Source organism: Lepidochelys kempii, chromosome 2 (assembly GCF_965140265.1).
Source record: "Lepidochelys kempii isolate rLepKem1 chromosome 2, rLepKem1.hap2, whole genome shotgun sequence".
NCBI lineage: Eukaryota > Metazoa > Chordata > Testudines > Cheloniidae > Lepidochelys > Lepidochelys kempii.
Window position 1 is genome coordinate 199,593,383 of NC_133257.1, and position 538,623 is coordinate 200,132,005.

General features: G+C 43.2%; 6 protein-coding genes across 24 annotated transcripts; 3 read left to right on the forward strand and 3 right to left on the reverse strand.

The window, feature by feature from the left end:
- Positions 1-334: 334 nt before the first annotated feature.
- Positions 335-296,346, forward strand: THRB (thyroid hormone receptor beta). Of its 13 annotated transcripts, none has more exons than XM_073333470.1 (13): positions 335-682; positions 79,112-79,179; positions 107,135-107,371; positions 117,404-117,489; positions 118,403-118,493; positions 131,629-131,897; positions 215,452-215,515; positions 258,875-258,975; positions 262,929-263,076; positions 266,500-266,705; positions 282,467-282,613; positions 287,811-288,069; positions 290,757-296,346. In XM_073333470.1, exons 6-13 carry the CDS (start codon positions 131,859-131,861, stop codon positions 290,996-290,998), a joined length of 1,206 nt encoding a protein of 401 aa, XP_073189571.1. In that variant the 5' UTR covers positions 335-682; positions 79,112-79,179; positions 107,135-107,371; positions 117,404-117,489; positions 118,403-118,493; positions 131,629-131,858; the 3' UTR covers positions 290,999-296,346. The 13 variants fall into 13 exon arrangements, with proteins under 13 accessions (XP_073189571.1, XP_073189570.1, XP_073189579.1 ...); XM_073333469.1 differs by having other exon boundaries at positions 131,804-131,897; XM_073333478.1 differs by lacking the exon at positions 131,629-131,897.
- Positions 296,347-339,716: 43,370 nt separating this feature from the next.
- NR1D2 (nuclear receptor subfamily 1 group D member 2) lies at positions 339,717-372,065 on the reverse strand. The gene is made up of 8 exons (XM_073333494.1): positions 371,660-372,065; positions 366,219-366,479; positions 356,141-356,229; positions 355,158-355,302; positions 352,986-353,614; positions 350,968-351,153; positions 345,834-346,044; positions 339,717-343,749 (listed from the first exon to the last, which is right to left on the reverse strand). The coding sequence occupies exons 1-8, from the start codon at positions 372,042-372,044 to the stop codon at positions 343,553-343,555; spliced, it is 2,103 nt and encodes a 700-aa protein (XP_073189595.1). The 5' UTR covers positions 372,045-372,065; the 3' UTR covers positions 339,717-343,552.
- Positions 372,066-404,887: 32,822 nt separating this feature from the next.
- Positions 404,888-411,997, reverse strand: RPL15 (ribosomal protein L15). The gene is made up of 4 exons (XM_073333482.1): positions 411,937-411,997; positions 410,411-410,592; positions 409,200-409,336; positions 404,888-405,239 (listed from the first exon to the last, which is right to left on the reverse strand). The coding sequence occupies exons 2-4, from the start codon at positions 410,580-410,582 to the stop codon at positions 404,934-404,936; spliced, it is 615 nt and encodes a 204-aa protein (XP_073189583.1). The 5' UTR covers positions 410,583-410,592; positions 411,937-411,997; the 3' UTR covers positions 404,888-404,933.
- A 1,218-nt stretch (positions 411,998-413,215) lies between these two features.
- Positions 413,216-419,465, forward strand: NKIRAS1 (NFKB inhibitor interacting Ras like 1). Of its 2 annotated transcripts, XM_073333491.1 has the most exons (4): positions 413,216-413,309; positions 416,853-416,925; position 416,967; positions 419,088-419,465. In XM_073333491.1, exons 1-4 carry the CDS (start codon positions 413,216-413,218, stop codon positions 419,325-419,327), a joined length of 408 nt encoding a protein of 135 aa, XP_073189592.1. In that variant the 3' UTR covers positions 419,328-419,465. The 2 variants fall into 2 exon arrangements, with proteins under 2 accessions (XP_073189592.1, XP_073189591.1); XM_073333490.1 differs by having other exon boundaries at positions 416,853-417,094.
- Positions 419,466-424,144: 4,679 nt separating this feature from the next.
- On the reverse strand, positions 424,145-486,489 carry UBE2E1 (ubiquitin conjugating enzyme E2 E1). Of its 6 annotated transcripts, XM_073333485.1 has the most exons (7): positions 486,086-486,489; positions 485,667-485,729; positions 484,005-484,187; positions 481,323-481,373; positions 436,294-436,426; positions 426,179-426,326; positions 424,145-424,977 (listed from the first exon to the last, which is right to left on the reverse strand). In XM_073333485.1, exons 3-7 carry the CDS (start codon positions 484,154-484,156, stop codon positions 424,880-424,882), a joined length of 582 nt encoding a protein of 193 aa, XP_073189586.1. In that variant the 5' UTR covers positions 484,157-484,187; positions 485,667-485,729; positions 486,086-486,489; the 3' UTR covers positions 424,145-424,879. The 6 variants fall into 6 exon arrangements, with proteins under 6 accessions (XP_073189586.1, XP_073189587.1, XP_073189588.1 ...); XM_073333486.1 differs by lacking the exon at positions 485,667-485,729; XM_073333487.1 differs by lacking the exons at positions 485,667-485,729; positions 486,086-486,489 and adding an exon at positions 485,769-486,014.
- Positions 486,490-517,640: 31,151 nt separating this feature from the next.
- LOC140906030 (uncharacterized) lies at positions 517,641-519,573 on the forward strand. Its single transcript, XM_073329524.1, has 2 exons — positions 517,641-518,386; positions 518,974-519,573. Exons 1-2 carry the CDS (start codon positions 517,804-517,806, stop codon positions 519,513-519,515), a joined length of 1,125 nt encoding a protein of 374 aa, XP_073185625.1. The 5' UTR covers positions 517,641-517,803; the 3' UTR covers positions 519,516-519,573.
- Positions 519,574-538,623: the final 19,050 nt, after the last annotated feature.

The window sequence follows — 538,623 nt, forward strand, 5'->3', positions numbered from 1 at the left end:
CTCCCAAGCCTGCCTAGTCCGGTTCAGAGGCCAGGCCACATACTTACTGCATGCATCCGACGAAGTGAGCTGTAGCTCAGGAAAGCTGATGCTCAAATAAATTGGTTAGTCTCTAAGGTGCCACAAGTACTCCTTTTCTTTTTGCGAATACAGACTAACACGGCTGTTACTCTGAAACCTATACTTACTGTTGCAGCCCGCGAACGGAGGGAGCGAATATGGTAACGGAGCAAACAGGAGCAAGGAGGCGGTCTTGGAATCTGCCAAAAAAGGGACAGGCCACCCGGGCTCCCCACCCCCACCCCGTTCTCAACATGCCCTCTGCCCGGCTGGGGGAGCAGGCGACGACAGCGCGGTCACTGGGCCCGTCCACCTTTGTCCCGCAGCGCCGAGTGGGGGCACGGGGCGCGTGCTAGGCATCTGCGGGGGCTGGGCAATGCCCGGGCGCCTCCTCCCCGGGGGAATGGAAAGAGAAACAGAGCCCGGCCTCGCTCCCGCTCTCTAGCTGCGCCTCGCCTCCCTCAGCCCGTGCTTAGCGTTACTTCCCCCCGCCTGCGCTCGGCCCCCCCCCCACGCGCCGCCCTAGTTGCAGGGTTATTTCAGGACACCGCCCGCCTCTCTCGCTCCGAAGCGCTGCAGGAGCCTGCCCGGCGTCTCCCGCGCTCAGACTGGCGTTTGGCAGGTGAGAGCTCCCCCTCCGCGCTTCCTTAGGGGCTGCCCTTTCCCCGCAAGGAAATCGCCCCGCAGAGACCAGGGGGAGGCTGCGGCGGGCGGCGTGCAAAGAAGTCTTTACAAGCCAGCAATGAGCTGGGGGGCGAGGCGAGGCGAGGCGGAGGGAGCTGCCAGTCGCCACAAGTGGTTTCGATTCAGAAGCCCCTTGGAAAGGTGGAGGGGGGGCCGGGATGCTGCCGAGCGCTGCACCCGGGGGTGGGCAGGGCCCTTCCAGGGCTACCTTGTTTTCTGCTCTGGGATCTCAAGTGCAAGGGGGGGAAGGGTTGACTTTGCCTTTGCCCAGCTGCTGCGCTAGACTCCTGCAGCTGGGGGCTTTAAGTGCAGCCTCCTCCTGCCTCTCCCAGGTTACAAAGGCTGGAGGCAGAGAATGTGCTGGGAGCTTGGGCCCCCGAGATCTGGGAGTGCTGGGTAGCACAGGCCTTGAAGAGGGGGGCAGCAGGTTCAGCAGACTGCTAGTCCTATTTATTTCACTACCGTTTACACTAGCTGTAGCTGGTGCTGGCCTGGGGGGACTCCTCAGAACTTTGCAGCAGACGCAGCAAACAGCAAAGGTGCACCCGCCCCAGCTGAATGTGAACTGTTGTGCTGAGACCAGCCCAGGATCTTGGCACCCAGCTTCCCATTCAGGGGCTGCTTCAGTTTGTCCTCGCATGAAACGTGAGGCCCTACAGTACTCAGTTTGTAGAGCAGTGTCGAATATGGGGTGGAGGAGGGCTTCGGATACCGGCATGGTGATTTGGTGGGGTGGGGGGCGAAATGGCGGACGCAGGGCTGCTCTGCAGTGCCCTGGGCAGGACTACATGTGACACTACAGGTGCTCCCTGACTTAGTTTGGAGGCTTTGGCTGTCTGTTTGGGGAAGGATGCCCTAAGCTTGGCATCAGTCTCTAAACAATCAATAGCAATTCAGGTGGTCTGTACCTTTACACAAAGAGAGGGGGGGAAAATACCCTTCAGATGCAAATACTTAGTTGCAGCCCCTAGGGCAAGGCTCTTGCCTGTGCTTGAGTTACTCTTCCTCTCTCCCAGACTCACTCAGGTGCGCTATTGAGATTACGCAGGCAAGCCTTCTTAATTGGCCTGATCAAGGTCAAAAGGAGCCCTTAAAAGGCAATAGTGTAATGCCCCACAGCCCATTTGATGGCTAGACATTTTCTCAGTGGTGGACTACCTGGTCTCTTGATGTTGCAGCTTCCAGTTTAGGTATAGTATTGGATATTCCACCCCCTGGAAGTTTTGTGACAGTACTGCTCCCAGTCCAACTGTGGAAGCATCAGTTTGTAATATAAACCCGAATGAGAAGTCCAGACACCATAGGTCAGGCTGTTGATCGAGGCTATCTATGAAATACCTAAGATAGCAGGTGTCCTGCATCCCAAACTTACATTCTTTTGGATTAGTGGTGAGTTCCACCTCCTGCAGTGATTGTAATGCAGAGGCCACCTGTACCGGATGTGACTGCCAGGTCATACTAAAATTAAATACATCATCCAAATAGGCTGCTACAAACTGGCTGTGATGGTGTAGGACTCAGTCCATAAGCTTCTAGAATGTGATAGGGGCCCAGGCAGTCCAAAAGGCATGGTTGTAAACTGAAAAAGCCCAAGATGTGTGGCAAATCCTATCTTTTGTTTGGAATCTGGGGTATTTGCCAGTACCCTTCGTTAAATCAAGTGTGGTGATACATTTAGCCTTCCCAGGGTGTTTGAGGAGTTCATCAATGTGTGGCACTGAGTAGGCATCAAACTGTGATGCTAAGTTAAGCCTCAGAAAGTCCATGCAAAATCAAGTGATCCCATAGGGTTTGGGAACTAAAGCCACCAGGCTACACCAAGGCTACATATAGGACTCCTCAATGATGCCAGGGTCTAATATGGCCTGTACCTCCTGCTCAGGAATGCAATAAGTTGCATGTTCAGGCCTTACCTCTGGGCAGGTTTAAAGTCAGTGCTTCAGTAGATGTGTTCACCTTGACTGAGAATGGGTGGAGAATACCGTGTCGTAGTGGGTCAATATATTTCTGGCTTGCCAGCGTAAGCTTAGGAGTAAGACTTTCTGCTATCCGCACATCTTCAGCGCCTGCTGGCTCTTGTATCTGGGGGTCCAGATGCTCAGGGAGACCCCTGGGATCTGTGAACAAGCTTTCCTGTGCCTGCCACGGTTTTAACCTATTTACATGGAATATCTGGTGTTTCTTCTTTTTGTCTGGACAGTGAATTTCATAATCAATTTTTCCAACTTGCCTGACAGCCTCATAGGATCTTTGCCATTTGGCCAGGAGTTTGCTGTCTGGGGTGGGGAGGCATAACAGCACATGGTGTCCTGGCTGGAAAAAACCCTCCCAAATTCCTTTATTATAGTGTTGGGCCTGGGTTTTTTGGGCCCACAGGAGCGTCTCCTTCACAAATTGTCCTACTCGTTTGAGCTGCTTGCACAGCTGTAGGAGTATATGCTGTTGTAAGGCCAACAGATCCCAGTCGTTGACGGGCAGGATTGAACCGGGGACCTCTGGAGCTTAGTGCATGAGCCTCTACCGTATGAGCTAAAAAGCTTAGTGTGTGAGCCTTTACTGCACGAGCTAAAAGGCAACTGGCTGTAGAGCAGTCTCTCACTCCCCCTGCCCTCCACTAGAGGGGACAGAACACCACACCCAGGAGGTGTGTGGGTCACACGTAACATGTTTTGAGAGCATGATTGCTGCTCTTCCCAGGGCTCTTTAAGGAGGTCCAGGAGTCCTTGAGACTGTCAGCCACAGAACAGTTCAAAGGGCAAGAAGCCTGTTGAGGCCTGAGGTGGTACTTGTATGGCAAAGAGAAGATAAGGAAGTAGCTGATTCCAAGCATTGGGGTCCATCATCATAAAATTTCTTCAGGATTTGCTTAATGGTCTAGTTAAACCTTTCCACCAAGCCATCAGTCTGGGGATGGTATGCTGAAGTTTGGAGGGATCTAACCTTAAGATGCTGTCATATGTCCTGCATTAGGTGGGAGGTGAAGCTACTCCTTTGACCTGTGAAGACTTTGGTAGGCAAGCCTACTTTTGCAAAAGGCAGGACTAACTCCTTGGCTATGGCCTTGGCTGTTACTGAGCAGAGGTGAACTGCCTCCAGAGTAGCAAGTTGCATAATCTACTACTACCAAGACATACTGGTGCTCCCTTGCATTTTTTTCAAATGGCCCTGCTACATCCATCCCCACTGCTCAAAGCAGGGTACTTATGAGTAGTAAGGGGATGAAGGGAGCCAGGAGGTGTCCCTCACATACTACTTGTTGGTAGTTGGAACAGATTGCACAAAAGTTTGCCACCTCCTTGTGGCCAAGAGTTTATCTAGCACCCTTTCTAGAGTTTTATTTCTGCCCAAGTGACTGGCAAAGGGGGCGCAGCATGCTAGTCACAATACTTCTTTTCAAATTCTTTGGGGCACCAGAAGCTAGAGGCGTATCTCACCTGTCTGGGAGATTTTCTCCACACAGTAAAGTGAATTATTTTGTTGTTCAAAGTGGGGAAATTGGGAGACCTGAGCCTTCTGCACGATGATTCCGTTAACCAATGCAAGCCAAGTGTATGCCTCTCTAAAGCTGTCATCTCCTTTTTACTCCTGAACCAGATCAAAGATTCTAGCTACTACTCTTGAGTCAGTGTTAGGAAGAGCATTGCCCTAAGGTGGTTCTGTTGGGCTGCCAGACAGCTCATCAGATGCAAAGGCAGTTTGCAACCAGTCCTTCCTGTCTAGTTGTCACTGTTTCAGAGTCTTCTTGGCTTACAATGAGCCATCACAAAGGTCAGATACAGGAATCGGAAAGATGTCAGACAATCAGACTGAAGTGGCAACTGGGTTCTCTGGGTGATGCAGTAGTAATGAGGACAAATGTTGCCAAACCCTTCTGATTATTACTTCCCACAGCAAGTTGGGGGTTATACTAACTTAAAATCTTACAGCTTGTTTCCCTGTATTCAAATGTATTTGTCCTGGGTGGTAGGCTTGAGTGTCCCTGTGGATACACATCACATGCACCTGGTCATCCTCTCACTACTCTTCTGGATCCAATAGGACCTCTTGGATCAGGGTTTGGGGTCACCCAGAGTCTGTGAGCCCTGCCATTGTTCAGCTCCCCAAGTGCTACTGGAGCTAATACTGTCAAGTGCAAAGCCACAGTTCACAGAATCACACTTCATGAGGGGCACAAGTGTCTGGCATGCCCTGGCTTCCCACAGCGGGAACATAAGAATGGCTAAGCTTGGTCAAACCAATGGTCCATCTAAACTAGTATCCTGTCTGATTGTCCAAATAGGGGAGGCTTCTTGGCCAGTCCTTGGCCTGCTCCTCATGTGGGACTCCATGCAGTTCCTCTTTGGTAGTTCTTGTGGTGGTGTTGTGGGGAGTCCTCTGGGTTTCACTGGCAGTCATTTTGAGACTTCCCTGGGAGCCCCCTGGCCCTTTTCTGGTACCCCGGATTAACTCCTGCTTCACCAACCTGAGCCATCCACCCTGGCTGGACCAATCTGCTGTCATAAAGTCTTCAATGTATTGGGATTGTATTTACATACCCAGGTTGACAGGTTTGAATGATGGTCGGCAAAATATCTGGGTACAGTTTGGGTGCCATTGACCCCACAATCTCTGCTGGAGAGCAGGAAGCTGGCCAGAGCCAGATGATGACCCACTTTTAGCCCTGGAGCCACAGCTGGGGTCATGGCTCTGGTGAGCAATTGTCCAGAATCAGTGCTAGTACATCACAGCTGATACTCCTAGTTGGCTGAGGATGGCGGCTTCCAGGGTATCCTAGTCCTTCACAGCTTCATAATCTAAGGCCCGGTAGGCTTCTGGGTTTTCCCTAGTTAGAAAAGGGCCTAGTTGTGCAGCCCAGGTGGTCTTCTCCCATTGGGCAGCATGGGCTACCTGCGCAAACTAACAAGATATGCCTCTGGGGTCTTCAGCAGGCCCAGTTTGGAAAAGGTGATAGCTGGTGCCAACAGAGTCACTTCAGAGTGGGGGGTGGCCAGTGATGTGCTCCAGTATTGCTTCCTGAAACTGCTTCTGTGAGAGCTTGAGGAACATATTTTGATGCTGTTGGTTGGCTTACTGAGCGTACTGCTGCCCTTCCAGGAAAAGCTCCTGGGCCTCTGGCTGGGCCTGCTGCTGCTGAGCTAGGAATCATATGGTCTCCTCCATGATTCGTCTTTACAGGAAAAGTGGGAGTTGACCCCACCTCTTGTACCAAGTTGTGGGAGACACGGCTGCTCTATAGTGCTCTTTTGAGGGCCGTGCGTGATGCTCCCTGCTTTAATCTGAAAGGTTTGGCTGTCTGCGTAGGGCAGGATAGCTTGTGGGGTAAGCTTGGTGTCAGTCTTCAAACAATCAAGTAACAAAACAGGAACTCAGGATTCAGTTGGCTGAACCTTTAAACAAAGAGGAACCCCTCTCCCCTCAAATGCAGCACTCTTAAGGCAAGGCCTTGGCCTGGACCCGAGTTCTAGGTTAGCCCGGAGGAGTTCTTCCTCTGTCTCAGTCTCACCTAGGTGTGCTCCTGAGCAAAAGCAGACAAGCCTTCTTAACTGGCCTGCTGGTTCTCCTCCTGCCTCTTCTAGGCCTATCTTGTTAGTTGCCCCATCTGAGGAGATTTTTCTTGGATAGGGAGTATTGAGGTGCTGATGCCTCCAGCAAGAAGCAGAGAAGGCCTGACAGACCCCATCACAGGAAACAGTGAAAACTCCCCTTTCACCTCTTTTAAAATCAAACCCTGCTTTTCACTGACTTTTGTCATTTGCTAAGTGTATCATGAGACATCGTTTACTTCAAGCAGCTTCCTGCTGATTGTGTGGCTTCCCTCCATCCCAGAAATTTCTTAAATCACCAGTCAGGTGGTTTTGTTAATGCTAGAGTAAGGATCTTCTGTGTTTAGTTTCTCCAAGTCTCTTAGTTTAGCAAATATTTTTTATTTTTGTGACCGTGTCTTTGTAAACAAAATAATCCTCAAATGTGAGCTACTTTTTTTTTTTAAACAGAGTATCCCTTTCTGTATATTCTGTGATACTGTATATAATTTAGTAGAATAGCAGTGCTTCTTTCCAAAGGACCATATTTTTGTTGTTTGTTTTTTGTTTTTTGTGTGAGTGGCAGCTTAAGTTTAACTAAAAGTTGCAGCTGAACAAGACCATCATTTTAAAGATTTTGAAAAAGTGTTAAGTTCATGTCACAAACCAACATGTAAATGTAGAATTGTGTAATTGAAGGTAATACTGTGTGATCATTTAACAAATGAAGTCCTTTGTGAATGTTTCCATTAATGTACTGTGCAATCTCTATAATGACATGGTATGTCACTGGCACTTCTGGGTTTGAAGGATAATCAATGCCATTAAAAATACATGTACAAGTGGCCTCTTGGTGAGTGTGGTGGCCAAGACAGTACATTTTGGCAACAATATATGTTTGAGTCATGTGTTTCTCTAGTAATTACTTCTGAAGAATTGACATAAGACTTAAGGAAAAAAATTGAAAACTCAAGACACAGAGAAATGACGTAACTTGTTCAAGGTCCCACAGAAATCCATGGCAGAGCTGAGAAGAAAAATCAGATTCCCTGACTGTCATATGTCTTTACCACAAAACAAATCTCCCTTCAGTAATGACAGATCCTACTCCTATTGAAGTCAGTAGCAAAATGCAGTAAAGGCAGTCCTTATGCACTAGAGACGCTTATGAATAGCTGAGAGATTTGTTTTCTATATAACAGAAAGAGGAAACAAATCTGAAAAAGAATTTAATATACCAGTCATCTGGCTTTGACCACTAGAAAAAGTGTTCAGACTAGAAGAGGGAGGCTTTCAGGTTCTAAATAGTCCTCATGTGTTCTGGAGAGAATATTGGTGCCACAGGAGAAAATCTAGCTAAATGGTGGAAAGTTGATTGTCCGATTGTACATACTACAGCAAGGGTGGCCAACCTGTGGCTCCGGAGCCACATGCGGCTCTTCAGAAGTTAATATGCAGCTCCTTGTATAGGCACCGACTCTGGGGCTGGAGCTACAGGTGCCAACTTTCCAATGTGCCAGGGGGTGCTCGCTGCTCAACCCCTGGCTCTGCCCCCTACCTTGAGCCTGCTATGCCCTCGCTCCTCTCCCTCCCTCTCAGAGCCTCCTGCATGCCACGAAACAGCTGATCAGGAGCTGCAGGGAGGGAGCGGAAGATGCTGATAAGTGGGGCTTCCGGTGGATGGGAGGCGCTGGGAGTGGGAGCTGATGTGGGGGGCTGCTTACATATTACTGTGGCTCTTTGGCAATGTACACTGGTACATTCTCAGGCTCAGGTTGGCCACCCCTGTACTACAGCAACTATGAGGTGTTGCAGAATAGAAGGTGGGATGTATTCTTGGTAAAGAGAGGCAATGTGGATGTCATTTGTAGGAATGTATGAGGTCAGAGACTTATATATTAAAGAAAAATTGTTTTCAAAGAAACAATGGAGGGAAGAAAATATAGCAAGGGACTAAGGCTAGGTCTGCCCTACAGACCTATATCAGCATAACTACGTTTCTCAGGCATGTAAAAAAAAAAAAAAAATCCATGACTAGGGCCGGATTTACACCTTACATGCCCATAGGTGCAGCATCTTCAGCGACCTTCGTGTTTTCCGTAAAAATGAAACTTAACTTTTAGGTGCTCCTAGAATGCCGGGGCCCCTAGGCACGTGGCTACTCTGCCTAATTGGAAATACTGCCCTGTCCATGACCCTCTCTGAGCAATGTAGTTATACCAACCTAACTCTCTGTGCAGACAGTGCTGTGTCGATGGGAGAGTTTTTCCTGTTGGCATGGCTACTGCCTCTCAGAGGTGTGGATTAACTAAGCCAATGGGAGAAACTCTCCAGTTGGCATAGTAGCATCTTTACTAAAGCGCTACAGCATGCAGTTGCAACGCTGTATGTGAAGACAAGCCCTGAGAGACTGAATGAAAATTACAGAGGAAAAACAGGACATCTTCAGGTTCTACATCTCTGTGGTTGATAAGCCTCTTACATAAGATATTTTGAAACTTTTAAAAGGGAGAACTAAGCTTTACCAAAGGGATATTTGATTTAGTTGGGGATTGGTCCTGCTTTGAGCAGCGGGTTGGACTAGATGACCTCCTGAGGTCCCTTCCAACCCTGATATTTTATGATTCTGTGATATGACTCATTGCTCCTATAGCTAAGAACTTAAAGCAGAAAAGTGTGTTGAGTAGGAAAAGTTCAAGATTTCTGTCATTGTATCAATGAATTTAAAGTGAAAATCTGCTACTTCCACTATTCAGTGATATGGGACAATTGGCATGAAGCTTTGAACAAGATAAATGAAAAGCCATTGTTAGATGTGAAAGAACACATCAGAAATGGCATGGGGGAATATTAGGGAAATGGTAGAACAATTGTCTCAGTTTATGAAGGAAATCTCTTGCAAGCAGAAGCTGGCCTAGTGAAAGGGAACAATGAGAACATGATTATACAGCAGTACAGTTCATGGTAAAAGATTAACTGAAAGGCTCTTTGAGGAAGAACTTTGGGAAAGAAATGAAATTCAAGGAAATTTCTTAGAGCATGGTGGAGAACTCTTACTAGGCATCCCAAAAAGAGGAATTTCTAAAGGAAATCTCTGATCTCATTGTCCATCATTAGGCAAGTTGAAAAAGGATTCACAAGACAGAAGTATTCAGAAAGCAGCTGGAAGCTGAGAATATGGAGCTGTAATGTGTCCTTCAAGAGACCGAGATATGCCTTGGGGATAAAAACGGTAAAATGATCTTGACTCCATGGGAGATCAACCAGATCAAGGCAGAAACAATGAGGAAACTTGTAGAATACATATGGTTAATAATAATAATAATTAATAATAGAAAAGGAATAGGAGATGGGTCTAGCCAAGAGGAAACACAAGCCTATAATGGAGTCCTTGCTGGAGACATACAGGAGCTGGGCTGAGGTACTGAAGTTGCAAGAGATGAGGTGGAACCACCATGATATGGAGATGGAACTCAGCCATGCTAAATGGATGGCAGCTAATTTTCAAAAGCAAAGCTCAAAAAAATCTCATACGGTAACTGTTGCTAGGCTATCCAAGTTCAACTGGATGATGTTTTCTGGCCCAGTGAAGATGTGGAAGAGAAAATCACCACAGATGAATGGTGAAACAGCTTAATGTAGGCAATACTGAAGGTGCTCAGGGCTGTTGTCAAACAGTCCAAAAAGGCTGCGAGCTGGGGGGAAATAACTGATCCAGACTTATTTGAGGGACGATCTTCTCTGATCTAAGGACAAAATGTTAAAGAGCAAAAATTGAAACTCCAGCAAAAGATACTGCAGAGAGACACAATTTGGAGGAAACATAAAGAATGGGTAGGGAATTACAAGGAAAATATTGCCAAACAGGGTAAAGCAGCTGTGGTAAAGGCTGAGATCCAGTGGTTGCAGGAATGTACAAATCTTACCAAATGCTAACCTAAGGGCAGAATGACAGAATGGGGAGACAGAATATGTATTAATTGAGGCAAAACTAATTAATGCTAAAATAATACACTGGGCTAGTGTGTGTTTGTGTGTGTGACCTTGTTTCCCTCTAGTTGCTGATTGTTGTGACTATATAAAGCTTATTACTGTTTCACAGATAGAGGAGTGTTTCTTTAGAGCAAGGGTGAGGGTCTTCTGCTTTTGGCACTACACAGCAATAACATACCTGCAGTTGACCTGTTTCAACTGATTTGGGCTCGCACGGCTCTGGCTACAGAGCTATAAAATTGCAATGTGGATGTGCAAGTTCAGACTTGGGTTCTCCAACAACCCAGTCACATCTAATAACATGGTGCTTGTAGGGCCAGGTGGCCTAGTGGTGGGTGAGCCTGACTTTCAGCTCTTTGTTTCCCTGGTCAAGGTGCATCAGTCTTTCAGGCAGTGGGGGTAGGGGGACCCAGGCCCTCCACTCCACCAAGTCCCAGCCCAGGGCTCTTAGTTAGTTGACCCCTGAATGGGTGGCACTTCAAGCAGGGAGTCTAAATCCATTGCCCTGAGCTACTTCCTAACAGAGTCTCTTCAATTTGGGGCATGGCCCCTGTATTCCAATTTACTGGAATGGCTTGCCTCCTGTGGTGCCCTCTCATGGATCTTGGATGGCACCCTTCTGTGGTTCCAGGCTCTTTTGGGTGGGGCAGCCATAAGTTTGCTGGAGCCCACAATATCTTTGGGCTGCAGTCACCCAGTTGCCAGAAGCTCCTAGGTCTGCCTCCCTTGGCTGGGAGACAGAATGTGCTCCCTGGTGTCTGCCTTGGCTGACAAGATGGTGGCCCTTCCAATCAGGTAGGGAAGTAGTTAGCTCCTACCTCTTCACCCATGAGCCCTGAACTGGGGTAGGCTCTCTCCTTTTCTGCTCCCTCCAGGCCTGGCATTGGCTGCAGGTATAACGAGGCGGGGCTGACTGGGTCCAAAGGTTCTCCTTAACCCCTGCTGTGCTGGTGGGCAGTTTCTTTGCTTCATCACATACCTATTGCACTATCTAGGGGTATATTGCATAAACTTCTGAGTAAGTTCTAAGTCTTTATTGAAGAGTTAAACGTAGGTAATATTGTTTGAGCCAAGATTAGTTGCATCATATTGTCAGCAATGTTGTTAGTCTACATTTGGATGTTAATAGGTGAGGTATGGCGCCTGTGAAATTTAAGGTCTAGACTTGTAAATTCTTGGTATTAGTGCAATAAATTTAGGATGTTGAAGAAACTGTTAATGGAGAGTCAACGCTTTCTTTTTAGATAAATAAGAAACTGTTTGTTTAGTTCCATTTCTCATAATAAAGTGGCTAACAATATTTCCACAGTGATAAAAATCTGTGATAAAATGACATTATTCAAGGAGTGGTTAACTATTGTGCATAGAACTGAGATTTCAGCCACAATACTTTTTATGACCTTACATATTTTGCTTTTCTTTGCTATAGAGTTGCATTTGCTTCAAAGTACAATGAGGTTTCTTGGCTTAGAACTCATGTTATAATTGGTTTCTAGAGCTTTCTTGGTTTGACCTAATTGGACATTTTGAAAGGTGGTCAAGGCATGCAGTAGGGTTTTGCCAGTTTTCCATCAGTGATTAATAAAGCTCATTTGGAGGATCTATTAGAGTTCTGAAAAGAAGATATTGAAGCAGAAATGTTATAAAAATTGCTAAATGCATGTTTAATGTTGAATGATGAAGCATGGTACTATAATTAACAGTAAATAAACCATTTGTTCTTGAGAAACTTTTTCCTTCCAAAGTGCAGATGATCATTGTATTGTTACTGTGACTTTTATAGTCAGGTTTGAACGAGTACTTTCATTCTACTTTGCAATGACGTTTTTTGTAAAAATTCATTATTTTTTAAATTTGAGCAATAAAAAGTGATTTTATCAGTTGAGAATTTTTCAAAGGTTTTTCTTTTTGTATTACTCAAAAGTGGCTTTGTTTAAGTTTGGACTTTCTATAAATTTAGTCTCTATCAGGAACAAGTGAGTACCTTTGACATGTCTGAAGTTCAGTGAGAAGAAATGAAAGTATATGTTTTTGAAAAATGCCGTTAATAAAAATAAGGTTGTGTACCCCATCACAATTTCCATAGCCCTTAAATCCTCACAAAACTACTAACCTGGATTTTATTTCGCATTTTTCATCTTTATGGAAACAAATCCAAAACTAAGTGGGGGGTGTGTGTGTGTGTGTTGATCTGCCTACTTGTATATGTTTCTGATTTGTCCATCACCATAGTATCTAAGTACACATCTGACAGTTTTTTTTGCCCTGAGGAAGGGCTGGCTGAATGTAGTCGGTGAGTCCACAGTCACAAGGCTCTGGCACACTGAAGTTCGCTCAACTATGTGAATTGCCCAGGGAAAGGGCTGCTTATCTGTCTCAGTCATCTTTTTTTTTTAATCATGTTTTGCTGGTGCAGCTGTGTCCTGAAGAAGTAAAATATTCAACTGTTGCAATGACTCCAGTGTGTAATTTCTCAGTACAGAGGAAAGGAGGGCACAGTTGTGGGTTTGAGTACAGTGGGTGGGTTCTTTACGTGTTAGTGTCGACCTGTCATTTGCAGTTGCCTCTTGTATTTTCTTAATTTTTGTTTGAGTTTTAGATGACCAAATAACTAAAATAGTGGAGCCTCAGATGATTTATGTTAGGTGAAAATCAAAATTACTCCTGTATGCAAACTGCACTATGCAAAAAATGAGTAAATAGATATGTTTACATTTATTTGATGGCTCTCTGCTGCCCCTATTCAGACAGTTGTTGTTAGCAGTAAATGATTATAGGGGAATCTTGAGTAGGAATAGAGAGGTTATTTTACCTCTCTATTTGGCATTGTGTCTGCTACTGGAATACTGCGTCCTAGTCTGGTGACCACAATTCAAGAAGGATGTTGATAAATTGGAGAGGGTTAAGAGAAGAGCCAGGATAATGATTAGAGGATTAGAAAACATGCCTTATAGTGACAGACTCAAGGAGCCAATCTATTTAACAAAGAGAAAATTAAGGGGTGACTTGATTATAGTCTCTACGTATCTATGTGGGAAACAAATATTTAATAATGGGCTCTTCAATCTGCAGAGAAAAGTATAACTAAGGTTAAGATTTTGTCATGGTTATTTTTAGTAAAAGTCACGGACAGGTCATAGGCAATAAACAAAAATTCATTGAAGCCCATGACCTGACCCTGACTTTTATTAAAAATAACTTGGACAAAAAAGGGCTGAGCCCTAGCTTTGCTGCGGGCAGGGAGTCCATCACCTGCCACTGCTGCAGCTGACTGCTCTGGGGTCCCCGTGGTGGCTGGGAGCTCTGGGGTCCCCCAACTGCCCATGGTGGTTTGGAACTGTGGGGACCCCTATCTCCCTTGGTGGCTCGTGGATCTGGGGCCAGCAGCTTAGAGCTCCGCGGTCCCCCGCCTCTCATGGCGATGGAGGGCTCCAGATCCCCCTCCAATGGCTGAGTGATATGAGGGCCCCTGCCTCCCATGGTGGCTCAGAGCTCCAGGCCCACACTGGCTGACAGCTCCGGCACCCTGGGGCTGAAACGGAAAATGTCACAGATCACGGAAGTCATGGATTCCTTGACTTTCGTGACCTCTGTGACATAATCTTAGCCTTAGGTATAACACAGTCCAATGCCTGGAAGTTACAGCTGGACAAATTCAGACTGGAAATAAGGTGTAAAATTTTAATGATGTAAGTAATTATCCATTGAAACAGTTCACCTAGGGTTGTGGTGGATTCTCCATCACTGACAATTTTTGAAATCAAGATTGGGATATTTTTCTAAAAGACATGCTCTAGGAATTACTTCGGGGAAGTTCTGTTGCCAGTGTCAGACAGCCGATCAGACTAGATGATCACAAAGGGATCTGTGAATTACCACAGAAAATGTGGTTATCCTCACTTGCAGTGCCATGGACCTGGTATACTTGCTCTTTTGAAGATAATATTAGGGCTTCTGTCAAGCTATTTTTGTCCTTTGCAAGCACATACGTGGGGTGAGATTCTTACCCAGTGTTCCAGCCACTTTAGTCTAAGTAAAAGGGCCACAGCAGCATAAAGGGGCTCTAAAAGCCTCCATTTCAGCTGGAGAAGGATTCTCCCATTGCAGGCACTGCAGAGACTCCATAAGGCTGACTTCTGAGGACACCCATACATGCCTTGGTGTAGGGAGGGTGCCAGTGATGGGGCAGCAGCACATGGTATTGCAGAGATTTGAGGCATTGCTATGGCCCATAAGGCAACCTAGGAGAGGCTGCAGTAAATTAGAAAGGCCCTTACACTTTTAAATTACTCCAGCAGCCTCTCCTGCTCTCAGAGAAGCCAAGGCTTGAGGGCACAAAGGTGTCTTAAAGCCACTGTAGCCCCTCTCCTCGGGCTGCAAGTTCAGTGCTATGCCTCTTAGGCTATGTCTATGTTAGCACTTTTGTCAGTAACTTATGTTGCTCAGGGTTGTGAAAAAAACACACCCCTGAACAAATAAATTACACCGACAGTAGCGCCGGTGTGGCTATCACTATGTTGGCGGGAGATGCTCTCCCACCCACATAGCTACCGCCACTTGTTGGAGGTGGTTTAGTTATGTCAATGGGAGAATTGTCTACACGAGTGATCTTACAGCGGCACAGCTGCATTGGTACAGCTGTGCCACTGTAAACTCACTAGTTTAGTGACTGAATCTGACCTATGAAGATTAACTTGACTTCAGTGGGATTACTCTAATGCGTAAAGTTAAGCATGTCCATAAATTTTGCAAGGATTGGAATCTTAGGAAAATATAAAATGTGGTGGACTATCATTCCATTAATAAACTACAACATTTTCTCTACTCCGCTACAAAATAGTGAAATAAATGGCTGATGACGCACTCTGTGGATTTCTTTAAAAGCTGTTTCAGTTAAATAAAAAGTGGAGAAAATGTCTCAATATTTTGTAGGTCAGCAAATCTCATGCTAAACCTGGAAATCTGTTACAAATTGCGGCCAAACGTAAGGCACAGAAAATAGAAATTGAAGTGGGCTAGGCAGATATATTAGCTGATAGGACACATAATGGCTTTTAAATATGTTTTATAGCCAACAAAATAAAGAAAATACATTTAACCTTTTACATTTAAAATTAAAAAGCTGGATATGTGTATACAAACACCCCCACACAGCCAATACATTTTAGAAGAATGGAATAATTAGAAAGATTATCATTTTAATTATGGATATTATATTCATAGATATCTTAAGGGATAATTATTACTGCAATCAGTACCATAAAATAATGAACCCATTAGGCATTAGAATCAGCTTTCCTACAAGTTCAAAATAACCCAGATCCATTGGGGTTGAAGGGAAAAATCTATCCACAAAGCCCCTTGGCTTTTCATCAATCTGGATTCATCACCAGATTCCTGGCCACAGTGCAGAAGAGGAGATCTCTGTATTGCATGCTGGTCTCAAAGCTGCAGGGACTTAGACAATGGAGACCTTGTAGATCTTAGGCCAAGGACAGAGGTCCCAATTGACCATTGCCTGCACCTCATGTAGTCATTTACACTAGGGCAAAATATGTACAAAAGCAACTATTTTCATTTGGTAGCATTTTATACCCACTTTGCTTTCTCCCTGCAGTAGTATAGATGACTACACTAGGTGCAGGACAGCGATGACTTGGGCCCAGAGATCATTATTTGTGTTCCTTCCCCAGAATATGGGCTCCCACACTTCGTAGCTGATAGTCCCGCTGTTGTAACCGTAGTTCTGGGAACACACTGATTGTGTTCATGGAACGCTCACTTCTGCAAAGAAGTCAATGAGAAATGAAAGTTCTCCACATCTTACAGGAGGTGCTCAGTACAACATTAAAACATCAGTCCCACAGCACAAAGGAATTAATTCTTTTTTTAAAGGATCTATTTGCAAAATGCAACTGAGGTATCCTAGTATGAGGGACAACGTGGCATTCAAGAACTGACTCCTTCCCCCAGAAACCACACACAGGCCTTGTTTACACTGAGCTTTTACTGAAAGATTCCACTGTTGTAACTCCACCAGTGAAAGCAACTATGTCAGTACTAGTGCAGTACTAATGCAGTGCTTTTGCTTTAAGTAGGTCTATACGATACAGTAGTAAAAATGGATGTAGCTGGTCTGAATTAGTTTTCATACTGTTGCAAGTACCAGTGCTACAGCAATGGTGGATTAACTTGTCCAAAAGTTGAGTGTAGACTCAGTCACAGTTTCTCCAGAAGGTGGCTGCATGATACCTTGCATCTTTCTGCATCTTCTGACTTCTATTTGCCTGTGAACTCTGGGCTTCTGTTCTGCTCCACATCACAGAAGAAAGGATAGAGGCCTACATGTTTCGATGAACTCTATACACGTCTAATAGATGGCGATATTAACTATTCAGTAGATTCAGGATAATTTGATGTAAAGTGCTATGACACGATACTGGGTCCAGGTCTGGTGGTGGTGCTGGTGGTTGTTTGGGTTTTTTTTTTTTTTTTTTTTTTAAAAGACCAAACAGCTTTCCTTACAGGTTTTACTTGCCATAAAGAGTATTTACCTCCTCTGCAGTCATGTCCTGAGAAGAGATGTCTGTCGTCTACTTTCCAGTCTGTTTTTAGTGGAAATGTCCAATTTAGCCTGTTGATTCTTAAGTACTAGATAAAACTCTACCTTTTGTAGCTGAAGATGGAGGAAATCACCTGGGATCTCTCCATATTTCTTCCCCCCTCCCCCTTCAATATTGATGCTCATTCGGGAACAGCAGGTTGATTCAGAGTTATATGAGCTGCCCCATCTCTCAGACAATACGTCTACCCAGATAGTTGCTGAGCTAATGCCTTCACAGCTTAGGGACAAGAGACTGAAAATGAAACCTAATGTTAACTCCCAGGAAAGTTCTAGCTTGTGTCTGGTCTTCAGAAATCAAATTTCTTCCTGATAACTTTTTATTTTGTCCCCACAGTGGCCAGATTACAACTGCAACTGGCCTACCAAGCAGTAATCTTCCAGTTGACACCAAAGTGGTTTGGGACAAGGGATCTGGTTCCAACAAGACTGTTATCCAGTCAGTAAAAGAACAGCTTTCATCTGCTCAATCTGCCTTTTCAGAGATCTTCATTCACTCTTGCTTTGACTTTTTCTGAAAGGAATGTAATGTCCTTTGTCTTTTTATACATCCTAAGAAAAGGGGTAGCATGCCCAAAGCCCTTGACGTTGTCCAGTCAGTCACCCAGTCTTGTGGACTTCACTTGAGATTGGTTCAACTCCTTTTCTTCATAGTTGGCAAATTTTCCTGAATAGTATCTAGTCTCTTGTGTACTTTGATCCAGCCTCCTGGAGAGCTGAGTCTGTACTCAGATTGGGAGAGTTTCCACAATTTCAGCTGCTTGCACATAGTTGTGAGTTCTCTCGCTAGTGGCTCAGAAGATTATCGGTGCAAGTTTATGGACTCCAGTCTGATACTGGCAATCCATTACTAAGGGAGAGATACACATTAAGAGAAATGGGCCCAACATCTCTACTTAGCTGATTCTACACACTAACTCTGTTGACATAAACTGAGTTATTCCTGTTACACAATGCTGTAAGATCAGACACAGGCCCATAGTCCTTGAGATGAGGCCCATAAGTCAAAGACCCTTCAGAAATACGTGACTGGTGACTGTCTAATTTGATCTCCTAGCACTATTCAGAAACAGGATGGGTGCCTGATGGGCGTACCCTTCTTTCAATAAAACAGGTACAACTGCCCAAGAATATGTGCAAGTTATTACTTAGAGTGAAATGTTGCCTCTGTTTGAATGGAGATACTAGCAAGGCAAAGACTGTCTACCTGATTACTTTATGATGACAATTTGAAAACCACAGCTTTGATTTGATTAATAATTTAATGTTTTTTCTCCTTTCACCTTCCCTTCTACATATTTTTTTTCAGTTTTTGTTCTTTTAGTTCTGAGGACCACACACTAACCTATTTGCTTTGTGCATCCTTGCATAACTTGAAAAATCGCCTGCTGTGTGTCTGGATGCAAGATCAAAAATTGATCTTTGTTGAAATGTATGGTGATATGCAGTGTGCATTGGAGGTTAGACTGTACCTCTAGGTTTGTTTGTTTCTCTCTTGGTTTCTTTCCCATTATTTAACTTTTTAAATATTTGTTTTCATTCATTTCTCTCCCTCTCTCATATGCACACTTTGTTTTCCCCCTGAAATTTTTGATGATAAAATAGAAGTGAATCTCTGTGCAAAACAAAAATCATAATATCACCTTGAATTATTTTTAGATTGCCCACTCTGAAATAAAATGCATTACAATGTATGGAACAATGGGATTTGAAGATGGAAAGAGTTGCAGTAAAATAACATCAGGATATCATTCAGGGCTAATATTGTAGCATACAATGGAAATTTTGCCTAAGTAAGAGTAATAGGATTTGGTCCTCCAAATAACACCATGACGTTTTCAAAGTGTTGCATGGCTTTTAGCCTTTCTACTTTTATTACACATCTTTTAGGATGAGATTGGCCACAGCTTTCATTAAAAATAAACAGATCTTAACCTAGGCTAAAGGATGCATGCTAAACTTGTCCCAGGCTAACATTCATTGGTAGCACTGTTATGTGGTAGCTGCAGTGATCTACTGGCTGGCGTATCATGTGAGTGCTGCACAAGGACTGTTTATCGAATGACAAGGCTTTAACTTGTAGATGCTTTTAGGTTTAAGACTCCCTCCCCTCCAGAAAATATACACTAAGATATCAGGTCACATGACCCAGCAACTTCCTTGACTCATGTTTTATTGCATGTACTACAAACAAACAAGTGAAAAAAAACAAAACATATGGGGTGGATAGTATCTGTAAGGAAGATGCAAACCCACTTATGTCAAAACCCCTGTCAGAGGTAGATTTGGCAGGGAAAACCTAGCAAAAATTATTTTCCGATCCAAGTCATGGTCAGATCTAAACCCAAGAATGAGAATCCAGAATAAGCAACAGACAAAGAGCAATGGGGGAAAAAGGTCCATCCATTGGCACTAATCATAAAGAAACCAGGCATGGGAGCTACACAAACAGAGTGCAAATTTGTAAAAAACAAACGAACAAAAAAACCACCTAAGGTGTTCTCTTTAGGTGGTGAGGGCAAGAAAAAACCTGTTACACTTATGGGAACCTTATGTCGTCCAAGGAAAAATCTAGTCCTGTGGAGTTGTACAATCCCCAATCTTCTGTGGTTCATCTCAGAGTCAGATTAAGACATCGACATTCTGGGGCCAGTTCTTGAAGTCTCTTGATAAGGCCAGAATCTCAGCTTTCTTTCTTGCAAATATATAAGTTTGTGTCACCATTACAATTGTTCTTGGACTGACAAAGTAGCTCTTATATTCAGTGTGTTTTAGCCATGTTGATCCCTGGATATTAGAGAGATAAGGTGGGTGAGGTAATATCTTTTATTGGACCAATTTCAGTTGTTTATACAAGAAACCCATGGATCACCAAACCTACCTTCATAGATCCAGTAATCACCCCAAACAAGAAATCTGTTATCTACAGCCAGGTACTCGGAATATGCTCTGAGGAGAAAGTCCGGGATAAACACCTTAACACACTCAAAACTACCTTCACTAGACAAGGACACTCCACTAGAGAAGTAGATCACATTGTGGATTGGGCCACCCAAATACCCTGAGAGAACCTGCTTCAATACATAAATAAATCCCCCTCCAAACTCATACCCCTAGTTGTCATCTGTCACCCCACCCTGGAATCCATACAGGGTATCATCAAACAGTTACAACCCATATTTGATAGGGACACCATCCTGAAGGAAATCTTTCCTGACCCCCCTTTTCTGGCCCTCAAACAACCCCCTAACCTCTCCAAGCTCATCATCAGAAGCTATTTTCCCCACAGACCAGGACATACCAGCTCATAGTAGCACCAGACCCTCTCAGAACAGATGCAAAAATCTTCAGATATATCTCCACTTCTACAACGATCAACACTACCAACAACAAACTTCATAAGATCCCTGAGTCCTACACATGCCTATCACAACATGTGATTTACCTCATCCAGTGCACTAAATGTCCCAATCCTAACTATGTGGGTGAAATCAGACAATTACTACACTCTCAAATGAACTCTCTCAGCAAAATGATAAAAGACAAAAACCTCCTATCACTCTTGGGTGAACTCTTTTCACAAAGCAATTGTCTATATCTGATCATATTAGTCTTCATACTCAAAGATAATTTGCACAACACTTTCAAAAGATGAGCCTGGGAGCTTAAATTCATAACTCTGCTGGACACTAAAAATCATGGACTGAATAGAAACTGAATTTAGGGTTTATTACAACGTTCTATAACCCACTAACAGCTCACCCCATCTGCCTTTCTCCTCCTTTCCGTACCCTCCTGTGACTGGAGGGGTGTTAGTGGGCCACTTCACCTTGAATGGTCCCTTGAAATATGTGTTAACTACTTATACTAAACCATCTGTTCCACCTCGTATTTATCTGTGGCACTCTGAGTATGTTTCCCAGACCTGAAGAAGAGCTCTGTGTAAACTGGAAAGCGTGTCTCTCTCACCAACAGAAGTTGGTCCAATAAAAGATGTTACCTCACCCACCTTGTCTGTCTAAAGCAGGGGTGGGAAAATTTTTTGGCCCAAGGGCCCCATCTGGGTGTGGAAATTGTATGGCGGGTCATGAATGCTCACGAAATTGGGATTGTGGTGAGGGCTCTGGCTGGGGGTGCAGGGTAGGGCCAGAAGTGAGGAGTTCAGGGTGCGGGAGGAGGCTCTGGGCTGGGGCAGGGGGTGCGGGCTCTGGGGAGGGGCTGGGGATGAGGAGTGTGGGGTATAGGAGGGTGCTCCGGGCTGGGACTGAGGGGTTCAGAGGGCAGGAGGGGGATCAGGGCTGGGGGAGGGGGGGGTGAGGGCTCTGGCTGGGGGTGCAGGATTTGGGGTACAGGAGGGTGCTCCAGGCTGGGACTGAGGGGTTCGGAGGGTGGGAGGGGGATCAGGGCTGGGGTAGGAGGTTGGGACACGGGAGTGCAGGCTACAGGCAGCGCTTACCTCAAGCTGCTCCCAGAAGCAGCAGCATGTCCCCTCTCCAGCTCCTTCACAGAGTTGTGGCCAGGCACCTGTGCTGTGCACTGTCCCATCTACAGGCACCGCCCCTGCAGCTCCCATTGGCCATGGTTCCATGGTTGGAGCCAGAAGGGGGATATGCCACTGCTTCCGGGAGCCACACGGAGAGGCCCCAGACCCCGCTCCCTGGCTGGAGCAGGGCAAGCCCCAGACCCCACGCCCCAGCAGGAGCTCGAGGGCCGGATTAAAACAGCTGGTGGGCCAGATGCGGCCTGCAGGCCATGGTTTGCCCACCACTGGTAAAGGAACTGGTGTTCTATTGCATAGATAGAATGAACATTGGTTACAGTCCAATTATCAATGCACTCTAGCCTGTTCATCATAAACATATCTTGCTGGCTGCTGTAGAATTTAAATAATAAATTAGGAGTTCTTCAAAGCATCACCCACATACACATGGTATGAGAGTTCTTTTCTTCGTTGATTTCATTTTATTTGTACATGACTCATTCCTAGCAAAATGAGAGATCCTTGTGAGCTTGTAAATTTCTATTTGGATTAAATGATTTGCATTAAATGATTTATAATTGCAAATAGCATTTAATATTCCTATGGTTCCTTCAGGGAAAACAAATCAATCTTACTTTTTAAAATAGCTGTTTTTCATACCTATTACTTTAGATGCCATCTAATTGTCTGAAGTACATAAGGAATCAGTATTGGTACAGTATTGTCATTTTCTCTGTAGCAGTTCCTTCTGTGCACAACTGAAAGCCACTGTCCTGCCTCCTCAAGCAATCTTATTTGTTGTTACTAGGAAAACATATTAGCCCAGTGTCCTTATTACAAACTGGGCAGAGGATCTGTGTGGTGAAACAACCTGCAATAAAGTTTCTTTTAGACAAAATTTCCAGCTGCTCTGTCAGAATAATCTGGTATCTTTCAGCTTCTGGTCAAAGAAATTCAGTGTTCTATTTATAGCCCTGTTGGTCACTTATCAAACTCAACTAGAGGCAAAGGACTTGTTCGCATAAACTCATTGTTCTTTTGGTTCAATTAAATTATAATAGCATGATGAAAGGAACATTTCTGGAAAGTGTTTGTATATAAGCATGCAGAACTAGCAGGTTTGTGATTGTTCTCATGGATAATGTGCCGATCCCCAGTGCAGGGCTTGCTCCAAACGAGCCACACAATTGAAGATGCCAAGAAGTTAGCCGGGTTTGGTGTCTTGGATTACTATTGCGTGACTGGGCGCTACCTTGCCTTTCCTGAATAAAGAGCTTGGAGATAGACCCTCCAACTCTCTCCTCATCCGAGAAGAGAGTCCCATCATCATCAGCTGGCCAGCAAGGGGACACTGATACAGCAGTCAGACTGCCCCACCCCCGCTCCCTTCTATCGTTCATCGTGCACCTCCAGGCTGCCTTGAAACAAAGGTCCAACCTACAAACTCAGGTAGGATGCTCTGCTTGCCAGCCAAGAGCGGTGGCACTAATTCTGAGCCAACGAGATGCCAAAGCTGCTAAGCAGTTGATTGAACCTCTGAAAATGTTCGATCTTTGTAAAACATAGGTCGGAAATTCACTATACTAAACCAGAAAAGTCCAGCAGTATGTAAAATAGACAGCCCTAAGCTTGTATATTTGCACTAAAATAAAGTCGGATGACGGCGTGCTAATCGCTCCTGTTCCATACATGACGTATGTTTTGGGGGGAAAGTTACAAATAATAACTGCAGCGGTTAATTGTACTGCTGTCTAACTGTATGTAGCCTCTGAATATTCAGGAATTTGTATTCTCCTTTGGTGGGACTCTGTCCGTTTTGTGTAGGGGATTGCTGAGTAGCTGGCAAATCTATGCAGTTATTTAGTTGTGATATCGTCATTAAGCTGTCTTTTTTGCTCGCCCCCTAACGCCAGGCTAAAACTCTTAATCGGCATTTCCAGCCTGACCTCTGTTCATTTGTGAAACATTTAAAAAGTTAAATTCCGGACCTGATATTTATTTAAGCCCCAGCTACATTTCTTAGTTTATATTTAATTTAATTTCACATTGAAACACTTCGTACAAAGCTTTTCTCTTTGAAATTAGTTAAGATTTCTGATGAGAAACAAAATTTTAGCTCAGAGAGAATCTGTGAAATTCTCAGTGCTTAAAATGCTATAATTGGTTTAAATTTTCACTTTTTATTTTAAAATACTTGATTAGGGTGTGTTTTTTTAAATAAACTTGAATACCCTTATGTAGCACGGTGAAAGGGCAGTGCAAGCATTGACTAATAAATCCTGCGAAATAAGTATTAATTTTCCCCATTTCTAAAGATGCCGTAACTGGGGCCGGATCCTTCGCCGTGGTCGTTTTTCTTATCATCGATTTTCAAGGGGAGCAGGATCAGACTGTGGTAGAGAGAGGAGGCGATTTGCCCAAAGCCACAGGGCCACTGGCAGGCAGACGATGGGTAGTGCTGTAAACGCCTTTCTGCCCTGGAGGCGATGGCCTCCCTGGTGGAGATAAGGTCGTTATTTTCCTTTCCTCTGGAAACCGGGACGCTGGAGAGCAGCCCCAGTGTTGTGGGGGCGTTAGAGCAGGGCTAGCCTAGCCACAAGTGGTCTGCAGTGTGCCTTGGGAGGCTCTGACCATGGCCGTGGATGTCAGGCGGGATCTGCAGTAGGTGAGGCTCAAGGCGTTTTGCAGTGGGACTTCGGAGTACCTGGCCTTTCCCCTCCTCTCTCCCCGCGCTGCTCGCCACTACTGTGTACAGCTCCCCACTTGGGATGAGCCGACTGGGTGGGAATTGCAAACACAAACTGCTCCCGCCGGGAGGGAGAGCTGAGCCAGGCGCGGGGCTGCGCGTTGCATAATCCAGTGTCGCTTTGTTTTGGGCTGTACTGCTTCGCGGCGAGGACTAGAGGCTGGGCGCTGAGACGCGCAGCCCCCTACGGCAGGTCAGAAAAGGGAGCGGCTCCGCTCTGTCCGTCCGCCTGTGCTCGGGGAGTGGGGGTGTCGGGGGGGGGGACCCCAGCAGAAGAGGCTCCCAGGGTCCTGATTTGGCCGCGCTTGGCGGTCCCTTTACACCGCCTCTCTCTGCCCTACTCTCGTGCCGCCTTGTGGGGTGACGGGGCTGCTGGGGCAGGCTCAGCTGAGCGGCCACTTTCCTTTCCACGCTGCTGCTGCGGCGTCTCTGGCTCCCGGTAGGGGCGCGGGGGGAATCCAGGTCACATCCAGAGACAGCGACCGGCTCGAGGAGTGACACTGACTCAGGAGTTGGGCACCAGGCGGGGAAGGAGGGGTGGGGGGGAGAGTACGCCTTAAAACATGATGACACGTTTTATAAGCTCAGGAGTGAAATAGCTGCGAAGGAAACCCTCATCTCTGGGTAAGTGATTTCCGGGCTCTCTCAGTCCTCCGTGGGGAAAAGTACAAATATACATTAACTGGGGACATGGACAAGACTTGACCTCGGTGCTTGGCCAAGGGCACAGCTGTAGACAGATGTTACCCAAGCTCAATGGTTGTATCAAGGGTATTTTTAGAACCTGGGTCAATTAAGTCTTATTAAATTACAACAGGCTCCCAAGTATTGCAGTCAGGTTTCAAAGGCAGGGAGGTTCCTGCATGGGATTTTGAGATATTTCTCAAATAAGAATTTCTTGTTGTGGGGGGAGGGTGTAATAAAGATAGTTTTCATTACCTCGCAGCTACTATGTTTAGCCTTGATCAGTGGGAAAGGCAACAGCTGTGTGAGTGTGCCTCTTATACAGTTAATGGTGATTTTTCCAGCCTTGCGATTATTTCATCATGGTATGGTTGGCTTGTTTTTAATATTTAAAGAGAGTGATGGCTCCGCACAGCCTGTGCCGGGTTGTTGACAAAATCACTGTAAAATGTCTTTGGCATCATTACCAGTGCGATGCTGGTACAGAGTGGAAGTTTCCATGATGAGTAAATTATGTGACAGGGCATTCTAAAGATGTTTGTAGCCACTCTTCTGAAACGTATTAAGTGATCAAGTGATCGGGTAGGGACCAAGCGGTGCATTATTGTGAGTGGGAGAAGCTCATTTATATTCAAAATGTAGATGCTGCAATTAAATTATTGTGGCAGTTGGCAATTCATACTAACCAAAGTGTGTTGGGGACTTCTACTCATAATCTCTCTCTCTATATATATCAGCATAAATTATTGATGATGAACAAGAGTATTCCCTCAGCTACATGTAAAAACTTTTTGGTTATTCTCTAGCTTGGGAGAAAAGGAGGGAGAAGAAAATTCAGTGAAGTTTAAAAAAAAATCTCAAAAGTTTGTTATACTTTGTGTCTACTACAACAGGATTTGAGTTCTGTTTTGTTTGGAAGGAAATAAGGGGTTAAAACCCCAACAAAGCTCCCTGGCGTGGAGCAGGACTCCCTGGAGCCAGAATTTTGTTTGTTAATGGCAGGGTGTGTCTAGTCAGGGTAGTCCTTCTAAAGGAGGGGATTTCTGCAGGTCAGCCCCACTTCAGGGTTTCACTTACTGCATTTGTTTTTTCTTTGTTATTATAATAACAGAGGGGTATGAACAGAAAAGCAGAGTGGATATAAAAGCAAGACACAGCATTGAATAAATAGGCTGAGGCTTTGAAAAGGATCTATGGAAGGCTAATGACGTCTTTGTGGAAATCATATACCTCAGTGCTGCATCTAGGTCTCTGGGAGCTCTAATTCCCCCACCCAAGCAGTGTGGTCCTTTAAGTAGGATCTCCACTGTGAGGGAAGGAGAGGGCATGGAAATAGATGGGAATATTATTTTTTAACCCTGATCTGCACTGGTTTAGCAGAGGATTAAAGTGTAGATACCTTGTCTCTCTTGGCTTGACCCTCTCCCTGCCTGTATCCCAGGATCCCTGGTGCTCCTCGTGGAACCTGGAGGAAGACAGGAAATATTGCTGGAGCTGCTGCTGAGCACCCCCACCTATCATTCTGCACAGCATGGGGCAATCTGTGTGCGGAGTGCCCTTTCTACCTTCAAATCTAGATGGTACAGTGAGGTCCTAAACAGGACCGGCTCTAGGCACCAGCAAAGCAAGCATGTGCTTGGGGAGGCACATTCCAGGGGCGGCGTTCCCGCCATCCTTTTATTTATTTATTTATTTTATTTCACTCTCAGAGCTTCAGGTGGCAAATTTTTTGCTTGGGGAGGCAAAAAAACCTAGAAGCCGGCTCTGTTGCTAAATTTGGAAAACCTCAATTTGTGGTATGCTCTGCCATCAGACCAGGTGTTTAAGGACCCACCAAAAATATGTTTGTAGATTTCCATGATTTTTTCCTTCTGCCTCCTTTCCTAGTTTTGCAAGTGACCACATACCCAAGTCTCTTCCATTTGGGTTCCAATCCCACAAACAGATGTTCTAGTGTAAACATTTAGGCCCATGTCAATAGAACTCAGCATGGTTAGAAATATAGTCATTATTATATCTGTTTACTGACTTAATACCTCAGTTTGTATCCTCTTCCAGATAGACTCTTTCTTCTGTGTATTCTACAGTGCTAAGTATGTCATGTCATTATGTCATACACCGGTAATGCGCTTATTACAAAACCCTTTGTTATGCATTCAAGCAGCAGACCATATAATAACTCAGTGTAAGAATATTTGGTATATTTTCAAGACACTTGTTCTACTAGTTACATGTTGCCCAAGGGGACATTTTGAATAATCATTATTGAGGTTTAGATAAACTCTTTCATATGTCTGTTTCCAGTGCTCATCAGGACTTCTTTACTTTAAGCTCCTTTATGATTGGGGAATAAAAATTAGGTGGAAAGATTGGGAGAAAGAGTCAGTCCTCTTGTTATCCCTTCCAATTTTTTGTTATACTACCAAGAAGCCTCTGACACACTGAATCTTGTCCAATTGCTATTGTAAGAAAAGATGATGGGTGCTTTTTAAATAAGTGACTGATTCTGAGCATACTAATTATAAAGACCTATCTAATTTTACTTTAGTAGCCCACTGTAGATTATTAGGAAATAAGACTGTTCTACAATTACGGGATAAATTAGCTTGCTATAACCCAATGGTGTGGGTGAAATTGCAGGCAAGATATAATGTATATCCTCAAGTAACTCTGAATGTATAGTTAGCTACAGTGCAGATCCTTAATTAATTTCCCACATAAAATAAAATCACTGTTATAATATAAGTAGGGTATATGGATGAAAGCAGTCTGATGTTTCTGGATCACAAAGTTGTCCTGTGTCCTCAGGTGAATCTAAACCAATAAATTAGGGTTTTGTTTTCCATTGGGAGGAGTAAAGGAATCAAATCCTAAGAGTCAAGCTATGTAAAAGATAAGTAGAAAGAAGGATGTGAATGTGTAGTCAAAATGCAAAACTTCCATTTCTTTCATGAATAAAGAGTAACAGTCTTTGTAGAATCAAGTTGCATGGATGAAATACATTTGTTAAAAATCACGGATAAAAGATAATTGATTCTGACAGATTTTTTAAAAACGATATCCATGACTGGTTTAACATAAGTGACCTTCAGTGCAGCCCAGATTTCTTTGTAGAAATGAATGGTGCTATAAATGAACAGTGATACAGAGATTTCATTATAGAGCACTTGGTCATGTACAACAATAACTCCATTTGACCCTGTAATATGCTTCAGCGTGAACTTGGTACTATTCAAAAAGGAGTAATTGAGGAAAGAGGAAAATATTTGTGAACTAGGTTCTAGCTTTGATTTAGAACTGGATCACCAGTGTGAATTATAGGGCAAGTGCAAATTTGTAGATAATTGTATGTACTTAGTTAAGAATTTAAAAAAAGATTTTCACAGGACACAAGTGTTTCTTTAGGCAAGAGCAGCATCTTGCAACACAATTCCAAACTCCCCGGTCTTCCTTCTTGATACTTCGTAGATTCCAAGGCCAGAAGGAACTACTGTGATCATCTAGTATAATGTGGGCCAGAGAACTTCCCCCAAATAATTCCTAGAGCCTCTCTCTCTCTCATTTTTTTTTTAAATCAGTCTTATTTTAAAAATTGTCAGTGATGGAGAAGCCATCACGACCCTTGGCAAATTGTTCCCATTGTTAATTACCCTCACTTTAAAAATGTATGCCTTATTTCCAGTCTGAATTTGTCTAGCTTCAACTTCTAGCCACTGGATTGTGCTTTCTCTGCTAGATTGAAGAGCCCTGTGTAGATACTTGGACTGTAATCAAGTCACCCTTTAATCTTCTCTTTGTTAAGAGAAATAGATTGTGTTTTTTGAGTCTTTCGTTATAAGGCATGTTTTCTAATCCTTTAATCATTCCTGTGGCTCTTCTTTGGTCCCTCTCCAATTTATCAGCATTCCTCTTGAATTGTGGACACCAGAACTGGACTCAGTATTCCAGCAGCAGTCATACTAGTGCCAAATAGAGAGGTAAAATAACCTCTCTACTCTTACTTGATAGTCTCCTGTGCATGCGTCCCCAGAATCGCATTTGGCACAGTGTCACACTGGGAGCTCATGTTCAGCTGATTATCCACCACACAACCCCAATCTTTTTTTCAGGGTCACTATTTCCTGGGATGGAATCCCCCATCTTGTAAGTAAGTATTGCTTACATTCCTTGTTGCTGGATGTATACAGTTACACTTAGTCATGTTAAAATGCACATTGTTTGCTTGCATCCAGCTTTGAATCAGTGACCTGTCCCCTTCATTATTTACCACTTCCCCAATTTTTGTGTCATCTGCAAACTTTGTAAGTGATGATTTTATGTTTTCTTCCACGTCATTGATAAAAATGTTAAATAGCATAGGACCCAGAACTGGTCCCTGAAGGACCCGACTGCAAACACACCCACTTAGTGATGATTCTCCATTTACAATTACATTCTGAGACCCATCAATCAATTAGCTAGTTTTTAATCCCTTTAATGTACTCCATATTAATTTTTATATCATTCTAGCTTTTTAATCAAAATGCTATGTGGTACCAAGGCAAACGCCTTACAGTAGTATATTACGTCAGCATTATTACCTTTATCCACCAAACTTGTAATCTCATTTTAAAAAAAATATCACCTTAGTTTGACAGGATCTATTTTCTGTAAACCCATGTTTATTTGTATTAATTAAATTACCCCCCTTTATCTCACCTGGGACAGATGTCAGGCTGAGAAGCTTGTAATTGCCTGGGTCATCCTGTTTTACCCTTTTTAAAATCTGGCATATTAGCTTTCGTCCAGTCTTCTGGAACTTCCCCTGTGCTCCAAGACAACATTAACACTCCAGCGAGCGCCTCAGCTTTCTCTTTTAAAACTCTTGGGTGCAAATTATCTGTACCTGCTGACTTAAAGATATCTACCTTTAGCAGCTTCTGTTTAACATCATCCAGAGATGCTGATGGTTGAATGTAAAGAGTGTTATCACCATCTGTTTTTATTTCCCCAAGTACAGAACAGAAATATTAATTGAACGCTTTTGCCTTTTCTGCATCATTATTGATGCCATTTCCATCTAGTAGTGGATCAATTCCATTGTCAAGCCTTACGTTTGCCTCGCCTCTTTACAACTGTAGAATACTTCTGGACTCTGTGCTTTTGTTTCTCCTCCCACATCTTCTATATCTACAAATCTATGCATCTCCATTTTTGCTACCCCTGTATCTTGTCCTCCTCAGTATGTTACTGATTTTACCCCACCTCTACTGATATTCAATGAATTTACATTATCTCTTCTTGACTAGACTATGCCAACTTCTTTCTCTAATTTATTCAAGCCAGTTCTCCAGACTTCAGACTGTGCAGAAGGCTGCTTACCTTCTTAGCCATACAAAGAAGTGTGACTTTATCACGCCCGTCTTAAAATAATTCTTCCAACTCTTCCTTCATTTTAGGATCTAGTTCAAAATTTAAAACTATCTATGGATTTGTTCCAGCTTACTTCACAGATCTTTGCTTATCTGGTGTTCACTTCCCCTCTGGCCCTTCACATGACGTCACCACTCTTGCTTTGAGAGCCTTCTCCCTTGCAACTCTTGCCATTGGGATATCGTTCATGCAGCCCTCTGCTTCCTTGATTCACCATTTGTTTTTTTCCACTGAATGTATCCGATGAAGTGAGCTGTAGCTCATGAAAGCTTATGCTCAAATAAATTTGTTAGTCTCTAAGGTGCCACAAGTACTCCTTTTCTTTTTGTGAATACGGCTAACACGGCTGCTACTCTGAAACCTGTCATTTGTTTCAAGTTTCATCTGCAAAACATCTTCCTTCCCTGACCCATCATTTCACTTTCCCTCTGCTTTAATTTTTTAAATGTTGACACTAAAATTTTAGGGATATAGTTTGCATAAAAGCTGCTACTTAAAAAATTTTTTATTGTATTCTATATAGGTTCTTATACTGTGCTCACCACAATAATATCGGAACACCTTCCAGAAGTGTGTTAAGCAGGATGACTACACATCTGTCATGTTGTTTGTTCTCTCAACCTTTCTTCATAGGGAGAAGCATGTGCAATAATATCTTAGATTGGTAGGGTGTGGTGTTTTTGTTTTGTTTAAATATTAATATGCCTATTGCTATATGTTTATGGTAGAGAAGGCAAGGTCAAAGAAATGTGCTTTGCGCTTGGAGTGGAAAGTGATTAAGTTTGTTGTGGTCCTTTTATTCCTGGGAGAGTTCATTTCAGAGTCTTGGAACTGCCCCTGGGGAGAGTTCTGTCTCTCACGCAAAGAAACTTTATTCTTCTTGTAGTGAATTCCATTGTGGCAGAGGAGTGTAGTCAACTGTGGTCTTTATGCCAGAGCTTTAGATGACCTTTTAGCTATCCTGTGCTCTGGCCATGGAGTGCTTTGAAGAAAAGGACTGAAATCTTAAACTTGATTCAAAATTCTATGGGAAGCCCAGCAAAGAGAGCAGAGGATGGGTTTGATGTGTTAGTGGGAGCCTCTGTTGCCAAGGAGACTTGCTGCAATGTTCTGTACTACTTGGAGTTTCCACAGTGCTGAATGCTTCAGGCTCAGGTATATTGCATTGCTGTAATCCAGCTGAGAGGTGACAAAAGCATGATAATTGAGGCCAAGTCTTTATCCATCAGAATGGGATGGAGTTTGCTAGCCAAATGGATATGGTGGAAAGTGCTACTCACAAATGCTGCTATGTGGGAACTTAGCATCAGCAAGGAATCCAAGAGTACTCCTAGACAATGGATGGAATTGACCAATTGTGGATGTGTCTCTTCAACCAATGGAGACTGTACGGTGGTTGCAAGCTCTTCAAAAAGCACTTTCCTATGCCTACCAGTATTGTCTGTCTTGTTTGGGTTCAGCTTCCCCCAGCTGTTCCTCATCCATGAGCTGATCTCATCCAAGAACTGGACCATTTTGGTATTAGTGGTGTGGTTATATGTGGTAAAGGGTATAGAGTAGCGTACCATCTGCATACTGCTGGTGCTTGAGTTCATGTTGTCTGACCAGTTCACCTAGTGGTTGCATGTAGATATTAAAAAGGAACAGAAAAAGAATTGATCCATGTGGAACTCCACAAGTGAGAGGGAAACTGCACCTCAACCCATCACTACTCATTGGGTGCATCCTTCCAGGAAGGTCTCAAACCATGTTCGTTCATTCATTACCCTGGATTCTTGCCACCTCTCTCGGGTGAGACAGTAGAATTTTGTGATTAACAGTGCAGAATGCTATGGGAGGATGAGAATTGATGTCTGTCCTCTATCCATTGGCAAATGGAGATAATCCATCAGTGGAACTAAGGCAGTTTCAGTTTTGTGTCCTGGCCTGAAGCCAGATTGTGCTGGGTCTAGAATGTCAACTTCGATAAGCTGAGTTTGTAACTGGCTGCTCTACTAGATTCTCTGTTAGTTTGCACAGGAATGGGAGGTTGTACACTGGTGATAGTTGGCTAGAACTGAAATGTCCAGGGTAGGTTTCTCCAGTGTTACTTTGACTATTGCATATTTGAAGGAAGAAGGGAAGATTCCTTCTCTGAATGAAGCATTGGCTTGTTCAGTCAAGGGTGGCACTGGCTGTTCATGACTCTCTGTGCCATTCCTTTATATTAGTTAGTATAACTTTTTTGCATGGATTTGGAAGATATTATAGAAATATTTGATTATCCTGATCTTCTAAAAAAGGATTATTTTTCTTAGTGCTCACCCCGATTCCTTGTTGCTAAAGAAAGTAAGGTGATGAAAATGAGTGTGAACATATACCATTTCAGCACAGTATTATATCAGACATACAGAGCAAGTTTCTGTACTCACTTACAACAGTATAAATCCAGACTATCGTAAAATAAAAGGAATTTAAAGAACATTATTAATTTGCACAAAGCACTCAAAAGTTAGGCAATGCCAGATTCAGGTTGTCTTTGTAACCTTATTATTAATTATTATTATTACTATTATTTCTTTGTATTTCTCTAGCATCTAGGATCCCCAGTCATGGATCAAGAGAACGTTGAGCTAGGCACTGTACAAATAGAGCAAAAAGACAGTCCCTGCCCCAAAGAGCTTACAATCTAAGTATAAGACAAGAAACAACAGATGGATGCAGACAGACTGATGGGGAATACAAGGAAACAATGAGACAATATTGCTGTGGCCTCAGCACACCAGCAGCCTAACTATTGTCAAGTTTTTTGTAGGCATTATGGTTTTAAGGAGAGATTTGAAAGATAATGAGAGAGTTTTGCTGATATTTCTGGGAGGATCTCCCAGGCATGAGTAGCAGCATGGTAGAAAGCACAAAGGTGCTTGTTTGAAAGTGTAACACATGGACAATGGAAGCTGCCATTAGGGGCTGATTAAAGGAGGGAGCTGACCTTTCGATACTGAATGAGAGATGATAGGTTGTGAAGGGACTTGAGCATGAAGACAATTATGAGTGCATATGCACTCCGATAGTCTTTACTTGCAGAATCATACTACTTTTCCACAGGATGTCTGCCTCATTCAGTGCACAGGATAGACAGTGCTCACTTAATGAGCAGCTGTTCAATATTTTGTTTGCTCCTGATTGTTCAATGTGTGGCCCCAGGACTTATTTACTGTACACTAGTCAAACCCTGCTCTGAAGAAATGAATTTATTTCCTCATGGGCTTTTCTATGGTGCTCATCACTCTAGTAACTGAGTGCTTCACAAACAAAAACTAATTTATCTTTACAACATTCCTGTGAGGTGGGGAGGTGGCAGTACCTCTCCCCCATTTACATATGTGGAGCAGAGGCACAGAAATTAAGGTCAGATGTGCCCACTAATTTGGGGTTTTAAATTTGAGATTAATAGATTTTAATTAATGCATTTTCAGAGTACCTAGCATTATATAGCACTTTATATATTCAAGCAGAGCTCCCACTAACTTCTATTACAACTATGAGTGCTCAGCATTTCTGCAAATCAGACCCCACGTTATCTTGTTGGGCACCCAGACAACGAGGAATACACAACTAGTGACCACTTGTGACAAGTTTGGCTTAAGTGACTTGACTAGCATCACACGTGAACTCTGTGGCAGAGGTAGGGATAGAATCCAGTTCTCCAGGATAGTATTCAACTGCCTTAACCATGAGACCATCCTTTCTCTTCCTGAAAACCCTTGCCTCATTCAGTACACACCGATGAACTTCTGCAGTAACTGAGGCAGTGGCCCTACAGACAACAGGCTCCTTCATTATACAACCCTCAGAAAACTCCAGAGGCAGGGATGAGAAGCCTGAGTGGAGTCTGGGACTGTGTGTAAGCAAGGAAAATGGGACTGGAACAAGGAGCCCGGGGTGGCGAAGGAACAAGGACAGGTTGCAGGGGAGAGGGCAGAAAGAGTCAAGTTTGGGTGGAATGGACAGAGGAGTCTGTGCAGCTCAGAGTGCATTCCCCTCCAGAGCCTGAAATGTAACCCAAGATTCACTGTGGCAAGATCTCCTGTGGCAAAAATAGTATGTGATTGTGTAATTAAAGCCTGGCTCATATTGCATGTGCACAACGGGGCTGAATTAAGGTTTCACAAGCAATCTTACTTTTCATTTTCTTTTCAGTTCTTGATACTGCAACTTTAATAATAATCTTTTAACATAGTTTTTTGTGTGTAATTTCCAAGGTTTTTTAAAAAAGCAAGCTGAAAAAACGAATTCCATCATGTGACATCATATTAACACATGGGTCACGATGGGGTTGGAACCTGTAGATCCAGTGCACAGACCATTGCGTCTTGGGCTGACGGAGGGACTGATAGCAATAGTAGGTTGTCATCTCCAGTGTGTACCAGAACTGGAGTGGGATGAGGCACATACTTTGCCAATGGTTTTTATGGACACAGTTTCCGACAGCAGAGGAGTGGTGAGATGTGGTAATCTTGGATTGCATTTCAGGCTTTGGAGGGGAATGTGTTCTAACATGCACAGACTCTTCTGTCGATTCCATACAAACTTGACCCTTTCTGCCCTGTCCCCTTCAACCTATCCTTATTCTTGCCTCACCACTGACTCCTTGTTCCAGTCCCATTTTCCTTGCCTACACAGTTCCAGACTCCACTCAGGCTTCTCATTCCTGCCTCTATCAGTGGACTTACTCGGAGTTTACACCAGGGTAACAGAGAGCAAAAGTTGCCACATCGCATTATGGAAAATGTTTTTCAATTTTAAAGTATGCTAGGATTGAATGAATGGGAGACGAATCAAGAGGAGGCAGTTTAGGAGAAAACCCATTTTTAATGCCATATAATAGAAGTGTTTTGTGTTTAAAAAGTGTGCTGTAAAAAGTAATAGAATTTGTGTAACTTATCAAGTAACTTACCATTATTTACTTTATAAAAGCTTGATATGATAAAATGCTTGTTATTTGTGTATAATAAATTAATTGTCAATTAGATATGTAAACTAGTGTTTGATTTTTAAATTATCTCCAGAGCATTAGAATTCAAAACACATCCTTGTGTTTCTTAACCAATATGGGAGCGTTACTGTGTTGGAAAGACTAATTTGTTCCCAACAATCATGGCAGTAAAATTAAATAAATGAATTGGTGGTGCAAGAAAGGTATTTAAAATAAGCAACAGTCGAAACTCCAGACCTATCAGATCAAACCTATAATCTCGGTGCCATATATTTTGCTTTCTAATGGGTTTCCCAATGCATCTTGTTTTATCCGATCTGTGTTTCTTTAGGCCCTGTTCCTGTGAGTTGCTTTGCATAGGGGGAACACCCCACACCTGTGCATAGTTCCATTGGAGTTGGTGGTGCTCTATGTGGGCACTGGGGGTGCACCAGCATGGAGCAGTGTGCAGGATCATGGCCTTACATTGTGAGCACAGCAGGCCAGGGCGTTGTCTTTATTTCTGTCCTGTACGGTATCAAGCAAACCAGTGCTTAAGAAATAATAATAATATTGAGTTCCTGCAGTGTTAGCTGTATGTCTACCTACTCTTAAAAACAAGTTTTCAAATTAGAATTCTGAAAACTCAGACCTTAAAGTGTGTGTGTGTATAAGTTTTTTTCCAAAGCTCTAAAATCTAAACTTGATAAGAATAGCATCCATGAAGAGTTTGAGAGCTTTATCACTGCAGACATTTTCAAGCTAACAATATGACTGAAGTTGACCGACACCTCTATGGAAAACAAGAGCTGTGATTCCAGTTTCACAACGTGTGTGATGATGTGGAAGAAGTGCTATGTGGATAAAGGTGGGCGGAAAATTGCACAGTTATATGTGACTAATGCAAGGCTCACCTGTCTTCCCACCTGGGTAGTGGGGTTAATCAGGGGAAGACAGGTTGATGGGGCAGAGCATGATATAGTTGAGAAGCTTATTCATGTTGCATCTTTGGAGGATTTAGAGCCAGTCTGAAGTGGGAAATTCTTTTAGGAATCTTGTTTGATTTATGCCTTTTTGACAGATTTTCAAATGGATTTTTAAATTTAGAGCTTTATAATTAAGCCTAGAAAATATGATGGGGCACATGGAAATAAAGCAATAGCAGTGTTAATCCCTCCCTTGACAATATTAGAATGGCATTCTCGAGGTCCCAAGAGGATGTGTGATGGATAAATGCCAACTGACTTTGAGATATCACTTAGCTTCTCTGATTATAAATAGTTGGAAGATAATTTCTTCAAGCAAGTTCCTAATAATGCTATTAATAACAATACATAAATAATCACTCTAGTGACTGAGAGGTGAAGTTATTCTCATTTCAATGCTAAAAATCAGTTAGAGTAAATATTTAAAAGGACAGTGTGAATTTCAATGTGGCCTAAAATTGAAATAAGGGAGAAAACAGTTTTTAAACGCTTTCAATATCTATTTTTAAAATTCAATTAACAATAGTTGTTTTTAAACAAAAACATTTTCTAGCGATGTTAGAAACTCAAACAATGCTGCACTGATAACCTGAAAGTGAAAGTCACTGTAAGCACAAGTGAAACTCGTTTCACAGGATATGTCTACACTATGCCCCACTGGCATCATAGGTGTGTAGGGTATGTGTAGCTACACAGAGCAGTGAAAAGCAAGCTTTGTCTGCACTGTGGTGTATAGCTGTATGTCAGTGTGTCATAATTATAAAGGGAAGGGTAAACCCCTTTAAAATCCCTTCTGGCCAGAGGAAAAATCCTCTCACCTGTAAAGGGTTAAGAAGCTAAAGGTAACCTCTCTAGCACCTGACCAAAATGACCAATGAGGAGACAAGATACTTTCAAAAGCTGGGAGGAGGGAGAGAAACAAAGGGTCTGTGTCTCTCTGTCAGTGTGCTGCTTTGCCGGGGATAGAACAGGAATGGAGTCTTAGAACTTTTAGTAAGTAATCTAGCTAGGTATGCATTAGATTATGATTTCTTTAAATGGCTGAGAAAAGAATTGTGCTGAATAGAATGACTATTTCTGTCTGTGTGTCTTTTTTGTAATTTAAGGTTTTGCCTAGAGGGATTCTCTATGTTTTGAATCTAATTACCCTGTAAGGTACCTACCATCCTGATTTTACAGGGGTGATTCCTTTACTCCTATTTACTTCTATTTCTATTAAAAGTCTTTTTGTAAGAAAACGGAATGCTTTTTCATTGTTCTCAGATCCAAGGGTTTGGGTCTGTGGTCACTTATGCAAATTGGTGAGGATTTTTACCAAACCTTTCCCAGGAAGTGGGGTGCAAGGGTTGGGAGGATTTTGGGGGGGAAAGACGTGTCCAAACTGCGTTTCCCAGTAAACCCAGTTAGAGTTTGGTGGTGGCAGTGGATATTCCAAGGACAAAGGATAAAATTAATTTGTACCTTGGGGAAGTTTTAACCTAAGCTGGTAAAAGTAAGCTTAGGAGGTTTTCATGCAGGTCCCCACATCTGTACCCTAGAGTTCAGAGTGGGGGAGGAACCTTGACATGTTTCTCTCCCTCCTCCCAGCTTTTGAAAGTATCTTGTCTCCTCATTGGTCATTTTGGTCAGGTGCCAGCGAGGTTATCTTTAGCTTCTTAACCCTTTACAGGTGAGAAGATTTTTCCTCTGGCCAGGAGGGATTTTAAAGGGGTTTACCCTTCCCTTTATATTTATGACACAGTGAAAGGCCCTGGTAGGGAGGAGGCAGCAGGGAAAGGCTAAGCTTGGGGACTAGTACAGGCACTGTAGATTGGAAGGCATGGTTAAGTGAGTAGAGAGCCGTGTAAGGTATGCCCACACCATTCAGGTATGCCTTTATTGTACTTGCCTAACCAATGCATCACTGCCTATGCTGGTATGTCATATCCAGGTATGTACTCTATACATTGCCAAAAGAAGCACGGAGTGTAGACGTACCCACTGTTTTTTATTGTTTGAGCTGGGATAAATGGGGGAGGGATAGAAAATAGTAACAAATTGCCTGTTGACAATGATTGATATTTAACAATTTTAAGGGGTTATCATAGAATATCAGGGTTGGAAGGGACCTCAGGAAGTCATCTAGTCTAACCACCTACTCAAAGCAGGACCGATCCCCAATTAAATCATCCCAGCCAGGGCTTTGTCAAGCCTGACTTTAAAAACTTCAAAGGAAGGAGATTCCACCACGTCCCTAGGTAACGCATTCCAGTGTTTCACCACCCTCCTAGTGAAAAAGTTTTTCCTAATATCCAACCTAAATCTCCCCCACTGCAACTTGAGACCATTACTCTTTGTTCTGTCCTCTGCTACCACTGAGAACAGTCTAGATCCATCCTCTTTGGAACCCCCTTTCAGGTAGTTGAAAGCAGCTATCAAATCCCCCCTCATTCTTCTCTTCCGTAGACTAAACATCCCCAGTTCCCTCAGCCTCTCCTCATAACTCATGCGTTCCAGTCCCCTAATAATTTTTGTTGCCTTCCGCTGGACTCTTTCCAATTTTTCCACATCCTTCTTGTAGTGTGGGGCCCAAAACTGGACACAGTACTCCAGATGAGGCCTCACCAGTGTCAAATAGAGGGGAACAATCACATCCCTCGATCTGCTGGCAGTGCCCCTACTTATACATCCCAAAATGCCACTGGCCTTCTTGGCAACAAGGGCACACTGTTGACTCATATCCAGCTTCTCGCCCACTGTAACCCCTAGGTCCTTTTCTGCAGAACTGCAGCCTAGCCATTCAGTCCCTAGTCTGTAGCGGTGCATTGTATACTTCAGTCTTAAGTGCAGGACTCTGCACTTGTCCTTGTTGAACTTCATCAGATTTCTTTTGGCCCAATCCTCCAATTTGTCTAGGTCCCTCTGTATCCTATCCCTATCCTCCAGCGTATTTACCTCTCCTCCCAGTTTAGTGTCATCTGCAAACTTGCTGAGGGTGGAATCCACACCATCCTCCAAATCATTTATGAAGATATTGAACAAAACCAGCCCCAGGACCGACCCTTGTGGCACTCCACTTGATACCGGCTGCCAACTAGACATGGAGCCATTGATCACTACCCGTTGAGCCCGACAATCTAGCCAGCTTTCTATCCACCTTATAGACCATTCATCCAGCCCATACTTCTTTAACTTGCTGGCAAGAATACTGTGGGAGACCATGTCAAAAGCTTTGCTAAAGTCAAGGAACAACACGTCCACTGCTTTCCCCTCATCCACAGAGCCAGTTATCTAGTCATAGAAGGCAATTAGATTAGTCAGGCATGACTTGCTCTTGGTGAATCCATGCTGACTGTTCCTGATCACTTTCCTCTCCTCTAAGTGCTTCAGAATTGATTCCTTGAGGACCTGCTCCATGATTTTTCCAGGGACTGAGGTGAGGCTGACTGGCTTGTAGTTCCCCGGATCCTCCTCCTTCCCTTTTTTAAAGATGGGCACTACATTAGTCTTTTTCCAGTCGTCTGGGACCTCCCCCGATCACCATGAGTTGTCAAAGATAATGGCCAATGGCTCTGCAATCACATCCGCCAACTCCTTTAGCACTCTCGGATGCAACGCATCCGGCCCCATGGACTTGTGCACGTCCAGCTTTTCTAAATAGTCCCGAACCACTTTTTTCTCCACAGAGGGCTGGTCACCTCCTCCCCATGCTGTGCTGCCCAGTGCAGTAGTCTGGGAGCTGACCTTGTTCGTGAAGACTGAGGCAAAAAAGCATTATCAGTATTGCAGGTCAAGTTATTTGTTTACAACATATTTTTAAGATGACGGTGTCATTTTACTTACAATCTAAGTTGTAAATTGACACCATCCTTTTTAATAATAATCTAGATGGGTTAATTAGAAAAAAATATGCCACGATGATGTATAGACAAGTGTTGCATTAGTTATTTAATCATGACAAAGAAGAGATTAATGTTTGGATTAAATTGAAAGAGTTTGAGTAGACTTTGTCTTTTAAGTATTTGTTCCGTGGCTAGTACAAAGGGGGCCTGGGCCTAATTGGGGCAAGCGGTATACTATGGTAATATAAATATTTACGAATAGTAATTCCTCCCCCCCCCCCCCAAAGAAAGTTGTGCTGACTTAATTGTATAGATTTGCCAAGTACTTTTCATAGCATTCATTTTAATAACAAACCATTGCTGTGTTTTAAACTGAAATAGCTTTTAGCATCATTTGGCCCAACAACAGATGTTTGTCAATCTACTTTCTTTACCTGATTCAAATACAACTTTTTTTGCTATGCAGTTTTCTTTATCCCCTCAAAATCAGAATATAGTTTTTGAACAGCTAACACACTTCCTTCCATCTTTTGGACTTGATTCCCATTTCAAGTGACCTGCAACTGTATCATGTCAACACAGTAGTTGGTTTTACAAAATATTGACATTGGAACTGAGATTTATGTGCATGTTTGTTTTTGAACTTCTTCTTGGTCCTCCTCAGACTTTTATTATGCCATTTGTGACTGCTGTAATGTGGAAATTTAGTTAATTTTTTTCCATGTCATTTGTAACTGTTATCTTTATTAAAAGTTGGTACAAGTGACACATAATGTCTTTTGTGAACCCTTGAATTTTTGTTAATTGGTCATGCTGGTATTTCAAGGAAATAATTGAGTTCTTTCCTTTCTGATACACATTTATATTTTCTAGTCAACATTATGAAAATTCTACAAATGTAGCATATGATCACCAATAATACAGAATGCAGTATTTTTAAATGATTGTTGTATTTGGTACATTACATATACTTATCTTTATATATTGAGCACCTGATAACATTGCATCATTATATTGTCTTTCAGTTTCTATATTCTTCAGCGATTATGCTATTGTTTGATTTGATAATCTTTATTTTCTGCCCAAAATCAATAATTGTTAGTTATTTTTGTTCGTATATATTATACACACACTTTTTGTGCTCTCACACTACCTATGTTCAGTTTGATTTAAATATAAAATTTAGGCATGTTTAGATATCTGGGCCTAGATTTTCCATTACAGGGCAGATGCTTGGCATTGGTTGCACTGCTGGCAGAATCTGTTCTGAGCCATAGTTTAACAATACAGGAGAGAACAAGTATTTGGCCTGAACGGAGATACTAAATTGGAGGGAGAAAACTGGAAACAGTAAAGTAGAAGGAAGCTTAAGGGTAATAGTAGAAAGCAAGTTAGACAATGCTTTGTAATATAATACCCTGACCTTTTTGCTGGTATAACTTATGGCTGTATACAGTATTGCACAGGGATGTTGTAGTCTGTCTCCCTTTATCTTCCTCCCTCTTTCTCTGGCTCTGATGTGACCAGTCTTGGAAATATACTTTCTGCATTCTGAGAAGAGTTACAAAAATGATAAGGAGACTGGAGAGAATGACATGAGGAGAGACTATAGGGAAGTATATAGATAGCTATTGGTGATGGGAGGAGAGGGCATCATAATTATCTGCAAATATTTGAAAGGAACAACACTTGAGGGAAAGGAATTATTCAGCATAATTAAGGTTGATATCAATAGCAGTAATAGAATGAAATTAAGAAAGGGGGAAATTTAGTCTGAATGCCAGAAAAGTCTTCCTGAGAGTGAGATCTATTAAGCTGTGGAAGAAGCTTTTAAGAGAAGTGGTGGAAAACATTTAAATCTAGACTGAACAAAACACCTTCAACCAGAGAATATGGAATGATATTACACTGGCCTGGAGGTGGGCTAGATAACCTAGCAGGCCTCTTCCATCTCTGACTTCTCTGGCTCCATGAGGTGGCTCTTTAAGAAATATGGTTTGAACTTTAAAACATGCCCAGAGCAGAATCCTCTGTGATATAATGTCATTGTAGCACTGAGACAATGAGGCCTCTATGTCAGAAGACTAATTTAAAGACCAAAAAAAAGGGGGGGGAAATATTAATATTTAAATAATTTTAACTTTCCTATTTAAAATATATATTTTGAGTTTTCTTAATAAAACATTACAATACAAAAAAGCCAACAGGGCTCCAATCTAGATATATATATTTTCAAAACTGACCAGAGATATTGGGTGCCTCCATTTTTGTTGCCCAACTTGAGACGCCTTCAGGTTTTTCAGGGGGCAGCTGCTCAGCATTTTCAAAAAAGCAAGCTCTTCTAAGATACGCCCAGCTGGATACCCCAAACCACCAGTCATGTAAGACACTACTTTTTCTAATCACTATGGTTTCTGAGCACCAATGCTTGAGTGGTATAGAAATAATATCTATCTAATTAAGTATTTCCACTGTGCTTATACAATTATGATAAACATGGTATACAGAGATTTAAAAATAGCTGTGCATTACTTAGGTTCTGATTACTGCAATATCTGGGGCCTAAAGTGTTATCTCATCAACTTTTACAAGATGACACCAGTGGAATTTAGAAGGCAATGTTAGGGTCACATGAAGTTGTTTCTCCCTTGATCAGATGTTGAATTGATCAAATATGTCACCTGTAATAGCCATATATCGGTCCCTTTTTGTTGTTTATATTCCAAGTTTCACATTGCTTTTCAACTGACTCTTTAAAAGACCGTTATTACGTGCTGAAATGAGAGGAAGGAAATGCAGTGATTAACGTCATGTGAAATGTTCCAGAAAGTTTTTAAACCTCATTAAATACTCTAACTCCCACCTTATTTCCCCACAAAAAACATCAGAATTATATTTTTAACTGAAACATCAGAGTTCCAGGTAGGAAACTTAGGGCCTGATCCAAAGTCCATTGAAGTGATTGGGGAAAAAACCCAACACTGTTAACTTAATTGAGCTTTAGATCAAGCCCCAAACAATGAGTGAAATGTCTCCCTGTTATCTTCCATAATATTCATACTGTGACCTGAGTAGATAGGACCAGATTCTGCCTGGCCCATACATGGTTAGAACTGGGGAAGGAGTAACAAAGAGACTCCTTCACTACCATAAGGTAAGGATCAGCCACAGATGCAATTCCTGGGCTTGGTGGAGCACACAGACTGAAAGGCCTGATTCAGTTCCTGTTGAAATCAATGGGAACCGTTTCATTAACTACAGCAACGGCGGGAGTGGACATTGTGTGTTTCCGTGTGGCAGTATTCCTTTTCAAACAACGATAGACCCTTACTCTGGCCTTTGTGAAGTTTGCACAATCTATCCCATAGTGATATCAAACAGTGTAAAACAGTTGTACTAATTAACTTGTGGCTGGGGACTAAAAGTCAGTCTTGAGGCCAGGAACATAGCTGATTGAAATTTCTGAACCTCTTCCCCATCTAAATTCAACCTTGGCAAAAAATAATTTTTTTTATATACAAAACCAAAATATTTCATTTAAAAAGTTCTATTTATTGAAAATGTTCAATGAAACTTTAATTAAAAAGGAGTCTTTTTGTTTTTCTTCTACGTTTATTTTTTTAATTTAGGGATTTTTTTTGGATTGCCATATTTACTTAGCTTAGCCACATGGTGAGGGTTTTTCAAATTATTTCCATTTTTGAAATAAAAAGGAATTAGTTGTAAAAATTTTTATTTCAAAAGCAAGCAAACAAAATAGTTTAAAATAAATTCTCCGGTAAATTTGAAAAAACATAAAGTACCACTGTGTAACAGAACAAAAAATCTGAATTTGCCAAAATTTCCTCCCTGTTTTATTGCCTGTTCTATATCACAACTGGAGACCAGTCTATCTTTGTGAGACATCATCATCTCACATAGCGAGATGACTCCACTACAATATACTTAAACATTTTGGCATTAAAGTTTCTATTAAACATATAAAGCTTGCTCTGCCGCTTTAGTTTTTGTTGTTTCACTTTCTCTCATTTCTTCCTCCCATTTCTTGTTGCTTTTCCTGGCAACCTCACTTTCTACCTTTTATCTGTCGTTAAGAATTTGACATATTTGTCCAGAAACAAATATCAGAATTCCATGATTTTTTTTTCTTTCCTGCTAGTAGAACTGTTATTTTTCTTCAACTACTGTTTCAGAATTAGAGATGTGATAAATCCCTGACTCCATTTAAGGCCCCAGTTCTGCATCTAAATCCACCAGTGTGAAATTCATTGACTCCAGGTGGAACTCTGGATGACTGCACGGGTCTGCAGTAGTGAATCCCAGGGCAGTATTTGCTCCTGGACTTGTACACAAATCTATTCACATTTTAAGTAGCATTTGGATTCACTGACTCAAGAGCTAAAAATCAACATGAAATAGGAATAGTATATCAAATGGACTTTTAAAATAACAATACTTAGCTCTTCATCAGTAGATCACAAAATGCATTGTAAAAAAAAAGTTATCTTAACATAACAGACAGAGAAACTGAGTCATGGAGTTGTTAAGTGACTGCCCAAGGTCACATAGCAGCTCAGTGGCAGAGTCAGAAACAGAATTCATGTCTCTTTATTACCAGACAAGGGCCTTATCTGCTGGACTGCACTCCTTCCTTAATATGGGAAATATAGAAACTTAATCAAAAATCTGTTCAGTAAGGCCAGTAATTTCAAGAGTGACCATGGGTATTTAGTGCCTGTCTGTTTGGATGCCTAATCTGATTTTCAGAAGGCGGCTGCTCAGTACTTCCTAAAAATTGAGCCCCCTTAAGATACCTGAAGTTGAGCATCCAAAAATTGAAGTACCCAATAGCACTAGTCACTTAAAAAACCAACAACTTAGCCTATATATTAGTATATTAATTACATAAAAATGCCAAATGAATGATAGAACAAACTAGTATAATGCAGTGATCTTTAGGGCAAGTATTTTTTTAAGCTGGCCAAACAAGCAAGGCCCTGGCTATGTGCATATAACTCTACTGACTTCTGTGAAAGCTGCATTCTTGCATTTGGTGCACAGGCTTTGGCAAAAAACATGCATTTAATCCCCCCCCCCCCCCCAATCTTGCCATTCCAATTGTTTGATGCAGTCCAAATATCTTTACTATTGAAGATGGTCTGAAGTTCCCTTTGAACCCATCAGGTACTTTCACTCATTTTGGTGGCCTGTGGCGACTTCTCCTTTTGAGCTTTGCTCAGTTGCACTGAGGATAATTAAGCATGCTAAAAATGGGCCCTGTTATTTCATAGAATGGTAGGACTAGAAGGGACCTCGAGAGGTCTTCTAGTCCAGTCCCCTGCACTCAAGGCAGGACTAGGTATTCTTTAGACCAGTGTTCTGCAACCTTTTTACGCACGAGATCACTTTTTGTATTTAAGATCAACCTAGGATCTCCCCCACCCCTTCCCCAAGGCCCTGCCCCGCTCCCTCCATTCCTCCCTCCCTCAGTTGCTTGCTCTCCCCCACCCTCACTCACTTTCACTGGGCTGGGCCAGGGGCTTGGAGTGTAGGAGGGGGTGCAGACTCTGGGCTGGGGCCAAGGGGTTCAGAGTATGGGAGGGAGCTCCAGGCTGAGCCTGGGGTTGGGGTGCAGGAGTGAGGGGTGCAAGCTCTGGGACGTGGTTCGGGTGCAGGGGTCATGTGGTCACCCTGCACCTAATCTCATAGAATCCATAGGACATTTCAGGAGTTTTACTTTTTATTAGTGTCATCTGTGGTTTATAGATTCAAAATCCTTTAGGGATTATCTCAAATCAGTATAACATTCTCAACTGTGGGGTGTGTATTGGCTGAGCCTGGGACAGGGGGTTGGGGTTCAGGAGTGAGGGGTGAAAGCCCTGGGAGGGAGTTTGGTGCAGGAGGGGCTCCAGGCTGGGGCAGGGAGTTGGGATGTAAGAGGGGGTGCCAAGCGCAGGCTTCGGCTGGGAGGAACTCACCACAGGTGGCTCCCAGTCGGCGGCGCAGCGGGGCTCAGGCAGGCTGCCTGCCTGCCTGCTGTGACCCCACGCCTCTCCCAGAAGCGGCTGGCTGCTCACACATCTCTGCAGCCCCTGGGGGACAGGGGGGCACCAGGTCTCCGTGTGCTGCCTGCACCCACAAGTGTCGCCCCCACAGCTCCCATTGGCAGGTCCCCGGCCAATGGGAGCTGCAGGGATGGTGCTGGGTGCAGGGGCAGCGCGCAGAGCCGCCTCTCCCTCCCCCCTCCTCCTGCCAGGGGCCACACAGACATGCCAGCAGCCAGCCACTTCTGAGAGTGGCATGGGGCCATGGCAGGCAGGCAGTCTGCCTGAGCCCTGCTGTGCCACCGGCCGTGGAGATCATGATTGACTGGCAGCAGCTCCAGGATCGACCAGTCGATTGTGATCGACGGCTTGGTGCCCAGTGATCTAGACCATCCATGACAGGTGTTTGTCTAACCTGCTCTTAAAAATCTCCCATGATGGAGATTCCACAACCTCCCTAGGCAATTTATTTCAGTGCTTAACCACTCTGACAGCTAGGAGTTTTTCCTAATGTCCAAGCTAAATCTCCCTGGCTGCAATTTAAGCCCATTGCTTCTTGTCCTATCATCAGTGGTTAAGAACAACAATTTTTCTCCCTCCTCCTTGTAACAACCTTGTATGTATTTGAAAACTGTTATGTCCCCCCTCAGTTTTCTCTTTTCCAAACTAAACAAACTCGGTTTTTTCAGTCATAGGTCATATTTTCTAGACCTTTAATCATTTCTGTTGCTTTTCTCTGGACTTTCTCCAAATCTTTCCTGAAATGTGGCACTCAAAATTGGACATAATATTCCAGTTTGAGGCCTAATCAGTGCAGAGTAGAGTGGAAGAATTACTTGTGTTTTGCTTACAACACTCCTGCTGATACATCCCACAATGATTTTTTTTTTTTTTTTTTTTTTTGCAACAGAGTTACACTGTTGACTCATATTTAACTTGTGATCCACTATGACACGCTAGATCCGTTTCTGCAATATTTCTTCCTAGGCATTTACCATTTTGTATGTGTGCAACTGATTGTCTCTTCCTAAGTGGAGTACTTTGCATTTATCCTTATTGAATTTCATCCTATTTATTTCAGACCATCTCCATTTTGTCCAGATCATTTTGAATTTTAATCCTATCCTCCAAAGCATTTGCATGTCCTCCCAGCTTGGTATCATCCGCAAACTTTAGAATTTGTTCCGTCTCTCTCTGTTCTATACGGAGGAAATCATGGAGCTGTGTTCCACAGCATTCAGGGGTTTTATGATGCTGCTATGCAGCATCTCAGCTTCCCACATGATGAAACCATGTGGTTTGCTTGGCTTGAGGCCTTCAGTATCCCTTCCATATCTAGGAGAATTTGCCCCAGAGCATTTGTTTCATCATGAAAAGCTGCTCTCTTTGTTATGAAATAACCTCTTTTTCTAAGAAGTGATTATATATGTGTTGGAACAACTTCTTGTCTTTTTTCATAATCTTTCCAGTCTTGTTCGCTACACATCTTCTGCAACAAGTGCGACCGGGGTGTTACAGGGACTCATTCTCTGCACAAAACCTGATTAATTCCCAGAACAGGTCCATCTTATGCAAAATGAGGCAGGGATCCTGTGGAAAAAGATAGTATGTGGTCATGTAATTAAAGAACTTATGATAATGCATATAGGGAACTGTAATTCTGACATTTCCTTATTTTTGAGTGTTTCTCTTTCCAACCTTATGTTCTTTTAACAAAGATTGTTTTGGATCTAATAGTATGTGATTAATATTATTATAACAATTCTGTGTTACAGTTGGAAAGCCTATTAGGAAAATGTTCTCTATAGAGTCGAAGTTATTTAAAGTAAACTGTATTTTTATTTTGGCCTGATCTATATCTGTGAACTATTTTGAATGTATTATTGCTTGTAATCTGCAATCTTGAACTGTTTCTTTATGAATAAAAGAACAATTTTGTAAAGGTAATACCTAGTATTTTCTCTGTCCATTTACATGAAACTGCTGCTGTAACAAAATGTCCCTCAAGCTGCAAAAGATCATTGAATGCATGGATATAAAGCATATTTTTCTGCAAAGCAGGGCAAACCAGCCACTAGAGGTAGACACACACTGTGTAAATGTGGGTTAAATCAACGTTATTAAATGGAAAGAAGCACAATGAAAAAGTTGCACAGTCGTTACTCGAGAGTCTGGAAATACAGAAGTTAAAATTGAATATACCACCTGATCTTTGCCCTTGTGTGTATGCAGTATATTGCTGACTTAATATTTGATTAATACTATTTGATCACATCATACAGTTTCTTACTGGAGCATACACTTATCTGGAGCCTCAGCCAGCACATTTTAGTTGCAGAACCTTAGTTACACATTTGTTCCTAAGATAGATGATCACCAATTCAAAAGCTGTATTGTAACGTGGAGTTAAGGTAGCATGTTTAAGTTTGATATTTCTTGACTTCTGAGTGCTTAAGGCTAGGATTGTTAAAGTGCCCTAAAGGGGATTGGGTTCATTTGAAAATCCCAGCACAAGTAGGCAACGTTCACATTACAGTGATAGGTTTTTTTGCATTTTTCCAGTTTTTTTTTTTTTTAAATTGGGGTAGGGGAAGTAATGTCTCCTGTTCTAGAACTGTCAACAATCAGCTAAACAAAATGAATGCATAGCTTCATCATTAGTAAATTGATGATTTGGCAATCACCATTCAGCCAAAAGGTGACTAGTGCCTACATATGACTTCAGTTCATCTTACAAGTATTTCGTTTAAGAAACTTTTAAGCAGGTTAAGTGTTATCCATCCCATGGCCTGCCCTCCAGCCAACATCGGGTCCTCCTCCCTAATTGTGTTATTAGAAATGTTTACATGGTGGTGGTTTTTGTTTTTTTTGTTTAATCTGCTTTAAGGCCTTATATAGTTTTATTTTTATTATTTTTTTTTAAAAGCCCCCAAGCCTTAATTGGAAGGCTAATGCAGAAGTTGGAGGATTGGCCAGGGAATGAAAGACTGCAGGTTAAGATGAAATCTCTGAACAGCTCCTGGAAAATTTGAGTGCATTTTTCAACTTTTAAAAGAAACTTCCTGTGAATGTTTCATGAAAACATTCTGCATACTCAGAATTCAATTTTCAAATACTCCTGGCATTGTTAATAGTTTTGTTTGTCAAGCAAAATAGCACTAGTCCTGAAGTTTGAATGATGTTCATGCTAAGTTTCAGCTATCAAACTTTAAATCTCTTTTTGGTGTATCTGTGTTTAAAAATTCTAATCACAGTCTTTTTTTAAGTAGGGTAACTATTTTTTCTTCTTTCCCCATAACTCAGAAGTAGCTAAATGGATTTTCCTTAAACTTTAAAAAAAATCAAACCAAAACAACAACAAAAACCCCCCACCACACACCACCTTTTGAGCAGAGCCCAGGTTTGGTAAATTTCAGCCCCAAAAGGTGAATATTTCAGAATGTTAAAGTTATGAGAAAATGTGGGATTGTAATAGAAAGTATTTGCAACCTTTAACTGTAGCAGTTGCTTCCAGGACAACTACTATAATAGCTTATGATGAGGCATTATAATAGCAAGATCCACCTTATTTTTTATTTAAAACTATAGACTGTTCTTACAGATCTTCAGTCTTCTATTCAGAATATCTGGGAGTAAACTGTTCAAAATGTCTTCTGCCTTATTTTGGAATGGATAAGATGAAAGTGTAGTTTGAACACTTAAATCAGTGGTGGGCAGCCTGAGGCCCGCACGCAGCCCATCAGGGTAATCCGCTGGCAGGCCGCAAGACAGTGTTTGCATTGACCGTCTGCAGGCGTGGCCTCCCGCAGCTCCCAGTGGCTGTGGTTCATCTTTCCCAGCCAATGGGAGCTTTGGAATGCGGCTGCCAGCCCGTCCCTGCAGCCTGCGCTGCTTCCCGCAGCTCCAGTTGGCCAGGACGTGCTGGCCGTTGCTTTCCACAGCTCCCATTGGCCGGGAATGGTGAACCGCAGACACTGGGAGCTGCGGGTGGCCATGCCTGCGGACGGTCAATGTAAACACTGTATTGTGGTCCGCCAGCAGATTACCCTGACAGGCTGCAGGTTGCCCACCACTGATTTAAATTCTCCCATACGGCAAGGTATTGAAGCCTTATTGTGGACTTACAATAGTCTGCACTAGTGATATCAGAAAGAAAATATATGGGATGAGTTAAGCAATAATGACTGGGTGAGGGCATTTCACAGCATTCGGACTGGCTGGAGATGCTGAAGACCCAAAACTTTGCCTCCGACCTTTAACCCAGCTGGTCATTAATTAGTGGTGAATGCCCAACCTGCAAGTGTTTATATTTTCATGGTTTGTAATTGTAACAACAGTGTAATAGAAAACTACCTAGTTATATGTAATGAAAATTACAAGTTACATGCTATGTTATATTTACCACACTGGTCTTTGCACAATAGCCAGTAGGCATGTAGAATTTCAACATTCCATTTTGTTTACAATTGTAATTTATTTAGCTATGGAGAGAGGGATGACTAAATTAGTTTGTGCTAAGCTATAATAGCCATGTGCTTACAATGACACTAGGATAACAGTGCTGTTTCTCCCTGTATATATTTAAGAATGTGAGGCAAGCAAAATAAATTTAATTGCATTTAGATAATATGTTGGCCTATATCACTTTGCAGTGGTCCCAATGAAACACCTTTCAAGGACTCCTGAGTAATGCAGGTCTCTCAATGTGAGGTCATGCTAAATAAGTGTCTCCCTCTTCTCCCCTCAACCCCACATTGTTGTGAGAACTGAACTCCAGTACTGGATAGATATAGATAATATAGATAACCCTATATTAAAAACAAATCTTTTCCAAGTAACACTTGCATGCATGGAACATGGGCCATGTACAGATGGCCTTTTAAAGCTGAACTGAAAACCTTATTTTCTTAGGTGTAAATTCTGCTTCAGGAGTCCAAATCATTTACTAAGTGCATATGTACATAAATTATAGATAGAGATTATCAAATCTGATTATTGAAAATAAGATATTCCTTTGCTTAAGTGGCAAGACCTGTTTTCAAGGGGTGTCTTCTGAAGGGCCAAATCTTGTAACATGCCAAGCATCTCCAACTCCCATTGTGAATTCAGTGGGGACTGAGGGCATAGTGAGACTTGAATGAGCTCAGCATCTTAGGGTATGTCTACACTACGGAATTAGGTCGAATTTATAGAAGTCGGTTTTTTAGAAATCGGTTTTATATATTCGAGTGTGTGTGTCCCCACAGAAAATGCTCTAAGTGCATTAACTCGGCGAGTGCTTCCACAGTACCGAGGCAAGCGTCGACTTCCGGAGCGTTGCACTGTGGGTAGCTATCGCACAGTTCCCGCAGTCTCTGCTGCCCATTGGAATTCTGGGTTGAGATTCCAATGCCTGATGGGGCTAAAACATTGTCGCGGGTGGTTCTGGGTACATATCGTCAGACCCCTGTTCTCTCCCTCCCTCCGTGAAAGCAAGGGCAGACAATCGTTTCGTGCCTTTTTTCCTGAGTTACCTGTGCAGACGCCATACCACGGCAAGCATGGAGCCCACTCAGGTAACCATCACCGTGTGTCTCCTGGGTGCTGGCAGACGCGGTACGGCATTGCTACACAGTAGCAGCAACCCATTGCCTTCTGGCAGCAGACGGTGCAATAAGACTGGTAGCTGTCATCGTCATGTCAGAGGTGCTCCTGGCCACGTCGGCTGGGAGCGCTTGGGCAGACATGGGCACAGGGACTAAATTTGGAGTGACTTGACCAGGTCATTCTCTTTAGTCCTGCAGTCAGTCCTGTTGAACCGTCTTATGGTGAGCAGGCAGGTGATACGGATTGCTAGCAGTCGTACTGTACCATCTTCTGCCGGACAGGCAAGAGATGAGGATGGCTAGCAGTCGTACTGTACCATCTTCTGCCGAGCAGCCATGAGATGTGGATGGCATGCAGTCCTTCTGCACCGTCTGCTGCCAGCCAAAGATGTAAAAGATAGATGGAGTGGATCAAAACAAGAAATAGACCAGATTTGTTTTGTACTCATTTGCTTCCCCCCCGCTCCCCTGTCTAGGGGACTCATTCCTCTAGGTCTCACTGCAGTCACTCACAGAGAAGGTGCAGAGAGGTAAATCTAGCCATGTATCAATCAGAGGCCAGACTAACCTCCTTGTTCCAATAAGAACAATAACTTTTTGGTGCACTGTTTCTTATTGGAACCCTCCGTGAAGTCCTGCCTGAAATACTCCTTGATGTAAAGCCACCCCCTTAGTTGATTTTAGCTCCCTGAAGCCAACCCTGTAAGTCGTGTCGTCAGTCGCCCCTCCCTCCGTCAGAGCAATGGCAGACAATCGTTCCGCGCCTTTTTTCTGTGTGGACGCCATACCAAGGCAAGTATGGAGGCTGCTCAGCTCACTGTGGCAATTAGGAGCACATTAAACACCACACGCATTATCCAGCAGTATATGCAGCACCAGAACCGGGCAAAGCGATACCGGGCAAGGAGGCGACGTCAGCGCGGTCACGTGAGTGATCAGGACATGGACACAGATTTCTCTGAAAGCATGGGCCCTGCCAATGCATGCATCATGGTGCTAATGGGGCAGGTTCATGCTGTGGAACGCCGATTCTGGGCTCGGGAAACAAGCACAGACTGGTGGGACCGCATAGTGTTGCAGGTCTGGGACGATTCCCAGTGGCTGCGAAACTTTCGCATGCGTAAGGGCACTTTCATGGAACTTTGTGACTTGCTTTCCCCTGCCCTGAGGCGCATGAATACCAAGATGAGAGCAGCCCTCACAGTTGAGAAGCGAGTGGCGATAGCCCTGTGGAAGCTTGCAACGCCAGACAGCTACTGGTCAGTTGGGAGTCAATTTGGAGTGGGCAAATCTACTGTTGGGGCTGCTGTGATGCAAATAGCCCATGCAATCAAAGATCTGCTGATATCAAGGGTAGTGACCCTGGGAAATGTGCAGGTCATAGTGGATGGCTTTGCTGCAATGGGATTCCCTAAGTGTGGTGGGGCCATAGATGGAACCCATATCCCTATCTTGGCACCGGAGCACCAAGCCAGTGAGTACATAAACCGCAAGGGGTACTTTTCAATAGTGCTGCAAGCGCTGGTGGATCTCAAGGGACGTTTCACCAACATCAACGTGGGATGGCCGGGAAAGGTACATGACGCTCGCATCTTCAGGAATTCTGGTCTGTTTCAAAAGCTGCAGGAAGGGACTTTATTCCCAGACCAGAAAATAACTGTTGGGGATGTTGAAATGCCTATATGTATCCTTGGGTACCCAGTCTACCCCTTAATGCCATGGCTCATGAAGCCGTACACAGGCAGCCTGGACAGTAGTCAGGAGCTGTTCAACTACAGGCTGAGCAAGTGCAGAATGGTGGTAGAATGTGCATTTGGACGTTTAAAGGCGCGCTGGCGCAGTTTACTGACTCGCTTAGACCTCAGCGAAACCAATATTCCCACTGTTATTACTGCTTGCTGTGTGCTCCACAATATCTGTGAGAGTAAGAGGGAGACGTTTATGGTGGGCTGGGAGGTTGAGGCAAATCGCCTGGCTGCTGGTTACGCGTAGCCAGACACCAGGGTGGTTAGAAGAGCACAGGAGGGTGCGGTACGCATCAGAGAAGCTTTGAAAACCAGTTTCATGATTGGTCACGCTACGGTGTGAAAGTTCTCTTTGTTTCCCCTTGATAAAACCCCCCGCCCCTTGGTTCACTCTACTTCCCTGTAAGCTAACCACCCTTCCCTCCTCCCTTCAATCACCGCTGTCAGAGGCAATAAAGTCATTGTTGCTTCACATTCATGCATTCTTTATTCATTCATCACACAAATAGGGGGATGACTACCAAGGTAGCCCAGGAGGGGTGGTGGAGGAGGGAAGGAAAATGTCACACAGCACTTTAAAAGTTTACAACTTTAAAATTTATTGAATGACAGCCTTCTTTTTTTTGGGCAATCCTCTGTGGTGGAGTGGCTGGTTGGCCGGTGGCCTGCCCACCGCGTTCTTGGGCGTCTGGGTGTGGAGGCTATGGAACTTGGGGAGGAGGGCGGTTGGTTACACAGGGGCTGTAGTGGCAGTCTGTGCTCCAGCTGCCTTTGCTGCAGCTCAACCATACACTGGAGCATACTGGTTTGGTCCTCCAGCAGCCTCAGCATTGAATCCTGCCTCCTCTCATCACGCTGCCACCACATTTGAGCTTCAGCCCTGTCTTCAGCCCGCCACTTACTCTCTTCAGCCCGCCACCTCTCCTCCCGGTCATTTTGTGCTTTCCTGCACTCTGACATTATTTGCCTCCACGCATTCGTCTGTGCTCTGTCAGTGTGGGAGGACAGCATGAGCTCAGAGAACGTTTCATCTCGAGTGCGTTTTTTTTTCTTTCTAATCTTCACTAGCCTCTAGGAAGGAGAAGATCCTGTGATCATTGAACCACATGCAGCTGGTGGAGGAAAAAAAAGGGACAGCGGTATTTAAAAAGACACATTTTATAAAATAGTGGCTACACTCTTTCAGGGTAAACCTTGCTGTTAACATTACATACATAGCACATGTGCTTTCATTACAAGGTCGCATTTTGCCTCCCCCCACCGCGTGGCTACCCCCTCAACTCTCTCCCCTACCCGTGGCTAACAGCGGGGAACATTTCTGTTCAGCCACAGGCAAACAGCCCAGCAGGAACGGGCTCCTCTGAGTGTCCCCTGAAGAAAAGCACCCTATTTCAACCAGGTGACCATGAATGATATCTCACTCTCCTGAGGATAACACAGAGAGATAAAGAACGGATGTTGTTTGAACGCCAGCAAACATACACTGCAATGCTTTGTTGTACAATGATTCTCGAGTACGTGTTACTGGCCTGGTGTGGTCAAGTGTCCTACCATGAAGGACGCAATAAGGCTGCCCTCCCCTGAAACCTTTTGCAAAGGCTTTGGGAGTACATCCAGGAGAGCCGCGAATGCCAGGGCAAATTAATCCTTTCACATGCTTGCTTTTAAACCATGTATAGTATTTTAAAAGGTACACTCACTGGAGGTCCCTTCTCCGCCTGGCGAATCCAGGAGGCAGCCTTGGGTGGGTTCGGGGGGTACGGGCTCCAGGTCCAGGGTGAGAAACAGTTCCTGGCTGTCAGGAAAACCAGTTTCTCCGCTTGCTTGCTGTGAGCTATCTACAACATCATCATCATCTTCTTCTTCGTCCCCAAAACCTGCTTCCGTGTTGTCTCCATCTCCATTGAAGGAGTCAAACAACATGGCTGGGGTAGAGGTGGCTGAACCCCCTAAAATGGCATGCAGCTCATCATAGAGGCGGCATGTTTGGGTCTCTGACCCGGAGCGGCCGTTTGCCCCTCTGGTTTTCTGGTAGGCTTGCCTCAGCTCCTTAAGTTTCATGCGGCACTGCTTCGGATCCCTGTTATGGCCTTCATGCCCTGGGAGATTTTGACAAAGGTTTTGGCATTTCGAAAACTGGAACGGAGTTCTGATAGCACGGATTCCTCTCCCCACACAGCGATCAGATCCCGTACCTCCCGTTCAGTCCATGCTGGAGCTCTTTTGCGATTCTGGGACTCCATCATGGTCACCTCTGCTGATGAGCTCTGCATGGTCACCTGCAGCTTGCCACGCTGGCCAAACAGGAAATGAGATTCAAAAGTTTGCAGTTCTTTTCCTGTCTACCTGGCCAGTGCATCTGAGTTGAGAGTGCTGTCCAGAGCGGTCACAATGGAGCACTCTGGGATAGCTCCCGGAGGCCAATACCGTCGAATTGTGTCCACAGTACCCCAAATTCGACCCAGCAAGGCCGATTTAAGTGCTAATCCACTTGTCAGGGGTGGAGTAAGGAAATCGATTTTAAGAGCCCTTTAAGTCAAAATAAAGGGCTTCATCGTGTGGACGGGTGCAGGTTTACATCGATTTAACGCTGCTAAATTCGACCTAAAGTCCTAGTGTAGACCAAGGCTTAGATGATTAGGACCTCTGGGCCTGATGGAAAGAATTCCATTGACTTGAGTCAGCTTTGGATGAGGCCCTCCATAAACGGATTACACCAGTAATGTGTCAGGAGTTTAACTGTGTGTAATGTCTGTATTTGAAATATCATCAGCTGTATCAGCTATTGCAGGGGATGCGGAGAACTGCACTTAGGTCTTAGAAGGTAAAAGTAGATGAGCCTGCACTATGCATTTGTATTTTCATTTTATTATTATTTATACAGTACCATTGGTGTGCATGGTGCTTTACAGACATGTGGGAAGACAGGTACACGCAAGACGACAGGTGGGGGATGCTGGATGGGAAATAGCAGATGTTTTTATTCTTTCCTATTATTTATCCCCTCCTGTTCAATTTTTGTGAATGTGTGGTTTTCAGTGCTATCTGTTTGCCCTTTTTAAAAATTGTTCTTTAACCCTTGTCTATTTGCCTTTTATCTCAAGGGACTCATGACTCATTATTTACTCAGGGATAATCACCTTTTGCACACAACCCATCTTGTGAGACTAAGGTATTGTTACCTTGTATGTTCGATGGAAAGTGACCTCATTCCTCAAAATCAAAATCCCTACCAAAATAAAATGCCCTCTGCAAGCTAAGATCAACCCCAGATATTGAGCCAGAATAATTCATGTTTTTGAAGAAACAAGAAAGCTTACAAATCACAAACCCTAATAAACTGCATAATTCTGCTTTCCAGGAAATGCACCATGGTGTACAGTGATACAGTATAACAAAATGAGAAGTTAATGTATTTCAAAAAATTGTGAATGTAAAGAGAGAGAAATCTACCACACATAATTATGAGAAAGTAGAAGATGACCCCCTTCCCCATCCTATTTACGAAGAAAAAAGTAGATTTCTTAAAATCCATATATTTTTATCTCTGTGATATGGTATCTTCAGTACATGTGACTCAAGCTTTACCTTATGGATTGTACTTGCTCCTCTTTGGTTGTCTTGGGCCTTTATGATTTGGTCCATTACTTGAAAAAGATGAAGACACACAATCAATGGCTTCTGTGTAAAGGAAGCCTGTTACTATTTCGTGCTAAAATCTGCCCTCTCTTATCTGTGCATGTCTCCTGTTGAAGTATAGGAACTGCATAAGTGTATTTCATGACAGAATTGGGCCTTAAGTATTTTGTTAGATTGTGTGTGTGTGTGTGTGTGTGTGTAATTTTGTAATTGTGTAATTACAAAACATATATAATGTAATTACACACAAATGGTGGTTTTTAAAAAAAAAAAAAAGGAAGGAAACTTAGATCATAAGATGGATAGGAAATAAAGGTTCTTTTCCCAATCTAACATGCAGCTGCCCATGCTAAAGCAAGACTAAAACCATAGTCATGGACTAGGGGCTGCTACACCCATCAGTGAATAAGTACCATATTTCAAATACCATCAGGAAAAACTAAAGCCAAAGCAGAAGTACAAAGCTTAACTAATGAAACTGTCTTTCTGTCTTTAGTGTTTTGAGCCAGAAGTCTATGACTAAAGTTTTAACTTCCAGAAAGTTACTTTCACTTTTTGAACCTGCCAGTGCAACAAAGTGGACTCAGGCAGGTGTAGTACTTGAAACTACTTTTAAACTCATTCATGGAAATTGACGAGGTTTTCAGGTGAGTGTCCCTTTAAAGTTTTAGATTTATGACAGCCCCCACTCTTCCTGTTTTCCACATCAGCACCTGCGCCATTCCCCAGTTTTCTTTGGTGTGATGTTAAAAATCATGCTATCCTTTTGACCAACAATTTTTAAGACTTCTGATAAGCCTTTTGTGGTATCTAGTAAATGAAAACCTCTCCTATGCAGCCTACCTGGAGAAACCAATTCATACTGGAGAATTCTCCAAACTGGGAGAAGCATCCCAGCAATTGATTTGAATATATCTTCTTGCTTTTTAGCCTCTAGAATGGAAAACTGGGTAAGGAGATCTACAGGGGAAAATGTTGATAGTCCTTTAGCACCTTGCCCAGGCCTGGAGTTTGCACTGGAAGAGACAAGTTTCTCCCACCCTTGTAATCCTGAGAAATGTTTGAACCGCCATAAGTACTACATCTTTGTGGCTTTAGCAAGAGAAAACCATCACCTTTATTTTGAGACAACATAATGCTCTTTTGCTTTCTATTGTGTTTTTCATATTTAAACAGTGTTTTAAAAAGAGAGCCATAGCATCAGCCACTTCCCTCTATGTAACCCTATACATCCAGTGAACATCCTCAATCTTTTTATCAGTCTTTTTTTATTTAAAACAAAAATACCTTGCTGGAGACTAAGATCAAGAGAAATGTGTGCTCTGGGATAGGCATCAGACAGACCCCATTTGAAGTACCTGTCATTCACCTAATTATTAGCTCTCTTTGAACATAATGGGATTTCTGCATACATAGGAGAGGTAAACAGTTTCTCCTGCATATGTATTGCCATTGCCCACCATTTCTTCTGCAATGGCATCTGTGTCCACAGACATACTTGGCTACTCTGATCACGCTGTGGACCTTTTCACTGTAACAGAAAAGCTGGGAATACAGATTTAACATAGGTCACGCCTCTATTTAGAGGACCAACAGAGCCTCAGGCACAAAACTGAGAACTACCTGTGGTTGGACCTTAGTGCCCATTAGACTTTGTAGCTCTCCTAGCACACCAAGAATTCTTCTCAGGACAGAGAACTGCAATCCACAAAACTGGCTATTTGCTTGGAGTGTCTTTTTTTCATTCTTTTATACTGTTGGGCAGTCTGTTAAGCCACGGAGCACTTCCTTTGCCTGTAGGCTGCATGTTGCTACATCAGGTGAAAAAGTCAGGATTTTCTCCTAATGGTCTTGCCTCTAGAGCAGGGGTGAGCAAACTTTTTGGCCCGAGGGCCACATCGGGGTTGCGCAACTGTATGGAGGGCTGGGTAGGGAAGGCTGTGCCTCCTCAAACAGCCTGGACCCTGCCCCCATCCACCCCCTCCCACTTCCCGCCCCCCTCAGAACTCTCAACCCATCCAACCTCCCCTGCTCCTTGACCCCTGACTGCCTCCTCCCAGAACCCCCCGCCCTTAACTGCCCCCTGGAACTCCACCCCCTATCCAACACCCCCCCCCCCCCGCTCCCTGTCTCCTGACTGCCACGACCCCTGTCCACTCCCCCTGCTCCCTGTCCCCTGATTGCCCCCCCCAGAACCTCCTCCCCATCCAACCGCCCACTGTCCCCTGACTGCCCGCCAGGACTCCCCGCTCCCTTACCATACCGGAGCCAGCCACACCGCCGCGCTGCCCGGCAGGAGAGGTGGGCCAGAGTGCTGGAGGCACAGCGCGCTGAGGTGGCGGGGGAGGGTCCGGGGGCTAGCCTCCCCGGCTGGGAGCTCAGGGGCTGGGTAGGACGGTCTTGTGGACTGCGGGCCGTAGTTTGCCCACCTCTGCTCTAGAGCTTTAGAATATGAATGTTGTGGACAGCAGTAGACGGCCACGGTACACACTGAAGGAGGAAAGACAACGCAATGTTTTAACTAGTAGGGGGCAAGTTTACATATACTCATTGTTGGAAGACTGATATGACACAAACCTAGTTGGTTGTTATCAGTATAATATGTGTTTTGGAGAAACCATAAACATGTTTTACATATATAAACAATGTAATGTGTCCTAGGTGTAGGTCTCGTTCTTCTAGAGTTGCCTAATGATGGTGGCTATTGAGCACAGTGTTTTTGAAGGTTTGGTTTTTTGTGTGCCTGCCTGGTAGCTCTGTCCACTCTCTTACTAATTCACGTACCTTACTGAAGAAATCTTTTGAAACTATATGCCAGATTTACACTCCCTATGAACATGGCTTGAACATCACAAACCTTACATAGTTGAATGAAAATTGCCAGCTTTTAAGCACTAGTGTATACAGATCAAGGGCAAAGCAGTATTTACTAGTATTAAAAAAGCACAGCCAAATCCTTCAGTTTCTATACAGACAAAACTGCCATTGTGTTCCTTTTTGCTTGGGAGTTTTGGTAAATACTTCAGGTTTTGGCAATTAGTCTGTGCATTCAGTGCTATAAATCTGATTATTTATTATTACTTTGTTTTTGTTTTTACTGTAGCATATAGGCACCCCACTCATGGGCCAGGACCCCATTGTGCTGTACAAACACAGAACAAAAAGACAGTCCCTCCCCAGAGAGCTTACAACCTAAGTATAAGACAAGAGACAACAAATGGATACAGACAGATAGCTGTAGGAGTACAAAGAAACAGTGCAACAATATTGATCAGCATGCTAGTTGGTGGTAACACCATAGCAACTTCTAACCGTTGTCAAGTTTTTTGTAGGCCTCATAGCAAAGGAGAATTTGAAGGTGGATAATGATGTAGCTTTGCCGTGGTTGTAGGGAGCTCTGATGACTTGTGAGGGGCAGCTTGAGAGAAAGCAAAAATGTGCTTCTTTGAAAATTTAACTGGTAGGCAATGGAGGCTGGCATAATGGGTCCATCAAAGGTAGGAGCGGACATTTCACTACGTAATGAGAAATGATAGGGTGGGGATGCGAAAGGACTATGTTTAGCACTTAATTCTGATCTCACATAGGTGGATGTGTATTAGTAGCAAGCTTACAGTGGCACAGCTGTACCGATGCAGCAGCACTGCTGTAAGATCTCCCGTGTAGCTGCTTTATGCCCGTGGGAGAGAGCTGTTCTATCGACATCATAAAACCATAGGTGCTGGAACTGGAGGTGCCTGCTGCACCCCCTGTCTTGAAGTGGTTTTTGACATTTACAGTTTGGTTCAATGGCTCTCAGCACCCCCACTATTATAAGCTGTTCCAGCGCCCCTGAATAAAACCACCTCCAGGAGCGGCGATAGCTATGTCGGCGGGAGAAGCTCATAGCGCTCTCCGTACCAGCACTTCTCTTGGTGTAACTTACATTGCTTGGGGGGGTTTCACCCCTTCTCCCCCCCCATACACAAGTGACAGAAGTTATACCGACAAAAGTGTTAGCCTTACTGTTTAGGTCAACACTGTCTTCTAAAAGCAGCTTCCACACTTCTGTTTCAGAGATCAGAGCTCAACCTGTTAAGCCTAAGTGAAATTTCGGTGTATTCCAATACATGTACAAGACATTTTACTTTTCTTTCACTTATGACAAGATGACAACATATTGCATCTGTTTTGTCTTATCTCCTAATAAACAGGCAGATGCCTTTTGGTCTCTCAAAATGTAAAATATTAAAAGAAAGCACGACTGATTATTTTCTCTATCTAAGAAAGGCTATAAAGTTTTTCTGTAGTTGCCAGTTGGAAATAACCTGTGTTTGTTTTTCAGAAAAAAAAGCCACCCCAGTGGGTTTTTCATTATTTTTTTAACCTTTGTGTCACTGAAGTATTTACATGAACATACTGTATTTTTGCAGGTTTTTGATCAGGAAACGTTGCCTTAAATTTTAAAAGCAACTGGTGACTTGGGTGACTCCATGTTTGGGTGAACAACTCGAGACATCTTAAAGTGGGCCTGATTTTCAGATCGCATGAGCTCAGTACTTTCTTAAAATTAGCCCCATTTAAGGTGGCTCAACTTGGGCACCAAAAAGTTAAGGCACCCTAATTCACTAGATACTTTTTAAAATATAGGCTGTTAGGCTCTGGTTTCATGACTGGAAACTTTAATTGGTCAAAAACATTAATAGGTAATGTAACTCTTCTTGCTCATCTTATTTTTCAGTGTTCATAGTGTTGAATTTACTTAGTGATCAGTATCAGAGGGATAGCCGGGTTAGTCTGGATCTGTAAAAGCGGCAAAGAGTCCTGTGACACCTTATAGACTAACAGACGTATTGGAGCATAAGCTTGCATCCGACGAAGTGGGTATTCACCCACGAAAGCTCATGCTCCAATACGTCTGTTAGTCTATAAGGTGTCACAGGACTCCCTAAAAGAACAGGAGTACTTGTGGCACCTTAGAGACTAACAAATTTATTAGAGCATAAGCTTTCGTGGGCTACAACCTACTTCATTGGATGCTGTAGCCCACGAAAGCTTATGCTCTAATAAATTTGTTAGTCTCTAAGGTACCACAAGTACTCCTGTTCTTTTTGCGGATACAGACTAACACGGCTGCTACTCTGAAACAGGACTCTTTGCTGCTTTTAAGTGATCAGTGTTTACCAAACATCCTTGTATGAGTTTATATGATTATGCAAGCCAAAAGTTGAAGGGAGTAGTAGGAAACAAGTTGTTCAGTGGATTGAAGTAATGACAACAGGCAGTTATTCTAAAGTAAAATGTAAACATTGTCAAGAGTTTTTTAGTACAAAGATTTAAGAATTTATAGAAAGTGAAGAAAATTTGTTTCTTCAGATTCTTCAAGATCAAATGTGCCATTGAATGACAGTTCGTCTATTGACATTAAAAAGCAGAACACTGAGTCTGATCTTCCAAATGATACATTTTTAAATCCATCTTTGTCATCAATAAATAGCTACGATGATAATGCTGACGATGATAATGCTGAAGAACTACTGACAGGGATTCACATTAGCTTCATTTGGAAACAATCTCTATTTGTCTTCAACACCCAAACAATGGCACAGATTGATTAGTCATAAAAACAAAAAATTAAACTTGATGAGAAAGTCACAACTATTCTTGATGTTAACAACATCATTTTCAACACAGCATTTCAAATGAGCAATTTCTTTAAATTGGAGGTACTTCACCCTTGATGTACTCCTCCTGACAGGTTTAAACTTGTAGGGTCACTACCAGCTGTTATGAGTGGAGAAACAGAGGAAAAATTAAAGGAAGAACAAAAATAATCAACTTCGCTATTAGCGCAAACTGGTAGATAGAGGATCAGAAACACCTGATAATGGCTACAAGCACCCAGGGAAAAATGTGTTCATATTCAATAGTTTTGATTCTACATCTGAGAAAACCAAATAATATTGTCTCCAGCTTACTGAAGATGCCACCCAAGAATGCAGAATAAAGTATCACAAGGAAGTCTTTCACCCTTATTGAGAGACTGAAAATAAAATGAAAAAGCTGAGGGAAATTCTCAGGGCAATCACCCTAAACTTCTGACATATAGGTGTTCAGCCTACTATTTAACCTCACAGGGAAAGAAGCAACACTGTACTGAAAGTTAAAGGTCAAAAACCTTTCTGCACCCTCTATCAGTCCTTTAGCTGGTGGATTGATGTTGCAACTTTCCAGCGATCCCCAGTGGAATTCTTAGGAAGATTGTGACTCTATGTTTGAATCCAGCTACCACAAACATGTTGAAATTTTCACTGAGCACAAGACTTTGATTAAAATATGCATTTTGCACAACAAGAAAATCTGTCCTGATCTAATTAACAAAGAACTGAAACAGCATTATGACAAAAATTAAAAAATGATTCAGAGAAGTTATGGAATGTTTCCATTTCATGTTCCACATGACTAATCTTAAACACAAAGGTCATAGGTTGAGCCTGAAATAGTAAAGGGAGGTTAAAATATGTTTGATGTAACATTATTCTGAGTTCCTTCCTTCTCTCCTAACGTTTAAAAGTCAAGAGCTAGAATTCTACTCTCTTGAAACTAATGAAGATATACATATATCACTGAAGGCAAAATTTACAGGCAATGGGGTTGCATAAGTGTTACTTAACACCTAATTTGGCCTGCAGAACCTTTATTACTGATGATAATGTTCAGAGGTAAAGAACTCAGCTTTGGGTCTCAGAGCTCAGACTGAATCTGCAAGGCTGGCAGTCAAGGGAAAAAAATAATTTTACTTGTAAATTGAACACACCTCTCTCAGCAACCTAAGTTGGTCCAATAAATGATATTATCTCACTCGCCTTGTAACTTTAGGGAAATCACTGGCAGCCAATAAAGGCTCAGGAATGAGCCTACAATTTCCATTTTACAGAGCCACTTTTCAAAAGCAGCAGCAGACTTTTCACTGATTCTTCATGTGAAGTGACTATGGATGAGCGAAATGCAATAATGTATTCAGGCCATAACATAAAAATAAACAAAAAAGTTCAAAAACACCAGCCATCACTTAGGTACAAAATATAAGAAAGTCTTATAGCCAGTGACATAATCTAAAGGCAAACGGGGGAAAAAAAGAGTTTTAAAAAAAAAATCACCACAGATTTCTACAACTGCTGTCATACTTGTTTAAAGAGACGCTAGATAGTAAGTCAAGACTATGAAAATATAAATTCTTGTTGTCTCCAGGGAATGAGAATCTTTCATACTTAATGACTTAACATTGTCCTACATTCTTAGACCATATACATTTCAGTAAAGGGCTGCTAAATTGGCTCAAGTGCATGCACTTTTAACATTGAACTGTTTTTGATTTATCTATGCAACCAAAAAAGTGTCTGGAAAATTTCTCAAAACTTGGAAAACATCTTCCTTCCCGCCCCCCCCCCCCCCCGGGCTTGGATAATTAAAAAAAAATCTGACTGAAACTTGAACAAAGTTCTAAAACCTTTACCTTTGTGATTAAGAACAAGTATGTCACCCCAAAGGGCAATTTTTCCAGAAAGTACTTCTAAAAACTACACCTCAGAATGAGAATGCTCAGTACCATAATTATAACATAACTACGTCAATGTTTTAATGATACTTTGCCTGAGCCATTTTGTCCTAATTATGCTGATTCATCTGAGTCAGCCGCTAATGAGAGTTCTCGTTTCTCCTATGACAGATAAGGCTAACAGCCCAGCAGGTGGCAGACTGCCAATTCAAATATTTGATTGATTTTACATGGTTGAAATTAACACTTTATGCTCAGGTTGGGATAAGAAATCTCTGGTTAATGTTCTGCACTGATTCTAGGCATGATTACCATTTTTTATCATTGAGATTTTTTGAATGATCAAGCAACAGCTGCTGCACACTCCACAGAGAAATGAAAATATCAAGTTAAACACACTAGTCAAGTGATTTTATCATCCTACACTTCCGACATTTTCTCATACAAAGAATTTCTTCCTGACAGCTAAATAGCAAACGCCAGCATTAAAGACTTCTCTGCCAAAGAATGGAAGCTTGAAAGAGGAACTAGAAATATTGTGGCTAGTGATGTCCATTAATTTAAGCACAAGGACACTGAATTTCTTAATAAGAGAGACACAAGGTGGGTGAGATGGTTGGACCAACTTCTACTGGTGAGAGAGAGAAACTTTTGAGCTACACACCGCTCTTCCTCATGGGATCCCAGAACCCAGGCTCCAGCCTGAGCCTGAATATCTATGCTGCAATTTTAGAGCCCTGCAGCCTAAGCCCATATCGGCTGACATGGGCCGGCCTCAGGTTATTTTTACTGCAGTGTAGACATACCCTGTGTGTTCTCTCACTTTCCCACATGCACCGATCTAAATCAGTACTCCACCCAAAAGTTTCTGGATTGGTTCACACATGCTGTTTGTTTATTCTTAGGTGGGGCTTACGTTTGCAGATAGGTATGAACTCATCCTTCAATTAACATATCAACCTCAGTGGGGCTTTCACTCAACCCATAACAAAGTTTCACCTAGCTCACAACAACGTATATAAAAATTAATATGGAATTAAGAATGATGGGTAGAGTGGCAGTTGAGGATAATCTGTTTAGATGGGGGGAAACAGACAATAAATAATATAATAGACCATGGTCCTATTTCCAGGAGTTGGGGCAAGCAACTCTCAAAGAGGTTATACTTTGATAGGGAATGTATTCAATTTTGATAAAAATTGTTTCTATGATGCAAAATCATCAAGTTGTGAATTTTGGCCCCAATTCAGGAAAGCATGTAAGGGTATGCTATTAAGGTAAATGCTAACACATACCTTAAGCACCTGTTTGTGCTTAAGCATCCTTCCTATATAGGCCTGGTCTACAGTGGAGGGGGGGCGGAGGGAGATCGATCTAAGTTATGCAACTTCAGCTACACGAATAACGTAGCTGAAGTCGACATACTTAGATCTACTTACCACGATGTCTTCACTGCGGTGAGTCGACTGTTGATGCTCCGTCATTGACTCTGCCTGCGCCTCTTGCTTTGGTGGAGTACAGAAGTTGATGGGAGAGTGCTTGGGGGGTAGATTTATCGCTTCTAGACTAGACGCGATAAATCGACCCCACTGGATCGATCGCTGCCCGCCGATCCGGCGGATAGTACAGATATACATAGAGATGGTTCTGTGAATCAGGACCATGGTTAGTCTATGTAACTACATGATATTACTTCTGCTGCCCTTATCCTTCCTCCTTCTCTCCACTTTTCTTTTCTGGTTGTTTGTGGTATCTTGCATTAGGCCCTCATCCTCTAGCTGGATCCATGTGGTTGGAATCAGTGAGGTTCCTGTTGGCATAAAGATTTGCCCATGTGGAGCCAGTTGTAGGATCAGAGCCTTAGACGGTAAGCTCTTTAATACTGTGTTATCCTGTGTATTTGTAAAGTATCTGCAAAGGTGCTGGAACTAGGGATGCTGCCTGCACCCTCTGGCTTGAAGTGGTTTCCATCATATACAGAGTTTACAGTTTGGTTCAATGGCTCTCAGTAGCCACACAATAAAAATTGTTCCAGCACCCCTCAGTATCTAGCAGAATGGGACTGCAGTCCTTACAGGATCACAATATAAATAATATATGCTAATAATAATACAGTTGATTTTAAGTCACATGCAGCATTAATAATTGTTTTTGAATGTTTAAGGCTAACCTTAAAAGCCAGTACTTATTCTGCATGCTCCGGCCTGCCAATAATAAATTGCTTACAGAAATTAGACCAGATCTTGCATCATGACCTTAGAAAAGAGGTCAGAAAACTCATTCTTGTACCTGTTTTACTTCTGGTAGTGAACTTTCTTAATGATGCCCTGACTCTTTCAAATGGAAAGTCAGCTAACAATGAAAGAGCCTCTAGGACCAGATGATCCCAATATATTTTTATACAAAATGTATTGATTTTGTTTGTGATCCCTTACTTAATATTTTAATTATGTGAGGAAATGTGGAATTCTTCCTGACTCTACAAGAATAGAAATCATAACAGTCTTCATTAAATTAAATAAAGATTGTGGTCATATATTGTGGAACAATTTCTCTATTAAATTCCCTATATAAAATATAGTGCCAGAAGGCTATAAAAATGAATGTGTCTTTTAATTCAGATGGTGAATTTTAAAGATGTCTCTGGCTTTCCCTGTTCCTGGGAACACCTGGGTGGCAGTTCTGCCCCTACACTGGCTGGTAATGTCCCCTAAGTGACAGTAATGTAGTAGGATATCTCCAGAAATCACTATGCTCCTGTCACACCCCCTTGTACCCTCAACATTCCCTCTCTGACAGTGAGGACCAGGAAGGCTGGCTATGTCAGTCAGGGATTCCCCTGCTTTGCAGAGCCCACAGCTTCCCTGTTAGAATACCTTTTAAAAATTAATAATTAAAGGCTAGGTTGGTGAAAGGGTCAAAACCCAGCTTTTAATTATTATTTTTAAATAAATGTTGATCCATTGATATACTGACTCTAAGCTGGCTGCAAGATCTTTTGTGTGGTCAACATCTTTAAGGCCTCAGGCTCACTAGCCATTGCTGCCTTTGGTTGGGATGGGTAAGTTAATGAATTCCTCATTTTTCACTGCATTGGCTTCAATTGACTCCTCAGGTGCTTGACAGGGCATGCTGTGGGAGGCTGCAGGTACTATCTACTTCCTCTTGGGCTCTGCTTCCATTTTCATTGTCAAGACTTGATGCAACGGATGCATTTTGGCTGTGCTGGAGTACATCGTCCAGCTTTGGAGTTGTTTTACATATTTTTGGCATGAAACCAGTTCTTTTCTTCCGGGCCTTTATGCCTTGCATTGGTAGGTGCTTCAAGCTGTGTCTTTCTATTCTACCCTCCACCCCCACCCCACCCCCAATGCACTGAGGTTATTTCATTTGTCTTTTAGTTTCTCTTACTTGATCTCTGATGGAATGGGGGAATGAAGTTGGCTCAGTAGCTTTAAGAAATACCACATGATACATGTCACTGAATGATACCCTTGGCCAATGATCACCATTAGTGTATTGTGGGCTTTGGAACAAAACATGACAGGCTGTGGCATGGTGTCTCTTCCAAGATGTCATCTGCATGCCATCAGTCCCAGATCCTAAGGCCTGGCTGCTTCCACTAACTCTGATAAGTCCAACATGCATACTTTCAAATACATTTTGTAATAACTGAGTTCATGGTTCTCTGTCTTCCCTGGAACAGTTGAAAACACCACTAACACCTACACAGTGGAGTGCAGCTGTCATGGTGATTGCAAATCAAAGTTCCAGGGAAAGCTCTCATGTAATGTAGAAGATATTCTGATTGATGCATCTAGTTATAAAGATAAGAAAATCACTTAAAATTGTTTTATAGTTTATTAAAATAAAATGGAAATTTAGATGTGTGTGCCAGTCATTATTCTGACCAATCTGGTTGTATGTTGTACCTCTTTCTCCCACCTTTTTATTTCTTTTTGTCTTTTAAAGCACATGCCTAATTTTAAATACACAAGTACAGTAGAACCTCAGAGTTAGGAACACCTTGGAAATGGAGGTTGTTCATAATTCAGAAATGTTCATAATTGAACAAAACGCTATGGTTGTTCTTTCAAAATTTTACAACTGAACATTGGTTTAATACAGCTTTGAAACTTTATTATGCAGAAGAAAAATGCTGCTTTAACCATCTTAACGTAAATGAAACAAGCACAGAAACAGTTTCCTTACCTTGTCAAATCTTTTTTAAAAACTTTCCCTTTATTTTTTTAGTAGTTTACATTTAACACAGTACTGTGTTGTGTTGGCTTCTTTTTCTTTCCTTTTTTTTTTTTTTTTTTGGTCTCTGCTGCCTGATTGCATACTTCTAGTTCCAAATGAGGTGTGTGGTTGACTGGTCAGTTCATAACTTTGGTGTTCATAACCCTGAGGTTTCACTGTAGTCCCATGTGCTTACATACCTTGGAGAGTTATGGCCATGACTGGTGTGGAGAAAATAAATAAGGAAGTGTTATTTACTCCTTCTCATAACACAAGAACTGGGGGTCACCAAATGAAATTAATAGGCAGCAGGTTTAAAACAAACAAAAGGAAGTATTTCTTCACACAGTACACTGTCAATCCGTGGAACTCTTTGCCAGAGGATGTTGTGAAGGCCAAGACTATAATGGGGTTCAAAAAATAACTAGATTAATTCATGGAGGATAGGTCCATCAATGGCTATTAGGCAGGATGGGCAGGGATGGTTTCCCTAGCCTCTGTTTGCCAGAAGCTGGGAATGAGTGACAGGGAAAGGATCACTTGATGATTACCTGTTCTGTTCATTCCCTCTGGGACACCTGGCATTGGCCACTGTCAGAAGACAGGATACTGGGCTAGATGGACCTTTGGTCTGACCCAGTATGGCCATTCTTATGTTCTTATTGATAGTATGATCTGGGCACAGAATTGCTTTTATAGATCTGTAAAGTGCCTAGCACATTTTGGGTATTACTGGACTATATAAATTATTAAGAATTAATAAAATACCAAGCTTCTATTTGACAGTATGATGTAGAGTGGGATTAAGGGAGACTAGAACCTATATGGAATACTACAGACTATGAAATTTGTTCTAAAGCAGGTTATATTATCATCACTCTGGTTTTCCTACTGGGGAATATTGTTCAAATGGTAGCTTTTGCTGAGACTATTAGTGACAATGAAAATATTGAAATAGTGAAAGGTATTTTTAAAAAGAATTTTGGAAAATTCATTGATATATAATAGACAGAATATATTCTCACACAGAAATTTTCTTTGAAAGACATTAAGGTTAAAAGGGTGCCACATGGATAACTGGACTTCTTTGTCAGACCTCAATGACAGTATTTTTACATAAGAATGGCCATGTTGGGTCAGACCAAAGGTCCATCTAGCCCTGTATCTTGTCTTCCAACAGTAGCCAATGCCAGGTGCCTCAGAGGGAATGAACAGAGCAGCTAGTTCTTTTAGGCCCTAGTTTCACTATCAAGTCTGACCATTTTAACTTTACTTGCCATTTTTAACATTTAATTTCTTTTCAGAGCTGTCTAAGTTTCTCGCTGTGGTTTGTGAGGAGGTGGTAAACATTCCTAGTGATTGCAGTGACATTTGCTGATGATGGCCATATATGACTAATCTCAGGCAATTTTTTATTTAAACTCCTCCAGCAAGATGTTGTAGCCTAACAAGATAAAAACCCTCAGAACTGATATTTACCTTTCTTGTTGGAGCTAATGCCAAGATCTTCTGGAAAACTAAAAGGCATGACTGAGCTAAACTGGATTAGGAATTGAAGTGGTGTGTTTAGTGCTTTTGCATTTCTTCAAATATCTATACAGTGCTGTATAAAAGCTATTTTCTAGTATTTGTCTTTTTCATTATTTTTATCAATGGAGATAGGAACACAAACTACTATGTTTTAGTCCAGCATTGATTTACATGATTATTTATGATTGATTTATTCTCTCTTTAATAGCTAGTTTTTATTTTGAAATCTTTCTTGTGTGAGAGAAACATGGAAAAAATGTCTTCCTCCACAGATCAGATACTCCACAATTTAAAATGATTCTTTTAGGAATTTCTGTATAATTAAAGAAAATGTGGTTTTGTTTTTCAATTATATTATAGGTATTAGTTCTGTATTCTGTTTGTGGAATATCACAGCTGTCACTCAGTGGAAAGGTCTTTTGCTATAAATATAGAATTAATAATAGGGAGTTACAAAGCTATAAATATTCTGAGGGGCTCTGGTGGCACCAGGAAACGACTACACATAGCTAATTTTAAAAAGAAAGTCACCGTGCTTAGATTGTGGGACTGAGGCCCCTTTACATTTCTCTGGCACTGTAAAAAGGCCTTCCAGGAGGTGTCACTCATATAAAGGGAACTTAGTGTAAATGGGAATCAAGCCCACAATCTCTTTCATGATTTCATACGTAGAGCTGAATGTGATATTTTGAAGCCGTGCATAGATGTCAATCCTTCTTTTTACATACCATAAAAAACTATGACTGATCAAATCATGTGTTTATTAATGTGAGTTAAGAAGACATACAAAGATAAATGTATGTCATGCCTATGATTTAAAAACCATGAAAGAGAAGTAGCCTTATGTTGGGGGGTTTCTCTGAAATCCAGTTTACAACTTGGTCTTAACACTGCTGTAATGCATGCTTAGGCAGGCACATGGATGTTGCTTGAAAACATTCATTCAGAATCAAGAGAGGACAAAGAAAGAAACCCTCCAATCTCAATACCTCCAAATGTTGCATTTAAAATGCAAACCTGCATCTAGATGTGAATTTTGCTAGTTGTCCCCAGGGCTCAAGGGCTGGACCTACAGGTAGGCAACGTGGGTGACTGCCCAGGGCGTCGTGATCAGGGGGTGCCATGGTCAAGAGGGTTTAAGTCACCTCGGTGATGGCAGCAGTGGCAGCAGCAGCTCCCTTGGCTTGCTGGGGTGAAGCGCAGCTGCCGGAGTCTAACACAGCCAGGGAGTGATGGAGGGGGACTGCCACGCCCAGCCTGGCCCAGCTGTGGGGGGTTTAGAAGGTGCAGGGCTGTGGAGCTGCTGTGAGGCTCCCTGTTCCTCCCTGCAGCCCCCGCTGCCATGCACTCAGGCCTGCAGCCAGGGGCTGCATGTGGCTGCACATCCCTGCCCCCTCCCCGGCACATGCTGGTTCCTGCAGCCCGAGCAAGCTGCAGGCAGTCCCCTGCCCTGCCCTGCCCTGTCTCTCTCACCTACTTCAGCCCAGATGGCAGTGGGAAAGCTGCCTGAGTAGAGAGCTGGGCTAACGCCTGCCTGCCCATTTCCAGGAGATCTTCCCCCTTTGGCCTCCCCCACAGAATCATCTGTCCCAAGGTTTGTCCCTGTGCTTGCTCATCTAGAGGGATAGGTGATTGGGGGGCAGGGGGAGAGGGGGAAGAGCTACACATCACTGCAGAGCAGGAGTAGGGGAGGGGAGGAGGAAGGAGAGAGCCTTGGTAGAGAGCCACAGCCCCCTGGTTCTGCCCCACTCTGTGGGGGAGGATTCCCCTGTGTGGAATGGCGCAGCAGAACACTATGGGCGGGGGGTTTGGGGCCCCTGGGTAGGTGCAGCCAGGGGAAGGGCACCATTTCCCCTGAGACTAGCCCTGATTGTCCCCATCTTTCTTAGCAAACACCCAGATCAGAAAAAGTGTGAACACTGAATTGTTGAAAATCTGTATCCAGATTTGAATTTAGCATCCCGAGCCCATCTGTAGTTTGGGCACTTCTTCTCAGTCCAGTGGAAGTCCTTCCATTGACTTCAGTGGGTATTGGATTGGGCCCTACATGCATGAAATTCTTGTAAATGTTTCAGAAGAACAAAGCTGGTTCCTGAACACATGGTAGTGGTTCTCCCCAGAGAGAATGGATGCCCACTGCTGAGAACATGCTTTCAAAAATGTTGTGTGAGTGACCAAAATAGCACAGTTTAGCAGTGCTGACTTCTGATGAAATCTCAGCATCAGAATCTTACCTTTGCTCTTCATTTTAATGCCAAAAGTAATCAAATTATATGAACAAAATTAGAGAAATGAGATTGACATGGATTTAACAGATGTAGTTATTTTTGTAGTAAGGTTTTATTTTTCCTTTTAAAAACAAAGCATGTCTGGTTGTCTCTTAATTTAATTTAACTTTTTAAGTAAAAAAGAAAACTTTAAAAAAAGAAACTAAAAATGCATAAAATAGAGAAATTCTGCATAAATGAACTTGAAGTCTGAGCTGCATTATGGTGGCAAAAATGCCTTTTCATCTCCTCAACTATAAATTTAAATAGAGTTTATAATAGAAATGCTGCAAGTAATTTACAATGCAGTGTGAATGTGTTACTGAAACCAAAGAGTGCAGGAAAGGGGAAATCACTGGACCAATTGTACAGTTCTCGTGCATAGGTCAGAAAGATTTGGAGATGGTCAAAGAGAAAACGCAGTAGAGTCTTTGAGGGAAAAGAGAAGGAAGAGGGAGGAAAAAAGGGTCAACGAGATTCTGTTCTGCACTTGATTGGTTGTCATGGCAAAGAATGTGAAAAATGAAGGCTTTGTCATGGGGAAAATTTGAAAGTTATGATTTTGCTTTAAAAAAAAAAGAATTTATAGGTCACATTATGTAATGCACAAAAAAGGTTAAAGGACCAGGAACAGAAGAATAGCGTTAGGGGCTGTGGATCCTCTGCTTTCTCACAGGGCGCATGGCACTAGACCGCACATTCTCAGCCATACATGGGTATCTTCACCCCCTGCAGAGGGTCGGTCACTCGCAACAGTGGGTCTTCAGCTCCCTGCAGGGGTCACAGGCAATGTGCAAAGCAAAAGTGATGACATCTTTATTCCTCTGCAGGTGGCACAGGCTGCTCAGATGGAAGCAGTGCCTTCTTCAGACCCCGGCAGAGAGCTACATAGCAAGAACTCATAGAGGTCCTGAAAAAAGCAAGAAGCCACATAATTCGTGACTTCTATGATAGCCAACCAGCCAAAGCAATAACAAATGAATTCCAAATAACTTGTTAGGATTAATCAAGGAAATAAATAAAGATTGAAGAGAGAGGAAAACCAGAGTTGAACAGAAATGTGTGTAATCCTTGTATGTGCATCTCAGAGTCTGATTCAGCTCTTTGTTCAAGAAAATGGCATAACTTGAAACATGAACTCTGGCTGCTCATGCTGGATGGGCAGCAGAACTTACACCATTTGCTGTTGGCAGAGATGTATGTAACTATGTAGTTATGGGCTGGGTTACCATATTCCGCTTTCTGGCAACGATGGTTATTTTTTAATCCGTACCTATGCTTTGTTTGGATTCTTATATGTTTTTTCTCTTCTAGTCATGAACTTGTCCTTACAGCCTAATCCAAAAATGGGCTTTCCAGCTTTTGATCCTAGAGATAACATAAACCAGCATAATAATCGTGATTAGCATTGTATGAGAAGTAAACATTCTTCAGATGCATCTGCTGGATCCAAAGAGCTTAGTCCAACATACATATTTATATTTGTTTCAAACAAATATGCATACAGCCTAGCAATACATTGCTAGTATAGACAGTGTCATTTTTCAGAAAAGCTTGAGCATTTCGTGGATTGCAGTGTGCATTTCAGAGAAGTAAAAGGCATGTCACAATCTAGAGTTTCGGCATGCCAGGGCTTTAAACCCAGAGCTTTTCACTTCACAGAGTGGCAAGGCACAGCTTGCAAACTGCTGCAGTCCCCTCTCACCATCTGTATGAGCAATCTTCATTCTGTAGTGTTCTCTGTCATGCATATTCTGGAACAGTGAAATCTAATAGGCCTGACTCAGTAAAGCTGGAACAGGAAGAATTAAATTATGTCTCAGTACCAAAGAAGTTCCTTGCATCTTAAGGGAGAATTAGCTTGAGGCAGCTCAGGTGGGGTTTCTACTGCTGCCTTTCCTTGGATTTTCCACTGGTGGGAATCTTAACTGGGAGCAGGAGTTTGTCCCTGAATTAGTACATTCTCAGTCACCCTGACTATTCTCCTTTTCTAGTTACTATCATCCACTTCTTGGGCTGTGTTGGCTTCCAGTGGGTTCATGTGCAGCCCCGTTGCTCAGCTAGTCTCCTGGTCTTTCCACCAGCAGAGCCTTTAACCAGGATTTGTGCCAGAGTAAATGAACATAAATGCTACATGACATGAATCTGACTAGAAGACTAGGACTTTTAAGCTGTTTTAGTAACTTTGAGAGAGATATTGTGTCTCTGCCCCCGGATTGATTTGCATTGATCTCATCAATGTGATGAGATCATGAGGAGGAACCAAGAGGAAAACAAAGAGGGAGAGTAGTCAGTGGAGGATTTCAAAAACAAAGAAAGCATTTTTTTAATTGGATTCAGAAGTGAATGTGGAATGAGGGGACTTGAGTGAGAATAGAGGTGATGCTTCCTTGTATGAATAAATGGAAAAATACTGCCCTGATACATTCACTTGGCTCTTTGCTCAAAGACCTCCTAGCAGAATGTGGCAATAATATCTGCATTATGTAAAGTCTTCATTGATGCCTTTTCTTTTATCACCTAGCAAATGGTTAACACACCGTGATCACTTGATGGACATGGCTGAGAGAGATGCTAGAGTAAAACCCCATTTTTAGCGATTTGAGTATATTTGTTATGTGGCTATATAGGAAGTTATGGTTATTGCTGAGCTATGTTGTTGTACCTCCTCCTTCGCAGGATTTAATGTACAACATAAAATCATGAAACAATACGGATTAAAACAAGACTATGGTCTTCGTATTTTTAGATCTCAATGCAATTCAATTTATTTTCTCAACCTGGTAGAAGGAACAAATTTTCCTGCACCACTAACATATTTACATGCAGTATAGATATGATTAGAAGGCTGCAACTGGTTAGTTGAGCAGTGCTAATCCTCCGGAGGACTAGCAACAAAATTGCAACAGATCAAGATCTTCCCTCTGCCAACTGCATAAAAATAACAATGTTTACAATGTTATACTGTAATATTTTATTTGGGCTTGCTCCTCACAAACTGGAGTCCATGACAAAACTCCCATTAATTTCAACAGGAGTAAGATGGATCATGGGGCTTTTGTAAGTAAATTTGTAAACTGGGCGGGTAGCAAAGTGCCTTCATAGGAACAATTTCTGGCATTTGTTTTGCTAATAATGAGTTTTTTACAATTTATGAAAGTGGTTTATAAAGAGATGTTCAGAAAAGCCCTGAGCTTATAAAGGGATTTATTATTTTCCTAAGATGAATTGAAAGGACAATGTCAAATGCCTTGCTGTACATTAAATTCTTGCTGAATGTAAAGGATCTTTGTTGCTTAGTGTTGGCAGCAATCAATTGCTTTTGTTTCTCTAAGTTGTACTTAATGGACTTTTAAGATATATTTAATTGGAAGCCCAATACATGGCAGAATGATTCTAAGTTAATACATTTGATGGCACATATCCTGGAATACAGTTAGAAGAAAAAGTACTTTGTTGATCAAAGAAATGTGACATATCTGAATATCTGAAGGAAATCTATGAGCTCTGGTTGTAGAATTCTTCCCCTCCCTATGAGGGAACATAATATCGCCAAGCATGAGAGCATGGTGTACTGTTATCATTAATATTGCATGTGACTTTTAAATGCCCACATGTAGCCCTCTCCTGGGCTGTCAGGAGGTTTGCACACACAGAGCCCTCTGCTGGGGTAGCAGGAGGGCCCACACACAACCCTCTGCTGGGGTGGTTGGTTGGTGGAAACCCCCACACATAGAGTCTTCAGGTGAGGTGCAGCTGAAAATCCCTTGCACCTGGGTAGAAGACAGCGTGTCTCTCATCTGAAGACAGAGAGGCCCCAACCTGCATCAAGAGGAGCAGTTGTGGGGTCCTCCCTCCTCCAGAAGATAGCTCTTGTGTGAGTGGCTCCTGACCTCACCAGCTTAAGGAGGGAGTGGGTTTGGGGGGGAGAGGGGAGGGGGAGGGCATAGTGGGATGCACCTTTGGTCGTAGGTTGCCCTAATCCAGTCTGCCCTTTAATAAACATCTGGATCAGATGAGGTCTGTTATCTGGATCTGTTCACTCAGTGTAAGCCTAGCTTTATCTTTCAGTACATTAGGATATTTTCTGGTAGATCTAAAACCATCCATAATCAATTTTAACTCCTCTTTTAAAAGTATGCAGCATCAGTTAGATGTGTCTTCAAGCACTGCTGGCTGTAAGTGTATTTATGGTGTGAATCATTTTTATCACAGCTTTGCTTCAAAAGCTATGGATCACACCACAAGCCCAGAATCTATTGATATAAGTTCCTGGGTGACCATATACCAATATAAATTGGTACTTCTAATTATTACTTTCTAAATCCCTCTGGCATCTGATGTAGCTAGTTTATGTGGAGTGTGGGAGGGGGTGTGGTGTGCAGGAAGGGTTAAATGATAATGATGATTAATAATAAAGTCCATTCACTGATCTCAAAGTTCTCCCACCTTGTAACACCTACATAAGGTAGGTATTATTACCCCTTAGGAAACTGAAGCACAGAATAAAGCAACTTCCCTCATGTCACAAAGGAAATCTGTGACAGCTTGGAACAGAACCCAATTCTTTTGACTTCCAGCACCGTGTCTTACTAAAAGACCATCCTTCATCCCCAGGCTTGCTTCCTTACTGGCCCAGTAGTTGAAATAGTATATCCAGCAAGGTACTCCATTCCTTGTCCACAAAGGAGAATTCAGCACATGTTCTGTGTTTACTCTGTGCGAGGGACCACTTTCTTATCAAGGTTGGTCAGCCAGTTGTAAAGAATCTGGGATGCGTTATGTCCTCAGTTACACTGTGCATGACTTCAGTGGGTGTTTTGCGTGAGAAGGGAGAGCAAGATTTGGCTCATGCTAGAATAAATCCAACTCAATCTTATCAAAGCTATGGGTAGTATCCAGTGATACAGTGACTGTTGAATTTATTTCTTGATTTCCGTAATGTGTGCAAAACCCTCCTTAAGGTGTCTATAGCTGGTATCCCAGACCTAAAGCCTTACTGGGAAGTATGAATCAAGTAATCTGTTAGCTGTTAATTTTGTAAGTATCATGCCTGTTTTTCAGAAAAACCTGTGGGTGCTTAGTGCTGCTGGAATACACCCACAATATTTTTATAATCTTTCTTGAGTAAAGAAATGGACCTGTTGTTACTCCTTTTCCTTGGGATCTGTGTTGGAAATATTTGTAAGTTTTGTGTACATGTAAATTACTGGTTTCCACCAGCTGAGGATCTGGACCATAAAAATGAGATCTTATACCTTTTCTCAAACTGTATATTTGACTTCCTGAATTCTTCCACTTCAAGAATCTGTTTCTTTAAGTTTATATTCTATTTCTGTGCTAGATAGATTTTTAAAGGCCTTTTACAAAGCAGTAGTTAAAGAGGCTATAAGTTATGGCAGGAGCTGATTCTGGTATAGGGTAATATGCCTTACATTGATAAGCTCAGCCCAGCCATCTAAGAATCGCATTATTAAAGTCAGAAGAAGAAGATGGAACTTCAGTTGTTGAACAGTGTGATTATATTGATCCCATGCTTTGAGGCCAAGCTTTAAATTCAGTCTTGAGAAAAGGGATGGGAATTATTTTTACTTGTGTTTTCTTTACATATTAAATTACAAATGGAATTATTGGTGGTTAATGAGACATACTGTAGGTGCTGGAGGCTGAGAAGCTTTGGTTTGCTCACAATTCATTGCCATTCTCATTTGCCTTTTTTTCTTTGCACCAGACACGTTACAATCATTGCCAAATTTTATCTGATCTGGCTTTCGGGTTTTTTCCATGTTGCAATATATATTATGCTAATGTAGAAAATGAGTAAAGATAAAAGGCTTGATACTGTTCTCATGAATGTTAATGGTGATAAAAACTCCCATTTACTTCAAAGGGATCAGAATTGGGCACAAGTCATAACACTGATATCTTGCGTATTTCTTAGCTCAAATAGAGTAAGCTAGCCAAAGTTCACAGAAAACTAAAAGGTCAGTGAAATTAATAGTTGTATAACCACCCACATTTCATAATTCATGCTGAACTACCTGAGATGACCAAGAGAGTTTGAAATGGGTTGAATTTTCCATACCTTTGTCATTCTGAGGCATTTACCTTAACTCACTTAAGATGCAGGCTGAGGCTAACAGCAGTATACATATGTACAGTACATTTTCACACAGATTTCTCTTAAAAAGTGCCAAGTATTCGTGAATTGTTACGTCTTCCAGGCAGGGTCTGTCTCTTACAGCACCTCATACGATGGGGCTCTACTGCTATACAGGTATAAAAATATCACTTGGCGTGAAAACAAAGCCATGAACTGTGTATGAACAGCCTGGGTTCAGATTACAAATTAGATCAATGACATGAATTGTTTTCATATTCTCACAATATTTTAAAAATTTGTTAAAAGATTTACACAATATTTCCATATAAAGTTGTTGAGAATAATTTTAACTCTGACGTGAGAAAATGTAGTTTTATGTATTTAGTGAATAGTTTCAGAAAAGACCTTTTACAGAATGGATCTTTAATACAGGATTTCTTTACTCTTTTCAGCAAAGGTATTGAAAATGAAGTTCTAATGAGGTAACATTTCATTATACTATTTCCAGTGAAATATTCAGGTAATTCTGCTGATTTTTTTAACAAAACTGTCCAACATTTTAGGGTTGATACTAGTTAGATTGAGTCAATATGTTAAAGTATAGATTGAAAAGGGGAAATCATTACATCCACTAATATGATGATTTGGTTCAGATGTTGCGGCATGTTTTTGTTTTGTTCCTCTCCCTAGTGAAGTTTCTAAATCCCAGCAGGCTGACTGCCCAGATTTTGAAACTTGTTTGGTCCTAAGCCATCAAGTGAAAAATATTTTTTCCAGTGTATGGTACAATTTCTGCTATTTTGACGGTTAACTTGTTTGCCTGAAAAGAGAGTTGTTTTGCAGTCTGAAAATGAAATACAATGCTGTTGCCATTAAAAGATATGACTTTGTGCCCAGAAAGTCTTTGTGTTTTGAGACGTTTATATGTACTTGCCTTGTTGCATGGTTACTAGTGTGTATAACATCCATGAATGCTAATGAAAGTTACATGAGTAAATAGACCCGTGTGCATCCAAACAAGAATACTCTCCTTAAGACCGTTGTCCTTGGCAGAAATCACTAATTAATATTACATTACAACAGCAGCGGAAGTTTTCTCACATTGACCCAATAAATTTTCTCAGTTTTCTGGTGGGATCATGAATGGAAATGGTTCAATCTCCCCCTCTGTTCACTCCTGAGCGTCTGTCCTGGGACAGCCAAGAAAAGAGCTTGTTAGTCCTGTTTAATAATGTTTTTTGTGATGCTGACATCCGATTATTGGACACTCCCATGAGACCACCAATGTGTTTACCACAGGACACCAAGTAGCCTTTAGAGGTCAACAATTTTTGGTAACTACCATCCTGGGCTGATTTTGAAGTGACCTGGTAGACTGAAGATAAATCCCATATTCTGTATCCCATTTTCATTTCCCCAAATATACGAGGGCTTGGGAATGGAAAATACCATTACTTCTGGTAGCCAGAGAAATCTGTGCCTGCAAGGGGACGGGAAATAGTACACTCGATATTAGAAAACTTGATACAAATGTTTTTAATACCTTTTCTCTGACATTTATTTGAATTGAGGATTCTGGGTACTGAGTTGTAATCCCTCTTCAGTTGCCTAAGACCACACAATCCCCCTGTAACAACACATCACAGCAGCTGTCCCAGACCAGCAGCAGCCTAACCTGGTCCTTCCATTCCGAGTTGTAACTTGTTAAACATGCTTGAAACTCCAGCAGGCTTAAGGAACTCAATCTATTTAACTTCCTGAAGACAATTTTAAGAGGCAACTTGATTATGGTCTATAAATAGGTTTGGAAGGATTAGACTTTTCATCAGTAAATGTCAGTAAACATCAATTTCACCATGAACACACAAACCAATGAAAAAATATTTCCTTAGATGGTTGGAATTTACAGATAGACAAGATGAGAAAAATGCTGTTTGAGAACTTAATGTGCATAAAATGTGTTGTAATGGCAGTATTACACCATTATTGACACCTCCCCACAATGTGAAAATTTAAAATGGTAAAAATAGGGGAAAAATGCTTAAAATAAACACTTTGTCAAAATTACAAAAAATATAAATATTGAATTCTGCCAAGTCTGTCTCTGAGTACCTACACAGGGAGAAGATATTTGACATTAGAGGCCTCTTTAATCTAAACTAAAGAAGATTCAATAGCTGACATCTGAAGCAAGATAAATTCATACTGGAAATAAAAAGCACACATTTTTAACAGTGAGTGTAATTAACCACTGGAACAATTTACCAATTAATGCGGTAGATTATTCATCACTTCGAGTTATTAAATCAAGATTGATTATCTTTCTGAAAGATATTCCCTAGTTCAACCACAAATTATTGGGCTTCTTACAGAAATTAGTGTGTGAGGTTCTGTGGTCTGTGCCATGCGGGAAGTCGGATTAGAAATCTGAGTATCTGTGAACAAAGGTCCTTATACCAGAGTTTCTCAAACAGGGTCCATGGACCCCTGGGGGTCCCCAAGGGTACTCCAGAGGTTCTGTGGGCCCTGCTAATCAACTCCTCCCCCTCCTCCCTCCCTCAATTCCTCTCCTTCCCTCCCAGCACCTCCAGCTGTTCCCTGGCCTGAAGGAGGTGCTAGGAGGGAGCGGGAGGAGCAGGGACTTTGGGTCTGCACCACTCCTGGAAGTGGCCAGCATGTCCCTGCAGCCAATGGGAGCTATGGGGGTGGTGCCTGCGGGCAGGGGCAGCGCGCAGAAACCCCCCAGGCCCCTCAACTACGAGCTGTTGCTAGAAGGATGTGCCAGTTGCTTTTGGGAGTCACCCAAGGTAAGCGCCGTCCCCCTCACTGCCTCCCGCACCCCAACCCCCTGCCCCAGCCCAGAGCCTGCACCCAAATTCCCTCCCAGACCCCTCACCCCATCCCGCACCCAAACTGCCTCCCAGAGCCCATACCGTCCTCCTGCACCCTAATCTTCTCCTTCCCATAGCCTGCACACCAACCCCCTGCTCCAGCCTGATGAAAGTGAGTGAGGGTGGGGAGAACGAGTGATGGAGGGAGGGGGGATGGAGTGAGTGGGGGTGTGGCCTTGGAGAAGGGGGCAGGCAGGGGCATGGCCTCAGGGAAGGGGGCAGGGCAAGGCTGAGCGAGGGGACTTGGGGGTCCCTGAAAATTTTAAAATCAAAATGGGGGTCCTTGAGTTGTTTAAGTTTGAGAACCGCTGCTTTATACAATATAGGCTGCCACAGACATGGGTTGATCCTGCTTTGAGCCGGGGGTTGGACTAGATGACCTCCTGAGGTCTCTTCCAACCCTAATCTTCTGTGATTCTGTGGAATTTTCAATACTGTCACTGAGGTAGGTTGCTACTGTTTTATGGTGACTGAATGATATCATCTGAAAAAGTAAGAGTCTTTGAATTAATCCCTGAAGAAATTGATTAGACAGTGGGCAGAGTGCAGCTGATTAAGTGACATGCACATTTGCAATACATAATAATAATTTTAAATAGCCAGATCCCGAAGTTCTTGTTCAGTTTTTACTCAGTCCTTACTCAAGACAAAACTCTTATTTGTCTGAATGATGGCTTCATGATTTAGCCTAATTTATTCAATGACTTGCAGTTCATACTAAAGGTATTTAGTAGTTTATATGTGATGGTTGCCAAGCCGCCTATGTGGTCTAATTAGGAAATCCTTAATTTCTCCCTAAAATACAGTGAGAATTTTTTCCAGTTATTCTGACAATGTCTTGTAAATGCCATTCTTTGAACAAGAGCTATTTCAGGTCTGGTGTATCTGAAACTACTATACCATTAGACCATATAGGGTAAATTTTCAGCAGATAAAATAGAACTCCCAATTAATTGTAAACCACTTTGCAGAATATTGAAAATGTTTGGAGATATACAGCTTTGCTTGGGGCCCTGCATTTGAATCCTTGGATAGTATAGGAGGAGAGGCTCTTCAATTCTTATCTGCTATTAAGTGCATCCTAATTTTATTGGACTGAAGACAGCAGATTCTTCAGTGAGCAAATGAGGAGAAATGGCTTTTAAGGGGTTTATTGAAGAATAATTTTATTTACTGTCAAGAGGGAACCTGATATATTGTACAGAAAAAATATATAGAGCTCTGATCCTTTTCTATTAACATGGTAGGCTCATTGCTATGAGTGTACATTATATTATTAACTTTAATATCCAAGCACTTTCTTAAATGTTATTTATATATCGTACAAAATCTTTTCTACAATATTGAAAATTTGACCTAAATAATAAAAGCAAGGAAATTCAACAGTAAGACTGACACTGTAAGCCTGATTCTGATCTCACTTAAACAAGGAGTAACTTCACTGAAGTCAGTGGAGTCATGCTGGTGGAAAATAGGTCTAAATGAGATTAGGATCAGATCCTCCATCCTTAATGCACCTATTGAACCTAGATGATCTAGCATCTATGGAAGGAATTGGTGTTATTTTGGACAACATGCTATAACAAGGAGTAATGACCTAAAGCTATGCGTAAAATACTGACTGGTGGGTTGCAGTATGTGATGGCCAAAAAATGTCAAGAGACAGAATTTTCTACTCCAATTCTGGATATGCTTCAAAGCCTAATAAAAGGGGTATTCCAGAAGGAGGCCTAGGGGATGAGATGATTTGATCCTTGTATTTCAATATGCATGCCCTTTGAACCATCAACAGGTTTTGAGCATGCTCTATATACAGATTACTCCTATTATTTTCCTCAGTAATGGGGCCATGGTCATCTAGAATAAAAGCACATATTAACAGAGTTTTTGCAGTGGCAACATGAGCTTAATATGGGGTCGGGTTGGTGCAGCGCCGGACTCCATGTGTCTGAGATAATGCAGTTGTTTACTGTTGTAAGTATAGAGACATACAGAAACATTTTGTGCTATACCAGGTACCCAGTGTTTGGTAAATGCTGATATTTTAATGGTGACCACAGCAGTTTAAATTAGAAATTAGGAAAAGCTGTCTAACAGCGAGTTGAGTTTGATAATGGAATAATTTTCAGAGAGGACATTGAAGCACCATCACTGTGGGTATTACAAAGTAAGGTTAGTGAGATGAACTACATTTGGAATGTGTGTGGAGGGCGGGGGATAGGGGAGAAGGGGTTTGCAACTTTCCACTAGCAGACTTCACATAAAAGAAGAAAAAGTTTTGGGTTAAGACTGACAGAACTTGGAGGGAGCTCAGGAATGGAGATGCTCTTATTCATAGAGATGAGATTCATGATTTCATGGTAGGAGATGGGAGGAAAGAAGTGGAGAAGAGTTCCAGGTTAGTGGTGACTCAAGTGTAAATATGGTGCATCTGATGAAGGCAAAAATAGAAGGACCTTTTAAAAATATATATTTTTATAAATTGTTGTTTGCAGTGCTGTAGCCATGTTGGTCCCAGGATATGAGAGAGACAAGGTGGATGAGGTAGTATTTTTTTTTTATTGGACCAACATCCATTGACGGAAGAGACCAGCTTTCTTGTGTAGCTCAAAAGCTTGTATCTTCCATGAACAATTGATTTAATAAAAGAGATTGCCGCACCCACCTTGTCTCTCTTAGTTTTAGAAATGTTAATTGTCTGACAAGTTTTTCACTGTATAATGGTGAGTATTGTTTGTCATTCGTTCTCTTCTCAGACACAGTACATTTTTAAAGTGTATGTTAAATGTTCAAGATTTTATCAGTAACATAGCCACAATACTAGTTATCAGAATTATTTCACAACAAACTAGAAATTATTTAGTTCTGAATGTGGGGCATAAGCCAAAGACGAGTGAAGTCAGTAGAAAAACTCGCCTTGACTTCAGTGGGCTTTCGATCATGCCTTCATAGTGTTTTTAACTACTTGGACTTGTAGGCAGCCACAACTTCAGCATTTTATAAACAAGGGAGGTGGATGATCTGTTCAGTTTGGTTTGCATTTGGTTAACTCTAGATGTTCTTTCTTCCTGCATGTGGTTGAGGGGTTTTCTATGTTGGGTGGAAATCCAAACTTTCAGGATTTACTAGAGGATTTCTTAGCGTTCTAGTATATTGATCTTCAAATGGGAAAATGTAGCAACGCTATTCATAACACTCAAAAGAGAAAGAAATGGGAACAAAAGGGTTGTGGGGTAAAGAATCAATTGTTCAGAATAGACTCCTTAAATCATCAGCTACTACCACAAAGTCACTGTTAAAGGATATCTCAGTTCTGAAGAATGGCATCTCAATTCTGAACGAGCATTTTTTCTTGTGCAGTGAGAGAAAATTGCAGGCTCCATTATCAAATTTACTTGAGGCATCAAATTGTTACTGCTTCCTTCTGAAGGAAAGTTCGTAGCTCAGGAACTTAATGTAAATGAAATAGTCTTCAGGACGAAAGAAAAAACTATTCTATTGAACAAAGGTATCAGATGTGGGGCGGTTAATTGAGAAAATCATGAAGGATCGTAGATGGCATTTCTTGGTGTTTTCAAATAGCATTACTATGGGAGCATGATAGCACTCAAAAATAAATGAAAGTGAAATGCAGTTGAGTTGTGGTCAGGGGTGTTCTTGTGACTCATTGCAAATGCACTGCTGGGCCAGGATTTTGTATTCATATTAAAAAGACTGAGGATATCTGACTGAGTTCAAAAGTTATTGAAAATCTTGTTTTGTGGTCTTTGTTTACATAATTATTTCCAGTCTCCATAGACAATTCTGTACTTTGTCTAGGTAGCACACTGGCATCTTAAAATAAATGTGCCTTTCGTTCTAGTTCATATACTGGGTTAGACTTGAGTTCAGTGGTGGAAGAACACTCTGATGCATACACTGTATTTAGGTCTATTCAAATAAGATTTAAAAATATTGGGTTCACTGTTGCACAACACAAACTCTTGATGATTCAGTGAAGTTTTGCTGCATTGAGAGAACTAGATCAGCTGGTATGTTCTCTCTTTGCTGAATGGAAAATTCACGTTTTGTGGTTCATTTTTTAAAAATAAGAAGCTATTAAGTCTATTTAGCCATTGAGTCCAACTCTGTAGTTGTAGCAAGGAAGTACTGAAGTAATTCCAGTGCATCAGGGACATGTTTGTCTTCATTCACATTTTAGAAAGATGGATCTGGCTTCAGTAATGATCCAGGGTGTGTATTACAGGCACTGGGAGAGATTTGCATTAATGCAGTGCTCTTTATTAAATGAGTTTTACAGCACAACTTTGTAAAATTGCCAAGTTAGCCAAACAGATGAACTTACTGTCAGCATGGGAGAGTGGCATGCCATTTTAGCATGGCTCCTTTAATCTGATGCATTCCAGGGTACAATATGGGCACATAAAGTCAACCATTGGAGGAGGGAAGGAACCAGGGGAAACAGAGCATATGAGAAGTCCTGTTTTTCTCTTGTAATGTCAGCATGCTCTTAATTGATGGACACATTGGAAAGGCAAGTGGCTGTGGTGCTGCTTCAGTTCCTCTCATTTTACAAAGCAGGGACCTCAGCATCGCAGCTATTGTCTACCTGCAAGGGCCCTTTCTACCGCAACGTTTCAGGTTACTGCACCCTGACAATCCAGAAAGCATTTCTGAACAAATGCAGTCCCCTAGTCATTCACTGAACTGCATGAAAATGTGGCAAAGGCCTTGAAGTCAAGTGCAGTTTCAAGTGTACGGATCACCACAGATGTGTGGGCCAGTGGGTAGATTAGAATCATAGAATCATAGAATATCAGGGTTGGAAGGGACCCCAGAAGGTCATCTAGTCCAACCCCCTGCTCAAAGCAGGACCAATTCCCAGTTAAATCATCCCAGCCAGGGCTTTGTCAAGCCTGACCTTAAAAACCTCTAAGGAAGGAGATTCTACCACCTCCCTAGGTAACGCATTCCAGTGTTTCACCACCCTCTTAGTGAAAAAGTTTTTCCTAATATCCAATCTAAACCTCCCCCACTGCAACTTGAGACCATTACTCCTCGTTCTGTCATCTGCTACCATTGAGAACAGTCTAGAGCCATCCTCTTTGGAACCCCCTTTCAGGTAGTTGAAAGCAGCTATCAAATCCCCCCTCATTCTTCTCTTCTGCAGGCTAAACAATCCCAGCTCCCTCAGCCTCTCCTCATAACTCATGTGTTCCAGTCCCCTAATCATTTTTGTTGCCCTTCGCTGGACTCTCTCCAATTTATCCACATCCTTCTTGAAGTGTGGGGCCCAAAACTGGACACAGTACTCCAGATGAGGCCTCACCAATGTCGAATAGAGGGGAACGATCACGTCCCTCGATCTGCTCGCTATGCCCCTACTTATACATCCCAAAATGCCATTGGCCTTCTTGGCAACAAGGGCACACTGCTGACTCATATCCAGCTTCTCGTCCACTGTCACCCCTAGGTCCTTTTCTGCAGAACTGCTGCCTAGCCATTCGGTCCCTAGTCTGTAGCTGTGCATTGGGTTCTTCCGTCCTAAGTGCAGGACCCTGCACTTATCCTTATTGAACCTCATCAGATTCCTTTTGGCCCAATCTTCCAATTGGTCTAGGTCCTTCTGTATCCTATCCCTCCCCTCCAGCGTATCTACCACTCCTCCCAGTTTAGTATCATCCGCAAATTTGCTGAGAGTGCAATCCACACCATCCTCCAGATCATTTATGAAGATATTGAATAAAACCGGCCCCAGGACCGACCCTTGGGGCACTCCACTTGATACCGGCTGCCAACTAGACATGGAGCCATTGATCACTACCCGTTGAGCCCGACAATTTAGCCAGCTTTCTACCCACCTTATAGTGCATTCATCCAGCCCATACTTCCTTAACTTGCTGACGAGAATACTATGGGAGACCGTGTCAAAAGCTTTGCTAAAGTCAAGAAACAATACATCCACTGCTTTCCCTTCATCCACAGAACCAGTAATCTCATCATAAAAGGCGATTAGATTAGTCAGGCATGACCTTCCCTTGGTGAATCCATGCTGGCTGTTCCTGATCACTTTCCTCTCATGCAAGTGCTTCAGGATTGATTCTTTGAGGACCTGCTCCATGATTTTTCCAGGGACTGAGGTGAGGCTGACTGGCCTGTAGTTCCCAGGATCTTCCTTCTTCCCTTTTTTAAAGATTGGCACTACATTAGCCTTTTTCCAGTCATCCGGGACTTCCCCGGTTCGCCACGAGTTTTCAAAGATAATGGCCAGTGGCTCTGCAATCACAGCCGCCAATTCCTTCAGCACTCTCGGATGCAACTCGTCCGGCCCCATGGACTTGTGCACGTCCAGCTTTTCTAAATAGTCCCTAACCGCCTCTATCTCCACAGAGGGCTGGCCATCTCTTCCGCATTTTGTGATGCCCAGCGCAGCAGTCTGGGAGCTGACCTTGTTAGTGAAAACAGAGGCAAAAAAAGCATTGAGTACATTAGCTTTTTCCACATCCTCTGTCACTAGGTTGCCTCCCTCATTCAGTAAGGGGCCCACACATTCCTTGGCTTTCTTCTTGTTGCCAGCATACCTGAAGAAACCCTTCTTGTTACTCTTGACATCTCTGGCTAGCTGCAGCTCCAGGTGCGATTTGGCCCTCCTGATAACATTCCTACATGCCCGAGCAATATTTTTATACTCTTCCCTGGTCATATGTCCAACCTTCCACTTCTTGTAAGCTTCTTTTTTATGTTTAAGATCCGCTAGGATTTCACCATTAAGCCAAGTTGGTCGCCTGCCATATTTACTATTCTTTCGACTCATCGGGATGGTTTGTCCCTGTAACCTCAACAGGGATTCCTTGAAATACAGCCAGCTCTCCTGGACTCCTTTCCCCTTCAAGTTAGTCCCCCAGGGGATCCTGGCCATCCGTTCCCTGAGGGAGTCGAAGTCTGCTTTCCTGAAGTCCAGGGTCGGTATCCTGCTGCTTACCTTTGTTCCCTGCGTCAGGATCCTGAACTCAACCAACTCATGGTCACTGCCTCCCAGATTCCCATCCACTTTTGCTTCCCCCACTAATTCTACCCGGTTTGTGAGCAGCAGGTCAAGAAAAGCACCCCCCCTAGTTGGCTCCTCTAGCACTTGCGCCAGGAAATTGTCCCCTACGCTTTCCAAAAACTTCCTGGATTGTCTATGCACCGCTGTATTGCTCTCCCAGCAGATATCAGGAAAATTAAAGTCACCCATGAGAATCAGGGCATGCGATCTAGTAGCTTCCGTGAGCTGCCGGAAGAAAGCCTCATCCACCTCATCCACCTCATCCCCCTGGTCCGGTGGTCTATAGCAGACTCCCACCACTACATCACTCTTGTTGCACACACTTCTAAACTTAATCCAGAGACACTCAGGTTTTTCTGCAGTTTCGTACCGGAGCTCTGAGCAGTCATACTGCTCCCTTACATACAGTGCTACTCCCCCACCTTTTCTGCCCTGCCTGTCCTTCCTGAACAGTTTATAACCATCCATGACAGTACTCCAGTCATATGAGTTATCCCACCACAATTAGAGATTGTGGGAAAGTGACTGACTGCCCATTGAATGTCCTTAGTTCCATTCAACCTTCAGCAACTCCCTCACCCTCCTGCCCCCACCCCAGGTCCCTGAGGGTACATCTAAACTGCAATTAAAACCCGCAGCTGCCTGCACAAGCTGTCTCAAGCTAAGGGGCTGTTTAATTGCAATGTGGACATCCGAGCTTGGGCTGCAGCCTGAGCTCTGGGACTCTGTGAGGTGGGAGGGTCCTAGAGCTTGGGCTGCAGTCTGAGCTGGAATGTCTACACTGCAATTGAACAGCCCCACAACCCATGCTCTGTGAGCCCGAGGCAGCTGGCACGGGCCAGCCATGGTTGTCTAACTGCAGTGTATACGTACCCTCAGTGGTGGGCTATCTAGAAACTGCTGCTGATCTTGTGCTGAAATCTACAAATGCTTTTAAGTCATTCTTGTTCATCATCATCACCGTGGAGCTAACATTTGTTCTGTTGTTTCCATTTTCCCCTCTGTGGCTTTGCTTAATTCACCTTTTATACAGTACTCTTCCTTTAATCAGTTTCCTGTGTCCTCTGGTTCTTGGAGTCCAATAGCCCTCTCTTCTCATAATTTAGGACCTCACTAGTTTGCAGTACTGCATGGGAGACACATTGCAAATTACTGAATTTTGTAAATTAAGTAAGCAAACAAACAGTAAAAAGAGTATACTCCAGCACCAAATATACATTATTCACTCATTTGACAGGTGTAGTTAATAATTTGTTATATTGTAGTAGGATTGAAGTCTTAGAAACATGAGATTCAACTATAACTTTTTGCTATAATATCTTTTCTGAGCAGTGAGAAAATACAACCATTTATTCGTGTTCAAACTGTGGGGTGTGCAAGTCAGTGAGCGTCTACTAGACTTGCATAGGAAAATTTAGAATCTTTCTCTGCTTATTAATAAATTTCACTGATAGATAGTGAATCCAAAACCAACTCAGAACTGGGCAAGACTCTACCTGTGCTGGCAAAACCAGAACACAGTGACTTATGTTTTGCCAGAATGAAAACACAGCTTCCTCAACCCACATGTAGTTTTACTGAGTGTGCAACTTACTAGAGGCAAAGATAGAGCTGTAAGTCACAACCATATTGCAAAAGTAGATGTCAAAATTAATTTTCTTAGCATAATAGGATAGCATATTTCTACAAAAGAAATATGTAGTCAATAGTAATATTTTCCCCTCCCCAGTGGTTGTGAGAGGTGCCGATGTTTTAGCTTTTTATTCAAAGTAAGAGTTAATTAACTATTATGTAGAAAGGTGCAGCTTTATGTGCGTAAGCTTAAAGAAAACTGTTGCTCTGCGTGTCTAGAGGTAGTTAGAAGGTGGCTTAGGTACCTTCAGAACATGGATGGTTTATCTTGGCAAGGATAAAATAAAATAGGAAATAAAAAAGGAAAAAGTGTTTAAAATTCAATAAAAAAAGAAAAAAGATCCTTTAAAAAGCGTTTTTTTTTCTTTTTAACTTCAAAGCTCCATCTCCACTCCTCTCCCTCAGAGGATGGAGTGTAAGGTGTGAGTGACCTTCATTAGCCACCCTGAAGGGCCAATTTCAAATTCCTGAGCCTTTTATCATATACTAACTGCTATACAGAGAGGGTTCAGTTGCACAATATGCGCAGATCCGTGAGTAGGGGAAAGTGCAGGTGCACAAAACTCTAATTGGAGCACCACTTCAGGAGACACAAACTATTTTGGGGCTGCTTGGTGCAAACAGGAGTGCAGACTGCCATTAGCATAGTGCAGATTGCTCCCCAACAGAACACTTCCCCTGGGCCAGGGATTTGAGCAGCGTGAGGATGGAGGGCATGGACTCTCATCCTATCCAACCTTCCTTGTGTTGTTTTTTTTTTTTTTTTTGGTGATTTGCTCCTCTGAAGGAGCAAGGCTTGAGCAGTCTCTGTTATGTTTGCCCTTATGTGGGAGAGGATCCTTGCGCTGCTTTCCCTTCCTACTCATCTGCACAAAAACAGGTGATCGTATAATCCAGGGTTGATAACAACTTGTGTTTGTTATGTAGTGTGATAGGAGGATCTCTTTCTGGAACTAGTGAGTCCAGAGACAATCATTGAGCTTTTGTCTAAGTCAATCTTACTGGCTGGATCTAGCTATTAAAGTTTTGCCTAGTTACAAACGCTTTCCCTTCTCTCCCCTGGTTCAGAATAAAACCATGAGCAGCATTTGCTTTACTCTCATTTTGTGAAACTCTTTTCTGGGCAGTTAATTTAAAAAAAAACATCTACCCTCTCCTAGAGTCAGAATGTTCATTTGCTTAGTAAAGGTAAAAACATAACATTGCAGAGAAAATAATCTAATAGATATCTACCCTTTAAACCTGTGTGTGCATCGTAAGAGGTTAGCATGTTTTCAGGTCTGCACTGAAGTGACATAGAAATCCAGGAAACAAGTCCTTCTCAAAAACCTTTGACCTTAATGCAGAAAGCAGCACTGAAATTCTGCAAAACATCACAGGTCCCTGATTAAAGCATAAATTGCAGTTTGTTTGTAGGTTATAGGGTATGGTAAGTTGAGAGGATCACGTTTGTCTCTTCCATTCTCTGTGTCATTTACTGCTGCTTCCTTCAGTTCTAGAGCGTTGAGATCAACTGTTCTACCCTCCCTCCTAAGGGTTCTTCTTAAGGTTTCTCTTGGACGCCCTTCTTTCCTCACACCAGTTGGTTTTCACTTGACAGCTTTATGTGGCAGTCTGTGTGTCGGCAATCAGGGTACATGCCCTAAATATGTCCAGTGCTTCCTTCAGACGCTGGTGGAAACAAGCTGCAGGTTGATAATTTCTCAGCTCTCTTTGTTGATGATGAAGGGATGTCCTTGCTTGAACCATGTGCTCCTCTGCACCTGTTGGTTCCCTCCCCCCACCCCCAGCCCTTAGTTAAAATATCCTGTACAACCTTTTAAATATTACATGCCAGCAGTATGGTTCTGTTTTGGTTTATGTGTAGGTCATCCTTCCTGTATAGGCTCCTCCTTTCCCAGTTCCTAATGAACCTAACCCCCTCTTCCCCACACCATCGTCTCATTTACACATTGAGACCCTGCAGTTCTGCCTGTTTTTCTGGCCCTGCGCATGGAACTGGAAGCATTTCAGAAAATGCTACCGTGGAGGTCTTGGACTTTAATCTCTTACTTAGCAGCCTAAATTTGACCTGCAGGATTCTCTCCTACCTGTCTCTATGTCATTGGTACCAACATGAACCATAACCACTGGCTCCTCCCTCAGCACTGCATCTTGGTCTTTCTTGATGTCCTGTGATATCTGCAACCTTCACACCCAGCAGGAAATTTACCATGCAGTCCTCCCAGCCATCACAAACCCAGTTATCTATATTTCTAATAATTGACTCCCCCATTACTATTACCTTGTTCTTTCTAAAGTAACTGGGGTTCCCTCCCCAGGAGCGGTATCCGCAGTGTGAGAGGATACCATGACATCATTTGGAAGGAGGGTCCCAACCATAGGATTGTTTGCTTCCATTCCAGCTTGATGTTCTTCTTCCCCAAGACTTTCATTCTCCCTAACAGCATGGAGGCTGTCAGCCTGGGGGTGGGACCGCTCTGTTGTGTCCCTGAAAGTCTCTTCTGTGTACTTCTCTCTCTCATTTAGTTCCTCCAGTTTAGCCACTCTGGTCTTACGAGCCCATATTGTGTCTCTGAGGGCCATGAGTTGCTTGTGGCGCATGCGCACATATGGCAACTGCCCACAAGGCAGGTAATAATACATGCTGCATTCAGTGCGTCAAACTGGATAGCCTCCACTCTGCTGCTGAACTTCTGTCTGCATTATTTTTACTCCTGTCGGGGTTTGGTTTTTGGGCTTTGGAGGGGTTATTGGCCTACGTTTAGAGTATATTTGTTATGTGCCTTGCATCTTCTCTCTCTCTCTCTCTCTTTCTCCTACCCAACCCCCCATCCCGCACAGCAGCCCACGGTTTCTTTTCTAGGGGGGTTTTCTGGTGCCCTTCTAGTAGTTAGCCTATTACTCCTGAGGGCATTCTGCACCAAAAAATTGAAAATTCTGCACACAATATTTTAAAATTCTGCAAGTTTTGTCAATAAATAAGTGCAGAGGCTCCAGCATGGCAGTGGGGAGCACAGACGACTGGCTGTACGAAGGTGGGAGATCACCCTGCAGCGTCCCCACTCCTGGGACACGGACTCAATGAGGCTGCACCTGACCCTGACACAGCACAAGGCCTTGGCCTGTCCCAGAAATACCCTGGGGCCCTGCCCCTATGCCCCAGGTGCACTGGGTGTGGGGTAGGCAGACTCAACCAGGCAGGATCCAAGTGTGGAGGGGCTCAGTGTGGGGGGATCCAGGTGTGGGGTGAGGATTCGGTGTGGGACAATCTGGGTGCAGGCAGCTCAGTGGGGAGGTCTAGATATGGGGGGATCTGGATGCACAGAGGCTCGTTGGGGGGCTTCCAGGTGCAGGGGCAATGGGACTCTGCAGGGGCTTCCAAGTGAAAGTGGTTGGGGCTCAGTGGAGAGGTCTGAGTGTGGGGGTCTCAGCACGGGAATCTGGGTTCTGGGGAAGTGTGGCTTGATGGGGTGGGGGTCTTGGTGCAGTCAATTGGGTGTCAGTTGCATAGGGGTCTGGATGTAGGGGCTCAGGCTTTTCAGGGTGGGGGTTTGAGTGCAGGGAGCTCAGTGCGGGGTGGTCTGGGTACAGGGATGGGGGTCCGGAGGCAAGGGGTCTGGGTGCAGGAGGGCTCCAGATGCAGGAGTTGAAGTTCAGTGGGATGGGGTTTGGGTATGGAGGGCTTGGGGGTTCTGGGTGAGGGTCAGGCTTGGCAAGGGTGTCTGGCTATGGGAGATCCAGATGCACAGCGTTAGGGTTTGGGCAGATGGGGGAGCAGCTCGCCGTACAGTGACCCCTCCCCCTGCACTGAGGAGTGATGGGGGCAGGAAGCAGGGGAGGATGGTGAACTTTGCAGCTGGGGAAGGTTTCTGGGGTGGATCTGACACAGCCCCAGCCACGCCTTGCAGGGGAAGAGGAAATCCTGTCCTCTCTTGCCTCCAGCCCGGCCGGAACTAGCAGCTGATCCTGGCTTAGAGTAGGAGACACTGGCTGGGGTGTCCGGATGTTCAAGGTACCTGAAACGATGCACCTGCGCAGCTAGGGAGTGGTGCATGACTGCTCTTGCAGCGTCTCTTTGCTTCCCTGTCAGAAAGTCATTTTTCTGTGGGGAAGCAAAGAAATCTGAGGGGGACATGAATTCTGTGCACACACAGTGGTGCGGAATTCCCCCAGGAGTAATAATGATTATAATCCCTCAGCCTCTTCCTGCTGTCATTCAACTTTTGCTGCAGCCAAATTCTACTTACTTTGGTAGCTTGCTCTGTCTTGTGCTCTCTCATTCTGTCCTCAGGCACTCTCTGCTCAAGAGTTTACTGTCTTCCCATGCTATACTAGTGTTTGTGTTAGTAATATACTTCTTTATCCAATCTATGGCACAGTCAAATGGAGTCATGAGAAGAGTAACAAAAATGATCAGTAGTCTTGAGGACATTGTTGAGGACAGATTAAGAGAGCTAAATAAGTACATTTCATCTAAGAGAATGGTGGGACCAAGGCCCTGATAACAGTCTAAACACCTAGGGTGGAGGGGAATTATTTTGGATGATGTGTTGGAGTACAAGTGATATGAAACTGAAAACAGCAAGGCAAATGAGGAATCAGCAAAAGCTGCATGCTGTTGAGATGTATTAGGCTGCTGAAGTCTTCCCCCAAGGATAGTGGTGGAATAATCTTCCAAGAAAAGTGGTGGAAGCCCCATTGCTTGGGACATTTAAAACTTGACTGAGCAACATGCTGGAAAATATACTCTAAAGACTAAGGAGCAAATCTGCCTGGTGAGAGAGGGGCTGGCTGAGCTATTAGGTCTTTCCCACCTCTCACTTCTGTAATTCAGCAATTTAATAATACGCTTGAGACCTGGTCTAAGAGTCAGACTCAATGACTACTAAAATCAAGGGGAAGACTCCTGTTGACTTCAGTGGGCTTTGGATCAGACCATAAAGCATGATGATCTTTTTTAAAAACCAAATTATCTCACGGTTTGGCTTTGGCCATGCAGGCAGGAGCAAAATGTGCTATAACTTGCTTCAGCCACAACTGAGTTTAACAATGGCTGGTTTTGTAGATAGTGCCTTTGGGTATAGTCAAAGAGCGCTTGCTCACATCTACTCGCGGAGCCAAAGGAAAACTCCCCCAGTTGTTTTCTCAATCATTTCTTTTCTCTGACTCAGAACACCTGGTTGCCGATTGCTAGATAGGGATAATTAGCCTTTAATGATTACATTGTATTTTCATCTGTTGTACATGTTCTGAGACTTCCATCACCAGCAAAGAGTAGTGAAGCAACTTTTCCACAGAGGAATTAACCTTTCGCCTACCAACCTTTGTGGATGTTTCCCACGTGGTATTACACTTCCAGTGGAGAGAGAACTGCTTTCTCTGCAATGAGTCTGCACAGTTACTGGTTATATGTTTCAGAGTAACAGCCGTGTTAGTCTGTATTCGCAAAAAGAAAAGGAGTACTTGTGGCACCTTAGAGACTAACCAATTTATTTGAGCATGAGCTTTCGTGAGCTACAGCTCACTTCATCAGATGTATATATGTTATACTTCCTTATCTGGGTAGCTTGTCTAAATAGTGAGGGGGTGCACATGCTCCATGAAATGTAATTCCCCAAATCTTTTTTTTTTTTTCATACCGGTGATGTTCACCTCTGGGAACTCTTCACAAGGCTTTGAGTATACAGATTACTTAAATCTTTACCTGTGAGGTGTTATAAAGTCAAATTATTCTGGCATTCAGTCCATTGGTTGGAAATTAATTTAGTGGGAAGGTCTAACAAGGGAGGATTTATAGCAACGAGCATTTTTCTTGCATTTTGCTAATATACATTATTTGCAATTTGTTATATGTTTAGTTATTAAATTTTAGCTCTGCTTCACACTATAGGAGATACGAACTGAGATATGGAAAAGGCTGTCAAAAGCATAAATGGTAGTTAGACACCTAACTCCCACGGAAAGTTTATGGGAATTAGGCACCAGATTTCCATTTGTCCCTTTGAAAATATCCCCTATTAATAATAAAATGAGGTACCTGGATTCTAATGTCTATGTAAATACCCAGACTGCTCTTTCAGTTCATATCTTGCTTTATAGAAGCAGCGCTGAATTCTACATTTTGGAGATAAACCAAACAATTTGGGACAGCCTTGTACGGTGTACTAATTTCAAAAAAATATTTATTTATTTTAGATATAGGAGAAATTGAAGTCTCTGACAGTGGGTAGAAATTGATCTGCTAGCATAAATTGTAAAGTGCAGTGATATTTTTGGAGCTGATGTAAAATTCCTTTTTAGATCCCAAACCTATAGTCTATTTCGTGGGTGTCCACAAATTCTTTGTGTGCAATTCATATTACACCTTTCTCAGCTCTTAGCCCATAAAATCCTGGTACTTTTATTAAAAAAAAAAATCCAATTCTGTAGATTCTGTATCTCAATGGTTTAATCCAATTTTATAAGTTGCTTAGAATAGCTGAAAGAATATAGACTAACCACAGCTGCTACTCTGAAACCTTAGAATAGCTGAGTGACTATTTTCAGCATTTTGCTTTGCAAAAAAGATTAAAAATATTATGAGGCAATATTCTCAGCTGGTATAAATTGTAATAGTTTCACAGAAGTAAGTACTGCTCCATTGACTGCCCCAAATTCTTCTTGGACTGTTTGTTGATACTGTTGTGCTATATTATAATTCTGCAGAAAATATTAATATTTGCCTTGTATGTCTGTTTCGTGTTTTTCATCAAAGACATAAACATCGGAACTATTTTTCCTATTTCACATGCATCCAGAGATATCTCTCAGTATACAAGATCTTAGTACAGAATGAAGATAATACAAACTGTCATTTTTGGACCCTCTGGGGCTAAGAGCTGACATCAAATCCCCACTATAACTACTATTTTCCGTTTAAGGTCCTGTGAAATAACATTTGTCAGACTTCCTATCACATATGGTACCTAACCTACAAGTGTCTCATCCTCCTTTCTTCCAGTGGTGCAGACATGATCCTTCTTTTGTTCTAAATATCCAACAAGTAGTTAATTTGTTTTGTTTTTAAATGGCAGTGTATATTAAATGTCCTTTTATTGTAATGGGAAAGGGTCACTTGAATATCAAAATAAGCTATGCAAACCAATTGGCCTATTGGAGAAGTGCAGTACCTCTCACTTGGATTTTCCAAAAACTAATTCAGGAACATTATCTATTTCCAAACACTAACTCTGTTAAAAAAGAGTTAGCACAGAAAGTGTAGTTCAGTTGAGTTAAGGTGGCACCCCACAGTAAATTACATTTTCTTTACAAAAATTCTACAGCTTCCAAAAAGCCAAATGTTGACATGTCTGGAAACGAAAGGTTAGGGGATCTAGCCAGTTCCCCTCTGCCATGTTTTCAGTCCTTCATCCCTCAGTATCATCCCACCCCACCTACACAGATCCGCTCAACTTTAACTTTGTCTCTCTGATTTGCTCTTTGCTGGGACTGTTATTGGCTGTTTACAGTTGATGCTGCATAGTTTGTTAAGGGCCTATCTTTCAAATGTGTGAGCATCCACCAGCTCCCAGCAACATCAGTGATCAGAACCTATAAAAATCAAGCCCTGACTGCTTGGTAAGGATTTCATAAAGGACATAGTCACCTGGTACATTGTCATGTCAGCGATCTGTCAGCTTCCTCACAGTGTGATGTGCTGGCGGCGCAGAACTTTATGAAGAGAATTCATCCAGATTTATGTAAATGCATTTAAAGCTTTCAAGTTTGTGTTTTTAGCTATATTGCATAGCAGCTGGCACATGTAGAGGTTATTTTTGTCGTGATTAATTTTCCGTATGTTAGTATTATAGTACGTTGGGAGTGGACCCTTTAAAATAACAAATTTATAGGAAATTATAAAATTCCATTTTCTATTTTAATCTAGTCATACTTTTTCTGCAGATTTTAGGGAGGTGAAAATGTTAGGGCTGCCATCAACTTAAAAAGCATCTTATCTGTCTGAAAATTTGCAACCTACTATTGTTCACAGGTAAAACCCAAGATTACTGTGTATAACTGAAAAAGATTAGAAAAAAAATGTAGTTTTTGGTATTTTTTCTCTTGTTTCACTTTTTGAATTTGCCATCCATGTATCGCGTACTGCTAGTTTCATTGTCTTTTGTTTCTGCGTAGTTGCACTTCCTGAATCATGATCTAGCATGATTACATCACTGTAATCCCCCACAGACTCTTTCCAAGATCTAAAGGATAAATTGAAACTGAAACTAAAGAGGCGCACGCTATATGTGCGTGGAGAAGGAAAGGGAATGTTTGACATTGTTCTTGGGTCTGTCCTCTCTTCTGTGCTGGAAAGATCCTTATAAATATCAACAGGAGTGCAGGAAAAACCTGATTCGTTTTTTTAAAAAGGAATTTTAAAAAGTCTGTATATGCTACTTAGAGGGTGTCCTATAAGAAATTTGAATTTTTAAAATACCAGTCATTTTTTATAATTCAGGTTAACAGTATCCCTTTAATGCTGGGTGAGCTGTGAGCACTGGATAAAGGGGTCTTTGTGATCTCTGATATATGTTTGTGGTTCTATCACTGGGCAATCTCACCCCTGAAAAACTTACAAAAGGCACCTTTTTTCAGACAGTCTAACAAAACCAAGTACAAACACATCGCCCCATTTGTTCCACTCACTCCATTGAACAGAGTCCTGTTCAGAGTCACTGTCTTGATTTTCAGAGCTCTCCATGGGACTGGTGCTAGTTCCATAACCATGGCCTCCCAAAACAACTGTTACATTGGAACAACAATACAGTTGATCAAGGGGTCGGGGGAACTCTTGAGAGCAGGAGACAGAACTTTCACAGGAACTGGACTTTAGACTATGGAACTTGCTCATGCATAGGAAAAGAATGATGACAGACCTCAACACTTCTAAAAGTTATGCTCTAGTTCAAACAAGAATTAATTCAGGGAAGTTGTATGGCCTATGTGTTATGCAGGAGCAAATTAGATGATCAGAGTGGTACAGTCTGGCCCATGAAACCATGAGCCACTTTCATATTTAAATACAAAATACATTTGAATAAATTCTTTGGACACATTCATGCACATCGAGATATTAAAATACCCCTATAAACTAATCAGTCTATTTCTTCTACTAGCTGAGCTCAAAAAAGGAGAGATTATTTCTTATTTCAGTTTTTAAGTACTTGGGAGGTGCTCAGATACTACTGTAATGAGACCATATAAATACATGGATGGATGGATAGAGAAAATAAATTAGCATTTATAGATAAACCATTTGGGAGACATGAGGAAATAAAAAGCATTAAGAACATTCCCCCCCCTCAAAAAAAAAAAAAGGGACAGGATAATTTTGAAAACAAAGGAGTTTTAAAACTCCAGCCTTGATTCCCCCACTCATGCCCCACCCAAAATGTTTCCAAAATTTCTACATTGGGTTGAAATGTGGCATTGTGAAATTCCAGATATTCTTTGTGGTATTTTACAGTGGAGTTGAAAAGTCAGGCTTGAAGATGGAAACTAACTTCACCTTTGACTAGGAAAATATATAAATAAATTAGGAAATGTGTAACTATTTGATACTTTCCTTACTCAGACAGATCTAAAGCTAGTAGTGATGAAGTGGTTCTTCAGCTTTTTTTATTCATGGGGCAAACTGCATCTCCTCATTCTGTGTGCAGTGTTTTGAGTGATGTGGCTAAGTTAACAGATATTTTGTGCTTTAGATATGATTGAATTTAAATATGAGGTGATAAAAGTGTGGTGCCTTTTTATCAAATGTCTTGGTTTTGTTGGTCTTTTGTACATTTCTATAAATAGCGTTCAGTGGAATGAGTGCCATGCTGATGAGTATGGAAGCCCGCCTGCCAACTTTTCAAAGTGAACATGTAAGATCAAAAAGATCCATAGAGAAGGGATCCACCATGAAGGCCATGGAATTTTTCAGATGTTTAAAATATAAACAGCCAAACTCCATATTGTATTTATCACTGGCTACTTTCTTCTTCCTTTTGTTGTTTCTCCCATTTTACTTTTACTTGTGACTACCCTAGAATAGCTCTTTTCTCTGCTGCTGGAAGATAGGGAGCCACCTTCAAATCCTATTTATTTTTTAAGTCACCCTTGAATCAGAGGCTAAAAAAAGAGTTTCCTTTCATCACTTGAGAAATATTACAGGCCTGAAACCTTTTCTCTCCAGGACATTGAAGCAAAGTTAATTATCAGCATAAAATACGATCATATTTCATCCCAACTTCATCCATTTTCTTGCTCTCCCATAAATTCTTGAATGGGTTTCAACATTTGGCTTTTGCATCCCATCGCACTCTTGGTCATGTTGATGTAGCTGTTATTTGGTATCCGTCTCATACCTTGTGGTTCTAATTTTGGATGGCCTACTGGAATGAATGTTTTGGTAAAATGGTGGAAACCTGAAACTTTGTTTTGATATTCCACAAATGGTACTGAAAATTCATTCCAGTATGTCATTTGAAATAAGAACCACAAAATATGAAATGGATACTGAATAACCGCTATGTAAACGTGGCCAAGACTGTGAAAGGATGCACAAGTCACAGTACTAACTATACTCCACTCCTGAAAATAATCTTAATGGTGGGCATGGGCAGCACGTTATCTCCCCAGAGTATCAGCAGCAGGATCCCCTCCCCTTGGGAGTAGCAGGGGTGGCACCTGAGGATCCCTCTCCTCCATGGAGAGGCAGAGGAGACATCAGGGAAGAATGTTGTACCAATAAAATAAAAACCAGCAGGATCTTATTAAAGGGAAAAAGGCAAAATACCACATTTATTGTGAATACAGAAAGAATCATAGTAAGCAGTTAGTTATAGCTATAACATTCCATTCAATCTCATATTTATTCACACATTCATTCATACAAACACACACACACACACATACACACCCACACACACAGGTTCTGCAAGGTTGTTATCATAGTTACCAGCCTTAGAGTTGCTCATGCCAAGCCACTGGCCAGGTGGCCTGGACATGAGGAGGGAGCAGGGCCTTGTCAGATGCTCATCTGATGCTCCTTGAAGTTGGTTTGCAGAATCAGACCCCAAAGTTCTCACTTTTTAGAGTCTATTTTTATAGGAATTTCTTCCTATGCCAGTCTATGGGAATTGCTTCATCATGCTGTTGCTGAATCAATCAGCAGATAGCACATTCCTGACGGCTCCAAGATGTTATCTTGTTCTTTGGTTCTCCCATTCTTGAGGCTGTTGGGTGGATTCCAGTCTGCCCTCCGGGGGTCCTCTGGTTGTTTCTACTTGACACCTTCTTTGGCCTATGGAGACTGGTTTCTTAGGCTGGCACCTCCCTGATCATTCATTTATTATCCACACCAAGCATCCATCCACATATATCCTCTATCTCTATTTTAATCACAATTGTTAATACAACAAAAGGGTGGGGAGTCTCTGGGTGCTGTTTCTGTTGTTAGAGTATTGTTTTGAGTCTCTCTCTCTGTGAACTGCTTTGAGAACAGACTCTGTCTTAGAATGTACTAACACAATTAGCAGCTTGCAAGTTTCACACATAGAGGGAGAGAAACAGTACCAAAAACCAAGAGACCTCTTAATTAGTAATACCCTGGAATTGAAACTCTGGGGAATCAAACTCATTTGTGATTTTAATACAGAACTTCTTTAATATGATCCAACAAGAAGCCCCAGTACTTATGCCAGTGACCAGGATGTATCTATATCAGTGGTTTTCAACCTGTGGTCCACGGACCCCTGGGGGTCTGCAGACTATGTCTAAGATTTCCAAAGGGGTCCGCACCTCCATTTGAAATATTTTAGGGGGTCCTCAAGTGAAAAAAGGTTGAAGACCATTGACATACGTAGATGGATGGGATGGGCCTACTGCACTCTTATCCTCCTGCTACACGGAGTCTTTTGCAGGCGTGATGTTGGCAGAGCCCTTGAGAGCAATGGGACTTGAAATTAACAACCCATTGAAATACGTGAGTCAGTTCCCTCTTCTGAGAGCTATTATTTCAGGCTGTTCGCAGGTTCAGGTAAAGCTCATTGTCTACCTTCAGGTCATGTTTTCAATGTTTTCTTCACAGCCATGAGGACTAGAGGTTTTGGTTTTTTTTCATTGAAAGATGAGATTCTGCTATAATAATTCTGTAATTCCAGTCGCTGGGTTTTAGGCATGGAACAATAGTGTCCAATCCTCAGAATCTGACAGCTGAACAGTAACCAGGACCTTCCTTCCCATGGGCAGATATCTTCATCTCCTTGTTGATGGTCTTTCTGGCCTGATTCAGAGACACTGGATTCCTGACATCCCACCCTACCACACGATCCTTGGAAATAGCTGCTGTAAATTAATCCAGATTCTCAATGGACAAACACTTGCTTAAGCCAGTGTGATCTTTTCACAGTCTGGAGACCCAAAGCACAGGCTCAGATGGTGGTTGTCAAGGTTCCTTCACTCTGAACTCTAGGGTACAGATGTGGGGACCTGCATGAAAGACCCCCTAAGCTTATTCTTACCAGCTTAGGTTAAAAACTTCCCCAAGGTACAAACTTTGCCTTGTCCTTGAACTGTATGCTGCCACCACCAAACGTTTTAAACAAAGAACAGGGAAAGAGCCCACTTGGAGACGTCTTCCCCCAAAATATCCCCCCAAGCCCTACACCCCCTTTCCTGGGGAAGGCTTGATAAGAATCCTCACCAGATTGAACAGGTGAACACAGACCCAAACCCTTGGATCTTAAGAACAATGAAAAATCAATCAGGTTCTTAAAAGAAGAATTTTATTTAAAGAAAAGGTAAAAGAATCACCTCTGTAAAATCGGATGGTAAATACCTTACAGGGTAATCCGATTCAAAACACAGAGAATCCCTCTAGGCAAAACCTTAAGTTACAAAAAGACACAAAAACAGGAATATACATTCCATCCAGCACAGCTTATTTTACCAGCCATTAAACAAAAGGAAATCTAATGCATTTCTAGCTAGATTACTTACTAACTTAACAGGAGTTGTAAGTCTGCATTCCTGATCGGTTCCCGGCAAAAGCATCACACAGACAGATGAACCCTCCCCCCCGCTCCATATTTGCAAATATCTTGTCCTCTCTTTGGTCATTTTGGGTCAGGTGCCAGCTAGGTTACTGTAGCTTCTTAACCAGTGATGAGCTGCCAAAATCTTAACAACGGGTTCCCTCCTCACCCCACGAGGGGGTCGTTGCCCACCCCCGCCCCCCCGGGACTCCTGCCCCATCCAACCCCTCAGCGTTCCTTGATGCCCACCCCCCCAGGACCCCTGCCCCATCCACCCCCCTCCCCTGGCCCCTGACTGCCCCCAGAACCAGGCAGGAGGGTCTCGTAGGCCATCATACTGGGTGCCCATCCCACCCCTAAGAGCCAGAGGTACCTGCTGGGGGGCGAGGTGGGGAGTACCGGAGATGCTTACCAGAGGAAGCATCCAGCAGGTCCCTCTGGCTCCTAGGGGCGGGAGAGCGTAGCTATGGGGGGAGCGGCTGCTCCCCCACTGATCACATCAAAAGTGGTGCCTTAGGCACCGACTCCCTGGGTGCTCTGGGGCTGGAGCACCCACGGGGAAAATTGGTGGGTGCAGAGCTCCCACTGGCAGCTCCCCACCCTGCGCCCAGCCCCAGCTCACCTCCACTCTGACTCCTCCACTGATAGCACCGCCCTGCTCTGCTTCTCCACACCCCCCCCGGCTTCCCACGAATCAGCTGTTCAGCGGGAAGCGGGTGGGGGGGCAGAGAAGCAGGCGGTGGCTTCATGCTCAGGCCGAGGGTGGCGGAGGTGAGCTGGGGCGGGGAGTGGTTCCCCTGCATGCCCCCCCCGGGTTACCTGCTGCAGCGCGGGTGGCCCTCCTTGCGCTCCCCGCCCCAGCTCATCTGCGCATCCCTGGGCCTGAGCAGGAAGCCAGCGGCCTGCTTCTCAGCCTGCCCCAGCTTCCCAGTGAACAGCTGATTTGCGGGAAGCCTGGGGTGGGTGGAGAAGCAGAGCGGGGCAGCGCATTCAGGGGAGGAGGCGGAGGTGAGCTGGGGCTAGGGGTGGAAAAGGAGAAGGGAAAAGGAGAACTAGTGGCACCTTAGAGACTAACCAATTTATTTGAGCATAAGCTTTCGTGAGCTACAGCTCACTTCATCGGATGCCTTCAGTGGAAAATACAGTGAGGAGATTTATATACACACAGAACATGAAAAAATGGGTGTTACCATACACACTGTAACCAGAGAGATCACTTAAGATGAGCTATTACCAGCAGGAGAGCAGAGGTTGTGGGGGAGAAAACCTTTTGTAGTGATAATTAAGGTGAGCCATTTCCAGCAGTTAACAAGAACATCTGAGGAATGGGGGGGAAGGGGGAGGGGAATAGTTTTACTTTGTGTAATCACTCATCCACTCCCAGTCTCTATTCAAGCCTAAGTTAATTGTATCCAATTTGCGAATTAATTCCAATTCAGCAGTCTCTCGTTGGAGTCTGTTTTTGAAGTCTTTTTGTTGTAATATTGCGACTTTTAGGTCAGAGATCGAGTGACCAGAGAGATTAAAATGTTCTCCGACTGGTTTATGAATGTTATAATTCTTGACATCTGATTTGTGTCCATTTATTCTTTTACGTAGAGACTGTCCAGTTTGACCAATGTACACGGCAGAGGGGCATTGCTGGCACATGATGGCATATATCACATTGGTAGATGGGCAGGTGAACGAGCCTCTGATAGTGTGGCTGATGTGATTAGGCCCTATGATGGTGTCCCCTGAATAGATATGTGGGCACAGTTGGCAACGGGCTTTGTTGCAAGGATAGGTTCCTGGGTTAGTGGTTCTGTTGTATGGTGTGGTTGCTGGTGAGTATTTGCTTCAGGTTGGGGGGCTGTCTGTAGGCAAGGACTGGCCTGTCTCCCAAGATTTGTGAGAGTGATGGGTCGTTCTTCAGGATAGGTTGTAGATCCTTAATAATGCATTGGAGGGGTTTTAGTTGGGGGCTGAAGGTGATGGCTAGTGGTGTTCTGTTATTATCTTTGTTGGGCCTGTCCTGTAGTAGGTGACTTCTGGGTACTCTTCTGGCTCTGTCAATTTGTTTCTTCACTTCAGCAGGTGGGTACTGTAGTTGTAAGAATGCTTGATAGAGATCTTGTAGGTGTTTGTCTCTGTCTGAGGGGGTGGAACAAATGCAGTTGTATCGTAGAGCTTGGCTGTAGACGATGGATCTTGTGGTGTGGTCTGGGTGAAAGCTGGAGGCATGTAGGTAGGAATAGCGGTCAGTAGGTTTCTGGTATAGTGTGGTGTTTTTGTGACCGTCGCTTATTAGCACTGTAGTGTCCAGGAAGTGGATCTCTTGTGTGGACTGGTCCAGGCTGAGGTTGATGGTGGGATGGAAATTGTTGAAATCATGGTGGAATTCCTCAAGGGCTTCTTTTCCATGGGTCCAGAAGATGAAGATGTCATCAATATAGCGCAAGTAGAGTAGGGGCATTAGGGGACGAGAGCTGAGGAAGCGTTCTAAGTCAGCCATAAAAATGTTGGCATACTGTGGGGCCATGCGAGTACCCTGTATACCTTCAAATCAGCGGCACTGCTATGGGTAACATTCCTGTTAACTGCTGGCAATGGCCCACCTTGTACCTTATCAGTACAAAAGGTTCCTCCCCCCCGCTCTTCTGCTGGTAATAGCTCACCTTAAGTGATCACTCTGGTTACAGTGTGTATGGTAACATCCATTGTTTCATGTTCTCTATGTATACAAATCTCCTCGCTGTATTTTCCACTTTTACGCATTCGATGAAGTGAGCTGTAGCTCAGGAAAGCTTATGCTCAAATAAATTGGTTAGTCTCTAAGGTGCCACTAGTACTCCTTTTCTTTTTTCTTAAAATAGGTATATCTTAGTGTGCTGTTCTGGCTTCTCATTAATCTGCTTGTCTTCACTCCTACCCAGGGGTCAAGTACAGAGTTTATAGATTGGGGAGTCTAGGATTAAATGAGAGAAAACTGGAACCTGGAATAACAACATTTAGCACAGAAGATTCTGACCGCGGTAAAGGAAATATAGCAGGATGCTCACAAAGTCTGAGCCAGAAACAAGAACAGGTCCACCCACAATGAATTTGTAAAATGATGTTAGTCTTACCAAACTAAATTTTGAAAAACATCCATTTCACATTTCTTCTTTGCTTTTTCCTATATGCATTATAGCTCTACTCTCCCAGTTTTTTAATTTGCAGAGAAGTACTTGACTTTACATTTAGAAATGACTTGTTCCCCCCCCCCTTTGCTATTATGGTATTTCTAGAGTGTGATCTAGTAGCTTCTGGCCCGTGAGATTTGGAGTCAAAGCCCGTAGGCTCTGCCCCTTTTCTACCCCGTAATTTCTGTATGAACTTGATCAATTTGCCTAGAAACTTATTTCTCAGGAATGCATGTAGTTTGCATTCACTTTCCAGTGTGCACTTAGTTTGCATGCACAGTTACCACAGGTGCACGCGTAAACCAGGTATTGGCACATGCACTTGACCAGTTAGACACACCATTCCATTTTTGTGTAGGAGTACCTGATGTGCACAATTACTGTGATTGTGTATGCAAACAAATAAGGCACACAACTGCACACATGCATTTTTGATCAGGCTGTTATCCTCACTGTGTTGCTTTAGTTTAGCCATATATAAAACTGGGGTGATATCTGTCTGCCTCTCAGGAGTGTTGTGAGAATTGTTGTTTATAAAGCACTTTGAGATTATCAGATGGAAGGTACCACATAGGTGTAGAGCATTATTAATGCTTTAACTGAACACAGTTTGTTACATTAAAACAGGTTGTAGCTGAATGTCTGTTGTGTATAATATTCTTTGTGTTTATTTCTCTAGGGTCCCTGACTTTTGCTTTCTGACACCTCCCCTTCTCATTGTAAATGGAGAATGAATGATGAACAGAGCCTTCTTCAAATAGTCACTGCTGATATCTCTTCCTGGATCATGTATGAGTGATTGCTGTAGGCTATGCAAAGCCTTCTTTCTCTTCAAAGCCTGATGGGATTGCCTGCACAATATCCTTATATTCAGCAGCAAGACCTAGGCTCTGGAGTATGTTTCTGAAGCAGCAATGTAAGCAGCTGTTGCTGAGTCACTAGACAAACCAATCTAACTCTTATTTATTATGTTTTGTGCACAGTGTTGTTATCTCAGGGATTGAAAACGTGGAGCAGAAGGGGTTCACTGTGTCAGCACTGGCTGAAATGATGGTCTCTGGGTTAGGAGAAGATTGTGTGAACAGTTTTCATTTTGAGGCTCATAAGAGTCCCGCTGATAAGAGTGATGCAAAGATTTTTATAAAGAAGAAAAGGCTTTAAGATAACCTATAAGATCTTCTTTATAAAAATCTAAAAGTGGAGAGCTGCGTTTATAACATATGTTTTAAAATGTTAGCACAGCATACCCCGCCCCACAAACCCACTCTCCTGTTGGTAATAGCTTATCTAAAGTGATCACTCTCCTTACAATGTGTATGATAATCAAGGTGGGCCATTTCCAGCACAAATCCAGGGTTTAACAAGAATGTCTGGGGGGGAGGGTAGGAAAAAACAAGGGGACATAGGTTACTTTGATAAAAGTCCTTGGCACTGAAAAGTCTATCTGGAGGGATTGCACTGACTGAGGTGCTTACAGCCTTTGCTCTGCAGGATACCTAGAGCTGCAAAAGTTGGCAGTCCTGGCCAGGGAGGGGGACATAAGCAAAGCATCCGGGAATGCCTTGGTTCAGCACATCCCCCAGGGAACTCTTACAGGTGGAGCTCTTAGGAGGCTCTGTCAGGAAACCACCTCTGATCCTAAGTGATGTAACTCCCAAGGATGGGTGGCTGTGCAAACAAATTCTGCCTTTCACCATGGGTGGATTCTTCCTGTGATAGAGTGACCTCTGCTGGCAGTTTGTATCTTCTGGTGCCCATGGAGGTGAATCATGCTCAATAGCTGTGAGTCTTTTGAAAATTTTAAAGATTCTTCCATTACTTTTTTGCCTTGACCCTCCCATGCCTTCATCTAAAAATTGCCATGAAAAAAACTGCCAAGTTTTCCCCTCCTTGACTTGTGGAAAGTGTTTGCATTTAATTAATCAATTCCTTGTTCAGATATTCCTTTTAAAAGGGTTTTGTTATGGCAACCCAGTGACTTCATGATGATACTGTGCTGTACTAAAGAGCTGAGGTTCAAATCCTGGGTGCAGCTTCTCACTCACCGAGGTTCTAACCCAACTATCTGCCTGTTGATTGGCATCAGCGGAAGTGGGATCAGGCCTCTGGTTAGCACATATTGCTTGCAAGGAGCAGGTGACCTTTGAAAATAAGTAGTATTGAAAAGCTCTAGAGGGACACTAGACCAGAGGAAAGTGGTGATGACAAGATGTCTGTTTGCTAGAGAGGAAGTTACATGCAACCATTCCTACTTCAGAGACCATAGAAAACAGACTCAAGAACCTTGGTCTTGCTGCTGAATATAAGCAGTGCTTAATTTGTGCCAGGGTTCACCAGGGCTGAGCCTGGACACCTCTAGGCTTGACAGTTCATAGCCCCGATATCTCTGGGCTTGCTGCATCTGTCATGAATGTAAAAAAAATTGCTTGAGCCCCAGCACCTCTTCATTACAAATTGAACACTGAATTTAACAATATTTTACATCTAATCCCATCAGACTTTGAAGAGAAAGAAGCGTTTATAAAAGTATCCACAATGGTTTGAACGCTTCCTCTTCTCCCACAACATTCACTTCCTGGGAAGTCTTGTTTGTAGGAAGAGGTTTAAATACAGAGAGGAGAGTCCGGTGCCATTTTGTATGATGCTGGGGAAAGGCTTTGCTGGATGTCACTGATTAAAAAGTAAAACAGGTTTTACTTAAATGCATGATCCATAGTAACTTTGCTATACATTCAGTATTTGGGGGGAGATTATTTTATCTTCCCTTTTCATTTTGTATGTCTTAGGGAAGGGAGAATTTCATGATTACTTGGGCAATTAGAGCTCTCACTAGAGTGAAATCGTGGTGTCACTGAAGTCCATGGAAATTTTGCAATTGACTTCAATGCAGTCAGGATTTCAGCCTGAGTGTCCACTGGTCTGGTCCTTGGTGTCACAGAGGTCATGTTCTCTCTTAGCCTCTATTAATATTGTTCAACTGTTTACCATTCAATCCACCTCACCCACAAGCTTCCCCGGTCTTGTGCAAACAAATCCTGAAATGCAAAAAATCATGGATATATTTAAAAAAACCATGAAAATCATTGAGTTTGAGACTCTCACTGTACTAGTGACAAAAATAGCTTCCAAGGATGCTGGCTCACTGGAGTTTTAAGTAATATTTCTTCATAATAAAGATGCAATATTTACCATTTTCCATTCTCATATAAAGAGCAAACCTGATAATTAAATGTGTACATTTCCTACTGGAATTGTTATTACTTCCATACACTAAGGTCCTGATTTTACACTGATATCAGTGGGGAGTTAATAGGACTCCATGCAGAACCTCTGGTGCAGAATTGGGCCTAAGACAGGGCACCCAGATTAGAGGCTTTAGGGAGAAGATATAGAAAAGCTATTTAACTATTGTGTTAGGTTTTGTGAATATATTTTCTCAAACAGATCTGATTCTGTTTCTGGTCACTTTGGCTCATTTCCTTGGGTGGTCATGAGCTTTGTGTTGTGTTTGCACCTTTAAAAGACTATTGTAGGATAAGAATAAAATCATCTGGAATGAAATGGTACAGTTATTTCTGTTTGAATCTTCTCCTCTGATTTGTTTTCTATTTTTAGATGCCATTCTTCTATAATAAATAAGGGACATAAATTTTTTATTAAAACAAATCATTTTCAACATCTGGGAGAAAAAGAGAGACTAGCCACAAGCTGAAAATAAAATTTGCCAACATAATCCTCTGTACATTGCCCAAGAATCGTTCCCCAGCAACCCAGCAATAGTGGAGAGATTTCAGGGATTATGTTCAGATTAAATGTCAACAGGAGCTGAGCTCTGGCTATGTGCCAGGAAGGTCATATGAGGAAAGTCACAAACTTTTACAGTTAAATAAATATGTGCTCTACTTAATACCCTCACTGTGCTTCATATCTTACCACTCCTAATAACTTGGATCAAGAATACTCATCACAGTTTGATTTTTTTTATTAAAATGATTCTATTATGCTACTGTACAGTAGTTCAGGTTTTGTCAGCATTTTTATAAACCCTGATTTGCAAGGATTTATAACTTCTCTCTACTCCTAGTAGAAACCTGACATATAAAATCTCAGCCTAAAACATCTACAGTTGTTTTTTTTTAAATGTGATTCATTTTAAAGTTTTAAGAAGTAGAATTATACTCCATTAGCGATTTTCAAATGCATTGTTTTCTTATTACTCAAAAACAATCTGGTTATTTTAAAACTGAAATGCTCCATGCCGTTAATCCACAGTGCATACTAATACCACTTTTGGGATAAAGAAACAAAGTCTAGATAAGTTAACTTGTATAAAAAAAATTGTGTTTATTAGATATCTAAGTTTTTTCAAACCAGTGTTGCTAAAATTGATTACTATTCAATAGAGTACTGTAATACTACAAAGGCCAAATTATGTATTGACTTGCACCTTGCCACCAGCTGAGTACTCCCTCATGGCCAGAGGTCACTCTATGGCCCCCTGTCTCTGCTTTCCCCTTCTTTAGGGCTCCTCAAACAAATGGAACACAGGCCAAAGGAAATGAAAACATTTCCCTTCCTGTGGTCCAATTTATTTAGTCCTCAGATATATAGTGGCGCTTCAGACCCCAACCGCAGTTCAGTGTCTCTCTCCCCTTAGTTGGGGGATGGGGTTTCCCAGCCCTCTTTTCAAGAGGTGGGGCACAATTCAATATCTCTGCAAGAGCTAGTCTTGCACCCCGCAGCTTCTGCTTCCTCTAGCCAACTACAGCTTCTCAAGATAGGGTTAGGTTTGCCCAGCCTGACCCCAGTGTGCACTTGCTGCTCTTTATAGGGAATCAGCTTCTTTCACACAGGTATGCCTCCTTTAGTAGTCAGGGTTGGCTTCTCCCAGGCCCTCCAGTCATTAAGGGTGAGACACCGTTACAGCTAGGGTTGCCAACCCTCTCAAATTTGGCCAGCAGTCTACCAGAATCAGCCTCAATCTTCTGGTGACTATTAAAAGCAATCTGGGAGATTTTAATAAGCCAAAAGTTCAGTCAGCGGCGCAATGGGGCTAAGGCAGGCTCCCTGCCTGCCCTGGCTCCGAGCGACTCCTGGAAGTGGCCGGAATATCTGGCTCCTAAGCCCAGGGGCAGCCATGGGACTCCACAGCTCCCATTTGCCGGGAACTGCGGCCAATGGGAGCTGCGGGGGCAGTGCCTACCTGGTGCAGTGCGAGGAGCCATCTGGTCACTTTTGAGCCAGGAGACGGACATGCTGGTAGCTTCTGGGAGCCGCTCGAGGTAAGTGCCTCCTGGAGCCTGCACCCCACACCCTCTCCTGCACCCCTAAAGCCCCTACCCCAGCTCTGAGCCCTCTCCCATACCCAGACTCCCTCCCAGAGCCCACACCTCCTTCTGCACCCCTACCCCAGCCCTGAGCCCCCTCCCGCACCCAAACTTCCTCCCAGAGCCCTCACCCACTCCTGTACCCCAACCCCCTGCCCTAGGCTCAGCCCAGAGCCTCCTCCCATACTTTGAACCCTTCACCTCCACCCCCCAGCCCAGAGCTCGCACCCCCTCCTGCACCCCAACACCCTGCCCCAGCCCGGTGCAAGTGAGTGAGGGTGAGGGAGAATGAGCGACAGAGGGAGGGGGATGGAGTGAGCAGGGGTCGGGGCCTCAGGGAAGGGGCAGGACAAGGATGTTTGGCTTTGTGCAGTTACACAGTTGGCAACCCTACTTACAGCACCTGTTTTCATCAGGGCTAAGTTTGGACTAGAACGTGCATATATTGGAGCTGTACTGGCACGATGAATTAAGATAACTGAGACTTGATTCAGAACAGTCCTATCAGCTCTATATCACTGTTTTGAAAAGTGCCTGGCTGAAATCCTGTCCCCACGGATGTCAATGGGAGCATTGCTAATGACTTCGGTGGGGACTAGATTTAACCTTCTATTTATAACAATATGGAAGTGCTGATTGCAGGTCCATAGGTAAGGTTGAGATGACATTTGCACTTAAAGCAGTGATTCAACTACTCTGTTGTTTATGAAGAATACAGCATACCATTCCCCAAAATACAGCATTGACTCTTTAAGTACAGAATGAAATATTTGAAAATTTACAAGTAAATCTGGTAATTACAAACGAGTCCTTTAAGCAGTATAGCAACCTGCATTGCACCACTCATTTGTCCTGAATTGTGTTAATAACAGAATTATATAAACACTCCAAACTTGCCATATAATTAAAAATCACTGAAATCTTAGGCACTGGCTCATTTGAACCATTAACATTTGTTTAGTGTTAATGGTAATTTTTTGCCATTATTCTTCAGACCTGAAAGTTTCTTTTTCAGAAGAGGCTAATAAATCATGTTCTTCTACAGAGAACTCCACAAAGAACTTCCTTCTTTTACAGTTGTCATTTGCAATGTAATGAGAACATGAAGTTGTATTCAGGATAGAATGACGCACTGAATTCTTGTTTGTATTAAAAATCCATGTTGTAAAGAAGTCCAAAAGTGACAGGAATATATGTAGTGCATTTTAGAAAAGAATAGGAACCAATTGTGCATCCTTTACTCATGTTCACCATCACATGATAAAGGGCACCATCAATATTATATTGTCAAGTTTGTTCTTTTGCCAGTGCAGGGCATAGTACCTGATCCAAAGCCCCCAGAAGTTGCTTTCAGTGGGTTTTGGAACAGGTCAACAGGCTGCAATCAGTGGAGTTATAGCAGTCTAAATTGGGATAATGCAGTGGTGAATTGGGCCTTATTTCTTACTTTCTGGGAAAGCAATGTGTTTTAAAATGGATTGTGCTGGCATAAATTAAATTATTGTAATATGCTATAAATTATGTTAATATTTCAAATATATTTTTTAAACATGACAGCTTGCATCTTTGGTTAAGTAAGTTGCTTAAAAGCTCCTACGAATCTGCATAATGCAACCTGTTTATTTTACAATAAATTGTGTGTTCAGCTTGAATTGAGAGTGTGGTATTAATGAAAATCCATTCACCTTATTAAGGAATAATTACATATTCTGATAAATTTCAGATGACATCCTATTGAATTTAGCATTTTCCTGTGTTTTGTTTTAATGAGCTACTACACTGTTCAATTACATTATATTGTTAATGTTGATTCCCTGGAATTTTTGCTGGTTATTTGCTTGCCATTGCCAGGTTTTAGTGCAACAGGAAGTGTCCCTGTAAAATCTGTAGATTCATAGAAACTGGAATTATCTACTTGTCAACTTGTCTCTTCCTCTGTCTGTTCAGCATTGTGCCTTTAGCCTGGTAGAAATTGAGTATGTGAGTATTTTACAGGGTGCTCTGCATTTGGCAGGATTGGATCTGTTGCTTTCTACATTTATAATTTCAAATACTTTGTCCTAGTAGTTAATGCCTAAAATAATGAGCAGTAATACTGGTAATGAGTGCATGCCTGTCCAAAACAATAGAGTGAAAAATATATATTTAATAAAATATTATGGTAGCAGAAGTAATTTCCCATTTAGCGGCACAATTTCTCTGTACACTATTCACATTGCAATTCCCTTTACAGAACATTTGAGTGTCACTAAATGCTTGTGTACTGCCATCTGAGTGACAATAGTCAGCTGTGCTTTGTATATGTGTGATTGATTGTAGTTTGAAGCCTCTGCCTCAGACTCTTCGAGGTTCAGGGCATTCATGCTTACAATAATCACATTATTCAAGGTGGTGTCATCAATGTTGCAGTGGCCCTTTGTTTTAAGTCTGCATTGAATACACATTTCCAATGTAAGTCATTTCTTCTGTGCAAGAAAATAGGATTTCAGTGATGAAGAAAGAGTGGAAATCAGTGGTTAAATTAGGGTGGAATTTACTCAGGGCTGCAATTACTTTAAAAAGTTCATAGTTAAGGTTAAGTGCCATCATTATGAAGAAAGACAGGATGAGTGAGGTAATTTCTTTTATTGGACCAACGTCAGTTGTTGAAAGAGACAAGCTTTTGAGCTGAAAAGTTCTGTGTAAGCTCAAAAGCTTGCCTCTTTCACCAACAGCAGTTGGTCAAATAAAATAAATTACCTCACCCACCTTGTCTCTTTAATATCCTGAAGCCAACATGGCTACAACAACACTGCAAACGATCAGTCTGAAGTTCATTCAGATTACAGGGTCCCTGTAGGGAGCCAGGGTCGCTTCCCTCCGAACCAGAGGGTAAAGAGCCACCCTCTCAGCCTGAGTGGGCGGGGCCAGACCAAGCTTATGCCAATCCCCAGAAGGGGAGGGATGGGACAGGAAGTACAGAGGGCGGGGCCCTTTGCCCAGTGAGAGGAGGATCAGGGAGGGAGACAGACACAGGCTGCTGGCTGCTCCCTCCAGACCCTGCTGCCGACCCAGGGGAAGCCCTGGGCCAGGAGGAACCTGACCGGGAGGAAGGCCTGTGGCGACCAGGACTGCCCGCCGCCGAGTACCCAGAGGGGCCAGGCTGTAACCCGGGCCAGCGTGAGCCCGACACGGAGGGGGAGCTGGAGCTGCCAGCAGCTGAATACCCGGACGAGCTGGAGGGTCCGGAGAGGCCCGCTTGAGAGACCGGGTAGGAAGTAGCCCAGGGGCAGAACTGCGCCGTGGGGTGGGTGTATTTGGTCAGCGGGGCGCGGATGGGCCCCCTGCTGACCCAGCGGCGGGACCTTCGCCTCCCGCCACTATCAGGGCCCTGGGCTGGAACGCAGTGGAGTTGGGTGGGCCTGCGTTCCCCTACCCCGGCCAACCCGCCTTGGGTAGCAGAATCGTGCGCTACGTACCCGGGCCGGTGCTCCCCGGGGCCGCACTGCAGACTCGGGCCGGCGCTCCCCGAGGCCCGAGGGGTGCCCGAACGGTGTGACTAGGGCCTGCCTGTGGGACCATAGCTCTCCATCACCCCCTAGGGGCTCGCTGGACCGATTGAAACCTGTCACAGTCCCCCATTCCTCCCCTTTGCTATCTTTTACCCAATCAGCTGATTTGATCTGGATAAATGCTACTAAAAGGATTTGACTGTTAGATTAGGATAAAAAATAGAAACATGAATTTGATTTGATGGTATTTACAATTCTTTTTGTTTTCCGCAAACATTTATAGAAGTGATTTTTATGTTTTGTTTGTAGAAAGTACAAGTCTGCTAAATACGTATTCACATGAAGGTTCACACCAGAAATGTTTGCATGGCCATCTTGAAATCACTCTGATTTTTCCCATTCTGAAAAAGTTACAGTCAATAAAGGTATTAAAACCGGACCACAGGAGTTAAGTGACCAACTAAATGTATAAAAAATCAATACCAATAATTTGCCATGTTCATTGCTGTTGATTCTGATCTCTGCCTCCCTGTCTTTTTGTTACAATGCTTCAGCTTGCTGCACCTCCATTCACTTGAGTCTTAAAATAGACTTCACTTAGTAGTGATGCACTGAAGTGGCTTTAAAGGGAAATTAAACAGAGCAAAAGGTGGTTAGCTACTTAACCATTGGCCTGATCTACACTGTAAAATTAGGTTGATGTAAGCTGCCATGTGTCTACAGTTAAATTTGTCTCCCACTGTGTCGCCCCATTACAACAATACAGTAGCACCACCTCCCCAAGTGGCGTTGAGCCATGATCGATGTACTGAGGCTGATGCGAGTGTAGAGACTGCGTTTCTTATCTTAACACTAACAGCCCTCCAGCAGCTCTTCCACAATGCCTGGCACTGACTACTCTGGTCCACTGCCTAGGGGTCCCAGAGACCAGAAGCCCCCCACTACCCTTTAAGGCCCCGCAAATTTTTGAAATGCCTTCTCCTGCTTGTCCAGCTTGGCAAGCACACTTTAGCAGCTCTCCATTGTTGTGTGCAACTGCCCAGCTGCATTTCCAGACGCGCTTCAGCTTAGAGGCGAGAAGAGCTATGTGCAAGGACAGCTACAGACCAGCTGTAGAAACGTGGACCCCAAGGAGCAGATTGCATGGAGAATGCAGGAGAAGGGATACAATAGGAACCAGCAGCAGTGCCACATGAAAGCAAAGGAACTGTGTCAAGCACATCAGAAGCCCAGGGAGGCCAACAGTGGACCACGGATGCCTCAGAGGCACCTGAGCCAGAGGCCACTGGCACGAACAGTTAGGTTGACGTAAGGCAGCTTATGTCGACCTAACTCTGTAAGCATCTACATTAAAATGTAGCTCTCATCAATGTCATTCGCTCACTATACCTACTTAATAACTTCACCTTTGCGAGAATCATAGTACTTAAGTCGATGTAGTCAGGTTGACACAGTGTCAGTGTAGACACTGCATTAAATTGCATTGCTTAAATTGTCCTACAATGCCCCGCAAGTGCTCCTGATGAGGACACTGACACAAGAAGCATAGTGTGGATGTGTAAAAGTGATTCAGTTACTGCTGTGGCTGTGCATCGACATAACTTATGTCAACTTAATTTTGTCATGTAGTCTTGCCCTCAGCGATATTGTTTCAGGTTCTGTTAATCTCCACAGGGTGTTCTCATTCAGCTGAGAACATCACATTGGGATGAATGGGCCATTTCATCTCTTTCAGAGACTGCTGCGCTTCACATGGATGTGTAGAAGAGCCTGTTCCCTCCACGGTCCGTCTATCCTTCTTGTTTAAAGGATGACACTTCAAAATGCTCTAAAATCCCCACAGTTTCACAGATATTCTTGAAATTAGCAACACCTTGTGGGAGTGCAGAGTATAGTTATTGACCCATATGTAGGGTCATTTGCGCCAAGGACACCAGAAATATAAGCCTTGGAAAAAAGCCATTTTTCAAAAAGTTTCTAGGGTTTGTGTGTGTATGTGTGTAGAGCTAACAAGCAAACTATTGCTGAGATGTGAGTCAAAATATAACCTTAACTCTGCCCTCTTTCAGCAGTGCCCCAGTGTGTCCTGTTAACACAAATAACTTCACTCTTCTTTTTGTCATTTAATAGTGTTAGATGGAATCCTGTGGATGAGAGTGAATGGAAAAGGAGGTGAAGAGCTTATATGTTTCAGCAACTGTGGGGTTGGCAAAAAGGTATGTGGGTGAATGGGGCATTTCGGGGCATTGCTGTAAGAGGGCAGAGTTAAGGTTGCACAGGCAATTTTAACCATGCATTTCCTGGTTTTCAGAAGTTTGAGGTTTTGCTCAATTTAGCATTCTACAAGGGAATGACATACCACCATGCAACCTTAACTCTGCATTAACATAGTTTTTGCCATTGAATAATATATCTGTTTGTGTCTGACAAATTATTATTAAATATGGTTGCCATCTAGGGCTAATTGAACATCACATAAAAATATAAGAATGGTATGACCCATCTAACCCAGTATCGTTTTCTTCTGAGAGTGGCTGGTGCTAGGTGCTTCATAGGGAATGAAGAAAGAGGGGAAGATTTATTGAGTGATCCATCCCTGTTGTCCAGTCCCAGCTTCTGGCTGTTTGGATGGAACATTTTTTATCTAAACTGTTTTTTGCTATAAAATTGGAGGTTTGACCAAATGAATTTTTTTGTGAAAAATGTCTGCTGTCTGATGAAAAAAATGGATATTTTAAAATGAGAAATCAAAAACGTGTGGCCCCAAACCGAAAAATTTCAGCTGAAAACTATCTCACATGATGTATAACATCTCTCCAAGGTGGGAGCCCAGGGTGCATTATGGGAGATGTAGTCTGACTGGGAAGCTTGGCCTATTGAGGAAAATGGGCACATTAGGCACCGAAATTACAACTTTCATGAGGCACTGTGGCAGCAGCTCCAAATTGTAATTTCTCAGTATTTGAATTGCTGCTGAAAAATTAAAATTGTCTGAGAAAAAAACTGGTTTTTGACCAGCTCCATAATTTTAATCTCTTATGAGGTGCTGAATAAACATAGACTTATATACTCAGTCTAAGATGGGTTTTCCTAACGTTTCTGAACAAGATGCCTTTTGTTCTCTTTAAGGAGTTTTATGTAAATCCAATGAAGACCTTTATCTCCTGGAGGATGACATAATTTTGTTCCAAGGAAGAGAGAGAGGGGGAGAGCAGTTCCTGTAAGTTTGGGCTGATGTGCACTTTTTTTTACTGTGTTTTGTCTAAAGGCTCTTAAACCTAACAAAATAACCCAGTCAGGGCACTAAATTACTGTTTGTCCCCTGAGCTGGTTGCAGCATGATTAAATTTTGTACTGTTAGCAGGCCATTGTGCTCCATACCTGTGTTAAAGCCTTGGTCATATAGCCCAGTTACTACATAGTTCTTGTCTACACTATAAATTTTAACCATGTGGTAACTAAAAGGGGATTGTGTCCCTCAGAGCCACATGTAGAAAAGATCCTCCAGGTGCAGTTCTTTCGTCATCCCAAACTCAGCCATCTCTGAGGCAGTATCCCCTTGCCCTCTGATCCCATGGAGACCTCGGTGCTGGTCAGGGGTCCATGTGGAGGGACACAGTACGGACTAGGCAGGCCAAGGTGGAGCCAGGATGATGCAGATCCATATTTCTGTACCCAGCAGAGTTTACTAGGAAAAACTAAGGCAGTCTGGGTCTGTATTACATTTTCCTCAGAACACCCTTGGCAAAGTAACATTGCTTTATTTTATCTGTCATTACATCTACCCCTTTACAATCAATCTAATAATTTTCATAGAAATTCATTAATTTCTGGAATGATATCACTACTTGACTACAAAGGGACTATGTTTTATATATTGATTATAACAAGTGTCTGTGAGTGAGTTTGTGAACACAGATATAATATAGACCCTTGTAACAAGTGACTGAATAATGTGATTAATTTAAATGTACCCACTCAGTTAGAAATATGGTGCAATTATTCATATTGGTCACTGGGGATAAAATATTGACATTGATTTTGCCATCAGAGATCAAAAGATTATCAGTATTTTTAATCTGATTTTAGACATTCGGATGTCATTAAAAGGTTATCAGGAGTATCAATTTACAAACAGTCTTTAAACCATGATTTGAGGACTTCAATAGCTCAGACATAGGTGAGAGGTTTATTGGAGGAGTGGGTGGGTGAGATTTTGCAGCCTGCATTGTTCAGGAGGTCAGACTAGATGATCATAATGGTCCCTTCTGACCTTAAAGTCTATGACTCTATTATGTTAATTTCTTACCTGAGAAAATCAGGTTGGATATCTGAGGTGGAGAACAATTTTAAATTTTATTAAATTAAAGCTGTATTCAGATTACAGTTGATTCATTTGGGGATAAAATGAAACAGCAACAGTACTTAATATTATTGTTTGTCCTGAATTAGTTGGTATTCACTGATTAAATTGTTACATTTGTCTGTTTGTCTAGACTGTGTGTATCTTTCTTTGAACAGAAAACAAAAAAAAGAAAGGGCATACCTTTACTGAATAGCCGTAGTGCTGGAGAACCCTGTTGTCAGTGAATTCCCTGACACAGCAAACTTGCCCTGAAATCCTGTAGTCTTTCAGTGAACCAAGAAAAAGAAAAAAAGCCACAACTTTTGTTGTTGTAATGAGAAGTCAGCAACCTAGATTTGTTTTAATATTCATTATCATAGAATCATAGGACTGAAAGGGACCTTGAGAGGTCATTGAGTCCTGTCCCTAGCACTCCTGACAGGACTAAGTATTAACACAGTCTTTGTACTGTGACTGAGAAATCAATAGCTAACTTTCAGAATGGCCAATAGTGGGTAATTACTTGTTAGTTAGGTGTGATTTTGAAGCATATGTGTACCATTGCTTTTCATTTAATCTGGAAATAAAGCTAGATACAACTAAAGAGCAGGAGACATTGTTTCAATTGCTCTGTTTTCATCCACTATTGGAGATATTTCATATTGGCACTGATTCATTTTCCTTCTAACTTCCCCACACCCTTCTTCACCTCTAAGGTCTTCTTTCTTTGAACTTTATACTAGCTCATATCTCTGATTTAATGGCCTTCTTTGATTACCCAGGTACTTTTTAACTGACGGTCCCTAAATCCTTTGGTCTCTCGTGCATCACATTCCTCCACTTACAGCTTTTTGGCTTTGACATATGATGCGTAGTAGAGCCTTTGTGGAGTGCATCCTCTGTTGGTGCTGGTCTAGCTTCTGTTTTTTAAAAAAATATATTTTCAGAATTAAAGTGTATTCTAACATTATTCAAACACTGCATCTTAAAACAGGCTTCCTCTACTTTTCTATCATTAAGGACTTACCAAGGGACTAGCAAAGTTCATTGGTCTAACAATGGCCTTTAAACAAAGGTATCCTAAAAGTCTTGTATACTGTAAAGTGACCATTTAAGATGAGTGGCCGAACAGAAGTGGTCCCTAGAGCTGGTTTCACTGTAGAACAAGAGACAGAACTTTCTCAGGTGCCAGCCCACCAAAGAGACATGAGCTCCAATAGGAACTAAGAATTGACCCTCACCACCTTCCGCTCCAAGTGCAGGTTGCGTATCTCTGACCTTACTTTCTCTAGCATAAACATACTGGGGTGGGTTTGGAGGGTAGGGTATGTTATAAAGAAATTCCAGACCAAAACACTCCACTCCACACAATTCTCCCCATGGGAAGAGGATGAAAGGACAAACCTTTGTGACAGACATGTAGTCATATTGTTTAATGCACGACTGGAAGGCACTCAAGTACAACAGTGATGAGCACAGTATAAGAACCTATATAGAACAGAATAGACTAGAAAAGGAACATATGGTGAGTCAGTGAATCAGTGGGGAGTCAGTGCATACTGACTTTCTACTTCCATTTTTAATCCTTGTAAAACTTCAAAAATTTGTAGTTGTTACATGATCTCTGTAATGATACCTAGAGTCCACAGTTTGAAAAACAGAAAAAAAGCTACTAAGTGACTCTTTTGGAGCAGATAGACCAAACATTTGACCTGCCCAATTTGTTGTTGTTTGTGTGTGTTTGTTTGGGGTTTTTTACCTTTTGAAAAGTCCATATGTATCTTTATATGTGACTTTGTAACAAATGCCAGCAGTTAGGTGTTCGTGAGCAATACTGCAATAAGAAGTCAGTGTGTGTATATACAGTCTTCCATTTCAAATTTTCAAGGGGTTTTTAAAAGAAATAGTAAAAAGAAAAAAAATAATTTGGAAAAATTCCTTGTCAGTCATTCAAAAATGTAATTATTCATTATCAAGCCTGTTACTTCAAGCATTACTAGATAATAAAAGGTAACAGATTGTTCTTAAAGTCAGTATTATTTGCCACTACATGTGTCAATAATTCTACCCTTTGTGTTGTATTATATACATTTTATCATGGTTTGCTGTGGAGTGAAGGTACAATACTCCTTTTGAAGCCTCAAAGCCAAAGCTAGTCTATGTTATTCTGTCATTGGTCATTCACATATTTTTCAAAATGCTGAGACAATTTACACATTTTTCAATTTTTCTTCTTGCGCAGTCATGTTGTGCCTCATTCTCTGATTATCAAAAAAAAAAAAAAAAAAAAAGAGAAACAAAAAGTAGAAACTTTGGCTTGTCAGCAAAGAGTGAGGAGGAGAGTGAGATGTGTGTGAAGCATGGGCCACACACAAAAGCACTATAAACAGAAGTTGAAATAAACTCTTAGCATAGCACAACAGAACTGAAAATAAAAGGGAAAGTGAAAACTTTAAAAACACATTTTTATATCTACCCATGTCAGTGTAACCGCTCACTTTCCCTTTTGAACTGCATAAAAGAACAATGGACGTTTAAAAAAAAAATTCTAAACTTGAATATAGACCAGATCAGTAGTGATCAAAAATTGTCACCATCTCATGACCGTTCAGGTGTCCATATGAAATGAGTTTAGTGCTGTCTGTTCTTTGTCTGGTTTCCAGTGGACAATCATCCACATCACAAAAATCATCACTGCCGTTGACACTGATTGGAGTCCTTGTTGGCAATCTGAGCTATGAAGACTGAATGAGCTATGGAGATTGAACAGCCTCTCTTCAAGAGATGCTTCCTCCAAAGCAAGATTGAGGCCCATTGATGGAACAGTTCAAGGAAGTTTTCGCTGCTCCTGATCTGTAGCCAAGCAGAGAACTTTCAATCTAACACAATATTGACATCCAATATTAATGAATGTAAATAAATACCCAAATGTGTAGGGGAAAAAGTCTTAAAAAATAATTCCCAGTTCAAATTATTTTAATGAAATGTTTTATGTCCATGCTGCACGTGCATGGTCACACACATACACATCTTTACAGCCACACCAACATTAATAAGACTATAAGAACGCTAAACTTTTCTAAAATTCACAAGTTAGTACATGTAATATCAAGCTATACATGTGTGACATTTTTAAGTGTAGATAAGCCATTTTAGGTATTTCTAGAGGTGTTTTATATTTATCAGTATCCGAATTTCTCTCCCTGCAAGCTTTGTTCTGCAGGATTCATGGTAGCAAGGGGAGCCTTGATTTACAGGTGTAAGGATAAGAAAAAATAATCCCAATCAAATCTTTTTAAATGGTCTAAAATATTTATAAAATAGTTTTTTGGCAACATCCAGTCATGGAGTCTTAAAACTCCCCCTGTTCTGAAGGAAGGTAGTGTCTTATTTACTGGAGCTCAGTGGAATTCACTCAGCAAGGTAGTAAATCCATTGAAAGATATGTTGAATTGTAAATTGCCAAGACTGTATGCAGCTTATATAGAACACATAATTTTGGGACGTGGAACAAAGATATTATTAGCACTTATTTGAGATGACCTACATAACTCACACATGGGTTCTCCCATCATAATTAATGCACGCATGCCAAACTCATGCCAATAAAGCCTTTATATTACACCATTATGTATTTCCCTATATATCCAAATTTACATACCTCTGGCTTTTAATGTAGCAACTGTGTAAAACAGCTCACAGCAACTCTAAACAGTATTCATATGAAACTGCAGGGTGAAGTTATTTAGGCAGAGCAGTTGCATTACCTACCGTGTACTGGGAATTGGCCAAAATACCAGGATTAACAGCTCTATTCTTATAAAATATGCCATTGGATCATCAATTACCTCAAGTAGTCAGGGGCTTAGGTTTACATTCCAGCTGAAAGAGCCCAGCAGGCCTTCACAGTACCACTAACACTATATGCTGGACAGAGCATGGGCTTAACATTAACACAGAAAAAAGAGTGCTGCCTACCACTGCATCACTATATCTATGTATATCTATCTATCTATATATCTATCTATATGACCTATTTGCTTTGTTCATTAATGAACTTTGTTCTGTACACACAAACTTCTTAATAAAGCAAAATTCCATGTGAGATTTTTGGCTTAGTGCACATGCTTGGCAGCTGGATTGAAGCAGCACACCTTAAAAGCTTGAGAAGAACTATTGATAGAAATCTATCTGGCCAATCATCTGGACCAGTGATACTCAGACTTCAGTGGTTCAGGAGTCAAATTAGCGATCAGTATTGCCCAAAAGAGCCATAGAAGTGTGAATTCGTTGTTTCATTTACTATAGTACTATCTAGTCATATTTAAACAGTGTGACGGGGAAATGTTTAGTGTGTGTGTGTGTGTTTGTGTTTTTAATTCTCACAGCAAAATCACTGACCAAGTATTATTAGTTTATCAACTACGTTTGGCTAATAACATAGTAAAAGCATCCTGATTGGTTAATAACTTAGAGGGTTAATAATTAAATCACAGTGTTTTAATATCATGTGCTCCAAAGAGCTGCAGGAGACACATTAAAGAGACATTTGCGAGCATCAGTCTGAGTATCAGATTGGGACATTGAAGAACATAATTCCTTCACTGTCATTAGGACGCATTGAATTAAAACCCAACTTTCTGGACGGTGCCAGAACACAGATTTACAGTTGCCTGAGTACTGTTTTATTAACATTTTTAAGAATCTTCTTGAATTTGTTTTCTTGAAGTATAATAACATGGGGAGCAAGTGGCCAGTTCATATTTATGCACCTTGAAGTGTGCATCAACCAGTTTCCTTTGTATTTAGAGTCAGAAACCTCTATTGACAGCATCCCTTCATCTAGTGAGACACAGGATGTGCACTTAGTCCCGTAGAGATCACTTCCATCAATTATTTAGCATTAGTGTGGATAGTTAGCTTAGGTTTGATAGAAAACCTAATGGGGATGGAAAGGGATCAGAGGACAAGGAATGGGCTCAAGTGGAGACCACACTCAGGGGGGAGGGAAGCCACCTCCCAAAAGCCCCAGGACAGGTGGGGAAAAGCAGTGTCTCATCTGTGACCAGCTGGCTCACTTTTTGCCTGGGATTGCCTACTCCACCTGCTGAGGCCCAATGTGGAAATGGAAATGCCAGTTCCACCCCGAACCTCAGAGAGTTAACTGTGTGCCTGACTCACCAAAGGGAGGGAGTCAAACAGCGAGTCTGCCGATGGCATCTAACATTCATGCTGAGCCATTCACTCCCCAAACCACTGTCCACATGTCATGCTGCAACCTCCTGGGTGCAGAGCCATTGGATCGCTAGTATGAACAGAAGATGGTAGTCAGTGGAGAGACATTCATTGGATGGATAAATTCTGGGAATGCTAAAACTGTAATTAAGCCCCACGTCATGAAACCCCATCTAATGCTTGCACGTTGTAAAATCTGGATTAAAATTTCTGGAGTAAAAGCCGTCACTCTACCTACATCACAGATTTCTATACAGACCAGGAAGGGTTGGGGTGCTGGTTGTAGGTATACTGTCAAATATTCTGTATTATTTACTTTTGAGGAATGATATTGTGGTTTTAAAAGCAGAGGGGGTGAATCAGGCCCAATGAGTTAGCTTCAGACCTGCAAGACACTGTGTTAGCCAAAATGCAAATGGAGTCATTTATGGGAGGTGTATCCCCCCGTGCCAGTATCCAAGAGGAATCAAGTTACCTTCCAAGTATATTGCCCACAGGTATAAGTTACTATATAGCTCCTTCTAACCACGCACATTTATTCTTAAGGTAAAAGCATTACAGAGAAAACATATAAAAAGAATAAAAGTTTCTACACACATGCTAAAAGCTTACCAGAGGTCACCCCCAACTCCAGCCTAGGGCTCTGGTAGGTTTTAGTCCTTCAAAACCCACAACTGGGTTTTCCAAGTGCATATCCATCTTAAATCCAAACTAGGACAATGGCTGGGCAGATCAGCAGTTTCTTTGTACAGCTTAGGCCTTTGATCTTGGCCTTCAGTAATAGGTAATCAGCAGAAAATGACCCTCTCCTCAGGGCGTAGCTTCAAAAGGCTGAGTTTTTGCCTAACTGGAGTTTGGGAATTTGTACTAATTTCTCACTGAGGATTCCTCAGGAAATCCATTAACATTTATTGTTCCAAAAGTCCATATGTGTCTGGCACATTTTCAGTATAGCCTTTTGAATTCCTAGGTCTTACATTTGTCACATCCCTATTAGGTTTTCTATCAAACCCAAGGGAGTTAGATACCCATTTGCCATTTCTGCCTTTGGAATTCTTCGCCTAGGATTTTAACTTACGTCGCCCGCATTTGAAATCACTGGCTGTAGTGTTTTAATTTTAAAAAAGGAAACTGAACTAGCACATTTATATTAACTGACTTCAAAGAATCAGTAAGAGTTGAGCATCAAAAGCCAGATAAAAGTTTTGAGAGAAAAAGTCACCAGCCAGTAGAGAATGGGGAGTCCTAAGGTGTCCTCTGTATGCTGAGAAATGGGAAACATGCTCTGATCTAGTGAGAGAATTTCTGCAAGTTTCATTAACTTTCTGAAATTTGACTTTCTACGTTTTGGGTGATAGCCAGTACAGTACTTTGAGAGGAAGTGTCAAGATGGAGTTGAAATTTAAATCATTTATACCTTTGCCATATTTACTGGTGAAATGAGTGAACTTCTTTGTTGTATACATTATGGTCCTTTTGCGAACAGGGACTGCTAACAGGGAGCTTCAAGAGGGAGTTCTCCAGATGAAGGAGGAGCAAATACAGGACCCTTGGGGCAAATGGCTGTCTGTAGTGTGTGTTTGTGTTTGGGGGTTACTTGCTGTGTGCTGAGCTTGTGTGTGTGCGTTTGTTTGTTTGTTTGAAGGACCGTGTGCTGTGGCCGTCAGTTGGAAGCTGTGAGTGTCTAAACAAGGTTTGAAATCTAGAAGCCTCTGTTCATTGGCTGAGCCTTAGTCAGGAGGCGGGGCTATCAAGAAGGCCAAGGCTTTATAAAGCAGTGAGCAAGCGACCAGGGACCGCTAACAGGGAGTTTCGAGAGGGAGTTTGGAAAGGGGGCGAGGTACACTTGCCATTCTTTAAAACCTTTAAACTATAATCAAAACTTGTTGATTTAAACAAAAACCCTATCATTAACCTAGGTAGCTGTAGGAGAGAATGTAGGCAGAAGCCCAGCAGCAGAGTGGGGGCTATCCTGTTTATTGCACTCAGTATAGCATGTATGATTACCTGCCCTGTGGGCAGGTGGTGTATGTGTGTATTCGGTGCAAGGAGCTCCTGGCCCTCAGAGACCATGTACGGGCTTTGGAGGCCAGGGTGGCAGAACTGAAGGAGCTAAGGGAGGCAGAGAGGTATGTTGATGAGGCTTTCCAGGATACTGTAGATTTGTCCCACCTCCGGTCAGACAGCCCCAGTGCTGTTAAGGAGGATGAAAGGCCCAGAGAAGGAAGGCAGTCAACGGAGCAGAGGGAAACCTTGCCATAGTTGGGACCCTCCTTCCAGATGATGTTGGGGTATCCTGTCTCACTGAGGTTACCTCTCCGGAGAAGGGAACTCCAGTCATTAGGAAAAGGCAGGTGTTTGTTAGTAATGGGAGAGTTGATCATTAGAAACATAGATGGCTGGGTTTGTGATGACCGGGAGAACCGTATGGTGACTTGCCTGCCTGGTGCAAAGGTTGCGGATCTCTCGAGGCATCTAGATAGACTTATGTGTAGTGCTGGAGAGGAGCCAGTGGTCGTGGTACATGTAGGTACCAATGACATAGGGAAGGGTAGGAGAGGCGTCCTGGAGGCCAAATTTAGGCTGCTAGGAAAGAGACTGAAATCCAGGACCTTTATGGTGGCATTCTCAGAAATGCTTCTAGTTCCATGAGCAGGGCCAGGTAGACAGGCATATGTGAAAGAAAATGTAGAATCAAATGAAATAAAAATCTTAAATGAATCCACATGTTCCATAGAATCTCTATGGACAGTAATTCCATGCTCTAATAAGAATATAACAGTAGGGATCTATTATCGGCCACCTGACCAGGACAGTGATAGTGACGATGAAATGCTAAGGGAGATTAGAGAAGCTATCAAAATAAAGAACTCAATAATAGTGGGGGATTTCAATTATCCCCATATTGACTGGGTACATGTCACCTCAGGACAAAATGCAGAGACAAAATTTCTCGATACTTTAAATGACTGCTTCTTGGAGCGACTGGTACAGGAACCCACAAGGGGAGAGGCAACTCTCGATCTAGTCCTGAGTGGAGCACAGGATCTGATCCAAGAGGTAACTATAACAGGACCACTTGGAAATAGTGACCATAATACAATATCACTTAACATTTCTGTGGTGGGAAGAACACCTCAACAGCCCAACACTTTGGCATTTAATTTCAGAAAGGGGAACTATGCAAAAATGAAGCGGTTAGTTAAACAGAAATTAAAAGGTACAGTGACTAAAGTGAAATCCCTGCAAGCTGCATGGACACTTTTCAAAGACACCATAATAGAGGCTCAACTTAAAGGTATACCCCAAATTAAAAACCACAGTAAAAGAACTAAAAAAAGAGCCACCATGGCTTAACAACCATGTAAAAGAAGCAGTGAGAGATAAAAAGGCATCTTTTAAAAAGTGGAAGTCAAATCCTAGTGAGGTAAATAGAAAGGAGCATAAACATTGCCAAATTAAATGTAAAAATGTAATAAGAAAAGCCAAAAAGGAGTTTTAAGAACAGCTAGCCAAAATCTCAAAAGGTAATAACAAAATGTTTTTTAAGTACATCAGAAGCAGGAAACCTGCTAAATAACCAGTGGGGCCCCCGGACAATCGAGATACAAAAGGAGCACTTAAAGATGATAAAGTCATCACAGAGAAACTAAATGAATTCTTTGCTTCAGTCTTCACGGCCGAGGATGTTAGGGAGATTCCCAAACCTGAGCTGTCTTTTGTAGGTGAGGAATTGTGTCAGATTGAAGTGTCACTAGAGGAGGTTTTGGAATTAATTGAGAAACTTAACAGTAACAAGTCACTGGGACCAGATGGCATTCACCCAAGAGTTCTGACAGAACTCAAATGTGAAATTGCGGAACTATTAACTATGGTTTTAACCTGTCCTTTAAATCAGCTACTGTACCCAATGTCTGGAAGATAGCTAATGTAACGCCAATATTTAAGAAGGGCTCTAGAGGTGATCCTGGCAATTACAGACCAGTAAGTCTAACGTCAGTACCTGGCAAATTAGTTGAAACAATAGTAAAGAATAAAATTGTCAGACACATAGAAGAACATAAATATCTGCGCAAAAGTCAACATGGTTTCTGTAAAGGGAGATCATGTTTTACTAATCTATTAGAGTTTTTTTAGGGGGTCAACAAACATGTGGACAAGGGAAATCCAGTGAACATAGTGTACTTAGATTTCCAGAAAGCTTTTGACAAGGTCCCTCACCAAAGGCTCTTACATAATTTAAGTTGTCATGGGATAAGAGGGAAGATCCTTTCATGGATTGAGAACTGGTTAAAAGACAGGGAACAAAGGGTAGGAATAAATGGTAAATTTTCAGAATGGAGAAGGGTAACTAGTGGTGTTCCCCAAGGGTCAGTCCTAGGACCAGTTCTATTCCACTTATTCATAAATGATCTGGAGAAAGGAGTAAACATTGAGGTGGCAAAGTTTGCAGATGATACTAAACTGCTCAAGATAGTTAAGACCAAAGCAGACTGTGAAGAACTTCAGAAAGATCTCACAAAACTAAGTGATTGGGCAACAAAATGGCAAATGAAATTTAATGTGGATAAATGTAAAGTAATGCACATTGGAAAAAATAACCCCAACTATACATACAATATGATGGGGGCTAATTTAGCTCCAACTAATCAGGAGAAAGATCTTGGAGTCACCGTGGATAGTTCTCTGAAGACATCCACGCAGTGTGCAGTGGCAGTCAAAAAAGCAAATGGGATCTTAGGAATCATTTAAAAAGGGATAGGGAATAAGACGGAGAATATCTTATTGCCCTTAGATAAATCCATGGTACGCCCACATCTTGAATACTGCATACAGATGTGGTCCCCTCATCTCAAAAAAGATATACTGGCATTACAAAAGGTTCAGAAAAGGGCAGCTAAAATGATGAGGGGTTTGGAACAGGTCCCGTATGAAGAGAGATTAAAGAGGCTAGGACTTTTCAGCTTGCAAAAGGGGAGACTAAGCGGGGATATGAGAGAGGTGTATAAAATCATGAGTGGTGTAGAGAAAGTGAATAAGGAGAAGCTATTTACTTGTTCCCATAATATAAGAACTAGGGACCACCAAATGAAATTAATGGGCAGCAGGTTTAAAACAAATAAAAAGAAGTTCTTCTTCACTCAGCACACAGTCAACCTATGGAACTCACTGCCTGAGGAGGTTGTGAAGGCTAGGACTATAACAGGGTTTGAAAGACAACTGGATAAATTCATGGAGGTTAAGTCCATTAATGGCTATTAGCCAGGATGGGTAAGGAATGGTGTCCCTAGCCTCTGTTTGTCAGAGGATGGAAATGGATGGCAGGAGAATGATCACTTGATCCTTACCTGTTAGATTCACTCCCTCTGGGGCACCTGGCATTGGCCACTGTCGGTAGACAGGATACTGGACTGGATGGACCTTTGGTCTGACCCAGTATGGCCATTCTTATGTTCTTATGTCCTGAATCAAAACCCACTCAAGTCAATGGAAAGACTACCCTGTTGATTTCATTGGGCTTTGGATCAGGCCCTATGGGTACAAATAAAACCGTATGTAACTGACTAAAACAAATGGCTGCCATCTGTAGATATTTGTATTCTTCAGTCAATTACTGGAGACATTTTCTCCATGACAGTGCAGTTTACCTGTTCTTTTCCAGAAAGTACAAAGCGGAGAATGCGTCTTACACCACTTACTGGTCTTAGAGCATTTTAGACTATAATAAAGCATATGAAAGGCATACAGGCTATGCAATCCCTACATTTCTTCTTTTGTTCCTGATCTCCGCATTATAGTTTTTTGGCTTGTTGAGAGGTCTGGTTGGATGTAAACTTCAAATACCCATTATGACAATTTTTTTTTATCACTGATTATAAGCTTATTAATGCCAGCTTTTCTGCAGTGAAGAAAATCACCTTCTCTTATTAGAAAGATGGTTTGCAATTTCATAATCATTGTTGTATTTCTAAGCACTTATTTTAAAAGGGCAAAGCAATTCTTATTTTAAAAGGTCAGCAGTAAACCGTTGCATAGAAAAATGCTCTAAACTCTTCAGGTAAGGCAATATGAACATGAACAACTAGAGTTTTATAATCCACGGTCGCTTACTGTGCAGAAAAGCATACTGCAGTATGTACACCTGTATGCAGTATTTGAAATGGATTGTTTGGAAACCGCTTCTGACCCTAATTCATGTCAAAGTGAGTCTCCCAAGTAGACAAGGATTTGTCGGTGTTCATTTTTCCTTATAACTTTATAAAGCTTCTGTATTTTATATAGTACAGTGGGCAAATGGACCAGGAAATAAGAAATTAAATATAAAATTCCTCTCTGAAGTGGTGGTTGCACCAGGTCAAGAGAATCTAGTGCTAGAGAGTCAACTGAAGTCAATGGGAGTCTTTCCACTGACTTCAAATGGGGCCTTGGGTGAGGCCTACAGTCAGAATGATATCACCAAGATGCCTGTACCTGGCCTTTCCCACCCTCAAAAAAAAGAAAAGAAAAAGCTGTGATTTCACTGCCAGAGCTAGTCTCTCACCCTTCATATATACCTCATCCTTTGATTAGCCAACCAATCCTGACTGACTCTCCTCTCAAATTGTAAGTATAGGAATTTTTAAAAAAGAAGATGCATACTTAACATGCATAAGATGTACTCATGCAACTCACGTTGATTTTCATGGGAGTTGTGCACAGAGATCTGAAGGCCCTAATTGTTTTAAAGGGACATTAAAATAACTTTCATCTTTTACTTTTCACAACTTTGTTTCAGAAAGATGAATCGGCATATGGACGGAATCTGGGTACTGGCATAAAAATGAGATCATAAAAGCTACACCACCCAAAAACAAACCAACAAAGTTAGAACCGCTCCCAAAATGGAGCCATCATTTCATTCACAAAAACCTAATTCTCAGCATATTACTATTATTATTATTATTTCTTAGGCACTGACAAAGTACTTGGTGCTGTACAAGACAGAGATATCAATCTAGAAGACAGATGTATAAAGAGAAGGCACCCAGGAAGATCCAAAAGAAGGTGATGCCTTTGATAATTTCTTCTCTTCATCTTAATTTTAGCTAGTAGCTGAAATATTTTGGAGGCGAAAGCGTTCATAAAAGTAATTTCCTTTCTACAACACTAACATATTTCTTGTTACAGAGAAAGTGAAAAAGAATGGCAAAACCTTACAACACAATTATGTCATGACACCTTGTTTTATTTTTTTAAACTAGCTGCTAGATAACTGCAAAGGGACTCACTAGATCCAGCCCCAAAGTTACTATCAACAAATTAAAATGAAAATGTTGTCAGTGCACGTACAGATGGTGAAAAAAAATGCTGCAGAAAGGCAACACAAAGCACCAAGCGAGTTGGAAATGGTCAGTGAAAGGCAGAGGACATGCAGTGTAGCTGTTTCACGCTCTGGTTATTTTTTGTGAGGTTGCTTTATGTATAATTAACTAATCTTTCCGTTTCTGAAAATAACTTCTGCTTCAGGGCTGTATTATATTCCTAATTTTTCATCTGAAAAAGTCACATAAAGCAGCACAACTTACAATATAAAAATCATAACAGCTAAAAAACTGAGTTCACACAGTAGAAATAAAAATTACCGAGTCTTAATATACAATCAAGCTCTGGTGTCCCCCCTTCCCCCACCTGTTCCCTCACCAAAACAAAAAACAAAGAATGAAAGAAACTGATAAAATGCAACTGTTGGGTAAGTAGTGTATTGGCCAAAATTCAGACTGGGTAATTAATTACATTTTGCTTCTCCAAATTCCCACAGTAGATTGACTTAGAGATAACTCTTTTGCTTTCCCTCCTATAAAAGACCTGCTGTGTAGTGTTTTTATGGCAAACGGATACTGTGTTCCACCTCAGAGAAAGCTGGCAGCTTTATTGGAGAGAAGTTAGAGACATTTATAATAATTGGACAGAGATGACAGCTGAAGACACAAAAGAGCCAGGAGTATATTACAATAAGTTTGAAGAGTATGTCAACCCACGTTACCCAATGTTTGCTTGCTACAATTTCTATAAACAGAATATGAAGCATAAGTGAACCCACAGGACAGTCCGCAATATAGCTATAGTGTCTGTCTGAGGATCGTGACATGAGTGGGACAGGAGAGTGCTTGGGACAAATTCAGAAAAAGTCTGGGAAAAGCTGATAACTTAGGAAGCTAAGTTTGATATAAATAAAGTAGTAGACCTTGCTAAAACTCATGAAATAGCATTGGCCCAGCTACATTCATATCTAAAGAGGGAGCAGTGTATAGAGTGCTAAAGCCTCACCATGCTTTCAGGAACCCCTAAAGCAAAACAGTATCTCAAGCCACAAGCTAGTAGGCTACAAAGGAATGGATAACTATTGTGCTAGCTGTGTTAATAAATCACTTGAGAGACGGGAGTTATAACCATTTTGTTATGAAGCCTATGGTTGAACAATGTGGCCTGAAGTTAAATAGCACTGTTCTGAAATATTTATTTAGAGCAAATGTCAAGTTTATGTAAGTAGTAGACTTGATAAACTTTATTTGGTTCTGTATGTGATATTACTGCAAATCATGCAGATGGCCTTGCTAGTTCTATTAGCTCTTGAAAAAATTGCTCCTATTTTTTAACCGTGGTGGAGTTCTTTTTGGATGTTGAGGATACCATCAGTAAAACCTCTTTTCCTTTCCTCCATCTGTTCAGTGAGAGAGAGAGACTCTAAGACATATTTACTACTTATGTGTAGCTGATGCCCACAGGTTATACCCATGCAAGCAAAAAAACCATCATATGGTGGCAACATATTTCATTTTTCTATTTTAAAACTTCCTCAAATTCTAAACCAAAACCAGGAATGGTTCAGATTTAAGTCCCATTTATCTTACCACCCCTCCTCCCCAAAATTTTGGGGGCTTTGATCAATTATTCCAGTTTTGGCCCATCTTTCATTATGTTCCAAAATATTTTTCATCTGGCTGGGATAAAATGTTCACAATTCTATATGAATAAAGCAGTGGGCATCACAAAGATAATAATATTTACCCATCTAACTCACTACTACAGACAAGTTTTAACGTATTTCCTTTTGTTGTTGGCATTTATTGCAAAACATCCAAGCAAATGAGAACAGGTTTTCCCTGGCCTGTCTAGCCCTGATCAACTTTGCAGGCCAAGTTCTACATGCCCATCCTCCTAGCAAAGACTAAGGAATATAGGTCATGTGGTGTGATTAGCACCATACACCTTTCCAAGAGAAACTGATCTTGATCTAATTTTCTCCCCAGTGGAAATGTAGAGGCACCATTAAAATATTGAGTCAGGTAATTTTCGGAAACCCATGGACAGGATTTTTTTGTGTGTGTGGTTAAGAATTATATTCATATACTATTTTCAAATGACTTTTCCTTTTACCCAACAGACTAAACTGGTACTAAATTCATATTTAAGCGTAACGTATGCTATGCATAGTAACAAATCCTTGCAACAGTCAGGTTTAAATCTTAGTATCTGTTTAATTTAATATTAATGTAAACAGAGTCCTAATGAGCTCTCCCCTGACATCTAGTGATGAGCTGTGGAAAAAGACTTCAGGAGCAGATCTCATTTGCATGGACACACCCAGCCTGCCTAGGTGCTCTGCTTGCTCAAATGATCACTTGTGGCTGGTGTTGGATCCCCAGTCTCCTTGTTATTTGGGCAGGAGTAATAAAGGGTTATTACCATTATTGTGTGAGCCCAGGGCAGCAGAACTGTACCTGGCATACCACATTGGAGGGACTCACCCTCAACTGAACGGCACTTGCTAGGCAGGGGACATGGGTTCCAAAGCCCAATGAGTTGAGAGAGGATGGGGAGATGTATGTGGTGGTGTGGGCTCTAGGTAAGGGTCTTAGATACCATTTGACCCTTCCTCTCTCCATGGTATAATAAAAGAGCTAATTTAGACTCAAGTGAGAGTCTTGTTACACGCTGCACAGCCTAAATCACCAATATCTAAGGGTATGTCTACCCTACCAAATTAGGTTGAATTTACAGAAGTTGAATTTTTAGAAAGTGATTTTATACACTCGATTGTGTGTGTCCTTACTTAGAACCATTAAAACCATTAAGTCGGTGGAGTGCGTCCACAGTACTGAGGCTAGCGTCGACTTCCAGAGCATTGCACTGTGGGTAGCTATCCCACAGTTCCCGCAGTCTCCACCGCTCATTGAATTCTGGGTTGAGATCCCAATGCCTGATGGGGCAAAAAACATTGTTGAGGGTGGTTCTGGGTATATGTCGTCAGGCTCCCATTCCCTCCCTCCCTCTGTGAAAGCAATGGCAGGCAATCGTTGCATGTCTTTTTTCATGGGTTACCCGTGCAGACGCCATACCATGGCAAGGATGGAACCCGCTCAGCTCACCGTCACCATATGTCTCCTGGGTGCTGGCAGAGATGGGACTGCATTGCTACACAGCAGCAGCTCATTGCCTTGTGGCAGCAGATAGAGCAATACGACTAGTAGCTGTCCTCGTCATCTCCTGGGTGCTCTGGCTGGCCTTGGTCAGGTCGGTCGGGGTGCCTGGGCAGACATGGGTGCTCCTGGCGGACCTTAGTAAGGTCTGTCAGGGCGCCTGCACATAAATGGGAGTGACTCAGGTCAATCTCTTTAAGTTTTGTCTAATGGTGATTCAGTCCTGCCTGGAATATTGGCAGAGAGGGATAGCTCTCCCAGCCAGCAGGACTGTCTGCTGCCAGCCTACCCCTCCCTCCCTCCGTGAAAGCAACGACCGACAATTGTTTTGTGCCTTTTTCCGTGCGGGCGCCATATTGCTGTCAGCAACATCATCCACCCACTGCTTCCGCTGCCACTCTGCTCTCCTGCTCACGCCATACCACAGCAAGAATGGAGCCCGCTCAGATCACCACGCGCATTATCATGCAGTATATGCAGAACCAGAACCTGCAAAAGCAGGCAAGTAGGTGACGGAAGCACGGTGAGGAGAGTGATGAGGACATGGACAGAGACTTCTCTCAAAGTATGGGCCCTGGCAATTTGGCCATCCTGGTGGCAATGGGGCAGGCTCATGCTGTGGAATGCCAATTCTGGGCCTGGGAAACAAGCACAGACTGGTGGGACCGCATAGTGTTGCAGGTCTGGGACGATTCCCAATGGCTGCGAAACTTTCGTATGCGTAAGGGCACTTTCATGGAACTTTGTGACTTGCTTTCCCCTGCCCTGAAGTGCAAGAATACCAAGATGAGAGCAGCCCTCACAGTTCACAAGCGAGTGGCGATAGCCCTCTGGAAGCTTGCAATGCCAGACAGCTACCGGTCAGACGGGAATCAGTTTGGAGTGGGCAAATCTACTGTGGGGGCTGCTGTGTTGCAAGTAGCCAACATGATCACTGAGCTGCTGCTATCAAGAGTAGTGACTCTGGGAAATGTGCAGGTCATAGTGGATGGCTTTGCTGCAATGGGATTCCCTAACTGTGGTGGGGCGATAGATGAAATGCATATCCCTATCTTGGGACCGGACCACCAAGGCAGCCAGTACGTTTACCGCAAGGGGTACTTTTCAATAGTGCTGCAAGCACTGGTGGATCACAAGAGACGTTTCACCAACATCAACGTAGGACGGCCAGGAAAGGTAGATGACGCTTGCATCTTCAGGAACTCTGGTCTGTGGGAACGACTGCAGCAAGGGACTTACTTTCCAGACCAGAAAATAACCATTGGGGATGTTGAAATGCCTATAGTTATCCTTGGAGACTCAGCCTACCCCTTAATGCCATGGCTCACGAAGCTGTACACAGGCACCCTGGACAGTAGTCGGGAACTGTTCAACTTTTGGCTGAGCAAGTGCAGAATGGTGGTAGAATGTGCCTTCGGATGTTTAAAAGCGCGCTGGCACAGTTTACTGACTCGGTTAGACCTCAGCGAAACCAATATTCCCATTGTGGAGCACATAGCAAGCAGTAATAACAATATCGGTGAGAGTAAGGGGGAGATGTTTATGGTGGGGTGGGAGGTTGAGGCAAATCGCCTGGCTGCCGATTAAGCACAGCCAGACACCAAGGCGGTTAGAAGAGCACAGCAGGGCACGCTACGCATCAGAGAAGCTTTGAAAACCAGTTTCATGACTGGCCAGGCTATGGTGTGACAGTTCTGTTTGTTTCCTTGATGAAAACCCGCGCCCTTGGTTCATTCTACTTCCCTGTAAGCCAACCACCCTCCCCTCCCCCCTTCTGTCACCACTTGCAGAGGCAATAAAGTCATTGTTGTTTCACATTCATGCATTCTTTATTCATTCGTCACACAAATGGGGGGATAACTGTCAAGGTAGCCCAAGGGGGTGGGGGAGGAGGGAAGCACCGGGTGGGGTAGGGGAGGAGGGAAGGACAAGGCCACACTGCACTTCAAAATTTATTGAATGCCAGCCTTCTGTTGCTTGGGCAATCCTCTGGGTTGGAGTGGTTGGGTGCACGGAGGCCCCCCCACTGTGTTCTTGGGCTTCTGGGTGAGGAGGCTATGGAACTTGGGAAGGAGGGTGGTTGGTTACAGGGGCTGCAGTGGCGGTCTGTGCTCCTGCTGCCTTTTCTACACCTCAACCATATGCCGGAGCATATCATTTTGATCCTCCAGTAGCCTCAGCATTGCATCCTGCCTCCTCTCATCATGCTGAAGCCACCTCTCCGTTCACTTGTCCCTTCTGTCCTCTCGCTTGTCCCTCCTCTCCTCTCACTCATCCCTCCTGTCTTCGCATTCATTTTGTGCTTTCCTGGACTCTGACATTGTCTGCCTCCATGCATTGTGTTGGGCTCTTTCAGCGTTGGAGGCCTGCATGAGCTCAGAGAACATTTCATCGCAAGTGCGTTTTTTTCAGCTTCTAACCTTTGATAGCCTCTGGGACAGAGATGTTAGGGGGAGTGTTGAAACATTTGCAGATGCGGGAGGGGAAAAAAGGGAGATTAGTCTTTAAAAAGAGACATTTTAGAGAACAATGGGTAGACTCTTTCATGGTGAACCAAGCTGTTAACATTACATAGCAGGTGTGGTTTCTTTACAAGGTCGCATTTTGCCTCTTATATCGAGGGCCTGCCAGTATGGTGTGAGAGATCACACATGCAGGGCTGGCGGGCAACAGAATTTGGCTTGCAGGCAGCCATGGTAAGCCACAGTCTTTTGGCTTCTTTAACCTTCCTAACATGTGGGAATGGTTTCAAACAGCAGCACCCTCATTTCACATACCAAGCACCCTTTGCATTGGCCCTTTAAAATGGTTTGGCCATTTAAAAGGAGGGGCTGCGGTTTTCAAGTTAACGTGCAGCACAAACCCAACTAACCCCCCCCCCCATCCACACACAGACCCAATTCTCTGGGATGATTGCTTCACACCTCCCCCCACTGTGTGGGAAAAGTGGGGATGATTTCTGTTCAGCCACAGGCAAACAGCCCAGCAGGAACGGCCACCTCTGAATGTCCTCTGAATAAAATTCCCCTATTTCAACCAGGTGACCATGAATGATATCACTCTCCTGAGGATAACACAGAGAGATAAAGAATGGATGTTGCTTGAATGCCAGCAAATAATGGGACCATACGCTGCCATGCTTTGTTATGCAATGATTCCAGCCTACGTGCTGCTGGCCTGCCGTGGTAAAGTGTCCTACCATGGAGGATGGAATAAGGCTGCCCTCCGCAGAAACTTTTGCAAAGGCTTTGGGAGTACATCCAGGAGAGCTTCATTGAGATTTCCCTGGAGGATTTCCGCTCCATCCCCATACACATTAGCAGACTTTTCCAGTAGCTGTACTGGCTGCGAATGCATCCCAAGTCTTCAGGGCAAATTAATCATTAAACATGCTTGCTTTTAAACCGTGTATTATATTTACAAACGTACAGTCACCAGAGCTGCCTTTTCTGCCTTCGAGGTCTGGGAGCCCGGGTTGGGAGGGTATTGGCTCCAAGGTGATAAACAGTTCCTGGCTGTTGGGGAGAACAGTTTCTCCGCTTGCCTGGTGTGCGCTATCTTCAACCTCCCCCTCCTCATCATCTTCCTCGTCCCCAAAATCCTCATCCCTGTTGCGTGAGACTCCCCCTTTGCAGGAGTCCACGTACAGGGGTGGGGCAGTGGCAGGGTCACCCCCTAGAATTGTATGCAGCTCATCATAGAAGCGGAATGTCTGGGGCTCTGACCCCGAGTGGGCATTTGCCTCTTGGGTTTTTTGGTAGGCTTACCTTCACTCGGCACTGTTGCGGGTCCCTTTGATAGCCTCTGTCCTTCATGCCCTTGGAGATTTTTTCAAATATTTTGGCATTTCGTCTTTTGGAATGGAGTTCTGATAGCACGGATTCATCTCCCGATGCAGCGATCAGATCCAGTACCTCCTGTTCGGTCCATGCTGGAGCTCTTTTGTGATTCTGGGACTCCATCATGGTCACCTCTGCTGATGAGGTCACCTCTGCTGATGAGCTCACCACACTGGCCAAACAGGAAATGAAATTCAAAAGTTCCCGGGGCTTTTCCTGTCTACCTGGCCAGTACATCTGAGTTGAGAGTGCTGTCCAGAGTGGTCACAATGGAGCACTCTGGGATAGCTCCTGGAGGCCAATACTGTTGAATTGTGTCCACGCTACCCCAAATTCAACCCAGCCAGGTCAATTTCAGTGCTAATCCACTCTTAGGGGAGGAGTACAGAAACTGGATTTAAGAGCCCTTAAAGTCGGGGAAAAAATGGCTTCGTAGTGTGGATGGGTGCAGGGCTAAACTGATCTAACGCTGCTAAATCCGACCTAAACTCGTAGTGTAGACCAGGGCTAAGACAATGGAAATTAGGTACTTAAGTACCTTTTGAAAATCTTTTCCCCTCCCAAATCCCAATCATTATATAGGGTTATAAATATGGATTTGGGATCCTAACTTTAGTCAGCCTTTTAAAGAACCCTTGGTCCTAATAACCAGAGGTGCTCAGGACCCACTACCTCCAACTGTAATTATGGGTGATCAGTCCTCTGAAGATCAGGGCTTTTTCAACTTCATTCAGCTCCCTTGAATTTACACATTATTATGCAGTCTTTAATTACATGATCCTATACTATTGTTTAGTCTGGAGAAGAAAAGACTGAGAGGGGACACGAAAACAGTTTTCAAGCACATACAAGGTTGTTCCAAGAAGGAGAGGGAAAAATTGGTCTTAACCTTTGAGGATAGGACAAGAAGCAATGGGCTTAAATTGCAGCAAGGGAGGTTTAGGTTGGATGTTAGGAAAAATTTCCTGTCAGAGTAGTTAAGCCCTGGAATAAATTGCCAAGGGAGGTTGTGGAATCTCCATCATTTGAGTTTTTTAAGAGCAGGTTAGACAAACACCTGTCAGGAATGGTCTAGATCAGTGGTTCTTAACCTGGGGTGCATGCACCCCCTGGGGTGTGAGATGCCCTTTCTGGGGGTGCGAGACATGCCAGAATTTTTTAGAAGATAAATCATCGAAAACACAAATTAAGCACAGGCATGTAAGTACAACTACTTTGTTTCATCAAACCTCTGTATTTATTAACGTTATACATTTTTTAATGATTACTGTAATATACAAACAAAAATATATCTAGGTTTAAAGAACTAACCTATTTCAATGATTTTTGATAAGGGGTGCGAGAACATATTTTGAGAACCAAAGGGGTGCAGGCTGGAGTAAAGGTTAAGAACCACTGGTTTAGATCATACTTAGTCCTGCCATGAGTGCAGGGGACTGGACTAGATGACCTCTCAAGGTCCCTTCCAGTTCTATGATTCTATTTTTTCCACAGGACCCCTGCCTTTATTCAGTATACAGGAAAGATCTTTCCAAAGGTTCCTCATACAATCTCAATCTCTCTCCCCACCTTCTCCCCAGTTCCTTGTCCCAGCCTCCTTGCCCAACCAGCCCCAGCTTCCTCTCCATCCCATTCCAACACCAAGCTCCCAGTTTCCTTGCCCAGCCAGTCCCAATTTCCACCCAGCCCCCAGTCACAGCCTCCTCCCCCCCAAAAAACTCCCAGTCACAGCTTCTGGATCTCCCGTATATCCCTCCAGTTCCAGTCTCACTAGTCTCCTTTGAGTCAGATGACTTCTTCCTCTACGCTGCCTGGGTGCCAGCAGAGAGGGAGCATAGGGAACACAGAAGAACTGCTCTCTGTTCCAGTGCCTGGGCCCACCCCTGCACAGAGCAGCAATTACAGAAGAAGTCTTAGTGAGCCCCTGTAGCCCCAGATTACGATTATGTACCATCTCTCTGTGGGGATGCTGTATGCACAGTCTGGTCAGTGCTAGGAGTTGTGAGGGGCTGGAGTATGCTCAGTGAGGACAAAAGTTTTGGTCACTTTAGCTGCTAAACTCTAAGTCTAATGAATATGCACAAACTGTGATTTTGCAAAGGTTTATAAATTGGCCAAATTTGGTGGATTTTCACAGGGATGCCAAAGCACTTACCTGACATAAAGGCCATGCCTCCTCCTCCCACCCTCCTTCCCCGTCATTTCAAGTCCTGATCCAAAGCGGGAGGGAACTACAGCTTTCCAAAGACAAGGTGACCAGATTTTTTTTTTTTAACATTGTAAACCAACTCAACATTTCCTAGCTTCGTTCTTGGAAGTGACTAAGTGGTTTGGCTGAAACTTTCCAGAATTCAGGCTGTGGCAGACACCCAGCATGGACAATTTCAGCCCAAATGGTTGCAATTCGGCAAAGTTTTATAAGCAACTGAAAATAGGGTCTTATAGTAGGAAGTGTTGAGCAATCTTCAAAATACATGGTGCTACCAGCCCCACACATAACTGTAATTTATTTATTGGATAGTCAAGAAACCCTTCTTTTAGACAAGGCTGCAAATAAACATACACACTTCTGATACTGTGCACTCTACTTAATGCCTATCACTTAACTAAATAATCTGCTTATGTGCATAAAATCATGTCATCCTGCTCTGACTGTAGCTAATTGCATATGTTGTTAATCCTGTTAATTGCTTATCAGCTAATTGCCTAACTTGTTTTTTTTTTATCATATCAAATTGAGGTCCAGATGCTCAATGCCTCTTATAACTAAACGCCCAGGATACTGTTAAATATTTATAAGATGTTTGCCATTCATCAATCTCTTAAACTGTGCAGTAAAACATAACAGAAAATGTCACTGGGACATATAAAAAAGATGGTTATGACATGAAAATTTTCACAAGAATGAAGAAGGCAGAAAACAATAGCTTAGCAGAAAGCCTTCAACTTTTCATTCCTCTAAATACCTAATACTGGATAACTCCACGCTTCCCTTAGGTGTATATTCTGAGGGTAGTCCTGTGGCCATATCCAAAAACTAAATGCTTTTTATTGCCTTTGGAGCATTATTGTTCCGACATACCTCTTAGAACTGGGGAGTTACATATTAATCTTGTTGTTAAACTCAGACATCTTTCCTTTCTTGTTTGTGACTGCATTTCTAAACAAATGACCCATTGGCCACTGGTCAAACAAGATTGTTTTCTGATGGCCTCATTTACTAATATTCTTGTAGTCAGTGTTTAGGCATGCTGGTTAGACTGACAGAATCTGTAGAGAAGAGGCTTTGGTATTAAATAGGGAAACTGCTTTATGTGAAGGTTCTGGGGCCTGAGATAGAAGAAGTCTCTATATGGTGTGTCTCAGGAGTGTCTAAAGCACAGATTTGATAGAGAAACTGCTCTTTGTGCGAAGGCCTCAGCATCTCAAACTGGGAGAAGCTTTCCTTAATGGATCTCTGGAGCACTAGTCTGGGATGGGTTTCAGAGTAGCAGCCGTGTTAGTCTGTATCCGCAAAAAGAAAAGGAGGACTTGTGGCACCTTAGAGACTAGCAAATTTATTTGAGCATAAGCTTTCGTGAGCTACAGCTCACTTCATCAGATGCATTCCTGAAGTTGATAGATTTCCACTCCACACGGCTAAATTCAGTACCTTGCATAATGAGAGGTTTCAGATGAAGTGAGCTGTAGCTCACAAAAGCTTATGCTCAAATAAATTTGGTAGTCTCTAAGGTGCCACAGGTACTCCTTTTCTTTTAGTCTGGGACGCTTGCTCTTCATGGGAGGAGTGGGCTTCCAGCAGCCTTCCTTCCCACAAAATTGTGCTGGCTCTCATTGGGTGTCCTCAATCATCTTCCCATAAACTCTCTGCAGCCCACATGCTGGTATTTTTGCTTGCTTTCTAAAGTAATTCATGATGAGAACAGTAAATGTAGAGAAGAAATACAAACACTGCATAGGATCAGTATAATAAAGCATGTCTACTGTCTACCTTAGGATAATCCTCAAGTAAAATTTATAAATGGTAACATTGCTTCCATTCAGGCAGCTGGAAGTCACACTTTTTTAGTTGATTAAATCCTTGGTTTTGGATGTTTTCCAAGAGCAATATTCATGATTTCTTAAATATCTTATTACTATTACCTGTATCTGATCATTAGTGTATTGGTATAATTTTTATCAGTAATTTTCATTAATTTGTTTTATATAATTTTTAGGTATGTACCAGACAAATCTTTATAAAACATTGAAAAGCATAAAAAAAAGCAATCTGAATCTCTGAGCCATCTGATTCTCCATTGTCTGAGTTCATCTCTCTTTCAGGATCTTCAATGAAAGAAAGATACAGCTGCTTCTATAAGGAAAGTAAGGGCACACAAAAACATCCTCAAAATCAGTCTCACTTACAGAACATAAGTCAGATTTTGTGTTCCTTTTTGTAGTCATCCTGTTCCTTCTCTTCTCTTCAATACACTGATGTAATCTCGATAAAATAAAATCTGTGATGCTTGGTATAAATGCCTTGTGGTTTTCCTGGCTAGCTGTAAAAATCTTGTGCTGGCAGTTTGTACTTGAACAGGTGACCACTGCTTTTCTTTTTCTAGTCCTAAGTTTCAGTTTGTTTAGAGACATCAGTCTGACAGAATCTACTTGATCTTTGTCTCAAAAAAATCTGTGTGAGTAGGTGTAAGAACATTGGGATTATGGGGGGCTCTAGGCTGCTGAAGTAGCTGCGCCACTACAATCGATCTGTGAAGCAAGGTTCAGCAGGAAGTATCACACAGCAGGGCCTCACAGCACACCTTACAACCCACTGATTGGCCAACACCCAGTATTTAAATCCAGATGCCAGCAAGAGGAGCTGTCTGAGCAACGAGGCAGGCTACCTGCCTATTTCGCATGGCCGCATAGATAAGACATCTGAGTTTAGATCAGAAGATTGAGGGTTCAAGTCCATTTGTGGTTGATTTCTGCTCCAGACTGTGCTTGTGGTAGACTGTGGTTTGTGACCCCAGTTTGTCCTTGACTTTCCGATTTGATTGCTACTTAAAACTTGGTGCCTGACTCCGGCTTCCTGATATCCTGACCTGGCTCAACTCTGACTCTATCTTCCTGCAACTTCATGCCTGACCCTGACTTCCTGGCATTCTGACCTGGCTCGCTCCTGACCCTGAGACACGTCTCCCAATCACAACTTAGCAGCTGACCAGGGCACACTGGGCACACTGGCTGCTTATGGCCTGGCTCTGACACTAGGATATTCATATAGACTATGTAGTGATACATTTCTTAAGGGCATTTCCTACCATAGTATGAGGCCATCCCTTCTTCACAGTGTTGGTAATCCAGTATCTGCTTTATTTTTCAACTCCGTTGAGGTCTGCCTCTCTGAGAAGACCTCTGTTCCTCCCACTGTGTCCTTGACCTCAGAAAGGCCTTTCTCAACAGTAGTACATTTTTTATCTGGGGAGAGAATTGCTTCCTGGAGAGCACCTAGATGCCAATTTACCTTTTCATTGGAACCATTTCCCCTGTTATTTCCTGTCAGTCAACCTGTATCATTTGATTAAGTTAATTGGGAAATACCAAACAGCTTCAAAATCCTCCCTTACACTTTGGCATGTCTGACATGCACCTCTTGGCCCAATGCTCTTTGCTCTTCAAAGTAGCTTGAAGCTTCAGTACTCATCCAAAAGGAAACAAGCCAGTTCTAAGAGCTGATGCAGCACACATCCTTCTCTTGATATCCCTTCTGCCAAAATAGAATAGTCTCTAATTAATAATTGGTATCAAAGATGATGACATAAAACGGGCTCTGCATAGTTTTGTAAGTGTTTGCATAACATGTTAACCATTTTATTAGCATACATTTTTCCTTGGACTTTTTGCCTGCACTTTCAATGGGCCTTCCCCCACATTGATCCAGTCCCATGCCTACACCAGTCTCTTCAAAAATTATGCTGCTATGCAACAATGCATTATTGAAGCTCCATCTTCAAGTTAAACATTTACTTTTATATATAAAAGCAAATCTAACTGGAAGGTTTATTATTTATTTATTTATCTATTTATTTATTATTGGCCCAGATTTACCTCTCCCATTGTGAAAAACCCATGAAAAAATGGGCTCAATAGATGAAATTTCTTTGACCATGAGTTCTCATCCCAGGGGGTCACAACCTGCAGCAGGTCAAGAACAGGGATCAAGGGGTCACAACCACCATGCTCTTCCCATATAATTAAATGGGAGGAGGCTCCTGGCTAGCTGGGAGTGGGCTCTTTGTATGGAACAGGTTGAGAACCTCTGTCTTTGAGGTTTGTCTGGCAGAATTTCTTCTTGAGTGTTCCATCAGGGAGAATGTTTGCACCCCATGGAGTAGACCACCAGACTCATCACAAACCTGCTGAACCTCTAGACAGTTCCATGGGCCAGGGTTTACTGTGCAGAGACCCCTTGCCCCTGCACTGGCTGTGACCTCTGATGCCTCCCCTTCTTTGGCAGTGTGAGTCCACTGACGTTGCATTACCATGATCTTTTCCTTGTGTGATGGCCTCTCAGACCCACAGAGTAGGGGTGTTCCATAGAAAAGATAATACAGCCAGGTTCCCTGATGGTGTTATTTATTTTTTTGTTATGAACCACTGATCTGGAAGGGACGATGTGTCTGCTTTGGCCTGCCAACTGCTTCTCCCTTGGCTGTCCTATTCCTCTCTGTATACAGACAACTGAACCCATGGAGTGCCTTCCATGAGACTAGAGGTGGGGAGCACAGTGCCATGGTGGTAGCTGACACTCCCTGTCTACCTGGAAGATGGGGAAATCTGTTTGCAGCAAGGACCCCCTGTGTGCAATCCAGGAGGCACAATCTAGAACATCATTACTATTATTAGCATCATACCTCTACACGGCGCTTTACAAACATAGAGTAAGACACATTCAGTGCAGATGGTGGACATAATATACTGCCTCTATCCTTAAAATGAAGATGGCACTTTCAGTGACATCCCTAATCTCAGTTAGTTATATCTTTCAAACCTCCTCTCCTTTTGTTTTCAACAAAAATTCATCATGCTTTTTCTTTGCTGAGAAATGAATTCTTTCAAAGCCTCATTAAAAACGTCCTTCCAGTTTTGCTTTGTCTGAATGTGGCAGGGGAAGCATTTTTTTTCCAGTTTAAAAATGTTGTAGACAACTGGGCTTCATTCTTATCTCACCCACGCTGGTGTTAATCTGGAGTAATTTCAGGGTAGCCAATGGAATTATACTGATGTAAAATCAACGTAAGAATGACCAGAACCGGGTCCTTGTTTTGATCGTGGTTACTTTAGAAATTACATTTTTTTCAGTCAGATTTGACATGTATTTTTATTTGGTGTTAAATGCAGTCTAATGTCTTTGCCATGTTCGAAGAAATGTGTTTGAAGTTACAAAGACTTAAAAACTGCATTCGTACTGTGCACAAATACATCTTTCCCCTTAACTTCAGAAAGTTATACCAGGGCCAATGCCCAGAATATTTATACTAACAGAGATTTGAAAGACCACATTCTCATGGCAGCAAGAGCAGCAGTTTATAACATTTTAAAGCCAGTGGTATGATAATTATATTGCATATTTATAAATGAATCATGGGATGAATAAATTATGGGAGTTAGAGTAATTTACAGCTTCAGGGTTAGGAATTGATGACTGCTTTAAAAGAAGTAGCCTTAATGTGTAGGTCTCTTTTAGGCCTGTTCCTTTGCCCAGTAAATTTAGTAGCAAAACTCTCCTTGTCTTCAATGAAAACAACATTGGACCCTTGCCCAATTTTGAAAGTTAAAAGTGTTTGATTCTGGTCAGTAAATGGATGGTGACTGCTTAAGAACATCACCATTTCTAGGTTTGTTGCTGGTAGCATTGGCTTTGCTTAATGATATCATATATATTTAAATTAGACTGAAAGATTTCAGGGGAAATGCTGGCCTTATGAAATCAATGGTAAACCTCCCATGGACTTCAATGAAGCTACATTTTCACCCTTTGTGTACCAAAGGCCTTTCTGGTGTTCTGCAATGTTATATATTTGATTCCTGCTGCTGTTTTCTCAGTCCCTGGAACTTTAGTGAATACAGAGATACCAAATGCATACACAAAACCCTGCAGCATACCACCGAAGATTGTGCCTTCGTTAAATATCACAAGATAAGCCATGTTGGGCCGGGTCAGTATTAGATAGGAAACTTCCAAGGAAAAAGCCAGTCCATGACACACGTAACTTTTGTGTATCTTACTATGGATGCTATTTCATCTCATACAGAACCTTTTCCTGCACATCTGTTTGCATACCTTTGTCACCTTTGTTTCACAACAATACTTTACATTTGCTCTATAGAGCAATTTTATCTGGGGCTCCTAGAGTGCTTTTACAAACATTGGTGTATTGATTTTGATATTTTTATCTTTTGTTTAAAAAAGTATGAAAAACCCTGTGTTAATTTAGCAGGCTGAGATCTTAATCACACAGTAGTTAAGTAATTCAGACTTAAGACAACCACAGATGCAAGTATGTAGCATTTTGTATTATTGTGGATATTTTGTGTAATCGTATAATAATTATTTAAAAAGAGAATCCCAGCAGAGAATGTTCCTATGATGATAGTATTACAGTGCCTAGGAGCCAAAGTCATGGCAAGGACCTCACTGTTCTAGGTTCTGTACAAACAGACTAAAAGACAGTCCCTGCTGCAGAGAGCTTACAATCTAAGTATAAGGCAAGAAACCATAGATGGAGACGGGCAGGCAGACAGACAGAGGAGTACAAGGAAACAATGAGACAATCTTGGCCAGCATGATAGGTTGTGGACAGATCGGCAGCCTTGCCACTGTCAAGTTTGGTTTTTTGTAAGCTTTATGGGAAAGGAAAGTTTTCAAAGAGGGATTTTAAGGATGATGAGTTAGTTTTGCAGATATTCATTTTCGCTTCAATTAACTATATTATTCAGTACTGGGTGAAATTCACTGCAGTGTAAAGAGCCCACACAAGCCCCATCTTAATAGTTCAAGTGTGGCTTAAGTGGTGTGTAAGGTCTATGCAGCCTCAGTGCATGGGTTGAATTTCACCCTATTGTGAATAAGCATCATCCGATTATTAAGTTGTGGGGAGAACATTTTTCTGGACAGTAGTCAGAGTCTCTGTATTTATAAGCATATCTGTGGTGCTCATCACCATAACATCTGAGCATGTTACAAAATGAGTACTGTTTAGGCTAGGACAACTTCTGACTACTCCCCAGGCTGGCTGCCAGAGAGGGAAGGGGGCAATACAGAGAGATGCCAGGGATACGAGGTGGTGCTGCCAGCAGCGAGATGAGCTGTGCCTCGCAAGTGGGGTAGGGTAGAGAAAGAGGTAGATGACGGGGAGGGGAGTGGGTTGCAAGTCAGTGGGGAATAGGTGCTCCTGCTTTGTTTTTCTCAGATCAAAGATTTGCAGTGTTCCAAGAGCACTGCAACTTTTTCATTCCATAATATGTGGGCAGGAAGTGGGGCTGGTGAGGATTTGCAGTAGACTATCCTGAAATTCTGCCCTGGCCAGTGCATTAAGGTGTAGAGATGCTACCTGCAGTCTTATCTTTGACACAAATCCTGGCAGCACACTGGGAGGAATATGCTGTGGAGAGCAACTTTGCTGCTTTTCTGAACAGAACAACATGTTTCCCTACTACTGCCCGCTGGTGCTGTTACTGATGGCAGAATATACACAACCTTGCTTGGGGAGGGGGCAGGTGGGAGTGATTACACACCCCTCAGCTGATGATATGCAAGCTAGCATATTAGCCAGCTATCTCTCTTTGGGATTACTTGAGTGCTATGGAGGGGTTTTGTCCTGCTTGTGTAAACAGGAGATCTTTTGCACTTCCTTATCTCCGCCCCCCACCCACCCCACCATCTTGTCCCAAGACAGGGCAGGATTTACTCTCACTTGGTTTTGTGTGTAACATTCATCGCAGGGCATCAAATGTTGAATTATTTTGTGGCAGGTTTTTTAAGTCATGGAATAATGCACATGACACACCAAGAATTGCACATCAGAAACCATGGCCTGGCTTTGTTCATTGCTGTATTACTTTACTGCCTCACTAGAAGTCTTTCTGTCAGGGGGCTAGGGAATTCCTTTCACTGATGGGCAAATGCCTTGCTCCCAGAAAATGGCCCAGTGGAAATGATGCACTTTAATTTAACATGTGCTTTTAATTTTGTACGAAATGTGTTGTAAATTTAATCCATTTAAGATGATAAAAATCTTCCTATAGCATTCTGTAAAGAAAAAAAAAGGGCATGCCCAATGTCTAAACACAAGTAAAGGTGCATAACCATAAACAGTATCACTTAACAAGAGCAGAAGTGTCCTTTTCCTATTTAAGGAACTAATCCTACAACTCTTGCTCATGTGAGTAGTTATTATTCACGCAAGAGTCGTTTTGACTTCTGTGAGACTAGTTGGGCAGTAAAGGTTGCAGTATCGGGCTTAATAGCAGTAAAGTATCTTCAATATAGGGCAGAAATATGCTTAGTTCAGGCAAGTACTATGGTGTTTTAAAAAGAATGAATCCTGGAAATTCATAGATCTGTCAGCAGGAGCTCGGGGAGAGAAATAACCCTATTTCACTGATGCACTAACAGACACTTTGCAGACAATGCAGCAGTAGATGTTGTGATGGGTTCCTCACAAGGGATGCTGCCTGGAATTTGGGAATGACTGAGCCCCTGATCCATCAGCCTGGGCTCCCTTTACACTGTACTGCTGTGCCCAGCCTGCTAAGCCCTCTCCCAGGCTCCAGTCTGCACTTACAACAGCACACATATAGGTCGGGGCACACACAGCTGCAGTTATATGCAGATGCTGTAGTCAGCTCCGCATGGGGAGGCTTCAACGACGGAGCTTCCTGGCTACTCAGGTACGCACTCCCCTCTGGAGTGTAAACACAAAATTATACTGGTTTGCACTCCACAGGGAACTGTACAGCATAAGCTCATGAAATTCACCCCCTCTCTCAATGTGGAGAGGAAATATAAAACAACTTTCTGCCCTGAGTTATGATTTGAACACACACTGGTTTTAGACAAAGCAAAAACAAGTTTATTAACTACAAAAGGTAGATTTTAAGTTATTATAAGGGATATCAAACAGATCAAAGCAGACTACCTAACAAATAAACAAAACATGCAAACTCAGATTAATATACTAAAGGGATTGGATATGAATAGCAGATCCTCACCCTAAGTGATGATACCAGCAGGCTGCAGATTCTTACAGCTTAATTTACACTAATTTACAGCTTAAAATCCCCAGGTGTTCTATTCACAGGCTAAAAATCCCTTTAGCCTGGGTCCAGCACTTCCCCCAGTTCAGTCTCCCTGTTCCTTAGGTGTTTCCAAGAGTCTTTTTGGGTGGGGAGTCAGTGAAGAACTCTGATGATGTCACTCCCCGCCTTATATAGCTTTTGCATATGGCGGGAACCCTTTGTTTCAAAACTTGGTTCCCACACCAGTCATTGGAAAAACACTGGTATCCCAAGATGGAGTCCAGCACCAGGTGACCTGCTCACATGTCTCTGTAGTGTTACAGCAGCCATGAGTCGGAGGCTGTTTGTAGTGTCCTCAGGAAGACTCCCCAGGTTCTGGAAGAAAAGCTTCTTCTAAGACCTGTTATTTTCTTAATGATTCATTAACCTGAATGGGCCCTTCCCAGCCAGCCATTTATACTGATTGCCTTTTGCCTAGTGGGTATTCCTTAGGTGTAAACACATTTGTAATACTGATATATAGGGCTTGGCTACACTTGTGAGTTACAGTGCATTAAAGGAGCTTGGGACGCACTAGCTCACTACCCGTCCACACTGGCAAGGCACGTACAGCGCTCCTGGTACTCCACCTTGGCGAGTGAAATAATGTTTTGTGCACCCCCGCTGCAGCGCCGTGGCACCAGTGTGGATGCCCTGGTCCGTTAGTGCACTCTGATTGGCCTCCAGAAGTGTCCCACAATGTCTGTTCTAGCCACTCTGGTCATCACTTTGAACTCTACTGCCCTTCCCTCAGGTGACCAACCGTCAGACCTACCCTTTAAATTCTCTGGGAATTTTGAAAATCCCCTTCCTGTTTGCTCAGCTGGGCATGGAGTGCTCTCAGGGAATCTTTCCACATTACCATGCCTCCATGCGCCAGGTGATCCCCAGTATGGAGCAGTGGCCAGGTGCTGGACCTCATCAGTGTCTGGGGGGAGGAAGCTGTCCAGTCCCAGCTGCGCTCCAGCTGTAGGACTTACGATCCCTTTGGGCAGATATCAAGGGACATGATGGAAAGGGGCCATGACCGGGATGCACTGCAGCGCAGGGTTAAAGTGAAGAAGCTGTGGAATGCCTACTGCAAAGCCCACGATGAAAACAGCCACTCCAGTGCTGCCCCTGCACTTGCTGTTTCTACAAAGAGCTGGATGCGATACTTGGGGGCAACCCCACCTCCACTCCAAGTACTACCATGGACACTTCAGAGCCCAGTTCAACAAGGCAGGAGGAGCAAAGCGGGAGCGAGGGTGCCGAGGCGGAGGAAGACACCCTGCCATCCCTAGATGCATGCAGCCAGGAGCTGTTCTCAAGCCAGGAAGAAGGTAGCCAGTCGCGGCGGCCAGTGCTTGGAGAAGGACAAACACCAGAGGAGGTTCCCGGTAAGCGGTTTTTATTTTGGGAAGGAAGTTATACGGTGCGGGTTCTGGGGGCGAGGATGGTTATGGCTGCATGCATGCCTAGATTTGGAATAGGGCGTTGATGTGCGCTCTCAATCGTGTGAATCGGCCTCAGTGATCTCTTCAAAGGTCTCATCCAGAACTTGGGCAATGCGCTTGCGCAGGTTTCTCGGAAGAGCCACTGTGTTCCTTGTCCTAGTAAGGCCACTGTGGTCCTTGTCCACGCCACTGTGCCCTGAGGGGCAGGGGGACCATTGCTGCACACAGGCAAGCTGCATATGTGCCAGGGCGGAAGCCACATTTTAGTAGAAGACCCTCCCTTGCTTCTGAGGTCACCCTCAGCAGTGAGATATCTTTCAGGATGAACTCCTGTGGAAAATGTGGGGACAGTGTTCAGTATAGGGGCCCCCTGCCACTGTTGGCTCTCCCCAAGGCACAGAAACCCAGAGGACAGTACAGCCGTGAAACAATCAGTCATGCTTGACCCTGTGCTTACTCACCATTTTGGGGCTCCCATGGGTTACGTGCGCTTGCTTTGGGATGGGCAAATTATGCTATTGTGTAGACTGTTCTTGCCCTTAAGTACGGGGCAATCATTGCTCTGTCTGGTGTGAAAAATGCTGCCTCTGTTTAGTGTTGCATTTTGCCTTTACAGATGCAACCTTGAGATCTCAACCATCCGTGTTATCACCGGCCGAAAGACTCCAAAGAATCAGAAAGAGGCCACGTAGAAGCAAGGAAGACATGTTGCATGAAGTCATGCAGAATTCAAGTAATGAAAATCGAAAAGTGCAGGAGTGGCGGGACAGTGAAAGGAGGATCTGCCAGCAGAATGAGGAGCCCCAGCACAAAAGCGCGGTGCTCCAGCATCAAAGCACAGATCGGCTGATAAGCATAATGGAGCGCCAAGCGCACTCTATCCAGGCACTCGTAGCACTACCGTCCCCACCCCACCCCACCCCCCTGCAGTCCTTGTCCCAAAACTCTTTCCCTTGTGCCCCCATGTCACCTCCAACCCACTTTCCCCAACATCCGGGTTCTTTCTGCCACCAGCTGCTTCCAACACCTGTAGCTTCACCACCCAGCCCTGAAAACTATGACCCATACCCACTGCACTCAACCTCCATCAGCATGCAGTATAGCCATCCTGAAGTGCAGCACTCATTGCACAGCACTCCAGACAGGAAGGCTGAGTATGATAACAGGACATACACAGATCTGTGATTGTACCATTCCCCCCCCTTTCTGTTTCCCAAGCAGTTGTGTTTCTTTTTAATAAATGGATTTTTTGGCTTTGAAAACATTCTTTATTATTGCATAACGGAAAAGATACCTTAGCCCGGGAAAGCAACAGGCACTGCAAGTCATTGTAGCGCAAACAGATTCCTACTAACATTGGAACCACTGCACTTCATTCCCGTGCAGGGCACCAGACATTACTGGTGGCTTTCAGCCTCAGATTGCTTCCTCAAGGCATCCCTAATCCTTGCAGCCCCGCCCTGGGCCCCTCTAATATCCCTGCTCTCTGGCTGTTCAAATTCAGCCTCCAGGTGTTGAACGTCCGAGTTCCATACCTGAGTGAATCGTTCACCCTTCCCTTCACAAATGTTATGGAGGGTACAGCACGTGGCTATAACCGTGGGGATGCTGTTATTGGCCAGGTCCAGCTTCCCATATGGAGAGCACCAGCAGCCCTTTAAACGGCCTAAAGCACACTCCATAGTCATTCTGCACCGGCTCAGCCTGTTGTTGAACGGCTCCTTGCTGTCAAGGCTCCCTGTGTAGGGTTTCATGAGCCATGGTATAAAAGGGTAAGCGGGGTCTTCCAGAATCACAGTGGGCATTTTGACTTCCCCTATGGTGATCTTCTGGTCTGATCTGGGAGAAAAGTCCCAGCTTGCAGCTTCCTGAACATGATTCCAACGGTCGACTTTCCCATCCAAACTGGTTAGCGACTGATCAGTAGCTGTCTGGAGTTGCCAGCTTCCAAATTGCAAAAGCCACGTGCTTCTCCACTGGCAGGGCAGCTCTCAATCTCATGTCCTTGCACCTCAGGGTGGGGGCGAGCTCCTCACGCAGTCCCATGAAAGTGGTTTTTCTCATCCGAAAGTTCTGCAGCCACTGCTCGTCATCCCAGACTTGCAAGATGATGTGATCCCACCACTCAGTGCTTGTTTCCCGAGCCCCAAAGCGCCGTTCCACGGTGGTGAGCATGTCCGTGAATGCCACAAGCAATTTCGTGTCGTATACGTTACTGGCGTCGATACCATCATTGGAATCCTCACTGTCACTTTGGATCTTAAGGAGTAACTCGACTGCCAAACATGATGCACTGGCGAGACTCGTCAGCATATTCCTCAGCAGTTCGGGATCCATTCCTGCAGACCGAAAGGGAAGACAGAGCGCGCAGTAGAAAAATGTTAAAAGATGGCGCTAAATGTGTACAGAAGCACAGGGATTGCTGGGATGTGAACCAATGCATCACGGGACATTGGGACAGGACCCAGAATACCCTGCCCCTCCCACCTCCTTCCCACAAGCCATAGCGCCAGAATTGGAAGAGGTGCTCTGTGGGATAGCTGCCCATAATGCACTGCTCCCAATGCCACTGCAAGTGCCACAAATGTGGACACGCCAGTGCGCTGTCAGCTGTCAGTGTGGACAGACTGCAGCGCTTTCCCTACTGCGCTCTCCGAACGCAGGTTTAATTCAAAGCGCTCTACATCTGCAAGTGTAGCTATGCCCACAGTCTATATTTCTAACTTCAGATACAAAAATGATACATGCATACAAATAGGATAACCATATTCAGTAAATCATAACCTTTCCAATGATATCTCATGACCTATAGTGCACAAAATACATCAGAATTATTCCATAATCATAATCATCATAACATTTCTATGAAGAATATGGGGTGCAGTGTCACATGTCATTCTGCATTGTTTTTTGTCTGATGTTAAATGATGCTTTCTAGTGTATAGCTAAATCATGTGGCATGCAAACAATATTGAAAAATGTCGTGTAGCCAGCATTTAAACTTTGCATCAAGGAAAGGATCAAATTGCTGTAACACAATGACTTTTCTTGTCCATGTCATCCCAGACAGGCTAATTATTAACAATCATAAGAACATATAATGGCCACTGGGTCACACCAAAGGTCTATTTAGCCTAATATCTTGTCTTCCGACAGTGGCCAATGCCAGGTGCCCTAGAGGGAATGAACAGAACAGGTCATCATCAAGTGATCCATCCCCTGTCGCCCATTCCCAGCTTCTGGCAAACAGAGGCTAGGGACACCATCCCGGCCCATCCTAGCTAATAGCCGTTGATGGACCTATCCTCCATGGATTTATCTAGTTCTTTTTGAAACCCGGTTATAGTCTTGGCCTTCACAACATCCTCTGGCAAAGAGTTCCCCAGCCTGCGCATTGTGTGAAGAAAGACTTCCTTTTGTTTATTTTAAACCTGCTGCCTATTCATTTTCATTTGGTGGCCCCTAGTTCTTGTGTTATGAGAAGGGGTAAATAACACTTCCTTATTCACTTTCTCCCCACCAGTCATCATTTTCTAGACCTCTAGGCATATTCCCCCTTAGTCATCTTTCTTCTGAGCTGAAAAGTCTCAGTCTTATTAATATCTCCTCATATGGAAGCTAATAATTTTTGTTGCCCTTTTCTGAACTTTTCCAATTCGAATACATCTTTTTTGAGATGGGGTGATCACATCTGCACACAGTATTCAAGATGTGGGCGTACCATATATTTATATAGAAGCAATATGATATTTTCTGTCCTATTATCTATACCAGCGTTTCTCAAACGTTGTTGCACCGCAACCCCTTCTGACAACAAAAATTACTACACGACTCCAGGAAGGGGGACCAAAGCCTGAGCCCCGTTGCCCCGAGCAGGAGGGCCAAAGCCCAACCCCTGCCCACCTGTGGGGCGCGGGGGCGAAGCTCAAGGGCTTAAGCCCTGGGCAGAGGGACTGTAACCTGAGCCCTGCCACCTGGGGCTGAAGCCTTTGGGCTTCAGCTTCAGCCCTGGACAGTGGGGCTCAGATTTTGGCTTCAGCCCTGGGCCCCAGCAAGTCTAACACCAGCCCTGGCAACCCCATTAAAACAGGGCCATGACTCACTTTGGGGTCCTGACCCACAGTTTGAGAACCACTGATCTATCCCTTTCTTAATGATTCCCAACATTCTGTTTGCTTTTTTGACTGATGCTGCACATTGAGTGGATGTTTTCAGAGCTAGCCCCAACAAATAGTGCTTCTTTTTTTCCAAGGACTGTAGAAACATTAATGAATCCTCGCAACATCCATTTGAAGCAGGTTTTATTGACCTTGGTTGACAGATAACTTCCCTGCCTCAGTTTGCTTATATGATTTTCCCAAGACCTCATTGGTAGTCAGTGGCAGAGCTCAGATGAAAGCTCACTAAAGGATTCCTGGCCCCTAACCCTGTGATCAGACCACTGGACCATGTAGCTGCCTTGGTCAAAGCATATTAAGACCTAGATGTAAGGCAGGACCAGAAGCTCTTTTCATTTGCCAATTCCATTGCATCATCTTTTCTATTGATTTGTGCTACAAACAGGAAGAAATAAACCAATAATTTTAAACATCTCTGCCTGCCTCCTCCCCCCCACCATTTTTTTATCAGTAGAATTTTTTCCCATTCACTTTGTTTATTAGGGCAATACTTTGTGTGCTATTGTCCGGGAGGCTGGTTGCAGGATTAAGATATAAAACTGAGAATTATGAGACCCGAGTTTTAATCTCACGTCTACCTGATTTTACAAACACTAGTCACTAGGGGCTCAACCCTGCAAACACATAACCAAGTAGTCCCATTGCATGAATATTCTCAGATGTAAAATAATGCTAATCTTAGAAGTGTGTAGGTATATTGAGGCTAAATTTATTAAAGATTGAAAGGCACTCTGTGATCCTTGGATAGAAGGCTGTATATAAGTGCAAAGTAATAGTAAATCTCTGGAAATGGATGCATGCATTGGTTCCATGTTCTAACTAGCATCAGCCAAAGGTCAACAGTCCAACATAAGCAGCCAAGCATTTTTGATGCTTGTTCAAACACCCTTTGGTTTAGCTAGACATTGGGATGGTAATCTTTTGAGAATGATTTTATTTAATTTCCAGTTGTCCTTGGTTCCAATCATGGCCCAAATAGCTTTGTCTGGGTACTTTCATATTTCCACTTCTGGTTGTAGCCAGAATCATAGACTCCCATCCTGCAACAATTACCCGCTGTGAGTTATCCATGCTCATGTAAGAAGTCTATTTGAACCCAGTGGGATTACGCGAGTAGAGCTGAGTGAAATTTTTTGGACAAATGGTTTATTCACTGAGAAATGAAGTTTCAGTCAACCTGAAACCAGTCACAAATTCAGCTGATTGTTTTGGCCAATATTTTTTTTTTTTTCGGAACTTAGGTGCCATTCACAAAATGGCTGGAGTAGAAGGCCATGGTAGTGCTACCACCAGCCTTATAACCTTTATCCCAGTGATGAGGGTACTCTCCTGGGATGTGGGAGACCCAAGTTCAATTCCCCCCTCTGTCTGTTGTGGAACAGGGTCTCCCGCATTGCAGTGGAGTGCCCTGGCCCCTGGATTATAGAGTCATTTTCACTCTGTCTGGTCCCGTGACTATTCAAGTATTTTATACAATACGGCACAGCTTCAAGAGGAGAGATTGAGAGAGCCCCACCCCAGAATAGCCCATAACCAGGAAGCAGCACTAACACCACCATCTCCTTTTCCTCCAGCCATTTTGGGAATCTAGGCTTTTGTTTCCTCTGCTTTTATGTTAACAAGTGTTAGGAAATGAAATTAAACAGTTCATTTTGGGTTGCTTAATTTGACCCGAAACAAAGCTTTTGTCACCTCTTTCAATTCACTGACATTTTAATTTTTCTCATTCGGTTTGGGTCAAACCATTTTTTTCACCAATTTATTAGAACTGCCAGCAAACCAAAAATCAGTTCTTCACTTAGCTCTATATATGAATGAGAAACGATTATGTATGTGAGTAAAGCTTTTAGGATTAGACCCATAGTTTGTTGAATGCTAAAGAGTCCTTAGATTAATAATGCTAAATAATGACTGACATTTATCTAACTATGAGCATATGCTTAGTTTGAGTATAGTTTCATTTCTATACTCAATGATTTAATGATTTAATTGGGGATTGGTCCTGCTTTTGAGCAGGGGGTCAGACTAGATGACCTCCTGAGGTCCCTTCCAACCCTGATATTCTATGATTCTGTGATTCTGTGATTCATTCCTGATATAGGAAAAGCAAAATAATATTGCAACATCAGTGTTTAAGCTACCCCTTGCCAAGCAGCATTTTGCTGATGGCTTCTACTTACATATGATTATATGGACTGTTTAAACCTGTAATGGACCGGTAGCTTTAAATAAAAAAGTCTACAGCTAGAAAATTTTGGAGCAAATATGTCTAAGATATAATGCTAACTTAAATAAAAACTAATGTAGAATATATGCTATTTGTATGTCATTTCAAAATATGAAACCATTGTTTCATTCCAGTTATATCCAGTATGCAGTAAACAGATCTCATGGTGTGATTTATGGGACCAAGAGTTCTACAAGAATTTTAAAATTCACATTTTGCTATGTCTATTGCATTTGTATAAAATGGTACAAAAATTCAGATTCTTTAAACTTCAAACTAGTTTTTTTATATTTATCCAAAAGGAAGTTATTCCTTTTTTAATTTTATATTTTGAGGTTTTTCTTGGCTCATTTTTTTTCTATTTTTGGCACTGTGGAAAGCGTTCCTGTTTTGCAGGTGTGTTTCTGGGTGACTGGAGGAAATGAGCAGGCAGAATAGCTGAGGGTGTCTGTTTATTTTTAGCTGTTAGGAAATATAACTTGGAAGAGTAATGAGCATGTCCTGGGCTGCAGGAAGATTCAGGAGACAGGATGCAATCATTAATGTTTCATTGTTAAAAATGAAGATATTCAGAAATTCTAGGCTGAATCTCAGAATGTTTCTAACACTCTGCACAGAGATATTTCAGACTCTTTTTGCTTGATGATTCATAGTGAGTGACCCCCAGCACTACGCCTTGGGTGCAGGAGGGGCCCGTCCATATAGGCGAACTAGGCAGTCGCCTAGGGTCCCAAGTTAAATGGGGCGCCAAATTCGAGGAAAAAATCAAATTTAAAAAAAAAAAAGAAGAAAAATGAAAAAGATGAAAAAAATACAAATAAAATAATGAAGATGTTATTATTTCAATTCCCATGCACGTACGGAGGGAATATGAATTATAATTCATTTCTCTACGTTTCTGAGAATTTATTAATATGTCAAATCTTTTTTACTGCAGAAATAAATAATATTTTAGATAATTTTTTTTCCAATTTGCGACGTAGGGTCAAGATGACCCACTGCGCAATTTTGATAAGCAATAACTCAGCCACAGTGAAACACATCTGCCAGTGGCAAGAGCTGCAATGCTAGTAACACCTAACTCGAATTTACATCAAGGTCACATAGCCGGAAAGTCATGTACAGTGGAGATATTATGAGTTGATACATGTCAAATGGTCATTTTAACACATGTCGCAGGTAGATGGTTAAGAATTGTGCAAATACGGTGGAAAATTGTTTCTTTGTGCCAAAGAATAAAGAATAATATCTTTCAGCATTATACATCCAAAATGTGAGTATCTTTAAGTGTTATTAAACCTTAGCATTATCATCGGGCTGTATAATTGTCAGGGTTCCCTCCCCACTCTGAATTCTGGGGTACAGATGTGGGGACCTGCATGAAAGACCCCCTAAGCTTATTTCTACTAGCTTAGGTTAAAAACTTCCCCAAGGCACAAATCCTTTCCTTGTCCTTGGATGGTATTGCTGCCACCACCAAGTGATTTAGACAAAGATTCAGGAAAAGGACCACTTGGAGTTCCTATTTCCCTAAAATATCCCCCAAGCCCCTTCACCCCCTTTCCTGGGAGGCTTGAGAATAATATACTAACCAATAGGTTAACAAAGTGAGCACAGACCAAACCCTTGGGTTTTTAGGACATTAAAAATCAATCAGGCCCTTAAAAGAAGAACTTTTATTAAAAAGAAAAAAGTAAAAGAATCACACCTGCAAAATCAGGATGGAAGTTAACTTTACGGGGTCATAAAAGATTTAAAACACAGAGTACTCCCCTCTGGACTCAACTTCACAGTTACAAAAAACAGGAATAAAACTACCTCTTAGCATAGGGAAAATTCACAAGCTAAAACAAAAGATAATCTAATGCATTTCCTTGCCTTTACTTACAATTTCTGTAATTTTAGATGTATCATTTTAAGGTATCTTTTCAAGAGATGGTTTACCTGTGTAGTCTCTCTCTCTCTCTCCCGAGAGGGAACAAACAAAGAGAGCACAAACAAAACCTCCTCACCCCCGCAGATTTGAAAGTATCTTCTTTCCCCATTGGTCCTTCTGGTCAGGTGCCAACTAGGTTAATTGAATTGATTAACCCCTTACAGGTAAGTGATTCTGTACCTCTGGCCAGGAGGGATTTTATCTTACTGCATAAATAAAGTTTGTTACCCTTCCCTTTATATTTATGACAATAATTATGAACTTTTCTTTGTTATAACTGGTTCACATGTAATAAATAAGGTCCATGAAAGAAAAGTAACAGCATTAAAGCTTAATAGACTACAAAAGTGATGATGTCACACTCCAAGCAGTTAACCGTGAGGAAGGGGGTTACTTTCCAAACAACCGGTGTTGGGTTATAATGTCAAAAAAGGTAATTTTGTTTCCGTGTAAACGCTGTAACTAACTGTTTTAATAGGCAAGTGAGTGTATGTCACTTTAAGCAGTGAAAAGACTTGTTGGGATGGCTGCAATGTGGTTTAAATCACCAACCATGTGGTGTGTCAGCCATCCTCAACACTATAATGCTTGCAGTTGGGAGCACAGTACATAACAATATTCAAATGCCCCATGGCAAAAAGAAGAAAAAGAAAACCCTCAGGAGCTGAGTATCATAAATGAAAGGCTGAGAAGGAAAAGGACCAAACAAAACAGCAGGGATCCTTCCTGAAATATTTTCTTTCTGATCCAAATAAAGATGGAAGCAGTTCAGAGCATCCAGATGAAGGAATTTTACTTGGAGAGGAGGTTAGCTCACATACACAGGGAAGCAGTTTGGAACATCAAGATGAAGGTATATCACTTTGAGATGAGGGTAGCTCACATCCACAGAAAAGACACTGAAGAAGACAACTAGAGCATTTATGACTGAAACTATTCTACAAGAGCTTGAAACACTGTCATTACGGTTGAAAAATTATGTGGCCAAGGTTTGATAATGGGAGTAATATGAAGGGTAAAGACAATGGTGTGCAAAGGAGAATGATGGAAATCAATCCTAGGGCCTTTTTTGTTCTTTGCAGTGTGCATTCTCTGAATTTGGTTGTCAGTGATGCTGCTAGATGCTGTTTGGAGGCAAGCAGTTTCTTTGACACGGTGCAACGTGTTTATGTGTTTTTCTCAGACTCAACACGCTGTTGGGAGATTCTGACTCGCCATGTGAATTCTCTAACTGTGAAACCACTTAGACCAGATGGGAGAGTCACACTGATGTTTTGAAGCCTCTTTGCTATGAACTTGGAAACATTTATGATGCCCTAATTGAAATGTCTGATGATACTACCTTTACTGGATCATCTGGCAATACGGCACGTTCAGATGCAGAAGCTCTTGCAAATGGCCTTTCAAAGTTCAAATTTGTTACTTTACTCATTTTATGGAATAATTTTCTTTTCGAGATTAACCTCACTAGTAAGCAGCTTCAGGAAAAGAATTTGAACATACATTCTGCTATTCAAAAACTGCAGCAAACTAAAAATATTCTGGAGGAATTCAGAAGTGATGAAGGGTTCGAAAGAACACTGGTAGATTCTCTTGAGCTTGCTGAAGAAATAGACTTTCTGACAGAATTTGACCCAGAGCCAGTTCACATTCTGCAAAAGAAACAGCAGTTTTTGTATGAAGGACGAGACACACCCATTCAGAACCCAAAACAAAGGTTCAAAGCGAATTTCTACTTCGCAGTCCTTGATACTGCTGTTCATTGATTGATGAAAGATTTCAACAGACGCAGCGGCTAGAGTCAGTATTTGGCTTTCTATATGATATCCACAGCTTGTAAAAGAGATAAGAGAATTTTGTATAAAACTGGAGTCGGCATTGACTCATGAAAATTCAAAAGACATTGATGCTACAGATTTGTGTAGTGAGCTTCAGGCTTTTTCAAGACGACTTAAGAAACATTCCACTCCTGAAGAAGTACTGAAGTTTGTTTGTGAAAATAAACTTACAGACAGTTTTCCAAACATTTTTATAGCTCTACGCATTCTTTTAACTTTGCTAGTTTCCATAGCTAATGGGGAACATAGCTTCTTAAAGTTAAAATTGATAAAAACATATCTGCATTCAACAGTGGTGCAAGAGAGACTTGTTGGACTTGCCACAATGTCAATAGAGCATGAAATAGCTGGAAAACTGGATCTAAAAGAACTAGTGACTGAATTTTCAAAACTTAAAGCAAAAAAAGTCATGTTTTAAGAGCACAGAGTGTTTTTTATTCAGAGTGTTTTGTAAATACAGGTTAAAGTTCATCAAAGAGTTTTCTTATTTCTTTCTACATTGATGTGGTGGTAATGGCAGTTAAAGCAGGATAGAGTAATGGATGATTTTGGATTTGTAATAATAAAAATTATAATTGACATTTTAATGCATTTTATTTGAAATTGGACTAAAATATCATCTAGCTGTTGTGTACAAATCTGTTCTGAAAATTTCATGTCTCTATTTTATCTGATCTCAGAAACATTGGTTGGACAGATAGACAAACCGAATAATTAAAACTCTGTTTAAGAAAAAATGCTTAAAAAACATTAAAAGGAAAAAAGGGGCAAAATGTTTCCCAGTTTACCAAAAACCTCAGCCTAGATCTTCCCTTGGGGTTTGGTGGTGCGGGGCTTCAACTGCCTGGTTCGCCTTGCTGGCAGCTAGTCTAGGGCCGCCCCTGCTTGGGTGTGATAGTCACCTCCCCTCAACAAAGGCAGGGTAAGTGGGCTTTGCATGGGGGACATAGGACATTCCTCCTGCAGGAGGAATAAGATGTTCACAGTCCTCTAACCCATACAGTCTCCACTCCATTTACTCCTGGGGGAATTCTGTGCCCCTGTGGGGGCACAGAATTAATATCTTCTGCAGATTTCTTGGCTCCCCGCAGAAAAATGGGAGAGCAAAGAAATCTGTGGGGAAATCTGTGCCCCTTCCCTGGCAGCTCCAGTGCGTCTGCTGGGAGTAGCCGGCAGCAGAGAGCAGATCACCATGGAGGAGAGGAGGGAGGCTGGGTGTGCACGCCTGCTTCCGTGGAGAGACGTTAAGCAGATGGGGCTGGGCCCATGCCTGTGTTACCAACGAGTGAGAGAGTCTCACTCTGTCCCTCTCGCTCGCTGTTGCTGTAACCTGGGCTGCGTGAAGCCGACTCTGTCCCTGAGGCAGAGCAGAAATATAACAGCTAAGCAGGCAGGCTGCTAATGTTCCCATTGTCAGTTAATTGTCCCCATTCTTAGTCAATTAAGGCTCTTTACCATGCCAGAGTGGTGCAAACTAAGGGCATGGCTACACTTGTGAGTTACAGCGCATTAAAGTAGCCCAGTGCGCTCTAACTCACCACCCGTCCACACTGGCAAGGCACGTAGAGCGCTCTGACTCCACAGCTAGAGCACTGCTGGTACTCCACCTCGGCGAGTGGAATAACATTTTGTGTGCCCCTTCTGGAGCGCCGCAGTGCCAGTGTGGATGCCCTGGTCTGTTAGTGCACGCTGATCCGCCTCCAGAAGTGCCTCTTCTAGCCACTCTGGTCATCACTTTGAACTCTACTGCCCTTCCCTCAGGTGACCAACCGTCAGACCCACCCTTTAAATTCTCTGGGAATTTTGAAAATCCCCTTCCTGTTTGCTCAGCTGGGCGTGGAGTGCTCTCAGCACGTCTATCCAGGTGACCACGCCTCCACGTGCCAGGCGATCCCCAGTATGGAGCCATGGCCAGGTGCTGGACCTCATCAGTGTTTGGGGGGAGGAAGCTCTCCAGTCCCAGCTGCTCTCCAGCCGTAGGACTTACGATCCCTTTGGACAGATATCAAGGGACATGATGGAAAGCGGCCAGGACCGGGACGCACTGCAGTGCAGAGTTAAAGTGAAGAAGCTGCAAAATGCCTACTGCAATGCCCACGAGGCAAACAGCCACTTCGGTGCTGCCCCTGCGACCTGCCGTTTTTACAAAGAGCTGGATGCAATACTTGGGGGAAACCCCACCTCCACTCTGAGTACCACCATGGACACTTCAGAGACCAGTTCAACAAGGCAGGAGGAGGAGGAACAAAGCGGGAGCGAGGGTGCCAAGGTGGAGGAAGACACCCTGGCATCCCTAGATGCATGCAGCCAGGAGCTGTTCTCAAGCCAGGAGGAAGGTAGCCAGTTGCAGCGGCCAGTGCTTGGAGAAGGACAGACACCAGAGGAGGTTCCCGGTAAGTGGCTTTTATTTTGGGAAGGAAGTTATTCGGTGCAGGCTCTTGGGGCAAGGAGGGTTAGGGCTGCATGCATGCCTAGATGTGGAATAGGGCATTGATGTGCTCTCTCACATCACGGTAATCGGCCTCAGAGATCTCTTCAAAGGTCTCATCCAGAACTTGGGCAATGCGCTTGTGCAGGTTTTGTGGGCGAGCCACTGTGGTCCTTGTCCCAGTCAGGCCACTGTGGTCCTTGTCCACGCCACGGTGCCGTGAGGGGCAGCGCACCATTGCTGCACATAGGCAAGCTGCATATGGGCCAGGGCGGAAGCTGCATTGCAGTAGAAGACCCTCCCTTGCTTCTGAGGTCACCCTCAGCAGTGAGATATCTTCCAGGATGAACTCCTGTGGAAAATGTGGGGACAGTGTTCAGTATAGGGGCCCCCTGTAGCGGTTGGCTCTCCCCAAGGCACAGAAACCCAGAGGAAAGTACAGCCATGAAAGAATCTGTCCCCCTTGACCCTGTGCTTACTCACCATTTTGGGGCTTCCAGGGGTTATGTGCGCTCGCTTTGGGACAGGCAAATTATGTGATTGTGTAGACTGTTCTTGCCCTTAAGTACAGGGGAATCATTGATCTGTCTGGTGTGAACAATGTTGCCTCTGATAAGTGTTGCATTTTGCCTTTACAGATGCAACCTTGAGATCTCAGCCGTCCATGTTATCACTGGCTGAAAGACTCCAAAGAATCAGAAAAAGGCCACGTAGAAGCAAGGAAGACATGTTGCATGAAGTCATGCAGCATTCAAGTAATGAAAATCAAAAAGTGCAGGAGTGGAGGAAGAGTGAAAGGAGGGTCCACCAGCAGAATGTGGATCATTGGCACCAAAGCACAGAGTGGCTGATAAGCATCATGGAGCGCCAAGCGGACTCTATTTAGACTCTCGTAGCCATGCCCATGCAGACAGAGCACTACCGCATCCCTCCCCCTTTTCCTCCCCCAGCCCTTGTCCCAAAACTCTTTCCCTTGTGCCCCCATGTCACCGCCAACCCACTTTCCCCAACATCCGGGTTCTTATCTCTACCAGCTGCCTCCAACACCTGAAGCTTCACCACCCAGCCCTGAAAACTATGACCCTTACCCACTGCACTCAACCCCCATCAGCATGCAGTATAGCCATCCTGAAGTGGAGCACTCATTGCACAACACTCCAGACAGGAAGGCTGAGTATGATAACAGGACATATGCATACCGTTCCCCACCCCACCCCCTTGCCCTTTCTGTTTCCCAAGCAGTTGTGTTTCTTTTCTATAAATGCATTTTCTTTTCATTAAATGGATTTTTTTGCTTTGAAAACATTCTTTATTATTGCATAACGTAAAAGATACCTTAGCCCAGGAAAGCAACAGGCACTGCAAGTCATTGTAGCGCAAACAGATTCCTACTAACATTGGAACCACTGCACTTCATTCCCGTGCAGGGCACCAGACATTACTGGTGGCTTTCAGCCTCAGATTGCTTCCTCAAGGCATCCCTAATCCTTGCAGCCCCGCCCTGGGCCCCTCTAATATCCCTGCTCTCTGGCTGTTCAAATTCAGCCTCCAGGTGTTGAACCTCTGAGTTCCATACCTGAGTGAATCGTTCACCCTTCCCTTCACAAATGTTATGGAGGGTACAGCATGTGGATATAACCGCGGGGATGCTGTTATTGGCCAGGTCCAGCTTCCCATACAGAGAGCACCAGCAGCCCTTTAAATGGCCTAAAGCACACTCCATAGTCATTCTGCACCGGCTCAGCCTGTTGTTGAACGGCTCCTTGCTGTCAAGGCTCCCTGTGTAGGGTTTCATGAGCTATGGCATTAAATGGTAAGCGGGGTCTCCAAGGATCACAATGGGCATTTTGACTTCCCCTACGGTGATCTTCTGGTCTGGGAAAAAAGTCCCAGCTTGCAGCTTCCTGAACAGGCCAGTGTTCCGAAAGATGCATGTTTCATGCACCTTTCCGGGCCAGCCTGCGTTAATGTCAATGAAACGCCCATGGTGATCCACAAGCGCCTGGAGAACCATAGAGAAATACCCCTTCTGATTAATGTACTCCGAGGCTAAGTGGGCGAGTGCCAGAATTGAAATATGCGTGCCATCTATCACCCCTCCGCAGTTAGGGAAACCCATTTGTGGAAAGCCATCCACAATGTCATGTACGTTACCCGGAGTCACGGTTCTTCTGAGGAGGATGCTATTAACAGCTCTGGAAACTTGCATCAACACTATTCCAATGGTCGACTTCCCCACTCCAAACTGGTTAGCAACCGATCAGTAGCTGTCTGGAGTTGCCAGCTTCCAGATTGCAATAGCCACCCACTTCTCCGCCATCAGGGCAGCTCTCAATCTTGTGTCCTTGCACCGCAGGGTGGGGGTGAACTCCTCACGCAGTCCCATGAAAGTGTTTTTTCTCATCCGAAAGTTCTGCAGCCACGGCACGTCATCCCAGACTTGCATGACGATGTGATCCCACCACTCAGTGCTTGTTTCCCAAGCCCAAAAGCGCCATTCCACAGTGGTGAGCATGTCCGTGAATGCCACAAGCAATCTCGTGTTGTATGTGTTACTCGCATCGATATCATCGTCTGAGTCCTCACTGTCACTTTGGAGCTTAAGGAATAACTCGACTGCCAAACGTGATGTGCTGGCGAGACTCGTCAGCATATTCCTCAGCAGTTTGGGGTCCACTCCCGCAGACTGAAAGGGAAGACATAGCGCACAGTACAAAAAATGTTGAAAGATGGTGCCAATTGTGGATGGAAGCACAGGGATGGCTGCGATACGAACCTATGCATCACGGGGCATTGGGACAGGATCCAGAATGCCCCGCACCCCCCCCCCTTCTCACAAGCCACAGTGCCAGAATGGGAAGAGGTGCTCTGTGGCATAGCTGCCCAAAATGCACCGCTCCCAAAGTTGCTGCGAGTGCCGCAAATGTGGACACGCCAGTTTGCTTGCAGCTATCAGTGTGGACAGACTGCAGCACTTTCCCTATTGCGCTCTACATTTGATTAAATGTTTGAATATTGTAGTTGTCAACAGCTCCTTGTATTCTCACTTGGTAAAGTTGTCCTAAAGTTTTGACGTTCAGCTGAAATGTTTGAAGAGATATCAACCAACAAAATTCTGTTTCTAGAGTAAATCCTATCTTGGTGCTTGAAATCTAAATGGCTTGACTTTTTTCATGTAGTATTTATAATGTTGCTTATGAAAGCCTGTAATAAAGCCTTCATTTGTTTACTCACCAACCATTCTGGCTTAAACCTTCAAGCTGGGCTTCTGTCCATTTTTCTTGAGTCTCTCTGGTTCCCTCCCTTTTCTTCACCAGAATTCTGGAAGATAGAAGAGCTTTAATTTCTTGAGCAAGTCAGTTGTTTCTGCTATTTTGGCATTCTTCTAAATGTTCCTGGCCCAGCCCTGAATTTCAGAGTTAACAGCCTATCATAGATTTGTGAACATCATCAGGAGAAGTCAGGAGTATTGCTTGCTTGGCTTGTTGTCACTGCAGGAAAAACATCTTTTGGCAGTTTTTGATGAAAACAAAATCTAAGAACAAATGGGTGGTAACTTTGTCCCTCCTCTGAGATCTTGGACAAGAAGAAGAGAATTAAATGCTGTGCGCACTGTAATTCACTTTAAATGGTACTAAGTGGTCAGAAAGGGTGACAGCTGAGTTACTAGATACTCTTGAGTTAAGTGAGTGTCAGGAAACTTGCTGAGGGGCAATAAACAAAAGTGATGAAACAGGGAAAAAACAGGTTAATGGGGGGGTCGGGCAGGGAAAGCATAGGAATATGATATCAGAATCATATCAAGTGAAATTAACAATAAAAAGGAGGAAGCTGAACAGGCCAGTGCCCATGTGGCAAGGGCTCAGTGCTAGAGACCTTGGTTTAACTCTCAACTCTGGTCACTAGTGTAGCGGGGCAGTTACCCTGCTCTGGAGAGAAAAGGCTAGGCTGATTGGGGAAGCAGCCACAGCTGGGGCCATGCCCCAATCAGGCCACACCTGGACCTATAAAAGGGCTGTGAACCAGTGGCTAAGTCAGTCTCTCTCTAGCGGTGAAGAGAGAAGGACCTGGGAGCAGGGTACTAGAGGTAGAGAAGTTCTGGGGAAAGGCAAGAGGAGCTCCAGCCTGGCAACCTCCCAGGCTGCAGGCTTTGTGCAAGGCCTAAAGAGAGGTACTGGGCTGCAGGGAAAGGCAGCAGATCCAAAACCCCCTTGCCCATGACAAGTGGTTTATAGATTGCAGTCTATTCCAGTGAGTGGGGGCTAGATGATGACTGGCAGTAGCCACTGAGGCAAGATGGGGATAGAAGGTAGGGATTCCCCTGGGAGGGGAGACCCAGATTGTGGGTTACTGCTGGGGGCAGCACCCCAAGGTAAAGGGGCACTGGGGTCTGGGAGGGACATGGGTGTCAAAGGCAGGTGAGACACTGGCCAGGAGGAGGCGCTCTGTAGGCTAGATAGCTAATTCCCAAGACGACCAGCAGGAGGCACCATGCTGGTCAGTCTTCACTTTGCTACAACTAGCTCCTACAACTGCAGGGCTAGCCTTGATTCAGAAACCCACACTGAGCCCCAGTGGGAAGGATCAGTCAAGGAATTCTATTCAGCTCTGTTCACCAGACGGAAGGTCACTCAATGTGAGTGTAGGGAAAGGAAGTCGGACTTGGAGTTTTTCATGGGGAAAGGAGAGTAAAGCCTTATAGCAAACTCAAAAGTGAAAGGCACTCCAGGAAAATCAGCTGTAAATTCTAGTCAGGGCTCAAATTGCTGTAGCTATGGGTAACCTTTACTTTTTAGCAGGCTCTCATATCCTCACAAGTGGTTGTTTTGATACATGATACAGCAGTGCTGCTTGAGGGAGACGAATGCAAAAATAGCCAGGTAAAGAACATTTGGCAAGGTGCTCTGCCTTCTTAGAAATTCAGGCTATAAAATTCGCTAAATTAGTGAGAAGGGGAAAGGTACCTGTAAGTATATAGTGAATAACTGGATGTTTTTTCACTCAGCTGCCTTCTCATTTTAGTTTTTATAAAAGAAAAAGTTGTTTGTGTCCGGAGCTATCAGGCTCTTAACAAAACATACCAATTGCACCTTCAAATGGAGATTTAACATCTAGCCCTGAACTGGGTGGCAGCCCGTAGCTGCACCACCTCAGGAGCAGCCAGCTCTAGGAAAGAACTGTGACTCACCGTTCCTTCCCTGTTCTCCCTTGCTCCTGGGGCAAAGGAAGTTATTTAGCCCTTTACAGGATACAGTTTACTTCCCCTATTCTACCAGCACCTTCCCCCATTCTCTTCCAAGCCTGCTTCTCACCCACTCGCTCGTGGGCAGAGTAACAGCCCTGCAGAGCCTCCCCTATGTCCAAAGTGGCAATCCAAACAGGTGGTGCAGGTGGGAGGAGAGCCGCTGATGACTCCTTGCTCCTCAGCATGGCTGTACTTCGAGCCAGTGACCATCTTGGCCTAAGATAGGGGTGGGCAAACTTTTTGGCCCAAGGGCCACATCTGGGTGGGGAAATTGCACGCAGAGCCATGAATGTAGGTCTGGGGCAGGGGGTTGGGGTGCGGGAGGGAGTGCAGGGTATGGGAGGAGGTGCGGTGTGCAGGAGGGAGCTTGGGGTGGGGGGTTGGGGTACAGGAGGGGTGCGCTGTGCCCCAGGGCTAGCAATCTCCCGGGCCAAATTGAAAGCTCTGATGGGCTGGATCCAGCCTGCTGGCCATCGTTTGCCCTCCCCTGGCCTAAGAGCACATGTGGTTGATTTCTAAATGGTTTATCATAGGGGTGGGCAAACTACAGCCCAAGGGCTGCATCCGGCCCTCCAGACATTTTAATCTGGCCCTTGAGCTCCTGCTGGGGTGTGGGGTCTAGGGCTTGCCCCGCTCCACGTGTGCCATGGCTCTGTGCAGCTCCCAGAAGCAGCAGCATGTTCCTTCTCTGGCTCCTATGCATAGGGGAAGCCAGGGGGCTCCACACCCTGCCCCAGCCCCAAGTGCCACCCCTGCAGCTCCCATTGGCCAGCAACTGTGGACAACGGGAGCTGCAGGGGCAGCACCTGCAGACGGGGCAGGGTGCAGAGCTGCCTAGCCATGCCTCCACGTAGAAGATGGAGCGGGGACATGCCACTGCTTCCGGGAGCTGCTTGAGGTAAGTGCTGCCCAGAGCCTGCACCCCTGACCCCCTCAAGCGCCCATGCCCCAGCCCTGATCCAAGTCCTGCCCTCCAAACCCCTCTGTTCCACTCTCCTGCACCCCAGAGCCCGCAGCTGGAGCCCTCACTCCCCCAGCCCAGAGCCCCCTCCCACACCTTGAACGCCTCATTTATGGCCCCACCCCAGAGCCTGCACCCGCAGCCAGAGCCGTCACTCCCTCCCACACCTCAACCCCCAATTTTGTGAGCATTCATGGCCCGCTGTACAATTTCCATACCCAGATGTGGCCCTCAGGCCAAAAAGTTTGCCCACCCCTGGTTTATAATCTTTTTTGTGGTTGGTGACATCTATTTTACATGTTGTTAAATATCTTAAGGGCACAAATGGGAAAATACTTTGTCAAAACACAACAAAATTACTCAAAACGAGATGGACTAACAAGACATGATCTAGAACAGGGGAGGGAGATCTGGCCTGTCAGGGCTTTCAATTCAGCCCATGGGATTGCCAGCCCCATGGCGCAGCAGGGATAAGGCAGGCTCCCTGCCTGCCCTGGCCCCATGCCACTCCTGGAAGCAGCGGGCACCATGTCCCTGCTGCGTCTGGGGAGGGGAGGCAGAGGGCCCCATGTGCTGCCCTTGCCTTCAGGCACCACCCCCGACAGCTCCCATTGGCTGAGAACAGGGAACCATGGCTAATGGGACCTTTGGGGATGGTACCCACAGGTGAGGGCAGCACACGGCGGAGCAGCCTGCTCTGCCCCACCCCAGGAGCCACTGCCAGACATGCTGGCCACTTCCAGGAGCGGCACAGGGCCAGGGCAGGGAGGGAGCCTGCCTTAGCCCCGCTGCGTGTCACTGCCACCCGGGAGCCGCTTGAGGTAAGCAGTGTGAGGCTGGAGTCCACACTCTGCACCCCTATCCCCTGCCCTGAGCCCCCTAACCCTCTGCCCTGAGCCCCCTGATGCACCCTGCACCCCACACCCTTCCTGCACCCCAACCCCCTGCCCTGAGCCCCCTTCTGCACCCCAACCCCCTGCCCTGAGCCCCCTTCTGCACACCGCACTCCCTCCCGCACCCCAATCCCCAGCCCCAGCCCTACATTCATGGCCCTGCATACAATTTCCCCACTTAGATGTGGCCCTGAGGCCAAAAAGTTTGCCCACCCCAATCAAGAAAATCCATTATATGTAAAGAATACATTTGAATATCCTTAATGTTTTATAATCTGGCATTAACCAATCATACTAACATGTATAAACATGAGGATAAGGGAAATGGAAATTTGGGTTAAATATGTGAAACAGCTGAGAGTTAGGAACAATGCTGTTTTTTCATTGTTGGTCTCCCTACTGCTATTAGGGTTTCAGGGGTGACCAGTCTTCTGTATTGCATGAAGAGGAAGTCTGTGTGTGGGGATGTGGATTCTTACTTAATAAAAAGTCTTGCATGACTTTTCACATTTCAGGATTATTAAATTCATGTGAAAACATGAGTGAGTGAGTCAGAAAATATGCCAGTGGGTGGCTGAATAATGAGTTTCTAGGTAAACAGAAGAACAGAGCTAATTAATAGCTTTATCCTTTAGCTCTGGTAGCCAAAATTCTTCATATTGGAGGGAATCTTCCTTCACTACTCTCCAGGAGAGGCTCTTAAGTCGCCAGACTCATTCAGGTGGTGGCCTCTGCTGCGATCATGAATTTATGCCAGTATTGGTGGTGGTTTTTGTACTGTCAACACTTGCCCACTAAGAACTGAACTAAAGAAGTGGACTAAGTCAACTAAGTCATATAGATCACTGAATTGTCATCAGATGGCAATGACTATCAGTCCCTACAGACCTGGGCTGTTTCAAACTAGCAGCCTAGACATTAAAAGGCTTATTATCCCAGCACTGTCCAGTTCCTACTTAACTGATTGTTTTTTTACAAAACAGACTAAGGGGGTAACTCATATTAGCAATTCTGGAGATTGATGTCCCCCTTGCATTAGGATTGGGAAAGGGGCAGAAGTGAGATGCTGCAAAAACTTTGAAAAAGGCCAAGGCTGTTAATAACAGTGAGGCAGATTTTGTCATCGTTTAGCTATTGACTTAATGGGATTGTATGAGGGTGACAAAGAGCAGAATTTGGCCTCAACTGTGGTGAGGAAAGGGGTGGAGTTTCAGCAATGAAGGGAAAGGTATGAAGTGTCTCATAACATTGTATTAAATGTGCTGTAACAGCACGGTGTGCTGATGTTTCTGCCTCTTGCTGGCCTCTGGGAGCTTTATTAGTGAATGTTTTTAAAAGAAGTGTTGGCACAAGAAGATCTGATTGTTTATTTCACAATCACTGAAGTCCCTTGGCTTCGTTTTCCTCCTTATTTTCTCCCCTGTGTGGGGTGGAGGACTGAGTAAAGAACAGACTGGAGAAGAGAATATGGGCTCTCTAAGACTGTTGACTTGAGAGGTGCTATCAAATTGTCTTCCCTTCATAACAATTTATCATGGTGAGTTATTTCTTACTTTTTTTTTCCCTGTGGCTAGTTTGCAGGCACCATTCCAGTCGGTGGGTTCAGTTCCACATGTATGGTTCTCCTCTTTTTCTTGTTCAAGGTGTAATTATAGGGTAGGTTTGGGGGGGGGTGTTTTTTTTAAAAAGGAAGGCCAGCCAGCTTCTGTTGGGTTTTCCTCAACCTAGGTCCTAAACAAGAGCGGGTCAGATACGGGGAGAGAAGGACACAGACAGGCAATTCTGTATTAAGTAACTGCTACTTTCCCCAGCTCAGAAAAGTTCTCAAGAGTTATGAATTACAGCTATTTCATTAAAGTCTGTATGAAGTGCTATGCAAGCTTTTTGTATAAAACACATGAATGTATTTACCCTGAGAGTTATGGATCTTTAAACTACCCTAAAAAGGAGGCAGTAGACATCAAAATGACAGATCCTGAGAAACTGGCAATGGATGTGAGTCAACGTAAATGAGTTATGGTGCGGTTAGTGATGTGCTAGTTCAGGAGAATGGCAACTCACACTGAAAAGCAGAGCAAAAAAAACCAAAACCATTTGTTTAGATTTATCCAGACCCGAAAAAAGAGTACTTATCCATATGCTGTTAGCACTCATGGCATGGTTTAAATGTACAACAGAATTAATGCCCAAACATAGCTAAAGCCCAGTAGTATAATTCAGTATAACCTATTAGCAGCAAACCAGGCAACGCTGAAGCTGTGACTTTTGCGCCATTGCTTTACCCTCTAGTGTTGACATTATGGACTCAAGTGTACACATTTTGATTAAAACTTGTAAGAAATATATGATCTATCATCATTTGGATATTGAAAGGTTTGTCCTTATCCCCGTGATATGCCAAACCAATAATTCAGGTTTTAAAATGTGGTTCTACTTCATCCATGGTTTTAACCCCAAAAGCTAGGCTGACCTTTATACAGTGGACAAAGTTTTTGAATTAGGAAGTCTTTCAGGTTGCCTAAGCAGAGAAGAAAATATGCGTTGGCAAAAAAAGGTAATTTTCCATCTAGATCTATCATAAGCAACAACAACAAAAAATCTAAGACAAAATTTTATTACAGTATTGTGAGCTGTATGTGGACAAAATGACTTAACTACTTTTTTATTTAGTTTCTATCCAGTTAAACTACGGATTATTCACTGAGGATTAAATTTCTATTTCAGGATCATTATTCAGTTTTTATTATGCCTGTTTGAACACTAAGCAATTTTTGGTGCATACTACATCTTTTTATTGTGGCATCTGGCTTGCTCCAAGTGATATTTGTATTGGAGTACTGATTTCTTTCAAAGGAAAGAAAGGAATTAATCTTGGCTCTTGTTTATAACTATTGTTTTGTTTTTCTGTTTCATGTGACTTTCTGTCCCCTCCTTCCTTTCAGATTTACGTTGTGAACCCATGGAAAATTTTGTGTATAATAATTTGATTTATGGGAAGCTAGTTTTTTCCTAATTCTATATTTTGATTTGGTTGGAGCTTTTCTGGTTTTCTTTTAAAATGTAAAGAAATGAACTTACAAAAGGGTATTATTATGATTACTACTAGAGATGGGTCTGGAGTCTAACATTCTGATCTAGACCTGAGTTTTCCAAGATTTTGCTACTCGTCAGATTTGGGATTTTGATCAGCCCATAAGCAATAATACATCATAGAAACTAGCTACAAACATCTGAATCTGGATTCTGAATAGAATTTTTTCAGAATTCCTGGGAGCTGGGTTTTGGTTTGAGGCCCATCTCTACAAAGCATGGTCCTGAGCGGAGAAAACATCCTAAAAAGACATGCATGGTTTGTAGTGATGGGCTGAAACCCATGATAAAATGGATCATCAGGCATTTTTACTGTGAACGATACATGTTTTGAGAAATTATCATTTTAAAAAATTGTAGCTGTAAAAAAACATATCGGGGAAAGTTCTTCTGGAAACAAACACTAGCAGAAGAAGAGCTCATTGTAGTTCAAAAGTTGGTCTTTCTTACCAACAGAAGTTGGTCCAACAAAAGTTATTACCTCACCCACCTTGCCTCTCTAATATCCTGGGACCAACTCGTCTGCAACAACACTGCAAACAGTACATTCCGTGGTAATTTCTTTCTTTAGACGAAGATGAAACTATAAAAAATAACAAATTATTAGCCTCCCCCGTTAGTTTGACCATAATATAGGTTTCAAATGTACCATTTCTCAGTATGTTACAACCATCTGGAATAAGACTTCTCAGATTTATGTCTGACGTTATTTTTAATTTTGTTTACCTATACAGTAAATATCTGAGCAACATGTATATGAGCACCTCAAAGAAAATATACATTATCTTCGTTCTTCAGATTACTTTTTCTTTATTAGGTTGTTTCATGTTTCTCTGGTTGGGTACATAATCATGTTTCATGTCTTAACATGAGAAAGCAAACAATAAAACAGGGTGTGAATAGCTGTAATGTTGCATTTGTGTGCCATCTTCTTACCAGTCAGCCAAAATTCTTTAGCCATTACAGTGAAAATTTAGTTTTAAATCATCAGTTTATGTAGAACTACAGTGGCAAGTACACCACCTAAAAGTGGTGCTTTATAAACATAAGGCTGTATGCTGGCATGTGTTGCAGTACGTTACAACTTCATAATAGGATTGGATATGCTTTTTTCAAACTAAGAACTTTCTTCCACATAAGCTCTTCAGAAAGGTACCTTCATCATATAAACTGCTGTTTCTTCTTTCTTTTTTATTGCAATGGAGAAAGAGGTGAGTAATAGTGAGAAGGGGGAATTTTTATGTAATACCTCTGCTACCAGTCATAACATGTTCTGCATATATGCAGAACAGTCACTCTTATGGCTGCACAAGGAGTTCATTAGAATGGTAATGTATGATATATGTATTAATTTCACAATTCTTGGATGATCTAGCACCAAAAGACTAAGTTAAATTGGCAAGCCAAGGAAATTAAGAATAAAAGTTGCCTTTCTGACCATACAGGCTAGGCTATATGTGTACTTGAGTGAAAGACCTCCAATGAATATCTGCTCTAGGTACTGCAGGAAGTGATTTTTGGGAATTCAGTAGGTGACGTTCTCCCATCTGAATTAGAACTAACCAAATGCCCCAGCTCGGTGTAGAGGCAAGGTACCATCTTTGGGTGAGACTTCCATAAAATTAGGTCCCGACCATATGCAATCAGTGAACTTTCAGTAAGTGCAGGTGTGTTTAAAATACTACTGGTCTGCAAAAATTCCAACTCAGGTAATTGCAGTCTGACCGACTAAATTCCCCCTGCAATTGTAATTGAATATGGCGTTCTAAATTACTTCTTGCTATAAATTGTGTAGACTTGATGTACTTCCATGTTTTGCCCTAAAAGTGGCTGCATTCCAGTGGTGGATGGTGGAACTTTATCTGTAGCTGAACTACTGTACCTAACACTCATAGTTTGAGGTTTTAATTATGTAACTTTTGTATAAAGGATGTGGTGATTCTCAGATAAAAGGTAATATGGAAGAGCTAAATATTATGCCACCCTGAACTCACTTTATTTTTCCTAGGTATGATCTAGGGACTTCTATAATATCTATGCACAAAAAATCAACTGAGGACAGATTCTGAATATCATGTTTATATCGAGAATTGATATTTTGGAGGTAGAAGTTAGCAGTTAATTTTCTGTATTGACAATTGTATTTAAAAATAGAGTCACAAATATTTTAAAAAAACAAAACAATAAGGCTGCTATCTATATAGAACCTTGTTCTGGAAAGAGTTATTCTTGTGAATAACTTTATCACAAAAAAGTAGTCCTACAGAATAATCTGTGACTGCTCAACTGGGGAGAGTTGCTCTCATGTAAACTGTTGCAGGATCAGAACCTTAGACTGGTTTCAGAGTAGCAGCCGTGTTAGTCTGTATCCGCAAAAAGAAAAGGAGGACTTGTGGCACCTTAGAGACTAACAAATTTATTAATCAGGTGCCACAAGTCCTCCTTTTCTTTTAACCTTAGACTGTATTGTATTTCAGGGTTTGCAGATCTTAAAGGGGTTTGTGGATGGGTGCATCAAAAATGCATATACACAACTATTGTGCTCAGCAAATTCTGTATTTATTCATGCAGGTGGGCATTTCAGGCACATATACAAATAAATAAATAAGTTTGAAAATGTTGTTTTAGTGCGCATTTAACTTTATAGAATACACTTACAATTTTTTTTATTGTGCCTTGTTTGGAAAAGGAAAAGTTTTGTTTTTTAACCTTTCAAATAGATTGCAATTTCAATAAAAATGAAATAATCTGGATTATAATCACTAGTATTTGTTTTTCTGGATGAAAAAGTATAATACAAATGGTACAATTTTATACGAGTAGGTTACATGCATAATGACCCAAAGTGTTATGTCCCCATTACTTCAGTTCACAACCTCTCTTACTGTTAGAACCAAGCCTCAGATTTTAATACAGCTACACATTTCCCAGGTTAAAATATAGAGATAAACTTGTGTTTATTATCCAGTTTCATTCAGTTGAGTAGCTATTACTGAGGCGGGGTCCATGTTTAACATAGTACATTTCCACTGTGACCTTTTATATGCTATGAATGAATGTTCCCATCAAATAAATTTGAGTGAATTTAAACTTATTTATCTTTAAGAGAACAGCACATATCAATTCATAACATTAATGAAATTGTGATATTTACCTTCTACCTGCAAGTAAAAAATTGTTTTCCAAAGCTAAAACCCAGGATTGTAAGTTCAATCCTTGAGGGGGCCATTTAGGGATCTGGGGCAAAAATTGGGGATTGGCCCTGCTTTGAGCAGGGGGTTGGGCTAGATGACCTCCTGAGGTCCCTTCCAACCCTGATATTCTATGATTCTAAGTGCTGAATACTTGCACCTCTTTATTGACTTCAGCAGAAGTAACTGAGGTTGAGAACCTTTGAACATTAGATTATTTTTATTCAGGTTCCCAAATATGTGTGTAATCACCTAAGTTTGACGTGTATATATACATTTCACACTTGGGAGATTAAATCCATATATAGGTGGACTAAATGAAGATTGACAGAGAGGACATGAGACGTGGAAGAGAGATGAATAAGCCTTGTTTACATGGGACAAATTGATCATAGCTATTTCAGCACAACTATTTGACAATAGCTATTCCAATATAATTTAGCTATTACCCAGTGTGGCTGTTTTTATATTCTTATGTAAGACCAATAGTCCATCTAGCCCATTATCCTGTCCTCTAACTGTGACCAGTGCCAGATGTTTCAGAGGAAATGACCAGAACAGGGCAAATTCCAGAGATCCATCCCCTGTTGTTCAGTGCCAGTTTCTGGCAGTTGGAGACTTAGAGACATCCAAAGCAGGCTGAGTCTCAGGTCCATCAGTGGTCAAGATGGTCAATTCTCCAGGAATTTATCTAATTCTTTTTTGAACCAAGTTGTACTTTTGGCCTTCACAATATCCCCTGGCAATGGGTCTACAGGTTGACTTCGCTTTGTGAAGTAAGTTCTTATGTTTGTCTTAAACCTTTTGCCTACTAATGCCATCAGGTGATTTCTAGTTCTTGTGTTATGTGAAGGGGTAAATAACACTTCCTTATTGACTTTCTTCACACTAGTCATGATTTTATAGACTGCTGTCAGACTCACCCTCCCCCTGCCTTAGTCATCTCTTTTTGTAAACTGAACTGTCCCAGTTCTTTAATCTCTCCTCATATGGAAGATCTTCCACACCCCTAATAATTTTTGTTGTCCTTTTCTATACCTTTTCCAACTCCAATTTATCTTTTTTGAGCTGGGGTGAGCAGAACTGCATGCAGTGTTCAAGGTGTGGGCATACCAGGGATGTATACAGTGACATTATTATATTTTCTGGTTTTTATTATCTATCCATTTCCTAATGGTTCGTAACATTGTTAGCACTTTTGATTGCCACTGCATGTTGAGTGGCTGTTTTCAGAGAACTGTCCAGGATGACACTAAGATATTTCTTGTATGGTAACAGATAATTTAGACCCTATAATTTTGTATGTATAGTTGGGATTATTTTTTCCAATGTGCATTACTTTGCACTTACCAACATTGAATTTCATATGCCATTTTGTTGCCCGGTCACCCAGTTAATGAGATCCCTTTGTAAGTCTTTGAAGTAAGTTAAATTCAAAGCTATCTTGAGTAATTTATATCATCTGCAAATTTTGCCACCTCACTGTTCACCCCCTTTTCCAGATCATTTATGAAAGTTGAACAGCAAAGGTCCTAGTACAGATCCTTGGGGAGCCTCTCTATTTACCTCCCTTCACTGTGAAAACTGACCATTTATTCCTACCCTTCTCCCTCCTTTTTTTAACCAGTGACTGATCCATGAGAGAACTTTTCTTCTTATTCCATGACTGCTAAATTTGCTCAAGAGTTTCTGGTAAAAGACCTTGTCAAAGGCATTCTAAAACTCTGAGAATGCTATATCCACTGGATCACCCTTCCCCACATGCTTGATGACACTGTCAAAGAATTCTAATAGATTGGTGAAGCATGATTTCCCTTTACAAAACTCATGTTGACTCTTACCCAATATTTTGTATTTGTGTCTGATAATTCTGTTCTTTATTATAGCTTCAGACATGGTACTGAAGTTAGGCTTACCAGCTGATAATTGCCAGAATCGCCTCTGGAGCCTTTTAAAAAATCATTGTTACATTAGCAAGCCTCCAGTCATCTGGTACAGAGGCTGATTTAAGCCATAGGTTACACATTACGGTTAGTAGTTCTGCAGTTTCAAATCAGAGTTCCTTCAGAACTCTTAGGTGAATACCATCTAGTCCAGATAGATTGATAACTTATTACTGTTTAGTTTATTTCAAAACCTTCTCTGACATTTCAATCTGGGAGAGTTCCTCAAATTTGTCACCTCAGAAATATGGTTCAGGTGTGGGGATCTCTCCCATGTCTTCTGCAGTGAAGACCAATGCAAAGAATTAATTTTGCATCTCTGCAATGGCCTTGTCTTCCTTGAGTACTCCTTTAGCACCTCAGTTGTCCCGTGGCCCTGCTGATTGTTTGGCTGACTTCCGGCTTCTGATGGACTTAATTGTTTTTTCTGTTTAGTTTTTGTGTCTTTAGTTAGTTGCTCTCCAAATTCTTTCTTGGCCTGCCTTATTATATTTTCACACTTGACTTGCCAGAGTTTGTTCCTTTCTATTTTCCTCAGTAGGATTTGATTTTTCAATTTTTAAAGGATGCCTTTTTGCCTCAACAGCCTTCTTTATTTTGCTGTTTAGCCATGGTGGCATTTTGTTGATCCTCTGACAATGTTTTTTGTGTTTTTATTTTTTATTTGGCAGGGGTGAATGGTAAACACTGTGTCTAATTTGACACTGTATTAGTGTTTTTGAATAGTTTCAATGCAGTGTGTAGGCATTACAACCTTGTGACTGTTCCTTTTAATTTCCATTTAACTAGCTTCCTCATTTTTGTTTAGTTCCCTTTTTTGAAGAAAAATGCTAGAGTGGAGGCATTCTTTGAGATTTTCCCCCCCTACAAGGATGTTAAGTTTAATTACATTATAGTTGCTAGTACCGAGCAGTTCAGCAATATTCACCTCTTGGACCAGATCCTTTGCTCCACTTAGGACGAAATCAACAATTGCTTTTTTCCTTGTGGGTTCCAGAACAAGCTGCCTCAAGAGGCAGTCAGTTATGGTATCTAGAAATTTTCTCTCTGCCTCCCTTCCTGAGGTGACGTGTTCCCAGTCAATATGGGGATAGATGACATCCCCTGTTTTCTGTAGCCTCTCCAATCTCTCTGAGCATTTCAGTCACTGTCACCATCCTGGTTAGGTGGCCACTAAATTTGGGTTATTGCTGATTATGCACTACATGTATCTTATGACTTTAAAAACAAAACTTTGTATTTGTGGATAGTGTAAGCACTATACCCAGATGTACAGACGCTCTTTTCTCAACCTATGTATTACATAATTTTTTAACATTCGCTTTAATAAAATTTTTAAATCTAGTCACAGAATCATAGACTTTAAGGTCAGAAGGGACTATTATGATCATCTAGTCTGACCTCCTGCACAACGCAGGCCACGGAATCTCACCCATCAACTCCTGTAACAAACCCCTAACTTATGTCTGAGCTACTGAAGTCCTAAAATCGCGTTTAAAGACTTCAAGGTGCAGAGAATCCCCCAGCAAGTGACCCGTGCCCCATGCTGCAGAGGAAGGCGAAAACCCCCCAGGGCCTCTGCCAATCTGCCCTGGGGGAAAATTCCTTCCTGACCCCAAATATGGTGATCAGCTAAACCCTGAGCATGTGGGCAAGACTCACCAGCCAGACACCCAGGAAAGAATTCTCTGTAGTAACTCAGATCCTTCCACATCTAACATCCCATCACAGGCCATTGGGCATATCTACCGCTAGTAGTCGAAGATCAATTAATTCCTACTGCTGTACTCTTATTGTTCAAGCATGGAGTTTCTCTCCATAGCGATTCAGTGGTACAGTTCTTTACTTTATTTAATTTTATGTTTTCTTTCAGATTATAGTGCCAATCCCCCACCAACGCAACCTACTTTATGATTCCTATATACTTTGTAGCCTGGTATTACCATGTGCTGTTGATTATCCTCATTCCACCAAGTTTTTGCACTGCCTATTATATCAACATCCTCATTTAATGCCTAGCATGCTAGTTCACCCATATTAGCTTGATGTTCTCCTTTCCTAAGACTTTCATCCTCCCTAACAGCACAGCAGCTGTCAGCCTGGAGGTGAGACTGCTCTGTTGTATCCCTGAAAGTCTCCTCTATGAACCTATCTGTCTTAGTTCCTCCAGTTCAACCACGCTGGCTGGTTGCTTGCACCGCATGCACACACGGCACCTGTCCACGAGGCAGGTAATTGTACATACGGCATTCAGTGCAACAAATTGGATAACCTCCGCTGACTCCGCTGCTGGACAGCTGCCTGCATTTGTTTTCATTCCTGCAGGTTTTTTGGGAGGCGATGATTGGCCTAAGTATAGAGTATCTGCCTCTCATGTTCCCTCACAAATGCCCCTGTTTGTTGCCCTTGTTCACTGTTTTGGAATAATTTCCAAATCCTATGTGAATGCTGTATTCTGAGATAAAAAGGATTTTATATTGGAATAGTCACTTATTTGGAATATAGTGTCCAAACAGGGAGCTATTCCAGAGCAGCTATAATGGAACAGTTATTCCAGAAAAGCTATTGATCAATATCCCCATGTCAACAAATCCTGACATAACTTGTGGAGATGAAATCAGACATCTGCTAGTATTCAAAGGGTGCAAATAGAAAGAAGGGAGTATCGGTAATGGGGTGAAATTAAGCAAAGGAAATATCTCCTCATATTCAGCTTACATTATACCTATCGCACTGTGCGGGGGAGTGAACGACTCAGTGCATGAGTCATTTAAAACTAGACAGGTCAAAATATTCAGGAACATACCAGGATTCCTCCAGGAGCTAGTAGGCCCTTTTCACTTTCATTTTCTACCATATCCCTTCCCTAAAAGCCTACCTGCCATCCCTCCAACACAAATTGCAAAAGTTACAACTGCCCCTGTCCTGCTACTGGGTCCATAGGAGTGGACCAAGCAAATCCTTGAGGATCAGAGCTAATATTTATATACAGAGAATGAAATTCACCCTAATGTAGTGGGGTCCCCACAAAGCCCTATACCCCACGAAGCCACTCATAAGCCCTTGCTCAAGGCTTAAATTTGGCTTCAGTGGTGCAGAGATCCTTATGTAGGTCACAGAGATGGTATAATGTGCAAAGTATCATCCATTTTTATGGTATTGAATGGTTATCTTTCCCTGTTCCCATTCCCTGGGTCCCTGTTCCCATTCCATCAGTTGTAATAGCTTCTGGGAAACTTCAAGCAGGCTTCCTTTCCCTTCCACTTGCATGTTTATTGTGACTTCCTAGCACTACACTACCACCAAAGGCTTTTTTATTTACTTTTCAGTCTTTGCACCCACATCACATAGTGGTGGACTTCATGTCTTAAGTCTCTGAGAAATGGGCAAGACATCTCAACACACTGTAACTTTTATAGACAGTTGTCTAGATTGCCAGTATGTCTTGTTCAGTAACACATGACCTGGTACAAAATATTGCAAAGATTTAGAGAACCTATTATATTCAATGGTAGGACTGACACGTACTGGAAATTTGGGAAGGGAGTAAGAAAACTAGAACATACTAAGTAATGCAGTGCTATTCCAAAGTCAAACCACTGTAGGGCCAAGGCTAGAAATCTCTATTAAAAAAAAGTTAAAGGATTTATTTGCAATTCAGAATCAATCCAAGTGCAGAGGTAACAGAGGATGAGCTAGATTCACAAATGGACTTGGGCACCTAACTGCCACTTTAGGCATCTAAATCCCAGATTCACAGCACCGCTGCTCAGCTGCCCCAGAATGCTTTAGGAACATAAACTTGCTTGCTGCCTACACTTTAGCAGTAAATGTTCCTTAGGCACCTATGTATCTGTCTCTGGGCCTGCACACCGCAGCCTGGTGCCTGGATGCCTAAGCTCCAGCGTGATGCATGAACTGACAGAAGATAGGTTATGGGGTTTTCTGGTGCTGGCCTCACTCAGTCTCTCTTACTGAAGCAGTTACACTGTGACTAAATAATGAAAGAATCATTGGGTGAGAGAGAATGCAAGAGCACACACAGCATGAGAATGATTCTGTAGCCTGAAGGTTCAAGCACTCACATAGGACCTGGGAGACCCAGGATCCAGCCGCTTTGCCCAGTGACTTTTAAAAAATGATTTATTCACAGTGGAACAGCTTCAACAGGAGAGACTGCGGGAGCCCCAGATCCCACAGCATAGTGGTTAGGGCACTCACCTGAGAGGTGGTGGACATCTATGCAGATCCCTCTTCAAACCCCTTTATGCCCTTGGGGACTTGAACTGGAGTCTCCCACATGCCAGGGAAGTACCCTAATTACTGGGCTAAAAGTTGGGCAGGAGGTCCTTTTCCTCCCTCTCTCACAGCGATTTTGTGTAAACTTGTCTAGGGCGGCCCCATCCAGTAGGGGAGGTCTAAGCGCACTTGTTAGGGGGCTTATTCCTTCATCCACTTACTTCCCTGGTCCTTCTCGCATGAACAGAGAGCAACAATACCCGAAGTCCAAAGGTGCAAACAATTCGATGTTTATTGGGGTGAACTTCCAGCAAGCATGATTCCAGTTTCCTTCCTTAGTGTCCTCCTTCCCAGCTCTGACACCACAGAGCCTTACATCTGTGTCCCTGTTCCCATTCATGCCCTTAGCAAAACATTATTCCAATTTCCTTACCCCCATTCCCTGTTCCCATTTCCCCCTTTAGCAAAACATGATTGCAATTTCCTTACCCCCATTCCCTGTTCCCATTTCCCTCACCCACCCCCACTCCTCCCCACACCCACTCACTTCCTCATTGACTACAGATTATATAGTAAAACTTGGGTTCTGCTTAGCTATACCTTAACCAATCATTTTTCTGAAATTTAACTAACCAATCTTAACATATTGTAACATGATTATGTACCCAATTATATCCCACCACCTTAATTAGTTTACACCCAGTAAAATTAATTATACAGCAGACAGAAACAATCACAGAACCAGACAGAGATTATACAGACAAACAATAGCAAAGTGGGAACTATAATGACAAAACAATACAGAAGTGAGGATTTCACATCCCAGCTATTGATAAATGAGTTCTTGCCAGACAGGATGCTATCAAACTAAGTTTTCTTTTACATTTTCTAGGCACTTCCCTTTCTCTGGAGGTGATAGGCACTATCAGGACAGGATTGTATTCCTAACAGCCGAATAGCACCTTATTTCAGTGTGACTAGTTTGGAATGTGAGGATGTGACCATTCGCTTCCCAGCTTATGGCTGCCTCTGCTGCTTAGCCAAAGGCCTTAGCCTAAGAACAGGGCCTCAGACTGTCACAGTAAGAGAAGGCCCTTACACCAGCAGACAGTGATTTTGATTCTTCTTTTATACCTCTAGAACTAGCCAAGTGATAAGAATACCCCTAAATTCTTAAAGTACAGGCCTTTGCAGACAGGCCTGAATATCTATATCCTAACAACACTTACCAAATTAGTCCCCACAGGCAGGTTAGGCAGAGGGACACCTATCTCCTCCCCAGTTCATGCAGTGCTCTGAGGCTTAAGCGTCTGTATGGTGCTGCAGTATGCATGCTCAGAAGCATGGGCGGTTTGTGCACCCCCCGTTTGAGGAGGCTAGCCCCTGCCCTGCCCCACTCTGTCTGAGGCCCACTCCCACTCTGGCCCTTCTGGGTCCCCCCGCTCTCGCTGGCCAGCCCATCAGTGTAGCCCTGAACCCCACCCAGAGCAGCCCCAAGCGCGGGCCAGCCCACTGGTGCCCGGAGCAGCCCTGAACTCCAGACAGTCAGGGTCAAGCCCTGAGCCCAGGCCACCCAGAGCACGGAGCAGCCCCAAATCTCAGCTGGCCTGCCGGCGCTCAGAGCAGTCCGGAGGAGCCCCGAGCCCCAGCCAGCCAGCTGGGGCTGAGCCCTGAGCCTAAGCCACCCAGAGGAGCTCTGAGCCTAGTCACAGTCTGGCCCTGGAGCTGTGGCAGGGAGCATTAGTGGAGGTTTGAGGAGGTTTAGCCTCCCCCAGCCTCCATTACCTACCGCCCATGCTCAGAAGAAAAAACATGGGTGCTTAGGGAACTTTTACTATGAAAATGTAGATGCTGAGCAAGTTTAGGTGCTTATAAGGTTTGGGGGCAGCTGAATAGGGGTTTGGGAATCCCAGTGGGGCCTTATTCTGGTATTTAGGTACCTGGCACTTAAGCCCTTTCATGAATCTAGCCCTCAGTGCCTTGCAGAATTGCCTCAATCAAGTCCCTCCTTAATTGTCTCCTCCTGGGAGGGGCTATGTTCCCTTGATTCCCTTGACTTCAGTACAAGGTCAGAGTGCTTAGTCTTTCCCAGGAGACATTCTGCACCTCGTGTGTTTGACTCCCCCCCTCTTTAATAGAAGTCATCTCAGAGTTAGCTTACATGGCATCAGCTGTGAACAAATATTGAGAGAAATAGATAATCCTCAGCTCATCAAGGGCTCGTGGTAAAATACACAGAAATGTAACTTCCTTCAAGAGCAGTTTCATAGTCATACACATTTGATATAATGGTTGGGAGCTGGATAATCATTCTGAACAGGAACAACAGGTTGGAACATCCCTCAACTTTGTTGGTGTCCAGTTACAGAATGTCATATCTGGATCCAAACTGAGATTTGAGTTTTGGATCCAAAATCCAGAGAAGTATAATTTCTGTTTCTAGGGTTTAAGCAAAGGCACTATCCCTGATCTGGCCTACAGTGGAATTGCATCATGATATACTTCATGAAATCAGTGCAATATCTTCCTATCTGCTTTGTTTAATTTCAGAATCTCTTTTTAAAAAAGGAAACAAAATGATTTCACCTGTGTACTCCTTTGTCACAAATTCTCCCAAAAACTGTAAAATTCCCAATATACAATACCTGTAATGCATTCTCCTTCATTTAGCTTAGAAGATGTGATTTTCACTCCTGCAGTAATTTGTTCTTCTTTCTCCCTGTTTGCTATTTGAATGATGTACAGATCTCTTAAAGTTCTGAGGCATGGTCTTCTCTCTAGTAGAGCTTATTACCATGTTCCTGTAACAAGCTGGCATTATATTTAAATATTCCTTTATAAGGAGAGAGTATTACAAAGAGTCTGTTGTGTTGTTAATTGTTATAATCTCTCATTATATCAAACAAGAAAAATGGTAATAAATGCTGTTATTAGACTGCCCTAGATTCTTCTTATAAAGGGTCTGATTCTCCAGGGCTGTATGCCTCATCTAGCTATTTGCACCCATGCAAACTGGGTGTAAGTGCAACTTTTGATTTTTGTAGCATTTCACACCCACTTTGCATGGATGTAAATGACCATACACAGTGAAAGGCAGTGGAGAATCAGTCCAGCAGAGTCTAGATGAAAATTTTTTTTTCAGAAACACCCTAAAGAGAGCCAGGGGAGGTATGCTAGGCATTGTTTATGGGTTTAAGCCATATTAGTGGTTGTCTTGGTCAACAGCTTCTTGTTGTGAGAAGTTGATTCCAGAGGGTTTTAATAAATGCTTTCCACAAGGAGCAACGCCCCTGTCCCTCTTCTCCTGTCTTCTCCTTCCACTTGAGAAATTACAGGAATTCCCCTTTCTTTTCCAGGTTGTTGACTTTTTTAGCATAGCTCCTTTTTTTTTTTATTTCCCCTAATGTACTGCCATATTTTAATTCACATTCATAGGTTGTCTGACTTATGGAGACAGCATCTCCCTTATCTGCAACATACCCAAGCCTTTGCCAGTTTGTTGACCAAGGTCAGCAACCCTCCTTTTTTGTAAGCAATATTTGTTTCTGCAGCTCTGTCTCTCTGATCAGGAGCTACCTAAGCTTTCACAGGAAAAACATTTATGCAGTACATAAATGATAATAACTGTGAGGCAATCATTGGTTTTTCTGAGTATTCTAACTGGGAATAGATTAAAAAACAAAAGAATGTTGTGTAATGGAAGAAACAGAAATTGAAGGGAAAACACTTTGTTACTTTTTAAAATAACAGTTTTTCACAATTAATGTTTCATTTGTTGCATATTAAACAAAAAATTCTGGTCTTAGACCCAATTCCATTGGCTTGAATATGAACTGAACATCAGGAAATGAGTCAAAAATTTGGCTTAGAAGTTATTTGTTACATATGCCTATTCTCACACTAAGGGTCAGATCCAGAATCAATTGGAGTCATTGGAATGACTCCCACTAACTTCAGTGGGCTTTGAATCAAGCCCTGAGTGTTCTAAAAATGACATTTATCTAATATCAATGAAGTTATTTTGAATTTGTCGATGAAGATCAGTTGTAATTCGTTTCTAGAACTGTGTTAGAATTTCCTTTACTATTAGAAATCATGTCGGCAAAATAAAGAAAAAGAAAATGGAAAATGGATGTGTATTTCTTGTTTGGGCTACAGCTATTGACTATTAAAACTCTCAGAAATATACTTACTAATAGCTTATGTATTATTAACATACATTTGGGCAGCAATGGAGATATTTTATTTTACTTTCTGTGTAATGAAATTATAGTGATGATGTACGATAGATAGCTATATATACATACGGTACAATTGTGTGTGAGTAGTGCTGCTTGCCTCTTAACTTCCTCTAAATATAGGTATTGTCACTATTTACAATATGGTTCTCTAACAATAATACTTTTATGTAATGGTATTTCTGATATAATACGGATCCCAATGAGTTTTTAGTATGTGAATCCCACAATTATTGTTTTCCTTTGGGCACCAAGAGAGAGATGGACTGTGGCTGGCACATCAGGCTAGGAGAGAGGTAGCAATGAACTTGACTTCAAAAGTAAAGTGGGAAGGGATAAAGAATTGCAATGTTTCATTAGAATCAACCAGGACAGTCCCATGAAACAAAGACAATCCTGATAAATGGGGACAGCTGGTCAACTTGCAAGTGTATGACAGTTCTGGGTAATCCAAAAACTAAACTATATGGTCCAGCAATTTCATATATGCAATAGTATACAGCAGTACTGGGTTTACCATGGAGCCAGTGGCACCATGGCACCGGGCCCAGAGTCAGAAGGGGCCCCGGCCAGCTGAGCCGACCAGGAAAGCTGCCCCCGTCCCTGCTCCGCCTCTTCCACAAAGCCTCTGCTCCTGCCCGGCCTCTTCCCACCCCTCAGGAATATGGGGTGCAGCTGTGAGGGTGGGACTGTGAGGAAGGTGGTGGGCAGTGGGGAGGTCTGTGGGCAGGAGACAAGCGGTGTGGTGTGCAGGGTGTGGTGGGAGGCCAATGGGGGAGGTCTCTGGGAGGGGTGAGGGCTGGGCATAGAGATCTGTGGTGGAGGTCTCTGCGCGAGGGGGTGCTGGGTATAAGGGTGGGGCGCTGGGCAGGGGGTGGTGAGGTGCGGGCCTGCCCTCAAGGGGAAGGGGCATGCTGGCATTACAGGGCTGGGCAGGCCAGTGTGCGTCTGGCAGCTGTAGGTTCGTAAACAGTGCCCTCCTGCTGGGCTGCGCAGAGCAGGGCTGCTCCCGCCGCACTGTGCCTCATTGCCCCCAGCCCGCCCTTCACTCTGGAGACTGACCATCCTGTCCCCCTTGCCCCATGGGGGCCCACATATATGTTTGGTGCCGGGCCCACAAAAAGTTAATCCGGCCCTGGTATGCAGTCATGATGAAACATTCTGTAGCATGTTACAAATACGTAAGTGAGGTGAGAGGCTTGTCACACATGCTTTTAGGCTGTAGAATGTCACCTAACCTGCTATTGCATTTTTCTAATTTCAGGTATGAAACTGCTGATGTATGACATGAGCCCCCCAAAATTGTGTGTGTAACATGCTTGTCACTTTACTTTCATACACGAATCATATTCCAAAATGATGCCATTCTATCTTGCTTTCGGATAAGCAGTGTATTGTGTTCAGTGACATATGGTGTAAAACAGTGAGGAGGGGAAAACCTATATCTGTGTGTGCACCCCAGAACTACAAAGTTTTAAAAGTTTCAGATTAACTGTCAAATATACAGTATGTTTCATTAAAAATCACAGAATATAGGCCCAGGTTCAGCATACCATCCCTGTCAACAAAGCATTTCAACATGTCTTATGCCCTTTTTACTATAATGTTTATGGTTAAACGTGCTTACATGCTTTTCTGAATAGGCATGGACTGAAGCATATGCTTAAAGGCTACACTGAATCAGGGCCTGAGACGAAAAAGATTTGTTGAGTTTTGTTAGCTCATATTAACCATCCCTCCACCAGTGCAAGATTATTGCCTAAAGAACATTATTTATATCTAGAGATGCTTCTTACATTTTACAATGGCAGAGTGCTGATCAAAGGAGGATGGACACATGAATAATACTGAACCAAGATTAACTCTCTCAAATTTAAATAATGCATTCATGTCTCCTTGAATTTATGCAGTGGTTTATGGCTCTCGAGTCAGGTATGTGTGGGGTGTACATGATGTTCCTCAGTGCTAAATCTTTACATTTTGATATCTGATTTAGCTGATAGACAGAAAAAAAGCAACAAATGTAGCCCAATTGGTACCTAGTAACTAAAGTGCAGCAGATATTGAAGAAAGCAAATTATTCCAGCTATGGTCATGCTCAAAATGTATCAGATTCTAATTTTTCTAAGGTGTGACAAGGTTGGCTTGTTTTTGTGTTGATTCTCCCCGTGTCTGGTGATACTACACTCCTTGTGAACCATTTCTTAACTGTATGCCAATGGAGGACGTAGAGCCAGAGACTTGACCTTTTGGAGGACAGGAACCTACTAAAAGATCCTCAGTTAGATAAGGAGGCTGTTGTCAGCCCAATATATATTTCAGCCAAATCCTGGAGCTACTGTACCATCATATCTGCACTGTGTATCATCTGGCCCTGAGCACCTAATTTTATTTTTTTAAAGTCATCAACCCAGACTCCAGTTTTGCATATTTGCAAAGGTGCAGATTTGTGCCTGCCCACGTATAACTGCCCATGAAAGGTTACCTCACAAACTTTAATGTATGTACCCTTACTGCATTCCTTTAGGGCAGGGAAGTGCAGTGCTATAATCATCATTTTTAGGCTTGGCGGAATTCAATTTTTATTGTTTTGTAATTTCAATCATTAATAGAAATTTTTATTTTTAGGGTTTTTTTATTTTTAACGATTTAGTTGCAGGAAATTAAGGTGGAGCTAGGTTGGATCTAGGGCAGTGCTGAAAATGGGGCTGCAGGGGGCTCTCTGTATAGTTGTGAGGCCCAAGACACCCAGACGGGAAGTGCAGGGGAGCATACAGTCCTGGCCCACTGGCACCAAGTCCCCCAGCCAGGGCTTGCAAGGAGGAGGCCACCGTGCTGCTGAATGGCTCCTGTCCAGGGATGGGCCCCCCAGGAGTGAGCCAGTGGGCTCCGTGCATAACCATGGGGCTGATGACACCCGATGCCTGCAGGTGCAAGGGAGCCTGCACTTGCTGATTGTTATTGATGGATATATATATTTTTGGGTCATTTTCTGTGTGTCAAGTGAAACTGGTGTTTACCGATGACTAACAATTTACACTGAAACCTGCCAAGCCCATTTTAGAGATGGGAACTGAGGCACATTTTAGTGGTATTTAAATGCCTAATGGTGCAGATAAGCACCTAGTGGAATTTGTGAAAGCACCTCACTCCCACTGAATTCAGTGGGACTTAGGCACCTATGGAGTTGTGAAAATCCCACTAGGTGCCTTATTGACTATTGACTGTCTTAAAATGACATGGCCAGCTTCACCCAGGAAGTTTGTGGCAACACAGGGAATTAAACCCACGTCTCTCAAATCCTAGGCAAGCTCCCTAACCTCTCGACTATCCTTCCTTGTGGCTCGTTTTCTGCCAGGCTTACTTATGTTGAGCGATGCTTTACTCAAAGAGTAGATTTTAGTGGGTCTCCTTGTGGGTTGAGGTACTACTCATAGACAGAATCTATGGGTCAAACCCACATGTTAATTGAATTTTTACGTTTTTTTTTCTCTTTATTTCTTTCTGAGTTATTATGAACCAGAGAAATGGCCTTGTGAGATGCAGCAGTTAGATACACTTTCACAGAGTGTGTCTACATGGCAAACAAACACACACAGCAAGTCTCTCAGCCCAGGTCTACAGGTGGTAAAAACAGATGTGTAGACATTCAGGCTTGGACTATGAAGCCCAGGGAAGTAAGTGGGTTTCAGAGCCTGAGCTCCAGCTTGAGCCAGAACATCTACACAGCTATTTCTAGTGCTGTAGCATGAGCCTAAGTCTGTAGACCTGGGCTCTGAGACTTACTGCCTCTGGGGTTATTTTTGGCACATAGACATACCCCTAAAATAGGGACAGAAGGCATCATTAGATCATCTAGGTTGAGCTCCTGAAATGACAGGCCACTGATTAGGTAAGATGCACTGGGAGGGTCCTAGCAGGTGATCCACACCCCATGCTGCAGAGGAAGGTGAAAAACCTCCAAGGGCCCTGCCAATCTGGCTGGAGCAAAATTCCTTCCCGACCCCAGATGTGACAATCAGCTTGACCCTGAGCATGTGAGCAAGAGCCACCAGACAGGCGTGTAAAAAGAGGATTTTCTATATGGCCTCAGAGAATTGGTCCAGCCTGTCTGGTGTCCCATCTCCAGCTGTGGCCAATCTCTGATACTTTGGAGAAAAGTGGGGGGCAGGGGGAAATCCCAGCTGTCCAGTTGTGCATTGGGGAACACAATTCCTTCCTGACTCCTGCGGGTGATCAGCTGAAGCCCTGAAGCATGAAATTTTATTATCGACATTGTCTTATGGCAGAGTTGCGGGAGTTATGAGCATGTTGGGGGCAATGCAGGCAATTCTGCTCTCCTTGTGTTTTGTGAAATAAGGAGATGAACAGGAGAGGAACAGATTCCAAGGCCAGAAGAGACCACCACAATTATCCAGCCCAACCCTGCCTTCCCAATGTGACATACAGTAACATTTTGAATGGTGAATAGAATCAATACAGAGAAATATAAACTAAATAAAAGCTAAATAGATCAACTCAAAGGCCTTGCTTTTGTGGGTCAGGATTTATTAGCATCAACCAGTGCAGTAGCATGGGCAAGCCCATACTGAGAAATTCTGGCCAAGATATATATTGAATTTGATGCCCAGTTTGTGATTGGTACTGTGCACAAGAAAATTAAACCTCACTTTAGCTTATATTTCTAAACTAGAATGTTTTGTTCACTGAGTTACTCAGCCACACATTTTATGATTCACAATAATAATAATCAGTAATAATCTTTATTTCGCCAGGAAAAAAATGAAAATAAGCTCATTTGCAATGATAATTTTGCCCAGATAAAACCACTCTAAACTCAGGTTTCCTGGTTGCAAAATTCACAGTGTATCTTAGGCCTTAGGCCTGGAAATGCTTAAACATAATGCTTAATTGTAAGTACATGAATAGATCCATTAAGGTTATACTTAATTAACTGTGACTACTCAGGAGCTTTAAAGTAAAGTAGGTTCTTAAGTCTTTGCAGGATCAGACTCTTACTCTTTCCTCAGCATGGACTAATATCACTGAATATGGGAAAAGTTCATTAATTTGCATTGTTCCTTCATGTAACTTTGGTAAAATAACAAGAAATATAAATGGCAGTACAGTTGTGAATTCCAGCAGGTAGGTTGATTGCAATGATATCACAATATCACATATGTTATGGGAGAAGAGATTTCTGTAGGACCCAAAACACAATTAATGCTTCCGGACTCTAAACATCAGGCATTCAGAAATCATGAGTGAAGCCACAAAAATCATGAGACTGGTTTCAAAATAACGATATTCTTTAAAATAATTAATTTTGGGTTTTGTTTTTTGTTTTTTTTACCTTTCGGAGTGTGTGCTTTTCTCCACCACCATGAGGGCTAGAAACTTTTGATTTTATAAATGAAAGCGGAGATTCTTACATATTCACATGAATCTAGGAGCTAGGGCTTCCTGCTTTTCTAGTCAGGATTTTCTTGACCCGGCCTTTTGGATTATACTTACCTACACTTTACTGAGCGTAAACTAGAGCAGTCGCACAACATGTATCCTGGAATATATAGCTATAGATGTTGTGCATGCACTGATATTTTTTTCTGATACATGCAGTAACTGAACTCTCCACTGTGAAGAGAACGGTAAAGATATCTAAAAACCAAAGTTACTAAAAAGTACATTGTTTGTGGACAAAGCTCAAAGAAAATGCTAATACGAAGCCCTTTTGTAGAGCTTTTTCTGTCTGGATCTCAAAACTGCTTCACAAAAACTAACTAATTTTGCATCACCACGCCCCTCAGAGATCAGTGAGTATTATGGCCATCTTATGGAGCCAAAAGGATTACAGAATTATGACCAAAATAACTAGTAAATGACAGAATGAGAAATAGAACCAATGAGTCCTGACTCACAGTTCCCTGCTTGTCCCACCAAACAACGTTTCTCCCCATAATGGAGCTATGAAGAAGTTAAGTCCCAAGATCACAAAATTCCTTTTGCACAGGAGGTTACACATATCTACCACAGATGAAGGGGTTAATATATTTTAAAAATATATTCTGTGATCTTGTCAATACCTTCAGTTCTATGTATTATTTCTTGCTTTTTATGGTTCTGCTTATCTGGTTTATATAGTAAACATGTTTGTTTCAGACTCACACGGGAACAGTTCAGAAACCTCCATAAAGTGACTTTTCCAGGAAAATTCCACCACTGGCTTTTGCAATCTTTACATCAGTATCTTGCCATGAAGTAATATCTCCATTTGTGATTTTCCTTATTAAATATCAAATTGGCTGCTTGTTGTGGTTCTGGGAGGCAACAAAAAATAGTTTGTTGCATTTGGTTAGTCCATAAAAGTGATGTTTGCTGAATTGTCATGCTACTCTGTTCCTGTGTCATAAAGAGACCTAACTCCCATAATACTAATAAACTGTAAAATGGAATTAAAGTCAATGCAGTAAAATCTAAGTGCAAGAAATAAGCCCAAATGTAGTAAATCAATTTAAAATATCTATGCCAAATTATGAGAAACTAATTCCTCAAATAATGAAAATAGACCAAACAGCCCAGACGTGATATAAAGTTATGTTTTGAGTCAAGAACAACTCCTAAGTATGTTTATTAATTATAATAGTACTTAGCACTTTATTTATAGATGTACATCAATTGTTTTAGGAAAGTAGGGATGAGCATTATTATCTTCACTTTACAGGTGGGGAAACTGAGATGCAGTAAAGATAAGTGACTTCCCAAACAAGCATGAGAAGTAAGAGGCAGAACTGGTTTCCTGGGTCCCAGTCCAGTTCTCTACTTAGTGGGTCATCACTGGTCATCCTCTAAAATTTATTTTTCCTGTGTCTCATTTTTGTTTCTCTTCATTTTATAGAACTGGGTATGGATAGGGGAGAATACAAACTAGGTCCCTATATTAACTCTTATTAAACTGGCTAGTTCTAAAGTAGCAGGAATAGGTGACCTCCTCCTGTCCATTGAAAAGGAGGATGTGCATCCTATACTTGGGATCTGTTTGTGGCATTTTATACTCCTGACCATGGTATGCTATGTCCCATTTCCAAGATGTTGCAGGTGTCAGCTGGAAAGGACTGAAATGGTTCTGATCCTTTCTTTTGAGATGCTCCCAGATTAAGATGATGGATTGTACCTTCACTTCCAGAGTTATCCCCTATGGAGGAGTCTCTCCTCAGTTATCTCCAGGGTCCTTTGTAACATCTACGTGAAGTTGTTGGGGGAAATTGTGAGAGGCCTTAATCTCTAATGTCTGCAGTATGCAGATTGTACCCAGGTCTTCATGTCCTTTACCACTGATGCAAATAGCACCATCTCTGTCACAATTTTCTGAATGCCTGGCCGAAATTAGCACCTGCATGAAGAACAACTGGCTGAAGCTGAAAGTTGGGTAGATGGAGGTGATGTCATCTGAAAGAAAGAAAGACTTGGAAAAAGTAGCAACTTAAACCATGTCACCTTCTATCTAGGGAGTGTCCTTACCGTCAAAACGCCCTTGGGCCCTCACTGTTTGGAGGATGGTCACAATACTTTTTCCCCAGCTGAGAGAAGCTAGACTGCACCCATCCTGTATGTTGATGACTTGGCCTTGTTAATCTACACCTTTGTGACTTCAAGGCTTGATTAATCCAATTCAGTTTTCATAGGTATGAACTTTAAAACTGTGAGTCCAAAATGCAACACCGATTGCTGAAATCACGTCCCTCTGGTTCATTTCTCACTGCAGTGGCTGCTCTGTAGAACACTAGGTCAAATTCCAAGTCTCATTCCTGACTTTCAAGCTCCTCTGTGTAAGTGTTCCGGGCAATGCAGAGAATGCCTTTCTCTCTCTGACGACTGTCGTCAGATGTTCAGCTGCATGTGTTCCAGTCCAAAACCAGACACCTGGTCACACTAGTCAGGACTCTAGAGAGGAACTAGTCCCAACTCAACCTCACTTTTCCCTGCCAGGAACACCTCCCTCATTGCTCTAGTCAGTAGTCCCTTAGGTCATAAAGCATTGCATGGGGGAGGAGCAGATTACAGCTACTGTTGAAGCTGAGAGAGGGAGAAACACACACACTGCTGGCAAAGTGGGGAGAGCAGGGGAGTCACAGGGAAATAACCAGCAACCCAGGTAAGGCAGTGGGTAGCATGGGGCTTTTCCCTCAAGCTCTTCTCATTTTCTCCTTCACCTACCACTAAGGTCCATCCTCCCAGTCACTCAGGTCCATCCTCTTCAACGTGGCCCTTCTCTCTGCCCGGATATACACGCGGTGCCCAAATCTTGCTGCTTCTACTTATGTAACATTCCAAATATTTGGCCTTTTCAACTTGTCCAGGCTGCCCCAGATCTCATTTATGCCCTCATCATTTTTGCACTATGACTGTAATCTCCTCCTCTCTGGCCTTGACACCAGCCACGCCGTTTCCCTCAAATGCACTTAAAACGTAAGCTGCATGGCTAGTCACTCCAGTCACATCTTGGCATCCCTTCACTGGCTCCTTTCCTCCACCCCACCAAACACATGAACTTTGTCTTTGCTTTTAAAATCTTACATCATCTAACCTCACCCTGTCTTACAGACCTATCAATTTAGTGAGCTGTCAAGGCCTGCCAGATATTGCAGCCAGCCTCAATTGCCTGTTTATCTGCTTCTTCCACAGGCACCTCTATGCTTTCTGCCAGGGCTCCTCATCAAAATTCTTAAATTCATAGTCCCTTTTTAATACCTCCTTCACGCATCCCTCTGCGGTGATGGCTACAAATCATCTTTGTGAGGCATTTTTTAAGCAAGTAGTGAGCTGAAATTTCGGCTTTTATGCTCCTCTTTTTTATTGTTAATTCATCATCTCAACTCCACCTCCTCTCATCTGTCTCATCCACCTGTTGTGCCCTGTCTGAGACCTAGTTTGTAAGCTGTCTCGATTGTGGGCCATCATCTTTAATACATGTGTGTACAAAGCTTAGCATAATGGAGCCGTAATCCTTGAATGGTGTTCTTAGATGCTGCCATAATAAAAAAAATAGTAATTAATTCCCACTTGGGGACACACCCTAATACAATACTTTTAAGGGAGCCAGAGGAATGCGGAGGAGGTTCGTGGATTCTCTTTCCGGAATGGAAAAGGAGGCCAGGAAGGGGAGTATGGTGGGGCTGCACTAATGAGGGCGAGGGAGGAAGAGCATTAGATCAAGCCCCCTCTGACTTGCCCAAGATCGTGTAGGAAATTTGTAGCAGAGCAAAGAATTGAACCTAGATCTCCAGAATCTTATTCCAGTAACTTAATGACAAGATTGTCCTTCCTCCCTCTTGGTGTTTTCTTTCTGCTCTAGCCCTGTTTCACAGTTTCTCTCCTGTCCCTTTCTCCCCCCTTTTTTGCTTGGCCCCACTTTGTCTCCCTTTCTCCTTTGCATCATTCTGCAGTATCTGCTCCTCCTCTCTGCACCCAGGAGTTCTGTCCTTTTGTGAAGGCACTAGTAAAGTGTATGCAGTGATCAGATACTGTAGTGAGTGGTACTACAGAAAAAGAAAAGATAGAAAGATGGTATAATACGTTCCTCAGGTATCCTGCTAGATGAAGCATGGATTTGTGCCAGTCAGGAAGAAATTGGTATGACTGTGGTAGTAGAAGTCTGGCAGCATCAAAATGCAGCAATGAGCACCAAACTCTAAATCCAGGAGCCACATGTTTTCATAGTAATTAACACAGTTTTCATTGACAACAGAAGTGCACTGAATGCATAAATTTTCTGCTGGGTTATATATATACGGCAGCAGGGTTTTAATGTGATGTTTTCCTAATGTAATTTGATGAAGAGACTGTCTTCGGAAATACATTTATTTAATGCATTCAGCAAACATCCATGGTTTCATTTACTTATTTTTTTAAAGAAATAGGAAGGACAATGTCTAAAACTTGAGACTTAGACTGTAGTAACATTAATGAGACCTCTGATTCTAGTCTATATGGGAGACCCAACAACCCAGGTTTGTTGGCCTTCATGCTTATGGCCATACAGATTAGTTTCTCTGATACATAGCTATCCCTGGAGCACAGATGAGGACTCATGACCGAACATATTTTCTGATGTCCCAGGCACCATTACCAGTTTCCTGACTTGATTCAGTACTAAGGGGAAGATTTTCTTTTCCAGTTCACACTAGAGCTGTCCAGTGCATATAACAGTCATAATAATAATACTTAGGACTTACATAATGCCTTCCATTAGGGTAAAATGATGAAAAGACAGAAAAAAGTTCAGTTTCATTGATCGACTTAGGCTACATCTATACTAGAAGCACTGCAGCTGGACTGCTGTAACATTTCTGGTGAAGACTCTCTAAGCCAACAGGAGCTCTCCCATTGGCTTAATTACTCCACCTCCCACAGTAGCTATGTCGGCAGGAGAAGCTCTCCTGCCAACATAGCGCTGTCTACACCAGCACTTATGTTACTAAAACTTACATTGCTCAGGGGTATGGATTATTCACATCCCTGAGCAAGATAAGTTATACCAAAGTAAATTTTAGTGTGGACAAGGGATTAGACAATGAGAGTCTGTAAAACTCTCTAATTAAAGAAGTTTAGCCTGACTTGGATTTGACATTGTATTTGTATTACACTGTTACCATTTGTTTCTCATATTTGATATCTGAACAAATTATTATTTTGATTTGATCATCAGTCTTTTTAATAATTAATATCAAGTGTGTGGTTCTTTGGTCTGTTACATTCCAAGCCTCTCTTTGAGGAATGTCTGAGCAACAAAACCTCAGAGTTGTTCCTCAGTGCTGAAGATTACAATCCTCAAAGGACTTCAGAAACCTTAATTGATAATTTGCAGTCAGTGTCTGCATGGAACTTCCATTGAGATCAACAAGAGCAGAATATGCAACAGAGATCCACGCTGCAGATAAAAAATTACCATGCTTTGACTGTCTAATAAAAGGCAGCTCCAAAGCACAGAGAGGAAACAACCCAAGTTAAAAAAGCAGGTATAAACCTGAGCTGTGTTCCTCCACAGGTAGGTGAGGGAATCTAGGGTCTGACCCAAGGCCAAGGGGCATTTTGTCATTGATTTCAGTGGGGGGATTGAATCAGGAGCTGGAACACCACTGGCATGCTTCTTGGTGGAAAAGGAGAGAGCATGTCACAGTATCAGAAGCCTCTTCTTTTGTGCAGGCTCCCCTTGCATGCTGATTAAGATCAACATGGTAGAATAGGAGGGATGTGCTTACTTCATAGGTATATACCCTAGATCCCCATGGTTTTAGCACTCAGTAATGATATTTCATTTCATTTAATGCAATCTAGATGCCAAACATTGCACTCTTGTCATTTTGATAATTAGGCCGATGGGCTGATTTTCAGAGGTGCTCAGCACTCATGCCAGTGGGAGCTGTGGATGATAAGCCTTTCTGAAAATCAGGTTTGAATGTCTAATGTCCGAGTCATTACTCATAATTGGAATGTCTGCGGGGTTTTCTACACTTGAAATGCTACAGCAGCAGAACTGTACTGCTGTAGGTAATCCCGTTTGCATAGGCAATCACCCCTGAGAGGCGGTAGCTAGGTCGATGGAAGAATTCTTTTTGTGCTGGGGGTTCAGTTGGCTTAACTATGCTGATTGGAGTGTGGATTTTTCGTGCCCTTGAACGCCATAGTTAAGCGAACTTAATTTTCTAGTGTAGATCAGACCTAATTCTTTTAAACCTTGCATTCATACTGATTCTTTAAATCAAGTTGATGGACAAAGTAAGCTGGACATGCTTATGGAGAGCAAAATCTTTTATATCATACCTGAGTTTTTATGTTGTTTAAAATTTTTATTGTGATCGATATTGGCCCCATACGTATAACTTTTTCCCTTTCCTTTTTCCCATGTGTCAGATCCTTGCCACTTGTTTTCCTTATTTGACTTTCAAGTAGTGTGAGCTTTATTATAAAGGGGGTTTTGTGTTTTACAGAGTTTTTATTATACAGCAACCTAGATGCTCTTGTGGGGGTAACTTCATTACTTTATTTTTTAAAATCTTACTTTGAAAAAATGACAGAGATGAATAAAGTAGTGTCACATGTGACCAAGACACAAGGAATGAAAAATTTAAAAAATGTATTTTGGTAGTAAACTTGTGCACCTTATAAATATGCCTAAAAAATTAAAAATCAAATCACTTAAAGAAAAGCAGCTTACCACAAAAAACATCAGCAGTTTGCAGAGAGCCACCTGTAGCTCTCTGTGGTTCCAAAATGCCCCATTGCATGAGCCCATAACACCAGTACTGAGAATCAAACAAACCCTACTTCTAGCAATTATAGTGATTCACTTTAAAATAACATGATGGATGCCTAACTGGTTAATTACAGAATAAATAATTCAATAGGGAGAGGAAGGAAGGGAACAGGTTAAAAAGTTCCCTATGTGTGTTGTTTCCTTGGGAGAGGTAATGAAATCATCAGTGAGTAATACTAGTAACCTCATTCTAATGAACAAGTGAGGCATATGTCATGATGTTTTTGGGAAGTGAGTTTCAGTATGTTTGTGAAATTTAAGAAGAAATTTAATTATTATTGGACTCATTGGGTTGTTCTGTTGAAAAATAAGCTTTGGATTAAGTTTCCGAAATGGCCGTATGGGCTTGCTCTGTTACAAAATATCAGTTAAAAACAGGAGGGAATTTTCATTTTTAAAAATACCTACCCTTTTAACGTAGTTACATACCCGCCAGTAACGCTAAGCAGCGATTTGATTGGAATCTCCATAGCAAGAGCATTCGGCCATCAGCTCTCATTCTTTATGGCTATATGGTTATCAAGTGCTTTGCTGTCACTTAGTCAAGTCAGGATTAACTCTCTTATTCTCTCCTCAGAAATCAGTCTGTCCAACCCCATAATCATTTTTCATTTCTCAACTCTCCTCTATTCATGACTATCTTTCTTCTACTGAGATGTCAACAACTGAAGGCAGTATTCTAGTTGTGGATTCACCACAGCCAAACAGAGAGAGATTATTACCTCCTTGCTGCATTACATGATGCCTCTGCTTATGCATCCCAAAATTTCATTACCCTTCTTTGGTGCCATATTACATGGTAAGCTCATGGCCAATATGCATTCTCACTCTCTCTCTCTTTATACAGCAGTATGCTGATATGCTACAGAATTTGTGCAACCAATTTGTCCCCAGAAATGGGCTGGACTGATTTTCACCCTTCCTACATCCCTCTTTACTAAGTTCTGCTGCCTGTAAACATTCAGAAGAGAAGAGGCAACTGGTTCTGCTACCTTAATTATTGTCCTGGTCCTGCAATCTAAATTTTATTTACATTAAACAGTACCTCAGAAATTTTCCCCCCATAATTAGAGATGCACTCATCCCACAAATCTCAGGTGTTGAACACTCCAAAGTATGTGGGCATCTGGATCTAAGGTTTTAGTTTGTCCAGTTATAAAGATGGGGACCATGTGGAAAATTCAGATGCAGATTCAGGTCTTGAACCTCCCCAAATTTCAGTTGGTGCAAAACCATGGGTCTGATTTTCTGCCTATAACTGAATCTCCTCCATTTGTTCATCCAATGCTTTCTATGCAGCTCTAATTAGCTGGCCACCATAAAAGATTTCTGAGACCCTTGTAATGGAAAATGACTTTTCAGTAGTTAGATTTACTTTTTAAAGCAAACTTCTGTATCTATAAAGCTTTGGTTAAGGAAAGCAGCTAGCCTGAAGCTGTATTAATCCTGCTGAAATACCTCTGAAATAGTTCAAAACAAATGCCAATATAAGTTTTTAAGGTAATTCTCATCTCCATTCAATAAAGTGACATTTGCAGTTCAAATCATATTTATTTCTGCTTCACTAAACTTATGGGCACAGCACACACACAAGGCACATGGACAAAATTTGTCTTCCTTTGACAATTTTCATTCAGACACCTCCTGCCGGAGGTTTAGAAAATGTAATTTTTAATATCCAGTTAATAATGATGGAAAATTTACCACATTCGATAAAACTGTCTGAAAATTACTATCTTTATGGTTATCTGTAATTAGTCATTTGTACAGAGTGACTGGGTAATACAAGATGACCTGCAAGTAATTTCAGGGAACTGTTCATCACTTACAGACTGCACAATGAGCAGTGATGAAAATTAACATGGAAGATAAACTCTCCCTTATTGAAATTTAAATGAGAGCTAATGTGTCATGAATTGGTAGAACAGAAAACAAAAATAAGAAAAAATTTATGTCAAAGCCATGTGGTATCTTCAGTGCTCTTAAAACAAATACATTTACATTTAAAACATATACGAGAATAACCACTTACATTTAAACTCTTTTATTTTATTTATGTTTTTACATCTCCAGTAGCCCCCCACTAGGATGCTTATTAAGCAAGATACTTATCGATGTGCTTAAGTACCTTTCTGAATCAAGGCCTAAATCACTAAACTTATAAATAACTTTAATACACAACTGCAAATCAGCTAGAACTTTTGTGAGTGCACCTAGCTTTGGTTAAAATGCTTTCTGTTAAAGGGGACCTGTACAGGTAAAATATAGGGTTCATGTCCTTTTTTAGATCTATGAGATATACAAAGAAAGCATGCAAGTTTTTGTTTGTTTGATTGATTGATTTTTTTCATAAGAAGATGTGGAGGGGATTGTGACTATTTTATTTTTTTTTTTTTGGATATGTTATAAGTTCAGGTTTTATCTACTTTCACTCTGTAGTGACTGGTGAACTAGTGACATTACAACATCACAAGATTCAAGAGACTGAGCTATTATGAGGGGAAAGGATTTTTGGCAGAGCTGTCTGAAAAATGAAGAAACCGTTTAATGGGAAATACAGAAATGTATAAATTGGTTTCCATCTTTCAGGGTTTGAAATGGACCCATTTTCTGTGACCACTTCGGAGAAATTTTAATCAATATTTTTTCAAAGTTTGGAATCATTACCAAACGTTTTCATTTGCCAAAGAGCATTGGAAGCAAGGTCACCTTTGTCAGTGTTTCAGCCCCCCTGCTCTTTTGGGCTCACAACAGACATCTCTGAGAAGCAGACCCAGGGATGACAAGATTTGACATTCCTGATATTTCTGAGTCTAAAAACAAGCAGAAAAAAATATGTAAAACAACATACAAAACAAAAAGGCCCTTTCCAATCTTTATGCTTCGTAAACAATGAGAAAGAGGCACAAAATCCAATTTTCAAAAATGAATTGCCTGGCACAATAAAGTTATCTGTAAAGTGAGGCTTCCAGCTCCAGTACTGCTGATCATCTTCTAACCACCTACTGAATGCCTACGTGAAGGCACACATACACTCTTCGTGGATTGTAAGGAGGGTTTTTATGGACTTCCAGGAGCAATTTTGTAGGGAGGTGGCATGACTGATGAAATCCTGCTCTTTGTTGCTCACATTTTCAGAGGTGATAATGGTGGAGCTTTTTGAGCCTGGTGATATGTCACCTAGTGCTCCACAACCCTAAAGGGATATGTCTTCTAACCTACTGGGGTGTTTAAGCATCACATATACAGCCTTTAGAGCTATATATCTAATGTTATCAAATCCATAACTGTGATACCAAATGATGATCAGATCATATATTCTGTAAGTGTGGTATCTTTATCTGTGCAGCACGTATTAAGCAAGGCAAGCATGACTTTAATTTATAGCTAGTACTGACTTGTTACATTTTCGGCTTATTATCCATCCTGCTTAAAGACAACCTACAGCTCTTTCTTTGCTCGGTTAAGCCAAAGGGATGATACTGGTGTATTAGAACCTTTGGGGAATGGAAAACATATTTTAGCTCTCTTTCCGCATTCCCCTGCTGCCTGACAGATTAATTATGATATTTTACAGTAGGTGACAGGTCTTATTCAAATAAACACACCAAAATAATTGCATACAGCAGGTTCTGATAAACATGAATGGAACCCTAACCTTATTGAATTATGCCACCTTTCCGGAGGTTGCAGACTATCTAACCTATCTCTAGAAATATTCATGTATCACACAGACATCATCATGCACAGAAAGCCATGTAGAAGAATAGCAGCCTCATTGGCACTGTACTTCTTAAAAATTATTTCTATCCATCTGAACTAACACTGTTCATTCTACAATTGTGCTAATTGAAATCCAAATGCTTTCAAAAATCCACATGAGGAGGCTGGGGCAAAGGTTACAATAATAGCTTATTAAAAGTAGTATCTGCATGTAACAATTTTCAGACTTTTGTTTTTTACTTTTACTTCATACTTGTAAAAGACCTGCTGAAACTCAGGGCCTTTCTGTACTTTTCAGTACAGAGCTGAACAGTAACTCTTTTAAGGTTTGAACCAGAGAGATGCAGAGGATCAACCATTCATGTTGAGTTGTGAGTGCTCATCACCTCACAGGGTAGATTAGTGACAAGATAAAATAAGGGAAAGTTGAAGCTCAATGGTAATAAAGTACCCCTCTGGAAAGAAGACTGTCACTTCAGAATACTGCCACTGTGAAAAAGGAAAGACTAGGAATAGACAGTACTACTGGCAGATGTCCTAATTGTAGGGCACAGTGTCTCTTCGCTAATATTATCAGATGCTGAAGGATAAGAGAATGAAAAGGTTTATGTGAAAGGTATATCAATCATACTTATACAATTATCATTGACTACACAGTATTATTTTGTGAGGAAACTGGTGCTCAAAATGATCTCACTGGAGAAGTAGTGGTTGAGCTCCCTGCAGAGACGGCCCCTCAAAATGTAATTGTGATAGTGGCTTTTGTTATAGTATTGACCTTTGCCAGGTATTGAACTGATGTCATTTCTCATAGGGCACGAAGTTGTCCAATTTTTGAAGAAAGAGAATGCTGCTTACTTACTTTGTAGGTATCATCTAATATAAACTGTGGCCTAAGAATATTCCACTAAAGCAGCCAGTGAAAAAGAATCTCGCACATAACATAGCCCCAAAAATGTTGACTTTGGTTTACTATTAAAAATATATTTCAAGCATATTCGATTACTAATAAGCGCTACCCATGCAATACTGACTGTTTGTCATAAATAGCAGTTGGCGTCTCCAGTTCAGACTTTCTCAGAGAAAGTGGAGGCTAAAATGAAAGTAGCTTTTGTGGAGAAAGTTTACAGAACAAAATGTTCAGATGATACATCAAGTAAATCCTTCACCACAAAGCCAAGATAGCCCCCAAGAAAAATAAAATTGCCACATCTTGTGCCAAAACAAAATGTAAGGGCTCATCGCCTGGAACACCTGATCAAAATTAACTGGCATTTTCCCCCTCACTTCCCTAGTTCCCAATTACAGAACCATAAGAACTGCATTTTGGAAGGGACTTTTACATTAGAACAAAGTTGAAAGGGAGAACATTGGGCTCTATCCAGGAATCACTGTGTAAAATGCTATGGCCTTTGTTTTGCAGGTCAGACTAGAGGCTCATGATGGCCCATTCTGACTGTATGAATCTAAAAATATTTAAACAACAAAATCAACAGCTACTACCTTTGTGTGTTCCCTGCTGCTTAGGATATTTATGTTTTAAATAAGGACATTCTACCTCATAGCTCAGTTTTCCCTTCTGACTGACCCTTCATTCAAGACATAATCCTGTGTTTATGTGATCACAGTCAGATCTTCTGGAAATGACTGAGATAGAAACAGTATTGCCAGCTGCAAGCCTTCAAAAATCAAAGGTCAGATTCCACAATATCGTGATTCACCCATGCATTGTCAGAAGATACTGGGCTAGATGGACCATTGGTCTGACCCAGTATGGCCGTTCTTATGTTCTTATGAAAACTGTAGAAATAGACCAGATCATCCTCTCCAACACAGAAAAGATGTAGAGATTCCAATGCCAGAAGGAAGCCGGAAGTCTGACCTCCTGTGTAACACAGGCCATAGAACTTCCCCAAAGTAATTCCTAGAGCAGATTTTTCAGAACAACATCCAATCTTAATTTAAATATGGTCGGTGATATTGGATGTGCCAAATTTGAATGGCACTGCGACTGGGCACTCAGATATCACATGCCACTCAGATTTGGCCTGGCTGCTCTTCCATCATGATGGGAGGATTGCGGGGGCAGCCAGGCAAAATTTCTGTGGCTGGCATTGCAACTTGGCAATGTTGGTTCATGATGGACAGGCAGCTGGGCCAAACCTGAGTGGCGCTGGGACCCAGTGTGCCCAGTCGCAACACCACTCGTCTCTCAAATTTAGCCCACACCATTTTGAGTGCGGCATGGGTGATGGGAGTGAGCAGAGCCACTGGGCAGCCAGACTCAGGAGAAGCCATCCTAACCTAGGACAGAAGTGGAGCGCTGCGCTGCACCATCCTTAACCCACCCATTGCTTTCCTGCACCTTCTCCCCTGTTGCGGACTCCAGACTCACAGAACACCCTCTGGGGGATATAGAAGAGGGAGGGATGGTGTTGTGGAGACTGCTAGCCCACCTACTGACATGGGAAGAATCAGATCTGGAGATAATCCAGGCCTGTGCTACTTATTTAAGCATCATAACACCGCTCTGACGGAGGTATATATTATTATGCCCATTTATCAGATGGGCTAACTGAGGAACAGAGAGGATACATAACTTTCCTCTGGTCACGTAGCAACTGAGCGGCCGAGTCAGAACTGCCTTTTCTTCTAGCTGAAAATGAATGGACAAGTCCCCCAATTTTTCTTAAAGGGCACAATAATCTAATTTGCTGTACACCCCTTGAGACTAGGAAGTGCTGCTGAGTGACCTCCAATCAGTGGTATTTAAATATACATAGAACCTCCCAAGACTCGGCACCTCATTTTATTAGCTCCCGTGTGGTCGACATTCAGCTTAGCCATGGGGAAATGCATGGTCATTTCTGTTGTCTGTCATGTTATAAAGTCATATTTTGAGTCAAGGTCACTTTTGATTCAACATACACAAGAAATAGTTGGCAGTACATTAATGGAAGCCACTTCAGTCCTTGGCATCTCTGCTGACATTTGCCAGTAAGACTTTCTTTTGTGATGCGAACATTTGTCCATAGGGGCCTGAACTCAAACTGCAAAATCATTTGGCATACCTCACCAAACAGCCATTAGATGTTAAAGACTATCAGCCACTGCTTAGATCTGAAACAGTGGCTTAGAGGTGAAAGGCCTCAGTACCCCATTCCTAATCTTTTGAGCCATTCGATCCCTCACAGGTTTATTGTTTAATCCAATGAGTTTGTATGAGAGAGGAGGAGTTTGGTGAGGTGTGTGTTTAACCAGACTGGTTAAAATTAATTGGTTAATCACCTTTTGTGATGATGAAAAAAAGGTAAGAACAATAACTGGCACATGGCTTGTCAGGCAAACAGACTGATGTGTTGCAAAATTGGAAACCCAGATTTGGGAATGAATTCCAAATATGCCTTTCTCTGGCCAGTGGAGACTAGGGGCTTGTCTACACTACCGCACTGGGTCGATCTAAGATACACAACTTCAGCTACGTGAATAGCGTAGCTGAAGTTGACATACTTAGATCTACTTGCCGCAGCATCTTCACTGTGGTATGTCGACAGCTGACGCTCTCCCGTCGACTCCGCTTGCGCTCCTCGATCTGGTGGAGTACTGGAGTCAACGGGAGAGCACTCAGTGGTTGATCGCTGCCCTCTGATCCGGCAGGTACTGTAGACAAGCCCTAGGAGTCCTGGAGATATGATAAGGGGCAAGGCACAGTATGTAGCCATTTCTAGTGTTCCTTCTGTGTTTGGACAAATCTGAGGGCTTGTCTACACTACCGCTTAAGTCAATGCAATTTACATCGCTCATGGGTGTGAAAAAGCCACGCCCCTGAGTAAAGTAAGTTACATTGACTTAGGCTTTGTCTACACTACGCAGCTTTTAGCAACTTGGCTGTGCCACTAAAAGGCGTGCAGTGTAGCTGCTGTTTGTCAGCAGGAGAGCTCCCTCAACAAGCAGCGCTAGCTTTGTTGGTAGGAAAGTGCTCCTGCCGACAAAGCGCTGTTCACACCAGCACTTATCGTCAGCAAAACTTTTGTCTTTCGGGGGGGTGTTTTTTAACATCTTTGAATGACAAAAGTTTTGTCTTTCAATTGCCAGTGTAGACAAAGCCCTAAAGTGCCATCTTCACTGTACAGACATAGCTTCTGCCTCTTGTTGAGGTGGAGTAATTAAGTTGACAGGAGCGTGCTCTCCTGTTGACATATTGCATCTTCACCAGGTACGCTACATCAAGTGAAGAAAAACCCTGACTCTTCCTTTCCTGACACTGAATCATACACACAGCATGTGGCTGCAAATCTGGAGGCTGGGGAAAAGGTTCAGAATATCTCCATTGAAAGGACAGGAGAAATCTTTTGCAACCTTAACTGTCATATGTCTGCAACTAATGCTTTGGGATGGGGCTTATCTCAAGATTGTAGTCTACGGAAATCCTTCATGAATGGAAAGATTGGATTGTAAAGAAAGAGTGAGACCTTGGCTAGCCGTCTTGCAAAAACACTAGACAGAGAGCTGACGGCACAAAAGTTCATCTGCTAGAGACTGCTTCCTGGGTGCTAACATTAAGAGTGGAAATCTAAAAGTTGTTTGCATTTGTGTTGCTCCCAGGATATGAGAAAGAGAAGGTGGGTGAGGTAATATTTTTTATTAGAGCAATTTCTGTTGGTTAAAGAGACAAGCTTTTGAGCTCCACAGAGCTCCTCTTCAGGTCTGGGACAAGTAATCAGAGTGTCACAGCTAAATACCATCTGTTCTACCTTGTATTTAGCTGTGACCCACCAGATTATCTTTCCCAGACCAGAAGATATTACCGTAATCATCATCCACCTTTGCTCTCTTATGTAAAAGTTGTATCATTTGTGGAGTACAGAAAGGGAAAGTTAGGCACCAATGTTCAGAATGTATGAATCCCATACATTACTAGTCTGGTGTGGAGAAGGGATTTGCCCCATAAATCTCCCACCTGGGTGCTATTTGTACCCTTTTACAACCTTTTTAGATCAGTAACTGATTTTGATTGGGGACCAGATTTTCTCTAAGATCCTCCACACTTAACCAGCCTCCAAGGAGGAAAGTTCTGTAGCTAATTTAGACACCACCCACCCTTCCAACAGCTTACAATACTAGATCCAGAAAAAACTGTGAAGAATGTGGGGCATTTGGGCATTATTTTAACAAAAAAATATGCGTAGCTCAGTTTTCCCCTCTCGTTTTGTATTGTTACCCACTGGTTATGAAGGGACTAATTTTTTTCTTGGGATCGAGAATAGGTAAAAGAGTCAAGTAGGTGAGTCTGAGTTGGTATGAATGAACTACCAAGAATTGTCTACATATGGATAGGATTGCATTGGAGATACAATGGAAGACAAGTGACTGGACATTAACTTTTTATAACTGGCAGCCAAGGGAAAGTAAATGTGGAAGCCGCTTAACTGGGACTGGGAACAAAGGACTGAGGTGTGAGCACTTGGGTATCAGAACTCTTTCCATTCTAGCCTAAGGACACTTCAATACTATATTCCAGTTGTCTCAGGCCAGGTCTACACTAAAAAGTTAGGTTGACCCAGCTACATTGCTCAGGAGTATGAAAAATCCACAGCCCTGTGCAACATAATTTAAGTGACTTAACCCCCAGTGTTTGTTCCATCAACCAAGTATCACCTCTCACAGAGATGGATTAACTTCAGTAATGGGAGAACCCCCCCTCATTGCTGTAGTGAGCGTCTTCACTGAAATGCTACAGAAGTGCAGCTGCGGTGGTGCCGTTGTTGAGGTTTAAGTGTAGACATAATAAAAGTTGCCTTGGTTTGAAAAGGCTGCACTGTGTCCCTTCAAGTATCTGCTGATTGCATAGCTTCCAAAAGGGGTAAAATCTGTAACCGGAGTTCCTGTTCTTTTGGACTGGCTGGAAGAGCCATGGTGAGAAACAGAGGTGCTTAAGTCAGTGTTATAGCAGGGCCAGTGGGCTCCTCCTTATCAAAAGTGGAGACCTAAGGCCCAGCACTAAAAGGGGTATTTTCCAGAGAGATTGTCTAAAAGTTGGAGGCGAAGCATGCCCTTGTGGATCTGTGGACAAAGACATTTGACTTTTGGGACAACAAAACAGATAAACAGCACAGACTGAACTGTTCCTTGCAACTTGCCACATTCCTTAAAAGGAAGTTATTTTATTTACTGCAAATAAAATGCAGAATGAAACATTAATTATTAATTCCAGAATTGAATCAAGAAACACTATTAAAATCATTGTCATCTATAAAACAGCTAATAAAAACCCACTCCATTTATTATTTGTAATACAGCAGCAATTAGAAACCTCAACCAATCAGGGCCCAAATGTGCTTGTTGCTGTATATACTCAGAGCAGGAGGCAGTCCCTGCCCCAGTGAGTTACACACACAAGAGGAAGAGGAAGAAAGTAGTCTCTCAGGTTTACAGACAGGGAACTGAGGCACAGAAAGATTAAGTGACTCGCTCCAAATCACACAGGAGGTCTGTGGCAATGCCAGATCTCTTGAGTCTCAGTGTAGTGCCCTACACAAATAGCCATCTTTCCTTTCATTCATTTCCTCATGAATTTTTACACGAGTGACTACTTCATGCCAAATACTGGTCTCATTGAGGAAAATGGCAAAACTCCCAATGGGGAGTTTTGGCCCTTAAAACATAATTGGCTGAAAAAGCTTTTACTTTTCTCTTTTTTTTCTTTAAATTGGCCTGTAGACAATAATTTTAAGACTAGTAACTAATTATTTACCGGAGGGACAAGCTTTATTTCCAAAACTTGATTATTTTGTTTTTAAGAGTACTGTATATGATTGTCAGTAAGTCACCTAACCACAGTTAGATTCAGGCAAATGATTTATTGGCGAGATTCACTAGTTCCACTGGCATGTTGGAAGGGGCCTGATCCTGATTTGAATAGGAGTAGGAACAGACCTGATCTGTGTTTACTAGTCTCCTGTTTAATTTGTTGTTTGGCACAGTATAAAATACCTCAGAGTTCCACAAGATGTCAATAGAAAGAGAATAAAGTTTTCCTTGTAGCCTCTGTTTATACTTGTTTGTACATGGCAAAAGTGAAACGGAATATCTGTTTTGCACCTAAAGATTAAAGGACATACTGTTATTTCTAAGAAGAGTCCCGATTTGCTTTCAGGCAGCCTGTAGGGAAGAAAAGAGGAGACACAAACACATCAGAACATGCAAAGAGGCTGATTATTTTAACCTTTTGTCCCATAAAACCTTCACCCAGCAGGTTTTATTTTCTCACTTGCTGTTATAATTACCACAAAAGTTGAGATCCTTTAAATACTTTGGGAACGTGGTGTAGCAATTCCAGACTTTGGAATAACAATTAATTTATTGTTAAGTTTATCAAATATGTCAGGTTAAATGACGAAAACAAATTAAGAACAAGTTAAAATGAAGACAATATACAAATACATTACATTATGAGGGCTAAACTCACATTGAAAAATCCTGACCTTGGACTAGTAGGTTTCTAATCATGTCAAGAGAGAATGATAGGGCTATCATTTCATTAGGGGTTTGTGCCAGTGTCATAAATCATGAGAGTGAAGCTCAAGGAGACTCAAAAGATTAAATGCAGCTGTTTCTTATTTTGTATCATGTGTGGCTCTAAATTCAGATGTGTACCCTGCCCAGGTTCCCAATGAGAGCTTCTTTCACCTGCTTACGTATGCACTTCTGTATGAATCCCTGCTAATCCTTTTTTGGCTCCCATCTCCTTTTTCTCCCACTACTGACTGTTTCTTGCTAGCTTTCTACCCCCGGGGTGTCACTCCTTTAACACATTAGTACTGTTGTACTTTCTTCCTTGCTGGAGCACACTTCCCCTGTCACTTTAGTGCAGTGTTTCTCAAACTATTGTACTGGTGACCCCTTTCACACAGCAAGGCTCTGAGTGCAAACTCCCTTATAAATTAAAAACACTTGTTTATATATTTAACACCATTATAAATGCTGGAGGCAAATCAGGGTTTGGGGTGAAGGCTGACAGCTTGCGACCCCCCCCCATGTAATAACCTCGTGACCCCCTGTGGGGTCCCAACCCCCAGTTTGAGAACCCCTGCTTTAGTGGATCTGACTGGGTCAGTTTCATAACTCACAGCTGGGTATGACATCCTGTTCATGGTTGATATCAATGGTGCACTAGAGGGAGCTAGAGGATAACGTGATGCCAGCCAAATTATAGTAAGGGGTTCCAGCCACATAATTAATCAAGAAGAGGTAATGTGGACAGGCGGGCCTGATAAATGGAAAAACATTTTTCTTGTTTTACCTTAAAAAACACATCAGACTGACTTTATCTGGGGACTCTGACATGGGTCCTCAAAATATGATTGGCTGATTTTCAGTATTTGCTGGCGTGACATCACATGAATTTAGACCACTGCCTTACACCCATGGTAGCCCTGTATGAGGGGATCACAGGTGGAGCAGACATGCAGTGGGGTCTTTGTGCCCCCTACACCCTGCGGAGGGGGTTCCATGCCAGGCCCCTGTAGGCCAACACAGAGGGCTACTAGAGACCCAGGGCCCAAACCTTCCACATAGATGGTGCAGATGGTGTACAGCTGGTGTTCCAGGTTCTAGGTTGAAATAAAGACAGTGAGAAGTTATGCCACAGTTTGGGTGGTGGTGCATTCTGATCCTCCAAGTCCCCATGGAGTTCCATGTTCAAAGCCTGATTGATTACTCTGGCTTTTTGTGGTTTAGGAGCCCACATTTACCCCAAGCATTTACTTTCCCATACTGCAACTGGTGTTGTAAAGAATATAGGAAACAAGCGTATTTCTTTTAACAATGTATCCTCTGGTTTAATTTTTAAAGGGATTTTCAGTTAAAGTAATTATACTATCCATATAGCATCTTCTTGCTTACAATATCTAAAGCTTGCATTTCTTTTACAGTTAAGTTATTTGATTTAATCATTGAAGGAAATTTTATGTTTTGTAGTATTTGTCTATAAGAAGGACGCCACACAACAACTCAGGGTATGTCTTCGCTACCTGCCGGATCAGCGGGCAGCAATCGAGCCAGCAGGGATCGATTTATCGCTTCTAGTCTAGACACAATAAATCGACCCCTGAGCGCTCTCCTGTCGACTCCTGAACTCCAGCGCCACAAGAGGCGCAGGCAGAGTCGACGGGGGAGCGGCAGCAGTCGACTCACCGTGGTGAAGACATCACAGTAAGTCGATCTAAGTACATCAACTTCAGCTACGTTATTCACATAGCTGAAGTCGCATAGCTTAGATCGATCTCCCCACCCCCCAGTGTAGACCAGGGCTAAGTAATGGATGTATTGGTTATTGTGAAATAATGCTAACAACTTTACTATAAAGTTTATGGGCAGAACCTTAGCTGGAGATCAGGCCCACTGTCTCTCAAGAAGGGGAGGAAGTGTCCCTAGAACCCAAATAAATCTAAAGAAAATAAGAATACATGTCCAAAAAGCTTTCATTGAATAGTGGGAGAAAAGCACAAGTAACTTACATGGTCCCTGCAAGATATTATGAAGTTCTAAAGGCATTTTTTTTAGATTTTTTTAATTTTAATTTTAATTTTTTAGAATTTTTTAAATTGTTTTGCATTTTTAAACCTTTACATTCACACATTTTCCTTTCTGATGAAACATACACATTCTCTGATAGATGTAATGAAATACGTAGATAGAAATGGATGTGGTGGGAGAAACAGCAAGGGAGATAAATGATAAGGTACCAGGTGGTGCTGTTACATATAGTCCTGTGGTTCTTTTCCTTAGTATGTGAGCACTGTTCAGTCTTGGAAGAAATGCTGCATTGTTTTTATTTTTGTGATATCATTTCTCATTGGAGGGTCTGTTGCAAGAGGCAGAAGAATTTGTTCTCTGTCATCATGTCAGTAACTAGAGTCAAGGCTGGGGCAGAGTTGCTCCTTAGGAACTGGGCGTTGGTGTTTAGGCTGAGATTCCTGTGCGCTGTTTGTGGCACCTCTGTCCCAGAACTGATGTATATAGTTTAAAATAAGCAGGTTGCACTAAGATGACACCCCTATTCTATAAAAAGAAAAGGAGGACTTGTGGCATCTTAGAGACTAACAAATGTATTTGAGCATAAGCTTTCGTGAGCTACAGCTCACTTCATCGGGTGCATGCAGTGGAAAATACAGTGGGGGGATTTTATATACACAGAGAACATGAAACAATGGGTGTTACCATACACACTGTAACGAGAGTGATCAGGTAAGGTGAGCTATTACCAGCAGGAGAGGGAAAAAAAACAAAAAAAACTTTTGTAGTGATAATCAAGGTGGGCTATTTTCAGCAGTTGACAAGAACGTGTGAGGAACTGTAGGGGGCGGGGGAAATAAACATGGGGAAATAGTTTTACTTTGTGTAATGACACATCCACTCCCAGTCTTTATTCAAGCCTAATTTAATGGTGTCCAGTTTGCAAATTAATTCCAATTCAGCAGTCTCTCGTTGGAGTCTGTTTTTGAAGTTTTTTTGTTGTAATATGGCCACTTTTAGGTCTGTAATTGAGTGACCAGAGAGATTGAAGTGTTCTCCGACTGGTTTTTGAATGTTGTTATTCTTGACGTCTGATTTGTGTCCATTTATTCTTTTATGTAGAGACTGTCCAGTTTGGCAGAGGGGCATTACTGGCACATGATGGCATACATCACATTGGTAGATGTGCAGGTGAACGAGCCTCTGATAGTGTGGCTGACGTGATTAGGCCCTATGATGGTGTCCCCTGAATAGATATGTGGACAGAGTTGGCAACGGGCTTTGTTGCAAGGATAGGTTCCTCCAGCAACCACACGCCACGCAACAAAAACATTAACCCAGGAACCTATCTGGAGACCTGGTCTTCCACAACTCTGCCAGGATTCTGGCAGTAGCTCACATTTGTTGCCCTCTGCATTAGTGAAAGTCACCTGAGCTTCGGTGCAATGTGAAATGCCAGCAGACGTGGACTGTAGCATCCAGTACCAAAAATGTCTTATCCTGTTTACACACTAATGTTAGCCCAACTATTTTGCATTTGTGGATGTATCACATATATATTTTTTTCTCCTCTTGGCAGGTGATATTGGTGAAAAAGAAGAATGAGAATGATTACTTATCCATAACTCCCAGCAGTATGTCAGGTACCCATATTTCATACGAAGTCTCTACACAGTGTCAAATAAAATTATTATAATATTTTATGGGCATTGAGTGCTTCTCAAAGGTTCTGAAATGAATTGGTCCTGGAGACAGAAGTTCTCCTTGTACCCCCAGAACAGATATAAGTTGGGTAGCAAGATTTCCCCCACACTACCCTGCTGATATGCCTCAACTCCCCTGCTGGAGGGGCCTGCTCCATAGTTCATTCTCTGTGACCATTACTTCCTGGACTCCTCTGCCAAAACTGCCAACAGGGTGGCAATTGCCACCAACTGTGTTATGGATCATGGTGGTTTGTCTGATGAGGACATGTCCTCTAAGGACTGGACTGAAATAAACTCAGACCATCGAGCAATCATCCTGTAAAAATGACTTTCATTACTACTGACCTGGGCTGAACTGAGGCCGAGGCTCTCAAGGCGAAAGGCTCTGGACTTCGTTTCAAGTCTCCTTGGCCAGCCTGTCCCCTTTTAGATATAAAATATGGGAATGTTCACTTAGCATTAGAATTTTGGGTGTAAAAAAATAGTAATCCAAGAGTGGGATGTCTACAAAATGCAATATACAGAAATGATGTTTAATCCCAGAGAATCTCTCACTTTCACTGCACATTTCTAGTTTTTTTTTAAATTCGCATTTTCAAAAAGAAGCTGTGGGTTCTGCTGTATTTGTCAATAGCTTTTTATCATTTCAAAACTTGCATGTTTTATTTTAAAAGCTCCCATGTGCGATGCAGGATGCAAATTTTGAGCTGGTTTGGGGAAGTCACAACAGGTCAGACTGAATTCCGGTCACTGTGCTCAGGGGGCATTCCATCTCTACTCCCTTGGGAATGCCCAGTGCCCAAAGGGGGCAAGGAGAGTTAGGTCATGGCTTTGTCCCTCCCCCCATGCAGTGTGCAGCAGAGGGTAGGTAGCTGCATCCACAATGGGCACAAAAGTACCCAGTACTCTGGCCTTGTGCACTGGGACCTCCTGGAGACATTCATAGAATCATAGAATATCAGGGTTGGAAGGGACCTCAGGAGGTCATCTAGTCCAACCCCCTGCTCAAAGCAGGACCAATCCCCAATTAAATCATCCCAGCCAGGGCTTTGTCAAGCCTGACCTTAAAAACTTCTAAGGAAGGAGATTCTACCACCTCCCTAGGTAACGCATTCCAGTGTTTCACCACCCTCCTAGTGAAAAAGTTTTTCCTAATATCCAACCTAAACCTTCCCCACTGCAACTTGAGACCATTACTCCTTGTCCTGTCCTCTTCTACCACTGAGAATAGTCTAGAACCATCCTCTCTGGAACCACCTCTCAGGTAGTTGAAAGCAGCTATCGAATCCCCCCTCATTCTTCTCTTCTGCAGACTAAACAATCCCAGTTCCCTCAGCCTCTCCTCATAAGTCATGTGTTCCAGACCCCTAATCATTTTTGTTGCCCTTCGCTGGACATTATGACTCCCCAAAGCAAAATGTCTCATTGTGCTTCTCCAGGGGGAGGGTGACTGAACTGCCCTGGATGGAGGGAAGGGTTTAAATGGTATAACCTGGCTCTTTAGCATTTATAAATAGGAGTAAACACCACAGGTGTGTGTAAAGCAAAAATGGCTGGGTGAAAGAAACTGATTTTAAACTAAAAGTGTCGGTGCAGCTGCCGCTTTCAAGTGTTTTTCATCCCAATCCATTTTAATTTTTCATTTCTTATTAAAAGAGCTTGTAATCCCCTGCATGATTGAGAATGGAGAAAGGAGCATGCTTGGAATATAAAGCTTTTCAAATCTTTGGCTACAGCATTGCTAGAGAAAGGTCTAAAGCCAGATTGGAGGTCATCCTTAATGAATTAAAATAAAGGTCTAGATTCTGCTCTCTGAAGTCCATGGAGTTACCATTCATTTACACCCATGTGACTGAGAGCAAAATCTTGCCCAGAATGTGTTAGATTGCCTCAAATTATATGTTGTATTATACGGAATGTATATCTACTTACTTTTTTATATATGGCCCCCTCGTATGTATGCTGCATTTTTTATTACTGTTGATTACTTAGTAGATATTGGTCAAACATTCTGGTCCTTACTGAAATCAGTGGGAGATTTGCCTGAGAAAGGATTGCAGGATTTGACACACTGTGTAGTATAACCAAGTCACAGTTACTGTGCAAGTCATTATTTTTGAATTATTTTATTCTGGTGCATTCGAAATCTCAACTTTAACATTGTAGTAGTGTGATTATTTTGAAGTGAATGTCGTGTGTGTGTGCTGTGTATATCTGTCTGTCTCTCTAGTTGAATCTCTAGCTAGATATAAAGATAAAGAGAGATGCCAAATTTTCCAAAATGGTTTTGTGTGCCTCAATCTTTGGATGCCCAATTTAGGTGGCTTGTTCCTTTAAGGGCTGAAGGCATGAGGGCAGTCAACCCTAATTATTCAGGAGGCACATCTGAGCAGGGATCAGGTGATTCCACTTCAAGAGCAGCAGGAAGCTGCAGAAAGAGGCGGATGCTTAGGGAGAAACAGTCAAAGAAAGGTATGGCAGAGAGTGCAGAAGAACTGCCCCGAGCAGGAGGCTCTTGCAGGAGACCCTTAACCGGGGAAGGTTTGGTCCTGGAAGCCAGAGTCAGAGGGCTGAAGAAGGCTAAGTGGCCGGGAAAACAGACTCCAGGGGAGTAAGAAATATCTCCAGCCAGGTATGGCTGAGAGTGGCCTGCCATTGCAGGGAAATGCTGCAGAGAGCAGACTCCGGGGAAGAAGAGAAGCCCCAGAACTGAGTTTTGTTTTGTCTTATGTCAATAAATTAGACCCTGGGAAAAGGGGCATTATTGGACAAAAAGCCTGAGTGTATTTAATAAGTAAGTGTCCTGAAAGGGAGAAACTGAGGCAGGCAGTCTGGAGATTGACCTCAGGCCACAAGGGGATGTTCAGGACAGGAGGCAGTTGGCTTGGTAACACACACTTTATGGGGCTTGATTTTCAGAAAGCGGGACTCCTTTGTATGTAAATGTATAAAATAAGAAACTGAAAATGGCACTATAGTGCAGTGCTTTTATGTGAGAGCCAAGTGAAAATAAAATAAAAAATAAATTCTTACATAAATGTGAATGTGCATTTATTAGAATGCAGACTCAAAATAAATTTAATTCACCCTGGAGCATAGCCACAGGAATCTAAGTAGTCCTACAGAGTGCCTGAAATTTTGTAATTTCTGGCTGTGGGAAGGGGTCAGCTGAAAAGCTAGACCTGCAGGGCCCTGCCATCTTGCAGCAGGTCAGGCATGCATTGCGTTGGTCTATACGTCTTTACTACCATTATCAGTTGTGAATCTCAAATTTTGCAGTCTATATGATGCATGCATTTAGAGACATACATTTTTCGTACTGATTATAATGATCACACATTCAAATAAAGGGGAAATTCAAGAAAAGGGGTAGTTTTACACACTTCAGGTAGGATTCAGAGTTGAGTGTGGCTTTAAATACATGCACACTGGTACCTTCAAATAGCTGCCTTCAGCTTGGTAGCACATAAATAAATGATGACAAATTCTGTATGATGCATGGATGGTATAAATCATGGATTGGCAACCTTTGGCACGTGGCCAGTCAGAGAAATCCGCTGGCAGGCCAGGACGGTTTGTTTACCTGCAGCATAGGCAGGTTCAGCCAATCGCAACTCCCACTGGCTGCGGTTCACCGTTCCAGGCCAATGGGGGCTGTAGGAAGCAGCATGGGCCGAGAGATATGCTGGCTGCCACTTCCCGCAGCCCGCATTGGCCTGGAACGGTGAACTGCGGCCAGTGGGAGCTGCGAACATTGGCCGAATCTGCGGACGCTGCAGGTAAACAAACTGTCCCGGCCCACCAGCGGATTTCCCTGATGGGCCGCATGCCACAGGTTGCCAATCCCTGGTATAAATATACATGCATGTATAATTATAACTTTGCTATTTCAAAAGCAAATTCTTTTAAACATGTTAAAGGCACTTATTTTCATTTCTGATTAACTCCATAGCAAATTACATGTTTTTAAAGAAGCCATGTTCGAATTGCACCAGAAATGTCTTAAAGGATTATTTTATTTATGCACAGATCGCTAGAAAATGCCCAAGTGAGTATTTACCCACCCCGACCCCCCAAAAAAATTTCATGATAACTGCTGCAGTGAGAAATGTCAACTCAAAGAGTAATATTTGCAGAAAGATATAAGTGCCTTGGAAACAAGGGCTTATACAGAAACTGCCTTTTCAGCTATAACTATAACTGTGTCCACTGTAATACAGATGTAGAATAGAATATGGGCTTGGAACTGGTCCTCTCTCTTTGAGACGATATACTTTCCAATAAATAAGCAAGAATGTGAAGCACACTCTGTAACAAAATTTTCCTTTGTTCAAATATTCTAGCAGAGCTGATGCTTGAAGCATCACCCCTGAATAGCAGTAACATATTCACTGGTGGTCTGATCCTGCTCCCACTGAAGTCAGTGGTGAAATACCCATTGACACCATTGGTGCAGGCAGGGTCAAGTCAGGCAAAACTCACACTGACTTCACTTATAGTGTGAACTGAGCAAGGAATCAAGTCTGGGCCAAAGTGTGAGCAAGTGAATAACAGCTGCAGTGTACCATAAATTCACATTAATTTCTGCTTGAGATATACTGAAGTAAAATACTAAGTCCTGTTGAAGTCACTGGGATTTTTTGCCATTAACTTCAGTGGGGCCAGGATTTCACCCTGAGCGTATATCTTTTCATATTGTATCCAGAAATTCGGCTTCAACTCCCAGATATTAATACAGTTCTGTTTGAGAATGACCATTAAGTTGAATCAAGATAGGTATTAGCATATAATTAAGTGCTTATGTTGGGGAATAGAATTTAAATGTCATAAATGCATATTTTCAGAAAGCAGAACTTTAATATGCAATATTTCTTGTAATAGGTCACTCATTTGGAGAAGGAAATTAATCAGCTTTTATTAAAACAAATCTATCTGCAAATGAGTAACTGCAAGACTAATTTATGTAATTTCAAAGAACTGGGAAACGTAATAGTTTCAGATAAAACAGTCACCTTTTCTGTGTAGTCCGTTTCTCTGTAATGCTCATTAACCTGTAGCACTCTGCAACAATTCAGATGGAAAACAGCTGATTGTCAAGTATTGTTTTAGGAGTGATTTCTCATAAATTCCCTGAATGATTTTCTTAGGATAACTTAATTTAACCTATATCACTGTGTGGCGCAGCAAGTTGTCTCCCTCTTATTGTCCAGTAGACCATGACAAAAGCCCACCAACTGAGAAGTATTACTTCCTTTAACTAATGGAGTTTTTAGAAGGACAGTAAATACTTTAATGTAAGGTTTGGTTAGTCGAGGATTCAGCAGCTTTGTAGTAAGCTCTTGGGGATTTTCAAAAGGTTAGCAAGATTTATAATGTGGGCTGATTTTGCATGAAGCTGTGAATCACTCCACAAAGGCCCTTTTTACTTGGGAAGATGTATTTTCTAATGTGCAGTTAAAAATAATGTATTTAATAGGTGGTACTATGTCAACATGGTAGCTGTTGTTAATTTTTATTCTTTTTGTGTAACTGATGCTTTTTTATTTATCCAGGGTTTTTACCTTTAAAGATACTATTTCTTGGCACTGCACTGGGATTGTTTTTGCTTTGTGGAAAACAAGTTTCTACTAAAATACTTCCATGTTCACAAAACAAGAAGGGCTTATCTCTGTACACCCGTGGAGGTGCCCAATTTGGATGCTTTATTTAATATTGCGGTCATAACTCATTTAAACAACCATTCCCTTTTCCAGACGAAAGGCACTTTTGTCTTCAAAAAATAAAAGCGCATTTAGGTCAATTTTAATAATGAATGGGGGAAGCAAATGCATCTATTTTTTTTTAAACTCCGTGAAGACTGCTAGCCATTTTCTCAAGCATGGTTCATTATTTTAGAGTCTTGGTGCTCTCTTCTTTTCTAGTGCTCTCAATAAGCAAAACAGTATGTTTGGGTCTGTTTCTAAAATCTTTTCTTATTTTCAAAAATGTTGGATAGTTCAGCCTGCCACTTCCTCCACAATTAGACTGGTCAGTTTCATTTGGAACAAAGGCTGTTTTCTTTTGGAACTTTGTTTTCCTGAAACATTGCCTTGTGGTTAGAGCATGGAACTATGAGTAGGGAGTCCTGGATTCCATTTGCAGCTGTGCCATTAGCTAGTTGTCACTCTGTTATATAAGTCACTCTGCCCCCATAAATTGAAGTGATTGAGTTACATTATTGTTTGTTTGTTAATTTCAGATGAAAAACAATTTTGAAATGGTTAAAAAAACAAACTAAATCAGTCTATTTCTCTGCGTTCTTTCCCAGCCTGAGCCAGCAGATCAGAAACCAATACAGAGCCATTTCTAAAAGGACCTCAGAACTACTATCCACCCACCACAAATTTTTCATAGACCATTATTTATGCCTACTACAGTCCAGAGACACCAGAATATCACTTACCCTCCATATATATACCAAGGATTTGATCCTACCCAATTCCAACTTCCTACTGGGCAACAAAAAAGATTAGGGGGTGGAGCACATGACTTATGAGGAGAGGCTGAGGGAACTGGGATTATTTAGTCTGCAGAAGAGAAGAAAGAGGGGGGGATTTGATAACTGCTTTCAAACACCTGAAAGGGCGTTCCAGAGGGGATGGATTTAGACTGTTCTCAGTGGTAGCAGATGACAGAACGAGGAGTAATGGTCTCAAGGTGCAGTGGGGAAGGTTTAGGTTGGATATTAGGGCAAACTTTTTCACTAGGAGGGTGGTGAAGCAATGGAATGGGTTACCTAGGGAGGTGGTGGAATCTTCTTACTTAGAGGTTTATAAGGTCAGGCTTGACAAAGCCCTGGCTGGGATGATTTAGTTGGGAATTGGTCCTGCTTTGAGCAGGGGGTTGGACTAGATGACCTCTTGAGATCCCTTCCAACCCTCATATTCTATGATTCTGTGATACTGTAGTCAAGAGAGCTCCATCTTAATCTCCAGATAATATCTAAACTAATTCCTTCCGCTATCTCCTGTTTCACTAGGAGCTAGCAAAAACAATCTAAACCATGCATCTCCCTGTACTGGCTGGAAACCTCACTATATCTTCCTTTCATACTTATCCTCCACACATAAGTCAAAGAATCCACCCTTCAGGTACAGAGAACATAGCCAATTCTATCCGATTCACGCGATAGATCTCATTCACCAAAACAATGAACATTTATTTATCATGGGGAGAAAAGAGTTGACAGATCTTCAGAATCTACTGTTTTTATTTGCAGTCAAGAATTGAAAAAATGTATAATTATAATGACAGGTTTCAGAGTAACAGCCGTTTTAGTCTGTATTCGCAAAAAGAAAAGGAGAACTTGTGGCACCTTAGAGACTAACCAATTTATTTGAGCATAAGCTTTCATGAGCTACAGCTCACTTCATCGGATGCATCTCATGAAAGCTTATTCTCAAATAAATTGGTTAGTCTCTAAGGTGCCGCAAGTTTTCCTTTTCTTTTTATAATTATAATACAATTTCACCCCAGGTAGGTGGCTAATAGTATTAGTGATAGTCACTTTAGAAATGTTGGTAGATATGTAAATATATAATGGGCAGGGAATCGGCAACAAAGTTAAGGTTCATTGTTGAGCTTCAGCTACAAATGTCCTCATTCTCAAATAGTTAGGATTTTTTACAACTACTGTATGCCATTCTAATGATAATTGTATTAATGTCCTAAATTAATGGCTATTTATTTACCCACTTAATTCTAGCTTGTTTTTGTCTTGGAATTATTATTATTTTACTGTGTTGATAAAGAAAGGATGCTATGGGCTGCTTCTGGCTTTGCAGAATGTGAACACATTCATAAGGCCTTTAAAAATTCTAAATGGAACTTCTTAGAGTTGTAGGTGTAAAAGAAGCCTCTCTTCACATCCCGATTACACATTCTTTCCAAAGATGTTTGTTGTTGGCCTATTTGGACAAGCATTCTCGGTATTATCTATATTTTCTTTCATGAGTTTCTTAAAGCTTTGCCACAGCTTATTAGTTTTAGCAGTTGCCCTTTATTGGCATATCTACACTGCAATTAAACACCCACAGCTGGCTGGTGTCAGCTGACTCAGGCAAATGAGTAGAATTCAAGCCCCATAAGCCCAACTCAGCTGACACCAGCCAAACATGGCTGTTTAATTGCTGTGTAGAAATACCCTACATCAGTGGTGCACAACCTTATTACACAGGAGACCACATAAACCTAAACACAACCTTGTGTGGGCCAAACAGATTCTATATATTTCCTTGTGTAAATTAAAATGGTGTAACATGACGACAAAATGCTAATGAATTGGCCATTAGTATATCGTGTTCAAGCAGACCACAGGCTTTATTAAATGCTCTGGTGGGCTGTGAATGGCCCACGGGCCACAAGTTGGTTATCCTTGCCATGCATGATCACAGCTCAAGATCAAATTCCTGAGCAAAAGCTTTTCCATGGGCTTCATTCAAGGTACTAGTTTTTTTCAAATTTTAGAACTAAAATGGCTTAAACCAAGTTATCTTAAATTAGACCTTGAAGAACAAAATGCTTAGCTGTGTACACATTGCCCCAGACTTCGGCATCTGTAAGCCCTCAGTGGACCTTGGCCACATAATCTGTCTATTCCACAGATTTAAAGATGAGATTCAACACTTACAAATTTCCTCCTTGAATCCAGGCCGCAACTCCATACATTTTCATAAGATCATGATAGCAACAGAAACAGCTTCAGACCTCTGAAGAGAAGACAGGCACCTTCCCTGTGTGAATGACTGGCTAATGAGAGCTTCATGCCCTTTCCAGTTGCTCAAAAAGCCATTCTCTAATTGTTCCCAACTTTCATAGTAGAAGTGTATTAGCAGTCATGTGGAAATCTTTCCACACTTTTTCACGTCCCTATAGGTTGGATCTGAAGGCCTTTGTGGTGAAGCCTTTCAGCATCAAGTTTTTCATTCTGTTTAAATGCTTTTCACTTTCTGTGTCTATGATTGTTTCCCTATCTTGTAAGGGGATGGAGGTTAAAACTCTGGAAGAGATTGGATGAAAATTTCTCTTCCTGCTACAGAACATTTGGATTGGAGTGGTAATCAATGGAGGTGGATAGCATAGAATATACACTATATATGTGCACACTGTATATATAATTTGTAACCCTAGCATGCCTCTTACAAAGCAATAACATATAATTCCTCCACCCAAAATTACAACTGGCAAAATTGTTGTTGGCCTTTTTAAAGCTATTCATGATTTTTTCACATGCTTCTATTGCTTTGCTTTCATAAACTACTAAATAGTTCACTTCTTGCCACCATGTAAATGGCCCATTCCTCTTAAGTCGCCGATGTTATGTACCAACTACTGTTCCATGTTGCGCCCACATACTGTTTGCTTTGGTAAAATAATTGATGGTTTGTCATCTGTTTGTTTTGTTTATTTTTAATGGCAGCATTTTTCTCTCTATATACAAACACCCATGCACACACACAAATATTGTAGCCTAGAATTTTCAAACCTGTGTGCCAAAAGCAGAACACTAAGACCATATTTAAGGTCCTAAATAAAGTAAGGCCTCTTATTAGGTGCCTAAATATGGACACAGAAACCTAACTGTAGGCTTCCAGAATTGAAAGTGTTGGTCCTAGAATCTAATTATAAGAACAAAGGTGTCTTCAAAGTGGACATAATTAATGAATGCAATGTTCATTAATCATTTCTAATTAGTTCATTACTAGATCACAGGCCCTGGTTCTCATGGGGGACTTCAATCATCCCGATATCTGCTGGGAGAGCAATACAGCAGTGCACAGACAATCCAGGAATTTTTTGGAAAGTGTAGGGGACAATTTCTTGGTGCAAGTCCTGGAGGAACCAACCAGGGGCAGAGCTCTTCTTGACCTGCTGCTCACAAACAGGGAAGAATTAGTAGGGGAAGCAAAAGTGGAACCTGCGAGGCAGTGACCATGAGATGGTTGAGTTCAGGATCCTAACACGAGGAAGAAAGGAGAACAGCAGAGTATGGACCCTGGACTTCAGAAAAGCAGACTTTGACTCCCTCGGGGAATGGATGGGCAGGATCCCCTGGGAGAATAGCATAAGGAGGAATGGAGTCGAGGAGAGCTGGCTGTATTTTAAAGAATCCTTATTGAGGTTGCAGGAACACAGCATCCCGATGTGTAGAAAGAATAGTAAATATGTCAGGCAACCAGCTTGGCTTAACAGTGAAATCCATGCTGATCTTAAGTGCAAAAAAGAAGCTTACAAGAAGTGGAAGATTGGACAAATGACCAGGGAGGAGTATAAAAATATTGCTCAGGCATGCAGGAACTTTTTCACTAGGAGGGTGATGAAGCACTGGAATGGGTTACCTAGGGAGGTGGTGGAATCTTCTTCCTTAGAGGTTTTTAAGGTCAGGCTTGACAAAGCCCTGGCTGGGATGGTTTAGTTGGGAACTGGTCCTGCTTTGAGCAGGGGGTTGGACTAGATGACCTCCTGAGGTCCCTTCCAACCCTCATATTCTATGGTTCTATTATTTTGTTATCTGTGTTCATCTGGTATTCTAACCACTGAATTGAAATAATATACCTTAAAAACTGGAGGCTCAGATTTTTCCCCTGCACTGTAGTTCCCATATCACTAAAGCCAGCATAACCTCAGTGGCGGATCTCAAGGAAAACCTACAACTGTAGGAAGTGATATTGGCAGTTCAGTAGGTAGCATGCTTCCTGTTCAGCCAGTAATGAACCAGGGAACCAGCACGCTGTTACTGGGTGTTGTACTGCTGGCAATGTTTACTTTCAGATGAGATCTCATACTGAACTCCTGACTTTTTGTGGTCATCAAAGATCCTATGACATTTTTCAAAACAGTAGTAGTGTTAACCCCAGTGTTTTGACCAAATTTTGCCTAAGTGAGATATTCTTTACTTTCATTTTTGATTATTCCTGACTTCCATGCTAACTCGTGGAATCAGAGAGATTGTATCATAATAATTCAGAAGCTTTAGAAAAGAAGCCAGCTCCTTGCAGTGAGTGATATTCCAGTCTGAGACTGGACAAAGGCAATCTGAATTAGTTGAATGACTCATGGCCAGAAAGCCGGGGCATAGGAGAAAAATCACTTCATTTTTCTCACAGCTGCAGTAAAGTATCATACAAATTTCTAAGACCACAGCGGATCAAGTTCAGATGTAGTTTTCTGCAAATGACACTTTTGCTTCTTCCTTTTACTTTGCTAAAGGTCCTTCAGCCTGTCACCAAGAATGAAAAGAGGCACCTAGTATACCTTTGACCATAGTATAAATGTAATAATAATGCATTAATATGGTGTGTCATTTTTTAAACTTCTTCCTCATGTGGATTTCATCTACCTCATGGAAATCTGAAAGAATCCAATAAAACTAACTTTTTATGTGCCTGGATTGTTTTATGGCAACTCTCCAGTTGTACTGCATATCATCACAGTTTGCCACTCCTTCCCATTTACCTCCATTTTTTCATTTATTTTTCCTTTAGTATTTTTTTCTTTCATCAGCTGTCACAAGACTACATATTCAGTCATTGAAATCTAGGTTGAAATCCTGGGCCCTAGGTCAATTGCAGAACTCCAGTTGACTTCATTGGGGCCAGAATTTCACTCCTCTTTGTCAAGTAGTGAGAGCATCAGACCCTGTGCTTCAGTACATGAGGCCGTTGCTGCTGGTTAACTTGCAAATGGGTTACCATATCCCTCTAGATATTATTTTCCTCTCATTCATTTTTCCCTGTAAGTAATTAGGAACTTCTGTTTACTTGAGCATCATCCTGCCCAAGTTCCTTAGGAGATATACATAGCTAACTTAATCCCCAGTATATCTGCACTGCAAATCGTAGCTGGCACTGATATAGTCCGTTAAAAAAGCAACTGCATGGGTTTGTACTGAAGAACTTGTTGTTTTATGATATCTGTCAACAACAACCAGATATAAAGGTAATACAGTATGTGCTGTACTTTTGGATAGGTCACAATGCCAGCTGTAGACTTTATCTTCAGCGTTTGTTCCACATTAATATGAACACCATTTGCAACAGTCACTGCTTCCAAAAATGAAATCTGTTTTTCCTGTCATGTAATTACCTTTAAGTGTAAGCCGCAATAAAAGGCTGTTGAGGCTGAGTATGATGTGAATTATGAAACTTTCCGCCACTGATCTTTGTGAAGGATTCTATTCTTTTTCAAGGACATTATCTTTCATTGTGTTCACTATTCGATTAAATGTAAGCAGTGAAAATTCTGCATTACATTCTGTATTAAAAGTTGTTGTATATTATAGGTGGAGCAGTAGTGATCCCTGTAGTTAAGGTAGGCGAACAGTTTTCATTGTAACTCTGTTTTCAGTTGCTTGTAACTTTGACAAACTTCTCTTATTCAAGCCAGAATTTCCCATACTTGGTCTCTGCTTACATATTATACTAGTGCCGTCAGATAATAGAGTTACTCCTTCAACTCAAGTCATAGAGGACTGTGACATGGATCTGATGGTCCTGAGTTCAGGCCCTGCTTTCAACCCACATGGACCCGGGGGGTGGCTCATTACCATTACACACAATGGAATTTCTTTGTTTTTTCAGTTTTCTTTTTTTAAACCTGAAGAAAATCCACTCCCCAAAACTGTTAAAAGAATGTTGTTAAAGTTGCAAAGTCTAGCTAGACCCTCCCCACTCACCAGATTGCAGAGCCGTGGCTCCAGCCCAAGCAGGAATGCCTACACTGCTATTTTTAGCCATATAGTTGGAGCCCCACAAGCCCAAGTCAGTTGCCCTGGGCTCTGACACTCACTGCCATGTTTTTTGTTTGGTTGGTGGTTTTTTTGTTTTTTGGTTGGTTGGTTAGTTGGTTGTTTTTTTGTAGTGTAGGCGTGCCCTTATTTTTCTCTACTGAAATACCAGAAGGCCCATGGAGGTGGCACCAGGCTATAGTCGTTTCATCACTAGATTAGAGATTTTTGTCTGTATTGAGTTTGACATTTTTATATGTATGAAAATTAGACTATAATTCACATATATACGCATATGCTTACATTTGTTATGTGGAAAACCATATGTACCTCTGGCCAATGAAGCGACAGAGCTGGTGTTATGCATAAAAAGCAGGTCTTTCTGTACTAGTTCTGCCCCTTCGCAAACATTAAACACAACAGATAGTTTAATATTCAGAAAACTCCAAGTAGGAAATTTCTTCATATTTCTTGGGGAAGGAAACATTACCAGGATGCCCTGTGGAAGAGAAAAAATGTTCTCTGAAGTGCAGCTCACAGGAAGAAAAGAAACTTCAACCTTGCTTGGAACAGACAGTTTTATCACTCATAGCAAATTAGAGCATAACACACATTAAAGCCTTCTACTGGTAAACTCCTTCTGCCCCAAGACATTAGTACATAAGATGAGTTGGGTTTTAGTTTTATTTTGCTTATTTGTTTTGTTTTTTCATTTTCCTAGTTCTTTAGTTGTGCCTTTCTTGTTTAAAAATCATCCAGATATACTGGATTGGGTCTATGCAAATCTAGCCTACTTGATCAACCTACCGTGTACCCTTCGTCATAATCCTGATTACATGTGCCTTAGCTGATCTCTCTGCTACCAACCTACTTTTGTGCCCTTAGATGCTTGTATATTTAGTGGGGGTTTTTTTTTGAAAAAACACCATTGCACTTGCTGCCCAGTTTATTATAAAATGTTCAAATCAGAGGAGGTAAGGCTGTGTAAAAGATTCACTGTTTTGAGTCATTTGTTTTCCAAGCAAATCAGTTAGATGCAAGAGAGAGACTAATCTATTTGTCTGCTGCAACTGCATTGTTCATGTCCGAGCAGAAACTGTGGTAGATTTTGAACTCCTTTTAGGTTTAAAATAATTTTTTTCAATGACAGCAGATTGCTGTGCAACAGTAAAAATAGCAATTCAATCTTGTGTGTGTATATATATATACCTAAGTCTGCATCTTACTCACCTCTTTTTACTAATTTGTGTTGTAATTGAGGGATTAGTATAAACAACGACCTCTCTGTGCATTACTGCTTTACCTATTTACTTGCAGCTCAGTTATGGCCTTTTGCTGAGGGAGCAGAGGAGGGAAGAAAATACCTGTACCACCAATGTGATATCGATGGAGTAAGATCTTTGGAGCAGGGACTGTTATTTACTATATGCTTGTACAGCACCTAGCACAATGGAACAATTTGGTTAACATCTGGTGCTCCCAAAATATAGATGTTTAATAGTCATCATCGTCGTCATAAAATGCCTGTATAAGGTGTAATGGGCTAGATCTTTAGTTGGTGTAGGATCTGGCTCTGTGTTTTAAGGGTCACTGTGAGGAGTGCATTGAAGAGCAGCTGCTGTTCAAACCATCCTGTACTCCTCCAATGCTTGTCAGTGCACAGGATCAAGACCATAGTCACACCCCTCAGCCCACCCTCAGAAACACCTCTTGGAGTCAGTACTCACTGATGGCAGCCTTGCCCCTCCCATTTACTGGTAGCAGCCATATTATGGTTCCTTACTGCCCAGATGCACCAAGGAGGAGGAAGGAGAATGTGGAAGCTTGCTGTGCCCTCTTCTCCACGAGCACACCCTTTAGTACCCATTAGTACATTGAAATAGAGAAATGGAAAAAATGTGAGTAGGTTTATTTAAGTTAATAAACAAATGAATGATGGCTGTAGTCACCTGGGCTTTGATAGCCCTGTATATATTGAAGTTCAAATAAAACTCTGTGTATAGCATCTGGTTTTATATATATATTTTCTGTTTACCTTCTTTCCTTGTTTTTTCCACCTTCACCTTTAGTCACAGATCCTGTTTGCAAATATTTGTAATGCCATTTACTTTGGGCTGTGTCCAGGAAAAAGCACCAAGAAAGCTCTGCAGATTCCCCAGGCTACAGATGTTGAAGCTAGTTCTTATTTCAAGGAAATACTCCTCCCCTTCAGTAGAGGGCAAAAGAATAGGGACTGTGGTAGTGCCTGGTCCCTGCATAAGGGCAGAAGGGAAGGAAAGCTCCTTGCAGCCACCCCTTCTTGCAGAGCTGTCCATGGACTCCAGCTCCGTCCAGTTTATCCTCAGTATCCCCCTCTTAGATATGTATGTGAATAGCAGTGTCCCCATTTTACAGAGGAATCTGAAGAGAGACATGAAGTGACTCACTCAGGGCACCACAAAGCTGGGAATACAATTCGATACATTCTGATAAGTTCACTCCTATGGGCCAGGCTGTATCTCATTTGGGCTGTTCATTAACAACCCCGCTAACTCCCTCCCAAAATGTGGTCACCAGACCAGACCCCATCCTAAGTAGGAGAGTGTGAGGAGGATGGCTTAGGCAGTGACAGTCTCCCTGTGAGAAGGTTTATCGGCGCCTCTGTTGCAGGTCCAGTTTGAGGAGCTTAGGAAGAAGGTGCAGAGACAAAACTATATTCTGCCAAGCATATTATAATGGAAGATTCACCATATCTGTGGAAACACCAGGCAAAAATTTTGTTTTGACCCTTCTGGGCCACTAACTGTAATTGGGGAAAGTGATTGTTGATTGCATAAAAAGGAAGAGTGGGCAATAATAGCTCTACCCTTACATCCCACTGACATCAAATTCTCATTGCACGCCCATTTGGACTGGGTGTCTAGACTTTCCATAGAAAAGGCAACTTTTTTATTTGATGGACTCTTCCCTAGCTGAGACTTTGTTTCCTCTTTAGGGAAATTTTACCCTTGGAGACATTCTTGATAGGAATCTGAGAAAATCCTTTGAACTCTTGACTGCTCAGGTAGCAGTAATTACTCATTATCAGTATATGCCATTATAACATCTCTGCAGTGACCAGATGAATCCTCCACCTAGACCATAAAAAGAGCTCTAGGCCAGAATTCCCAAACTGTGGGGCGCGCCCCCCTAGGGGGGCATGGAGGAACATTCAGAGGGGTACAGTGGGGCCCGAATCCAGTCCACACAGGATTCGGGGAGGGACCACCACCCAGCCCTGCTCCGCTCCCAGGACTGCTCCAGTCCCGGCCCCAGCTGCAGCCCCTGACGGCGCCGCACTCAGCCTCAACCCCTGGCTTGGGCTCCATTCCCAGTCCTGGCCCCAGACCTGCCCCCAGTTGCAGCCTGGCTCTGAGGAGTGGGGGAAGGACAGGGGTAAGGGAGGGTGCAACCCTGAAAAGTTTGGGACCCATGCTCTAGGCCCTCTTATTAAGCTCTGTTCACTTTGAAATAGGGCCTCTTTTTTATTTATGGTTCATCCCAAGATGCTTTCATGCTTTCTGCCCAGAGCATGGCCATTTTAACAATACCCGGAAGGGGATGCTGGTTCTTGTCTTATAACTGGGAACTTGGCATAACACTAACCTTGCTGTCCTCCCTTATCAAGGGTTATTTGTTTGGCATAACCCAGAATAAGAATTCACATAAATGTAGGAAGTTCACAATGTTCTCTTTATTGGAGGAAATGCTGCTGACAAATTAAGGCACAACATGTTGAAGAAAAGGGTGTAAGATAAATAATAATGTTCTGTAATGGTGAAATGAACCCACATTTTAACAAGCTAAACCGTAATGAAATATCGAAAAAGGCCACACCATAATAACATGGGAAAAGAAGACAAAATGAGTGATCCCTCTATGGTAGGTCCTTTCCCTTTGTAGAAATTTGGAAGTATGAGAAATGCCAACATGTTCATAAGAGAAGATAGACATATCAGGCCCGTTAAAAGATTATTACTAAATTAACTAATCCATACATTAAATATTTTCCCCAACACAGCAAGAGCCCATCTGTAATGGCTGCTCACTAGACTATATTCTGCAGCCTTGAATTAGCTTGTGCTTGGGGCACAACCTCCCCTGAAGTTAATAGGAGTTTTACCTTAGTAAATGTTGCAAGATTTGGCCCAGCAGCAACAGCAAAATTCTACTTCCTTTCTAACTGAACATTCACAGGCAAATTTTCAAACAGTCAGAGCCCAGGAGCAATACACAAAAATAAGGGTGCGGCTCCACAGCTGATTTTCATATACAGTTACTGTGCTGTGATTGACAAATGCAAATTTGGTATTTAGGCATGCAAACGGCCAGTTCGGTACCAAACACACACACAGTCATGGAATCATAATTGCTCTGTTTGCACATTGCTCTAGGGTTTTGTTGTTTTCAAAACCAGACTCTCATTGTGGGCCAGAAAGTAATGCCTTTGCCCATGCTGAGTAATAGCTTACTCCACAATAGTCCCGTTGATTTCAGTGGCACAGCTCATAGTGTAAAATGCTACTCAGTAAAAGTGAGGGTATCACAGACTGGCCTTATCTGTCAACAGCTAGCTGTAGACTAAACTCCTGATCATGCAAGTTGCTGCACCCTGGCACATCTTTGTGTCTGGGTAATCTCAACAACCAAAGAACCGTGCATAGAAATGATTTGAAAATGGTACATTATCTTACATGGAAAGCTTCCTGTTGTGATGTTAGTTATAACAAATCATTTTTTCAAAAGCTTTTATTTTAGAAATGAGATTTTTGAGATGCAAATTTCTTCAAGCAATTTTTCCCCTTTCATGTCTTTCTACACACAGTGGTCCAAATTTATTCATGGTCTAACTTCACTAAGGTTAATGGAGTTGCATTATGTAAGGATGTATTTGGCCTAGTATTTCCAATCAGCTGTATCGTGTTCTGTATTACGCTTTATTTTATGGAGAATCTGGGAATAGTTTCACCTTCCATCTTGAGCTATTCTCAGTGGCCTGCCTTCCATACTATTACTGCTTCTAGCTTCCAGTCTCTAGCCTGTTCACTAATATAGTTCAGCTGGGAATACACCTCTCCAATTTTGTTTTCTTTTTAATTTCTTTTGAGATTGCTGAATTAAGGCTGAATTCAAAGAAGTGTTGACAAAAGCTGAATGCAACAGCCATTAGGAGAGAACCACTGGCATCTCAGGAGCCTTAGTTAAGTAAAGAGGAACCTTACAACACTAAATAAACTGCAACCACCATGGACATCAGAATGAGACAATTTTCAAAGTTTATATGTCAAAAAAGAAAAGACCATTTTGATGCTGAGTTATGAAATCCGAAACTGCACAGACAAATTTCAAAGAATTACAAGCTCTGCTCACACAGCCGTTATAGCAACATTGCACATTTACAAGCTTGCAAGGCTACAAAGGTTAATATTCAAGTCTACAAGTCCTTGGGATGCTTCAGAAACACAAAGAGAAAAATATCTTTAATCTTTTTTTTAATTTAAAGACTTCTTTGACAATTCCTTGGTAAATTTAATAATACAGAGGTATTGAAAAGCATTCTCTCAGAACATCTCAGGTCTCTCCAACTGTGGTGGCTCAGTAGCCCACCTTTTTCCTTCTTGTTTATTTTTAAATGCACTTCAGAACTAAACTGGAGCCGCATGGTATATGGTAGAGTAACATGGTAGATGGACTTTTGTGTCAAAAATAATGTTGGTGAAAAAGACAGAAATTTAGTCTGAAAAGGTACAACTATTTAGCTTATGAATCTCAGTTTCAGTCCTTAAATCAACTACTAAGTTATGTAACTGATATTTTTTTCATGTTTTGTGAGGTTGCCAGGGTTGCAGTGGCCTGTTCGTGAAATATGAATAACAAAATATAAAAATATGTATGTGGGTCTGCGTATTTGTGTAGTCTTGCCAATTTTTGATCTTGTAATTGACATGGATATACAGTACTAGCCATACAGGGAGACCACTGGAAAGTGAAATTAATTTAACAGGTTGTATTTTTTGAGATTATGCAAGGAATTGTGGAAAACTGCATTACAACACATTGTTCCCTACAGTTTCCTGTATGGTAGGGCCTCAAAAATTTTCAGAATGTCCCTAGAAAGAGTTTATTTTCATATAGCTGCAAATAAGTGCATACAGATAGTGGTCATAACAAACACATCTTTTCCTTTAGATTATAACAAGTTTTGAAATTTACAAGGTGTAAACATGTTGAGAATATAAAAGCTGAAATATTTGTGTTTTAATATTTCAATTCTTATATATTTGTGTCTTAACATTTTCTGAATATCATGCGTCATACAAATGATGCCCTGTCATTGTACCTGCTCTTTGTGTGTTTTTTGGTCTAATGTGCTATAGTTACTGACAAAATCAAGTTTGAGCTATGGTGAGAACTATAGAGCTAGAAAAGGTACACAGGAGAAAACTGTATTTTAGTTTCTCCTACCTCAGACATAGTCACTACGTTGCTAGCCAGGTTCTGGTTTCAGAATACTTTTGTAGATAACAAATAGAGATACACAGAACAGAAAGAATGCAGCTTGATTTCCAAATACTAGGCTGAGTATGCATTGATAGCAATTAGAAAAGGATTGCTTTGAATTACAAATTGAGTAAATGTGATATTTGGGAATGAAATATATGGGAATAAGAACAAACATGAGATAACAGTATTTAATAGTCACTTTTCTGACCATACTCGCATTTTCAAGAGTCCTACAATAGCAATATTCCATTTACTAACGTATATAGAGATAACTTTCAGAACTTTTAACAATATGTCAAATCTGAAAATCTAATTCTCATAATTGTTTTAAAATGCTTTATTACCCACTTGTATAGTTAATATGCATCCAATTATTGATATGTATACAGAGAATTCTCTTGAGTGAAATTCCTGCAAAATTACCTGTTCAATCCATAAGAATAGCAGAATTTCATCATGATTAATGTAGCAATGAATATCAAATTGACATCCACTGATAATTACTTAAGATGTTCAGTACACGTTATAAACTATTTTACATTTTAATTTTGATTCATATAATCTAAAATATAAACATTTGTGAATATTTGGAACATCAGCTATGGAATGACATTACTGTAGAATCTAGCTGTGCTGTCCAGTAGTAAAAAGGAGTTATTTTTAGACATGTAGTTTTATGAACTGACAGTATTTAAATGTTTTATCTAAAACAAACACATTTCAGGACTGTTGTTAATTAAACATAATAATTGTTGCCTTGTTATTTATTATTATTTATGTATTTGTTATTTGCTTATGACCACAGTGTTAAAACTCACAAGATAAAATGTGTCTCTCTGATATTGCTCTGGTAACCTCAACTAGAGAAAGGTAGTGGTAGCAAGAGCGGAACTGCTAAGCGTGCCCACATAAGAATGTCATACTTAGGTAACAGAGTGTCCCTCAGGTCAGCCTACGCTAAGAGCAAAGTCAAGCAAGGCTGAATCCTTGATGTTTTGTGTTTTAAGTATCTGAAAATTGTACACGACCAGCCTCGACCCACAAGACCTCAAATGATCATATGAGCGAGGCAATAAATTGATGGTAACTTGCCCCGGGCCCATGTTCTAGTTGTGGTGTTGATGAAAGTTGCATCTAGTAGTAACCTGTGCGTGTAGATCCAGCTGTCTTTTCAGGCTTAATAGAGGGGGAAATCATTACATTTAATTGCACTGAAGGGAAACTGACTATGGTGGCTGAAAGTGCATGGCTGAAAAGCTCTGCATCTTATCAATGCGGTCAAGTGGAGATGCTTGTGAATACCACCAGATCAAGAGAATTGGGAAACCACTTGCTTTCCAAAACTCCACAGCTCAGCAAGATTTTGGCAATGCCAACAGTTTGTCAACCAGTGCTTATCAACCCTCCAAAAAATGGCCTTCCAGCCTGGGACGGGCTGGTACATCTTCGTGACAGACATCTACAAAATTCCATTTGTGATATAACAGAAAATCACTTGTGTAGGAAAAGACATTCCAGAAATGATATGCTGGGAAATGGACAGCAATCTTCACAGTTTCTACATGCTTCAGTTTGGACTAGCTCAATATTACATCCAGGTCATACAGAAGTGAATATTCAAGGCATGTCAAGTGCCCAGGAGTACGATAGAGAAGAAAAAAAATGTAAAGGTAATTAGAATTATTATTCAGAACATAACAAATATTTAAAAAGAAAAGAAGCCAGAGTGTCTGTGGAGTTGGTCAGGCTTTGGCCATAGATAACAGCTTTGTAATATGGGGCAATCTAGCTACAGATGTTTTTCATGGCAATAGTTGTGGCTTTCAGTTTATTCTGAGAGTATTTCATCTTTGTATGTTTTAATATATTTGTAAAGAGCTAAAGTGATGTACATTTTGAAATTTATTTTAAAAATTAATTTTGCTATATACAGTATATAACTAATTCCAGATGTCCCTTTAAAAAGGTTCCCCCCCCCTTGGTACCCTGACCAAAATTATTTCTTTTTGTGCCTGGACTTTGGTATAGTGAATATTGTTTTTCTTGAGCAGGCAGTAGTATTGAAAGTTCTGTTTTAGGACAGTCCTGTTTGTCCAAGCTAGAGCAGAGTTGCGAGGGAGGTGTTATGCCTTGTAAATGCGTAACTGTCACCACAAATTTGGTGTTTCTGTGGTTTATATTCCTTTTTAAATTGAATAAATAGTTTGTCAGTGCTCTTCTCTCAAAGAAATAAATATTTGTGCATTATGCTGTGAGAGAGGGACAACAAGTTCTTTTCTTTTACTTAAAGTCTTGCGTCACTCCAGAAGGAAAGATTATAGTGTCAGGAAGGATATCACCTCATGAAAAAGTTAAACTGGTCTAAGTACCTGATTTCTTTAGATTTAGCTGCTCTTTACCTCAGAATGCCTTCTAGCTAACAGATGTCAGGTGTTGATCGCTTTAACGTCTTACTAAGGGGCTGTCTGAAGTCTGCGGAATCCAGACAGCTCCATCAAGAGTTCTGTTAATTATGTTGTGTGTCAAACAGTTTTAATACAATTATCCGTTCTTCTTCATTTTTGAATGAAAATAACTTTTTACCTCAAAATTGTCTTGAAGGGAGAGAACTTGAAAAAAGTTGCACATTTTAAGTAGCAGTAGTTGCTTCATCAAGAGATAAGCTGTCTAATTAACTAATGTCTTTTAACAGTGTCTTCTGATTATGAGACATGAGGGGACTTAAGAAATTGGGTTGCCTGTGTCACAGGACTATAATTGTACTTACCAATGTTTGTTCAGTACTAGTCTTAAAAGTTTTCAAAAACTGTTGAAGAATTTGTCAGCAAACTATCAATAAGCAATTTATTTGTGACAAGACATGAGGACATCTTACACTGGAAATGAGCTATAAGGAGATAATCAAATAATGGCCAGGGTGAGCCTATAGAAAATTCTGGATTATGAAAAGAGACAACTTCATTCTTTGTAAACCAAATTTCTTCAAATTCACCAAGGGCACTTATTCTAACTGAGGACTAAGTTCATGACAAGTCTGAACCTTTCAGTATAAAATTAACTATTTTTAGGTAACCAAATAGAAAAAGGGATATTAAATCTTGGAATGAAAGACAAATCATATTGGTGTTTTATCTAAACCTTACTACAGTCTTGGTGGAATGTCATAACCAAAATGCTATACTTTAATAGGCCTTTGATTCCACTGAGATGCATGGCACTAACCACCAAATGCTTGGCACTAACCACCAAATGCTAATGTCAAAATGTGACAACCATGCGTAGTATTTGATATATGTACTTTGTAATATAGGAATTGGAGAGCCAGAACTAGGAACCTAATATGGTCGGCTGATATCTAGGCACATCAAACAGAGATTGCATCTGTCATTGGGTTGGCGTTTAAGAATTGGGTTTTTTTTCCTTTTAAAACTTGTTCTGTGATAAAAGTTTGTATTTTGAACAGTGTCCTGAGCCTCAAGCGTGGGATAGGTATAACTGTAATACAAAATAAAGAGTCAAGTAGATCAAAAACACACATTTTTTAAAAAAGTAGGGACTCATTACACCATATGGGCATAAATATAGGTGTATTTGGCAGAGACAGATATGGTTGAAACATTTTCTAGAGCCAGAGCCACACTAATAGATCTGCCAAAACAGAACAGTTGATGGTGTAAATTGTACTTTCTTTACAGTACACAAAGATCAACATTGTCCTGAATCAACTGTGCAGTATGAGACCACAGCGTGCAGGCAGTTTGCATTGTAATTTCTTCAAAGAGTAGTACAGAATAGTGGGTTTTGTCAGAACTGGCATAGAGAACGTATGCTGGCATTCTTTTAAAGGTAAAAGTACATCAAATTGGTGTGATTAATGAGTGACGTGTGGGTTAGTATTTTAAAATACAATACTGTGTTGTCACTCATAATCATATAAAGATGGCACAAAGAAAGGAATATAATGGCCATAATAACACAAAAGAAACAAAATGGATATAATTGTATTCAAAGGCCAGGAGATGATAATATTACTTTGTACAACAACACTAGAATTCTGAAATATATTGTAATCCTTCATGCTAAATGTTCAAATGTGCAAAAATGTATTTGACCACATAAATATTTTTCTCCATCAGTGTAGGGAAGGGCCAAAGACATCATAAGACCCTTCCCTATAGTCCTTAGGGGGATCCCCATCGAGTCCTGAATAATTCGTATGCTGTGTGATGTAATCCATATGATCTGGAGGATGGTGTGGATTGCACCCTCAGCAAATTTGCGGATGATACTAAACTAGGAGGAGTGGTAGATACACTGGAGGGCAGGGATAGGATACAGAGGGACCTAGACAAATTGGAGGATTGGGCCAAAAGAAATCTGATGAGGTTCAATAAGGATAAGTGCAGGGTCCTGCACTTAGGACAGAAGAACCCAATGCACAGCTACAGACTAGGGACCGAATGGCTAGGCAGCAGTTCTGCGGAAAAGGACTTCGGGGTGACAGTGGACGAGAAGCTGGATATGAGTCAGCAGTGTGCCCTTGTTGCCAAGAAGGCCAATGGCATTTTGGGATGTATAAGTAGGGGCATAGCGAGCAGATCGAGGGACGTGATCGTTCCCCTCTATTCGACATTGGTGAGGCCTCATCTGGAGTACTGTGTCCAGTTTTGGGCCCCACACTACAAGAAGGATGTGGATAAATTGGAGAGAGTCCAGCGAAGGGCAACAAAAATGATTAGGGGTCTGGAACACATGACTTATGAGGAGAGGCTGAGGGAACTGGGATTATTTAGTCTGCAGAAGAGAAGAATGAGGGGGGATTTGATAGCTGCTTTCAACTACCTGAGAGGTGGTTCCAGAGAGGATGTTTCTAGACTGTTCTCAGTGGTAGAAGAGGACAGGACAAGGAGTAATGGTGTCAAGTTGCAGTGGGGGAGGTTTAGGTTGGATATTAGGAAAAACTTTTTTCACTAGGAGGGTGGTGAAACACTGGAATGCGTTACCTAGGGAGGTGGTAGAATCTCCTTCCTTAGAAGTTTTTAAGGTCAGGCTTGACAAAGCCCTGGCTGGGATGATTTAATTGGGGATTGGTCCTGCTTTGAGCAGGGGGTTGGACTAGATGACCTCCTGAGGTCCCTTCCAACCGTGATATTCTATGATTCTATGATGGTGATTCAGAATGTTTTTAAAAAGAGGGATAGAGGTGTTGTGCAAAGAACTGAGATAACATAGACTATAGCCAGACACATTCAGTTTGCAAACAGTCAAGAGAATATAACTCTTCTGGGGAATAAGGCCCTCAAATAGTAAATTATACTCTACAGGTGTTGAATGTGTTTAATGGCTCTGCTTCTGCATGTGTCAGTGTTCTGGGTTGTCTTGGACACTGTGCTGATGAAATCATTGCCTAAGTAGGAACAATCACAGAAGTGTTTTGTGTTAATGTTTATGTAAGTTATTTTTTGTTGTTTTTATTCATGAATGAAAGAATCCAATATCCATTTAAACCAAAAAACCAAAATGCAGATACAATACACAAAAGAAATGGCTGAAGTAGAAATTGTGTGTGTTGTTTTCAACTCTGCTTCCAGACTCTTCGGGCCCAGTCCTGCGATACTTCCTTAGGTAATTAGTCCCATTCTGGGACCTGAGTGAGGACTGTTGGATCAGGCCCTAAGAGATTCAAATGAAAATGTTTCAGCAACATTTCAGTTCTAATAGTGATGTTAATTTTTGGCACTGTTTTATGATCTGATTTGTTTCCAGGGAAACAAGTGTCTGCAGGACTATCAACCTGAGTTTTATGTCGACAGCTAAAACACTAGCGTATTGCAAGTGGAGACACTCATGCCCCGGTACTTCTTGTCATTTTTTTGGGGTCAAAACAGGCCTTTTCCATTTGGGCCCTTTTTCACACTCTCCCTAGTCTTTTGTGACATGATTTCCTTGTGTTGCGGTAGTTACTCTCAGAAAAACAGTGCATATTCTGTAGCATAAGTATTATTGATATTATTACAAAAAACAAGTAAGATGAGACTTGACCTTAAAATAGAGAGAGACGTCTCTTAACAGAGTTCTCCATATCATGGCCATAGATTCTCTATCCTAGGGGTTATGTATTGGCACCAATCTCTCCATAGTGGTTTTTTATATCAAGTCTATTTATTTTCAGACAAGAAAGTTAAATTAAATGGGTGAGGAAAAGAGATGGGTGAAGGATAATTACTAAGAAGCTGATTGCCTCATTTGTCAAAACAAAATCACAAGGGGAAAGTATCTGCTGTTGAGGGTATTCACCACGTTACAGGATTGGGTTCTCAAGCTTCACCTCACATAGTTCCCTCCTCTCTCTAGGAAGAAGCACCTCATTCTGGAATCCCCAGGGAATTCTAAGTCTTCGTGCGAAATTCTGGCTGCTTCCCTGCAGATCCCAAAGCAGTAATGCATGGAGCCTGGCATGCCACACTGCAGCCTAACCTCCCACTTTTCCGCTTGCTTTTTGCTCCCCTCCATCAGTGTAAGGTTCATCCCGCCCTACAGATATTATACATCAAAAATATTCTGTCCTTTTTTTGATCATGTACCAAGCCCTTCCTTTCAGAGATGGAATCAGAACTGCATCTACCTTGGCACATTTAGGATCCATAATTCCTCACAACTGTAGCTTCACCGGTAGTAGCACCCATGGAGGCTGTAGTGTGGACAAGGCAGCCATTTTTACCACTGTCCCATGGATATTTCTGACTGGTGGTTTAAACACGGTAAGAACCAAACAGTGCCAGATAACTGTGCTTCAGTAAGCGAAAGACAAATTGCCAGGGTCAGACAACCCAGTGGTAAAAATGTCTGAATCCTGTCTACACTACAGCCTCCAAAGTTACGACCACTGGCTGGGTGTGATGGGGTTTACAGACCCCGCACTAAACCAGAGCAAGGCATGGCACAGTATTGGGGTAGGGAGGCCCCACCCTTCGGGGGTTGTGGGGCATGCTCCAGTTGGAGGGATAGTTTAAAAAGGGATGGACAGCCCAGGGAAAGGGCGGAAGGAGCTACAGGGTGCACCAGGAATGAGGCCGGTGCCTGGAGCTTTGGACAGTGTGACTATGACACTGGTAAGAATATGCTGGAAGCAGTGATCCAGATTCCTCCCACCCCCTCCTTTAGAGTTGGGAACCCACGAGAGGCCCCAAAGAGCAGGATGCCCCCATCCCCGGGGCAGACTAAACTGCTGCTACTAAGACTGTGACCACTCCCTAAAGGGAGAGACCCAGCAGGTATGTGACTTGGGATGGACCAACAAGTAGTCTGGACATTAAGCCCTGGGTTGGGACCTGGTGGATCAGGATAACCCGGGTCCCCCTTCCTTATTCCCGACTCCCCTCTATCATGACAGCCCTGAGGAGAAGGGAATCAAGAGGGACTGTTTCTTCCCGTATATGACCTGGCAGGGCCCCCTCCAGAACAGAGAGACTAAAAAGAACTATGGAACCATGGCCTGACCACTTGGCCAGGTGGCTTTTGGACTGACCCACTACACTGGGGAATGCAGGAACTAAATTTGTTGTGTAGATGCAGACCAGTGTGGCCCACAAGTTTCTTTGTTGTCTTGCAAATGAAACCTGGCCTCTCTGGCATGTCAGTCTCTCAGTGCAACAATCTGTTCTCTCTCAGTACAACAATCTGTTCTCTGACTCTAGGTGAGATTTTTCTTCCAATTGCTGGAGCACAGTTTTCAAAAATACATATATGTTATACATTATATATGACAGACCCAATACACAATAGGTAGTGCTAACCACCTAGATGTTGCATAAATCTTCAACAACACGCCTAGTCTTTCAGTTTGAATGGATGCGATTGCTCAGTTCCCCACTCCACACTAAATAAAAGGTTTAATTTCAAGTCTGTATCCCTTAAACTTTATCATATTTATTTTCTAATCTAAATTGGTCTGTTTCTGAACATGTATTGTTCAGGTCTTTCCCCCAAACTCACTTTAAAGAAAAGTGTTGGGGTGAAATCCTGACCCCATTGAAGTCTAAGATGTACTCAGATTGATTTCAGTGAAGCCAGGATTTCACTCTGGGTATATGAATATTGTAACAGTTACCAATGCACCATGTCAGTTAGTTTTCTCCATTTTTAAGAAATAAGTATCTGCTTGTTTTTCCGAGAATAATGAAAAACTTAAATTCCATGCAGATTTAGTCAAAGTAGGATTGACACTTACGTAATCTTTATCTTTACAACTTGCTAAATATAATTTAACTGAGATACACTTGTTAGTCTTTTCAGACTAAAACGTATTACTAACACACGCCTTTACTCAGAAGAGGTAGTAATTGCTTAGGGACAAATGTTGCCTCAGGATCTGAGTGGAGCTCGGATTCAGGCTCACTTTACTTGAAATTACAAAAGCATCTGATGGCAAAATTTATCCTTAACAATCTGTTGATTCTATATCCATGGTATATATGGAATAAAATACACACAATGTTACAGGTCTACCCAAGCTGATAGCAGGAAAGGTGTATTTGAAATGGCTCCTGTACAGACAGTAATAAAACTTTTCTGTCTTGACTAGATAAGCAAAAGACTATTTAAACTCTTTTTTAAAAGGTCAGTTCATGACTTCCTTGTTAGTACCAAACTAAACAGAATTAAATGGATTAGTGATATATGTGGTGATGGTATTTAAAATGACAATATTTTCAAAAAAAAATTAGACTGAACATTTGCTAATAATTAATTTCATAGTTCAGATTATGTCAAGCTTCTAATATATATAATTCGTTATTAAATTAAATAACTGAAGATTTATTCAGGTAAACAGTGCTTGAGACATACCAATGGATAACATTTGGACATTTGAGGAAAAAATATGCGTAGGTACCCTGAACAGTTATTCTGTAGTGTATAGTTTTCATCTTGTTGTGAGCTTTTACATAAATTCACGTTAGGGGTAATGGGAGTTGTGTGTGGCAATCAAAAGAAAATACCCTACTGCATGTATAGAATGGTTTGTTTCTTGGCAATGAGGGTACTGTATTCTCAGTAGATTAAAAGGTGTGTTTGTGTAACACATACAAACTAGTCACAAAGCCTGATATGTTTCATGTGTTTCGGCATAAATAAATAATTGCAAAGTTCTCTGGTCATTTTGTGTCAGTGATATTGTCAAAGAAGGAAACTGTGACAAGTACTAAAATATTTGTGCACTCATATCTGATCTTTACATACAATAAATCATAAAGGAAAAATAGTTCCCAAAATGTTTCCACCAAAATTTTTTTGATTGCTTTCTAATGTACATTTTCAGCTTGAGTTGTGGCCTTGGCTTCTTTTTGGTAAAGATGTTGCTTTTGTTCTCAAGGGCGAAGAGAAACTGGGCTTTTTTTGCCTTTAAAGAAATTAATAATATGGAGGAAAAACATCGAACACAAGCAAATCAACATAGTAATGTGTGGGGCTCACTTTTCAGTACCCTACTTAAAACACCCAAAAGGGGACTGATTTTCAGAAATTGCATCCATCCTTAAAAAAATCAGTCTATTTAAGGTGTCTCAAGTTAGACACCCAAAACCACTCATTAGTTTTGAAAACTTATGGCATAAATTCCAGCTAAATCCAAAATTACAATTGCAAAGTGTTTTTATAAAGCATATTACTGAAAGGTTAATTTTAAATTATATTTTGTTGAGTTTGAGACATTGAAAAACAGAGGACAGAGGTGTATGGTGTTTTGGAACTTATTTCTGAAGTTTTTAGTAAGCATTCCTTGCTCCAAAAGGAGTGTGTTGATGCTTTCCACGATGAGAGTTAACAGGGACAATTTCATTCCTGAAACAACTCTGTTGACTTCAGTTTTTGATTTATAGTTAGAAAAACAAATGTAAAGTAATCAGCGGGTGAAACAGAATGCATCAAATCTTGAGACGTGAAGAGCACCTGCCCTGGCGTCAGTGGGAGTTGATAGTGCTCTGCACTGCTCAGGATTTAGTGCTTTGGCCCATAATAAAATAGGTAAGTTGTGTCTGGAGGAAGAGGGAGTGTTCCTTTATGTACTCTTTAAATCTTTCTAAAATGTTCCATGAAACCAACTAAGGAACAATGTGTCCTCCTCAAGTCCCATTCTTTGGCCTTTCAAGAGTACTTTTTAAGACCCTCGGCCTCATTTCAGCAAGGTAGTTAGGCCCAGGTTTAAGTTCATGGCTGAAGGGGGGCCTTACTTCAGTTCATATTTAAGAGTGGTGAATATTGTTTAACATCAGTGAAACAATAACAGTAAGAAACAGTTTCTTCTTTAGTTAATATTGTTAATATTATTTTTGCTTCTCAATAACAAGAACTTAGTGATCCAATGAATAATACAATCGTGCTCCTGTTCTCACAAACATCTTGCTATATTGTAGCATGCCATTGAAGGAAAATTCTTTGTCTAGGGAAAAATAGAGACAACAGAAATTATTTTTGGTGTAAAGAAAAAGGGGGGAGAGAGATTAGATTAAAATGGGTGTACTAGTACTAGCATTTGAGGTGGTGAATTATTATAAAATCCTATAGTAACTCTGTTTCTGAACTCATGGTGTTACATGTTTATAACTTGAGTGTGTGAATAAAATGACTGGGGAAAGCCTGTAATCACACTCTATTTGCGACCAAATATACATTCAATACTTCATTACTGAAACATGCAAACAAGATGAATGAAATGTAACGGCAAACCAATTAGCTTATTTAAGCAGTATCCTATTTGCTGATCAAGACAAATTATTCTGAAGTTTCCCACCTGTTAAACTCAATAGAAATTACCTACCAAAATCACTGAAGTTTAAAAAAGGCTGCTTTCCTGTAAATGCATTAACAAGCAGCAGGGAGTTCATATATGTGTGTGAGGCGTGGGAGGTTCATGCAGATAATTCTGTAAAACAAAATCAATAAAGCTGATGACAGATCAAGATGCTAAAATTTGTAAAATTAGACTACTGTTTGGGTCAACAACACAGCACTATTGGATTTTCTATGGGTTAATGCTGAAAAACAGGATTATTGATTTTAGGATTTTCAGCATATCCCCTCTTAGGAGGTCTTTATAATGCTTCACACTTAAGTTGACAACTATAGTGACATAACTGTGTCCTTGCCTTAGTAATCATTGTCTAATCATATTGGAAGGGGCTGAAATGGTTTACAAATGATTATTTCTAACAAACAGTTGAGGGGGTTGTCTGGCCATAGCCGCCTTTGTCTGGTGGTCATTGCTACCTGTCTGCCATCTTCCCCAGGAATTACAATCACAGATTAAGACCTTTGACTGTCATAAATCTGCTTCCCAATATGTTTGATTGGCAGGGGAGCTCACAAGGCATCCCAATATAAATAGGATTTTAGCACACAAGGTGCTGCCCCAAAGTAAAACACACTGTTTTGCAATCGACTTTGTTGGCGTTGTTTATTCATTTCTCCTTTCCCATTCCATGTGTATGCATGTCTGTGTGTGCATGCATGCGTGTGTGTGTGAATGTAAAGTAGAAGCTGAGATCGGATAACAAAATGAGCTACTGTATGCAAGAAATATATGAAGTGCATCCTGCTGCTGGTAGCAATTGCTCCATGCAGTCTGCCGATTATTGCACATATATTGAAGATAGTCAGGGTTACAGCAGTTGTGATGCTCAGGTCCTGCACAATAACAACATATCTATGGAACAGGCCTGGGCGGTGAATCAGCCATATACCTGTAGTTACCCTGGAAACGTGTTTAAAAGCGAGTACTCTGGCATGGACATGGCCCTGAATCCGTACAACCAACTTGAATATTTCACAGAAGAAAAAGCTACTTTTTCTCAAGTGCAGTCGCCATCATACTCTCAGAAGAAAGGTAGGGGCAATTTATTTAAATAACCACACAAAAAGATCTGGTTTTGTTTTTTTGTTTTGCTTTAAACTTGCAGTTGCATCCGTTGGCTCAGATACATCTGTGAATGTGAAGGCTGCCTGTTCAAAATTGAAAGCAGCAGCAGGTTGCTAGGTGATTGAAAGATTTTCTGTGAATGATGGGGATTTCCAAGCACTTTTTTCTTAATTGTAAAAGCCATTTTCAAATATATCGCTAGTTCTGTGTATCGCATGCTCATTATGTTCATTTACCGTATTTTATCAGACTTAATGAGAAAGTTTCCCTTGCAAGATGTGTTTACTGTGTGTCCTTCAGTTTGGATGTGCTTCATATTTTCTGGTTATATAAAAATAATTTGTGTTTTTCCTTGACATCTTTAAATGTAAATAGTGTTTAATTACTAAGTAGCTCCATATCAAATAGAATTTGTTGAAACTAGAACTGTAAATGTTCATTAAAAAAATTAATGATTTAATTTAATATAATTGATGTGCTTAAAATGAAAAGCTGAAAAGCATGTAGTTTCTAATTATTTAAGGCAGTAAAGACTGGAAATTCAAGAATAAAAGATAATGCCATAATGATACTTTATTTTCCCCTCCAAAAAGTTGGTCTAATCAAAATGTTTGTAGAATATAATCCAATTGTAATATCCATTCCCCGTCGGGTTAAATCACTGTTCATTTTTAAATTTTCCGTAACATTGCTTTATAGAATTTCCCCTGTTGTTTTTAAATGGATAAAATATGTATAATTTTTCAAAAAGAACCCAGAATATTAGCAACTGTGTGCAAATATTTTAACCTTATGCATTGTATTTGAAGTTAGCTTAAAACTTGATGCAGGCATTTTAGAAATATACATTAAATATATCTGCATTAAGATATATTTCACTTAGTCTAATTAAAGAATATAAGGACAATATCATTTGTATCAACATGGTGCCCTTCAGTTGTTAAGACTTGTGTGCAATTAATCAAAAGCCTAGTGAAGCTGATGTAACTAGCTAGGGAACAGACACTATTTTCTATTTTAAAGTGGCTCTGTAACGAAAAGTAGTCTGTTTCATCTTATTAGGAACACTGAAAACCCTATAGGAAATATTCGTTAGAACTTGGTGCAATAAATCTGTCACTTCAGTAGAAAAAATACCTCTGTACTGTATTTCAAATCTAGGGAAAAAAACCCAAGAGAACGTGATCATATTAAAGATTAAATAGTGCATGTTTTTCTACTTGTAACATTTTAAAGGTCTTTTAAACTAGGTGGTTTTAAGTGATAAATTTGCAACTTTGTTGTAGACTTTGTTCATATCTTTCTCTTTAGCAGTAAGATACTAGTCATGATGAATTTATCATATAAAATAGCGATTTGCCACTGCATGTGTCATTTTACTGTGTTAAAGAATCGTAAGTAATAATTATCTATGTCAAGGCTTAAAACAAGTTGTTTTAGCACACAGACGTGATATTTTTAGTAATCCATGAACAATCTTCCCACCTGTTGGTAGGGCTTAATTTCCGAATATAGTGTAATCATTTTTAAAAACTCCCTTTTCATTGTTTGCAATACATTGCACCGATTTCATCAGAAGTCTCAGAGATTTTCATTGGGAACAGGCTTTCAATCACACTTGAATGTTGGTGCCTGTTGCAAATTGATCATTTACAGAGAACATGCACAGTTTTTATGGATTCTTTAAACCTTGAGCTCAGTGGACAGCAATAAAATATCAAACCTAGTCAAATGCTATGTTTGCCAAACAGAAGAAATCTAAGAAGTTGCAGGCATGTTCGTATTTCTTTTTTATGTGATGCTTTCAGCCAAACTGTCATAAAGTTAACACATCTGTTTATCCTGTCCTGACAACAGAAGGCACAGCACAGGACGTGTGTGTGTCTGTATTAATCCAAAATTGATTTTTTTGTTTGTTAGTGAAGCCTTAGTAATAGCTCATTAGAGCAAAATTAAGACCCAAGGCAGGTGACCTTGAGCAGTCCTTATTGTTGCAACTGAGCTTTCTGTTAGTTCCATGAAATTCCTATTAGTCTCAATAATGTTCATGCTGTTCACTTTGTGTTCTCCAGTAATAAAGCTGTCTGAACTTTTAGTCTTCGGTTTATTTCCTATTAAAAGATTTAAAAAGTTCAAATCCTTCAGATGCTAAAGAAAGCCAATGTTAATAAATGGGTCCCTACTGCCTTCCTTACCTCTTAACCCCTCACAGAGAAATTGAGGGACTCACTAATAAAAATCAAGAACAAAAGGCCCATGTGACATGAGGGATAGTTACTAAAGGAGAATAATAAGTTCTTAGAAAATTAAGCCAAATGATCTAAGACATCAGAAAACACCTTATCCTACTCCTAGCTACCATTGCACACTAACAATCCCATTATTGTCTGTTTTAAATCACAGTCCTTGATGAGACATGTGAATATTAAGGAAAAATTGTGTACATTCCTAAAAATCAGGGGCAGCTGGGTGGTATCTGCTTCCTAGTTTTTGTGGCAGTCAGTAACTTCTGTACTGTGCTGCACATTATTGAAAGATGGCAGCACATTATTCTGAGAAATTATTGTTTGTATGTTGGTCGTGCTTAGAGGCCACAACCCGATGTAACAGGCAAGGCAGACACAGACACAATAACTTGCTCTGCTTCTGTCTGAAGTAGCTATTTTTAGCCATTAGAAGAGAGAGCTGAGTGCTCTTCGCAAAAGGGCCGTAACCTGCAAAACTGTATTCCCTCTAGCAGTTTCACTGACTTCAGTGGACTACTCACATAAAGTAAAGCTTTGCGAGATCAGGCCTTTGAGGCATAGTTGAGAATAAAACACCAGTCAGCTGATTTCAAGTTTTCTGTTCCATGGACTTCAACCTTAGTACAGCCCGATGAAGGGGGCCAACATAAGGTCTTCCTTATCATTTAAGCCTTGCATAGGGGCTACATGACTGTCAGGCAGCTGAGTTCCTAGACAGGGGTGTCCATGTACCATCTCTGCACCAGCCTTGCATAGGCCAGTGAGGAGAAATGCATTGGGGCAGGTAGGGATGAGCCAGTTGAGGGGCCATAGAAAATATGTTTATACAAGTCCAGAAGCCCCAGTATCCAATGAAACTGGTCTGAAGAAACTGTGTATGCAATTGCTGCCTGTAGGTTGAAACAGGGGATGGGACTGCAGAACAGCCCCTTCTCTGAATCTAGGTTTGGGGTTGGATTTCATCTCCCCAGCTGCATAAAGCTCATGTACTTGGGTGAAATCCTGGCATCAGAGATATTGGTGGCAAAACTCCCATTATTTTCAATGGGGCCAGGGTTTCATACTCAGACTTTATGCATGTGGAGTAAATTTCAGCATGTGAGTCAAAATTATGCATGTCAATAAAGGTTTGCAAGCTGGGACTCTCTGAGTCCAAGGTCAGATGGTGACAAAACATTCAACCTATCTGTGTCTCAGTTTCCCCATCTTTACAATCGGGTTAAAGTCCATATTTGCAAAACTCTTTAGTATTGTGGGATCAGAGGTGCTGTGTATTTTTAAAGTATTATTCTTATTATTTCTCTTTATACCTTTTCTGCCAATTTGCATGCAACTAAAAGTGCATACAGTGTAGTTGTCACAGGATACCAGTTAATTAGTCCAAACTGAGTTCCTAACAGTGTGAAGGTCATTGGGTTATTTTCTGAATCACCAAGAAAATGTGACGTAGAGAATTATTTGTCAAAATGTCTCCTTAGAAGAGCAATATAATATAATTTAATTAATTAACATACAATTAACAAAACAGTAAATAGAGACCGATCATTTTGTCATCTCTGGCCTTTGCAATAAAACAACTGCCTGCACTTTAGCTGTCATCTTCAGGGCTTACAAAAAATAGGTGTTCCTGGCTCGAGTGAGTAATATAGGGATGATTGTGATCAGAAAAGGGGCATCTTTGCAACTGAACAGATCAGTGTGCATTTGGAGTCATAGCTGCTTGATTTTTTTGCAGTGACAAAAAAAAGTTTTGATTACCTTTTACCACCGTTACCTAGCAGAACCAAAAGAGCTTTGGGAGAGCAAAAGGGATTCTACATTTGCCTTGCACATCACCAGCAAAATTGTTAACTAAGTGTACAATTTTCAAAAGCACCTAAGTGACTTAAGATACTGTTTCATTCACTTTCAGTGAAACTTAGGCTCCTAAGTCACTTCTGAAAATACGACATAGGCTCCCAAGTCACTTAGATGTTTCTCTGAAAATTGTACCTTAAGTCCCAAATGCAGAATTATTGGTAATGAGGCCCAAGTAACAAAGAACATGGCTTGACTTTCTAGCATTATTTACACTAGCACATTCTGTATCTATAGTTAGCAACAGATACAATTGCTTGAATGCTGGCAGCAGTTTAAGTGATTAGTGCAGATAGGGCTAAACTGTTCCATGTCAAGAACATTTGCTCAAACTGTGATATTATCGATAAAGGTGCTGAGCCCAGCCTAAGTGTTTAGGGCTAGCCCTTGTGAAAAAAAAGTCACATCTTTACTTGTAAACTGAGCACAGTTGGAATCACTGTAAAGAAAATAAACAGTGGGCCCTGAAATGGCATCTTTGCAGAGTCGCTTACCAGAATTTAGTCATACTGTGAGACAAAGAATAATGTAAAGAAAAGTCAAAAACGCAGGCCAGAAAGCTGATCAGCTGTCCAGGGAAGTGTGAATTTGTTTAATAACATTTTCTCTACTTCAGTGCTTTACAAAACATGAAGCACTTTTTCTCAAAGATAACTTTTGAATAAATGAGGAAGAGAAAACAGACAGTTTTGGAGAGTCCCAGTCAAAACTGATCAAACAAAAAACTGGAGATAAATAATAATAATCCATAGTATCTTTTCCCATTTTTCAGATGGGAAACATTTGGGACAGAAAGATGAAGTGACTTGCCTATTGTAATACAGCAATTCAGTGCCCATAACAGAATAGAACTCAATTTCCCTGGCTCACAGCCCTGTGCCTTATCCCATGCAAATCTCAAGAGATTATATATAATATGCATTTGCACACACACACAACCTCTCTCTGCATTTGGTTGATTCTGGTCACTTTTTTATAATTGTCGGGTGTTAAAATGTTAGTGTCAGATTGAATCATCAGAACATTAATGTAAATTTATCTTTCAGGTTTGATACAGTACAAAATAGGTCAATATAGTAAGACATTTTCTTTCTTCATTTTCACAGTACAATGCAGTGTGTGTCAGTACTATCTTAGGGACAAGTCCCAGAACACTTATATTAATGAGAAGCCCTTTCTTATGCAATTAGTCCTAGTGGGGGAAGTAAGGATATGCTTAGGGCCCTACCAAATTCATGGCTATGAAAAACGCATCACAGCCAGTGAAATCTGGTCTTTTGTGTGCTTTTACCCTATATTATACAGGTTTTATGGGGGGAGTCCAGTGTTTCTCAAATTGGGGATCCTGACCCAAAAGGGAGTTGCGGGGGGGGGGGGTCATAAGGTTATTTTAGGGGGCACTGTATTGCCACCCTTACTTTTGTGCTGACTTCAGAGCTAGGCAGCTGAAGAGCGGCGGCTGTTGACCAGGTGCCCAGCTCTGAAGGCAGCATCCCACCAGCAGCAGAGCAGAAGTAAGGGGGGCTACACCATACCATGCCACCCTTACTTCTGTGCTGCTGCCTTCAGAGCTGGGAGGCTGGACAGTGGCAGCTGCTGACTAAGGGCCCAGCTCTGCAGGCAGCAGTGCAGAAGTAAGGGTGGCAATGCCATACCATGCCATCCTTCCTTCTGCGCTGCTGCTGGCGGTGGCTCTGCCTTCAGAGCTGGGCTCCTGGCCAGCAGCTGCCACTCTCAAGCTGCCCAGCTCTGAAGGCAGCGCCGTCGCGAGCAGCAACAAAGAAGTAAGGATAGCAGTACCGCAACCCCCTCTCCAAAAACCTTGTGACCTTTTTGGGCCAGGACCCCTAAAATTACAACACTGTGAAATTTCAGATTTAAATAGCTGAAATCATGAAATTTATGATTTTTAAAATCCTATGACCATGAAGTTTACCCAAATGGACTATGAATTTGGTAGGGCCCTACATATGCTGTAGCACATTGATACAATGAAAATGCACTAAAATACTAATCTTGTTAAAAACGGATCTCTTTTCCTGTGCAAAGGCTAAAATGGGTTTTTCTGCTTGTAAGCCACGAATCTAAGATGGCTCTTTTGCAGCAGCAAGAATGTAACAGTAAACAACGATTGGTACGTAGGAATTATTTTTTCAGATCTATGTCACACATCCCACTCTTCTGTTGCGAAAGTGGTCATAGAGTTTTTCTGAATTGCAGTTTATTAGCTAGCCTAATATTAAAGCATCTGACATATTTGTCAGCAGAGTGGGAGGCTCAAACCTGAAGGCCTGGTGCCCCCACAACTTGAGAAGTTCTTAACTTTTATTATAACTGAAGTTTATTCTTTGACTCTCTCAAAATGGGTTTCCAATTTCTCTGGAGTACAGAAACATTTAGAAAAGATATATTTTCCCCAGCAAGAGTTCAGGGGCATTTTATGGAAGGGGGGGAGGCATTTTCTTTTGATTAGGAGATTGATCCTATGAGGTTCTGAGTGCCTTTCATGGAGCATAAAGCTCTGTGAGCTCCCAATGGCTGTAAGTGGACGTTGAAGACAATTGGCCTTTCACAGGAGGCATTCTGCACCTTGTGAGATTGGTCCCATAATATTAAGACCATTGCACTTAAAAGCTGCAGGACAATCTAACAGTCTATAAAACAGACAATTCCACCCACATAGAGCTGACTAAGCAGAAACAGACCACCTGCCAACAGATGTATATTTGAAAAGCAGGGCACGGCCAAAATGTATAGGCAATAAGATCCTCCTGGGTTTTCTGAGTGGTTGTAGACAGGTTTTGCTAAAGTATTTTTGAGTTTTCTTTCTTTATTCTTTTTCCTGACTGTATTTGAGGGAGTGGCAAGAATAGCAAGCTGTTATCTGTTCCATTTCCCCTCAACCTTGAAAGAATATCATGGGCCAGGAGTGCTGCTGCAAGTTGTCAGCTCTTCAGATTATGCTACACGTGTAGCATTCAAAGACAGACCACAAAGTATGACAGCATGGGTCATCCTCCATAGATCAACAGATCTGATTCTCTTTCAGCAATGCCAGAAGCTGGGAATGAGTGACAGGGAATGGATCACTTGATGATTACCTGTTCTGTTCATTCCCTCTGAAGCACGTGGCATTGGCCACTGTCGGAAGACAGGATACTGGGCTAGATGGACCTTTGATCTGACCCAGTATGGCCGCTCTTATGGATGATAGCCATTTTACAGGTAGTGTGTCCTATGAGAAGTAAACTTTTCCTGCCATATCTGTAGAAAGATGCTATAGGGAAAAACTCAATTTGTTCAGGTATTATGGATTGAAGACATGATTGCACGTAGTGGATTATGACACACATTCCTCCAAGGTAAGGGCAACTATTCTGTTGAGCATTTAGTCTTGCCAAGAGGGTAAGATTAGTCAGACTGGCAGGTGGTAGGCTGGAAGGCAACGGAGTTATCTTTTAGACTGCAAGAGAAATACCAGACATATGACAGGTCAAGGTCATTAACATTTATTTGTGAGCTCCCATTCAGAACAAAGGTTTTCGGTTGGGTATTAAGGTGAACAATGTCAATTGTACTGGATGGATACATGGAGAACAATGAGGAGCAGACACCAAGAGGAATGCAGCATGCTGTGTCTGTCAGATGAGGTTGCCAGGCTCACAGTACACCGGGGTTGAAATGACCAGGGAATAAAGTTGGTTAATATTATACCTTGCAGTGATATAGATGTTGCTTTCATTACAAATTTCTTAGTGCTGGATGGCTCCAGCTCGACTGTTGAACACAGATTCTGACTAAGGAATGCAAAAATAATCAAGGTTTGAGACTGCAAACTTCACTGAGGACTCTGCATTGGCTGGGATATGCTGGTGGCAGAACACCTGGGTTATCCTGTCCAGACAATGTCTGCTTCTCCAACGTTGGAAATTATATTTTCAGCCAGGGACAAGTCTCCATCTACCATTCGTCTGTCTCTTTCCTGGCAGCTGCTGCTGGGAGGGAATGGAAGAGGAGTCTGCTTCTTTATCCCTTCCTGAAATTCAGTTTAAGTTATTTGGGTTATTTTTCCCTGGGAATAAATCTAATGCCATTCTACTGCTGCCCACAGTTTTCCCAAGCAGCAGCACTGTGCAGTAACGCATAATTTCCATGCTGCTGACAGAGTTAGAGTAGAAGCAATTAATTTCTCTCTCTTGCTGCTTGATCCAGCTACAAGCAATAGCAAAAAGCACGGGGGCTGTTGTTGGAAAACAACACTTCATTGATTTATGCTCAGATCACAGTTGGAAGGTTATCATCACACCCATAATGGCTAGAAACGTATTTTTGTAATAAAAACTTAGATTTATAGGAATTCATTAAGTAGGTCCCCTCATTCCCTTTGGCTAGATTCCTGCCTACTTGGAGCATGTGGATTTTTTTAAAACACTGCTCAGGGCCCTGTTTCTTCCTCCCCAGTAACTGGTGGGCCAATAAGTTTCTGGGAGAAAGGTTAAAAGCCAAATAAGAAAATGAATATGATTCTCAGATTTTTTGAATACAAAGATTTTGGAGCAGAAATATAAAAAAGAGAGTTTATCGCTTTCACTTCTCCAAAAGTTCAATCCACACAAGTGCCTGCGATAAGAATTCTCTGCCAATATTTCTTATTGACTTAGTAGAAGAGCAGCGCCAGCCCTAACTGCAGAATTCACAGAATTGTAGACTAGGAGCATAATCCTGCAAAGTGCTGAGCACCCCATTTCACATTTTAAATTAATGAGAGTAGAGGGCACTTAGCACATCAGAGGGTCTGGTTATACTTGTCTATGATCAGTACACTGAACACTTAATATTGGGTGCAAACAATCCATCTTACTTTGGACTGTTCTCACATTCAATATTGCCATTTTTATTTTCTAAACTGGAGTGTGTCTTTAGGGCCATGGGCTTGCAGTTCATTTGCCTTCTTGCCATGTAAAAAAAAGTTTGCTCTGATCCTTAAAAGTGGGGAATTCCAAGGCAGAGAAGGATAACAAGAATGGTCGCTTATCTGCCCTAATATATACATTTATATAAGGAGCAATTTCAAACAGGTAGCCTTGCATAGGGGAACTCTCTGCCAGCTCTGCGTCCTCCTGGTCTAGCCCACCATGATGTATGTGGAGGCAGGTGTGAGTGGGAGGAGGAGTGGTGGAACAGAGCTCCATTATTTTTAATCTTTCACTGGAAGAAGCTCCATTAGGAATCTGTGGTATAAATTAGAATGCACTCCCAGCTGCTCTTGCCGTCTCTGAGGCAGGCAGCCAGAGATCAAGAAACTATGATGAGCTTTGTATGTGCAGCTTGGACACAGTGAGAATGATGGCCTAAACCTAAATACTTGTCAATTTACTAGGTCCCTTGGGACCTGTTACTTTCAACAGTGTCTTCCTAATGTAAGGTATTGGTAACTTCCTCAAATTCCACACTCCAAGTGGCACATCAGTAACCCCAAGTTGTCCTGGGGCTGGCCAGAAACTCTCGAACACCCTCATTTGGTCTATCTCCACTCAATATGCCTTCAGTTTAGTCCTACTTCCCATCCTGATCCCATTCTTCTCAGGACAGATCCCTTCTCGTTCTCCTAAAGTCATCTTTCAAAGGGAAGTTTTAGTTTCTAGTTCATTTCTCTACTTCTGGGGCTTGCCCCTCTGATGCGTTAGGCACAAGAAACCAACAGCAGTCCACCTTGTAGCATAGCCCCAGTAGCTGCCTTTTATTGGTTTTATGATTATTGTTTATTATTTGCCTTGTGGTGGTCTGCTGAGTCCCCGCTCAGGTTTGAGGCCCTATTGGTCTGAGGGTACCTCCACACAGTAGCTGGGAGGACTAAAGCCCAGCCTGGGTAAACATACACGTGCTAGGGCCTACAATACCGGTGTGGCTGTGGTGGCACAGGCGGTGGCTCGGGCTAGCTGCCCATATATACACCCAGGGGATCAGGTGAGTTTGCACTGGGGCAGCTAGCCGAAGCAGCTGCCCATGCCACCATGGCCACACTGCTATTTTTAGTGCGCTAGCTCGAGGAGAACTAGCGCTTGTCCGGGAGTTACACCTCCCGGCGGCTATGGAGCCATACCCTGAGTTTTGTATGAACACACAAAGTGACACAGCCCCTGCCTCGAAGTGCTTACAGTCTAGTCTAAGACAAAACACCACAAAGAGGCTCAACAACCAAGTGGAAGGGGTCATGTTTACAGACGTCTCCATCCAAAAGAATCCCTCTAATTGCATTTGTTTTTCAGTTTTATTGACTGGTTTTGGTAACAACCCAGCCTTAAAAATGCCCAGTACAGGAAAGATTTTTAAAAAGATATATTTACAAACCTTAACATTAGAAATAATCCTGCCTTCTAAAAACCAGGGCAACCACTTCAATACCAGGCATTAGTAAACTAGTAAACGTTCTGTTCAGTTTCTCCTTTTCTCCTATAGGTGGCACCAGTATCTTCTCAAGCAGGGGCTCTTCAACGGGGATCCTATAGAGCAGTGCTTTTCAGTGATTTACAGACCGTGGGGGTCCGCAGACTGTGTCTAAGGGGTCCATAAGCAGTTGTCATTAACATTAAACAGTGGTTTTCAATCTGCGGTCCAGGGACTCTGCGGATTATGTCTAAGATTTCAAAAGGGGTCCACACCTCCATTTGAAATTTTTAGGGGTCTGCAAATGAAAAAAAGGTAGAGAACCACTGCTATACACTATCCCTTACATTATTAGAAACAATATAAAACTGAAAACCTTCGTCTAACTCCCCCTTGCCTCCCGAACTTTCCAAGCTTGGATAAAATGGATGTGGATAAAAACCTTATTTTGTTTGGGTACTGCAAACCTTTTGCACAACCAAAACCACTCCTTGTTTTGTCTATATATACATATCGTGTATAAGTTCAATATGTTTTGTATTTGTTTTTGTTTTAATAATTCTTCCAGAGTCATGTGGAAATTATTACAATTTCCCATAGCTCCCACAAAGTGAATCTCTCCTGGAAATCCCTGTATGGGATTATCCTTTTGCAGAGACCATCCTAAAGAAACACATTTTGAATTCCATTAATTCTAAATTGTTTGAACAAAACTTTTGTTCTAATTGTCTTATGTTTGACTTCGGTTTTAAATTTCTCCCTAGTTTAAAAATACATTTTTGTTACCTTTAGAATTATGTTTTGTGTTGTTTTTAAAGTTAATTTTAAATTCTTTAAATACTTTTATAAAACTAAAATCTAATGTGTTATTATGGAAAAAGAACCAATCAATGCAACTGTTTTACTTAATAATATCCATGTTAATTTCAGGTGTTGGATGTATGGTAAATCACATGAATGAGAAAAAATGTGTCATTCTCCCACTCATAGAGAGAGATACACACTCGTATTTGATTCTCACATAGAGAGTAACTATGTTCTGTTTTAAATTCCACCTACACTAAATAAGTTACACTAGTACACACCTATGTAAAGCAGGATTGATATCATTTTGGCTATATGCTGAATCATGCCTACAAAAATAGTTGGAAAGGAATACAGTGTAAATAAACTTTTCTGATTGATAGGATATTGAGTCTTTTAAGTAACCTGGAACTATTTTACTTTATGCTACAAGCATATCAGATTGCACAGAACAAAATGGAGAAAAATTAAATATTGCTGTATTGCTTGCATTTATTTTTTCCTACCTAAGACTTTGAGTTGAAAAGTGAAACATGCTATATTGACAAATAATATTTTGTTCATTCAAAGAACAAGTTGCTGACTTGCCTCTGTAGACGTTTGTTACAAGCAGATACTGAAACAGCAGTTTTGGAAATGGTAGATTATTTTTATATGTTTCTGTCACATTTCTAGTGTAACATTTTTAACCCGGAGTGTCAATCAGTTGCTATGAACAGTCAGAAGTAGGGACTAGGCAGAGAAGATCTGCATTATTTTAATGTAGTTGGTGTTTTCATGCCACTTTCTCTTTTCCTTTACAGGATACATACCCAGTTACTTAGACAAGGACGAGCTATGTGTAGTATGTGGTGACAAAGCCACCGGGTATCATTATCGCTGCATCACTTGTGAAGGATGCAAGGTAAATAGCCAGGGCGGGAAGCTGGGACCTGGAAATGGCACTCTAGTTCATGTTCCAGTCACATAAAAGCTACTGTACTTGGCTGTCACATAAAATATAAAGGCAGATTAGGAGAGAACAAGAACATCTGTTACACATAATAATCCATGTGTTTGGTTATGTTACTGATTCTTATATGCATCACGAATAAGGTGTATTTTTGCAGACAGTTCACAACTGAAAAGAGGACAATACAATTATATTTTTCTAGCTTAAATTTTAGGAGTCTGTTTTCTATTTTTAAAAATATTTTTGACTAGATTCTTACCTGTTGCAAAGCAATATACTTCCATTGACTTCAATGGAGCTATGCTAAATCATACCAGGAAAGAACCTCATCTGTTGGTATGAATTATTTTTGACAAATGCCAGTATTCCTGTGTCTCTGATAATTATTGTTTTAAACAAACAAACAAACAAAACCCCCACACAGGCACTTGCAAACACAACATGAAGTATTTTAGAATCTATTGCCACTAATACATTATGCTTTTTTTTCTTTTACTATTTTACCTTCTGTACCATGACTAATGAAATATACTTTAAACCATGAACTGCATTTTTAAAATTATATGAACAATGAAGACAGAGGTTCTTTCAGACAAACAAATGTAAAAAACTGCATGGTACAGGCATGTCCTTTCAAAAGAACTCCTTTGCTGCAGTGAATTCAATTGAATAACACTGGGATCCTGTAAACAAGATATTTCCTTCCTGCAGAAAAGGATGCATTTTAAGAAGACAGGACCACACAGTACATACTCTGGTGTCATACAAAGAGATGGTTGAGTCACAGGTATCAGATGCAGATCTTTATTTCCCCAAAACCCAGAATACGAGATAGGGCGCAATTTAGTCCAGCTATGCCGCTGTAAATTCTCTAGTGTAGCCATCGCCTTATAATGTAATGTGTTCCTGGGCCCTATTCAGCCCTCTGGTATATGTGTTAGCAACTCCCATAGAAGTCAAGGGAAGATCCACACATCTGAAAGGGGCAAAATTTGGCTGTGTGTAACTAGTTATCTGTATCAATCTGCACATATATTATAAAGCATAGGTAAATAATAAAATAAAAAATGCCAGCATTGAAGAACAGGCTAGACTGTGACTGGTGTTTGCATTCTGTGGAATCTAGAGCTGATGGGAATGTTTTTAACAAAAAGTTTCTGAGCAGTGCAAAGGGGCTGGATCAGAAACCAGAATCTGAGTAGTTTATTTGGGTAAGAATGTTAAAAATTATAAAGCCAAAGCCACACTAAGGACAAGAAGTATTTGGGGAAGCTAAACATTAGCACTGCATTCTAGGGCTCACAGGGATCATATACCGTCTCCTGCTTTAACCATAATTACCCAGAGTTCCAATGTATGCTGATCTGTAGAGCTGCTTTCTATCGCTTTGGCCTCCATCCCTCTTCACTTATACTACTGTAATGAAAGAGTAGCTTCACTTAAGTCAATGGAGGTACACCAGAGCAAAACCAGCATAAATAAAAAGAGATTCAGGCTCTCTGTTCCTATTAAAATGTGCATTCATTATGGGATTGAGAAAGTTTTCAAATCCAGTTATTTGTTTTGGCGTCTGATCCCAAGCCCAAAGAAGACAGTGGAAGACTTTCCATTGATGTCAGTGTGCTTTGGCTTATGCCCACAGGCCCTGATGCTGCAAAGGCTTCCAGACATGCTTAATATTATGCACTGTGAAGAGTTGCATTAACCTCAAAAGCCTGATCTTCACCAGGGAAAAAAAGGTGTGCTCTTAACTCAAGCTAGCTAACTCGAGTTAACTAACTTGAACAGTGGCATATTAACGCCTAGGCCGACAAATTTGCAGGGGCGGCAAATTTATAATAGCAGCCAGAGGCTGCTTCCCCTGGTGCCGGTTCCTGCCCCCGGCCCCACCCCAACTCCACCCCTTCCCCACCCCCCATTCCCCGCCCCCTCCCTGCCCCTATTTGTCCCCTTCCCTAAATCCCCACCCCGGCCCCGCCTCCTAAACTGAGCACGCCACATTCCCCGCTCATCCCCCCTCCTTTGCGAAGCTGTTTCACGCACAAGCACTGGCAGGGAGTGGGGAGAAGCAGGACCCGGCGGCGCGCTCAGTAGAGGAGGCGGAGGCAAAGCAGAAGTGAGCTGGGGTGGGGGTGGGGGGCAATTATTTCAGGGCCTAGGGGCGACAAAATCTTTAATCCTTTAATCCGCTACTGAACTTGAAGTAAAATTCTATGGAGACAAGGCAGTTTTTAGTGTTCATATGAGTTAACAGGTTGAGTTAAAGACTAGGCTCCCCTATAGCTTTAACTCAACCTGTTAACTCATGTGAATGCTAAACTGCCTTTTCTTCACTAGGATTTTACTTAGAGTTAGCTAGCTTGAGTTAAGAATGCACCTTTTTCCTTGTGACGTTACTCCCAAAAGACTACTCACTGAGTGACATCCTGACTCCACTGAATTTCACCCACTGTACATAAAGTTAAGCATGTGTGGAGGTCTTTGCAGGGTCAGGGACTTAGGTTATGTATACACAGCATTAAAAGATCCATGGCACAGCCACGGCCGTTCTGGGTCAGCTGACTTAGACTTGGAAGTCTTGGCTGCAGGGCTAAAAATTGCAGTGTAGACATTCGGGTTTGGGATGGAGACTGAGTTCTGGGTGGATCTCAGAGCTGAGGCTCTGGTCCAAGCTCAGACATCTACACTACAATTTATAGCCCCACCACCCAAGCCCTGTGACACTGAGTCAATTGCCTGGGGCTCTGAGACTCAGTGCTTCAGGTTTTTTAGGTCCATAATGTGTTTGGTAGCTGGATGTGGGCCGAAACTGTTCTCAGGCTATGGAGAGATCTGGAATCAAATACAGATCTGAACATCTTGCTTTGCTCCCATCTTGATTGCCCCCACTGTAGTTGCGTACCCTTTTAGGGCCTGATCCTGCTGTCTCTAACGTCAATGGCAAAGCTCCTGTTGACTTTAACGATAGCAGATTCAGATCCTTAACGTTCAGAGAGAAGGCGGTATCTGATTTCTCTAGAAATCAGATCCTCAACTAATGTAAACCATTGACGTCAGTGGAGCTGTATCAATTTATGCCAGCTGGCCCCAAATACATACTGCAATTCATGGTGATAATCTGACATGTGACATTTTGTCCTGACTACAAAGGTGGGCATAGGTAAGGGTGTACTCATTTCCTCAGATTTATAGTCCACTTGAAAATTGTGGGTTCAATATTTAGGCTTGAGCTCAAAACTTCTGATGGGCAAGTTTTGTTTGGCTCTGGCAAAATGCTACTGCTGCATGTGTTTTTGTTTTTAATTCTCTCGGTAGCCTTAATTACTTTCACGCAAGCATCTTGCACACAAGCAGATGTTTCCCTTTAGTCAGAAATAAATGTTTTAATTTAGAGATGGGCCTGAATTAAACCCCCAGATTCAAATGCTCTTGGGCTTTTGGGAGGTCTGAATCTCAACCTGGATGCAGATCAGAATTCCTTACTTGGCCTCTGTGTTTACAATAGGACTCCTCGAAAACACCAGCTCTGAACACACTTTGTGGGTGGTTCAGAATCTGAGTTTAGATGCAAATACTGCAATTGGTACCTCTGTCAAAAAGAGGCAAAACTAGCACCCTGCATCTGAACAGTACCTCACCCACATTTGGATCTAGACATCCCAGGTCTATCTCTAGTTTTAATTTTAGGGGAAAATGTTTCTTGCAACCCAAAATGTTTCTTGCAACCCAAAAAAGTAAGGAGCCTATATTAAGGGATTGATGTGCTCATTAAATATCCTAGAACTTTATGACGCACAATATTCCATCTTGCATACATGGTTGCATCAGTACCAAGCCCAAGTACCTTTCAACACCAAAAAAAAACACAGAACACTAATGCCTCCTGAATTTTCTTTCCCACTTAGGGATTTTTTCGAAGAACCATTCAGAAAAATCTCCATCCAACCTATTCATGTAAATATGAAGGAAAATGTGTGATAGACAAAGTGACAAGAAACCAGTGTCAGGAATGTCGCTTCAAAAAATGCATCTATGTTGGCATGGCAACAGATTGTAAGTAGATTTCTTTTTTCTTCTTTTAATTTTGCTCTTTGTTTAAAATGTGTTGACTGGTGAAGATTGCTTGAACAGAACGGACACACCAGCAAATTTTCCCTTTTATAACGTAGTGTTTGGAAATTATGTTTATTATTATAACAAACTATTTCTGTCATAGGGTGGTAATATTTTGTTTACTTTTAATAGATTGGACCTTCTCTTGGCCTTAACCACATTATGTAACATGAAGGATGTTAATTTCTAGTGTGGGAGAGGGAATCCATTTGGATAGATGCCTTGCTGGAAAAACATCTTGTTTAGAAATTTCTAGAGAATGTGAAGTTGAATGTATGTTTTTATGAGTCATCCTGTAGTTTGTTTTATTTTTAGCCATAAAGGACGTATGTACTGAGAGAGAGTGCTACTCAAATTCTAGAGAACCAGGACATATGGCTGCAAGATTAACCCTTAGGGATCTTGTTTTCCCATCATTGCACAGGGGATTTACACCATAACTTAAATTAGTATAAATGGGAGTAACTTACATAAATCCCCCCGCATTAGTTAATGATTGTTACCAGTGTAATCCCCTGCAGAAAAACAAAGTGAGAAAAGACCCATTAAGGAGAAATTACGCAACTAAAATGTGCTAAGTTTGTTTGTCCTAATAGGAATTATAATGTTTTACATATACACGGAAGCATTGATTAGAATGAAGTATCTGTCATTTCATCATTCCCAATGAAAATGGCATGAGAGGGGACTGGGTGGCTCTAGGCCACCAGTTCGAATGCAGCCCAGACTGGCAGTGACCAAAAGTTACTACCATTGGCTGTTTAGTGGCTATTTAAAATGAGATATTGATCTCAGTTTGGTTCCTGTTAGAAGATGTCAACACCACCATTAATTGGTAGTCCCAGTAGAGGAGTGAATAAGCATGACAGCCAAACTCTCCCTCTACCAGTAGAGGTGACCCTTCCAGTTTAGAATTGATCCATATTACTGGGACAAGGTACAGGAAGCGTTGCTGCTCCCTATGTATTACCAGTTATGGACAAAACCTGCTCTCTTTTCCAACTTGAATAGTTCAGTCTACTTAAATGGGACAACTCATGTGAGTAGGGCAAGGAGGATTTTTCTCTCTGTGGATAAACAGAGGTGATCCATCTCTAGGGCTGTCTAATGCGATATGTGTCACTAGAACTGGACTCAGAAAAAATTAGAAAAGCCTACAGGAATAAGGGTGAGGGGAATTGTTAGTGGTGGAAATTTATATGACCAAATAATATTCCAGGTCATTTATCATCTTTGTGTATTCACAGAACCTAGTCAACCTCTACACCAGGGGTTCTCAAACTTCATTGCACCGCAACCCCCTTCTGACGATAAAAATTACTACGTGACCCCAGAAGCGGAGGCTGAAGTCTGAGCCAGACTGAGCCCCACTGCCCAGGGCAGGGGGCCAAAGCCCAAGGGCTTCAGCCCCAGGGCAGGGGACCATAGCCTGAGCCCTGCCACCCAGGTCAGAAGCCCTTGGGCTTCGGCCTTGGGCAGTAGGGCACAAGCTTCAGCTTTGGCCCTGGGCTGTGGGGCTTGGGCTTTGGCTCCGGGCCCTAGCAAGTCTAACACCAGCCCTGGTGACCCCATTAAAATGGGGTCCCGACCCACTTTGGGGTCCTGACCCATAGTTTGAGAACCGCTGGTCTAGAGGCAACTAGGAGTTTGTTATAGGAAAATCAGCACTCACAGTTAAAACACATTCTCTGCAGTAACTTCCTTGAAATGAAATCCTATATTCAGGGTTTGAAAACTACCCTTGCTCATGGTCAGTAGAAAGCTTTCACAGACAAGTGCCATCAAATTATGCAGAATTTAATCTCATTTACAAAATTTAAGATTCTGGCTCTTTGTCTGCAACCTGTGAACATGAGACAAATGGAAACTGAGGTAGTACTGTCTTCCTGAACTCTGTCTGCAGACTTCAATGCCTCCACTGCTGCTCATCGCTTTCCCAGGTTGCACCAGTGGGAAATTGTCTAGTTTCCTATCAGTTAAACTGAGGCTATTTGGAGTCCTGTGGACAATGGTGAGACTTATGAGGCAACAGATTAATCTAACCTTGCAGCTTGGGGAAGCTAAGAGCAACAGCAGAGGAAGGCATTGGAGCTGTCCATATAGAGTAGGGCTATTCCCTTTGGAAGAGGTGTGTATTTTGATCTGGTCGACAGTCCTTTAGAGAGCCTGACTGTACTATGTAGACTGGCCTCTCAACCTCTTCTTGAAGTGGACTCTAAATATTTTATTACTTTACATTCTGCCATGGTATAGACTTAAACTGCTGTCATCACTTTCTCCCTTTTGTACTCTAGGAAAGTGAGGTCTCGTAGAGATCAAAATAGGGAGGCTGAAGAGAAGCTAGATTATATCAAGGCAACAATAAATTTCCTCTATAGTGCCTCCATGACCCTCAAACCCTGCGGCACCTTGCTCAGATGTTGCTTGGGTCTCTAGATACACACCACACTTCTGCAGGCAATCTCTGGAGCCCTGCCTCATTCCATAATTGTGTTTGCCCACAACCAATTTCATTTAATTGGTATAGGTCGGGGGTTTTCAAACTTAATTGCACCATGATCCCCTTCTAACAACAAAAATGACTACGCGACCCCAGGAGCAGGGGCCGAAGTCTGAGCCCGCCCAAGCCTCACCGCCCTAGGCAGGAGGCCAAAGCCAAAACCCAAGGGCTTCAGTCCCAGAGCAGGGGACTGTAGCCTCAGTCCCACTGCCCAGGGCTGAAGCATGGGCTTCAGCTTTGGCCCTGGGCGGTGGGTGATGAGACTTCGGCCCCAGGCCTCAGCAAGTCTAACACCAGCCCTGGCGACTCCATTAAAATGGGGTCGCAAGCCACTTTGGGGTCCTGACCCACAGTTTGAGAACTGCCGCTCTACACTATTATATTCTTGCTTCCCATTTTACCACATGTCAGTTTATGAGACTGTAACATGAGCACTGGCTTGGCTGTTTTTTTGTTTCCTTTTCTTTCTTAAGGAAAAAGAAAGACCCCTCGTTTTCTAGCTTGGAATACACTAACAAGTGGATGGGGGGTCCAATTTACTATCAGTCTTGCATAGTTTTACACTCTGTGAGTGGTCCCATTGAACATAGTGGGACTCCATTGAAGACAATGGCACTACTCTCCATGAATAAAGTTAAGCACATGTGTAAGTAAATCATTCAGGATCTAGAGAGAATAAGTGTGGGGTAAGAAAGACTAGCTCTGCTACCTTCCAGGCTGGCTGATAGACTTCTTCACCAACTGCCTTGTCAAGTTGTTTCTAGTTCTCTCAGCACATCTGAGATAAGTCAGACTAAAATTCAGACACGCCCAAGAGCAGGTGTCCATTTTGTTACTTTTTATTTTGTTTTTATTCCTGATAGTGGTGCTGGATGACAGCAAGCGGTTAGCAAAAAGGAAGCTGATAGAAGAAAACCGAGAGAAGAGACGTCGGGAAGAGCTACAAAAAACAATTGGGCACAGACCCGAGCCAACAGATGAGGAATGGGAGCTGATCAAAATTGTCACTGAAGCGCATGTGGCCACTAATGCACAAGGAAGTCACTGGAAACAAAAAAGGAAATTTCTGGTAGGAACTGAAGCCTTGTACTCTGCTTTTGTTGCCAATTTCTTTTATTCCCTCATAAGCCCCTTCCCAGCACTGTCACCCCCAAATTTGTTTGTATGTTGACTGGTGAACTGTATGAAAAATCACATGAACTTCATAATTAGTGGTTGCCAGTTTCTGTGAATCTGATCATCTGATCAAACTATGCAGCTAAAACGGGAACCCCCTGTTCTGGTAGAGTAAGGAAAAATAGAAAGTACATCTTACTCCTTATATGCTGGTGTCAGCCCATAATATAAATAATGGTTATGTGTGTGCATGTGTATTCAGACACATTTGTCCATGTATGGACTGATATCCAGCACGGCTTCATGTTGTGAATAAAAACCTTTTTTTCAGGTAATAACACAAAAATCAGATTTTTGTTAAATTGTGTTTTTATTGCCCCTTTGTTCAAAAATGAATACATTTATTTAAACCAAAAAAAAAAAATTCTGGGAGGAGGAATTAAGCTCAGCAAAAACAGGATAGTACATCACTGGGATTGCAGATTATAGAAGGACCCTGGGGACCTTTTCAGGGGAAAGGTCTAACTATTGAATAAGTGATAACTGAGGTTCAGCCTAGAAAATAAAAGGCTCAGCCCCTAAAAAGGGTTTGTTTCATTTCTGATTATTTTTCTAAATTTGATTTGTAAAGGAAATTAATGCAGAATACCAAATGCTCCTGCAGCACACAGATACCAAAGGGCCTCAAAGGAAAGTGAAATCTACTTCAGTCCAAGGTACACCAGACCATAGAATGACCTCCAGGTGGAAATTCTCATATCTATACACACATACACCTGCAGTGTACTCCACTGCACAAACCTTGAGCCATTGTTAAGCCCACTACAGGAAGTTTTGCATTTGAGTCAGCTGATCAGTTTTTTGACGTTGTGACAAAGTTTCTGCTCTTCCTTGGTGGGTCTTGCACTTATTGGCGGATTTACTCGCCTTGGAGCTTTACGGCAGCCCTCAGCTTGGCCGTTTTTCTGAATTTACAGTCCAGGTTGACTCCTCCTATGTCTGACCAGGACTTGGGAGGATTTGGGGAGAACCTGGGCCCGCTCTCTACTCCGGGTTCCAGCCCAGGGCCCTGTGGAATGCAGCTGTCTAGAGTGCCTCCGGGAACAGCTGTGCGACAGCTACAACTCCCTGGGCTACTTCCCCATGGCCTCCTCCCAACACCTTTTTTATCCTCACCATAGGACCTTCCTCCTGGTGTCTGATAATGCTTGTACACCTCAGTCCTCCAACAGTCCGCGTTCTCATTCTTAGCTCTTAGTGCTTCTTGCTCCCAGCTCCTCACACGCAACCACAAACTGAAGTGAGCTCCTTTTTAAAACCCAGGTGCCCTGATTAGCCTACCTTAATTGATTTTAGCAGCTTCTTGATTGGCTGCAGGTGTTCTAATCAGCCTGTCTTAATTGTCTCCAGAAGGTTCCTGATTGTTCTGGAACCTTCCCTGCTCCCTTACCCAGGGAAAAGGGACCTACTTAGCCTGGGGCTTATATATCTTCCTTCTATTACTCCCCTATAGCCATCTGGCCTGACCCTGTCACATATCCCCCGAGTCTGCTGAACACTACGGGGTTGGGCAACTTGGGACTTCAGGCAGTGTACTCGTGACAAGCCATCTGCATTGCCATGGTGGCTTCCAGCCTGGTGTTGTATGGTGAATTGGAAACATTGTAGGGACAGGAACCATCTTTTCACTCTTGCATTCTTCTCTTTATTTTGCTGCATCCACTGGAGGGGTGCATGGTCAGTCACGAGGGTAAACCGTCGTCCCAGAAGGTAATAACGTAATGTTTCCATGGCCCATTTCACAGCTAGACACTCTCTTTCAACCACGACATACTTCTGCTCTCTCGGGAGGAGTTTCCTGCTGAGGTAGAGGATTGGGTGTTCTTTGTCTCCGACCATCTGCAATAGGACAGCTCCCAATCCTACTTCAGATGCATCTGTTTGTAAAATGAATTCTTTGTTGAAGTCTGGGGCTATAAGCATGGGGTACTGCAGAGGGCTGTCTGTAGATCCCTAAATGCTTTCTCTGCGGCATCTGTCCACTTCACCATGTCTGGACCCCGGGCTTTAATCAGGTCTGTCAGGGGACTCGCTCTGGTAGCAAAATGGGGAATAAATCGTCGGTAGTACCCCACTACCCCCAGGAACGCCCGGACTTGCTTTTTCCGATTCGGCTGGGCCAATTTTGGATAGCCTCTAGTTTGTTTAGTTGGGGCTTGACCATGCCCCTTCCTACAATGTAGCCAAGGTATTTCGCCTCGGTGCCATCGGGTTTGGGCACCAACACAGTCGGGCTTGACCACTGACTGTGGGACTCTTTGATGACTCCCAGCTCCAACATCCTTTTTACCTCTGCCTTGATCTCCTCCCTTTTTGCTGCTGGGACCTGATAGGGCCTTAAAGTTACCTTTGCCCCAGGGTCTGTGATAATGTGGTGATATGCTTCAGTGGTCCAGCCTGGTTTGGTTGAAAACACGTCCTGGTATTGGATGATCATCTCAGTTACCTCCTTCTTCTGGTTTGATGTCAGATCAGTGGATATCCTGATCTGCTCCTGCATGTTATTTCCCTGGATCGGGGTCTCTTGGGCCACTACACATGCCTCTTGTTGGTGCCAAGGCTTTAAGAGGTTAATGTGATAAATTTGTTCTTGTTTCCGGCATCCTGGCTGCCACACCTTGTAGGTTACTTCCCCCACGGGTTCAACCACCTCATAGGACCCCTGCCATTGGGCCAAAAGCTTGCTTTCTGCCGTGGGTACCCACACCATCACCCGATCCCCTGGTTGGAACTTTTGCCTGGCAATTGTAATGGGTTCGCTGGGCCTCCTGCGCCTTTTCCAAATGTTCCCGTACAATAGGGGTGACCCGGCCTATCCGTTCTCGCATCTGCAACACATGGTCAATTATATTTCTCCCCTCGTTGGGTTCCTCTTCCCAGATTTCTTTTGCAATATCTAGTATGCCATGGGGGTGGCGTCCGTATAATAATTCAAAGGGGGAAAACCCAGTTGAGGCCTGAGGTACCTCCCAGATTGCAAACATAAGGTAGGGAGTAGTGTGTCCCAATCCTTCCCATCTCGACTTTTTTACCACTTTCCTTATCATTGCCTTGAGGGTTCAGTTAAACCTTTCTACCAGCCCATCGGTCTGCGGATGATAGACTGAAGTTCTCAGGGTAAGTATATGGAGCAGCGTACAGAGGTCCTTCATTAGCTTCGACATAAATGGGGTACCTTGGTCTGTTAATATCTCCTTTGGTAGCCCCACTCAGGCAAAGATCCCCACCAACTCGTTAGCTATCGTTTTAGAGGCCGTGTTCCACAGGGGGACGGCTTCTGGGTAGCGAGTAGCATAATCCAGAACGACAAGTATATATTGGTGGCCCCGGGCTGTCTTCTCCATGGGTCCCACTAGATCCATGGCTATTCACTCGAAGGGGACCTCTATAATGGGAAGGGGTACTAAAGGTGCCCTCAAGTGGGGATGGGGACTGTGCAGCTGACACTCCGGGCAGGACGCACAGTACCTCCGCACTTCTTCATGTACTCTGGGCCAGAAGAATTGTCGCAGGACCCATGCCAGGGTCTTCTCTACCCCCAAATGCCCCCCAAAAAGATGACTATGGGCAAGACTTAATACAGAATTCTGGTGTTTTTGAGGTATTGGGATCTGCTGTACCTTCTGCCCCTGTATTGGTGCAATCTGGTATAAGAGATTCTTCTTCATTATGAAGTAGGGTCCTGGTCCCTGGGTTTTCCCTTCCACGGGGACCCCATCTATTTCGGTCACCTCCTTCCTAATGTTGTCATACCGTGGGTCTTCAGCCTGGTCCCGTCCAAAATTTCCTCTCCTGGAGCTAATCTGCCCGAGATCTAGGAGGCCAGTCTCTGTTGCCTCTACTGGTTCAGAGGCATTAGGGTGTGGGTCCGACTCGGGTGCTTCTCCCTCCTGGGTGGCCTCCTTTTCAGCTGCTCGGGTCCGCCTACCTATGAGAGTGACCCTCTGGCTTTGGGCCAGTATTCGGTTTCCCAAGGCCTTAGCTGTCCTTCTTTCCCTTTTCATCTTTCTACGCTGTCTGAGAGTGGAGAACAAATCTGGGGATATTTCAGAGAAGGTTGGGGGTTGACAGTCTACTGTGGATGCCGCACTACTTTCAGGGCTTCCCCCTTTCTCCAATTCCTCTACCTGGAGTAAGTCTCCAAACCCTGGGAAGTCCCTCCCTATGAGCACTGGGTATGGGAGTTTAGGGACTACACCTGCTGCTACCTCAGTAGTGTTCCCCTGAATCTCGATTTTTACTGGGATGGTGGGGTAATAACTAACTGTCCCATGGACGCATATTATCCCCATACGCTTAGCCCACAGCAACTGACTACGCTTCACGACATTCCCCGAGACAAGCGTGATAGCACTCCCCAAATCAACCAGTGCTGTGGTCTCTACCCCATTTAGCTTCACCGGTCTAGTATACATATGTGGGGTTAGTGAGACCCCCACAAGGTGGATTAGGGAGCCTGGGTCTGCCCAGTTCCCCAGGTTACACTGCATAGGCTCCTCGGCATTGGGACACTGTGCAGCTATGTGTCCCCACTCCCGGCAGGCGTAACATCTGTAAGGAGCCCTAGGCATTCCCCGGTCTCTTGGTTTGGGTAGTCTAATATCACGATCCTCTTCCCCCTCAGTGCTCCGACTCTTTGTGGCTTCTGGTGGGCCTTCAGCCCCTCTCTTTTTCCACCTGGGTTCTCCTGGTGGCCCAGTCACCCAAGCTCTAGGGCTTGGTGCTGCTAGTTTAACCCGGGGTGCTTCTTCCTTAACTGGTCGGGTCAGCTCCCTAGCCGTCCTTCACCTCTCTACCAGTGCGACAACCTCGTCGTAGGTGGAGGGTTCGTTCTGGCTTACCCAGGCATGAAGGTCTGGTGGTAGTCCTCTCATGTACCGGTCGATGACCAGAACCTCTAGTATCTCCTCCAGACTCCAGGACTCAGTTTGTAACCACTTTTATGCGAGATGGATGAGGTCATATAATTGGGACCGTGGGGTTTTGTTTTCATGGTACCTCCACTCATGATATCGCTGGGCCTGCACTGCGGTTGTTACCCCAGATCTGGCCAGGATCTCTGCTTTCAGCTGGGGGTAGTCTGCCGCAGCCTCTTCAGGCAAATCATATGAGGCCTTCTGGGCCTCCCCACACCGGAATGGAGCGAGGATGCCAGACCACTGTTCTCGGGGCCAAGCCTCCCACAGGGCTGTCCTATCAAAGGCCAGGAGATATGCCTCCACATCATCCTCCCGCGTCATTTTCTGCAGCCAATTGCTGGCCTGCATGATCTGCGTCCCATCATGGCCGCGGTTCTGCTCTGTAAGGGCCTTACCTGGTTTACCAGTTCCCGCAACATAACCTGGTCTTGAGCACCCTGGTCCATCAGCAGATGATTAGTCTCTTGCTGCAGCCTCATTGCGTCCTGTTGGGCGGCTGCCTGGACACGAGTAGCCTCCTGCTGGGCAGCCGTGGCTTGTATCAGTGCCCGCACTACCTCCTCCATTGTGGTGAAAAAATCAAAAATAGATGCTCTTCACTTTTTTTTTCTTTTTTTTTTCCTTCCAAAAACCCTCCTTCTTCCGCCCTGCTGTGGATACCAGATCCCACTTCCGACACCAGTTGTGACAAAGTTCCTGCTCTACCTTGGTGGGTCTTGCGCTTATTAGCGGATTTGCTCGCCTTGGAGCTTCACGGCAGCCCTCAGCTTGGCCGTTTTTCTGAATTCATAGTCCAGGTCGACTCCTCCTATGTCTGACCAGGAGTTGGGAGGATTTGGGGGGAACCCGTGTCCGCCCTCTACTCCGGGTTCCAGCCCAGGGCCCTGTGGAATGCAGCTGTCTAGAGTGACTCCGGGAACAGCTGTGCGACAGCTACAATTCCCTGGGCTACTTCCCCATGGCCTCCTCCCAACACCTTCTTTATCCTCACCATAGGACCTTCCTCCTGGTGTCTGATAATGCTTGTACTCCTCAGTCCTCCAACAGTCCACATTCTCACTCTCAGCTCCTAGTGCCTCTTGCTCCCAGCTCCTCACACGCACACCACAAACTGAAGAGAGCTCCTTTTTAAAACCCCGGTGCCCTGATTAGCCTGCCTTAATTGAGTCTAGCAGCTTCTTGATTGGCTGCAGGTGTTTTAATCAGCCTCCAGAAGGTTCCTGATTGTTCTGGAACCTTCCCTGCTCCCGTACCCAGGGAAAAGGGACCTTCTTCGCTTACTGCTAATCTATCTGCTTTCTATTCCTCTCCTGTAGCCCCATGGCCTGGGCTTTTCTTACTTTTTGCCCCTGCTTCAGCTTCCCCCCCAACCGGGCCAGACACTTTTTCTTCGTTTTGTTTTTTTTGCTGTTTTTCTGCTGCAATTTGAGTGCTGGTCGGCTGCCAGCCCCCCCACGCCTGCCCTTGGATGCTGCTACTGCTCTGGCTGAAACTGCCGACCCGCTCCCCGGAGGAGGGGAGTGGAAGCCCCCAGTCCAAACAGTTTTGCTGTTTGATTCTGGACCCGTACTGGGCCGAGAGGAATCTTCTTATCTACTCGACATTCCTGGCCTGCTGAAAGCCTCGCTGTCTAAAGCTACAAAGCCAGAAGAGAAGATAGCCGACAGAAAAACCACCCAGGGAAGCTACAAACCATCGTAGAAGGGGCCGTAAGACTGAGTAACTTTTGAACTGTACTCTTGTGTGGGGGGAGGTTTGACTGTGTCTTGACTGCATTTGTAGGGGCACAGGGGGTGTGGCATGGAGCTGCCCCCCGATCCATCGGTGCCCCCCCCAACACTAGTACAACCGTCACGGCCCCCGCGCTGTCTGTCCCTGCTGGCAACTTGCCATCTGCCTCTGGATTCAGCTGCTCACCCTGATTCCACCGTCCGGGCCAGAAACAACAGCCAACCAAACGAGACTCTTTGGACAAACACACGTGGGTTCATGTCCGTCCGTCCCCCGCCCGCGGACTGTCCACCCCACAGTTTGCCCCTACTACCTGACCCCAACTCCTGTTTCCTCCCCCTCTCCAGTCCGATCCATTTCCCCCTCCCGCAACCTGCAGCCCAACAGGGAGAAGTGGTTAATCTGCTTCCCCCTCCCCCCTCCTCCTTCTGGTGTCTCCCCATCTCTCCCTGCTCACGATGACGGGGAATGAGAGGGGTGAGGCCCCTCTAACAACCTCAGCTGCCCCTCCCCCACCTACCCCCCCGCCCAACCCCCAAGCCTCTCCCCCCACCACTGCTGCCAAAACACCTGCCACCGCCCCCGCTGGGGCATCAGCAGCTGGAGGCACTGGGGCGATTATCACCGCTGCCACGCCCACCGCCCCCCCCAGATTCTAGGAGAGCCCCCCAGTTGGCCGGAAAGGCCAGGGTGTGAAGCAGGGAAAGGGCCCCGCTACAACCACCAGGCCCTCCATGACAGGGGCTGTCCCCACCGCTGTGGCCTCGTCATCGACCATGGCATCCCTCCCCACTGTTCCCTCCACCAGCTCTGCGAGCGTCCCTCCCCCGGCCCCCACGGCATATGCCTGGGTGGCGGCAGCCTCCCTGCCTGCCGCCTCGTCATCTTGCCCACCCACCGCCTCTGCTACCATCAATAGTGGCCAGGGCCCCTTTCCTACCATGACCAGGAAACACGGCGTCCATTGCCTCCTGGTGCCCGCCTCACCCCACGTGGAGACATACGTGCAGGCGTTGGCGAGGGTGGTAGGACCCATGGCTATTGTGGCAGCCTCCAAAATGTACGGGAAGGTCGTCTTTCTCTTAGCATCGGAGGCTGCCGCCCAGGAGGCGGTGGAGAAGGGCCTGGCGGTGGGGGGGGGAGGGTTTTGTCCCCCTGGAGCCGCTAGAGGACCTGGGCGTCCGCCTCGTCCTGACCTCCGTCCCTCCTTTTTTACCCAATGCCGCGCTGTTACCTGCTCTTTCCATCCTGGGGAAACCCGTTTCTGTCATCAGCCCTCTCCAGTTGGGCTGCAAGGACCCCACCCTCCGTCACGTCCTCTCGTTCCACCGGCAAGTGCAGCTTCTACCGCCGCCGGCGGCACGTGACGGAGAGGCGCTCGAGGCGTCCTTCCTAGTTCCCTACCAGGGAGCCTGCTATCGGGTCTACTACTCTATAGGAGAGGCCCGGTGCTACCTCTGCCGATCAGTGGGGCATGTCCGAAGAGACTGCCCCTTGGCCCGGCGGGGAGGGGCACCCGAGACCCGGCAGGACATCGGCTCCGTCATTGCTGGCGCCCCTGGCCGCCCGGCACCTGAAACCACCTCTCCTCCTGCTCGATCCACTGCTACTCCTGCCCGGGCCCAAGGAACACCTCCCCTACAATGCCCAGATGAGCGAGGGAGCCCCGCCCTCGCTGCTAACAATCTGGCAGAGTCTATGGAGGAGGGTGCAGCAAAGATACTACCAAGCAGAGGAGAGGGCCTGCCCCAAGGGGAACCCTCCCTCCCTCATTCTGCCTCACCGTTACCCCCCCGAGCCCCTGAACCATCGCCTCTGCCCTCCGACACGACCCCTGCTAACCAGTCCCCAGACGATGCTATGGAGGGCTGGACCCTAGTCCAGGGGAAGTGAGGCAAACGGAAGGCTCGAGCTCCGGTTTACCCATCCGATGCGGAGGCTCCCCGGAAGACCAGGAAGGAGGGCACTGACACTGAGCCTTCTGCTCTTCCCACGAGTGAGATCCATCCGCCGGTGTCGGGTGGGGAAGACACGATAGCACTGGAAGGTAGGATCTCCCCTCCACGGAAGACCCTCCCCTCTGAGACCCCTGGGGAAGCCCCTTCTGCCCGGACATCACCCGAAACCCCCACGAACCCCCAGGCAACCGTCGAGGCGGGCACTAGAGGGGAGACCCCTGGGGTGGCGGAAGGCAACCTCTCCTCCATGTATGAGGAGATCGAGGCCCTAGGTCTGACCCCGGTCACGCAGGGAGAGGATGACCTTCTGCCGGCTGGCCTTGATCTGGGCAACCTCACTCCAGTCCCCCTTTCCCCATGCTCCCTCCCCCTAACCGCCTTCCTGGGTGGGGACCCTACAGAAGGTAGTCCACCACCTGATGCCGTGGCTGCCAAATCCACCACAGAGCCTGCGCCTGACATCACCGGGAGCCCCCTCCCCACCCCCTTAACCCTCTAATCTGTTCAGGAGGCGCCACCTCTCAGCTGCTTGCCTCCCGAAGCCCAGAACTCCTGCTTGCCCCTTTCCCCACCCCGTCCCTGCCCAATCCACCTCCTCCTGCAATGCTATTGCCGCCCCTGGGGTTATTTCTTTCCCTTTTTTTGCGGATCCCCTCCAAGGAGCAGTCTTCGCATTTTCCTGCTGCAACCCATTAGGAGCTGCAATTTTCCCTCCACCATCCCCTTCTACCCCAAGGCTTGAGATGGACCTAATAACTTTGGCCTGTCAGACGCCCCGTCGGTGGTCTGCACCCTGCCTGCCTGCCTCAGCGGACCACGAGGCTGCACCAAGAGCCCCACCAGGGAATAACCAAGAAATCGCAACCCCACCCCCCCATGAGCTGCGAAAAGCGTTGCGGGAGTTTTTAGAAGACGCCCGTGGCTCCCGCAACAACGTACAGCTAGCTCTCCAGCGATGGGGGGACTTTGACCAAATCCTCCAAGCCACAAGGGCCCTTATAAGAGAGAGTAGAGGGACAGGAAGGCAAGGTGCCGTGGCCTACGGGCGGGTCCGCAGCTTCCGTGATAAATTACTCACTTACGGGACGGGTCACGGATTGTTGCGTGACCCGCTGGGAGTTGCGAACACCCCCGCCAACAAGGAACCCCCACCCCCCCCCAGCCCTCCGCATGACGCCTCTCATTATCGCAACTTTGAACACCAGGGGCTGTAGGATGGCTCTCCGCAGGTCCCAGGTGTTCTCTTTCCTTCGGGAGGGGAGGTACTCTGTGGTTTTCCTGCAGGAGACCCATACAGATCCGACCGCCAAGGACAGCTGGCAGCTGGAGTGGGGGGACGGGGTCTACTTTAGCCATTTCACAGTTCGACAGGCTGGAGTGGCGACCCTGTTCTCCCCCAACCTACGACCCGAGGTGCTAGGGGTCACTGAGGCTGTGCCGGGCCACCTGCTGCATCTCTGGGTCCGTATGGAGGGGCTCGTGATCAACCTCATTAACATCTATGCCCCGACAATGAGCCCGAAGCGGCCGCAATTCTACCAGCGGGTGTCCGTCTTCCTCATCACCCTAGATTCTCACGAGTGCCTAGTCCTGGGAGGTGACTTTAACACCACCCTTGAGGAGCAGGACCGCTCGGGGGCCGAGCTGAGCCCGGCCGCCGCGAACATTCTCCGAGAAATAGTCGAATATCACTCCCTAGTGGATGTCTGGCGTGACCACCACCCGGATGACACTTCCACGTTTACCTTTGTCCGGGTGGAGGCCCATCGGTCACACCACTCTCGGTTGGACCATATTTATTTATCCCATTTCCATCTTTCACGAGCCCACTCTTCCAACATTCGGCCGGCCCCATTTTCCGACCATCATCTAGCCACCATAACAGCCTCCCTCCATGCAGAGAGGCTGGGGCCGGCCTATTGGCATTTTAACAACAGCCTGTTGGAGGATGAGGGCTTCGTGACGTCCTTCCGGGAGTTCTGGCTGGCCTGGCGAGAGCAGCGGCGTGCCTTTCCCTTGGCGCGGCGATGGTGGGACCTAGGGAAGGTTCGCGCCAAGCTCTTCTGCTGTGACTACACCCAGGGCATCAGCCGACGGAGAAATGCGGCGATAGAGCAGTTGGAAAAGGAGGTCTTAGAGATGAGAGGCGTCTGGCCGCCAGCCCCGAGGACCCGTTCCTCTGCGGAGTGTGCCAGGAGAAGCGGGAGGAGCTCCGGGCCCTCAAGGACCATCGGGCCCGAGGTGCCTTTGTTCGATCCCGCATCCACCTCCTTCGGGAGATGGATCGTGGCTCCCGTTTCTTCTATGCCCTGGAGAAAATGAGGGGGGCCAAGAAACACATCACCTGCCTTCTAGCAGAAGACGGCACCCACCTCACGGATCCGGTGGAGATGTGTGGGAGGGCCCATGACTTCTACACAAGCCTTTTCTCCCCGGATCTGACCCATCCTGGCACTTGCAGGGTGCTCTGGAAGGAACTCCCTACAGTCACCGTGAGCAACCGAGACCGACTAGAGCTGCCTCTCACCCTGGCCGAGTTCTCGGAAGCCCTCCATCGCATGCCCACCAATAAATCTCCGGGCATGGACGGGCTGACCGTAGAGTTCTACCATGTGTTCTGGGACATCCTTGGCCCAGACCTAGCCACTATCTGGGCCGAGTCCTTGCAAGGCGGGGTCCTTCCTCTTTTGTGCAGGCGAGCGGTGCTCGCCTTTTTGCCGAAGAAGGGGGACCTCCGCGATTTACGAAATTGGCACCCCATCTCACTCCTTAGCACGGACTACAAAATCGTAGCGAAAGCAATCTCGCTGCGGCTAGGGTCCGTGATGGCGGACGTGATCCACCCAGACCAGACCTACACTGTCCCGGGCCGCAGCATTTTTGACAACCTATTTCTAGTCCCAGACCTTTTGGAACTCGGGCGTAGAGATGGTCTGTCATTCACCTTCCTGTCTCTTGATCAGGAGAAGGCGTTTGGTAGAGTGGACCATGGGTACCTCCTGGGCACTCTGCAGGCGTTTGGATTCGGACCTCAGTTTGTGAGTTTTATCCAGGTACTGTATGCTTCTGCAGAGTGTCTGGTTAGGCTCGACTGGACCCTGACCGAACCGGTCAGCTTCGGGCGAGGAGTACGGCAGGGGTGCCCCCTCTCGGGCCAGCTGTACACTCTGGCGATGGAGCCCTTCCTCTGTCTCCTCCGAAGGAGGTTGACAGGGTTGGTGCTGTGGGAGCTGGAGCTGCGGCTGGTCCTGTCGGCCTACGCCGATGACGTGCTCCTCGTGGTCCAGGACCCAGGCGACTTGGCGTGGGTGGAGGCTTGCCAGGCCATCTATTCGGCAGCCTCCTCCGCCCAAGTCAACTGGGTCAAGAGCTCTGGCTTGGCGGTAGGGGACTGGTGGCAGGTGAGCTCCCTCCCACCCACGCTTCAGACCATCCGGTGGAGCATGGGTCTGCTGCTCTACCTAGGCGTTTACCTTTCTGCCACGCACCCTTCTCCGCCGGAGAACTGGCAAAATTTAGAAGGCGGGATGATAGAGTGGCTCCGGAAATGGACGAGGCTACTCCGATGTCTCTCCCTCCGAGGCAGAGCGCTGATGCTTAACCAACTAGTCCTGTCCATGCTCTGATACCGGCTCAACACCCTGGTCCCAGCCCCAGATTTCCTGACCAACCTCCGGACATCGATTCTAGAGTTCTTCTGGTCAGGAATGCACTGGGCCCCTGTTGGAGTTCTTCATCTACCCCTGAAGGAAGGAGGGCAGGGCCTGAAGTGTCTGCACACTCAGGTCCGTGTCTTCCGCCTCCGGGCCCTGCAGAGGCTCCTCTATAGTGCAGGTAGTTCGACGTGGAGCATATTGGCGCACGCCTTCCTGCGCCGCTTCCAAGGGCTCCGATACGACCGGCAGCTCTTTTATCTCTGTCCAAGAGGTTTTCCGCGAGACCTCTCCAGGCTGCCAGTCTTCTACCAGGACCTCCTCTGGACTTGGAAACTGTTTTCAACGACCAGGTCCGCGGCGGCCACCATGGGAGTGGATCTCCTTGTGGAGCCCCTGCTACCCAACCCCCAGCTCCGTGTGCAGGTGGCAGAGTCCTGCTCAGTGCGCCAGAGTTTGGTCCTGGCGGAAGTCACGAGAGTCGGAGACCTCCTGGACTACGACCGGGGAGACTGGCTGGATCCCCTGACGCTTGCTCGGCACATGGGGCTCTCCAGACCTCGTACCCCCCGGCACGTACTTCAGGAGGTGAAGGTCATTTTGACGCCTGCTGCTCAGGCTTATCTCAGTCGAGCCCTGCACGAGGGCGCACCCCGCCCACCCTCTACCCCAGGCCCTCCGGACCTTTCAATTGGACCCCTACCCCGTAGATCCCAGCAAACCCCTCACCCTTTCACTGTGAGCCGGTTGCATGAACTGCAGCCGGTCAGCTTCCAAACTGCGCCAAGGAAATATCTATACACACTCACGCTTCACACCCTTCACGCCCTCACCCTGGTGTCCCTCCCCGATACAAAGTGGCAGGACCTCCTGCCACCTTTGGAGGGTGAGCAGCCCTGGTGGGCCAGCCTGTATTCCACCTTGGTCCCGAGGCCCGTCAGGGACATTATTTGGCGGCTCCTTCACGGAGCTGTGAGCACGGGCGTGTTTTTGACGTGGTTCACCCGCATCTCGGATACTTGCCCTTTTTGCAACGTGAGGGAAACCCTGGCACACGTATATTTAGAGTGTGCCAGGCTGCAGCCCCTTTTTCGGCTCCTCACGAATATTTTATTACGCTTTTGGCTGCACTTTTCCCCTCACCTTTTTATTTACACACTTCCCATCCTTGGCCCCACAAAGTCACAGGATCTCCTGGTTAACCTCCTCCTAGCCCTAGCTAAAACAGCCATCTATAAAACCAGAGAGAGGAGATTGGCCAATGAAGCGTCCTGCGACTGTAAGGCCGTTTTCCGATCCTCAGTACATTCACGTATCCGGGCGGAGTTCCTCTGGGCGGCGTCCACCGACTCCCTTGACGCCTTCGAGGAGCGGTGGACGCTGTCCGAGGTTCTCTGCTCTGTGACCCCATCCGGTTCCCTCCATCTGACCCTTTGATTGAGGGGAAGAGCGAGAGGCCCCAGCCATTGCTGCTGTGTATACCATCATTACTGTCACCTAGGAGGGGTCCTATCACACGTGGGTGTACGTCCGTCCCTCCCCCCAAACTGCCCACCCCGCAGCCATGCCCATCTTGTCGGGCACTCTCAGGAGAGGAATAATCGGTGACACTGGGCGTGGCACTAGGTAACTCGAGGGGGTGGAAAACCACGAGTGTCGAGGAACCCCCCCCCCCCCCCCGCTCTAGGCCACCAGGTAACTCAGGAGGGTGGAGGACCACGGGTGTCGAGGAAGCCCCCCCGCTCTGGGCCCAGGCTAGCCTGAACACTTCTCCCTCCTGAAGGCTGCTGTGCTATACCTTGCGTTTGCTTTTGTTTTGTTGCATATTTTTGTTTTTTCCTTTTTGGTGATTCTTTGTAAATAAAATTCTTTTCTGCTTTAAAAAAAAAAAATTACTCTCCTATAGCCATCTGGCCCGACCCTGTCACAATGTTTACTCAGTTCCAACATTGGATCACACATTTCTATATGTACAGTCACACACTGTTGTGTCAGGACATAAAGAAGATAACACAAAGACAATATTCACAAAGTCAGTGAATATTGCAAAGAGTGATGTAGTTGTTTTTGAAATTACTATCTAGCAAAGTTCGCGGTTTGGTTTGGTTTAAAAGGGCAAGAACATGGATCCTGTGTACTAAATTTTTTTCCCTAACCTCAGTTGGATTAATATGTTGGGTTACATAGCATGTGGTTTTCCCAATTCTTTCCAAATCAGATGCTTATGTGCTTTATACAGAGCACCAGTTTTCTTCTGAAAGAAGTTAGATTTTGATTTTGACTGATGGCAGAACTGTAGGAAAATCTTTGACATTTTGCTTTAAAAAAAGCCTATTAAGCCTATGTTATTATTCAAACAGCAGTTTCAGTATCACTGTTGAAAGGTACTTCTGTAAACTTCATATACCTCAACTGTCTTGAAGGAGTTCTTCTCTGACTCCTGAGCAGTTTTAAACTTAGTAATTGAACAAAATGCTCCCTCCACATAGTGTTTGGCAGGTCTTTTGCAATTGCAAAGCCTTACTTTGAGCACGGAAGAACAGCTTTGGATATGTGTGGGTTTTTTAAAAAACAGAAGTATGCAAGTCTAGAAAGTATGCAAGTCTAAATTCAACTGTGGTGAAATTCACCCCTCTGCAGGGTTTCAGGATAAAGCTTATACATCATATAAGCCCCACTTAAATCCTCAAAATAGGACTTCCATGTTGCATAAACCTTGTGCTGAAGCCCTGCAGAGGAACAAATTTCAACCTAAATGAGCAGATGTTTAGGGAGTTCTTATTTGATCCAAACGACCTCCGATTTCAGCCCATCCCTAGTCTCAGTCATGTTAGCTCACCTCTGTAAATAGGTCTTGGCAGTTGGCTTGTGGTCTTTGTGATATTATAACATTATAACACTGGGTAACCAAGGAGCCCAATCCTACAGTGTTCTGAGCATCTTCTAGGTAAGAGGTAATGAGTATCTTCAACTCCCCTTGGTTTTAGGGGAGGTTGAGGGTGCTGAGCAGTGGAAGGAGGCAGGATCAGCCCTAAATTTCCAAGCAGAAACCCCTAAACTTCTCCCACGAAATATGCATAGACACAAACAGGTAATTGCATGTGTAAAATATGCAGCTGCTCACACAAAATGGGTGTAATGGCACGTTGATCACCCATTTCTTTATGTAATCACCTATTTTACAGACAACTGCTGCACAGACAACTGCAGGGGCTTGTTTTAGAAAAATTGCCCCTATAGGTCCTGCATAAATAATGGTTAATGTTATTGTTTAATTTCATAGGAACAGAGTGGTGGACTTTATATATAATCCCGACCATATTATAAACATCTATGAAAGATGACTTGAATGAAACAAATTTTCCCTTTTAATGTATTTCTTAATATCCTTAGCCTGAAGATATTGGGCAAGCACCAATGGTTAATGCCCCAGAAAGTGGGAAAGTGGACTTAGAAGCCTTCAGCCAGTTTACAAAAATTATCACACCAGCAATTACAAGAGTGGTGGATTTTGCCAAAAAGTTGCCTATGTTTTGTGAGGTAAGAATTTCTTTTTTCTTTTTCTTTGCTTCATGCTATTCTAAATGGACCTGTCAAGAGAAACAATAGAAAGTAGTGTCATTGTGACATGAAAACACATAAAATTATATCTGAGCCTCATAAAATCCCTCTACTTCCTGTTGACTTGAATCATGCAAGAATGAAGTGAAGAGGTTAGACCTTACTAATCAGTTCACTTTGTTTTAAATCAGATGGCTTAAAAGAATTAAAAATAAAAAAATAGGATAAAAATCATCTCAGTATCATTTAATTTCCTGTTTCCTATGATCAACCAAATCCCTTTTTTGTGATTTTGTATGGGCCTATACCAGTGGCAAAATCAATAAATCTTCCCTATCACTTGCATAACTTTAAGAAAATACTTAAGGCCCATTAACCCCCTGGTACTTAAGTACATGCTTAAAGTTAAGCATTTACTTAAATGCTTTCCTACGTAGGGATGGAGTTAAGTGCCTTCCTGAATCCAGGACTAAGATACCTCCCGCACTGGCTCATCTGTAGTGGATGGGATGTCAGCAAAAACCCAGGCCACAATCTGCCCCTCAGACATCACCACGAGTGAAATGTAAGTTAGATGTGGAGGCAACTAATAACACTTCGCTCCAGAAGGATATTCAAATGTGAGATACACTATAAGAGGAATATTTAAAATTAAATTTTAGTGTAATTAGGATATGCATGGGCCCTATTCTGATCTCACTCACACTGGTACAAATTGGGAATGAATGTAAATTTGAGAGCAGTAGATAATGATGATGATTGTTCTCTTGACTTAAAAAAATGTTAACTTAAATTCTGGGCTGAATCAACTGGAAACTAACTTTGACACCTGAGAGTCTCCTGCAATCCACAGCCATGGAAGTTCTGCAGCAGCGGTGGACTGCCGCCCTACTATCTCCTCCTGCAGAACTGCACTTGACCCCACTGGTTATATGGCAAGAGAATGACCTTGGAAATGACAGTGAGCATGCTCAGGGAGATGATCCGAAATCCAAACATGGGAACCACTTCTTCTCCCCACTGACTGAACATCAGTCAGGGAAGAAGCTTAAGGCAGGCGCACCATTGTGCTTTTCCCTGGCTGATAGCTCAATCTCTAAGGTTAGTCAAGGAGAGCTGTTATGTCAAGTAATGCCCTTTGCCTCCCCTGGCACCTACAAAAGAGGGTGCAGTAAGTATCAATTGCTGGTGCACTGTAAATAGCTCTCCCTGGCTCTGTCAGCCAAGAAAGGATGAAACAATGGCCAAGTATGAAGATTTAAAAATCCAAAGAGATTGAGAGGCCCCTGTAGCACTCCAGTGTCTGAGGGGAGCTGTCTGCATCGATTTACTGTTTGTGCTGGGAAATTGCAGTGACATGCCAAGGCAGTCTTTTTAATTAAAAAACCTGGTCCATCAGATAATAGGCTGCAATGCCTATCTGATATCTCCTATCCCTCCTGGCCACACAAGGCCCACATGCTCCACAATTTAAGCGAGTGGAAAGCATGAAGCAAATGAGTCAGGAGTTGTGGGGCATGACCTTTGTATGTTACTCGTTTTGGCTAGGTCAGGCCTCCCCCGCAGCTGAGCCACCTTTTAAACTTTGCTCCTACAGACACCAAAATCTGACAATAGAATGAGAAACAATTCACAGTGAATACAAAGGGTCGGGAGAGCTGCCTTCTCATGTGGCCGCAGTTGTGAAATAAAGGAATGGGAATGGCAAACGTTAGTACTTATTTGAAAGGGACACAGTCTGGCTAAAATGATTCACTTTTTAAAAAATGCAGGTGTCTTTACTTCGGTTACAAATAATCCTGCCTGGGCCAGACTCCGGCTGTGAATCAGTTTGCGAGGAAAAGCCCTTCCCTTCCCCTGTAGGCCCCTGCACAGACACAATCACAGTCCCTGCTGTCATGGGACCAGAGCTGACAGTGCAGCTAACCTCTGCAAAAGAGACAGAGCAGGGAAGGACTATGGCCCTTTTCCCCAGTGCCCTGCCTGCTGCAAGAGGGGATACACACTGTATTTTTATTGGTTTCAGAGTAGCAGCCGTGTTAGTCTGTATTTGCAAAAAGAAAAGGAGTACTTGTGCACCTTAGAGACTAACCAATTTATTTGAGCATAAGCTTTCGTGAGCTACAGCTCACTTCATCCATCACATTCATCACAGCTGCTAGACCATCCTAGTTTCAAAGGCTCATGGTTTAGTGGCATGGTATCACAGTTGTCAGCGGTCCCAGTTTGGCTAAGGCTGTACTGAGTTTTGCCAATGCAGTTTTAGGTCATTTCAGTCTCAAAATCAAATTGTGAGCAGCCGAGTTCATATCTGTGGCCAGCAGGGGGCCCAGTGAGATGAGCTCATCCTTCACAGTCAACTGGAGCTGCAGCCCCAGTCTCTGGTGGGCATGTGTTGCTGCTAGAAGATGAGAGTCCTGATGCCAGTGCCAACATCAACTGTAGCTTGGACAGCCCGGACTCCATGCAGGCTAGGAGGAAGCCAGTCTTGGCCCTGGCTGGCAGGATCCTACCTGGTCTGTCAGGCTGGCTAATTGCATACAGAGGTAGGATCCAAGTCCTGTCCAGAAATAAGGAGATAGGTGAGAAAGTAGGGGAGCAATTACGGATGGAAAAGAAGAAGAACTGAAGAGGGTTAAAATAGGGGAGCAATGGACAGGCAAAGAAGAGTAGAGACAGGGAAGGTATAGAGGGGAAGAATAGAGCTGGGAGGGAGTAAGGGAAGGGAATGTTTGTGATAGACAAGGAATTATTTTTCATTGTCGGGGGCTGGTTTCCAGCTGCCAGGAGGTTACATGCTTTCTGACGAATTACAGGTTATTTTCTATGCCGATCTCTCTCGCCCTTTTAAGGGGGAAAAAGGCTAAAAGAAAAAAGTCCCTAAAACTTGCCAGAATGCCCTCTCAACTTCCACCAGACCCAGCCATGGTGTGCTACAGTGTGCGGGCTACTGCAAGCACTGAGGGTGTTTGTTTCTTTAAGAAAAATAAAATTGTGGTATTTTTTAAACAAATTAAGTCAAGGAACCATTTCTATTGGTCTTCAGTTTGGTAAAACCTTATTTTTTACAAAGCCTATACTTTGGACACAATTTAACCTAACAGTGTCCCTTGAACCAAGGCCTGTGCAGTGTTTCCTTCAGCATTATGGGAAAAGGTGCACCATAAAGAAGTTACAAGGGGGGTCTGGGAGAGGTGGGAGAGTAAAGGAATTTCTTTATGTTTATTAGATCAGTGGAAAAAATAATTAGTTATTTGTTCATGTTATATCCCACTATTGACTTTTTTTGCTACGTATCTCACGATCCCGTTCTTTTTTCTCTTTGTCTCTGTTTCTTTCCTCCTTCCTTGTCTCTCCATACAGTTCTCATTTTTTCTCTTTATTCCCCCTCTGTCCCCCCCCCTTTCTTTCTTTCTCTCCTTTTTCTCTGCATTTGTTTCCCATTTGCCACCTTTTTATAATTGCTTCCTTTCTCCTTTTTTTTTTTCTTTCACCTTCTCTCCTCTCTTACTGGATCTCAGCAGCCAAACAGCAGCACTTCCTTTGGGAAGCTAAACTGCCAATTTCCCCATTCAGCCCATCTATGTGCAACCATTGAGCTTGATGCAGAAGGAAGCTGACTTGCCCTGACTGGAAGGTGTCATTTTCCTTATGTATCTAACATTTCAGACCTGACACTGGCGACACATCAAAATAACTGTGCAATCCTAGTCAATTTCTCTTTTCCGCTGGCTCCATGTTTAAAACTCTTCTCCCACAGAACACTGCTTTTGCCTCTGTCAGCCAATTGTCCATCATCCATGCTGTACGTTTTTCTACCAGATTAAATGTAATCATTATGTGAGTGAGTGCACAACTGCCAAAACCACACACGTTTACTTCACTTGAGATTCAAAGTAAAAAAATCATATCTTAACATGAACCCAAAATGAAACAGATTTTCTTCATTCTAGAACCCAATTAGGATTTAGCTTCATCTTCATATGATTACATATGTCACGGTAGCTGCTCATGTTGACTTACAGTGACATCTTCAAAACAGTCTTGGAGATTTCACTCTTCTTTCATTATCATTTATTTATGTAGCTAGATAGCTTTATAGAAATGCTAAAAAGGGCACCTATTCCTATTATGCAGACACCTTAGAAATAACATATAAATACAACCTAAGTGCAATAATTCAGGAACTACCCTCCAGCAAATTCTGCTCAAATAGTTCCCCATCTTTGGCATTACAATTCCCTCTCACTCCCTACACTCCCTCCTACCATTTTCAAACCCTGGGAAAAAGATGAGCCTTGCAACATGCCTTGAAGATAATGATCCAAATTCTGCTGTCAGTCACACCAGCATAACATTGGACTAGTGCCACTAAAGGCAACTGAGTTACATTTCTAAAGATGAAAGCAGAATCTGGCTCATTGTCTCTTATTAAATGCTGATACTTGATGGTTTCCAAAATATTACAGGGGGAGATTTCAAAAGTGATTAAGGGAAGAAAGAGCACAAATCCCAATCACTTAGGCATTTTTTAAAATCTTCTCCAGAGACAATATTTGTTTTACTACTTTTACTAAAAACCAGCCCACATTTATAGTTCTTCCCATGTGTGATCATTTCCCCCCCTATTCTTAGGTCAGAAAAGTAAGAGGTGCAGTATTGTTGTAACCAAAGAAACAATTGATAGTATTAATTTGTCAATTAAAGCTTGCAAAATGCTTTTCAAATGGAAAGTGGATATTATGAAAATGTATCAGGCTAGCTTTTCAAACCTGCTCAGCCCCCAGCAGTCCCCACTGAGAACGGCACTTCTGAAAATCTGATCCCTTCATTTTAGTGCCTTAACGGAAGCTGAGGTCTTCTGAAATTCGAACCCATTAGTCCTTCATTATAATGATATGGTGTCTTAATTTCCAACAGAAATTGGGTGGAATGAACCCACTCAGAAGGATGGCAAAGCATATACTACACAGGGTTGTTAGCTTTTGGGGTGTGTCATTCATACTTGGGAGTATTTAGTCTATCAGCTGTATGGTGTGTAACAGCGTTAATAGTGTATTTAGCAGCCCTTGATGTTTATTGAGAGTAACATGGATTTTATTGTATTTCAAAACTAAGTTTGCTTGAAAACCCTAGTTAGTGCAGGCTGTTTCATTATCATGTGTAATCTCTGCAGCTGCCATGTGAAGACCAGATAATCCTTTTGAAAGGCTGCTGTATGGAGATTATGTCCCTCCGAGCAGCAGTGCGCTACGACCCCGAGAGTGAGACTTTAACACTAAATGGGGAGATGGCAGTGACAAGGGGCCAGCTGAAAAACGGGGGTCTCGGCGTAGTCTCTGATGCCATCTTCGACCTGGGCATGTCGCTGTCTTCATTTAACCTGGATGACACAGAGGTCGCCCTGCTCCAGGCTGTGCTGCTCATGTCATCAGGTGAGAATGAGAACATATTGGGCACCACCGGAGCTTTTATAACCATCCCTGTGTGAAGTTCTGGTTCATTGTATCTGCAGCAAATCTCTCTCTAAAAGAAAACAGAGGGTATTTTAAATATAGGAGCACTGGCTAAGGCGTCACTAGAATGATGCAGCTGAAATTCTTGGTTTCTGCATCACATTGGGGCTTAGAAACTATGTGGATAAGCACTCACAAAAATACCTTTATGATAGATAACAATGGTCTTGGTCTCAGACCATGTGCAAACAGTGTAGAGGTCTGAGGTGGATTGGTTGCTGGAAAGGGATCAGTGATGTAGCTGAGTCTGGGCCAATATTCCCTGTCTTACAAATAGAGCGCTCAGCATCAGCCATCCTCAGGGTAAATTCTCTAAGGGCTGGGCTTCACTACTGGGAGATCAATGCTGCTGTGATCGATTTAGCAGGTCTACTGAAGAAATCGATGGCAGAGTGCTCTCCAGTCCATGCCAGCATGCCAGCTCTCAGAGAAGAGTAAGCGAAGTCGACCGGAGATCATCTCCTGTCGATGCAGCGCAGTGAAGACACCGGAGTAAGTCGACCTAAGCTATGTCGACTCCAGCTACGTCATGGAGTAGCGTAACTTAGGTCGACTTACCCCGTACTGAAGACAAGCCCGAGGTGCTCTTTTGCTCTAGCCCAGGGTGCTGTAACATACAGGACTGAGAATGTGGTTCTTGGGCAATGACAGACCTGGCAACTTGAGGGGGAGGAGGGGTTGAGAGTGCTTTAATCCCTGAGTAGTAAACAATACATAGGACAGGGGTTTACGTTGACCTTCCTGATCATTTGCATTCATTTGACATTTCCACTGAAAACATCTGGGTCTCCGTTTATTTTCCAAAGCCTTGGCTTGTAAAACAGTTATTTCAGAAGGCATTTCCATAGGAACTTCTTTCCTGAAAGGGACCTTTAAATGTTTTCTCATAAAGGAAGCATTTTCACAGCCAGGCTGGCACATTGCTTCTGTGCTGATTTGGAGGGAGGAGCACTGTCTGCTGAATTGCCAGCACCACTGAGTGCAGTTCATTGGTGTTCCTAGAGGCCTGCTCACCTTGTGCCTTCCCATGAGATCCTCCATCCCATTTTCATGAATGTAAACTCACTGCCTGTAAACCCAAGATCTCAGCCAATCTTGGTTGAAAAGTTTCAGAAGACTTTGGGTGAGATAAACTTCGTTAGATAGGAGGTTAATCTGATAGTTAAGTTTAGTCTCTAGAAAGCATGTTAGGATTTTGTTTTTTATGTAACCATGTGTTTCCAATATTCTTACTCACCATCTCCTGAATCTCTAGACTTTGATAATAAACTTCTTGTTTTCACTGTAAATATATCTCAGTGCTGTGGTGTTAAGTAAAATACTGGTCCTGAGCTGAATCTTATAAGCTGCTGTACATATTGTTCCTTTGGGGACAGCAGACATAATATTTCTGTAAGTAGTCAGGGGCTGGATATCACAGGGGAATGCTTCAAAGGGTCTAGGGGACTGGGGTGCACCTATTGTTAACCTGTAAGGCACAGTAAGGGCTGGCATGGCACAGAGGAGAGTGCTTGGGGGGCTACAAGGCTGGTGATGTTAGAAAACTAACATCCAGCTAAGCACAAGCAAGACTCCCTGACACTGGTTGCAGGGGGAACAAGGTGGCTCACAGTCCTAGGTACCCCAAGAATTGTCACAGTGATGTAGTCAGCAGGATGAGGGGCTGTCTTCTTTGCCTTCTACATAAATCCCCAAAGTTCATTGTCAGTAGTCAGAGTACAGGCTAACCAGCTGTGGCTTGTTTTGTGTCTCTGCTGCTTCGCCGTTGGTTTCACCTCTCTTCGTTGACTTCGTATGTAAATGGGCATCCATTGTGTTGGTTTATAATGCTTGATTTACATCCTGACAGAGAGACCAGTGAATAAACATCTCTTTGTCTAACAGAAAACCAATTTTTTCATCTCTGCTGGTGGCTAATACCTTGCTGCAGACTGCAGATAAGCATATCTTCAGTATCTGTACAGAACTCCTTACCTAGTATCTGTACATACATTTCACAACGTCATTAAAGACCATGTGACTCGAGTTTCATTTAAGATCTGAAGTGACGTTCTTTGGTGAACTCGAGTGTACATAGCAGAATCAGGACATTCCTGTATCCTTCTTGCCAGTGGGCATTGAGGGCTTCTTGGGTCACAGTTGTAGGGCTGCCATTGAAAGGGAAAACAAAGACAGGAGAGAATCGTAATTTAGAGGTGCGGGGGCGGGATTTTTGATGAAGGAAGTTTTTATTCATAATTATTTGTAATACAGTAACGCTTGGAGGCCCCAGCTGAGATCAGGTCTCCATTATGCAATGAACATACCAATAATAAGAGACTGTACCTGCCTGAATAACTTACGTTCTAAGTGGATGAGACAGACAAAGGGTTGGAGGAAGGAACCATTGGAGGGTTGGAGGAAGGAACCATTACTATCTTTGAGGTACAGAGAGATTAAGTGAGCAAGGTCACATGGGAAGTCTATGACAGATCCAGGATTTGAACACAGGTGTCCTGAGTCTCAGTCCAGTGCCTTTATTACATGGCTGTCCTTCCTCTCTTGATTTTGATTAGGAATTTATTATTGTAAATGAATGCATTCATCCTGTTTCTTTTTACCTACAGATCGTCCAGGTCTCCTCAGTGTTGAGAGGATAGAAAAATGTCAAGAAGGTTTCCTCCTGGCCTTTGAACACTACATTAATTACAGAAAACACCACGTTGCACACTTTTGGCCAAAACTGCTGATGAAAGTGACAGATCTACGAATGATTGGAGCCTGCCACGCCAGCCGCTTCCTGCACATGAAGGTGGAATGCCCCACGGAACTCTTTCCCCCTTTGTTCTTGGAAGTGTTTGAGGATTAGAAAGACTGGAGTGGTTCTCAGAATTCCCATAGCACTACTGGCTGTCATTTCATTCCATTGCCTAGCTCTTCTTCTGTTCTTTTTGTTTTGGTTTGGTTTGTTTGTTTCTTTTTTTTTTTTTTTTGCATAGACATGGATGAAAATGTCCCTTTTATGCGGGTACTTGTGACTATTGCATTTTGTCCTTCAGTCCCTTGATGTGAATGCTTTGACAGCTTAACAGTGAAAACACAAACAAACCAATCTCGATCACCAGCACTTAAATGGTCACCAGCTCACATCCATAACTGCTTGGGGAAATGGGGAGTTAAAATTGAAGTGGCAGAAAATAAACAGGCCTCCAAGGCAAAGCACTTTGCCCTGCCTTTTTCCCAGTATTACCTCATTTTGCAAGCCACAAGTGAGATACAGTGTCTAGTTTTCCATGGTCATTCTAAGTGTAACCATTACCATTGTGACCTAAGAATACCATCATCACTGTGATTGCATCACGTCTTTGGGATTATTACATGGATCATAAATATCTGTGTCCTCTACAATCAAATCTTTTTTCAAATACCCAGTGGGAAGGAGGGGTTGATATATTTTTTTCATTTGTACAAAATGAAGGCAAAATCCTTCAGCCCTTGCTCAATTAAAACTCTAGAATACTTCAGTGGCAGGTCTACTGGAATAGAGACTTTGGGCTTGATCCTGTGAGGTGTTGAGCTCTTCCAACAGGTGCTGGGAGCCCTCAACTCAGGTTGGTTTCAGGAGAGGAAGTGAAGGGGGATGTCACATCAACATCCAAGTGGCACTGGAAGGGGTGGGCACTCGGCAGGTATCGGTATGCACTCAGCACTCTGCAGGAATGTGTCTTTTATCCTGACTGCAGGATTTGCTTAGGGTTATGCAAAGATACAAATGATCACAGGGAGAAAAAAATGATTATGATGATCTCCAAATAGGATAGAAACCTACCTTATTACTAGTTATGCTCCAGACTGTACAGCTTTATCCCAGTAACATGTAGAGTATGTCTTGAGAGTAATTTCTGATAGATAAATACAAAGGAAACTTCAGCATCTGTCTTAAACATATTGCCATCTTTTTGTACCTTTTTTGGTGCATTTTTATTTTGATTGGCTAGATTCTCTCTCAATTCCCTGAAATCATTTATTTTTATTGACTGCATTAGTAGGAGCTGAACTGAGCAACAACAGGATGTCTTGCTGCTGAAATCTGCCAGCCAGCACTCCTGGCACTCATGTGGGCCTTTTTCAAGGGCATTATGAGTAGAGAGTCCTCTGTTTCCTCCATCCTGATCACAGGGTGATTGTCTCTGAAGTTTTATAAACTCCAGGTCAGGTAAATCTCCTGGTTTATCTATAAGTGGGATACATCAGAAGGATCGTCCTCTTCCTGGCAACAGAAAAGATTTAGTACAGCCTCCCTCTGTTGCATAGTGCATTCACATATCAATACATAAAGACAGAAGGAAGTATCTTTTCCTGCCCAACTGGACAGGCATTGTTATAGTTGGACATTCAAAGCTAAAGGCCCTAATCTAGCCCTAAGTGTTTGACTCATGAAAATGTGGTACTAGGAAAACTTTCATTGTGGGCAAAACTCCAGGGGAATTTTGAAATGATTTTCACTCCTGCTGGAATGGGAAGAAAGCATTTGGAATACTAAGGGCCACGTTTTCAGCCAGGCTGAATCCCTGCCTCCATGTATATTGGTGCAATTTGCATCTAGACTTGCAATGGGTTGTGAGCATTAATCTTAGTAGTTACATATTGGACTTCTAATATTTGGGCCCACAATTCCTTGTGGGTGTAAAACACCCAGCTGAATTTTTTGCAGGCACAAGGGAAGCCAGGCCACTGGAAACTTGTTCTTAAATGTTTGGTTTTTGTATGAGGTTAAAAAAAAAAAACACCTCACCCCAAGGCAAATGTTTGAATGACACCATTTTCCAGATTGTTTTGCAGGAAAACCCAGAGTACGTCATGGGGTTAGGGACATCATCCAGAATACTGGGGGTTATACTTAGAAACAAAACCCATACAAAATAATGAGAATTATGGGTTTGGTCCTGCAAATTCTTCCTCAGATGTGCAGTCTCAAGAAAGTCACTCCGTAGTGTGAGAACTGCTTACACGAGTCAGGGCTTGCATGAGCAGATCCTAACTGCATACATTAAAAGAAAAATAATTGCACACATTTTAAAATCAAATTAGTTAAAATGACAGATACCTGTAGAAATTAAATAAAATAGTTGATCCATTTCTTGCTTCTGTTTTCCAGATCTACTAAGCAAAAATAAATGAAATGTACAAACCTTTTAGAGCTGTATTCTGCCCTTAATCTTCATGGGAAACTCCCACTGATGCCAGTGAGAACCCCACACATGCTCCTAAGGCTATTTATGACTAAATTAGTGTACAAAAATTTGATCATGCTGCAGGTGAAAGAGAGAGAAAAACATTCTTCTTCCTGACAGCTATCAATATTGGCAACTCACAATTTTATTGCCAGTCTTGAGATATCTGCTGTTTTTCTTATAGCCCCCGCCCTGGAAATCATGTTGTTACATGATTTTAAAAAAAAAAGTTTCTGGTGCTTTTGGTTGTAGAAAAAAGCTTGAAAATGTGAAACCCAAATGTTCAAAACTTAGAAGGCAAATAAGAACTCAAAATTGACAATTTAGAACTCTCGTGATTTTTAAGCCAATCTTATGATTTCGGGGGCCTGGCTCATGATTTTTGAAGCCTTGGGATTGGCAACACTGAGATATTCCAAGTAAATAGCGTAGAAAAGGTAAGAGTTGTACAAAAAACAAAAACAAAAAAGATTAGTCATCTGACTCAGGAAAGCTTCATCAGTCTGATCCAGCGCTGAGAATAAACCCTTCACAGGCTGGCTGCTGTTAAAATAACTACTGGTACGGGAACCTGTCCCCATTAAATGAAACAAGCAAAGCACTGAGGTTTAAAAGTGTTAGATTTAGTAGATTACATGAATGAGTGCCTGGAATTAGGCACCTAATTTGTATTTAAATGTCTGAATAAGTGGCTGAATTTCCAAGATGTTGACTTAATTGGGAGCTGTGACTACTCAGTATCCCGAAAAATCAGTTCACCTCTATTTAAGTGACTGAACATGGATTTCGGTGCCTAACGTTAGGAAAACAAGCCAGAAAATGTTGGTCAGTGTTTTTAGCAAAGAGTACATATAGCAGTATTTTTTTAACCTTTTTTATATTAAAGGTATGGGATGTGGCAGCAATTCATTGCAGTGAATTACCAGTATTTATCAATCCAAAACCAATATCCATTTCTTAGTTTAACAGATGTGATCTTAGTGACATCTAAGGCCCTGCTTCCATACCAGTTTTACATTGTCTGACTTCATTTACTTCAGTGATATTACTCCTGATTTACACCAGTGCAGAATTAGAACCTATATTAGGCTCTGATCTTGCGAACGCTTGCTACTGGACTCAGCCCCCTGTCCTGCAATGACTTATGCACATGCTTAAATTTGCATACATGCGTAGTCCCAAGTCTTTGCAGGCTCAAGAACATAGTGCTTGCTACTGTGAGTAACAGACTTTAGTGTGACTGACTGTTCCCAGTAGTAAGCACTACACCCTGTAGTATTTGTAGAATAAGGCCTTCTGACTGAGTGCAACAGAACTGAACTTTTCAGTGCAGTCCATACTCTTGTGTTTGATGGTGCCACATAACTCTCATTTTTGCTCTGTGGTCTAGAGGTGTAGCCAGTGGGGTCTTTTATTCATGATTCTTTCTGTCAACCTAGCTCTTTCATTGTCATCCTCACTGTTTTTTGCCCTATTCCTTTCATCTGGCATCCCAACTTAGTTCCGATATTTAAAATAACGTATATACAGTGTGATAATGATTTTTGTTTACACTCTGCCAAAATGTAGACTTTAGAATTAGACCTCTAAGATCCAAAATCATCTTTGAGGTAAATGCTTGCTCCTTCAGGGGTTGGTTTCAGAAAGAAAAAAGAAAAGAAAATGACCAGAGGGAGAAATCAGAAATCGGCCTAGGTAGGGCTGTTGATCACAAGCAGAGCATGTCATTGTTAGTGATGTATCTTTATGCTATGGAACTCTAACCTGTATGTGTCATATTGACGTTTTGCTGCATGAATCATACACTATAAAAATCAGTCTTACGGTTTTGAGACGTAGCCAACATTTATAAGGCTAAACCTTTTTCAGTGACAGAATCAAAATCAGCAACCAAGGAACATTCTTCTCTCTCTCTCTCTCACTGTGAGAGCAGTTAAAAGTGTCCAACACTTGTCCTTTCACTGACATAAAGCCTCCAGGAGCTAAACAAGCTCTTAATTTGTCCTGTTGTTGTAATAATATGGAACTGATTACCAGACGTTTCCTTTTGATATTGCTATGATATGATCCCTCTTTAAACTTGATAGAGAGAAATTTTATTCTAGTGCAATAGAGATTTATTTTCCACCTAAAGATTCAAAGTAAAGTGAGCACATTTTTTTGCAACAGAATAATCTTGTTTAAAAAACACACAAAAAAGGTCTGGCCTTATCACAAAGGTTTACCGTGTTGTATAAATGTTTAGTAAATGCAAAGAGTATGCATTTCTTGTGTGTATCCACATTGACTGCCGTCGCCTTCAAAAGCAATATTGTGCAGGTAATAAGTTTTTTGTGACTGCCCATTGCACAGTTTACCTACTTAAAAGCTAACCCTATTTATGCACAAGACAATCACATATAAATCTGCATCAGCCAGAGGGTGTAGATTAAATTTGTTTAAATTACTGAGCACAATGTAAAACATTAAAAGACACTTTATTTAATTACACATTTAATGTTGGTATAGATAATATCAGGGCATGAACTAGCTGACACACTGTAATTTCTTTTTATCTTTTCATACTTTCTTAACTCTTCATTTTTAATTTGTTCGCAACTACATCAAATTAGTCTTTCATGCCATTTGTTTAAAAGAGACAAAAGGTTGACTTTTTTTATTGTTACTATTGGTTTCATGCCCTGAGGGTAAGACAAACATTACATGATGTAATGAAAGACCATACTTTGGATGATGTATTTTTTTGCAAACAGGAGTAAGTGATATGCTATATCAGTAATATTTTTTCAGCCTAAAATATATATATATTAAAAATCTGTGACCACAAATGTTTTAGACTATCCGAAGAGAAAATTTGTATATTTGGGGGGGAAATAATTTTTACATAGCTTTTGTATGCAGATATTAAAATGTAATTATGAATATAGTGGGCCTAGATAACTGTGTAAGCTTGAATTCTAAAATGAAAAAGCTTATAACTGAACTATGTTTTCAGTCTCTCTCTTTTTTCTTCCAGAACATTTAATCTGGGCTGCTACATAGTTGTAAAGTGCTATGCAGTACTACACTGGAAATGATGGGGCTTGAGACGAGCCTTATGTTGCTCCCCGACCTGTTCACACTTCTGTTCTTTTAGGCTCTTCCCATCATATATCATCTCTCCTCTCAAATACACTCTCTCCTACAATGGTTCTGATTCTCCTCTTGTTCATACCAGATTAACTTAATTTACTTCAGTGGATTTACTCCTGATTTACCTTAGTTATGTTTTTAAATGAACACCTTTTTTCCTTGTTATGTTGGAAGCATACACCCAGAAGAGTTAAATTAAAAACATAAATACTCTTGCTGGAAGGCTGCAACGTAACACTACTGTATTTCGGAGAATTCAGACCAGTTACACATAGGGCTGTCAATTAATCACAGTTAACTCAAGCAATTAACACAAAACAAATTAACTAGATTAAAAAAATTGATTGTGATTAATCACAGCTTTAATTGTACTGTTAAACAATAATAGAATACCAGTTTAAATTTATAATAAATATTTTTGGAGTTTTGCTAGTTTCAGATATATTTATTTCAATTACAATACTGAATACAAACTATATAGTGCTCACTTTATATTATTTTTATTATAAATAATATTATTCAATTCACCACATACAAGTACTGTAGTGCAATCTCTATCATGAAAGTGCAATTTACAAATGTTGAATTATTTTTTTAATATAACTGCACTCAAAAACAAAACAATGTAAAACTTTAGAGCCTACAAGTCCACTCAGTCCTACTTCTTGTTCAGCCAATCGCTCAAACAAGTTTGTTTACATTTAGAGGAGATAAAGCTGCCTGCTTCTTATTTACAATGTCACCTGAAAGTGAGAATAGGCATTCACATGGCACTGTTGTAGCCAACGTTTCAAGGTATCTATGTGCTAGATATGCTAAACATTCGTATGCCCCTTCATGCTTTGACCACCATTCCAGAGAACATGATTCCATGCTGATGATGTTGGTTAAAATATAATGTGTTGATTAAATCTGTGACTGAACTCCTTGGGAGAGAATTGTATGTCTTCAAGCTCCATGGTTTTACCCACATTATGCTATAATCAGATTTGACCAAACACAAAGAAGGTACCAATATGAGATTTCTAAAGATAGCTACAGCACTCCACCCAAGGTTTAAGAGTCCGAAATGCCTTCCAAAATCTGAGAGGGACGAGGTGTGGAATATGCTATCAGAAGTCTTAAAAGAGCATCACTTTGATGTGGAAACTACAGAATCTGAACCACCAAAAAAGAAAAACAACATTCTGCTGGTGGCATGTGACCCCAGATGATGAAAAAAAAGGTGTATTGGTCTGTACTGCTTTGGTTTGTCATCAAACAGAACCAGACTGTCTCACTTTCAGGTGACATTGTAAATAAGAAGCAGGCAGCATTATCTCCTGTAAATGTAAACAAACTTGTTTGAGCGATTGGCTGAACAAGAAGTAGGACTGAGTGGACTTGTAGGCGCTAAAGTTTTACATTGTTTTGTTTTTGAATGCAGTTATTTTTTAAACATAATTCTACATTTGTAACTTGCACTTTCACTATAAAGAGATTGCAATACAGTACTTGTATGAGGTGAATTGAAAAATACTGTTTCTTTTGGGAGGGGTTTACAGTGCAAATATTTGTAATAAAAAATAATATAAAGTGAGCACTCTTCACTTCGTATTCTGTGTTGTAATTGAAATCAAATATTTGAAAATGTAGCAAAATCTCCAAAAATATTTATAATAAATTTAAATTGGTATCCTATTATTGTTCAACAGTACAATTAAAAATGCAATGAAGCACAACTTCTTTTTAATCTTGCAATTAATTGCAATTATTTTTTAATTGTTTGGCAGCCCTAATTACATGCAAGATCCCAAAACCAGAGAAAGACAAAACAGGCTGCTCTCTAAAAACCAAAGAGGCACAATTCACCCCATCTTACTCTAGGATGAGTAGCTGCAAACTGATCCTACACTCCCTACAAAGCCCCCTCACCTGCAAGTACTAGCAGGAACACTCCCACCACAATTCTTAAATTGCTAGCTTGCAATTTCAAGACAATCCTCAGTATACCACATTCCAAGTCTAGACAGTGCAAGTGTGAGGGGAGAATGGGGTCCCCTGTCTTCTCACATGCCCCATTTCTCTCTCACATGCACACACTCCCTCTCTTCCCTCTTGGTGCTGTTTCTCTTCTTTCACTCTCTCTTTCTCCATCCTTCCCCTTTCACAGGCCTTCTGTCTTTCCCTTCTCTATCTCTCTCTTATGTATCACATGGGGATGTGCTAGATCTGGAGCCTGTAGTGGATATAGTTTCCCAATACTTTCTGATGAAACCTATGTGTTAGGAGGTAGGTTCAGGGTGCTTGTCACAGGCTTTCCACTGGCTGAGCCTGTGCCCAGGATAATGGTCCTGGGTCCACCCGACCCCGACAGCATCCCTGGTGCCAAGAATCTCCAGCAAGATGCTGAGCTTTGTCAACTTTCACTGATGTAGGTGCTCAGCACTTTGCAGGGTCAGGTCTTTCATGCCCATGTGCACCTAAAGGGTCTGTACCTGCTCCCATTGCCATCCATGAGAACAGGACCTGGCCCTTAAGTAAAAGGACATTTTCAAATTTGGTACCTAAAGTTAATGTTCTAAATCTATATTTAAGCATCTAATTTTAGGTACCCAAGTTTTGAAAATTTTGGCCAAGATCCTCTGAAGCGCTGAGGTGACATCAATAACGAAGGAGGGTGCTCAGCACCTCACAGGATCAGACCATGCATGAAGGGGAAATACAGGTAACCTTTTACCAGCAGCGACTGAATTATTTGCTGCCTAACACTTTGGTTATATGTATCTAAAATAGAATTATGCTCAAGATAAAGTTGCTGCTCTTTACAGAGCTTATTTCAGTGAGTTATTTCTGAGAGTTCTGCTGCCTTGAGCTTTGTTGTTTTAGCTGGTGAATTCTCTGTTTGTTACAAAGAGAGGTCAAATTGGATCAAATACCAACACCAGCAAATAGGAAAGTGATGTTCATGTGCAGTCAAAATTGTTGTTCATGTGTGTGTGTGTTCATGTGCGTGCACGTGTGATTATATATATAAATAATTACATTAAAAAATTAAAAGCATGTTAAAGTTGCAAATTCACCACCTAGAGGTTAGGAAATGTCAGTATTAAGGGTGCCTGTGCAACCTTAATTCAGCCTCCATGAGTGTTTGCACTAGGAGGTTTCAGAGTAACAGCCGTGTTAGTCTGTATTCGCAAAAAGAAAAGGAGGACTTGTGGCACCTTAGAGACTAACCAATTTATTTGAGCATGCTCAAATAAATTGGTTAGTCTCTAAGGTGCCACAAGTCCTCCTTTTCTTTTTGCACTAGGAGGCAGTCTTGAACTGCATGATCACATCCTTTTTTGTACATTAACTTCAATGGGACCGGCTGGGTGCTCCTCCCTTTTGAACACTGGGCCACTTATGTTTCTATCTAAATATGGAGTTGGAAGCCTAACTTCAGGCATCTTTTTTTCTTTAATCTTGGTCTTGTGTGTGTGTGTGTATGTATATATGTGTATATATATATAGGCCAATATCTTTAGTGACATAAGTTGCATCAAACACCTCACTCTTACTCCAAAATAAGAGTGTCTACACACAGACTTTCACCACACTAACTAGGTGTACATTACAACTGATTTGGGTATTTTGGTTCCAGTTTCCATACAGTGTATACATTGCTTTGAGCAACACCGTACCAGTGGACAGCCAGGGAAGGCTGTTATCATTTTAATCGGGTTGGGAGCAACACAGACTGTATTCTGTGAGTCTTAAGGTGCCTGGGTTTTCTAGGAAATGAGAGAGGGAAATGTTTTTCTCCAATATATTCATCATCTCACATTAATTCTTTATTCTGAAAATTAAGTGAATGGGGTGTTTGGTTTATTTTTCATAAAAGTGGATTCCCTTTCAAAACAGATCTCACAGTAACATCTCTGTCATTGGGGAGAGCATTTACCCTGCTGTTGTTGACGCTAGCTGCCTTAACAGAAACTTTCACAGAAGCAAATGATTTGCCAGGAATAACATGTCCATTTGCCAGAATCAAAGAGAAATTTTTGAGTGAGGGCAAAATATAGCAAATAAATTATATAACCATATGACTCACTTGGTATATTAACATTGCAATCATTTTATTAGAGCCATGCCCAGCAGCACAGCCCTAGTTAAGAGTTTCCAATTTAAAATAAATCCTAATTTAATTGCATCTGGTTGGAATGCTGCACACATAGGGTATCTATCCACGTGCCAATTTTTATTGTTGTTTTGATGAAGATTAGTTTTAATCAGCTCAGTTTTGAAGTCATAAAGTCAACATATAAAGATTGTATTTTGAGCAGATTTCAATGCTCTTAAACAAAATCTAGATTTTTTTAAAACTATGGTTCTTAGAATAATTTTTATAAGATTATACTCTTGTATGTACACTAAGGGTCACTTTCTGCCATCCTTGCTCACGTTCAGCAGTGATTTACTTCCTGAGTATTCCCAGTGGTTCCAATGGAATCACTATGCACTCTCAGTAAAGTTGGCAGAATCTGTCCCTAAAGGCCAACTCTGCCATGGTGCTGAGCAGTTACTTTGAGGCGTTGAGCATCCTCAACTCCCACTGTGACCATGTCTAGGCTCAGAACATCGGGTCCTGTCCCCCAGGATTGACCACAACCAGCTAACATTTTTAAAGATACCGTGCCCTGTCTAAAGGTCCTGTTTAAAATCATGTCAGCTAGAAGCTAAAGCATTTTAAAACAGGCCCCGTCTTCTTCAGCTAGACATGACCTGAGTGAGAATATCTCCGTTTAGCACCACACACAACTGGGTTCAAAATGGTTTTCCATATGTTAACAGATGGGGGTGGGGGGGGTAATGGATAGGGGAGAAACAGTTTAAAGTGGCTAGCTGTTAACCTTTGAAAAACAGCAGCTGTGGGTTCACACAACTGCTGGAGCGAAATGTTCAGCAAAAATATTAATGTTTAGAGCTTGAAATTTCCACATTACATTGAGCTGAATCTGGGCATGTCTGGTCATTTGCTGCCCGTGTATTAAAAAAAAATACACACAGTAATTGAACAACCCCAAATATCAGTGTATTTTAAGCCCTATTTTAATGTAAATAGTAATAAAAATAATAATAGTGGTAGAGCTGTTTGGAAAAAGTTCATTGTTTTCCCTGAAATGTTAAGAGTCTCGCTCTCTCTCTCTCTTTTTTTTTTTTTTTGTAATGTTCCCATAAAAATCACTGGGAATTTTAGTCCTCCTTCCCCCCTCCCCATGGAAAAGGGCAGTCAAAGCGGGGAAAGAGAAGAAGGTTTTGTGTGTGTGTTTTTGTTGAAAAACATTAACATTTTCAGTTAAGGAAAAATGCCATTTTCTGCCAAAAATGTTTGGTTTTTGCATAAAATTTTTGGCAACCTCAGATAATGTCTGAGTTATAAGCAGCCCTTTTTTCCCAGCTACTGTTTCATTCTCTACTCCATTGCTCTCAGGCCCGTTGTGTTTAAACTAAAACCTAAACACTGTTACCTAAACAACTAGAAGCTGGTCCTTATCACAGGTCTAGCAGTTTTACTGCAGCGTAAATGCACTGCTTCCGATGAAGTTAGTTACACCCGATTTCCTCTGAGGTAAATGAGAGCAGAATCAGGCCCAGACTGGGTAAAGAATGAAATAGTAGCTGGGCTGTTGTCTGTGATCATAACACCTTTCTGGGGCAAGGCAGTTGTGAGGGCAAACTGGACAGAGGTGAGTGGCCTCTGCTGGAGTCACTTCAGCTATCCCATACCTGTCCACCTGCAGCAGCCAGGAAGATGGGAGAATCTGGCTTTGGCTTTGCCACTCTCTGGGCCCACCCATGACCTGCATTCACTCACTGTCTGGGCCCTGGTGGACCTTCTGGAGCCATGGAGGCAAGACTGCTCTCCTGTGCAATCCACACAGTAGTATTGTGTATATTATTTTGACTATGCTAGATCTTGTTTCCGAATGAAAATAGTGCCTACCCCACTGAGTTCAAGGGAGTTTCCATAAAAAGACTAACACATGATATTGTGACGGGTTTCAGAGCAGCAGCCGTGTTACTCTGTATCCACAAGAAGAAAAGGAAGACTTGTGGCACCTTAGAGACTAACCAATTTATTTGAGCATAAGCTTTTGTGAGCTACAGCTCACTTCATCAGATGCATCCAGTGAAGTGAGCTGTAGCTCACGAAAGCTTATGCTCAAATAAATTGGTTAGTCTCTAAGGTGCCACAAGTCCTCCTTTTCTTTTTACATGATACTGTGTAAAGATGAGATGGCTGCCGTCCTGACTGACACACTGCGAAATGAACCAGAGATCTGTGGAGCTAAAAGCAGGAGCAACCGAAAGACTCCAAACTCCTTAGGTAAGGCTGTGACAGTCATATCTTCTGTGGATTGGGCACAAGGGAGGGACCTGTAACAACACTCACCAGAGGGTTACAGAGCCCATAGGCACATGCCTGAAAACCTTACTCATAGGAATAGTCCTTACTTAATTAAGTCTATTCATTTGCTGCAGAGTCAGGCCCATAGTAGTAGCCAACATAGAGTTGCTACTGCAGCATATGGGTCAAAGTAAGTTTTGCCCATGTGGAAGTGTCCCCATAAAGCCATTAAAAAGGGAATTAATGACCCCCAAACTCTTCAGAATTAATACTAGGAATCCGTCTTACTCCCCCAAAGCCCGGAAATGCTCTATCAGAAGAGTAAGACTTTAGAGGGTGGTATATACACCTGTTCTTCGCTGCCCCCAATGTGCTCATATACTGCATTCAGGTGGTTCTCTACACAAAAGAATTCAGTTGCTTTTTCTTTCTCTGTTTGGTTCTGGGTGGCTGAGACAAGCCGTCATATTTGTTAGCATGTTCTGTCCCTATATTTTCTGTGCACTGCTTTGACAGATTAACCTTAGAATTTATTGTCCGTAATAGACAAAATTCATAGCACATTGGGGAGCAGGGCACATTAGGCCAACCCAAACCAGAGCCACTTTCCCAGAGTTCCATAGTCACCCCCGGAGCCATAAAATAAGCTGGCAAATTTTTGTAGCCCAAAATGAGGCAAGGCGCATTTTGCAGAAAGTAGCTGCAGTGTGTCCAGACCAATAAGGGCTCAGTCACATGTGGCTTGAATATTCTGTTTCCAAGTCTCAGTCATTTGTTATCCATGTTGTGTGTTCCTCCAGCCTAATAAAAAGGATCCAACTTTCACTGGCAGGCTTTTTAATAGCACTAGCTATTCTCCAGTGTTATGAGGGGTTTGGGAAGCACACCACATCAAAGCATTATGGTGAGGCTGTTTTATGAGAAGAAAAGGCAACTGAGACAGCTGGAAGTGAAATTAGTGCTCCTGGAAATTGATTCAAGTATATAAAATTCGTAAAGCTGAATTAAGCAGTTTACTTCTTACTCTTGACTGCCTTCTGAGGCGTGACAACGCTGGAGACCTCCATTTATCCCTGGAAGGGGCTTCTACAGGACAAGCCTCAGAGGTCTTGTTTCCATGGTGAAGGTATTTTATTTTGAAGGCAGCTGCTGAAATTCTGAATTGTCATTTTCTTGTCTCCATTGTGACTGAAGTTACCATTCAGATGTAGAAGGGTGCTAATTTCCTTTGAGCGAATGCAGAAATCAGGGCTTCTGCAGATGCAAAGAACCATCCCGGAAGTAGTGTTTGTGGTGAGTGTAAGTTAATGTCAAGAATGTCCTCTAGGATATTCAGTGTTGTGAGAAGCAATTTGGCATAGGTCTGATACTGAGATCGCAATGCTCTCAGGACCAATTTTAATCAATCAAGTCCTTAACCATGCCATTGCTGAAGATGGAAAACAGTTCCCTAACCCAGAATATTTGACAGTACTGGCTCATGTTCTTTCCTAAATCTAACTATTTCCTTGGAATGAACCAGATCCTCCTCCTCAAACAGCTTGCCTAGCACTGAACAAATGGCATTCACCCATGAGGCTGGCCTTGCTAAGGAAGCCATTCTACATCTATCACAGGAGCCCTGGAAGAATTACATCAACCATATCCTGGAGCCAACGCTTTCAAGTGGGAGCACTTTGCCAAACATCAGCAAAAGCAGCATTTGTGCCTTCGGCTACACCAGAGCAACCTGCCAAGCAGCAGCCATCCATCACATGCTCAGATTTTTTTTTTTGTCCTAAATGGACCTAAATTAATGGACAGAAGAGAAATCTTGTGCTACTTGCCCATGAATAGTCCATGTATTGACAGACAATAGGCCTGAGCCTGCAACCCCTATTCCATGAAAGTAATCCTCATTCACATCAGTAGGCTCAGTTAAGGCAATGGGTCAGATCCTAGCTGGTATAAACTGAGGTTTCTCCACTTACATCAACTGACCCAATATGTTTGGGGAATGGTTGCACGCTCGGGGGAGGGGATGGGAAGAGGTAGTGTGGGGGCAGGGCAGGGCAGGGCGGGAAGAGGTGGGGCAGGGGTGGGGCTTGTTGGAATGGGTGGAGTAGGCATGGGGCCTGGGGCAGAGCCAGGGGGAGCACCCCTGGGGAGTACCTGGGGGAAGCACCACCAGTATATTAGAAAGTTGGTACCTATGGTGTAGGGTCTTCCAGCATGGAAGAAGGCCCAACGATGTTTGTCAGAGAAGGAGCCAACTGGAGTTGTCAAAGCAGGTCAAGGAAATGTGAAAGGAAACCAGTTCCAAGATGGAGACAGGGACTGACCAAAAGTTTGGAGGGGTGATAGAATAATGGGTTGTCAGTGAAATTACTCTTTCTTGCTGCCTTTCTTCAGGTGAATGAGATGCAAATAAGTCTTGGACAAGGGATGTCATCTTCTGTAGAACGCACCTAAGCAGATCTAGCTAAGGTATTTCTGTGGCCCTCCATTACTATAGTACCTGAGCAACTCCCAATCATCAATGTATCTATCCTCACAATCCTCCTGTAAGGTAGAGAAGTACTATTGTCCCCAACCTACAGATGGGGAAATGAGGCACAGAGAGATTAAGGCCTTGTCTACACTATACAGTTAGGTCAGCGTAAAATAGCTTACATCGACCTAATTATGTCAGTGTACACCCTGCAGCCTTGGTCCCGCTGATGTAAGTGCCCTACAACACTTACAGAATAATTCCACCTCTACGAGAGGCGTAAGGTGTACATCGGTGTAGTTAGGGCGACGCAGTGTCCTGCTCCGATGCCGAGTAGACACTGTATTCCTTACATGGGCTCTTGGCTTTCTTGTCAATTTCATGGCTTCGCTGGGCTCCCAGTAATTACTGTGGTGGCTATAAGTCAGTCTAACATAGTCAATTTAAGACTGTAGTGTAGACATGCCCTAAGTGACTTGACCAAGGTCACACAGGAAGTCTGTGATGGAGTAAGGAATTGAACATGGATCTCCTGCATTCTGGGTTAGTACCCTTTCTCCTAAAGCAGCCACTTCTTATTTAATCCTGTCCAACTTTTAGTTTGTTGTGTTTACACCTGAGGCTTAGAAGAGGGAGCACTTGAGCACTTCCTCCTCTGAACTGTAAAGGCTCATCAGAGCCGAAGGCCATATTTCTAACACAGAGATGACACATAAATTAGACCCCTTTACATTCAATGAGACTCCTTTGGACCTACTTACTCACTTGGATTTAAGCATGTTCCTAAAAATGTTCCCTTTCAAACAAGGTTAAATCACATTGACACGGTGGGGTGACTTCCTCTTTGCCACTGCAAATTCTGTACCTATTCTGTAGATAAACAGAGGTCTTTAGTTTCTTCCTTTGTTGTTCCAGTATCTTTCAGAAGAACTAAATACCCCCCATTATAGACCAGTCCTATAGAATTTAATGAACCAATAGAGTGCTATAGAAATCATCTAAAACCCTGTAGAATTGAATAGTATAGGTGCGTTGAGCTATCCTGTCAAATTCTGTACAAGAGATATTAGAAAGACAAGGTGGGTGAGGTAATATCGTTTATTGGACCAACTTCTGTTGGTGAGAGAGACAAGCTTTTGAGCTACACAGAGCTCTTCAGGTCAGATCTGGGAAAGGTAGCTAAATACAAGGTGGAACAGATAGTTTAGCATAAGTAGTTAGCTCATATTCTAAGGGACCATTCAAGGTGAACTACCCCTGTAGTCATAGGACAAAAGAGGAGGTTAGTGGGCTACAGATTGTTGTAATAAGCCATTGTAGATACAGAAGAAATATCCCAATAAAAAATTGCCATCATTGACACTCTTGGTAGAGATTCCCTGTATATTGTGACAGAGAAGATCAGATACTACGGTGATGGTACACACAATTAGAGATCTATTGGCAGCTGTGCAGATAAGAGCAACCCATAAACGTGGCCACAAATTTTGCATGTTGCTAAGAGAAGATCAGTAAGGCAAAGTATAAGAGTGGAAGGCAACATGAGTGCACAGCTCCTAGGAACAATTAATGTGATTCATGATTATACTGGTGCACTTGATTTAAGTGGAACTCGCAATTCAGCATGTGATGGATGTGACTCAAAAGGCAATGTGTTTTTTAAGTGAATGACTAATATAAATTCTTACAACATGTCTCATTATAGATTATTTTGTCTTTAACAGTGAAATGATGGATGCATTTTTGCTGTAATATGTTCCGGTGCCTTGTGAGTCCATTTCAATGTGTCTTGTATATAGTAGATGTGCTATAGTTCAAACAAGACAAGCCCATTTTGTGAAAGTCATTTTTGCTGAAGAATCTAGTAATTAGGGCTGTCAATCGCAGTTAACTCATGCAATTAACTCAAAAAAATTAATCGTGATTAAAAAAATTAATCGCAATTAATCACAGTTTTAATCACATTGTTAAACAATAGAATACCAATTGAAATTTATTAAATATTTTGGATGTTTTTCTATATTTTAAAATATATTGATTTCAATTACAACACAGAATACAAAGTGTATAGTGCTCACTTTATATTATTATTTTTATTAAATATTTGCACTGTAAAAATGATAAACAAAAGAAATAGTATTTTTCATACCAGTACTGTAGTGCAATCTCTTTATCGTGAAAGTGCAATTTACAAATGTAGATTTTTTTTTTGTTACATAACTGCACTCAAAAACAAACAATACGAAACTTTAGCGCCTACAAGTCTACTCAGTCCTACTTCTTGTTCAGCCAGTCACTAAGAGAAATAAGTTTGTTTACAATTACAGGAGATAATGCTGCCCACTTCTTATTTACAATGTCACCAGAAAATGAGAACAAGCGTTTGCATGGGACTTTGTAGCCGGCATTGCAAGGCATTTACATGCCAGGTAGGCTAAACATTCATGTGCCCGTTCATGCTTCAGCCACCATTCCAGAGAACATGCTTCCATGCTGATGACGTTCATTAAAAAAATAATGTGTTAATTAAATTTGTGACCGAACTCCTTTGGGGGAGAATTGTATGTCTCTGGCTCCATTTTACCTTCATTCTATCATGTATTTCATGTTATAGCAGTCTGGGATGATGACCCAGCACATGTTGTTCGTTTTAAGAACACTTTCGCTGCAGATTTGACAAAACGCAAAGAAGGTACCAATGTGAGATTTCTAAAGCTAGCTATAGCACTCCACCCAAGGTTTAACAATATGAAATGCCTTCCAAAATCTAAGAGGGATGAGGTGGAGCATGCTTTCAGAAGTCTTAAAAGAGCATCACTCCGATGTGGAAACTACAGAACCCAAACCACCAAAAAAGAAAACCAACCTTCTGCTGGTGGCATCTGATTCAGATGATGAAAATGAACATGCATCGGTCCACGCTGCTTTGGATTGTTAGCAAGGAGAACCCGTCATCAGCATAGACGCATGTCCTGTGGAATGGTGATTAAAGTATGAAGGGACATATGAATCTTTAGCACCTTTGGCATGTAAATATCTTGCAACACGAGCTACAACAGTGCCAGGAAAATGCCTGTTCTTACTTTCAGGTGACATAGTAAACAAGAAGCAGGCAGCATTATCTCCTGCAAATGTAAACAAACTTGTTAGTCTGAGAGGCTGAACAAGAAGTAGGACTGAGTGGACTTATAGGCTCTAAAGTTTTACATTGTTTTATTTTTGAAAGCAGTTATTTTTTGTACATAATTCTACATTTGTAAGTTCAATTTTCATGATAAAGCGATTTCACTACAGTACTTGTATTAAATGAATTGAAAAATACTATTTCTTTTGTTTTTGACGGTGCAAATATTTGTAATCAAAAATACATTTAAAGTGAGCCCTGTACTCTTTGTATTCTGTGTTATAATTGAAATCAATCTATTTGAAAATGTAGAAAACGTCCAAAAATATTTAAATAAATGGTATTCTATTATAGTGTAACCCTTCTGCCCGTCAGAGTTGGCAGCAACAAGGGCCAGGTTCAATATCTAGGGGATCCATTCCAATAACACAATGCAAAACCGGCTCGAGCCCCCACCCAGTGACCTGGGACAAATATACACCACCCCCGCTGGGCGCCTCCAAGAGGCAATACTTCCCCTCTCGCAAGCACATAGTCTGAGTGTAGCAAAAGCCTTTTAATAACAGAGAGAAACAATGTGGCATTATGTTGGGGAAACACCACCAACAGGATTCATAACACAACCCATGAGCAAAAAAAACCCACCCCAGGCAAATTGGGGCATGCCCTTTTCCCTTTGGTTCTTGAGTCCAGCAACCCCAAATCACCCAAAGTCCCAAAAGTCCAATGCCCCAAAAAGTCTCTGTCCCTGGTCAGGGCAGCCCCAGAGTTCGAAAGTTTATCTGCGGAGCTTTACCTCCCAACCTGGGAGGAAATGGGACAGGGGTAAGAGGCACCTTACATGATCTGAAGCTGACCGCCCCATAGCTCCATAGCGGCGCTCCGCTCTGCCAGCCGCCCCACGAACTCCTTCGCTCAGCTGCGCTCCGCTCCGCCAGCCGCCCCACGAACTACTTCGCTCAGCTCCGCTCCGCTCGCCGCCCCACGAACTCCTTCGCTCAGCTCCACGGCCCACAAGCAGCTCCTGCCATCCACAAACTGCTCCGCGTCGAACTGCTTCACCAGCCGGTCCGCAAACTGCTCCACAATATATCTTCAGGCTCCCCCACTACTTAACACAACACTCAGTGATTTCAGCTCTTAGGTAAATTCAGCTTGTAGTAGGGGAGCCCCAGTGCTGGTGCACTGTCAGCCCAAAGTGAGCTCAGCAGCCTATAACTAGACTTCTAATGAAATCAAAATTAGCTCTGATATTCCATAGTGGAGAGAGGAGGAAGTGCAATTAGCATGTAAGGCCCCCACCAAGGGGCCCATGCCACCAAGTATTAATACTTGTCCCCAGCCGCTCTCTCTTCACACAGTTTTGGAACCCATGACCCTTGCCTAGCGAGTGCTACTTAGTTGATGGTGAATCCCTCCATCATAACAAAAGGCCACATACAGTTCTAAGCACAGTTCCCATAATCAGGGTAATAACAATTTATTCTTCCTGCCCCAATAACAGAGACACTGGGGATCCCACAGCTCCCCACAGATCCCAAAGTGACCATTTGGGCAGCTATGGTCTCATTCTAGGTGTGGTGGGTGTGCCTATGCAAATGAGATCGGCCCCTGATGTTCTTTTCCACAACTTGCCACACCTCACCACCAGGTGTCAGGGTGGAGCTCATCCTGACACTGCTTACATCAGTTTAACAGTGCGATTCATCACAATTAATTTTTTTAATCGCTTGACAGTCCTACTAGTAATGTATGTATACAATTACGTGTAACATATGGTTGTTGTCAGAGTAAAACTATATCTGGGCTACATATAGGTATAAACATATAAGCAGTTGTAACTGCACAGTGGAAATATGTGGCAATGCCAGGAATAGAATGCACATCTTCTGACTGGAGACATTTTTAAAAGCATAAATGCAAAGTATTCTTCCCTATAAGTGCAAAGTATTACTACAGTATTAACATATGCGTCTAGTTACTAATTACTAGTTACTAGAAACACAGTGCTCTTCCCTTGTTCTTCATTCATTCAGATACATCCTGAGAGCACTTAAAAATGATTAACAAATGCTGAATATTCTGATCAATGTTTTAGACATACATTATGAGGGAAGACTCAGGGAGAACTATCTCACTTAGAGCCACAGGAATAGAAATTTGGTCTTAGTGGAGATTTTGTGTTTGTATATCAAGCCTGCACTCAAAGTACAATGCTAAAAATTAGAGCTGGGCCAATCCAATTGATCTGAAAAATTTCTACTGTGAATAGGTTGAGATTTTCTGAGCCACACCTGAATTAAAGTCCTTATGAGCTGATTTTCAATGTGGATGCTAAATACCTCTGAAAATCAGGCAATCCAGGCCCTGGTCCGGCAGCTGACAGCAGGTGAACTGCTACACCCACATGTAGCCCCACTGCTACATTTGTACAGATCACCATTGCAGTCAAACTGTCCGCATGCTGTTGATTGAAGGGGTATGTGGAATACTGCCCCTGGCTGGGGGCAGGGGACAGATGGGGCAGACAGAGCCCCTGGCATAGGGAGAGAATGCAGGACTTTGTTAAGGGGGGTGGAGGACTGGAGGCACACAGAACCCCTGTGGAGGGAATGGGGGACTTTGCTATGGGGAAAAGGGGAAGCATGAGGATGTGTGGGTACACACGGAACCCCTGTCATGGAGGGGGAATCGGGTACCCTGGGGGGGAGCAGAACCCTGGGGGGGGGGGAACTCTGATATAGGGAAAGGGGGCACACAGAACTCCTGCCATGGGGGAAAGGGGAAACGGAGGGAATGAGGGGGAAGTGGGAATGGAGATGCACACAGAGCAACTGGTATAGGGGGAGAATAGGGAGTCCATGCAGTAGAGGGGGATGGGAGGATGGCATACAGTGAGTTTAAGAGTGAGGAATATTAAAGACTCCAAGTTAACTGCTGATTAATGAAAGGAGACCCCAATGTAAAGAATTGGAGCCTCAGTCTCCTTCTTAAGGTTCGTGCCAAGGAGGCTTTAGAAAAATCTTTTCATTCCTTTGACTGTCAATATAAAATGCCTCATTTTATTATGCAGATACACAGTCAGACTACTTAATTGGGGAATTATTACTTTAAAGCTTTTTATAGTGCCAAGATTATAGTTATTGAATTAAAATTACACACTGGATCAAGCAAGCCTGGAGGCAAGTGATGGCTGAAGATCCATCTGGTTCCAGCATTGACCTGACGAGTGGATAATGGAGTTGGGGTCAGGTCTAAAAGCTGCTAGCACAATAGCATGGCACTGGGTATAAAGCTGGTGTGTAGAAAAATATGTTCCTTGCATCAGACAGACTGCAGTCTCCATAAATTATTGCCATGAGCATATTTCTGAGGGAAGTGATTTTTTTTTCTAAAATGTTTTTAAAAGCATTGAAAAGTAGCGGTTTTTTTCTTAATGACTAACAGAACATTGGCATTTTTGCCTGAGTTGCATCAGTAGTTTTCTGGAGCACGTGAAAGATGGGGAAGAAATTAAGGGCCCAATCCTACAAAAATGTACTTCAGGACTTCCTGCTTAGTCCCACTGGAACTGCGTATGATTCTAAGGGCTTGACTATTTTCAAAGGAGCACCAATGTACCTTAAGATGTGACATGAAACCAGTGCAAAAGGCTGTGTTGACATTCTCATTTTGGTTTAAACCCCAGGCTTATTTAGCTGAAATTGATTAGGAACAGGCTTAAGCTAACCCCAGATAAGCCGCTCTTAAACCAGAATAAGACTGTCCACTCAGGGGTTTAACTACACCAGTGCAAATGTCACTTTAGATAAAGCCTAAACAATGCAAAGGTCCCGTTCTCTCTTGCCCTGAACCAGTGCAAGATGAGTGTAAAACACTACCAGCTCCTAACGGTAGCATTAAACACCCACTTTGCATTCACTGGCCACTGGTGGTACAAATGACAATACAAGGTGCAAGGCAACATGAATTGGGCTCCGAGTCCTGTAGTAGATGTTGGTGGCAGGACTGGGCCCTACATATTTCTTGAAGGTACATATAGCTAGATCTTGCATTGCCAGCCCTAGCAGTTATCCTTTCTGATTTTGCAGGACATACGCATTCTTGCATTAGATATAGCGGAGAGGATGCAATAGGTGTTTGGGAAACCAAAAGTATAGGGCCAAATTCTGGTAGCCTTGCTCCAGTTTTGTAACACCTTACTCCACAAATAGTCCTATTGAAGGTGATGCAGCAATACATGGAGTAAGGTACTATTCAGTGTGAGTAAAGGCCTCAGAATCTGGTCCAAGAAGGACATTGTAATGATTATTGTTTGGGGGCTAGGGGGGAGCCAAGAAGAATTGTTCCACTTACACTGGTTTCTGTATAAAGATGAGGAAAGAACTGATGTGAACCTCTGCCTAAGTAATATAGAACAGCTTCCATCTGTGGAGAGATTATAAAGACTGGGACTGTTCAGCTTTTAAAAGAGACGACTGAAGGGGGGGATATGATAGAGGTCTATAACATCATGACTGGTGTGGAGAAAGTGAATAAGGAAGTGTTATTTACCCCTTCACATAACACAAGAATTAGGGGCCATGCAATTAAATTATTAGACAGCTGGTTTAAAGCAAACATAAGGAAGTACTTCTTCACACAACACACAGTCAACCTGCGGAACTCATTGCCAGGGGATGTTGTGAAGGCCAAAAGTACAACTGGAGTCACAAAAGAATTAGATAAATTTATGGAGATTGGGTCCATCACCATATTAGTCCATTTTTGGGAAAGATGGACCATTGGTATGACCCAGTACGGCTATTCTTAGGTTTTAAAACTCAAATCTTTTTCAAGAAGAAAAGTTTGGTTAACTTTGTAACAGGCTGATACTGCTGGCTTGGGAACCTCTTGTGATTAACCTGCTGAAAAGTGTTGTGTATTTTTCTGACTCACATTTGCAGGTATCTTGTTAACCCACCTGGATGTAAAGAAAATGAGAGTGGCTCTGTAGAGTGGCTCTGTAGAGACAGAGGACCTAGGATATGGGCTGAGATGTTCAGTTCTCTGCTTTTCCATAGACTTTGTGTGTGCCCTTGGGCAAGTCAGTTAGGCCCAGATCCTCACAAGCATTCAGGCTCCTAACTTCCACTGAAATCAAATAAATACCTTGTGAGGATCTGGGTCTTAATCTCTTTGTGCCTCAGTTCCAAAGTGGAGATAATAGTACTTCTTTCCCCCTCCTTCATGGGGTCTTGTGAGATGCTTAACTATCCAAATGTTTCCCTTCAGACTCATGCATTTAACAAAGCAATGATCAGCCCATAACAGAGCCTCGCTGAGAAACAAGACCTCCAAGACTCAGTGTTTTAAATGTTAATGGCCATTGTTTCCCTCAAAGCCCCTCATTTAGATTTCCCCCTGGTAAGGTCAAGTCTGTAATGGCAATAATAAAAGCTTCATTTCTTTGAGTCCTATAATTGCACTTCTATGCTGGTAGATCACATTTCGGAGGCAAGTTGCCTCTGCAATCATCCATTCGTCTACCCCTCTAACAACCCAGCAGGATGGAGTTAATTGAGCGTGGTGATGATCAGCAGAATGCACTCTGAATCCTAGCACCTCTCCCAAAGAGGTGTGCTGATTGCCATGAAGAAAAGCCTCCCGGGGTAGCGTAAATGAGTATTTGCTTCCTCCTACGTCATTCCCAGTGGAGACTGAAATAGAAAGACTAGGGAACAATCTGATCAGCATCAAACCTGGAACACATTCTCGAACCCCAATCAGCTTTTTTTAATGTATTTGTTGTGAATTGTTCCCATTTCAAATGCCCCATTCAAGGTAAATAATACTCTGTACATTAAAATAATCTTGGTACTGGGGATTACTCATTGCCTTGCCTATTTGGTTCACTAAAGCAGAGGACTTTTGGCCTTTGTGAAACACACTCTATGTCCTATACAACATAAATAAAGCACAGGTTCCTCTTCATGTGTTGAAGGCGCCAGATGAATGCTTTGTTGCCCAAGGCTCATTGTGGTGTGGCGATAAGCAATTCTCTATGGGTGGAATTCACTCCACCCACCTACAGCTCAGTGTCCTGGCTCTCTGCAGAGAGAGTGTGGAGCAGATGGGGAGGCAAAGTCCCAACCCTGAGTCATGCTGCACAGACTCCTGTGACTGCTGTATCCACCTATGCAACATAGTCTGGACTAGCACAGAGGTGGGAAGAATGTTGTAGTGGATGGGGTACTGAACTGGAACTCAGAAGGTCAGGGTTGAATTTCTAGCACAGACGGAGAATCCCAGTGTGACCTTGGGCGAATCACTTAATTAAAGTAGAACTTCAGAGTTATGAACAGCAGAGTTATGAACTGACCGGTCAGCCACGCACCTCATTTGACACTGGAAGTACACAATCAGGCAGCAGCAGAGATCAAAAAAGCGCCAAGACAGTACTACTAAAGGGAAAGGATTTTTTTGGTTTGTTTTTTTAAATAAGATTTGACAAGGTAAGGAAACTGTCTCTGTGCTTGTTTCATTTAGATTAAGATGGTTAAAAGCAGCATTTTTCTTCTGCATAGTAAAGTTTCAAAGCTGTATTATGTCAATATCCAGTTGTAAACTTTAGAAAGAACAACCATAATGTTTTGTTCAGTTACGAACATTTCAGAGTTACACACAACCTCCATTCCTGAGGTTCTCGTAACTCTGAGGTTCTACTGTAAATCAGTGCCTCAGTTCCCAGCCTGTAAATTGGAAAGAATACTTCCCTACCTCATGGGGGCACTGATGATTGTGAGGTGCTCAGATACTGCAGTGATGAGGGACATGTACGTACCTAGAAAGAAAAGGAGTACTTGTGGCACCTTAGAGACTAACCAATTTATTTGAGCATGAGCTTTCGTGAACTACAGCTCACTTCATTGGATGCGTACTGTAGCTCACAAAAGCTCATGCTCAAATAAATTGGTTAGTCTCTAAAGTGCCACAAGTACTCCTTTTCTTTTTGCGAAGACAGACTAACACGGCTGTTACTCTGGTACCTAGAAAGGTAACCTCAACCCCTCTGTACCAGGTTAGTAGGATATTGGCAGCACTAGTTCTGTTTAGCTGATGTAGGCTGTCCCAGATCCCCTTTGTGTGAGGCATAAGGAATGCACAAGCACCTCTGTGCAGCCATTCTGTCTGCAGAGCCCACACACAACCCCTCTGCATGGTGCAGAAGATCCTCTCACCAGCCAGGCTCACCACATATGAACATCACCCTTTGTGTATAATGTGTTGAGCTAAGCTTCAGAATCTGATTGGTTTGTTTCAATGAATAGCCCTGGAAGGTGTGCTAAACATGGCTCCTTTTATCAGATTCTTCAGAGCTAATTTACAGCAACGCACCAAAACCTTTTACTGTGTTCCTTGTCTCTCCTGTTCCAAATGAATCAATTGTTCTGATTGAATAACCTCACTTAAAGATCTGGGACCCGAGTCACCATGGTAAAGTTAGTATAACTGACAGACCATTGTGATGAATCAGGCCCTCAAGAAGTGCAAAAACGTTCCTGCTCTAATTTCTTAGTGTTGTGTGAGTGAGTGGTGGTGCCTGTGAGAGGCTAAGGGAATTACCAGCAGTGCAAACTAGATGAGCTCTCCTTAAACTAAGGTAGCCGAGGCCTTTCTTGTCTGAGAGACGTGTTTCTAGGCCTAGCTCTTTGCCTGTGACTTGCATAGTAAATGTGTCTGCAGCACATGGGTTCTTGCTGCACGCTTCATGAGTACACACCTCAATGTGTCTGAGCAGGAAGCATGCGTCAGTTGAAATAATGACAGTGGGTAATCGGAATCTTTGCTCTTCGTTCTGCTGCATTCATTAAATGGTCTTCCCAGGGTCAAGTGAAAGCTGAACGTAGGAGGTAACAGGATATTTTCTTTGTTGTTTCCTGAAGCGTTTGCTTTACAAGCTCATACAAATGCTTAGGAAAGAATGTTTATAATGGAAGTGTGAGGCTCAGAATGAGCCTGTCTTGATTTGGTGTATGACTGCAGACAGCCCTGGTAGACTGCACACTGATCTCTGAATGAGTTCATGCATCCTCTCATTCATCGTCAGGTAAATTGTTATCCCTGACATTAGGCCAGGCAAGTATTATCCACCCGATGCTGGACTGCAGTCCTCATGCTTCATGTAGGAAGGAACTGTGTCATACTGGGCAGTGCATAAATACAGCCATTGAAATACTGAGTGGAATTCTGAAGGGAGAGATTGTGAAGCGGTATACTGGTCATCTCTTGTTGCCTGACAACTCTCAGAGGAGTTAGCACATTAAATCCTGTCCACTGGGAACAAGACAGATGGGTATAGCATAACTGTCGTGAATGAATGAGGAGATTTAAAGGATGCCAAAAAGAGCAAAGGTATATGAGCAGAATGCACATTCCAGAAAAATACATTGGCTACTTACACACCATATCCAGCACATGGTAGGATTCTAGCAATCCAAAATACACCACTGGTTTATTTTGACTGATGTTTGTCCTGTAAAATATTCAGCACATATTTGGATGTTTATAATAAAATAAATAGGCCTTGGGGATGGCTGAATGTATACATGCCAAAGAAGGGACCCAAACATCCCCTAAAACCCAAGCTGAACCTGAACCAAACCTGAACCTTCCAAAAGTTTGTACGAGTTCTGCACTGTACTTCATTTCATTTCATTAGCGTCTATAGGTGATTGTACATGCCCCCCATCCCTAAGGTTTACAGCCCTAGCTATTTTTACAGCTATACAGCTATTTAGAGCACTAGTGTGAGTCCCACTAACCCAAGTCTGTCAAGCTAGGCTGGGAGACTTGCTTCTCTGTGCTGTGCAGACATACCGTTTCCAGACCTCACCACAAGTCTGAAGTGCTGTCAGATCATGAAAGAGGCTGATCTCTCCTCAAGCTAATTCCTTCCTGACTTAAGCTAAGTTGATACAAGGCACTCTTGAACTGAACCAAGTGTTCCATACAAGGGGTTGCACTAATTTAACTAAACCTGTTTCTAAACCAGTTTAGTTAAATCAGTTCAGTCTTTGTCTCATGTAGACAAGGGGTAAAATTTTCAAAAGTGCCTAAGTAATTTTGGCGTCTAAGTCTCAGTGAAAGTCAGTGTGCCTCCCAAGGTTCCTAAGTCATTTAAAACATGACTGGGCATGGTTCCAGCACAACTTTGTTCAGAGGGTCAGGAGATTCAGAGAAGCATCTGAACTTTTGAGGATTATTTTTAAATCAAATGTTCAAGTCTGTTCTTGAAATTCTTTTCATGTATGTAGGACCAGCTCCCAGAGCATTCTAGGCACTTTATAGAGAGGTAAGAAGACAAGGGATGTGATTCTTCGGCCCTTATTCGCATAAACAGTCTCAGCAATAAGGGTTACAGGTCCCTGCCCTGAAAGACTTGCAGTGTATATAGAGATGGTCTGAGTGAAGAAAGGTAATGGAATACAGCACAAGGAAAGCGACTCACTGGCAAAGTTTGGCACACATCTTTTCAGGGCCAATTTTTTTTTTTTTCCCCTCAAGATTTTCCTTACTGTTGTGTTTTATTTTTCTGTTTGACCTCTTGAGTGTCACTTGTCACAAGTGCTCATCACAGTGGAAGCGCAAACTGCATCAAATTGATTAGTAAAAGCAGCAGTCATAAGAATAATTAATATTTTCTTTGACACAATTGAGTACTCCGATGAAGTGAGCTGTAGCTCACGAAAGCTTATGCTGAAATAAATTGGTTAGTCTCTAAGGTGCCACAAGTCCTCCTTTTCTTCTTGAGGAACTGGTTCTCAGTGCTGGTTTGGCAGAACTCAAGTCAGAGACACAATTGTCAGTAGACTCTATTGAGACCTTCTGTATTCCTAGCCATATACAAGTCCTTAGCAATTTGGGATTTCAAAGTTCTTTACTGTGTTTGTCCACTGCCAGCTTTACTGCTTTAATCACTACAATAGCTGTACAGTACAGGAGCTTTTGAGAACCTGGCAGACCATAATTCAAAGTGAAAACATTGTTCGAGTCCCAAAGAAGAACTCCAGTCACAAAGAAAAAAGAATGCTTGGCAATCTCTACTATGACAAGCCAGTACAGAATCCCAGGGATGGCTACGGAGACTCTTTCATGTTCTGTATCACATTTTTGATTCAGTCATTACTGGAATATTGGCCTACTTCACTCATAGTTCTTTGGCCCTTTTGTTAAAATCTGCCACCCATGCACCCACTCAATGGAGCAGCTCCACCCATGTTAGCAACATAAATGCAGCACTGTGCGCTCACTTCATGCGTTCACAGTATTCACCTGGCCTTTCCCTTAGACCTTGTGCACTCTAGAGTATTGAACTGGTTGTATTGAAACAGTCTAAACACAAACGCTTCAGTACATCAGCACTAGTCAGGGTGAATCCATTGAAGTTTTGTCCTGTGCCTATGTTAGCACTGGCCTAAACTTTTCACTTGCAATGCCTTCTGGGTACCTTCCCCACAAATTTCAGCTCAGCTCCCAGAAGCAGTGCATTCTTTAAGATTTTGCAAGGCCACTACTGAACAGTAGCAGGACAGCTAGTTGAATCATTTCAGCTCCTCTACATCTACCATGGCACTATATCAGTTTCAATTGGACCGGTTAAGCTTTAATCTGTTAAACCTGACAAAAACAATCTGTTTTTATGAGTTATTTCAACTAGAAGACAGGCAGAAAGTTGCAGAAAAGGAGCAAAGCCATTTGATTGTAGCTAAGATGAGGGAACGAATCAACACACTGGAAAACAAACATGATATTCTTCAGAGGAAGATCTAGGTTAGCCTCCAAGAAGCCCTGCAGTTAAAGAGGAAGCTCCAGTACCTGTGCAAGCAGATGAAGACTGAGGTGGTACAAATGCCACATTTATCAGCTGTAAGTTTCTCCTACAAGTGCCAGGCACTGCACGACATGGATGGTCTGATGGCTGGGATGGCCAGTTCTTCGGGTCAAGGACCTAGAGAAGAAGCAAGGCTGGGCTCAGCTGGAGGAGGAGCAGAACAACAACCAGATAGTGAATAATCAGCCTGAGAAAATAAATCTGCAGGTCAGCTAAGTAAATATGGACATGACGACCAAGTTTCAGGAATTGGAAAGAACAATGATGCCCAAGTACCAGTCTTCCTCTTGCAGCCATGGAATCAAGGATAGCCTGCTTGGAAAAGCCACTGGACTCTGAGTCCACGAAATGCCAGGCCACCTGCCCCCAAGAAGCCAAGGTGGAAAAGGAATTATACCAGGGCACAACCTCTCCAAGAGTTGGAATTGGAAGGGTTTGGACAAGACCTACAGCTCGAGAGTGAGTGACCCCAGAATGAGCTGCAGTACATGAGTAGAGCAGTTAAAAGACTAGAAGAATGTGTACTGAAACTTACAGGCCAGCAGGTCTAGTTAGAGGAAAGTAACTATGAAACTCAAGTAGCAAAACACTCAGCTCCTAGAACAATTTAGACACTGAAAGACTAAAGATGATGACTCTGGAGAGGACAGAGCTACGCAACGAGAACACTAGTATGTGCAATGAGATGGAAAGCACAGCAATAACTCGCCAGGAACCTGGTGTCTATACAGCTGAGTGAAGTGATGACTCAGATGGTATAGAAAACTATTCAAAGGGAGAAGTGGAGTGCTCATCAAGAGACAGGCATGAACCAGAGATTATGTCTACAAAGGAAGCTGCAGTAATGGTGATACCCTCTACAGCTGCCATCCACTCATAAGCTGGAAAGCATTAGAAGAGATTACTACATCTGAGAGGATCCTGGCTGAAGTCCTTGCACAGATGAATACCCTATAAGCTCGAAAATAAGAGGCCTTGCAAGAGAAGGAACAGAAACGCTTCTCCAGGAACAATGTCTTGTCTCAAGCCATAAAACAGAAGCAGGAGTTGGCCCACCTGAGAAATAAAATAAAGAAAATGGTGAGGAAAAGTGTTTGCTGTTGGAGAGAGCTGGAAGAGCTTCACAAGGAAATCCTCAGGCAGTACCAGATCATTGAGACCAAAGATGAAAAGGTGGAACTACTGGAGACAGAGAGGTCAGCCCTGAAGAAAAGTTTACATTCTGGGGAATGTCCAGGGACAGGCTGTGTGAGGAAGTGTTTCAATCCACTGAAGGAAAAAGATACCATGTTAGTGATGTAGAAACACCCGTGTAAGAAGAAACCAAAATAGACAAGAAAAAGACAACGGTCCACTCCCCAGCTGCAGGCAGAGAACAGCATCATGGGGCCCTGATCAGTGCCCAGTGATCCCCAAATACGTCCACTCAAAAGAAAAGATGACTCCACAAGGGGAGGAGAATAAAGGTGGGTCCTTAGCTGATACCATCACTCACAAAGTAGGATGAGTGCAAAACGATCAGAAAGGGGCTGGCTCTGTTCAGTCCTTTCCTGAAGACTTCAGGAAAAAGGATGCCACCAGTAGTGACTGGAAATCCTCACAGGGAGTTAAGCTGTAGGAAAGATGACCATAACTCTGAAGGATGTGCCTGTGAGTGTATCTGGGGAGGTTGTGCTTGAAAAGACTGGGAGGCAGACTTATGCAGATCTACCAATGGTGCAAGCCTGATGTTCTTAATTACCTCCGATGTGGTTGGCCTGACAAGATGGCTGGTCTTATAAGATGCTCAGTTTGTTTTGAATTATGACATGTTAAAGACTGCGGAGCAGTTTGTTTGTCAAACAAGCTGCAGAGGACATTGGGGAACACAACTCCAGGTCTCTCTCTATTGTAGTGATGAGAATAAAAATATGGCCAGGGGTCTTATAGATATCCTTGGGCCTGCTAAGCAAGATGTGCCCCTTTGGTTGGAGGATATGGTTATGGGGAAGTGGCTAGACTCGCATCCCAATGCCATCAGCTAGGAAGATTGCCCTGTTGGAGTGCACATATAGGCATGGATAAACAGTAGAACTTTCCCTAGGACTGGGCAAGTTTCTAGGGCAGGTTTATGAAGTAGTGTACTACCCCTTTACAGGACAGGCTGGAGCCTACAGCTGGGACAACCTGGGGGTAATCAAGGAGGCTCTGCCCCACCTTAGGGCTGGGCTATACACACAAAAAGAGGAAGCTGAACAAGAGAGAAGGGGATAGAAGCTATGGAGGCTGCAGTGGTTGTTTCCTATCAGGCTCTAGGAGACCATCCTAATCAGAGGCTTTGTTTGTGGACTTTGGGAGCTGAACCAAGGCTCTGAGAGGAGAGCCTTATGAACTGTTTATTTAAGCTGGTCCTGGCCTGAAGCCTTATTAAAAAAGGACATGTTATTGTGTTGGCATATGTTGGCTTCTTCTCCCACCCTCCCAAGTTGCTAAAGCGAACCTATTACCACCCCAACCAGGAGAAATTAAGGTGGGGCACACCTGCAGCACCAAACCGGGCTGCAAGGGGGTGTGCATGGATTGTCTGCACCTTTACACATGCAAATAAATAGCCATTTATATGTTTGATTGGCACCTTTGTTCACACTGGGTATTTGTGCATGAACATTGGAGAGAGGTAACTGCACATACACATACAAGCACAAACTTTTGTGCTCATTTTTTTGCACATGTAAGAAAGTCAGGGTTTGGGGCCTTGTGTGCACATGGACCTTTCCACGGGTTGAGTGTGCCACACAAAAGAGCACAAATACTGCTCCTAATTAGGGTACAGACACCCCAGGCAAACATGACTACTATGCAGGCTCTAACAATATGGAACACATACCATGTAGTCCACCAAAGTATGGTCTGTTGTCCTTGGAGGTGGAATGATTGTAGAAGCAGCTATTTAAGGAAGGAGAGGCCTAGTGTATAGTTATGGAAGCCTGTCCAAGGCTGAAGGGGTCGAGGCTGCATTCAAGATGGTAAAGTACTTTGAGTTCCCCAGCTGGAAGACACCTTTGCACCCTTATTATTCCCGACCTTGTGGAGATGGGCTATGTCTACACTAAAGAGAATAGCCTCCTAGTGTAGGCGCAGTGTATGTTGACAGAAGGGCTTTTTCTGCCAGTATAGGACCACCACCTCCCCAGATCAGTCTCTCACTGAAGGTTGTACATCAGTACCAGTAGATTGCGTGCCCATAGTTGGTGCTGCATAGTGGGTAGATATGAATGTATGTGCTTTCCTAATGTAATGTTTCTCCTTTTGTACATACAATGTAGCATCTAGTCTGCCTGGTAGAAGGTTTTAATTTGTGATTGCCAATGCATGCAGTACTAGCCTTTGAAATATTCTAGAAACTAGCTTTTTAATTCAATGACACTTATGCACAGGTCAGTATTAGTGTTAGAGATGACAATGCATAACTTCATATTATGAATAGCAAAAGCTCTGAAAGATGTGGCCTAACAAGAAGTAGTGAAGACAAAGTCCACAAACAAGTCCTTGCCCCTGCACTGAAGAGCATGTTGTAGCTCTTACCAACCATGTCATCAACAATATGACAAACCCATTTGACTCTGATCACATCACATCAATGTATCTATTGGACCATATGTAATATCAGATGTACAAGAGTCTGTGCGGAAAATAGCAGATTGTTGGAGAGATCTGTGAGAGGTGCATTTTATTGTGATGGGACATGTAGGTTCGTCAGCCCAGATAAGAAATCTGGCATCAAAACCTTTGCTGACATCAGCAAGAAACCAAACTTAAGTCTGGCAAGGGAAGGATCATCACAGCAGCTATCAATCTAGAAATTGTTTTCTGCAGAGCCCTGTCCTTAGCAAGATGCAGAGATGATGTTTCAATGTCAACTCTTCTTCGTCACCCAATAGGACCTGTGTCTATGTCCCTCTTCCATGCTGATGGAACAACAAGAAGAACAGACGAAGCTGAATTAGAGCATCAGCTGGAAACTCAATCTAAAAAAAATCCATGCGCTAAGAGCATGCAACAAAGAAACCATAGTGAAGATCAGAGATGCCATGGTTATCACACCAATGATGGCTTAATTTACACGTTGGATGAATTGTCTGCTGTGTATTTGAGGCAGGTCCTAAAGGGATTTGACAAGGCTAATTCTGTCATCAAAGTCTATGACAGGTACAACAACAGTAAACTATGATAACTTCAGAAAGACAGGGCTGGACAGGATCTAAGGTCAGATGCAAGAAATACCAGCTGATCTGTGGATGCCTTGTGCCTCCATGGAAAGTTTCTTAAACATGGCATCCAACCTGCAGTCACTTGTAAAATTCCTCTGTGAATGTATGGTTCAAAATGCACCTGGGAGTGTGCATTTTGTAAATTACACCTATACAAATTTATTACTAGATTTTTCTTTTACCCTTTAGATTGTTGTGATGCTTTGAGGTCACAAACCAATCCAGTTTTATGTCTTGAAATAATGCATAGAGTTGTTAAACTAACAGAAACAAATGCAAATATTTCAGAGTGGCCATTTTAATGTGCAAAAAGAAAAGGAGTACTAGTGGCAACTTAGAGACTAACCAATTTATTTGAGCATAAGCTTTCATGAGCTACAGCTGCAGATGCATCCGATGAAGTGAGCTGTAGCTCACGAAAGCTCATGCTCAAATAAATTGGTTAGTCTCTAAGGTGCCACTAGTCCTCCTGTTCTTTTTGCGAATACAGACTAACACGGCTGCTACTCTGAAACCTGACATTTTAATGTGTTGATTGTCATTGTGTGTCTCTGTTCCTATGGTAACAGCAGCACTTGAGAGCTCCACATCACACTTCATCTTAAAGTAGCCATAATAAGCTTTCAAATAAGGTTTGATGTCCGAGTGTTGAGAGAGAGTACACTGTTGACTAACTCAGTGCTGTCTGCCTGGCTCTTCCCTGAAGCACCTCCCATCAGCCACCCAAAGGCTCTGTGTTCACATGGAAGGGATTCTCAGTGGCATGGTAGGAATGGGTGGGGGGGTTTACATTGTAGACTCACTGCTCTCTACCTGAACTTCTTCCATCCATTTTCCCCTGCTCCTGTCCTCCCTTCCATGCCTCGGGACCAGCCCCCCCCCCCCAGGTATGCGGCATAAGACTGGTTGCCATCCCCTCCCCATACAAAAGCTTACAAGTGCAGCAAGAAATGGATGAGCAGCTGGAACCAATTATTCTGGGAATTTGGTATCTGAGCCGAACTCTAAGTGCATCTGGGTGGTTTGAATTATTTTGTTTGTATTGTTTTCATTGTGAGCAGAGCTCTTCCACTCCTGCTCTGTACCTCTCTCACGCGCTCGCTTTCTGCTATGCATTTTCTCTTCCTCCAGTCTGGGATAATTGCTGCTCTTTGTGATGTGCTTGTGATTTTAATTTTTTCTCATTGCTGCTGCTTTCCCCCTGCTCCCTGCTTTTGATTATTTGGTTATGTCATTCTCATTTGTCCTGACATTTCTATAAATGCATGCTTCATTATCTTTGTCCCCAGAGCTGCACTTTAATCCCTCTTGTCTAATGTCTCTGCCTCAAAGCCTGATAATCTGTTTATTTTTCCTAATAGCTTTCCTTTTGGGCTGCGATACAGACAGCAGAAAATGTCCTTGCCGCCATAAATTGGCCCAGTTGATGGCATTCCTTGTGGTAGAGTGCCCCCTTGTGGAGATAACTGGAAACATCATGCATCTGACAAAGTGGGTATTCACCCACGCAAGCTCATGCTCCAATACGTCTGTTAGTCTATAAGGTGCCACAGGACTCTTTGCCGCTTTTACAGATCCAGACTAACACTGCTACCCCTCTGATACTGGACACATCATGTCCCCTTTTTTTTCCAGCCATAAAGAAAGTTGTTAAAATAGGATGTTGGACGTGTATTAGTTCCCGTGCATGGAGGGTGAGGCTTTACAAGAGGACTGTATTTAAAGGTTAGTGGGGAACCAGTTATCAGAGTCAACATTTTAAGGTTTAGAACTCAAAGGGCTTCAATCTAACCCTTATCTTTGCACAAACAACTTTGCACACACACTTTGTCTGCCCGCACAGTGGCTAGATTCTAACACCGGCTCATGGGCAGTGGGCTGTATCTGTATATGTTCTGTCTGGGGAAAATGGGATCTGTGCCAGTGAATTCTAGTTAGTACTCAAAAAAATGTATGCAGCGCATTTGGCCCCAACTGTGGAAACAAGGTTTATCCTTTGCAATGGTTTATTAAAACCCCTAACATTGACATTTTCTAGGTACTTGGTCCAGACTGTGTCTACAATAGAATGCTAAAGCATAGATAGATTCCTGCACCATCAAACTGCCTGAGAATTTGAGTTATGGTGTGACCTATGACTTCAGTACAGGGACCCACCACGAACTGGTTCTTTATTTTGAGACATTTATCCCATGGAAACTAGAATGTGAGCTATATAGTTCTGAACTAGTCTTCAAGAGAAAGGACAATATAGAAGGACTGTGTTAAGGGTAATATAAATTGCCTGGGATCCTGAAACCATCTTTACATTGTTCCTTCCAATTCCAAGGCACTGTGGATAAGGTTTCAGAGTAACAGCCGTGTTAGTCTGTATTTGCAAAAAGAAAAGGAGTACTTGTGGCGCCTTAGAGACTAACCAATTTATTTGAGCATAAGCTTTCGTGAACTACATCCGATGAAGTGAGCTGTAGCTCACGAAAGCTTATGCTGAAATAAATTGGTTAGTCTCTAAGGTGCCACAAGTACTCCTTTTCTTTTTGTGGATAAGGTGAAGTTAGAAAATTACAGAACGTGTTGTGTTGTGTTTTTTTTAATGTTGTGCTTAATTATGACTTTCTTCATGTAAGAAAATAATATTATGTCTGTAGTACATTTTTATACAGTGTGTCACAGATTCTATTAGCATAATAAATAGATTGAACTGATGGACTCTCAATGCTCATTTCTGGTCCTTAGGAAAAAACATCTAGTAGCTAATCAGTTTGGTTACATTCCTTGTTTGTTCTAGCCCTGGTTTACACTAGGAGTTGCGGTCGAATTTAGCAGCGTTAAATCGATTTAACCCTGCACCCGTCCACATGACGAAGCCCTTTTTTTTTACTTAAAGGGCTCTTAAAATCGATTTCCTTACTTCACCCCCAACAAGGGGATTAGCGCTGAAATCGGCCTTGCCAGGTTGAATTTGGGGTACTGTGGATGCAATTAGATGGTATTGGCTTCCGGGAGCTATCCCAGAGTGCTCCATTGTGACCGCTCTAGACAGCACTCTCAACTCAGATGCACTGGCCAGGTAGACAGGAAAAGGCCCGTGAACTTTTGAATTTCAATTTCCTGTTTGGCCAGCGTGGCAAGCTGCAGGTGAATGCAGAGCGCATCAGCAGGGGTGACCATGATGGAGTCCCAGCATCGCAAAAGAGCTCCAGCCTGGACTGAATGGGAGGTATGGGATTTGATTGCCGTATGGGGAGAGGAATCCATGCTATCAGAACTACATTCCAGTTTTCGAAATGCCAAAACATTTGTCAAAATCTCCCAGGGCATGAAGGACAGAGGCCATAACAGGGACCCACAGCAGTGCCGTGTGAAACTTAAGGAGCTGAGGCAAGCCTAATAGAAAACCAGAGAGGCAAACGGCCACTCCGGGTCAGAGCCCAAAACATGCTGCTTCTATGATGAGCTGCATGCCATTTTAGGGGGTTCAGCCACCACTACCCCAGCCATGTTGTTTGACTCCTTCAATGGAGATGGAGGCAACAAGGAAGCAGGTTATGGGGACAAGGAAGATGATGATAAGGTAGATAGCTCACAGCAAGCAAGTGGAGAAACCGGTTTTCCCGACAGCCAGGAACAGTTTCTCACCCTGGACCTGGAGCCAGTATCCCCCGAACCCACCCAAGGCTGCCTCCTGGACTCGCCAGGCGGAGAAGGGACCTCTGGTGAGTGTACCTTTTAAAATAGTATACATGGTTTAAAAGCAAGTGTGTTTAATGATTAATTTGCCCTGGCATTTGCGGCTCTCCTGGATGTACTCCCAAAGCCTTTGCAAAAGGTTTCTGGGGAGGGCAGCCTTATTGCGTCTACCATGGTAGGACACTTTACCACTCCAGGCCAGTAGCATGAACTCGGGAATCATTGTAGAACAAAGCATTGCAGTGTATTTTTGCTGGCATTCAAACAACGTCCATTCTTTATCTCTCTGTGTTATCCTCAGGAGAGTGATATCATTCATGGTCACCTGGTTGAAATAGGGTGCTTTTCTTAAGGGGACATTCAGAGGTGCCCGTTCCTGCTGGTCTGGACTGTTTGACTGTGGCTGAACAGAAATGTTCCCCACTCTTAGCCACAGAGAGGGGGGAGGGGCTAGCCACGTGGTGTGGGGAGGCGAAATGCGACCTTGTAACGAAAGCACATGTGCTATGTATGTAATGTTAACAGCAAGGTTTACCCTGAAAGAGTGTACCCATTGTTCTATAAAATGTGTCTTTTTAAATACCACTGTCCCTTTTTTTTCTCCACCAGCTGCATGTGTTTCAAGGATCACAGGATCTTCTGAACCTGCTGGAGCGGCGGAGAACCAGCTGAGCAGCGGGGACAGCAGAGCAGCACACAGCAGGAGTTTGCCTGGGACTGGTAAGTATCCGAGTCTGTGTTTGTTTGCTTGCTGAGGAAGTATCCGAGCGTGTGTTTGCTGGGGGGGCAGTGTGAGAGCCTGAGTGAGTGTCTGATTGGCTGCTAGCCTGCAGGGGGCGGGCAGTAGGGTGTCTGTTTGTTTGCGACAGGGAAGCCTGGCTGTTTAAAAATAGCCAGAGCTTCGCGAACCAGCTGAGCAGCGGGGACAGCAGAGCAGCACACAGCAGGAGTTTGCCTGGGAGTTCGCCTGGAGTGAGCCCAGTGAGGCTTACGTCTTGCAAACTGCTCTGAGGAAGCTCATAGTAGGAAGGTGATATGGAAGGGGGGGGTTCAGCTGTTGTGACCTGCACTGGATGTGCCATGTTTGTCTTTCTTCCACAGGACAGAAGCGACTTTGTCTGTACAAAGTGCAAGCTGGTCTCCATATTGGAAGAGAAGATTGAAGGTCTGGAGCAACAGATAACAACCCTGCGTTGCATACGGGAAACTGAGGATTTCCTGGACGAAACTCAGGATAGGCTTCTAGGGGCACAAAGTTCTACAGATATAGAACAGGTTGCACAGAGGAGCCAAGAGGCTAGTGAAGAAGCTTGGCAACATGTGACCTCCAGAAGAGGTAAGCGGAATGTCCGGGTTCCAGTAACACAGACACAGGTAACTAACCGCTTTCATGTTCTCTCCACAGGTATCGTTGCGGAGAGTGGACCAGATGATATGTCTGGGGCGAGAAAGCAGAAGGAGACTCTGCTGGTTGGAAGGCATGAGATGCGCTGTCCTGAGGTTGGGGGTTCCACGACCACCACCCCCAAGAGGAGAAGGCGGGTGGTGGTGGTCGGGGACTCTCTCCTCCGGGGGACTGAGTCATCTATCTGCCGCCCTGACCGGGAAAACAGAGAAGTCTGCTGCTTGCCAGGGGCTAAGATTCGTGATGTGACGGAGAGACTGCCGAGACTCATCAAGCCCTCGGATCGCTACCCCTTCCTGCTTCTCCACGTGGGCACCAATGATACTGCCAAGAATGACCTTGAGCGGATCACTGAGGACTATGTGGCTCTAGGAAGAAGAATAAAGGAGTTGGAGGCGCAAGTGGTGTTCTCGTCCATCCTCCCCGTGGAAGGAAAAGGCCTAGGTAGGGAGCGTCGAATCGTGGAAGTCAACGAATGGCTACGCAGGTGGTGTCGGAGAGAAGGCTTTGGTTTCTTTGACCATGGGATGGTGTTCCATGAAGGAGGAGTGCTGGGTAGAGACGGGCTCCATCTTACGAAGAGAGGGAAGAGCATCTTTGCCAGCAGGCTGGCTAACCTAGTGAGGAGGGCTTTAAACTAGGTTCACCGGGGGAAGGAGACCAAAGCCCTGAGGTAAGTGGGAAAGCGGGATACCGGGAGGAAGCACAGGCAGGAATGTCTGTGAGGGGAGGGCTCCTGCCTCATACTGGCAATGAGGGGCGATCAACAGGTTATCTCAAGTGCTTATATACAAATGCACAAAGCCTTGGAAACAAGCAGGGAGAACTGGAGGTCCTGGTGATGTCAAGGAACTATGACGTGATCGGAATAACAGAGACTTGGTGGGATAACTCATATGACTGGAGTACTGTCATGGATGGTTATAAACTGTTCAGGAAGGACAGGCAGGGCAGAAAAGGTGGGGGAGTAGCACTGTATGTAAGGGAGCAGTATGACTGCTCAGAGCTCCGGTACGAAACTGCAGAAAAACCTGAGTGTCTCTGGATTAAGTTTAGAAGTGTGTGCAACAAGAGTGATGTAGTGGTGGGAGTCTGCTATAGACCACCGGACCAGGGGGATGAGGTGGATGAGGCTTTCTTCCGGCAGCTCACGGAAGCTACTAGATCGCATGCCCTGATTCTCATGGGTGACTTTAATTTTCCTGATATCTGCTGGGAGAGCAATACAGCGGTGCATAGACAATCCAGGAAGTTTTTGGAAAGCGTAGGGGACAATTTCCTGGCGCAAGTGCTAGAGGAGCCAACTAGGGGGGGTGCTTTTCTTGACCTGCTGCTCACAAACCGGGTAGAATTAGTGGGGGAAGCAAAAGTGGATGGGAATCTGGGAGGCAGTGACCATGAGTTGGTTGAGTTCAGGATCCTGACGCAGGGAACAAAGGTAAGCAGCAGGATACGGACCCTGGACTTCAGGAAAGCAGACTTCGACTCCCTCAGGGAACGGATGGCCAGGATCCCCTGGGGGACTAACTTGAAGGGGAAAGGAGTCCAGGAGAGCTGGCTGTATTTCAAGGAATCCCTGTTGAGGTTACAGGGACAAACCATCCCGATGATTCGAAAGAATAGTAAATATGGCAGGCGACCAACTTGGCTTAATGGTGAAATCCTAGCGGATCTTAAACATAAAAAAGAAGCTTACAAGAAGTGGAAGGTTGGACATATGACCAGGGAAGAGTATAAAAATATTGCTCGGGCATGTAGGAATGTTATCAGGAGGGCCAAATCACACCTGGAGCTGCAGCTAGCCAGAGATGTCAAGAGTAACAAGAAGGGTTTCTTCAGGTATGTTGGCAACAAGAAGAAAGCCAAGGAATGTGTGGGCCCCTTACTGAATGAGGGAGGCAACCTAGTGACAGAGGATGTGGAAAAAGCTAATGTACTCAATGCTTTTTTTGCCTCTGTTTTCACTAACAAGGTCAGCTCCCAGACTGCTGCGCTGGGCATCACAAAATGCGGAAGAGATGGCCAGCCCTCTGTGGAGATAGAGGCGGTTAGGGACTATTTAGAAAAGCTGGACGTGCACAAGTCCATGGGGCCGGACGAGTTGCATCCGAGAGTGCTGAAGGAATTGGCGGCTGTGATTGCAGAGCCACTGGCCATTATCTTTGAAAACTCGTGGCGAACCGGGGAAGTCCCGGATGACTGGAAAAAGGCTAATGTAGTGCCAATCTTTAAAAAAGGGAAGAAGGAAGATCCTGGGAACTACAGGCCAGTCAGCCTCACCTCAGTCCCTGGAAAAATCATGGAGCAGGTCCTCAAAGAATCAATCCTGAAGCACTTGCATGAGAGGAAAGTGATCAGGAACAGCCAGCATGGATTCACCAAGGGAAGGTCATGCCTGACTAATCTAATCGCCTTTTATGATGAGATTACTGGTTCTGTGGATGAAGGGAAAGCAGTGGATGTATTGTTTCTTGACTTTAGCAAAGCTTTTGACACGGTCTCCCATAGTATTCTTGTCAGCAAGTTAAGGAAGTATGGGCTGGATGAATGCACCATAAGGTGGGTAGAAAGCTGGCTAAATTGTCGGGCTCAACGGGTAGTGATCAATGGCTCCATGTCTAGTTGGCAGCCGGTATCAAGTGGAGTGCCCCAGGGGTCGGTCCTGGGGCCGGTTTTATTCAATATCTTCATAAATGATCTGGAGGATGGTGTGGATTGCACTCTCAGCAAATTTGCGGATGATACTAAACTGGGAGGAGTGGTAGATACGCTGGAGGGGAGGGATAGGATACAGAAGGACCTAGACCAATTGGAAGATTGGGCCAAAAGGAATCTGATGAGGTTCAATAAGGATAAGTGCAGGGTCCTGCACTTAGGACGGAAGAACCCAATGCATAGCTACAGACTAGGGACCGAATGGCTAGGCAGCGGTTCTGCAGAAAAGGACCTAGGGGTGACAGTGGACGAGAAGCTGGATATGAGTCAGCAGTGTGCCCTTGTTGCCAAGAAGGCCAATGGCATTTTGGGATGTATAAGTAGGGGCATAGCGAGCAGATCGAGGGACGTGATCGTTCCCCTCTATTCGACATTGGTGAGGCCTCATCTGGAGTACTGTGTCCAGTTTTGGGCCCCACACTTCAAGAAGGATGTGGATAAATTGGAGAGAGTCCAGCGAAGGGCAACAAAAATGATTAGGGGACTGGAACACATGAGTTATGAGGAGAGGCTGAGGGAGCTGGGATTGTTTAGCCTGCAGAAGAGAAGAATGAGGGGGGATTTGATAGCTGCTTTCAACTACCTGAAAGGGGGTTCCAAAGAGGATGGCTCTAGACTGTTCTCAATGGTAGCAGATGACAGAACGAGGAGTAATGGTCTCAAGTTGCAGTGGGGGAGGTTTAGATTGGATATTAGGAAAAACTTTTTCACTAAGAGGGTGGTGAAACACTGGAATGCGTTACCTAGGGAGGTGGTAGAATCTCCTTCCTTAGAGGTTTTTAAGGTCAGGCTTGACAAAGCCCTGGCTGGGATGATTTAACTGGGAATTGGTCCTGCTTTGAGCAGGGGGTTGGACTAGATGACCTTCTGGGGTCCCTTCCAACCCTGATATTCTATGATTCTATGATTCTATGATTCTCCTTCCCAGAGGCTAGTGAAGATTAGAAGGCAAAAAAAACGCACTCGCGATGAAATGTTCTCTGAGCTCATTCTGTACTCCCACACTGACAGAACACAGACGAATGCGTGGAGGCAGACAATGTCAGAGTGCAGGAAAGCACAAAATGACCTGGAGGAGAGGTGGCATGCTGAAGAGAATAAGTGGTGGGCTGAAGAGAGTAAGTGGAGGGCTGAAGAGAGGGCTGAAGCTGAAAGGTGGCGACAGTGTGATGAGAGGAGGCAGGATTCAATGCTGAGGCTGCTGGAGGATCAAATATGGTTGAGCTGCAGGAAAGGCGCTGGAGCACAGACCGCCACTACAGCCCCTGAGTAACCAACCTCCCTCCTCCCCAAATTCCATAGCCTCCTCACCCAGACACCCACGAGCGCGGTTCAGGGGCCTCCGGCCACCCAGCCACTCCACCCCAGAGGATTGCCCAAGCAACAGAAGGCTGGCATTCAAAGTTTTAAACTTTTGAAGTGCTGTGTGGCCTTGTCCTTCCCTCCTCCACCACCCCTCCTGGTGCTTCTCTCCTCCACCATCCCTCCCGGGCTATCTTGGCAGTTATCCACCTATTTGTGTGATGAATTAATAAAGAATGCATGAATGTGAAGCAACAATGACTTTATTGCCTCTGCAAGTGCTGATCGAAGGGAGGAGGGGAGGGTGGTTAGCTTACAGGGAAGTAGAGTGAACCAAGGGATGGGGGTTTCAAACAGAACTTTCACACAGTAGCCTGGCCAGTCATGAAACTGGTTTTCAAAGCTTCTCTGATGCACACCGCACCCTCCTGTGCTCTTCTAACTGCCCTGGTGTCTGGCTGCGCGTAACCAGAGGCCAGGCAATTTGCCTCAACCTCCCACCCCACCATAAATGTCTCCCCCTTACTCTCACGGATATTGTGGAGAGCACAGCAAGCAGTAATAACAGTGGGAATATTGGTTTTGCTGAGGTCTAACCAAGTCAGTAAACTGCGCCAGCGTGCTTTTAAATGTCCAAATGCACATTCTACCACCATTTTGCACTTGCCCAGCCTGTAGTTGAACAGCTCTTGACTACTGTCCAGGGTGCCTGTGTATCGCTTCATGAGCCATGGCATTAAGGGGTAGGCTGGGGCCCCAAAGACAACAATAGGCATTTCAACATCCCCAACGGTTATTTTCTGGTCTGGGAATAAAGTCCCTTCCTGCAGCTTTTGAAACAGACCAGAGCTCCTGAATATGCGAGCGTCATGTACCTTTCCTGGCCATCCCACGTTGATGTTGGTGAAACGTCCCTTGTGATCCACCAGAGCTTGCAGCACTATCGAAAAGTACCCCTTGCGGTTTATGTACTTGCCAGCTTGGTGCTCCAGTGCCAAGATAGGGATATGGGTTCCGTCTATGGCCCCACCACAGTTAGGGAATCCCATTGCCGCAAAGCCATCCACTATGACCTGTACATTTCCCAGGGTCACTACCCTTGATATCAGCAGATCTTTGATTGTGTTGGCTACTTGCATCACAGCAGGCCCCACAGTAGATTTGCCCACTCCAAATTGATTCCCAGCTGACCGGTAGCTGTCAGGCATTGCAAGTTTCCACAGGACTATTGCCACTCGCTTCTCAACTGTGAGGGCTGCTCTCATCTTGGTATTCATGCACTTCAGGGCAGGGGAAAGCAAGTCACAAAGTTCCATGAAAGTGCCATTACGCATGCAACACTATGTGGTCCCACCAGTCTGTGCTTGTTTCCTGGGCCGAGAATCGGCGTTCCACCAGATGAACCTGCCCCATTAGCACCATGCTGCCCACATTGCCAGGGCCCGTGCTTTGAGAGAAGTCTGTGTCCATGTCCTCATCACTCTCGTCACCGTGCTGATGTCGCCTACTTGCCCAGTTTCATTTTACCAGGTTCTGGTCTTCCATATACTGCTGGATAATGTGTGTGGTGTTTAATGTACTCCTAATTGCCAAAGTGATCTGAACAGGCTCCATGCTTGCCGTGGTATGGTGTCTGCACAGAAAAAAGGCGCAGAATGATTGTCTGCCGTTGCTCTGACGGAGGGAGGGACGACTGACGACATGGCTTACAGGGTTTGCTTACAGGGAATTAAAATCAACAAAGGGGGTGGCTTTACATCAAGGAGAAACAAAAATAACTGTCACACAGAATGGCCCCCTCAAGGATTGAACTCAAAACCCTGGGTTTAGCAGGCCAATGCTCAACCCACTAAGCTATCCCTCCCTCTAGTATTTCAGGCAGGACTGAATCTCCATTAAAGTTTTCAAGGTGCCCCTGACAGACCTCACCAAAACAACTGTCGGCTGTTGATTTCACGGAGGGAGGGAGTGGGGAGCAAATGAATACAAAACAAATCTAGTCTATTTCTTGTTTTGATCCACTCCATCTATCTTTTACATCTTTGGCTGGCAGCAGACGGTGCAGTAGGACTGCAAGCCATCCACATCTCCTGGCTGCTCGGCGGAAGTTGGTGCAATAGGACTGCTTGCAGGACTAAAGAGAATGACCTGGTCGAGTCACTCCTAATTTAGCCCCTGTGCCCATGTCTGCCCAGGCGCTCCTGACCAACCTTACTGAGGAGACCAGGAGCACTTCAGACATAATGATAATGGTTTTCAGGCCTATTGCACCAGCTGCTACCACAAAGCAATGGGTGGTTGTTGCTGCTGCTGTGTAGCAATGCAGTACCATGTCTGCCAGCACCCAGGAGACATACGGTGACAGTGAGCTGAGCAGGCTCCATACTTGCTGTGGTATGGCTACTGCACAGGTAACTCAGGAAAAAAGGCGCAAAACGATTGTCTGCCATTGCTTTCACGGAGGGAGGGAGGGCGGACCTGACAACATGTACCCAGAACCACCCGCGACACTGTTTTTTGCCCCATCAGGCATTGGGATCTCAACCCAGAATTCCAATGGGTGGTGGAGACTGTGGGAACTGTGGGATAGCTACCCACAGTGCAACACTCCGGAAGTCAACGCTAGCCTCGGTACTGTGGAAGCACTCCGCCGAGTTAATGCACTTAGAGCATTTTGTGTGGGGACACACACAATCGACTATATAAAAACAACGTCTAAAAAAACCGACGTCTATAAATGTGACCTTATTTTGTAGTGGAGACATACTCCTAGACAACTTTTGTAACAATTTGCATCTCTACAACACCTTCTACATGAGAATCTCAAAGCAATTTACAAATGTTTTTCAGTGAAGTCTCATAGCAGATATTATGGTATTTACCTTCCTGTTATACAGACAGCGAAACTGAGGAACAGTAAGGTTAAGTGACTTGACTGAAGGTCTCACAGCAATTCAGTGATAGAGCCAGCTCTTCTATTTCAAGCCTTGTCGTTACAGTTTTATCATGAGAGAACACATCATCAAAGAGTTGTACTGAGGCAGACCCTGGTCAGTTTGTGGTCAGTGTATACAAGGACAAGCCCTGTTCATTGTCATTTCAGTTAGTCAGGGTGACACCCGGAGGTCAGTGAAAGGTATGTCGTAAGTGCAAAGTATCAGCATTTGGGAGTTTGCTGGAAAGAGTACAAGACTGAAATATGCGTGCATCTTGAGTGCATAACACTCGTGATTTCTATGGCAGTAAGGAGTATGAGACCTCATACAATGGAATGGCAATCATTTGGATTATTTTTAAGCAGATTATTCTATACTATCACATTTCCAAATGAATGTTCATAGCCTGCTGAAATATCAAGGGCCTGGTCCAAAGTCATTGAGTCAATGGGTTTTGGATTAGGCCCCAAAATTGCAACATGCATTTCAAAATGTAGAATTCTTTTGACTAATCTGTTTTAAGAAAAGACTTGAAAGATTTTTTGTTGTTTTTAGTTGTCAAGTTAAACCATGTCTGAATGCTGACCTGTTGCCAGACTTACCACATCTATTTGTCTGCTCAGTTTCACTATAATTCATGCCCACAGTTAAAGTGTCACTATCATAACGTGCATGGACAATTTCTTTGTGGTTTATGTTAATTGTAGGTTTAAACAGTAAATTATGTTGTCATACTAAGAGGAATTGACCCCTGGCCTAATGCTATTGTCACTGGGTGAACTTGGCTTTGGCTTTTTGAGCGTGAGGCCGTGCAGTCTGCCATAGCAATCGTACAGCCTAGCAAATGATAAACTACAGCAGAAAAGCCATAGACTAGAAAAGGGTAGTGCTGTGAGATGACCATTCTCTCCTGTAACTGCTTGACACGGGCCCAGATTTCAATGGGAGGGTGGTGGGGTGGACTAGATCCCGAGGCCCCACTACTGGAGTTGTGTCCCTGCCTTACCCCGCCCCAGAAAAGAGCAGAGGAGAAATCCTCCAGGCAGCCTAGAGTGGCTGCAGAGGAAGCAGTCAATCAGAGGGGGCTGCTGGAGCAACTAATCAGGTGCCATGTGCAGGTGCAGCCTGCCTGGATCTGGAAAAGGAGGAACTGGGATGCCTGGCTGGGTGGAAGAGCAGCAGGACTACAAACAGCTCAGTGTGGGCAGGGCTGCTGAAGACTGGGGGAGCTAAGATGGCGCTCCTGGCTGGCTGAAGGTGTTGAGCACAGACCGAGCCCAGCATCTAGCCAGTCCAAGTAAGGGTACCGTGATGGGCTCCTGCTGTTCATTAAAATGCAGGGACCTCAGCAAATGACTGTTTCATGGCAACATCAGGTTGTGGGGCTCGCTCTTCTTTGGGAAACTGAAGCCTTTCATGCAGAAACATGAGCATAGGTTGTTAGCGGGCTGGTTCAGACAATCTGCAGCTGCAGGGCTCGCAAGTGGTTTCAGGAAACTCAGATGGGCAGGTACATGAGTAGCAGCCAGGGATAAGTGGGTTTATTTATTAAAAGATGGGGGGGGGGGCGGGAAGTCTCAATCACTGAGTTATACAAAAGCTACCAGGAATGGTGCTGCCATGGCATGGGCGGTACAGGAACGGTGGCACAGATCTGCCCTGATACAGCTGGTCTCCTGCTGACGCCAAGGCTTCTCAAGAGTGTAGTTCCCAGACTGTGGTTTGTTCAGCAAGGAGCAAGCCCCATGGTCCCTCTGCAACTAGTACCAGAGTTGTATCACAGCTGGCACTTGGGTGCATGCCGGGCTCCCTGGAAGAGCAGCACTGAGCTAGACCACCCAGGAAATTAACGACTGCCAAATGCTAATTAATGCTTTAGGTAGTGGTAGCGCTCACTGTGAATTACGTGCTGCCAAATACAGAGGCGGAGCCAGTCCCTGCCCTGAAGCGCATATAGAATAAACCATAGCAAAAAGAAAAGGAGGACTTGTGGCACCTTAGAGACTAACAAGCTCACGCTCAAATAAATGGGTTAGTCTCTAAGGTGCCACAAGTACTCCTTTTCTTTTTGCGAACACAGACTAACACGGCTGCTGCTCTGAAACCCACCATTGCAGGGCGGCCCCAATTTGCTCTTTTAGGTCCATGCATCAAACTAGCCACTAGAGGGGGCTCAGACATGCCACTGAATAGCTCAGCCGTGCAATGAGAAAGGGCTACAAAGGTACCGGGGATAGTGGCAAGGCGCCAGTATGGATTACGCCGGTGACTTTGTATAAGGGACAGTACAGAAAAGGGCTGATAGGAAGACAGAACTAAAGGAACCACAGAAGAAAGTCCTGAGCTAAGGGGAAGAGATGAACGAGGGAGCCGAGCTGACCAATGGGGGGGGAGGGGGTGGAGAAGGTGAAGAGCATACATCTGTTTGGAAACAGCCCCTGCTCCAAGTCCCAGCCACAAGTGAGGGTTTGTCTCAGAAGAACCTGCTCGGGCACTGGAAAGTGCAGCCCTTTAAATGAGGTGCATCTGAACTGTGGGCCCGGGGTACAGGACAGCATGCTAGGTAAGCAGCGCCTTAGCCAGACACTCGCTTAGGCGTCTTCCCTGCCCGGACACCTGCACCGCACAGGCTTTACAAGCTAGCCAGAGCACTATGCCCTTTGGACGTGATGCCGCTCCTGCACTTGGAGCAGGATTGGGGGGAAGGAGGCCCCTTTAAGCCACCTTTGTGCTCCCGCTGTTCTGGAGCCATACAAAGGCCAACCCCAGCCCCTAAAATAAGATAAGAGTGGCCCCTGCAAGTAGCCATATTGTGCTTGGCCAACGCCTCTACCCCATCCAGCACGCCAGAGGCTGGGAGCAGGGCCACTGCAGAGCTTTTCTACACCAGTTTGCGGTGGGGCCATATCTGCTGAATTCGAAGTGCATTTAAACTTCCAGAATGGCATAAAGGGGCATTCATGTAATTGAGAATTATGGTGCTTGTCTCATTAAAAAAAATGTTTCCTGTATGTAAAGTGTACTACATTTAAAACTGTAACAGTAAGAAGGTGTCAATTATCCTATGCAGCAAACGGCTCTAGTACTCCCTGTCCTTGGCTTACAGAACATGGCCTGTAAATGGTGGCCAGTCAAGGAAAATGGCTCTGACACTTTACAGCATTTTAAAAATAGCTTTCTGACACCTTGCCTATTAGTATCACCTGACAGACGTAGGTAACAGAAACTGAACTTGAGGGCAGCTTGTAGAGTTTTCCTGATGCAAGATGATGATGTTAGGAACCCACCCACTGAAGAATTCCTGTCATACCACAAGGAAGTCTAAAGCGTGAGGCCTAACTTCAAACTTGTGCGAGGTCTCACTGCTGTGTGTTTAGCTACACATGAGCCCTGAAGCTGGCCCTAAACTGCTACTGGTAAATGGAAGGTGATGTCAACTTGGAAATCTTAACCAATTTTTTGGTAACCCTAACAAGGTCCACAGTCAAGTGGTGGGCATTTTGCTAAATGTGATCTTTTTAAACAAAGCCAGGTTTGAGGCCTGAGAGGGTGCCTTTTACCCCTTCCCTCCCTCCCCAATTTAAAATGTAATATACTTTTTTCCTATGTTAAAAATAACTAAAAAATGCTTTTATGATTTTCCCATATATAAATACACACAAATTGGCTTTGAGCTGAGCATAAGCATGACCTATTACAACACAAAAGGTAAACTGGGGAATAACTCAAGTGTTTGAAAACAGGGGCTCAGAAAGGAGTACCTATCTCAACCTTAACTACAGTGTGACCCACCCTGATGCAGGACTTCTGTACATGTTAGCTGCAACTTCTATGAATCAGAGAGGCTTTTAACACATTTCATTTGCCTCTCCCCCTGTTTACCAGCATACAAGTGGACCCTAGTGATGTTACTTGAGAATAATTTATTAAGACAGGAGACTCTCAGGAGAGTCACCATCTGTGTTCACTTCAACCTAAACAGGAATTCAAAGATTAAGGGCTTGGAAAGCTCTTCAGGGGAAGGATGTAATGATTACTTCCACTTACTTTTAGAAAGTGTTTAACAATTAAACCACAAAACAGTTGGTTAGAAATGATCTTTATTCTCCGTACCTCCCATACAGTTTTCAGATGATGATTCAGAAACAGGATGAGATGCAGTCTATGCCCATGTCCATTTATACTTTAATAATAAATTGTACCCAGATATTGACTACAATATTAGATGTGTTTTCCTTGTAAAAGGTACCATTTATTTCTGTTAGTGCATGAACAACAGGAAATCAGAATTTGGGACTAAGTCAAGGCAAGATCCTCATTTGAAGGGGCACTGTAAACTTGAAATCTAGTTAGTTTCTCCAAATGAGTTAAAAGTTGTTTCTCACCTGGCTCTCTGCCTATTTTGGAGGACTCCCTAGGATGCTGTGTGAGAGATTCCCACAAAGTGGGAAACTTCCCAAGGCCAATGCTTAAGTGCTCTGCCTAAAGCTGGGATTCTGCAATGAGCTCCCTGCTGGAGTCACAAAGGTTCTGCGTGGGCACGGGTTTCAGACCATGAGGCGCTCATGGCAGGACTAAAGCAGTGCCAATACACAAAGCAAAATGGCAAGAGGTTTCTCTATTTTCTTTCAACAATGGGGGCTCTGGTGTGGGTGATTTTGTTTAGCAGCAGCAGCTACACAATTTTCAGGGAAGTTTGACAGTGCCCCTTTAAATTGTGTTCCCAGCTCTCCAGAACCGACAGCTTGAAACGACAAACCCTTCACTGACAATCCGCAAATTTTAAATTGGAAAAATCAAAGCTCATCAGTTGCTTTTGGGCGCACTGGTCTCCCTGAGACAAGCTTTACGGAAAACAAACCATGTACCCTACTCAGTTACAATGCAGTGAAGAGGTTTTAAATTAGTATTAAAAGGATAGAAATCTACTCCTACCCTGCTGGTAATCATAAATCATCTTCAACTAACCAAGCATTCATCCACCTTGGAGGAAAAAGCAGTATCTTATACCACTGCAAATCAGCGCAGCTCCACTGACCTTACACCAACTGGCATTCTGATTCCTTGTGCCTCGGCATATGTACTGTCCCTCCCCCATGTAGACTTTATATGTATAGAGATACACAACAGCATGGAAACAGCTTTGTTTGCTAACATAATGCCCATATTTAATCTTTTCAAACCTGTACAATCAGTAACATTTCAATAAATTCATACAGTACGTTATATTAATCGTTCCGCAAAGTCCCATCTACAGTACTCATAAATGTCTTGCATGAAGACTATTATCTCAGCATTTAACAAGTGTATAACCAGTGACACAGTAAAAGAGTGAGCTCACAATACATGGCTAAAGTAACTTCTTTCTGAAGTTCAGTTATGGAGTTCATGAAATATGAGCCATTTTGAATAGCTTTTTCTTTTTCATTAAACCTTTTGGCATGAATCTGGGGGTTTTTCAGCTGATGTAAGTTCGATTTGCATTACATGTAGGAAGATTTCATTCAAATGAAATTGCACACATCAGAATATTTATCTATTGCATATATATTGAATCTAACTAAAATTTTAATAAGCAATCCTTACACAGTCCTGGTTATACATTCCTAAAGGCTTAATAATAAAAGTTTTAAAAGAAAGAAAGAGAGAGAGAGAGATGGTGATGAGGCCTCTATAAGAAGCCAAAAATCAGGGGTCAGTTTGACCGTCACTTTTGAAACAGGGTATATAAAAGAGCCACCTTGACTCCTTGTAGAAACAAATGATGCAATTGTGTCCTTTCATAAATGTGCATTTTAGAATACACATCAGTGAAGCTTTAAAACTAATAACATTGGTTGAATGCAGTGTTTACAGAAATGAGGGGGAAACGCCCTAGAAATGTAATCTCCTGAAAACATTTTAAAAAGGGGGGCTGTTTTCCAGTGGTTGAAGTAGTTTGAAGCAGGAGGAGAGCTCTCACCCCACCAGCTGAGGAGGGGGGGGAGCTATTGGGAAAGCCTGTGCCCTCTGCTTTTTGGCAAAGCAAGGATATAGCTGCACTCTTTCCAGATCCCCTTCAGTTTGACTCCCTTGCCATTCACTTTTGGGCAGAACTCATCCCTTTCAACTGAGATTTCTGCTTAAAAACTGATGGCCCATGTTCATGCTACAGCGCAGCCCAAACCTCCTCTCATCCCCACCACTACCGTTAGCGGCAAAAGTGCCATTGACTTGCATGGTGCAGGATCGGATCTCCAGGGCTTGATCCAAATCCTACTGAAGTCATTGGGAAGATTCATACTGACTTCAACTGGCTTTGTAGAAGTCCATAGCGTTTTGAACCTGCAAGGTTAATGGGAGTTCTGCCATCAGAAAGTTTGAGGGACTGTGCCCTTACACATCACATTAACCCTTTAGCAACAACCCTCTATCAGTTGACAACAGTTAGTGTTACACAATTTTAAGACCTTAGAGGGTCAAACTTTAACACCAGCAAACTAAACATGAAGGTAAAAAGAGCATTTTCAGCTCACACAGTATATGACAGTAACATGACTATTTATAACATTACTGCTTTGGCTTTTTAAATCACGAGTCTGTGGTGTCACTTCCTGCTATAACAGAAGAAATTCAACTCCATGAGGAACATTCCCCCTCCTCCCTTTCAGGGTGGAAAGCAGCAGAATACAAAACAGACCCTCAAGTCTGGGAATTTTTCTGTCTGGAATAAACAGAGCCCCAAACCCCCAAAACTCTGTTTTGTTAAGCAAGTCATGATATCCAACAATCGAGTGCACTTGTTTTCCGTACACAAAAAATGTTCTTTAAAAAGCATACAGCTCCAATATTTATATACATATTAAGGTTGGCGGTAAAACAACAGGAAAAGACCAAGGTGTCTCTCTCAGCTCTGTATTCAAATCTTATTGAGCAGTCAACTAGCAAATTGGTGTAGTGTAAGAAAGAAATGGACACAGAAATATACATGCAAAAAAACAAAAAAAAAACCCCAAAAGAAAAAACAAACAAACCTGCAATCTGGATATTAGATGGATACACTTTTCCTGAAAATTTTCCTTGATTCTTTAGGAGGAATTGATGGATTCTGTTGCTCATCAGCTATGCTAGTGTCCAACAGCTTTTTAACCACTATCAGCACAAGGTAAGAACCTTAGCTGCAACAAATAATCAATCTAACTAGTACCCTGAACAATTCTCTTTCAGTTAATAGTTCTCGTTATAAAGTTGGACCTGACTGCAATTTTGGTGTCACAGTATTTCTTTTATTAACAAATATAGCATATCAATGCAAATTTGCTGTTTTCTAAAAATTATAAATGGTCAGATAATTAGTTCAGCAATACACAAAGTGCATCTATTTTGGTTCTTTCCATAGAGAACCTGCTTTTGCAAGTTTAACTCCTTCACAGTTTAAAATATTGTGAAGAAATTATGTCTATATTTTTATGTAGAACAATTTATATACATACACAAATATATATATATATATATACACACACACACAATTCTGTACTTTATATAGGTCATTAGTTAATTAGTAAGAGCTTTCCAGACAAGCAAGACTACATGCGTTAGATATGGGAAAGCCCAACTGTCATTTCTCTCATTTCCCACACAGCTACTATGCTTTTGATTTTCACCAGAGGAAGCTGACAGGTCTTTCTGTTGAGTGAAAAACTTTACAGTCAACATACTGATGATTCTGGATATTTTGATGAACTCTGAATGTCACGTTGCTAACCACTGGACGTACTCACTCTGAAATGTTATTGCAAGGTTACGGCGTATCAACCAATCACTAAGAGTCAATGAGGTTTTCTCCTCCAACAAGCGGTACAAACATATAAATAAGTATTTTAGCACAAAATATACAGCTTAACATGAGGCAAGTTCATGTATAAATAAGAGCTAAAGGCCTATGGGTGAACTTTAAAGGCCAAGAGTTCCTCAGAGTGCATGTTGTTTAAGGAACGCAAGTCAGGTAATTTCAAAAGAAGTTTTGTAAAAATAGAGGCTTCGTTTGGATGGTTTTTCATAATTAAGGTCCTTAGTGCACGAATTAGTGTCTCCTGCAGCGCCTCCACAGAGTTAACATTTTCTATTCCAGATCGATCTAAAGGGAAAGGGAGGAGAAAAAAAACGAGTGGGAGAAAAGGCAGGCAAACATAGCTTGCAGATAAAAAGCAGTTATGAGTCAGTTGTCCACATCAACCAATATAGGAAAAAATGTGAGCCAAGACTTTCAAACCTGGGTGGCTCAAGCGAGTCTCCACATCCTTATTTAGGCCCAGATTCAGCAAAGCTCAGACATAGGCAGGCAGTCCCATCTCTATTCAGCAAAGCAAAGCACATATGTACTTTACTGAAGAGAGATGGATTTAAGCACATGCTTGAAGGAAAGTATGGGCTAAAGTGCTTTGCTGAATCAGGGCCTTAGCTGCATAATGAAAGTAGCCTAACAGTTTGGAGGTGCTGCACAGCCAGCACCTTCCACTGACTTCAACAGGAACCGCAAGTGCTCAGCACTGCAGAAAATCAGGTCTAAGAAAGAATTTAAGAGCCTAGCTCTAAAGTCCTGTTTTTGACCACCATCTTGGGGAAGCTGTTTGGCTCAGCAGCCACTGATGAATGGAAGCAGAGCCAGTTCAACACTTTACAGGACTGGGCCCTATCTCAAGTTACAGTTAGTTAGCCAGCACTGAGAACAGAACACATCCCGGGAGACTGCTGCACTAGAACATGTTTACTATCTAAAGCTCTCAACATCCTTCCCTTTTTCAAGAAAAAATATTCCACTCAGATTCTGCCTGTCTCAAGCACAGAACGTGGGTGCACAGTTTGTGAGAGCGTCTAAGGAGCCTTTTCCCCACACTCACATGGCTCAGGCAGAAATGCAGCCCTTGTACACTTGGGAGCACAGGGACTGATCCCCTCCCTACGCTCCTGGGGCACGTGGAATCCCAAAGGCGGATGGGAACGGAGACATGGCCACTGCTCCAGCTTTTCTTACGTATTGGCTAGCAAAATGGGGGACAAGGAGAGAAGAAGCTGCATTCCCAAACAACTGTAGAAGCTGGCCAGCAGCCTCCACCTGCTGGTGCTGTTTCGGTTTTTTAAACACTTAATGTATCACAGCAGCAACATTGGAGAGAATGGGATTACTCACCAGTGGGACTATTCAAGTGAATAACTGCTCACCCATGTGACCCTTAGAAAATGAATTGCTAGGTCCAATGGTGTACTCAAAAATCAATAACCTGGGAACTGTTTAAGGGCCAGTCCTGCATTCCTTACACCCTGGAAACTCCCAGTGATACTAGGAACCACATTGGGAGTTTGGGATGTGGCAGGAATGCAACTTGGGGCCCAAATCTCAACTCCGATATTTTAGCATTTTATGGCAGCAGAAAACACAATTTGATGGTCTTTAAAGTATTTTATCAAGTTCCAGATAGACTAAAAGTGACAATTTTAGGAAAACTGGGTCAGTTCCAGCAAAGAATTGAGTGTCATGAATTCCCCCTGATTTCAATAGTTAAGGTTGGTCATCATTTTAAAGACTTGATGGGCTCTTCAACTGCATAAGGTATGGTTCATGATGCAGACAACCCTATTGCTAATAGAGGTTCCGATCCAATTGCAGGATAGAGACTTTACCAAAAAAATTGAAGCTACTAAGCTATGTACCAGGCTTTGAAGATATCTCTGAGGTAAAAAGGACCTGGTTCTCCAATTACCCACACTGGTGTAAGTCAGGATTAACTTCCCAGAAGTCAAGTTACACCTGTGTAAAACTGGCATAAGCGAGGGGAAAATCGGGCCCACAGTTCCCACTCTCGACCTATTACTTGTCTGGCTGCTGACACTTTTTGGAAAGGATATTTTACTACAGCAGTGAGACAGCAGTAGAGAAAGCCAGATATTTTTCTTTTCTTTTAAACAGACGTTTGGGTTCCATAGTAATAGCAGAAAAGTCCTAAATATCTGCAAATCAGAACTGTTTTTCACATATGCAATTTCCCCCTGTCCAGAGCTACAGAAGTTTAAACTACAGGCCGCCAGGAATTTAGAAGAGGCCCATTAAATCCTTCAAGCCAACTTAATTAGGCTTAATATATATATTTTACAGAGGCCTTCACTCTAATGACAACTGTATTCAAAGTTTGGCAAAGGTATAGATTAACTTTCTTTCCTTACCAGCAGAGACCAGGACAACTGCTGTAAACAAACTCATTTCCTCATCATTAAGTTGCAGGCCACTTAGTTTCTCGCTAAATTCAAACATGGAGTTGAGTAGATCGCCAGCTCCCATTGAATGCAGATCATCCACACTGTACTTCTTTCCACTAAGGAAGGTGACAGTACGTTCCTTTGCATCAAATAAAGATGCAAACCGTACCATTAAAACCTGGCAAAAGAGAGAAAAGAAAATATAGGCAGATTTGTATAGATCTATGAGAAAATAAACTAAACTATGTAATAGTTCGTTCCTATCACTTATCTTGATTAGAAATAGACAATACCCCACTTAGCTCTAAAGAATGATGCAAGCTACGTCCCTGAAATCTGGGAGAATAAGGAAAATTAGCTGCTGTTTGGAGGTAGAGGGGGAGAAGGGATAGCAGAACTAAAACTTAAGCCTCAGACATCCTGAGCCATAAAGAAAACACTGTTCACAAATGCATCAGTATGAGGACTTGTTTATAGTTACGGAGCAAACAAAAAATTCATGTTATTAGAAGAAATGTTTTCTTCGCCCTGTGTGTGTGGGTAGCAAGTAACAGTACCAAGCTAAAAGAAAAGGAGGACTTGTGGCACCTCAGAGACTAAGAAATTTATTTGAGCATAAGCTTTTGTGAGCTACAGCTCACTTCATCGGATGGATCCTCTTCTCGGGTAAACTGGAATAGCTCCATTGATTTCAATGGTGCTATGGTGACTTATAACAGCTGAGGATCTAGCCCATGGTGTGTTGTCTGTAGAAGTACCATGCCACTGCTGGGTTTTTACAGGCAATGTTAGTGAGCCCCGGTGGAAAAGAACAGAATGTGTGTCCTTGGAAAGGCTAACACAACAGAGCTTGAAATTACACCTTGTCTGTAGCTACCAATTGGGGATATATTTTTTGATATAGGTACCTCTTTCTGAGCATTTACAACTGTCAAACTTTGCCTCCTTGTTCTCAGCTGCACTGTGAATTTTTTCCATGTGGAATGGCTAGTAAGGTTCCATTTGCTCAATGTTTAACCACCCCCGACATGTTCCATTGTTTAAATACAATGTGCAGAACTGCTACTTTCTGACTTGGATAAACTAAAACAAACTTCATTTTAAAATGTCTAACTTCTTGCTTTCTGTTATGGCCTTGATTTTTTTTCCCCTCTGAAAATCAAAATAGGCTGCTGGTGTGCAGAGACTGCCTGTCACCCTGACCAGTACTGTCTTACTGTTTACTTGCACTCCCCCATCTGTCTGTATCTACCTGTCCTCTCTTGTCTGACTGTCAGAGTGTAAGTTCTTTGGGCAGGGACTGTTGGTAGCACCAGGGCACCTGTATAATGCAAGGTTAGGTGCTTAGGAAAGGGATCCTTGAAGGCCAGTAAGTTGTGGGGGGAGCCACCTGGTGTGAAATGCTGAATGGGAGGGAGATTAGGACCAGATCCACAAAGGCATTTGAGTGCCTAACTCCTACTGATCTGGGCCTTAGGCAACTGACTGACAGGCTAGAACTAGGCATGTCCTTCGGCTCATGATTCTCAGCTGGACCCTCTCCTGGAGTTAAGCACCTAAGCCAGGTCAGCCCATACCCCAGCAGCCCAAACCCAAGACCTTTCTCATAAAAAACGAGACACACACGCACACAGCTGATCGCCCAGTTGTTAGAGCTCTTATCTGTGCTACGGGAGGCCTGATTTCAAGCCTCTGCTTTGTCTGATTTGGAGCAGGGCATGAACCAACATGACCCACATCCCAGGTGCTTGCCCTAACCACCAGGCTCCTGGCTTTTCTGGGGGCTTGGTCACTCTCTCCTCTTGAAGTTATTTCATTTATCAGCTATTCATTGGAGCAGGGATCTGAACCTGGGTCTCCCACTTCCCAGGGGTGTGCCCTACTCACACAACTTAATCCCATCCCGGTTGTCTCTTATGATAAGCAACGGATCTTAAGCATGCTCTGAGAATGCGTCTAGGAGTGGGCCTCGCTGGGGACATGGGGAAGGAGGAGCAGTCTAGAGGCTTCTGTTTAAGCAAGGGTTTGGTGCAGCTTCTTAGCTGTGGGACAGCATCAGGACCTAGATGGCTCTGTGCGTGCCTGCAGGTGGAAACTCTATGTGATTAGGCAACAGCTGAGCACTGACTTTGACAAGTTATAACTGGCACCTAAATGGTGGACTCAGGTGCCTACAGAGGCAGTAAGGCATCTAAATACTCTTATGGATCTGGCCCATGAGCACTATAATATTATGGGTTCACTTTCAACAGAGAAATATATGCTGTGGTGAATTTTAGCACCATGCAGAAGCCTATGCACCAATGAAGCCTGCAAACTACAGTTTAAATAGGACATAAACAGTGGACAGGTCTGGGGCTGGCCTTCTGCAGGGGGGAATTTCACCGCAAGGTGCTGAACACCCCTGCCGCCACCATTTTCTCTGGAAACTGAAAATGCTCAGAACTTCACAGGATCGAGCTCCAGAAGCGTGGAGTCACTGGCCTAAAATAATGACTCTTCTAGGTGAGCAGGATATTAATTCTGGTCTTCAAACCATATGGCCCACTCCTCAGCTGCTGTAAACTGAAGCGCTTGAGGCTATGCTTGTTGACACCAGAGAAGGAGCTAGAGCTAAAATCCAGAGTGTAAAATAAAATCTAGACTCCAGATAGGAATTTTAGATAGTATGTCAAACTGGTGTTTTCAAAAGGGCCTCAACCATTTGTGCTTGTGCGTGACTGTGTCTTGGAAGGCATCTCATTTGTACTCATGTACAAGTACTCACGCACAAAACTACACACAAGTGACTGTACATGTACAAAGAGAGGCTGTACTTAGAAAATTTGGCTCCCCAGTGTTTCAATCTATATTAACCACAGCTCCAGTGCCAGAGGGAAGGTTTAAATTTGCTAATGTGGTGGTTCTGTTTTAAGTTATCCCCCTACTTGATGAAGGTCTCCGCTCTGTGGAACCTGAGCAGAGCCTAAAACGTGTAGAATTTTTCAGACAGGAATCCGTCTTTTTGTGTAATTCGAGCAAGAGTTTTAATGGTTACTGCAGGCAAAGATGTGCTGGGGAGAGGTGATAGTGTAGGCTAAGTACAAATATGGTAATGAAAACATAAGGCAGGGCACTGGAAGGGGGAGCAGTCAGAAGCAAAGAGAAAGTAGCATAGAGGAGGCCAGGACCTGGGTCTGAGTTTCACAGTGTAACAGGTACCTCTCACTCCAACAACTGACCATTCTAGAGCTGTATAATTTAATGCATTATCAGTGAAGAAAGCAAGGGACCCAACAACTTTCCGGAGAAAATAATTTCTTCAGTGCAAGTAAACACACAATCCTATATCCCTGCTTAAAAATACGTGTTACAGAAACTAGACCTGTCTGAACGAGACCTTGAATTCTGTGGGGTCAGGTTTCCTCCAGTCATGCAAGCTTTAACTCCACTAATAATAGTGTGCATCACACACACACACAGGAGGACAGGCCCCTAAATAAAGGTCATCAAGTGAGGGACACTGACTAGCTGTAACACCACATCAGGAGCCCTTGCATTATTAACCAGCTGATACCAATTTACGTACAGTACGTAATGACCATACGTAAGCATGTCTTGTCATAAAGAGCTGGTGGTGCTCAGGCCCACTACTAATGACCCAACTATCAGCCACACTGCAGACACTATGTAGTATCTACAGCAGGGGTGGGCAAACCTTTTGGCCCGAGGGCCACATCTAGGTATGGAAATTGTAAGGCGGGCCATGAACGCTCACGAAATTGGTGGCTGGGGTGCGGAATGGGGCGAGGGCTCTGGCTGGGGATGTGGGCTCTAGGGTGGGGCCAGAAATGAGGCATTCAGGATGCTCCAGACTGCAGCAGGGGGTTGGGATGCAGCGGGGGAGGTGAGAGCTCTGGCTGGAGGTGTGGGCTCTGGGGTGGGAGTGCAGGAGGATGCTCCAGGCTGGAACTGAGGGGCTCAGTGGGTGGGAGGGGGATCAGGGCTGGGGCAGGAGGGGGTCAGGGGTGCAGACTCCGGGTGGTGCTTATCTCAAGCAGCTCCCAGAAGCAGCAGAATGTCCCCTCTCTGGCTCTGTGAGCTGCCCTGTCTGCAGTCACCGCCCCGTCCACAGGCACCGCCCAGTCCACAAACACTGCCCTGCAGCTCCCATTGGCCGCGATTCCTGGCCAATGGGAGCTGCGGAGGCAACACTTGGAGCAGCGGGCAGTGTGCGGAGCCCCCTGGCTGCCGCTATTCGTAGGAGCTGGGGCGGGGGGGCGGGGCATGCTGCTGCTTCTGGGAGCCGCGTGAAGTGGGACAAGCCCCTGATCCTGCTCCCCGGCTGCAGCAGGGCAAGCCCTGGACCCTGCTCCCCAGCAGGAGCTCGAGGGCCAAGATAAAATGTCTGGAGGACCGGATGCAGCCCCCGGGCCGTAGTTTGCCCACCTCTGATCTACAGTGTGGGTACTGTATTGCTGAGTAAAGTTCCAGCTACTGACACCAGAGGATACCGGAGGCTCCAGTGACTGCAGTACCCCCAGTTACCACTGGAGGGACTCCTGCACAGATGGAATCACTCCAACCCCATCAGGTCTTTCTGCAGGAGAGACTTCAGGCAGCAGAGGGAATAGGTGCAGAACAGGGAACTGAGCCTCTGTGGGGCGAATAATTCAGATTAGACCCACAGAAGCAAGGTTGCTGCCTGCAGGTAGCTATTTAAAAGAAATAAATGATGAGTTCTGGGGTGAGGGAGGAGGTGGAGTAGGGTTCTCAGCTGTCTAAGTCTGGGAAAAGGGTTTCTGGTTGAAAAGTTTTGCTGAGCTGACACAAAACCATGAACCCTGCTGGGGCTTAAATTAAGTTAACAGGCTCCAGATGCAAACAAGATCCTCAGCTGGTGTTACCTGTTATAGCTTTATTGACCTTAATGGTTATATGCCATTATACCCATTGAGGATCTGGTTCCATCTCTCTAACGGAGCAATTGCATATCCTGGGGGAAGTTTGATTCTAGATCAAGACACATGCATCTCTATTAATAAGGCGTAAGATTGCTGCACAGTCAGCCCAACATCTAAAGCATGAAGGATGTTGGCAAGGCATTTACTGTGATTCTCACCTCAAATGTCCCAGCCTTTAGAAGATTGACCTGGTCATGCTGGGAAAGATTTCGGAACCCTGGAATGCGTTTTGCGAACTCCACCACTTCTTTCACTGCAGGGGTGAAGCTCATCGAAAATTCTTCCCAGACTTCATGGCCAGACTTACTTGGGTCCACAAAGGGAGTCTTGCTCATTGGACAAACCTAGAATTTCCACACACACACACACACAAAAAAAAAACCCTCTTCAAATTATATTCCACATTTTAACCAGTCTTTGAAAGAAGCAGACTTGTTGAGGAAATCATCATGCTAATGATACAACAGATAAAATAGGAATATTCATTAGTTAAGTAACAAGGATATTTCATGCAGCTCCATTAAATATCCGTTTAAAATTTTCCTAACTTTGACTGCTCCAACAACGTAATTAGGGAAAGCTGCTACCATGCAGGGAATCGAAACTGAACACCCCATTTCTGATCTCACTCTCTTTGTCTTCTATAGTTATCCCTGAATCTGCCCTCACTTACTCCACTGTAAACGAGGATCAAAGAATCTAAACTGCTCTTTTACTGCTGGAATGGGCGGGGAAGAGAATGCTGGTGGGAAAGCAGGTTCAGACCCTGGCTGTCATCCTGTTGTCATCTCAGGGACAGCTGTGACAAAGACAAACCCCACTGTCAAGCAAGCTCTGCTCAGAGTTTAGGAGAGTAATCATGATACACCAGGCTTGTCTGAAATCTAGGCAGACTAACAAGACTGAGAATGATAAGTAACGCTGTAGGGCCTACAGCTACAACTGGAGTTCTGAGCCCCACTGGACTAGGCACTGGCCACATACAATACAGAAGTAGCTTACAAATAAGGAGATTCTCAGGAAGCTGAGAAAAGCTTGAAGGATTGTCAAAAACTAGGAGGTGGAAAAATGTAGCCAATTTGCACTTGAGGGTTTGCAATTATGGAGCATCACAGAACAAGAACTGAAGTATTTCCTATGTTCCCCCTCCCAGTCTGTTCCATCTAGAAAGGGAGAGAGAGTCTACTTTAAGGAAAAGAGGCAGCTACTGCAAGGTAAAGAGGGGTGGGGGGGATTTAAAAATGGGGCAAAGGGAGGGAAATATGCAGCATTGTTGCTTGACTTAAATCAGTTAGGGTGATCAAAGAGGCTGCGATAAGGAAATGCTTTCTGGTATGATGCTGCTACTGGACACTCCTAGATGAATGGGGATAAAGAAAGGGAGGACCCATACTTGTAAATCCTTTCACTGGCTCAGAGTTTAACTTGTTGTAGGGGTAGAAGGATAGGTTTGTTGTGGACAGCCTAGAACCCTCCAAATCCAAATGTTTTAAGTAGTTTCCATAAAAACACCTGCTCTCAAATAAATAAATCAATAAATCTAGCCCTAATAACTATAAAATTAAATTAAAAAATGACCTGCCTGACAAGGTGAGCAAGTACTAAAAGACCCTGGTAAAAACAGACTTAAATCAACTAGATTGTCTCTAAGGATGAAATCCTGACCCCACTGAAGTCCTCACTGACTTCCAGGAGGCCAAAGTTGCACCTCAGAACTTGTGCTTGGATACTTTTTAAAAATATATTTCAAGTTAGTGCATCTAACTTTGTAAATTATTTTGAAGGTTTTATCCCCAAGAGGAAAAGGGTGGAAAAGGACTTAATGATTCATAGGACTCACTTTTCCAAGAAACCTACTGTAACCCGATTTTCAACTATATCTTTTATGTACTTTAGTTGAAAATAGACTATCTGGCAGCTAAAAGTCTTGTTAGAAGAACCTTATCAACTGCTTGATTTCAAATCCCATACACAGTGTAAGCCGTTGATCTCTATCTAGTAGTTCTTTGCCCCTAAACTCTGTTTGGTGCTATCTGGGTCTCCACTATGGACCAAATTCATCTGTGTGCAACTTCACTGATTCTGGAGCTACATTTGGCCCCATCTGTATTGACATATCATTAAAAAACATGGCAAAAAAGTCTCCCTGAACCAGCAACAACAGACATTACTGTACCAGGTGCATTCTCCCTCCAGTGCTGCATGAGTATATATGTATGTTCTCATTTGCCGAAAACCCATCTTCTGGGATCTTTTCACACATTCTTTGAGTATAACCATTGGTAAAGTTCATACTGTGGCCATTTGTGAAACAAACGGTGCGCCCATTTGGATAATGCATTACATGTCTCCCTTTGTATTGTCCAGCAAGAAGTTGCTCACTTTCGGTATAATGGGTGTCACTAAGCCCACTGCTACAATAGTCGCTATTCAAACTATATTGCTCAGGGTTCTTTGGAATTCTTTCCCCGCTCTGGGGCTGCCTGGCCTCAGCTGGGTTTTCTGATTGCTCCTGGTTGTACATGAAGGTGTCCTTGTGGGCTCTGGTCACCAAACCAATCACTTCTTCCTTCGCAATGTCAGAGGGAGGAGGAGGAGATGGACTTCTGATGTCTTCCAGCTCTTGTTGGGGTTTGGATGTAAGCTCTTCTTGAGACGATGGCAGCGCTTGCTCCTGATGTTCTGTTAATGTTTCATTTGGCAAGTGACCATTGAACTGGCTGTTCATCATGGTCTTCATGGCACTTTGCATTTCAATCAGCATCCTCTGTTTTTCACGTTTAGGAATGCGGCCAAATCGAACAGCTAAGGAAGGGGGAAAAAAAGGGTTTAGTTACCTATGTGCACACCAAATTCAGTCATGAAAACCACGACACACAGAACGGATAATCTTGCCTTTTTACGCTCAGACACTAATCCTGATCTCATTGGCATGGCTGTATATCAGCAGTAACTCCACTGATGTCAGTAAAGTTAACCCAGTGTAAAGCGGGTGTCACATTAGAATCGGGTCCAAGATCATCTTGTTACGCACCACTGTTTATATGTAAAATGAAGGCAGCAAAAAATATAACAAAAGTATCTGTATGTCCCTTTTCTTGGTTATTCTAAACCAGGCCTGGTCTATACACACAGTTGCACCCAAATGTGTGCTTTAAAACTGATGTAGTTAAATCAGTGCAACTTTGTCTGTGGACACTCTGAAATTGCTTTAAACCTGGTTTATATCGCGTTAGCTTACATTTGTAGGGCTAGTTCACCCGACATAGCCAGTTTTAAACTGACATACGTGTGCTTGCCCAGGAGTTTGGCATTTAATTAAACTGGTTTACTTAAATCAATCGGGTACCAGCCTGTGTATAGACAGCCCCATATGGGTTGTAGTCAATGATACTCAGAATGACAGCACAATTCTTTTAAATAAAGTTCTAAGTTAATTTCCCCTGCCCAATGAGTGTTAAATTTGTTCCTGTTCAGTATGAATCTGAGGGAAATAAAAAGTGAAATGGGGGCGGGGGGGAGAGTTCTCAGCTCAATCAAATTTTGTGCTTTGGAAGCCAAACAATCTACATTTTCAGCACCTGACTAAAAACCATGGCAAAAGGCAGACTTTCAGTGAGGCATACGGTGATTTAGCAGTGCAGTTTCAGTTACCATTAAAGTACTGCAGCTCTGTGCTTTCTCCTTGCACTGAAAACTTACTCCTGAAACTCTACTCTCCGTAATAGCCTTACGTTAAGTGACAATAAAAAGATAGTGTGCTACGGGCCTGACCTAGCTCCTATTAAAGTCTTTCCATTGACTTCAGTGAGAGCTAGATTGGGCAACATTTCCTTTTGTTTAAAAATTAAAACCTAGGAAATGTATGCAATACACTGGACAGGATGGTTCAGATTCTTAGCTCAGTTACACCAGTGTAACTCCACAATAACCCCACTGCCACCAAGAATGTTATTTTGGATTTACACCAGTGTAACTGAGATCAAAACCTAGCTTAATACCCACAGAGGAGCTTAAAATATTGTTTAACTCAGTAAAATAAACTAAGACTGTTACATCAAGTCCGTCCATCTAGCAGCTGTAGTGCATCCTATTGTATTCATCCCAACTCCAGATGCTCAGAGAAGTGAGGGCTTTCTTAGCTACTTTATATACGGCGCTCAGTATAGCCACACAGTGAGAAGACTAGCTAATCCACATGTAAGAGACAACAGTAGTGTCAGAGTACAACAGGATTCAGCTGTCCGTTTCTGCCTCCTTACGATCTTTGTCACATTCTCTTTTGAGATGGGTGGCGTATGCAGCACAATTCACTTTTACAATGTCGTTATTCAATTTAGGAACATACCATCTCTTGACATTCCAACAGACAAACATTTTTTGAAGCGGCACTGCTGGCATCTATTCCTATTCATTCTCATTATAGAGCAGTTGTTATTCTTCAAGCACTTCTTATACTGAATGTTTTGCTGAATGCTTCTTCTGAAAAAACCCTGCAGATAAAAACCACAGCCTATTACCATACATGTCAAATCTTCTATGAAGATCCGGCCATTTGCAAGTAAGCTTCACTTCCTCATATATACTTTCGGAGCCATAAGAAGTAGGTGCCACTCATAGCAGCTTACAACTTCTCATGACTGGTTTTCTCTCAGACAGTTTTGCTAGCATAGTGAAGCATAACGTGTAAGGAAGAACACGGTGGGATTAATAAACTGGTTGTTTCCAACTATATATAACTGGTTGTTTCTAACTAATAAATTCTAAAAGTTTCCCCAGCAGTCAAAACTTACGATCCAACTTACGATGTTATTATCCTCGTTATACTGACAGGGAACCAGCAGAGCTGAGAGGTTAAGTGACTTACCCAAGATCACACAGGATACCTGTGGCAGGGATAGAAATAGAATCCAGCTCTCCTGACTCCCAGCCGCGTATTTTAGCCACAAGACCACCTCTTGCACAATGTCTAGCTTCCTCCGTTCAAGAAAATAGCTTTCATATAACATTATTATTGCCAAAAGCTCCTTCACAGAATGGACCATTCATGGTGTTCCAGTGTCTGAGAACAGACCTTTGATCAATCAGTGGACACGCAGGCAACTAGTTTAGTTGTTCCCATGGGAAGGAATGGTGTATTCCCAAGCAGCTTGTCTTTTTAAAGCAACCTGTGTATATTTTGAACTCTCTCAGATTAATGTTTTAATAGATTAATATAAATTTAACTTTTCAACATCATCACCTGCTTACCCCATGATTCCAATTGTTAACTACCCAGCGATCTGAAAACTAGCCAGCATCCACAACAAAAAGGAGACCATTATACTTTACCTTACAACCCTCACAAGCATGCACACCGTAGTGAAATCCTGAAGCAACATCCCCACAGACTTTACACAGGAGGATCATGCCATTAAATTCTAGAAATAGAACAGAAGAAAGTGAGCATGAAACTCCAATGGTAACATTCTCCCTCATAGGCCTTGTCTATACTGGTGGCGGTACATATGGTACATGTAGCTACACACCCCAATGAAAGAGAGCGTGGTCCTGCTGGAGCCTTTCCCTGCAGTGAGGACAGGCTCTGGCAGTGGGACACTACATTGCAACATAAATAGGGAGCACTGCTTGGGCACATAGAGAGCCGCAGAGGGTATATACCCTAGGGTTCAGCCGGGTCTCTAGTCTTCTTGCCTAAGCAGTACCTCATTGCCTCCACTGCTATTTATACCTGTGCTAGCTGGGTGTGCAATGTATGTATTCTACATGCCACTGCAAGTGCAGACCTAGCCCTAGAACACACTTCTGCCCCTTAAAATGTGCTTTGCAAATGAGATACTGCAAATCAGTTCAATGTACAAGAAAGAGAGGAGACAAAAACAAGAACACAGGAAAACCCTGCACGACTCAGCAGGGATGAATTTAGGAACAATCGCTGGATAGAATGGGGAGAACACACATACACTGGGCTAACACTAAATTTTTAATAAAAGTAGCATTGCACTCAATGGTAGAAAAAAAAGTCTGCTTACATTTATGAATTTTAAAAGGATCATTTAGGAAACTAGGTCACCAAAGTTTGGGCTCAATCTGTCTTCCCATCAGGACAAGGAAGCCCATATAAATGTTGCAGTTTCCCCAACTGAGAATAAAGATCTTTTCTTAAAAACAGAAATATTAAAAGACACCGTTAACTTCAAAATCACATGTAGCAAACAAATAAGTTATTTTACCCTTTTTACTAATAAAAACTTTGGCCACATCCTACAATTGACTCCATGCAGACAGTCCTCCATAGCCACACAGAGCCTCCCCATTGAGATGCACTTGCAGAAACAGGACCTTACATTCTTAAAGGTGAAAGGATTTTCCAAGTCCAATTTGCTTGCCACTTCTTATGCTCTTTCTTTATATTTTGCATGTTTTGTTCCAGCTTGGATAATAAAGAATGGGACGTTTCAAAGTGTTCAGCATTGCCAACTCTGCCAGTGACTTCAGGGGAGCAGAGTTGGACTAATGCTGAGCGCTAGAGCTGGTTGGAAAAATTTCAGTGGAACCATTTTCCACCTGAGACTGCAGTTTCATTAAAGTTCATATTGTAGCCTAAACGATTAACCTGCTTGCTTGCATATATATATCTTTTGTACAAAGGATCTACTGTTAGCAACCCTTCTCTTTTTTGTTTTGGAAAGCTCTAGGATTACTCTCACTAAGTCCCTATCCAATTTCTGTGTGTCTTTTAAATCCAGTATGTCAGCCTGTACAAATTTAGTTGTAGCTTTAGGGCATCTGGGACTAGGGCAGTATCAGAACATTCCTGATCTTTTTCTTTCCAGAATTCCCCTGATCAGGCTCCTTCTCGGGCTAATTTATCAGCCTTCCCATTTTCTGTAGCATAGGGGTCTAATTTCCAGTGAGCTATTTTTTTTTTTTTTTTTTACACTTTAATCATCCACCTTGTAACAGTGATTGTTACAGCAGATGTATTTCATCAGCGATGCACACTTAATAGGCGTGCCATCTGAAGATGTGAACCCATTTATCTCCCAACATGGTAGAAACTCTGTGAGAGAACTGCATACTCATGCGGAGTCTGAAAACGGATACTTCGGTATGTGGTGGTGATGGAGAACTGCACACAGTACTCCAACACATAAGCCACTGCTGCTAATTCAGCATATTGAGCCAAATGTGGAATACATGAATATGCCTTCTCCCAATGCTCTCCTTTCTCCTCGGGAGGAACTGCATAGATTCCAAATCCGGTACAAGGTTTGCCTCGATGGTAATAACTAGAACTGTCAACAAAGAAATGATACCTAATAATGGAATCTGTCTCCTGTATCAATGGTTGGAAAAGCTTTTGTTTTTCCTCCCCCCTTACATCCAATCAATCAAGATCGGGACACGTGTGGCTCTCCTTCATATAGTAGGGCAGCTGGTAACAAAAATGGTGTCCTAATAGGTTTTACTGTAATATCTTTCCCTTGCAGCAGTAATGCCCAGTGGGCTAGGTGAGCATTTGAGACTTGCCCATCTTTTACCCCATTGGACAGTAAGAACTGAAGGGAAGTGTGTGATAAGTGTAATACGATCGGGCTGAGGCCAATTAGAAAAGAAAAGTGTTGTATGGCCCAACTGGTTGCCAATAGGTACTTTTCACAATTGTTATACTTAAGTTCAACTGATGACACTTAAACATGAAGCACAGGCCCCAGGTCCGATTTTCCCACGCTCACCGCTACCTCCAGATGATAGGGTATTTCAGGATTAGGAGTGATCAACACCGGAGCCTTGAAATGGCTTGTTTTAGCTGGGATACTGCTTCCGTGTGTTGCTCAGACCATTTCCATCAAACACTTTTCTTTAATAGTTGGTACAAGGGACCTGCAATGGAAGCAAAATTGGGAATGAAATCCCTGTAATACCCAGTTAAACCCAAAAAGGATCTTAAAGCCGTTGGGTCCTGTGGTAACGGCAATGTTTGGATTGCATCTACTTTCTGTTGTGCCGGGGTTCTACCCCATTTTGTCAGGGTGAGACCCAAGAAAGAGACACAGTTAGCCATTAGCTGTGCCTTGGCCAGATTGCACTTTAACCCTGCTTCCTTTAGGATCTGTAGGAGCTCATCAAGCCTTTCTAGATGCTCCTTTTTAGTCCGTGTTGCTAAACACAGGTCATCTACATATTGAAACAGAACAGTTGGTTTAGAAAATTGAGACAGTGCCTGCCTTATTTGCGCATGGAATAAAGCTGGAGAACTTTTATACCCCTGAGGTAAACGTGTCCAGGAATATTGGACTCCCTGGAAACGAAATGCAAAAGGGTACTGTGAAATGTGGGCCAATGGCAATGTCCAAAAGCTGTTACTGATGTCAAGGAAAGTAAACCACACAGCCTCTGGATCAAAGGACTTGACTAAATCTGGCATCTTGGCCACTGTAGGGGCACAAGTGGGTGTGACTTGATTCAGGCGTCTATAATTAATTTTGAGACGCCAAGAACCATTTGGTTTCTTCATCGGCCAAATAGGAGAATTGGCAGTGGAAGTACATCTACGTAGTAGTCCCTGTGTCAGTAAAGACTTGATAGTCTTTTCTATGTATGGGTTTGCCTGTTCTGGGTAAGGATATTGTCTTTGGGCTGACATATCTTCTCCTTCTACAACAATAGTGACTGCCATATATTCACAATTATGTTTGTGTTTAGCAAAGGCATCTGCATGTAACTGTAACTCATCAACAGGCATCTGACTCCTGTAACTCAGGTTGGTCCGCATGATTAGCCGCTATTTTGTTTAAATCATAACCCTCAGGCTCAGAGTCCACCACTGGAGATACCATGCCACAGTCAGGTATGATCACTGGTGAGTTATTCTTTGCCTGTTCTACAGTAAGGCACAACAATTGGTTACCCAAATTAAGAACACGTCTGTTTGTATAGGAAATTAGTTCCCAACAGGCAATTCCTTGGGTCTGCTAATTTCATCAACGCAAAGGTATGAACCTCTCTTAGGTGACCTATCTGTACTTCAATGGGTATAGAAAGCGTGGTAACAACCTGATTACTTGCAAAAGTTGCAAGTGTTTTTGTACGCCCTGATGACAGAGAAGAGGATCTAGGATCCTTAAAATGGATAATACTGATTGCTGCCTCAGTATCTATAATAAAATCCGTGTGGTGGCCACCTACCACTGCAGATACTGTGGGTCTCCCGCTTGCATCTCTGTCTAAAGGAGCTATGACTTCGCTTGGGGTTGATTGGCATCATGCCGAATAATTTGTAGAGTATGCAGACAAATAATCTACAGGCTCTCCTTCTATCTCTTCGGAGGCAGCCAACTCTGGAGGAGAGGCTGTCCACCGGAGAGAAGGAAATGGGTCAACGGAGGCCACTGGACAGTTTTAGGGTGCTGGGCCTTGGCCTTCCATCATCAGCTCATTCACGCATGCTTGGAGTTCTCAAATATCCAGTCGTTGAGCCTCAAGCGTCTGCTGCACTGTTTTAAACATCACAACTGAGTCCTCATCTTTGTGGGGAGGCGGTGACATGGGTCTCCGCAGGCGTAAAGTATTCTGTGTGGCATCTGAAAAGAAAGGAACATGGTCCCGGGCCCCTAGATAGGATCCAAATGCATAACCCTGTTGAGGGGCATGCCCACTCGAAGGTCCAGGATCATTATGTGGATTAGGGTCATTTTACCAACACTGGTACCTAGCGAATTTAGGAACCCCTCGACCTAACCCTGATTGAGGTCCCTCAATCCTCACAGTGGGATTTGTTTGTGGTTTGTGAAGTATTGCAACAGGAGCTCCCCGCCAACCTATTTTAGGGCCTCCCTGAAAATATGCCTTGGCCAGTAAGGCTAATGCCTCTTTAAAGAAATATCATCAGTTATATGCATGTTCACCATTTCTCGTAAATAGGGAAGAGAGTTATTAACCAACAAACTAACGTATGGTGGCTCATCTGTTTCCTCTTTCGTGTGACTGTGCCATGCTGCACTTAACTGCAGGTGAAACTGATGTGGGGACTCATTAGATCTCTGCCTTAGGTTCGACAGGATGGCCACACCAGCTTTCCCTGGATGTAGATTGTGTTCCAATAAGGCTACTGTGTCTTTAAAAGATCTCTCTCCTACCCTAAACTCAGGTGGCAAAGTACTCCATAATGCTCGATTTACTGTGAGTTGTAAGATTTTAACTCAATCTTTCCTTGGTAAGCCAAACACGTTTGCTGTTTCTTGTACACGTTGTGCATGCATTGCAACTGAAGAATCCTCCATCATTCCTACTTGCTTAGCTACCAGATCTAGGGTCTTAATGTCTGTAACAACTGCTTCAGGACAATCCGAATTACAATCTGAGGATCTTCTCTCCAGATCAGGATCTGGACTTCTACCTGAGCTTGAATCTATAACGTCTCTGTTTTGACTTCTTCTACCCAAATTCACGTTTTCCTCATCTGAGCTATCAGCACTTTCCAATGGAGATAATCCTGGATGAGCAGGATAATTTTCCGTAAAACCTCTATGTCCTATACTCAAGGCATCTCCACACTGACGCAGGACATCTCTTAGTGTGTTAAGGTCTGGTGTAGTAGGGTGTTCTACCCGTACACCAGGTGATACTAGCATATACCAAGGGAGTGTAGAGGGGCCACGAAATTGTCAGGACCTAGACAATGTTGATGATTGCTCAAATTCCAATAAATGTCCACCCAAAGGGGCTGGATCTCCTGATCTATATGGTGCTAGTGTAACACTGGGCGGAGGAGCAGGAATTACATTCCTTAGTTGTTGTATATCTCTCTGTTGTAACTTAGAGATTACTACATCACATGCATTAGCTACTCGTGTCACTTGTGACACTGCATCTTCTAGTCCCTGAACAATCACAGACTCTAAAGGCACTCCCTCTTCACTATCAGGGGAGGACACTAACAGAGGAGAGGATATTTCCTCCCCCTTTGCTCTGCTCATCTCATCCTTTACATCACTAGTCGCCTCCTCTATGATGCCACTCAACTCCACCTCCTGTGGTGCCACCCTGGGACTTCCTTTTTCTATCTGCAGACTGCTGTTAGCTTCTGCATTGCTACCTTCCTCTTCTGACTCTCCCAGTGGCTCCTCAGACTCAATCTCCAACTCTGCTCCTAAAGGTACTGTATCAGCCTAAGCTAATTCTCTTGGCCTACTTCTAGAAATTGGCCCTGCAGGTTTTTCTATCTCCGTTGGTTCTACCACGCCAATAGGGATGGGAATCGATTCTTTATCCTCCTCTAACACATCTTCTCTTTTTTCCAACTCTCTGATTCTTTCCAACAGCTGTCCATGGTCTGATTTATAGCCCTCCAGCGATTTTAAGCTGGCATCCAAAGTTTGCTGGGCTTTCCTGAGTAACTCTAATTTTTTATTCAATTTCTTTCCCAGCGAACTACAAGCCACGAGCAGACATTCAACAGCTATTCCCTTTACCAGTTTAGCCTTTCTTTTTTTCTGCTCTCTTTCTACATCAAATACCTCACTCACAAAACCCCATGGGTTACAATGCTCAGAGATCATCTCGCTATTTCTCAACTGTTCTAAACCTCCTCCATGTTGCTGAATGTATTTTTTCTGGCAAAGTTTTCTAAAGCCATACTACGGGCAACTCCAACAGACTCTACTCTTGCCCTTGCTCCACTCACCTTAATACGTAACACAGAACTCATTTTAATTCTAAAACTTCACTAGCTTATGTAATAAACTATAACGAATACTCTGCTGTTTTTAATCTGAAACTGAAGGCGTCCCTTCACAGAAACAACAGGAAACAATACCCCAAACCGGTTTTTACACTTAGTTCAGTAAGTCCCAAATAAATGATAGAGAGGTGGGGTACGTGCCCTTTCTTCCCTCGATGGCTCGTAGCTGATCAAGAGGTCTTTTCCCTCTGTCGGGACCTGCCAAACAGCTGGGGACTACTGAGGCAGATGGATCAGAGGTGCAGCCCAGGAGAGTTGAGGGGACTGAAATAAGGTAGCTCGAACCGTTCAAGTTCTGAATTATTGCAGCCTCTTGGTGGCAATTAATACCTAGGTTTATCAACTCCCCCGCCACCACTAGTGTGGGTCATTGGATCCAATGCTACTGCTAATATCTTATCAGTACCATTCATTATAACTTCAACCTTTAACAAAGCCCCTTAAAAGCGCATATCACTTTAAATAATAACACTATTTACTGTTTATAATATTACTCTATCTTGCAAGATTAAATTTAAACCCTCTAAAGTAAAACTCTAAATCAAACCACAATACAGAACCGGAAATACTGGGACTGCTGCCAAGCCGCAGTCACAGGAAATCAGGCTCCTGTTCTCTTAAGAGTGAGTGACTGAGACACACAATGTTGCTCTCTAACTTTCTGTAACTTTAACCATTTACTTATGCCTCAGGTGAGATTTTTAGGAGTCTAAGGATGCCTGGAATCCCTGAAAATTCCTGTCACATACTTCTCGAGTCTCCTGGCTGGCTCGCCAGTCTGTAGCCTGATCTAGGGTGTGTTAATATTATTAATTTGGATAGTATGGGTTTTTGGCTCACCAATCTATTTGATCAGAAGTTAAAAGTTCTTGTCCCAGATCAGGCTCCACAGAATTTACAAAGGACCCTCGGGGGTGTGACAGGAAGCTCGCACTGAGACACATATAGCCGTAAAGACTTTTTATTAAAATCAATGAAATAGTAAGTAAATGGTAAAATAATTAGAGTTACAAAGTTACAATTGTATTACTGTTATTCGAAAGATACATATGGTAATACAGTATTATATGCTACAAAGCTTTGGTTAATATACTCACAACCTTCCTTGATGACCTGGTGGTGAGAGACACAGGACCAGCCTCACCTCTAACCATTCAGATTTCTCAACTCTTGAGTGAGTGGTGCAGAGCTTCAAAGAAACTAATGCTAAGAGCTATCAAAGCGAACTTAGAGTTTACTTAACTAACAAACTTAAAACCTAACAAACAAAACTAAGAACAAACGTTTAGGGAAACCAAGCTTAGCCTAGTCCCCTTGGAACTTAAAAGTTTGAAAAGAAAATGAGTACAACCTACTAATAGTTAGTAGTCGTAGAGGACAGATAGCATAAGCTAGTGAGGTGGGTCACCTCTTTTATAGGGCTCAAGTGCAGGGAATCCTTCCTCCTATGCCCAAATATGCCTCAAAAATGTTAGGATACCCTTACTCCATAGGCTAATACGTTCATGCAAATTGATGACATGTACATACGCACATATACTATTTCTGTTCTTTTAGTCATTTCAATTCTTTCCTTGTGGTGTACCTGTTAAGTCTGTGGCTACAAGAAAAAACCCCTACCATTCTTCCATTGTCTATCTGTCTAGATAAAGGTCTTAGACATGCATGGGTGGCTTACTATTTAGATAAAAGATCTCAAGATGTAGGCCAACTTTGCTATCTGGGTGAAAGGTCCCAGATATAGATATACTAACTTTGCCTTAACTTAACATGCAGGATATAGCATTACAGCCAAACTTATTTCAATATATATCTATAAACCTATTACAACAGACGAAATACTTAAACTATTAGAAAAGATATATATATATATACATGCATGCAAGCAAGCAGGTTAATCCTGCTACAATATTTAGTCCCTAAACAGAACACGAACAAATGTCAATCTTGAAATCCTTTGTGAAAGGGAATTTCTGTCCTCTGCATAGCTCTGCTAAGCGCTTTTAAAAATCCCACCCTAAAAATCAGTTAAATCAATCTCAATTTTGTTTACAGCCAATTTCACTTTCAGGTTCTTATGCCCTGATTTTGCAAACAGCAGCTTTCTGTACATGAGCAGTCCCGTCGAGTGCTTCCATGTTTGCCAAACAATGTACAAAGCAGAAGAGGAGGGGAAAGGTCTTACTAAGATCTTGGATTTATTTATTTTAGGTGGGGGTTGGGTGGGAGAGAAATATTTTTTAAAATAATCTGAAGGTTTTTTGAAGTACAATGATCAGACTTTAGGCTTGGCCTCATAATGCCCTCAAAACACAAAACATGAGCATAAGTGCTGGAACTAGGAGTGCTGGGGGTGCTGCTGCATCCCCTGGCTTGAAGTGTATACAGAGTTTACAATTTGGTTCAATGTCTCTCAGCACCCCCACTATAAAAATTGTTCCAGCACCCCTTAATAGGAGGGTTGTCCAGAAAGTTTGACTTGCAAAAAATATTTTGTCTCGGGTAAAAGAAAAACATCTAAATTCAAATTAAAAGCTTACTGAAATATCTTCTGACCCATATATCGCTGCAGTCACTATTCAATGTCAACATTCTTGTAAAAAAAAAACCAAAAAACAACTGGGGATCACTTTTAGCTTGCAAAGATTGCTTAAAAAAATTCCTTTATTGCTGAACTTCTGATTATCAAAGAATATATAATGCAGAAACACAGTAACTAAAGCAAGTTGAAGCCTACAGTATAGTTGCAACGATCAGCACCCCTGTAGTTCTGACCATACCAACTTTTAAATTTTATTTTATTTGTGGTTTAAAAAAAAATAAAATCACTTGTAGCTGGAACTTAGTGCACACGTTCTGAACACATTTTTACTGGTGTAAGTCTGGCGTAGTTCCTGGAGAAGGAACTTGTGTGCACGCATAGTGGCTAGCGCAATGAGGTCCTGGGCCCTGACTGGGACTCCTAACTGCTACCACAATATAAACTTATAAAATGATTCCACTGATCTCTGTAGTAATTAAACATAAACATTGATGTAAATAAGAATTTGTTCCTAGGTTTGAGACTGTGGACTAAACTGTCTTTTAAAATGGTATTTGGCCAGGTTTCAGTGAAAGGAGGACAAAGAGACTTGCAGTAAACTTTGTTTTAGCACTTAACATAATTTCAAAACTGTTGGGGCTTTTTATAAAAAAAAATAAAAAATTAGTGAGAGTTCTTGATTTAAACTTACTTGTGGGCCAAAGGACAATATGGCCTGTTGGCACCACTTTGCACTGTGAGCAAGCAGTTCCAGGTCTGGGAGCGGCATCAGTGCATTTCATATCCTGGATCAGTAAAACTCAGGCACATAGCAGAGGTGATGAGCTTGAGCTCAAGGAGTAGGGTTGAAAAAAGATTGGAAAGATGGCTGATTCAGGCTGAAGTTGTGGCTTCTGTCTAGCAAGAGGCTGTTTGCTCAACATCTTGGCCAGAGAATGAGCACCATAGCTACCGCTGTCTAGAAGGAAGGAAGTTAGAGATTAAGAGTGGAGAGAAAATTGTGGTCTCCAGAATGAAGGCTGGGGGTGTCCTCAGGCCAGGTAAGACCAGCCATCAGTTTGAGACAGTGGAGCACGACAGTGCATGTTTAGCTGCCTGATGATACTTCAAAACATACATACTTGTAAGTCCACCATGGCCCTTGGTCAATCCAGCAGCACTCGACCGACTTGTTTTAACGGCACCATCTAGCTGATCGTTCTTTGGTGCGCCGTCAGAACCCTCGCTGCTCCTACTGTTACAGCTGCTCTCAGAGGTGGAACTGTTTGGTGAAGATGGTACAGGCGAAGAGGATGACTGGAAACTACTCTCTGAGCTCTCACTGTGACAAGAGGCTGGGCTAGACGCTGAGCTTGAAGAGCTGATGTAAGCAATCACACCCCCTGGTGGAAGGAAAAGAAAAGACTGTAATGACAAAATACCAAATGTCCTTACACAGCTTGCAAATGATCCACTCCCTGAGCTGGCACTACCTGACACAGCATGCCAAGTTGTCCTTACATGTGCCTCTTTCAAACCCCTCCCCCAAGCTCATTTCTTTCCATTAGCTTTCCAACGACTGACCTCCCCTTCCACCCCATCTTCTCTTGCCCTCACACCTGACCTCCTAGAATGGAAAATGAGATTAGATAAAAGAGGAAGCAGGGGATGGGATCAACAGCAAGTGTAAAAAGCTTGCATCTGAGGTGGTGGATGGTGGGGAGTCACTGGAGGGACTCAAAGCTGGGAGGATATAACCTGATCAAAACCTGATCTCAGAAGCAATGTTCTGAAGGGAGTTCAGGGTAGGAGGTACAAACTGGATGGGGAGAAAAGACTAGATCTTAGAGGTGTTATGGAGACAGAAGCAGAGATCATTTAGATTAGGATAAGACAAAGGGCAAAGTGAAAGATGACATCCAGGATACAGGCCTGAGATAGGGAGGAGGTTGGTGGTATTCACAGCAATGGATCAAGCGGATGGAGCATGAAGATAATATAAAAACAAACCAGAACTGAACTCCTTAAGCACCACTTGTCACATTACAAGTCTTTGTAGCTCATTTAAATATAGTTTCAGTTGCCAGGCTCTTTGCAAGGCACTGCACTCCCACTTGCAGGACAGGGAAGCTGTTTAGTCTTAAACTCTTGAGATACTTTTGGAGAAAACAGCTACCTGCTCTCTTTCAGGCATGGAAATAGATTTGTTTTTCATAGGGCCCCTTCCCCAGGTTATATGCCAAAAGAATGATCTTGCAAAGGATACAAACAATTCTTTACTCTTCTTTTGAGAACCAAGTCAGTTGTCATCTCCAAGACCTGATATTTTAAAAGCCACTACAAAGCATTTGTTATTTCACACTAAAATTAGTAAGTGTAAAAAGCTCATTGGCAAAAGCCAAGCAATTTAAAAACTGTGTTTAATTCCTTCTCTGCTCCCTTTGTACTGATGTGGCAAATCCCTTTACATATGACTTATTACATACCAGAATAAGATGATGCATATGCCTTAAACCAGTAAAAGCTACAAATGACAAGGAATGCTTGCTCAACAGATTAAGTCAGTACAGCAGGTCCTGGGTCATAGTGTCTTATGTTAATTATAGCACACTTGAAGATAAATGCTGCCACTCTGTCCTACACTACTCTTTTATACCCTTGTGATACATAAATAATTTCTAGAACACTGAGTGATCCTATACAACATAAAAATTGCAATACTTGGCACAAGAATCAAAGACAGATAGTAACTTGGAATTTCATTGCTTTTGTAAATTTAATTAAACCCCTGCTTCCCACAGGGACATGCTGGCCACCACTACCTGCAGCTTCCATTGGCTGGGAACGGCGAACCGCAGCCACTGGGAGCTGCAGGCGGCCATGTCTGCAGATAGTCATTGTAAACAAACTGTCTCACAGCCCACCACCAGATTACCCTGACGGGCCGCAGGTTGCCCACTACTGCCCTATAGGATAGAGGGTACTGAGCTGCTCCTTCTCCCCTGAACAGGTGGAAGACAGGACCTAACTGAGGAGTACTGTACAGCAAATTCATTTTAACTTTTCCCCTCCTAATGAGGTTTTCAAAACCAAAAGACACAGGGCTAGATTCACAAGGGGGGGGCCTAGGCCTTGCCATGCTGAGCCTAACTTATGCACCCTATTGCCTAGTAGAATTCACAGGCTCGAGTTAGGCGCTCAGGTTCTGTACACGCATGGTGAGAGGCACTTAAAAAGAGATTCACAGACACCAGCACACTGAACAAAAGCCATGATCTGGAGCAGGGACTTGAAGCCAGGTGAGTGCCCTAACCACTAGGCCGGTCATCCTCATGCTTTCTCTGGCCCAATGGCTATTTAATTATTTATACAAGGTGGAACTGCTTCACTAGGACAGACTGAAAGACAGCCACCCCAGAATACTCAGTAGCCCAGTTGTTCAGGAACTCACCTGGGCAGGGGGAGGCCTGGTCCCTGCTCCACAGCAGGCAGAGTGGGGATTTGAACCAGGCGAATATAAGGACACCTCCTCTATGGTCTTCTGTGTGGGGCAGGTGTACTCAGAACACAGCTACCAGATTGGGCTCAGCAGCGGAGAAAGGCAAGGGAATTCCTCGTTCGTGAATGCTGCTGGAGCTTTGGCCTGAGTTAGGTGTTGAGCTGCTTGGCAATGCCAGGCCTTAGGCAGATTTGTGCATCCCCACCCACAGACTTGGGGACTTTACTAGTGGGACTTGAATGCCTTGGGACTTTGGCAGCTACAGGATCGGGTGGAGCTGAGCCCTAGTTCTGTGAAAGCCAGTTGTGCATAAATGTTGGACTTGGGCAGTTAGGCGCCTGAGTCCCCCTTGTGAATCTAAGACCCACTAGGTATACTAACTATTTCTGTATACTAGGGACTTTTTGGTTACTTGTCATATTATTGAGAAATATATTAAAATTGAGACTATCTTGGAAGATTCTGTGGCTCCTCAGAAATCCTCTGCTCAGATTTTAATATTCTTTCCTATTTAACTGTAAGTACTAGGTTATACACCTGCATTTCAGAAAAACCCACGTATGCGGTACAGAAAAAAACATTTCCCAGAAGCAGCAGGTCCTGATATTGTATCGGCGAGTCAGCGCTGCAGACATAAACTTCTTGACTCTTAAAATAGAATTTGCTAACATAGAAGACAAAGGAATTTTATTTTATCCTAAACTGAATTGTTGTGATGTGAAACTAGTTCTGGATGCTTATTTAGACATATCCACAAAGGATTCTCAAATAAATTTAGAATTCCAAATGATATACTACCACCAGATCATATGTGAACATGTATTTTGAGCAGGAAGTTATATAACTTATTAATTATGACAACCCTGTTATTTATATTTCAGCAGATTATTAAATCTTTGCAAAAAATAGAGTTCAGCCTACCTAGATGCTATTTTAGTATCAGCCTCTATTGTTGTTGCAATAGTGTAGATTGTTTTCCTTTCACCTTTGACATAAAAGTTTAACAATGAAAATAGTTGAAATGACATAGGGTAAAAAGAGAAGACTTTAGGCAAGAGAAGGAAAGCTAACTGGTCTTTCTGCTATAAAGAATTTTCTACTGTACAAGATTATCACATTTAGGTTTAATAAAAGGGAATCATCCCATTCTAGGACAAAGGAACAATCTTTAAAATAGCAAAACCGGCACATTAAATTATCAGCTCTTGCTGAAATAATTTCTAAACAGTCACACCAATGGCTATTTAGCTGCTGGCACAGCAAATGCGTCCTTCCAAAGTCAATTCTGTTTCATAAAGCACTGCCTGATGTTTTTCACTAGAGCCACAGGAACTGTTACATAATCAGCCACTATTATATACAGAATAATAAAACCCAGCCTTTTCACTCAATTTATTTTAAGGGAGGATGCAGGAACCATTGCGTCCTTACTTAGCAATTACTTTTCTGCTATTTTTGTAAAGCTGTAATTCCCCCACCTTCCCATAAAGCCCAGACAGACATTCTAATTCCCATACGGTCAGGCGGGACCTGAGATCCTTTTGTGTAACACGCTGTAATCTGGACGTGTCCAGCCATCTGACTTGCTGGGCTCATTACATGAGCGCAACCATCAGTGAAGGCGGGTCTGCCCCCCTCTTTCACCTGTTACAGTCCTGCTGTTGCAAGAGCCTGTCCACGTGAGAAGAATTTTAAATGTGTCTTCATTCCAATCACATGGGCAGGCACACAAATACAACACGCTATGCTGCAACGAGCCAGTAAGACTGCCGCCCGGGGGCCAGCCCTATGCCAAGGGAGGGTGACCAGAAGTCCCGATTTTATAGGGACAGTCCTGATATTTGGGGCTTTGTCTTACATAAGCACCTATTACCCCCTCCTGATTTTTTACGCTTCTTATCTGGTCACCGTACTTCAGGGACCCTAAGTACCTATGGCTTTTACCTACCAGAGCTCTGGGCAACCTCCAGGCACTGCGGGTGGGCAGGGGAGCAAGGGCAGCACTTCTCCTCTGCCCAGCCACCATCACCTGCACACCCGACCCCTGGAGTATAAACCAGGTGAATGGGAAGGGGCAGCAATCCCCCCCCCCAACCCCACTCTGCAAGCGTTCTAACCACGTCCCAGCCGAAAGGAGCCGCCCTCCGTGTTCCAAGGTTCTAGCCACGCCCCCTTCCGAAGGGAAAAAGAACACCTGCCCCCGCCCGCAATGCAACGCCTAGAGGGGGCGCCTCCCACTCCAAAAGGCGAGCGGTCAGAACCTTGGAACACCTGTGGGGGCGGGGTCAGAACGGTGCAAACCCCGCCCGGCGCTCCGGTGGGCGTGGTCAGAAGCGCCGCAGGGATCGGGCCTCCTCCGCCCCACGTGTCCCCTGCGCACGCCCGGCTCCCGTCACACTCGATGAATGTAGGTCACCAAAACAGCGGCCTCTGGCGGGCCTCACGTGTCCGCGCCGGCAGCCACCCAGCTGGCCCGCCCCGGCCCTATTATGCAATCGTTACGTCACAGCCCCGCACGGCCAATAAGCGGGCACGCAGCGCGGAACGTAAACAGAAGACACACATGGCTCGGCAAGGGGGTCCATGTGAGGAAGGGCAGGCGCCGGCCACGGGATCCGCAAGGAAGGGGGGCGGGGAACGGGCATCAGGCCGTGGGGGGCAGCCGCAGCAACCCAGGCTCCCCAACATCCGCCACACCAACTGGACAAGAGCATCCGAGGAGTGGGGGGAGGGGTGACCTAGCACCCCTCCCACAAGCGGGGATCAACCCCCCCCCAACCCAGGGGGATCCCGGCCCCCACAACATGGGGGCAGCTGCCCAGCCCACCCGCGAGACGCTCTGCTGACGCGAGACGCTCCCCTGACAGCGGCAGCCGCCCTGCAATGCCCCCATTCCCCGGTCAGGAACTCACCCACCCGGCGCTAACATGGGGCTCGCTGATCACCCACCCCCAAATCCACAGATCGCCCCACAGTGACCAACACAGCGCCCTCCCGCTTAACCCCAAAGCACCCGCCCTGCGGCTCCCCCCCCCCACACACACACCTCAGCACCCCGAACTAGCAGCTTAGCAAGTCTCTTACCTGCATTGACCTCCATAGTTTCCTCCTCCGGCGAGACGGCACCAAGGACCGCGAAACTCCGGACTGGCGGACGCGCCACTCTGCGCCCAAGCAGGACTAACACCCCCGACTCTCCTGCTCGCTGCCGCTGCCCCTCCACATGTGCCCCCAGGCTGCCCGCCAGTCGGCACGGTGCCGCGGCTGTCTCTGCGGCGCGGGCGCTCCTGCCCCAGCCCTGGCTGCGCGCCTCTCTGCAAAGCAGCAGCAGCAGAGCCTGGCTGGGGAGGTTTCCGGCTGGGCTGGCCCCTGGCAGGGCGGCTGCTGCTGCTGCTTTGCTCCTCGGCTGCCTCCCCTTTACAACAAAAGCGACTGAGACAGGGGAGAGCCAGAGTGCGGCACTGACCATGTGACTCACCTCCACCGCCTCCCTTCCCTCCCTGCGCGGGCCCCCCTCTCTCCTCGCGCTCTGGGCAGTGCCGGCCCCGCTCCTCCCCCGGCCGCTGCCTCCCCACTCCTTCCCTGGCCCGGCCGCTTCGCCCGGGGACACGCTGCCCTGCAGTCCCGAGTTGGGGGCTAGAGGGGGGCGCGGGCCGCACCCACGTGCTTCTGGGGGTGCATAGGGGCCAGCAGTGGGGGGGGGGGAGGGAGCCCCACAGCCCCTCAGCGCGGCTGCAGGACTTTGTGCACTCGTGCTCGCCCCATCCCCAACTTGTTACATGCGGTCGGGGCGGGGGGGGGGGGGCATCAGGCCGGCATCAGGCCAGGGAGCCCCCACCAGCACTCAGAGTCCTGGCAGCCGCTGGGAGGGGAGAGCAGAACTACTGGTGGCCTCACTCCCGCTGCTTGCACCCAACACACACACACAGAGCATCTGCTGTGCTTTCCCTGCGTGGCCTGACGCCAAACTGAAAGGTAATGTTCGTTTTGCCCCTTCCCTGGGACATAGTAAGAAGTCCCATCCCTTGTTGATATTTGGAACAGCAGCCTAAGGGTTAACACAAGAGGCCGGGGTAAATAAATGGTGTTGGAGCCTTTCCGTCCTTTGGCTGTATCAGGTCGTCAAATTAGGCCCCCACACGACAGCACCTAGACTCTTAGTAAGCGTGGCTACATCAGAGCATATTGTTGTTGCAACCGGCAGTGCCAGCCTCCATCGCAAAGCATGTGTCCGCACACAACAGTACTTGCAAGAGTGCAGCAAAGCTAAGCGCTGTGTCATCTGCCACCATGTCACTGGTCTGCTGCAGTGCAGCAGAGTGAATGGAAATGTGAATCCTGGGACTGCAAGAGTGCACTTAGTCCTCCCTGTGCAATCCTTCCCACTGGTTCTCGCCCCTGTTAAGCCACTCCCCTGCCAGTCACATGTAGATGGAAGAATCAGAAAAGGCTCAGATAGGTTACATGACCCTCCTACCCTGAAATAAACCCACTTACTTTCTTTCCCTATGCTGCCTCCACCACCCACTCATCACCCCTGTTCCCTTTAAGGAGTGAAGTATCCTTTGTGGCTGCATTGTATTAGGTGGGAAAGTGGACATCTGGGGGCTTATCGGGGGAGACTGAGTCCAAGGCCAGCACTACCACCTAGGGGCAATACTCTGGACAATGTCGCCTAGTGGCAAGAGTCAGTGGCCAGGAGGCAGGGGAACTCAGGCCCTCCCTGCTCCACCAGGGTCCAATCCAGGACCGAAAGAAATAATCATTCAAAACCTTTGGCCTTGGACAGTGGTTTTCAAACTTTTTTTCTGGGGACCCAGTTGAAGAAAATTGTTGATGCCCATGTCCCAAGGGAGCTGGGGATGAGGGGTTTTGTGTGTGGGAGGGGCTCAGGGCTGGGGCAGAGGGTTGTGGTGCGGGGGTGAGGGCTGCAGGGTGGAGCCAGGAATGAGGGGTTCAGAGTGTGGGAGGGGGCTCTGGGCTGGGGCAGGGGGTTGGGGTGCAGGAGGGGGTCAGGGCTCTGGGCTGGGGGTGCAGACTCTGGGGTGGGGCCAGGGATGAGGGGTTTGGAATGCAGGAGGGGGCTCTGGATTTGGGGGGGCTCAGGACTGGGGGTTGGGATACGGGAGAGGGTCTGGGCTGGGGGTACAGGCTCTGGGGTGGAACCAGGGATGAGGGGTTTGAGGTGTAGGAATGGGTTCCAGCTTTGGGGGGGCTCAGGGCTGGGGCAAGGGATTGGGGTTGAGGTGCAGACTTACCTCCAATGGCTCCCCTGCCTAGAAGCCAGACCCGCTGCTGGCCGCTTCCAGGGCACAGTGCAGTGTCGAAACAGGTAGGCACTAGGCTGTCTTAGCTGGACAGCACTGCCAACGTGACTTTTAACAACCAGAGGACCCAGTGCCTGACATGCCCAGTTGGGTCGTGACCTGAACTTTGAAAACTGCTGGCCTAGGAGACAGGTACCCCTATGTCTGCTCCGTGGGCCACTTCCATCCCCAGCTTCGGATCCTCTGTTGGTGCCACTAGTCTGTCTTGGAGTCCCCCAGGGAGTTCTCACAGGCCACTCTCTGGAGGATCTCCCTCTATCTATGGTGGTTTGTCATACCCTGCATCTGAAGGGTCTGTTGTGGCTTGAATGTAGGGTCTGGTCCTGGCTTAGGAGTGCCTCGACAGCTTCTCTGGAGGAAGCTACAACATGCAAGAGCTCTCCTGCTCTGTCTTGGAGACTGAGCTGAGCTGCTCCCTGTTGAACTCTGTCTCCACTGTGATCATGCCCATAAGGGGTGGGGCATGGCCGCCTGTGTCCAGAGCAACCTCACTTCAATGGTGTGGAGTTCATACACCCCATCGCACTCCCTCCCGCTCTGGCTAGAACTGGGCAGTGAGCATTCCTTCTGCTCTCTTCCTCCCTCCCACAAGAAGAAATCAGTGTTGGCGTGCGCCTTTCCTGGGCAGTGGAGCACTTGAAAGTCATAAGGTTGCAGGGAAAGGTACCACCTCTGAATCCAGGTGTTGGTGTCTTTCATCAAGTTTAGCTAGTGTAGAGGGGTGTGGCCCGTGAGGAGTAAAAGGGATTTTCCTAACAGGTAGTAACGTAGGGCCTCTATGGCCCACTTCACTGCCAGTTCCTCCTCCTCAATCGTTGAGTAGTTTGTTTCTCTGGGGAACAGCTTCCTACTCAAAAACAACACCAGTGTTCTTCACAATCTACCTCTTGGGATAATATGGTCCCAAGACCCACGTCTGAGGTGTCCATCTAAAGCAGTGGTTCCCAAACTGGGGTTTATCAACCCCTGGGGGTTCGCAAAATGTTACAGGGGGTTCTCGGGGAAAAAATCCCTAATGGCAGACAGAGCTGTCCCTAGGGACCCCGGGCAGCACAGGGCCAGCTGCCTGGAGCCCCTGGACTTCCAAGAGCTAAGCAGGTCAAAGCAAGCATATCTATCACACTCAGGAAATTTAAACTTCAAGACTCTTTATAAGAAATGGAAAGGGAGGTGGATATTTTTTACTGTTTTTAAAACTAAATAGGCAGCTAGTATTGTTTTTAAAATTATTATGAAGAACAAGTTTAAGCTTTGTGGTAACATGCATTGTTTGCTTGGACTGCTCAAGACCTGAATGCTTGCGTAGGACGAACTCTTTGAGCTGGCTTCTTAAATACCTTCATGCTGTTTCATATCTGATGTGATATTTCATCTTAGGAGTGCCTTGACAGCTTCTCTGCAGGAAGCTACAACACCCAAGAGCTCTCCTGCTCTGTCTGGGAGACTGAGCTGAGCTGCTCCCTGTTGAACTCTGTCTCCACTGTGAGCATGCCCAGAAGGGGTGGGGCATGGCCTCCTGTGTGCAACTTGATGAAACACAGGAGCCTTGTCTCATAACAGGCTTATTCAAAGTGATACAAGCTACGAAAGTGAGATCTTGGAAAAGTGTTGCCGTTTTCATAGTGTAATAAAAATAATAATAAATAATAATTAATAATAAATAGTGTGTAATAAGCATGTCATAAAAACAAATTTTATATTTACAAGATCACTGTTTTTATAATTTATACTCAGGTAAAGGAGAAAATCCCTGGAAATATTCATTTTTAGGAGGGGTTCGTGAGACTTGACATTTTAATGAAAGGGGTTCACAGGTTGTTAAAGTTTGGGAACCACTGATCTAAAGGATAAATGGTTTTGCAAAATCAGGGTGAAAGAGAACAGGTCCCCGAGTTTGCCAGACCTTCAAAGCCTGGAAAGCTCTGTCACACCTCACATGCCTTGGTCCATTGCACCTTCATGGGTCGGGTACTTTTCACATGGTTAGAAAGGGGATCGGCTGTTGTAGCAAAGCCAGGAACAAAGCACCTATACTAGCCTGCCAGCCCGAGGAACCACCTCACCTGTCTCTTGGTTGAGGGGGCTGGGCAGTTGGTTTTCACCTGGAATTCATCCCCCAGGGTGTACCCTGCCCCACGGTGTACCCACAGAATGTTACTGCCTTCTGGCCCAGGCAGCATTTGGCCAGGTTTTCAGTCTTCTCGAGGGCTCGGGTAACCGCTGAGAAGTGACATAGTCATCTCTAGTGCCAACTGGGAGGATGACCTATGTCATTAATGTATGCAGCAGCATACTCTTTGTGGGGTCACAGTAGTTGATCCATCAGTCACTGGGATTGGTGAGTATCCGAGTGCGTGTTTGCTGAGTAAGTATCCGAGTGTGTGTTTGCTGGGAGGGCAGTGTGAAAGCCTGAGCGAGTGCCTGATTGGCTGGTAGCCTGCAGAGGGCGGGCATTGGGGCTGTCTGTTTGTTTGTTTCAGGGAAGCCTGGCTGTTTAAAAATAGCCAGAGCTCCATGAACCAGCTGAGCAGCGGCGAACCAGCTGAGCAGCGGGGAACAGCAGAGCAGCACACAGCAGAAGTTTGCCTGGGAGTTCGCCTGGAGTGAGCCCAGTGAGGCTTACATCTTGCCAACTTCTCTGATGAAGCTCATAGTAGGAAGGTGATATGGAAGGGGGGGGGTTCAGCTGTTGTGACCTGCACTGGATGTGCCATGTTTGTCTTTCTTCCACAGGACAGAAGCGACTTTGTCTGTACAAAGTGCAAGCTGGTCTCCATATTGGAAGAGAAGATTGAAGGTCTGGAGCAACAGATAACGACCCTGCGTTGCATACGAGAATCTGAGGATTTTCTGGACAAAAGTCAGGATATGCTTCTATGGGCACAAAGCTCTAAAGATTTAGAGCAGGTTGCACAGCGGAGCCAAGAGGCCAGTGAAAAAGCTTGGCAACATGTGACCTCCAGAAGAAGAAGGGGGAATGTCCGGGTTCTAGCAACGCAGACACAGGTAACTAACCGCTTTCATGTTCTCTCCACAGGTACCATTGCGGAGAGTGGACCAGATGATACATCTGTGGGGAGAAAGCAGAAGGAGACTCCGCTGGTTGGAAGGCATGAGATGCACTGTCCTGAGATGGGGGGTTCCACGACCACCACTCCCAAGAGAAGGAGGCGGGTGGTGGTGGTCGGGGACTCTTTCCTCCGGGGGACTGAGTCACCTATCTGCCACCCTGACCGGGAAAACCGAGAAGTCTGCTGCTTGCCAGGGGCTAAGATTCGCGATGTGACGGAGAGACTGCCGAGACTCATCAAGCCCTCGGATCACTACCCCTTCCTGCTTCTCCACGTGGGCACCAATGATGCTGCCAAGAATGACCTTGAGTGTATCACTGCAGACTACATGGCTCTGGGAAGAAAGATAAAGGAGTTTGAGGCGCAAGTGGTGTTCTCGTCCATCCTCCCCTTGGAAGGAAAAGGCCTGGGTAGGAACCGTCGAATCGTGGAAGTCAACGAATGGCTACGCAGGGGGTGTCGGAGAGAAGGCTTTGGATTCTTTGACCATGGGATGGTGTTCCATGAAGGAGGAGTGCTGGGCAGAGACGGGCTCCACCTTACGAAGAGAGGGAAGAGCATCTTTGCGAGCAGGCTGGCTAACCTAGTGAGGAGGGCTTTAAACTAGGTTCACCGGGGGAAGGAGACCAAAGCCCTGAGGTAAGTGGGAAAGCGGGATACCGGGAGGAAGCACAGACAGGAACGTCTGTGAGGGGAGGGCTCCTGCCTCATACTGAGAATGAGAGGCGATCAGCAGGTTATCTTAAGTGCTTATATACAAATGCACAAAGCCTTGGAAACAAACAGGGAGAACTGGAGGTCCTGGTGATGTCAAGGAATTATGACGTGATTGGAATAACAGACTTGGTGGGATAACTCACATGACTGGAGTACTGTCATGGATGGTTACAAACTGTTCAGGAAGGACAGGCAGGGCAGAAAAGGTGGGGGAGTAGCACTGTATGTAAGGGAGCAGTATGACTGCTCAGAGCTCCGGTACGAAACTGCAGAAAAACCTGAGTGTCTCTGGATTAAGTTTAGAAGTGTGAGCAACAAGAGTGATGTAGTGGTGGGAGTCTGCTATAGACCACCGGACCAGGGGGATGAGGTGGATGAGGCTTTCTTCTGGCAACTCGCAGAAGCTACTAGATCGCACACCCTGGTTCTCATGGGTGACTTTAATTTTCCTGATATCTGCTGGGAGAGCAATACAGCGGTACATAGACAATCCAGGAAGTTTTTGGAAAACGTAGGGGACAATTTCCTGGTGCAAGTGCTAGAGGAGTCAACTGGGGGGGAGCTTTTCTTGACCTGCTGCTCACAAACCGGGAAGAATTAGTGGGGGAAGCAAAAGTGGATGGGAATTTGGGAGGCAGTGACCATGAGTTGGTTGCGTTCAGGACCCTGACACAGGGAAGAAAGGTAAGCAGCAGGAAACGGACCCTGGACTTCAGGAAAGCAGACTTCGACTCCCTCAGGGAACGGATGGGTAGGATCCCCTGGGGGACTAACATGAAGGGGAAAGGAGTCCAGGAGAGCTGGCTGTATTTCAAGGAATCCCTGTTGAGGTTACAGGGACAAAGCATCCAAATGTGTCGAAAGAATAGTAAATATGGCAAGCGACCAGCTTGGCTTAACGGTGAAATCCTAGCGGATCTTAAACATAAAAAAGAAGCTTACAAGAAGTGGAAGGTTGGACATCTGGCCAGGGAAGAGTATAAAAATATTGCTTGGGCATGTAGGAATGAAATCAGGAGGGCCAAATCGCACCTGGAGCTGCAGCTAGCAAGAGATGTCAAGAGTAACAAGAAGGGTTTCTTCAGGTATGTTGGCAACAAGAAGAAAGCCAAGGAAAGTGTGGGCCCCTTACTGAATGAGGGAGGCAACCTAGTGATAGAGGATGTGGAAAAAGCTAATGTACTCAATGCTTTTTTGCCTCTGTCTTCACTAACAAGGTCAGCTCCCAGACTGCTGCGCTGGGCATCACAGCATGGGGAGTAGATGGCCAGCCCGCTGTGGAGAAAGCGGTGGTTAGGGACTATTTAGAAAAGCTGGACGTGCACAAGTCCATGGGGCCGGACGAGTTGCATCCGAGAGTGCTAAAGGAATTGGCGGCTGTGATTGCAGAGCCATTGGCCATTATCTTTGAAAACTCGTGGCGAACGGGGGAAGTCCCGGATGACTGGAAAAAGGTTAATGTACTGCCAATCTTTAAAAAAGGGAAGAAGGAGGATCCTGGGAACTACAGGCCAGTTAGCCTCACCTTAGTCCCCGGAAAAATCATGGAGCAGGTCCTCAAAGAATCAATCCTGAAGCACTTACATGAGAGGAAAGTGATCAGGAAGAGTCAGCATGGATTCACCAAGGGAAGGTCATGCCTGACTAATCTAATCGCCTTCTATGATGAAATTACTGGCTCTGTGGATGAAGGGAAAGCAGTGGATGTATTGTTTCTTGACTTTAGCAAAGCTTTTGACACGGTCTCCCACAGTATTCTTGTCAGCAAGTTAAAGAAGTATGGGCTGGATGAATGCACTATAAGGTGGGTAGAAAGTTGGCTAGATTGTCGGGCTCAATGGGTAGTGATCATGGCTCCATGTCTAGTTGGCAGCCGGTGTCAAGTGGAGTGCCCCAGGGGTCGGTCCTCAGGCCGGTTTTGTTCAATATCTTCATAAATGATCTGGAGGATGGTGTGGATTGCACTCTCAGCAAATTTGCGGATGATACTAAACTAGGAGGAGTGGTAGATACGCTGGAGGGCAGGGATAAGATACAGAGGCACCTAGACAAATTGGAGGATTGGGCCAAAAGAAATCTGATGCGGTTCAATAAGGATAAATGCAGGTTCCTGCACTTAGGACGGAAGAACCCAATGCACCGCTACAGACTAGGGACCGAATGGCTAGGCAGCAGTTCTGCGGAAAAGGACTTAGGGGTGACAGTGGACGAGAAGCTGGATATGAGTTAGCAGTGTGCCCTTGTTGCCAAGAAGGCCAATGGCATTTTGGGATGTATAAGTAGGGGCACAGCGAGCAGATCGAGGGACGTGATCGTTCCCCTCTATTCGATATTGGTGAGGCTTCATCTGGAGTACTGTGTCCAGTTTTGGGCCCCACACTACAAGAAGGATGTGGATAAATTGGAGAGAGTCCAGTGAAGGGCAACAAAAATGATTAGGGGTCTGGAACACATGACTTATGAGGAGGGGCTGAGGGAACTGGGATTGTTTAGTCTGCAGAAGAGAAGAATGAGGGGGGATTTGATAGCTGCTTTCAACTACCTGAGAGGTGGTTCCAGAGAGAATGGCTCTAGACTATTCTCAGTGGTAGAAGAGGACAGGACAAGGAGTAATGGTCTCAAGTTGCAGTGGGGGAGGTTTAGGTTGGATATTAGGAAAAACTTTTTCACTAGGAGGGTGGTGAAACACTGGAATGCGTTACCTAGGGAGGTGGTAGAATCTCCTTCCTTAGAAGTTTTTAAGGTCAGGCTTGACAAAGCCCTGGCTGGGATGATTTAATTGGGGATTGGTCCTGCTTTGAGCAGGGGGTTGGACTAGATGACCTCCTGCGGTCCCTTCCAACCCTGATATTCTATGATTCTATGGAAGGTGGTGGTCTCTCCATGCAGGCCGAATGGCATGGTTACACATTGGTAGAGGCCACAGGTAGTAGGGAAAGACGTCTTCTCCAGGGATGCTCTCGTTAGAGGGATTTGCTAGTATCCTTTGGTAAGGTCCAACATGGATATGTATTTGGCAATTCCCAGTCTCTCCAATAACTTATCCATCCAGGGCATAAGGTAGGTGTCAAATCACAATGTCACATTGACCTTTCTAAAATCAATGCTGAACTTAGTTGATCCATCAGGCTTTGGCACCAGTATGATAAGGCTCCTTCATTCACTGAGAGATTCTTCGATAACCTCCCCCCAGAGCCAGCATAGCCTGAAGTTCTTCATGGATGATCTCCCACATTTTCCTTGGCAGCGGTCAATGGTTCTCTTGAACCTTCTGTCCAAGTGTCATGGCAATGTGGTGGTGGGCTAAGTGTGTCCACCCTGTGAGAGACGAGAACACTTCAGGGATGGCCTGAGTCATTTGTATTATTTGGGCTTGTTGTTTCAGGCTGAGCTCTGGCCCCATCAGTTGTGGGGTTGGATCTGGGAGGGACCAATGCCTGAGGCCTAAGCAGGGCTGGCTCTAGGTTTTTTGCCGCCCCAAGCTCCGAGAGCGCGACTGCCCAAGCACGTGCCTGGAATTGTGCCACTCCAAGCATGTGCTTGCTTTGCTGGTGCCTAGAGCCGGTCCTGGGCCTCAGTTTTTGGTTCTAGGGGTTACGGGGCTATCAGCAAGGTCTCCTGTGCCTTCCAGGCCTCCCGGAAGTTGATGTGATAGATTTGAGTCTCTTTCTGTCTCCTAGGCTGTTGGATCTCATAGTCAAGAGGCCCTAGCTACCCTCCTGACCACCTCACACAGAGCTTTCCATTGGGTCAAGAGCTTTTATTTGGAGGATGGGAGCAGCAGTAACACCCTGTCACCCAGTTTGAATATTCGCAATCGGGCTCCCTGGTTATATGTGCTCTCCTATGTCTGCTGGGCTCTCAACAGGTTTTCTTTAGCAAATCCCCTAGCATTTTGAGTCACTCCCATAATTGAAGCATGTACAACATTGTGCCCACGACTCAGGACTCTTGTTCTTCCCAGGTCTCTCAGAGGATGTCCAAGATCCCCCTGAATTGCCTCCTTAAAAGGGAAAGCCCGGTGAAGGCTTGGGGAACCTCACATGTGGCGAACAACAATGATGACAACAACCAGTCCTAGTCCAATGGATCAGTGTCAATGAGTTTCTTCAACATGGACTTCAAGGTCCTATTGAACTGCACCAGCAGCTCAATGGTCTGTGGGTGGTAGACAGATATTTTGAGAGTGTTGACCTTCAGCAACTCGCACAGTTCTCTCATCATTTTGGATGAGAAGTTGGATCCCCTGTTTGTCCATATTTCCTTCAGTATCCCAACCCTGGCAAAGACCTTCACGAGTTCACCCGCTAGGGTGGGTGCGTTTGTTATATGTAGTAGGATGGCTTTGAGGTACCATGTAGCATAGTCCACTATCACCAGTATATATCAGAACCCAAATGTGCTGTTCTCTAGGGGTCCCATCAGATCCATCCCTATTCATTCGAAGGGTACTCCAACCACTGGGAGTGGGATCGGGGGGCCCTGGGTGTCCTTTTGGGCCCTATTAGCTGGCATTCAGGACACAAGGCACAGAAATCGTGCACCTCACGAATGCCCAGCCAGAAGAATCTGAAGACCATCCGTTGCAGTATCTTCTCCCTCCCCAAGCATCCGGCACATGGTACTGAGAGAGCTAGATGTAGTAGTCTCCATTGGAACTTTTTGGGTACCAGCAGTTGTCACAATGTCTTCTGAGTTTGGGGATCTTTCATCACTCGGTACAGCCACTCACTCCAGAGCTCAAAATGGGGACCCTGCTTGATCTGTTGGGTGCCACCCTCTTGCCCTATCTGCTCCCAAGCACAGCTCAGGGTTTGGTCCTCCCGTTGTTCCTGCATGAGGTCCCCATTTTCCAATAGCCTCGTGGGATGTTGAGTCAGGGTTCTTGCCTGACCTGAGGGGTCTTTACCCGGGTCTTCCATCCCCTCTCAGTTAGTTTCTATGGGGTGGTTTCTGCTGCAGGAGCTCCGCCAACCACTTGCAGCCTCGCCCCAATATCAGAGGGTAGGCCAGGGTGGTTGCTAAGGCAACTCGGCAAATTTCCGTGTGGCCCTCTACTTTCAGTCATACTTTGGTCACTGGGTAGGGCCACGCATCACCATGGATGCACTGGAGGTAGATAGGAGTACCCACTGTGTCAGGGGACTTTACCAGACTTGTCGGGACAATTGTCTGGCTACATCTGGAATCCACTAGGCCCATCACTTGGGTGCCGTTAACCCATATTGGCAGCAGCAGCTTGGATGGGCCTTGTTTACAGACTCAGGAGCCTACCGCCCATGCCTATTCATAACTACAGTCCATGAAGAGGCCTTCTTGCCTGAAGTATCTCTCTTGCCCACACTCAAAGCACGGGCTCTTTGACATCACAGTTGGCTGGCTCACTTCTTAGGGAGTGAGTCTTCTGGGTGGAGTATGTTCCCCTCTTCAGGGACCCTAGTCCCCCTTCCATTCCACTTTGGCAATCAGGTTTTGCCCTCCGGCTAGGGGCACTTCTTGTGGTGTCAGCTTGTTTAGCGGTTCTCGATTTTCCCTCCTTGCTGAGCCTCTGCTAAGAGTTGGAGTCTTGCTTCCAGGGGCACTTGATTTCAGCATTATTGAGGCCAGATCCTTGGCAGACACATAGTTCACCATGAGGGACACGGCCTCTGACAAGACTGATGGTCTGTGGCACCTCAACCACCCCTTTCCTGTGGCTGGGAGAATCTGGGTGAATTGCTCTAATACGGTCACTTCCGCCACTTGCACTCTGGTCTGCTTTTACGTGTCTAACCAGTTCCAACACTGGTCCCACAGACATTGAGCCACCACCCAAGGTCAAGCTCCTGGCGGGTATCTCTCCTGGAAAAACCTCTGACAGAACATCTCAGGGCTGATACCTAGCGAGTCAAGTAGGCCAGTTTTTACTTTGGTGTACTCCAGTGCCTCAACAGGGCCCAAGCTTCCATATGTAGCTTATGCAGGGCTGGACAGGTATGGGGCTATCGGGGTAGCCCACTGTTCTGGTGGCTAACGTGCCATGGTAGCCATCTGTTCAAAGGTGACAAGAAAGGCCTTGGGTCAGCTCCAGGGCCCATTTTCTTGAGCCATATGGGCAGCCTGGCAGATGGGGATCTCCTATAGGTCCAGGCACCGTAGCACTGGATGCCCCCTGAGGCTGTAGTTGTGCCACTACCTCCTGGCTCAGGTGTTCTCGTTGTGCCTGATGTTGAGCCGCCAGCTCCCGAATTAGCTGTTGCTGGTATTGTTGCTGTTGGGCTGCTTGCTGTTGTTGCTCGGTTGCAATCTCTTGCAATATCTGCCCCTGTTGTTGCTGGTTCTTGAGCATCCATTTCAGCAGTTTTTCCATATCCATGATTCTCTTTAGAGTCGTTCCCTTGCTGTTGTGGTAGTCCTTTTAACAAGACATGGGAAATGACCACAGTCTCCACCACATGTCATAGGGGTGGGGGGGGGGTTTGAGTCCAAGGCCAGCAGTACCACCTAGTGGCGATACCCCAGACTGTGTCACCCGGTGGTGAGAGTCAGTGGCTGCTTTGCCTAGTGGGTGGATTCAGCAGCTGTGTCACCGAGTGGCGACTCAGGAGCCAGGGGGTAGAGGAACTCAGCCCTCCTTGCTCCACTGGGTTCAAACCCAGGGCCCAAAGAAACAGTCATTCAAAATAGTCAACGAATGGCTACGCAGATGGTGTCGGAGAGAAGGCTTTGGTTTCTTTGACCATGGGATGGTGTTCCATGAAGGAGGAGTGCTGGGTAGAGACGGGCTCCATCTTACGAAGAGAGGGAAGAGCATCTTTGCCAGCAGGCTGGCTAACCTAGTGAGGAGGGCTTTAAACTAGGTTCACCGGGGGAAGGAGACCAAAGCCCTGAGGTAAGTGGGAAAGCGGGATACCGGGAGGAAGCACAGGCAGGAATGTCTGTGAGGGGAGGGCTCCTGCCTCATACTGGCAATGAGGGGCGATCAACAGGTTATCTCAAGTGCTTATATACAAATGCACAAAGCCTTGGAAACAAGCAGGGAGAACTGGAGGTCCTGGTGATGTCAAGGAACTATGACGTGATCGGAATAACAGAGACTTGGTGGGATAACTCATATGACTGGAGTACTGTCATGGATGGTTATAAACTGTTCAGGAAGGACAGGCAGGGAAGAAAAGGTCGGGGAGTAGCACTGTATGTAAGGGAGCAGTATGACTGCTCAGAGCTCCGGTACGAAACTGCAGAAAAACCTGAGTGTCTCTGGATTAAGTTTAGAAGTGTGTGCAACAAGAGTGATGTAGTGGTGGGAGTCTGCTATAGACCACCGGACCAGGGGGATGAGGTGGATGAGGCTTTCTTCCGGCAGCTCACGGAAGCTACTAGATCGCATGCCCTGATTCTCATGGGTGACTTTAATTTTCCTGATATCTGCTGGGAGAGCAATACAGCGGTGCATAGACAATCCAGGAAGTTTTTGGAAAGCGTAGGGGACAATTTCCTGGTGCAAGTGCTAGAGGAGCCAACTAGGGGGGGTGCTTTTCTTGACCTGCTGCTCACAAACCGGGTAGAATTAGTGGGGGAAGCAAAAGTGGATGGGAATCTGGGAGGCAGTGACCATGAGTTGGTTGAGTTCAGGATCCTGACGCAGGGAAGAAAGGTAAGCAGCAGGATACGGACCCTGGACTTCAGGAAAGCAGACTTCGACTCCCTCAGGGAACGGATGGCCAGGATCCCCTGGGGGACTAACTTGAAGGGGAAAGGAGTCCAGGAGAGCTGGCTGTATTTCAAGGAATCCCTGTTGAGGTTACAGGGACAAACCATCCCGATGAGTCGAAAGAATAGTAAATATGGCAGGCGACCAACTTGGCTTAATGGTGAAATCCTAGCGGATCTTAAACATAAAAAAGAAGCTTACAAGAAGTGGAAGGTTGGACATATGACCAGGGAAGAGTATAAAAATATTGCTCGGGCATGTAGGAATGTTATCAGGAGGGCCAAATCGCACCTGGAGCTGCAGCTAGCCAGAGATGTCAAGAGTAACAAGAAGGGTTTCTTCAGGTATGTTGGCAACAAGAAGAAAGCCAAGGAATGTGTGGGCCCCTTACTGAATGAGGGAGGCAACCTAGTGACAGAGGATGTGGAAAAAGCTAATGTACTCAATGCTTTTTTTGCCTCTGTTTTCACTAACAAGGTCAGCTCCCAGACTGCTGCGCTGGGCATCACAAAATGCGGAAGAGATGGCCAGCCCTCTGTGGAGATAGAGGCGGTTAGGGACTATTTAGAAAAGCTGGACGTGCACAAGTCCATGGGGCCGGACGAGTTGCATCCGAGAGTGCTGAAGGAATTGGCGGCTGTGATTGCAGAGCCACTGGCCATTATCTTTGAAAACTCGTGGCGAACCGGGGAAGTCCCGGATGACTGGAAAAAGGCTAATGTAGTGCCAATCTTTAAAAAAGGGAAGAAGGAAGATCCTGGGAACTACAGGCCAGTCAGCCTCACCTCAGTCCTGAAGGAATTGGCGGCTGTGATTGCAGAGCCACTGGCCATTATCTTTGAAAACTCGTGGCGAACCGGGGAAGTCCCGGATGACTGGAAAAAGGCTAATGTAGTGCCAATCTTTAAAAAAGGGAAGAAGGAAGATCCTGGGAACTACAGGTCAGTCAGCCTCACCTCAGTCCCTGGAAAAATCATGGAGCAGGTCCTCAAAGAATCAATCCTGAAGCACTTGCATGAGAGGAAAGTGATCAGGAACAGCCAGCATGGATTCACCAAGGGAAGGTCATGCCTGACTAATCTAATCGCCTTTTATGATGAGATTACTGGTTCTGTGGATGAAGGGAAAGCAGTGGATGTATTGTTTCTTGACTTTAGCAAAGCTTTTGACACGGTCTCCCATAGTATTCTTGTCAGCAAGTTAAGGAAGTATGGGCTGGATGAATGCACTATAAGGTGGGTAGAAAGCTGGCTAAATTGTCGGGCTCAACGGGTAGTGATCAATGGCTCCATGTCTAGTTGGCAGCCGGTATCAAGTGGAGTGCCCCAAGGGTCGGTCCTGGGGCCGGTTTTATTCAATATCTTCATAAATGATCTGGAGGATGGTGTGGATTGCACTCTCAGCAAATTTGCGGATGATACTAAACTGGGAGGAGTGGTAGATACGCTGGAGGGGAGGGATAGGATACAGAAGGACCTAGACCAATTGGAAGATTGGGCCAAAAGGAATCTGATGAGGTTCAATAAGGATAAGTGCAGGGTCCTGCACTTAGGACGGAAGAACCCAATGCACAGCTACAGACTAGGGACCGAATGGCTAGGCAGCAGTTCTGCAGAAAAGGACCTAGGGGTGACAGTGGACGAGAACCTGGATATGAGTCAGCAGTGTGCCCTTGTTGCCAAGAAGGCCAATGGCATTTTGGGATGTATAAGTAGGGGCATAGCGAGCAGATCGAGGGACGTGATCGTTCCCCTCTATTCGACATTGGTGAGGCCTCATCTGGAGTACTGTGTCCAGTTTTGGGCCCCACACTTCAAGAAGGATGTGGATAAATTGGAGAGAGTCCAGCGAAGGGCAACAAAAATGATTAGGGGACTGGAACACATGAGTTATGAGGAGAGGCTGAGGGAGCTGGGATTGTTTAGCCTGCAGAAGAGAAGAATGAGGGGGGATTTGATAGCTGCTTTCAACTACCTGAAAGGGGGTTCCAAAGAGGATGGCTCTAGACTGTTCTCAATGGTAGCAGATGACAGAACGAGGAGTAATGGTCTCAAGTTGCAGTGGGGGAGGTTTAAATTGGATATTAGGAAAAACTTTTTCACTAAGAGGGTGGTGAAACACTGGAATGCGTTACCTAGGGAGGTGGTAGAATCTCCTTCCTTAGAGGTTTTTAAGGTCAGGCTTGACAAAGCCCTGGCTGGGATGATTTAACTGGGAATTGGTCCTGCTTTGAGCAGGGGGTTGGACTAGATGACCTTCTGGGGTCCCTTCCAACCCTGATATTCTATGATTCTATGAAAATGCACAGTCTAGGAGATGGGTGCCCTGCTCCCTGGGCCACTTCCTACCCCAGCTTTGGTCCTCTGCTGGTATCACTTGTCTGTCTTGGGTCCCCCATGAAGTTCTCTCAGGTGACTCTCCAGCAGGTCTCCCTCTATCTGCTGCGGTTCGTTGTCCTCAGCCCCCATGGCTGAAGGGTCTGCTGTGGCTTGACCATAGGGTCTGGTCCTGGCTTTGGGAGCCTTGGCACCTTCTCTGCAGGAGGACTGCAACACCCAGCTGCTCTCGTGCTCTGTCCGACACATATTGAATCTATTTCCCCATGTTAAGTATCCTCACACCTTCTTGTCAACTGTCTAAATGGGCCATCTTGATTATCACTACAAAAGTTTTTTTCTCCTGCTTATAATCGCTCATCTTAACTAATTAGCCTCTCACAGTTTGTATGGCAACTTCCAACTTATCTGTATGTATATCTATATCTTCTTACTATACGTTCCATTCTATGCATCCGATGAAGTGGGCTGTAGCCTACGAAAGCTTATGCTCTAATAAATTTGTTAGTCTCTAAGGTGCCACAAGTCCTCCTATTCTTTTTGCAGATACAGACTAACACGGCTGCTACTCTGAAACCTGTCTCTCATGATGATCCTCATGCAGGACAGAACCTTTCAAAACTGGCAATAGAGCAAACCAAAAATGGGAACAGGTGCAAAAAGTCAGTCTATACCATGGACAGTATGCAATTCTCTGGGGAACTGTCTGTGCCAGGAATTGTGAGATAGATGCAATGCTTTCAGGGAGTGTTTTATGTGGTATAGTGCACCCAAAACATATTAATGTAGGTGGGCTGCATAGTTCCAGATAGCACAAGTTCAGTCACACTGATGCAATTCTCTAGTATTGATAGGGCCCTACCAAAGTCACGGTCCATTTTCATAAATTTCATGGTCAAAGCATTTTAAAAATCTTGAATTTCACAGTTTCATATATTTAAAACTTAAATTTCACAGTGTTACAACAAAGCATGAACATGTATTTTAAAACGGCAAAATATAAACATGTAAAGCGCTTAAGTTAATGAAAGCAGGTTAAAAAAAATTCTGGTTTCAATTGTCATTCATTGTCTGACAATAACTCAAAAACTATTGTGAAAAGCTGTCTGTCACACTCTTTACTTACTGAAGTCAGTGGTTGAATGTGAGCGTGAAGCATCCTGCAACCGTGTCTTTCTTCATTCCCTGTCTCTGCGCTGAAAGTACCTGTCTGTGTTTAGATACACCTCTCACTGCATCCACGGAGTTCATTGGAATTGTCAGAGCGGCCAAGCTAGCTAGCCTTGAGAGGTGAGGGATTCTGCCTTCCACTGAGTTCCAAAGCTGTGGCACAGGCAAAGTACAATCCGCTTCTTTCACAATATTTTTGTAAGCAGGAGTCTCCAGCCTACAATTCTTGTTGAAGCCAGGAGCTGCATTAAGCGAGGTTAATCCACTGTCAACAGGTGCATTTGTGCAGGGTCAAAATATGCACAGCTTTAGGAACCCTGCTACAGGTTGTTGAAACTTTTGAGGTGTTTTTTTCTGCATCGCTTGACTGTTCCTCGTGGCAGTAATATTGTCTGAGCTTCTTTGCCCTGCAAGAAAACACCTGCTGAGCCCTGACATTTAACTCAGCGTTGTCAGAGTGATTTTTGTTTGACTGTGTGTCCGCCCAGAACAGTACATCCATTACTTTGTTGTAAGCTTCGTGGATTGTGACATGTCGAGATTTGAACCAAGTGATTAAATCCATCAGTCCTGTGGCATTCTTGGCAACAAACTGAACTTCCTCATTCAGCTGAACATCGTTTAGAAGGGTTGAAAGATCTGTTAAAACTTGTGTTTTTGGTGTCAGTGTTGGCTCTTCTGAGACGAACTCTGAGTAGATTTCACGGTCCGTGACATGTTTTTCACGACTGTGAGTTTGGTAGGGCCCTAACTATGGACAAGGCTACTGAAGTAAAAAAAACTTCTATCCCTGTATTATATTTATAGCTAATCTAAAAAAAAGACTAATCTGTTCAATATTTTCAGCTATCAGCTTAAATATTGTCCTCTTTAATTCAGATAATGGCAGGCTCTAATACAATTGAACTATAACCGTGACTGCTTTCCTAAATTAATGGTGTAGCTAAGTACCAATCATTGAAGACAAAAGGAATCTTTCCACTGAGTACAGTGGGCTTTGGATCAGTCCCTGCAAGTGCACTGTACTGCTTGCTTGCTTATTTTCCAATTGGATTTTATGTGTATGTCTAATTTTTTTAGACTTGTTGCACCTTATTTTCTTAGTGAAGAGAAACCTTAATAAGAGTTCCTTCTGCTCTTTCACCTGTCACTGCATCCCTGTGTGTATCCAGAATGCTTTAGGAAGAAGCTTGAGATAAATACAGAATATGAGTATTCTAATAGGAATTATAACACAGGGATTGCCCTATAATCCATCTAGTCCCATATCCCATGTCTCACAGTGCCCAGTACCAGATGCTTCACAGGAAGGTGTAAAACCCTTTAATGGACAGTTATGTACTAACGTATGCAGTGTAGTTGTAGCTGCGTCGGTCCCAGGATATTAAAAAGACAAGGTTGGTGAGCTAATATCTTTTATTGGTGAAAGAGACAAATGGCTGACTAACTTTTGTTGGTGAAAGAGACAAATGTGTTAATTACTTATGCTAAACATTCTATTCCATCTTGTTTTAGTTGTAACACTCGGAGTTTCCCAGACCTGCAGAAGAGCTCTGTGTAAGCTCAAAAGCTTGTCTCTCTCACCAACAGAAGTGTACCCTATAAAAGATATTACCTCACCCACCTTGTCTCTCAGTTATGTACTAACAGGCATATACGAGAAGTTTCTTCCTAATCCACATGACTAGTGGTTTGTTTGTGGCCTGAACCATGAGAGTTTATATCCCTCCGACATTTTTATCCTATGTAATGTTACTGTGTTGTGACTCATATAAACATCTAATGCAAATGGACTCACTAGGCCAATCAAAATGAAGGGTACAAATCATTTTATATTGTGCTAAAATTACTCCCATCTACTTTAGCCACAATAAAAAGACTCAGGTAAGATCACCAAGTTCCTGAACAATACAAGTAGCCTCAGCTGTCACTGCAGATTTCAATGGAAGACCAGGACATAGGCCTCTATTTTTAGGCGTTAAAGACAAGATATATTAATTTTGTATTAATTAATCCTGTATTATAACAACGTCATCATGGCTCAGTTTTTGTCAGCCATATTTTTCTTTCATTGTAATAAATTACTTGGCCTCCAAACTCAATTTATGTACCAGAGGACTGAATTATTGCTTTGTAAGAGAGAAATAATGCTATTATAATTTAGTTATGTGGATTGTGGTTTACTGGGGAGCAACATAATGGATTACACAAACACAATAAACTACCCCTAACTTTCTCTCATGCACTATTGCACCAATATTTGCATTTCTTACAACAGCTGATTTCTAACAATACATTTTGCTTTCCCTGAGAAATATCACAACAGTTTTAATTAAGTCATACAGTCAGTACACAACCAGGTGATGCTGATGCTGCTCTATGTGTAGAACAGCTGCATTTCTTTTCTCCTCCTTCAATGAATTCTCTCCAGGAGAGGCCTCCATGTAATATAATTTGTGAAACAATAAACATTCCTCATATGTCCTCTTCTCCTTTGATTTTTTTCAAACTGACTTAAAACTGTCACAGATTGCTGGAGAGACTCTTAAATTAAAGCACTGAGACTCACCAGTGAAGTACATAAACTATAGGCTTTATTTATCATTACTGCACTGTATGAGTATGCACGCAAGTACTCACTAAATCTCCCAAAGTCCTGTCCCAACATGCAACTGGGCTCAGGATAAAACCTGAGATCGATTCCATGGAAACCCATGCAGTAGTATTGTTGTCATAGGGGCAAAATAATTGTTGCCCAATTACTTTAATTCTGTTCAACTGCCCTGAGGTATTTCCCTCCTCAGGTCTGATTGCCACCAGTTTAAATTCATTTTGCTTCTCTTCTTTGTTAACCTGCTTGATCCTTGGGTGAGGTACCTACAGAAGGGCAACATCGTACAATAATATTAGCTCAAGGCCTAAGTAGAACGAAAATAAAAATAAATATCATTCCGCAGATTTGGGGGGAAATCCCCACATTTTGCCGAAGTTCCTCACAGGTTTCTATTATTCCTGCATATCATCTGTACTTTTCCCTTCTGGAGCCATGCAGCACTATCATGCTAGTACAGTGGTTCTCAAACTGTGGGTCACCAGGGCTGGTATTAGACTTGCTGAGGCCTGGGGCCAAAGCCCGAACCCCACCGCCCAGGCCAAAGCCCGAGGGCTTCAGCCATGGGTGGTGGGGCTCAGGTTACAGGCCTCTGTTTGGGGCTGAACCCCTTGGGCTTTGCCCCCCCGTGCCACCTGGTGCTGCGGGACTCAGGCGGGCTCAGGCTTTGGTCCCACCCCCCTCCTGGGGTCACGTAGTAACTTTTGTTGTTAGAAGGGGGTTGCAGTACAAGAAGTTTGAGAACTCTATTTGGTTTGCTCTCCAGCCTATTAAAAGCAACTAAGAGTTAAAAGAATTAATTTGCTTCTGTTTCTTCAGAGTAAAATGCATTAGAAATTTATATAAGTTTATTTATAAGAAATTTATATAAGTTTATTTATAAGAAATGTATATAAGTTTGAGATTAGTGTAATCTACTAGAGAGTCAATAGACGAAATTCAGTCCAGTCTAAAACAGATGAAACTCTCATTCACACATGGGCTGAAAATGGCTTAATAAGGCAGAAAGCACAGCCCCCCCAATTCTGTACACCAGTGGTCCCCAAACTGTGGTCTGCGGCACACTTGCTGGGGTCCCACCCATGGAGAGCAGGCCGGTCAGATGGTGCTGGCTCTTCTCCTTGGTTCCAGTGCTGAAGTAGATTAAAAGAAGCTAAAAATACATTCAGGGAGGTCATGTGATTTTGACTGGGAAGAGAGGTGGTCTGCACAGTCCCACGAGGAAGGGATGGTGTCTGTGAGACAATCTGTCTACATAGCTCTGATCCAAACAAATCCAACGGCTGTTCTTGAGACTGCAAGAAACTAATGTTTCAACTGATGATGATGTTGTTATTTATATTATTGTTGAATTTTTTCCCCCGTTACAGTTAAATAGAATGGCCCAGCTCCTCAGCTGGTGTTAATCAGCATACCTCCAGGTCAGGCCAGGTAGGTCAAATTCTGCTCCTTTACACCATTGTAAGCCCAAAGCAGATATATTGAAGTCAATGGAGTTACTCTGAGTTTTACACCAGTGTAAGAGAGCTTAATTTAGCCCAGAGAGTTCCTATAAATGAATACCTTAAAGCAGTAGTTTTCAAACTGGGTTACGCATACCCCTAAGGGTATGTGAGCTCTTGTCAGGGTACGCGATAAAAATCCTGTAATGGCAGACAACGCACTTTATTTAGTAAGACTTGGCAAGCTAATCATGGGTATATTATAACCCTATCTCAGATGGGGGTACGCAGTAGACTCATTATTTGGAAAAGGGTACGCCACCTAGAAAGTTTGAAAACCACTGCCTTAAAAGTCAGTGAGGTGATTAGTTGGCAATACAGGAATTGTAATTGCTTCAGTTTCTTAGCATCTCTATTTATTGTGTCATTTTCATGTGAATTCCCTCTGAATGTGGCTAACCTGGGAAATAAAAAGTCTAAATGAGAACAGAGAATTTAAGACCTGAAGCTGCTGGGGGTGAGTGCCATCCATCATCAGGAATTGAAGATACTTGGCACTTCACAGGATTGATTAAATCAAAGTCCACAGACTCTATTTGGTTTGCTCTCCAGCCTATTAAAAGCAACTAAGAGTTAAAAGAATTAATTTGCTTCTGTTTCTTCAGAGTAAAATGCATTAGAAATTTATATGATTTAGGATATGCCTTTTAAATGGATAAAAATGCCATTACCAGTGGTAAAATATGATTGTGTGAATAAATAAATAAGCCTGATATGCACCAAACTGTCAGAGAAGAAGCTTCATAAATGATTATGTCATGCAGGTCTCAAATATTTAGTTATTCAATCAAATATTCTCTAGTCACAAAGAGCCTCTGAAATGCTAAAGAAAATTGCTTCCAGCTATAAAACCTTAACTATTAAAACCATGTAACATCCCTTATGAAAGCATGCACAAGACTTTGTTGGTATGAGCCTAAGCTTGTTAGAAATACTTCCTAGCTATGCAACGAACTATTTTGCAAATATAGAGCCCAATTCTCATCTCATTTGGGTGAGCATAAATCAGGAATAATTCCACTGAAATCAGTGGAGTTACAATGGTGTAAGACCAGTGAGAGATCCGACTTACACTCATAGAGCCTGAAAATACGTTTTTGGCTACGTCTGTTATTTGATCTTCGAAAGAAGCTCTGGGTCCAAACAAATCCAAAGCTGCACTCCCTTCCCCAGGAGTGCAGATACCACCCTCAACAATTCTTCTGGGGGCATCTTCCAGGCCACATCACCACTTCAGTCCTCTCTGGATTAGTCCTTAGCCAACTTGTCCTCTTTCATCTCCTACATCAGGCTATTCATGCAACTGGACCAGACTTGGTTGATGTGATAGAAACAGTGTTGGGTATCAGTATCTTATTAAATTCAGTATAGCACACATTTCCCCACCCATTCACCTAGCGGCCTCAGCTCTGGGAAAACTGAGCCCTGCAACATCCCAGATAAAGGGTGGCTTGGGGCAATTGCTCCCTTTGAGATCTCCCAACTAAGAACAAATGGAACTATTCAAGAGCAACTTCATTCACTCTTACTGGTGACCACAGGCAGCCCAACAGAACCTCACTGTCACTGGTACTGAAGGCAGGTGACGGCTCTAATAAAATCATCATGGACTCTTTGTTCATTGCTAGGAGATCAATCAATGCAAATAACCACAGTTTCTATTCAAAATCAGGGTCTAAAACAACTCCAAAGATTCCCAACATTGCCAGATCTGATCTGCCACAATCTTCTCAATTAATTTCTCCCAAAATGGGATATTTGATAACATCAGTAGTTAGCAAGAATGTCAGTGTCAAAGTGATTTTTTTTTACTGGGACACACAACAGCTTTTTAAAGGATTATGGACAGCTTGCCTGCCCACTTCCATACATTCCAGTATTTGGGCCTGGATCCACAAAAGGACTTAGGCACTGCAATACCTAACTTCAAGGTGCCTAGAAAATCACTGGAACAACATAATTTACTAAGCATGACTTAGGCACCTATACAATGCACAAGGACAGATAGATACCTTAGAATGGGATCCACAAAAGCCAGGAAGCTAGGCCCGGAGCTGCCTGAGCTAACTATTGGGAGATGCTGACAAAAGGGGTGTGTTCTAACCCCCACCCCCTCTCAGAGGTTGGCACCTAAATCAGGGCTGCAGGGAAGTGCCTGCGTTGTGCATGTCAGACTAGATGATCATAATGTCCCTTCTGACGTAAATATCTATGAATCTTTGTTAGTGAGCCCCAAATCAAGAACCCCCTCCTAGAATTAGGCGGCATAGGCACGAAGGTGTTTCTTGTGTGAATGAGTTAGGCACCTGCCTAACTCCACACAAAACAGATTGGGGCAAGAGGTGGAGGAAGAAGGAGACAGCCATCATCTTAATCTTTATCCCAGTGGTTAGGGTACTTACCTGTGATGTGGGGAAACCCTGTTTAAATCCCTTCTCCTCATCAAGTAAAGGGAGAGAAATGAACTGGGATTTCCCACATCCCTGGTGAGTACCCTAACCACTAGGCTAAAGGTTGTGAGAGGCCTCCTCTTCCTCCACCCCTTACCATTTTGTGTGGTGCTAGGTGTGCTCAGACAACCTACAGGATCAGTCCCTGGGGGAAGGGGGAGGAACACCTGTCTTCTCCTGCTTTGGGGATCCATTGGGGCTTAGGCAGGAGATAGGTGCCTGGACCCCTCGAGGGAAGCTGCAGCATGCATGCATAGAGGCAGAAATGTAGGTGCCTATGGAATTCTTACAACAAAATGTAGTCACAGAGTGAGTCTGGACATCAGCTAAGCAGAGATTTTGTGGATTGCACTCGTGCCTAAAACTGGGACACAGGCACTTAAGTTCCTTTAATCCCAGTTTCCCATCCAGCTCATTCCTATCTAGTAGTAGCTTTCAGGCTAAATTTGGCTCAAAAATCACTCCTGTGACTGAAACATCTCTCATTTCCTTAGACTGAAATAATTTTTTCTCCTTTAAGTGCATTTTTAGGACTCACGAAGATTGCCAGAATGACTCCCACTGAAAAGCAAAATCTTCTAGTGAGTAAGAGCAGTGGCAGTGTAAGCTTCCTTATACCATCTGCTAAGGTGCCTCAACCCTGATATAGTGGGACCGTCACTAGCAACAAATGGTCATTCGGTCTCTAGACTTATATAATCTTTGCCTGTTCACTGAGATATCCTGTGGCAGTACCCATATTACAGTGGTTTTTGCTGTAATACTTTCTACAACTAACTCTCTGTATAATTTTCCATTAGTGATGTACCCAAATACTTGGATGCTAATATCTAAATTGTATTGTTAAATTTATTCACCTAAATTTGGGTGATTGCTGATTGTGTACTATATATATCTTATGACTCTTAAAACAAACTTTGTATTTGTGGATAATCTCTAAGCACTATACCCAGATGTACAGACAATTCTTTTCTTAACCAATTATATAGTTTTTTAACATTAGCTTTAATAAAAAAAATTAAATCAGTACAGATATCAAGCTGTTTCAGTTGGACACATTTTTGTTTAGTGACTGGATGAGTGTGACTCTTAGAATCCAGTTACTAGTGTATATATTCACAATAATAAATCTGATGTGTTTCCCATGGCTATTCTAAAATGACTGCTTAAAATTTGCTGCTTTGGTGAACAGCCTTGTGAATATTCAGAGAAAGTGAACATAAAAGGACACTAATCCAAGCCTGGCAAATTTGTTTTAAAATTTTGCAAGATTTGTTCAGTTGTAGGCACACCATGTTCCAAATTCAAATCAACGACCAAAACACCGAGAATTTAGTATCCTCGTACCAAATGAGATCAGTTTTTAAACTGACCAAACTTTGTTCTATTGAGAATGGACATCTAGACATCAATCAGATGTATCTGCTTAAACTGCTATGGGAACCCACCATCTCCAAATCAATAAAAATGTGTCTGTTTCATTCTTCCAAGTAATTAAGGAAGTTGTTTTGCTTAACATATGAATTCCTAAAGCTTTGTAGAAATATGAATTAGTTTATTTCTAAAACTATTCTGATCTTTTATTACATATAGTTTACTCCTTTTTCTAGCAAAGGCTTTCCCCTACCGCCCCTCAGAGAAAAAGTTAACTGTAAGCAGGTTCTCTATAACCCAAACAGCAGCAGGTCCACTGTAATAAACTATGCTGAAATAATTTGGAGCGTACTACTTCACTATAAAGTTTCATGATAAGCTTGTTTCACTGTACATTGAATAATCATTGATTCCCAATGAAATATTTGTGAACACCAAAGCATCTTCTTGAATTTTATTTCAGCCTTTCTAAATACAGTTCTCATTTTATTAATGACATTCGTTATAAATATTGGGTTTTTATCCAGGTAGTAAAGACAATATAAGGATCATGTAACTCAGTAGCTCCATTTAGCTGGTTAATGATGCCATTGGTGAGAGACAGGCATTATCACAGCAGGGGCTCTGTGTACTGTTTCTTATGAGAAAAAGGGACTCAACCAACTGCTTGTTAGTCATGAAAATGAACAATGCCAGAAGATGATGTACATTAGAGAAAAATGATTGCATGAATGAACACGGACCTAAGATGCTGCTTCCTTCCTGTAGTTAGGTTGTAAGCTCTTTGGGGAAGGAGCTCTTTTCTCATTATGAAAAAAGAAAAGGAGTACTTGTGGCACCTTAGAGACTAACCAATTTATTTGAGCATGAGCTTTCGTGAGCTACAGCTCACTTCATCGGATGCATACCGTGGAAACTGCAGCAGACATTATATACACACACAGAGATCATGAAACAATACCCCCTCCCACCCCACTGTCCTGCTGGTAATAGCTTATCTAAAGTGATCATCAAGTTGGGCCATTTCCAGCACAATAGCCCATCCAAAGTGACAACTCTCTTCACAATGTGCATGATAATCAAGGTGGGCCATTTCCAGCACAAATCCAGGTTTTCTCACCCCCCCATCCCCATACACACACAAACTCACTCTCCTGCTGGTAATAGCTCATCGCGAGTGGTCACTTTGGATGAGCTATTACCAGCAGGAGAGTGAGTTTGTGTGTGTATGGGGGGGTGAGAAAACCTGGATTTGTGCTGGAAATGGCCCACCTTGATTATCATGCACATTGTAGGGAGAGTGGTCACTTTGGATGAGCTATTACCAGCAGGAGAGGGAGTCTGTGTGTGTGGTTTTTGGAGGGGGGTGAGAAAACCTGGATTTGTGCTGGAAATGGCCCACCTTGATTATCATGCACATTGTGAAGAGAGTTGTCACTTTGGATGGGCTATTGTGCTGGAAATGGCCCAACTTGATGATCACTTTAGATAAGCTATTACCAGCAGGACAGTGGGGTGGGAGGAGGTATTGTTTCATGATCTCTGTGTGTATATAATGTCTGCTGCAGTTTCCACAGTATGCATCCGATGAAGTGAGCTGTAGCTCACGAAAGCTCATGCTCAAATAAATTGGTTAGTCTCTAAGGTGCCACAAGTACTCCTTTTCTTTTTGCGAATACAGACTAACACGGCTGTTGCTCCTAGAGGCCCAGTCAGGAATTAGGGTTCTAATAGGCTAGGCAGTGTGTATTAAGCTGCTAGCCTATGCATAATGAGAAATTTCAGAGTAACAGCCGTGTTAGTCTGTATTCGCAAAAAGAAAAGGAGTACTTGTGGCACCTTAGAGACTAACCAATTTATTTGAGCATAAGCTTTTGTGAGTTACATTACCTGTAAGGGTAATTTCGTGAGCTAATTACCTGTAAGGGGCTAATTAAGTGAGCTGTAGCTCACGAAAGCTTATGCTCAAATAAATTGGTTAGTCTCTAAGGTGCCACAAGTCCTCCTTTTCTTTTTGCGAATACAAACTAACACGGCTGTTATTCTGAAATTTCTCATTATGCATAGCCTAGCAGCTTAATACACACTGCCTAGCATATTAGAACCCTAATTCCTGACTGGGCCTCTAGGAGCTACTGGCATACAACTGATTATTAATATATAAATGTCTCAAGTTTTGGTTAAAACTATGAAGACGTGGCAGAACCTGTACACTCAAAATAACTTGCATAGTATATCTTGCAGCACACAATTCTCAGAGCTGATACTTAAGGTAGTTCTGCTTGGCTCTTTCTAGCTGAAATATGAAATACACAGCCAAGTCTGCTTTGGTTGTCATGAGCTAGATTTCATTCTGCTTAAATCTCAGACAAATGGTGCATATTCCTTATGTAGCAGTCTTTACTTACATGATAACAAACCATTTGTTACACGAGACCCCTGCCTCATTCATTGCACAATGCAATAAAGACAGGAGGTCTGCAGGAGGAGAAAAAGATGTTCCCCTAATGATAAGGCACTGAACTAGGACCCAGGAGAGCCAGGGTCTGTTCCTGGCTCTGCTACAGACCTCCTATGTGATGCTGAACAATACTATTATAATGTACAAGAAGGCTGAATTAAATTTGCACAAGCAGCTTAGTTCAGGCATTTCTTAACTTGTTTTACTCTGCAACCTTAATATTCTGTATGTAATTAGATATATATAATTGAACCTGATTCAGAAACATCTGGGTTAGGAAGAGAACAGCAACCTACAGAACGTGGATCCCTTTAGAGCTATAATTTTCAAAACTTAGTCCTCAAGAATGGGTCCAAGCAGCCCCTAAATTCACTCGCAGCACCTGGTTGGGTTCAGATCCAAGTTGTTTTGATCTGAAAAGTTTCCAAAGAACTAAATATTTCAATATGATAGCCTGATGTATTACCACTCTGGCCGTGTAATAGACAATATTTGCAGGAGGACAGAGATTATATTTCTCCCAATTTAATCAAAGGGCAGATAAGAGAATTTGTGATTGATTAGACGGATGAACTGGACTAATTGTATGCTTTTGCTTTTCTCACTGGGTTGCAGCAACTAGACAGGCAAGTGACTGTTGCATTGCATATTAAAGGAGAGAGATGAGAGAACAGGTTAGGATATTACCCTTGTCATAAATATAAGGGGAAGGGTAACAACCTTTATGTATGGAGTAACATCAAATCCCTCCTGGCCAGAGGTACAGAATCACTTACCTGTAAGGGGCTAATCAGTTCAATTAACCTAATTGGCACCTGATCAGAAGGATCAATGGGGAAAGATACTTTCAAATGGGGGTGTGTGTGTGTGTTTGTTAGTGCTCTTTGTTTTGTTCCTTCTTGGGACAAAGAGAGAGGGACCAAGCAGGTAACCCAGCTCCTACTGAAATGATACTTACAATTTCTGTAATTTGAGATGTAATAGCAAGGAAATGCGTTAGATTATCTTTTGTTTTATCTTGTGAATTTTCCCTATGCTAAGAGGGAGGTTTATTCCTGTTTTTGTAACTTTGAAGTTGAGCCTAGTGGGGAATCCTCTGTGTTTTAAATCTTTTTATTACCCTGTAAAATTACCTTCCATTCTGATTTTACAGAGGTGCTTCTTTTACTTTTTTCTTCATAATAAAGTTCTTCTTTTAAGAACCTGATTGATTTTAGTGTTCTAAACATAAAGGGTCTGGTCTATACTTTTATTAAAAGCACTTGGTTAGTATGTTATTCTCAAGCCTCCCCAGGAAAGGGAGTAAGGGGCTTGGGGGAATATTTTGGGGAAATAGGGACTCCAAGTGGTCCTTTTCCTGAATCTTTGTCTAAATCACTTGGTGGTGGCAGCAATACCATCCAAGGACAAGGAAAGGAATTTGTGCCTTGGGGAAGTTTTTAACCTAAGCAGATAGAAATAAGCTTAGGGGGGGTCTTTCATGAGGGTCCCCACCGCTATACCCCAGAGTTCAGAGTGGGGAGGGAACCCTGACAACCCTGCTCCCAAGTCAGTTGCCTCATCTTGCACAAATGCCAGTACTGAAACAGAGAATTACACTTCCACAGGTCTGCTCAACTGTACAAAGCTGATTCTGTCTGCCCTGTATCTAGTTTAATATTGGTTTAATGCTGGTTCCCAATTCTCTTCTCCCAAACATCAGCTCATTTGACCCCATTAAATGTAAATCTATAAGCCTTACATTCTACATACTATATTATAGAAAGGCTGTCAGTGATTAGAAAACAATGTATGGAAACAATAACTTAAACTCACTGTTGATTAGTGTGTCCTGCAGTTTTCAGCTTAACCAGCATTGCCAAGTAATGAACATCTCTATCAACTGCAGGGCAGCCAGTAAGCTCTTCTAACTTGGTCAGAGCACCAGCTAAACTACACCATTTAATCCATTTTAACAGGTTTTTTTGTTGTTTTTTTAAACACTTACCATCCTTAGAGAGGAATGAATTAAGTCTGAACCATAGTTAAAATTAAGTTGCATTTCTAGCACTCACCTTTAACTTCATGCTAAGTGAGTGGTTAATACATGAGGCTTAAAAATGCATCTGATACTACTTCAGGTGGTAAAAGCTTACAGTTGACTGCTTTTGATGGCACTTGGCAACAGCCAAGAGATTTTTTTTGCTACAAAGCGCTATTGTTCTGGAATTTAATTGCTGTACCCATTCTTTCTGGTCTAAAAAGTACCAGACAGTTTGTTCTCAATTACATTAAAAGAAAAAAAAATCTGTTTAGAGTCAGACTGACTTAAAAAGATTGGTTTCAGAGTAACAGCCGTGTTAGTCTCTATTTGCAAAAAGAAAAGGAGTACTTGTGGCACCTTAGAGACTAACCAATTTATTTGAGCATAAGCTTTCCTGAGCTACAGCTAGTGAGCTAGTCTCTAAGGTGCCACAAGTACTCCTTTTCTTTTTAAAAAGATTGAGATTTTTCACACTCCTATCCCAGTTTCTTTTTTTAAACTGTATTCATGTGATTCCTTAACAGTATGTAAATATGATACTAGAGAGAAAAAGCACATAATATTGATCATGTACCTTCGCCCGGCCCCATACATACCCATAAGATTTAAATTTCCTCTCCCTTTCCAATTCAAGATAATGACAAGGTTTAACAGAGTAAGAGACACTGCTGATGTGAGACGACTGCTTTCAAGGCAATTAAGACTTCCTAAAGGCTAGAGGTGAACAGGCAGTATCTTGAAACATGCCTTCACTTTGCTGGAAAAGATACTTACACATCCCACCAAACCACTCTCAGATGAATCCATTTATCAGCTCTCACAGCACTGAAATTCAGCTAATCTGGCAAAGTGGTCATTTTTTGGCATGCTTCTGTCAAATACCTCACTCTTGCACAGCACTTTACAAAGGAGGATAGTATTATTCCCAGAAAACCAAGGCACAGAGGTGATAGGTGAGTTGCCCAAGGTCACCCCCCAGGGTAGTGGTAGAACCAGGAACAGACCCCAGGACTCCTTAAAGTCCACTGCTCTATCCAGTAGGAAACACTGTCTCCCCTATATTGACTGCAGATCTGGCATGTAAGGTTTCTAAATGCCTGTGGAGCAAGAATTTGTTCTGCTGGACCTTGGTACTCCAGAAGACAGATCCTTCTGCAAGCCCCCCCCCCCCCCAGATACAGGAGTGTTTCTTGTCCCTGCTTTCCTACTCAGCCGCTCCCAAGGCCACAGAAGGGAGGCAGCTGCATGGGTTCCTTCTCAGTAGCCAACAACCTCCTCGGTGTTAAGGGGAGACCCGGTCCAACTTGCACCTAGGTTCTTCAGTTTTGGGTCAAGCCAGGCTGTCTTAAGGTCTTGCTTTCCAGAAACAATCCTGTCTTCCCAATACCAATTCCCCTCCCCCAGAGCAAAGTGAAATGAAGGAGACAGCAAAGCTATACACAAGCAGTCTTTCGGATGCCTTTCTTCAAAGCAAAATGGAGTAGCCTCTAGCCTGGCTATAAAGGAACAGTTTCTTTTGAAGTTCCTTCTTGCCCCAAATCTAATTAAACAAGATTTCAAACAGATTGCTAACAAGAGCCTTTTGGAATTGCTCTCCCCAACACCAAAGTAAAATAAGGGCATGGCTACACTTGCAGATGTAGAGCGCTTTGAGTTAAATCAGCCTTTGGAGAGTGCAGTAGGGAAAGCGCTGCAGTCTGTCCACACTGACAGCTGCAAGCGCACTGCTGTGGCCACATTGGCAGCACTTGCAGCAGCATAGGGAGCGGTGCATTGTGGGCAGCTATCCCAGCATGCAAGTGACTGCAACGTGCTTTTCAAATGGGGCATGGGTGTGTGGAGTGTGACGGAGTGTGTTGTGTGTATGTGGAGGGAGAGAGTGGGTTTTTGCAGGGCTGAGAGCATGTCAGCATGCTGTCTTGTAAGTTCAGATGGCAGCAGACCCCCTCCTCCCTCTCTCTCACACACACACACAGCATTCCACAGTAACTGCTTGCTTTGTCTCAGAACAGATAAGCAGCTGGCTGTCAGAAACACAGCTTTCAAAGGGCATATCCGCATTCCAGCAGCGATTCAAAAACAATGACAAGAGTGGCCACTTGACTTAAGGGGATTACGGGATGTTTCCGGAGGCTGATCAGAGGGCAGTAAAGCAACACCTTGTTCACACTGGTGCCGCAGTGCTCCAGCGGGGGCGCAGCAAAAGTTATTCTACTCGTCGAGGTGGAGTACCAGCAGTGCAGTAGCTGCGGAGTCAGAGCGCTATAAGTGCCTTGCCAGCGTGGACCGATAGTGAGCTAGTGTGCCTGGGACTCCTTTATTGTGCTGTAACTCGCAAGTGTAGCCAAGCCCTAAGGCTTATAAACAAGCTGTCAGAGAAGTACACTCCCTTTGGAGTGCCTTCTCTTCAAATTAAAACCTTTTGAGACAGGCTATAATCAAACAAACAAAAAAACAACAAATTTATAGTCTTAGTAGTGTTTCCCCTGTGAACAAAGATTTTTTCTAAATTTGGCTGCACAGAACTACTTCCTCATTCCCAGAAATTTTGTTCTTGGTTGTTTCTGGGAGGCCCTAGCTACTTTCAGGCTGTCAGTTAACCTGTTTCCTCAGCCTGGAGTCCCATGGCTCTCTCAGCCATGTTCCCTGTGGTCCTAGGCCCCAGTGGGCAACAGGCCCCATCACAGCCCAGCTGCATGGCACATTTCTGTGAGAATGCATCATTACTCTCTCTACTCCCAGTGTTATGAATGAAGTATACTAGGAAACCAGATTACATTTCTTGGGGGGGGGGGTGTTAGATTGCATTGTTCCAAAACGGGCAAATGAATACATCTGTTCCATGTAGAATAGGCACATCAAAGTAAATAAATCAGAAGAAAATGCCAGAAGACCTATAAAGAGCAACGGAACACAGCAACAGAGTTCCAGTCTGGAAAAGCTGAGCAGACACTGAAGAACTGTAGGAAATACTCACCAAGCCTGTATCTTTGAACATAAGTCACTGTGTGAACTTATGAACTGGGCATTTAAAATGCATATTTTAATGAAAACAAGTATCTTCATCCTAGATTTTAAATCCAGGTTTAGATTTAAGCACCTTATTGCAGATACCCAGGCTTGAAAACTTCTAATAGTATTAATTCATATTCAACAATTACAACTAAAAAAGTTTTGTCCTACTCACACTTAAGGAGCAGACATCACTCCCAAGCAAATTATGTTTTAAGCATCTTTCAGTTTACCATCTGACACCAATATAAAACAAAACTTGTATTTGGTTCACATCAGTGTGTGCATCATAGCTGGCCTCTTTGTTACCAGCCTCAGCAGAGAACACTGAATAGACATGGAAACCTCAACACCCTTTTTGACCGTAATAGAACGGAGACGCTTGCACTGTTTCTCCTGCTTTACCTGTTGTGATTAGAGTTCTACTCTCCAGCAATGTCACTCTAGCACCCAACCATCAAGTTAAATTTTTTTGCCAGTCCTTTAAAATAAGGCAATACAACTATGACCTCCTTGAGAAAACCTGACTTCCCATTTTAAGTAATTAAGTAGAGACAGTGGAAAATTCAAGATCTCTCTCAAGCTTTATTAGATTGTGACATTTACAAGAATTAGCGATAACGGTGGAGCTGCAGGGTATTGCGTCTTCTCCATGCAGCGCGGCGGGAGCCACCAATGGTGTGATGGAATTTGTGGCCCTTGCCAAGACCACGACTCTTCCTGCCAGCTGATGTCAGCCCACGCATCTCTCTGTGTTTGTGAACTGGTTTGGTGATCCATTGGGTGTCAGGGTTGCGTCTGATGGCCTTGTGGAATGGATCAATCAGGATTACCTCAAAGAACTTGTATGTGGAATCTTCACCCACCCAGTAGGAGTTTAACACTCTTAGAGCCCCACAGTGGCGACCAGCACGCTCCTAGACAACAGGGTAAAAAACAAGAGTTCATACAAGGGTGGAAGGAGAGAAATTCTTTAGGACTGTGTACACAGGGCTCTAACTAGAAATATAAAATTAGGAAAGGGACAATTGAAATTTACGGCACTTAACCCAGGTTCTCGTCCCCAAAAATCCTTGAAGAGGACAGAATACAACAAAAAAGGGACAATTAACAAAAGAATTTGAGACTGGAGAGCAGTTTGGAAGGATTCTCACGTGTGAGAATTAATGAAGAATTAAGGGGAAAAGTGTTTGGTGGACATAACAAAGGAGACTGCTTCACAGCATAGATGCACAATGATGGCAAAGAGTAGGAATGGAAAAAAAAAGATAAAGGATACATTAAGGAGATGATTAGGAGGAATGGAATTAAAGACTGAACAGGAAGAATTGAGAGCAAAGGTGTGGCTGGAGACAAGATTATATGCCACAGTAACAGGCACCAAAAGCCTGAATGTGGCAGACAGGAAGTCAGTTAAGGCAGTGGTGCGCAAACTTTTTCCAGTTGCAAACCCCTCCATTAACAGAATCTGTCCGTGTCTCCCCTCCATTATTGCACAGCCAAGACTTCCTCACAGCAGCTGGCTGCTTCTACCTTGCAGCCAGGAGGCATTGCTAGGGCAGGGCCAATACCTGCTCTTCTGCTCCTCCCACCTCAGCTTTTCCGTGTGGGGGAAGACGTACGTGATGGTCTCTGGTGGTGGAGCCAGGGTTGGGCACAGAAGCTGCCTGGAGCAGAAATTGCACAGCACACTGACCCACGTCAGGAGGTGGAGGAGGAGCTGGTGTTCCCTCTCTGCCCCCTTCTACTGGGGAGGCTGACCTGGGCCCTGCTGCATGGGGCTGGGCATGAGCCACCTGGCATCACCGCTTGCTTCCAGAACAGTCCTCCATGCCCACCTGGGGGAAGCAGGGGGGGAAATCACACCCCACAGTTTGTGCACCACAAAATTAAGGAATTTAAAGGAGAAGGATTATATGACATGAGTGTCATCAGGTTACTGGACATGTATTAGGCTATGAAAGTCTTCTGAGGGAAGTGATGGAAACCTCATTAACTGGACACCATCTTATACTAGAGAAAACATACACACAAAAATCACTACAGGGAATAATCCCGTATTGACTGGAAGGGAGGACGGGAAGAGAAGTGTTTTCCTTCTCTCAAACTTCTATGGAGGGCTGCTGCCCACTTTGAGACACAACATCCTCTCTCCATTAACGGATGGCCAAGAACACCGCAGCTCAGTTTTCACAGAAACAAGAGAAAGAAAAGACCTATTGGGTCATCTAATCCTGCTCCCTCCCCAGACAGTTTAGGACTGTTCTCTTTTTATTTTTGTTAGTGTTGTTCAGTTTAATATTAAGCATGTGTAACCAGAAAACTTTCAGCACTACCCATGGGAGATTACTCCACAGGCCAATAGATCTCCCTGACATCCCACTCCATTTCCAGTCCTGCAGCAAGAAGTGGACCTAGTACAACTATTATATATGAGACAAAAAGCAAGGACATGAAGCCATGTTTCAATATCAAAAGGAGCAGAAAAGGGCATTACATTGATTTAACTGCAAGGAAAAACCAATGCAATATTCATCTTTTTTACACTCCATCCAAAAGTTAGAACCCTGCATCACAAGCATTCCTGCCTACAGACAAAGCCTTAATAATGACTGAAATAGACTAGCAGTAAAAGTTGTCTATGAGAAAAAGTATACAAAATTAAGTAAACTGGTGTCTAAAGAGCTGGAAACCTGGCTAGTCCTTTAAAGTGATCAGAACTAATTAGATCAAAGGTCTAATTAGCATGAGGCAGACAGATCTGAAGACCTTGCAATTTTTAAAAAAACAAACAGTGACTTGCTCAAAGACAACCTGGATCGCAGTTTAGATTGCCAAAAAGGAAATAAATTATTTTTTCTACAAAAGTGGCACTTTACAGGAAAGAGGGAAGTCAGAACATTCCTGATATACAGAAATACCTTTCAGGGTAAAGATAGACAAAACACACAACAGGAGACAATTCCAAACAGGCTTTGACTTATAAAGAACAAGTTAACTGTTTTCTCATTCTTTTTTTTTTTTCTTGGCATTACAAACCCCCACCTGCTCACCCCTGCCCATGGTCAAGAGAAACACTGGAGAAATGTCCCCCTCATGGAAACTACAGATCTACTGTCAGACACACAGCACCCCCCATTCTCACAATGTTGCCTTTTGTTTTTAGAAAGATTTGATGGTATGAACTTGCTGTACAAAGACAGTTCACTCCTCTCATCATTATGTAAAATAATGTATAGTTAAGGCTCTGATTTGGAAGATTGGTTGCACAGATGGAATTCATGGCCTCTCAGTGTGAAAGCTGGGATGACCCATGAACATCACATTTCAAGAGCACATTATGAGTGCATAACAAATGGAAGCACCTGAAGCTACCAAGTAGTCTGAAGTTTCTTTAGAACTGTCTAGCGCTCAGAAGGCTCTAATCATGGAAAAAGCCTACCTTTAAAAAACAATTAAAAAGGTCTAAGGGTATATCAGGCAGTTTGTCTTCAACAAAACATTTATTTTTGGGTTGTTGGACAATTGGATATTTTTCTAACTTGCAGGACGGAATTCCATATTTAACACACAGTTTTAACATTTCCTCATGACTCATCTTTAACATTCTTTTGACAGTAATTAGGTTTAACTGAGTTCTCAACAATCTTTCAACCAAACTCTCTCCCATTACCAATTTCTGGCATCACTATAGCTTCAGTATTTCAGTAGCGAGTCATCAAATCCAGAGCTAAGTTAACCCACAAATAGTCTTTCAAGCTCTCAGGGTATCAGACTTTTTGTCCATGTTAGGGACACTTGTTTAATACAGCCCTCCCCACACCAAGTAAGGCAGATCAGACCGTGACTAGCAAATTGATTCATCAGCAGTTTTCTGTTAAACATTAGAGATGTTTCGTTCGGTGGACTGTAAATGAGAACTTTACAGGGAAGAAATGGAGAGATACAAAACACCTTCTAACTATCAATTCAGTAAGATAGGGGCATTCTCAAGCTGTGGGCCACAGCACATGCCCTGATCATATGGTGTTAGCTCTTATACTGTATAAAGCACAACAATCCGTGCCCTGAGGTGGTTACAGTCTAAATCTGATCATAGACTATAAACAGTATGTAATGAACTATGACAATAGCATGAAATACTGAGTAAAAGAATTGTTTTAGGGTAGAATCCGATAGATGTTCTAATCTATTCCCTGTTCTCTTATTATCCATAAACCTATCCCTTCATGTATTCTAGGATTCTCTTCTCACCAGGTACCATTCATCTTGCTACACCAAGGGAGCAACACAAACTGACTAGGATCATGTTAGTTTCATGAAAATTATTTTACTTCTTGGCAAGCAGAGTATTCAGAAGCAACAACTCAGTTTAAATTCTTCAGCAGGAAAGCGATTAAGATTGGAGAATAAATATGCATACCATACCATGCATATCATAACAGCTTTAAACATCAGGAAGGGTTTGTTTGGACTGTCTAGGTTACAGAGACCAAAAGCAAAGGTGAAAACATGCACCATAACATATTTGAAGTTTCTTGATGTCAAACCCCCTTATTTAATGAAGGCTATCCACTGTTGCTGGCTGTTCTATTGTATGCATAGGACAGCTGCATTGACAAATTCGGTGACTGTTCTGGCATTAATGTGCAGTGCAAATGACTTGTCAGGTTAACTTCTCTGCACACTAGTTTCCCCATCTGTAAAATAAGAAATGGATAAAGAATCCTACACAAGTACTCTGGTACTATCATTAGTCGTGATCTTCTGCGTTACAGAGGAAATCACTCTTTTTGGTCAAGAAGGATATTCAGAACCAGTGCAACTCAGCCCCCCAAAGAAGCTGCTATTGAGTGACACAAAGGAAAGACACTTACCTCTGCTACAGATTGCAGGCTCCGGGCAAATTTCAGCTGGTTAACACCATGATTTACAGGTTTACCATAGGTAGCACCTTTCGGGACTGGGCGTTTACGACCACCACGACGAACACGAATGCGGTAGATAACATAACCTGTAAACACCATTTTTTAAAAACTGAGTTTCTTGGAACTACAGACTTCTGATAACCTTTCAGTCACTAATTATGCTTTTACACTTCCCCACTGGGGCTATACTTCTATGCTACCACAAGTACTGTTTTTTGTACAATAATCTTCACCCACTGCTCACCAAGTGGTACAGCATATTAAGAACTTGTCTGCACTAGAAAGTTTTGTTGTTTTGTGGATACTGGTACAGTTAAAGTGGCAAAACTCCCCAAGTAGATAGCTCCACTGGCATAGAGTATTCTGGTTTGGGAACCGAAATAACCTACCGATATAAAAGTACATTTATACAGGCTTTTACCTGCGTGTTGCCCCCTAAATTCCCTTCCATCCCCACAAAAATGCTTCACCCAAGTTTAGTGTTTTTAACCCTGGCTAGCTGGGAGCGTGGATTAGAACCCAGGTTCCACTTGGGTAGTTTGCAGCAAGGATATAGACTATATCACTCAAGTGCTGATAGGCCTCCAGTGTCTTCTCATAATTCTCTCTGTGCCCAGAAGGACAGACAAGGTCTCCCACAATTCACCGAGAAAGAATCAGGGCTCAGTTCATTGCAGAACATAGAACTAAGAGATCTGTCCCCAGAAGTGCTGGTGACACACAACAAAGAATGCAACACCAGTGAAAACACAGTAACTTGACTGTGGCTGGTCTATACCTGAGCTAGATTAAACCGGATGCTGAACACCCAGGCTAACTCAGCAGTGAAGATATACCCTAAGAATAAGGGGACTTCAATCTCCATACGTATTTAGGCTGCGGTTAGCTTCTCTACCCGAAGTGCCAATGTGGGTGCCAATTAAGAGTTAACTTACATTCTACTTGTATGTGCCCACAACTCATATGGTAATTTGGTATGATACCAAACTACTTTCACACAGGAAACAAAGTTAAACTCTCAGTGAAGAGCATGATTAAGTATGCAGCACGCTCCCATCTACACTGATTCATTAATATTCAATCATGGAAGGAGCCATCAAAAACCATTAACATTGTACCACTAAAGCATGCTGACCTCACACCCTTTTAGTTCTAGTTACCTTGTTTAGCCTTATATCCAAGTCTACGGGCTCTGTCTGGCCTGGTTGGTCGAGGAGCTCGATGTAGGGCAGACAACTGGCGATACTGCCAACAGCGGACACGCAGGAGGAAACGCATCACATCTGACTGCTTCTTCCTCCATAGCTCTTGGATGTATTTGTAGGCACCCATGTTTGTTTACCTGCTGAATTAGAGATCTGTGTGAGCTTGCAGAGTCTTTCCAACCGAAAAAATATAACATCACACAGAGGGAATAAAAAATATGCTGCCTTATGTGAACACATTTCCAAAGCTCCCTATACATATGTCAGGCATGATGACACTGTTAAAGCAGCACACATCCAAGATTCTGGAGATCTGTAACTAACCCCACACATACCGATTACCATCCTGAAGTTTCCTCTCCTTTTTATCTGTTTATGTCTTTATACCTCAAACTCTTCAGGGCAGAGACTTTTTTCCTTTGTGAACCTGCTCAGCATGTTTTGGCTGCTACCACAAACTAATAATATCTGATCTGAATTTTAGTTATTGCTCTGTAAATTTAAAACTTCAGGGAAGTCACGCTGGGTCTCAGTTTCTTCACCTAACGAAAAGCTTACTTTATCGGTTTCTCAAATACTTTGAGATCTTCAGGAGATCATTAAAATTCTGCAAAATATTCAAGAAGCCACTTATCCCATACAGCATAGTTTTGCAGGTCTCACGGGAAGTCACAATGCAAATTTAATTCAGCCATGTCAAATTCAACCCTCAAAAATATCTCACCCTGAGACAGCTTAATTTATAAACAAACCCACATTTCTGGTTATCTTCCCTTCTTGTGCTAAGAGTTCTGGCTTCCCATCTACCTATATTGGGTGGTATTTGCTACACCAGTCCCTCTCTCTGCTTTCAATGCGGCGGTTTAAGAAGCCTTTGCTGATCTACAGGGTGCAGATGCCTGCCTGTATACAGCAGCACAAACTAGTAAAAGTAAAGCCAAGCTGAATAACTGGACTCAGTATCTACCCCCCACCCAGGCTCCTCCTCAGTGAGGCTCCCCCACGATACAGCCCTAAGGCTTGGCTGCCCCTGGACCCTAGAGCGACACGCCCCTCCCCGCACACACATGTCAGTCAGAAGCTGTCACCCCCACTTCGTTACACTCGAAGGGCTGCCCAACAGCAGCCAGCTCAGAGAGGCCTAGACACCCGCTGCACCCCCCTCCCCAACCCTGTCATGGCTGTTCAGAGGCCCAGCCACCCGCACCTGGCCGCCCAGTAGGGCTCCCCACTCAGCTCGCCGCGGCCTGCGCCCCAGGCACCCCCCACGCAGCGGGGAGGCCCGTCCCAGCTCGGGCCCAGCACCCCTCAGGGGCCCGTCCCGACCCATCTCCTGCCGCCCGGTCCCTGCCCCGGAGCCCGAGCCCGGGCCCTCGGGGCCTGGCCCGCGCACGGAGCGGAGAAGGAGGGACGGATGGGCGGCTCCCAACCTCCGATGGGGTCGGATGCAGCCAGCAGCCCAGCACGGCGCAGACACTCACCTGATGGCGCCCGAAGCCGGAAAGGAAGAGGCCTACCTCCCACCGTCCTTTGCGGCCCCTATCGCTTCCGGCCCTAGCGCTGGGACCTGCTGGGAAACGTAGTTCTGAGGGGGCCAACGGCTCTGATTGGCCTAACCTCCTCCGCCCCGCCCCCCTCGCCACATGCCAATAAAAGGAAGGGGCGGGGCTGCGATTACAAATCGGGCTGTGGGTGGGCAGGACTTGAGGAGGCGCCCCACTCCCAAGGTGGGAGGAGCATCTTTCTGCGCGGGGGGGGTCCGAGCTCCCGCCGTGTTCTTGGGGCGGGCGCTGTGGGCGGAGCCCGGCCCCAGCTCTCGGAGAGGCTGGGCGGGGTGTGCGGTGCACGCGGCAGCTGCTCTGCCAGCTCAGGGTCCCCGCCCCCTCCTGCCAGGGGCGCCCCCTGGCGCTAGGCTAGTAGCCGCAGGGAAGGGCGGACCTGGGGCCTGCTCGCTGGGCTAATAGCCCCTGAGAGAGCTTCCCTCTCAGCAGCCTCCCCCCAGCCTCCCGGCCAGCTGGCACCTGCGTGCCCGCGGCGCCTCCTCTGCCCCGTCTCCGGGCCAGGGGTCCCTGCACATCCAGCCAGGACAAAGTCGCAAGTCAGGGCCCCCACCCCCAGCCGAGAGTGCCCTGTACGCAGCTGTTATCGGCCCGCCGGTGCCTGAGCTTTTGGGGGGCACTGCTGCCAGCATTTCCCTGTGAACGTGAGGGCAAGATGCATGCTTGGTTTGAAACGCAGGCCCAGGCGCTCACGTGTTCCCAGGAACTGGCGTGATCAGATCAATATATATATATATATGAAACCCACAATGTGGTGGTGGGAGTTGGCAGCACTGCACAGGCCGTGTGCTGGGTGCTGTACAAACACAAAAGCAGGCACAGTCCCTGCCCTGAAGAGGCTGCAAGGCCTTGATCCTGCAACTATGTAAGCAGGTGTGTAACTACTTGGGTGAACGGCCCCCTGGAAGTGGAGGGAATTGCTTGCCTGAGTAAACTTAAATGTGTGTAAACGTTGGAAGGCTTGAGGCCTAAAATGTGGAGGGGGAGCAAATTGCATTGTTCTAGAAATACCAGCTGCTGGTGACCTCTTCAGATAGAGCTCTGCTTCAAAATCAACTCCATGGCTTGTTGAACTGCATAATTAAAATATACTGAAGCACTAAATGTTTCAGTGACTTTGCTGTTAATGTAATGTCTTAAATATAACAGATCCCTGTGCTTGAACAGGATTTATTTGCTGACTTTGCTATCCTGAAATAAGATGGGAAAGGGCTACAAAGTGGTGATTTGTGGAATGGCATCAGTGGGAAAAACAGCAATTTTGGAGCAGCTTCTCTATGGAAAGCATACTGTTGGTGAGATGTTTTCCATTTTTATGATATTCCAACAAGTTTTAGGGGTACCAATCCGGCCTTTATTTTTCTTGCCTTTACTGAGGTGAAGGGGGAGAATGAACATGGTGTTGTTTTTTAGCAGCGATCAGTTTTCTGGAACTCTTCTGAATATTGTTTTAAGTCTTCTATATCACCTCTTCATGGACACTTGCAAAGTAACCATAAAATTGGCTGTGTGGGTGTGTGTGCGTGTGGTGGTGGTAGTGGTGGGGTTGTTTGCTTGCTCTTCTTGCTGCTTAACATAAAAGTTTAAAAGAGGAAAAAAAGATGAAGAGTGGAGGGTGTAATATGTGTTCTTTCTGCCTGTTTTTTGACACTAGAAATTCTGGTCTTCCACCTGGGAGACTATATTGATGACTGTAGAATGAGTAGACTTATTACATCTGAGATGTAGTAGATACAGATACCTAGAATAGGAAACCTGCTAAATTGAGAGGGGAGGTGATTTCATTTTTGTAGACTGTTTAAAACGTAGTTTTAGTTGTGGTTGACACCTGTTTAGCAGAACATCTGGTAGATAGGCTGTGAATTCCATAGCACCTGGCACTCTTCAGCCTGACTTGTCTTGAGAGAGCAGACTAGAGCAGTGACTGGTTAACTTCTCCAAAAGACGTCTGGAAAGGCTTTTGAAATATTCCCTCTGTTCAGTAATGTCTCAGATGGAGGTCATACCTGTACTTTGAGGTGCCTATGGCCCCTCTGTTTCTGCCAAAGCTTATCAGCTATGAGACAAAAGGATGGTGAGAACTTCAGTTCTGTTGAAAATGCTTCTTTTCTTTATATCTCTGCCTCCTGACTGCAAAAGGTGGCCCACCACTATGTGTACTATGTCCAGCTCCGCACATCTGCTTGGATCCTCCAGCACACAGTCCTTTGCGGGATAGAAGCCTAAAAGCTGTATGGTGAATTGTAGAAATATAGATAATAGCAAATGTGCTTTGCCAAAATCCCCTCATATACATACAATCTGAGGTGGGATTTTCAAAAATGCCCAAGGAACACAATGGGAGCATGGATCCCATTAAAGGACAATGACACTTAGGCTCCTAAGTCACTTGGACACTTCTGATAACCCCACTTTTTTGTAATCTGTTTTGCTTATTTGCAGGTTCTTTGTGCATTGTCTAAGTTTACTATAAAGAAAAGGAGTACTTGTGGCACCTTAGAGACTAACCAATTTATTTGAGCATAAGCTTTCGTGAGCTACAGCTCACTTCATCATTCACTGTCAAATATTTATTGGACAATGGCAGTCAGTATCTGTGATCCTTACTCTTTGTATTTCTAAATTGCAAAACCATTTACACTAAACAAATTTTACAGTGTGCCTAGTCTGCTACAGATGAAATTTGCGAGCATGTTTCTTGCATGGTGTTGATTAGCAATGTAAACAAGGATTCTTGCTCCCGACCCCCTGGACTCTCCGAGACTTAGGCTAGTTAGTAATGCTATAAATGACGTGCCTTTCCACCCCCGTAATCTTTAGCTTTGTTTTATAACAGTTGTAACAAGGCCTAAGAAAAATGTCTGTAGGCAGATTGTACGAACCAACAACTGTAAATACTCTTGGCAGCATGATTTCAACCATAGCATTGTCAGGTGGTTCTGTCCTCCTCTTTCTCTAGCTGATGCATGCAAGTCTAAGATTACTAATAATCTTCAAAGGTGGGTTATTCTAACTGGGGGAAATTCCCACTACATGAATGGCCAGCAGGAGGCCTATGTGCCACCAGAAACTGGGAATGAGCGACTGGGGATGGATCACTTGATGGTTACCTCTTCTGTACATTCTCTCTGGGGCACCTGCCACTGGCCACTGTTGAAAGACAGGATACTGGGCTAGATGGACCTTTGGTGTGACCCAGTATGACCGCTCTTAAGTTTTGAGTGGCACATGGGCCTGGTGCTACCCTTTTGCAGAGGCCTGAATTTCACCCATTGAGACTACTGGTGTGTAAATTCCTATGCCTCAGAGAAGTCCTTAAGGTCCTCCATTGTTACTTATTCTCACTCCCAATCTTAGCTCTTTCCAGCATGAAGGACTTCATTTCCACCCCTTTCTCATCAGGTAAGATGGTACAGACATATCTGTTGCTGCTTCCATTATGTTGATTGGGAGGAACGGTCACATGTACACTGACTAGAGGCAGAGAGCAGGAAGAAATGATTGTTCTCTGAAGGGATTCAATTAGCCACCTAGTTTTTAAAAATGCCCCAGCACACCCTTCTGCTACCACTTTCCTGAATCAGATCTACAACCTTATTTCGCACTCATTCTCTTTTTATTAATCAGTCCAATTTTTCCTTGTGCTGTTAGTCTTATGTCCTCATGTCAGTGTGGCTATAGTTGGAGGCAAGATCAAATAGTCTGGTCAGAGTTTGCCATGTATCTAATGGGAGCTGGATTTATGAAGACTAGAAAAGGAGGGAGGGAGTAGCGAGGAGAGCTTGTGCCACTTTTTTTCTGGAAACAAAGGTTGCATGCAGCAGCGGAAATAATCAGCACAGGTGTGGGTGGAATACTTCAGCATCTTTGTTGGCATGAAGAGTTTCAAATAGTGTTATTCAACATAGTAAAATCCTTATTTCTAAAAGTGTGTCAATATTGTCTAAAAATCAGAAAGCTATCTTGTCTCAGATGGAGGTCATACCTGTACTATCCACCCTACAAGAACCAACAAGTGTATGTTTGTGGGTGTGCAATGGAGGCAGGAGATGACAAACTTTGGTAACAGAAGGTTTGTTGGAAAACTTGAAACTACTACTAAAACCACTGAGCTAGACTTGAAATTCTGAGATCTCCATCATGTCCTTAAGTTATGTAGATTCCCTGCACTCAAACATCCTTCAGCCTTGCCGCTTATAGCATCATATGGCCTGAGTCTACCTGTTGGGTAGTTAGTACTTTACACAAGTAGTCCCTAGACTACACGTATTAGTCCCCTTACTCTACTTGTGGAGTAAGGTACTATTCAATATGAGGAAGGGTGACAACATATAGGGACTAGCTATAGGGACTAGATAGGTTGCTAAAGAAAACTTAATTAAGCCTTACAGTAGTAATTTCTTTAGTACTCCTTTTTCCTCCGTTATGCTGCCTGAGGGGCAAATTCTGACTCCTCCGCAGCTGGCTTTATACATAGAACAACTGGTACAGTTCTGGTGGGCAGGATTTGGGGAACCTGTGGGAAGGGCCAACTAAGTTATATCAGCCTGAACTTATGCCCATAAAAATGCATTAATATATATTAATGTACTGAATGTGTATGTGACATGGTCTCATTACTGTAAATAGCTAGCCCGTTGGTCTTGCTGAGAACATAATGGGATCTGAGTTCAAATCCTGGTCAAACCCATCCAAAAAAAAGTTTTTTTTAAATGGATTGAAATGCACTGTTGAAAGCCATGAGTATTAGTGGTTTTACTGAAGTATGAATAAATACTTACAGCATTACTTTACAGAATTTATTATAAGTTCTAACTTTTAGGGCTTTTTAAAAACAGGTTTAGAAGAAGGTGCAACATTGGAAGATGTGTATTTGGCTTCAGTCGAAACAGATCGTGGGGTTAAAGAACAGTTACGTCTCTATGACACTGCGGGTCTGCAAGAGGGAGTAGAGTTTCCAAAGCATTACTTCTCTGTTGCTGATGGTTTTGTTCTTGTGTATGCTGTGAACAGCCTTGAATCCTTCCAGAGAGTAGAAGTGATCAAAAAAGAGATTGACACAATCAGAGACAAAAAAGAGGTAAAAGCTTGATGCCTTAATTTCTTGGTCATGTCTGAAATAGCACAGTAATGGAAAGTTAAATTACACAGCAGTACAAAGGAAAGCAAATATTCCCTGCAGTCTTGGGCAATCTATACAAGAGAATTTCATTAATCCACACACTATATAATTGGCACAAAAGATAAATATCTTGCCCCTCTTCTCAGCAGAGATGTATGTAGTATTTCATATGGACGGTAGTATAGTTTGTAAACTGATCAGGTGTTATACATGAAAACTAAAGTGCAGTGGATAAAACAATGTGGTCAGTTATCCTCATTTGCTTTTAGTGTCATACTTGCTCATTTATAAAATACAGTAGTTGACAATGGGTCTCCCAGACATTAGTCAATTAGCAAGGAGGATCTACTGTATTTCAGTCTGGCTGTTGAATCACTTGTGAAGAATGACTGCTGTATTTTCCCTTAGAAAGCTGCTAGTGTTAGCAGTTGATACAGTGTTGCAGCTCTTCTAGATGAACACCGCCTGCACAGTACACTTGTGTTTACCATCTTCTTAGAGTATCCATATATCCTTTCATAGTTCTCCCTGCTAAATGCCTTTAGCCGATAGGCCAGCAAAATAAAGCTCATTCAGGCAATAAAAAGGGAGGGGGTAACAGGCAGAATGTCATACCACTTCTTGCAAAATACAAGACGTACTTAATTAGTACTCAAAATGTATTCGGGGAGAGGGGAAAGGAATGGTTTGACAACGGTGCAACTTGCAGTCACAGAAGAGACAGATTAGCCATTGACCATAGTTAGGTATCTTGTTTCCTGAGTGGGTTGCTGAAGTTATGTTCTTGAGGGTTATTGTGCTTTTCTAAGTTAACTCCCCCCTTTCTGGGCAGATACAGAGCTGCTTATGTGTGGGTCTGGGAAGGCCTTCGTGGTAAATAAAAGATGCTGTGATCTTGACTAAAGCATGTGGTGGAAATGGTGGCCCTATGCAATACGAGTTAAAACATCAACAATATTGACAGAACTTAAAGCAGTAATCCTGACTTACTCAGAAGGTAATGCTCTGAGAGCTCTACAGGGAGTCGTAGAAGATATTAAAGCAAGAGAACCTGTGGTAAAGTACTTACAGACAGAAGAACCCCAGGAAAGAAACTGGAGGCATACGACATCCCAGAGTCTGCTCAACAGGAAAGAATAGTTAGGCCTGGCTACAGTAAAAACTAGTGCTGGCAGGAAGAGGGGAGGGAGAGAGAGAGAAGAAACAACCCAAAGCAAGAGGAGAGGGTTAGAATTAAAGGGACACGGTAATACGTTTGAGTTCAGGGCTGTACAGAGCAGGGCTTCTCCAAGGAGTATATAATGTTGAGACAAAGTCCTCTGACTAATTTTTATTAGTCTTAGCTTTTGTACCTAGTTTATACATCTCTCCTCCAGGACAATATGCCACTTGAGTGTGATATTTAGAGGGGGTGCCTGTATGTTGTTCTGAGTAGTGTGACAACTTGTAGTAACATCAACAGGTTATCTTATGGAGGAAGAGACTTACTCTTCTTACGCTACAGTCTGGGGCTTGGAAAGCAGCAGTCTGGGCCAGGTCTTGGCTGCCTTACTGCCTTGTATTGTCATCATCTGTGTGAAGGTGTCAAACTGACATTCAAGAGCATTCTACGCTCTTGTCATTGGTGTGTGCAAAGCAAATGGAGAATCTGGCTGTAGAGCTTTGCTCATCACCAGAATGGATTTTCATCGGGTGATGTGACACACTCCACTTTCCTGCCTCCCTCCGGTTGTGGGTAGCAATCGCCACCCACCTTGCTCCCAGCGCACTGAGTGACACAGGTTTAAACCCCACATTCTACTACTTCAAAATTCAGAACGTGTTTAGGGTGAGCCAAAATTAACGTAGAGATTTAGATTGTGAACGGCCTAGCTCCTGCATGCTATTTAACAACTTTGATACAGTGATTGATCTGCATATACCACCTGGACCTTTTTGCTCTTCTTTCTAGGTGACAGTTGTTGTCTTAGGAAACAAAACTGACCTCACGGAGCAAAGACAAGTGGAAACAGAAGTAGCCCAGCAATGGGCAAAGGCTGAGAAGGTGAGACTGTGGGAGGTGACAGTGACAGATCGGAAAACACTCATTGAACCTTTCACTTCACTAGCCAGTAAACTTTCCCAATCCCAGAACAAGTCAGCATTTCCTTTGCCTGGGAGGAAGAGCAAAGGCAATAACTGTGATAACTAAAAACCCCTATTCCAGGGGAGGCTATTCATCTGCTGCTGCAAGGGCCTGGTGTCTCTCTTTCTCTGCCATTTGTTTGGCATGTTTTTTCTGAGGCAGTACTGAATTCAGAATTAAAATCAGCAAAGTCATGAATGTAGCTGTCCTTCAATCAAGTATTTTCTTGGAAAACCACAGCTGGTCACAGTCTTAAGCACAACACAAGGAAACACTTTGTAAAAAGGTTATAATGGTCACTGGGGTGTTATAGTAGATCACTGCAGTGATGGCTGTCTATATCCCCACGCATGGCCATTTCAGGCTGCTACTGGGTCAAGTTCACAAGTGTACAATTAATAAACTACTCCATATGCAGCTGTCCAGCCTCTGTTCTTCCCCTTTTGCAATTGCAAAATCTCCTGGCTGCAGCAAAGGAGAAAGGGCTTACCTATCTTCCCATGGCTAGAGAAAAGGTGTGTGTGATGTAGTTTCAGCCCCTTGGTGCCTCACTTACTACCCATGGGTGGTGTGTATAGTTGAAGTTCCAGCACAGCTGAGTGAGAATACTCTAGGAGGAGACGAACAAGAACATTGCCTACCTGGCAGGGGTATGCATCAGTGTTCCTGCTGCATGTGGAAATGGTGACATTCCATGAGTGATTCTCAGATAGGTCAGGCCTCACTTGCAACTAGCGATCAAAGGCTGGAACATAATGTGGCTTCCTTGTAGTTCCCCCTAGACTCATCCAATATGGAAAGTGACCTTTACTGTTACGTGGTATACAAAACAAAAGCTTGAGGAGCAATTAAAAAAAAATCTCTACCCTTGGGGAGAGTAGACTAACTATGTAAATTTTGTTTCACTTTTATATTGCTGATGTTAACTGAAGCAAAACCTGGTACCTGCTCTTGGTTAGATATCTGACAGTTTCATTGACAAGAGATGGTACAAATTCCCTGTTGCTAGTACTGTAGTTCTTAAGTCAACTGGAACCCTGCCACAGCTTAGGAAATATGGGAGAGAAAGGGCTGCAGTTACTACCCTTGCCTAGCAGAGCAATCATCAAACACTGCTGCTGTCTATCTGCACAGGGAAGTTACACCTCGTATTCTGTAGAAAGACTAAGGCTGTGTACATGCTACAGCTTAGGTTGGTATCCCCCCTGCCTTCCCCCCCCCCAGCAAAGTAAGTTACACCAACCTAAGCGCATGTGTAGACAGCATTGTGTCAGCAGAAGAGCTTCTCCCACCAACATAATTACTCCAGCCCTGTGGGCGGCAGTAGCTGTTGATGGGAGAGCTCTCTCCTGTCAGCTTAGAGCATCTGCACTACCAGTGGGGCAGCTGCAGTGGCTGTAAGTTCTGTAGTGTAGCCATAGCCTAAGTAAAGAACAGTGTGAAGCACTGTATCTCTTTGTGGAAGAGGCTTAATGAGTGTAGCGAGAGGCCTGCTAGTGGTGGGTATATCTAAAAGACAGCCAGCCAGCTCCGCATGGCAGATCAGCAGAAATGCTTTTGCAGATCCCTCGGCTGTAAAAAGTGGCACAGCTTCCAACAGCAGATGCATATGATACTGAACTTGACCTCACAGGACGGATCAACACATTTCAGGATTCTGCTCTCCTAACAATCTGAACAGGACTGAGGAGGGAGATAGAGCGAAAGCAGCAGGAGAGCAAATCATTTCCAGAGAGAGAGAGAGAGAAGTTGCTTGGAAAGCCATATGAAAGAAACAGTGAACAGACAAGTGAAGTTCCAAACTGGAGGAGTAACTCAGTAACATTTTTGGTATTTTAAACAGTGTTGCACTGTCCTGAGTCAGCAAGACCTCAATAGTTATTTGTGGTGACACTTAAGCTGCTGAGTACTGTCATTTGAAAGTCTCAATTTTGATGGCTGCACTAACCCTTTAAATATGTACCTGCAATATCCTTCTGCTACACAATGGTATGAATAACTCAGTGCAAAGTATGAACAGCGAGTAAGGGTGGTGCAATAATACAGTTTACCAAAATGAAGCAAGTTTTTATGATGGAGTAACTTGGATTACCTGTATACTTGAACCTGTTTTTTGTCTTGCCCCGTGAGGTAGTTCTGGATCATTGTTCTTCCTGTGCCCAAGGCGTATGACAAGAGAGTCAGCAATTACATCTTCAGTTATTCCTTATGAATGAGCAAGCTCCTGCTACACTCTGCTAGAACTTTGCACATGTTTCTGTTGAAGGATTGCAGCTGACTAAGAGCTTTGGTACTAGCAGAGCAGTAGTGGAACGCCACCCACTTTAACTTCCTGCTGACTGTACATGAATCCTCCATGTTTCTCCACACATGGAGTGTTTGCAGGAGACCACTGACTGGCTTTGGAAGTGGGATGAAGATAGGACTAGTTTGTTCTACCAGCAGTGGTTCTCCAGCTTTTACATGCCATCATTGACCTGCCCCATGTTACCAAATTTAAGGCACTCCCATCTCCCCATAACAGAGGAAGTAGGGTGTGCCACCCCTGCTGTCATAGCAGCAGGTGGAGAACCCATGCTGAGAATGGCAGATGAGTCAATCTCAGATCAGCCACATGGGCTTGCCAGGTGTCTAACCAAATACTACCTATGAAGTCACCACATAAGTGGGTGTTGTGTATTAGAGAGCAGAGAAAGCAGGCAAGATAAATAATGCTAGCATGTCAGAAGACCTTTAAGGTTGGAGAGTACAGTGTTACCATGTGGATCTGTACCCTATCTACTTCTGCACTGCATAGCCTGAATCCTATAGAGCAGGGGTGGCCAACCTGAGCAGGAGCCTGAATGTACCAATATTCGTTGCCAAAGAGCCACAGTAATATGTCCGCAGCCCCCTGTTAGCTCCCCCACCCCACTGGCAGTTCTGCCAGTCAGCCCCTCCCTCCCCACATCTCCCAATCAGCTGTTTTGTGGCATGCAGGAGGCTCTGGTGGGGAGGAGCGAGGGCATGGCAGGCTCAGGGGAGGGGCAGGAAGGGGTGGAGTTGGAGCAGAGCCAAGGGTTGAGCAGTGAATGCCCCTTGGTGCCTGTAGCTCCAGCCCCAGAGTTGGTGCCTATACAAGGAGCCACATATTAACTTCTGAAGAGCTGCATGTAGCTCCAGAGTCACAGGTTAGACACCCCTACTACAGAGAAAGTTCTATATTGTTTGCTCCCCTTGCTGTGATCCAAATGACCTGATCCCTTTGTCTGAAGCAGAGGAAATCAGGTGGTAGTATGGCATCAATTTGCCACTGTAGCACTGGGAGGAGTCCTCTCATTGGCAATCCACCTTCCAGGCACTAGCTAAGTCAATGGAAGAATTCTTCTGTTGATCTAACCCTCCCTGTAGGCAGCACTAGGTTATCTTAACTACATCTCTCAGGGGTGTGAATTTTTCACACCCCTGAGCCACACAGCTATGCAATGTAACTTTTCAGTGTAGGCCAGGCCAAACTAACAACTCAGCACTGCTCTGCTTGGGCATTAAGAACCTAGGTGGTTTCTAACTGGTCTACACTGAAAACTTCTGTCAACCTAGCTACCATCTTTCAGGGAGATGGATCTACATGACAGGAGAACCCCAGAGGTTGCTTTAGTGACTGGCTACACTGAAGCACTACAGCCGTACCACTGTGGCATTTTAAGTGAGAAGGCATTAGGGATTAGACAGGGTGACTAAGTAGTAGTTGGTCACCACATAAGCAAGAAAACCCAACACATTACTTTTCATTTGGTCAGACTAGATACTGGCATTTTTTTTTAAAAAAAAAGCCCTTTTCTTTACAGGTCTGTCCTACTGCTTTTTAGCCACTCAGGCTTAGTGTCCTTTCTAAATACTACAGTCCCTTGCAGTAAAGTAGCTGATCTAGTTGTAGCCCTCAAACTGTTCAGAGCCGCTGGTGTTGTGTCCGAGTGAAACTTGCATATATGTACAGCTTTCTGCAGGATTAGTAGGTTTCTATGGGCAGTGAACTATTGCTGTTGAGAGTGTGGTTCAGTGACTACAGCAGGGAGGGGATAGACTGAGGCAAGGCTAGTGTGTTCTGTTCTTTGTTTTACCATTGATTCAATACCTGTTGAAGACTGATCACATAGCTCCCTTACAGCTAGATTGTTGTCCCTATCCCTTACTGGGCTGTACAAGTGGCATTATCAGGAATGAGTTTTGCAGCCCATCTCTTTTATGATGCCATTCCTTCTCCTCCTCCAACTGGAAGTACAGCTCCCTCTCTCATATTACAGCTGTGACAGACATTCCCCTCAGGGGCTCACCTGCAGCCCGTCCTTGGTCTCACTGTTCCAGCTGCATTCTCTGCAGTTTTAGGTAATAGGCAGCACTTCAAAACCAGTTTTGGGAGCAGTTAACCTTAAAGTTAAGAAGCTTGGAATGTTCAGCAATGTGCTGGGGCAGGGATGCTATGTAGACCCCTTCAGGTTCTACTGTATGGAGCTGGACTATTCCTACGGTAGGCAGTGTTGTGGCGGACCTGAAGAGCTCTGTGTAAGCTCAAAAGCTTGTCTGTTTCACCAACAGAAGTTGGTCCCATAAAAGATATCGCCTCACCCACCCTGTTTCTCTATTCATGTGCTATCAGCCGGTACATACTAATGTAGAAAAAGCCTTTCAAAAATGGAAGCAGTAGGAGCTGCTTACTACAAAGCACCCATCTAGGCAAGTTTACTGCCATTGATAAATCAGTGCAGGGAACTCTTCCCTGAATGCTTTCAGACACCAGCTAGCTTACAAGGAAAAATAGTGGGTACTGAATATAGGTCTTTCATCAAAACATAGTGGGGAGAAGTTTTTTCAGCAAAACAACAAAGCAGGTCACTAAGCGGGAGTCATTTTTTTACATATTTTTATTAGCACAGTAACAAATGCAGACTTAAGTAGCCCACAACATACAACCAATCCACTGAGTGACTCCTATTCCACGCCTTACATTTAAACAGCTTAAGGTATTTCACTACAGGTTGCCATAAATCCTGATTAAAACCTTTATTCTTTTCACAAAGGTAGATTGGCATATAAAATAATACATTAACTACTTCTCATTTCCTATATGAGGCCATATATCCACTCCTCCATATTACATATCATGAGATGAGTCTTTAAAAAGGAATTGTTAAATACCAGCACACCCTCCCAAGGGGAAAAAAATCCCAACATCTTTTACAAAAACAAAAAGAAAAAACCCAGTGTGTAGAGTCTTCAAAGGACTTTTACATAAATGTCAACATATGTACCTGTACAAAATTAAGCTGTTTTATCTTTTACATATCGCAAGCAACTGAACCAAAAAAATGTTTAAGTTTACATTCTTCTTTTTACTATATGTGAGCTAATATTGCTGAACTAATGACAGTCTTAAAATATGCTATTCCCGATTCTAGTTGTCTACTGTAGCAAGATACCTTAAGTTACAACAACAAAATCTTAGGAAATAAAAGACTGAATAAAATCTGTTATAGAAATACCCTACTCTTTACCAGCACCCTCCCTCCCCCCACTTCAAAATCAATAAGCAGCTCTTTCCATCACAGACAAATAATGCAAGAGTTTAACAAAAATCCATTTTATGTAGCATATCTCTTGGTCCACTGTCTGGCCATTCTGTCATGCTCTGCTCTGTTAGTCATATACTGAGTGGCAATACTTCCAACCAGGGGATCAGCTGAAAAGGAAAAAAAAGTTCCTGCTCATTTTAGTTAAGAGAACTGGGAAAAACATAAAAGAAAAAGTTGAGAATTGGTCTGATGGGTTACCCAAAAGCACTCATTGGGGTGGTGGCGGGGAAGCGGGGAGAATACATGGTGGAACACTGACCCATTGTATAGTACATAGATTATTAGACTTTCCAAGTAGAGAACAGGTCTTAATTTGTATATGTAAATTTATGGTGCTTTATAAGTGATTGCTCAATGGGGGGGGGATGGGGATTCACTAATTCAAGTTTTAAGGAGGTAAAAAAACAGATACTTATGCTTTGCCATCCTTGTAGGTTATATTGTAAACTTTACCTGATCTGTGTGCTTCAATTTCCTTTACCATTTCTAAAGCTGTATGCATGTCTCAGACACTAAGTGCACCTATATCAATATAAATCTGGCTTCCGTGAAAAGATTAGATCAGGTGTTTTTGGTGAAGTACACAGAGCATAACACCTTAGCTACTACACTTCTATAAAAGTTAGAAGAATTTCTATAAGTTTTGCTTATTTTATATTACTGATATATACTTTGTTAACTAAGCTGGACACAGGAGGGAAGTATTAAATGTACTAAAAACAGTTCTTAACTGACATAGGAATTACATTTTATATATATAAGATAAATTCCTAAAAATATAAATATGGTGGTGGGAAGTTTATTCTCGAATAATTTACTGTAAAGCTGAACTGGAGCTTCCAGGAAAAGTTGAGAAGATAACAGGCTGGAAGTTTCTTTGTGGTGGTAGTTTTTAAATACATCTAGTCTATTACCAAATCACTAGAATTTCAGATGGTGCAGACCCCCCACACAAATATGGTGTTTAAAACACTACTTTGTTTTTAGCTGGAATTTCAATCTACAGATTGATTGTCCAGGATTGTTCTGGTTGCTGCTTTCTTTGCAGTGCAGTGTAAGAACAGATAGATTACAGACATATACAGAATATCTGAACAACTTCTATTATCCCACAAAGAGAACAGAAAGCTTGGGCTATCTTGTGGGGACATAGGGATTCTCTTCTCTAAGAGCTTGATCCTATGCTCATTGAAGTCAATGGCAAAGCTCCTTTTGACTTTAATGATGCAGGATCAGGATGTAAGTTACTAACATGCCAGATGAGCCGTATCAATAGAGATGTTATCTGTTAGGGTATGTGAGACTTACCAGGGTTGCAGTCTGTAAGAAGTGAGCAGATGGAGAGGAGAACTTTAGAAATAGTTAGTGCTGGACTCCAGTTGTCTTTTAAAATGTCAAGGCAGATCACTCCTTGGCTGTTAATATTACAGTGATAGATTCTTGTCCGAAACGTAACCTAGAAAAACCACAATTACAAGATTGTTTGCTAACATGTAAAACTACACAGGTCATAAGTTTGACTTTACAGATTTAAACAGAAAAAGGATAGGAAACCCAACATTTAATTCAGATTAAAAGTAACTCCAGCTCTGCAAGGCTAAACTGTAAAGTTAATCTTTAAATGTATACTAAAGCTGAATCAGATGTAATGTGCCATTTAATATCTTTCCTATCAGAATAATCAAAAAAACTGGGTGTGTTTTTTTTTTTTCCGGATTCCTGGTGTGCTGCTGCCCTCTGGTGTCAACTAGTTGTATTACAACAGTTTTAAATCCGCTTTTAAAACAAGCGGACATTACTATTGTGTTAATCTTTCTTTTGTTTTCCAGATTGTTTTATGCAACGAGAGAAACAGTGGTTACATTTCATTTGTAGAAGAAAAGTATGAAATAGTTCAATTAACTTTAGCTTAAATTTAACAGAATGTAACAGAAGATGAAGTATTTACTGCAAATGAAAATTAGAAGTAATAAGCTATACTTTATATCTGCACAAACTGTACAGATAAAACAGAATTCTTTATGCTTCTTAAGAACCATAAGATCAACCTGGATGGTCAGTTTCTCTCCATACTAAGTTTCCCACAAAAATCACTCCCTGTTAATGGAACATTTCTTTTTTGTTGCACAATTCTCTTCATTTTGAATGCAAATCATATTTCAGTTAAAGGTGGAGAAGAAAATTTAGTCTCATGCTTTAACATAAATGGATTGTATAGGAAGGTGCGATGTTGAAAATTGAAGTCTCCTGTCTATCAAAGAGCCCACAGAGCTCCACAGCACATCCAGGCCAATATCTGTAGCAGATTCCCACTGAATCCCCCCCGTGTCAGAAGGAGACAGGCCTCCACTCTTGGGATGGCTGCTGCAGTGAGGGGCTTTTGCAGCTCCCTTAGAATTCTAAGGCTGTGGAACAACTCAGAACAGGTAAAATAATGAGACCAAAGCAGTAGAAAAAACCTTCCTGCATTTCTCTAATCTGGACCTGGAGAAACCAATTCTAGGGTCAGCAGGATGGTTGTCTCCACTCCCTTTCAAAAGGGGTCTCAGTACTGAGGGCACTAATTATTATCATGGTGAGCACTATCATAGTGGTGAGAGATATGGACACCTGTCTGTTCGGCATGGCAAGGCAATGACCAAATTAATTTCAAATAGGCCACCAGATGATAACTAATATGTCAAAGTTGTATTGTATGAGAGTACTCCAGAGGTGAAGAATGCTTTTCAAGCCTCCCTTCTTCAGAGTTCCCAAATCTCATGATTTTATCTTAAGTCTTGTAATATTTGCAGTTTTGCTTCTGGAGATAAAGTGATTGTGAGAATTCTCACGTTCATGTAAAATAATTAAAAAGGTTCCGTGACCTTATGGTTGCAGAGAAAAGCTTGGAAAGGTGACTTAAGTGTACCCTAAAAACCAGAAGGCAAATAAAGGAACCCCACATTTTTAATGAAAAGAATCATAATTTTAAAACCAATCTTGTGATGTTGGGGGCTTAACTTATGATTTTTGAACGTCTGGGGTTGGCAATACTGCTTCCCCTATTGCAGAACAGGTATGGATTGTATTTACTAGCTGCCATAACTCTTCCCTGTTCACTCCACTTAAATCCATAGAATTTATATAATCCCACAATTCCCATTTTCAAGATGAGGAAATAAAAGTTCAAGAGTTCAAGTGACTTGCCCAAGGCCACACAGCAAGTCAATACTGTTTCCACGGGTCTGGCTACAGATTCAAAAATCAACAGTGCAGTAATTTATGTTATCAAAGCCATGGCCAAAGTTTTCAAACTTGGGTGTCTAAAGTCAGTATGAGAACCAATGTTTTTTCCGCATTGTTCTTACAGAATAGCAAATATGGCTTATGCTTTAATACCAGATACTAAGATCTCTTTCACATTAGGTTTTTAAATCCATGAAAAGCAGCCAGATTTCCAAAGGGGCAGCACAACTGTAGCCTCCATTGACTTCAAAGAGCTCAGCACTTCTGCAAATTCAATCCACTTCTATTTAGATTCTTAAGTACATACTTCGGAGCCTAATTTTAGGCACCCAGGCTGAATGTAGCCTATGTCTTCACATTAAGAAGAAACACATTAAAAAGTGTCCCAACGCTATGTTTTGGAGAACAGTAAGTCTATCCTGCAACCCTCCCTCACGTGTGTGGTGCCACTGAAGTCAATGGAACTACTTACAGATTCATAGATATTAAGGTCAGAAGGGACCATTATGATCATCTAGTCCGACCTCCTGCACAACACAGGCCACAGAATCTCACCCACCCAGTCCTGCGAAAAACCTCTCTCCTATGTCTGAGCTATTGAAGTCCTCAAATCGTGGTTTAAAGACTTCAAGGAGCAGAGAATTCTCCAGCAAGTGACCCCATTCCCCATGCTATAGAGGAAGGCGAAAAACCTTCAGAGCCTCTTCCAATCTGCCCTGGAGGAAGATTCCTTCCCGACCCCAAATATGGCGATCAGCTAAACTCTGAGCATATGGGCAAGATTCACCAGCCAGATACCCAGGAAAGAATTCTCTGCAGTAACTCAGATCCCACCCCATTTAACATCCCATCACAGGCCACTGGGCCTATTTACCATGAATAGTTAAAGATCACCATAATAAAGATTATCAAAATCATGTTATCCCATCATACCATCTCCTCCATAAACTTCAGAGTAACAGCCATGTTAGTCTGTATTCGCAAAAAGAAAAGGAGGACTTGTGGCACCTTAGAGACTAACCAATTTATTTGAGCATAAGCTTTCATGAGCTACAGTTCACTTCATCCGATGAAGTGAGCTGTAGCTCACGAAAGCTTATGCTCAAACAAATTGGTTAGTCTCTAAGGTGCCACAAGTACTCCTTTTCTTTCCTCCATAAACTTATCGAGTTTAATCTTAGAGCCAGATAGGTCTTTTGCCCCCACTGATTCCCTTGGAAGGCTATTCCAAAACTTCACTCCTCTAAACTTCCCAATGACCATGAATTATAACTGTTCACCTGAGTAAGAGCTGTCAGATCATGCCCTAAATCCTCAGAATTTGCCAGCTGTCCATGCCCATGAATCTCATTGTCTGTTTATTGGTAACAAGGGTAGTTCTGACACATTCAGGAGGCGTGTGGCATAAGAAGAATGCACCAGTGTTTTTTCTGGGATTAGACTGGCCTACATGTTAAACTCGTCTGTCCTCCCTCATAGCTGTTCTACTGCGTTCCTGGATCCTTCTAGCATTCAGCAATGTGAAAAAACACTGTTCGTGCCCCTCCCTCTCACTCAGTCTCTGAGTGGGAGCACTGGTAGGGGTGTGGCATGCATAACTACGAAACGAATGCCTCTAGTTTCCTGGGCACTGCATCTTTAAGTTTCCAAGAACTCGCCTGCTATGCAGAGTGCTGCAATCTTTGTGTTCTCAGAGGCACAGTAGCCTGTGACACAAGAGACACCCCCACACTATGCTCTCTCATGGAGACATTACACTTCATTCTTTATAAATAACTCTGATTTTCAGTTGAACAAAAGTACATGCTTTTGCATATTATGTATGGAAGCAACAAAATAATCTCCAGGAGACAGCACAGTATTTCTCTCTCTCCTCTGTAACAGGCAACAGCAATTGAGAACAAAACCAGTTGCTGATCTCTGCACATCAAAAGCTTTAAAAGGTACAATATACAGAAACCAAAAAGGCATCTATTTCTTTGCTTCATATACCCCAATGAGTGCTTCCTAGTCTACGTCATGTACATCAGGCCAAGCAGTTGGGTGACCTCACCTGGTGATACAGGAAATTGAAAAAACAGATCACTCCATTCAGGATAGGGGCGGGCAAGGAAGAATGGAAGTCCAATGCATGTACAGTTCCCAGGCAAGACTTTGCTATTGGCTCATAAGCAGCCTCCAATTCCATCCCACTGTTGGGTTAATACTTCACTATTTTGACCTTCAGCTCTGATTTTCCTAAATTACTATCTCCCCAGCTTTCAGGTGGCAGTTTGTTAAAATGCACCATAAAACCTTTCAAAAAGGAAGCATGAGTATTTCCAGGTTGATGAACTAAAGACCAAATTCACAGAAAGTTCAAGCATTCTAATTTGCAAATGCACACTGGCTCTGAGCACGGGAGATGAAAATTGGGTAGCCTGAGAAAACAACTTTTTTCAGACCGATTTTCAGTACAGAAGGTTAACTATCTGGTATTAAAGCATAAGCCATATTTGTTAATGTAAGAACAAGAAAAAAAAATCATCAGTGGTATAGACTGACCAAAATTTATGGATGCTTATCAAAGCATGGGGCAGGATGGGCAGGATCCCCTGGGAAAACAACATGACGGGGAAAGGAGTCCAGGAGAGCTGGCTGTATTTTAAAGAATCCTTATTGAGGTTGCAGGAACAAACCATCCCGATGTGTAGAAAGAATAGTAAATATGGCATGCGACCAGCTTGGCTTAACAGTGAAATCCATGCTGATCTTAAACACAAAAAAAGAAGTTTACAAAAAAGTAGAAGATTGGACAAATGACCAGGAAGGAATATAAAAATATTGCTCGGGCATGCAGGAGTGAAATCAGGAAGGCCAAATCACACCTGGAGTTGCCACTAGCAAGAGATGTTAAGAGTAACAGGAAGAGTTTCTTCAGGTATGTTAGCAACAAGAAGAAAGTCAAGGAAAGTGTGGGTCCCTTACTGAATGAGGGAGCCAACCTAGTGACAGAGGATGTGGAAAAAGCTAATGTACTCAATGCTTTTTTTGCCTCTGTCTTCACGAACAAGGTCAGCTCCCAGACTGGACTGCACTGGGCAGCACAGTATGGGGAGGACGTCACCAGCCTTCTGTGGAGAAATAAGTGGTTCAGGACTATTTAGAAAATCTGGATGAGCACAAGTCCATGGGACCGGATGCGCTGCATCCAAGAGTGCTAAAGGAGTTGGCGGATGTGATTGCAGAGCCATTGGCCATTATCTTTGAAAACTCATGGTGATCGGGGGAGGTCCCGGAAGACTGGAAAAAAGCTAACATAATGCCCATCTTTAAAAAAGGGAAGGAGGATCTGGGGAACTACAGGCCAGTCAGCCTCACCTCAGTCCCCAGAAAAATCATGGAGCAGGTCCTCCAGGAATCAATTCTGAAGCACTTAGAGGAGAGGAAAGTGATCAGGAACAGTCAGCATGGATTCACCAAGGGCAAGTCATGCCTGACTAACCTAATTGCCTTTTATGACGAGATAACTGGCTCTGTGCATGGGTGGGAAAGCAGTGGATGTGTTATTCATTGAATTTAGCAAAGCTTTTGATACGGTCTCCCACAGTATTTTTGCCAGCAAGTTAAAGAAGTATTGGCTAGATGAATGGACTGTAAGGCGGATAGAAAGTTGGCTAGATTGTTGGGCTCAATGGGTAGCGATCAATGGCTCCATGTCTAGTTGGCAGCTGGTATCAAGTGGAGTGCCCCAAGGGTCGGTCCTTGGGCCAGTTTTGTTCAATATCTTCATTAATGATCTGGAGGATGGCATGGATTGCATTCTCAGCAAGTTTGCAGATGACACTAAACTGGGAGGAGTTACACTGGATGAGAAGCTGGATATGAGTCAACAGTGTGCCCTTATTGCCAAGAAGGCCAACGGCATTTTGGGTTGTATAAGTAGGGGCATTGCCAGCAGATCGAGGGACGTGATAATTCCTTTCTATTCAACATCGGTGAGGCCTCATCTGGAGTACTATGTCCAGTTTTGGGCCCCACACTACCAGAAGGATGTGGAAAAATTGGAAAGAGTCGAGGGCAACAAAAATTATAAGGAGACTTATGAGGAGAGGCTGAGGGAACTGGGATTGTTTAGTCTGCAGAAGAGAAGAATGAGGGGGGATTTGATAGCTGATTTCAACTACCTGAAGGGGGGTCCAAAGAGGATGGCTCTAGACTGTTCTCAGTGGTACCAGATGACAGAACAAGGAATAGTGGTCTCAAGTTGCAGTGGGGGAGGTTTAGGTTGGATGTTAGGAAAAACTTTTTCCACTAGGAGGGTGGTGAAGCACTGGAATGGGTTACCTAGGGAGGTGGTGGAATCTCCTTCATTTGAGGTTTTCAAGGTCAGGCTTGACAAAGCCCTGGCTGGGATGATTTAGTTGGTGATTGGTCCTGCTTTGAGCCGGGGGTTGGACTAGATGACCTCCTGAAGTCCCTTCAAACCCTGATATTCTATGATTCTATGAAAGTGACTGTTTTCTAGTTAGAGGAGCTCTGCCTAACTGAGGCAATGAGGAAAGGATTTAAGTGATTTGCACTTAAGTAGAAACTCAGACCTCTGATGTTTTTAATGCACATATAGACTAGCTGTTCACCATGTACAATTTTTGTTGATGATACAAAAGCCAGTGACATGGAAAACAAAAATAAAATCTAAAAAAAATGTACAAATATGTTTAAAGTAGTGCTTTTGATTAATCACAGTTAACTCATGCGATTAACTCAATTTTTATAGCGATTTAAAAAAGTGTGATTAATCACACAGTTAAACAATAGAATAATAAATTTCAATTGGTATTTTTGGATGTTTTTCTACATTTTCAAATATATTGATATTCTATTACATCACAGAATACAAAATGTACAGTGCTCACTATTATTTTTTATTACAAATATTTGCACTCTAAAAATGATAAACAAAAGAAATAGTATTTTTAATTCACTTCATACAAGTATTATAGTGCAATCTCTTTTTCGTGAAATGTAACTTAGAAAGGTAGATTTTTGTTGTTGTTACATAACTGCATTCAAAAATAAAACAATGTAAAACTTTAGAGCCGACAAGTCCAATCAGTCCTACTTCTTGTTCAGCCAGTCGCTATGACAAAGAAGTTTGTTTACATTTACAGAAGACACTTCTGCCTGTTTCTTATTTACAATGTCACCTTAAAATGAGAATGGGCGTTCTCATGGCACTTTTGTAGCCGGTGTTGCAAGGTATTTACCTGCCAGATATGCTAAACATTCATATGCCTCTTCATGCTTTGGCCACCATTCCAGAGGACATACTTCCATGCTGATAATGCTCATTAAATTTGTGACTTAACTCCATGGGGGAGAACTGTATGTGTCCTGCTCTGTTTTACTTGCATTCTGCCATATATTTCATGTTATAGCAGTCTGGGATGATGACCCAGCACATGCTCATTTTAAGAACACTTTCACAGCAGATTTGACAAAATGCAAAGAAGGTACCAATGTGAGATTTCTAAAGATAGCTACAGCACTCGACCCAAGGTTTAAGAATCTGAAGTGCCTTCCAAAATTTGAGAGAGATGAGGTGTGGCGCATGCTTTCAGAAGTCTTAAAAGAGCAACACTCCGATGAAAGAAAATCAATCTTCTGCTGGTGGCATCTGGCTCAGATAATGAAAATGAACATACGCCAGACTGCTCTGCTTTGGATCGTTATCAAGCAGAACCCACCATCGGCATGGATGCATGTCCTCTGGAATGGTGGTTGAAGCATGAAGGGACATTGAATCTTTAGCTCATCTGGCTCATAAATACCTTACAATGCCGGCTACAACAGTGCCATGCGAACGCCTGTTCTCACTTTCAAGTGACATTGTAAAAAAAGAAGCGGTCAGCATTACCTCCTGAAAATTGTAACCAAACTTGTTTGTCTTAGTGATTGGCCAAACAAGAAGCAGGACTGAGTGGACTTGTAGGCTCTAAAGTTTTACATTGTTTTATTTTTGAATGCAGGTTTGTTTTTTTTACATAATTCTACATTTGTAAGTTCAACATTCATGATAAAGAGACTGCACTACAGTACTAGTATTAGGTGAACTGAAAAATACTATTTATTTTGTTTTTTACAGTGCAAATATTTGTAATAAAAATAAATATAAAGTGAGCACTGTACACTGTATTGTAATTGAAATCAATACATTTGAAAATGTAGATAACATTCAAAAATATTTAAATAAATGGTATTCTATTATTGTTTAATTGTGCAATTAATCACAATAAACTTTTTTAATTGCCTGACAGCCCTAGTTTAAAGTAAAAGTTTGTGATCACTCCAGCATTTATATCATTGGTGAAAAATCAACACAACAACAACAAAATCAAATCAGATCTGGAAAACACTGAGCTATTAAGACAATACAGAGAGATATCTGAAGCCAAGAGAACACTAAGCCATATGGAAGAAGAGCAGAAAATATAATGAAACTGAACACCCCTCCCCCCGGAAAGGTCCCACTTGAAAGAGCTTCGTCTTGGTCACTGCACTGATGTGAAACCACTATTGCATTAGGAAAAAAGAGATAAAGAAGCTGATCCCATGACTCACAAAGATAAGTGGTAGGATAAGGTAATATTTTTGTATCTATATCTATATATACACACACACATATATACACATACACACACACACCTGCAAAGTGAGATTGGGGGGGAAAAGCAGTTAGAGGTTATTAATACAAAAAAAATCAAAGCACAGATTGGGTCAACCCAAGCTACTATTTTCACCTCAACACAAACCAAATGCAGCCTCACCGTAATGCTACTCTTGGGAACTGGAGAAATTACATGGTGTAATATTGCAGAAGAGTAGCAGCAGCCTTGAGGACAAAGTACAGTTTAAGAGCCAAAAGCTCTTCAATTCTAATCTGGACTCTGTGACTTTCTGGGTGGCCTTGGGCAATTAAGCATGTGCCTGTCTAACCAGAGCCTGAATCGCCCTCTCTGTATTTCGCTCTCTTCCACTTGCAAAATGGTGATAATAGTTCTATCTTGCAGGAATAGTGTGAGGATTAATGTTAACACAGAACTCTAAATATGTAATGTGCTCCATAAATACAAATTATTTACATTATACATACTAAAACTAGACACTTTGGCCACTGTCATAGGCTTTTTTGTAAGTTTCTTGCACTGACTGGCTTACTTTAAGTCCGAACTTGAAACAACTTTCATTTTTAAAAACTTCTATGTCTGCAGCCTCAGACCCATTCATGGAGATTAATGGCACTTGCTCTTCCCGTTTTGGGATAGACAAGCTAAAGTGCCAATGAAATGGTGACCAATCCTTTAGCACCATAGGATATAGGATTCTCATGGCAGCATACTTCTGCCTAAGGTGAAGCAACTGGAAAGAAACATTGCTGAATATATCCATTTCAGCTGACATCCTCTTAGGATTTTCCTTATGACCATCACCGCCAACAAAAAAATACTAAAGCAATGAGACCCGGAACCACCCTTAGGCAACCTTATTCGGCAATTTCCTATCTTAAGAGACTGTCCTAAAGAATCCCCAAACATGTGTGAACCATAAAGGAACATCTACTTACATTAGTATTGGATTTGTGATAGAACCCAACAACACAGAATACGACAAGCTTCCAAAATATAACTTGTATCCAGAATCCAGAAAAGCACTACTAAGAAATTGATATTATGCACATAAATCAACTATTAGCAAATCCCTAAAAGAACCAGGGCCTTAAAAACCATATTTGTGCTTGAAATCTTTTAACCTACTGTTGTTACAAAACACACCTTAAAGTTTACTGTAACTGAAAGAGATGAGAGAAAGAAATATTTGCCTCTATTTTTCCAGTTTGTTTTCTTTCTTTCACAGCACTTTTTGTATATTTGGTTTCATAGTTTCCCCTGTGTAGTAAGTCAGCTTCCCATGTTTGTGCAACAGGGAAAGGGAAAAATACTTTAAAAAAAAAACAAAAAAAAAACAGAAAAGAGATGATTGAAAAATAAACCCCACCAAAACTGGGCAGGGGATTCCAGGTGTGGTTCTTGAAACCAGGTTTAACTCATTTTCTTATATCAACTGGATTTCAAATTGACTGTGTCCCATGAACGTTGAGTATGCTGCAAACATCCTGCAGATCACTGGGTAGTAAAGTGTTAGGCTGTCTCTCTTACCTTTGGAGGCTTGAAGGGATATTCTGGTGTAAATGTGATATCAAGGAAGAAAACTCCACCCTCATATACTGAGCCTGGAGGTCCTAAAATAGTTGATCTCCATTCATAGATGTTATCGCCTTTGGGGCCAGCGCTGTGCAATAAAAAGGATACATACATTTAGGAGGTAAAGCTACAAAACCAATTTGAATAAATATGATACCATAGATTTAAAGATAGTTGAATCTCAACAATGTGATATTTAATACACAATGTAGAGGTTAGGACTGTAATAAAAAGTAGATAGCTTGTTTCCAAGCTTCATTACAATCTTATACCTGCATATCTGAGCCATTGTTAAGACTAAGTGGCGCACACTGTATTGCAAGGGTCTGGAGAAGGAGGTAAAATGATTGTGTGTCTTTAAATCCCATTCTGTGGATCTGGATGTTGGGAAGAAGTACCAACTTCCCCATTTGTCCTTACAAACAAAAATAAAAATGCACATCCCTTCAGATAGCACCAGTTCAATGCAACAAGAAACATCAGTAGTTAAGTACTACACAACTTCAAAAGAAAATTCTATATTTAGAAAGGGCTGCTTCATGTTAGCCCTATTACAGCTTTATTACAGGGTTCCAATGAGCTAAACCTCACAGACCACATTAAAATTGGAAACTTGCTTACTGGTACTTACTTAAACAAATTCGAGTGAAAAAAAATTATGCTCATTGTGCACTGATTTTTTTTTTTTTAGTTTGATGTAATCAACAGGAGATATTATTTACATTTCCTACATTATTACTGAACAGCAGTAGTTCATTTGCTTTAATTGAGTGGATCAAAACTATATTATGATGCTTTACAATGTCAAACTTCTCCCTGCTTGGTCACAGTATATTTTGTGCAAAATGGTTTCTAAAATGAAGCAACGATATGGGTTTTTCCTAATGTTGCGGCCCATTTTACAGAGCTGTTTTTTGCAAATTTCCATAAAATCAGGGTTAAATCTTGGATTTAACATTCCAGACACACTGCAAAGACCACCTTTTTCTCCTAGCACTGATGTGGGTGGAGGGATAAATTAAAGGTCTTTTATTCATTATAATAATTATGGAGCATTAGTATTAGAGGTGGAAGGCATCTAATGCATTCAATATGAACGTGATAATGTGACGGGATCCAACTGATGGGTGCTTATTAATTGTGTTATGAATAGAAATAAATAAATACAAATAATGTTAGATCACACTGTAAAGGTCCCAACACCCAAGGATGATGGACGGCTTTCTGTTCTTTGTTCTGCTGGTGAACATGTTCCTCTATGTATGGGTAAGCAAAGGGAGAAGGAATTTTGTATCAAATACCTCTATTATCTCATCTTTAGGTTCCAAATCCAATAAATGCCCATGGTACTTTGATGATTAATTTTAATAGCAAGACCCGTACTAGAAGATTTCTTTGCATGTCTCCCCACATCCTCCCCAATGTGTAAAGTTCTGAAAACTAACACAAAAATTACACACTGTACATTGGAAAATATCTCTCACATCCAAACCCAAAGCTTCACATAGCTTGTGAAATGAGGCTTCGAACAAAAACACTAATGTAAGGTAAAATCCATTGTACCCTAAAGACTCATGATATCCCTCTCCTCCCTAATTATTTCTCTTTGCCCCATACAGGTCTGTATATCTGGATGCTTAGCTCTACAGCTACTAGACATGTAATGGGCTGTGATACTACTGTATTTCTACAAGAAGCCCTGCCTAGGGACAGGCACCAGCTTAACTGTGCAAAGTTATTGAAAAGGCACTCTTGGGTGCCCTTAGCCACTACTCCAAGAAATTACCTCTTGGAGTGGTGTTGAAACACTATCATTACTCCAAGTTGCACAAGCCAACCCCCTTAAGATGGAACTACTGCATTGAACAGGTCCTTGCAATTTGTTAATACCAATGCACTGCTGGAATTTACAAATTAAGAACTGTCAACTGGGAGTACTTCAACGTGGGGTGGGGGCGGGAAAGGGGGAAGCAACATGATCAGCATACTAAATAAGGCCCTCAGAGCCTATGAGAAATATTTCAGTATTTTATTTTGCATTTCATTTCTAGTTTAAACCCAAATGACTATCAATACAAAAAAAACCCCCAATGACTTAAAATTATTATTCAATAAAAACCCAAATGACTTCAAAAATATTATTCATAATAGTCTTAGAAATGTCTTATACCCTATTAGGCTTCCAATTAGTTATTAATGCATGCAAGGTGCTTTCATTTCCACAGATGTAGTAGTATATTAATAGAGTTTTGGATTAAATATATCTATCACATCTTTGTAAAACATTAGTAGACATTTCCCCAATATTTTATTAAAAAGTGATGCATGTAGCTTACCTTTCAAGCCTTTCATTTCAATTAACAGTGTGAAATAGCTGGAGGATTTCAATTTTTAAATAGCATAATTGATTTCTTATAAAGAAAAGATTGAAAGGGGAAGATGCAAGTCAGTTACAGAATGCAACATTACTTGGGTTTAAGTTAGGATTAGGTACTATCAAGTGGCTCAATACTCAAGTGTTTATTAGAAAAGTGATGGTACTTGAATGTAGTTTAAGTGCAGTGGCATTAACTTCAGTGAAGATACAAAAAGTAGTCAAAGATGAGGGATTACATTTTTTTGCTTAAAATCCTTTGCAATTATCTGTTTAAAAAGAACACATTAATATGTAGGTATATGGTGCATAGATGCAACTGATACCTCCAATAATCTGCATCACCGCTATACTCAAATGATTATAACAGACTGATGCAACATTTAGCAGCTGTCATACACTTGACCATTCTGAAGACAACTTAAAATAATATAAACTGATTCCACTACAAATAGCTACAACACACTGTATTAAATCCAAGAGCCAATAACCCTCTACCTCCAGAACTTTTGTGGGGGAGAGTTTTGTGGAGGTTGGGGGTGTGTTAAAAGCCAGATCAACAAAAGGATTTAGGCGCCTATCTGCTACCTACATCCAATATTCAGGCATCACCTAAGATCCTCAAAACCCCTGCTTGGCTGCTGCCTAACCCTGGAGGCATCTAAAATCCTGTGGCTACATTTTCACTGTTAAAATCCTCCATGTGCCTACATTTCTGGCACTGTGCTTATTCTAATCAATTTATGGATATCACTTAAAATGCCACCGACCACCTCAGGTCAACTTGACAGGATGGTGTGAGAAAAGAATTTCATTAGCTACAATTAATTTCAGTAGCCCATGGAAAACTAACAAATATTTCAATTAGGACCATGAGGAAAACCACTATTAACTCTCACTCAAATCCAGAGCCCTATTTTTGAATTGAATCTAAAGCAAATTGGCCAAGCAGTTTTGGAGTTACATGTCTCTGGAAAACAAAAGATGAGAACAAAAATCTTTAGCGAGACTACCCATTCCAGAGATCCAGATCAAACCTACATGCAAGCAAACACCACATTGGAAGAATTTGGGTATTCCCAGGCAAAACCACCTCAGTCATTTCTACTCTAATGCTGCTAAATTACGAACTGTGATGGCAACAGTCTTAATTGAACACCAAACAAGTTGAAAACAGGAGCAATAATTTTGAAGTGAAGATATTTTTTAACTTATTACATAAAATAAAATGCACTGGACTTTAAAAGGGCATGATTTCTATGGCAGAATTCTGTGTTTCAGTTTAATAAAACACAAAATGCATCATGGTTTGACCATTTGGTTTTATGCAACTTACAGAATTGCCTCTAATACAGTGATACAAATTTTCTGTTTCATATAATACTCAAACCATACAGACTAAAATAATGTTTCTCTTCTCTACCTTAATATTTATCTTTTTGTTTTACACTTTAAAACAAACAAGTTGTTTGGGCATCACTATATTATGAAGCTACCTATTGTAAACAATTGAATAAAAAATGGAGTCCTGATGGTGGTCATTAGTAAGAGGTGCCAGTGTTCTTCATCTACTGTCTTAAAAATATAAACAACTGTTTTCTTTTAAAAAAAGATCCAAGAGCAAAATGCTTTGTAAACAGAGACTTAAGTTTGAGCATTTAATATGAAATTGTAGTGAAACATTTGTTTCCAGCACTGACCCAAACTCTCCCCCCTCATCCATTGCAATATATTGTCCATTATATAATGTTACAACTCTGCCCCACTCTGGTAGCCCATATCATAGTGGGGGTTTCTAACCTATATCATGAGAAGGAACTTAGGGGAGGTTAGCGAAGGACACAAGAAGTCCCTAACCAGTGGCGGATGAGGGGTTTGGGTTGCTCTACAATGACAGATGTAGGTATTGGAGGAAAGATGGGGTGCAGACTTAACATTACTTTTGGAAGTTTCACAGAAAATGTAAACATGCAAGTCAGGAAATTCTGTATTAAATAAGTTTTCTGCTCTCAGGATTTTTTTTTATTAAGGGATGTTGCATTTAGCCATGATCTCTTGTTTTTAAAAATGTATACAAGTGCACAACCATAATTTTAGAGATAATTATTCCCTCCCACACACACTGTACCTGCTAGAAATGTATTACACACCCCCCACTGTACAAAGTGGTTATTCTGAGTTACCAACAGAGCTGCTCTTCAGGGCAGGGCAGGTCTATTTTTGCATACTATGCAGCATAAACAAGTAATAAATACTATTACTAATTGTGTAAATTGAAGAGTAAGGGCTGCAGACAGTCTCATCCCTGCTACTCTGCCTCCTATCTTAAATCATTCAGGACAGACAGGAAAAGATCCCTCTAACATATCTCGTACATGCCTAGCTTTCTACAAGAGTCTGAGTAGGCATGTTTTGCATCTCTTAAGATTCCACAATATAGTTTCCTTTGACAATAGTCTCAATAAGCACTGAAACATCACAAGGTACTGAGAAATGAATCTGAACAGCCAAGACAGAAGACACTAAGACGATGCCCTGAGTCATGCACGTTTAATTACTATTTTCAGTAGTTTAAACATCAAATAGAATTTTAACTTTGTCTCATTTTTAGGTCAAGGAAAGAAACTGGACCAAAAGAAACCTAAAAACAAAACAAACCAGAACAACAACAAAAAACCACCACCACCATCAAAATCCCGTCTGGACAGCTCTGACAGCCTAATGGTAGCGTACTGGACTATCACGTGACCAAATAAATCGCAGGAATATTTTTGCCCACTTTAATTAGGGACAGCTCCCAGCTGCTCCCCAGTGTCAAGATTAACTGAAATGATGGATTGACTGGGGGAAAATGCCTTAGAGCTGCATAAGAGGTGGGGAATAGACAGCAGGGAGAAGGCAGAGGCCTAGCTGGGCTTTTTTATTTTTGTTTTTTAAAGGAAGCAGGGGAGATAATATTGTAAAAATAGAACAGAATACTGTTATGGTGATCCCACCATCTGTAAAATGGGGATAACAAGACCTAATTACTTAATTCCCATTGTAAAGCACTTTGAGCATAAGAATGAAAAAGCATGAAGCACTAAGTATTATTATGGTAATAACTAGATCTACTTCTTCAAGATATTGGTATTTTCTGTCTGACAGTCACAACTATTTCCAAGGGCAAATGCCTTCCAAATCTTACAGTATTCCTAAGAGAAGAGACAGAAGGCTCACACAACATTTCATTGGTAGAAATTGGAAAAGAATGACTCTCATTAAGTATCCAATCAATTTATTAAAAGGCATTTTTGAAAGAAATAATACTGCAAGAAAAAGTGTATGCCCGAAACTGGAAGGTAAATTTCATAGCAAATTAACTTGGGAAGAAGTTAAAGTATGAATTAAGCACAATATTTAGGATCCAACATTAAAGTATGTAATCTCATGTGTTAGAGTAAAAACATTTTGGGGTTTTCTTAGTGAAAATTTAGTGGGGTTAACACATCAAAGATATTTTGCAAATGGTTCAGTTTAGCTGAGTGAAAACCAGTGCAATACAATCCAACTAAATGGTCAGCCAGTCCTACAAGTGTTCTCCATCAGGTGAGGTGCTTGCAACCTTATCTTATTATGGTAGAAAGGACTGTGCCCCAGTGTTTGCAGGACAACAACCACAATGTGTAGGTTTTACTTACAGCACACACAATTCTGAGGTTGCTACCAAAGTATCTGAAAACCTTTTGTGGGAAGGCCAATGCTGTTAGACTGTTTTGCTGCAAAGTTCAATTTTTAAAACTTACTTCAAAGCTTAAAAATAAAACCCTTGATTACTGGAGGGGTCAGAAAGAGGCTTACATTTTTCTCGAGAGTACATTGAAGCTCTATGTAGTTTAGCAATAATCCCTTCAATTTATAAGCAAGTCCTAATAAAAAGGTTCAGGAGAAATTAATGCATTTAACATTGGTTCCAAAATTGAAAATAAATCCAAACTACTCCACTCCCAGAGGGGGTCTACTTTCTCCAGCAATAGCTTCCTCCTGCACAGATTCCCTGTGCAACTGATCACTGGAAGTTTATCCTACCACATATAGGAACAGTTGCTAAGCTCCAATCCTGCTACAGAGAGGTTGGACAGTTTTATAAAAGCTCAAGGTTGCAGCATATGCCTTTATTTAAATATGCAAGGACATGAAATGCCAAACTTTGAAATGTTAGTAGAATTATTCTTATTCTATGCAAATCTGTTTTACTTTTTCCTGCAAAGTTATATTTCAACACAAGGACAAAGTGTTAGCTCAAATTTGACTTTACATCTCCCATTCAATGATAACCTAAACAGGAAACAATAAGATCTGGAAGTGAAAGAGTATGACTCAGCTAACAACTCGTAATGGTTTATTTAAATGACAGAAAGAGGTGATGGTAAAAGCTATGCTCTGCAAACTTAACCTTGTACTATTTTTACCATCAGCTTCCTTCTTGCCATTTGTCAATTGGACTATTAGCTACCAACCTGAGGAAAGAAATTCCTCCAGACAATCAAAGCTTGTTTCCAAATTTAGTACTTATTGTATAGCTGTATTTACAATTCAAAGGTAAAGCTAAATAGTCTCACAGGTATAGCATTTCTGTATTTCAGCCACTGGCTCAGTGCCATCTCAGACTCCGATGTGGTTTTGGTAGTTGATACAGAACAAATAGTAGTAAATTAACTTCTGTAATTTTTATGCTGTCAGAAGGCAAACAGACCCTACAATTGGATTCAGCACATCAAGTGATCTTTGTACAAATGAAGATAGTTCTGGAGTGAAAGTCATACTCTTTCACTTCTTCCAGATCTTATTGTTTCCTGTAGGACAGGCCTAACAAAGAAAATAACAGAACGCCACTAGCCGTCACCTTCAGCCCCCGACGCATTATTAAGGATCTACAACCTATCCTGAAGGATGACCCAACACTCTCACAAATCCTGGGAGACAGGCCAGTCCTTGCCTACAGACAGCCCCCCAACCTGAAACAAACACTCACCTGCAACCACATACCACACAACAGAACCACTAACCCAGGAACCTATCCTTGCAACAAAGCCCGTTGCCAACTGTGCCCACATATCTATTCAGGGGACACCATCACAGGGCCTAATAACATCAGCCACACTATCAGAGGCTCGTTCACCTGCACATCCACCAATGTGATATATGCCATCATGTGCCAGCAATGCCCCTCTGCCATTTACGTTGGTCAAACTGGACAGTCTCTACGTAAAAGAATAAATGGACACAAATCAGATGTCAAGAATTATAAAATTCATAAACCAGTCGGAGAACACTTCAATCTCTCTGGTCATGCAATCACAGACATGAAGGTCGCTATCTTAAAACAAAAAAACTTCAAATCCAGACTCCAGTGAGAAACTGCTGAATTGGAATTCATTTGCAAATTGGATACTATTAATTTAGGCTTAAATAGAGACTGGGAGTGGCTAAGTCATTATGCAAGGTAGCCTATTTCCCCTAGTTTTTTCCTAACCCCCCCCAGACGTTCTTGGTAAACCCTGAATTTGTGCTGGAAATGGCCCACCTTGATTATCATACACATTGTAAGGAGAGTGGTCACTTTAGATAAGCTATTACCAGCAGGAGAGTGGGTTTGTGTGTGTGTGTGGGGGGGGGGTGAGAAAACCTGGATTTGTGCTGGAAATGGCCGAACTTGATTATCATGCACATTGTAAGGAGAGATCACTTTAGATAAGCTATTGCCAGCAGGAAAGTGGGGTTGGGGGAGGTATTTTTTCATGCTTTGTGTGTATAAAAGATCTTCTACACTTTCCACAGTATGCATCCGACGAAGTGAGCTGTAGCTCACGAAAACTTATGCTCAAATAAATTGGTTAGTCTCTAAGGTGCCACAAGTACTCCTTTTCTTTCCTGTTTAGGTTATCATTGAATGGGAGATGTAAAGTCAAATTTAAGCTAGTTCATCACTTTGTCTTAGTGTTGAAATATAACTTTGCAGGAAAAAGTAAAACAGATTTGCATAGAATAAGGACTGAAAAGGGACAGCATCTCCTTCAAGAAATTCTGCATCACTATTGCCAATCAATACCGATACCAAAGCACATGGGTCACCAGAACTGGCTGCAGCTAATATCTCTGAAGACAAGACAGGCTTATGGTCCACATTCTCCGCTAACTTCTTTGCGGGTTGCAGGACTATAAACATGTTTTCAAATACTGCAAGCAAATCCCACCCTTCAAACTGTCCACCTTCATTTTAAAGGGATCAGAAGACGGTTTCCTAAATTGCATGTTTTCTACCCATTTGGAAAAACAGAAATACAGTAAGATTACTCGGCTACTCCAGGAACAAGACACATGGATACTATTTATGAGAGATTAAGTCTAGACAAATTGATTAGAAGTCCTAGCATATCCATTCATGCATTTGCAGAGTTTGCAAACAGTGCACCATAAAGTTAAACAATAGGACGCAGACAATTGGGAGGCTTCTTTCTCCAGCCAAAAATAAAAAATAAAAATCCATATACACATTTTTTTATTTAAAAAAAATCCAAACTATTGAGTAAACCAAATTAGTCTACTCTGGTAACTTCATACAGGTTATCTCCCTCAGAGCTCATTAGTAATACTTTACATTACCAATGGTTTAATATTAGTGGTCACACCACTACTATGTCAAAGAAAGACAAAAGCTAAATAACTTAGATTAAAGTGCACTGCTAGTTATGAACATCCTTGAAGAAACCGGCACCCAGAAGGTTAATAATTATGTGTAACATTTGGCTAGAGGTGCTCCTATGCTGAAGGCTCTCCAAAATTCCTCTAACTAATAAAGATTGGGTTCCTTGGCTACAAACTGATTTTTCTTCCCAAGCCAGCATTCATATTTATTTGGAAAAACACTCTTAAGAAATATTTTTAAATGGGAGGAGAAAACTCCTCAGACTAGAAACGTGCTGCAATCTGTCTCCTGCACCCATCTAAAAAGACACTCTAAAATATGGATATTTTAGGACAGATCACACTACTGTGCTTGATGTTCCTTAGGACATTGGTGTTATAGTTTTTCCAGACAGTTACGAGTGGATATGCAATACTCTAACAGAGGAAGTGAAAGAAAAAGGAGTCAAGTACTACTCTTTCCATGACCATGTATTCCCCTACTGACTTTTCTAACCATCATTATCGATCAGTCTGTAGTAACGATACTAATACAACAAAGTGGCTCTCCATAAAATGAACTAATATTGCAGAATTACACGACACAACACTGATCTTCAAAGCTTTGTTTTTACATTGTGAGAGACTTAGGAAAAAATAATCCCGTCCGTAACAATCCCCCCCACCATTTCTTAACTAGTGCTTTTCCTCAGTAGGTCTCAAAGCACTTCACTGTCTTTTAATGAATTTATCCTGACAGGCGCCCTCTGAGGTAGAAAAGCATTATCCACATTTTACAGATGGGGTACTGAGGCACAGAAAGGCTAAGTGAGTTATCCAATGTCACACAGGAAGCCTATGGCAGAGCAGGGAATTGAACCTGCATCTCCCACAAACTAGGCTGGTGCTTTCCAAACTTTTTCTAAGGCAACCCATCAACTGCATTTTATCTTTTTTGAAGACCAACCGTATAGAAACTACTGCTAGTTAGCAGTGCTTTTATACAGGACTTTAGAGCACCAGTTTAAGTGTGTGTGGTGGGGAGGGGGTATCCGCTTGCTGCCTCCTCCCCAGCCTCCTTGCTCTCGTTTTCCCAGCAGGCCTGTCTCCCACAGGCTACTGGTTCCTCCGGGTTGGTGCTGCCCAGATCCCGCTCCCCACGCTGCTGCCCCTGCCCAGTGGAAGTGAAAGAGCAGGGTACAGGGACAGCCGTGCTTCCAAGGCACACATGGGTAGTGATGTGTGGAGGACAGTGAAAGACACTGCAGTAGCGGGCTTGAGGTGTCTGAAAAGTGATGACGACTCACCAGACTCTCTCTGTTTGGGAAACACTGTCCTAGGCCACCAGACCATCCTTCCTCCCACTTCAGGTATATCAGTTCCCCTTCATTTAAATATAACTTCCTCTCATGCACTCAGCAAATCGAAATCATCGCATTCATATTAACTGATGCATACATTGTCGTGGCTGAAAGGAAATGTTTTTTAAGGTGGCTGGGGGCAAATTCTGGGTAACTCACAACATGCTGACACACAACTGGCTAAACCTAGTTGATTAGAAAAAAACATTTAAGATCAAACTATACTACACAACCACAGCATATTTTTATTGATTACAGGGGACTGTGGAGTATTAACACAGTTGCATGCCACACAAGTCCTAATAAAATACATTTTACAATTGTAGAATGGACAGCCTAGAAATTTGTTCAACTGACAGGTCTGGGATGGGGTTTCTGATACTAATTTATTCTTAAACAGTCTATTAAAGTAAAACACAAAACAATTACAGAGTAGTTACTAAAAATCTTTATATAGCATTGTAGGTTGTTCTAGTTAATAAATAATAGTTCCTATTGTTGCCCGCAAGAGTCACTGTAGTTAGTCAAGGTTTATTATAATGACAGTGTCAGCCAATACTATGCAGGAGTCAACAATCTGACTTTAAGAATAAGAGAGTTTACTTAAAAGACGACTTTCAAAGTATCTGAAATAAATTATTGGGTTTGTGCCTTTTATTGCTATTTTATGGAATATGAAAAATGGCTTGAGGGAGTTTGTTTATCTTAGAAATATCAGCAATGTCAAGTCTGGTCTTCTCTGGTTTTGCAGGACCCACTGGGTTTCAGAGGATGTATATGGTCAGCTTTCACTCCGTAACTGACCAGGCTGGTGCAGTGAATCTTCCAACAAATAATGTACTTTTCCCAGAACGTTAGTCACTCATTGAGGTTAAATAAGTGTTAACAAAAAACAAACAGTTTTAAACATTGATGGAAACACGCTTTCCCTCTCAGTTGTCTTTTGTGCTGATATCATTTTTAGTTCTTCAATTATCAGGGGGCTTGTCTACATAAGTGTTATTGTGATAATGACGACTCAGCAGAAGGTAACAGAAGCTGCAGCACATTTAAGACATGGAAAAGGATATGATGAAACATACCATATATACGGACACCAAAATCAGCACGTGTATAAACTCAAGCCCTCTTAATTCCCCCCCTTTTTAAAAAAAAAGTCACCAACCTGCACATAAACAGAGAATATTTGTTGATAAAATTAAATATGCTGGTAAGGAGACAACCAAGGAGAGCAGCAAGTTTTGCCTGATATAGCCTAGCGCGAGGCACATAAAGAAGAACTGCCGGAACTTAGGAATTCCTCTTACCACCTCTTCAACAAAACCCAGGAGCTCCACTCCTCCAGTTTGACCCCCTTAATGTCAACCTGCAGTTTTAGCATAAAAACAATCCACATTCTATTCACAAGTACACATAATAACTAGATAAAAACTTTGAAGTTTAATAGCACTTCAGGAAGGATCTCTCAGAGTCTGGCTCACTTATCAAATCATACAGGGAAATATTTTCTTCATAAGCTTCTTAAACTAACTATAAAAATTACACAAAGCTATTTTTCATGACATTTAGCAGAATTCATGGATATCTGTACTGCAGTCACACTGTTTGGACTAAACACAAAATTTAATTTGCACCAATCAGCCTGAGATGGAAAGCACATACACACATAAATACACAAACACACACACACTTTTTTTTTTTTAAAGGGATACCAACTTAATTAAAAAAAAAATTTTAACCTGTTGTTACAAGTAATACTACAGATTACAATATGTATTTCTTTATTTTGTACATCTGAGAGCTCTGTGTCAGTTTCCCCATGTCTGTAAGTGTCTTTCACAGAGATAGTAGTGAGAGAAAAAAAAATGTTTTAAAAAATAAGAAAATGCAACAGTAAAACTTTAAAAATTGGCCAAGTGGCAGATGTAGTACCTGAAACTAATTTTCTAACTCCTCTTTTTTTGAGGAAGAACTAACTAGACTTTGCATTATAGTGTCTCATTAAATAAAATACAAGCACACACACATTCATTATATATAATGTCAGACTCTGGACATATAAGAACTCTTTTTATTTATAAAATAAAGTAATAGTAGAAAATTAGTTTCAGGTACTACACCTGCCACTTGGCCACTTTTATTTTTATATTCCTCCCTTTCGTATCTGGCCAGAGCCTGACAAACACATGAAAGGAAGGAAATCCCAAATTAATGATGAAACTTCTGGGAAACCTGGCATCATACAACAGCACACAAGTAAAAATGGCACTGTGTGTAAAGGGAGGGTGGAGATCAGTATTAGAAGATATTTAAATCATCCCCTTCAAAATAACTATGGTTTAATATGAAAAAAGCTTGTTAATTTTCTTCCACCTATTCACTAAGAGGTCAAACAAGCATATTTTAAAATGTTCTTTTTAATGAAACTAAGATGTTCAGACAGTAATACATATACATTTCAACCTTAGATTATTAATTTTAAGGTCTAATCAATCTCATAAAAACTTTTAAAAATTAAATGATGGTGGTCAAGTAAGAGTCCTACTTCACAAATCTAAGATTCATACATCGTTATCTCATATTTGGCAGGCTGAAACAAAGACCAAGGAAGATAGAGTACACTCAAGTAGTTTTTTCTTAGTAATTTACAAAGACAATACTGGATTTCAAAGTCAACTGACATTCCTGTAATTAAACAGCCTCTCAATCTAACAACCCCTCCCTCACCCCCAAAAAAGGAAAATAAATCTGAATTTTTATCAAATGACCCAGTAAAACCATGATAAGATAAAACTCTTTTACAGCTAAAGCAAACTCAGTTGAGGAGTATACTATCCTGCAGAGCTTGTGTTAGTCATGAAAATCTGAAGCACTATGACATACTTGTATAATGAGAAATTGCGTAACTAGATGTTAATCAGCCAAGTGTTGATACCAATAAAGATGGTATTAAACCAAAGTAATACCAAAACAAACATTTAATCTTTCAGAATTGCAAAGTGTAATTTACATATTTATATACTGCTTCTTTCAATACATCAGTCAGCTAAGACACAAGCCTGAATTATGATCAAGCAAAGTCACATTAAAGGTTAAATACTGGAGTAACTGAAAGAACATGTGTGCAGATTTCAGTGTTCAGCTGTAAAACTGGATACTCTGAAGCAGATGTTGTTAATTTAACAAAAGTATGAAGGAGAATCCTATTGGGCAGATCTCTATTAGGTGGTTTTGTCATATGGATGGTTCGTAATGTATATAAATACCTCTGTAACTGACTTTGGAAAATAGCCTGAACCTTTAACACAGTTTTCCTTTGTAAACATTAAATATGATAAATAAGAATGGTCAGCCCAGTAATATAATATTCCTACTACAGCCCTAGACTTTGGTTATATAGTTCAAATCCACACTTTTGTACTGCACTTTGTTTCTTCACTCCAGGACCAAAAGGAGGTACATAGAAACATAGGAACTGACATCCTGTATCAGATGCAAAGTCATCTAGTTCAGTGTGCTGCTTCTGACAGTGGCCAGAACCAGATGCTTCTGAAGAAGGTATAAGAACTACTGGTAAACAGATGTGGAGTAAGCTGCCCTCTACATTTGGTCTCATCCTAATCTCCAAAAGTTTGAGACTAGTTTAAACCCTGTGGCGTGAGGTTCAATACCTCTTCCAAAATTTTACATTTTCCAAAATTTATTGTTAAGTATAATGCTGTGTAATCTTGGTATCCATATAAATGTTCAATCATTTTTTAAAACTTTCTAATTTCTTGGACTCAACAACTTCCAGTGGCAATCAATTCCACAGTGTAATCTAACACTGTGTAAAAATGTATTTCCTTTTATCAGTTTTGAATTTCCCACTTTTTATTTTCATGAAATATCCCTTTTGTTATGAGACAGGGAGAATAGACGCTCCTGATCTACCTTCTCTGTACCAATCATTATTTTAATATACTTTTATTATGACTGTTATTCATCTCCTTTCCAAGGTAAACAATTCCAAACTTTTCAATGTCTTTTCATATGGAGAGTTTTTCCACATCCTTGATCACTCTCATTGCCCTTTTCTGAATCCCCTCTTGTTCTGCAATATCTTTTCAAGATGGCGTAGCCAATACTATACACAGTAATCAGATAAGGCTGCACCACTGATTTATATATAGGCATTATATTTACCCTTGGGGGAATTCTGCAGAAATTAATGTTTTGCGTGCAGAATTTCCTCCCCCCCAATGGGCTGCAGTGCTGCTGGCCTCCACTAGAGGCCACTGGACCCAGCAGAGCTCAGATTGCACCTGGAAGACACTGCCAGGGGGAGGGACCAAGGGAGCTACAGGGTTAGGGTTAGTTCCCAGCATGCCCTGAAGGAAGGAAGGTGGCAGTGCACAGGGAACTCCACGCAAGCCTGGGACTGAGCATCAGGCTGTTTCTCCCTCTGGATCCCTGGGCTCTGAGGGGTAGGGGGTGGGCGTTTGGGCTGCGGGGAGCCCGCAGCTGAGGTCTGGGGGAGAAGGGGTGCAGGTGTCTGGGCAAGGAGGGGCAGGGGTGCCGGTGTCTAGGCTAGGGGGACCCTGCGGCTGGGCTTGTCTCTGGGGAGAGAGGGGAATGGGTGTCTGGGCAAGGGGAGGCCCCACAGCTGGTCGCTGGGGATTCAGGTGTATTGACTGGTGGGGAGGGGACCCGCAGCTGGGCTCCAGCAGGGGGGGAAGAGAAACAGGAGTTTTTTTAACTCTCTACTCCTGGGGGGATTTTTGTGGTGTCTGTATTGTTACATACTTGCTGACAGGTATTTTGAAATAAATTACCAAAATAATTGAAACTGGCATGTAGTGTTATTTTTGACAAATAAAATTTGCAGAATTTTAAACTATTGTGTGCAGAATTTTACTTTTTTTTGGCTCAAAATTTTTTGGTGCAGAATTCCCCCACGAGTATATATTGTATTATTCACCATCCTCACTCACACCCCAAAAAAATGCGTCACACTTGTTGGCCCAAAATGGAAGTTTCTCCAATCCTGGGTATACACTAAGGCCATGTCCATACGTACATTGTACAGTACCATCACCGCAGTATGTCTGGTGAAGACGCTCTATGCTTATGGGAGGGAGCTCTCCCGTTGGCAAAATAAAACCACCTCCATGAGTGGCAAAAGCTTTCCCACCGACATAGTGCTGTCCACATGAATGCTTATGGTTGGTGTAATTTAGGACACTCGGAGGTTGGTTTTTTCACACCCCAAATAATGCCAACATAGGCTATGTCTACACTACAGCCTAAGACTGCAAAGGTGATGAAGAATTGGTTTGACTCATATTCCTAAAAGAAGGAGTTCACTTCAATCTGCACTCTGCTGAATGCCTGTTCCACTAGCACGTTTGCTAATAAAGCTATCCATGGAGTCCTTTCAGCAGGTGTCAGTTTGGAAGGACTCTGTGTGAAATCCTGACCTCACTGAAGTTAATGGAAAAACTCCCCATTGACTTCAATGGGGTCAAGATTTCACCCATTATGTGTATTACAAGATATATAAAAATCCCCTTTGGGTACCTAAAAGGCACAATTAATTCAGAAATTGGATTGTCCAATTCTCACTGTGGCTCCTCTTAATCACAGTGAGTAATTAAGGCATAACCCACCCTCACACCTGCTACTAGAAACCAGATGTTTTCAAATCCTCATTTTTTTAAAAAAGTACAGGTTTTTTTTCTCTTTATGCAACTTCAAAAGTTTACTTTCAGGCTTTTGCCACCAACTAGTTCTGCTAACTATTTATTTTATAAATAAAAAGCTTGGTTTTAATCTTTATCTAAAAACTACAGTTTCAGATCAACAACACAAGACCCTATGAGAGTTCACACTGTGCAGTGAAGAGGACTACAATTCTCTAAAGAAAGCAGTTTAAGGGTCTTCCTTTTAAACTACATCGTTTAGTCTAAGTGCCTTTCATAAATTCACAATAAGAGAATCTGAAGACAACAAATACCTTGGCTAATACCCAAAGATTTATAATTGTTGTTCATATTACATTTTTCTCAACCACTCTTCTCGTGACAACTGAGATGAAAAATTTAGCATATAAAGCAGCAAAAATACATTCTCTTCTCTAATATGTAGGAGTTGTACTATTTAAAAATGCTACGATCCATCAACATAAATGTCAGCTACAATAGCCTACCCTTTTAACACAGCTACTACTTCACCCCTTCTATTTTTCCACTCTGTGCAATTAAATCCATAATTTAAAGTGCCATCTAATAAAATGCCAAGAAATGGTAGTTACCTACTGTAATGTTCCTGCTATCCTCATCATGTCCTTTTCAGAACTGTAGTGATTTCACACACACAGTGTACTTAAGTTTAACCACCATCATGGCCCTTTCTTTATGCAGTTATTAATTCTTCACAAGTTTTAGGGTTCTATTCATCACTTCATATGCCAGTTCTATAGGGCTTTTCGTGCAACTTGTTCAGAAATGGTGCGTAATGAACCTCTTCTGGGAAGAACGGTAGACATCAGTAAGACGGAAAGGACCAGGGAAAAACACTTAGGGATGCACAAGCCTGAAGAGGTAGAAAGCAGGCAGAGAAAAAAGAAATTGCCAGTTTATGTACACATCAGCCCTCCTTGGTCAAAATTAAGAAGGAAGCACTTGAAGCAGGAGGTTAAATACCCCTGCCACAATTTTTTTTTTAAATCAGGATTATACTATCCAACGTTATCTGTGATATCCATATAAACGTCCAGTCCTCAACCTTACTAAATGCTTAACCTCAGTAACTTCCTGTGACAGCAAGTTTCACCAACTGTGTGAAAAATATTTCCTTTAATTGTTTTTTGCATTTGCCATCTTTTAATTTCACTGGATATCCCCTTGTTCTTAAATTCCCAATCTGCCTTCTCTGTACCATTCATTATTTCATATAATTTATCATGTCCCTGATTATCTGTCTTCTCTTGAAGGTAAACAATCGCAGTCTTTTCACTCTCTTCATAGGAGAGGGTTTACCATGCCCTTGGTCATTCTCAATATGTTAAGCCCCTGTTTCAGAGCTTCCAGCAGCATTTAAGCATAATTACAGAATCACCATTTCTTTTCAATGCCAAAAATCAACTGGTGACTATACCAATGCAAAGTTTTGAATTCTATTTTTAGAAGTCAGAACTTGCTTTTATTCTAACAACGCTGCTTCAATGTAGCACTAAGTGAACAGTTTAAATAAACGACTGAAGCACTGCAGCCTGGATATATTTCTCCAGGCAGATTTAAACTTTCCAGTCTACTACTAGAATCTAGAAGTAAAGAAAGAGGGAAAAACAAAGGGAGAACTAAAAAAGACTCAATCACGACGTTCTGACAAGATAGTTGGTTGAACATGAGAAATTACCTGGCAATGGTTAGAAGCATCCATAGAAGGAAAAATGTTTCCCTACTTAATGCTAGTGATTCTGCAGCTGAAAAGAAACTCACTGAATACAGCATCCAAGTTGCTGAAGGTGCCACTGGCTGAGACAAAGTGCCATGAAAAAAAGATGAGAGAACTGCTCAGGTGCAGCTATCTAAACCTGCTGATGTGCACGCGTTCAGCTCATTATTTACACCTCAGTGAGAAAGTAGTATCACCCAACAGCTCTAAATCGTGTTGTGAAAAAACTTAATTCTTAGAAGCCATCATCTGCCTCATGGTTGGTTGACTGAAAAGGGAGGATTGATATCTTTGCTTTACAATGACATTTGACAGAACTCACGAGAAGATTGCACCTTTCTATTTGCATCTAACGAGTACAATTACGTTGAAATTTGCACCAAGCAGGAGGATGAGTTTGACCAAAACACAGGAAGCATTTTACACATTGAAGAACTCTACAAGGAGGTTTCAGAGGGACTTGACGGATTATAGGTTGATGACACCAGTGTTGCAGTCTCAGTGGAAATCCAGCTTGATCTACTCATCTAAGAACAAGAACCACACAAGGACAAAGTGGAAGAGTAATTCAGAAAAGCCTCAGAACCTACTACCCAGGCAACATCACTGATAAAGTTTGCAGATGACGTAAGAATTGGGGGGAGTGGTAAATAATTAAGAGGACAGGTCACCAATATAAAGGGATCTGGTTTACTTGGTAAATTGGGCACAAGCAAACAATACGTTTTTTAATACAGTTAAAACTAAATGTATACATCTAGGAAGAAAGAACGTAGGCCATACTTACAGGATGGTGGACTCTATCCTGGGAAGCAACGACTTGGGCATCAAGATGGATAATCAGCTGAACCAGAGATGATGTGTAACTCATGAGAAGGATGATGGGGGGGAAAATGTGACCGCCCCACACGTCGCCTGTGGGCTGAGAAGCAGCAGCAGAGCCAGGAGTGCCAGGGCAGTGGTGAGCGAGCACCTCAGGGAGCAATTCGTGGCAGGGGGCGTTGCTCACTGGCACCGAGCTCCTTCAGGTGAGAGGCAAGAGCATGTCAGGGGTACAGCTCAGAGCTGTGCCACCAACTCTGCTTGGGGAGCAGGGCAGGCAGGGAGGGCCAGAACAATTTATCCAGGATTGTGGTGGATTCTGTGTCACTAACAACTTTTAAATCAAGATCGGCTTTTTTCTCAAAAATATGTTCTAGGAACTATTTTAGGGAAATTCTGTGGCCTATGTTACATAGGTCAGCCTAGATGATCAGAATGGTCCCTCTGGCCTTGGAGTTTATTAGTCAACATGACTGATCACAAATACAAAAGGTCATAGCTGGACTCAACAAAGATTGGAGGCTGAAACGTGGCTGATAGACTATAATCCCAAGTTCTCTCTTTGTCTTCTAAGATTTAAAATTGAAGGTCCAGATTTCAACTCCAAATCTGTATTTGCAGAGGGTTGTGTTGCAGTTTGTCACGTCAAAATGATAGTAAATTGTGGAAACAAAATCAAAGACGACAGGAGAGTTCTGTCCCTTTTTATAAACCTGCACTCTTGTACAGAAACAATCAAGTGTGCTTTGAACACGTTTGGATTAGTTTGGTTGAAACTCTGAAACAGGCTATGTACTGAAAAACACAATGAGTTTGTAACCATACATATAAGTAAATAAAAGAGAGAGTAATGGGCCTAATTACTTAGTAGGCAGAAGACGCCATTTTATTGCATTTGGTGTTTAAATTCGAGAACTGCACACTTTTCATTTTTAACAATATGGCCCTTTTTATGTTAGGCAAAGTATGCTAACAAATGAATCACAGTGTTTTGAAAAAGGATTGGGAAGAGGTCTATTTTTTCTGCAGCAGGAAAAAAACCCCCAAATAGTGGGGCTTTTTGGACTGGGGGAAACTTATAACAACCTTGGTCTTTGTATCAGCATCATTGATATTTGTTTAAATTAAACTTTAGACTGAAATGAAGAAGTTGCCTTTTAGTAAGAATAAACAGCAAAATCTCCCTGTGGAGCTTCTTCTCACTGTAATTGTCATGTTGACCTCTGTCTATTATGGGTACTCTTTAGATAATGAAATAATTTATAACACAAATAAAGAATGTTTTCTAACTGTTCTGACACAATTAAGACTTCATTCATTTTTAAAGAGAAAAGAGATAAGTCTGGCAGAACCCTAACGAAAGCCACTACTCTGCAGTTAATGATGTGTTGCCATAGCCATAAGAGCAGCAACTCATGCTGACGGGAAGAGTGGGGAAACAGAGAGAACAAGAGATCTCAGGGCGGTAGAAGAAAAAAAAAAAGATACATCATCAAGCTGGATGACATTTGGATCAGTTGTCCTAAAAAAGCGATAGTTATAATCAAAATTTGTTTAAAGATATATGATTTTACCTGGCACAGATGTCACTTTAGGTCTATGCATGTATAAATGCACAAATGAATAGCTGCATATTGTCCTAGCTCATTGTTAGATAAAATGAACAGCTGCTGCCTCAAGAACAATACAGTAAGAAAGGGTACAAAGACAATCCAAGGCTGATAAGCAGGCGAGTATTAGCTTATTTCAGTCCCTTTACCTACACATTTATTCAGAACACACATGCACTCATGCAGTCTTCCATATTGGCAGATCTATAATAATTTTATCTTGCTTGCTAATTGCACCACCAAATTATGACAGAGTATAAAACATTGATCATGTCTTACAGCTTTTGCTCACAGTGATTATGTGTTTGGCCTCGGCATGTATACTACAGGGATTCACTGCCGCAAGCCAGAGTTATCCTGTGAGTCTGTTTTGTCTGTACTAAAGAGACTTTCCCACAGTGCATTTCCCTTGGCTGACAATTTTTTTTTTTTTTTATTTTAAACAAAGTCGGTCAGTTTCAGCAAGCCAAGTGCAATGGCAAAGAAAAGGAAAAAAGCATTTATAGGAATCCTTTTCAATGACAGTTATTGTGTGTATTTGGGAAAGGAATAGAGAGAAAAACACTATGGAAGAAAATCCTCTGTTCTGAAAAATATTTAGCATCTTAAGAGCCTCCAATTAGTTAGAGAAGTGGATTGGACTGAAGAACTTATGGACCTAAAGGCAGAGGAGGCCTAGGATTACTTTAAGTCAAAGCTGCAGAAGCTATCAGAAGCCTGCATCCCAAGAAAGGGAAAAATTCATAGGCAGGGGTTGTAGACCAAGCTGGATGAGCAAGCATCTCAGAGAGGTGATTAAGAAAAAGCAGAAAGCATACAGGGAGTGGAAGATGGGAGAGATTAGCAAGGAAAGCTACCTTATTGAGGTCAGAACATGTAGGGATAAAGTGAGACAGGCTAAAAGCCAAGTAGAGTTGGACCTTGCAAAGGGAATTAAAACCAATAGTAAAAGGTTCTATAGCCATATAAATAAGAAGAAAACAAAGAAAGAAGAAGTGGGACCGCTAAACACTTAGGATGGAGTGGAGACTTTGCCTCAGTCTTTAATAAGGCTAATGAGGATCTTATGGATAATGGTAGCATGACAAATGGGAATGAGGATGAGGATATGGAGGTAGATATTACCATATCTGAGGCAGAAGTGAAACTCAAACAGCTTAATGGGACTAAATCGGGGGGAGGGAGGGGCCCAGATAATCTTCATCCAAGAATATTAAAGGAATTGGCACATAAAATTGCAAGCCCATTAGCAAGAATTTTTAATGAATCTGTAAACTCAGGGGTTGTACTGTATGATTGGAGAATTGCTAACATAGTTCCTATTTTTAAGAAAGGGAAAAAAAGTGATCCGGGTAACTACAGGCCTGTTAGTTTGATATCTGTAGTATGCAAGGTCTTGGAAAAAATTCTGAAGGAGAAAGTAGTTAAAGACATTGAGGTCAATGGTAAATGGGAAAAAAATACAACATGGTTTTACAAAAGGTAGATGGTGCCAAACCAACCTGATCTCCTTCCTTGAGAAAGTAACAGATTTTTTAGACAAAGGAAACGCAGTGGATCTAATTTACCTAGATTTCAGTAAGGCATTTGATACCGTGCCACATGGGGAATTATTAGTTAAATTGGAAAAGATGGGGATCAATATGAAAACTGAAAGGTGGATAAGGAATTGGTTAACAGGGAGACTACAGTGGGTCCTACTGAAAGGTGAACTGTCAGGCTGGAGGGAGGTTACCAGTGGAGTTCCCCAGGGATCAGTTTTGGGACCAATCTTTTTATTACTGACCTCGTCACAAAAAGTGGGAGTGTGTTAATAAAGTCTGTGGATGATACAAAGCTGGGAGGTATTGCCAATTTAGAGAAGGACTGGGATATCATACGAGAAGATTTGGATGATCTTGTAAACTGGAGTAATAATAATAGGATGAAATTTAACAGTGAGAAGTGTAAGGTCATGCATTTAGGGATTAATAACAAGAATTTTAGTTATAAGCTGGGGATGCATCAGTTAGAAGTAACGGAGGAGGAGGAGAAGGACCTTGGAGTATTGGTTGATCATAGGATGACTATGAGCCGCCAATGTGATATGGCCATGAAAAAAGCTAATGCAGTCTTGGGATGCATCAGGAGAGGTATTTCCAGTAGAGATAAGGAGGTTTTAGTACCGTTATACAAGGCACTGGTGAGACCTCACCTGGAATACTGTGTGCAGTTCTGGTCTCCCATGTTTAAGAAGGATGAAACTGGGACAGGTACAGAGAAGGGCTACTAGGATGATCCGAGGAATGGAAAACTTGTCTTCTGAAAGGAGACTCAAGGAGCTTGGCTTGTTTAGCCTAACTAAAAGAAGGTTGAGAGGAGATATGATTGCTCTCTATAAATATATCAGAGGGATAAATGCTAGGGAGGGAGAGGAATTATTTAAGCTCAATACCAATGTGGACACAAGAACAAATGGATATAAACTGGTCATTGGGAAGTTTAGACCTGAAATTAGATGAAGGTTTCTAACCATCAGAGGAGTGAAGTTTTGGAATAGCCTTCCAAGGGAAGCAGTGGGGGCAAAAGACCTATCTGGCTTTAAGATTAAACTCAATAAGTTTATGGAGGAGATGTATGATGGGATAACATGATTTTGGCAATTAATTGATCTTTAACTATTCATGGTAAATAGGCCCAGTGGCCTGTGATGGGATGTTAGATGGGGTGGGATCTGAGTTACTACAGAAAATTCTTTCCTGGGTATCTGGCTGGTAAATCTTGCCCATATGCTCAGAGTTTAGCTGATCGCCATATTTGGGGTTGGGAAGGAATTTTCCTCCAGGGCAGATTGGCAGACGCCCTGAAGGTTTTTCGCCTTCCTCTGTAGCATGGGGCACGGGTCACTTGCTGGAGAATTCTCTGCTCCTTGAAGTCTTTAAACCACGATTTGAGGACTTCAATAGCTCAGACATAGGTGAGAGGTATTTTGCAGGAGTGGGTGGGCGAGATTCTGTGGCCTGCATTGTGCAGGAGGTCAGACTAGATGATCATAATGATCCCTTCTGACTTTAGTATCTATGAATCAATGTACTGCATTCAAAAAGCTTTAGAATGCATAATTTGCTGCGTCACTAATGAAGAGCGGATCATATTCACTGAAACTTCTTTTGCAATGCTGGATAGGTAGCATTTATTGGGTTTAATTTGTCAATTGTTCTTAACAGTCTAGCTGAAGAATACAATGAGACAACGAAAAGAATTCTAACCTCAAATCTCTTGCATGTATTTCAAAATTGAAATCTGGCAAATACCTAAGTTGTACAGAATTCTCTTCCTTCTTTACTCTCCATGCCTCCAACTTCCCTCCTCCCATCACTGAAATTAAATAAAGGAACATTAATAGCTTCACATTAAACGTTAAAGCTTCACATTCTGTACACACTCAACAACTATTTACTACTCCATTCTAAACTGTAGCCACAGATATTTCTTTTACTGAACAGCAATTTTCTTTTTGATATTTTTAGTTATAAGGCAACACTAGCACAGGGGCAACAGGAGTTCAGTGACCTTTCAAAATAGCACTGGAAAGCAGAATCTAAGCTGCATTCACACAAACTGCTTCAACTAAAATCAACGGCATACATTTATTAAAAATGGCGCAATAAGCGATACGCACACTGGCAAGAAATGTGTGGCGGTGAGGACAGAGCCATCCTGTGGCTGACCCACTCTCCTGGAACTCCTTCTCCACTACAGCTAACAATGATCCTTTTCAACAAATCCCCTCACTGCAGACATGTAATACTGAAAGTCTGAAATCTAACAGGCACAAATATATGCAATCAAATGAGACAATGCCAAAGACCTGGCTCTTACAAAGATAAAATATGCATAGGAACAACAAGAAAGATGCAAAATTTGAAACAGTTCTTATTTTATCCAAGTTTGTTGATAAGTGGACAGGCTTGGCCACGTAAAACAATCGTCATTCACAACCTTTCTAGGATTCTCAGATGTGTACAGATGTATTAAGTCCTTCAAGGATGTGTCACTATTGATGCAAGAATTTAAAAAAGAGTTTTCCTTTCACAGATCAATGTCTTTCTGTGGTCACTGGCCCCAGAGAAAGGTCAAGAGTGAGGGCTTTTCTTCCCATTTACAAGTGAGCAGATATTTGGTCCTCATCAGGAGGCATTAAGATTACATAGGGAATGATATTATCCCCTGCTAGGGAATAAATCCATAAACCAAATCAGCACAGTTTAAAAGGGCAAAATGCAAGGTACAACTCTTCAGCACAGTAATCTCACAGTCACTGATTTTAAAAAAAATTCTCACACCCTTATGCATGCAGGAGAGAACCACTAGATTTCTATAATTTGGTAAGGTACTCAGTTACTCTAGCAATAAGCCTGGCAGCTAATAAATAAATAAATAAATAGATGAGTGCGATGAATATTTCATATATCAGAATGCACAAATATTTTATAGCAAGTACTTCCTCGAAACTGTCTTAACATCAACATGTTGAAATGAAGCCTTTTGTTTCTAGGATACAGTTCATGCATTATCCTCAACAAGGGCTGAAACCTTATGTATTTTCAATCCTTGGGCACCACTAAAGGATAATCTAAAGGCATAATCTAGTCAAATTTCACAACTCCCTTGATGTGTTACTTTAACACCTGAAAAATGGACTATGTCTCTAAAAATAAAATCAGGTGCTAAAACTATATTGCTGACTCTCCCAAACATTTTAGTGCATGTGAGAGATTAATAAAAATATATATTTTTTAAATTCTAAAACATGCTGCTGGCACCAGATCTAGGTACTGTCCACTTGTATTCACCACATAAGTACATACAGACACACACTGCATCTACTGGACATTATAGAAATACTCTAGGAGCCTCAAAGTTAGATTTGAGATACATTTTCCACATAGCACCTGTGATTGAAAAGAGCTTTAGAAAGATAAACCATGCCTGTCTTATTACCCACGTTTACCCTATCAATGAGGACAGACTTAAATATGTCTAAGACATTACAATTTCAAAACCACCTGAGTTTAAATACTACTAAACATTTTAAAAACACTCCTTTTAAAAAAATATTCCCAGGGAGTCTTCTGGTTTTTTTTGAACCCTTATGACTTAATGATCTGAATAGTTGGACACTTCAAAAGTCATGCACAACTTCATTAGCAAAAATGCTCATCATTACCTAATCTGAAAACAAATTAGTAAAGTGTTGTTCATCTGTTTGCTTTTGTGGCTGGGATGGATGGGAGACCATCTCTGCTACAGACTTCCCTGCGCTGAAGGGGCTTGGCAATGGTGACACGTGTAGGCCAGTGGAGAAGACTCAGTGTGGACTGCAAGAGTAGCTGGGAGGGGGGCCCTCAGGAGCAGCGTGGTGCTGCTGGATAAGGCGACTGGAACAGACCAGTGCCGGATTTACAGTGGCTCCATGGAGCCAGGCCCATACTCAGAAGGGACCACGGCCTGCTCCCCTGGCACTGCGCCCCAAGACTCCGCTGGCTCCCCACACCCACCACTTGCTCCTCTCAGCCTGCCCGCCAGCTGGCCAAGGGCTCCTCTCCACTCCATGGCCCCACCCCCTGCTCCTCTCAGCCCCCTGGCTGGACCCCAGTGCACCTCACAGTCTCTGCTTCCCACCACCTGCGGGGCCCCACCTGTCTCCCTGGAGCTGAGCCGCTTGGGACTGGTGCAGAAGCCTGGCCAGTCTCGGCCAGGTGTGAGGAGAGAAACAGTGTGAGGGGCTTGGCTGGGCCCCTCCAGACAAGTGCGTCTTGAGGGAGCCCGGCCAGGCAGGCCCCGGCCTGGCTGATCGCACCACTCCCAAGGGGCCAGAGCGATTCCCGGCCCTGGTTGCACTGCCAGCTCAGTCCGGCAGACACAGTCGCCTCCCAACAGCCCGGGAGGCAGGGGGTGGGGTCTGTGGAGAGTATGTGGGGGTGCTGGGCTGTGAAGGGGCGGGGAGGATCTGTGTGTGTTGAGGCACTAGGGAGTGGGGGTTCTGTGGGGGGTGCTGGGCAGTTGTGGTGGGGCTGTGGGCAGGGGTGGCGTGCAGGGTGATGTGCATTTGTGGGTGGGTTTGGAGGGGCCCTGGGCATAGTGGGTCCCGGGGGACTCTGGCCAGAGGGAGTCAGGGGGTGTTGGGTGGGGAGGCTGTGCGGCTTGGCATTGGCCTGCCCCGAGGGGAAGGGGCATGCTGGCAGCACAGGGCCGGGAAGGCCAGTCTGGCAACTGCTGGTTTGCAAATAGTGCCCTCGCATTGGACGGAGCTTCCCCTGCCATGCCATGCCCCATTGCCTCTGGCTGGCCCTTCGCTCTGGGGACTGACTTCCCCGCGCCATGCTCCATTGCCTCCATGGGGGCCCACAAATATGTTTGGCACCGGGCTCACAAAAGGTTAATCTGGCCCTGGAACAGACTACTGTGCTTCTTCACTGCTCCAGTCCATTAACTTGTTACAGTTTGGCAGAGAGGCGACCCAGTGCTGCGAGCCAGAACAGGAGCACTTCGCTCGTTTTGCAGAGCCTACTACATCCATGGCCTTGCTAACGTGTAAGGAGCCATGGTCTCGGAAACGTGTGTGAGGAGCCAGGAACCTGGCAGGTGCTGTACAGGGAATGGATTCCTTTCCAGTGACCCACAGCAGGCTTGCCACTGGGCTGGAAAAATCAGCCAAGCACTATCTTTTCCATGCCTTCTCCTCCCAAGCCCTCACACTTGGCCCCTCCCTGTAAATACTACAGAGCCTTCCCTGATGGGTAGTAGCTGTCCAATCTTCAACTCAAGCTCCTCTCTCTAAGCTGCCCAACAAGCCCCCACTTCCAGACCTGAGTCAGTGAAGACCCATCTGTCCATAATATTCTTCACTGGCTCATTTGTGAGCTAGTGGCCCCATCCTCCTCCTCAGATCCAGGCCCCAGCCAGCTCTTCCCTTAGCTCTATTCAAACCCATCCCTATGCTGCCCTTTTCAATTGTCCAGTCAGTCCTGGCCTGGCCTGATGGGGGGTGTAGTGCATACCTCACTTACCCTTTCTACAGCCTGCACCCCTGATCTCCTCCCCTGCCAGAGCCCTGACCCCTGAGTTAGCCCCCAACATCTCCTAACACCGCGCATCTCTGATTCGCTGTCTTCAGACTCCATTCCTATTTCACAACTAGAACCCCAAACCTCCAATGTCTCCCTGGTCAAAGCACTGCCTACCTAATGCGACCCCTCCCAGAATCCCACAATCCTCCTCTCTCTGGGTACAGAGTCCCAACCCCTTATGCTGTTCCATCAAACTCCCCTCCCCGACTCTCCTCAAAGGTCTCCTGCCAGAACTCAGCTCGGGTAGCTTAATTGGCTATTTCCTTGGTATTTAGTGATTGCAGTGATGGGAAATACACTTTAGCAGCCTCCACTCTGAATTAACAAAGATTTCAGTGTGGGCACATACACAATGATGTATATGTAAGCGGGGGAATAGTCCCGCTATTGTGGGGAACTTTCCTGGCTTCTGCGCTACCCCGGTGAAGTGGGCTAGTGAAAGGATCTGAGTGCTCGCTCCCACTTCCTTTACCCAGTGGCCTCCCTGCTTCCACTCTCCTGTCTGGCAGAGTCCTTGTAACCCCAACAAGGCTGGGTCCAGGATTCCTGGGGGGCTCGACCCCCAACCCTGCTGTGGTCACCTAGGACAGGGGCTAGGGTGTCCCCACTCCGGGGTACTCTCTCTGCACTGGGCACTTCTCTGACCCACTGGCCATTACATACAAGTTAAAGCAAATGCAAGTTATTTGATCAACAATTAATTTTACAAAGAATAAGGAAAAATGGAAAAGGTTAAAGGAAACACATCAACCCGCTCTGTGGCAGGGAACATCACAAAAACAGTGTCTCTGGAACGTCAAGGCAGTTCACAGTCTGTTCCTTGTAAGTCCCAGGCCTTCTTCTCAGGCCCTGGCTCTGCCGCAGGGATGCTGTGGGTTGGTCTCTTGCTCTGGTGGTGGCCACACGCTCTTAGGCTCTAAGTGGTAGGACCCTTCTTCCCAGTGTCGCCCCTGCCCTGTTGGGGTTACGATCCAAGCCTGGCCTGCAGAGCCTCTTGGCTGAGGCGTCTCCCTGTGCTGGGCCCGCTGCCCAGGGTCCCCCTCGCTCTCCCCAGCTGCTCACCGCACCCAGCTCCAGACTGCTCCAGCCCCAGCAGCACCGCTCTGTCTCTGCACTGCTGCTGCTGCCCTGCCTCCAGCTCCCTGGGCTGCTTCTTTGGCCCGTCTGGCTCTGGTTGCTGCAGCTCTGCTCCCAGGACAGGTCTGCTCTGCAGGCTGCTTCTGTGACTCTGCTCCCAGCACTGACCTACTTCTTGGGCTGCTTTTCTGGCCCCTCTGGCTCTGGTTGCTGCAGCTCTCCTCCCAGGGAAACTCTGCTCTCTCTGGGCTGTGCCTCTGGCTTTGGGGCTGCAGCTCTGCTCCCAGGACAGGGTCTACTCTCTCTGGGCTGCTTTTCTGGTCCCTCTGGATCTGGCACGGCTCTGCTCCCCAGCTTAGCTTGGGCCCCTGCTTTCTCCTTAGCTCAGCCCCACTCTGTCTGACCCAGGAAAATCCAGCTCACACCGAGGACAGGACCTCCCTGGCCTCCTGACTCTCTGATTAGTCTGCCCACGCTGTCATTCAGGCTGACCTGGAGCATTGGCCTCTCCCCATTGTTCCTGGGGACTATCAGTCTCAGGGTCCTGGTTTCCCATAGACCCTTCCCCTTTTAGTACTGGGAGCCAGCCAACCAAAACACCCCCACTGAATGTTAGTAAGGGGGCTACAGTCCCCTTACATATAGTTACAGTTTGGAACCTATTAAGAAAAGTTATGTAAAAATGCCTATGTATCACAACCCACAGTAAGTAGGAGCTAGAATATTTTTTATCTTTGTAGAAAAATGTCTACAAGCAAGGAATACCTCACACATTACAAAACTCGAGTATAATAACAGAGCAGTCATAGTCTCATTCAAAATTATATATACACAATGAATACTAAGTATGTTAAATTGTAATGCCTTAACACATATCATAGTTATGCATTTTAACTAACATTTTCCTAACAAATAGTTTCACTTCTTCCAGTTAGCAAGGCAGAGGGTAAAGTAGGAGCACGGCAGAGGGTAAAGTAGGAGCACAAAGATAGCCCCCCCCCCCCCCCCAAAAAAAAAGATTAGCTATTGGATACCTTTATTTATTTCCCTGGGTACAACCCAGAATAAAAGTAATTATATCAACACACATCAGCCTGTTACTTTCTGATACTACTACAGCGTAACAGCTGCGATAACCTTGATGTGCATAAAACTGGAAAATAACCAAATCACATATTCAATATTCTACAATAGTTACTGAATAAAGGCAACTCACTTATTTACTTTGATCACATAAACTGCCACAAGAGTAAGCAAGCCTTTAAAAATGTGAGACCTACTCGTCCAAGGACTAAACCCATTTGTTATTACAGAATATTTATATCAGGCTATAAATTTACAAAGCCCTTTACAAACAGATAAAAAGGCAAGTCCCTGCTCTGAAGACTTTATAGTCTAAATAAGGCAAGGCACATATGCACAAATCACAGATTAACTCTTCAGGAAAGTGAGGATAAGAGGGCGAGTGATGAGAAGTGAGCAGGGATTGCTTTAAAAGGTGGAGTTTAGGGAGGAATAGCATAGGGATGCTTGGCACATGAGGGCAAGGAAATTGTTACACCCAGGCACAGTGCAGGGAGGTGGGTGGGCTGCATGGCTGAAGGCACAAAGCTAAGTGAAAAAGCAGACAAAGGAGGAATATGGTGAAAGGATTGAAATCAGGAGGACAAAGAGCAGGGAAACAGGAGATCAGATACTTTGTTCGTTTGGTGGGAAAGCTCTAGTAACCTCTTCCAGGGCTTCCAACACATAAGCCTGCAGCTTCCCATCTTTGGTACTGGCCTAGGTTAGATGGTATCTACTAAATTCTGAGCCACTCCTTTTTTTCCATCCCAGTCTTGTTTGCTTGCTTTTCTCTGCCCTGGTCTCAATCTGAGTGTGTCCCTCTCCGTCTGGGTTTGTTTCTTGGTCTCCCTCCCTTTCTGTTTTTGGCCTCTCCTACAACCCCCATTTCTATCCCATATAGGAGAATACCTTATTCCTTCTGCTTCTTGCTATGGCCAACAACAAAGTAAAACTAACACGATGGGGCAGGAAGGGAAGAAAAGTCTATTTTTCACCCCAGACCCTCATTGCCACCATTCATTTCAGGAACCAATCCATAATTGTCTTAAGTCTTCCTTACAGACATCATCTCTCTTACTCCCTACCATCCACCCACATCCCTTCGTACAATCTTGCCACTGGTACTACTTTACTACCTTCTCCCCAGAGTCTCCCGCCATCCTGAACGGCTTTACTGTATCTCTCCATCCCTGTGACTGAATTTCATTTCAAATCCCAACAGAAGACCTATCTTGTCTCCCTGGCGTATAACTCACTCACTCACTCATTAGTTCTCTGTTTCGTTTTCTCTCAAGTATGCGTGGATACAATTGGTATGAAAGCTGCTATACAAAATAAAAAGTTGCAAGAGGCCTATTCCTGGCACACACCTGAACAGTGTTCAGTGTGCCTAAAGGGAGGTCTGAGCCCTGGAGTTGGTGAATACTCGGCCAATCACCGGGCACAAGCTATCTCGCTATCAATAACCCTCATGGGAAGTTCCAGTAGCCATTAAGACAGTTCTGTATTACCTGAGGATCCTCTTACCCAAGTACATCAAATGTCTGGATCTTCAGGGCTTGTCTACACTACTGCTTAAGTCGATGCAAGTTATATCGCTCAGGGGTGTGAAACCCCCATCCCCGAGCGACATAACCTATATCAACTTAAAGCAGTGTCTACGCTGCGCGATGTCGGCAGTAGTGAAGACAAGCCCTTTGTGTTTAAGTCTGATTAGCACCAGGAGCAAGAGTGCAAAACATTTAATGCAATGGAGTGTTGGGGCCAGGATCAGGTTTTTATTTACTCAAGGACATTTTTATTTGATTATTTACAACCTAAACCAACTATGTTTGTCTGTTTGTTTACTGATTAAAATAATTCTGAGGCTTGGTTTTACTATCCCAAATTAAATGACATGAATATCATTGCTGCTGTCAACAAAGCAATCTAAAATACAAATATGTTCTCAAAATTAAAATTATCCTACAAAAAACACTAGATAATTCTTATTGCTGAAGAACACATTTACAAACTGAAGTCAAAGCCGACAACAACTGTAAATGCTTTGATTCTTTACCTAACGTATTTGCCTTAAAAAGATTACTAGGACCCACAAGAAATAATTAATGGGCAAGTATAATATTAAACTGTTAGTCTGATAGATCAGAAACTTCTGATGAAATAGGCCTTCATGATACACTACAATATTGATATATTTGCTTTTAAACTGTATGTTATTACAACTGCATGCATTTTAGCAATCTTTCAAGGCCATCTGCAACAATTAAGCACTGCTTTAATTAAAAGATACTGCGATTTCTCTACAGTTTATAGGCCATTTCTCAGAGCAGCCAGATTCTATACTTGGTCAGAATACCAAGTAACGTATTAAAACTTTCTAAGAGCATCCACCTGAATATTTCTCTCTCACAAGCATATACCCCCCACATTAGCATCTTAACACTTCCACTGAAATAGCCAATTTGTATGGTTAACCTGACCGTTTCTTTTTGGTATGATGAATATTACTTTGCTGAAGCATTTCCTATGCCTCCTAAAAGTCTGACAAAGTTCTCTTTATGTCCATACCACAAGGACTCCCCACCCCCAAACACACACAACCTTTTCATTGACGTATCGATCATGAAAAACCACTTTTTGGCTTCAGGATTAATTTTTAATATTTGATCTCCCTTTCAACCAGTGTATGATTCACTCCAGAAGTCTAGAGACCATTATTTTAAACCTTCTTTTCCTTTTTACAGATAAGGGAATTAGTTTCATTGGTAAAATGTTTTGTTCAGACACCTATGGCAGAAATAGTAATAAATATTAGCAGCCCAATTGCCATAGGTACTATCTCTATCACAGCAGCGTACATCTACTGTTGCTTCTAAAAATGTCAAAACCAATTCAAGATTTTCCAATGAGGCCAACAACTCCAGAGACAGAAATCATATGCCAAATATCAGAATGATGACTCTTGAGAGCAGCTGTTAAAGTGCATCATGGTCTGGTTCTCCACTGCCTTGCACCTTGGGTACACAAGTGAAAACACTACCAAATCAGAATGGCAGTGCTTTACACTTACTGCACACCTGTGTAAATGACTATAAAAAGATTCAAGACACTGGGGAATCATGACCCATATTTTGGGCTCCAAAATGCTGCTCCCTTAAAAATACAGGACCAGAGGAAATTTAAAACCAGAATTTGGCAACATTAATCTTATACAGTTTTTAATTCAATTACTTAGATTTTCTCTTAAACAAAGGGATTGCCAAAAGTTGGCCTGGGCCCACTTTTTAAGACCTAGAGTCAATCTTTCCTGGTCTAGACTTTTAGTTGCAAAATCAAAGGGAAAAACCCGAGCGCTATCAGGCAAATGTATCTGCTACAGGCAGTGTTCCCTCGAATTTTGTATGTCTATGTGCGGAATGAATTTTGTTATGTGCACCAATACGGCGGTGATGTGAGACACATCACCTTCATATTGGTGCACATAACAAAATTCATGTGGTGGGGGTCGAGGGGTTTGAAGTGTGGGAGAGGGCTCAGGGCTGGGGCAGGAGTTGGGGGGGATGAGGGCTTTGGCTAGGGGTGAAGGCTCTGGGGTGGGGCTAGGAATGAGGGGTTCAGGGTGCAGGAGGGGGCTCAGGGCAGAGGTTCGGGTACGGACTCTGGGGTGGGACCAGGGATGAGGCGTTTGGGGATGCAGGCTGTCCCAGGGCTGCAGCAGGGAGAGAGCACTCCCCTCCAGTCCTCTCTCATCACAGCGGCTCGGGGCTGGGTTGGGGTGCCTCTCCCCCGGTGGCAGCAGGTCCGCCCTGGGGCCGGCAGGGAGGGGCGCCTCTCCCCTGGCAGCGGCAGGTCTGCCCTGGGGCTGGCGGGGAGGGGTGCCTCTCCCTGCCGCAGCCCTGAGCGGGGCTTAATAGGCATCTGCGCGGCCACACAACTTAGAGGGAACTTAGGCTACAGACCATGATTCTGTATGCCACTATCCCCATCCAAGCACACTTCCATAAAGAATATAACAGTGCTTATTTGTCATTGTGTGCACTGCACTCAAGCATACATATTTGTGGGATGTTCTGCTGCTAACGTCAATTAATATTTCATGCACAGTATACATTTATTACACACATTGTAGAACCTTTATAATTTGCACTAACGTCTGGCAGACCCATTGCAGACTACTGACATTTGCAAACTGGCAAGTAAGCAAACAACAAAATACTGAATTCCAAAATATACTAGGTTTTTATTTTGACAGTTGCCATTTTTTTTTAATAGTACTTCACAATGTAGTAATAAATGTTCTGTAATAAAGTCAGGAATAAGAAAAGGAGTACTTGTGGCACCTTAGAGACTAACCAATTTATTTGAGCATAAGCTTGATGCATCCGATGAAGTGAGCTGTAGCTCACGAAAGCTTATGCTCAAATAAATTGGTTAGTCTCTAAGGTGCCACAAGTACTCCTTTTCTTTTTGCAAATACAGACTAACACGGCTGTTACTCTGAAAAAAGTCAGGAATGAAAGCAAACCTGTTAAATCTTTGTTGAGAAATAAGTATTTGTTCAAATTATAAAGCATGCAGAGAAGTGTGATTCTACTGCAATTACTCATATGTCCCATTAATTTCATTGTGTTTAACTCACATGGCATCACAGCAGAACAATGTAGCCCTTAACTTTATTTCATATAAATCTATAAGATATGAGGAAGTCAGTTTCCCCAACTTTTTACACACACATCCTCTTTCTTTAATAAGTTCAATGCTTTCAAAAGGTGCGGTGTTGGCATGAAAGCAGAATGAAATCACAGGAAAGGTACAGCAAAGGCAGGAGTGGTACAAGCTTCCTATACACAACCTCACCAAGGGGGCTTGTACTTGAACTGGAGGGGCCACTCTGACTGGTAAAGATTAGTTCCATCTCCATTCTCACAGCATCTCCCTCTCACAAGGGTGCCAACACTGTAGGAAGTTTTGTGACGTAGATATTTGACTACTATAAACTTGACTGAGACCAATTCATTTCACATAAGCCATAAAGCAGTTGATGGAAATGACTTTCAGTCACCACCAACCTGGCCTGGATTCAGATCCTGAGAGGCAAGAAATAATTATCAAACCCTGAAGCACCCAGTGCCACCTGAAGAGGGGAGCAATGACAAACTACTATCTGTATGCAGACTTTACAGGATAGAGCATTTAGATCGTAAACACTCTGGGGCAATGACAAGGTTTTCTTTTATTTCTATAAAGCACCATGCACCTATGGGTGAAATGTATCTTTTGCCTCCTTAAAAAAATAAAATAGTTCAAAGTACAAAATTGAAACACAACATACTAGGACAAATGAAATTACACAAAATTAAAGATCACAGATTCCTTAACCCTAGACAAAGTATTAGCATTCCTGTTGGGTAAAACATGTAAGTAGCACAGTGAACGTAATTGCCTGGTGTTCGCCAAGGACAACAAAGATGGAAGTTAAATAATAAAGTTAAGTGTTGTATGTGAATGTGTGGAGGGCGATAGGGATTTCGACCCCTGTCTGAAGCCTTGATACACTTTCACAGCTGCTCTCAAGATTCAGCATTCTGATATTTGGCATACAAGAGCACAGAGCATAGTTCATTTTGGAATTGCTGAACAAGGATATGCCAAACAAATTCTACCACAGGATCAGCCTAGCTACTGCCACAGATTCTCAAGGATCCTGCCACTAAAATGCTTCTGATTTTTAAGGGAGCTGATTAAAATAGTTCCCTGACCTCAGAAATGTGGATTCCTGTAATATTAACTAATCAATCTACAGTAAAGTGGTTGCTCCTATGCAGCTTTTGTCTGAATACATCAAGCAGATGACTTAGCCTGCAGGAATAGCTACATAAAGTTGCAATTTACCAAGTATATAAATTGCATTCTTTTCAAGGTTTGCAAGACAGACCACACACAGCTGTTCAGGATCACTAAATTAGTTAATAGTTTCTAAAAGGAAGAGTAATTTTTCTATAGATTATATGCCAAACAGAGGGGGAAACCACTGATAGTTTATATGACAAAAGATAATTTTCTAAGGTCACATAGCACTAATTATGAAGGTCTTTCCCCATCTCCACACTTGGAAATTTAACAGAGAAAATATTTACATTTTAGAGGAATGAATAAATGAATAAATGAATAAAAAATGTACCAAAAATCACTTTTGCAACCTGGGTATTTTAAATGAAAATGACCTGCATTTTAGTCACCTCCTCCCCCTCAAAAGCCACAAATGCATAACAGAACCTGCAGCTTTTAAAATTATAATGATCTCAACTTCTGTACAGATCATTAAAAAAATGCAATAAGAGAAAAGGTACATGAGATGGTGGTTGCATTCAGGAAGCTCTCTTTCAAGTGTACACACACAGAAAGAGAAAACCCCTATATTGTGCTTTAACAACTACAGTCTGTTCTTGAATAATACACCCAACTTAAAAGCAAGATCTCTAAAGCATTTACCCAAGTTTCAGCTGTTTAGAAAGTACATTCGTACAGTATCTCCAGCAATATAAAAACAACTTTAGTCAAAAGAGGAGCTACACTTTGAGTATGCAAATAAAGTCCATTAATTAATTAAAATTAAAGAGTTCAAAATGGCTCTTTTGAGCCACTCATTTTCTGCAGATTTCATGTTAGTCCAGAAGTCATAATCCCTTACTGTAGAATTTTGAAAACAGTGGCTATTCTTCACCTTTGTTCCTACAAGCTATAAGTGCCCTACAACTTGAGACATAATTCTTATTTAAATACTGACCATTTATTTGCATAAGACACTAAGAGAGATCTCGTCCTTGTCCTAGGAAGTTACAAAGATTGGACACAAAAGTACACTGGAAGAGCCAAGGAACAATGCTAACTTAAATTTTAAAACATTGGTTCAGGACAGCTTTTTCCACTGTGAAAGGTTACTGTTTGGAGACATTAAAGACTTTTAAGGAGAGATGTGAAAAATCATCGTATTTAAGGCCTGGTCTACATTTAAAAGGTAGGTTGACATAGCTCTGGTGCTCAGGTTAAACCAAAATAACCCACATTGGAAACCTGACTAGGTGAATGAAAGAAGAACGTTTCCATTGACCTAGCTACTGCCAACCAGGGATGTAGATTTATGGAGGTGGAAAAACCCTTTCAGATGCTGTAGGAAGCGTCTACACTACAGCAGCATAGCTGCAGCACTGTAGTGCTCATAGGGTAGACATGGCCTAAACAATGGCTGATCCTGCCTGTATGGACAGGACCAAAGTTTGTTTTAGTTATAGTAAAGATGTTGTTTTTTTTATCCTAGTTATAACCATTTTGGTCCCTCGGCACAGACTAGAAAGACTGCATACATATTTAAACATGATCATTTATGCTGTGTAGTTGTAACTGTGTTGGTCCCAGGACATTAGAGAGACAAGATGGACGAGGTAATATTTAAATCGGGTAATTTCATGTCCCACTATGCTCAAGAACCTTTCTACAACATTGCAGATGTATACAGCTCCACCTTGAAGCGACTGTACTGTGGCTGGAATGCTAACCTGGTGTCACAGTTCAGGGAAACTGCATCTGTATTTCCCCCTCTGTGGTCTGCCAACGACATCCACTTTAGGCTGCTGTCACCTCTCTAGGCCAACTAGGGTTGCCAGGTGTCCAGTTTTCAACCAGAACACCCGGTTGAAAAGGGACCCTGGCGGCTCAGGTCAGCACTGCTGACTGGGCCGTTAAAAGTCCAGTTGGTGGAGCTCGCAGGTTCCCTACCTGGCTCCACGCGGCTCCTGGAAATGGTGACATGTCCCTCCAGCTCCTAGGTGGAAGAACAAGGCCGGGGGGCTCCGTGCATTGCCCCCGCCCCAGGCGCCAGCTCCGCAGCTCCCATTGGCTGGGAGCTGGAGCCAATGGGAACTGTGGGGGGCAGAATCTGTGGGCAGAGGCAACACGCACTATGCGGAACAGCCTGGCTACACCTATGCCTAGGAGCCGAGGGACATGTCGCTGCTTCTGGGGAGCCCCCCCCAAGGTAAGCGCTGCCTGGAGCCTGCTCCCTGCACCCCAACTCCCTGCCCGAGCCCTGAGCTCCCTCACGCACCCAAACACCTTCCCAGAGCCTTCACCTTGCACCTCCTCCCACACCCCAACCTCCTACCCCAGCCCTGAGCCCCCTCCCACATTCAAACTCCCCACTGGAGCCTGCACCTCCCCACAAACCCCAACCCCCTACCCCAGGCAGGAGCCCCCTCCCGCACCTTGAAACCCCCCACCCCGGAACCCGCACCCCCAGCCCAGAGCCCACACCTCTCCCACACTCCGAACCTCAGCCTCAGCCCAGAGCCTCCTCCCAGACTCTAAACCCCTCAGCTCTACCCTCCAGCCCCCTCCTACACCACAAACCCCTCATCCCCAGCCCCACCCCAAAGTGTGCACCCCCTCCCGCACCCTGAACTCATGTCTGGCCCCACCCCAGAGCCCACACCCCCAGCCGGAGTCCTCAACTCAACTCCTTACCCCAGCCCAGTGAAAACGAGCGAGTGAGTGAGGGTGGGGGAGAGCGAACGACAGAGGGAGGAGGGATGGAGTGAGCGGGGGTGGGGCCTCAGAGAAGGGGCGAAGCCTCAGAAGGGATGGAGCAAGGATGTTCAGTTTTGTGCGATTAGAAAGTTGGCAACCCTACCTGAGACCCACATGTGCCTCTTCCTCCTGACTGGGGTTTTAAGGCTGCACAGCTTCCTGCCTTACATTCTAATATCCCCAGTAAGCCAGACTGCCTAAACAGGCCAATTCCTGAGTTTTTCCTCTCTCTCCAAAGGCTATGACCAGTATATTACCACAGTTATAAGTTATAACACAACTCCTCCTAAGCAAGCACAGTTTTTCCTGAATGTAAAAGAAGTACAGCATTATTAAAAACAATAAAAGAACCAACTCACATTCTCTGCTTTCCAAAGATCATCCCCAACTCCAGCCTAGGGCTCTGGTATGTTTTAGTCCTTCAAAACCCACAACTAGGGTTTCCCTGTGGTTACAAGTTCATCCATCTTAGATCCAGAACAATGGCTGGGCAGATCAGCTGTTTCTTTACTCAGCTTGGGCCTTAGATCTTGACCTTCAGTAACAGGTAATTAGCAGACAATTACTCTCTCCTTATGGTATAGCTTCAAAAGGCTGGGTTTTTGCAAAATGGGGAGTTGGAGAATTTACATTAACTTCTCTCTAGGTATACCCCAGGAAATCCACTGAACACTTATTGTCCCAAAAATCCATGCTTGTCTGGCACATTTTCAATGTTTTTTTGAACTCCCAGGTCTTTCATCTGTCACATCTCTTCCAACCCACAATAATACAGAAAATTAATACAATAAGGTGTCTCAAGAATATTGCAGGAAACGGTCATATCTGTCACATCTACCCCCAGAAGAAGTGGGATGCAACTTGGGTGCTTGATCATCCTCCTAGGAGAATGCAGAGGTTTATTCCCTGGATGGTGGTTAATTTCGTATTTCACCTATACATATAATAAACATTCCACTAGCAAGCGAGCATATTTCCTTCAAAAATCCACACAGTCATTTGACCTCCACCCTGTATAATTTCTCCCATTAGAGCCTCTGAGGGTGGAGTTCTTGCATATACTTACTCCCCCAAAACATTTGGGTGTGAAACTGAGACCTGGTCCTCCCACTACCACCTCCCCTTGGATTCTAGGGAGGGTATGTGGTGTCCCTTTGTCCCTCAAGCAGTTAGCTGCCCCATGGTGGGCTGAGATTCCCACGCTCCCCGGAGTATTCCAGAAAGTAACTCTTCGGACAGAAGGGAGCAATAAGGTAGGGCTTCCTCCCTGTGATGCAGCTCTCTGCACCGCTTTTAACAGATTCTTCAAATCTCCCCTGCAGCCAAATTCCTTTCTCTGCTCATCTCCTCAGACATCAGGGCCCGAGGGGGGGAAGAGGAAAGTGTATTGATCCCCCATCCCACTGGGGTGGTCCCCTGATCCCCACATACTGAGTCAAAGTGCACAGCAGTTCTCCCCCCACCAGGCTCAAGGTCCTTTACATTTTCACAGGCCATCAGGCAGTCAGAGACCGTGGGGGGAAGTTCCCCCTTCTTTCTAGCCACAGTTACCTTTGTCATCTCCCAAGCAGCTGTCATACACTTTCAGAGGGCATTTCCCATCCTTGGGTAGGTGTCATAGATTTGGCAGTGCCCTGCAGCTGCCTCAGTGTCTTTACTTTTGGCTGGAGATGTTGCCAGTACTCTGTACTGTGCCTGGTTCCCTGGTAAGGGTAGGCAGAGAGCTTATTTCCCTGGCCTGGGCTTCAGGACTCAGAGATTTTAACTTCAAGTTATCTTGTCATTCCCCTGCAGTAGGAAACTGTCTCACTTTCCTTCTCCTCAGGTATTTGTCTGCACATACTGGGAAGGTAACTTGATTCCACCTGGATTGGGGGGGGAGGGGGGGGAGTGGACAGGAGGGATACACCTCAGACAGCTACTCTATTTGCATTCTGGTTAACCCTTGCAGGTCTGTAGCTAACTCGGGGGTCTGATTCACTCACCCCTTATGCTTTTACAGCCATAACATCATTCCTCAAAAGCAAATAATATGGGATATCTGACAACACAACTACAACCAGCATCCCTGACCCTTCCTAGTCTGTATAGAATTCTGTGCTGTAGGTAGAGTGAAGACTTTTACACCAGGAACTTTAACCCACATTTCACACCTTGGGAGCATCTGATGGGGTTTCACAACATGAGGCTTAACTACAGTTTTAACTGTCGCAGTATCTCCCCATCCAATAAATGTCTCCCCATTAACTACCACCTTCCACTCTCGTGCGGGGGATAAGGGGGTCAGATGGATCTGCACCAGGAGGGTGCAGCATGACATGTGGGCGGTGGTTTGGGGTCAGAAAAGCTCTGGCTTGCTGAGGATAGCAGTGTAAATCAGGGAGCTGTGCAACCTTAAAATCCCTGGTCAAGATGGAGTGACATGCAGGTCTCTGCCAAGAAAGGTTACATACAATCTTGGCCCACAATAATATATAAACTTAATACAGCGAAGTCTTTCAAGGATATTGCAGGAAATTGCAATATCTGTCATATCAGGGATTCAGGAGACGCGGCTTCAATTCTCTCCTTTGGCACATACTTCCTGTGTGACCTTGGGCAAGATACTTACGTCCTGGTTTTTTAAATTATTTAGGCACTGCTCTGTTCAGCGTTGCCACACCTAACTGACTTAGAAGATTAATTCTCACTGAAAGTCACTGGGACTTGGGAGCCTATGTCTCATTTTCAACAGTGACAGGCACTTAGAAGCACTAAGGTCAGTTAGGTACTGCAATGCTTAACGGAACAGGACCTAAATAACTTTAAAAACCTGGGCCTTAATCTTTCGGGCCCAGATCCACAAAGCTATTTTGGCTCTTAACTTCCATTGAAATCAGCGTGGGCCTCAGTTCCCCACCTGTAAAACGGGGAAAACACCGTACAGGGAGAACTACATTAAAGATTTTGAGGTACTCAGCTATTATGGCAATAGAGGCCAAATAAGTACCTGAGATAGACAGTGTAAATGGCAGTTAATGTTTTAATCATGTCCCTGATACAGCCTTAGAAATCCAGTCACATGGATGTATCCAAGGCTTTAGATATTGATTAATGTGATTAAATACAGTTAAGCCCTGTTTATAAAGAAAACTAGAACCATGACTTGAGAGAATCATGGAACCAGACTTCCACGACATCTAAATGTGTAATGTAAACAAAGCCCTATAAGACACTCAACACACCAATGACACAAAAAAACAACCAGCCCAGATTATGACTTTCACCTCCTTATACAAGCTAATATTTAAAGAGAGAACTGAAATTTCATTATGACTGGGATCCAAATGTGTAATATTCAAAGCCTATGATGTTAACCTCAATTTCACATTAACCAACAATCCCTTCAGTCTGGTTGTTTTATCACTAAACAGCTGCAATGAAAATATTGATTTTACACCTCTCATCACCAGTGTCAGAAGCCAAATCATCCCATAAATGGAGAAAAGAAAATTAAAGCTTTCCAGCATCCTGTTTCAATCATTTCACATAAAATGTTAGCATGCTAAGAATGAGAGATATAGAACTCACTTAAAATTAGTCATATGCTGTAGCTACACTAGGCCATGTAAGAGAACACTAATATCTTAAACACCTATCAGAAAAATATCTGAATTCTATTCAGTGTACTACAGTTAGAAAGTCATCAGCATCTTCAAGGTCTGTTTTTTTTAAATTCAAGTCTGAACATATATTTGCACCCCTGCAATAATTAAAATCCTGATTTGCTCTTCAGCTATTTTGCTTGAAAATTTAAATTTAGTAAATGAACAACCACTTTCATAGCATCATGGATAGGCATATTTACAAAATAAATAATGATTGAGTCTCTGCCTGGTAGGGGGGTCTTTCAGTGTTCTGGGTTCCTTCTGGACGTGATAAATGTCTTCAACTACCATGGACTTCAATGGGAGTTGAAGGTGCTGAGCACCTTGCAGTAAGACCCCAGAATAAGACATGGACGACAACAACAAGGAGCTGACAAACACAGAGATGTTAGGGAACAGTTCAGAAGATGACAACAAAGGTGTGATTAAGTGGCTGGTTGAGAAAGTAGTGAATCTTCAGAGTTACGCAGCATTTTTTCTATATAAATGAGACTATGAGTAAAATTTTCAAAAAAGCCTAAGGATCCTAAGTCCCATTTTTTAAAGTGACAGTCACTTAGAAGCCTAAGCCCCACTGAAAGTCAACAGGAATTTGGTGCTTTTCAAAATGTTACCCAGAAAGACTCCTCCAATAAATGGATTTTGAGAAGAGCTTTAAAGGAGGAGAGGATGGAGGAAAAAAGAAGCCCCGATTCCAGCAGGAGGGTAATACACAAAAGACAGTACCAAGGCACAGGAGAGAGAACACAAAGGAGGTAGTCAGATGAGATGCTTGAGCTGAGCAGAGAGGACATAGGGTAAACAAGCCTTTTTTTAAAGTTACTGAGGCAGGAGACTTAAAACTATGTTCTAAAACCAAGTTTAATACTTCTCTCACAGCGCTAATATTCAGTGTAAACTAATGCAGGCTTCCCCAGAGCAAAGTCCTGCAACCTTAACCATTACACAGCAACCAGAAAGTCTCAGTACCATAACTTCCCCCCACCCTCCATTTGACAGTTTCCCCTTCCACAGGAAGTAAATACTCCACATAACTTTGATAGCTGGAACTCTTCTCACTGTTGTGGCAAGCAGCATCTGTCCACACTTAGCAAATCTGCTGTATACAGCCTCAAGCCCGAAACATGTCAGGAAGTGTAAGGCATTTAGCATTTTGAACCAAACTAACCACAAGTATAAAAACAGACACTGTACTTACTCTCATTAGAAAATACAGATATTAAATACTACAGCTTGAATGGCAATGCGAAAACACCTGGTTTCATACGAAAACCACTGTTCGTGCTTTACTACTTAACACATTATAGGTTAGCTTAACGTATTCTAATTTTACAACATTATTTGTTAGATAAAACTACCAATCTCCATGCTAATTCATTTGAAGGTCAGATCCAGGATACCTAAAACTATAATACGACTTTATACTAATGTATGGCTTGTACTATTAACTGCTTTCCACCATTAAAACCATTCATAAAGGCTAACACGTTACAAATCCAACCTTTTTTGTATTGTGTCTTGATATTACTATCCCCAGTGGACTGCACTATTTAAATAAGAAACCACCTCCGCAGCCATGTTACATTTTAACAAAGTAGTCTGGAAGCTAACCCACACCCATGAATGACTCCAATTTCTTTATATAGGAACAGTTTAGGGTTTTGATATTATTTCTAAGATGGTTCGGATGAAGGCTGAAACCTAATTTAGTTATATAGAAGCATTTTAGGCACCCATGAAAACAGCTTCCGGGCACATTAATACCATTAAAACAATATACCAGTAGCTGAAGAGAGCTCAAAACCCACGTGTAGTTCTCTTCCAAACACCACACGCTTTAGTAGTATATCAAAAACCTTCCTCGCCAATCAAACCACTGTACTATTGCACTATCTAGGTGAATTTTAAAAAGTCACCTTATCAAACACTTAATAAATTAAGTTTATTCATTAAGAAAATCTTTAACAATTTACTACTTCCTAATCACCTGTTTTTCTTTTTTTCCCCCTCTGTGTACCACCTACTGATATTGTTGTTGATCCTTTGGCAACAAGGGTGGGGAGTTGGCGTCTTTGGCTGATCCATTTCAATGTGGAGGCCTCCTTTCAGCCCATACCTCCCATGTACTCATATGCTCTTTTCCCATCCCACTGCCAGTTATTAGGATGCTTGACAGTGGTTTTGAAAGAGATGTTAATGGCCCCTTTGCTGAACTCCAGTGCTATTGTCTCCCTGTGCACCAGCTAAGGGTAGCAAGAAGCTTCAGAGCACCAGCAATATAAAGGTGGGGGCAAAATGTCCATTCTAAATACTTGACTGATTTTAAAATATATTTTAAGTTGCATTTTCTCTTAATTGCTGCTACCCCTGACATCAAAGGCTTCAGACCTAGCTCAGCAGCAGCAGAAAGGCACAAGGAGCAGAGTCAGATAAAGAACTCAAGAATGTCTTTGGAAACAAGACTCCAGCAGGCCAAATGGGAGAGACTAAGTTGAAAGCAGCCTTCCCGTTTAATTAACAGGACCAACCAAAGACATTGCCAATAACCATCTCATTCTCAAATGCCAAGGGGAATCACCAAGGGTCAGGGCAACTAGGTGATGAACACAAAGCTTTGTAGATACTAAACATAATGTTTAAATCTCTAAAACATAGTTTAAGTAACCATTCTATAAAGGACAAGAGCATATCCCAGGGTGTGATTTCATCAGATAACATACGCGCTTCTTCAGTGTGTATACTCACTGATGAACTAACAGCCCCCCCTTCTCCACTGCGTGTTATTGCTTAGGATAGAACTGTCAGAGCTGGAAAGAGCCCACACAGATTTGACAATTTTCTGCTTGTTTGGCAGGACTCTTATATAAATAAAAATTAATGCAGTCAAGCATTAGACTTGTAAACCAGGAAAAACCGAAAAGGGGCACATTTTCACACTCTTCCATATTGACCACTGTCAGAAACACACACAGATAATGTGACAAACTCTAATGCAATTACGAACAGAACAAAACAAAACAAACAGAAAATTCATGTCAAAACACATAATGTCTCCTGAGCTTTCTCCTGCAGGGGATTTATTTTTAGGTCATCCAAGCATTCATGAGAGTATTTTATGTCATCTAAGTGATCATTCCTCTGCTGCATCTAGAACTTATAAGGATATTTACAAACAATAAAAAGCATACTTTCTCTCCTCCCCCTGGGAAGGAAGGATCAAAACAAACCTGCAATTGGGAGGTGGATCTAAGGTGATGTCAGCCAATTCCTTCTGAATCCTAAGGCAATAAAAACAAGAAAGAATAAAGGTAAGTCACTAGGTGGGCTCACAGTCAATACACACATGCAGTACAGGTATCAGTCACGCTGACTGTGACACTGTATGTGTCTCACTCTTCCAGGAACACACAGGGTAGGTCTACACCTGCAGCGGCATGTAGAGTATGTACACTGCATGTCCAACTAGCACAGGTAAAAATAGTGTAGATGGCGAGACACTGCTTAGGTGAGTATAGTAGAGAGATGCCAGAAATCTAGGGTATGTACCCTACACAGCTCTCTACATGACCAAGCAGTGCCTCCTGCATCTACACTGCTATTTTCAACAGTGTGGTGTCCTGCTGCCTCCCCACTCCTAGAGCCTTTCTGCACCACAGTGCAAAATTCCAGCAGTGGGGAATCATAGGGATCTGTCCCACTGTGTGTGCCTGCAGTGGTCTAGTCTACACAGGAGGCAGTATGTAGGGTATGTGTAACTATACGCCGCAGTGAAAGGCTCAGGCAAGGGGAGGCAGCAGGGAAATGCTCCAGCAGCTCCCTACACTGAAGCCTTTCACTGCAGCTGGCCCTGCTGCTGGAGCCTTTCCCCACTGCCAGAGCCTTTCACTACAGCCTATAGTCACACACATCCTACACACCGCAGCCTGTATAGACAAGACCACTCCAGACACACACAGTGGGGTAGACACCCTATGACAGAAACACAGAGAGAAAAATAGACAGACATTCCCTCTCCCCATATCAGCTCCACAGCCTGGTCCACTGATCCACCCCCCCACACACAGGGGGACAAGGCCCCATCCCCCTCCAACATACTGACAATGAGACAGATCCTCCTTGCAAATGTGAGTGTTCGTTGTGAGGAGAGGACTACAGCCTGTGGTAAATTATGAATCTTTGTCTCACTGAGATGGGCTAAACAGCCACTGCCACAATCCCCTTCCCCACTTAGCATCCTGGGGAACTGGCTGGAGAAGTTCTGACTGGGAAGGGTGGGTAACTATCAACAGAGACCAACTCCATGCGCTCCCTGATCCATTTCTGATTAAACACAAAGAGAGGAGAATAGTCACACATCTCCAAGATCCTATCTGCTCTCAAAACACAGCCTCCAAATCTCCCCTGCCACCCAAAGCCCCGCCCCCCAGTCCCCTCCCTTATGTCCACAAAGCCCCTCCCCAAGATCCTCCCTGTCTCTACTTCTCCGGGATCCACAGCTCCACACTTTCCTTCCCACCACCACCAGCTACCATCCCCATTCTCCAGAACCCCACTACTGCAACTCAAGCCTCCCCTCCAAATCTCCCCCCACTGCACATGCAGACAGCCTCCTTTACTTCCCCTCCTCCACACTCAGCCAGCCTCCTTTGCCTGTCTTCCATTTGTCTCACATAATAAGAACCAAAGCCTATTCATACCAACCAATTTACAATCAACAGGCCTTTACAGATACTTTAAAACTAGCTATGGCCTCTCATCCAACCACCACTAGCTGCTGTGTATGTGACTTTGCCAAGGAACATTTGCTCAGACAAGTTCTGAAGTCAACAAGTTGCCTGAAAGCTACAAAATCCAAAGGACCTCTTGAGCACAACAGCACAGCATTGGCTGAGCAATCAAAAAAAACCAGCCCTTTTTGACACGTACAGATCGCGAGCTTTTTGCTGGTGCATTGCAAAGCTTTAAATGACCAACCAAACGGATTATTGTTCTTATTGACAGAGTAATGAAAGCTTGCTTGGAAGCTTCATGCTCAGCTAGGTGAGCTTTTTTGGAGCGGGATGGTGCTGAGATTCAGGTGACATGGAGAATGGCTCAAGTACGGCAGCAGTAACGTTTTGGAAGTGAGTTGGCTCTAAGGGCTTCTCTACATGGGGGATATTGACTGGCATAGCTATTCCAGAGAAGTTATTCTGGTATAATTTAAGAAGAGTAATTATTTCACAATAAAGTCCCTTGTATTTTAGAAAAGAGTGTCCACCTGGAGAGCTGTTCTGGAATAGTAATTCCCCAGGTACACAAGCCTTAATGCAGGTCAGAAGGAGACTGGGAAGTACTAATGCGTTTAGTGGGGAGGACTGGCACTATATAAAAACTGTTTGTATATATGACATCTATCATCATACAAGGTCAAAGTAAACATTAATTAATTATTACTCACAACACCCCTGTGACTTAAGTGTTATCATCATCATCATCACCCCCATTTTACAAATGGGGAAACCGATGGAGAAATTAAATGACTTCCTCAAGGCCACATAGCTTCAGTAGCAGAGCAGGAATTAAGCTCATAGGCTTTAATCCCTACAGAGATCTGGCTCTAAAACCGGGTGCTGAGGAGAGCAGTAATATCAGTGGGGATGAATGGTGCTGAGTGCAGATGGTGAGGAGGAGATGGGGGAAGCGGTAATGTTTGGGGGAAGCTTCTTGCTAAGTGCAGATAGTGACAAAGGGGAGATGGGGCAACAGTAATTTCTGTGGAAATGTCGAAGGTAAATGCTAGTAACGAGGAACAGAAATAGTTAACACTCAGTGGAGGGGAGGAGGAACAGCAGCAATGGGGCAGATACAGAAGGCCATATAGGCAGAGACACAGCAGTGACATGGTGTCTGGCTGCAGACAGTCTCACCTCTTGGCGCTGGTGGAGAGGAGCTTGGAGTTTTTACTCATGCTGACTTTGCTTTCCTTCTTCTTAGGGGTGTTTGTCTCTTTCTCTGTCTGCTGGTTGGAGGATGAAGATGAGGAGGAGCTGGTGCTGGCCCTCGAATCGTCATCCGACATAGCGACCCCCCCCCCACCACTCAACCCAGACCTGGAGAGGAGACAGCGCAGGATGTGGGGAATAAACAATGAATGCACGCACAGGGAAAGGAACTCACAACAGTCTCATAGGCAAAGGGTGTTTGGGTCGCACTCTCTTTAGAGAGGGCCTCCTCTCTCTCCCCCTCCCTTCTGGCCTTCACAGACAGGCACGCTGAACAGAAATGGTCTCAGCAGAAGGAGCAGCAGCTTCTCCCTGCACCAGTAACACCGGGGGAGGGGAGGGACTTGAATGTCTTCTTTCAATAAGAACAGAAATGGGGGGGGGGGGGTGGAGGCTGAGTGAACAGGGACTGGGAAGAAGGAGGCTGCAAAGATCAGAGGAGCTGCAAGTAATTCCTTCTAATCTCACCCAAACTACACACAAGAAGCCAGTCATCCTCACCCCCCAGTTATCCAGCCCCAGCGCATGGGATATAAATAGGATGCCTCCCGTCCCCTATGCACACTCAAAGGCACATGGAGGAAAAGGAAAGGAAAGGAAAAGCAGCAGAATCAATGTCTGCAACAGGAGTGGGGAGACATTGGTTATAAGGGGAGAATAAGTGTCTGGGAAGGTGAGGGACAAGCAAGCAGAGTGTTTGTGGGAAGGAGATCAGTGCCTGCAACGGGGTGAGGGACAGGCAAGGGGGGTGGGGAGAGAGATATCAGAGCCTGTGGGGGAGGGGGGTGAGGAACAGGTGTGGGGGGAGATCAGTGCCTGCAGGAGGTTAGGGACAGGCAAGGGGGGGGAGAGGGACCAATGCTTGCAGAGGGTAAGGGACAGGTGTGTGGGGGATATGAGTGCCTGCAGGGGGTGAGGGACAGGCAGGGTGTGGGGGGGGGGGGGGGGAGGGAGGGAGAACATGACGGCCTGCAGGGGGTAAGAGGCAGATGTGGGGGAGAGAGGAGTGCCTGCAGTGGGTGAGGGACAGGCAGGGTGTATGGGGGGAGATCAGTGCCTACAGGGGGTGAGGGGGGTGATGGGAGAGGGAGAGGGAGGGGGGTACCAATGCCTAGGTATGGGTGAGAGATCAATGCCCACAGAAGGCAAAGAAGGTAGGAGGGTGGAAATCGGGGCCTGCTGGGGCAAGGGAGGGGAAGTTAGTAGTGCCCACAGGGGCGGGGGGGAAGGGATGGAGGGGCGGCGGTCCCCGCGGGGGTGCGGGGGAGACAGCGGTCCCCAGGAGAGAGGAAGCAGAGCCGGGGGAGGGGGGTGATGGTGGGGAGCAGAGCCGGGGGAATCTGGGAGGGATGGGAAGGGGAGCGGAGCCGGGGGGGGAGAGAAAGGAGTACGTGCACGGGGCACACCTCCAGGAGAGAGCTGCTCCGCTCCCCGATAGGGAGAATTGCCCCCCCCCCAGTGCGGGCCCTGCGGGGAGGGGGCGATACCTGCGGGGCCCCGGGCCCCTGCCCGTGGTCGCGCCGCGCGGGCCGCCGGCCCTGGCCTGGCCGGGGGGTGCCCTGCGGGGAGAGGGGCCCCGCTCCGTACCTCTCCCTTTGTGTCTGGCGGCTCCTCCGCGGCGCGGCTGGGCCTGGCCACTCGTGTCTCTTGCTGGGAGAGAAGCGGAAGTGCTGCAACAGCAACTCTTACCCATGCAATGGCTGCCCCGCTCCTCCCCGGCCCCTCGGCGAGCCGGGGCTGGGGGGAAACGGCCGCACTCGCCCCCAGGGGACAGGCGGCGCGGGAGCCCCAGCCTCGGGGGGCCGCCGATGGAGGCTCCTCCGCCGAGTGCCCTGCCCGGGGGGACGCGGGGGGCGGCGGAATAAAGAGGCTCCGAGGCTCAGCTCCCTGCCCCGGTCCTAGGGGGCTGCCCGAAGGCTGAACCGGGCTCCTGCCCATTCCCGCCCCTGGCTCGCCCGGCCCCAAAACAGCTCCCTCCCCCCGCAGGAGCAACAACTACTTCTCACCTGGCTCAGTCCAAGAGCAGCCGCGGCAGCAGCTTCCTCCCCGTCTCTCACCTGTTCCAGCCCTCAAGCAGCAGCAGCAGCAGCTTCTCCCCTCCCCGCCCCGGGCTCAGCCTTGACTCATCCTCAGCAGCAGCTTCCCACTGGCCCGCGCCCCGAGTTCAGGATTCCATTGTCCCCACGCAGGCCCCCGTGCGCTCAGGAACACACAAAAGGAAGGGCCGCTTGTGATGTCAGCAGCCGCCGCTCCTGCGGGGAGACGGCCGCGGGCTGGGCTCCGGCTGGCCAGCTCCGGGATGGGGGAATGGAGCAGGACTCCGCAGTGGTGAAGTCCACCAGCTGGGGAGCCTAAGGGGCATGGAAGGCGCCGCATTAAATAAAGTTGGGCTAGATTGTGCTGCATCTTCAATGGCCTTCCCTCCCCCACCCCCACCCCCGCCTTCTTCTGCTCCTGCAAAACCGTTGCAGTTGATCTTTTGGCACCGCCGTAAAGAAAACAGTGACATCTGACTACAACAGTGACCCACCGTACTTTTCACCTGATCAGAAGCCAGCACAGTCAGTCACGTTTCTATGGGCCAAGGCATAGATCTCAATGGAAATGCTGCACCAAATCCATTCCTGTTGTTACCTCCATTGACTTCAACGGGTTAACAGCAGGGCTGAATGTGGCTCAGTGCCTTCAGTTTCCAAAAGTATATCAAGAGACCAGACAGCAAACTGTGTAATATAGTCTACTGGCTGGGCAAACAAAGAATATCACCACTTATGCTCAAATAAATTGGTTAGTCTCTAGGGTGCCACAAGTCCTCCTTTTCTTTTTGCAATATCACCACTGTGCATCATAATAATTCATAGTACTTTGCATTTCTATCACTCCTTGCAACTGAGGATCTCAAAGCGTTTTACAAACGTAAATGAGTCCAGCTGTGCAACACACCTGCAAAGTACAGTACGTATGATTATTACCACCAATTTATGCTTTGTGAATCAGAGGAAAAGTTGTCTAGTCTCCCAGAATTTTTAGGGATGCTCAACACTTGCATCTCTATTGACTTCTTATTGAGTTTGGGTGTTAAGTACTTCTAAAAATAGGCTTCCAGTCTCATGTTTTAATCATGACCCTGTGTAACACATTACAGCTGCATACAAAGACACTCACCATGGCGGTCCTGGGGAATGAACTCTGGAATTTCAGTACCGAAAGCTAAAGAGCGTCCTGAACTAAAGATGTTCTCCACTGTGTCTGAATCCATGATTCCCTCCAAAATGGCTCTCCAGATGGAAGTTTTTACTCCTGTATTTCAGACTCTCACTATAAACACATCTAACAGGGATAGCATATGATAATATCTAACAGGGAGGGCTTGTAATACAGGACTGTGCATGTGGTCATGTCACCCTCTAGTGGCTGGCCCCTTCAGTTCCATAGTTCAAAGCTATGGGACAGCTGAAGTAACTCTTCTTTTAGCTCAAGCGATAAGTGATCTGTGCTTTTGGTGATGAATGTCTCAGGTTCAGTCCTCTCTAACAGCCAGTTTATGACACATGCATCTCATAAATTCCATCGTCCAGCTGTTTTCTTCACTCAACCCTAACTATCAGACCTATAGTCACTTTGGCAGGAATCCTGCCTCTTTGAAGCCCCAACATAAAGAAAAGTTGAATTTTCCCTGATAGTTGTAGAGTCATAGAGTTTAAGGCCAGAGGGACTATCAGATCACCTAGTCTGACTTCCTGCACATTGCAGGGAACTAAACACAACTCCACCACATCCACACTAAGCCCAACAACCAGAATGAGACCAAAATACTATAGCCCTCAGGACACTAAACTGTTGTGTGCCACAGCCAGAGAACAAAAAGGTCTAGTGCTCAAGGCCTCTGCAATGGCAGGGAATTGATTATGTGAGATCCTAGCAACTGACCTGTAGCCCATCCTACAGAGAAAGGTGAAAAACCCCCTAAGGACATGGCAAACATGATCTGGGGAAAATTTGTTCCTGACCTTGAATTAGTTTGTCCCTGTGCACGTGAACCAGACTCGCCAGTCGAGCACCTGGGAAGAAGAATTCTCAGTACCACCTCGGAGCATCAGCCCAACCCATCCATGGCCATGGCCATAAAAAAAAAATCCAGAATATATTGGGGGAAAATGTATTCCTTCCTTACCCCTACAGGTGACCAGCTGAAGCCCTGAAACATGAAATTTTAGGAACATAAGACATGAACCAGAAGGGACCCCCTGGGCCGCTCTCCCCCCTGCATCACCACAGGCTACCCCATTAAACAATCCCACTCATAAATGTATCTATCTCTATCTTAATACTAATTAGTTTGTTCCCCCCACTATTCCTACTGGAACCTCACTCCTCTGATGGTTAAAAACCTTCTTTTAATTTCCAATATACATTTATTCATGGACAGTTTATATTCTCCAGAGGTTTTTACGTCATACAGGAGCAGTTGACCTGGAGATGAACTAGCTTGTCACTGACAGTTCTTTTAACAAGGACTTACTTGTAATCAAAATGTTAAATTAATAAATAAAGGGTTGGCTAGATATGGAAAATCCTCCACTTCCTTAGTAGGTTCTTTGAGGACTTTACTCAGCAAGAGCAGCATTTGGGCCAGCTGAAATCACAGTTGCCTGTGAATACTAACGCCACCCATGTAGCAGAGATAAAACTTTTTGTAACCAATCAGTGTCATATGACTGGGGCCATGTGCTGGAATTTAGCACTTACCATCTCTACCCTATAGTTATTGACTCAGAGGGGATACAATAGTCAGAGCCATCTTTTCTCTTTGGGTATGTCTACACTACGAAATTAGGTCAAATTCATTGAAGTCGTTTTTGTAGAAAGCGTTTTTATACAGTCAATTGTGTGTGTCCCCACACAAATGCTCTAAGTGCATGAAGTCGGCGGAGTGTGTCCACAATACCAAGGCAACCGTCGACTTCCGGAGCATTGCACTGTGGGTAGCTATCCCACAGTTCCCGCAGTCTCCGCTGCCCATTTGAATTCTGGGTAGAAATCCCAGTGCCTGATGGGGCTAAAACATTGTCGCGGTTCTGGGTACATATTATCAGGCCCCCCTTCCCTCCCTCCTTTTGTGAAAGTAAGGGCAGACAATCGTTTTGCGCCTTTTTTCTTGAGTTACCTGTACAGATGCCATACCATGGCAAGCATGGAGCCTGCTCAGCTAACCATCACCGTATGTCTCCTGGGTACTGGCAGATGCGGTACTGCATTGCTACACAGCAGCAGTTTATTGCCTTTTGGCAGCAGACAGTGCAGTATGACTGGTAGCCGTCGTCGACGTAGTCCTGGGTGCTCTTTTAATCGACCTCGATGAGGTCAGGGGCAAACGTGGGAGTGACTCAGCCAGGTCATTTCCCTTTTAAGTTTCGTCTCATGGCGATTGAGTCCTACGGGCAGTGCACTGTCTTTTAATCTGCAGCCAGCAGAAGATGATGGCCAGCAGTCATACTGCACCGTCTTCTGCCGAGCACCCAGGAGATAACGATGGCTAGCGGTCGTACTGTACAGTCTGCTGCCAGCAAGATGTATAAAGATAGATGAAGTGGCTCAGAACAAGAAATAGACCAGATTTGTTTTGTATTCATTTTCTCCTCCCTCCCTCCGTGAAATCAACGGCCTGCTAAACCCAGTTTTGAGTTCTATCCTTGAGGTTTTGAGTTCTATCCTTGAGGGGGCTATTCAGTTTCTCGCAAAACCACCCCCTTTGTTGATTTTAATTCCCTGTAAGCCAACCCTGTAAGCCATGTCATCAGTTGCCCCTCTCTCTGTCAGGGCAACGGCAGACAATCGTTCCACGCCTTTTTTCTGTGCAGACGCCATACCACGGCAAGCATAGAGCCCGCTCAGATCACTTTGGCAATTAGGAGCACATTAAACACCACACGCATTATCCAGCAGTATATGCAGCACCAGAACCTGGCAAAGCGAAACTGGATGAGTAGGCGACGTCAGTGGGTATGAAACTTTCGTATGCGTAAGGGCACTTTCATGGAACTTTGTGACTTGCTTTCTCCTGCCCTGAGGTGCAATAATACCAAGATGAGAGCAGCCCTCACAGTTGAGAAGCGAGTGGCAATAGCTCTGTCACGGTTCCTCCCCCACTCTGAACTCTAGGGTACAGATGTGGGGACCTGCATGAAAAACCTCCTAAGCTTATCTTTACCAGCTTAGGTCAAAACTTCCCCAAGGTACAAAATATTACCCCCGTTATCCTTGGACTGGCCGCTACCACCACCAAACTAATACTGGTTACTGGGGAAGAGCTGTTTGGACGCATCCTTCCCCCCAAAATACTTCCCAAAACCTTGCACCCCACTTCCTGGACAAGGTTTGGTAAAAAGCCTCACCAATTTGCCTAGGTGACTACAGACCCAGACCCTTGGATCTTAAGAACAATGAACAATCCTCCCAACACTTGCACCCCCCCTTTCCTGGGAAATGTTGGATAAAAAGCCTCACCAATTTGCATAGGTGACCACAGACCCAAACCCTTGGATCTGAAAACAATGAAAAAGCATTCAGTGTTTTACAAGAAGACTTTTAATAAAAAATAGAAGTAAATAGAAATAAAGAAATCCCCCCTGTAAAATCAGGATGGTAGATATCTTACAGGGTAATTAGATTCAAAAACATAGAGAACCCCTCTAGGCAAAACCTTAAGTTACACAAAAGATACACAGACAGAAATAGTTATTCTATTCAGCACAATTCTTTTCTCAGCCATTTAAAGAAATCATAATCTAACACATACCTAGCTAGATTACTTACTAAAAGTTCTAAGACTCCATTCCTGTTCTGTCCCCGGCCAAGACGACTACAGACAGACACAGACCCTTTGTTTCTCTCCCTCCTCCCAGCTTTTGAAAGTATCTTGTCTCCTCATTGGTCATTTTGGTCAGGTGCCAGCGAGGTTACCTTTAGCTTCTTAACCCTTTACAGGTGAGAGGAGCTTTCCTCTGGCCAGGAGGGATTTCAAAGGGGTTTACCCTTCCCTTTATATTTATGACACCAGGATTGTGGCCTAAACACATTACAAATTCTGTAACAAAAAAATATTCTGTCTGGAATACTGAATTTTGAAGGAATGTGGAAGCTAGGGAAGTCAATGACAAAAGATGTTCATGGACATAATTTTCCTGAATTTCTTCTCAAATGTCAGATGTCCAACAACAGAGAAAAGACTCCAAGAAACTGGCTTGTTTGGAGTGTTACGAACAAAGCACCATGCTGCTTTCTATGTCGGCTATTTTCTGAAGGGAAAGACAAACAAAAACAATGCAGTACACTGACAAATAGTTATGAGTATTCACCAAGTGTGAAAAAATGGTGCAAACTATATAATAAATTTCCTGAACATGAAAACAGCATAGAACATAAAACCTGCTACTGACAGTGGAAGGAATTAGAGCAGTCACTGTCAGATGGATGGGGAGTAGACAGTGAGATTCAAAACCAAATATTAACGGAACCTGCAAGATAGAGAGCAATATTGAAAAAAATGCCTACTGTTACCTTACTTCTTGCTTCAGGAGGCTTAGCATTCCAAGGAGTTATTGGTGATCCACGCAATGGCAACCTTTTTGAAACTCTTGAGTTACTAACTCATTATGATAGCATAATTTGTGACCATTTCGTTAAAGTCAAACAGAAGCAGATAGAAGGTAGAATACTGCAAAGACAGGCACATTACCTCTTGTGGGAGTTAGAAAGAATGTATTGAATTATGTGGTAAAAGCATGGAGAATGCCATTCTTGCAAAGAGAGGGAGAAAAAGCCATCTATTACTCTGTCATATGTGATGCTACCCCGATGCCTCTCACCATGAACAAAATGTGTTGATATTCATGTTTGTAATGATGCATTTAACATTTAAGAAAGATTTCTCAAGTTCATCAACTTTGATCAAAAAGATGGCGAACAGACAGGCGAAATGCTAATTCCCAGTGTGAAGCACCATAAAATTCCACTTGATGACTGTAGAGGTCAAGGATTTGATAATAGATCTAATATGTCAGGAAAATTAAAAGGCGTTCAGGCCTGCATTATGTCCAAAAATAAACATGCTGTGTGTTCTCCTTGCGCGTCACATTCACTTAATTCACTTAATCTCACATACGTTAATACTGCAACTGCGTGTACTGAAACAATATTTTGGTTGGGTGCAGCAATTTCTTGTGTTTTTCAATGCTAGTCCTGTGAGGTAGAAGATTATAACAAATTAGATAACCTGTTCCCTCCATTCTCACTCAGACACATGCTGAAGTGCATGTGCTGATGTGCTGTCCCGGTATTCAGGAAGCATTGGAATGCACTTTTGAATTCAAAGTTAAATCAGAAGTGGAAGCACCAAAACAAGTACTGTGGCTCATTTTCATGCCTTTGGTTGGCTAGCTTCTGGGGTAAAGTTCTTTCAAGTATTGAGGAGAGAAATAAGATTTTACAAGCCTGAGGAATCTCTCTAGATGCAGAGTCAGCTCTCTTTGCTGATATTATGGAAGAATTAAAGCAACTTCAAGATCAGTGGCCCAAAATTCTATTGGAAGCGTGCCTTGTGGTGGTAGGTATGGGAATTTTGCTACAATTATCACAGAAGAGAGGTAGGAAATGGGAAAAGATTTCATGATGAGACACTTGAGGAAGCATGTTTTGTCACCTCTGAAGATGAAACAGTGTTTTTATTCAGAAGGAATGTATCCTGTGCAATTTTGGACAATGTTATCTGAGAGTTGGAGTGCCAATTCACAGCAATAAATGACATTTGTTTTACGTTCCATTCAGTTTTAAACAATCTTATTTAGAGATTTACAACAAAAAACTATAACTAATTTTCAATGATGCATGCATAGCACTACACATTTTTTGCATGTTGCCAGTCACTGTGGCCGAAGCCAAAAGAAGTTTCAGCAAGCTGGCGTGCAACAAAAACTGCAGACGATCTACTATGGAACAGGAACACGTATGTCATCTTTTTCTCTAAGGAGTGTGAACTTGCAAGAAAATTTGAATTTAGTGAGGTAATTCATGATTTTGTAATGAAAAAGACGAAGAAAGTAAAGTTGTAAAGTGATAAAGTGGCCTATCTATGCTATTTCAGAAATAAAATACATTTATATGTATTTTTATGTATCTTTCATTAATTAATGTGTCTGGGTGGGGTGGGGCGGGGTGGGATGGGGACCTATGTTATGAGTTTGCCCTGGGCCTAGCAAGATGGGGCCTGCATGTTAGTCCCAAAGTTACCTATGTGCCTAACAAATTTGGAGTCCACTCACTTTTATTGTTGAAAATTATTTACATCAGAAATAAAGAATCATGAAACCGAGGTGACAGAAAAAGTTGTTTACACTAAAAAGAAGGATTCCCACACCATTTCAAATTTCCTATATGTTTCATTGGTTTGTGTCCCTCGTTTTGAGTCTTTGTCACAAGTGGTGTCCCATATTTGGGTCTTGGCAGGTTAAGAGTTAGGGCCCCTGCGTGCCATTTGTCTGAGACAAAGCCCTGAACAGGAGTAACGTCAGTGGGCTTTGCATCAGGTGGACAGGGGGAAAGGAATGAATTTTGCCCTCTTCCTGTTGTCATCAGCTTGGATCCCTAGATCTAGTTAATTTCACTTGGCTGCTAAAATCGCACCTTCAGGTGAGAAGCAAGGGAACTAGCAAAGCGGTGGTATGTCACATAAGCCTGTCCTACTCCATTGTGTCCTTTGGGTCTGACCCTAAAATATGAGGCTAGACCAGGGGTTCTCAAACTGGGGGTCGTTTTTAATTTATAAAGGGGGGTCACACTCTGAGGCTTGATGTGTGAAAAGGAATCACCAATACAAAAAGTTTGAAAACCAATGGGGCTAGACAGTGAAGATAAATCAGACAATTTAAAGACATATGGCAGGATCCTTATTCTAAATAAGTTAGGCTGAAACTCTGTATAGGGTCCAGAAGGGAAGCAACTATATTCAAATTAGAAGCTTACACAGAGAAAATGTAAGCACTGAGTTCCATGAGGTGGGGGTGGGGACCTTACATGCTTACATTGGGGTTCCTGCCCACAGCTACCTTCCCTTAATTACTTATGCATCCCATCTCTATTTACAGTAATTTCCTTGGCAGTGAGATTCTCTCTATGGAGCATTGGAGTTTCCTCCTTTTCTGTAGCAGGGAGGGGTCGGTAATGAGTTGTTCCCTTTCCTCTTATCCTACTGCCACAGCTCAGACTGAGCTAGTTGATGAACTGAAAAGTTGATGTGTCATTGTAGGGCTCCCAAAGCATGAGTGCCAAGTGGCCACTTTCTCTGGGTTTAAGGCTTAAGTTTAGTCCTGGGTTTAGTCCTGATGGCAATCAGGAGATCTGGCTAAAAGGATGCATCTACAGCGTGAGTTCAGAGACTGTAATCTCAGCAGAGAGACACCAGATGCCTTGGGTAAAACTCTGGTCCCAATGAAGTTTTAGCCAAACTCCCATTGACTTCAGTGTGGTCAGAATTTCATCCCATCAGCATAAGCAGAGAACTGGAGAATGATCTACCTGGAAGTTTCTCCTTTCATAGAGTTCCTCCTGAAACATATCCTGGTCCACTTTGGTAACTGAAGGACCAAGAATTCTGAGTTCAATTCAACCCTACAGCATTGTCAGAGGTTTCATGAGCTCTGTTTCCAGAAGTCTCTGATGAGCCCAGCAGGTTCACTCTGTTGAAAGCATTATGTTTTACTTTATCACCTTGAAGATGCAATGCTCCAATGTGCCGTCAACCTGCCAGATCTATAGACAGCAGATAGGGCACAGGACTGAGAGACATACTGTTCTTTTTGTAGCTCTCCCACTGTTAAGTCGCTTCATTTCTCTGTTCGTCAGTTTTCCTGCATGTAAAATGGAGAAACTGATATTCACCAGGGGTCAAATTGAAAGCAGTAGGTGACAGTGCTATTCTAGGCTCCACCTATAACCTCAGAATGACCCGACTGCCATTCCCTATTTGGACTGGTTGGATTTGGTATTCCTCAGACTTTGTTGCCTCCTTTCCCTGAGTGTTCTTTGAGCTTTCTGGGGGCTTCTCCCAGCTAGGATGACCCTTCTCTTTAGGGTGGCTGGCTCTGTTTCCCCCATCTCTGTCTCTGCTGCTTGCACAGGCTTGTTCTAAATGTGCTCCTTGCCCAGCTATGCTCTAGGCACTTTGGTTTCTTCTCTTCTAGCTCTGGGATGGTTGTGCTTCCTTCTCTGGGTGCTGTTCCTGTCTCCTCTCAGACAGGTACAGAAAGTTTACAGGTACTACTACTCATTTGTTCATCTCTTTAGCAGCCCTGCTTTTCCAGGCTCAGAAAAATACATACCATTCCTGGGCCACAGGGTCAGGACCCTGAGGCTGAAGCAGGTCTGATGGTGGGAATCACTGGAGTAGTGTGATTATGACAGCTCAGGTGACAGGATTCCCAGTACAATGGCAGCTCAGGTTGCAAAAGCCCTTGAAGAGGTGAGAGGCCTGGGCCAATGTCAGCTCAGGCAACTGGACTTCCAGGATGCAGTGGGTCAAATTTTTCAGAGAACCCACTGCTTTTGTCTCTCTTCTGAAATGTTGAAGGAAGTTACAGCTGGACATTTAAGTCCACCCATGCTCTTTGATTTGGCACAAATGGCTCTGGGATTGGCCAGTGGTGATGATATCACTCCAAGGTCAGGTCTACACTAGAAACTTTTGCTGGTATTATAATGTTGGTTAGGGGTGTTTTTTTTAATGACATTTCTATATTAGCAAAACCCTAGTGGAGACACAGTTATACCAGCAAAAAGGTGATTTTGCCAGTATAGTTTCTTTCGCTCGGGGAGCTGGTATAAGCTGTACCAGCAAAAGCACTCTTTTGTCAGGATAAAGCTGTGTCTACATTAGTGGGGTTTGCCAGTACAGCTATACCTGCAAACCTTTTCTTGTGTAGACTAGGCCTAAGACTGGCAACTGAGCAATAAGAGAGCATTTATGTGTCCTGTGCTTACCTTCTAATGCACTGTGGTGTTTCATTCGGTTTCTCTCTGGATCAAACAGCAACACTAGAAAGTTTTCTTATTTTGATAGGACAGTGGTTCTAGGTTATACTTTCTGGTCAAGAATGTAGGTGTTTCTCTTCTTTTTCAGTTTCTCAAGTTTGTGAATGAGAAAAAAATCACATCTCCTTCCTTCTCAAAGGATGCATTTACTGAGGATTTCAGCTGACTCTTTCAACCTACTCTGCCTTCTCTGCTGACAAAGATTCTTCTTGAAAAGAGAGAGATCAGGAGAAGTTTTCAGGGCAAGGTCACTTTGTGGCTTGACTAGAGTTCAAGATTTAATGGTCTTCAACTTTGACAGTTTCTCTCTTTAGACTGCCTCATTATTACAGAGCTTTTCAAAAGAAAATAATAGAAGCTCTCAGAATTTTACAGATTCCAGACGTTGTACTCTCAAGGAACAACCAGTGTAAGACTAAATTATTTTTCCTGGCAGATAGAGGCATAGAATAGGCACCTCATTCTCAACCATTATCCAAACTTGACATTAGATATCTATTTGATATTTAGTTTCCACAAAAGGTCAGTAACCAACACAAAAGGCATCCTACTATATAAAACAATAAATAGGTTGGTGATTCTGGACTTTGCAAGGGCTCCTTGAAGCTATAATCCTTTTTTCTCAGCCTAGGCTAGAGGCTCTGAAAAATATTTATAGCATGAACTAAATTTTTGTAGAAAGATTTTCTCATGGACCACCTCTGGATGTGCCCAGCTAGCTGGTCCTTTTCTCACCATCTTTGCTAGGTCTTACAGTCCAATTGTCTCACTTCCCCTCTCCCCTGTTCTCCTGGACAATCATCTTCCAGCAGTGAGTGGCAGCTCCTGATTTCTCTCCTTCTCCTCTGCAGCAGAGTCCAGTGAGACTAGTTTCTCTTCCTGATTCGTTTTCAGGCCTACCATCTTTTCTTTGCAATGACACCTGATCCTGGATGCCCGTAGAAGCAGCTGGAAATAAGGGGGAAGGGTCAGCTGGCGTTACATAGACCAACAGCAGTCTTCTGCAGACCACCAGCGGCCCAGAGATCACAGTTTGAGAACTGCAGGTGATGGTGGAACTGACAGGGCTCCTGTCTGCCATTACAATACAAATAATAATATAATAAAAGGAAACTAGATCCTATATGGGGATTTTTGACTTCCTTTTTGAACACTATAAATCAGAAAAGAATATACAGGAGTGAGTTCAATAAGCCATTTACCATCCAAAGGCAAGTGTGCAAGTAAGAAGCCAGTCACTTGTAAATATTTAAAGAATATCAGTACAGCATTCCTTTCTAACTCAGTATTCGGTGTCCCAGGATGTCAGTAAAATTGTACTTCTTCCTGGCTTTGGGTGACAATGATAGCATGCCCTTGAAGAGTTTGTCTGCAAAACTGTGGATGAAAAAATGATATTGAGCAATGGATATCAATGGTTCTTTCTTCCCAAGGGTATGCGTATTCAGGCGGGCACAGATAGATTCTTTTTAACTTGCTGTTAACCAGATTTGCTCATAATTATCTATGTGGAGTCTTATGTTCTTTTCAAAGCTGAGATTTAAATTTCAAATCTCAGAGTTTATTTAGTTCTAGGTGTTCCTTCCCTTAAAATAAATCTTTAGGGTGGCAGATTGTTCCAAGCGGCATATGTTTAAGATGTTATTTTTGGAAAACCGATAAGATTGAAATGGAATTTTGCAATTTTCCTAGAACTTGGCTTGAAGGGAAAGTCAGGATTTTATGAATAACATAGAAGTGAACTAATACATTCCTTCCAAGCCCTGCCACATTTATTTATTTAAAATATTTGCTGAGTAGGATAACCTCACAAGATCCACATCAGATTTTTTGAGAGTTCCAGGAGCACAGCAGTCATTCAAGCCCTTTCCTACAATGCAGTGAGTGATATGTAACCTTCAGTCTAGGAAACAGCAGACAACACTGAATAATTGCAGTTTTGATTAATTTATTTACATAGTATTTCATTGGTTTTCCTTTTATTTAGACTCTTGGGGCCTGATCCACAGATTACTGAAGTCAGTGAGAACCTTTCCACTCATTTCAATATGCTTTGGATCAGGCCCACGAATAAGGTAGGATTATTGGTGTGGAACAGCATTATTTTAAAGATTTTGCTGTATTCACCACTCCCAGAATTGTAATTGAGAGCCTGCTTTCGGAGCTTTCATTTCCCAACTCTGGTTTGCATCCATCTCCCATGTTGCAGCCACGTTATTTGGATATTATAGGCATCTTTAATTTAAACGCCTTGCTCTCCACTGAGTTTGCATATTTTTTTTTCTATTGTGGAATATTATTTCTCTGTCTCATAGTTTCTGTACAATTGGCAGCACTTCCTCTCTCTTATCAGAGACAGGGAAAGGCATCACGCTTGAGTGATTTTGATAAGATTGGGATATACTGTAGGTTTCACAATAAGACAACCTGGCCAATCAAGTTCGCATATATAGATTTTTCAGTTTCTTTGCTGTGGTGGGATTAGCAAGCGTGGTAAAAGAAAAAGCAGGGAGATGGATTCCTCTCATGCACTGATGTAATTCCATTGGTTTCAGTGCGGTTACTCCTGATTTATACTGGTATAAAGTGAGATCAGACTGAAGCCCAATAGATTAGATTACACTACCTTTGTAAAAGGGTATGCTTATGCTCAAATAATGCGAAAGCTTATGCTCAAATAAATTGGTTAGTCTCTAAGGTGCCGCAAGTACTCCTTTTCTTTTTGCGAATACAGACTAACACGGCTGTTACTCTGATACCTTTGTAGGTGTTAATTTACTCAGTCATTTGCAAAATTTTACTTCCCTGTTGCCAAGGTTGCAGGGCAGTTCACAATTCTAATACATTTTGGGTTTGATATGTTATTTATGTGTAAGTGTGTTTCTTTATATAGAATTATAAATCAGGAAAGTAAACTCTTTAAACTAAATTCTGCCCTCTGTGGTGCTGTAGTGCAAAGGGGGAGTGAGAAAAGGCACACAGAGACCCTCTGGCTCCTGCACAAAGAGCAGAGCAAAATCTCTTCCCCAGTACTTTGAAGGCAGGCCTGTGAACTGAGCCTACGCTGGGTTGTGGTCTGCAGGTCTGGATGCCTGTCTAGCCCTCCAGCTAGTGGGCATGTACACTTCCCGGCATGTACACTGCCCTCAGCAGCAAGCTCTATCCAGCAGCACATCCAAGCACACTGTGCTCATAGGAAGAGTGCCATGCACTCCTTCCAAAATATGGTGAGGAATCTTTTCCTGGCTAGTAGGATTTCCTGCAGCAGAAACCACACCAGTCAACATCTTTGCACCTTATCACTGCGCCTGCCAGGACAGAATTCAGCCCCACCTATTAAATAACTTTATGTATAACATTTGTTCTGTGTTGAAGCAGACTTAAACAAGCCAGAAGGTACAAGAGGGAAGGCTCCTTTTTGCTTATATCAGTGGTGATCACATCAAGTGGGCTTGTCAACTTTGACCATACACAATGACCATAATTTTTCTTTTAAGGAAAAGGACTCTGCAGGAAATAGAATAAGGAAATATTAGTGGTTAGGGTTTTGCTGTTGAATCCATCTGGTTGATTTTTGTGTTCTCACGGTGTGAAATCACACTTGGCAAAGAGCATCTGAACACTGAAACGTCATTTAGCGCCATCAATTTTTATGTCCAAGCACAGCAAGAATAGCAGTACGAAGCTGATAAAAACATTTGGAGCCCCTGCCACCGATCTGAGTGTACTGCATGTTCCTGTGACAAGAGATTATAATGGGGGCATTTTTAATAACGTGGGGGCAAAAATTAAAAAGAGGCCACTAGATAAAGCAGGAACATTGGGAGAGTTTGTGAGAAAGTGGTTAAGGGAGATATCTGGAAGATTTGCTAAATTCAAAGGGCTTCATTATTAATGTCTTAGGAGCTGACTTGATGGATTGCCTCTAGTCTGTTTCCCCTTATTCCTTCTACCTTATTTCCCAAAAACAAATTCATAAGATAAATCTGTATAGTGGAGTGGGGTTTCGGGGGGAGGAATCTGTAATAGATTATTTCTTATTTCATAGAAATTGGTTAATAATTTACTAATTCAATTTCAGTGTTTCATCCTCCATTTCAGTTAATCTTTGGAATATAAAATAAATGCTGCTCTTTGTTCTTCCAGTGCGAATGCAGAAAAAAACTAATGAGCAAGAGCTGACCTTGATACCTTTCCAAAGATGATTTAGCTGCATAGAAGTTAATTTTCTTTTCTCTATTTACTTATACTTCTTAAGGATGAACCCTGCAAATAACATCGTAAGCTGTATAAGTAGATTTTGAGCCTGATTCACAACTGTGTTACACCAGTTTTCCATTGGTGTAACTCAGTTGCAACCAATGGAATTAGGTCCATTATCTCCATTAACATGGGAAATAAAGTAGGCAATTATGAAATGATGGAACAGTCTGGCACAGTCTTACAAAAATCATGTGTCCCATTTCTATTCCACACTGCCAATTCCTCTCTCCCCTTCCCTCCCTCCCCTCCACCCCCAGTGTACTCTTACATATACCTTAAATAATACAAATGCTACAGAAACTGTTTTGTAATGCTTTATCCTGATCTCTATCCCCCTGGAATGGTAGCTTAATAAAGAATGATTAAGTGTTCGATCATATTAAAGAAGTTCTGTATTAAAATCACAAATGAGTTTGATTCCCCATAGTTTAAATTCCAGGGTATTACTAATTAAGAGGTCTCTTGGTTTTTGGTGCTGTTTCTCTCCCTCTATGTGTGAAACTTGCAAGCTGCTAATTGTGTTAGTACATTCTAAGACCGAGTCTGTTCTCAAAGCAGTTCACAGAGAGAGAGACTCAAAGCAATACTCTAACAACAGAAACAGCACCCAGAGACTCCCCACCCTTTCGTTGTATTAACAATTGTGATTAAAATAGAGATAGAGGATGTATGTGGATGGATGCTTGGTGTGGATAATAACTGAATGATCAGGGAGGTGCCAGCCTAAGAATCCAGTGTCCATCGGCTGAAGAAGGCGTCAAGTGGAAATAACCAGAGGACGCCCAGAGGGCAGACTGGAATCCACCCAACAGCCTCAAGAATGGGAGAACCAAAGAACAAGATAACATCTAGCAGCAGGGAGCTGTCAGGAATGTGCTATCTGCTGATTGATTCAGCAACAGCATGATGAAGCAATTCCCACAGACTGGCCAGTGGCTTGGCATGAGCAACTCTAAGGCTGGTAACTATGAAACAACCTTGCAGAACCTGTGTGTGTGTGTTTGTATGAATGAATGTGTGAATAAATATGAGATTGAATGGAATGTTATAGCTATAACTAACTGCTTACTATGATTCTTTCTGTATTCACAATAAATGTGGTATTTTGCCTTTTTCCCTTTAATAAGATCCTGCTGGTTTTTATTTTATTGGTATAACATAAGCAGGTGCACAAGGTGATTTTGTTCTAACAAATTGTATTTGTGGCCAGGTTTTCATGATATCTTTAAAAGAGATTTTTCATCATATTCCCTATTGTTATTTTCTACCCAATCCTTTATTTCCCCTCCCTTCCTGCCCCTCTCTTCTCAGGTCTGTGCTGAGGATTTCTTAGCCCTGTTTATATCACTGTAACCAGACTGTTCAGGGTCTGGAATATAGTGATTGATAAATGTTTAGCTGCCAATATACAAGATAAGTTCAAGAAACACACCCACACACAAGCCAATTAAACTTTATACCTGCACAATCTGGAAAAATGGCAGCTCAGAAACTCCCGTCAGCCTGCAAATAAAACCCTACCCTTCATTTTTCTGAGGCAAATGTGGTGCCAAGGCTTAGTTGGCTAAGGTGACTGGTAAACTGGAGAGTCTGGTTTCAAATTCTAAGGCTGCCTAAAAATACTTGTTTGGCTTTTCCTTTCACACTAAACTTCATACTGGGAGATGGACAGAATTACCTAAGAGGTTTTTCCAGCACTCATTTCTATGATGAAACTCTGATCTTATTTTTAGAAACTGTAATAAGATACACTACTGCTTGGGCCAACAAAATCATCTAATTTAGGGTGTCGGTTTAGAGTATGGTCCTGGCTTACACTATGAACCCTTTGCACTGATCCAGTGGCACAAAGATATCTTAAAGTTTCCTCAGATGGGCTTCTCATCTGTTACTTCCTTCTGTCCCATTGACATACAGGATGTGCCTGCGGCACGAAGAGGAGCCGGAGGAGGGCATAGCCAGAGCATGCTGGCAATCCCCCAGCCAGCATAACCAATCCTAGAAAGTTGAGGCTTCTCTAAATTGTGCCAGCTGGCATGGGGAGGCTGTGCACAGTTCTGGTGCACCTGGGGAGTGACCTTATCACTCCAATCTTGTCTGCTATGGCCTCGTTCTGCACTCCTTTGCCCTTGCAACCCTATGACTCCTCTTCTTCTCACGGATTACACATGCTGCTGGCAAGAATAATCTGTGCTAGGGGTATGACGAGAGGGGCTTGCCAAGCCAACATTCATATCTTTCCCCCTGATCTCACCTTGCTCCACAGTCCCTGTATCTGGCCACATTCTTTGCGGTCCTATGTAGTGGCCTTTCTGGGTTTTTTGGGGTGAAGCAGAATTGGTGGAAAACATCTGCCTTGTGTTACTTGTGCTCTGCCTGCGTTTTATGGGAGATGCAAACACACAGTGCTCTGCCAGGATTTGGTGCAGGTTTTGGGGAGCATTCATAAATAATAGTACAGAGTAAAGCATTCAATTCACAGCTTCCTGAGTCCATATATTTCAAAAATAAAAGGAGTACTTGTGGCACCTTAGAGATAAATTGGTTAGTCTCTAAGGTGCCACAAGTACCCCTTTTCTTTTTGCGAATACAGACTAACACAGCTGTTACTCTGAAACCTGCCATATATTTCAAGTTTCAGCACATGGCCTTGAATCTGATCCTTTTTTTCCACACATGGTTTGAAGTATTGCCCCAGATTTTTTATTTTTAGCGCCTGTTGGATTGCCCCATAATAAATAGTGGCTTCTGAGAAAGAATGAAAAGCAGCCATTAAGAGAGACTTTCTTACTCATTCTCTTAGGCTTTACTGGGAAATTTTGCTACTAAACACACCAGAGCTAAGGGACAAGGTGTAATGATTTGAAGTCGTCTGTAACTCCCAAATGATGCTGAAACATGGATTTTACTTTGAAGAGAAAGTTACTTCATCTCCTGTTAAAGAGCTAGCAAGATCCTTTGCACCAAGATAAGGTTCAGCAGCACCCACAGCAAATACATTTTTTAATGTGTCATCTTTCTCCTTCATATCAGGAGTGTTCTCTGTATTTATTCTCCATCCTTCTGCTGCATGAAATACATAATGCACCCAGAAGTCCTAGACGGGGAGAGGCTGAACAAAACTCTTCCTGAGTAAAATGCAGCTGGTGCAATTCTCTGAAATCACTTTTCCTTTGTACTTCTAGGGCAGGTTTACAATGTCAAAGTCTGTTCTCTCCTTGAGAGACCCCAAGCCTGTGTGCTAAATCATTGCAAAGGATGATACAGAGATAGCAAAAGAACAAGCAATTTTCTTGTAGTTTTGGCATTATTTCCTATTTAACGATGCAACTGTTTAAAATACAGCTATGTCCTGGCAAATGCTAATGTCATACAATACCGGATAGTTTTATCATCCCAGACCACGAATGCTCTAATGTACAATCTAAAGCTTCTTTACTTTTTCACATGCTAGTTTTCTGAATTACAGATTACAGGACTTGTCCTCTGAGACCCATCAAATGGTGTGTGTGAGTGGAAGGGGTGTGGGAAATCCCAAAGTCTTTACTGAGACCAAACTTCCCTGCAGCCAATTTTCCCCTTCTCCTTTAAACTCAGGATCTGCTGCTTCTCTATCAGCACTCCCACCAAGATCATAACTCTTCCTGGAGCCTCCCGAGAACCAACTCGTTCGAGGATTACTGAGAATATAGTAGAGGGCCTACAGCTTCTAAAGAGCATTTGTATGGGGACATTTAGGTCATCTTTATATGTACCTTTTCTCCAACCAAACTCTAAGCTACCTAGATCTCTGTAGCATAAAGTATACATACAGGAGACTGAGCCTAGCTTAAGGAATTTTACCTCTAGCAGGATCCCATGAGCTGTGGTTCTTTGTACACGGCATCAGGAGTGTTGAACCCTGCCCATCCCTAAGAGTCCCTGCTTAATGTTTCCGTCTAAGGTAACTAAACTGATGTGCCAAATAGTGAAGTCTTTACTCATGCCCAGTTCTGTCACCTTACTCATGCCCATTAGCACTTACACACAAGAGTAGCTCCAGTGAGACTAGGTAACTGCAATGGGAGTAGGTAACTTAGAGAATACCTAGGGGAAAGGGTTTAAAGGGGAAGGAGCAGCAAAGCCTGGTGCTACAAATCACCTCACAGGTAGTTTGTTAATTTTGTTTTTGCATCTTTACATGATTTCCTGTTGTATAGCTTGTGTGCTGCATCTGCAGCAGCCACAGCAGAGAGAAACTGCCCTAAGGTACCACCAAACAGATAGGGACACTTCCTTTTCAGGTGACTACATCTTATACTATTTAGACAGCAGTGAAAGAGAGCCCCAGTGTCCTGTTATACTAAAGTCTAATGTCATTAACTCTTATGTATCTTATGAATTACTTTTCATATCAGGGGTTTTCATTTGAGCTAATACAAGGGGAAAAGTACCAGCAAGCCCATTAGAGATGTGTTTTAGTTAAGCCTGCATTATGCAGTAATGTAGACTTTCAGTTATGCTGTATATGTTAAGAAATTAAGTGAAGTTAATGCTGGTGAAAGGTGCTAGATTGAAAGCCCTGGACATTGAAGTCCCCTAATTATCCAGAAAACAGGTATAGCAGCAGGGTAAACTTCCTCCATGCTGCCCCTCCAATTATACAGTATTTTTAATTTTCTATCTGACACAGGCTAGGCCTCCTTGTGAGAGAGTGCATGAGCCAAATTAATCTGAGTTATTCATTTCCTTTCCTATGATCAATGCTGAACCATGGGGCACAGAGAGAGAGAGAGAGAGAGAGAGATCTGTGGCCAGGAGCTGGTGGCAATGGTTATAAAGTAGGTTGAAACAGGAGGGGGAGCTCTTACTGCATCAGCCAGGGAAGAAGAGGAGTTATGGGGGGAGGCACTGCTTTCTAAAGTCAGGGAGAGGATGGGACGCTCTCCCTTTGTTTTTACTAGAAGAGGGACTGCATTCCATACGCCCCCTCACTTTAAGCCTGGCGGGTCCCGGTCACTGTGAATTCATACACGATACAGTATTTTGGTGGGTGTTGGTCAACTCCAACAGTGATCTGCTGCTCAGTTAGTTGTATTTTTGTTCTTGTTTGTGTAAATCCAACACTGGGGTTCAGAAACATTAGCAACTCTCAGCTGAAGAAAGGGTTGCTCCAGGAATAGGACTATGGCACTATTACATATGAAGCCTTAATCTCAAGGAAGCACAATTTTCCTCTGCCCCCTCACCTTCACACTCACTTCAAGAGTCTGACTGAAAGTCCAAAGTGTTAATAACAAAGTGGCTTGCCCACTCAGCAAAGCAATTATTTCTCCTTGACCCTTCCCTTTGTAACCTCCCCTCAAAAAAAAGGAGGTAGATTTTATTTGGGGCTGCAAATGGTGACTAAGAGGAGGATTAGGATGGAGAAGTGCTTTGGTAATAGAGTAAGTCACTTTGTAGGTAGTTGGTACCCATTCAACTATGTACAATTTGAGTTTACAGTCAGCCTTTTGTAATCCTAGCCCAACTCTGAAAGTAATGGGGCAGGTGATTCCTTAATACATTCCTATGGTGCTAAGGGCAATGAATAAGAAGCTTCAGACAATAAATATCTTGATCATTCTAAAGAATGGCCAAATTCATATCTGGTTTATGAATGCACAGTCAGAAAGCACTAAAGTAAATGGGGTTGAACCCATTTACACTAGTGCTGAATTTAGTCCAATGTCTTCGAAAAGGTCAGTGTGTTGAACACCGAGCTGAGAGAGCAGTACCAAATCAGATGAAAAGACTCTTTGACTCCAGAAATGTGCATAAAAGGTTCTTTACATTTAACCAGGATCATCTCCAAAACTAAAACCCCACAAGCCAAGTTCTGCTTGCAGTTACACAAGTGTAAAGACAGGATAAATTCACAGAAATACATAAGGGGAACAGAACGTGGCTCCACATGGCCATATATTTTGTCAAGCTTTTAGTCAAGAAACAAGGCTCAGCTACAGTAACTTCAAGACTAGGAAGTTCAATCACTTAGCTGTATAAATTCCCCTTAGATTTGGGGTGCACCAGTTGAAAACAATGTTTTCAAGCCCTTTTTTGCATTCTTCTGTCTTTGAGAAGTGTCAACTGAGGGCACAGTCTGGGAAAATTTCCAAGTCATCACAGCACCTTCATGAAGTCAGCCCTCCCTAAGGATGTTGAGAAAATAGTGAGCTTTTGGAAAGACATGGGTGAGGTAATATCTTTTAGTAGATCATGTGATAGCGTGCTGGGAACCAGCACTCTGGTCACTGTTTAACCAATTAGGCCCCTGGGAAGGGCCTGATTAAGGAGAGGGGAAGCTAATGAGCTAATTAACCCATTAACAGGGAGACTGTATAAAACAGTACAGGAAGGAAGCCCAAGGGGTGAGAAGTGAAGAGAGAGAGAGAGAAAGGCAAAGGTTGGGTCAACAGTTAGTAGGGCCCGCCAAAAGGGTGTTCTCCATGAGGAGACAACTGGTTTTTCTCTCACCTTTGAAGAGGGTGCTGTAAAACTGGAGGACATTGTAAATATTGTGGCTGCACTAGCATGTAGTAGGTGGTGGAATGAAACACTGTAAATAAACTGCATGGTGGTATCTACACAAGAGAAGGTCACTGAGTGGTCTGTGGGAAGCAAAGAGGATATGGGGGGACCTGTCACAGACCAACTTCTGTTGGTGAAAGAGACAAGCATTTGAACTTACACAGAGCTCTTCTTCAGAAGACAGTTGTCAAGACAACATTAACATCAGCCTTTGTAGCGCAAAGCCACAAGGAAAATAAGTAGCCGCTTCTCAGCAACAGCGCAGCTTCTGAGAGCAGGAGAGATATGGTGGTGAGACTGTCTGAGCTCTGTCTACACCAGTGCTTACACCACCGGTGGCAACAGTGCAGCTGAACTGTTGCTTAAAATGGATGCTAATTTTCCTAGTATAGACAAGTCCTTAGACAGCTAACCCTCTAATGGCAGTCATGCTCATGAAAGTCATGTATTTTGCAGCTGTATGCAGTCAAATGTGGGTATGGTGATGTTATCTCTTCCACGGATTGTCTTTGTTGGGGTTCCACCAGTGGTATATGTGTCGCGTCTGCCCTGGTGGGAGACAGTTGGCGCGGTCACTATTAACCGGGGCTGTGACCAATCCGGTATGGACGTGGTTGACTTCTTCATCATATGGTGTGTCTTGGGCAAATTTCTAACCTGGCAGAGCCCATCCCTCTCCAGGCAGCCCCCTTTTAGTTACCTCTTATGACACGCAGGAGGAGCAGTGGGACTATTCTGCCCCTGAACCCTCAGGGCCCCAGTGACCATTGTGGTGGTGGTGGTGATGATGATGATGATATAGTCACATTATTCCACTGCATGAACCCCATAAAAGCTCCCAAATTTCAAATCCAGCCTCGTGCATGAAAGACTATAAATCTGAGGGTACATTCTCCTCTCTGTGTATAAGCTCAAAAACCTTATTTATTTTAATGGGAATTGTGGCTATTCTCTGGGAACAGGGCCTGCTGCTTCAATTTGAGGGGGAAGAACCTTGATCAGGATATTGAAAGCCAAAGAACAGAAGTCACCCTGAAGAACCCTTCAAAATAAGAGGTTTCTTTGCATTTTGATGAACAAGACAACTAGAAGTATTACAAAGTATCTAGTTATTAGTACTGATGGATGTGTTATAGACAGCCCGTCAGCCTTTATCTGGAGAAACAATCTAATGGCTCTACCATTTCTTTCCATTGGGACTTCATCAATGATCTAGGTTTATAAGCTTCAGATTTTGTTTTTAACAAAAATTAATGCAAAAAATGGAGAAGTGAGTGAAGTTAACGATAAGCGGTCACAAGCATGGGCACAATCCATGAGAAAATCCCTCAGTTTAGAATAGTTGCCTCATGGAATTATCATTTGCCAGAAGCTAAGGTACAGATTCTGCTGCTTTTACAATGAGTAGTGTGTTATTCCATTAGACCTGTCTATGACACAGTGCAGTATGGACTAGCCCATTGATTTCCATGGCACTGCTTCTGGGGTAAGGTGTTACTCAGCATGAGGCCTTGTTTAGACTAATGTCTGGTCATGCTGTAAATTGAGTTAATTAAATGTTCATGAATGCAATTACAAATTTTAATATAGACTGCATATTTGTTTCTGGTCTTACTTCACCCTAGGGTTCTGAAACAAATGTTCTACATTTGTATTTACAGTCATGTTAGTTAACACATAGTAATTAGCAATTAACATGTATTACAACAGAATTAAAAGCTCTAGTCTAGTCAAGGCCTAGTGAGGGTGGCAGAATATGACTCTTGCTCATTGAAAATGTTTTGCTAAACCTCCTAGTTGTAAAGATTCAATGCCTTGCCTTATTGTTGAGTCTGCATTTCCAGCCAGCCTGAACACTTAGTGCTGAGAAATATGTGAACTCCACCTTCTCCCTGCCCTCCTTCACCTTAAAGATGTAAGCTCATGTTCTAGACCATTTGCACTGCTCAGACATCATGAAGAGGCCATAAAGCTGCCCTAACGGGTCAAATTAGGATTCCTCCAGCATGGGAGAATCACCTGGCGGCATCCGATGAAGTGAGCTGTAGCTCACGCTCAAATAAATTTGTTAGTCTCTAAGGCGCCACAAGTCCTCCTTTTCTTTTTGAGAGTTTGTATAGTCAGCTCCATACCAACTTCTCCCTACCCACCTAGGGCGAGTTTGCGGTGAAAGAATCCTGTTCGCCTTCCCAGATCTGGAATCCTGGAATGGAACACCTGTGCAGATCTCTGTTGCCACTACTCTAGCCTATGGACTGTATACCCAACCCCTATCTGCAATCCAGAAACATGCAGCACAGTTTAGTGGTGCTTTTGATGCCCAATCCACAGTTACCTTCCAACCATCCATCTCTGTCCTGAAGCATGAGGCACCATGGTGCTGAGTTTCAGGGCATGTCTACACATCAGCCTCTACTGCAGTACAGCTAGGGTGCTGCAGTGCTGCTGTTTTAACTCCATAGTCTGCACTCTTCCTGCATCGATGGAAGGTTAACCTGCTTAAATTCTAATGTAAATGTCCAAGTGCAGGATGCAGAAGTCCTATTTAAGCACCCATATTGGGTCCATCTTGTTGTGCATGCTGTAGAGATTATAGTATTATAAATAGAGATGGATACCAGAACACTATATTCAAACCCCTCTACTTCAGGGAAGTTCTAATATGGGTTTGGATGGAGTACACATAGCGTGCTTCTTTTGCAATTCGGGAGCAATATCAAAGTTCTCTCTATAGAAATACCTGAACATTCCTGTAGATGATAAGTTTAACCTTTTCTGCTGGAACAGAGAGGAGTTAGAAAGATGGAGCGGGTATATATTTAACAGAAATATTTCTTAGCTTTTATTTTCTCACTGTCAGGTGGAGATCTACATTTGAAAGTATTAGGTCAATAATTTCAGTCAGGTATCTCACATTGGGCTCCCAAATTCATGTTTAGGGACATAAATAAAACTGACCTGATTTCAAAGGTGCTCAGCACCCTTTACTCCCTTTGAAGCTCCATTGCTCAGCACCTCTGAAAAATCGGGCCACTTGATTTATCAACACAGTGTTGATGAATACAAAGTAATGCACATTGGAAAACATAATCCCAAGTATACATATCAAATGATGGGGTATAAATTAGCTGTTACGACTCAAGAAAGAGATCTTGGAGTCATTGTGGATAGTTCTCTAAAAACATCCACTCAATGTGCAGCGGCAGTCAAAAAAGCTAACAGAACGTTGGGAATCGTTAGAAAAGAGATAGATAATAAGACAGAAAATATCATATTGCCTCTATATAAATCCATCGTACACTCACATCTTGAATACTGCCTGCAGATCTGGTCAGCCCATCTCAAAAAAGATAGATTGGAATTGGAAAAGGTACAGAAAAGGGCAACAAAAATTATTAGGGGTGTGGAACAGCTTCCATATGAGAGGAGATTAATAAGACTGGGACTTTTCAGCTTGGAAAAGAGATGACTAAGGGAGGATATGATAGGGGGGATATAAGATCATGACTGGTGTGGAGAAAACAAATAAGGAAGTGTTATTTACTCCTCATAACACAAGAACTAGGGGTCGCCAAATGAAATTAATAGGCAAAAGATTTAAAACAAAAACAAACAAACAAACAAAAGGAAGTATTTATTCACACAAAGCACAGTTAACCTGTGGAACTCCTTGCCAGAAGATAATGTGCAGGGCAAGACTATAACAGGGTTAAAAAAAGAACTAGAGAAGTTAATGGAGGATAGCTCCATCAATGGCTATTAGCCAGGATGGGCAGGGATGGTGTCCCTAGCCTCTGTTTGCCAGAAGCTGGGAATGGGCGACAGGGGATGGATCACTTCATGATTACCTGTTCTATTCATTTCCTCTGAAGCACCTGGTATTGGCCACTGTTAGAAGATAGGATACCTTTGGTCTGACTCAGTCTGGCCATTCTTATGTTCCTAACTTTAGGCACCTACTTTTGAAAAATGTTGGCCTTAATTATCTTCCCAAACTAATATATGTTATTACTAAAATATCTAGAGATATTTGTATTTAAGAAGCAAAATATAATAAAATGTTACACTGTAAAGTAGGATTTGCATGAAATATGGTATGGAGGCAGATCTTGTCATGAACCATGGAACTTCCTTTATTTAAACTTTATAGCCTTTATATTTGATTTACTAGTATTCATTATCCCCTGGTTATACTCAGTATATTTTGCCACAAGGACTCCTCAGTATATTTCTATTTCTTTGGGAAACATTAGGTGAACTCTTTTGTGAGGAAAATGACAACAGCAAAAACAGTGAGATTGTGTAGCCTACTGGATGAACTCTCTTTAATGATAGGATTGTGACAGGTACTCCACAGTTAAGGTTGTAAAATACTTTGCATTGTAAAGTCAGTGTTGGAGCTTCCTCTAACTCTTTTAGAAAGACAGCAGAACCAGTTTCAACTCTATTCATATGTGTGTGTGTGTATATATATTTGGTTCTGTATATTTTTTTCCCCTGCTATTCAGTAGGAGCAGGATTCTCCATCTTCTGTGTATCTATCTATCTATCTATCTATCTATCTATCTATCTATCTATCTATCTATCTATCTATCTATCTATCTATCTATCTATCTATCTATCTATCCCGATTCAGAACCAAATCCCTGCTAGTAACTAGTTTGAAAGTTATTTAGCAATTCTATATTGTACCACCTAAGGGCCAGATTCTGCCATTGATTCAAATTCCAAACTCCCACTGATTCCAGAAAGAGTTCCACATGTGAAAGGATGACCGTACCATGTCCCAAAACTGAGTTGCCAGGTAGAAACTAAGCAGCTGCGGTTTCCAGACATTTGGTGGATCTTTGAGGCACTACTGAAAAGGTTGAAACTTGATGCAGCAAAAATCTCCCCTGATCTGGAAGACGCACACAATAACAAATTAATTCTTAAAAATTAGACTCCGTATTTTATAAAAAGATTTATAGCACTATTTGTAGCAACTATTTGGCTGTGCTATTTACTACTTCAATGAGTGGGCAAGATTTTATATTCCCCCCCATCATATTTAATGAGCAATATTTATGCGTATGTCAGAGAAGTGTGTTGAGTAGAGGTTATGGGCCACAGTTTTGCGGTCTAATGGAGTGTACAACTTTGATACTCACTGTTGTAAACCAAAGATTATTCAGTAGCCCTTGTAGCCAGGCTCTTACAGTCAGCAGGGAGGGTTTGTGGGTCAAGGCTGTGAATGGTAACATTGACTTTCAGGATCATCGCATTTTTCCGTATTTAATTTTAAAAGCATATTTGATGGCCAACCATAACAATGTAAATACACAAACAATGATGAAAATTGATACTACATGGCCTGGAACCAATTTGCATATAACAGATAATCACATTCCAGATGTTAACTAAATTGTCTCAGAAGCCCTACATAAACACAAAACATATCATGGGAGGGTGACAATTTCTCAGAAATGGAGTAAACAACAAATGATCTACACATAGCATTCCAAGGAAACATAATGGCCCAGATCTTCAGCTGATATAAATCAGCATAATTGCATTGACATCAATGGAGCTACACCAATTTAAACCAGCTGAGGATCTGGGTCAACATACTTCAAGAGCCACGCTGATTAAGACATTTGGGAAATACTCACCACACATCAGTCAAATAGAGAAAGCATGTCAAAGTGCAAATGAGGATAAAGCCTACAGAAGTACTTTAGATGAGAACTTGTCCCTCATTGTCCACTGCAGTGAACTCAGGCACCAGATAAAATACTTTGACAAAAACCTTTTGCATAGGCAAGCAACATTCAATCATTTTAATTCCTCCCACGGAACATGGATAGATACTGGAGAGTGGGCACTATTCACCCATAAAAATGTCCCTGTCTGGCGGGCAGTTGTGGAATAGCCAAAGGAACATCAAGCACTGCAGCTTTTGCCAAATCAGGCTCTTCTGCAGCTGTCAGCTACTTCAAGAGGATAGGGCTAGCTGAGCTCTCCCTACTCCACATCCCCCTGTGGAAGCAGAACTCCAATAATAAATACCTAACTGACTCTTATACAGTGGTTTACAAAGGAGGTCATCCCCATTTTACAGACAGGAAAACTGAGGCATAGAGATGTGACTTGCTCAAGGTCACCCAGCAGGTCAGCGCAGAGCTGAAAATAGAGCTCAGGTCTTCTGAGTCCCAGGCCAGTGCTCTATCCATTAGGCAACACTGCCTTGGACATGCCCTCCCCCCCCACCAGTTCCTCCCCTTCCCAGAAGCACCATGGGCAGCTCCTGTTCAGCCTCAGGGTATTAGGTATGGGCAGGCCCCAACTGTACCTTCAGAGCACCGCACTAGCTCTCAGTGACATCAGAGCATACTGGCACACAGCACCTAGACGATGAGGCCCTACCAGATAAATACTAAATTTGGCAAAGCTTGGCTGTGATTCTGTAAGGCCTCCTGTGATGGGTTTAGAGTGGCTGCCTTAGCAAGGCCGGCCTTGAGGGGGTGAATGCTGTTGGTTCACACCAGCCATGTGAGGAGAAAGATCTAGCGTATGCCAAGGAGTTTGTCAGATTTAGGAAAGCCTATCAGGCAGAACTGACAGGAAGGCTATCTCCGGAGAACTGTTCTTCAGGTCAGGCCTCAACGTGGGCAATTTCAAATGATGCTTTGGATGCAGTCAGTGGGCAAGAGCAGTGGCAGTGATCTCTGAAAAAGAAGGTATAATTTCCCCTCCCATCTTCTGCGATAAACTGTCAGGTAATGTCGTGAAGCATTGTTAACTGGGCACTGCATTTCACCTTGGAGGCATATGGAGTGATGCCTTTGTATAGTTATCCTTTTGCCAGGTTTGTAAAGTGCTCAGGAATGAAAGGCACTGTATAAATGCAAGATTTACTATTGTTATTTTATTTCCACCCCAGGTACAATGCGGATCCCTTATGACTCTAGGATTGCTGTACTGCCTCTGCAGGCAGACAGGTTCTCTTCCCTGAAATACTCATTGGCTAGAACTGGTCATGGTTTAGCTGCTGCCCATCAACTAATGAGATATTCCATAGTGGCATCTGCGGAATTTGTGATGGCGGAAACAAAGGTGTCCCTCAGAGAACAGGAGTTGAAGAGTCCTAGGGCCTGTACTTAGATCAGTTTTCATTGACTGCTTTGGAGTTACTCCTGATTTACACCAGTGTCAATGAGAAAAGAACCTTAGGGGTCTTTTAAGTTTCCCAAACAAATCTCTTCCCATAATTAAAGCCCTGCCTCCATCACAGAGAGAACTGAATCAGGAACACGCTCTCTCGCTCCACCTTCCCTGCCCCTTCTGAGGCAGCCTTATATCACAGAGAGAGAGAGAGAGAGAGAGAGAGAGAGAGGAGCTACTGTTGAGTGCCCTGCAAAAGCCACAGAGTGCAAGCAGATGAGAGCAGGGAAAAGCAATTTCCTGCTTCAAAGCACTGTCTGGGGACAGCTCCTAAGCTCACACAAAGAAGGATACCATCAGCCTGTCAAACCATGTCAAAAGTAGATGGTTTGGAACCATGGGCCAATTTGTTCCAGGTTTGTCTCAGTGCATGATCTGGCCCCATGATACAAGGGTGAAAGGCTCCAGGTAGCATAAGTGCCAAAATCCTAATGATAACAATTTTCCCATCAGGTAGTGCCTATTGCAAGAGGTGAAGGGCATGTATTATTGTAGGTCACCACTGGCTGCATCTGTGGCTCTGTGTGAGTCCAGAGCTGGTGTTTAGCCTCACCATTAGTACTATAGTGACCAGATAGCAAGTGTGAAAAATCAGGACGGGGTAGGGGGTAATAGGCACCTATATAAGACAAAACCCCGAATGCCGGGACTGTCCCTATAAAATTGGGATATCTGGTCACCCTAATTAGTACCAGTGTAGCTTCTGTTCTTGAAAAGCCTGGTATGTGGCTAAGGAGTGGACGGCCATGTTCTTTCACGTAATCAAGACCTCTTGCGTTCAATTCCAGGGCAACAGACTACCTAAACGTAAATATGTATTATATTGCTTCCTGAGAATTTAGTTTAGAAATCTCATGTCCACTATTGTTGTAGGGCCTACCCAAACACAAATTTTTGTGCTCCCCTCACCTTTTCTGGCTATACAACAGTTAATAACCAGAGCAGTAGGCCTGTCTGATGCTGATGCACAAAGATGCTCTATCACAACAAGGGGCTATGAACACTGAAACTGTTCAGAAGAAAGAGCTATGTTCATTTTCATCCTTGCCATTGGAGACAAAACACATTTGCACAGAGCAAAGGACAAAAAGCGGTGGGGAAAATCAAATATTTTCAAGCTTCTTAGAGGAACATTACAAACAGTGGAGAATAAAGGGAAAGGTATTTAAAAATAATGACTCAACAATGCCTTTTTAAGTGAGCCCCCTTGTGTTGTTTTAGCCCATTCTTCATTCATTTCTACTTTTTGCTGTGTGTGCTAAAGGTCTCAAAGCCGCTGGCAATACGCAGTGGAATAATTTTAGAACTGTAATAGAATGAACAGAATAAAGAACTGTACAAAATCATTCCAGCATTACAGTTTTTTAACAGAACAGGTTATCCAAAACACTGAAGGTTGGGGCTGGTGAACAGAAAAGCATCTGCTGTGTTTTATGACTTCAGACTGTCTTTATTTCCTTTTCTGTAATTATTAGCACAGTTAACCTGTGCATGACACAATCCAGTTGGAAAGTTGGTATTTGATCACTGATGGGCTATTCATGGATTTTAAGACCAGTAGAGACATATAGGATTATCTAGTTGGACTTCCTGCATATTACAGGCTATAGAATTTTCACCCAATAATTCCTAGTAATTATTCCTCATTATTATGGCCCTGATTCAGAACAGCATCCCTATTTAGGCAGTGTTTAAGCACATACTTAACTTTAAGCATGTGCTTAAGTCTAATATAAACAATATTTAAGTACTATTCTGAATTAGGGCCCATGAAAGCAAACACGATTGAGTCAAGTAACTTGTGGCCACTAAAACAAGCACCTCTAGAAATACTGACCCCCCAATCCAAACTGAAATATTACAAAGGTATTAAAGGCAGTCAGTCAAAATGACCATGATCAGAGGTTTGGTTGGGTTTTTTTGTTTTCCTCTTCCTCAGTGAACTGCCGCTCTGGGGCCCTCAAGTTACTTCTCCAGTCCTAGCATGACATTTTGCAGGGAGATGGTCAATGTCCACTTCCATTTCAATTATTTGAAAAGAAATACAAATCTATAACACTTCATTAATTCAGTGACAACATCTGGGAAATCTCTCAAAAGACAAGAAAAGAGTCAGGCTGAGGTTAGGTTTTTTTTTCATTTCCAACTTTTTCTCTTGCTTGGGGAGCAAATGGAATCTCTTCTGTGATACCTTACCTAATTGAGCTCGTAGATCAGGGGTTGGCAAACTACGGCCCGTGGGCTGGATCTGGCCCATCAGGGCTTTGGATATGGCCCGTGGGATTGCCCCTCATGGTGCCGCAGGCCCGGCGCTGCTCTCAGAAGCAGCTGGCACCATGTCCCTGCGGCCCCAGGGGGCGGGGGGAGGAGAGGGGGGCAGAGGGCTCCGTGCGTTGCCCTTGCCTCCAGGCACTGCCCCCCCCACAACTCCCATTGGCCGGGAACCGCAGCCAATGGGAGCTTCGGGGGAGGTCCCTGGAGGCGTGGCAAGGGCAGTGCACGGAGCCCTGTGCCCCCCATCCCTCAGGGGCCGTGTAGGGACATGGTTCTGGCCGCTTCCCAGAGCGGCGTGGCGTGGGGCCAGGGCAGGCAGGCAGGGAGTAAGGCCGGAGCCCAAACCCCTCCCCCCAACTCCCTGCCAGCACCTCATACCCCAGCTCCATGCCCTGATCCCCCTGCTGCACCCTGCACCTCTCCTGCACCCCAACCCCTGCCCTGAGCTCCCTCCCACAGTCTGCACCCCTCCTGCACCCCTGCCCTAAGTCCCCTCATACACCCCGCACTCCTCCTCTGCCCCAATGACTTGCCCTGAGCCCGTTCCTGCACACCACACCCTCTCCCGCCCCCAACCCCCTGCCCCGGCCCTGCATACAATTTCCCCACTCAGATGTGGCCCTTGGCCCAAAAAGTTTGCCCACCCCGTCATAGATTAATGTTTAACCTTCATTTGCAAGTTCATTACCAAATACAAGCAGTTACATGGATACCATTAAGTTCCTCCCCATTTAAAATCATCTCTTTTCCTCTAGATTGTCCTAGCTCCTTGCAGGATTGCAAGTGCTGTGCTATAGGCAGTGTGTTTATTATAGAAAAAAACATGAAATATTTGTATTGGAAATAAAAATACAATGGAATTGAAAATGGACAATGGAATGTACAAGCTGGTAAAGGCTTGTCTACACATGGAGTTATTCAGCGTTTAGTTATTGTGCTTTAAATTCACAACCTAACTTAATTCAAATTAATGTTCACTTGTAGACAAGCCCTTAGCCCTGGTCTACACTAGGACTTTAGGTCGAATTTAGCAACGTTAAATCGATTTAAACCTGCACCCGTCCACACAGTGAAGCCCTTTATTTCGACTTAAAGGGCTCTTAAAATCGATTTCCTTACTCCACCCCTGACAAGTGGATTAGCGCTTAAATCGACGTTCCCAGCTTGAATTTGGGGTACTGTGGACACAATTCGATGGTATTGGCCTCCGGGACCTATCCCAGAGTGCTCCATTCTGACCGCTCTGGACAGCACTCTCAACTCAGATGCACTGGCCAGGTAGACAGGAAAAGAACCGCAAACTTTTGAATCTCATTTCCTGTTTGGCCAGCGTGGCAAGCTGCAGGTGACCATGCAGAGCTCATCAGCACAGGTGACCATGATGGAGTCCCAGAATCGCAAAAGAGCTCCAGCATGGACCGAACGGGAGGTACGGGATCTGATCGCTGTTTGGGGAGAGGAATCCGTGCTATCAGAACTCCGTTCCAGTTTTCGAAATGCCAAAACCTTTGTGAAAATCTCCCAGGGCATGAAGGACAGAGGCCATAACAGGGACCCGAAGCAGTGCCGTGTGAAACTGAAGGAGCTGAGGCAAGCCTACCAGAAAACCAGAGAGGCGAACAGCCGCTCTGGGTCAGAGCCCCAAACATGCCGCTTCTATGATGAACTGCATGCCATTTTAGGGGGTTCAGCCACCACTACCCCAGCCGTGTTGTTTGACTCCTTCAATGGAGATGGAGGCAATACGGAAGCAGGTTTTGGGGACGAAGAAGATGATGATGATGAGGAGGTTGTAGATAGCTCACAGCAAGTAAGCGGAGAAACCGGTTTTCCCGACAGCCAGGAACTGTTTCTCACCCTAGACCTGGAGCCAGTACCCCCCGAACCCACCCAAGGCTGCCTCCTGGACCCAGCAGGCGGAGAAGGGACCTCTGGTGAGTGTACCTTTTAAAATGCTATACATGGTTTAAAAGCAAGCATGTGAAAGGATTACTTTGCCCTGGCATTTGCGGTTCTCCTAGATGTAGTCCTAAAGCCTTTGCAAAAGGTTTCTGGGGAGGGCAGCCTTATTTCGTCCTTCATGGTAGGACACTTTATCACTCCAGGCCAGTAACACATACTCGGGAATCACTGTAGAACAAAGCATTGCAGTGTATGTTTGCTGGCATTCAACCAAAATCCGTTCTTTATCTCTCTGTGTTATCCTCAGGAGAGTGAGATATAATTCATGGTCACCTGGTTGAAATAGAGTGCTTTTCTTCAGGGACACTCAGTATAGCCCATTCCTGCTGGGCTGTTTGCCTGTGGCTGAACAGAAATGTTCGCCGCTGTTAGCCACAGGGAGGGGGGAAGGTTGAGGGGGTAGTCACGCGGTGGGAGGAGGCAAAATGTGACCTTGTAACGAAAGCACATGTGCTATGTATGTAATGTTAACAGCAAGGTTTACCCTGAAAGAGTGTAGCGACTGTTTTATAAAATGTGTCTTTTTAAATACCGCTGTCCCTTTTTTTTTCTCCACCAGCTGCATGTGTTTCAATGATCACAGGATCTTCTCCTTCCCAGAGGCTAGTGAAGCTTAGAAAGAAAAAAAAACGCACTCGCGATGAAATGTTCTCCGAGCTCATGCTGTCCTCCCACACTGACAGAGCACAGACGAATGCGTGGAGGCAAATAATGTCAGAGTGCAGGAAAGCACAAAATGACCGGGAGGAGAGGTGGAGGGCTGAAGAGAGTAAGTGGCGGGCTGAAGAGAGTAAGTGGCGGGCTGAAGACAGGGCTGAAGCTCAAATGTGGCGGCAGCGTGATGAGAGGAGGCAGGATTCAATGCTGAGGCTGCTGCAGGACCAAACCAGAATGCTCCAGTGTATGGTTGAGCTGCAGCAAAGGCAGCTGGAGCACAGACTGCCACTGCTGCCCCTCTGTAACCAACCGCCCTCCTCCCCAAGTTCCATAGCCTCCACACCCAGACGCCCAAGAACGCGGTGGGGGGGCCTCCGGCCAACCAGCCACTCCACCACAGAGGATTGCCCAAAAAAAAGAAGGCTGTCATTCAATAAATTTTAAAGTTGTAAACTTTTAAAGTGCTGTGCTTAAAGTGCTGTGTGGCATTTTCCTTCCCTCCTCCACCACCCCTCCTGGGATACCTTGGTAGTCATCTCCCTATTTGTGTGATGAATGAATAACGAATGCATGACTGTGAAGCAGCAATGACTTTATTGCCTCTGCAAGCGGTGATTAAAGGGAGGAGAGGAGGGTGGTTAGCTTACAGGGAAGTAGAGTGAACCAAGGGGCGGGGGGTTTCATCAAGGAGAAACAAACAGAACTTTCACACCGTAGCCTGGCCAGTCATGAAACTGGTTTTCAAAGCTTCTCTGATGCGTACCGCGCCCTCCTGTGCTCTTCTAACCGCCCTGGTGTCTGGCTGCGCGTAACCAGCAGCTAGGCGATTTGCCTCAGCCTCCCACCCCGCCATAAACGTCTCCCCCTTACTCTCACAGATATTGTGGAGCACACAGCAAGCAGTAATAACTGTGGGAATATTGGTTTCGCTGAGGTCTAAGCGAGTCAGTAAACTGCGCCAGCGCGCCTTTAAACGTCCAAATGCACATTCTACCACCATTCTGCACTTGCTCAGCCTGTAGTTGAACAGCTCCTGACCACTGTCCAGGCTGCCTGTGTACGGCTTCATGAGCCATGGCATTAAGGGGTAGGCTGGGTCCCCAAGGATACATATAGGCATTTCAACATCCCCAACAGTTATTTTCTGGTCTGGGAATAAAGTCCCTTCCTGCAGCTTTTGAAACAGACCAGAGTTCCTGAAGATGCGAGCGTCATGCACCTTTCCCGGCCATCCCACGTTGATGTTGGTGAAACGTCCCTTGTGATCCACCAGAGCTTGCAGCACTATCGAAAAGTACCCCTTGCGGTTTATGTACTCGCCGGCTTGGTGCTCTGGTGCCAAGATAGGGATATGGGTTCCGTCTATAGCCCCACCACAGTTAGGGAATCCCATTGCACCAAAGCCATCCACTATGACCTGCACATTTCCCAGGGTCACTACCCTTGATATCAGCAGATCTTTGATTGCGTGAGCTACTTGCATCACAGCAGCCCCCACAGTAGATTTGCCCACTCCAAATTGATTCCCAACTGACCGGTAGCTGTCTGGCGTTGCAAGCTTCCACAGGGCTATCGCCACTCGCTTCTCAACTGTGAGGGCTGCTCTCATCCTGGTATTCATGCGCTTCAGGGCAGGGGAAAGCAAGTCACAAAGTTCCATGAAAGTGCCCTTACGCATGCGAAAGTTTTGCAGCCACTGGGAATCGTCCCAGACCTGCAACACTATGCGGTCCCACCAGTCTGTGCTTGTTTCCCGAGCCCAGAATCGGCGTTCCACAGCATGAACCTGCCCCATTAGCACCATGATGCATGCATTGGCAGGGCCCATGCTTTCAGAGAAATCTGTGTCCATGTCCTGATCACTCACGGGACCGCGCTGACGTTGCCTCCTCGCCCGGTATCGCGTTGCCATGTTCTGGTGCTGCATATACTGCTGGATAATGCGTGTGGTGGTTGATGTGCTCCTAATTGCCAAAATGAGCTCAGCGGCTTCCATGCTTGCCTTGGTATGGCGTCCGCACAGAAAAAAGGCGCGGAACGATTGTCTGCCATTGCTCTGACGGAGGGAGGGGCGACTGACGACACGGCTTACAGGGTTGGCTTCAGGGAGCTAAAATCAACAAAGCGTGTGCCTGTACATCAAGGAGTATTTCAGGCAGGACTGCACGGAGGGTTCCAATAAGAAATGGTGCACCAAAGTTATCGTTGTTATTGGAACAAGGAGGTTAGCCTGGCCTCTGATTGATACATGGCTAGATTAACCTCGCTGCGCCTTCTCTGTGACTGACTGCAGTGTGATCTAGACAGGGGAGGAGGAAAATGAGTACAAAACAAATCTGGTCTATTTCTTGTTCTGACCCACTCCATCTATCCTTTACATCTTTGGCTGGCAGCAGACGGTGCAGAAGGACTGCATGCCATCCACATCTCATGGCTGCTTGGCAGAAGATGGTACAGTACGACTGCTAGCCATCTTCATCTCTTGCCTGCCTGGCATAAGATGGTACAATACGACTGCTAGCAATCCTCATCTCTTGCCTGCCTGGCAGAAGATGGTACAGTACGACTGCTAGCAGTCCGTATCGCCTGCCCGCTCACCATAAGACGGTTCAATAGGACTGCAGGACTAAAGAGAATGACCTGGTCAAGTCACTCCAAATTTAGTCCCTGCGCCCATGTCTGCCCAGGCGCTCCCAGCCGACGTGGCCAGGAGCACCTCGGACACGATGAGGACGACTACCAGTCGTATTGCACCGTCTGCTGCCAGAAGGCAATGGGTTGCTGCTACTGTGCAGCAAAGCCGTACCGCGTCTGCCAGCACCCAGGAGACATAGGGTGACGGTTACCTGAGCGGGCTCCATGCTTGCCGTGGTATGGCGTCTGCACAGGTAACTCAGGAAAAAAGGCGCGAAATGATTGTCTGCCCTTGCTTTCACGGGGGGAGGGAGGGTGGGAACGGGGTCCTGACGATATGTACCCAGAACCACCCACGACAATGTTTTAGCCCCATCAGGCATTGGGATATCAACCCAGAATTCCAATGGGCAGCGGAGACTGCGGGAACTGTGGGATAGCTACCCACAGTGCAACGCTCCGGAAGTCGACGCTTGCCTCGGTACTGTGGAAGCGCTCCGCCGAGTTAATGCACTTAATGCACTTAGAGCATTTTCTGTGGGGACACACACACTCGAATATATAAAACCGATTTCAAAAAAACCGACTTCTATAAATTCGACCTAATTTCGTAGTGTAGACATACCCTGAGAGACAAAGAGGTAGGTTAAACCTTGTGTCTACCCAAACTTTTCAGTATCAAAGGCCATGTCTACACAGGGACACTCTAGAAAGTTAAGGTGACTCAAATAAAAGTGTGAAATCAATGTGCATAACGGATGTTCAGCCCCCCCACTCCTTGTGGATGCTCTCACTCAGAAGTAACATGTCTTAGTTTGTTGTATTTTAATCCCCTCCCCATCCAAGCAGGATTAAGTTACCATGAAGTTATGCCTCTTTGCTCCTGAATGAGTGTATGCACCTAGGAGTTTAATGCACTTTAACTTATGCACACTGACTTCACACTTGTACCTGATTCACCTTAGCTTTCCTGAATGTCCCCTTGTAGATAAGTCCAAAGAAAAACAAGTAACAGATAATGGTCAACCACGCTCACGAGAAATGCTGGATTGACAGCTCTGGAGGCTGCTGTTCTCTGTCTACAATCCACAGAACAGGTTCAGCACGTGGAGCAGCAGGGCAGGATGCTCCATGGCACCTGCCTGTCTAAACCTTGGCCTGTAGGGACCATCTCTAAGGGCTAAGAGGTAGTTCAACATTACATGCTCATTCATTCTTTGGCCTTGTTGCTGAAACTGCAAAAGAAGTTGCCAGTTTGAGGCTAGACCAGAGGTGGTCAAACTATGGCCTGCGGGCCACATCTGGCCCTCCTGCCTGGCCCCTGAGCTCCTGGCCTGGGAGGCTAGCCCCCAGCCTGTCCCCCACTGTTCCCCCTCCCCCGCAGCCTCTGCTCACTGCGCTGCCGGCCCAGAGCTCTGGGTGGCGGGGCTGCAAGCTCTTGCCAGGCAGCACAGCTGCAGAAGCACTGCCCGACCCGGTGCTCTGTGCTGCGCGGTGGCGTGGCTGGCTCCAGCCGGGCGGCGCGGCTGACTGTCCTGGCACTCTGGGCGGCGCGGCTGTGCACCACCAGTCACCGGTGCTCCAGGCAGCGTGGTAAGGGGACGGCGGGGGGGTTGGATAGAGAGCAGAGGAGTTCTGGGTGGTGGTCAGGGGGCAGGGGTGTGGATAGGGGTCGGTGTGGTCAGAGGGTGGGGAACAGGGGAGTTGAATGGGGTCAGAGGTCCCAGGGGGGCAGTCAGGAATGAGGGGGGGTTGGATGGGTTGGCGGGGGGCAGTCAAGGACAGGGGTTCCAGGGAGAAGGGGTGGTTGGATGGGGCAGGGATCCCGGGGGGGGCACTCAGAAATGAGAGGAGGGGTTGGATGGGGCAACGGGGGGCAGTCAGGGGCGGAGGGTCCGGGGGCGGTCATGGGACAGGGAGGATTGGATGGGGCAGGGGTCCCCGGGGGCCCTCAGGGAACAGGGGGGTTGGATGGGGAAGGAGTCCTGGGGGGGCCGTCAGGCAGCGAGAAGCGGGGGGCGAGGTCAGATAGGGGGCGGGGGCCAGGCCATGCCTGGCTGTTTGCGGAGGCACAGCCTCCCCTAACCAGCCCTCCATACAATTTTGGAAACCTGATATGGTCCTCAGGCCAAAAAGTTTGCCCGCCCCTGGTGTAGACGTTCCCTAAGTGCTACAGCGGCACAACTGCACCAGTGCAGCTGCGCTGCTGCTGCACTGTAAGTGTAGACGAGCCCTCCCCATCAGCATTTTTAAACTGGATTTTATTTTTATAACTGCTCTTAGAAAATAAACAAAGCTGAAATCAAAATAAGACATAAAGTTCAGTGACATGATGTGATGCAGATTCTGTTCCATGCAGACAGCCAGATTCTGGCTTGGACGCGTGTAAACAAGTAAAGCTGCAGCCAGCCTGGAAACTGGATGGTGCAATGGTTGTGCCTAGATTCTGACCCCACCCCAAATGCAGGGAGTTCAGGTCCCTGGTCTGCTGCAGAGGAGTGTTCTGTGTTATATTCTAGGGGCGTAGCACGGTGGTCCATCTGTTTGAGCATGTACTTCCTGATCCCCTACACAGCTTTCTGCAGTCTGGTTACTCATGCTTCCTAGTACTCTAGCGTGGGTGGCTGTGAAGGAGTTTTGCAGATTACTGTTGCCAAAATAAATCTGTTGTTATAATGCAGATAATATCCCTTGGCTTGTCCCGTACATGAGTTCTGCAGCCCCTCCAGAGCTTTGCTATTAAAATGGTGTCTTCTGTTAATCAAGAATTCCTCTTAGTAAGGACAAAGGTCCTTTCACTTAGCTGCCGTGATTAAGAGGCAGCATGGTGCAACAGTTAGGATAGAAGTTCTAATCACATCTCTGTCATTAACCTGCTGAGTGATCTTTGGTAAGTCTCTTAACCTCAGTTTCTCCATTTGTCAAATGAGGATTGATAATGATAATATAGTAATGGCACTTAGCTTTTTAGAGCACATTGAGTCTGTGAAGAAAGAGTTCTATGTAAGTATTTTTATTATCACACTAGTGATGAGTAAGGCTGCGAGTTTGTCACAGATGTCACGGATTCTGTGACTTTCCGTGACCTCCGTGACTTCTGCAGTGGCAGGTGCACTTGGTTCAGGGGCAGCTCAGGCAGCCCCTGTGCCAGTTGCACCGGCCGCTACTGGGGCAGTTTCGGGCCACTGTGTGTGTCCCGTCCCCCCCCTCCACCCCCCTGAAGCAGCAGAGTTTGGGTGTTGTAGGGGGCAGGGGTTGGGGCACGGGATGGAGTGAGGCGGGCTCTGAGCGGTGCTTATGTGGGGGGCTCCCTGGAAGTAGCGACATCCCCCTCACTCAGCTGCTAGGCGACGGTGTGACCAGGCAGCTCTGTGCACTGCTTCCACCCAGAGCGCTGGCTTTGGCCAGGAACCACAGCCAATGGGAGCTGCAGGGGCGGTGCCTGCAGGAGGAGGTAGCGCACAGTCTCCTTCATACAATAATGCAAAGCGCAAGGTCATACACATAGGAACTAACAAGAATTTTTGCTATAAACTGGGGACATATCAGTTGGAAGTGACATAGGAGGCAAAAGACCTGGGAGTATTGGTCGATCACAGGATGACTATGAGCCACCAATGTGATGCACCTGTGAAAAAGGCTAATACAGTCCTAGGATGCATCCGGTGATGTATTTCCAGGAGAGGCAGGGAAGTATTCGTACCATTATACAAGGCACTGGTGAGACCTCATCTGGAATACTGTGTGCAGTTCTGGTCTCCTATGTTTAAGAAAGATTAATTCAAACTGGAACAGGTGCAGAGAAGGGCTGCAAAGATGATCCAAGGAATGGAGAACCTGCCTTAAAAGAGGATATTCAAAGAGCTTGGCTTGTTTAGCCTAACCAGAAGAAGGTTGAGGGGAGATATGATTGTTCTCTATAAATATATCAGTGGGATAAATACTAGGGAGGGAGAGGAGTTATTTAAGTAGCTTCAGCCCCGTGGGAGGTGCTGCGGGTCTCCCACAGGTTTGAAAATATTTACCAAAGCTCCACTCTGGAAAGCTCCAGCTGAATTTAAGCTTGTCATCTGTATTAGCTGAAGGGTTAGCGCAGTGATTGGTTGAGTTATCTTTGATATCACAATAGCCTGGAACTCTAGGTATGACATAGATACATGACTTACTGTAGCTGTACACCACATGGGTGTAATTCATAAAGTCAAAATGGCTCAGAATATAAAAATTGGATGGTAACAGACCGCAAATCCCAGTGATGATTTAATCTGGTCATAACTATACAAAAAGAGCTCTCAGCCATGATTGTAGCTGTTTCCATTGCTCAACAGACATTCTAGGCTTCACAGTGACACACAGACAGATTGACAATCCTGGAATCTTATTATATAGATTCTACAGTGCTTCTATCTATCAAACTGAAAATAATGGAAGTGAAGAATAAAAAGGCAACCAGGTAAGAATGATTAATAAGAACACAGCTTACAACCATCTCTCTTCCTAGATTAATGTAATAGTGACAATGATTTCAGAGGAGGAAAGGGGCCACTGTACAGCAGAAATGAAGTGTAGACAATGGGAGTAGTATATCCACAGATCATTGTCTACAGAGACTTCAGTCACTGAGCTGTGTGCTTGAAAATGGTCATAAAAATCCCCACTAGCAGTATCTAACTACACATACTTTACACAAGATTGTTCTGACTGCTTTAAACATTAAGAAAAAGAAAGTGGGAGGAAGAGCCTAAGGGTTTGACAACGCTTGACATTATAGTGATGAAATGCCAACTCACAAATTATCAAGGCTCATTTTTTTTATTGCTGGAGTTCAGTATTTCCCCATGAAACACTGTGCAAACATTTTATCAGCAGATAGTCAGGAAAAAACTCCCATCTAATATTGTTAATGCAATTTGGCACTGAGGCAGCAGCTATTGCTTCTAAATGGATATGAGCTTTCTGAGGTTTAACAAGTTCCAGAGATAAAACTGTGAGGGCTGACTGCTCAAATGATGGGTGGGAATTTGCATTTGTCCAATTCACATTTCTACCTGTTCCATAGCCTGCATTTCCTGGTGTGCGCCCTTATGTAAAGAGCTACACTATTCTGTTGTACAGTAACAGTACACTAAGATTATGTTTGTGGTCATTACTTAAGTGGTAATATAGCTGCTCCTCTCTTTTATGAGGGAATAATCTGATTCCTCTGTGCATAAAATGAAGCCAAAGGGTGAACAGTGTGTTCTAATGAGGGAATACCATTATGACTGAGGAAAACTAGAGGTCAGTGTTATTATTTCTGTTGACAAGTTTAATTAATGTGTAATTAATAATCCTTGTGTTAAATTCTTAAGAGTAGAGGGCCAAGGCTGGGCCTTTCAGGAATATATCTGCCTCTTACATGTTAATTATGATGTCCCCAGCACCAACCCAGCTTTGTTATCTACGATAGGTACTTATATGGCCCCAGCAGCATAGTGTCTGAGCACCTTACAGTGTATTTATCCTCATGACACTCTTGTGAGATGGGGAAGTATTATCTGGGGACCTGAGGCTAGCTGGCTAGCTGGGGACCTGAGGCTGGGGACCAGAGAGACTAAGTGTCTTGGTCTCGTTCACACAGGAAGTCGGTGACAGAGCAGGGAATTGAACCCAGATTTCTCAAGCTAGCACCCTAACTGTTGGGCCATCCTTTTGCTCTGATTAATGACTCTTTTGCCAGCATCTACACTCTAGTAATATCTTGTCCCTCTTGACTGAAAAATTCCCCCCACAGAAGATGGTGCAGCTCTTACGCATCTGCAGATCTTCTCATCAGCGTGAGCACATTCAGGCTACTTAGAATGTTCCAGAAGCTGGTGGTAATACAAATCATTTTACTGTGGATAAACGGACAGGATTTACTTTATCCCAGCTAAAACCATTGGTACCCAACATTCTGAATGGACACAGGGTCCAGTTATATTTTAAAAATTAGTCTCACACACCACTAAGGATTGCTAAGTGACAACAGTGTAGTCACTTATCATACCATCCCTATCTCACAGTCTCTTCAGCTCAGCCCTCACGTCCCACCTGCTCTTCCTACCTTCTTCCCCCATCCCGCTTCTCACCTGCTTTGTCCCCTTCACGGCTCTCCTTTCCCTTGTCTTTTCAGTCAGCGTATCCCCTCCTAACTAAACCCCTTCCCACCACCACTCCAAAAGATGTAGAATTAACATATTTGCCATAATCCCACTGATCAATCTGCCTGTCTGTTATAATTTATTTGTTTTACCATAGCGACTAGGCAAACCCAGTCAGGAACCAGGGCTCCATTGTGCTAGGCTCTAGATAAACATGGAACAAAAAGATGGTCCCTGCCTCAAAGAGCTTCAGTCCCATTCCCGTACTTTGTGTCTGTCTTTCTATTTAAACTGTAAAATTTTCGGGTCAGGAAATATCTGCTATTCTGTTTGTACAGCATCTAGCACAGTGGGTCGCTGACCTTGACTGGTCCTGAGGCACTGTGGTAATACACATGGTTACTAATAATCATTTACAAAATTCAAGCACTTGGAATCAAGGAAACGAACCATTATGGGCATCATAAATCTTACACTGCTTACATAATACCTAAAGGAAAGCATTTAATCAGCTATGAAGAACTTCATATTCCATGCTACACAACCTTTAGTCTGATCCATTAGTTGTTAAAATTTTTTTTAATCTTGACTTTAGTATAAATAAATTATTTTAAGGGATACTGTTAAATAATAAATATTTTCAACTAGTACAGTTATCAGCTGAAAAGAGAATACTTCGGCAAAATACTTATAATTCCTTTGCTTAAGAATAATTTGTATATGGAATTTAATTGTAAAAGTGATTAACATTACCAATATATGCTAAAATTAGATATGTATGTGGAGTTGCATTTGAAGCTAATTAATGTTTATTAATATAGTGAGACAAGGTGGGTGAGGAAATATCTTTTATTGAACCAACTTCTGCTGATGGAAGAGACAAGCTTGTGAGCCACACCGAGCTCTTCTTCAGATATATAATTTTTAGGGTTTTTCCCAGAAGTTGTCTGTGTTGTGCTTATATTTTGAAATAACTGTGAAATATTTATTTTAGGCCCCAGTTAGGGTTTTTGTTATAAGAAAATATGCATTTAAAAAAATACTTAACCTTTAAAATTGGAAAGGATGATTTATTTATTAATTACAAATTCAGTCGTAGGATAGGCCCACAGTATCAATCTTAACTCTATGGAAAGACTTGTCATAATAAACCACATATACCTTCAGAGCAAAGACTAAAACCCTGCACCTAAAGGTGCACGGCCTTCTACCTTTTGGATTAATGGAATATCTCTGTTGTCTGTCAGCTGTAGGAAAGACTGTTATGTTAACAAACTGCAAGCAGGCTATAGAGGACAAAATGTTCACAGGCAATACGGCATTCAATCCCTTTCCTATGGAAATCAATGTAAAAAAAAAAAACCCTTCCACTGGTATTAATGGCAGGAGACTTGGACCCATAATTCCTACTGAAATCAGTAGGAACAGGATTGGGCCTAACATAGCCCACAACCATACTAATTAGTAATTGCTTTAATATAACATTTTCTTCAAAGATAGCCAGTGGATACATTTTTCAAGGAGATTTGTTATATACTTTACCAAGGACTGATGTGAGGCTAACAAGCCTACAGACCACACCCTGACTATTGAAACTTTGGGGGCTGTAGCTGCTAAAATTAAAATAAACACCACAGCAACTGTGGAACATATTGTCCGATTTGTCCACATATTTAATTCAGTACAAACCTGTTTAGAAATATACGTGAAGCTGCTGAAGAATTTGGTGCCAGAGTGACTGAAAGAGTCACGGCTGTTTAGGCCCAGTATATATGTTTTAATACAAGGTTGCATTTTATCAGCTCATTGGCGGGCTGCAGCTTGTCGTGCACTGTAAATTATCATGGTAAGAGTTATCAGTGGGTGGACTAGACACTGGCTCAGAGGAGGGCTGAAAGCAGTGGGGAGAGGGAAAGTAGAGCTTTCCTGCAACTGCTAAAAGTATGAGAACTCCCCCATTTCCCTGGCCGGTGCAGTGAAAACTCCCCCTCCCATTTCATTCTACTGTACCCAAAGGTTCAGAGAGTTAATAGTGGGGTATACGCCTTTCCCATTTAGGGCACTGCTTCAAAATGGACCCAGGTTGAAGGTATTGGTGGGATACCATCATTTACAGTTTGGAGGCTTATCTGAAATAAATTGATTTTCTTGGTTCATTTAATACAAGAAAGTGTTTACACCACAGTAGCGAATGGCAACAATTGGCTGTCTCAGCAGAGGAGCCAAAGGCTGGATACTAACCACTGCCCCAGCCTCTTTATGCCAAGAAAAATAGATGGGGTGGTGTAAAGAGGCCTGAATGTCCACTAACCGGTTAGGGTAGGATTCTCCCAGTACAGGTACTGTGAAGACCGCCATACTACTGCCTTCTAAGGACCCCTTCTCAAGCCCGCAGGAAAAGGGCATGACGGGGGTGCAGCTGCTGGCAGGAGGGGCTTGTTTGGGCAGGGCCGGATTTAGGGGCAGGTGATCCAGGCAACCACCTGGGGTGCTGGGCTCGGGGGGTGCCAGGCTTGGGGGGTGCTGGGCTCGGGGTGCTGTTTTCATTGTTCATGACAAAAGGGAAAATAGAATGTTTGAAGTAAAATGTTCCAGGTCTTCCATATGTGGATTCATTTTTCACTAACCTCCTAGAATGTTCTGGACCTTTGTAGAATCTCATGGAACCTTCCAGACTTTCTGAGAGCTACATTTTCTTTGAACCTCCTGGAATGTTGTTAGCCATGCCCTTGTAGGTATATAAGGGGTGGGGTGTTGCCAGTCAGTCTTGTATGACAAGCATAAATCAAAGTTGTGAAATGGGCTAAAAATGCAATAAAAATAAGCTATTCAGAAGTTTAACAAATGGAGAGGGGGGCACCGAAGATGCGGCTCGCCTGGGGTGCCATTTGGTCTAGGGCTGGCCCTGGGGACAGGGCTGCAGAACCAGTGTTGCAGAGATTCTGGGCAGCACTGTAGCCATAGCAGGGTGGCCTGCAAAAACTGCTATAATTTAAGCCAGCCATCACTGAGAGGAGCTTAGATTATGCTGGGGGCCTCTTTAGCCCCGGAGCACGCAGGATCAGAAGGACACAAAGGGGGCTTAGCCCTCCCTCCCCTGATGGTAGCAAGTTCTGAGCTGCACCTCTTAGGGAAGCACTGTGCAGCTGTTTCTGTCTCTGTTCTGCTTAGCTCATAGACATTTCACAAAAAGAAAAGGAGGACTTCTGGCACCTTAGAGATTAACAAATTTATTTGAGCATAAGCTTTCGTGAGCTGCTACAGCTCATTTCATCGGATGCATGAAGCTCACAAAAGCTGTAGCTCACGAAAGCTTATGCTCAAATAAATTTGTTAGTCTCTAAGGTGCCACAAGTCCTCCTTTTCTTTTTGCGGATACAGACTAACATGGCCACTAGTCTGAAACCAGACATATCACAGTATTTCTCCCGCCTATCCTTCCCCCCAGCTGTCAATTTGGCACCTCTCACGAGGACCAAGCTTACTCTTCCACCCCTCATAAGCACACAAGAGTCTACCATTAACAACGACAAGGTGCCCAGAGGGGAAGTTAAAGACATATGCATGGAACTTGTCGACAACAGACAATTTCTTTTGCTCACTTCTAACTAGCTATTTCTGACGCTCAGCTTCTACCATTACTGAATGCTCGATGAATAATACTTAGCATCTGTAAGTATTTTTCGTTCATGCTAGAGCCCAAAAACTAAAGTGATAAAAATAGAAAAGAAAGCCACTAGGAATTAAACACTTGTGTTATTTGGTGTAAATTAATAAAAATGGAGCACTGGAGTCTTGTAGAATTTGGACTTCCTAATGTACTGACAGTCAAGCAGCTAGCTGTGTGCCTTCTAGGGCTTGGTCAGGTTTTCCTGGCCCAAATGGAAATGGAAAAGCTTCTTCTCTCTTAATATATATTTTCTTTACTGTGGGTATCAAACATTATGATCAAAGGCTCAATCCTGCTCCCAATGAAGTCAATGGAAAAGTTCCATCCATCCTACCATCAGGTGACAAGTGAGGACGTGGGAGAATGTAGAAAGTATGCTGAACATAACATTCCTCCATTAATAACACTATGCCCTTCATTATAGGTGAGCATTGTGAGATATTAGATACAGCTTATAGATATGGCAGAGAAAGGTTCAATGGTTTACCATGTAAAATGGGCCCAGGGATCAAACGTGTGTGTGTGTGGTTGATGGTTAGGAGACATATTTCAAAGCTGAGATGTAGCAGGCAGACTATCGTGCTCCAGCTGAAGATGGGCAGGGCAGAATAGGAAGATGAGATGATTGCCATAGGGCTGTGGCTGATAGGTAATCATCTGCTTGATCATTGGCCCCTGCATCTGTTGCGATACAAACAAAATCCCCCTCAGTTTCCTTTGGTTTATACATCACAGTATCCTGTAGCTATGAAGGATATATAAGTAGTAACAGTTTCACAGGGTCAGCTGCAATCATAAATGTTATCAGCGGTTATCTGGAAACCACATGAAACACCCTCTTTTGTCAGATAGGCTCTGCATGATGTTCTTGTGCTGAGCTGCCTCACAGAGGAGTAACTGAGAATATTTTTACTTTCCATGCCATGTCTCTTGCCTCTAGTGTTTCAGTAGACTCGGTGCTACTCTTTTAAGAATTGCAAGGCCTTGCAAAGTAGCTGGAAAGCATCCCCAACCCTAGGGGAACATTCCCGGCACATGGGGCCTCCTTGTCAGGCACAGAGCTGACTAGTTCTGCACCCAATCCAGCCTGCAGTGCAGGGTCAAGTTGGGTTGAGGGAAGGTGAACCTAGGGTATTTTTATTCCTTGGCTGCTGCAAGATCCATTAGCAGATGGTAGCAGGAACACTAGTCAGGACAGTTCTAACTTGTGCCGGGGGCTGGGTTCAATTTCTGCTGAAGACAGTGGTTTCTGTATTCATGTGTAACCCACACACCTTGTGTGTTACACATGCACCTCATCTGCGTAGTAGAAAGATGCTCCTGGGCAGTGAAAGGAACAACATTTATACAATTTGGTGAAAAACAAACCATTCATTACTGTCACCCCATTGCTACAGGAAACAGGAAGGTGATTTTCACAGACTGAAAGTGTCATCTCATCACAAACAAGCCTCTTTCACTTTAAGAATGGCTATATATTTCCGTGAAAACTGGCAAATTTCCACCTGGGGTAAATATTGGTGGTTGACCACAACTGAGCAAGGAGGGTGGAACTTACTTAGAAACAGTAATATTTTTCCATGAATCACTATGGCATAAAGTCACCCCAAACAACCAGCTCACTGTCTGCAGATACTTCCCCCAAATATCCCCTCACACATACACCTGTAGATGCTCTGGCAAAGTCCGTGCCCCCGACATCTACCCCCATAGATATACCCACCAAAATCCCAGCCCCTTTTGCCTGTAGACACTCACCCCAACCATCCCCCACCTGAAGACATTCAAAGAGCAAAAAATCAAAGTTTTACTCAGCTCTATCAAGAATGTGAAAGAATGGCAGAGAAAATTCTCCTAACCCTTCTGTACTAGGAATCAGTACCAGTTCTCTCTTCTCAGGACCAACTATTACAACAAGCATTGCCCTATAAATACCTTCTGTTCTGTGCTGATGCCCTCCTCAGGTGTCTCCCTCCCTTCTCCTTCCCCAGTGAACACCTGTGTGAAGCAGATGGTGCAAATAATCCAAAATGCATTTCTTGAGTCCATATAGAAAAGCTGCCAAGCTGCTGATTTTTTGGCACTGTGCCTTGTGGCATCAATGGCTGATAAGGGACACATATGCTGCCTGCAAATAACTGAAGAGGAAATTCTCTCAGCGTTCCCAGGAGGTCTTGGGAATGTGGCTCATGTCCTGCTGTTTGCTGCTTGGCACATTACATGTGTCTTGTTGGTATCCCGAATGTGAACTTCTCAGCCGAGGTACTTTCCAGCTTACATCTCTTGGTCAATACTTCCTTCAGATCTTCTTTTTGCTGGGCTGAATCCTGCTCTGAGTGGAACCTACTCTTCCCTTTTCACAACTGTGTGGGAAATTCTGTTTTTGACTGGGCCTGCATTGGTAGAGGCTGATGTGTGTTTGTGTGAACCCAGAAGAGTTGGGATTTGGGTTCTAGCCACAAAATTTGCCTTACAAAAGGCCCTGGGATTGAACCTAGTTTATACCGACTGGTGCAACTTTTCAAAGTCCACTTTTTTTTGGTGGAGACAAGGGTGAGTCCACACCTGGGTCTGTCAGCTACTGAAATAACCAGCCCTTTTTGCAAAATTGTCAAGATTCCTTCCCCACTCTGAACTCTAGGGTACAGATGTGGGGACCTGCATGAAAAACCCCCTAAGCTTATTTTTACCAGCTTAGGTTAAAACTTCCCCAAGGTACAAATTATTTTACCTTTTGTCTCTGGACCTTATTGCTGCCACCACCAAGCGTCTAACAAATATAACAGGGAAAGAGCCCACTTGGAAATGTCTTCCCCCCCAAGCCCTACACCCCCTTTCCTGGGGAAGGCTTGATAAAAATCCTCACCAATTTGCATAAGTGAACACAGACCCAAACCCTTAGATCTTAAAGAACAATGAAAAAGCAAGCAGGTTCTTAAAAGAAGAATTTTAATTAAAGTAAAAGAATCCCCTCTGTAATCAGGATGGTAAATATCTTAAGGGTAATCAGATTCAAAACATAAAGAATTCCTCTAGGCAAAACCGTAAGTTACAAAAAGACACAAAAACAGGAATATACATTCCATTCAGCACAACTTATTTTATCAGCCATTTAAACAAAACAGAATCTAACGCATATCTAACTAGATTGCTTATTAACCCTTTACAGAAGTTCTGACCTGCATTCCTGCTCTGGTCCCGGCAAAAAGCAACACAGACAGAGAGAGAGAGAGAACCCTTTGTTTCGCCCCCCTCAAGCTTTGAAAGTATCTTGTCTTCTTATGGGTCATTTTGGTCAGGTGCCAGCGAGGTTGTCTTAGCTTCTTAACCCTTTATAGGTTTTTCCTCTGGCCAGGAGGGATTTAAAGGTGTTTACCCTTCCCTTTATTTTTATGACACAGCTGTTCCCTTTTTCGGAGCAGCACAAGTCCTGGAGTGGCAATGTGGATGCACATTGACACAGGTGTAGCTATACTGGTAAAAGGAGTCCCCATACTGCACTACTCCTTTCAGCAGTGACCTGTTTGGTAACCTTTTTGATTTCCCCTGTACAGGGGTCAAAGTAACCAGAAAATTCACCTATTATTGTATGCAGTGTTATTGTAGCTGTGTTGGTCCCAGGCTATTAGAGAAACAAGATGGGTCTCTCTCACCAACAGAATAAAAGATACTACCTTACCCATTTTGTCTTAGAAATTTACCTGGTTTTTAAATGGCCAGCATGTGCTTCACAGCCACACCTGCTGCATTATCAGGCATGAGAGAATATTGCTCTTTAACAGCAGAATGTGATCCAGCATGTGATAATACTCAGGCTGTAGCGTGGCCAAGAAAGGTCTTCAATTTGGTCAGAAAGGTCAATGATTTCCTTGGATTGTGGGGTGAGGAGCATGTACAAGCACAACTATGACATTCCCACAGTACTAAAGATATTCACCAGAACCTTTTGCATGAGATGGAGAACCTGGGATACTCCAGAGCTGTACTAAGGGAAAAGAACTGAGACAGGCATGTTAAGGCCAACACTAACAAATACCAAAGGGTAAGCACACTGTACTCTGACTACTGGCTGGAATGTGTTTGAGGGCGGCAGAAATCCTGACAGGGGATTCTTTAATTTGCCTGACTTCTGTGTGCACATGCTCTATTTCTATATGTGCACTATTATTGATTATATCATGGCAGCACACAAAATATGCCAAACACAAAGAAAGCCACAGTCCCTATCTTGAGGGAATCACAAGGCACTGACAGACTAAGGGTGAAGAAAAGGCATAAAACATATGAGCTAGCAGATCAGGGCAATGAAAGGCACACAGCTTATTAGCTATGAATGGTGAGATGTTTAGAGTTAAGGAAACTAAATTTCTCTCTCTCATTCAACCCCCTTCTCATCTAGTACTGCAATCCCCAGTATCCCTGTCCTAAAGTCCTTCCTTCTAAACATCCAATCCTTTCCTTCCCCATGACTGTTTACCCATAACATAAATTAATGACACAAACACAATTTAGTCAGCTTGTTTCTTGCAGGCATCGTCAGAGAAGGGGGTCTTCAGGAAGGATTTAAGGGTAGTGGCTTTGCAGACCAGCCCAGTTGTAGGGAGCAGCATGGAAGGGAGCACAGAAAAGGCTGTGCGGGAAGCAGACACCAGGCCACTGAGGCGGGCGGCATGCCAGCCAGAGCAGTGTAAGCTGGAGATGTGTAATGTAAGAAGCAGAGCTGGTCAAAAAACTGGAAAATGATTTTGACAAAACATGTCCATGTTGTTTCCATTTTGCAGGGTTTGAAACGGACTCACGTTCTGTTCATGGCAAAATGTTTTTCGTGATATTTGAATGAAATATTTCATTTACCAAAAACCCTGTTTTCTTATCGAAACCCAGGTTTTCAGTAAACAAAATGTTGTGTGAAAAACGTCCATAATGCTGACAAATTTTTGTATAAAAGGCCATTTTGGGATTTAAATGTGTAAAATGATGACTAACCCTGGTAACAAGCAGCATGTCAGTGATAAACTAATGAACTCAGCAGAAGTAGTATCTATGTCTACCTTGCCCTTGGGTGAAAGACATTTATGCAAGCTTCTCCCATTATCCTGAGCTCCTCTCCATGCTCTAGGGATAGCTCTTCTGGCCTGGGATTGCAGGATGATGACATGTACATGGTAAGTAAAGACGCTTCTGACCCAAACCCCAGGTCTGAACAACACCTGCACTTGTTTGGATACAAACTTCACGAGTGGCTCCTAACTCTATAATGAGCCAGACTAAAATCCCAGATTCAAATGTCCCTGAATTGTGGGAACTTTGGATGCAGATACAAACTTTGCTGCTCAAGGCCATTTCTAATCCCAGTGTGACCTCACAGCATTGTGTGCTGAACCCAAACTTGTGAAAGTTTCAGTTCAACTTGTCAGGGTAGAATGTGCAGCTGCTTTACTTTTTGTCATCTCAGCGACAGGCCCTGGTCTTTTAACAGGGTATTTGGCAATGCAGTTACAGTAGAAGGGAAAGGAAGAGTGCTCCTTTAGCGATGATAAATAGTGTGACTGTCTGGTGACATTTTGTTTAGGTAGTAGTCACCAGCCCCAGTACTGTGCTGCATTTTAGGGGATGGTCACTCTGAACAGAGCATCAGCAGAAGTGTTAGCATGGCTCCTTGAAGCCAGCTGTTCCCAGAAACCCTCACAGCTTTCTTGCAGGAATCACCATGCAAGCTGATTCTGCCTTTCCTATTCACGCTCTGTTCTCATCTAGGTTTCATGTTTACAAACCTTGGGCCAAATTCACCACTGGTGTAAAAATCAGCACATTAGGTTCATAGAACTACACCAGTTTACACCTGCTGAGGGGCTGGCCCTTAGATATTTACTTTGCATTTGCACCTTGACAGGAATAATCCCTTTGGAATTTGAGCTTTAAAAGACAATCAACTACTGAAAGGCCCAGTCCTTGTAACTTCCTGGTGCTCTCAGCTCCCATTGCCCCTCCTCTCCTCCCCCGACCCCCCCCCCCCCAGAAACTGAGAGCACTCTGCATCTCACAGGATCACACCCTAAGTCAGCTCAATGGCTCTGCTTGTGCCAACATTCTAATTCTGGGGCAATGATAATTATGAGGCTTGCACTGAGCATTGACACAAATCTATTAATTGTAAGGTGTGGCTGGCTTTGCATGCTGCTAAGAAATGCTTGCAGAACAATGTGCACATAGTAGGCTGGAAACAAACCAGCCATGTGTCAGCAGCAGCTGAAAGGGTAGAACATTGCTAACTGTCCTTCTAGAGAATCCAGAGCATTGAAATCCTGCCTATCGGAGTGCGAAGTCCCTTTTGTTTTTGTTTTCCCCACCCCATCAAGAAGTACCTAAACTCTCTGCATCCCCAGCTGCTATTGACACAACTCCAAGGTGGTACAGCAGGACCAAGATTTTGTGCCAGGATTGCCAGTGTGCACTTCTTGCTGAGCAGAGGAATCACACACAGGTCTCTGAATTGCAGGCCCATGTTAATAGCACATGGTAATATATTTAATATGATGATAACGCAACCCACAAAATATTAGAGAGAGAAGGGGAGGGAATCATAGAATCATAGAATATCAGGGTTGGAAGGGACCTCAGGAGGTCATCTAGTCCAACCCCCTGCTCAAAAGCAGGACCCATACCCAATTAAATCATCCCAGCCAAGGCTTTGTCAAGCCTGACCTTAAAAACTTCTAAGGAAGGAGATTCCACCACCTCCCTAGGCAACGCATTCCAGTGTTTCACCACCCTCCTAGTGAAAAAGTTTTTCCTAATATCCAACCTAAACCACCCCCACTGCAACTTGAGACCATTACTCCTTGTCCTGTCCTCTTCCACCACTGAGAATAGTCTAGAACCATCCTCTCTGGAACTACCTCTCAGGTAGTTGAAAGCAGCTATCAAATCCCCCCTCATTCTTCTCTTCTGCAGACTAAACAATCCCAGTTCCCTCAGCCTCTCCTCATAAGTCATGTGTTCCAGACCCCTAATCATTTTTGTTGCCCTTCGCTGGACTCTCTCCAATTTATCCACATCCTTCTTGTAGTGTGGGGCCCAAAACTGGACACAGTACTCCAGATGAGGCCTCACCAATGTCGAATAG

What these genes read in the sequence shown, in the direction of transcription:
- THRB (XM_073333481.1), top strand. Translation starts at nt 236,092, where the DNA reads ATGGTGGCTGAAAGTGCATGGCTGAAAAGCTCTGCATCTTATCAATGC. An exon ending in TCACTTGTGAAGGATGCAAG is followed by an intron (nt 258,976 to 262,928) that starts GTAAATAGCCAG and finishes TTTCCCACTTAG; the next exon opens with GGATTTTTTCGAAGAACCAT. An exon ending in TGTTGGCATGGCAACAGATT is followed by an intron (nt 263,077 to 266,499) that starts GTAAGTAGATTT and finishes TATTCCTGATAG; the next exon opens with TGGTGCTGGATGACAGCAAG.
- NR1D2 (XM_073333494.1), bottom strand. Translation starts at nt 372,044, where the DNA reads ATGGTCAGTGCCGCACTCTGGCTCTCCCCTGTCTCAGTCGCTTTTGTT. An exon ending in TAAAGGCTGGGACATTTGAG is followed by an intron (nt 346,045 to 350,967) that starts GTGAGAATCACA and finishes CTCTTTTGCCAG; the next exon opens with GTTTTAATGGTACGGTTTGC. An exon ending in AGTTGTCCTGGTCTCTGCTG is followed by an intron (nt 343,750 to 345,833) that starts GTAAGGAAAGAA and finishes CTTTCCCTTTAG; the next exon opens with ATCGATCTGGAATAGAAAAT.
- RPL15 (XM_073333482.1), bottom strand. Translation starts at nt 410,582, where the DNA reads ATGGGTGCCTACAAATACATCCAAGAGCTATGGAGGAAGAAGCAGTCA. An exon ending in TGGATATAAGGCTAAACAAG is followed by an intron (nt 409,337 to 410,410) that starts GTAACTAGAACT and finishes TGGTGTTTACAG; the next exon opens with GTTATGTTATCTACCGCATT. An exon ending in GCCTGCAATCTGTAGCAGAG is followed by an intron (nt 405,240 to 409,199) that starts GTAAGTGTCTTT and finishes CCTGTTGTCTAG; the next exon opens with GAGCGTGCTGGTCGCCACTG.
- NKIRAS1 (XM_073333490.1), top strand. Translation starts at nt 413,216, where the DNA reads ATGGGAAAGGGCTACAAAGTGGTGATTTGTGGAATGGCATCAGTGGGA. An exon ending in CTATGGAAAGCATACTGTTG is followed by an intron (nt 413,310 to 416,852) that starts GTGAGATGTTTT and finishes TTTTAAAAACAG; the next exon opens with GTTTAGAAGAAGGTGCAACA. An exon ending in CAATCAGAGACAAAAAAGAG is followed by an intron (nt 417,095 to 419,087) that starts GTAAAAGCTTGA and finishes TCTTCTTTCTAG; the next exon opens with GTGACAGTTGTTGTCTTAGG.
- UBE2E1 (XM_073333486.1), bottom strand. Translation starts at nt 484,156, where the DNA reads ATGTCGGATGACGATTCGAGGGCCAGCACCAGCTCCTCCTCATCTTCA. An exon ending in CTCTCCACCAGCGCCAAGAG is followed by an intron (nt 481,374 to 484,004) that starts GTGAGACTGTCT and finishes TTATTGCCTTAG; the next exon opens with GATTCAGAAGGAATTGGCTG. An exon ending in GATCCACCTCCCAATTGCAG is followed by an intron (nt 436,427 to 481,322) that starts GTTTGTTTTGAT and finishes TTTATTGCACAG; the next exon opens with CGCTGGCCCCAAAGGCGATA.
- LOC140906030 (XM_073329524.1), top strand. Translation starts at nt 517,804, where the DNA reads ATGCAGAGCTCATCAGCACAGGTGACCATGATGGAGTCCCAGAATCGC. An exon ending in AGGCGGAGAAGGGACCTCTG is followed by an intron (nt 518,387 to 518,973) that starts GTGAGTGTACCT and finishes TTTCTCCACCAG; the next exon opens with CTGCATGTGTTTCAATGATC.